This window comes from Cotesia typhae, unplaced genomic scaffold (assembly GCF_013202065.1).
Source record: "Cotesia typhae breed Kobodo isofemale line unplaced genomic scaffold, CoteBio_Ctyphae contig_33, whole genome shotgun sequence".
Taxonomy (NCBI): Eukaryota; Metazoa; Arthropoda; class Insecta; order Hymenoptera; family Braconidae; genus Cotesia; species Cotesia typhae.
The window spans coordinates 1-411,679 of record NW_027423741.1 but is presented as its reverse complement, the minus strand read 5'-3'; the positions used below and the strand labels follow the sequence as shown (position 1 = coordinate 411,679).

Genomic DNA, 411,679 nt, shown 5'->3' with positions numbered 1-411,679 from the left:
TTTTTTACTATTCAATTTTTTACTCAAAAAAACTACTTATATAATTATTAGTTTAATTCTAATTTGATAATGATTAATAATCCAGGTCAATAAAAAGTATCAGAAGAATGAAAAATTCTACTCTTTCTCTTTAAATTAATAGAAAGGTTTTTTAATCATAAAATATTTTCCAATAAAATTTTCGTACTTTAGTAGTTTGAAGTAGACGGAACAAGTGCGGTCTCGTGTACAGACTTCCCCTGGGGCAATAATGCAGCCGTATTTTTGAACGGGAAAATCCAATCGTACCAACTTTTACAAAATAGATAACAGCGCAATATAGATATTGATAAAATGAAAATAATACAAAGAAGAGTAAGAAAGAAGACAAGTCTCGACTAGGTGGTCTGAAGCAGCAGTAGACGAATAGGAGCATCAAAAGCATCAGCGAAACAGTGTTCGTATAAAACTTACCAACACTTTTCCATGTTTTTTAGAACAAACTTTAGCAGGAGCGCTTTGTTCGTGATATCATGACACTCTAAGTAAAAATCTACTCAAAGTTAAGTTAAGAAAAGAGCGGTGGTATTAAAGATAGTGTCTAGCATTCAGGATCATCTTCAAGGAGCAACTTCTCTTCTATTGCTTAGCAACTCGACATCGACAAACTGTAAGACTCGAAGAAAGCTTCTTATTTCATTTTACCGTTTGAGCATAATACTACTGCCAACATATTAGTCCTGGGTGATATATCGTAGGTGTGTGATGTGATATCTATCCGATAATTTTATCGGAAATGCTTTTTTGATTCCTCTTCTCTGCATGGTTCTCAGTAACTCTCGGGAAGTAATTGCGGTATCGATCAATCTCCTTTTAATTGGCTCATCAGGCTTCTATCAAGATGGACGCGTCCATTTAACTGGACGTATCTTTCCCCACGTCGTTCTAAACTACCTAAAATAGTCTAGTCCGGTCATAGGAGGACTATTCATTAATTGGTTTATTTATAACTCAATAACCCCTCGGGGCACTCGTTAACATTAACAATCAAATTATACGAGCAATTATTGCGCATGTATCAACTCGTGCATAATAAAACAATTAAATTGACCCCTCGGTTATGGATTTATAATTTTGTACACCGAATTCTAGTGGATAATAAAATATTAACCCGTTAAATTGCCAATAATTGATTGAGTTGGGAGTATTACAAAACGCTTGAAGGCTCTTCGGCTTCCATATAGATTACTGTTTTGCTCAAGCTATTTCACTCACTTGTATACTCCCAGTGAGTAGATTTTCGACATCATTCTCAGAGGTGATTTAACCTGACAGATTTTTCGACCTATCTGTCCGCCTGATCATGATTCCCTCCCAATATCCGCCATTAACTGTTGTTAAGTAATAGGTGAGATTTCACCTGACGGCTGACGCTTTAGTGCATCGATAAAGTTTTCATTTCGCGGGTCACTGGTCATTGCAATCCATTTTCCTGCAATAACTTCACGCTGTCCCTTTTTCGCTATTGGGTTATCACCTGCGTGCCTCTGGGCTACGATCGTGATTGTGATAATAGTTACTTTACTATCTCGTATCGAACGTAAATGAAACATTGCCGTTAATGTTACGGTATTAATGTCGTCATTTTTACAAGAAAAAAAAAAAATACTTTTTATATATTATGATATTTATTTTAAAGTTTCTATTGTGAAACCGAAAAATTCGGAAAAATTTATGTAAATAATAAAAAATTCTTAAATTAAATTTTATTACCGCAATTTATATATTATTTGGCGTTTCTTGTTAGCAAAGTTAAATGAATTTTGTCGAAAAGTAAATTGTATAACAATAATATATACAAAGAAAAACACAGCAAAAGGTAAAACAAAATCATGTAAACTTTGTTTGTGAAATATAATTAAAAAATAAAATAATAAATACAGAAATAAATGGATTATTAATGTTGAAATATAAATTCAAAGAGAAAATATACAAGGGAAATGTATACAGAAGATTTAATTAAATATTCAAGTAATATAATCAAATGCACGTTGATAAGCTGATCGAATGTATTTATAAACAAACGGGAATGTAAACCCGAAGCCCTCTGTGTATTTGTAGCTTTCACCCTGTTCTGTTATATGAATACTGTATACTATACTACTATGCCAATATAACGAGGACAGCGACGAAATCTCTCGATCTTTCTCGCACTCGTTAAACAAGTAGGACTGTGCTTCGTCAGGATCACGAAGAGGATAATATAAACATCCATAGCTATACTTATATCTACTACGCAGCAAGTGAGAAAGAGAGTAAGTGGATATGGATGATGAGAAAATAGCACTTTCGCGCAGGAACATCGGACACGCGAATTTGCAAATTAATTAACGGCGTTACATTTTAGATTACTGCGAGCACACATATGTCTGAATCCAATAATTCGTTTCACGATTGAATTATTATTTTTCAAGTATCAAAAAAATTCAAAATAATAAAAAATCCCTTGCATTGACGAGTGGTTTTATTTTTTACGCTCAGATCAATGTCTGTTAGGTTTCAAAGGGTTGACAAGAATAAAAAAATTTTAGAACAATATATACACATGCATATTTTATTGACAAAATGTATCTAGGAGATTATTGTGCACGAACTATATAACACACAAAAAAAAAAGATTCATTGATATGTCATCGTTTGACTCTCATCTCTGTCAGACAACAAAGAAAATAACCTGCACGCGATTTTCACGACACGAGAAATCGTGAATGCAATTATAATAAAAAAAAAAAAAATAATAATAAATAAAATGAAAAAAATCTCAACACGATTCCATGAAGCTCAAAAATATTCCAAGCGTAACTGTATGTCTATTTGTAGTTGTAAACTTAAAAAAAAAATAAAATAAAATATTGCCATCTGTTTTCCGTACTTGATTTATTTTCTGGTTTTATCTCATTAATCTATTGATTGGTGTGCTATTTTTATCAATTTAGACTGCTCGATGTCTTCGAAAATACCTTTATAAAAATTACCATAATAGTATTGTATACCTTTTGATGTGTATTGACTTTGACGTGTCATGAAAGTGCATGCACTTTATTTCATTTGAAAATTCACACGACTTTTATCATCGTCATTTTTTTCCTAACATATTTTCATCGTACACTTTTTTTTTCGATGGACATAAAAAATTTACGCTGTAAAAAATACTAATACACCGTAAGAGAGGATAAATATTTATTTTATTTTTATTGTCAAATATTTTTTTTTTTTTTTTTTTTTTTTAAATAAAAACATCGATTTTTATTGACAGTAAAATATTATGAATAATTATACAATTTATCGAAGCTACAATAGTGATTAAAATTAGTGCGTTTTTGTTATTTTATTTTATTGTTAATTAATCATTTTACCTACAAAATACCACAAGCACTGCACAGTTCTATTGACATTTAATTTCAATAAAATAATTAAATCCCAGCCTTATTACAAGCGATACTAATTATAAATGGAATTGAAATACTCAAAAGGAATAATAATTATATATATGGTTATATCAATCAGAGTTCATTAGAGGTAAAAAAAATTATGCAATTAAAAAATAATAAAGACTGAAGAATATAAAAAAAAAGAAAAAAAATTATCGGAATTAAGAAAGCACTCATTTAATTTTCCAGTTGATAAGATAAAATCCGGACAATTAGTTTAACATAAAGGAATCGAAGAGCATGGGGCAGAAATGATAAAATATCAATTATTATTATTATTATTATTATTATTACTTGTGAAAAATAATCAAATGCACAGACATAGAAATTTTTTAATGTTCAATAAGTTCTATTAACTATTAATAAATTATTTTTCAACATTTAATGATTTAATATATATTTATTAAAATATTGTAATAGTTAATAAACTATTCTCTCAGTGTACAAAATGAAAATAGATAGATTCAAGCACTTAAATATTATATAATTTATGAATGTAAGCTTGTACTCGTCCGAGCGAAATAATAACTTTAACCGTCGAAATGGGTTTGCGTTAAATCGACAGAATAAAAGAACTTTAGAATGCAAATATACGCAAGTCGTAATCGTCAAGTAGATGGAATTTATGGATGAAGAAAAAGGAGTAGAGTAGAGTAAAGTAGAGTAGAGTGTTGGTGTAAAAGGTTCTGATGAAGATAGTAGAAGTGATTCTGCAAAGTAGTACCCTGAATAGCGCTTGCAGTCTTATACGTGTTATGTATATACTTACATGTATAACATGAAGAAATTGCTACATCAGCAAAGCGCAATGGAAAGGCATTTGATTTATTTGTTTACCACTTTCGAAAAATATTTCTCAGCATTGGCTCTAAGCCGTGTGGTTTTATTACAAACCAACCATTAAATTTAATGTTAATTCACAAAGTAATTTCATATCTTCAAAAGATAATAATATAATAAGGAATATATTTCAGCCTTTAGTTCTACAAAGTAAACCAATATTCCCTCGAAACTTTTATCGGAAACATTTTCTGCTAGAGTAAATTTCGTACGAAATTAAATTAAATGTAAAAGCAATAATTCTTCTTCACTACTGTTGATCCTTAGATAAAGCGACAACATTGTACGTATTGTGATGGGACTAAAACTTTGTATCAGTGCATAACTAAATATTACTGTAGTTCCAAAGTGTATCAACGTTGGACTTTTTTATTTCAGTGAAGTTATACGAAATAATTTCCACGTAACAGATTGAAAAATAAATTTAATGAAAAGCATAGACAAGATGAGGTTGAAAAACAAATAAAATTCAGTCAAGCCCATTCATCCCTCGAAAAAGTTGCCATAAAACTCAGTCCCACTTATCTCGGCCCTTAACTCGTAGCTTTTTTTACGTCTATAAAATGTAATATTTTTTATTTTTATCCTTACCTTACTTGGCTCCGCATTTAAAAGAGATAAATTGACAGGAAGAATAAAATGATCCGAAAATCACGAATAACTACATTATACTGTCCGTAAGCGTAATATTTATTAGTTATAAAATTAAACTAAAACTGAATATATTATTTTTATAGCTGAAAAGAAATTGAATGAGCAACTTTCAATGAACCAGATTAATATTATTTTCCATCTCATTCTGGTTAATGAATTAATTGCATATCTAGGTCGGGCGGTATAATTGCGCTAGAGTTTATTGTTAATCAAACAAGATTCGTATACTATCTACTTGCGGTCGATTATTTTAATAACAAAATCCACGGGCAGATAATTTAATAGGTTTGGTATATAGTATTGGGCATTAATCAAAACAATCTATCGCAGTCTTTATAGAATATATACATAATCAAATTTACATGAAACTACGATACTTCTCCTGGAGAATTCACAGCAACGGCAACAGAAGTACTAATAATTGTATTGTGTAAGGTTGTGCTAATTTTCCCAAGTGGAAACTTGTTTGAGATACTTGGGACTGGCAACTGGGAGTTGTAATATACACGATTGGAGGGTAAAGAAGAATAAATGGAAAGCGAGATGAAGGCTTCGCTTATCCACCAAAATAACCATCAATTTAGAGAACGATACTCCGGATTTGACGTAACAAATTTCCGATCTGACACCCTCTAACAACTCCCTTTTTGTTAATAAACATAGTTAACCTGTAACAAGCATAAGCACTCGGTGGTGTTTCTATTGATCAGTATACAAGGCAAACCCACCAAGGGTCTTGGGTATTGTAAAAAGCCCTTTGAAACCCAAACCGTCATTGCTTTAACCTCTTCTATAGATACTCAATATTATTCAACAGAATATAACTTTAAGGTTTCTGCTCTACGCTATTTGTGGCTTTTGTTGAGATCGAAATTGAAATTCCTCCTTGCTTTTGAGCCTCAGTAACCTCTGACCGTTTCGGTGAAAAAAAAAAAAAAAATTGCTCCGAACATACAGATTTGTTTAATAACGAGATAGTATTAAAAACTTTTGAGTTTTTAATTATAAATACGTATTCGTAGTTCAGAGAATTGAAAAGCAATAGACTGTCAAAAGATATTTTTTAAAAATACTGATAAAGACATTTTTTGTCTTGAAACTCAAAGAAAACTGATATAAAAGTCATCATCCAGCAGAATTTGAAGATAACGTATCAGCGAAATGGCTTGAGTTGGTTGTTGAAAGTATCGAAATGGAAGAATGAAAATATTCATAGCCATTGGAGGAACAGACAGACACCAGAATTGGCATTGAATGTTAAAATTTCCGTTTTGACGGTACTGCCGACTGTTACTATTCCAGGTTACTATTCGAGGTGATGCTTCATAGGAATCATGAAGAGGATGTGCGTTGTTCGACGAACACGAAAGCTTCGCAGTCGCAGATCCGCTGGACAATGAACAAACCAACTCCCTATGTGTTTCTCTCTGTATTCTGGAACACCGTGGAAGCCGTAGTGCATATAAATCAGCATAAATTGCAATCCCGGATTCCCCAGTCCTCGGTATGCATCCACTCTCTTGCTTCTGTATGCAGCCCTACTTCTGGTGGTTCTGCTGGCTCTACTACTCCCACGGATTATTTTACCGGGTTGGTATGCTTTTCCATCTCCGTCGTACCCCGCACATGATTCCACTTCCGACGAGTCGTTCTCTTCTTCCCGCTCTCAACTCGCGTATAAGCGATGTCCTGATGCTCATATTATCCAGCGTGTACATATTATCCAGCGTTGGTTGCCGCTTTACTGCTACATACAATTGTTGCTCCCCAGCACAACCGGCTGTGAATCCTCTGCAGTTTCGTGTTTGTGACCATGTCATCTATGCATTAATTGGTTTCATTGCTGGCAAAAGCATATCTAAAGAGTTTTCACCAGTTACATTGTTTTATCTTTTGTGCGGTTTATTTTTTTACAATCGTTTTTAACAATCTTGAAAATAATTTTTTAATTTAATTTTTCAATCAACGTAACTAATTAATTCTTATCTTCAGTAGATTATTTAAACTTGAGCATAGTTTTGAGAAAGTTTTGAGAAACTGAACTCCGATGTAATTTGTAATGGAAAAAAGGTAAATTATTCAGCCGTTGATTATGATTGTTGCTAATGCAAAAAAGTAGCATCTCTTCGGGGCGGCAATGCACAAAAAAATGTCGTGGCCCCAAAGAATGAGTCGGCAGAATATTTATGGAGCCAGTCATCCTCGGAGACTCTAAAAGTTGGTACGGATCAACCTGAGGTGGTAGGGTAGTAGCTTGTGCTTGTGAAATAAAACTTTTTTACTGGTTCCATTCGTAGCACTGGGTTATAAGTTTGCGAACGGAAGTTGCTAGTAAAAAAGTAAAAACTCAGTTTATCATCTTCTTATTCTTCTTTTGCTTTTGATTTTCTTTATTATTATCATTTTTATCTTTTTTCATTATTTTTATAAGCTATTTTTATATTCTTTTTATATTTTCCATCTCCTTCTTCTCGCTTGTCATAAAGTACATCGTCTTTTCCCCGAGAATCACTTCTCGTAACTTTTGCAAATACCATTCTCTTTACTTTGGTCAACTTTGTTTTTTCACTTACCAAGAGGACTCCTGTTTGCGAGACAATAGACCAAAACATGACATCGTAATCACTTTGATGTCACTCATACTTGTACTATTGTGAAGCTCAATCAACTTTGTATAAAACTAAATTGAGATTAAATTTCCCAGCAATATTTATCCGCTCAAAACTTTTAGTAGCTATCATATTAGACAATTTAATTTTTTTTTAAAAGTCCTGTGTGTTTTTAATTTGTATTTATTAGTTGTGTCAAGTTCTCACGTAGCATAATACTTAACGATAACAGTAAGTAAAGGATGTATTAAGATACGGTGCACGCGTTATCCTGCCGGGGATCCACCACTGAACCCAAGTCCGTCGTCATGTCGCCGTAGTACGAGCTTTGAATTTAACACGATTATCGTAACAAGCGCTCACGCTGCTGAATCTTAAATTATAACATTAGGTTTACTTTCACTGCTCCTGTTACCCCGTGCTTACATTTAATATATGTATAACTTATAATAATATATTTCAACACATAATAATTTTAATTATCATTTTCATTTATTACAACATTAATAGTAATAATAATAATAATAATAATAATAATAATAATAATAATAATAATAATAATAATAATAATAATAATAATAATAATAATAATAATAATAATAATAATAATAATAATAATAATAATAATATTAATAATAATAATCATCTTTATTAATAAATATGTATTGTCACTGCGTAAAGCACAAAGTGGCATGGATAAATAGTCATTACACGACTCGTCATCAGAAAAAAATTTATTACAATAATCACATATTTTTATTTCATTTATTTCTACTTATAAAACTATATATTTATTATCAATTATAATTATTAATTAATTAATTAATATATTTTTGATTTAAAATCGTTTATTCATGTTAAATATTTTAATCATGATAGAAACGATTGAATACTTTTAAGTACTCCGCATTTTTAAATTTGTCCTGACATTTAATTAGGCACGGTCGATTACAAAAAATTTTATTAACATTATCTAAAAAATTTATAATATATAATATTAATAATTATTTTAAATGTATAATTACAATAATCTAAGCAATATTCAAAAAATTTATTTCAATAACTGAGGCACGATTTTTTCACATTCCTTATATATTTATTAATATTTAAATATATATATATATATTATTATTATTATTATTATTATTATTTTATTTTTCCGTATCTAAAATTCAACTTGACATATTTTATTTTTGATCACATAAGGCCTTGTATTTTTTGAAATATACTTTTAAACGTCAACGAGCATTAATAGAGCATATAAATAGATAATTATCATAAATCGTAAATATCGGGAAGAAGATATTGAATTTTCAATAGCGATTATTGTTAAATATTTATAATCTTAAAATCAAATATATATTATGGGATGCGGTATTATGAACATAATTTATAACAACAATATTTTACATTATATTATATATTATGTTTTTCCACGTCCAATGTTTCATCGCTGAATAATATGTAGATATTTATGATAATTTACGATAAAAACCCAAGAACGAGTGAACGCATAAAACACAAAAATGTACGTGCTCTGTTTATTAACTCATACATATTTCATGATAGTTCGTTAGAAGAAAAATCGTTGCTGTACTGTTATGTGTAATACGTATGTAGAAAAAACGGAAGGTTGTAATCCGTAATTCAAGGCCTGCGTGTATGAATTTTTTTTTTATTCTTCATTATATGTATTATATATATATATAAAGTTGAATGTATGCTTATGAGGTTATTTTATAGAGATATTAAACTTTTTTTCTTGAAGTGCATGACCTCATGCCACTTCTCTATTTCCGTCAAAAATATCGATTGATTCGACAATAACGAGACAGAAATAGTTATCTGATTGTTTCGTTTCAACAAAAGAATATAATTTTTTTTTTTCTATCAAAGTAATTTCTTGAGAAAAAATATATTTTAGATTAAAAAAAAAAAAAAAAAAAAACATTTAATAAAAATCAATATGTGTAGAAGAAATTAAATATAACATATTTAAGTTCAAATGATGCCGATTTATCTCAAAAGACTGTGAAAAAAATTCCGAAATTGTATGAAATCTATAATAGAGATGATTGCTCAAATTGATTTTTTTTTCGGGGTAAAAAAAGGTTAAAATCATTCAAGTAATCAACCGGTTAGTGAAAAATATTTTTAAAAATAAAGAATAATTAAATAAGAAGTAATACATAACACCTAAAGATTTAAAAAAATCATTCTTGACACATAATAGTTATTAATAATTAAACCTAATTTAAAAACCAAAATATCTATAAAAATAAATCTTACTTTACGATAAGAAGGGATTAAAGTACCATCAAAAAAGCAGAGAATTATTGTTTGTATCTAAAAAAAAAAAAAAATAATAATAATAAAACGGAAGTAGTCATGATTCTTGTGCTATGAGCTATGATAAATATAAACGAGCGAAAAAATAAAGTCGTATCTTATAACCAGCCCTTAAGTTCCCGACGCTCCATCAATTAACGACTAAGCCGTGCGTTGTTTATGTACTTCTACCTAACCTTTAAATGCGCTCGCTAGAGATATAACCTAACTAATGTTATGTTACGTTGTAATACAGCTTTAAGGGGATTTTTGAATTGTCTTGGTTATTTTTTTCCATTATTTCCCATTTGTTTTATCTCGTTTGTTCGGTTCTATAAAAAAAAAAAAAAAAATAAAAAAAAAAAAAAAATGAATTCGCGGCTATTTTTGAAATTCAAACTGGCATTGTACTGGAGCGCGAGAACTTGGGGGTTTACTCCATGGCAGCTTCTTGGAGGGCGTGGAGGTGAGCGTAGAGACCATCTGCAGCGATTAAGTCATCGTGAGTTCCCATTTCAGCGACCATTCCCTTCTCCAGGACGCAAATCACGTCCGCGTTTTTTATGGTCGCCAGACGATGCGCGATGGTGATACAAGTTCTACCCTCCATGGCTTTATCCAAAGCTGCTTGAACGACCTATTTACGAAGGGAATTAAAAAAATTATTTCATTTACAATTATACGGAAGGTGAAATATTGAGTAACATTAAATTGACCTGCAGTTAATCGATAAGCATCTGCCCTAATTTTTTTTACTTGAAGTTAATACACTGATAAAAAAAAATTAACAAAGTTAATAACAAGATTCCGAGATCTAGAAGTTAAGTTAAATAAAAGCTTTTAAAAATTAATAAAGTTCAAGACTTTTTTTTCTAAGATTAAGTTAATTTTTTTATCAGTGTACTTACACAGTTCTTAACTTATCTAAATTTGGAAATTTTTCTTGAAATTTTAAAGAAAATAACTATTTCAATTAATTATGTAAGAAGTGAAGTCACTTTACTTGATTACTATTTTCTTAAAAATAGATTTATTCAATTTTTTATTAAATTTTAATTAAAGTTATTTTGTTTAAATAATAAAACGATCCCTGAACTATAAATCAATTTCAATAAATGACTTTAAATATAAATTTGATTTTTCTCATCTTGTTAAATGAAATAAAATTTTAACACTTGAATTATTTCAACACGGCATAATAATTCCATTAATTAAAAATTTATTCAAGCGAAAAATTTATCACCGGATATATAAAAGAATTATAAACAGTAAAACCTGTTAAAGATTAATATCAAATGTATATGGGGAGTATAAAGTCATTAACGTGGCAGTATGTAGGGTTAGAATATCCTTAATTATATTTCACGAACGACCGAGTTTCTGGCAACCCGTTAATTGGTGACCTGACACAGCACAAAGATCCATATACTCCCATTTAATTTAAAACTCTTGTTTTATTTTACTGGAATAATTCTCGAGGAAAAAGTGCCATGCTTTATTTTCAGTCGTCAACACAATAGATTCCGTGCTTTTACATTTACGTGGAAGTGAAGGGTCAAAAGAACTTACCTTTTCGCTCTGCGTGTCGAGGGCAGAAGTGGCTTCATCGAGCAGCAAGATTCTTGGATTTCGGACCAAGGCACGTGCAATTGCAATACGTTGTTTCTGACCACCAGAGAGCTGGGTTCCTTTGCTACCGAGTCTTGTATCGTAACCCTGTTTGCACAAAGTAAAATATCATTGTTGTTATTATGATTTGATTACCTCTAATGTTAGTACATTCGTGTTCATAATTGGATCAATTTTCAAAAATACTAGGAAATTGAATTTATAATGAATTACATTGAAAATTTTTTGCTGAGAAATTATATAATTATTTTTTTGTCATTTAAAAAAAAGATATCAAAAATTTTTTAAGAAAAAAATTTATGAGGATTTACTCCTTTATATTTACAATAATTCAGATCTTTGATGATAAATTATTGAATAATGGTCAGACGATTTAAAACCAATCAATTTAGAAGAATTTGAGTCAAAAATTTAATTTTTGACGATTTTTGAAGATTTTTGAAATAATGACAATTTAATAATATCTTCTTCATACATAAAATAATTTTTTGAAATTTAAAAGTCCTTACCAAAGGTAGAGAGCTGATAAAACTGTGAATATTAGATTTTTTGGCAGCTTCAATAACTTCCTCCATGGTAACAACCCGACTGTTATCACCATACATAATATTCTCAGCGATAGTCCGATCAAAGAGGACTGGTTCTTGACCTACAACACCGAACTGCGCACGCAGAGCGGACAGAGATACGGATGTGATATCCCGGCGATCCATTGTAACGCTTCCAGTGAGCGGGTCATACAAACGTTGAAGTAATTGAATGCAAGTTGATTTACCGCATCCACTTTGACCCACCAGCGCAACCATCTGTCCCGGCTTTACGATCAAATTCAGACCGCGAAGGATCTGTTGCTCGGTTCGCGTCGGGTAGTGGAATTCAACTTTAGAAAATTGTATCAAGCCGTCAGCCTTCCAGTCCAAATCCTTGCCCTCCATCTCCGGTGGAGTTAAGATTTCAGGTACTCGGTCCAGAAGGCGGAATATTCTCCCGGCAGATATCTTGGCAGTGTTGAAATTTGGAGCAAAGGCAAGCGCCTGGCCAAGCATCCAGGACCCGAATATCAGCGCCTCTGAAACCTTTATCACGTCTTGATAGGGTAAATCCTTTCTGGCCGCGAGGTAACCGCCATAATAGAGACTAAGAGCGTATCCAAAGTAGGGGATGGTTTGTCCGCAAGAGAAGACCAGACCTCGCAAACGGTTCTTTATTCTGGTGGCTTTGGCAACGTGGTTTAGCTCAACGCAGTATCGCTCTAGGAAGGCCTTCTCCTTTCCCAAACTCGCAACAGTCCGAATATTCGAAATAGCTTCGACCGCTATTCGCGTTGCGCATTCCATTTTCTTCTTCTCTTGCATCCCTTGTCCACCCATTATACGCGCCTCAAAAAATACTGCTCCAAGTACTAGTGGTATCGAAACCACCGACACCAGAGTCATTTCTCGGGAATAGTACATCGACAGACCGATTCCCAGCACCAAAGTTGACATTGCTTGCAAAATAGCGCCAATACGACTTCCAGTTGCTCCTTGCACAGCAGCCGCGTCTGATGATAACCGCGCACACAATGCTCCCACGCTGTTGGTGTCCTCGTCGTACCACCCCATTTCTTGTTTCAACATCGCTGTGAATGTCATTTTACGGATTCGCGCGGTCATCCTCACTCCTGCCAGCCCAAACATGTACATTTGCAGAAAAGTTCCTATTCCAGTTACCACTCCGACTACTCCAAAGTAGATTGAGAAAGTTATCGTCTTCTCACGAACTTCGTCCGCGTTTTCCAGACCCAGTACGTAGTAGACGTCACCAAATAACATTGCGAATGCTGGAAATGACGCGCCAACTGTTGCTGCGGCTAGACAACCTGTTTTTATTGATTCAAGTTATTAATTTATTGTAAAATTATTTGTTGACTATTAATAAATAATTGTCAACTGTTAATAAAGATTTATCAACTTAAAAAAAAAAAATGGTATTAATTCATTAATATTTATTAAATCATCTAATGACAAACAGTTATTTATTATCAAATAATAAAGCTCATTAAATATTAACGAATTCTTCTATCAGAATTTATTGACTCAAGAATTTGTTTAAATTAACCATTTAATAAATCAATTCTTTAAAGGAAGAATACCAATTACTGTTTGTATTCTTAATAGAAGTATATTTTTTTTTTCTCAGAGGTTTTAGAGTACTTGCCAATCAAATTGAAGAGCCATTCCGGTTTGTTCAGCCCGAAAATTCTTCTCATTGGAGCGTCGTAGGGTTTCTCATGTTCGTCAAGTTCCTCTTCAGATGTTGTAGACGCTCCGGCAAGTGACAGACGGTGCGAATGCATTGACAACGTTGAAAATTGTTTCTTTAATGGTGGTTTGGCTTTTGGAACGGTTGCTACTGTACTTTTTGCTACGGTTGCTGTTGCTTTAGCTGTAAAATAAATATTATGTTTTTGTAAAGGTTAACAAGAAATTCATCTTTATCCAGTAAATTTTTCTCTAAAAAATTTCAATCCAAAAAATCATTTAATATTTTTTATTAAAAAAATGCGAGAAAATCTTTTAGTTTAAAATTCATAAAAATTTTTAAAATAAATCAGTATTAAATTCTCCCTGATTGGTTACTGACAAACTGAAGTATTTGAGCAGTGATTAAAAACTTGAATTGATGTATTCGCGGATTATACTGATAGTATAATATATTGTATCAGTAAAATTAATCTACAATATACAAAACGAATATATATATATATATATATATATTATATATAGATAGATACCTTTAGCAGTCGTACTGGCATCAGCATATACTAATCCGTAATAATGATTTCCCAATGTAAGTAATTCCTCGTGTGTTCCCATTTCAGCAACCTGTCCATCCTTGATGAAGACGATCCTATCGGCATTGGTGATAGTTGATAACCGATGAGTAACAACAACAGTAGTTCTGCCTTTGGCAGCCGCATCAAGCGCACGTTGTACGGTTGCTTCACTGTGAAGATCTAACGCAGATGTCGCTTCATCCAAAATCAAAATTTTGGGCTTACGTACTAATGCCCGGGCTATGGCTATTCTTTGCTTTTGTCCACCTGATAATTGCGAACCGCGTTCACCAACAGGACTGTCGTAACCCTAAAACCATTGATAATATACAATCATACATTTATATAATTGAGCGCTTGGATGCGACAAGAACTTTTATTAAATCGTCATCAGTCATCCTTCATAAATGATAACAGTGTGAACGAAGAAATAATAGTTAATAGTGGTAGAATGATGGAGATGATGATAATAATTAATAATAAATGTGCAATCGATTGAATCGAAATTATCATCACTTTAACACTTAAAATGCATTCACAGCTCACAGTGGACTCGTAAATCGGCCACGAGATGAAAATTAACATGAGTTATCGCACGTATTAGTCGACAGTACTATACGAGGATAAACAGTGGATAGTAGAGAGTGGAAAGTGAATAGTGGTGAGTGAAAATCGAGAGACTGGGGGGGCGGCGGCGGCGAAAGAGAGAAGAGACAAGTGTTCACCACCCGGATCTCTCGCTTTTCAACAATTTACTATCAGCGAAAATGAGGGCTTGTTTGATTAACCCCGAGAATTTGGAAGCCCGCAACCACTATAAACCTCACCGAGCACCAATTTTAATTTTTATCATCCTACTTGCTTTAAATAAACTCCCCCAATACTCATTCATTTATTTTCTCATCGACGTGGTATCTTTTATTGCGGTATTAAGTCTCGAAATTTAGATAATTGTCACAAGTTATGGCATTTGAATAATTAACTTCAAATAAAGTAGAACTTTAGTATTTTATATTTATGATTATGATAATGATAATTAATAAAATGATGAGGAGAACATATAAACATTAACATTAACAAGTCCAATCAATAACAACATCCCGCGTCAATAATCAAGCTGATTGATTAATCGTACTCATGACTTATGTAGCCCATGACGTATACCCAAATTTAACTAGTGTCTTTGGGGAATTGGTTGACTTGTTGACTTGTGTCAACAGGCATCAATTAGCTTCTGTGAGTATTCCACAGTCGTTCACACCGTTTTGACACCTATAATTACCATGAATAATCTGTCTCTTGAGATCGACTCGTAAAAAACACATACATTTAATTACACAACCTCGAACCTCCAAGAGAGTAAGAGTAGGTAATAGATCCAATTAAAATCTCTCAACTCGAAATTACCCGATTGGTTCACAGATCATTTGAATTAATTGTAATTAGTTTATGATGAGCAATATATCTAGTATATTATATCAGAAGTCTTATGTCTAGATTGTACATAACACCTAATTTTCTTACCTCCGGTAATTTGCTAATGAAGTCGTGAGCATTAGCTTCCTTAGCAGCTTTGATCATCTCCTCTTCAGTGACATTATCATTTCCGTAGCGGATGTTCTCTCTTATGGTTGTATCAAAAAGTACTGGCTCTTGCCCGACTACGCCGATGTACGACCGCATCCATCCGACATTAAGTTTGGCTATGTCAACTCCGTCAAGCAGCACCTGTCACAAACATATATAAGACACACTGTACTCTACTATACGAGAAAATTATTTATATTCATAATTATCTGAGAGATCAAAGGTATGTTTGAGTTGACACTAATACTTGTGCGAGCATAAATATATATATATATAAGTATAAATTTTAATGTAATCAGCAGTGAAGATCAAACGGTATTTATATAAATGTATCAAAGCTAAATTATATATATATATATATATATATATATATATATATATATATATATATATATATATATGTTTAGATTCTTAATGCGAGTAAGCTTCCTCGTAAAATGTGATGATGTAACGCTTTATTATCTCAATATTACTGCCTGGTTATAAAATATAGCCAAGAGGGAATATAAGGTGTAAAAGTTTTCTGGTATAAAAAAAATCTTCGCGTAATTTTTTTTTGACCTCATTACATTTGAACTTTACAAGCAGGCTTTTAGAAATTTATTAGAACATGGAAAAAAAATTGTGACATTTATTTCTACTTAATAATTTCTTTTTAAACATTTATAACTTAATTATGAATTAAATAAAAATATATATTAACATACCTGACCCTGAAGAGGATCATAAAGTCGCTGAATAAGTTGGAGACAAGTCGATTTACCACATCCAGATCCACCCACAAGTGCGACTGTTTCTCCGCTTTTAATTTTCAAATTCAACCCTTGCAGGACTTTAACATCCTTACGCGCTGGATATTTAAAGTAGACATCCTTGAATTCAATATCCCCGTTAACAGAAGAAAGCTTCTGTCCTTGTGTGCTAAGACTGTCGATAGTGGGCACCCGGTCGATGACTTGAAAAACCGTAGCCGCGGATCCGCGAGCCACTGCGAAAGCTTCAAGATGTGGTGAAGTCAATCCCATGTTTTGGGCGCCAGCGAGCACACCAAAAAAGACAATTACCAATACTGCTGGTGTGTACGCTTTTTCAAGTTTTGGACGATCTTCAAGAATGAGCTGCACTCCGTACCAGAAGGCAACCGCGTAACTCAGATAGATGATGAACCACATAATACCTCCACCCACTCCGGACCACATTCCACGTTTAATACCCGTCTTCTCGGCAGGTACTAGCTTATTAGTGTAACGATTGACCTCTACTTTTTCGCCGCCGAATGCCACTACTGTACGAATCGCACCAAGAACCTCTTCAGCTACGCTACCTGCCTGACCGTAAGCCGTCAATTCCAAGGCAGTTAGCGAGCTTTGAACCTTGGCTACGATCGCAGTGGCAATTACAATCACTGGAGCGCAACTCAGGACTACCAGGGTCAGCTTCCATCCGTAGTAGAAGGACACTATTATAGATGACACGAATGAAACCGTCAGATACGTGAATACTCCCAATTTTTCTCCCATTCCTTCTTTCATCTTATCTAAATCCCTAGAAAAATAATAATAATTTTATTATTATAAATTGTAAAGAAAAAAACTTTGGCTTAATGATTTTTCAATATTTTTAATCACAATATATAAAGTTTAAGTACTTTTAAAATAAATTTGAAAAATAATATTGCTATTACAGGATCAATTATCAGTAATTTAATAGTAAATGGGACGGAACAAATTTATATAACCAAAAAAATTATTCCAAACTGCTCCAAAAACTTGACATAAATCATTTACTTTTACAAAAAAATTTATACATATAAATACGCCGGAAAAAAAATTTTTTTTATTCTTTTAATTATATATAGATAATAATAATTGAGTCAGCTTGTGCAATAAAAAATCAGATAAAATAAAATCTCAAAAGATAAAATATGAGTCAGCAAAAGCGTTGAACTGGGAAGTTATCAGTGTGATCAATAGAGAATACGAGTGACAAGACGTATCATTGCTTTGACTGGGACATCTTTCTCATTATCGGTCTGACGAGTTTGCACAGTCGAGCTGTTCCGGTCAAAAGAACCCAGGAGAGCAAGGAGCTGAATTTCCAACAATGAGTGACACGAGATACTACTAATACTAGTATGACTAGAGAACGAGGTAGTTCACTGATAAGGCTGGTCTGCAGCTTCAAGCTAAACGAGATAAACTAACAGGGATTATATTGACGTGCTGAACATGAGCTCAGTCCGTAGTCGGTCAATCATGTTCTCTTGTCGACGGATTCTCCTCCTGACTCTTGTTTTATGCTACATTGGATAGCAGAATGCAAGGTAGATGGCAGATCTTGCACAAGACAAGTCAAGAACAACCTCAAGGCAATGGGTGATGAGAAAAGCCCTATTGTATGACAATAGGAATATAAGTTGAATCAAAGACAAGATTTTCGGGTTACCGGCAACTCTGAACCACCTGTTGCGTTCCTCCCCTGTGTTCTGAACTTTGCTCTTACTCAGCCCCAGCATTTAGGATAGGAGCATCAACTTTGCCTCTCAGCCCTTCTATCTTCTATATTCTCCCTTCTCCAGTTCCTTTTCATTCGCCACAGCAACTTTATCCCTCTGGTATTTCTCTCCTATTTAACTGACCCTAGATGTCACGTGCTTAACGTGACATCTAGCCATTTTTATCTTATCAGAATCAATGACCTCAGTATCAATATTAGTTTCGGTATCGATGCTGACATCGATGTCAGGGGAACAATTTGTCAAGTCTAAACAAACAAATAATATTTATTCAGCGAAATAACTTACTCGGTTATCCTGCTAGCGAAGTTTGTCGAGGTGTTAGTGTCGTACCAAGACATGTCCTGTCTCAAAACAGCTTGCAAAAACATCCGACGGATCCTGTGAATTTGACGGAAAGCTGCGACATTCAACAGATCTACTGTGAATATTGCAAAGATAAATTGAAGGGTCGATAAAGCTGCACAGGACACTCCGAAGGCCACTGAATCGTCGTACAACGCATTCATTCTTTCTATTTTTGATGCATTAGGTCCTCTGAAATAATTTCATTAAATGTCAATTTTTTACTTGGAACGTTACTATTTTAGATATTGAAAGCAAAGATCTTATTAAAAATTAAGCATCACTATCATTACTTATTACTTATTACTTTGTCTATAATTTAGTAGACTTATTGCTTCAATATGATCAACAAAAGCTACATGATGGGTAGTAATTTTAGTTATAATATTTATTTTAAGTATAATGTAAGCTCCATTAACTTCTTAGAAACTGGTGAATTATTGAAATATTTTCTGTACATGGGAATAATTTTTTTATAAATTAATTTTTAATAACGATCCTTGTTTTTAATTTTTAATTTAGTTTCAATGTTTAAAATAATTTGTCATTCTCCAAAGGAATTTACAAGACTGTTAATTAACAATTTAATGAAATAGTTGTAGTTCTGTTAACTTAAGAACGAAAATGAGTAAAAAACTAGAGAGTCGTTAAAGTATTTGAATAAGACGTCTCATGGGTTAAAGTTAATTTTGATCGTTAAAGAAGTTGAAATAAAACTTTTAACAGAGTCTATAGACATTAGAATATTCTTTTATTATTCAGATTTTCATTATAACTTTTTTAAATTTATTAGTTTTTTTTTTTTTTTTTTTTTTTTTTTTTAATTATTGATTTTTCTCATAAGAATGATGAATATTATTTGCAATGATTTAGGTAATCTGTAATGAATTTTACTTGTTATTTTATTGATAATACTTACAAAATCTTTCCACCACCAAACATCTCCATGATAAAAGTAGGCGTGCTGGTCTGATTTGTCATATTACGATCCACCAGAAGAGTAGTGAACTCACCATACTGAATATTTGCTACTGGAATACACAGGCCCGTCATGGTGCCCATGAAGAGGCCAGCAAAGACGTACATCAACTCGCCGAATGTCGCAAATCGAAACTAAAACAAATATGATTTTTTCATATAATGATATCTGGAACTATATTATAAATTACAACCATTAATGCATAAAATGACTAAGTGTAACATCGCTGTACTTTAATACATTACATTAACCTACATAATAAAATTAGCAAGTCCTTTCTGATATTTAATGAGACTCAAATTAAATCACGTACCAATGTAAGTTAATGTTAAAGTTGGGTATTAAGTTCATTTAAGTAAAAGATAAGTTATATTACATAATATTCTACCAGTGATTAGGGATGCAGAAAATCAGGTACTTACAAGTTTGTAATAAGGGATGGGTGGTAAGGATGGCGCCTCTGGGGGTGGCTTATCCTCCTCCTTTGTTTGCGGTGGAACAAATTCACTGTCAACAGATACATTTTATAATTACATAATATGCCTTTATATCCACCAGAATAATTTACGCAAATCGTATTCGTTGATTAGCTTAAGTCTAATAAAAAATTGATAATTGGTTTTAATGTTCGTTAAATTATTTTATCTGTTAATGTATCACGTTTGAGGCATCCTTTAAAATTTTATTGGACCCATTAATTACTCATTTTATTTATTTATTTGATATTCGATAATTGACATATGTATTTAACTCGTACATTGGTTCATTATCATCATCCAGTATACATTCTGTTTCCTGTTTATCCTTCTCCTTGTCTTGTTGTGTGTCTGTAAACGAAATACACTAGTACTACACACGTTCATTCAAACCTATAATTAGCCACTTAATGTTACGTGTAAATTTATTGCTTTTATTATTAAACAATATAGCTGTGTAATAGTATTTTATATTAATATTAATATCAGTATTAGTATGAATATAAATTACGAAAGTTAGAACTACCAATAATAGAACAGAGAAGTGCAAAAGAATTAAACAATTTATCTTTTAATTATAAGAGTTAAAAAAAAAAAAAAAAAAAAAAAAACATGGAAACTCCTTCGTATAAAATTTATTAAATTTTGAATTTATAATAATTAATTAATAATTTTTTAAGTCTGATAATTTGAGGTTCAAACTCGGCCATACAGGTCATACGGTGAGTATAATAAGATCAATACTCCAAAAATAATAACGTCCCTTTCAATAATAACGAGATGACGTTATAAGTTATGATGTAAACGTGTGAAATGAAATAAACCCGATTAATTATAAAAATCTATATTCTGTAAATAAAAATTCATGAATATTCATAAAAAAAAAAAAAAAATATATATATATATATATATATATATATATATATATATATATATATATACAAAGCATACGACCTGACTTTTTAAGTAATTTAATTTTCTTTGAAAAATAGAATGATAAATATAAACGTCTGAAAGGGAATTCAATAGATCTTGCAAGTTAACGATGAAAAAAAAAAAAGTAATGAAGAAATATCGGAGCAAGAAAGTCTAAAGTAGCTAAGAGTTAGAGTTTGCTTCGAGAGGAACGAGTCGAGTAATCGTACTCTTCAGAGAAGTGCAAGTATCACGAGTCCAAGGTACTGTCGAAGTTACTCTGCTTCTTACTCTTTTCCTGGTAGAATAGTTATTTCTTTTGTGAAAATCTGTCGCAATCCCCCGGGGGATCCATTAACCGACATAATTGCTGTTGGAAAACTTTATCGACAAAGCTACTATCGGAACACGATCTAGAATACTGCGAGGAGAGGCCAAGAGATAAGTTACTTTGATATTGTTCAAGTTTGGAAAAGGTCTTTGCTAATAAAATAAAATTCAAAAAGTATGTATTTATTAAGGTGCAAAGCTTATTTTCTATTCATTTTTGAACTACATATAATAAAAATTACCATAAAAAAAAAAAAAAAAAAAAAAAAAAGCAGGAAAAGAAGAAAAGATAAATATAATGTGTTACTTAATGATATGTGTACTTACACCTCAAGGGGATTTTTTCTTGATGATTCGACTTTGTCTTGGGAGGCTCCATTTGGATACTCTGGGGGGCCCCCTCGAGAGGGTTCGTGGACCACTGGTAAATTCGCTGCGTCATCGCGCATTCTCAGTTAACAACTCTGGAAGGAAAAAAAAAAAAAATAAATTTTATGAATTATCTAGTGTCTAGTGTCGATAATAAATAGCTATAGTTTTTTTAGTGCCCGGTAATGAAAATGGAAATCCCATTTGTAAGCTATTGAAACCCATTCCTGTATTCAAGTCTTTTATTACCTGAGTAATATAAAGAAAACTGGCAAAGATCGTCAATGATAAAGTTTCACGAGGCCTTTTTCAATCGCGATAAAAGCTCCTCAGACAAGACTTCGTTAGGTCAATGGGTTTCGGGCGTTTCGAAAGCTCAAGTTTCTTTCTTTCTCTCTCGATCTCACACTTAGCCCCCTGTACCCCCGATCCTCCTTATCTTTTTCACACTCTCATTTCGTCAGCAAATTCTGCTTTATGCTGATCAAAGTAAGAACGCATCAAATTTTTGTATCATATTTTTTTATTCATAAGCTGTTTTCTATATACTACTCCAAAACTCATTGGAGACGATTATTTTCTTATTTTATTATAATGTTTTTTATTTTTTTTATTACGAAATAAATTTTAAATTTAATGAAATTAAGAATATGCGATGCAGTATAAATAAATAAATAATGTATTTATTTATTTAAAAAAATCATACAATTTTTTTTTTTTTTTTTGAGGAGAAAAATTTGTAAAAGAGGTTGCAAAATTTTATTAAACATAAAAAATTTAAAACTCCGAATTTTACAAGCCTTATGGTTTTTTAAAATATGATAATCCTCGCTTTATAGTTAATTTCAGAGTCGAGAACTGTGCAAAGTACTTTAAAACCCTCGGAACTCTATCACCAACGAGGAAAACTAACTTTAGTAGACATTATCCGTGATGTAGTAATCCGTAGAGTGAACTCGATGAACCACTGAGCTGCGTACGCCATTCGCTATTTGATACATGACAGGGAACACATCTCAACGCTGGGGGTTGAGGGGCAACGTTTCAACAATATACTTGTTACTGCTACTTGAGAAACTTTCCGTTAAATAATCTAGTTCTTAATACATGTTACAAATTTAATCTTACAGTACACACATTTATATAATTCATCAGTTTATCGACTTATCAATATTTATTTTTATTCTTATTATTGACACTGATCTAATGTGAGTCGAGATAAAAATTCAAAAATAAAAATTTCGGGTTTTTCCCGGTTTTTAAACGCTAATATCTGTCACCAGTCGCTTTATCTTAATTTACCTATCGCTCTCTTTCTCTCTTTGGCAATTTATCTAGATAGGAGTCGATGAGTGCTTAAGAGAGAACAGAATGTTCAAGAGACAACAACTATTATTTTTAGATGAGTTTCTGGGTCAAACTCTATGACAGTAAGTGCACAATTATTCACCCGAAAGTGTAATAAGGTTAAGGTCTTGCGTTTAATTAAAATATTCATTTTTAAATTCTTGTTTTTGGAAATTGTTGATATTAATTGTCGAAATTTTTCATTAAAGAAATTTCAAAATTGTTAAGACTAAAAAAATTACATTTTTTAGTTTTTTTTTTTTTTTTTTTTTTTTTTTACGAAATATTCATTAAATGTATAACTAGTAAAATCATATTATAGCTAATCCGTTTATTTCGAATATACAAATTTGTCTTCGGGAAAGTCATGAATTTTTATACATATGTGAATTTTGTATTGGTTCGATTGACGATTGAAATTGAAGTAATATTATTGAAAATATAATCCGTTGTATCTTCAGTGTGGAAATTTAAAGTGAAAAATTTATTGTTCAATAACGGAGTGGATTTTATTGCATATAGAGTAAAATTGAAATAGTAGTATTGAAAATTTCAATTTAAAAATATGACCAACTTCAATGTTGACAAATTTTATTTTTTTATTTATTTCATAATAGAATATTTTTAAAATATTAACTTTAAACATATAATAAATTTTTTACTTTAATCAATTCTTTTTAAATTTTATTTAATTTTCAGAGGAAGCTAAAGTAAATAAATCTTGAACTTCAATATTTACATACAATTTTTCTCATCACATCACACTCTCTCTTGATATGAAAATTTCTATTATCATTTTTCAATTCAATTTATAAAATATTCAAATAAATAAAAAAAAAAAAATTTCTTACTTCAATATTGACATAAAATGTCATTAAAAAAAAAAAAAAAAACCTCAAAAAAATTATATTAAATTCATCTGTAAAATAAGATTGAGCTAATGATATTAGGATGTAATCCATTATAATTTTATTCTACAATTGAAATCCCAAAAAGAAATGAACGTTAACATAAAAATAACTTTTAATAAAATTGACTCAATAAATGAAACCGTAAAATCGGATTAATACCATACATAATGTAATAAAAAAAATTACTAAAATTATAAAATAAAATCCAAATGAACGTAAAGTAATAATAATAATAATTATAATAATGTTTATTTTAGAGACGAGAATAAATGGAAGGACTGTATACAGGTGCACAAACGATCATCGTTTTCTCTAACAACGATGCATTTAGCAATTGCAAAATGCCACGGTCGGTATCGCTGCCAGGTTTATTTCGAGTAAAGTCCTTGCGGGAAAGAGCTTTGACGTACTCTCTGACCACTGTCACGTGTATGGTATGTTAATTGGAATAATAATGGTTAAGAGCTGAATGTGAGGGCAAAAGACACCCGGAGAACGGGATCAAATTATAATAAATAAAAGTGGTTGCTATTTTAATTGTCGAGTAAAGTCCCACAGAATTATCTCTCGGGCAATCGTAGCTGTTAACTTGTAATATCTACTCACTAGAGATTAAAATATAAAAATAAACATACAATCTTTTATCATAAAAAATTCATATTTTACAAAATATGATTAGTAAAAAAAATCACAACTCATTGACTTCCCATTGATTTTTTTATTTATCTCGATTTGTAACGTATCTATTTTTATTGATATTTCTTTGAGTACCGGAAACGTGATCGAAATATAAATAAAGGCGGTATAGAAATCAATATCAATGTACATCTTATCTCGTCTAGTCTTTATACTTGTATTATTTCGGTTAGTCACGAAAAATACAAGCCAGTGCTTGCAAGCAAATGTTGCATTTTTATTTTACTATACATTTTTATTACACGATTCAACGAACATCGAATGTCTATTGAGACAATTGACAAAAATATCTGTAGACTGTAAATGACCTATTTTTATATTTATACAGGGATTATTATAATTATAATGAAAATGAGACTATCATAAAAATTTTTAAATCATAATTATGAAGTATAGAAAAAAAAATTTATTCTGAATGTGTAACCACTTAAAAAAGTTTATCATTTAAATTTATCTTTATCGCCGAAAAAATAATTTCCAAGTAATAATAAAAAAGATTAATTGGAAATTTAAATACAAACTGGAATATTATTAAAATTCAAGAGTAAAAAAAAATAGAAAAAATTGCCTTGATTTGTTATAAGTATGTACAAAAGATGAAAATAAAATTATTATGTTGAAATGAAAAAAAAAAAAAAAAAAAAAAAAAAATATTAACTGGAAATAAAAGATTACGAGATTAAAGTGATTAAAGTAGGAGATAGAAAGAGCGAGCTGAGCGAGAGTGGGAAAAAGAAGCTGTGCTAAGAAAGATCTAGTAGCGCTTACACTTGGTTTTATCTTATTCTGATGAAGAGACGCTCTACTCAGTACACATAAAGAGTAGAAAAGACGAGGGAGAGAAAGAGGAGAAGAAGAAATAAACTTTTGGATAAGAGTTATGTCAGTGAAACTGAGAACTTGATTTTCATCCCTTTAAAAGCATCTACTTGACCTGCCAGAGCCCCGAGGTATCCCGGTCGAGACAGCCCAACGGGGAGCTTTTAAAGGAAAAAGAGAAAATGAAAATCCTCTACTCCGCTAAGGACTAAAGAGTCCGGATTATCCGATTAGCGGGAACTCTAGTGCTCTACTGACACTCATAAGGATTCTTACTATCAAAATCTATATCTTATGGTCTATTCATCGGTAAAAACTGATAACTGATAACAAACAACGTTTGACAAATTCAATTTGCTAACTAAACGAGTTTACTTTATCGTTTTTTTTATTAACTATTTGTTAAATTAAATCAAAATTTACCTTATTATAACTACTGTTTCCAATCAATATCCCAAATATGCTTAATAAGCTCAGCAGTGGATCTCGTTGAAACGACGGACCCCTTCATAAGTGTCCTGCCGTTTTACTTAATAACTTTATTAACTGTAACTAATCCACAGAAAAATTCACGATCACCCTAGTTGATTATATCACAGTTATATTATTAACTATTTACAAAATAAACAATCACTAGTTTATTATAATAATAATCACAGAAACTGTCTTATGTAAATAGCTGTTATTTCCGTCCGTAATTGGTTCAAAATCACTTGCCCCTGATTGTCGAGCATTAAATCATCAATCAATAAACTCCAGGAAGAATTAAAGTGAGGCGACCGTAATACCTCTGTCTTCGAACAAAACAAAAAAATTTAATTAAAATTAACAAGACGACAAATGTGATCTCACATTCGGCTCGCGTTACGTTCACTGAAGATACTTGATTACCAACGTATCTTTTATACCTTTCCGGTAATAGCTTGCTGTGTAATGAAAACAATGCCACCTCCCATCTCTCTAGATAAATAAATTATTTATTATGAAATTATACTTAAACTGTACTTTTCCTGTTGTCAGCTTAAAGCTTAAATAATAGATAATAATTATATGAAATATAAATAAATGGTTAGAACCCATGTAAATTTAACTTGGATCTGGAAATTATTTTATACTCTCAGAGTCGCTGGAAAAAGCCACCGCTCATTTTTCTACTGAATCGAATTATCGTTATATGATGTCTGCTTTATGATTAAATTTTAATTAAAATATACCGATAAGGATGTTGATAAAAATAAATAAAAATACGATCTATGTTTCGTCATTTTATGACACTGTTTTTTATTTCAACATAAGAATTATAACTTTAGTCTAAGTGAATAGTGGAAAATTTTTTTCTTTTTAACAACTAAAATGTTTTAGAAAGTACGATTACAGAGAGATTAATTGAGAAAAAATTGTTTACAGTGAAAATGAAATTTTTATCTGTAAAAATCTGATAATCGTTTAAAAAAAAATTTTCATCGAATTTTCAATAATTTCAAGTCAATCAGTCAATCAAGTAAAAAAAAAAAAAAAAAAAAAAAAAAAAATTAATATACAATTTTTATTCAACTATAGTTTACTTCTAACGAGCAATCGAACTTGCGGTCTCTCGATAACATGTCGAGTGTTCTTAGTACAGAACTTATTCATATCCGGTACTAGTCTCAACTTTATTTATAGTATATAGTTATTCATGATTATCTATATAAATTATTAAAATATTTTTATATTTTTAATTTAATATAAATTTTTCTAACTGTATTACAATAGTACATTAAGATACGAGTTGCTTAAATGAGCGATTATGACACGGCGTGAAGTTGGCGCACGAGCGAAGCGAGTGCGCTAACACGCCGTGAATGATCGCTCATTTAAGCTACGAGTATCTTACACTATTTTGTAGCACCAGTGTCCTAAATTCGTCTTCAGTATTATTTAAATTTAAATATAAAAATTAATTAAGCAAAAACAAAAATAGTATATCGTGCATAAATAAAATCTAGAATGTTAAAGTAAATAATTGCTTAAAAATAGTATGATAGTATATTGTGGTAATCGACAACGTTACACGAGTGGCACGCACTATCATTATTACAAATGTAGCGATATATGTAGACCCAAAATCGGGGTCCAGGGGCAGAGCCCCGGTGGGGTCCAGGGGCGAAGCCCCGGCGAAGGCCCAGGGGGGCGGAGCCCCCAGTCCTAAAAACGAATAAAAAGTTAAAAAAAAAGAAATAAATATATATCAAATTTTAAATCCAAAGTGATTAATAGTAATTAAAAAAAAATTAATCCACACATTAAAACACTCAATATATAAAATTAAATAACAATAAATTTAGCTGTCACTTTATAATTTTTTAATTTTCTTTAACCAAAAAATTTGCTCCAAAAATTTATTCATAAGAAATTGCATTTTTTATTTTATAAAATTCCCACTTGTCAATTAAAAAAAAAAATTTGAAATGATTAACAAAAAAAATAAAAATATACTTAATAATTTTTTCATTTAATTATTAGTTTTTTTATTATTTTTTAACGATTTTAAAATGTTTATTTCCACTTATTTCTATTTATTATTAAAATCATAAAATGTAAAATCAACGAATATTTATTTTTCTTCGGATTGAACTTCAATGGTGAAATGGCAGTTTTGGAATACCTTATATTGAGACTCTTAAAATTTTTTCACGCATAAACCTAAATCTTGATCATAAAATACTGTAGAACTGATAAATAAATCAGGAGTTCCACAATCGTTGAATTGAGAAGTTGAATTTTTCTTTTTCGCAACAGTATTTTCTTGCGAAATAGATTTAAATTTTTTTGATGGTGTGATGTATCAACTTCAACTACATTTGATGCTGGTGAACACGGTTGGCCAAAGTTTGATAAAACACTATTTTCGGGTTTGGACATTGAGACTGCTGTTTCAATTAATTTTTCATTTAATACTGATAAAACATTTGTAATTTTTGTCAAATTTTTTTCGTCGAAACGTCTAAACTGGTTGATTTATTTAAAACGGTACTGTTTGTAACTACAGGAGATGGTTTAGTAGATCGAGGAGTGGATTCAACAGTATTTGTTTTTTTATCCAAAACAATTCCATCGGTGATCATAGAATGAGTACGTTTTTTTGTTGTTAACGGAATCGGCAATATAACCTTCAACTACTGTTGATGACTTCCAACCACCATGTCTCTTCATCACTGTCATATCACCTCCAGCATCAGCTAATAATGTGGCAGATGTTCGACGGAAACTATGTCCAGTGTATTTATTGGCATTCTCTAATTTTAAAAATTCAGCAATGGTTCTAGGCATTGAACCAAACTTGTTAATTCCTATGGGCTGACAAGTACATCGACCATTTTGGTAATTCAAAAAAATCGATCTGTTTTACAGGTTTTGGGCCTAGCATCCATGTATTCTTTTGCGTAGTCATAATATTTACCATCAATGGTAAATGATCTTGGCTGATTATTTTTGTAATCGGAACTTTAATAAATAAAGTGTTCTCATCAATTTTTTTGACATCTTCCAGTTTCATGTTCATGAATTCACTTCTTCTTAAAGCACCAGAAATTCCAAATATTAAACAAACCTGCAACAGTAAGAATAAAATAAACAAATATTTAGACTATATAGACATTTTCATACTCAAAAAATCAATAAATATTTAATTACCTTTGTAGCAAGATATTTATTATCAGGGGCTTCATTTAAAAATTTTTGGATATTTTCTTTTGTAAATACTTCAGATTTTTAGCAACATATTTACTCATTTGTTTCTTCAAAAAAACGTTACTTTTTTGTAATTACCAATATCAACGTCATCAAATGCTTTGATAGTAGTTTTCAACATCGAATGAAAAGCCCATAAACTGGGAGGGGCATATTTTTGAGAAAGATTATCAAAATAGACTAAAATCACATCTTCAGCAAAAGAATTTGATTTAACATTTTCTTTACGCCATGCTTTAAAAGCATTATAAGCTGCTACATACATTCGTTTAGATTTTGTTGGCATTGATTGCAAAGCTATATTCTTCGCCTTTTCTTTTATCTCGTCAGGAACAAAATCATTATAATCATCGTCTAAATCACTGTAATCACTGTCCATATTTATTACGGAATAGGATTCTTGTTAAATTAAATAACGTTTAGCAAATATTTCACACCAGAATAATGTTTACAACTGAGCGAAATCGATAATAAAAAACATTTGCGAATCATCAATTGAGGTTTCAGCATACTTCAGACTGAATCATAACCGACAAAAAGATGTAATTTTAATTATTAATTATTTATTATTTTCTATTTTTTCGGAGCTTTGAATGTTTTTAGATACATTTTTTCGTTTTTTTCTGCGGTGAAAGTCAAATTTTTAGAGCAGAAATGTATGGATTGATCGTAAATATGAGCCCGTAGCCTAAAAAATTCTTCTCAGCTCGTTTCATAATTGTTTATTTAAGTCAACAGTTGAGCGTGTCCTAAATACGAATTTAGGACACGCAGTGCTATAAATATATTTTTCAAGATTATCAAATCGATAGTGATATTTTTAATTGTAAATTATAAATTTAATGAGTAGATTCTGAGAACCAATAATAATATCAGATAATAATTTTTATAATATTGATCATGTTCATAAATATTTTTGGAAATAAAATTTATCAGTTTTTATCAATATAAAAAATTGTAAATTCAATCACTTTGAGGTAAAAAATAATTCAAATGTTAATAAAAAATTTCTAACACCTTTGTTAGATTAAAATAAAGATACAAATTAATTTTTCTTGGAAATATTATTTATGATGTAACAATGAATAATTATCGGTAGTTTCCTCAATAATAATAGCGAATTGATTGTGATGTAAGAGAAGTTAAGATCAAATGAGATGCATCGAGTGTTGCATGATGGGGATGGCCAAGGCGCAGGCGTCTAATGACAGTGACATGTGGCATTGACCCTGAGAAAACTATTCCAGGCCGACAACGAAAGTGATATTAGATACTGGAATAATAAAATTCACGTGCTCCAGATTAAAACCCTCACGAAATGCTGTTAGAATATATTATAAAAGTATAAGTGATTAAGTAGGTCAAGGACACTCAAAGCAACCTCTGCAGCGGCATTAGGATGACCTACCATTGACCCCGTAACCTTGAGACTCAAATACCCTAAGCTTGAAGCAAACACCAAATGTCGGACAAGTAAACCGAACGTCTGAACAGTTAAATTTTATCACTTATGCTCGATAATCTGACCAGAAAGTAGTAAATTGTTTATTTTAACTTAACAATAAATAATCTCTAAGCAATTATTATTCGGATAATCTCACTAACTCCGAAGGGTTTTGCGGCGCTCGATCAACTGACGCCACGACGACCCGACGTCCAGACTTACTTACGCAACGAAAACGCGACAGCGTCAAAACGACGTCGACGTCGTCGGCGCCCCGCCGTCCTCTTGGCGACATTACCAGAGCGGATAGGCTATCAGAGTATTTAAGCTGATGCTGCAATGACTATATGCACTACGACCAGCGTTAAACAAAACGATAAATAGATGGTTAAATATTTGTATACATGAGAGAAAAAGCTCCAAAATTATTTTGTTTTCATTATTGGTAAAAAATTAAATTTATTGAAAAAAAAATTTTTGAACCAAGAAAATCTTTTGAAAGAATTTTTTCCTTGAATCAAGTTAATTTACAATCAGGGTATGTTCATATTTTTACTGAAATCAACTATAAAATTTTAAAGAACAAAGTGGCTTTTCCATTGAGGCCAAATGCTGAGTTTAACTGTTTGGTTATTATACTTCACTATTAAAGAACTCACCGGTCATTTAAAATAACAATTTACTTTATGTTAAATCACTTAACTTAACGACAAATATAAAAGTAACACTCAAAAAATATAACTGTATGTTATATTTTTTAAACAAAGATTGAAATTGTATTAATATTTGATTATTGAAACAAACAAAAAGATAAGGTGATAGTCGAATAGACCGAGTCGTACTGGACGGTATACTAAAAATACGCGGAGGGGGTGAAAATCATGAGCTTTTTTTCCTTTATGTGTACTGGGTTTTTTTTTCTTATTATTACCGAGTAGAGTAAAGCATACTGTATCTATATTGCGGGCATGCATAGCGCAGGCTTGGCACACAAGCTACACTTATACACTTTTATCTCTTAGCCCCCAAGTTAAAATGCTACTAGACATTGATCACCCGGTATGGATCATTCATATCTGCAATTGGGTCAAAGCTTTATTATGAGGACGAAAAATTCCATTCATTTATATTGCATTACTTTGTATATCAAAGGGTTACTCAGGAAGCTTTTTTTATAAGAGAAAAAGATTTTTAGTCTTGAGGTGAAATTTTTGAAGGGCTAAAATTCTTTAATTTAAAATTTAATTAGGAAGTTAATTGTTTAAACTGTTTGCTGAGTATACTTATGACTCTGAATGCACAGAAGCTACGAGAGATAATAATATACACTTATCAGATAATAAAATAGAGATTGCATAATTGTAAAACATTAATAGAAGATTCGGGCAAATACAAGTAGAGGTTGGTATCTATTAATGTATCGACAAGTTGCCGGCAAACGAGGAGTCGAGGAGTCCAGGAGTCGAGGAGTCGAGGAGTCGAAAGAAAAGAAGAAGCTCCGAACACTGAAACAAAAATCGGAATTTTCATTTAATATCCGCTAATAACAATATGCCACAACTCTTTCTTATCCTGATCAATTCAGAAAGCGGAAAACGAAAGTGCATAATGGAAAAATCGCCGTGAAAATCCTCCTCGAGAAGAGATAACTGAGAGGCTGAGGATGAGGATCAGGCCAGAGAAAGAGATCCAGAGCAGCGATTAATTAGTCGAGATAACGCGATTAAAAAGTTAGTGGACGCTGAAAAGATTTTCACATAAAGGTGAAAAGTTTTCTTTTATTAGTTTTTATTTTACGCCTTTTTTAATCTCTCCTATTCATCGCTGTCTTTTTTATCGCTTTAATTCATTTTTTCTTTCACCTTTCCGGTGCGAGCAACACCAGCGACACCGTAACTGCAATAGCAACCCGGAAAAACTTTTCACGCCTTCAATTGACTTCGAGGATTAAGTCCCAGCACAAAAGATCACCGCGAATCATTTTGAATTGAATCGTTTTCTAAAAATAATGTTATGTAGATTGAATCAATATTTTTTGAGCAATTAATTAAGTATTTAATCATACCTATTATTAGATTGCACAGACGACGGTAAATATAGTTTATGTGATACTTTATTTACCCTTGTTCAACAGTTATATAATTTATTAATTTAGCGTCTCGGAGAACAAAATAGACTAACATCACAATTATTTTTAATTTACGCATTCATATTGTACCAGACGACAGTCAATGTTAATTTTTTTATGTTCTAATGTACTTAGATATCATTAAAACTGATGAATTAGTAGGAGGTTTTAAAATTTTTTTTATTTATTAAAAATCATGTGCAACTATCTATAAAAAATAACAGATTGAAAAAGGCTTTTAAGTGGATAATTTTAGCTGTATATTTTTTAGATCAGAAATCTCTATCAATCCACTCAAACAGCTGTCTAATTAATATAATGGAGGTAAAGTCCAAAAGCATCTCTGTATACAAGACAGAATAGAACATATTAATTTAGGAATAACTTGTATAGTTGTTAGAATTGCCTGTAACAATATTTGTACTATGGCACACTTCAAACACCATGAGTGAGCTTAACGCATGTTGGAAAATGGATTTATGTAGGGTACAGTAGTGCTGAATAGAACACACTATTGAAAATCAGCGGACCTTTTTTAATCCTACCTACAACAGATAATTTTATAATAACGAAGTTATCTCTATAAAAGTTTCTTTCATCACTATTTGTATTAGTCCCATTTTCATCTGTTTATTTTTTTTTTTCTGCTAAATTAACATTTTTTTTCCTTTCAATAAATTCTTATCTAAACTTTGAGAATTTTTAAATATACCGTCGGTTTAATTTAATACATGTCAAGAATTTTAATAAAATAAAAAATAAACATACGGTTTAATTGTTTGAAAAAAATAAATATATACTTGAATATTTGAATAGTAAAAAATAAATAAGTGCAGTACTCAAGATAAGTATACATAATAAAATTTATATTACTTGCGTAAGACGGTTAGCTCTACAAAAGTCGTACTAATATCAACTAATATCTGCGTCAATATTTTGATTAGATAAAATGAATTGAAATGTACGTTATATGTAAGAACTATCATTTAAAAATTATTCAAATTAAATTAAGACTTGTCTGCTAAATTAAGTTTAATCATTTATTTATTTTTTTCAATGTAAAAATTTCCATTCCAAATCCCATGTATTGAATAACAAAAGCTTTTAAAATGAAAAACATTCCACCTTCGTTAAACAGATTACGTGAAAGCTAATACATTTTTTGTTAAATAACGAGTTTAATAAATTAATAAAACAAAAATGAGTTTCATGTACCAAAAATAATGAGCTTGCAACATGAATTTCACTCGGAAATTTATCGGATAAAAAATTCACCCCCTGAAAACACGAAACGAATAAATTGTAAATTTTCCCTTTGCCGTGAGCATTAAATTCGTATAAATATAATGCTTCAATATCAGCTAATAATTATATTGTACGGAATTAAAGTATGGACATCAGCATCACAAAAAGTATCGAAAATAATGAATAAATGAAAACAAATAAAAATACAAATAAATTTTTTATTTATACCAGTAAACTTTTAATTCCAGTCGATTCATAATTCAAAAAAAAAAAAAAAAAATTGTTGAACTCTAATTATTTTTCGTATTTCGTATTTCACATTTTAAAAATGCTGCCAGCATTGACAACTTTGTACAACCCTGTATTCATCAACTCATCTCTGTTTAATTATTATCCTGTCTCACATTTAATGAACCCGTCTATTCATCTCGAGGAAACAATGACCAAAAGTAATTTTTTTTTTTTTTTTTTTTTTTTTTTGCAAAAGAAAGTTATCGGAAAAACTGACAATGTATTGAAACCTTTAGTGACGGAAAATAAATTTTTCTGGTATATAGTATATTTATAGAGAAAGAGTCCTTTGATGCAGGCTTTCCAGTACTAAATATATTCGTGTGGGAGTTTATAAATATTTATCGTGTCCAGAACACGAAGGAGCTTATGAAGCTCTCGTTCCAATTGAAAACGTCACCAACCACGATAGTAAACATACTGATGATTTGATTCATCAGTTACCATTCCACCAACAGTTTAGAGTATTTCGAGTCCTATTCCGGATGTCACATCCGTTCCTGTTGCTCTGTGCAGTCAATTTAATCAAACGAAGAGATTCTACGTGAAATGAACAGCTTACTAAAATATTTCTGGCATCATTACAGCATCAAAGGGTTAAACTGCGCTTTCCCCGCCAAATTGGATAGATATAAAAGTTATCATTATTTGAGGTTTTTCGCGCTGAAATACTTTTATATGCTCTTGAAAAATAGACTGAATTTAATGTGCGTATTTCAGTAGCTTAGTGGGTAAAATTATTTAGCGAACATTAATAAAAAATTATTGATCAAAGTTAAAGAAGCTCGAGAGGAATTTTATAACACTGGCAACGTAAAATGCAGAGGTTAAAATTTTAGGTGCTGAAATTTTAATATCGCGTAAAAAAGTTGAACGGCAATTTTATTGACTATTTTATGGCCTATAAAAGAGATTGGAGAAGAAAATAATGAATTAAAAATATATACAGCGGTAAATTTATAATCTCATATGCTTGAAAATTCAAAATTGCGAAGACGCAGTTAATTATTAACATTTTTTCACAGGTTTATTTTACAAAATTATAATTTTTTAAGGCAAAATTTTGATTGTAATCTTTGTATTTGAGATATATATGTATAGTGAAAAGATATTTTTCATTGCAGCCCTATTATAGAATAACTTTTAATAAATAAACAAGAACTATAGAGACCGCATGAATAAAATGCAATATTAAAATAAAAATGAATATATACCGAAAACTAAAAAGAAGAGGAGTGAGAAGAAATAATAACAAAGTATCATGAAAAAATAAAATATAAAATTTTTCCAACGAAACATCAACAATCTCATGAGTAACAATGCACAATACATTTTCAGTAAAAAGCTTTTGTTGAGTGTAGACGCGATTATATAAATAAAAATAACTATTTTTTGTAGCTCATTTTTAGGATCCACCTTTATTATTTCTCTTTTCACTTTTAATAAAACGCCAAATCAATATTTATAATAACTAACGATATTTTTTATTTACTTTTTTTAAATATCCAGTAAATTTTTTATTTATAATTAAAACAAATAGCGAACAAAAAATAAATTTTGATTGAATGAATTCAATCCAGTCAGGCAGTTTACTAAATTAATTAAAATAATGCTGGTGAAGGAACGATATAAATGTATAATTGAATGGAATAAAAATATCCTGTTGGGATATTATTCTGAGAGATATTAATAACATATATTAGCGAGGAGGATACGCAATATCGAGAGACGATTTAATAAAAAAATTTTTTTCAAATTTATTGCCGGGGTCATCAGTTATAACAACCCTGTTATTAATTTTTATGATTAAATCAAAGCTGATCAATCCTCCACGTGCATCGTATAGTAATCGACAATGAAGGAAAAAACTCGAGCATCCAGAATTTTTATAGAAATAAAACCGTATAGGAAGCTTAATAGAATTCATGTATAGTAATGTAAACAATTATTGCATGCTATATCGACGAAATATATAATATAAAATAATTGTACAATGTTTGCAAAAATCAAATTTATTATTTTTAATGTTTAACGAGCAAACGGTTCAATGTTTTTTTTTTTTTTCTATGTATATTCATCGGTTTTTCTATCGACAAATAAAAGAATGATTTAGTTGTCATTTCGATTGGCTTACGAAAAAACTCAAAATTCTACCTTTTTTTTTTTTACACAATATCAAAATAAAAATTTTTTAATAAAAATTGTTCACTACTTTCGCTGAAAAAAAAAAATAACTTGAGTTATAAATAAATTTTTTTTCCATTTAAATTTGAATTTACGAATTGATTCTCAAAAATCCATTGATAAATCGAATTAATTTAAATAAATGATTAAATAAACCTATTGATCATTTTAAATTACTACCGGAAATTCTGTAGCGAAAAATCACTGAGTTATTTATCTATTACTGCTAGTAAGACGAATGATAAATAAATTGATCAATGATCATAACTAGCAGAATTGAATCATGATACCCCTATCATAGGCAAAAATGATTGATATCGGTTAACTGTGACAAGACTTTATAAAATATCTAAATATACAACTGCGGTGTCATAATTCCCATTTATTCTAGTTGACTTTTTTCATAACACAAGACATATGTGTAATGATACTTCAATGTCAATACGATTGTTATTTTTATCCACCATTTTTATGCTCATTTAATTAATCATTGAAATTCATCCGCTTTCAAATTTGCATAACTTTTATTTAAGGATAATAAAGCTGACCACTGTGTATTCAATTGATAAATTTTAATTTAATTATTTATTTTGATTGTTTTACATCGATTGAAGTTAATTATTTTATATTGACGATTTAAATTTGAAGAACAATTAATTGGATAAAATTTTTCATTATAACTTTAATTATAAGGGCCATGTTGAAGTAATTCATTTTTAAAATAACAGCTACATATTATTTAATTTAATTTTGTAAATTACAATCAATTAATTTCTACCGTTTAATCGGTCATTTTTTTTTTTTTTAATGATTCTTTCATTTGACGAGTGAATGCAGCTGATTCGGTGATCTTCTGATGATAAAGTAGAAATTGACAGATTAACCGCGATCAAACCGCTAAAATGTCAATAAAAATAACCGGACAGTGCGTCAAAAATAAAATTTTATTTTTCACCATTTATCACCGACTTTTTCTTCTATTCTTCCTTCATTCCTCCGTCTTTTTTTATTAACAGATTTAACAGATTTTATTTGGCACCACGACACTTTCTATTACTTTTGTTATAAATCCGTCCGAGCGTTAACCGGATGAGATTAATCGACTAGCCGAATAAAAATAAAGTTCGTTTTCCGTGTACCATAAACTATATAGCGGATTCCTATACCCGCTCTCTGAGTTTACGCTCACTTCTTGCGTTATTAATGAGCCTATACCTTGTCTTCTACTACATATTAGATATTACGTTATATACAAAACTTACTTCTACATACTTATACACATATCATATAATATCATATATTATCCCATCTCGACACCAGTCTGTCTGAAATTTAAAAAACAAATTACCCAATTTCATCCCTATAATTTAATAAAAATTTATCCTAAATAATTGATCGAAAAACTCGTTAAATTTTTCATCTCAATTAAAATATGGGATAATAAAACAGAAAAGATAAATAATATAATTCGTCATGATAAAAACAACTAATAAATCATCTCGCGAATCCATTTATTCATCCACAACATGTGAAATATTATCGTTTATAACGTAAAATTAAAATTAAAATTAATTAATACTCTGATGAATTTAATAACAATTGATTGGAAACGTATGAATAAATTCGATAAATCATTTTCGACACTGCTGAGTGACAATGTTACATCGCGTAAGCATATAAAACATTAGACCGCTTATGTTTCTAATTATTAATTCGCGTGTGTCTTTGCTTGTTAAATTACCTATCAAGTGAATCGTTAAATAAATTTGCACTTTACTCCCTCAATTCAATATCATGCCAATTTACGTACTCTCTAAATTAATTTCCGTTATCCAAGGCTGGCACTACACGCATGTGTTTTTAATAATCATGATTGTTACTGTTATTGTCGTTATTATTAATATAAACCTATTTATATTCAATTTACTCAAATTTATCCCGACAATTGATTAGTGACTCATAGTAATAATTAATTAATAATAAAGAGAGTATTATTGTTAATTATTCAATATCAACCTTCATTAAATAAGTTATCTATAGTAGAATTTTATATCAGAAATTATTTCTCTATTTACTCCGAGATAATTAATTATTCTCAATCCTCTAAAATAATAGTCATACAAATCCATGTTAACTTTGTAATTTATAAACTACTACAACTGCTGGAGATACATATATTTATACGTTCCGAGAATATATATATATATATATATATATATATATAGGAGGTATACATTGAATGTAACGTAAGTTGCGTGGGGCAATGGAAATTTCCACTTGTACGTGACCCCGTCGGCAATCGCATCAACCGCGAGAGAAAGAAGGACAGAAAGATACTCGAATATTTTTTGTCTGATTTCAAAGGGATTTTTTTATAGAATAAAAATTTATAATTTTATTAACTGACGATGGTTAATATTTGTGCTAATTTTTTCCAAGGCATTAATGTAAAATCAAACGTCAGTGCTCACCTATACATAAAAAAATTTAGCCTCGTTATAAATTTTATTCTTAGTTCTTAAATTAATATTATGAAAGAAATATGGCTTAGTAAGGAATTCATTAAAAAAAAAAAAAATTAATATAAATTTTGCATTATTTTGGTAATAATCTCTACCAAATTCTTCATAGATTATCTTCATTTTTTTTCGTAGGTTTTTTGTAAGAAAATTGCAATATTTCCATGATAAATTTATTGTAAAATCATATTTGTTTTAAAATATTAATTTAAAGATCAACTTCATCAAGAAAAAAAATTTTTTTCGCACGGGTAGTCTCAATAGTTATAAATTTTCGAAATCACGATCGAAGAACATATATTGACATGCTTTCAATAATGTAATAGGTCAATATTGGGTACATAAATTCTTACCATTTTCACTTTATGTTTTTTAAGAATGAAATTTTTACGTATGATTACGTTATTCGGTAAGAATTTCATCTTAAAATAAATCATCCGATTGCAGAAAGATTGACAACAAATCTGTCTCACTTTTGGTATAACAAAAAATTAATTCAAAAAATAATAATTTTAAATCATTACTTTCAATATCAAAATAAAAACAACATTAGATAAGAGGATTAAAAAAAAAAGAAAAAAAAAACTTGTTATGTACTTACCATTATAACGAAACACTGCCTGAACGGCAAACAAGTGAAAGAAGAAATAAAAAAAAATCCGATGGATTTATCATCCAATATTTGTACGTTTCTCTATCTATCTACAACTAAATTAAATATTCTGGTAGACTTGTTTGTATTTATAAATAAATCCTCTAAAACTCCAATGAACAAAATCTTCTATTAAATACTGAGTTATATTTGTATATCACTTAATTCCTTTGGCTTAACAAACTTCTCCTGTTTTAATCTATCCAGTCTCGTGTACCTAAAAACTAAAAGGAAACAAAATTTAATTTAATTTCATTAAATTACATTATCATGATAATGCTCGGCAAAGTTTTATTAAATCTCCGCTCGGCATTCAAACAATTTCATTCAGTTAAATTACCTTTATAACGTTAAATAATATAGAAGCTTCCTTCTGATATTCCAGATCACAAAAATCAATCACAAGTATAATATGTACTTATATATTTTTACATATATCTATCCATAAATTCATATCATAAACATTCGTATTTATAAACTTCCGTTGAGCATTATGTACATTTAAATATTTATACTCTCATAATCTGTAACAAAAAATTTACTGCTCTTCCAAATCACCAGCAAGTAATTTGCGTTGATTCAAATTTTTGTCAGTTAAATTTATGACGTTAGCACCCTTTTATTTGAAAATCTTCAATACTTGCCTCCAGTGGCAATTTACTTTCACGTGCACCAATAAAAACTTTCTAGTAAATTTTAGTAACTATTTATTTGCTTATTTGTTTTTTTTTTTTTTTTTTTTTTTATTTTTTTATTATCGTAAATAAAACTCACGTGTGCGTGTAAAAATGAAGGTCCTTAATTGTGCGACTACTGTCAAAAATTCTTTATTTTTTCCAGGATATTAATAAAAATTATCCATATTATTATTAATCATTAGAGCTAATTGTCTAGATCATTCCTAATAGATTTTCTCGTATATTTATCATTTTGTTGTTAGTGTTACCAATAAACCGCCTCTGCTTCACCATATGACCTCCTGTCAATCTAACCTGTTTTATTTAAACAAATTAAATTTTATTAGTTATTTATAAATTTAATTTTTTAAATTATCAGAATCTCGAGAATAAATGCAAAAAATTTTCACTTTTTTTTTTTTTTTAGTCAATTCTTAATTAAATTTTTTAGTAGTTGCTTAGTTTCAAAATTTTTTTCAAGTTTTGGAGCTTGTAATGTTAATAAAAATAATAAATTTTGAAAAATGTCATAAAATTTTCTACTTGAGTCAAAATTATTTCCTCGTTTTAAAATTTTTTTTTTTTTAAAGAAAATTAATTTTTTTTATCAATTAAATATCTCAAGAATTTTAATGCAAGGGTGAACTGCTGTGCAGCATTTATTGGACTCAATTTAAGTAACGTTTATCTATATCACCGACTCACAAATGGATCACATGTCCGCACCTCACTTAAATTTATTAAGCAAACTTATATGAAGGGACAATCATATGGTACAAAATAAGAAGTAAAGTATAAATAAAGCATACACGCGCGCATAACATAGCAGACACGCGTTTCATTTAAGTATTTGTCGTGATGTGAGTAGAGTCATTCGTCAAGTATTAGTCATTGAAATACCGCTGACCGGATAATTTCAAACTACTACTACTACTGCTGCTACTATTAACTATGTACTCCTCCAGTTGTCATTATTATATTATTGGAGTCGGATTATCATCGTATCATAATTGTAGTAATAGAGTGTTATGAGAGCAATGATAATGACGATGATTAAATTTTAATGACATTCGTGATCGTAAAAACGATTAGACATTCACCCTCGAGGTAATGTGCTAGGTACTAGGGAATGATTAAACTTTTTTTTTTATACTAACACTCATCGGTTACGGGCTGTTTAATCGCACGTGCGATTTGATAAATTCTAGGGCCTTCTAGCCCCGCTTGCCAGCCATTCACCAGTAAAGTTATGTTCGATCTGAAATCATAAAAAATGTTCTTTAATAAAAATTGAATTAATGCACAAATCAGGAGGGTAAAAAAATTTTATAATTGTTTAATTTTAAAATTATAATCATTAATTCCCACGTACATTTCAATTTAAACCTTGAGAAATTAATAATTTACAAAATTGTATTTACAGAGATCAGTTTTATGTATACATAAAAATAAAAGTTTCTCAGTTTCTCCTAAAAGAAAATGTTAATCTTAAAAGCAAACAAGCCAACAACCATCAAATAAATTACAAACATCATTGCGTACCCCAATCAATAACGCTTGCCATGAATATTGAGTATCATTTTTAGTTAAAATATCAATAATAGTAAATTTAAATATAAAAATAAATCAATATAAGAAAATCTAACGCAGTAGTTTTTTTTTTTTTTTTTTTTTTTTTTTTTTTTTTTTTATAGCTTATTTAATATATTTAAATGGAGAGCGATACAAGCGGTAGATTACTTTCTACAATCGATTGGCTACTCAAAGGTGCCCGTACCGAGTACCGAGTTAAAGGTATGTATATATAATATAATAGTCATGTAGCCATGCAGACAAGCGAGATTAGAAGAGAAACGAGTGAGATAACCGCTAAAAGTGAGAGAAGAAAAGTTCAATATCGTTTCTGATTATAGAACGGCAATGCAAAGTGAAACAACGTTGCCAGATTTACATGTTTCCGGTGGCATCATACTTGTATTGCACACGCATGCTAAATTTTCATGTTTATATGTCGCCTAGAATCTTACAATCTTCTGTATAAAATAAAATATAGTTTTGTCTAAAAACACACAAAATCTGTTTAATAAATTATATCAACTTTATATTTATTTCTTGTCTTGCCAAATGTATTATATTTACACTACAACATTATGCACATTAACGATTAGCCGATTCGAAAAGTGATCTACTATTTTACGGCGCTTATATAATTTGATATGATTAAGAAAAATGATATGGTTTAAATAAAAATTATCAAATGAATTACCCATTGCATCTTTAACTAAATTTTAATTGTCTCAGAGCTTCATATATGATCATAAAAAATCTGATATGAGTTGTACATTGATAAAAAAAATTTATCTGAGCTTCATTTTGCATTTCATGAGTATAAAATCTATTTTTATTTAAATTTAATTGTTACAATGATTGATTGGTTAGCTAAGTTGTATTTAAAGGAATTTTATAGTGTTTTATAATAATTAGTTGAATTTTACCTTGACTCCTTTAAATATTACTTATGTAAAAAAATTTTTTTTTGTCATACTGATTTTTAACCGTGTAAAAATCATTTGTTTTTTTTTGTTTTATTATTATTATTATTATTATTATTATTATTATTATTATTATTATTATTATTATTATTCAAAAAAATTGTAATTCGATACAATGTTTTGCTTTATTAACGACACTGTTAGCAAGCACGTGACAGAGACGTTAATTGAATCTGTCAGTATTTAAAAGAATGGAGTAAACAATAAAGCATCTTTTATAACTTTATAATTTATGTTCATATTTAAATGACAACTTAAAAAATAGAATAATTATAAAAATAAAATTTGAGGAGTATAAAAAAAATTTGTCGCTTTATTTATTGAGAAAATTTTTAATTTTTTTAATTTCTTTTCTCCTTAAATTGTTTTTTGAAAAATAATTGATTTATGATCAATACAAGCATTAAACTCTATACAAATAATGACAGCTGATTGTAATATACCGAATAATTTATTTATCTACCCTCTGTTTTATTTTTGCTCATAATTCCCGCTCTCATATCTTTTATTTTTTTATTAAATAACTAATTATTAATTGAGCTCGGCGTATCTTAATAAAAACATTTTACCCTCATTGACTTGCGAGGAGTCATTACCACAAATAAAACTTTCATTTATAGCACAGCATGCGAGTTAGAAAAATTAATTAGGTCTAGTTCAAGTGACGTAACCATTTATTCACACGCTTATACATTTTAACTCGTATTTTATTATATATACGTTGATAAGTATTTATATTGTTATTGTAATTAATAATTGCGCGTGTAAATGATGACTGTAAGTTTGTATACAACCTAAGACGATAAAAGTTGTAATACAAACCTTTGGAATTTATTATCTCAAATGATATTGACGCACTGCGGTTATTCTAGTATTAGCTTTAATATATATATATATATATATATATATATTTAATTATTGAAATGTATTATGGTCACGAAACTGCTGATAAATACGATAATAAACTATTAAATTTTTGGACTCCAACTCCGATGGAATATAAACAATTTATCGGGTATAATTATCTTAAAAATAAAAATGTATTTTTCATAAAAAAAAGTGGAGTAAAAATTTTTTCTATAAAATTTAAGTAAAAATCATTTTGGAGTAACTAATAAAATTTTCAATAATGTGAAATGTAGTCAGCAATACGAAAAAATCAGAGAGAGCTTTTTTTTTTTGTGAAACAAAAAAGGTATTTTTTTAGACTGCATCCTCGACTAATTTAAAAAAAAAAAAAAAAATCAATAAGCAAAACAATTATTAACCTATCATAGTAATCAAGTACGAGCTACTAAATCATCGCGTAATAATGAGCATGTGTTATTAAGATAACTATTATTAAGATAACCCAAAAGCCGCTTATGAACATTTCGAATTTAAAGTATTAAGTGTAAAGTTTATTTGTAACAAGCAAACTCGGTCAAGAGCATTATTGGAGAGCAAGGCCAGATTAAACGCACGTTAGAGATCTTACGTTCTCAGAAGAACAAAATTGAGCTTAAATTTTAGATTTAACAACGACATTAAATACAATATTATTATTGATACAGCTCTATTTTTCAATTCCCAGTTGATACCAATAGCAAGCTATGATGTAATAGGTAAGATGTTAATGTGAGGAAAGATGTGTATAGCAATACAAATATATGTAAAAGTAAAAGCCGTCTAGTCAGGGCACGAGGGTTGAGCTGTAAGGGGAAGTGGAAAGTTCCAGAAATAACTCCAATATGCGTCAGTTAAGTACACGAGGTTAAGGCGTAACTTTTTTTTCTGGTCTTGTTATTTAAACATCTTCCATCTGGTTTAATTAATTAATTTAAGTCAACACTTTTCATAAAATAATTAAATTAAATCAATTTCAAAATTTGACGTGCCAATTTAAAACCGCAAAATCATTCAAATTGTAGATAATACTCTAAAAAAATATTTAATTTATAAATGAATAAATCACATGTAAAAATACACCTAACTGACGATAAGTATATATTATTATTTCCTGATGTCATTTACCTTTTGTCCACCGATCGTTAACGATCAAACACAAAGAACACCACGTTTTACAAATCCAACAGCTGATTATTTTTAAACCATCAAATTAGTAGATTGAAATATTTTTTTAATTAATCAATAATCAATTAATGTAAATAATAAATAATCCACCAGTTGTTATTTTAATCGTTACTTAGACTAATTATCGTCTGACAACTTACACCAGTCGATCGACGTTTCACGGACAGAAGGCCGATTTACACTGGCCCCTTTTTGGACTGGAGGCTTTATGTATACCGACACGAGGCCTACAGTTACGGAGAACTTGGCATAGTTGAGAAAGTGTGTGTTTGTTCGTACATAAAGTCTCTATTACATGTATGTAATGTCCGTATAAGTATGTGTACACTGTACATTACATCCTCGATCCAGCATAGCACGCGATACTCGTATAATCTACAATGTATTTGTGTTATTCATATCTGTATCTGTAGTTGAGGCATAATGACAGACAAATATAATTCACATGTGTATTGAAAATGTCGGATAATTAGGTTTTTTTTTTTTTAATCATGTGATACCTGATGTGAGTTAATTACGAAATTATGTTAAAAAAAATTTTTTTTTTTTATTTATGTCAATTAGATTCGATAAATATTAATGATTTAATGATAACAAATTTATGTTGCAAGTAATAAGTTTGATATTTAATTTTTTATTTTTCTAGTAAAATTTCACGTAAATTGTGAATTAAAGGAGTAGAAGCAGACGTACGACTCGCGGCTTGCGTAACGGTATTTATTTTTTTTGTGCAAAAGATCTTTTGAATTTTATGATTATAACTACACACAGAAGTAATATTTTAAAAGTTTAAATATACATATGTGAGTAATTGTTGATTGTTGGATGTCAATTGTTCAATCGTTCTTCCATTGATCTTGGACTTGATCAATTATATTAACATTGAGAAACAATTTCCGGAAACTCGGTTTATTGGTTTTTTTTGTTAGATAAGTTTCACTGAATGTCACGTTTTAGATGTGGGATATATAATGTCGTATTGGTGCTCAATGGAGCTTGTAATGTTTGACATCTTTGACAGTGTTTATTGAGCGGACATTTTTATTATTATTATTGCATATCTAATTCGGTGTGTTGTAATCTTCAAGGTATTTGGTAAAAAGTATGGAAAAAAACCGAGCCGGAGGAAATAATTTAATCGATGTAATAAAATTTTTATTTATGGGAAAATATATTGGGGTTTTATTGATAATAAATTAAGAGTTGGATATTGAAAAATAGGAATGGAAAAATAGAGAAGGATATATTATTTTAAAACTCTAGACCAATGAAATAAACCATTGAAAATTAATTTTTTGATAATTAAAGATAAAAAAATTTTCTAGGCTAAGTTTCTTGCGGTGAATTTTTTTTTTTTTTTATCTAATAATCAGTCACAAAAATCTCCATTGTCTGTAAAAATATATATTTTTATTTAACATTGAAGGAAATAAGTTTTATTTTATTAATATAAAGAAAAGTTAAATTTTTAGTTAGAATTCTCAACAGCTTACCAAAAACACCAATATTATTCTAGCTGTATCTATCTCAAGTTTTATATTTACTTTTATACTTTATTTAAAAAAAAAGTGTCGAATGTCTGTAGCGACACATGGCTTGCACATTTGGGTGTTTGAAATACGATTAGTTTTAACGATTTCTTTGAAATAATTTTTAAGCTAAGGATATAATATGAAAGTAGAGTAAATTTTTGAATCTCAGAAAAAAATATACTCAATACTTACTGAAGCTTACTGAAATTGATTTTTCATTTTAAACAAAAAAATCTTCTGTTGATAGTATTTTTAACAGAATTGATTTATTTCCAATTATAAAATTATAGAATTTAAAAAACATACGTTAATTATGATATTTATAAATTCGTTCTACTTTGTATGTTTCAATTTTTAATGTAAGAAAAATAAACAAAGTTATTTTGAACTCAAAAATTTTAGTTTCGTGAGTGTAAATAATTTTTTTTAATTAAATTGAAGCAAAAAAAAATTTTTTTAAGATCTAATCAAGGTTGAGCAGTTGTGACGGAACCTAAAAAAAAAAAAAGAAAAAAAAGGAAATCAAAACAGTAAAATTGAATTAAATAACATTTCAAGAGCAATAAATTAATAAGCGCGCATAATGCGACTTATCGTGATATTATACAATTCTTATCTTAGTCCATTCACCTTATCGTACTTTATCGTCAGTGCGTCGTAAACGTTAAAATTTAAAAAATACGATTTTTTACAGTGATTTTGAATTTATATTTCACCGCAAAATAACGTATACGGGGATAAAATATGTAGGTGCCCTGAGTCAGTTTCAATTTCCGATGGCTGGTGTAACACTTCCACTAAAGCTTTTCCCAGAGGTTTTGCCTGTCTTACTTACGTATACATCACCTCCGCTCGTACCCTCGGAAATATTCATAACCACATAGACAATCACCCAGCTATATACCTATTAAATATAAATATACTCCTAGATAAACATATATTTACGGCACGTTTATCTTTCTACCATTCGGTGAATTATTTCTCCAGTGATAATATTTCTTTCGACCTTTGCTTAGCTTCAATGCATTAGGATCATTGACAGTTTAATATTCAAATTCTATTTCCAAACTATTTATCATTCGAATTGTGTTCAATTGTATCGATTAATAAAATAGACAGATAATTTAAATTGCTTAATATGTTCATGAGCATTTTTATCAATAAATCATCAAATTAAAAAAATTTTTCCTTAATCCATTTTTGAGCGTTTTAAAATATAAAAGTTGATTTAATAAATATGTCCAATAATAATGATCATTGAATAGCTCAATTGGCACTGGAGCACATTGATATGCTATTTAATGAGAGTTTCGGTGCATACAATCGCAATTTATAATCCGTCTCTTATCGATTCCGGCGATGGGGATGTGCGTGAGTCAGCTGAATGGCGACGAGCTGGCGGCACTAAAGAACCGACCGAGAATCAATATCAATGATATTCTATTCTATTTTTATTGTTAAACTTATACAAATATATCTTTACAAAATATTGTGTAACTATTGCCACTGCTAATTTATGTTTTCTTCACGCTACCGTTCCATCTTAAATAATATACAATAAAAATGCATCATTCAAAAATCCCTTCCAGGGAAAAAATATAAATAAAAATTTTTCCATAAAAAAAAAAAAACTATTAAGTAGAATATATAAACTGTTTTTATTCCTATTATCAGTTGAATTAATGGTAACAATAACTAAAATTTAGATATTACATAACATGATTATCAGTAAAATTGAATAGTAGAAGTAAGCGTGTGCATCTTAGCGTCAAGAATTACACGGCATCTGCCACTGACGTTGAGATCCATGTTCGTTGACAAGTTTCCACACTGCACTACACAATACTAATACATCCAGACAATATAGGTATGTAGAAATACATATTGGGTGCCGCACATATTATAAGCTGGATAGTAGATTACGGGTTATATATAGAGCTACTGACTAGAGTAATGTAGTGTACAGAGAAATGGATAAGGGACGGAATATATATTTCATAGGAAGATCTAAGTAATAAGTCTCATTCTAAGTCTATCTTTTATTAATATAAATATTGTCCTACTATTGTCACTAAAAAATAATTTAATATCAACTTATAAATGCATAAATGCATAAATTCATAAATGCATAAATACAGGTTGACTTTGGCCATTTTCTTCTAGCTTATACTTATATACATTTGTAATATTGATAAATTATAAGATAAAAAGCCATGAGGTGTAATAATCTTGGGTACAAGAGTATAATGGTGCGTAAGTTTAGCCAAAGCTAAATGTTGTAGGTTCTATTATGTCTGATTCTGGTGTGGCGTATATTTTAGCAGGATGCACTCAAGGATTTTGGAGACTCAGTGTACCGAAAACTGGCGGTTGAAACTAAGGCACTGTTATTTGGTGGATGCTGGATGACGACAGAACGTGTGTAAAGGAGTTGTTATTGGTATGAGGAAGAAGTATATTAAGGAGAAAATGGGGATGTTCGAGCAAGATAGTTGCAATAGTACCGAGTACGAGGTGAACTGGATTAGGTGGTTTCCGTGGCAAGTTTTAGAGCTCCAGGCGGGAAAACTACCTCACGGGGTTTGCTTCAAATATCCTGCGTTACCACTTGGAATGCATACATACTCCACTGGACTTGTTTTGCCTCTATGTCTATAATACGTCGTCTACAGGGACATGCTTACATTCGGGCTGTTAATTGCTACCAAATTTCATGTATACCATCTAGTGTCCTTAATTATGGAATTAATGCACGACACAAGTTTTGCTTTTTAAAAATTTACTAAATATTCAATTATACATGTCTATTATAAATTTTTTCCCCTTCTATAATTTTTTTGAATCTAAAAACTGACAAATTTACTCAAAATACTTCTAAGATTCTCTTTTTTATTTTTTTTTAATTATTGTTTTTTACACCGACTGAAAACAAGTTGGAGTAACTGGAAATAATGAAAGTTGTACGAATGAATATGCTAATGAACTGGAATTAATTTTTTTTGTTTGAAAGTTATTTAATTAATTTTGAAATAATAATAATAATAATAATAATAATAATAATAATAATAATAATAATAATAATAATAATAATAATAATATTTATTTGTTTTTGGAAAAAATTTAATAGCTTAAATTTCAACGATAAATTAATTTAGTAGATTAAATAATTTTCCAAATAATCAGACGGGAAAATGGAGATCTATATTTAATCATTCAGAGATAATCAAATGATAATAATATATCTTGTATAATTCTAATTATCTAATCTACTGGTTCGTGAAATGTGATAAGATATAATCTCAACTGTTGGGATTTTTTTAAATCAATTTTCGATATGCAAAAATATCTTACGCAGTTAATGATGATGATGATGATGATGATGATGATAATGATAATAATAATATGAAATTTAATTAAATTTACTGAGTTGATATTTAACCACTACAAGTATCGTGTATATTTAATAGATAATATATGTGTAAGCAATATAAAAATTAAGCCAATAGTTTAAATTGTTAGGATCTAGTGTGATTACGTGAGTAAGCAAACTTTTGTCGCATCAGTCTTTCATCTACTGCTGCTAAACTCGGATCACGTATCAAGCTTTACGTGATGTCACTAACTAGAGCTCGTCTTTCTTACTATACTACCTACAACCTTAATCCCTTTTTAGTCTTCTTGTGTTCTATTTTACCGTGTTCCTTGCTGGAAAATCGGTAGTCTATATTCAGCGGCACACAATGTAACATGCAACTACTATACTGAAACTGTGAATTCGAGACAAATAGGAGATTTGTAAACAAATAGGATATTATTCTTCGTTTCTTCATCTCTGACACTTTATCTTATTTGTGACAATTACTAGACTAAAAAAAGAAAATTTAAAAAAAAATTTTTGTTCATTTTTCTAAAAAAAGTTGTGGTTATTATTACTTCTAAGTTTTATAATAAAGAAAAAAAATTCATACGCTCAAAATACCTTAATTAAATTTTAAAAAGACTTATTAGTCTTTCTTTACACGAAATTAAATATATTAATATTTAACATAAAGAAAAGAAATGACATAAAAATATTTATCTTCATTACTATTATCCCGTTAATTTTTTTTATTATTTTTCAGTATGGTAATAATTGGAATCTCCAGTGCAGTGTTGAAAAAAAAACTAATAGGAAAGTGGAAAAAGTGAAGAAATAAAAAGTATAACAAAACAAAACAGACGGAAGGAAAACGAAATCTCGATCGGATTAAGCTATATCGGTTTTCGTTTAACGCGTATTCTCTCATCCGTCCGTTCATTGGAATCCGTCTAGTCTAGTCTAGAAGTTCAAGAGATAGAAAAACAGAGAGTTGAGTGTAAAAGAGGATAGTTATATAGCTCAAGTACACCGACCGGAGCAGTAGTACCAGAGCCAGAGCCAGGAGCAACCAGTATTAACAGCTAACAGCTAACAGGACTTGCTCGTTTTTGCTAACGACGTCTCGTATAATCCTACTCCTTTATCTCCCAATTCCCGTCGACGCCCGATTTAATTACATCTCAATTTTTTTTTTTCATCCCACTACCGTGTTTTTACCTAAACATTTCCCTTTACTTTTTCTTCTTTTATGTTATTTTATCCCATACACACTCTTTTAATCTTCAATTCATATTATTCGTCTACTAATTTTATTTTATAAGTGGTTACTAAATATAAATATGTAAATTATAATTAAAACTAAAACTGATATTATTACTGATTTGTGGACCAGCGCAGCAAATTAAACTTTAAAAATTTTATTTAAAAATTTCTAATTCAGATCTGACACAAAAAATAGAGAAGAAATAATAAAAATTCCACTTAACTACAGCAGTTAGTACAAATATACTCCCCGGTGGTAAATTAATTGACAGTTTAAACTTTGGCTGCTGTTAAGGAAAAAAATTAAAAATATTTTTCCATTTCTATCGAAATGAAAAACCATAACATAGAACATAGGATGATCATGAAAATTCTCGTGCGCGTTTTTAAAACCGTAAATAAAAAAGCACAAGTTAAATGAAGAAATGAAGTAGAAAAAACTAAAAATAAAAATGAAAACAAATTTCACTGAAAAAAAAAACCCCTTCGTAAATTACTGAGTGAGATTGTTGTAAAAAGTGCATTTAATAAAGTCTAGTAAACCGTGTGAGTTTGTTGTTGTTGTTGTTGTTTTTTTTTTTTTTTTTTTTTTTTTTTTTTTTTAATTTTTTCCGTCCTCTATTTTTTTTTTTTTCCACCAACACTTCTACTTTCAGCGCTATTATTTCCTCGTACCCTGACTCTACGGCGTATAATTAATCTCTTTAACTTGCCCTTAACTCCATCTTCAGCTTGAGAGGTAGTAAATAGATTTTATTGGAAAAAGTATAAAATTAGTGGAATTTAATTTTCCGACACTCCATCAATGCGGTTGTAAAAGTTAATGCAATCTTTGCGGAAGCTACTTTTTTTTTGTTTTATATATTTTATTTTCACTAGAGGTACGATGACGGATTTTTTTTTTGTCGAACCTTTTTAATCATTTACCGTCGTCTTTACTCTAATATTATTATTCACTCGCAATTACCACAGGAATCTTCCTCTACTTTCTTTAATAAGTAGACTTTAGTCGATGATTCCTGCAAGAAAATAGACTTAAAATTAAACGATTTGGGTGTGCCTTTAAACTTAACTTTGTTATCAGTTTTTTAGTCAGGATTCAAGTATCAATAATTATATAAGTTGACCTTAAATGATTTCTTATTTTTACTTTTTTCGTAAAATAAAAACTAGAATTATTTTTTCATTATTTCAAGCATCAAAATAAAAATTTTTGGTGAAAATAATTTTAATTCTCATCGTCTGGTCTGCTTACATCATACTTAAACGCTCCCTCAATATCGGTATAAATTTCAGTAATTGCCTTCGTGTTATCAAATTATCCGGATCAATAAAACTATTACGATAAAATGCGACTGACAATAATTAACGATTATTATTTTATTAACTGCGTGTTAAAAAAACATTAAAGATTAAGTATAAATTATTTTTTTAATTTTACAGCAGTATTTTTAAAATAAATGATAAATTTAAATAAACATTTGTAATATTTGGATTCCATGAAATTTAAAAACATTCTTGACACAACATCTAAGTAATGCAAGAAAAATATTAAAAATTTAAAACGCTAAAATGTGAAAAATAAATAAAAAAAATGAAGTGAAGTAGAGAAGAAAAGGTAAAAAATGTTTTTATGAGTAAAAATATTCTTAAATGAGCATGAAAAATTTAAAAAAAAAATGTGTAAATGGAAAGTCAGGGTATTTGCGATGAAATTTTGAAGAAAAATAAATTGAAAAAAAAAAAAAAAAAAAACATGTAATAAGAGTAAAAGAGAAAAAGAAGTGATGACGAGAAATGAAAGGGAGGTGAAGCAACTACCACTGGAAAGAAAACGGGAACTGGAGGGTGGATTTTAAGAAAAGAGTAAAGAACTTTTTGAACAATTCCGGATTATTTACAGCTAAGAAAGGAATAAAAATGAAAGAGAAAAGATATTGAGCCCACGAGGTGTGATAAAGTCTCGAAGTGATAACCACGAGCGTCGTGTCCCAGAAACTAATTCTCCCATTGGGATGATGGAGGTTGAAGAAAAGGATCTCGTAGATTACTCTACGAAGTAGGATCAACTGCAATAAGAAGAATAAAAACAATTTGTTGAAATAATAATAAAAGAAATAGATATAGATATAGAGAATAAAGAATAGAGAAGAATTTCTTGGTACATTTGTAAGAGAAAATCTTTTATATTTTACTTAAAAACTTTTTTATTTTATTTTACTGAGCACACTCTGGGGTTAAATGCCTAGATGAAAAATTTCCTTGTAATTGGCTCTATTTTTTTGGTTATTTACTTACTTACTTCTGCACCTGCAAGTTGTGAGTTTACTTACAGAGCTTCACTCTGATGTTTATTTTTGTAAATTATCCCATCTTGATTAAATTTAGGAATTAGTTAGTTAATAAGATAAAGACAGACCTCAAAGTAAGAAAATATTAAATTCGAGCGATTTAAAAAAAAAAATTTTTTTAATAACAGTGAAATTTATTTCAAAAATAAATTATTCGCTTAAGAAAATTGCAATATTATTTTGTCAAAAAAATGAAAAAGACTTTGAATCTCTGAGGTTTATTTTACTCTTTTATAAAAGCTTTAGTTTCATTACTCTGTACAAATTTACCCTTTGAATAATTAATTTTTAGTTATTGTCACCAAATTTAATTAATTTTTTTTTTTTTTTAAATAACTTAAATTGTAGAATATAAAGGCCCTTACTTAGAAATGACCAGATAAACAGTGAGAAAAATAGTAAGTCAACAGCAAAATCATTAAGTGATTTAAGCTCCAAAATATAATTAATGTATCTGGCCTTGAGCAACTTTTAATATACATTAAAAGTACCATTAATCTAAAATATATTTCTTGGCAGAAAACCCATGGAAAATCTCGATTTATTATTATTGCCTACATTACTTTTAGATTATTGGGAGCAAGTATTTATTTCGGTCCTCGATATCTTTTTGATAACAAAAAAAAAAAAAAAAAAAAAAAAAAAAATCATAGCCAAATAGAGTAGTTATTTATAAAAATAAATAATTAAAAATTCATTGATTCATCATTTTAACCTCTTTCAAAAGCAAGTAATATTTTTAAAAATAATTGCACATTATTAGAGCATTCCTTCCGGTCGTACAGGCTTTGACTCACGATGAATAAATTCATATGTTTAAATAGTAAAAATATAAGCCCACTTGATCAAACTGTGTGCTTAAAATTTATTTTTAACTTACATACCTATATAATATATGACGTGAAGCGTAGACGTCCATGAAAATCTCAATGTATTAAGATATTATATTATATATATATATATATATATATATATATATATATATATATATATATATATATATATATATATATATATATATATATATATATATATTTCACAAACTTTCTTGTTCCACTTATATATGAAATCTATTTTTTGATTCACATATTACGTCATACAACGTCTCGATAGACAAGTATTTCCAAGTATTTATTGCTCAACTCTCATCTTCTTACCACCACAATCTAATACATACAATTAAATATATAAAATATTTTTTAATACATAATTTTATTTTATACTTATATTTTTACATACATTTTTTTTACATCCACGCGAATTTCCCCGCACAAAACCTTACAGGTAAACTTTAATCACTAATAATATAAAAATATTTATAATTTTTTTTTTTTTTTTTAATTATAAACTTCGTGTAAGCAACATTTTCTCATACCGACGTTTAAAAATTACAAGAATTTATACACATAAAATTTTTAATATAACCGTTCATAAAAAAAAAAGGTTCACTTTATAATAACTTCCATGTAAAAAAAAAAAAAAAAAAAAAAAAAAAAACTTAAAATTAATAATAAAATTTTGATCTTTAATTATTTTTTAAATAACTATATTAAATTATCTATTAGAATGTATCCATGTGGATGGTGTCCATACTCGGATACGTATTGACAAGAGATCTGTACCGCGGGTCTGATGAATCGTCTTCGGCTTCCTCAGAGAAATTCACCAGCACCTAGAACAAAATAAAAAAAAAAAATTTTTTTTGTACTTAGAACTTTTGTTATTCAGTTATAAAATAATAATAAGAATTATCGTAATAATAAAGAGATTAAAATTGACGAAGTGAGTAAAGTTTGAGTGCCATGAAAATTTAAAAGAATTTGACTTCTAAAAGCGTGGGTTTAACGATTCTTTGCAGTTATCTTCTTGTTCTTATTCTTATTCTTATTCTAGTGTTTTTTTGACTTACTTATACAAACTTCCGTTTCTGCAAAAGACGATCCTATAAAAATTTGCTCGTCACAGTTTATTCAATACCTTCTCCGTGCAGTCTGAGGAATTTGCTTTAGTAATTTATTTTATAAGAATAATTATAATGAATGCTGAATTTTAAATATGAAAAAAATAATATTTAAGGGGAAAAAAAAAAAAAAATCTGTAAAGACACTTGGATTATTTTATGTCACGTGCAAAGTCTCATTACTTGGTTCGCTGGGTAAACTTAGTAACGGTTTAAATTGTGCTTTGTACTTTTGTCGAGAGTCTAGAAGAGCAACAACAGCGATAGCTATATATATTACAGAGTATAACAGTGCAGTAATACGGTGAAAACTAGAATGACATTATGAATGAATACGAGACGATTAAAAAATAAATAAAAAAAAAGAAGAAACAAAAGGAAAAAATGCGATAAGGTGGAGAGAGTAATTGTGATAAAAGTTCGTGTCTCTTGTTCCAATCACATCTCCCAGGTAGAACTCAATATACTTAATCTTTTTTCGTTTATTTTATTTTTATTTCCCAACAATCGATCCCTTAACTTGTCGTCGTCTATTTATTACGCTAAAACGAACTTGAACGACAGTACAATTGTTTAACCTTCTGACTTGCGATTCAGTTCGTTTCAAGAAAACAGTAAAAAGCTCCGGATAAAATTCTGTCAAGTGTCCATTATCCATTCTATTATCTATTATTATTATTATTATTATTATTATTATTATTATTATTATTATTATTATTATTATTATTATTTTTTTTTTTTTTTAAATATATTTAATCGTCGCGTATTCTATCAATAAAAAAAAAAAAAAAAAAAAAAAAAAAAAACTTTTGTTATGTAAAAATTTATGTTAATTTACAGGTAATTAATTGTTTTATTTTAGTATTTAGTCCTAGCGTATCAGGCTAATAGACTGGGAACTCCGAGTTTCATATTTATTGAGAATAATAGGTTTGTTGAATAAATTGTACGTGGAATAATTTTAATACATATATTGTTTAAATCAAAAATTAATATCATTAGTTAAATTACAATAATTACAATTATTACACAGTGATTCAAAGTTAACCCTTCTCTTTCATATAACGATTTTACAATATTTTTAAATTCACAAATATTAGTTATTTAAAATGTACCTGATAAAAATTTATGAATCTTGTTGATTTGACTTATTCTTTTGATTTGATTCACTTCACAATTATACTTTACGATGTTAACACTAGGATGTCAGGACAACGAGAGGGATTTCCTTGAGAAAATTATAAGGTGTCGAATTTTAGGGCGTTACTAATTTCCACTCATTGGGGGAACCAAATGTCCAATTATTTGTCTATTTTCTTGGGCCCTCACCCTCTCTCTTAAGTTGTTCAAAAATATCGTATGAGTCCCCTCTACTTGGGTCAGAGCGCAATATAGTTTTCTCACTTACTCTTATGTTCTATTAATCATCTATGTGTTTGTGTATACGTAAGCGCATTTACGCATAGACAAATACATACATTCGTACTGTTTAACAAGAATTTATTTATTAAAAATCGTATGAATAAATGTGCATGTACTTGAATCTAGCATCTCTTTTGTTTTCTAAATTTAATTATTATTTGTAGAAATATTTCTATTTTATTAATTTATAAGTTGTATTATTTTAGAATTTCGTGGTTTAATAATTGTTCATTTTAAATTGTTTAACTTTTAAGTTCTATATTTTTTTTTATCTGTTTCATATTCGTATTTCTTATTTGTTTGAACATCATTTTAGTTATTTACTATTATTTTAACATTTTAACATCCGAATAGTTATTTAGCTAAATTATTTATTATTAATTATTATTTAACGTATTTGTTATCATTATTATTTAAACTATTTTTTCCTAAACTTATTTACTATCTAGACTTTTATTTTTTTGTATTATTTATTTTGGGAGTTCTTATTTTACTTATCTAAAGATAATCTAAAAACTTTCCCAAAAACATTTTGTGTACTTAGGACTATTTGTTCCCTGACGCATCCGAGATAGCTTAAGTACAGTAAAATTTTAGAGAGAGATCGGACGAGACACTTAATGATCACACTCGAATTATCCTTTAAAAAAAAATGAAATAGAATCATACTCGATTTTTTATAATTCATAAATATGTAAAGAAAAATTCTTTACATAACACTTTCAATAAGTAATATAATTTACAAGAAAAATTTTAACTCTTGCATCTTCACTTTAAAAAAATCAAAATAAAGATATGAAGTTAAGGAAAAACATAAAGGAACGAAAATGTGGTTTAAACCATTATTAACAAAGTCTATTAGCGATAAAAGTATAGAATGTGTCCGATGTCCAAAGTATAACAAAGGCCAGAATAGAAGGAAGAAGCGCACTTACTCACTTATTTACTTGCTTTTACTGAAAGATACTAGCATGTGCTTTCCATCAGCTTTCATTCCACTAGCACACCATACGTGTACCTATTAATATCCTTCAGGCACAAGGATAAACGAATCTCCAGTACCGGGCAAAGCAAGAGCGCGAGAGTATATATACATTGTATTATGAAAGACCCGTGTATCGTGTACTTGAAGGCACATATACATTTTACACTGAATTATTTCCGCTGGATTGTTTCATTATTAATTATTAAGTAATAATTAAGCTCTAAGTAGTAAAGGGAGTGAAAATGAATTATTAATAATGAAATATTTTTTTTATACTTTTCGTACCTGCTCTAATGAACTTTGGGTGAGCGTGTAGTCGGTAGCTTTCAATTCCTCGGCAAGCCTTTTAACTCGGGAAAAAGTTTCGCTGAGTGGGACATCGTGGACCCTGGGGATCATCAGTCGTGCTGCTGTTGCTTGTCTTGATGACACTTTGGCTCGGTACAAATGCCGAGATATCGCGTCTTTCAGCTCTCTCACCGTTACCGGCTGAGTGAAGCGCAAAAAAGCAATGTGTCCTTCGCCGAACCTTTATTAATAATAATTATTCTTAATTAAATAATTTATAAATTAGGAGACAATTAATAATACAGAAACTTTATTAATTTTAAAATTTAACTCGGGATTGTAAAATAACAGTTTTTGAATTCGCTAGAGACCGAGAACCGTTAATTTAAATATTTAAACGATTCACATGAAATTAATTTATGTGAAGGTAAAAATGGGTTTCAACTAGATAATTATTTCAGTAGACATTGGAGTGGAAAGCACAGTTTTAAATATATTATTATTATTATTATGTGTAATAAATTATTAAATAATTTTACAAACACAATAATTTTTAAAGACTGAGGTAATATTAAATATTAAAAATTTTTTTAATTTTTAAAATCGGAAAAACAAATAAATAACGATATAAAGAAAAAGGTCGTTGTATCTCAGTCATGTAATATATTTCAATTAGAGAAAATAACCGGAAAGGCGGTATAGACCAGTAGCAGTACCGGCATTACCAGAAGCTGTTTTCTCTTCTTCACTGTTATGCGGTTTCTCGGTTTTACCACTACTACTTTGTAGAGCTTTTTACTGGCAACCATCGGGTAAATGAGTTGCATTATTAACATTTATTATTCTTATCAACGTAAATATTTTCATAAAATATAAACAGAGACTGAAGCATATGACCAGAACTGTAATGCCGATGCAAAGTTTAATAATAATTAAAATGGAATTAACGATAAAGCGTAAAGTCTATAGTCGGAAAAAAAAATTATTTTCACGACAACAACAACAACAATTATATTATTATTATTATTATTATTATTATTATTATTATTATTATTATTATTATTATTGCATGCACTTATATTTAGTATTAATTACTGTGAAATGTATAAAGTTGTCTCTGAACGGGTTCACGGCTATTTAAAGTTCACGAGTAGAATAGAACAATAGTTTGGGCTGGCGAGCCAGAGAAATTTTACAAAAGGTCGCTCTCCATACCGCACAGATAAGTCCTCTATATCTATAGATAAATACATAGATATATAGGTATGTGTAAGTAAAAGGTGGTCGATACTTTGTACTTCGTCCCACCAACCACTTAACTGAGGCACAGAAGCTTTAAAAGCCCATTTCGAAGGGGATCGAGTTCGTGTGGAGTTTGGCAGTATACTATCCTTCCTTCTTTAATTCTCTTTTTCTTCTCCTGCTCTCTTTCCTCCATTTATTTTATAATATTTTTTTTTCTTATTTTTCCTTATAGTCATAGCATATGGGAAATCGTGTGCCATTGAATTCTTTCCTATACCACAATCGTTTTCGTTTCGTTTCGTGCTTTAGGAAAATAGCCCGTTCCGTTTATAAGCCATTTTAAATTCTAACGTTTTCCTATCTACTCTTTTTATTTTATTTTATTTCATTTCATTTCATTTCATTAATACTTTAAGCTGATATCAACATTTAAAATAAAAATTACCCACGGTTTATTTTGTTTAAAATTATTAAAATATTTTTCTATCAATAAAATTAATAAAAAATTATTAATAAAAAACATACTTGTGTTTAAGATGTTGAACAGTCCCAATACACCTCAACCCTGCACGAGCAAGAATTCCGACTCGATTACAAAGTTTTTCACATTCAGCAACACTGTGTGATGTCATAATAACAGCGCCTTGAGCTCTTGTGATCTGGCGAATAATTCTCGCCACAAGCTCCTTGGTAGCAGGATCCATACCACTGGTTGGCTCGTCCATCAGCACTACAGAGACCGGCGCCAATACACTGATTGCTGCGCATAACTTCCTCTTGTTTCCGCCGCTGAGGCTGGAAACCCTCTGATGTGCATACTTCAGTAGGTCAAATCTGTTTAGCATCGACTCAACGGCTTTTGGTACATTACTTAGTCCACAAACTTCCCCGTGAATAGTTAAACACTGATGGGGACTTAAGAATCCATCAAGCGAGTCTGTTTGAGGGCAGTACCCGATTTCTCCGTTGCAAAGAGGCCGTCTATCTATTTTATTATTTTTTAATACTATTTGCCCGGCTGTCGGAAGCAATTCAGTGGTAAGCATCTTAAATGTCGTGCTTTTTCCCGCTCCATTAACACCCAACAGACCAAAACAAGTACCCGCTTGGATTCCAATACTTAAATTCTGTACGGCAACATTGGTCCCATAAACACTTCTATATTCTTTACGTAACTTAATGGTCTTTAGTATGTCTTTGCTAGCTCCATTCTCAACCCTTACTCGCTCTTTTACTACGTCTTCATCTTCACCGGCGTCTTTATAAGATTCTCTGGAATAAATTATCACGCTTCAGCATCAGATGTAATTAATAGGATTACGTAATTATTTCATAATTTACTTAGCGCTTTACTTTACAAAACATATTTAAAATAATAATTATGATAATTTTATCCATAATAATAATTTTAATGTTTATAATAATAATAAAATTAAATAATACTTTACCTCTTTTTTTCCCAACTAGGGAATATCCTGCACTCAATGGCTAAATTAACTATGTAAAGAAAAACACCAACGAAAAATAAAAATACATAATGAGGACCAATGAGATCCCATCCCAATGGTGACTTGTAAGTATCCATATTAAATCTTTCCAATAACTCAGCAGTAATGTCATTGGTTGACATTTGAACCAATGCGTCTCCCAGTGCGTATTGTGGAAAGAGAAGCATTATATTATGTAACATTTGTCTCGTGTCTTTAGCAGCTTGGCTCTTTCCCAGGATGTCGATTACCAGTATCGTTGCAAGACAGATCACACCGATGAATGTGTTTAAACAGAAAAGAACCATGTTTGAAAGACTTGAGTCGTCGAATATCTTTTCAATTAAATGAGTAAACGGAATTGACGCCCACCTTTGAAGAAATCCAAATGTTTATGTTAAAATAATTCATTATAATGATGATGATTGATTCGTGATAATTAATAAAACTTACGCAAAAAGAACAAGAAGTAAACAAACACCGGGAAGATTATCACGAGCAACGTATGCAGGCAGTCCAAATATTTTGAAAACTCCTACGGCAAATCCAATAGATACCAGGAATATCTTAAATAATTAAAATTATTATATCATTATCGGCAGGCTGGTGCGGCTATAAAATAATCATTATCATTATCGTTATAAACTATTACTGTAATATATATTAAATAGTCTAGTTACGTGCGATATAAATGCATGTAACTAATAAAAGTTTGGCACAACTTCACAACTTATAGTCACGAGTTTAATCCTCGGCTTGATGAGACACTGAGTGTTAATCGATCTTAGCAATTAACGACAGTATGAATTGCTTTGTAGGACATAGACAGACACAGGAAATGGGGAAACTGTTAGGACTGCGGTTCGTCCCTGCTTGTATGTTAATAGTTATGATTTCAAAATCCATAAGCTGCTGATAATAGTTATACTGTAGATTATTGTCAATCGTAACTTTAATTTCCACGTCTCTGATGACGTGAATAAATTATAGTTTGTGAAAGATCGATCACCGCAAATTGTCACTCTGGAGTCCAGAGTATTTGGATTTGCTTATAGTTTATTAGTTTATAAGTCGTGAATAAATCTCGAGGAGGCTTACCAAGAAATCCCAGATCAAGGCAGTAGTCCAATAAGTTACAGGATGCACTCCGGCTAAATACAAAATACGCTTCTCCTCAGACAATCTCTCACGAACAAGTTCTCGCGCGCCTTGTGCTGCTACCAAGTTGAATGCGATGAGCAGAACAAGAGCCACCCCTACGTCTGCCACATGCTGCAGCCTAAAATTAATAACAGCTTAAGTTTGCCAATTTTCTCGTTAAATACGATTATGACTTTGAATATTTTTCAAGGATTATAAAATATTATATTTTACATTTTTTTTTTTTTTTTTTTTTTTTTTGTTTAAAGGAAAAAAAAAAAAGTAATAGGAATTATTGTCGTGTGGATAATTTGTATTTGAGAGCAAAGAGTTTAGTTGTTTTCTGGTTAAATAAGATACGTATATATAATAATAGTTTTTATTCTGTTGCAAGTTGAAAATTGAAAGTTGTTATTTTTCTTGAACTTGTTCTTCCTCAGCTATTTCTCGTCAGTATATACCCTGAAAACCGTATTTAAACCGACAGCGGACAGAAGTATGGAATGGAAGTAAAGGTTTGGAGAATGAGGATACAGCGGATAGGAGCAGAACGTGCTCAACTTAGGAAAGCAATTACCAAGTCCCGCGGACCTAGCCAAGTCTAAAGGCAAACAGAAGTTTAACGAGTCATGGACGACAGCCTCTCGAGAACCTCACCATCAGGTGAGTAAGAATAGTCGGGAGAATCCAATGATAGTTGCAACCAACGAGACTCTTGTGGCCCATTAACGTTTCCCAAGTGAAAAATAGTTTAGAGATTGTTAACGGGTTTTCCTAAAGTAATAACTGATACAATTTAATAGTCATTGTTTTGGTTGCATATATGCTTAAATAACAACTTTTGGTGATAACAACTATTCAGAGATGAAAGATTATTATTCTATTAGTTTGTTAAAAAAACAATACTCACAAAGTTGTACGATTCAATTGGTCGCTTGACAATTTTAGAGGGTGGTTGAAGATTTTTAAGTGTCCGGATACGCCAGAAGCTCGAAGAATCGCTTCATTGAGAGCATTTAGGTAGGCTGGAAGAGAGTGGTGCCCTTTATTGTTGTACCAGACCACAAACAGAGGATCCTCTTTCAAGTGAGATAACGACCATCCTCCGTATCTATAATTAAATTTCAAAAATAAAATAAAAACATATAAAAAAGGACATTTGATTTATTATTGTTTCAATTATTTAGATGTTTCAACAAAAACAATACCGTAAAAATAATTAATGAAACTTAATTCCATTTATTCGCTATAAATTTATACACAATTTTAAATTCTAATGGATTATTTAAGCTTACCTCTTCTCAATGTACTCGCGGAACGTCGAAATTATCCAGTCAAGTGTTGGACGACCTGGCAGCGTCTGAAAGAGACCTTCAACAGCTTTAGAAACTCCATGACAAATTTGTTGACCTTCTAGAGAGCACTCACAAGTACCCGTGTCCTTAATAAAATTAAAAAAAAAAAAAAATCTTTCATTAAAAAATTCTTGTAAAGTAGTTAATTTAATTAATTAAACTTAATATCAATTATTACTCTATTTTTCACAAAAAAAAAAAAAAAATAATAATAATAATAATAATAACTTACATTAGGATGAGCCTGCCAAGCACCAGCGTAATCATCACCGAACCGATCGTGAAGTTGAAAAGATAGTCGTTGAAGGAACGGATCACTGCCATTGTCAATGCTGTAGAAATAAGTGGAATGAGTGTCATAAAGCTGTGGATTGAGATCTAATGAAGGTTCGTCAGTAGAAGGCGGTCGAATCAATGAAAATCCCATCGCGATGGCGACGAAAATCGTGGGCAGAATTAAAGTTGCCAGTGGTGCTCGCCAGTCACGTATAAAATGCCACAGTTTTTTTTTCAGCAGAGCTTTCATTTGACGAAGAGCTGATGGGTTAGTCGGGTATCTCGTTAAAATAGATTCCGTGTCGTCAATCATGTTCAGCTCGACACTGCTGATGCTCGCGACACTGTTGCTGCTACCACGTACAGCAGAACTTCCAGTATTCCCTCCAGCAGGGTCGACTCCAACTCCGGCTGCTGCATTATCACCACGAGAACACAAATCCAAAAATACTTTTTCCAGAGTATCGCACTCCAGGGTGATACGTGAGAAGCCTAAGCTCTTTTGATTGTCCTCGAGATTTTTAATGACCCTGGCGATGTCATTAGTCGCTCCATGCTTGCCCAGGAAGGGAAGATTTACGGTGAGTTCATACCCGCTGGGATTACTGACTGTTGCATTGTGTACTACATCGAGCACTAGAGACCGTAAACTTTCTACGGCCTTATTGTCAATCTCCCTGATTATCTCTACTGGCGGATAAGCGACGTTTATCCAGTAGCCCTGCCCGTAAGTCGTTTTTAGTGTGAGAGGTGATCCCGTGCAGAGAATTTTACCACGGTGCATCACCACCACAGTGTCACTCAGCATGTCGGCTTCGTCAAGATGATGAGTCGACAATAGAACCGTTCTATTAACGCGGTGTTGGTCTATAAGACGCCAGATTCGACGACGTGCTGCTGGATCAACACCCGCTCCGGGCTCATCCAGAATAACGAGCTTCGGTGAGCCCAAAAACGCTAAAGCCACACACAGACGTCGTTTAGTGCCACCGGATAGTCTTGACACCGGTTCGTGCTCTTGTCTACCCAGCTCCAATGACGCTAACATCCCATTCACATTCTTGTCCAGCTCCTCATTGTTCATTGAACCTTTTAATTTAGCGTAAAATGTCATGTGCTCTCGAGGTGTCAGCGTGTCGATCAAGACGTTCTCTTGAGGACAAACTCCGATGTCTGGTTTGGTTCCTTCATCCCCATTAAAATAAATCTCTCCGCAAGTTGGTGCGAGCATTCCGGTTAACATTTTTCTGAAATTTTTTTTTTTTTTTTTTTATTTTTTGTAATAATTTTTTCAATAAAATAAATTCTAAAAATTTTTAAATGGCTAACTTAATTTTCATAAAATATGATACTGAAATTAAGAGACATCTGATAATCCTTGGAATTTTTTTAACAGATAAATTGTAGCAAGAAAAAATTTTATCTTTAGAAGCTCTAATAAATTATAAATGCAATTTTTTTTTTTTTTTTTTTTTAAATTTCTAAACTTAATTTATTTAAAAAAAAAAAAATAAAAAATTTTCAAGTATCTGCTAATTTCAGTCAAGTGTCATTGTAAAATACTCACATTAAAGTTATTTTAAGTACAGAATTAATAAATAAATTTATTTTAAAAAATATAAATCTATTTTTTTAATCAACATTTTGATTTTGATTTTTTTGATTGTTTTTTTTTTTTTTTTTTTTTTTTTTTTTATATATGTATGTTTTTATATATCAGTTCAAACATCAGGCTTTACTTTTGAAGCTAATACCTGTTTAACCAAATTCGAACACCAGATGTCAGTTGTTTCACTTTTTGGACTGTAATACATCACAAGTAACTGTATATTTGTGAAAATCAAAGTATAGTTACTTTATGAATCTGTACAGTGGTACTATGTGTATAATTCAGTTATTTACTTTCTCAATTTTTCAGTTAATGGAGTATCACTACGTGTCACAATATTTTTAACTCTTTTTTTAATTACAAATATTTATTTTGCAATATTATTTTAATAAAAATTAATTTTTTATAATATAGAAAATAATAAATGCTCAAAAATTATGAGACTTAATTAATTTGTGTAATATTTTAGAATTAACCTATTAAAAGGTGATATTTTAGTAAATATTAATAATAAATATATTTAATTAATGTACCGCGAGTGTAATTTAATTTAATTAAATGAAAATAAACTAGAGTATATTGATTAAACTTAATTTTAAAATATAACTGCAATGTCATTGCATCAAATTCCTGTGGCAAATGACGTGCCGCAGGATAACAATCGCGGAAATTCGATATCACTTGCAAGACTTATGGATTTTATGATCCAAAAAACTTATGATGAGTTAATTGTCCTTGCCGACACGTAAGTATTTTACTTTTATTCATTAATAGTTTTAATTTACCATTTTTGAATTTTTTTTAACAAACAAATTATTTCTGAATAATTACATTAATATATTTTTACAATTTCTATACGTGGAATTTTTCTTTTTAATTTATTTTAAATAAAAATTTTATTTTTGCAGATTAGGAAGTCACTCGGATATGGAAAGAAAAATTTCTATTTATAAGTATGCTGAAAAATCAAGAATCTTGTTCACTAAATTATTGGCGTTAGTTAAATGGACGAACAATATTTCAAAAGTTAACAACGCTGCGGTGTGTATATACTATCTTTAAAAAAATTTAATAAAACAATAATTTTAATTTTTATTTGATTTTTACAGTCAGCAATAACTCAACTTGATAACCGGTCTCTATTATTTGCGGATACTGCCAACCAATTGGCAAGATTATCAAGAGAAACTTTGGTTAACGCAAGACTTCAAAATTTCGATGTAGTAGCAGCTATAGAAATTCTGACAACAGGAACTTTCAAGCGTCTTCCAACATGTATAAAAGATAGAATTGTTCCATGTGACCCAATAACCCATGCAGAAAAAAAGTCAACATTGCAAAGGTTAAGCCAAGTCATACAACACCGATTAGTTACCGGAAAGTTGCTTCCCCAAATGCGTGACATAAAAATAGAAGCTGGAAAAGTAACTATTCATATTCCTAATGAATTTTCAATGTGTCTGACACTTATGGGCGATGAACCTGATGTCCCATGGCGTTTATTAGATATTAAGTTTCTTGTATCAGATCGAGAGACTGGAAGTGGAACCGCCTTAGTTCATACTTTGCAGACTAAATATATGCATCAGCTCGTGCAAGCGAGACTTATGGAGACTCCAAATTTACTGACTGATGCTTATTACGTCTTACACAATTTTTGCCAATCTCTCCAACTTGAAGTACTTTACTTGCAAACACTTCGTTTGATGCAAGATAGATTGAACAATGACATTCATGTTGATCAATATAAACCTGGTGAAAGTTTAACAGTATCATACTGGAGAGAGTTCACGATGAAAAATCCAAAATCAAGACTTGGTTACAAATTAACTGTTACTATGGACCAAGATAACCAAGCTGAACCTCTCGCAGTCATTAATATTCCTTTTATTGGTAGTAAGGAAAATGGAATAGCCGATCGGATGATCAGCGCCGACCAGCTGTCAATGGAATCTTTACTTATTCATATTATTAATGTCAGAGCAAATATCAGGCTTTCAGAACTGAAATTAGAACTTCAAAGTATGATAAAAAATGTTGAGTGTTCCCTGGCAGGCTTTCCAGCAATTTTATCCGTCACAGTTCTTCAACCTTGCTCATCAGTGGAACTTTTTAATATTACTACCAATACGTACACGGGCATGTTACAGTGTAATATTGAAGAATACGAAGTTCCACTCGTTTCAGAGTTATCAGCTGCTCTCAACGGTGATCGTTCCCGATTACCAGCATTGATTTCCGAGCTGAGGTTTTGGATTACTCAACAAAGATGTAAGAAGACTCTACAATATTTACCTGTTACAACACACGATCAAGTTCCAATTATTTTTGAACCTAATCATTTAATGAATAAAAATGGCAAACAGCGGGTGTTTGTAAAATTTGAAAAACATCCTTCAGTAATTTTAATAGTCGAATTCAAAGAGAAAGAATCATTTTCCTGTAAAATGGAGTATACTTTTCATTTAGCTACTGTAAAACATTGCCTGATGGACAGGGCTTTTCAAAATAATAAACACAACGACAGTTTTGATAATGATATCCCAAAAATCTACTATAGAGTGGAAAGTCTGACAGAATTTGATACATTTATTGTAACTCATGGACCAAATATGAGTGTTGACACTGATTCATTGTCAAGAGGAACCAAGCGACCGAATTCTGAGCCGCCTGATCAGGATGTTGTGCTAGTTACATCACAAAGTAAGAAGATGAAATATTCTTCTTATTTCATCCCAGAATTAGCTTACGTGGTTGCACTTTGTGATGAAAGAATACCATTCGTTTCCTTAGCTAACGAGCTTAATAAACGAGGTATACCTCATCAAGGAGTTCAAATTGACACTAATGCCACTGCTATAGTACTTAGGATAATTCAACTACCATCTCCATCATCAGATCCAAATATTATTGCTGCTTGGAAATTATTAACGACTCGATTACTCGGTATTTCAATTCGTATGCGAAGCAAGGACAGCACCATGAATTTTATGGTAGAATTCGTATTTTACAGCAGTCCATTAACCACTAGTCATCCAAAAGAACAAGTCTCAAGAAGGCCAGTTTATTATTCATACATCGTAAGAACGGCTGAAGCATCGTCAATCACCGTAGATTCGTTATTGGAGGAATGGGCAAAAATTGTCCATCTTTACTCAATTGTCCACGATTTTACCGAGTACCTCAACACGGAAAAATATGACTTTAAAAATATTGTTGATGTTAAATCTTATACTTACAATCAATTAGTTCTAGGTTACGGTCCTGATCACAAATACACAGTAACCATATATTGGAATGTAAGTGATAAATCTTTTAAATTTGATTTTGTTAAAAGTCTAGCAACTAAATCAATTAATGGACACTCATTGTTAAAAAATCAATTTGAAGCTCATTTTAATCGCCACTATAATTTAGCACAAATAATCGAGATTCTACATGAAACGTTGCAGCCTTGCATTTCCATCAATAAGTTATCCACGATGCCTCAAGTGGGTATACTCTACAACAGAAGCACAGTTCCAATTCAGATTTTTACAATCATACCCCAATGTCCTACAATTGTAAGGATATGTTATCAAGAAACGTATTGTTTAGAAGTTAGATTCCGAGATAATGGGTACGTTACTATACGAGATGGCACCTACAGTCGATTTGATCAAAGCAACGTAATAGATGAATTTACGCCTACTCAAGGTCTCAAGACATTCTTGTCAAAGTATGAAGAAACGTCACAGTTTAAACAACATTCTCAGACCGAGGATGATAACCCACCATCCCCAATTTCTATGGACATAGATGCCGGAAATGGATTTATGAGTCGCCATCAAACGAATTCTATATCACCAGCTAAGCGTGAAAGTTTGAGATTTCGTCATAATCCTTTGACACCTCCTTCTGCTAACAATTCTCATACTCCAGCCAGTCCTCACACAATTAACATACAAGCTACTCAGCATCAAAATTATCTGAACAGTCCCGCTGCATCCTATAATCTATCACCGCCTTCAATGCCTCCAAGCACTCCTAACATGATGCCTCATCCTTCGCCTGGTTCTGGATTCATACCGAGTAGTCCTATGAATACTATTCACGCACCAAGCCCGGCTAGTTATGTTGACGCACCTTTGACGAGTCCTTTTTCATCTCAAAGCATGACTTCTCCTGCTGCGTCAAATTGGCCTGCATCTCCTAGTGTCCCGAAACCTTCACCAGTACGACCTGGTCAAAGTCCAGGCTGTATTGCTGTACCAAATTCTGCTTCAGACTACAAAGCTGGTGTTCATGGGTCCAGAGTTTTGCCTCAAAAAGCTTGGGCTGGAGCAGTTCCGACACTTTTGACGCACCAAACTTTCGATTTACTTTGTACGCCTTCAATTCATCCTTCAGGAGTTTCCGGAATGCATATTCCTCCGCTGGAAAGATTCTTGGCATGTGTTTATATGAAGCGACAACTTCAAAGATTTCTTCAAAATGACAGTGCTTTTACTCTCTGCAATGGAACAGAGCCTGGTGCTGTGTACTTCAAAGTTGAAACCTTGCAATGTCGTATTGCTTTAAACAATCAACACATGCAGTCTCTTCACATTAAAATGCAACCGATTGCTGAGCATAAAGACAAGTGGACTGGTGAAGAGATACAAATATTTGAAAGATTTTTTGATATTAATGCTTTTTCTATGTTTTACAAGGCCAGCCCACTTGTGTGTTTATGTAAAATGCTGTCTCTTCCTGTGAATATTCTCAAAGATTTTATACAAATAATGAAACTGGAACTTAATTCTCATCTAAAACAATACCAATCGAATTGGTCTGTGCAGTGGTGTTTAAAAGTTCCTCCTGCACTAACTCCAGCCATGTTGCCTTATGGAGTACCAGCTATTATTCATCGAACTAATAAAATACTGTTTTTCGTAAGTTTAATTACTTCTAAATTGCTATATATATATATTTTTTTTTTTTTTTTTTTTTTTTTATTTATAAAAATATAAATAAATCTTAATCTTTCAGTTAAAAATCACAAAAATCGAAAATCAAAAAGAAACTCAACAAGAACCACCGTCGTTAATTTTACCACTACTTTATGATTGTTCGACCAACATAATGCATCTTTATGAAAAACAAGATCCTGTTTCAAAACCAATACTAAATGCTGTATCAATGCACCTCAAGAGATTTGCGGAATTTACAAAACTACAAGTGTGTTCTATTTTTCCAACGGTTAGAAATCTTATAATAGACTTTACACTGCCATCTGAACAACTAGTTACTTCACAGGTAATTTAATTAATTGACTTCAATAGTAGTTAAGATGAACTTTTTTTTTTTTTTCCTTCAACTTTAAATAATTTGTATTTTTGATATTTTTTCAAGGCTGCCGTAGCGACGACAATAAATAGCCAAGTGATACCTGCACCGCAAGTTCGTACTCCGGTGATTCAAGCACAGCTATTAAGGAATGGTGGCCCGGGTCAGCCTCCAGTTTGTACAACACAAAATATGCCAGCGTATGGTACAATGGGAAGGCCTCCGCAGTAAAAATAAATTTATATATGTATATATATGCAATTTTTCAAGTTTTATTAGCAAAATTATTAAAAGAGACTGAAGAATTATAATTTATTTTTAACTACGCGAGTAAGAAGTAGAATAAAAAATTTAATACTTTTATAAAATTACTGTAATAATTAAAAAAAAAATTAATCGTTTATAAATATAAAAATAAATACGCGAAGCTTGAAAGCTTTTTAAAAAAAAATGTAAACCATATTTAAAGAAACTTTAATGAGTATTTCAGAAACTCATAGTATAAAATAAAAAAAAATAAAAAGAAAACTTACATGATTGTTGTTTTACCGGCACCATTTCTACCTAAGAGACTGGTGACTTCTCCTTCACAAAGTTTTAAACTAAAGTCATCCACTGCAACAACTTCTCCTCGTTCAGTTTGGAAAACTTTTCTCACTGTTTCAAATCTCACATCTATTTGTTTTTCGTTTACCGTCATACTACTGATGTCACTATCCTCATCTACTCTTATCAACAATACAAACAATAATTATTCAGGGGCAAATTAATCTATCAATTAATTAATTAATACATATAATAGATTATTAAAATTTTGACGGGAATATTTTTTTGTTTTATGTACAATATTAAAATATTTAGTAATGATGGTAGTCACAAACAGAAAGTTTTTTAAAACGCCAACAAAGTGCGTACAGGGGTATGAATGATGTGCCAATTAAAAGTAAAATTAACATGTTACTAGGGTAAAAAAAAAAAAAAAAAAAAAAAAAAAAAAAGAGAGAGAGAGATAATAACATGTATATATATATATGTATATGTTCATGCGGCGAATGATACCTTGATAAATTGCTGAAGGGTGCAGAACATCGTTAGTGAAATAGAGACTGTTGACGAAGGCGAGGTAGCTAGGTCGACCGTAAAGAGAACGAGTGTCGGCCCACCATAAACTACGTGATCTCAACCCATGAAAATCCCTACCTGAAAATGATTATCGTTTGCCTTTTGCTTGCTATTCTCCTCTTCTCTTCAACATTAATTTTTTTTATATTTTCCATGTATGACATGTTTTAAAATATACATTATTATTACAGAAAGAAAACATAGACACCAAAACCAACCCCATTTAATTATGTACAGTACAATTATTATTAACTAATAATTAAAAAAAATTATAATCATACTTGAGTTGGTGTATTTGGTAACAACGTATCCTATTAATGCATAAAGTACTCCGTCGATTGCCATCATGACTAGAATAATACCTAGAGACATTGGATCTCCAGGGCTAGATTCTTCCCAAAGGCGATCCCAGGTGAGACCAATTCCTTGGACTTCGCGACGAGTTGCGTATAAACAGCCGTAACAAAAACTCGTTGACATACTCAGGCACTGATAAAATAATTTGTTATTATTTTTTTAATTATTTTAAATATTTAAAAAAAATATTTACCAGCAAAATATTGTAAGCAAGTCCTAAAGTCGCTTCCATAGCAATAACGATGACATACGGCATGTAAGTAAGCAGAAACATAACGACTGTGGTGACAGCCGCCAAGCTCGCAACGCTAAACATCGTAGAGATCATGTAACAGAAAGTGACGATTGAAAAGACATAGACCATGAAGAAAAACATCACCAACAAAGGATCTGAGTTGGGAAGAATTTTTCCGGTAGACAAAATTATGCAGATAGACGTCATAACAATAGTCAATTCGACTCCCGTGGTGATGAACCAAGCGCAAGTATTTCTCCAAGGTTTGAGACCCATTACACTCATCACCATCGCATTGTGGGACTCCCTATCCCATACTATGTATCGGACCGCCGAACCCACACACATCATCAGGGCAAAGTAGAAACAAATTATCAGCCCTTGAGATTCGTAGAGAGTTGACTGGAAAGGCGCATACTTCCAGCAGGGATACGGCATCTGCTGGGTTAAAGTTTTCCAATTCTGTTCTTTTCCCGACTTTACCTCTATGATCGCCCGATCAATAGAGTCCTGAAGCTGGATGAACCCGCGAAGATACCGCAGGTCTTCAATGAAAGATCCCTCAGGCCCAGGAATCCAAAATTGGTTCTTCAATCTTTTGGTCGATGGCACATAGTCTACGTCCATGCGAATCTTATAAGCCACATCGTCCGGCAGGCCTTCGTCCAACGAACGTTTTCGTTTTGTGTACTTGGCTGTATCCATGAAGACAACTCCGGCCAAAAATTCATTTGTATCAGTGAGTTTTCTTGCCTCTACTTCGAGTTCTTCTTCAGTATCAAATCCAATCATGCGATCCACGAGTACACACTCGATAAAGTCATTCAGCATTCCTATCATCTGCGTTAATCTGCCGGATTTCTTCAGTTTCCACGCAATTTCTCCTAAATCAAAGTTTGACAAATCACCTTGCATTTTACCACCACTCATAGACTTTATCGCTATTTTCATCACCTTCGAGGCCATTATCTCCTTCAAATCGTTGAGACTATCTCCCATATCTGATAAATTCGCTAAAGCAACCAAAGTCTTCTCAATATTTGTCATTAAATTTCCAAATATATCTATTTCACTGAAAGTCTGGTTCGCCAAACCCATCACTCTTCTTATTGTACTCGAATTTGGTGAGTACAAAATTTTTCCTCTTAGCAGTGGTTTTACGTATGACCAAACAATCTTCCCACCACTCATGGCCAAAACATTTTTATAAGTATCTCTACAGAATTCAGTGGGCAGCGAATTCAATTCCACTTGATCGTAGGTCTTTTCTTTGTCCTCAATGCTGCTAATAATACGATAAAACTGTCCACTGTCTTGAATAAGTTGCTTACCACACAGCATTTTGCTAGCATCTTGGAGAAATTTTCCACTAGATACCTCTGAGCTCTCAGGATTATTTCCTTCATCATTGAAACTCACTTCTGACGCAAGCTTGTCTTTGAAGAAAGGCACCAATTCCGCAACCACACCAATGTTGTCAAAAATAATCTTGCCTTGAGATTCACTGAGATTAGCATTTTTGAGAATATTCTTGACATTAGCGCTCATCAAAGTCTTAAAAACATAATCAAAATTAACATTTTGTATCAAAGTAATCGTCATATTTTGGGTCACTGCAGAACTGAGGGTACATAAAATAGAACTAATTTCTTCGGCATTAGTTTTTGAGCCCTCGAAACTGAGCATATTCTTCAGGTTATCCTCAGAGCAAAGAGTGTCTTTCAAGTTAATAGCTGAGCGCTCCTTCATAAATATCGACAGCATATCTATTTTACTTTGGCTTATTACCTCGACAAATTCCTTTGAAATTTGCATATCTTGCATCAAAAAGTTCCTCAGTACACCCCAATCTACGAACATTTCTGCCACGAGGTATTTCATGTCAAGTAGACCCAAATTCTTGAAAATTTCCATCGACTCAAACGCATCTACAATCAGATAAAGGTCATGCTTCACCGAATCGCTGTCCAAGAAAGGCTCTACATCGTCGAGAATTTCCTTTAGCCCTCCGAAAAGTTTGTCTACAGTCTTGTCTCTCAATAAATTAACCACTCCATCAGTGAGATCTGGGACTCCAAGAACATTGGAGACATCTTCGAAATCGATCTTACTGGCCACATCCAACAAACCACCCCCTTCCTCCAGAACCACTGATAAATGCTGGAGGATTTCGCGTAACCAAGTTAAATTAAATGAATCATCAGTACGCCACGATACAATCTCGTGGTTTATCAAGTCAAAATCCAAACTATCTGCGAGTAACTTAGAAATTTCTGAAGTCAACGGATAGTTTGATAAGCTTGGATCATATCTCAGTAATTTGTGTACCTTCTTTGAACTCAAGATATTATTTAGCGTTGAAGCATTCCTGCAAGAGGCATTTAAGCACACAGAGCTTTTACTATCGCTCACTAATAAATTAACATTTATGCTTGCATTCGGAAGTAATTTATCCACATCTCCAATGTATACTTGCTTTACAACGCTCTTTAAAGGCTTCCAAATGGGAATAAACTTTTCGGATAATCTTGTGCAATTATTCAAATCCTCCCTATTACTCGGAAGCTCCAGAACTTTTATGTTCTTATCCAACGTGTCAATAATTCCGACAATTATTTTAACGTAAATTCCTGGAGAAAAATTTTTTACACCGTTAACGGCTTTTGTCAGGCATTCATTTAAATTTTTATTCCCTTCGGGGTCTTTGTAATCCATTACAATGTCGGTAATATAATGCAGTGCACTTTCGAGAGCGGTAATAAAATTATCAACGTTTTTTTTAACACTTAAAAACTCAAAATTTTTAATCATACCAATAGTTTTCTTCCAGTACAGACGATTTTCTATGATTTCTTGTATCTGTGACACATTCATTAGATTAAACTTACAAAGTATCTCCGAGTAAACTTCATGATGTGCCAATTGGGAGTTAATAATTTCAACCACCCGTGTATTGCACCACGAACAATTATTTTTAATCTCGGGTATCGAAATAAATATATTCTTCAGTACTTTGGTCGACTTAATAACAACCGAGTGAGCCAGCAATCTCAAGTCTTTTGAACCCGTAGTAGGAGTGTAAAATTGCTTTTTGAAGTCATTTAAAGTAGCTTCTTGAAAAGAAGTTATCCAAGACGGCGTTCGCGGGGATTTATAGCCCTCACTTACCGCGTGAATTAATGTCTGTTGAAATATTTCCAACTGCTCTACAAAGTAACTTTCATTTAACTTCGCTTTAACAGTCATTTTATTATCTTTAACGAATTTGTCTGAGTAATAGAAAATACTAAATTTAGAATTTGAAATGACATTTAATGCAACTCTAAATGGATTGAAATCCTTAACATTTAAACTGTCATTGCTGTTTATTATTTTACTGCAAAAATTAGTGATGCTTGAAATAATCCCCTTCTTCCTTATATAACCCGAGGGGATTAAATACTTGTCAATATCACAGGCATTTATCGTACCATTCAAGAACTTATCCATAAAATCATTGAGCCTTTCAGAATTTAAAAATGTGTCTATAATAGTAATCATTAAATTTGGAGTGTCTTCCATCAAATTCAGTATGAATTTAACACGCGAGTGCTCAAAAATAGTTCGTAATTTCTGCCAAATATCTCCACCGTTGATAACGTCCAACCACACTTTAGAAACTTGCATAACTTGCATCGCAGTATTCATCGAATGGTTTCTGAAGAAAGATTGCATCTGGACAATATCAGAGCGGGACGGTGTATCAGAACTGAACTCATACTCCAGCGGTTCCAATTCAGCGACGGCTTTGTAAATCCATGATTTTTCTGCCTCGTGGATCAACGCATGAGTTTCGTTAGGCAGCTCTCTCCACGTGGTAACATTAAAAATATTAGAGACAAAATTAATTTTTTTATGTTTATTCTTCTCTTCCAATTTTACCCAGGCGTCCAAAAATCTAGCAACAGACTTCACCAGAGGCTTCATTTTTATTAAAGACGCATTTTTCCCATTAATTAAATCAACATAGTCTTCACTGGTGGCTTGTTTAAGTAGCTCAGACTGATCCCAAGTGCAAAGCCGACTCAAAAAATGCTTCCCCTTCGGCTGGCTCCAATAGCTACTATTGAAATGCAAATTACACATGGTATGTCTGACGTCTTTGAACGGAATCAACGAGGTAGTATTGTATGTACTGAGAGTCGCTACAAATGATATTGTTTCAACGGGATAACTTTCTAAATATTTGATCAACTGATGCACATCACCCGCCTTTACAAAATCCCATAACTGCAACGCATTGTCTTCAGATTTAACTGCGTCTTTCAATGCAAAAGCCGCATTGTCAAGAACTTCCGACAATCCCTGAATCACAAGACGGTAAGTCGACAATTTAGAATTATATTTAAAGGTAGAAGAAATTTTTTTCGGCACTTCTAGTATATTCTTGAGCGTAATAACAGCGTCTTGTAAATACTTTTCATTAATTGGTGGATTTATTTGCAGATCTTCTTTAAAAGTTTTTATTAACTCTGCGAGTTTATAAAGCTGTTCACCGAGGGAAAGAAAATAAAGTTTGTAATTCGAAACAGGAGTGCGCCAAATAGTTGTTTCTTTCAAGTAGATATCGATAAAAGCATTGAAATTCTCTGGGTCGGCGTCGCAAGTAAAATTCTTAAGAATTCGATAATCTTTTTCTGTGATACCTATTTTGTAATCTTTGAACCAGGTAAAAATTTCAGCACAAGTTACACTGATACTTTTATTATTATTATTATTATTATTGTTGTTGTTGTTGTTGTTGTTGTTGTTGTTGTTGTTGTTGTTATTATTAATAGCAGTATAAATTCGGTTATCTAAATCCATATCGGTGATTCCGTAAATTAGGGTGGCAAGGATATATGGAAATCTATCCCTAACAATAGACACCGGGCTCTCGCTTGAAAATCCCAACACGTTCAGTAGATTTATGTTTTTTGGATCACCTCCAAGTAGCCGTAGAATCACGTCCACAACATCGTGAATTACATGAGATCCAAACTTAACGATCACAAGGATTTTATCGAGAGTTCGTGGTGTTAAATCCATCCAAGCTTCTCGAGCAGTTATATTACTTTTATATACAGGTATATTTTTATCTATTTCCATGTCCACGTACTCCAATATACTTTTCGATTGCTCAGCTATTTTAGGCATCGACTGGTCTATTATTTTTTTCACCTCTGGTAATATTTTACCGCTATAAGAATATTCCGTTTCTGAGCTATCATTACTCAGTGCAAGATTTAAGGGGGAGTTTATTAAAATGACAAACTTAGCAATCAATCGACGGAACGACGTATAGCCAGAAGTCCAATTAAAGGATGGAACTGTTATCATCTCGTTGTGATTTTTTATTATTTCGTAGACCCTCTTAAATGCAGCTTGCTCTTCCCACTCTTTTATAAATAGACCAGGATTACAGGAAATTCTCTCAATTTCGCGTATCAACTCTTTGGTTCCTGGTCGTAATTCCAAAATATCTCCTACACTTTTGTTAAAAATGCACGGCCAGTTTTGCTCAACTTTTTGGTAATTGTTGATGGCGGTGACCAGCTGAATTGAATTTCGCTGGGTGAGAATGTCAATAATATCACGAATTATCGCGGGGAGATTGCGCAAAGCAGTGTCAAAAAGAATTTCGGTTTGAGGCATATCTTTCATCACTGTTGACAATCTCAAAGAGCTATTGTTGTTCAAAACATTGTCGATAGTGTACTCAATGCTGGTAGATACTTTAGCAGCTGACCAGGCTACGGCGTAAAGCTGCCGCCAGCTGGGCGTCGATTGGGCGTTAAAGAGCGGGCTCTCCGCCACGAGAAAAAATCTACACAGCAAACCTACGCTGCAAAAATTGTTATTATAAAATTATTCACCGGGGAAAGGGAACTATGCAAAGTCACTGTAAAAAATTAATCACTTTAGATGGAAAATTTTTTACAGTGAGAACTTGTAACAATTAATAGACGTACCTGATTTCCCAAGCGTGTTCAGCCGTTAAATCGGTCGTCCAAGTCCGTTGAAAATTTTTTTTGAGTTCATCGAAGCGCTTCAGTAAATAACTATCCCCATCAAACTGCACTAGAGTATCTACATACATGTAAATCTCAAGTAGTTTTTTATTGAACGATGTCCAGTTGAAGGGATTCCGGTCCTTGAAAGTCATCTCCTGGAGCTCTGACAAGGTCAAATTAATCTCAAGCTCGGTTTGAACTGCGCGTGCGAGTCTGCAGACAAGCCCCTTCAGTAAAGTAACGTTGAAGCCCGCCGGGTAGGTCACCAAATCTTTATTCCTTTCAAGGCAGTACGAACGAGTGAAATTCTCGTACTCTAAAATTTTTAGCGTTTTATTCCGATCGCTTACAGTCAAGTAAAAGGCTTCTAAGAGCTCAGCTTCATGTTCTCGGACTTGATTGATCCACTCGGTCGGGTTTTCCCTCAAGTCCTTTAGAATCAAGTCCACAACAATATCCATATTCTCCAAGTCGGGCTTTATTGTCATGTAAGTGAAACTTTTAGAGCCGGTATTTTTAGCAATACTCAAATGATAACCCAATATATTAACACGGCCTTGTGCTTTAGTATCATTGAACACCTGCTCCCACTTATCCGGAACTTTAAATTCACTCCAGTCTAACTTCTTCAATGGTAAATGCTCAAAGTAGTAAATTAAATTACGAATACTACGTACTGTTGAAGTTAAATTCGATTTCTCAATAGCCACCGGACGTGTTAGCGCCATGCTAATGAATGTTGACAGGGTATTGTCGATGATTGACCGGAAATTGTCGAACTCAAAGACTTTATAGATATCCTTTATCAATAATTTTGTCTCATTACGGCAAATAAATTCATTAAGTATTACCGATTTTCCGGAATAATTATAATTATAATTGCTCGACTCGTCAACACCAAAAATCCTCTTGAATATTTCTTCATCGCAAATAATCTCTTCTATCGGCTTGATCTTCATCATTTCAACTATTGTCTCAGTTAAATCCAGGCGCGAGAACGACTTGACAATCGTGCGATAAATATCTGGCTCGATTTCATTAAACATTTCCTTCACTGTGTTCTCATGCTGTTTTGATACATTGTAAATTCTCTCGTCAAGCTCTTCATGTATTATCGCAACGTGATGGACCATACGAACGATGCTCTCGGTTATTGACACTAAATAAGTGAGAGTTGTCATAACTTTGTTGGGAAAAATATCACGTAAATTGTCTAAAATTTCGGTGGTTAACTCGATTTCGTCTTGATGCCGATCTAGAAGCTTGTTTGTTAGTTTGGCGCCATCTTGAATCATCGTGAAGACATTGTCGAGGATCTTGGTGATGTTTTCAGTGTACATAGAAAACTCCGTAAACTTTAGCATGCTTCTGCTAACGTCGTGAGACAGTTCGAAAATATTCTTGTCTTCCTGGGTGGTATTTTTTTGGGTCATGTCTTTTATTATTACTAATATTGAATTTAATTTATAAAGCCCGTGACGAGCTGTGGCCCAATCTCGGTTGCCGAAGAAAATAGGATTCAGTTTATCAATTGACTTGTTTATGCTGGAAAAATCAAAAAAATAAATTTATTATTAAAATTGTTAAATTATAATATTGTATTATTTATAATAATAGAAAAATTTTTAAAGATAATAAAAATTAACACATTTTAAATTATCACTCAAGTAAAATAAATTTATCGCTTTTCATTGTTCTTTTTATAAAAGAAAAATAATCAATGTATGTGGTTTATTTCAACGAATAAAATTTCAAGGTATTTTTAAGAATAAGCATTAATAATACAAAAATATAATATAACAATGCAATAATTAAAGAGAATGTAAATATTAATATGTACGCTGATAATTGAATGAGAATAATGTAAATACTTACAAAGAAACATCGATGGCCTTGAAGTTAACGTCTCTGAACAGCTCAAGAACCTCGGGCACCCATTCACGTAACTTCAAATAACTAGGTACATACTTCTTGAATGTATCCAACTCAAAGACAGCAATAATAGCTCTTTTAATATCGCTGATGAAGTCATAGTCGCGAAACTTAGCCATAACTCGAGAGACTATTTCCAAGAGCCCTTGAAAATCTAAATGTTGAGCCAGCCTTTCAAGAATTATAGGCACCTTGTTGGGATCTAAATTACACAAAACCTGTGAGATGCCAACTAGATCCTTTTCCTTTGGTGGAACAATGAACTGCTTGAGGCTTTCCAGAGAACAAACGATCCCATCGATGTTTGATGAGCCGAAGGACTCTATGAGATAGTAAAGCTTTATGGAAGCCTCAAAGAGATCGTCAACCAGGTCCTCTCTGGCTCTCGGCATTTGGGCTAAGAGCACTTGTTTAACTGCATCGTGATTATTGAATAAGTCACCGAGCTTTATGCCTCGATCAAACAGCTTTTTTATTTCTGGCCTCGTTAAGATTTCCGCCATTGATTTTACAAACTTAACGCTCTGTGGTAGAGTTTCTACGGCTTGCAAAATTGTTTTGTTTCGCAACACCGGCTGCAGTTCCATCATCAGCGGGCCCAGTCTAGATTTAATTATTAAATAAATATGATTAATAATTTTCTGACATTTCAAGTGTATATTATAATTATTATTTTACTTACGTGGCTTTTTTATAGGATGGAACTTCTTCATAGTCATCCAGAGAATCGCAAGGATTTCCAATACTGCAGATATAACTTTGAACAAATGGTAAAAGCCCATCGCGTGGCATCCGTCGAGCTGGGAATTGACATGTTGGATTGTACTCGGGATCAACGTTGTCACGAACGGTGTAAAGAATCATAAACACAACAACGGGCCATAGAAATACCAGGCTCAGAATACCCTGTAGAGATTATTATTATTATTATTATTATTATTATTATTATTATTATTATTATTATTATTATTATTATTATTATTATTATTATTATTATTATTAAAATTTAAGTATATTTCATCAGAAATAAAAATTTTATAATGATCTTTATTTCTTAACAATTACCAGTATATTAAAAATAAAAATAAGAAAAAGAAATGACAGTTTGTTAGTTATAATAGCAAAGTAAATTATTATCGTGAGTATTATTACTCAATAGAATTGACCGCTAATTATTAGATTTAGATAGAAGCGATTAGAGATTACTCAATTGGTATTTTCATTTTATTTTCAATGATATTTTATTTGTATACTTAAAATAAATAAATAGCTATTGAATAACAACTCACTGGTCTCCGTTTGCGGACAACGTAATTTTTCCAGAGGAGGAGGCCCAGCTGGCCGCCTCCCATTTTTTGCGAGTTAAAACGCTCTTAAAAATAACCGGAGAAACTGAAAATGACAAATATGCAATTATTCATTAGTATCTCAGCATTTTTATTTTAGAGTATCCAAGATCCACACATTTTGCTAATAATTCTTCCCATTCTCAAAAGCATTCCAACCGTTCTTGTGACTAAGAATATTCTAATAAAAGTTATTACTTGCTCCAGATATTATTATTTATATGAAATTTATATTATCTCTTCAGGATGTAGATACTCGCTTTTTCAAATAAGGCTAATATAAATTTTATTATCATTTTCCATCATCTTGTTGATTAAATTTTTATCAAATAACTCTACAAATAATTTAATAAAACAATATTTATTTTATTAAAATACTTTACTATTAATCGAATTTTTGTCTTTTTTTTTTTTTTTTTTTAAATAAAATAATTTTTGTGAGATAATTATAGGACCAAAAGTTAATTTTTTTATTGAAACATTATTTGTTAAAATTGAAAAGTAATTTGCTTTTAATTTTAACTTTGCCACCGGAAACAAGGATCCGTAATTCTTATACAGAATTTATTTAAACGCATAATTAACATAATAGTCAATAATTTCGAATATATACGTAATTAGAGAAGCCTCAGGCAAAATAAGACACCATAAATTTAATATTCGAGGCTAAACGGTGTATAAAAAAAAATGAGACAACATTTTAAAGGAAGAAGACCCGGAATAATATAACAAAATTTTTTTCTCTAATAATTAAAAAAAAAAAAAAAAAAAAATAACAAGCAAGCACATTTACTTACACGATTTGTATTTACTTATTTTAATTGAATATAAATTTTTTCTATCTGATTATGAATAATAAATAGGTAATCATAAATAAGCATATTTACATTGTTGATTTACTAGTTTTAATAAAAAATTTAACTCTTTAAATTTTTCACAGCAATTACATTTCATTATCATTTATTATATATATATATATATATATATATATATATATATATATATATATATATATATATATATATATATATATATATATATATATATATATATATATCTTTACTTTTTGCAATAACTAAAGATTATTTTAAAAGTCAACTATAAAAAAATTTTTATAATTAAAATTTTCATACTAATATATTTTTCCATAAAAAAGTTTTTTATTCAAAAATCTATTTTTCCCGGCTAGTTATCATCAAGCGCCTTCATCAAAAAAATTGGCTATTTACCCAGACCTATTAATTACTCCGTTATAAAAAAAAAAATTAAAAAATAATAATAATAAAAATGAAAAAAAGTTTTCAACTGTTAATAAGGTTGTAAAATATTATTCCGGGTCGTATTAAATTAGAGAAGTTAATTTATTAACACCGTGTACCCTGTGGCAACACTTTCACTGTTGGGTTATAGTTACGACTTACTTAATACAATGTCGCGTGGATTCCCAAACGTTATAATACTGTCAGGTCTGTACAAACTTACATACACTGGTACATCCGTACATCCATGCATACACGTACCCGCCAGGATTACCATTATATTACACATATAAAATTGCACTACTACTGTACGTATATATTGTCAAAGTTTCGTAAACAAAATCCATGCATTAAATATACGTAAAGCCAACGCGTGATTTGACTAAAACAAACGGATGAAAAATATAATAATAGCAATAATGATAACAATAACAATACTAACAAGTTCGATCAAACGGTGTCATCAAACTCGAAATCGTCGGATCGTCTCCGCTATTACGAATCATATATTACCTATTATTCACGTCACGATCGATTGACATTTCCAGGCAATTGAATAGGGTAGTTGAAACAAGGATGTTCGCGTTTCACAAAACTACAATACACGTGCTCTCTTATCTATCATATTTAATATTATAATTATTAATTATAATTATATCCCGGTATTTTATTATTACATCGTTCATCGAATCGACTAAATATCACGATGGAAATGAATTCAGAGTTCAAGGTTTAATGCCCGATTGTGAACATTGAGCTGACTTTTATTTTATAATTTTTCTTTCTCTTCAAATTAACCAGTCATCTGACAATTAATCATTAATCATTTCTTATTACTTTATTAATTTCAATTATTATTCATCGTATTTTTTGTTTTGCTAAATTTTTCTTACCTATTTACAAAATAAATATCATTTGTGTCTACTAAAAATTCCAAAGATAAAATAAACTTTTAAAAATATTTCCCGGGTGTATTCCTTCGGAAAATTTTTGGAGATCTATCACAGGTTATTGAAGCAACTATTATAGTACACTGTTAAATAATAAACTTTCCCTCTCACTGCAATTATAAAAAATTCACACGTTCAGCAAGACAGTTCGTGGACGACTGTGTATTGCCGTCACCGCGAAACAGAATTACGACCACGTGGACCCTCCAATCCCAGTAGTTGCTACTCTCTTCATCACCCACTCTTTTATAATATATGAAATATGATATTACAATTGAGAGAAATATTCGATTAATGACGAGTATTCACAAAAAAATTCAACAAAAAAATATGATCTAAGTAATTAATAAAAAAGTCAATTGATAATCGCAAGGTCAGCAATGTGTTTACAAATATAATTGCATATATAAATATAATAGAATTTAAAAGTATGAAAAAAAAAAAAAAAAAAAAAAAAATTAAATTTGAAATAATTGATAAATTATACGAAGACGAAAAATCAAGAAAAAAAGTTGGGCCGAGACCTTGGGGAATCGAAAGTGATCGTCCTTGGCAATTTTCCCGTATATAAATATTAACGTCGTTTCCGTTGTCAGTTTATTACTTTCGTCAGAATAATTGAGGCCCAAATCTCGTCGACACTTGTATTATTAATATAATAGTATAAGTATTAAGTATTATCAACTAATGTTACATTAATTGATTTAACTTTGGCGCTATGTATATTACCGGTCTAAAAATACGGGCCCGAATGCCGGTGAACAGAAAAGTTAAAAGAGTTTAGTTCAGTTGGAATAAAAGTTAAAATAAAAATAAAAATAAAAATAAAAATAAAAACATAAGTTATAATAAGAAAAGGAAACAAAACGTAGAGTATACACGCCAGAGAACTAAACCCGTCTGACGAGATCGCGCATAAATGCTACACCACTATACTGTTGGGTATTTTACTCTTATATCGTATCGCGTATAGTAAGTAACTTATTCGGCGGCATTCGATTCGCGGAAAAACCAAATATGCAATTCAGCTTAACTTATATTAATATACATTACTCCAGCTATGTTGAGAGTATTGAAAATTTAAAATACTTCAATGTTCAATTGCAAGGATCCGTACGAAGCAGATGAACTCTTGTTATAGATATATTACATTACGTGTATTATATTTGCGGTCATCTGCATACTTATAAGTTATAAGCTAACTTATTTTTAAATTGATCGTTATCTTTTTGCATGTACTATAATCGACCTGATCCATGCATTTTATAAATGCTTAACTACTTTTTTTGACTCCTTTGTATTGCGCTTTGTATTACGCTTACTTGGCCTTTTTTTTTTTTTTTTTTTTTTTTTAATTTTTTATTCAGCTGACAGTATTTGTCGAGAAAAAAATAAATCAATGAATTTTTTTTTTTTAAATGTAATTAATTTTCGATTTAAAAAATTTCAAATTATTTAAATAAAAATAAAAAATAATAAATTTAACATTGGAATTTATAAAAGGTTGTTATGGTGGTATTTTAAACTAGTTTAAATTATATATGGGTAGTCTGTGCCTGAGCAAAGGGCCATCTAAGATGATGATGGTGCCCTTGAGTTATTCTGAAGAATCAAGCTTGATCTTCAGTGGTTACACTGTCGTTGTGTGTTGAAGCACGAGTTTTGCAGCAATGCGACCGGAAATGAGTAGGGTAATTTACGAAAAATTATAAATAAAATAGTAGTGCCTGAAATGATAAAGGAGGAATAAATAATGAAAATAGAATATATATGCGGCAACTATTATTTATTTGTAATGATGGACACAGTATATCGAGTCACGAATGCTTTTAAATGGGTACGTAAATAAGTGTATGATATAATTATTGTCAATTACAGTGTCAAGGCAGGAGTTTTGATTGATTCTAGTTGCAAAAAAGAAATCGATATCCAAGATTTTAGTTTTTTCTTCTTTAAACTCAAATTTATTTATTTTTTCCTTAAATTTAAAAAAAAATTTCATAATTTAAAATAATAATAAATAAAGAGTAAACATTTCTGCAAAATGAAAATAAATATAAATAATCTTATCATTCGGGAAATGTTATGTCCGGTTTAGTTTTGATTCTATGAAATCTTCTCAATAATATATCACTAGTTGACATCATCAGGCTAAAAACATCAGACCCTTTAAATTAGACAGCTGAAGATAAAAACAAAATAAATGAAAGAAGAGTGTTACTACATCAGGGAACTGAATAGAGAGCTGTTTGTATTATTTATTATTAATATTAATTGTAATTATGTATACAATACACGATATTTCATGATGATTTCTTTGGCGGTAGTATAAAAAGAACATAATAGTTTGGTATTAAAACGACAACGAATTATACGTGTGTCAGGAAGAACAAAACTTCTTGAGACTTTTAAGATTCCCATGATTCTCTTCTCGGGTATAATACAATAGTTGGTTAAAATTAATTAAAAAGAACGACTAGAGTCTAGAGTCTAGTCCGCTATATTTTCGTCAGATAGTTACATGATACACTTTGAAGGACTGGAGTCATCAATAAAATTACTGAGTCATAGTATCAGTTATCATATAATTGCTGATTATTGGAATTAATCTTGCGTAACTGATTGTTAATTAAAATCTACATGGAGATAAATAATGAGATGAAAAGATTGCCGCTTTCGCGAATTATTATTGTGTCGCCATCTCCTTGCGTAGATTTAAACTTTTGTGATATAAAATTGATAAAATGTAAAATTATTATTATTATTATTTTTTTTTTTTTTTTATTTCCTCAAAAATATGTAAAAATTTGAATTAAAAAATTTGCAATTTTATTTTTCCAAACGCTGGCTCACTAAATTATGAAATTCTTTTATCCCTACGGTAGCAATGTCTGGATATCCTGGCAGTTCTTGGCAATTTTTCATCCAGTTTATCAAATTAGGATAGTCATTTATCGATTTGAATACCTAAAAAAATTTTATGCAGATTAAGATTACATTGCATCAAATTTCTCGTGCAAATCGGATTACATTGAATTTTTAATGCCGGTATTGATTATTTTAAAATAAAAAACCGAGCATCGATTGACCTACTAAAAAGCCTTATCAATTGACTCAAATAATTATGTTACATTTACGTTATATTATTAGAGTTATCTCAATATAATTCGCTAAAATTCACTGAATAATTAATTAATAATTGAGCGATGCAATTTGAATGATTGACTATTTTAATTTAAACAAATAAAAAATAATTTCACATAACATAATTGATTTTTAACAGTGTAACTGAATGGACCAGCTATAATTAGAGATTTAAAATCTCTTCTTACTATTTTTACTTAAATTAAATCTTAAATAAAATCTCACCGTAACACTGCTGATTGCTGTAATAGTGCTAATATCTGCAAGTGTATAAGAATCCCCAGCGAGCCATTTTCGTCCATCTAAAATAGTGTTCATATATTTATAAGAGTCTTCCAAAAACTGCTGCGACGCTGGCGAGACTGTTTTCGTCGTACCGCGAAGTAAAGGTTGCTGTTAAAAATAGACAAATAAATAAAATAAAAAAAACAAAAAATTTTCAATTATAATAAAATAAATTACTTACTAAAGCTCCTAATAAACGACAGAAAATAACTCCTCCACTATAATGAAGCCGTTGATTGACAATCGCTCGTTTTTTCAAATCTTTTGGATAAAGATTATCATTCTCCGCATATTTATCAACCATGTATGTCATTATTGCATGGCTAAATATAAATTATTTATAACAGTTAATTATTAATTAATCATTTTAATTATAATTAATTTTGTTTTCATATATAATTACCAAAAATAAAAATGAATGTTTACCTATCGGAAATAACAAAACCATGATCGTTGAATACCGGTATGGTATGCTGAGGATTTATTTTCAGATAATCATCTTTGAGGTGATCCTTTTTAAATAAATCTATTTCACGTAGATTCAAATCTAAACCAATGGCCTTGGCAGTCATGCGAACGGCGGAACTTGGAGGACTCCAGATACCGAAATACAAAATTGGTCGTACCATGTTGTTACTGTGCCTCCTACAACAACAACAACAACAACAACATATTATGTATTAATTATATTAGTTAATGTGTGTGTGTGTGTGTGTGTGTGTGTGTGTGTGTGTGTGTGTGTGTGTGTGTGTGTGTGTATATAAGTTACAATATACCTGAGTGTGTTATATTGAATAACAGATAATTTATACAAATTTAACTTGTTGAATTGAACTAACGAAGAGAAGATAAGACGATTATATCGCAAATCTGTCTGTTCTAATATGTTGGCTCTCTATATAATATAATTCCAAGAGAAAGCTATTTCATTAAATATTGTCTGGTAATTAGAATGCGTTCGCGTTTCTATTTTATAATTTAATCGTATCAGACAAAAGCCAGCTTTTATTCGACTGAATAAATTCGACACTCCAAGTAAATCAATACTCGCCGAGTTACAAATAAAGAAGACGTTGTTGTAAGAATAATGATAAAAACATTTATCCCAAGTAGTCAGATAAAATTCTTCGGGCATCTTCGGTCATAATGAATTTCTCGAATAAAAATTCAGTGCAATTCTCTTCAATTGCTGGGCTTTATTCGCGAATAAATAATTGTGACCTTGGTAAAAGGTCAATGGGCTGATATCTAGCGGTGATAAATCGAATCAATCGTTGCGCTTAATATCTTGGTCGCAGGAGTTATAAATAAGTCTCTAAGAAAATATAAAAATTAAATAACAATTTTTTTTTTTTTTTATAAAATAAATTATTCTACTCCCATAAAACCTGCATTTTATGAACAAAGATCATTTTACTTAAAAAATTTATAAGATCATAAATAATCACTCACCTTTGGACTTGTTGTCGATGCAATCTAATCATCTAATCATTTTTTGCATATTTCATTCACCGAATATGGTATGAAGACTCGGCTAAAATGATAAATGTTTGATCAATTTTATGTAATATATCAATATTTATTTAAGAATTAAAAATAATCTTGATTTTATTACAAAATCCGACTTACCTTAAAAATATCTCAGAAAATTAATCAAGTATAATCATGCGGTTGGATAAAAAATTGTAATAATATTAAAAAAAATGAATATAAATATTCTATAAAAGTTATTTGAAAAATATATTAAAAATACCTTTCAATAAATCTATTATATTTATTGTAAATTATAAAATTAAAAAGATGATTTCTATCACATTAAATTATATAAAATTTAATCTAAATTTTTAAATAATTATCAATTATAATAGAAAATAAATAAGATAGGTGTTGATAAAGATTAAGAAATCAAGATATAACATTTTATTAGATTTACTACAAAAATATTTCTTCACAATATCCCAATTAAAGTTTTTAACAAATAATATTAACACTTGCAGTTTTATTCTAAATAATAAAATCAAACAACTAGGCTAGTGTCAATAACTAGGTCTTTTACTTTACTTTGATAATAAAAAAAAATTTTCTCATATTTAAGATTTAGCTTTGTGTTAAAGATTTGATTGCTTGGATGAATTTAGTTTGGCCAGGAGTGTTAGTTTCAGCGTAGCCAGGAATATCGATTTCGCACTTTTTCAACCAGGCAACAATATTTTTGTACTTATCGAGCGATAAAAATGCCTAAAAGAAAAAATCAAATCAAGGATATTAAATTAATTATTGATACTATGAATTATAAATTAATTATTAATCAGTCTTACTGGATAACAGCTGACAGTTGACACACAACTGATGTCTGCAAGGGTGAAGTTATCTCCCGCGAGCCACTTTTTACCTTCGAGAAATTTATCTAATATTTCACAAGCGTCATGCGCGAGATTGACTTGTGTTTCATTGAAATTTTTTGCTTGACTGTAAAATATCGGTCGCTAAAATTAATAGCAATAAAGCGTTATATTATTATTATCAAAATATTTTTATTTTTAAGTTTATAATAATTGTAAAAACTCACAACAATATTTCGTAAACGAATAAAAAGCATTTCACCTTCGAAATGCAAACGCTGGTCAATAATTGCTCGCTTTTGAAGGTCTTTGGGATAGAGAGAATCATCTTTAGCGTATTTACTTACTAAGTAACGTATAATTGCGTGACTGTAATAAAAAAATTACAAGTGACTCTTACGTAATCAAATACAATGGAAATTTTCAAATTGGAAAACTGAAAAAAAAAAAAAAAAAAAAAAAAAATGATAACATTTTTTGTTAATGTTTTTTACCTGTCCCAAAGAACGAATCCATGATCATTAATGGTAGGAATTGTATGCTGAGGATTTAACTGTGAAATAATTAACATTAATTATAATGATAATAATTATTACTATTAACGAAGCAAAGCTAATTTAAAATTTTAACTAAATTATTTTTATTGCAATGAAAATTATTAATTGTATCGCATTACCTTGAGAAATTGTTCCGTTTTATGCTCGTACTTCAACAAGTTAGTTTCATGAACATCCAAATTAAGATTGATGACTCTTGCTGCCATCAGAACTGCCCTGCATGGTGGGCTCAAATCGATCGAATATAAAATCACCATGATTATTATTAAAATTCATCTGAACTTAGATTTGTAAGAAGATATTTATTTATTTATTCTATTAATGGTAAGGTATTTTTAATTTAATTAAAAAGTAATGAAACAGTAAACTTACTCAGCAGCTTCGTTGATTTAAATGATCCAGCAACCGTCATAATAAGCAATAATATACGCTCGAATGATTGTTAGCGCAAGCGTAAACTTGGGATAGTTGGGAATTATTACGCACGATAGTAATATAAAATATTAATTAAAAAAAAAAACAATGACGTCCCGTCATCATATTATTTATAATAAATGTAATTTTATATTATTGCGACTCATGACCTGATAAATTTTTTTCTGCAAAGTCATTGATAAAAGTTCAAATTATAAAAAATTTGACAATTAGGCATTTGATTGTGGGTATTTAATTATTAGTAATTAAGCTGAGCGACTTTAAAAACTCTAGTATTACCTCTTTAATGTGTTTAGATCAACCGCGTTGGTGATATGAATTTAATTTAAAATTTTTTTATTGACACTAACTTTTAATTCTTTATGAAAATTCTGAGATGGAATTAAGCTCATTAATATCAATGCAGATTAATTATTTATGCAGTAGTGCATAATAATATTAACCGCTCCAATATGAATTAGTTAATCTGAATATACTATGTGGAATAAGTACGGGTTTATTTAAAGCGGAAAGAATCAAAATGCAGTATAAAATTTTTAACAGCATTCAGACTGTTAAAATCGTATTAATAGCAGAATAATAACGATAATAAATATTTATTTTTAATTTTATTTAGTAATTAATTGATTAGTTACTTTATTATTATCAATATTTTTAATGTCTGGAATGAAAAATTGAAGCGCAAAAATTTTTGTTATCTATTATAGATTTCTTTTCATTAAATAATGATAATAATAATAGTAATAGATTAATATTTTTAACAACTAATATAATTAATTGTTGGATTTTTTTAAATTTGAAGCTTAATGGTTTAAAAAATATAATTTAGATAAAAATCGATACAAAAATACTTGACCCAAATATGTTTTGAAAATTTAATCTAAGATAAATTACTCTTTCCCAAGTGGCATAAAAATTTTTTTATAACGTTTGGATTGGTTAATTGATATATATATATATATATATATATATATATATATATATATATATATATATATATATATATATATATATATATATATAAAAAGGGCTATTTTTATAAAACAAATTGAATGGATTTACAAAAGATTCAATCCGCTATATTTGAGGCGTACAATTTATTAAAATAATCGTCAGATAAATCCCGATAGATGTCTCGCAGAGCTTCTACTCGACAAAGTACCAACAAAACCGGGTAAATTTTAAATTTAAAATAAATAATTGCTTATCGGTTTACATACGCCGAAGAAAAAAAAAGATCAATCAGTTCTGCGCGCTTTTTGTGCAAGAGTCTCTTTACTCCCACTTTACAGCTAAAACCACTATTGGACAACGCGTTCGACTGCACTACTACACTGCCCACTGCCAGTTCGGTCTATCGTGTTACAAATAAAAGTGAGCCCTTATTTATAGTTGCTCAATTCTTTAGTTGAATCTCAGCTGTCTTACTAGGCGACTGTCGTAATATTTTATTAAAGTACTTTCCTAAAATGATTGATTGACAACCATTCACACAGTCATAATAATAAGTTACATTTACTACTTACAATAAGTATTTTCGTACAAATTTAATCATAATTTTTTTGAATTTTTACTCAAAAAGAATGGCCTGTCCTCTGGGAAACGATATGTAAGTACTTTTCAAATATATAAATACAACAATTTATTATTATCATAAAAAATAATATACAAATTCCCTACAGGCCATCCTATTTTTTTTACCAGAACATACTTTTAAAATTTTTTAATGCTGTATAGTAGTTTAAAATTTAAGCATTAAAAAAATTTTTTTGAAAATTTTATTTTTGAGATTTCTCAAAATCTACCACTTTGTACAACTTTAAAAAATCGGAATTAAATAACTGACTTCCTAATTTTAAAAATGATTAATATTTATAACGGGAAGTTAAAAATTTTTTTAATATTACGAAATGACTAACATAAACACAAATAAGATCATTCGGAAAAAATGAAACGATAAACTTTGACCCAACAATTTGATGCAATAGTTTTTAGATTAAAGCAGTCTACAATTTGTTTTAGGTAAACAAATCTTGAGGCCACGCGTTTTAAATTCAGATGATAAGAATAATTTTTTTTTTTTAAAGAACAAAATATTATTATGACAATGTTCAAACGATTGCATCATTAAAAAACTAATACTTTATAGGTATGAAGACATCAGCCAAATAGGCGACCAATTAACGGACGGCCCAGGTGTAGGACTTCTTTACAGCGAATATCTAAGACTCGATAAAATCCTCTCAGCACAACGACTTCTTAGTGTAGAATACAAAAAAGAAGTTCACGATGAGCACCTTTTTATCGTAACTCACCAAGGTACCTTCAAAAAATTACTATTTCAATAAAACTCTATTTTTTATTTATTAAATTAATTTTTTAACAGCCTACGAGCTTTGGTTTAAACAAATAATCTACGAGCTCGACTCTGTTCGAAGACTGTTTAATTCAGAAGCCGAAAATGACAATTCTTATGATAACGATAAGAAATTATTGGAATATTTGCGCTTAGATGAGTCGCAAACATTAGAAATCCTCAAAAGGCTGAACCGCATTGTCCTTATACTCAAAGTAGGTGCGATAAATTAATTAAAAGACATAACAAACAAGTAAAAAGATGACACTGACAGTGAAGACCAGCTCTGAAGAGTTGAATGAACTCTGATGACAAGCCAATTAGTTATGGGATTTGCGGTGGCGTTTTTATAAAGGGGTTGTAATTGAATTAGCACCCCCGACAAATCCTATTCGTTACTTTTTTATTGTTACTTGTGTTTTTACGTACAGAAGCAACTATTCAAGTGGGTCAAGGCTTAGTTTGTCTGGTCTTGTAATCTTTTTGTTTTCTTATATGTTATGTATAAGACGTCTACTTGAGTTAGATACAATCAATAACTAATGATTTTCCTTCGACACCTGCTAATTTGTAGAGTCTAAAACCTGTAAAATAAAAACAGTTATTAGAGTTATTGCTTTAAGTAAAAAATTGAAATAATAATAAATTCAATACTCTGTAAGTAATATAATATTTTGTAAAGGTATTACCACACGTATGCCAACTTTTAGTTAGCAAACAATCCATAGTGATATTTACGAAACCACAATCCACAAGATGTGGTTTAAATACCTTAAGGTCAATGGACTTGAGATAACGTGAGAATAAAATATTCTTCCCGGTATAAAAATTTTCAATTTTTAATTTTTGTCAGTCTGATGTTTCACTCAATTCAAATTTCTTTAAAATTTTAATTTAATTATTAAAAGAAATCTCTGAAAAAAAAAAAAAAAAAAAAAAAAAAAAAAAAAAAAGTGATTTTTATAAATTATGTTTTTATTTGAAAGCTTTTAGTGGATCAAGTGACTATCCTAGAGACTATGACACCGCTGGACTTTATGGACTTTCGTGATTACTTATCACCAGCATCCGGCTTTCAGTCACTACAATTTCGCCTGTTGGAAAACAAACTTGGAATTAAACAAGAGCATCGAGTTAGATATAATCAGAACTATACTAAAGTTTTCGGAAATGATCCTGAGGCTATTGAGGCAATTAAAAAATCTGAGTGCGAACCAAGTTTGAGCCAGTTGGTTCAAGAGTGGCTTTCACGTACACCTGGACTTGAGGAAAATGATTATAACTTTTGGGGAAAGTATCAGACCGCTGTCGAGCAGATGCTTGATGAACAAGAGATGATTGCTCAGGTAATAATTTTTTTAATCATTAAATTTCGTAACAAAAATATAAAAATGTCATTAATTTTTATTTTTTAGTATTTTGCTATTAAATTTTTACGTGTTATAAAAGTAACTTTAATTTCAACAATTACTGATTAAAAAATAATTATTTATGATAAATCCGATATTTTACCACAATTAGTGTAAAATCCAAATTTTTATAAAAATACTTGCAAATAATAATTGCTTCACATGATTAATATACTATATATAATTTAAAGAAACAAGCGAAAGAGAGTGTACGTACTCATATGAAAGCAAATGTTGCTTCAAGGAAAGCTGTCTTCGAATCAATATTCAACCAGTCTCTTCACAATGCTCTGGTATCACGAGGCGAAAGACGATTCAGTTATCGAGCCCTCCAAGGTGCTGTTATGATAACACTTTATCGTGATGTACCGCGATTTAGTCAGCCTCATCAAATACTTACAGCTCTAATGGATATCGATTCGTTAATTACTAAATGGAGATGTAAGTTACATCCATTATCGGCAATTATCTAATTATAATCAATAATCACCACACCTATAATAATAATAATAATAATAATAATAATAATAATAATAATAATAATAATAATAATAATAATAATAATAATAATAATAATAATAATAATAATAATAATAATAATAATAATAATAATAATAATAATAATAATAATAATAATAATAATAATAATAATAATAATAATAATAATAATAATAATAATAATAATAATAATAATAATAATAATAATAATAATAATAATAATAATAATAATAATAATAATAATAATAATAATAATAATAATAATAATAATAATAATAATAATAATAATAATAATAATAATAATAATAATAATAATAATAATAATAATAATAATAATAATAATAATAATAATAATAATAATAATAATAATAATAATAATAATAATAATAATAATAATAATAATAATAATAATAATAATAATAATAATAATAATAATAATAATAATAATAATATTAATTATTACTAATGACCGTGACATTTTAGATAACCACGTGCTTATGGTTCAAAGAATGATTGGATCTCAGCAATTAGGAACGGGTGGTTCTACTGGTTACCACTATCTTAAATCAACTCTCAGGTTAACAGTTGATATTATCCTTTAGAGAAGATAAAATTAAAAAAAATAATAATTAAATATGAATAACATTACTTTACAGTGACAGATACAAAGTATTTCTTGATCTATTCAATCTCTCAACGTTCTTGATACCGCGAAATCTAATTCCGCCGCTGACAAAACAGATGAAAACAAAGCTCTCGATAGCCTTGGGCTATTTGGGGCATGAAGACGAAGTATCTGATCAGAACGCTTCCGAAAGTTCTGTTGAAGAATCTCTGAGGAACAAAAAAAGCTCATATTTAGAAGCCTTGAGGTCTAACTACTACTTTTGTGAATCCACGTTCTCTTAAAGTTATTGCGTTTTATTTTCTTCGTAAACATTTATGTTTAATACTATGGTTTCTATCTCTCAACTTCTCTAACAATATATTTAAGTGTATAAAAAGTACAAATAGTTATTTTAAATCCAGTAATCTCAACAGAAATTCAATCTTTTTCATTCTAGATCATTTAAATAAATATTATTATTATTATTATATTCATAATTAAAGCTACCATATAACATTTAGAGATGATACTTGATTTGCTATTCCTGAAAATAAAATATAATATTTTTTAATCTTATCATTATCAATATTTCAATTTACAAATAAAGATAATAATATATGTAGATAGATATAAAGTGAACCAACCACATAAATTATTTCCTATTGCTATATAAATATATCCATCATTGCCAAACAGGGTTCCCCATGAATTTCTAACGATGTAATAAGGTATTTTTCCGGTGTTATCGTACCCTACTATTTGTACTGCATGATTTAACATTTTAAATGAACCGTCGCAGTGAAATTGTATTATTCCACCTAAATAATTTTGCCAAGTAAGAGCATTTACTGCCACTGCTACTGGTCCGTGATTAACTAACACATCCAGCAGTTGATCTTCAGTATTTATGAAGCTAAAAAAAAAATATATATGACTCTTTATTACTTTTGTTTTTTCACTAATGCTTTTAAAGTAGGACTCGACTTATTATGGGCTGTGAAAATACCTGTTCCCAACATTCTTAATAACTTTTTTCCAATCGTATATTGAACAGTAGTTTCACTGAACTTGATAGATCTATGTATAAAAAAATATATTGCAAAATCTTAATTTCCAAGTGAGTTATAAGTTTGAAATTTTTTTAAAACTTTAAATTTCGTAATATTACTTCTTACTAATCAATACGTAAACCAATAAAACGATTAAAAAAACATTAAAAGTATTTTTATAGACCAAAATAACCACCCACTGCATTTATTCATCGATATTATTAAAAAATCTTGATTTAAACTTTTGCGTAAGTCGTAATCTGAGATATGACGCGCGGCATATAAAGTAGATGGAAAAAACGGAGTAGTTTACTCACCTATCACATGTACAATCAGTAACTCGAACTGTTGATTTTGCTGATCTAAAAATAAAAAAATTAATCCATCAATGGATTAGTTGCAAGGTGAGTGAATTAATTAATTAATTGTATTGTTTTACCGCTCCAGTAAACAAGTGTCCGTTTTTCCAGTTACTGGATAAAGAGACTCTGTTAAAACAGATACTTTATTGTCTACGAGCCAGGACAGTAGACTGCAAATGTCTCCTCCTTGACAGCCAAAATTATTGTTACCAGCACAATCAATCATCTATTAATAAAAAAAATTTACTTATTTACTAGACTTAAAAATATAAATTGTTAAAAAAAATTAAATCAACCTAAAATATGTTGTATAAATTTTATTTCAACCCGTCAAATAGTTTTTAAAATATAATAATCACCGTTAAAAAAAAAAAAAAAAAAAAAACTTTTAAATAAAACGTATTTAAAGTTTATAACTCAAGTTTTACGTATAAAAACAAATTTAAACTTTTCTTAAATTATTATCCATTGAATCAACTTGCAATTTTAGAAAAAATATATTTTAAAAAGTTGACTCTTTGTAAGTTCTGGCCTCAGAAATTTTTAACGTTAGAATAGATAAATAAAAAAATTACCTCCTGAATGCTGTAGGATGTAAGTGTATGATTTTTTATAGCAATCATCGATTCAATACATTCGACAGTACTGTAAGCCCAACAAGCTCCACAATTTCCTTGACTTTTAACCGGTGTAACAACTCCCTTGGTTCTCCAGTCAAGTCTCGGTGGTATTTTTAACGCTCTCTCATAGCGTATTAAATTACCTTTGCCAGTGGAATATTTTTTACGCATAAAACGGTCAGTTCGATGTCTTTCAGCCCGGGTTGATAAATCTTTACGTAATGCCAACTTTATAAATTCATCCTCTGACAAATCTGAGTACTTTGTTGGCCCGTAGTAAGCACTCTCCGGCGATGTTCTTAATTTATTCATCTTCTCGATCCCTCGAAGTGAAATCTGTCAGCAATTAAAATTTAATTAATTTCATTTATTATTTGTAGTTATTAATCAATAGAGCGACTTACTTGAAAATGTTTAAATCTTTTGTCATACTCGATCGGATCATGACGGTAAGATTTATTGTAACGCAAGATGTAAGTCTCAAATAATCTGAGATCATTATCAATTGTGTCTGATGACGGCACTCGAATGGGTATAGCCAAAAAACAAAGGCTTATCATAAAGACAGACAGTGCTACCGTTCTCCACTCCATCGTGAATGGGATTCATGATCCTCTGTTAATATAAGTAAATCTAAGGCTTCCCAAACTATACTTAACTTGTGAGCAGATATATACTGTCTTGCAGTAACTCGAGTATTTTCACTGCACTACTAAATTATATACGTTGTAAAATATTATTAAAAATACATACCTAAACGAGATTATCAATTAAATTTATAGCAATAAAGGGAGTTTATCTAATAGATAACGATAATAAACTTGATTTTTCTTTAAAATTCATAAAATTTTATAAATATAAATATTTTAAATAATTAACAGTGAAATAAACAATTATTGACAATTTATTGAAACATCCACCGACTATAACATTATATTATTTTAAAACGCAAGTTAACCATTTAAACAATAATAATTATTAATAATATCATACACACTTAAAAATTGATGACAAAGTGCTTAAATCTCATAGTTTATATTAATAATAATAATTAAAATGTAATATTCCCTTAGAGCAAGTGTCGTCAACATAAGTGCCAAAAATGTTAAATAAAGTTGTAGTTAATCAAATAAAGATCATACCGATATGTGAGTGTGAATAAAATTTATCAAGTTGTTTCACAATATATTTGGTACTGCAAGTATTAATACACACCAACACACACGTACACAAAAGTTCAACAGTCACACATACTAAAAAATTTCATCAATAATTTATAAGTATTTTCGTTATTATTAATATTGTATTGCTAAATAAGATATATAAGACTGAATTTGAATGATAATAAAATTTGCTAATCTAAAAGTTTAAAAAATTATGTAATTACATTTTTTTCACCAAATTTTAATAATTAATTACTTAAATGGCAATATAACATAAATCATTATAATTACCATAAAAAATGTATTTTTTAATGCAATAATAGTTGAGAATAATTTGCTGTTTACTATATTAAAGAAATTAACTTAAAATAATAATAATAATAATAATAATAATAATAATAATAATAATAATAATAATAATAATAATAATAATAATAATAATTATTATTATTATTATTATTATTATTATTATTATTATTGAGCTTGAGTTTGTTCATAAATTGAAAATTAAGATTTATAATTTTTAAATGCTCATAAATTAATAACCACAATATTTATAAATAAAAGTTTTAATATGTGGTCATTAAAAATGATACGAAAATTGTTAAATCTTAAAATTTATTATTTATAGTTTAAATATTATTTTATAAATTCTCAATTAGTATCAATATATTAATATTTGTGTCGATTTAATTGATCGAACGATTGTATTATAAAAATTACATTTGTAAATAGGTTTTAGAACAAAATAAATAAAAAAAAAAATTTTATATATTATTATTGTTGTTGTTGTTGTTGTTGTTGTTGTTGTTGTTGTTGTTGTTGTTGTTGTTGTTGTTGTTGTTGTTGTTGTTGTTAGTATTATTATTATTATTTAAACTCACAGAAAATGAAAAAGGGTTACTGAGGAACAGGGTTCGGAGTTATTTGTTGGGTGATTTTGAGCAGAACGTTTATCAACCATCTGACAACACCAGGCATTGATGGTCGCATTGACAACAAACTCAAAGCGTTTCTCAATTCGTGGAAGGTGTTGCGTGTGAAGTGGTTTCTTCGTGATGATAAACGCATTTTGAAAAATTGATAGTACACAAACGGAGTTAGCAAACCAGCACGCCCACTAAACAAAGTCATTTAATTATTAGATTTAATAATTTACAATAATAGAAATTATTAATTTTTGTTATTTATAATGTATAACATATACTTACGAAAAGACTAGAATAATTGTGAGCGGCAGTATCATGATTTCACATAATCCACAAAGTCGTAAAATATTACTCGATTGAAACTCAACCAGGGATATCATAAGTCGAGCCGGCCAACAGCTATTTTGCCCAAGTGTCTATTAAAAAAAGGAATATCGCAAGTCATTTATTTAACTACTTGTCTGTCGTCTTACACAATATATCATTATTTTGATAAACAAAAAATTTTATTTATTATTTAATAAATAAAAATTTTTTTTCTGACTTACGTCCAATAGTGCCAGAGAATAACTTGCTGCGTGAAGAATTGCAAATAATAAAACCGGTATCAGCACCACTGTTGTTAAATTAATAAATAAAATTAAGGAAAATATTCTTTTTTTTTTTTTTTTACCGTTACGTAAATTAAAATTTTACGACTCATTGGAGTAATTAGTTAAATTATTACGAATGAATCGAAATAAGCTAAGCAGCAGTATTAATATTTTTTTTTTTTAAATAAATGTTATCATTGACAGACATTGTAAAAAATATTTATAATAACTTATGAGCTTAGTCATCGCTCATCATAATTGCCATGATTTAAAGTCAAAAGGATACTTGTCACAGGTGATACGTATAAAAATATTATGGAGTATAATAAGTAGTGACACGAATCCTCCATGAGTAAATCTTCAATAAATTGCATGTTAAGTCGAACCACCGGGACTCTTTGATGTAATCTAAGTGCGCTGGTAGCAGCAGCACTCATTAATACTTTGTAATAAGCATTATACGAATTTCTATAAATAAAACAGAACAAAATAAATTATTCAGTGATCTCAGAGATCAATAAATAAATTATTAATTAGTATAACTAAATAATTACCCGAAGACTGGAATTAAATATCCAATGGTAAATAAAATAGTAAATACTCTAGTGGCCCAAAGTCCAGCATTGATTTTATTAGCAAGTACATGTTGTTTCAATGCTCCCCAGCCCTTTTCGACTTGATGTGAGCTGTCGGTAGACCCTGAGCTAGGACTGTCAGCCATTCTGTAATAAATAAATTCAATTAATATCTGATTGTGATGAAACTAAAGTAAATTTAATTCGGTTAGATTAGATTAAATTCAATCTAAAACAATTAATTTATATTTAGATATAAATTTATAAACTTTGATCAACCAATTATATAGATTTACAGTTAGGTAGAAATCATCAATCTAGCCCTATACTTCTCGATGCTATAAACCAATTGAAAAATGCTTACGTGTGTGAAAAGTGAAATTATTAATGACCCAAAAAAATTATAATAAAGAATAAATATCAATGAAATTATTAATTATAATTAATTTGATATGAGTACTTACTTGATAGGACTAATATATAACTCTTGATAGTAAAGTTTGTTGTATATAGTAACAACACAGCTATTTACTTCACAGTATTGCACTGTCTAATGTTATTAAATTGACCACGACAGAGACAACGTAGAACGTGTAATGTACCTGGCTTGACTAATTCTTCAATACTCCAATACCACGACCCCGACTTTAGTAAATTGTCACAATCAGTCTCACGGTCGAGTGATCGAGTCATCATAACGACATGACGACTGACAACTTTAACCAAGACCTAATATTCACGATCCACACAGATGGTGCTTTTTATGTTACATCAATCGATAAGACAGATAATTTTTTTGCTTCACATGTTTGCTTCGTAATTTTATTCTTATTCATATATTTCTATTTACAATTTAATCTTGTTTTTCATTCTTTCCTCCTGCTCTTAGACTACTAGTCCCACTTGTCAATAAAACTCTAAACTAATAATTTAAAAATATATTCTGACAAAAACTTAATTGAGTTCTACAGTTAAGTAGTATAAACTAATTTTGGTCTGACGCAACTTTTACGTTTAAATTTAAATTCAAGCAGACTGCGACATCTCTAGACGACTTTAGAAACCACAGAACACATAGACACCTCACTACTAAGCATAGCGGCCGAATGAGAAACTTCCCCAGAGTGAAAAAAAATCTAATCTAATCTAATATCATCAATAGTAAACATAGTTAGAATGGTTAGATATTATTGCACACTGGATGTCTATTCGAGCTGCATCTAAATTTTGCATGGTAATGTTGTTTTTATAATTTTATTGTATGTATGTATTTATCAAATTTAAACATTTATTTTATTTTATTTATAATTCAGAAAATCATTTTAATTTCAACTATTTTTAGAATTATAAATTTAGTCATTTAAAATCAACTGACAGCTTACATTTTTTTGTTTTAAATAAATAAATAAATTGTTAAAAAATTTGTACATGTAATTTTTTGAAATTTTTTATAAAATGTAACAATAGCTAAAATTTATAATTATTCAATTTCAGAGAATCATTAACCATGGAGACAGCCAAAGTATTGGAATGGGGTGATTACCTGGTTATCACATTAACAATAGCTATTAGTGTTGGAATTGGAATTTATTATCGGTTCGCCGGAGATAGACAAAAAACATCCGAGGTTTTTTACATTAATTACATACGAAAAATTTTTATGAATATAACAGTCACTTTATGGTCTTACAGTAATAGCCATTAATAAATAAATTGATTTGTTACAACTCATAAAAATATATCAAACAAAGCCAGCTTTTATTTAGTAAACAGATTTATTGATACGGTTTTTTTTTTTTTTTTTTTTTTTTTTTTTTTTTTTTTAAATTAACAATCAATAACTGACTTATAAAATTTCAGGAATATTTTTCAGCAAACAGATCAATGGGACCGATAGCAATTGGTATTTGCTTAATGGTATCGTTTATGTCTGCAATAACACTTCTAGGAATGTCATCTGAAAGTTACGATTATGGAACTCACTTTATTATTATTAATATTAATTACATTATATCTACACCAATTATTTGCTATGCATTTTTGCCGGTGTTTTATAAATTACAAGCGACAAGTACTTATGAGGTATAACATATATAAATTTTTATTTAATTTATGGTTGATAAACAGAATAATTAGAATAAATTTTGAGATTTATAAATAAAACAACAAACTTATTCTGTTAAAAGTACTTAGAAAAACGTTTTGGAATACACGCAAGATTATTGGCAAGCTTCGTTGTATGGCTCCAAATGTTATTATACTCCGGTGTTGTACTCTACGCACCGGCATTGGCTTTTGAAACAACAACTGGCTTAACAAGAATGACAAGTATTCTATCAGTTGGATTAACTTGCGCTTTTTATTCAAGTATCGGAGGGATAAAGGCTGTATTAATAACAGATATTTTTCAAGCGGTTTTGATGTTTACTTCGTTGATCGGTGTAATTGCCGTGGCTACTTATTCAGCTGGTGGCCTCGGTGCAATATTTGAGATTGCAAATCAAGGAGGTCGAATAGATTTGTTAAAGTAATTTCACCTTTTATTTATTTACTATTCATTTATTTTATTTTATAATTTAATTCAAATGTTTTCACGGTTTGCAGCTTCTCTATTGATCCTACCGAACGTCACACGTGGTGGACTCAAATAATAGGAGGTATGTGTACATTTTTATCACTTTACGCGGTAAATCAAGTTCAAGTTCAACGATTTTTAACAGTCAGGTAATTTTATATAATTCTTTAATTCATTTAACTGCATGAATTAAAAAAAAAAAAAGTTATCAAAAAAATATTTGATCCTACGATGTCATTGTGTCGCTGATAATTATCACTTATCAAAACAATTATTCATTTACTTTTGTTATCTAATGATTATTTTTATTTTTTACTAATTCTAAAAGATAAAAATATTTCTTTTAATTAATTTTAACTATCCCATTATTTTTAAACAATTATATTATTATTATTATTATTAGGAGTTTAAAAAAAGCACAACTAGCAATGTGGTTTTGTTTACCTATTCTCATAATTCTTAATTTAGCAACGAGTTTATCTGGATTAGCTATATATTCAAAGTATTTTAAATGCGATCCTAAGACTGTCAAAAAAATAGATAAATCAGATATGTTACTGCCATACTATGTTATGAACTCAATGTCTGCAATTCCGGGCTTACCTGGTTTAATTGTCGCCGGTAAGTTTTTTTTTTTTTTTTTTTTATTATTATTATATAAATATATAAATATATTTTATCTTTCTATCTGGCATGAAGCAATAATAATAAAATTTTTATTATTATATAGGTGTATTTAGTGCAGGATTAAGTACCATATCAGCAGCATTAAATTCTCTTGCCGCTATTACTTTAGAAGATTATGTAAAACCGTTATACTCAAAATGTACAAAAAAACAATTATCACCGTCAACATCATTGTTATTGGGAAAATTTTTGGCATTCATAACTGGATTTTTATGTATAGCTCTTGCTGTAATTGCTCAACATTTTAAAAATATTCTTCAAGTGAGATTTATTACGTAATATTTGAAAATAATTTATTTATTTAAAATAATTAAATTAACATAAATTTTATTAAATTTCAGACAAGTTTAACAATATTCGCCGCTGTTGGTGGGCCACTCTTGGGTTTGTTTACCCTTGGTATGTTATTTGAGTCAGCAAATCAACGCGGTGCTGTCCTTGGTTCAGCACTATCCCTTATGTTTTCACTGTGGATATCATTCGGTAGTCCTCGTCCAGTTGCGCAGGGATTACCTGTTTCCATTGAAGGCTGCAGCAATGAAACGCGGTCTTTTCTTTACAAAAAACTCGAAATGGAACATATAACTCTACAAGAATATTTACATCCTCCTATTCCCGACAAATCTAAATTTTTGTATCTTTACCGAATTTCTTATATGTGGATAGGACCGATCGGTTTTTTTATAACTATTGTCATAGGCTTGGTCACGAGTAACTTGTCTCAATTCTTCGGATTTGAGAGTCCGAAAAATATTAACCCAGATCTCTTCTTTCCTTTTATAGCCAAGCGCATTCGTAAGAGGCTTCAGACTGATAATGGACTGACTGCACATAAATATGAATTTAAAAATAAAACGCGATGTAATACTGCTACCACGCACATGTAATTTAATTTTATCATAGACTTCCACAATAATATAAGTTTTTTACGTTTTCTGTTATAATTATACATTTTTATTAATTATTGTTTTTCATCAAAGTACAGAAGTACAGAGCCTATTTTTCTGTATTTCTTTTAAATTATCTCAATAATTTTAACACCAGTTTTATCTAAAATCTGGATAGTATTGTGAAAAATAATGTTGTTTTCCTTAATGATAATCGTTTTGTTTTTTTATTATAATTTCTTTAATTGAATTGCTTTAGCCTTGAGGCAAATGTCTAGTACGTTAATATAAACATACTGGTGCTTTGTATATTGTAATTAATGCCTAAAACTATTAGGACATCTTAATCTTGTATAATGACAATAATGGTCAGTTACTCTAACGAATTTTATTAATGTGCGTATGATACCTCATGTAGTACTTAAATCACAATTATAAATTTTAAACAAAATTGGTCAATTTAGTATTCTTAGGTTAATCTATGTGTAGTATTTTAATAATATTGTTATACTTATGATTGAAAAATTTAATGGTTTGTTGAAATTGTGAAAAATTTTATTACTCATTAAAATATATATTTTCATAAAAATGGTTATATTTTGTATATGTCAATCTTTATTTTTTTTTTTCAATTCCTACTAATGTAATGAAATTAATATGGACTGATAGAAAAATTAACTTGATTTATAAACAAAATAGTTTTTTTGGTTTAATAGTAGTTCATTCAGGTCTTCAGAAATTTTGTATATCTTCTTGTGATTCATTACTTTTATAAGTAATTTTAAATTCTAGGATCATTTTAAACAATACAACATCTAACGAAGACAAGATTTATTGGTTTTAGTGGTACATTTCCACGCGGTTTATGGTGATCACTATCTGCGGATTAGTTGTACGTCTCCAGATTGTGATGAATAGAAATGCTGGCCCTAAAAATAATTAGTTTCAATCAAGCCAAATTAGGCAATTAATTTCTAAGACTACAATCCGTCTCGGAATCTGAATGAATCCAGTCAAGTCCAGATCAAGCCAGTTTTTATTTCAATTCTTATACGCTAAGCTGTAATATACTAAAGCTTGACTCAATCCCTTTTTTTTTTTTTTTTTTTTTTTTTTTTTTCAACTTCTGTTTTAATAACCACAATTCATCATATCTTTATGATATTATCTGTTAATTCATTCATCAAATAAATATTTATTATTTTTATTGTCAACTCGTGTTGATCGTAATAATAATTAGTAATCAAAATAAAAAAAACTTTTTTTTAAAAAAACAAAAGAAGATAAGTTTTATCCTCTTCATGATTAAAAATTTCTACCTCTATTTAATTTAATTATTCATTATTTTAGTCTTATTAAAAACAAATTTATGATTTATAAGAAATAATGAGCATCAGTATTGGATTATTTAACATGAAAATAAATTCATACAAAGCTTATAGATCTGTGCCGAAATAAACCGGGATGGAACCAGTTTAAACTTGTAAATTTTACCCAGTTACATCTCACTTGTGTCAATAATAGCAAAAATCATATACTTCTTTTATTGAAGAGAAACATAATACATTAACGCATAAACATACCCCAATAACAGGCATATATAAATACAGCACCATCAACCATTTAAACTTCTCAGGCATAAAATCGCGTTGCGAACGCATGGAAAGATTAATCGGGGTCAAGACACGTTGCGTGTCGCTAGAAATTTTTACCATCATATCATCAAAATTCTCTTCTATTCAATTCGTAAATAAATAATTAAATAAACTAATAACTTTCATTAGCCATAAAAATTTTATTAAACAAACTTATTGACTAATATAACATCGCTTCATCCCCATTTGATCGCGCGTTATAGTGAGTTTTTCTTTAACACAGCCTATTCGATAAAAGAAAATGTAAACAAAACTATTTTTGTCTTGTTTACATTTATATTATTTAACTTCCTACTACACCTGGCTGATGAGAAATTACATGTTTTATAAATAAAGTGCCGTATTATATTAATTATCACGCAAAGTTGTATTTTTAATTGAACTGTTGAAAAAAAAAAAAAAAAAAAAAAAAAAAAAAAAATAATAATAATAATAAAATTATATTCAGAAGACTCATATTTCTCATCTTCAATCATTATGGTCATTACTTAAAATATAATTGTTAGAATTTTTAGATCGATATGATGAAGAAGTAGATATGGATGATACACTCATTAATCTCACTTTTAAAAGATTCCATTTACGATGACTTTAGTTAATGTTTAAAATAGCATCATACACGTCACCCTCATCTCTGACATCTCTGCTTAGATTCCCTTAAATTTCACAATATCGCTTCACACAATTACTTGTAAATGTAGTGAGGAAGAAGATATAGTTATGGATTTAATTTATTTAATGAAAAATGTTAAACTAAACAACATCCAGTTTAGTCATCGTTTATTATGATGGCGCAATCGTTAAATTTATTATTAAGCCGGCAAATCGATTTTTTGTGAAATTCTATGGAAATTATCGCTCTTGAGTATATGTTCTACTTATTTTTTTGTTATTGTTGTACATATGTATATGTACAGACATATATATATATATATATATATATATATATATATATATATATATATATATATATATATATATATATATATATATATATATATATATATATATATATAAATATACAAACGTATATTTCTACATTTCGAAGGATTAAAACCGACAAACGACAATATTGTACATATTCATCCACCACGCAACAAAAATATTAGTGGTAGGGACATATTAAGTGTGGTATAAAGGCGCATATGACAATTAAAATCATCAGTCTTTAAATTTTACTCCGGTTTAATCCAGTCGTTTGAAAACATTTTACTTAGTTTTAATAACTTTAAGAATTTTATTTTTTTTTTTTTATTTTTATTTCTTATACTTTGTTTAAATTCCTTAAGTGACAAAAGTTATTTTTTATTTTTTTCCCTTCAAACAAATATTATTTTTATCGACTTTTAATTTTATTAGTTAACTTGCAAATTAATGCGTTATATCAGGCAATCGAGTAAAATAATCCAATTACAGTTTCGAACATTTTTAGAAACTAATAATTTAGTGAAATTGTAAATTAATTATACGAATTAACTGAGTAGGTTTAATTGTTAATATTTATAAGTAATTCAGGATTATTTTTTTTTTTTTTTTTAAGAAGGTAAGTGTTGATAATATTATTAATTATAAATTCATAATTATGAAAAATGGAAGCATTAAAAAAAATTTATATAAGATAAAGACCAAGTAATTATAAACTTCCGCATAAAAAAATGTGTGAATCCTGATTTTTGTTAAGATTTATTAGACCAGCGGTCTTGAAATTATGTCACTGTTAACAACAATTGTTTAAGGTCACTTGTAATCCAATAATATGATATATTTTAAATATAAACGTATATATATATATATATATATATATATATATATATATATATATATATATATATATACGTATACTCAACTCTATTTAATTCGATATTTATTAAAATTCTATCGGCTCAAATTACTGTTTCGCATTATTGAATTGAATCCCTTAATCTGCTTAATAATAAATTATCATTTTATAAATGAAAATTTAAAATTACAATACCAGCTCTAACTAGTAACAATCGTCTTGACAATAATCATTTATTGATACAAATAATAAATTTCAACCAAGGTTTATTATGTCAATTGTCACTGTCATTTGCAATCAAAAAATAATAGTTAAATAATTTTGTCTCCAATTAAATATAACAGATAAATTTTTTCAATATTATTAAATTAATGAATGTAAATTATTATCCCCAGAAATAGACGAACCGAAAAAATGGTGCTGCGACTACTTATCCTGATTATTGCGTTGTCAACTTCATCAGCCGAGAAGCGAAGACAATTATCAGCCGATGAAGAAAAGTGCAATGAAGAATATCCTGGCTTACGAAACGGATTTTCTTGGATTGATTATTTAGTACTCGCAGTAATGTTGTTAGTATCATGTTTAATTGGTACATTTTATGGTTTTTTTTCAAAAAAACAAACAACAAGTAAGGACTTTTTACTCGGTGGTTCAAATATTGGTACAATACCAATGGCGATATCTTTGGCGGCTAGTTTTATAACTGCCATTGAATTAATGGGCAATCCTGCTGAAATGTATAGTCATGTAATTATTTTTACTTTAATTTTACTTTTATAATCCTGTTATAATTTTCAAATAAATTAATTCTAATTTTTGTTTAATAATTTTTCAGGGTACACAATTTTGGATGACTTTTGTTGCGTTCGTCCTCGTTGTACCAATAACATCAAAACTCTACTTACCTGTATTTATGAAATTGAGATTAACTTCGACGTATGAATATCTGAATTTGCGATTTAATCGCCACTGTAGATTATTTACAAGTGGATTGTACATGTTGCAAATGATTTTGTATTCATCGGTAGCAGTTTATGCGCCAGCATTAGCTCTAAGTCACGGTAAATAATTTAATTAGGGAAATGACAGCATCAATTACAATTACCTAATTAATTAAATCAACCTATAATTGATTTGTACTCAATAAAATAATTGTTATATAATTTTTCAGTTACTGGCTTGGATACTTATCTTGCCGTGGCTCTAGTCTACGTAGTTTGTATCTTCTATGCATCACAAGTAAGTTGTCAAATTATTTTAAATTAAATTGCTGAACAATTATTGAATAATTTATTAATAGGGTGGAATGAAAGCTGTTATAATGACAGATACTTTCCAAGGAATTGTCTTACTGATCTCCCTTTTTGTTGTCGTGAGCATGGGAATGACTTTACAGGGTGGAATATCTAAAGTATGGCAGGATAATTTAGAAACAGACAGGATTGAATTTTTTAATCTTGATCCACGTCCTACTGTTAGACATAGTTTCTGGAGTGTTGTTATTGGTGGTACGTTCTACTGGGTGACTATGTTTTGTAGTAATCAAGCTTCCGTCCAAAAATACCTGAGTGTTCAAACAACTGGTCAAGTTAATACGTAATTATTATTTTTTTCCTTTTAAATTCATTTCAATTACTTTTTAGATTTTTATAACAATTAAATTTAACAAAAATATTTCATTTCAAAAATTATAAGTGCTAATAAAATAAAAATTTTTTTATCAAGTATGATTTTATACAAAACTTTTATCTTATTTTTATTTACAGAGCACTTTGGGTATCGTCATTAGCACTAACTCTTATTTATAGTATTAATTTTCTCACCGGCATGATACTGTATAGTGCAAATAAAGGTTGCGATCCATTAAACGCTGGGTACATTACCGGCCAGGATCAACTTCTACCGCTTTATGTTATGAATTTTTTGGGTGATTATCCAGGAATACCTGGACTCTTTGTCGCCGGAATTTTTGCAGCTTCTCTTGGGTAATTATTTTATATTAAAATTATAATTAATTATTAAAATTATAATTAATTTATATTAAAAAATTGAACAGTACCGTAGCAAGTGCTTTAAATTCACTGGCTGCAATAACATGTGAAGATATATTTCAAGGAATAATGAATATGCAAGTACCTGCAAAAAAAGGAGCTGCTTATGCAAGATGGATTAGTATTTTCTTTGGAATATTTAGTTTTGCTTTTATTTTTGTTGTTGAAAGACTAGGTGGAATTTTGGAGGTAATTTTATTTGATTATAAAATTCATAAAATCATTTATAAACTATTGCAATCAATCGTGGCAAAAAATTTCAGTATTTTCGTTAAAATATAAGAATTTTTTTTCTTCTTTATATATAAAATTAATAAACCGTGATTGATTGTATATCATTGACAAAAAATTTTAAATGGCTTTTTTATATAAATTATGATCGTTATTATTCTGATTGTGATTGCCAAAGGTTGCCTTATCATTTAATGGTATAGTTGGTGGTGTCACACTCGGAATGTTTTCATTGGGAATGTTTGTACCATGGGCAAACGCAAAAGGGGCATTAACTGGCGCAATTACCGCTTTTTCACTTGTGCTATGGATTGGTTTAGGCGCACAAATAGCAACTTTCAATGACTTGATAAATGTTGAAAACAAACAAGTATCTGTTGATTATTGTCCTTGTATCAATGAAACCCTTTACGATCAAAATATTAGTGATGATTATTATGAAAATAATCAAGTCTGGTCCCTGTATAAAGTAAGTTTTAAATATAATTTATGAATTAATATTAATTTTTTTTTTTTCTACATACTAAAATGTGATTTGTTTATCTAGATAAGTTATTTATGGTACAGCATGATTGGATGCTGCGTAACAGTATTGATTGGAAGTCTTGTCAGTTTTATGACAAAGCCCCAAGACATTGCTGCATTGGATAAAAATTTACTGAGTCCAGTAACCAAATACTTTATCGGTAATTCACCTTCAACACCAATAAAAAATATATCATCAAATAATAATAATAATAATAATAATAATAATAATAATAATAATAATACTCAGGGTATTATTAATTTAGCCCTAGAATTGGAAGATGAAAAATTCAACCCAGCGGTTAACAAGAGTCGAAAATAGTCTGCTAGAAATTTTAAATCAAATTCCTGGCTCAGCATTATCATCTCAGGATTGTCAAAGAACTTGTTGACTAAAAATTATGTCTATACATGAAGATTTATAAAATAAGCATGACAATTTTTTAATCAGCATCCAAATCAGATATAATTATTTTATATATATATTATATATATTATCATAAATTTATAATTAAAAAAAAATTATATTAGGTATAAGAAACGAAAATAGTATTTTATTTTTTAGATCTGTAATTTTAAGTTATTGTAATTAGATATAATCAACTTTGTACTTATAATAATTGTACATAGTTTTTAATTTAAGTGTAATAATGATGAATAAACTTTTTTATTTAAACTAATATAGAAAAAAAAACAAATTTCATTTAATAAACCTAATGTTAGTAGTTTTTAATTTTTTTGAAACTTTGTATTCTTTATTTCTTCAAAATACATTTTTTTAAATATTTAAACTCACCGTTTCATTTATCATAAGATGATAATTAAAAACTTGGCAAGAAAGTAACCTACTTTAACGCTTTAAACCTATCAAATGTTGATGTTGAGTATATTTATAAACAAAGAATATCATCAAATATCAAATGAATCACGTGTTTGGAATTTTTCCCGCTTATTATAGTAGATTAATATTATTAATTTCATTATCATAACGTTGGATATAATAATTATATTTAATACAAAAATTATTTAAACATGAACGAGTACGAAGAGTTATTAAAATGGTATCCACAACTAATATTGATATCTGAAAATCCAGTAACATTGCATGGTTTATTGAATATAAATAACAATTGTCAGATAGAAATTAAACTAAAAGTACCTAAATATCCATCATTGAAACACGCAACTGTTAATTTTGGTAAAAAAATATCATTGATGTATGGTACTGACTTTAGTGTAAAAGTAAATGATTTATTACGCAGTATAAATTCTATTATGTCATTTTTAAATCAGTTACAAAAATTAATGGTAAGTAAAAAAATTATTTTTTATTTGATAAATAATTTATTTTTATATATCATTATTATTATTATATTATAAGATGTATTTTTGTTTACCAGGAAACAATTATCAAAGATAAGCATGTTGATACTATTGTCGATGCTGATTGGTTTGATAATTATAATTTAGAAGAATTAAAATCTGCATTAATGATTCCTGTAAGTTAAAAATACAAAATAATATTAAATTAATATAATAATTTTTTACTATTATGATAAATATTATATTTAATATTTTACTACTATAAATCATTTATTTTTTTACAGGATGTAAATATTTATGCTAGCAGTGGCTTAGAAATAATTAAATTAACGTACAAAGATATTTCAATAAAATTGAAAGAAACAAAATCGTACAACAATCCTTGGATTATTGTATCATCGGATTTACCTGAGCAAAGAACTCTTCCAGCTCTTGAAACATGCATATCAACATTGACTGAAGCGGCAGAGACTCTCAAAACAAGAGTCGATTCATTGGAAAATATTTGGATTGATTTAAGAGACATTGATAAGTTCGTTTAATTAATTACTTTTTTTTTTTTTTTTTTTTTTTTTTACTTTAAATTATTGATAAATAAATGACAAAATTTAATGTATTTTACAGCAAGTGTTGGGTGATTGACCCTGTGAAACCAAAGCCGTCTCATCTTTACCGAAGAATTTATATAAATCCATCGTTATCACTTCTCATAACTCCAGATCCTTCTTCTTCTGAACGTTTGCAAGAAATAAAAGTACTTGGAAGTGATAATGAAGTTTCTAAATGTCAAAATACCATTACAGAAAACTTGAAAGTAATTTTATTTGTTATATATTTACAAATTTTATTGAAATTATTTATTTATGTTTAATTTCAAATAATTTCCACAGAAATGGTCTGGTGAAAGATCAATCATTGAAAATCTGTTAGATTTACTAGATATTGAGGAATTACCTCGTCCACCAGATGAAAATCGTCTAGTACAACCAAATGACGGTATCGTTGATGATCAAGAATGCTGTATTTGTTTTTCGATGGAATCAGATAGCGGTGAAACACCATCAGAAGTTTGTAATAATGAAAAATGTCAACGTTATTTTCATTCTTCATGTCTTCTTCAGGTAAACAACTAATTAAATTAAAAAAAAAACCAATTATTTGTCCAACTTAATAAATTATAAAATAATTATTTATTTCCAGTGGTTACAAGTGATAGCAGGGAATCAAATTTTCTTCAATCGTATTCATGGTTTTTGCCCAAACTGTAATACGAATATATCATGTGCAATTGTAAGTAACTAAAATCATTCCCCGAGAACTATTTATTTATTTAAAAACATGATAATTCATAAAATTACACTCTACGATCCATCTTTCAAAAGAAAGATTGAATTTTTCCGTACCACAAATCAAAACTAAAGAGCTGCTCGCTGAATAATTATCTAAAATACATTTACAAATTCCTTCATCAATTCTTCCTTTCTCAATATTGATGCCATTGACTTTTTTACTCGCATCTGTAAAAGAAATTTATTCAGTAACAAAACTATATAATTTTTATCTCAAAAATTTTTACCTTCTGTTAAATAAAGATTACACTCAATATTCCAATAGTCAGTAAACAATTGTAAATTTCTAGTCAATGGCACCAGATCCAATGATCTGAATCCAGCATTTAAATAAACACGTGTTTCATCTTCCTCATCGTCAACAATTGATTTAATAATTGGTAAAAATGCTGCTAGACCACTACCAATGCTAAACATAACAATACTTTTAAATTTATTACGCGAGTACACAAAATCTCCGTACGGTCCTCGGACTTTAATCAGCTCACCGATCTCCACATTTTTTAATCTTTTGGTATTGATACCGCCAGCGTAAATTCTAATTAAAAATTTAATAGTATCATCAGTCCATGAAATTGGGGTGAATGGTTTCGACCACTTTAAATAATTTATCACAACATGTTGTCCAGGATTAAATATCACGCGTCCGTCATTTATTTCTTTATCGCTGTAGCGCAGTATTAACGTAACGTAGTCATTATTTAATTGTTTTAATTCATAAACTTTGAATAATTTGTACACCAAAGGCTCCAGTAAATTATTTGATTTGCTATTTAATTTTTTTCAACTCCCATTGTTTCAATAAATTTCTATGGACGTCAAATATACACGGATTGCATGAATTACCGCAGCAGTCTTCTTTCTTTGGCGATTGAGGTCGGTTTGATAACATTTTTACACGTTTTTTAATAACTATATAGAACAAAAAATATTATCTATTTGCAAATATTAAACAGCTGTTCGCACATGAAACATTATATATATATATATATATATATATATATATATATATATATATATATATATATATATATATATATATATATATATATATATATATACACATTATATTTTATATTATTATAAAAGATGATTATATTAATTAATATAAAATGTAGAAAATATTTATCAAATAAATTTTATAATTTTGTAATAGTTAATTTAGTGTAAATTAGTTTTATTTTAATGAAAGTAATCAATAGTGAAAGAAATTGAAAAAAAAAAAAAAAAAAAAAAAAAAAAACAATAAGGTTAAGCATCTTGTCACAAAAACAATGAATGACCTTGGCGATTCCGTTCATTTTTGTAATAATGTGTTGATTATATATATAATAAATAATTTTATTTGTATCACATAGGCAGTGTTTTACAAAAAGCTTTCTAAATAGAAAGACAAGCAGCGCTGTTTTTCTATTTAGCTTGTTTTTATGTGGATTACATAGTAATATATTAATTAAATTATTTTTTAATTTTAATTTTTGGCATACATTTCACCACTTTTTTGGGTACATTGCTTTTTTACAATATTTTTAACATATCCCATACTATTCTCCACACACGTTCTTCCTCACTTTTTAAATTTATTTCTTAATTATCACTTCTTATTCTTTATCACACTTTCAAGCTCACTCTTTCTTTGACTAGAAATCTATTGCTCGGTATCTTTTGTTACATTGCTCCCTTCTCTGTTCTCACTCTCATTTTCTCTCAATACATTTTCTATTTCTTTCAACAATTTACACACATCTTTACATATTTTACCATTTAAGCACTCTATTATTTTTATCTCTAGTATTTTTTCGTAATGTGTTGATTATAAATAATGACAGCGCAAAAAAATAATAATTGGAGACATAGAACAAAGAAAACTGCTACTTATCTTGTTAAATAGTAACAACACAAGTAATAATGAAATAAACAGTCAGTTGACAGATATACGTCAGCAATATAACATCACAGAATTTATATATTTACTTAAAATTTTACATTATATTTATAAACTATTTATATTTGGCTATTTCATGAGAGTTGCTATTGCACTTAATTACTCGTGTAACCTGTACAGTGTAATATTTTTACAAATATTTAAAATGGATAACGAGTGTGTTCAATCAGTGAGAAAAGGATGGAAACGTTTTACGTTGATGGAACCACCAATATTTTTATTATTACTCGCCTATGGAATGACTGGTATTTACTGACTTAATTACTACATAAAAATTAAAAAAAAAAAAAATTATAGATTAGATTAAAAGTTTCTTATCTAAAGTGTTTTTATTTTTTTCAGCCACTGTCTTCACTGATTTGATTGTTTACCAAACATGTAGACAAATGATGGGGACAAACAAAAATAATTGTGATATTTTGCATACAAATAGCAGCAGTGATGAGGCAAAAGAATTAGATAAAATTGTTCAACCTCATGCAAGTTATCTAATCATGTGTAAATCTTTAATTGAAGGTATTGTACCGGCATTTTTGGTATTATTTCTGGGGCCTTGGAGTGACACTTACGGCCGAAAGCCGCTTTTAATTATAGGATACTTTGGTAAATTAATTATTTATATTGAAATTAAATAAAACTGAAATTTACGAGTTGATTAAAATGCAAAATTTTTCTCACAGCTCCGGTGTGTAAATACACAATATTAACAATTATAAGTCATCAAGATTTGAATCCATGGATGTACTTATTGGCATCAATACCGTCATCGTTAATGGGCGGAATTTCAGTCCTTTTATTGTCAACATTTTGCTATGTGTCTGACATATCAGAGCCTGATAAACGTGCCTGGTATTTGGCATGCTTAGAATCATGCCTTGCAGCGGGTCTGGTTATTGGCACACTTATTGGTCCACTAATCTTCCAAGCGTCCGGATACGGTAGTTTATTCCTCATCGCAACTTTTTTTTGTATCATATCATTTTTTTATATTTTATGTTTCGTTCCTGAATCTGTGAGGAACGAATCAAATGTAAGTTTTATTTATTATTGAATTTTAAATCAACGATTTACAATTTAATTTAATTTTATTTTATGCTTACAGAAATGGGGGAATCCATTTAATTTTTCCCTAGTCAAACAATTAGTATTAACATGTACCAAAAAACGCCCAGGTTTGAATCGCGGATTACTTTGGGGTTGTCTTTTAGTTTTATCATTACTCGTTATAATTTTTGATGGTACGACAAATATTGAATATTTGTTTGCTAATGCCAAGCTTGGTTGGAATACCATTCAGTTTAGCATTTATAGCAGCTTATCTATGACATTAGTAATCTTCGGAACAATTGTTGGTTTGAAAGTAATGAAAAATTTCATGGGTAATTATCATTGATATTTCTTCTTTTCATAGATTTAAATACTAAAGATAATTAAAAAGACATATAATAATTGAGTAAAAATTATTTTAACTTAAATTTTAGGTCTTACGGACACCACTGAAGCGTTAATCGGAAGTTTATCTGGCTTCGCTGCAACCATTACCTTCTCTTTAACTTCAAAACCCTGGCACATGTGGCTTGGAACTAGCTTAGGAATATTTACTGGTATTATTTCACCCACTACACGATCTTTATTATCTAAATCTGCTCCTGTTGACGACATGGGTAAAATAAAATTAAAATTATTATGTTTATTATTAAATACTTTAAAGGTATTAATATTTTTTTTTTTTCTATTAGGCAAAGTATTTTCACTTGTTACATTTATGGAAGCGTTATTGCCTTTAGGAGGAGCGTCATTGTACAGCTTAATGTATTCTTTATACATGTCAGTATATCCATTACCGGCGTATCTCTTGTCAGCTGGAATATATTTTTTAATGATAATAATTATTATAATAATGGATCGAAAAATTCATATAGATGAATCGCCTTATCAGACAGCAATTCAAGAAGACTGATCTTTGAAAGAAGAAATAATTCAGTGTAATTTTACTCATTTATTAATTTTAGTTACTTGATTTTTGTTCTTGGCACAAGTTATTTAATAACAAATCTGTGATATGATATCTATAAATTTCGATTGTATTTTTATAATAAATAACACGATAATATAGAAAATAATTTAATTAATAATCACTCTTCGATATTTAAAAAAAATTATGATGCGCTAAAGACTAGCGTAACTTCATGATTCATCCTAATTAGTTTTATTTTTTAATTGTAAACGTACTTCATAGTAATTATCAATTATTAACTACAATAATGCGAAAAGTCATGATAATCATAGAGTTATGAAAATTGCTCGTTATCTTTTCGTGCAATAATGATGATAGTAATCCTACTATGACTATACTTCGATGGTTATAAAATAGTCGGTAACAAAGCTTCAAGTCATAAATCAGTATTATTGTTAATAATAAATAAAATACTTTTATTACTCAATGATTTAATTTTTTATAATAATTTATTTAAATAATATTCAACAATGGAAACTGAGGATACAACTTTACCAACACCACAATGGAGGCGATATATTTTTATAGAATTACCAGTATTTTTTTGTATGTTCGCAAGTGGAATGACAATTGTTTGCAAACATGCGTTACCATAGGAATAGTAATTGTTATTTTTACCGGTCCCTGGATATTCAAACAACTCGGTTATACATTTATCTTCGCTATTGCTGCAGTATTTTGTGCATTTGCGCTAGTTTATATAATTTTTTTGATATCTGAGACTGTTGAAAATGAATTAAACGTGAGTGTAATTATAAAAATATACATTTTAAATATTTAAAAGAATTTGTTAAAAATATTAATTTTTTTTTTTTTTTTAAGGAAAAATGGGGAAATCCATTCAATTTGCCATTAATTAAAGAATTATTTTCTATATGCTTCAAAAGACGCAATGGATTCAATTGTCGGAACATTTAGCAGCCTCAAATTTATGAAAGATTATATGGGTAAATATTTGCTGTTTGTAAAGCTAATTTAAAACCACTGAGTGTTTTAATATTCCAGGTTTTTCAAACATTGCGATATTATTAGTAGGAAGCTTATCAGGTATATTCTCATCGTTGTGTATCTCAATTACGAAAAAAGATTGGCCCATGTGGCTATTTGCATGTTTAGGAATTTTTATGGGTGCCATAGTACCGACTTCACGAACGTTTATTACTGAATCAGCTCCTCCCAACGATTCAGGTAAGATTTTTATTTTAAACAATAAAAAAATCTTTTTTTTTTTTTTTTTTTTTTTTTTTTTTTTTTTTTTTTTTAATATAATTATTAGTATTATATTAATGTACATTTTTTTTATAGGCAAAACGTTTTCATTGGTGACATTTCTCGACACTATATTGCCATTAGGAAGCTCTCCATTGTATAGTTTACTATATTCTTCATATATAACAACATATCCATCTCCCGTATATTTAATGACTGCAGGAATTTTCGCTTTAATGTTTTTCGTTGCCATATTTACATATTTAAAATACTCTGAAGATAAATCACTCGATAAACCAGAGATTTAACTTTCTGCTGTGAAAAAATTAAACATTTTAAAGTTATAATTTGATTCATTTACGTAAATTCTAGTTCTATTGTGATGACTTTTATTTTTTCATCATAATACTGATTAAAAGACTGATATTATGCATTAAATAATAGTTATAATGTTACTTAATCGATTAAAAGATTAAATGTTATATGATAAATCATCTCGGACAATATAATTTTTTTTGTTTCTTTACATTAACATATTATAAATCATAATAAGAAGAATATGTTATAAAAAAATTTACTGATATACTGAGTATAAAAAGTACAATGATGATGACCTTCATTGTTGGTAACTATTTTTATTTATGAATTACTTGTGTGCAATCTATATACCACAATGTTGATTAAAAAACATGATAATATTACAAATTACAATAGTCACAGAAATTAATGAAAATTATTTGTTATCTGTCCGTAAAATAATGATATAGCAACGAAATAATTTTTTTAAAAAATAGGAAGTTTTAAGATAACAGTATCACAAGTAATGAACTTATGTATTTTTCTTGTTTCTTTCTTTATTTTTTTTTTTTTTTCTTCATTTAGCATTCAACATTATCGCATTGACGTTCTGCAGTAGTTTTATTATTTTTAACTAGACTTGTTCATTAAATAATGGAGAAAAAAAATGTAAATATTATAAAATCAGAATGGAAACACTTTTTATTGATGGAACCTCCAATTTTTCTGCTGTTATTAGCAAATGGAATGACTTGTTAGTAAAATTAATTATTATAAACTTATAAATTATTCCAGAAAAGTATTTAATAAATTAATTATATTAATTTTTTTCAGCTAATGTCATCACCGATTTGATGCTTTTTCAAACGTGTCGGCAAGTAATGGGTGAAAATAAAAGTAACTGTGATATTTTGCATACAAACAGCAGCAGTGAAGAAGCAAAAAATCTAACTAAAATTGTCCAACCACATATGAGTTATCTTTTAATCAGTAGATCGCTAATAAAAGGTATTTTACCGGCATTATTGATATTATTTTTGGGACCTTGGAGCGACAAGTATGGAAGAAAACCCCTAATAATAGCTGGTTATTTTGGTAATTATTAATTTATTTCTGTTATGATTTATATTTATAAATAATACACAATATTTTTTGTTACAGTTCCATTTTGTAGATTCATTATTTTGTCAGTATTAAGTAGCTTTGATTTAAGCCCATGGCTGCTGTTATTAGCCTACCTACCAACAGCCCTCCTAGGCTCTGGACTGCTATTAGCAACAATTTGCTACATATTTGACACTACTGAACCTGATAAACGTGCTTGGTATTTAGCGTGTCTGCAAACGTGTGTCAAAATTGGACTAGTAATTGGTACCTTTACTGGTCCGTTAATATTTCAAAAGCTTAATTATACAAAATTATTTATGATTGCTACTTTACTTTGTTTATTATCGCTACTTTATGTAATATTCATACTACCTGAAACCGTAAAGAATAAATCAGAGGTAATTTTTTATTATATAATAATAATAATAATAATAATAATAATAATAATAACAATTTTTGATATATCTTCTAGGAAAAATGGGGAAATCCATTTGATCTGTTTTTAATTAAACAATTAATTTTGACGTGTACAAAAAAACGCGATGGCTTGAATCGCGGACTGTTTTTTAGCTGTTTATTAGTGTTATCTTTATTTAAAATTCAATCTCATGGAAATATGGATATTAGTTATTTATTTGTGAATGCTAAAATTGGCTGGAATGTTATACAATACTCAATGTTTAGTAGTATATCGATGATCACTTCTATCGTTGGAACATTTGCTGGTTTAAAAATAATGAGAGATTATCTAGGTAAATTTTTACACAAATCTTTGAAATCAGATAAGTAAATTTTCTTTTGATTATCCTTACAGGTATGTCAGACATCACAGAGGCGCTAATAGGATGTATTTCCGGATTATCAGCTGTGTTATGTCTTGCATTTGTGACAAAACCTTGGCACATGTATCTAGAAGTAGGCCTGGGAATTTTCTCTGGTGTTTTATTACCTACAGTTCGGTCTCTTTTATCAAAATCTGTTCCTGTTGATGATACAGGTAAATATATATATATATATATATATATATATATATTTTTTTTTTTTTTTTTTTTTTTTTTGGATAAATTTTAAAGAAAGTTTTAATAATTAATGAAATGCTTTATTTTTATTAAAGGAAAAAGTTTTTCACTAGTTTCCTTTGTGGAGACGCTCCTTCCACTGGGATGTGCTCCGTTATATTCCCTTTTATATACTTCAAATATATCTGCTTATCCATCACCAGTTTATCTTCTAACTGCAGCAATATTTTGTTCAATGATATTTATAATTACATTCATTAACTTTAAGTATTTTGGGAAGAAATCTGACCAACCTATTCAAGGAAATTGATATTTCGTTACTGAATTTTTTTCTACGGGTCTTTTCTCATGATATCAAAAAATGTTAAATTTTTAAGTAATATTGAAATAATTAATAAGATTAAAAAAAGTAATATTTTATTTTCTTCTTGCAATGTCCTATAAATGTGGAGACATTTCTGAAGATAAAAAAAAAAAAATAAATAAATAATAATAATAATATTTAAGATAATGATAAAACATACATACACAATATTAATATAAATTCATCATCCAAAATATTGTATTCATTTATTTTTTTGTTATATTTTATTCAATAACATTGATATTTAATAAACAAGTAAATTACAATTTAATTTATTCGCTAACATTAATATTATTTTATTTTGTTGATCATTGTTTTTGCAAGCTAAAAAATTTTTCTACTATTTATTATTATTAATATGAATATAAATTTTAGACGAGATCATCATCTTTTAAAGTCTCAGTTGAACTTATTTTTATTTTATTACCCAGTGAAGAAATAATTTGTTTAAATGAAAATAATTTAAATTAGTTGAATAGTTAAGAATAATTAAATTGACTTATAATTATATATATATATATTTTATTTACTTTTATCGTAAATCTTTAGTGATTAATTAAAACTTAAGTGTGTAATGAATAAAAAAGGAACAAATTCTGATAAATCAAAACTAAAATTTTACTAAAATATTGATAGGATGCTTGTCAGGTATTAGCCGCAGCTTTGACGTTCTCCTTAACTTGGAAACCTTGGCATATTTACTTGGGTTCCGTTTTACAAATTTCAACTGACGTTATTTTACCTATCAGCAGATCAGATATTGCTAAATCTGTCCTTTTAGATGATCTAGGTATTCATACAAATAAAAATAAACGAATTTTTTTATTACTATAATAAAATAATAATATGGTCTTTTAGGTAAAGTATTCTCTGTGGTGACAAGCATGTACTTTTTTGTGATTATTGTTGCTGGAGTACAATAAAAGATTCGTTCGGTATCATAATAGTTAGCAGTGAGATTTTTTTAATTAATAAATTCAACTTATTTATTTTAACTTTATTATAAATACAGTCATTTTTAAACAGAATAAAAATCAATGATTTATTATTATTTAATTGTTGTTAAACGTTCAAGCTAAAAAGACAGCAAAAGTCCAGGAGTCATATTTTATGTTCTTTTTGTATCTTTTACGTAAGTGTACTAATAAAATATGATCATTATATTTATTGACTACAATAAAGACAATTTAATTGATTTTTACTGCCTATAAAATTTTTAAGTGAATATATCGCAGGTAAACTTTGAGTTTCCAAGAACCTTGCACTGTTTTATTATTTAATTTAAAAAATTAATTTGAATAAACCACGTACGTCAACACTTTATTTATAAGGATTTTTATCCTAGTCTTTTATTAATCGCTAAATTTTCTTTAGAGTTGGAACAAAACAATTTTATTTAAAAATTATTTAAAAGTGTTAAATTTTAATATAATAAAGTTCAATTTCCATTTTTTCAAGTAATTATATTTATTTTGATATAATCTAGTAAGTAAAAGAAAATTGAATATTGTTAAATTGTCAGAATTATTATTATTATTATTATTATTATTATTATTATTATTATTATTATTATTATTATTATTTTTTTTTTTTTTTTTTTTTTTTTTTTTTTTAGGTAAAATTATTTCATGTCATCAACAAATTGGAAGTATTGAAATTAATAATGGATTTAATTACAATAATATTATTAATAATGTTTATTTTATTACTATTGTATTATTATATTACAAATTACAATTTTTGGAAATTAAAAAAAATAAATGGACCAAAACCATTGCCATTTATTGGCACAATAAAAGACGTGCTGCTCGGAAGATTATCAGTAGGAAATTACTGCAAAAAAATCTACGAGCAATACCCAGATGAGCGTGTTGTTGGGGTTTATGCAGGAATGAAAAAAGTTTTATTATTAAGAGACTTGAAATTGATAAAAGACGTAATGATAAAAGATTTCTCAAGTTTTGTCGACCGTGGAGTCGGTTATCACGATAAACATGAACCTCTATCGGCAAATGTTGGATTTGTTGATGAAGATCGATGGCGATTATTGAGACGTAAATTAACTCCTATGTTTTCGTCAATAAAGCTCAAAAAAATGATTAATATGATTGTCGAGTGTGCAGATCACATGAATGAAAATTTGATGTCAGTAATCGGTGAAGATGTTCAAGTCAGAGCTGTAATGGAGAGATTTGCCATCGACGTTATTGCCATCTGTGGATTTGGTCTAAAAACCGACGCGCTAATTAACGAGGATAACATTTTTTATAAAATGACACGCAGAATTTTCAGTTTGAATTTGAAAAATTTAATCAGACTGAGAATGAAATCTTATGCGCCATTGCTTTACAAATTTATTGGAAGTTATTTTACTGATTGGGAAATGCAAAAATTTTTTATTGACATTACACGGGAAAGTATTGAACACCGAAGAAAATATAATATCAATCGTAATGATTTTATTGATTTGCTGATGGCATTAAAGGAAAAATCTCAAGAAGACGATGATATAAGTGAGTAATTTCTACAGATTCTCAAAGATTTACTATTTTTAATTAATTTATTTGTCTTGTTTTTTTAGTTTTAACAGATGTAGATTTGGCGGCTCAATTGTTCATTTTTTTCATTGCTGGTTTTGAAACCTCTGGATCGACAATAAGTAATTGTGTCTTTGAGCTTGCATTAAATCATAATATACAAAATAAATTACGAGAAGAAATCAATGATGAATTATTGAGAACTGGTGGCGAAATTACATACGATGGAATCAACAATCTCAAATATCTCGATAAAGTAATGTGTGGTAAGTATATAAAAATAAATACATTATTATGATCGAGGATTAATCCAAATGTATTTAATTACAGAAACATTGAGAAAATATCCTCCAATTAATTTTACATTGAGAAGATCAACGCAGTTATACAAATTTGAAGGTATAAATTTAACAATTCCCAAAGGAACTACAATATGGATCCCTATTTTTGGGATTCACTATGATTCAAAGTATTATAAAAATCCTCAAGTGTTTGACCCTGAACGTTTCAACGATGAAGAAGTAAATAATCGACCTCAAATGTCTTATTTACCTTTTGGTCTGGGCCCACGAAATTGCATCGGTAAGACATTGTAAGTTGTACTTGAAATTAATTATAACAAGACTAAAATAGTAAATCATTTAAATAGGATTGCGTTTTGCAAAAATGGAGGTGAAAATAGCTTTAGTAAAATTATTACAAACATTCAAGTTTGATGTGTGCCACAAAACAGACATCAACTATACCATCAATGAAAAATTGTTCCTGTTAGCACCACTAAATGGTATCTACGTTAAAGTATATAAAATAGGACAAAATAAAAATTGAAAAATAATTAATAATAAATCAATTTTCTTTATAAAATAAAATAATTTGTACAATTTATTAAGCATATCAATAACTTATACAGGCGGCCATATTTTTTCTACATCAGAGTGTGCTGATTCTGGCAACCATTTTTTATATGCGTTCAACAAAACTGTAAAAAAAATTTAATATATTATTAATCCAACAAGTATATGAATAATATATTTATTTTATTCATTCACTTAGAAATAATAGAAAATACATACAAAGTTTATCTTCTTTCCACGCTTCCAATAACTTATCTTTTGACATTACTTCTTTACTTAATAAAGCATTGGTAATAGCAATTGTCCTGGTAAGTACTCTGAAAAATAAAAATTTTTATAAATACTGATATATTAATTCATTATATAAATAATAAGTATAATACATACGCAGCCCAAGATTTATTAACACTACTGGGAGTACCTAGTAATGTACCAACGAATTTTTCTAATTTTGGACAGACTTTGCCTTCAAGAAAAAATCTTGCAAAATATTTAATTCCATTAATATTCAATGGGTATTCCAGTTCCATGGTTGGCAATTGCCAAGCAGCGCGACCGAACGTACCACTCATATAACAGAAAATTTTTCCTGTTTGAGGGTGATACGTAGGAGCCGGGTCATCAAGAGGTTCACTCATGCGACATAGAGTTGGTGCAAATTTATAAAACCATTCTGGTTCAATAGCAGTAACACCTCTCATATAAATTTTATTTGTTTCATAAATTTCCTGGTAAACCACCCACTCAGGTTTTTCTTTCCTCAAAACACTACACGAGTTCATGAAAACAGGAGTTTCCATTTCCAAAGTTCTGTAAGCATGTCGCCATTTAGCTTTATCTTGATCCTCTTTTATTTCATTAGGATCCACTTTTTTTGCAACATGATCCGCCATACCAGCTAAAAGTATCTGACGGAGTAATTTACCATGCAAATCGGTTGGTGGTGCCATGTTGGGATCAATTGTCAAATCTAATTCAGGAATATTCAACGCAATGTCATTAGAAAGTTGTTGGCGTAATTTTCGAATTTCTATTATTGCTTTTATATTTAGCCCATTTTCTTCACAAAATTTCACCATTTTACCCTGAGATTGTGCATACTCAGCAGCCCCAACAGCTCGAATAAGCACCATTGGATCACCGAGAAGTAAACTATTACCAGTTTTAGCCCAGCATCGTCGCTTTAGCAGCCACTTTTTCTTAGTTTCACCCTCGGAACCGAGGGACTCTATCAGCAGTTCTGGAACTGACAACGCGGATACCATACTGATGGTAAACTTCAAAAGGTCCTGCTGCTGAGATAACGCCAACATTTTTCCGTACCGAGGTGCTACAGGAAACACAGAAATACTTTTACCAAGTGGAGTTACTTTAGAACAATAACTTTCCAAGTATTCTGGCCGCTTTACTTGTTCTAAAGCCCCCAAAATACAGAGACGTTTTTCGGCAGACTTCAACTGAATAATATCAGGTGCTGTTACAAATGGAAAGTTAACAACTTTATCAATTTTCATAACTTTCATCTGCAATAAAAGATCATCGACTGGTTTACGTCGGATTTCTGGTTCGTTGAACTTCTTAAAATCATTATTGAAAACAGCAGAAGAGTAGAGCCGATAACAATGACCTGGACCCGTTCTACCAGCTCTTCCAGCTCGCTGTTCTGCTCCAGCTTGACTTGTATAGCCAACTTTGAATGTCGTAACTCCAGTGATTTTATCATACAAACGGACTTTACAACGACCGCTGTCTATCACATATTTTATTCCCGGAATAGTTAACGATGTTTCGGCAACGTTGGTCGATACCACGCAAAGTCGACAGCCTTCGGGAATAGCTTTAAATATTTTTGCTTGTTTGTGAGCAGGAAGCAACGAGTAAAGCGGTAAAACCCACATTGGTTGTGAATCCAATTGATTATTCAATTTTAAAATATCTTCATCATCTTGATCTTCATCTTCTTCTAAATCCAAGGGGTCATCATCATTACCGTCCAAATCGAAGGAATATTCTTGAGTGTCATCCGTTGAAACTGCCGAGTAATTATCAAGGTCTATTCTAGGCAAATTTATTGTTTTTAATTTTCGTTTATTTTTTATCCGACGAAATGCATTCATGAAATTGATATCTTCTTCTGTTTCATCCTCGTTACTGTCACTATCATTATTTTTAAAGTCACTGTCTTTTATCTGAGAATTAGTGGCTTCCCATTTTTTCTTTTTATAAGGAAATGCTTTGCGTAATTTTTTAACAACCGTATTAACTTCGTGTTGACCGGTCAAAAAAATAAGAATACCACCTTCAGGCAAGCGGGTGTGAATTTTTACAGCTTTTTTTACTGCATCTTGCACGTAATTATAACTAGTTTTTCGTTCAAAGTGTATTTGAACAACAAATTGTCGTGTTTTAACATTAATAACCGGAGGTTTAACTTTAAAAAGCCTTGGATTATCGACAAAATCCGCGATACGTAATGTTGCCGACATAATTATTATTTTTAATGGATCACCTTTTTTTTCCCTTAAACGTACGATTCGTGATAATAAACCAATAAGAATATCGGTATAAATACTGCGCTCGTGAGCTTCATCTAAAATAATAACAGAGTATTTCGTTAATAAAAAATCATTTTGAACTTCCTTCATTAAAACACCGTCAGTCATGAACTTTATTTTAGTTTCAGGCGTAACATTACCCTCAAATCTTATTAAATATGAAACTATATTAGTCCCCAAATTCATTTCTTCACCTACACGGTTACTCATAGACATGGCAGCGACTCTTCTTGGTTCAGTTATACCAATTATTTTAGTTTTAGCATACCCAGCTTCGTACAAAAATTGCGGTACTTGGGTTGTTTTACCACTTCCTGTTTCACCAGTTATTATTACAACGTTATTTTCGTTTATTGCCTCAACTATACGCTGCTCTTCTTCTAGTACAGGAAGTTTTAATCGCGCCTCTTGTATTTCTGGTTTACGATCTACGGGAACAAAAACTGCTGGTTTACGGTCTATCGTTTCGTAGATTATTTTCACAGGCTTAATTGGCTTGTTTTTATTTTCTATAGATTTTTCATCATTTTTATTTGTAGTTGTATTGATATTTTTATCAATAATTTTCTTGACAATTGAAATTTCTGGATCTATTTTTTCACTAATTTCAACTTCTTCTTTTATTTTTTCTTCTGCTTCAATATTTTCATCATCGCTGGATTCATCATTGTCAGTGTCTTCCTGAAATATTTATTAAAAAAATTGATTATCTTTTAACTCAATTCTTTTTTAAATAATAATTATATAAAATAATTACCTCAAAACCAATAATATTCGGATCGGATGATGCTTGTTGTTTCAATTCACTACCTAATAATTCCATACGTCTTTTCTTACTACCTTTTATGGCATTTGGAATTGATTTTGCTTCTTCTAAAATAATATTTCTATCTTTAGCTTTTGATGAAGGAGCATTCAGTTCCTGAAAATGTCGTTTAAGTCCTTTTGTTTGGATTGCTGTAATTGACATATACTGTTCAAGCTCTCCAGATGATGCTTGAACTTCTGCTAGGTTTTTCAATAAATCAGCTCTCTTCCCAAAACAAAAATACAATTTTAAAAAATTATAATCCAATAATTAAAATAGTATAGATCTAAATAATTACCTGTAGCTTTTTTTGTTTACGTTCAACAATTTTTTCCAACTGTTTTCTACGTTTCTTTGATAGAAACGGTGTAACTGTTTTTTTTTTATCAATTTTTTTAGTTTTTCTTTTTTCTGTTGGAATAGAAAATTCATTACATGCATCATAAGTTTCTTTAGAGTTTCCATTTTCAATCTGAATCTGTAAAAAAAGAAAATAATAATCAAATAGTTCATTGTAAAATAATATTTTTATAATAAATTACCTTTTTAAATGTTGAATTGTCAATTTCTACAGTTAGATTTGTGCGTGCAATCGCGTTGTAACGTTTTTTTGTCATTATTGAAATTTTCGTAAATAATTATTTAAACAGATAAATAATTAACACTGTTAACTGTAAATATTCAAAGTACTTCAATTTCACTAAGTAACGAGGGGAAAAAAAAAAAAAAAAACTTTTAATAATTATACACAATTGATTTTGTCTGGGCGTAATAATTTTTTTCTAATTATTAATTATTAAATTAACACTTCAAAATTAATTGATACAAAATATCAACATGTATTGCTAATAAACATTTTTTTCACATGTTTAAATAACCTATATTACTAAAAACACTAATCAGCTATATAACCACGTGGGTTTAAATTAAGAAGAATGTCAGTGTTTTCATATTTTTTGACCAGAGGTTGAGAATCACTTGTCACATTAGGAAAAAACATGTGGCGCCGCTATTCCAAGATAACAAAATATTATACATTGATAAGATAGTATATTATAAGACAGCAATAATAATAGATCAAATTATTATTTTCTTCTTTTTATTTTTGATTTTAAAGTTTTATTAATAAATAATTCTGCATTTTAATTAGAAAAATGATTCTATTATAATGATTGCTTTAATTGAAAAAATTAATAATTAAAGTTACTCATTTTATTTTACAATAATTTTTTTGAATATCAGTATGTGAACAGAGTTTTGGAAAAAATAAATTAAAATGATAATAAGAAACAATACTTATCTGGTATATCACGTACTATTATAATATAAAAGAAATAATAATAACAATAAATTCTGAACCCTTGGAAAAGATTTTCTTTATCTTATTTCAACTTAAAGAAGCTGTTAAAAAAACAAAAGGTGATATCTCCAGGCGGTATCAAGTTTCACGTGTGGTTAATAATTCCAACCACGGATATATAAAATATAAAAAAAAATAAATAAAAAATAGAGAAAAGTTGAGATAATATAAATGCCTGGAAGGGTGACTTAACTTGGGTATTTTTCTTTATCCGTAAAATAGAACCCAAAATAAGCAAAGTTTTTCTAATCCAACAAACCACCAATTGCCCCAGGACAAGTGTTGAAGATACCTATTCTATTGGTATTTCCAATTGAATCTTCTTAACTCAATTTATTACAGACTATTAACTCCACTGTGCTAGAAATGATGTTAAAAAAAAAAAAAAAAAAAAAAAAAAACCCAGATAATTTTCAATAATAATAATAATAATAATAGTCTAAAAAAAATGTGTGATAAATACCAAATGTATTGATTTAGTTCCTCAATGACTGTAAGTATCCTTTTTAAGCTGTAATTTAATTGCACGACAAACTACAATTGTAATTATAATAATTATTAAAAACAATAATAACATATATTATAGAAAAAATAATAATAATAAACTATCATATAAATTTGTAACATTGAGTGCAATTGGGAGTAAGACAAGGAACACCAGGTATCACTGGAGGTAAATGAAGCAATCCAGTTGATCTGGTTGTATGCTCACGTAACTGTTGCTGAATGTCAGCATTGAAATAATTGTTGTACTGAACATTAAAAGCGACACTGCTGTCTTGCTCGAGCGGGTTGATAACTCTTGACAGCTCACTGCTGCGGTATAACGCCGAATCTGGCAATATATTAAGAAGACAATAATTGTCGTTGTAGAAATTTCGCGACAAGTTTGAATAAACTGGAGGCAGTGCAAAGACACTAGAATAATCGGCGGTGGCTCTCACATCTGACGATGAACTTTGCAGTGGTCGGAATGCCGAAGTAGAACACACGCTACTGTCATTAGCAAAGTACTCGATGGCTTTCAGCAAATCCTGGCCACATCTTTGAAGAACCAGTTGAAGAACAGATAACTTTGTGCTGGGAAACAGTCGCATAAGAGTTTCTACTGATGTCTGAGAAATCGCCGGTAACTCTTTGGGATTTTTATCCTCGGGGTCACTTTTATCCGTAACATTGAATATGCTGCTGGTTTTCGTCTTGTCCTAATTTAAGAGTATTTATAATTAATTATAAGTTCGTTTTAATAGACATATCTTAAAAAAATTCTTACGTGTGTTGAATTTAATTTATGGTCAGTTTGATTTTCTTTGGCAAATCCAGCACCTTCTGATTCGGAAGACTTCTTAGCGTCTACAGGATCATCAACATCAACATCAGGATCGTCATCTGGAGAAGACTTAACTTGTGAAGATATTTGAGAGTTAGGCTCAGTTACAGCCATGCCGAAGATTTTTCCAGATGGTAAACGATCCAAATTCTGTCCAGTTGCAACTTTAGCCATGCTCAAAGCTATCGCATCCTCAGCAGCCTGCTGTCGTTTCAACGCAACCTGCAATCCACAAAAAAGAATCTTTTCATTTATATGTATCTCTCTATCTATAACAGCGGTATCTTTATTATTTTTCCCTCAGCCTATTTACGCTATCGTTCGATTTCAATCAAGTGTTCTTCCGCTTTTCCGAGCTCGTATAGCCCAAATAGAAGAGTGAAGAGCTAGTAGTAAAGACTATCTAGCTATCTTGAAAATCTATTTCAATTCGCTTTCATGACATCGATCCTCTTGATCCTCTATACTCTGTAAATGGACTTGTCATGGCCTCGATACTCAAATGTATATCCGCAATCCGCGTATAGATTTTATATATAATATACATATACATTTACTAATAATGTTATGTATGTAAAAATTAAAAAAAAAAAAAAAATATATATATATATACGTATAATATTTTCACAGCATGACATCTTACAGTACGTCAACATTTTAATGGAGATACACATTTGGACACATTTGCTCGTCTGTATTATTATTTTTATTATTATGCTAGTAAAAGACCACCCGTTAAATATTGTTTCAAGCTCAATAAAATTACGAGAGTTTTATTTAACGAATATGAGGAAAAAAAAAAAAAAAAAAAAAAAAAATATCAAGTAGCATTATCCGGCAAAAGATAAATATTTATTTTAACGGAAGCAAAGAAAAGTTTGGGAAATTCAAAAGTATATTGTATAGATTTCATAGGTTCATTTGTTTAAAAATGATGGACAAAATTGAAAAATTTTTATTTTTATTTATATCTTTTTTTTATTAATTATTTCCAATGAAAATTTCTTCATTGATATAAATTTTCTGAATTAAAGTCTCTGTTGTGAGCAGTATGTATTTATTATAAAATTGTAATTAACAAGATTAATTATAACAAATATTTTGAAACGTGCAATAGTGTGATATATAATACACGGGTTTATTCACCCGAAATATGACGATTATAAAACGATAAAATTAGTGAGTGATTAATTAAAACCAATAAGATAAGTTATCAATGTCTATCACTATCAAGTAGATACTCCGGTTCTGATATTGACACACGCATAAATGAATTTAATTTAAAAGAACATCAATCATCGTGTGATGTTGATATTTTATAAAATTGCAGATTTATATAAGCTTTTATATTGACAGTTTTAGATTTAAATGCACACATAAATACTTTCTTGAAGTGTATGATGTGAATTTTAGTGTGGATCTCTGTATTAGAGGATGTCATACTCATAGTGCTCGAGTTGATGGGACGAACTGGAACGGATTGAAAGCTATGATGTAGACTCAGGATCGAGTGTCGTAATGCCAGTACAAACACACTGATGATGAAATGTAACACCGGGCGTTAATGGATTCTACTTAAAAGTGCTGACAGTACTATACAGAGAAGAACAGCACAGAAGTACAGACACCCAAGCACACAGCTAGAGCTGCTACCTCGAGAAAATAATGTCACTCTAAGAGAAACTCTTGTACATTTTTTATAAGTCAAGTGAATTGCTGAAAACGTATCAACATCTTTAAATTGATACCCGCTTGTAATTTTTTTTTTTTTTTTTTTAAATCATTTTATTAATACTATTAACTATTATCATAGATTCATATTTTAAAGATTAGTTAAAATATATTTGTGTCATTGACACTGGTTAAAAATTTTTTTCATAAAATATATTAAAAAAAAAAAAAAAAATTTCAAATTTAGATTTTTAAAATTAATTTACTCGTAGAAAAAAAAAAAATTAATTAAAAATCTACTAGGTTGATTATAAAAATAATTTTGATAAAACGTTCGGAATAAATAAAAATATTATAATTTTAATTAAAAAAGAAAATATTACCTGAGCAGCCATAACACGTTGTCTTTCAGCAATAAGAGAACACTTTGGACAAAGACATTCTTTATAACGACACTCTCTTTTATGTCCTCTCAACCAGGAGATGAGTCCATGATTTCTGCAACGAGCGCACTTGGGCCGTCTTTGTTTACCATCCTCTTCATCATGATCTTTCTTCGCGTACTTTCCTCTCAGCATATCACAGGTTCTTTTCTTCTTTACTGTTGCCACCAACTACCACTACAACTCGTGATTGCTTAACTAAAACACCAGCTGTGGATCAGAAAGAGGTAACAACTAACCTTTTTTATTATTATTATTACTGATTGTACTTAGTGAAGAAATGTTATATAGTAACTAAACAACTCGTCAACAAGATCAGAGACTTAATCATTGACTGAAGAGTATTATTTTATCGCAGCTTACCTCGTAAAGTATTAACCGGCAATTGAAGATTACTATTGGCTGTGTATATCCTCGTGGATTTACCGAGGGTGTCGACCAACGTGACTTTAGCATCCCTCCAGACTCGGTTAAAAGACAAACATTAGCTGGACCACCCTTTATACTCGATTGGTTCTACTCTGTTTACTCTAGACGCCACTCCTACTATAGTAGGATTCTCTACACCGCTGTTTTTCTTCTTTCTTGTACCACTTCTTCTTCTTCTTCTTCTTCTTCTTCTTCCTCATGGCTCGCTTCTTATTCTTCTGGTACGCGTGTCACTACTGTATTTAACAGATTTATGTGTTACGTAAATGGATATCTAATCCCCAAAGTAAATACTATATAGTTTAACTTTTGAGTTTCTATTATACACTTTATTCCTGTAGTGGTGGTGGTGGTGGTGGTGGTGTTGTTGTCGTTGTTGTTGTTGTTGTTGTTGTTGTTGTTGTTGTTGTTGTTGTTGTTGTTGTTGTTGTTGTTGTTGTTGTTGTTGTTGCTGCTGCTGCTGCTGCTGCTGCTGCTGCTGATTTATCTGTTGGTACTATAAATTTAATTATCAACCGAAATAAATAAATAGAGGAAATAAAAAAATATAATACTCTGGGTAAAATAAAACCCATTTTGTTCGTATAAGATATTATTGTATTATTATTTTTAAATTTCTTCCGTGTACAGATGTTATTCTCGTATATATTACTTTAAATATAACATTATTAAATAAATTGTCAGTTGAGAAAAAAACTATTTTTCCAGTCAGTACAGAGAAAAACTTACAAATATATTCTCTACAAATATTTTAAATAATATATAATAATTGAAAAACATAACTTTAAATTATTATTTTAATTTACAATTTAAAATTTCTACAATTTCAATTACGAGATAAATAATCTAAAATTTATCAAGTTATTACAACAATTTAAAATATTGTATTTTAAATGAACAATTTTTTTCTATTTTTCATAAATAATTGATCGCTCGATCAAGCACATCTTCATTTATTTTATTTATTATTTCTTCTAATTTAATTATTTCATTAGTGACAATATTCATGCATCAAATATATTGTTCAATAGACCTAATTTGCAATTTTACAAATTACTTAGTTGCTGTCTTGATATGTTATTACTTTTATCCCTCGTGTTTCGTGCCTTCAAATTTCACTACTCTCGTCACTGTCATCATTATCATCATCATCATCATTATTAAAAATTTAACATATAGCATTTTATTTTTAAATTTTCTCTTGAAACAATGAATAAAAGTAACGAGAGTCTGAATAACATTTTTACCCTTTTGTTTTAGTATCACAAATAGTGTCACATCTCTACAATCATGATTATTATGCATTGTTATGATAATTTTTATTATTATTAACTATTATAATTATTCAGGCATTGTTTAATTAGTTATTTAAATTCATTCAATAAAATATGACAATAATATTTATTTTTGTTGATTAAATTTAAATAAAAAATGTAATATTGAACGTAATAAAGCTGTGAAGCTTATTTGTGTTAATCAATACGGTCTGAAAATCAGCTTTGATTCAAAGTTACGGTAATTTGTAAGAGATTTATTATTATTATTATTATTATTATTATTATTATTCGTATTATTTTTAAAGGTGAATTTACTGAGTGAATAAATGGAATAAAATAAAATAATTAATGATGATTACTTTAGTCTATTGACCGGATAACACAAAGTAAAAGTAAAAGAAGGAATAATAAAAAATACTGTGAAAATTTAACGAGTTCTTGGAGAGTAGAGAACTAGTCTGTAATCTCGTGGCATACAAATGTCATAGACAAGTTTGTTAAGCTTCTCAACTCTCTACTCTACGGTACATACTATAACCACATGCAGGATATAATGAGGGTCGTTTGAGAATCGTCCTACCGTTAAATATTTACCAAGAAAACCTTTTACATACGCTTTAAAGTAAAATTAACTCTCATGGGCCTTGGACTCTGAGATATAATTACTTTGTAACTGTTTTTTTTTTTTTTTTTTTTTTTTTTTTCTAATTTATATTATCGTTATTTCTATTAACGAGGATATTTCAATTTTTTAAATCACGTTGCTGTATCACTACACCGACTGAAGTCATTAAATTTTATTTTTTATTTCAAATTCTGAAAAAAGTAAATATGCAGAAGTTGAAATTCATTTTGGGTTATTAAAGTTTTATTATGACTTGAGAGACTTTATTTTTTTTAAATAGCTTTTTTATTCTGGTTTTAAATGAGAATATATATTTATTGCAAAAATGCAATCGAATTTTTTTATACTGATAAATTTTTAGGGTTATTGGTTTTTTATCTCGGCCAAGTAAGGTTTTTATCAAATAAGGCAATAAAAAAATATTATTACACAATCTGAATTTTTTTAAGTTTTAATAAATTATGTTTTACACATGTTAATGGACAAAAAATAGTAATTTTGAACAAAAATGTCTTCCAGTTGAATAATATTGAACAAAACACTTTTGCATATTTACTTCCAAAATAATCAATAAATGAAAAAAAAAAAAAAATTCGGCGCGTTTAACAACAAATTTAACGCGTGAATCACGCGCTCACCTCACTCCAATTGGCCCCAAAAAATCAGAAATTTATACGTTATTACACAGTTTACATTCAATTTAATGTATTTTAATTGCTTCTGCTTAATTGTTTATTTATTCACACTACACATCCTTATTCTTTTATCAATTTACACCCAATAAAATTAATTTATCACGTATTGATGGTCATTATCATTAATCTTGTTGCAGAATACCCAATAGATATGTATTTAATTAATTATTTATACTAACTATAGATAATAACAAACAAAATAAACATATTTATTTCTTCTTACTTTCTCATTTTTCTTTCTCAATATTTACTTCTTCACTTATTCAACGCGCCGATATATTATATATATATATATATATATATATATATATATATATATATATATATATATATATATATATATATATATATATATATATATATATATATATATATATATATATATATATATATATATATATATATATATATATATATATATATATATATATATATTTATCATTTACTTCCCTCAATATCATATTCGTTTGATAATTTATTTAAATAATAATTTTCAATTTCAATTTCAAAAATAAAATTACATAAAAATATATTTACGATTTTATATTTAATTACTTTTCATTATTTATTTATTCACTATTATAATTAAATTAATTATTATTATTATTAATATTGATACATATAAGTAGACACTATAAGTACATGTATCAATAAGTAATACGCGATGAGTACGCGGTATTTAAATTTTTATAATACTTACAGTGTAATTATATATGTGTAAGTTTATTATTTTAAAAATTAGTTGTCTACAATCATCTACCACGGATATGCCAAGTGTTTGTTTACTCGATAATCGATAATTCATTGTCATCGATATGCTTAAAGTTTTAAATGCTTTGACTTTCTCACTAACGAATTTACCATTTGACTTTTAATTTAACTGTCTAACTTGTTAAAATAATATTAATAATAACCAAGTATTTAACAATTATAAAATAATAAATTATAACAAAACACTAAACGGAAAAAAAAAAAAAAAAAAAAAAAATATTAAATTCTACGCTGATGGTTCTTCACTTAGGTTTAATTTAAATTTTACTTTGATCTTCTTTCATGTAAATTATTATTCTACTGCATCACTGACTTTAAGTATATGCAATAAATTTTTTCAACTTAAAGAAATGATTTACAATTATTTTTAGACATTTAACAAGAAAGTCCAGAGAAATACATTCTTTAATGTACATTTATATTTTACGATTCAATCATCTGTGAATAATATTTACTACTTGAATCACTATAGGTATCGCATCAATTACTATGACTCTTTTATGTTATTTACTATCGCTTACTTTATCACCACAATATTCATTTTATTAAAGAACAATTTCATTGATTTTTATGAATTATATGAAGACTAGTTTTTACAAAATTTTTAAATCTTGCCCAATAAATTTTTTTAATTTCTAAATATTTAATTATAAAAGAAATATTAACTGTATTATATTTTGGTAAACATTTTTAAAATCACACAAGTTTTTTTAAAATAAAAAAAAAGTTATCTTTAAATTCTAGCGCACACACACACACACACACACACACACACACACACACACACACACACACACACACAACACAAAGATCTCATTCTTTAAAACAGCATTATTCACTAAATTCTAATAGCATTATTACAAAAATCTTACAATTATTCAACAAAAACCAATCTCATAACAATTGTTTGTTTTTTTTTTTTTTTTAATTTTATTAATTATAATATTCACCGCAACAACATTTATCACATCAATAATATTTATTTAAAAAATTAAAACTGCATAATAATCATTAATCAGTTGACATATTGGATTAAAAGCTCTTTTGAATTTTTATACTTATACCAGTTGCTGTGGTTAAAAGTAAATTATGAAGATAGTAATTTTAATAAATTATTACAATAAAAAAAAATGAAATCGACAACTCAGACTTAAATATATTTTTTAATAATCACAGTTACTCAACAATTATCGTCTTGTGTATTTATTTGTGCGTTTATAAAACGTTCGTTATCGTTGTGTATGATATAATTATTATTTATTCAATAATTAATTAATTATTATTACAATTAATCATCATTTACTGTTAGCGTTATTTATTTATAATATTTATAATAATTAATATTAGTATTAATATTATTCTTATTATGATTATGGATTATGTATGTGCCTGAATATATTAATTGAATTTCAGAAATCAATAAAATTTAATACAATATTGTAAATTGAATTACTATCGAGATAATTGCTATGAGATATATAAATTAAGTCTGAGTTGTCGTGCGTCGTGTTCACAACTGGCTTTATTATTTTTCAATCATTTCAATGGATTAATTCAAAATAATATAATAATAATAATAATAATAATAATAATAATAATAATAATAATAATAATAATAATAATTATTATTATTATTATTATTATTATTATTATTATTATTATTATTATTATTATTATTATTATTATTATTATTATTATTATTATTATTATTATTATTATTATTATTATTATTCCATACCGATTTTTCTAAAATAATTATCGAGCGATCTACACTGCATCTATTTAAGATTTTTCCTAGTAAATAATTTTTATTCAATTAATTATTATTATTATTATTATTTTATTTTTTTTTTTTTTTTTCCAATTATTTCATCGCACTAATTTATTTAGTTTAAATATTTTTAATCGAGCGACATAAAACTGATAAAATTTATTATATTAAATTATTTAAAGTAACTCGTGCGTTAAATTGTAAATTGGTCTCTGACTATAAATAAAAACAAAAATTTCTTACTATTATTTATGTACGTAATACTTTATGCTGCTACTACAACTTGTAACAATAAAATCTACAGACCATTGTGTTGTCGCCATTTACAATAGAAGCACAATTCAATAAAAACAATTTTCGGTGGAGTTTACTTTATCAATATCATCAGTTTAACAATTACATAACGGACGGTTAAGTCGTGTGTCGTCCGATTCGTTTTGTTTTTTTTTTGTTTTATTTTTTTTTATTTTTGTATGCGATGACACCAGATCGTAAACGATATCAAGCTTTTGTTCTATATTTGTGTTATAACAATAAAAGGCCGCGTAATATTTTATGATGCGCATCTGGATAAAAATAATAAAATATCGATGGAAATGAAAATACCGATAAACAAAACAGAACCTTCCCGGTATTTTTATAAAACAATAAATTAATTAAAACATTCGTTCGTTCATTGAGTGCTTATAAATTGTCCTAGACATGAAATATAAAAAAATTTATTTGATTTATGGAAAAAAATTTCAACTTAAAAGATTACTTTGAAGAATTTCTTTATTTGAAACCAACCTGATTAAAATTTTTTTACTTGCATCAAAAATTTTTCTGTTTGGTTCAACATAAAAAACAAAATCAGGGATTATTGACAGTTCATTGAGCATTTATTACATTTCCGAATAGTAACTCAGCATTTTGCAAACGAAATTGTAAAAGTTTGACGCTGAGCAAAAAGTTTTTTATTTTAAATACGGAATATTGGAGTTTTATGTTTTATTAAAATCTCCCTCTTGTACTGTAATTTTTTGTGCGAATTATAGAAATATTAAGTGATATGTAATAAAATTTACAGTTTCATTAGTTTTAGTTAAACAAAGTAATTCTTCAAAATATTATTCAAGGTTCAATATTTCTTCTCTTGAATCAATTTTTGCCAAAAAATAAAAACAAAAATTATAATTTTAATGGATAATAAGTACTGAGTATTTAAAAAATAAAAAATAAAAAATTTGTTTACGACCTGAGGTTTTTGATACAAACATGATATTTTTGAGTAATAACTAATAAATAATAAAATGGCATGGCCTAGGCTGTTATAAATTTTATAAATATTTAAAAGCCAATAAAGTAGAATAGAATAAATATTGAATTAATGAATTAGTTAATCGCTAATATTAATTTAATAATAAATTTTTTAAATAACGGCACATTTTTCCTTAAGGCTTATCGCGCTGTTGATTTCCATCGGCTGCAATGACACCGAGCGATTCCTTTCAAGGTTGAGAAGATCACGGAAGAGTGCATTAACGTTGTGGTTAGTCTTGGCAGAGGTCTCGAGAAATCCACAGCCCCAATTAGCGGCCTCAGCTTCACCTTCGCTCATTGATACCTCGCGAACTGAAGCACTTTCGTCACACTTGTTGCCGACCTGTCAAGAATCAACATCACGCCATACAATGTATACATCAATATCTTTACATATATACCAGCTTTTGTGTTGAATTTATCTAGACAAGTATATTTTATATATATATATATATTTATTACAGATATAGATATAGATATCAAAAAGCTATCGAATGAATAGACTTTATAAACTACACAGAAGAGGAGAAAATGAAAGGAGAGAGTGCCCTCAACTCGGTGATATTAACCTGTGGGTTTTATATTTTTTACAAAAAAAAAAAAAAAAAAAAAAAAAAAACCCTCAACATTTGCAGCAACTTGATCTGGTTTTTGTTTTTTAATTATTATAATTATAATTTAGCTGTGCTTTAGCGGGGTACGAAAAGAAACATAAATATGATATTATTATTCATTTTATGTTTAAATATTCGGATGAATTTTTTGTCAAGTATATACATGAGAGTATAATCTCTTTTTACTGCGTTAAGGATTAAAGTACACTGTGAAATGTGAAATGCAAATAAAACTTTTTTAATTTAAAATATCAACTCTACTAAACGTAATCCTTCAATTGCTTCATTTAAATTCATAACTAATTCACTTTTTTATATTTCTCTCAGATAACTCTAATTATATTTATCTATTTTTCACCCTTTATTACAATAATTCATTTTTTATATAAGAGTTTATTTATATCATAGTTATCTTCTTTATAAAAATTCATAACTAAGCACAAATTACAATCAATGTCATCGCAAATTAGAATTTTATAAAAACCCGGCAAATTTTTTTTTTTTTTTTTTTTTTTTTTTTTAAGAATCATTCTGGCATGTTGAATACGATTTTCCGTCTAATTAGTTAGCTTCAACTACGTTTAATTTTTACTTGTTTTGTAGAAGCTAAGTAGGGCAATTTTATTCACAATGAACAATTAGACAAACTTTCCAGGAATGCAAATAATTTTTTTCAACAATTTTTAATTGCAGTTAGTTAAACCCTGAAGTGTGTTTTAAATAACAGATTAAAAAACAAATAATCGTTATTTTAAGTTAAAAAAAAAAAAAAAATCAATGATTCTTTTGATGAAATATTATAATTGAATTTTATATTGACAAAATCTTTACCCATTTATATAACAAGAATAATTAGAGAGAAAAATGGAGCTTGTTATTGTGTAAAGAAAATTGTACAGATTATATCCCACTTTACAATTATTACACTTTTCAGTATTGATGCATAAACTATAAAAAGTAATAACTCCGTGTTATAATATTTACAGTGTATGCTGGAACTTTAGTTTGCTCAGTGATATTCACCGTGTAGACTGCAACTCTTGCATTTACTCAACGTAGCAGCGAGTTCAATTTTCAAACTGTAATTACTCCTGCTTTTTTTTTTTTTTTTTTCCTTCCAGCAATCTGACCTCATTAACCTTTAATTACTAAAAATCACGAATAATCATGAATTATTATTCAATTACCATTCGGGATTGTATCTATATCTCATTAAAATAAAGCGCATACATATAATATAGTATGGTTATTGTGCTATTAAAAGAAATAATGAAAATCGAAAAAAAAAAAAAAAAAAAAAAACGATTGTCTAGTAAATTTTTAACTTGAATATAAATTAATCATTGTTGTTAATGAACTCATTAATAAATATAATTTGAATTTTATATTTAAAAAAAAATCTCGCAGCGGACAGGCTTTGATAAATTAGAGCACTTTGTTCGTAATCTCATAAAATATAATAGAAAATTAAGAATAATTAGTTTATAAATATAAGATAGACGGTAAAAGGTAATTACAGGCTCTAGTAATTTTATTCGTTCGGAATTGTATTAATTACCTTAAAGGTATCACGAGTTAATGTGAAAAAAACCAAAATTAATTTGAAAACCAAATGATGGCTAAAATGAATCACGTTTAATATAAAAATACAAAATATCAATTGTCTAATAATAATAATAATATTGAGATGAAAAAGTTTGAGAGGATTAAATTTTTCTAATAGAAAAAATTTTAATTATACTATAAAATCAAAAGATTATTCGTTTAAGCTTAATTACAATTTATAAAATATAAATAAAAAAAATAAAATATGCACTTGAACAGGAAGGAAGTTAACAGAGTGTGGTTTACCCGGATAACGAGCATTACATAAAGCGAAAACAAGTAAAAAATAATTAATAATTCAGAAAAATAAAGTGTCTCGTAAACATGTTTTCAAGGTATAGTAATAAATGTAGATTCTATAAGTACAAGAGTATGGAGTATAGAAAAAAAGTTTACACTAGTTATAAACTGTGAAACAAAGCCAACTTATCTATAACGACAAAAGTTAAGTCTTGTCTTTCTTTGAAGAGCTCGAGCTTATATTTCTATTGTCTTTACCACGTTTATATACATTAACTACAGTATATAAATTTACATATACATAATACAGGGTACATAATGCATGTAAAAAAGAGTCAGGGGTTGAACATAAAAGTCAGTCAAGAGTAGACATCAATAGGTGTACGTGTATTGATATTATACACAGAGTAGAGCAGGAGTAGAGTAGAGGGTTACTCTCGTCAGTCTAGGTCTGCAGTCTAGTCGATCTGGGGATAGAGTCAGAGGCCATTACAAAGTTAAGTGGTATCGACATGTCTAGCCATCTCACTCGGGTTTTCTCCATCATTCCCATTAACGTCAATTATCAATTATCAATTAATCACCATTTACCTTCTCTTTCTCTTTACCTATATATATATATATATATATATATATATATATATATATATATATATATATATATATATATATATATACCTATATCCATATCAAATTCAATATATATATATATATATAATATCAATATACTCATCTTCCACCCAACCTGATATAACTTAATTTCAGTTTAGTTGGGTTGATGATATGCTTACCAGCATTATCGGAATTTGGGAGATATCCTGCCCTTTAAGCTCCCGTATCACCGCCCAGATTGATCGTAATTCTTCAAGGCTTTGCCGCGAGCACACTGAGTACACCAGGATGAATGCGTGACCTTTACTTATCGAAAGCCGCTGCATAGCAGGAAATTGGTGGGACCCAGTTGTATCCGTTATTTGAAGTGTGCATATATTTTTATTACAGCTTATCACCTACAATTTTATAATTGTGTTTTTTTGTTTTTGTTTTTGTTTTTTTTATTCATTCATTTTCAATTTAATTTAATTATTTTGTCATCTATTTGTCACGTGTATTATAAAACAAATTATAATATTTGTTTGTAGGTTTGTTATTCAACTCGCATCGAGTGCTTTTACTGCCTTGCACACTCAACTTTTCGCTGGTGCTCGGATGGAGGAAAATTGAGTTTCCTGATGGAGAAGAGATGATGAATAAGGCTTGGGGGGTGCGATGGTGTGAAGGGAACGGATAAAAACGAGGCTAAATTTCCGATTCTCTTCCTCTATCTTTCTCTTCGTGTTCTGTTCTGGGTCTATATTACTACAACAAACTGCACAATCCTACAGTAAATATATGTGACTCATGGGAATCCCGAGAGATAGAGAGAATATATATATATATATATATATATATATATATATATATATATATATATATATATATATATATAGATAAATTGGTTCGATCGATCGATAAAACAAGAATTTAACAGACTAACTTTTTTACATTTTTTATCAATCGGCAAGTGCTAACTTGAGATAAGAAATAAGAAATAAAAAATTTAAATATAAATCAGTAATGGAAGATGAAAAACAGACAACTGAGCTCTATCTCCTGTATATATTTATTCAGTTGACATCAGGGAAGAGGAAAAATAAAAATAAAAAAATTAAATAGCTTGTTCTTTGATATAATATTACATCTTTATCGATTTATATTTGTTTATTCATTCGAATGACTAAAATAAAATTATTTGTTGAAAGGTGTGAAAATGAAGGGATAAATAAAAAGATCGAGTGAATAAATATTTATATCCATCCGAGCGAGATATATAAGTTAAGTGTGTTGTTATTTGTACGAGTAAATAGATGACAACAATGTATAGAGCACACACGTCACATGGACGTACACAGCACAGGTCCCAAACCAATTCACCTGCTCACAGCTATTTAATTATTAACAAATTTGTTTATACAAAATTTAAAGAGACAATGCGATGGAATAATATAGAGCAAGAGCCAGAGCCAGAGCCAGAGCCAGAGCTTAGAGATAGATACTGATAATACTAGTTACTCTATTATATATCTCTATCTACATGGTTGTTCTCGGGTTTGGTTTTTCGACCCTTGATGGGGGTCATCAGCCTTCAATATTTTCCTGTCCCGTGTAATAGCATCAACTTATGAATAACCCAGAGAACAAAAAGTATATACAAAACTTTTTATACTCCCACTAAGAATCTACGGTCTCATAAATAAATTCATAAGTACATTAAATATAAATATAAATCACCAAGTTATCCGTAGCTATGAATATCTAACTAGAATTAAAATAAAAGTTTTGTTTATATAAATAGTTATAAGTTATAATAATAATAATACTCAAAGTAACAAATGTCCGATAGTTATTTTGTTTTTGATAAATAAATTTAAACTTTTAAAAAGTTTAAATTTATAAAATTCATTTATGATTTTATTCTTTCTAAATTTTAAATAATTTTATTTCTTACCTGATAGAAATCAAAATTTTTCTCACAGTAATTTTGTTGTTGAAAAAAAAATTTATTTTATTTGGGAAAAATAATTTTAGATAAACAAAACTCGCAAAATTTTAATTAAAATCAATAAAAAAACTTTTTTCAACAAGAAAGTTGCTGTGAATACTAATTTTAGATTCTTCAATTAAGAAATTAAATTGATTAAAATTTTAAACAAATTAATTTCTTACTACAACATTGTTTATAAACTATAAGTTATAAAAATAAATACCTGTCGATATGTGTCTTCGATAGTTGGTATATAAGATTCTCGAAAAATTCCTTTCACAAAACGTAATATCAAGGAACTTTTACCGACTCCACCGGCCCCGAATACCACGACTCTGTAGTCGTTGCTCTGTTCCGGCATCCTGACATCTGCCGTCACGACTGATTAAACCCCCGTCTACGGGGTCCCTTATATACGGTAGTTATTTATTCGATTACCCGTGCTCACGCACGAGGCTACAGGGGCATAAGTCGCAATCTTACCACCACTTATGACGTTATTTTTTTTTTACTTTATTATTTTATTTTCCACCCAATAATTTTTTCCCCTTGTCAGTTGATCAAGATATAGACCTATAATAATTTTTCCCCTCTTATATGTCTAGTTTTTTTCTTCAAAATCGCAGCCGTTGTTGTCGTTGTGATTGTCGTTGTCGTTGTTGCTACTGCTGGTGACGACAATTTAGATGACGCACATTAAAAATCATAACAATTCAATGATTATCTCCAAGAGAATTATTATTCTTAAGGTGGTTTTAAAAATTAAATTTTAGAATTTTACCAAAATAGCCACTGATATTTATTTATTCCCACCTTTATTTAATAGAAATACTTGGTTGCTCTTGATGTCAGAAAATACCAGAAGGAATCTCAGATAATAAATTACAGTTTATTATGTTCTTGTATCCTCGGTTAAATCTTTATATATGAGTTATACGCGACAGAGTAACAAGGCTGATAAGCCAAAAAATAAATTCACTGATGGCAATTGTACGTGAATGAAATTACGAAATTACGAAAACGACTGTGCCAACATTTATCACATAATAATCCTTAAAAACTGTTTAAATATCGTGGGCGTATTGATGTAAAGTTGACCGAAGACTAGTCTCCTCTCTTTACGCTCTGGGAGCTTTTTTTTCTGGATGACGAAAGCAAAACACCACCCACGTTTTAGCAGATACTGTTACGTTGAAATTGATGCTAAACCACAGCGTGGATCGTCATCAATCAACTGATCTGTAACGAGCGAGCAGACTATTAGATACTCCAGTGAGTTTTACGGGGGTTATATCCCCCAGTGACTTAGCAGCGCGTGGGGGTTGCTCCTGCAGGTTAAGAGCAACGTAGGAAGCACCAACAAAGATAAGGACAGAGAAAAGTCAAGAGTGCAGCCACTCCTGTCCACTGGGTCGACGCACTGCTATGCTGCCCTGTTTATTTTTATTTACAAAAATTTACCACACTTTTGTAATATAGTTATTTATTTTTTTCCTCTTATTATTTATTGTTGTTGTCGTTCGTTGGTTAATTAAATTGTCAGTGGCACTTTGGTTAACACGAGTGACTTTTTGTGGTTGATATTTTTTTTTTTTTTTCTATGTGCGATAATATTTAATTATTTGCTTGTCTTTTTAGAATTTTTTTTTTTTTTTTTAATACCTTCCACGGTCTTGGAAGTTTTATTATTTCACGTCGCGAGGACTTCTGAAGCACACCCACCACGTACAACACCGGGTACGAGCGCGTTTCTCGCTGTGTGCAGATATGTGCGCACTGGCTTGCTTCGGCAACCAGTCGTGGTGCTCTACGAAGACGTGAAAAATCAATAGCTTACGAGAGGGTGGTAGTTGATAAAACGGATGCTAGTTTTGGCTTGTGTGGGTGCCATAAATTGTAACTGCTTGTGAGATCATATATATATATATATATATATATATATATATATGATATATCTGTCTATACTTGTAATCATATTTTATGTATATATGTAGAAGCTTATCAACATTGACTTAAAAGCGTAACTTATAATTTATAATAATTAATTATGCACCAAATTAATTAATAAATCCCTTCAGTTTTTTTTTTTTTTTTTTTTTATTTAATTACTAAAAATTAAAAACTTAAAAATATTTTTATCTCGAGTTTAAATTAAATTTAATTTACCTTGAACTAATTAAAAATTCAAATACTTTTTAAATTGTATAAAATCGATCTATTTTCAATCAAGTTAATTAATAAATATTTTAAAAACAATTAGCATTATTTATGAAAAAGTTTAAAATGAAAAATCCACTGAATATTAAGAGTCTTTTGCAACTGGATTTTTTAAAATAATATCACTTCCTTCGTTTTCAATTGAATCGTAAGTCCATCGGCGATGAGCCCTGATTAAAAATCAATTATATTAATATTATGACATAATTTTTCGTTTAAAAAAATTTAATAGAATAATAAATTACCTGCACTCGTGAGCACACTTGTTCGAGCCGCATTTCGGGCATGGAAAATGACAACCGGAGCAATCTGGCTGCAAGCAATCACATATATTTGTCCCAGTTTGTATAAAAACGCCGCTTTCGTCGTACAAAATATGTTTTTTGCTTCCTGGATAAAGACGGCGATGGAGTTTACGTTTTTCTCTCTCGCTACTCTGGGGATCGAAGTTTTGGAGGAATTTTTTAGTTACCGTGTCAGTGCCGATAGTCTGCTTACTTGCGTAACGTGTGTTGCGCTTCTGGAGGAAAAAAGTCATGTAATTAATAGATTGAAAAGTCGCATGACTAAAGTAATTAAGTCATGGCTGCGAGTTAAAAGTAAATAATATATATATAGACAAATGTAATAATAATAATAATAATAATAATAATAATAATAATAATAATAATAATAATAATAATAATAATAATAATAATAATAATAATAATAATAATAATAATAATAAGCGGTGCTTGCTACGTGGCCTCCAAGCAGCGCATCGCGGGAAACGCAGACCATAACATCAAGTCTGTAGGCGAACGACGTAGCCAGTGCAGTGGGCCAACTACCCACTGCATGGAAATAACTAAGTTACAACACATCAACTCAGAAGTGCTCCCCACAACCGGTCCTTTTCGGATGAGGACCATTCATCAGGTGGGAGGAGCACGCCGGACCCGATGAATTATGACGACCCTGGCGCTATAAGGACCAACTTTAAGTGGACGGAGGAACTCAGAGTCGATCTCTTGGTGTGCTACCAACGTAGCGAACCGGGGGTGAGCGGTTATATGGCCCGGATGCACACTCTTTGGAGTGATATGCATCCGGAGCTAGCGCATTTTACGCACAAACACCTCCGTAACTATGCCGCTCATCTTCGGCGTAACAGAAGATCGCTTGTGCCGGATAGAAGGCAGTCTAATAGACTTTCTTTTCCGGCGCAATTACACCAAGAACGACGCCGTTCCTCCTTGGACAACAACAATCCCTTTGCTGGACGGCGAGTAAGTATATCTAAAAAGATAACTTACTCTCAACAACAGCTTGACGCGGTAAATGAAGATCTCCGTGCAAACATTCTAGAGGATTCCACCCTGCTCACTGTGAGTCAGGTTGTGTATGGTACAGCGGTCTCAGCTTTTCCGAGAGAGAGACATTGTCTCTCGATCGAGGCAAGGTTGAAACAGCGCATCTCACAACTTGGCTTGAAAATTGACATATCCCGGAAACAGGTCTCCCGCATTCAGTGTGTGATTGAGTTCGACACAACTCAAAGAACATACACGCCCCGAATTCGGCGCATTGCTGCTGAACTTCGGTGGCATCATCACACACTGAACAAGAGTACTCTTCTTGTCATCAAGGAAGAGTCTCTTAATAAATTGCGGTCTCTAGTGGCTGCTAAAAAGTCATTAGAGAAAGGCTGAAGCGGTTGGTCGACAACTCGTTGTTTCGATCCAGCCCTTCACGGTTTCTGACACCAAAGACCGATGTTACCGGGAATTATCCAACACCTGAGCGGGTGGAAGCTTTTTGGACTGAGTTGTATAGAGATCAACCAAACGTGAACGCCAACACTCCAGCTCTGCACGACTTCAAAGTATTCTGTCGGGAACACCGTCGACAGAATGCTGATGAAGAGAGCCCTGCAGTCAGTGTGGATGAAGTTCGTTCAGCTCTAAATGGCAGCAAAAATTGGGCTGCCCCGGGACCAGATGGCATTAATGTCTTCTGGTGGAAGAAGTTTACTTCTACCCACCTCCATCTGGCCCGCATATTTACATCATACATTAGAGCTGACAATCCGATTCCGGACTGGCTTGTAGAAGGGCGAACCGTAATGATACCTAAAAAGGTGACTTGTCTGACCCTAAGAATTTCAGGCCTATCACCTGCTTGAATGCGGTTTATAAAATTTTTACAAAAATTTTTAAATAACCGTATCTTGCAGCAGATAGAGCCTGTATGGCAACAGATATATGAACAACGTGGCAGTAAAGAGGCCTGTCAGGTTGCAAGGAGAACCTGATAGTGGATCGATGCGTCTTACAAGATGCGATCTACTATCAACGCAACCTGTCAATGGCTTGGATTGACTATCGCAAGGCATTTGACTCAACTCCACATGAGTTGATTTTATATCTACTCAAATGCCTGGGAGTCAATCCCGAAATAGTGGAATGCATTCGGCGTACAATGCAGCTCTGGCGAACGCGATTTCACATTGGAAGTGGAAACGCATTGCACGTAACCGGAGTTGTAGAGTACAAACGAGGGGTCTTCCAAGGCGATTCCTTGAGCCCTCTGCTGTTTTGCATTTCACTGCTGCCTATATCTGTTGCTCTCCGTAAAACTCGTGGGTACTCTGTGGGGCCTCCGGGTGATCGAAACTATTCGATTACCCATCTGCTTTACATGGATGATCTGAAGCTGTATAGCGCTGATAAAGATCATCTACAAGCGGCCCTCAACATCGTAGCAGAGTACACACGAGATGTTGGAATGTCTTTTGGGTTGGACAAGTGTGCGGTCGTACATCTGGCAAGGGGTAAGTGCTCTGATACTGGTGATGATGTCGAATTAGTGGATGGGAGCGTCTTAAGACAATTAGACGCCGGGGAGTTGTATAGATATCTAGGAATGGTAGAGCACCGCATGCATGCGGTCTCTGAAGTCCGAACAATTCTCCAGAGCGAGTATGTTAGGAGACTCCGGAAAATTTGGTCCTCCGAACTTTCCGGCAAAAACAAAGTCTCAGCTACTAACATGCTCGCTGTCCCAGTCTTACTATACTCTTTCGGTGTCCTGAAATGGGCCCGAAAGGATTTACGAGATCTCGACATCAAAACCCGTAAGATCATTAATATGAATCGGAGCATGCACCCCAATTCATCAGTCGCCAGATTATACCTCTCCCGGTCCATCGGTGGGAGAGGTTTGCAGAGTTTGGAGCGGCTTCACGACCGTTTGGTCCTGGGTTTAACACACGAAGTTGTCAATTTCACTGCAGATGAGGATGACTTTCTTGTGCAAATTGTACATAAACATGAAAATGCGCATAAGGGGTCATTCTTGTATAAGGCAGCAATATATGCGGCAAGAACCCTTGGTCTTGGAGAAATAAACGCTCTTATGGAACTCCGAAAGGAGGAATTTAAGAGCGTCATCAGAACGCCGAGGAAAAACTACTCCTTGGCGAACTGATGGACAAGTCCATGCACAGCGTGTTCTTTAAACACGTGCGTGATCATGGCTTGTCCATCCAGCTGACGTTTTCCTTCTTAAAGTCAGCGGGCCTGATGTCCGTGACTTAAGGGTTCATATTTGCCTGCCAAGATGGTGTCATTAACACTCTTGAGTACCGTAGCAAGGTGCTCCAGGTGCAGCTTCCGGACACGTCCTGTAGGAGGTGTAGACAACATCCGGAGACGCTTATGCACCTTTTGTCGGCATGTCCAGTGCTGGCGAGAGGTGCATATATCCAGCGTCACAATGCTGCCCTGAGAGTACTGTACTACTATCTTCGTCATTGCTACGGTATTGACGTGACACCAGTGCTGCCTTATTTGCCAGGAGATATTCCCCAGGTTGTTGAGAATGACAGTTGCAAAATTTATTGGAACATGCCATTTGCAACAACCCGGCGGATAGATCACAACAAACCTGATATTGTGCTCTTCGACAAGGCCACTCGTGACATTTATGTCATTGAGTTCTCGGCCCCGGCTGAATACAACATCTCAGCCAAAGAAGAGCACAAAAGACAAATATATCAGGATCTCCTGTTTGAAATTGGCAAACTTTACCCAGGTTACCGTGTCAAGCTTCTCGTTCTGATTGTTGGCGTCCTAGGAGGGATGAAACAGTCTTTTGTATCCTCACTTGCCAAAGTTCCAGCTTGCTCATCAAAAGCTGAGTTCTTGGCAGTTAGGATGCAGAAGGCTGTTTTACTTGGTTCTCTCCGTCTCTTAAGGGAAATTACTTTGGCCTGCTGTGATCACTAACCGCCTTGTTGTGCGGAGTGGTCCAGCAGTAACGGATGGAGCTCAGGCTGGGCCCTCGGAGAATCGGACTCCGGGGATAACCCCCCTGAGCATTTAATAACAAAATAATAATAATAATAATAATAATAATAAACTTACTTTAGAATTATTTGTATCATCGGAGTCCATAATTGCAGTTTAGCGTTTTATTAATATCATCCCTTATTGTAAAATCAATAAATAAATGACGTGTTATCAGGATATATTTGCTTGGATTACAACCTTATCCTCGATTTATTTATTGTTAGGAAAAATAACTTCAAGGTTAGAGTTTATAATATGACAATTAATTTACGTACCAACTATATTTTTTCAATCAATTTATAGCTTGAAATAAATCAAACGTCCTTCTGATTAATTAATTATTATTAATTTGTTTAATTATTGAAAAACTCGTTTATTATCTATAAAAAAAAAATTGTTTTCCTTTCACTGCAATTGAATTGGTAAACATTCCAGAACATATTTTTGATTTTGAATAGTTACTGCCCTCTGTAGTTAAAAAAAAAAAATAAATAAATAAAAAATAAAATAATCGAGTTATCATTTGTTGGTAATAGATTTCTTCTTTCACGATTGACAGTTTCATTACTAGTTACATAACCTACAAGTGTCAAAATTAAAAAGAAATCATGCAAATAATAATAAGATTAATTATGTTTTTAATTACATAAAATTTTTACTTTACAAATTATCATTTGAATTGTCAGTCTTAATTATCGGGAATAACCAAAAATTTATAAATAAATTAATCGGGCCAAAAATAAAATGTTAATTATTAAAAGTAAATACACGTGCGAGTAAACGCGAGCGGGTTTCATTCATAAAAAATACTTTTCAGTACCCAAGGTCGTTGAAATAATTATTGATGCGATATGAATAGACTAAAATAATAAGTTATGATTATGATAATGATAACGCGATGTTAATCAATAAACTCAATGATTTTATCACTATTCATAAGTACATAATTTTTTTATCTAGGGTAAACATTGATAAATTTTCCTGTTATTGTCTGACTGGAGCACTCATTCATTACATTAATATTTATCTTATACTGTACATTTAAACAAAAGGAATAAAGTATAAAAATAAATAACTAAATATTGAGTATTTTTATCTTCTTAGAGGCTATACGTAAACCCACGATAAAAGATAAAAATATATATTTATATAGTAATCGCATATAAAAATATTTTATCCATATAAAATACGTTAATTTAAGACAGTAATTCACGTTGTAGTATTAAACGATCGCCTATACACGAAAAATAAATTCTGAGGGAGTCAGAATGGATGTAAAAATAAAGAAGAAATAATTAAAAAAAAAAAGATAAGTTGTAAACTGAAGAGAGTAGTAAAAGTAAAAGAAAAAAAAGTATGTAGGATATAGGAGTAAAAGCTGTCGGGACGAGGTTTCGTGCGTATTATCAGCGTGGGTGCTGCCGCGCAGAATTTTTCACCCCCTCATATCACTCTCTAGCTCTTAGTAATCTCATTGATTACTTTGGTCACATTCTACTCCCTTGCTGACGACTTAAATGCCGCCTACACCATACACTATTTGAATAATATCTTCTCTTTCTTTGGCGTTCTACCATGTGAGCTTATTCAACCACTCGGAATAACGTATAAAGTGCCTACTCAGTTGTACATAGATATATATATATATATATATATATATATATATATATATATATATATATATATATATATATATATATATTGTAAATATTATATAAGGGGGATACAACATTCCCGCGCATCTCGCTTTTCTATTTTACATTTTATGTAATATAATTCATCCTTCACAGATACTCGCGTGAAAAAATTTTAAATCTCAGGCTTAAACGACTTAATACTATATATACTGAGTACTGAGCAATTCAATACACGTGCGTTTGAATTATCATCTTACTTTTAAACTCTTTCTCTCTTTGGTCATAACTTCAACTCTGTATTGTATGTCTAGTAAATTAAAAAGATAATATATATTGAAAGTAAATCAAAGATTTTTATAATAAAATAAATCTGACTCAGTTTTTTTTTTTTTTTTTTTTTTTTTTTATTTACGGTTGGCTAATTTACAAATGTATATAGTTACAATAATTAAATAAAACTTGAAGCTGAGAATGTGGGCGCACAACTTTTGAGAGAGTTTTACTCATTCAGTAAACCGGACGCCCATATTCAGATTCCCGTACCTCTCATCCTCCTGTTTCTCCGGTACATTTTTTTTCTTTTCTCTTCTCCAATACTCTGGTGCTGGTGCTGCTGTTGCTGCTGCTGATGGCATGTATGGATCTCCTCTGCTCACAGCTTCTTTCCATTCCCCTTTAACGTACATTTCTACCCACGCCGTTTTCGCACACAGGTACACATTACACACCATGCACAGTCATAATATATAATGTGTAAGTGTATACCTATTTAGTCTGGAAGTATCTACTGTATATCCAATATTAAATCGAGCTTTAACGTACTCCATAATCCACAATCTTGAAAACATTCTACGGGTATAATTAATCCTCTAAAATCAGGGAAGAAAATGATTAAAAAAACTTACAACCCGAGTATTATTAACTTCAAAGAGTTCCGCTATGTTATCTTTCATATTTTGGATGTAAAAAATAATTGTTTATTAATTATACGTTTTACTAATTTTAGATAAAAATAAAATTGATATTTTTTTTTTTTTTTTTTTTTTTTTTTTATTCTCAAAGATAGGATCTGCTTCAATATTTTTTTAAAGCATAAAATATATTCAAGTCCTTTGAAAATTTTAGAATAACAATTCTGAAAATATTATACCTCCAGCAGCGTTATTTCCGGGTATATATTTGGTATGGTGCTTTTACCTAAAATAAATATCGTGAACCTTCGAAAAATGACAAGTAATCGATTCGTCCAGGTAAACCGATTGGCTGTCACGGGCTTTTTTAGAAAAGCAATCCTGCAAAATACTTGATCAGTATTCAAAAGCCTGGTAGCCCAGAGTGCCTGAGATTATAATACTCTCTGGGGTTCGAGGTACTTAAACATCATACATTTTTTTTTTTTTTTTTTTTCTATTTTTGCATATACATATTGTAAAACAAACTCGCGACCTGAAACCTGAAAATAGAAAATTCAAATGATATTATTTCCATGAAAAGATATTTTAGTATTTAATAAATTTTCTATTTTTATTTTATACCTTATTTAAATTCATAGCTTCTGATGATATATATCACGACGTTTTAATACGTATGAATATATATAGCTATTAATAAATATAAAATAATTGGTTCTATTGCAAGTGTACCAGTCAGTTGTGAAGAGTTTTATGCATATTGTTATAGAATTCTAATTTTAGGATATAAAATAATCAATTATTACGAACAGAGGGTAGAGAGAATTAATCCTATGTTGATTGGTTGATTAGTTAGACGGTCTGCTACTGTCCGGATAAGTTTATTATTGCCCAATAGAATTCACATGTCATGTCTCAAAATGAGACATTTCATGTTTTAAACGTGAAAGCTGTTACTCTGATATTCTGGGATACTTTCTACGGAAAAGTCGTTCCGGGTAATGCTGCTGCGCGCCTGTTTTCCATCATCCTCATTATTATTATCGTCATTGTCATATTCTTCCTTATAAAAAAATAACACTTTCATTATGATAATGTATCAAATCTTCTTAACTTTATCCTGTACGCCTGTCTGAAACATTTTTTTAATTGAACAAATTAATAATATACCAACAGTAAAAACAATGACATCTGCATCCTTTATATTTTCTATCAGCTGCTGGTAAATAAACCACTTAGTTAATTAAATAATTAAATAATTCAATCTAGTCTTTATAAATATTATTATGGGGATGGAAAAAAAAAAATAATAATGGATTACTTTATTTGTAGACAAACTGTAATATACTCCTACAAGACAAAACAGCAATTGTTCTTATAATATAATTTTTAATAATAATAATAATAATAATAATAATAATAATAATGAAGAAACAATTGCAAATTTAGAGCGGATGTACGCGTGGTAAAAGCCTCTCTCAATATAGATGCATATCAAAGGAAGTAAAGCTCTGCATCATTTTTATATATCCTTTTCTTTTCTATACATAAGTACTTATGTTAAATACATTCATGTATAGATTGTTTTTTTAACATGTATATATACCTGTTTAAGTGGAATATAAAGAAGGCTTTATAAAAGTCAAACTAAACGGCATATCGCGGCGTATCATAGTGGCAAAGAAAGCTACAACTCCGGATGCAGGAGAGGCGAGGGACGTCATTATCTTATCTCAAACCATTTCCTGTCAACCTGGGGCCTCCTTTCGTGGTAATCACATAGACTTTACACACTCTCTTACACTCATCACACTTGAGTATCCACACATACATACCAATAAAATATAAACTGTAAATACTGAGTAAAGACGTATGGTACTAGTTACTAGTATATGGACAAACATCCTACAGGCAACAAGGTACATACCAAGAACCACATAAACATGAATACATGATGAGTTCTCTACTCATGATGACTTAGCTATGCTCGTAGGCACTGGCTTCCGGTATGCATAGGAGCGAGCATTAAAACAACATCTGGACGAAACTTTACCAACGATAATCGGTTTCCTATTTATATGTACTCATAGATAGGTGTGAGTTCAGTCTCTCTGCTCAAATATACATAAATATATATTATCTGTTTCTGCTTTAAATATCAAGACTGGAGGATCTTTTATTTTGTTTATGCTTGAAAGAATCGGTCACACTTATGTGATGTATTATATTATATTATATTATATACCCAGTCATCAACAACTTTAATATTAATATAATATAATACAATACAAACAAAAAGGAATTTGTATTTTAATATCACACAAAGTGTCATGTCACATCGTATCGTATCACCAAAAGTGTCTTCATTGCTTTTATTTATATTAACAGTAATATTATTATGAGAAAATATTTATCTATAAAATCACCTATCACATCCTGAAAAATAAAGTGACAATGAAATAATATTTGATATTAATTAATTAACGTTAAATTAATCTGAGATTTTATTAATTGATTACTTAATTTTACAGAGCATGTATATATATATATATATATATATATATATATATATATATATATATATATATATATATATATATATATATCTATATATATATATCTATATATATATATATATATATATATATATATATATATATATATATATATATATATATATATATATATATATATATATATATATATATATATATATATATATATTAGGGTGGGTCAAAAAAAATCGAATAATTTATTTTTGACTTTATACTCTGAAAAATAGGTTCGTAGACACCTAAAAAGAATTCTCTCCAAGTATAAGCTCTTAATTATAACGGAAGGTCCTCCGCTTTGCGGTTTCTATTTTTCGAATAATCAGATAAAAAATTTATATCTCGCTTCCAACTGCTTGGAAAAATATTCCGTGGCATAGATTTTGTGAGAAATTGAATGCTTTACAAAAAAGGTCTCTTATGACTTTTTCAAAAACTCAACCGATTAAAAGATATTCATAGTTGAAGTTTGGCTATTTTAAGGAAAATATTCGTTTTTATTATGAATTTTATAAGTCGATGAAAAAAATTATTTCGGATTGCGGAACTCATGATTTTGTAGGAAATTTACTGCTCTACAAAAATGGTCTCTTATGATTTTTTAATTAAGTGAAGCCGTTACGAGATATTCATCGTCAAACATTAACGAATATCAATATTTCCAGTTTTTGATCAATAATTCGATAAATTTTAATTTAAACTATGAGTTTCAGGAAAATTTACATAAATTTGAGTTTCGATCGATAAAGAAATGTTATAAACAATTTTTTTAATATTGTTTTCAGTCTTGAGCTTGTTTGATTGCATTAAAACAAGAAATTAGAGCATTTTTTCGACATATAGCCAATGATTAGTTTAATTTGAAGTGAATGACATATTTCTTTGTCAAATTTAATATGAAAAGTATTGAATCAAGTGAGAAACAACCAGTATTTAACTTTTTTATAGATAAATTTTTTATTGAATTATCAATTGCAATATAATTGTCTATATTTTTAACATAACAGTACGCTATTACTATAAATAATTTCTTTTATTACAATTTGGGAATGTTTTTGATGTTCTTTGACAACTTGCAATAAGTACTGGAATTGTTCTTCATTTTTGTCAAGCATTGATTATATTCACTGACTAATGCAACAGCTCACTCTGCTGAATCATTGACAACTTTTAGTTGTTGAAAGTATTCTTTATTTTCGAGATAACTCTCATTAGTAGGCCATAATTCAACATCGACATCAAGAAAGTCATACGGTAGATCGAAGATTTTGAAAAGATTTAATGACTTTTTAGACACAAAGTCACTCAGAGTTCTCTGCGCCAATGAATTCAAATCTTTTTAGCAATTACAAATCTTTTAGCTTTAGAATCTGTACCTTCACGAGTATTAACAGCTTCAACAATACTTTTTTTACTTCTAATGGAACGCCATCGTCAAACAGTGATAAAATGGCAAGTTCATCGCTCAAATACCATAAGTGCGAAATCATTTTTTCACACGTAGCTGAAGAAATCAAAGGATTAATATGTTTGTACTCCAATAAATTTTTCATAAACTGCAAGTCATGATAAGCAGCAGTTGTTGCAGAAGTTGATGAAAACCAAGCTTTTAAATACAATGTGACTATAAAAATACAGAAATGACGAAGACCATGCAATTCTTTCTGAGAGAGTTTGAATTCATCTCTGAATAGATACATTTTCAAACTATAAATGGCCTTAGCCATCCATCTAGCATGATGAACAGCACCAGGACGTTTGAAAGAAATCTTTTCTTGAGGCATTTCTCCAAGGAAAATCAATGATAATTCCAATAATTCTTTATCTAACTTATTATAACATTTCTTTATCGATCGAAACTCAAATTTATGTAAATTTTCCTGAAACTCATAGTTTAAATTAAAATTTATCGAATTATTGATCAAAAACTGGAAATATTGATATTCGTTAATGTTTGACGATGAATATCTCGTAACGGCTTCACTTAATCAAAAATCATAAGAGACCATTTTTGTAGAGCAGTAAATTTCCTACAAAATCATGAGTTCCGCAATCCGAAATAATTTTTTTCATCGACTTATAAAATTCATAATAAAAACGAATATTTTCCTTAAAATAGCCAAACTTCAACTATGAATATCTTTTAATCGGTTGAGTTTTTGAAAAAGTCATAAGAGACCTTTTTTGTAAAGCATTCAATTTCTCACAAAATCTATGCCACGGAATATTTTTCCAAGCAGTTGGAAGCGAGATATAAATTTTTTTATCTGATTATTCGAAAAAAATAGAAACCCGCAAAGCGGAGGACCTTCCCGTTATAATTAAGAGCTTATACTTGGAGAGAATTCTTTTTAGGTGTCTACGAACCTATTTTTCAGAGTATAAAATCAAAAATAAATTATTCGATTTTTTTGACCCACCCTAATATATATGTATATATATTACCGTGGGTGGAATTTCCGGTTCATCTGGAAATTAACTGGAAACTCCGTGGGCTGATCGATCACACACAGCAGTCAAACGCCCACATTGGCTGACCACTTGTCAGCCAATGTCCTAGCGCTATTTTATATTTCATAACAACATATATAATAACATTAAGTGTTATATTTTTTTATGTCCATATAGAGTCTATCTGATGTATTAAATACTAGTATTCAGGAAATATATTAACGATGAATTATAATAATAATAACAACAACATCAACAGCAGCAGCAGCAGCAGCAGCAGCAGCAGCAGCAGCAGCAGCGACAGTAGCTTCAGCAGAAGTAGTTTCAGCTGTATAATGTGTCATAAAAAACATCTGGTGACTGGTAGTTGAATAAAAATAAAAATAAAATTACGTAATTCAAGTGCGTGCTTGGGGTACTTGATATAACGTGCATGACCTACCTGATATTCTTAAGCTCAATTCATAAAATGTTGGACAGTTTAAAAATAAAGTAATATAAGGAACAAGACAAGTTAAGTCCTTGAAGGTGGCTATTATGTTTCCTGTCTACTAGTAGTGTAACTGTTTAGTTGTATGAATTAGTAGTATTGGGATTAGTTTATTACATTTTTGTTGACGGCTGATGGTTGATGCCCAGACCCAGATAACCAATAGCTCAATAGACCTTTATTTTACCACCATGAGCATGACCTAAGCACTTAAACAGTGAACAAAATAGGATTAATGAGTTAGACAGCTTACAATATTTACAATGCAGCTGAATTCTTTAAAGTTAATCGAGTATAATGTCTATGTACTCACCTATAATTGTGAATTTATACGTATACATAGACTCTACGTATATCAACACAAGTATCCAAGTTCAAGAATGAATGAAAAGACGATACGAAGGCGAATGGAGTCGAGTGGAAGTTGAGTTACTGAGAAATAAAATTATATTATATTATATTTCACTGGTATCCCCTAAAGGCGAATAAATGCGGTATACGTTTAGTAGCTGAAAGTGATGTTGTGTAGGTGAAAATAAAAGTATGAGTTTAGGGGTAGCGTGAGAGAGTTTCACGAGTAGAGTGAAAGGGGCAAACTTAACTGCTGCTGCTGCTGCTGCTGAGCTGAGAAGATACAGGTAGAGAGTATTATATGGACTGAGTGGTATGATATGGTATGGTATGGTTAGGTATAGGTATGCTCCAACAAAACTTGTGATAAATAAAGAAAGAAGATGTTGAGTAGGTATAGGAGTAGAAGAAGACCCGGGATTGAGTATGAGCGGGTAGGGACCAGAGAGGAGAGAACAGGATTCCATATACGCGAGTTCACGTGCCAGGGTTCCACTTTGTAGAAGGTCGAGTGTATATAGTCAGTCTCAAACTAACACTGTGTCTTTGTTCTTCCTGGGAGCTGGCCCATCCTGTCTCTTCTCCTCCGTTTGGAGGACACTCAGGGTAATGAGTAGGAACAGTGTGGGGGAGTAACCGACGATCGAACGTTCAACACGAGAATCTTCCTATTCTATTCTATTCTATCTGCTCTACCGACACCACCACCCTACTATACAGTGATATACTAGACCAGGTCACCAAATGAATGGAATGCTGGCATGGCCCACGTTTCTATTCGTGACGAGTGGGAGGATTCGCCCATGCCAGTTTGAAGGCCTTTCGTGTAGTATGACCATGTGATAGTTCTTTACTCCATCCGTCTCATTATTATTTTTTGTTTTTGTTGTTATCTATCATACATATAGCAACATCAAACGTCTGATTATTTTTAAGCTTTTGATAAAATATTCTTCTCTATTTTTATTACTTAATTTAAATTTTACTTTTGTTATTATTTTCATATATATATTTCTTCTTCTGATATTTAAATAAAACAAACTGGAGAATATTTGTTTTATATATAAATCCACCTACAAATATAAATAAAAATATTAAATAAATATATGAATATTAAAATATGTATACTGACTGATTTTTTGTTATTTTTTTATCAACTAAATCCGCGTTTAGTTTTTTTGATGCAGGTGGACGGAATTCTGTGTACGCATCATCATGTACATCACATGTACATTACATTACTTTTAAATACAACCGTTTACTAGATATGTATAGAGCCCGGGACGTTTACCCACGCAATGAGTGAAAGAGATAAACAAAAGAGCAGAGTGAACGATAAAGTGAAGAAACAATAGAACAGTCGCCCTTCTCCGGTGAGTCGACCGCAACACACACACACACACACACACACACACACACACACACACACACACACACACACACACACACACACACACACACACACACACACACACACACACACACACACACACACACACACACACACACACACACACACACAACAAACTAAACACAAACTGCCAGAGATCCTAGAATACGATTTCCCTGCAGCCGCTTGCGCGAACAACCTACGCCTCGTTAATGAGAACATCTTTTGTCAATGAACTGACGTCAGTGTGTGCAGCGATTGGTTCTCCGGATGGTACCTCGTGACTTTAAACCAATGGAGGTTCGTCTCTGGTTCCCTCTGTGCTCGTCGGTGCCGCCATTTGCCCATTCTCGACGGAAGGACGCTTGTGGTAAGGTGTGGCTGCCAGTGCCACCAGCAAGCAGCAAGCAGCGAGGAGTGAGGCTCTCGGCATCACGGGCACCACGGGGTTAAGAGTGCTCGGCGGGTTACCGGACGAGGAAGAACGATAACTAGTAAAGTTGACAAGTTAAAGCCCTGTGTATGTGTAAGTGTCATACATGTTACTTGTGTTTAGTTATTCTCTATACGCATGTATTTGTATGTGTATATGCCTCAGTATCAGTATCAGTATCAGTATGTTGCTGATCTATTCTGTCGTTGTAATATGTATGTATAACAACAAAAGATACACTGTGTTGTTCTCGTCAACACATTATCAAACATGATCATTGTCGTTGTATCGGTTGTGTTCGTTGGTTTGTTGGTTTGTTGGTTATCTCCACTGTACTCTACTCTGTTGATCACTGCATACTTGGTTTAGTTTGCTTTAGTTACTTATGTTTATCAGATAAAATACACATGCACATACATATAATATAAGTTTTTATTATTATTATTATTATTATTATTATTATTATTATTATTATTATTATTGTTTTGTGATGAAAATAATAATAATAATAATAATAAATAGCAACGATAACGTTGCGGTAGACAGTGAGGTATTGATGACATTTATTATATCAAGTGTAATTTTAATTAAATTTTTATAATTAAATTATTTTATTACTTATTTATATACTTTATTTCTATAAAAATTATAAATAGATAATAAAAGTGTTAATATTTTTACAGAGATTAAACTATATTGGAGAATTAACAGAAGAACAAAGTGACAAGAAGTTGAAAAGGTGTGTGTGTGTGTGTGTGTGTGTGTGTGTGTGTGTGTGTGTGTGTGTGTGTGTGTGTGTGTGTGTGTGTGTGTGAGAGAGAGAGAGAGAGGATTAAAACAAGATTTTGAGAAAATAGAGGGAGTAAGAGGCAGTGATTCCGGCGTACGCGCAGCATCCCTCCGTGAAGGATCGCCGTGAGAGCTGAGGTATACGAAAGAGACCGGTTGATGTTAATGTATACGTGAGTAGTTATATGTTTATATATTGTGGTACTGATAATTTATGTCAAGTGGTGTCATCAGACATGTGTGTATATGTGTGAGTAGAAATAAAAGTAAGCAACATTCCAGTGGGGAGTTTAAATGAATGCTGATCAGTGTTGCTGTCTCAATTAACGGTGGGATCGATAATCGTGAGGTGACGAGAATCTAAAGACTGCACAAGTAAGGCTGTTGTTTTGCTGCCTGATTTTAAATTAGCACACAACGTTGCTGGTTTATGTAAGAATATAACATTTACCCTGGGTCAAGAGATCAAATGGATGTAACGACGTTTGCTCTCGTGATTTTTATGTCCAAGTGCCATTGAGACTGTGACTTTATTATCATCATCATTTTTATTATTATTATTATTATTATTATTGTAGTTTGTTTTTTCTTTTTTTATTATTCAAAACTACTGTCTAGTGCCATATATTAATATTGGTCGTCGGTTATTGGTGTTGTTGGTGGTGAAGATAAAATTATAATTGTAAAAATCTTAATTGAAGAATTGAAGATGCCGGGTGAAGGAATGGTTGAAGAGGAGGGATACGTGGGGCATGAGTGGTTCTTCAGAGAACTCAGGTCACAAGGTGGACCTGACAGGCTTCTTATTTTGGACTGCCGTGCACACTCAGACTTCTTGGAAGCGCATATCAGGAACTCAGTACCACTGGCCATACCCAGCATCATGCTGAGAAGGTTAGCTGCGGGTAAAGTTGATCTACTGGCTACCATTAGGTGTCTCGAGTTGAGGAATCGAGTCGAGGTTTTTTTGTACGGTGACGACGACAGGAGAGGTACATTTGTACTGATTGGCGATTCGACAGACCCAGCTGGACACCAAGGAGAGACAATACAAGTCTTGAGCCGTAGACTTAAATGCTCTGGAGGCTATGTTGTTACGCTCATTGGTAAGAATGACTTTTTTTTTTTAACTCTTTTGTATTATTTTTTTTTCTTCTTAATATAACTATGCCCAGTTTTTATATTTATATCTTTAGTTTTATTATTTTTATACTCGAGTCGACAATTATTGGATAAGACCGAGAGGTCAATAGATTTAACTCGACATTAGACATCAGTATGGGCTTCAATTAACCCACCGTACACCATGTAGGATGATAAATTAGTTTGAGAAAAAAATTTTATATTTTTATTGTTAGTGTTTAACTATCTGAGTAATCCACATATCTATCTATGTACTTGCAGTATAAAAATATTATTTATTACTTATATCAATTCTTAAAATAAATAAATATGATTAAATGATCCTGGTGTTTAATATGTCTCGTTGAATATCTATCAAACATCTCGGTAACAGTAAGTAGTAACCTTACAGACAGCTGAAGCACAACCGGAGGGGAAGTTGTGAATGAAGTATTGATTTGTGTGGGAGGCTTTCTGGTACAACTCGAGGATAGACAGAGAAAAAAAAAGAGAGATAGAGAGATAGAGAGAGAAAAACAGAGGAATTTAATTTGTGGCTTTAGTTTCAACTGATTTTATTTTATCTATACACGTACATATATGCATATATATTATACTATATAACATTATACCTATGTTCACTCATTCATAGAGATTGTCATAAGTGTGTTGTCCATTCACACTTATACTATACCGAGATCTTTATTCATTGCCGCACCTGATTACCATAAATTAACATCTTTCATAAATAGCAATAAACACCAGAGATTGCTTTAAAAAGCTTTTATTATTATTATTTTATATCTGATTTATTTACATTAGTACTCAATATAATTTATTTATTATTTTTTTTTTTTTTTTTTACATCAATAATAAATGTTTACTTATAATTTTTTTTTTTTTAAATTTTAGGTGGGTTTGGAGCATTTAGAGATCGATATCCAGAGTGGTGCGAAGGCAGCCAAGCTAATGTTGAAGGACAACCGGGCCAAGAGAACAATGTAGGCGAGTTAATGGGCCTCAGAACTTTACGAATTTCTACACCGCCCACAAGAGCTTACTCAGACTCTGACAGCGATAGCACCTGTGATTCTGTTGGTAATTATGCAGCACACTTTTTAAATACTTGTAATAATTAATTACATTAATAATGTTTTTTTTTTTTTTTTTTTTTTTTTTTTTTTTGTAAATTAAAATGATTGATAGGTATATATTTAATTGAAATTTTTGTTGAAGTAGGCCCAGAAGAGGACAAAGACTTTCCTGTGGAAATTTTGCCGCATTTATATCTTGGTAATGCAGCAAATAGTGAAGATCACGATTCATTATCTCGTCACAGAATACAATATATACTTAATGTAACGGCTGATTTACCAAATGTATTTGAGGATGCTGGGTCTATAAAGTACATGCAGATACCTATAAATGACCACCACAGTCAAAATTTAGCAAGTTTTTTTCCACAAGCCATTCAGTTTATTGGTAAGTTTAATTTATAATTAGTCATTGAGTAAATACGATAAATGAAAGCACACATGTGATTAGATAAAATAATAATACTGATTAGATCTAATTGATGATTTACGTTAAATATATTAAATCCAATCCAATCTTTGCACAATGAATAGCACACTCATACCCAACTACTCATGATTATATTCCCCTACTCCCTTTGAATGACGATCAAATGGGTTCAATGTACTTGACTTAATCATCGTAACACTTAATTCGTGCGTTGCGCCAGATGATAGTATAAAGGGATAGAATTTATAGTGTAAATGGTAATTCACCACTATGCAATCTGAATGCATCACCATCATCAGTCTGACCAGTGTAACGACCAGCATTTAATTTCACTGAACTGATGCAAAAATAGTTTTAACAGCGGCACTTGTTTAGTTCATAATTTTTTTTTCTTTTTTACTGCAAAAAAAATATTGTTGGAATTCATTTATACTGCTCAGCTTGTTCTTTCAACTCTTTCGTTTTCTCTTATTCGTTTTATTCATTCTTTCATTCAATGACGTAAGTCTAATTTATAGTGTCGGTCTCTCAGAACTAAAATTCCTGGATCACGTTGTCGTCGGCGGCATCTTAAACAGGATTTCCTGTTTAAATACTTGGGCGCCTGGGTGGTGTTTGGGTGAGGGATTTTTTATAAATAGAAAAAATTTCCCACGTGCTGGGCGGTAAATGCTAAATAATTAAACAACGGATGTCCGCTCGGGGATGGGCTACGTCATTTACACTTGCAATAAATATCAACAATCACCCTCGACACTTTTGTTGAAATTTTAATTATTATTTCATTTTTTTTGTCAGTTATAATTTTTTAAATTCAAAAACGAGATTTACATTTTTTTTTCTTCAATCATTAATTAAAACATAAAGATATAAAAATTTTCATTATTAAAACTATATTATATATCTATAGTTGTTTTTATTATTATTATTATTATTATTATTGATAGTCCTTGACATCAGTCATGACTATTATACTTATCTTTATGGCATAGTAATGTAGTGGTGTCTTATCGCCTATACTGAGTCATGACCAATAGCTATAATAATATTACTGATGATGATGATAATAATAATAATAATTAATTGATAATATTGTAATTACAGAAGAGGCACGTAGTTCAGACAAAGGAGTTCTAGTTCATTGTTTAGCTGGTGTATCAAGATCAGTGACGATAACAATAGCTTATCTTATGCACAAATGTAATCTGAGTCTCAATGACGCATTCAACCTTGTGAGAAGTAGAAAAACAAACGTCGCACCAAACTTCAGTTTTCTAGAGCAGTTATACAGGTTTGAGAGCGAATTAAGAGATCGAGGTGACCGCAAACGTAATAATCGTTGCATTGGTGCTTGCCAACCTGGCGGGCCATGCAATTGTCCTGCACCGAGCTTCTTAAGTCCCGTTGACCTGGGGCCCAGTCCCGATTCGGGTATCGAGTTCGACAAATGGGCTGCGAGCACTCCTGCTGAATGAGACGGGCCCGGGGGGACCCAGTACAATTTTTAGGTCCCTCCCTATTTTTTTATTATTATTTTTGCACTAAATTTAGCAAGAAAAAGTTTAAACCTAGTAGTTTAAAAAAAAAGTTAACGTAGATATTTGAATTGTTTTATTTAAATTTGAAATCGTTTTGTCTACGTTGTAATTTATAATTTAAAAAATAATAAAATTTTGAATGACACGGCACTGATAAATCTAATGGTCACAACGAATTGATGTCAGTGGTTGTGATTTTCTGGGAGAGAGGAGAACTAACGACTGTTGATGATGATTTTGTTCGCCGGTCGAACTTGATGACAAGAATAAAACTTTTTAAACTTTGATAAAATAAATATCAATCATAAAATGAAAATTGATGAAAAAATAATTTAATTGATATATAAATAATGGACACACTATAAAAGCATCAAATAATTGTTGCTTTACTATTGTGGTCGATAATTTTCAACCCACTAGTAAATAAGTCATCAACTATTCCGTTGTAGAATTTTACAAGTTACCCTGCAGGCTAGGGGACATAAAATAATATTATTAATATTAATACTGTGTACATCTTACCACATTGTATGTATAAACATTTAAACTGTATTTGTCAAAGTATATACACATATATATTTTTTTTTTATTTTTTTGTAACAAGCGGTTACGGTCACTCGCGGTTTTGTATAGTTCTATATCAAACACCCGATGACTTAGGGAAGAGTAGATATGACTGTTGACATTCTACGTAAAAAAAAAAAAAAAAAAAAAAAAAAAAAAAAAATATTAAATCAATTAAATCTCAAGTTGTTATAGAAAATTTATCGACACTTTGCTATTATAATGATAATAATAACAATATATATATATATATATATATATATATATATATATATATATATATATATATAATAAAATATATTTTATTATTTTTTGAATTTGTCTAGCACAAATTAGCTCTGGAAATTTGAAAGTATTTTGTAAGAAAGAAAAAACTAATGTATCATTTTTTTTTTCCGTTATTTTTTTAATAAGAAAATTTGATTCAATGCGCTAGTGTCATATAGTTTTAAGCTAAATTTATTAGTCTACATTAAAATAATGAATAAAATTTCAAGTAAAAATTGATTTTTTCAATTTTAAAGAAAATTTAAATATGTACAATTGTTAAAATTAATGAAACAAGTATGTATCTGAACAATTGCTCTCGTAATGTCGGTACGTATTTTTTTAGAATATAATTTTTTACCTGGTTAGTATCGTCAAATTTAGAAGAAAGAAAAAAAAACGTATATATTTTAATATTTCTTCCCTCTCTTGAAAACCGTCGATTATCGAGGCTGTGTTTAATTTTTTTCTTGGATACGGTTTATCAATACTAAAAAATAAAAAATAAAACACATTTTAACTGTATAGAAACGCCTCTCGTAAAATATATATATATATATATATATATATATATATATATATATATATATATATATATATATATATATATATATATATATATATATATATATATATATAAAAACAGTAAAAATATATTTCTTAAATAAAGATAAAATTAAATTTAAAAAAATTCACATAGAGTTCGACTTGTCAAGTAAATGATTATACGTAGATTATAATGTGATTTTAAAAAAAATTTCCAACAGTAAAAATACACATATGCGCTGATATGGACACACTTAAGTGACTTATTCTATGGTTAAAAAAAAAAAAAAAAAAAAAAAAAAAATTAATAATATTGTGTCTTCTACACTTTCTGGCTTCCGGATTGTAACTAAAGTACAGATGTGCTCATCGAGCATAGTACAAGTCCCTTTTACATTAATAATAAATATATTTAATATTTAATAATAAAATATAAAAATATAAAAATATGTGTATATTAGACCGGTGCATTTTTAAACAGGGCATTCCTCACTAATTTGATCGAAAAATAAAAATCATTTAGAAGAAATATTGAATCACGTAATTCTTTCAATATATTATTATATTATATTATATATATATATATATATATATATATATATATATATATATATATATATATATATATATATATATATATATATTTGTAATAAGCACAAAATTGTTTGTTAATTCTGCAACTTTAGGTCTTTCATAACAGTCTCGTGAAATCTGAAAGATAATATTAATTTATGTAAAAATATTTAAATGATCATTAATATAAATTTATACACACATGTATATTTTTTTTTTACTTATCAAAAAATTTACGGAATTATTACTAAGCATGAGTTTTCTAAACGTAAAATAACTAAATGGCAGTATTTATAAATTTGCCGTAATTTTTATTATCTTACAGATCTCGGAGATATGGAAAGTTTATTTTTTATAAATAAAATATTGAAAATGTAAAAAAAAAATATATATAGAAGAAAATGAAAAATTAAAGTGAACTAATATAAAAAAAAAAGTAACATTCCAATTGCAAAAATTATAACAGGCTGAAAATTATAATAAGCTCAGTGTATATATTATTTAAAAAAAAAGAAAATGTAATAACCCTTCACCAATCATAACATTAATGATTAATATAAATTTCTAATAACGTAAATATTATTTTTCATGCAACTATCCGCGAATTAAAGCTAACCCAGCCTTGTAATTGCAACTTAAAAATAAATATTGGATATTATATGTGAGAAATAAAGTAAAAAAAAATTATTATAAATAAATACAATTTAAAAATATATATATATATATATATATATATATATATATATATATATATATATATATATATATATATATATATATATTCGACGTTAACATGTAATAACAATATTCTACTACTACACTGTTGTCTGTTGTACGTTTTGTGGACGTAATTGTCCGATGATGAAATTAACCAGATATTATATATATACATAAAAGTATATGTTATTAAATATACATATATAAATAAATAAATAAATATGAAAAATTATATATATATATATATATACATATAAGTATAAATTATTATTTTATATTCATCGTTGTAAATACTTAAAACTGACTTGAATTAGCAATACAAATAATGTATCTTACCTGACTTGCACGTTGTTGTTATAATTATTATTACATATTAATTAATTAATTATAACTTATGACTAAATTAATAAAGTAATCATTTCTAATTAAAATATTATTCATGTATGTATTTGGTTCTTGACAAAAGACTGTAAAAAAATTACAGACTAATACAAAATTTGTGTTTCACACATCTGAGTTTAATAATTTTTAATTTGTTTATAAACTGCAAAAACCTATTTAAATGTTTTTTTTTTTTTAAATAATAATAATATGAAAAGCAACATTAAATGTTAATAATTATAAATTGAAAAAATATTTTTTTTTTAAATGTATTAAACTTACTAATGTTAGACAATCAAATCCAATATTTGTTTAGAACACTTGGATACTTTGCCATGAGCATCAAGCATTGACTTACTTATAGAAGATGATTTTAATAGAGCAATTGTACTGTCTGATTGCTTCAATAATTGGACTAATGTATTTTTATGATCGGCATTGTTTACTACCGCAATAAGAGTGCCAAGAGCAACGAGCGCTCGAAAAATAGCTTCTGGATCTTTTAATTTATCCATTATTACTGTCATTAAATTAAGTATTTTAGTACGACTTGTCATGTCGTCCGAATTTTTATTTAATGCTACTGTTAAATTTAACATGTAAGTGGCAATTGCAACCTGAAAAAAAAAAAGAAAAAAAAAAAAAACAAATAAACGTATATGTTTTATCAATTCAATTCAATCTATTATTAAAATGTATTTTTATTTTTAAAAATATCAATAAAATACCTGATTATGTTTACTGCCTGCCGAAGGGAGTTTCAGCAATACATCCAACACAGACTCTGCGTACTGAAGACCAAACTTCTCCCCTGTTTCATGATTAAACATATTGGCTAGCAGTCTAAAAATCAACATTTGATTTGCCGCTACTGCTTCAGGCGCAAGATGACGTTGAATTACAGGTATCAAATTTTCACTGCAGAGAATATTGTTTGCTGATTTTTGTAGAATCGCCAATCTCGCAACATCCAGTACAGGAAAGACAAACTCATTGGGCCACTCAAGTAGTGTCCAGAGGGTACTAATGATTTGAGCGTCAAGTTGTTGGAGCTGACCTTTTGTTAAATTAACTACAGCTTCCAAATTAGTCTCAGGTATCCGTTTTAAACATTCTCCTAGTTGACTATTGAATTCTTTAATTTTTTCTGGAATTATCAATACCACATTAATATTAAAATAATAATAATAATAATAAAATTAATAAATAAAATTTTTACCTAATATGGCAGTATAATTGGCTTGTTCCAGCTTTATATAACTTCCATGTGGGAAGTAAGAGAACGTTGAAGCATTTGATGATTCAGGTATTGGTTTACGTAAGGTAATACTAGTAGAACTAGGTCCTGGTACGTAGCTGTTACTGCCAGTAAAAGGGTCTGGGTTTGAGGTTGATGCTTGTACTTTAGTATTCGGTTGATTTGATCCAGGTATATATCGGTTACCGCCAGTAAAAGGGTCTGCTTGTGCTGCTGACGCATTTGGTAATCCTGATCCAGGTATGTAGCGATTACCACCAGTAAATGGATCCGCGAATGATGAATTTGGGTTAAACGATGGTGTACTATCAGAATTTTTTACTATGAAATTGGCAATCTATAAAATCAATAAGTAGATAAAAATTATCTTATTAAATAATTTTTGTAACTGTATCAAGGCGATTGTAAAAAATTTTCAAGCAAAAATATGTTTTCGAATTTTTGGACAAATCTGCCCGTAAAAATATCCTTAAGGATATTAATATATCTAATCAGTAACATCTCCTTACCTGATCCAAGTACATCTGGCTCAATCCATGTTTGTGAATAAATGTTTGCGCAGTATGCCAAGGATCATCAGTTTTATTGTAAGGCAGTTTGAGCGGTGGGACTCCATCCTGAATGTCAATTGAGAAGACATAGTCATATTCTTTACCATCGAAAAGTTGCTTAGGTGAATCATTATTGACAGCTCCAACGACGTCGCCAATTTTTATCCACTGCATCTCACTCTGGGACCAGGAGTAAGCGATAGCTTTGCCTCCTTGATTGATCATTTTGGTCTGGCCATCTCGCGTTCCTGGTTGAGCCAATGCACTCATCGTCGGCAGCCTATGAAACATGCCATTTAAATCCAACAGACATAACTCGTCAGCATCTATTTATTATCATTACAACTATTCGCTCTATAATAATAATTATCAAATAAAACAAATACTTACTCATTTATTTTAACATTACCGAGTGCCTGCTGGGATTTAGTTTGGTCATCAATAATTGCTGTCTCATAAACTTTCATTATTTCCGGGCTTGCCCAACGCGATGAATCCGCTGAAAATATCCTGATAATTCCGTCTGATGATCCCGAAACAATGTCACCATTTGGCAAAATATCAATACACCAAACTGAAGTCGTTGGAATCATCAATGTCTGATCAACTTTACCATTTTTCCAAATCCTCACTGATTTATCCTCACTAGAGGTTGCTACCAAGCTACCATCGAACGTCGCGGAAATACTGTAGATGTAATTATTGTGTCCATAATAAACTCCCAAATTACTACCAGTGACAGCGTTCCAGTGTCTGACAGTAGCGTCATTGGCGCAAGTTAAAAATTCGTCAGCCTTTATCGCCGCTATATCTCTCACGCAATCAGTGTGACCCTCAAGTTTGTGGACCTGAGTACCGTCACGATTCCAAACAATAACATTTTTGTCAGCTGAGCCAGTGACAATGGCTTTGCTCGGAAGGTCGATAACGCACCAGATTGCCAATGAATGACCGTGCAAAGTCAATAATGACTCTTCGACATTATCCAAGCTCCACAATTTTGCACTGAGATCCCAGGAGCTCGATAAAAATGTTCCTTCCTCAATTCCTGCACGTAAATTACATACAGTGTCTGCATGGGCTTTTACCTTTTTCATTGGCTCAGACTCTCCCAATTTATAAATACAAATATGATGATCATTACTACCAGTTATTATTAAACTATTGGGATACTTTTCTGTTGGATTTAATACGCAAACCGAGCTTACGAAGTTGGTGTGTCCTCTTAAAATAGTTGACGGGCTGAATTCAAAATCGTCTCTGAAAAATATAAATATTTTATTTCAAAATCAAGCTTGCACTCAATTAAATTTATAGAAAAATTATTGTTGTACATAATTACCGGTTAGGTATCCATACACGTGTCGTTTTGTCTCGAGATACAGAAACAATAGTTCCATTTTCAAATGCCGTGATATCTCTGACATCTTCACTGTGACCTACCAGAGTGGAACTCAATCTGTATGGTAGTTTTTCCATGTCCTTTTCTTTGTTTGTGAGGTTTAAAAAAAATTACGCAAGTCACCCACAGATAAATATTTCAAATGATACGAGTAAGATTGACGCCATTGAAATGATACCACAACAGTAATCGTCTCCCGTTAGCAATTTAGGTGGCTCTTGTTTTTTTTTTTTTTTTTTCTAAAGTTTGCGGTGGTGGCATCTATTAATCAAATAAAATTTACAATTTTTAACCATCAGCCGATATTATCGAACTTAATTTAAAGCATATACCCTGATAGCCACACTTGCTCAGCAAATGTTTTCTGAGCAATAATTTCGATCAACCTTACGGTAAATTTACAGTAATTTTTGCTCTTCCAACATTTGACGGAAATTTGCTTACAATTTGTACTGCAAATTAACGTCCATCTACAGACGTATTTTGACGACAATTTTCCGGAAAGACTTGAAGTGCAAATTATTGATATCAAGTTGAAGACATATTTCAATGACAGATTGTCATAAATTTAACCTCAAAAGTTTCAGAGAAAGTTTATTCCATTAACTTTCAGGTAATTTGAGCTACAATTTTCTATCAAAATAGTTATTAAGTTTAATAAAATTTTAAGTCCAAAGTTAACTGAAAATGTAGAACTTTAAAATAATACTGATACAAAGAAATTTATATTATATTAAATTACTCTTAAAATATATTGTCTTATCTATTTAAATTAAAAAATTTATATTAAATTAAAAACAAAAATGTTTTTGTGAATTATTTAAAAGAATTAATTCAGATATTAGTAATTATTTTATTCATTTATTTATTATAAAAAAAAACTGGAAACCATAGATCATTTGAAAATTTATACTTAAAATGAAATTTCGGATTAAAAAAAAGCTTACCAAATAAATAATTGAGTTTGGTAGAAAAAAAAATTTGTTTTTGAGATAAATTATTTTTATTCACTTAAAGAACAGTAAAAATGAAAGTAATTTTAAAATACATAAGGAAAAAATATTCATATGAAATGCCCAAAATTATTTTTTATTTTAATTAATAGTTTTTTAGACTCTGTAATATTAACAATTTACTCCAATTAAATAATCGTTACACACATGTTTGGTATAATTATCATAGATATAATTATGAAATTTTGCTTCGCTGAATGTAGCCTCAGAATATGTAGGTGAAACTTTTGCCAGTGAGATGAAACCAGAACAGGAACTGATGATGCCCAGTGAAACTCCAATTCATCACATGATATCCGGAAAAATAAATGACAGAGTTGAAAAATCCAACGACGTTGCAATAAAAGCTATTGATAATTACTGAAAATATCATACAAGTTAATACAGTTACTTCATTATAGCTATTGAAATTTTAAAGTAAATATGTGAATAATAATAATAATAATAATAATAATAATAATAATAATAATAATCAATCAATCAATTTCTTTGCATTAGATAATAAAATATATTGGTATTAAGGGTTAAAATAATATTATTGTCAAAATCCTCCCACTAAAACATATTGCTAAGTAATTGAGCTTATTACATTACAACAGCTACAAATGCATTATTTAATTGTTCATCGTTAATGCTTTCATCAGTGAAAGGCTTTTCTACCCACAATGGCATTCTATAGCATTTACTTCTTACAATATTATATGGTATTATTTCTACTTCGTCATACAATGTACATAAAAAAACCTGGAAATTTATTGAAGGCTGATTTAAAATATTGTACAAAGAATTTAAATTTTTAAAGTAACGAACTGCAAAAAAATATTGATTTTCGTAAAATATTATGTTTTTAATAATCCCGATTTTATCTTTATTTGTAATAAAAGTATTATTTTGATTTTTATAGAAAAAGAAATGTTGGAGTTTGCAAGTTAGCATATTGAGTTGAATTATTTACCATTGGACTTAAAATTGGACCATCATCATGTTTTCCATATGCTTTAAATAATTTAGAAGTATCATTATTATTACTATTGATAAACGATTGTTCCTTAATTCTTTTATGAATCTGCTTTAATGGTTGATCAGGTTTTCTAACATATCCTCTAATTGTGGGCATGCAATTTTCATAGGGAAATGCTGAAATTGAATCTAAGGAACCGTACTGGTGATAATCAGATACAAGATGTAAGAGCCCATGTATATTATAAGTGAGAAAGTCTAATCCGTACATTTTATCGGCATGGTTTACAAAAGATTTGAGCGCTTCATCAGCAAAGTCTAAATTTCCAGGTAAGCATGAATCATTAAGTAGTACACGCATAGATGCATGCAGTAGTAAAAAATGATTGTATAGATCAGAACTGATTACGCCTCTGAAAACTACAACGAATGTAAACAAAAGTAACTGGCGAAACTCTGTTGCTTTGAATTTTGAATAATTATCTATCTCTTGCGGTTTTCTTGCGAATTCACGGGGACAGTAAGAATTTAAAGTTATTAATCTATTTGACACAATGTTGACTTTGAATTTCGGTAATTTTTAGTTATAGATGTTCCCAATAATATTGACCCAATAATTTTTTTCATAACACCCAAACATACAAGATGCATATAATCAAACGGAACTTGATTAACTAAATTAATTGGCAGATCGTGAATAGCCGATTTTCCCTTGTGATGATCAACATCTGATAACATTCTGTATTCTAAATCAGTTCTTAATTTATGATTAATTCCGACAAACCGATTGGATTTATGAAACGTAATACCTTCTACATGACATTTTGAACAGGGATATTTGGCAACATGTGAAGCATGGTTTAAAACATAAGCTCTAGCAGGGGCATCTGCAATAAAACACCGAAATTTAAGATAAATTAAATTACCGTTAAAAATAATACCGCCTTCTTCTTCAATAGATTTTACTTCTTGCACAAAATCCAAAAAAAAATCTGTAAAAGAATTAGGCTTCTTTACGCCTTCATAAATTCCAATAAGCTCGGGTTTATCGTGACTTAAATTTATTACGCGAATTTGAATGGGCCATAATTGAATATTTTTATTTAACTCTACGCCATCGGTATTAAAATCAATTATTAATTCACGGGGAATCGATTCTAAAGAAACAAGAGATAAAATTGATTTTAACGTTGATTCGAGTCCTAAGTGAAGATATTCTCCCGGAGGAATTATCTTTGTTTGTATTTTCTCTCGAGGGGTTTTTAATAATGATCGACAGTCTGTGGGTAAGAAGTTCAGTTGTGGGTGGGTATGTAGAATCTTCAACATCGTATTACTTTGAACTTGGTTCATTTTTGTATTGAAAAAACCTTTTGCTAAATTAGCTTTGAATGATTCTGCACTAAACACAGTTTCTGTAGGCTTGCAATAATTTGTAATGTCATTACTGGTATTATCCGAAGTACTATTTTTAAAAACTATTATCATTTTGAAAAGCTACTGACGATTTTGCATGGTGATCTGACATCAAAGACGCCGTGGAATTTTCAGAAAATGATTTTACATCTGTACAGTCTACATGATAATTATTATTACAAGTATTGTTTAAAATTGAGTTTAATTGTTCGGTAGATGTTAAAAATTCAGTATATTTTTAGTAGGAATAGATTCTATTGTATTATTGTCACTGCTACTAAAATCCCAGAATGATTGAAATTCCAAGGGTTCAAATCTATTATCATTGTCAATATCAATGTTGTTACTTTTTTGGTTATTGTTGGTACTTTCATCGAAGCTATTTTGAGTAAAATCACTTATTACAGAGTTAAATTGCGTAGTCGCTAAAAATTCTGGACTTTTTCTAGAGGAAATAGGTTGTGTTTGATCATTACCATTAATACTACAAGTGAAAAAGATAGCGGATCTACAGACTCTACATTATTATTATTATCATTATTATTATTAGTATTATTGTCTAATTCATCAAAAAATACTTTCCTCAATTTTCTCCTGTGATTCATGGACAATAAATCCCATCGTTTCCTTGAACCTGGACGGAGTTCTGGTTTGTATACGGATAGATTCATCTTATCCTAAGTAAATAATGAAAATAATTTATAATTATTAAAAACTACTGCATTTAGTGAGCAGCGAACATAACCTTATAAAATTAAAAAATAAATATCAATAAACATAATTACCTGAGTTGTTAAATCTCCTCAAAATATCCACCTTGATATTGTGATTACTTTAACGATATCTATAATTTTCATAGGATATAATTAAATGATTGATAAAATTGATTACAAAATATGATATTACCTGTGTGTGTATATCATATCCTTGTAAACGCGTTGACATAAATATGGTATAGTGCGCACAGCATAAGAATCTCTTCTTTAACTTTACGGTGAGCATTTCTCAGAACTGAGCGTCTGCGCATATGTTAGATAATAAATTTTCGCTTTCGCTGATCTAACTATACATGACATTATTGTAAAAGCGACATTCTTTTCATCCTATCGCTACTGCTCCGACGCTCCGACCAATAACAATAATAGTATAGTAGAATAAAAAATTTGTCTTAGTTTATTCCGTTGATGCTCGCTAGACCGGTACTGTTTTATATTAAAATAGTAGAAATAAAACTTTTCAGTAACTAATATTTTACTTTAAATTATTTTATAGAATTTCGTACTTGTAAAAACTTGTAAAAGATTGTACTATATTATCTAACAGTTTAGTTCAACAATGAATCAGGAAAAAAAGGTGAGCTATTTTTACTGTTTCATGTAAGTTTGTAGTTATTGTTTCATTTTTTCTCGCAATTTATTGCTCTTGTTAGTGTTAATTTCTACGTGGTATTGATTATTGAGTAAATCATGGGATATTTATTATTTAAAAAAAAAATGCACATTTAAAAATTATAAAATCTATCTGTGCATATATTTTTTAAATTCAATCTATTCATTAATAATTTATTTATGTTATTACAAATTTTATTTATGTCTTCTCAATTTACGTTGATTTATTATTTTAACACAATACAAATATTTTCAATTTTTAATGTTGCATTAATTATTAAAAATATTTTCAATTTTAAAGTTTGTATGTAAATGAATGGGATTAAATGATGTGTGAGTAATATGTATGTGTAGACACTAATGAGTGGTATGAAGAATGAAGTATTTAGTTTATTAATATTTTAATTAATATTAATATTAATATTTCAATTTATATTAATATTAATACTTCAATTTATATTAATATTAATATTTCAATTTATATTAATATTAATATTTCAAGTAAAAGACCTTTTTAATTTGCCCGTATTTTTGTTCCTTATAATTAAAGTTTCATTATTAGCATTGTGATTATTTCTTCTTATGCTTGTAACTTTTATCTTTTTGAATTAAAAATGTTGTACAGTAACATTTATTTATATACATAATCTTATCTGCTACAGGAAAACAACACTCATCATGTAAAACCAGCTTATTATTTTGGATGTGTAATGCAGTTCGACGAATAAAAATAATGCAATGCTGGTCAAAGCGAGTCATTGTTAATTTTTATTTGTTTAATTGTATTCAAAGGCAAGTATTTGAATCCAGGATTAAATGATTTTCATCATTCAAAATAAGGTAAAAGCTCTAGTATCGTCTCATGTACCGGTACCTGCTCATTCAATGTATTTGTATATCTATATTCACAAATATAGATATACAAATGCATGGAGTGATCAGGTACTGGTATATGAGCTGATACTGGGGCTTTTACCTTATATGTCATAAACGTCGATATATTCACAGTGGTAAAATAGTTTAATCCTGGTATTTAAAAACCGACTCTTGGAATCAACAATTTTGTCCGTATTGAATAAATATGATAAAGGTCAGATTATTCACTTACGTACAAGTAAAACAAGCAACTAAATTTGTGGCTGAAATATTCCGAGTGACGTAGCTGTTCATTAAATTCAACAGTACATACGGTCAGAATTAATTTTTATTATACTGCTAAACGTATGTGTAAGAATAAATATATAATGTTTCTTACGCAAAAATCATATCTATTTATGTTTATTGTTAATATTTTCTTATAGCCGCTGGTAAGTGTAGTATATTCAAACATGAGTCGGAGATCTTACGCTATTTTTTGTTTTACCTAATTTTATAGTTTCTTGCAATTAAATGCTAAATAACAAATATAAAACTGCAGAATTTATAATTCTCATTTCTTTATTTGTAATAGCATAAATATTTCTAGGAAATGAAAGTGACGATGCGTTGTCCAACCCAGCAACACCAAAAGAAAAATAATTGTCTCCGCTTCTCCAAGATCTACTACTGCCGCTAAAACTATAATTTTATCGCGTTCTCCAAAAGCTAGTACTGCGCCAACGTCTACGGTTACTCCCACAGAAAAATTGAAACCCGTTGTGATCAATTCACAACCAATTCTACTAAATACTCAAGTAGCAACACAAATATTGGATTCATTAAAATTAATACAATATAATTTGGGAGTTTTTAATAACAGTCTAAAGTAAGTTAACAATTTTCTATATTCTTCTGTAATGCTTAATATCCTTTTTATTTACAGAAAAATAAACGAAGAGCAAGCTAGTATATCTAAAAAATTAACGTAAATAATCAATAATTTATTTACTTTTAACTCCGAAAACAGAACTAAATTTTATGATATTCTAATGATTTAAATTTTTATAGTTTGATAGAACAGAAAGTTGAAAGAAATGAAAGGCTTACAGCCTTTGTAACCACTGTGAAACCGTCTTTCTTACCATTTCGGACGTTTGAAGAAGTTGACGCTTACGACACATTCGATGACGAAAAACGCAATGAATTGGTAAGCATAATAAACGCAAATCCAATAAGACCTTAAATAACTTCATTTATTTTTTTTTTTTTTTCAGAAATCCTGGATTAATAATTTTAAAAATGAAGTATCCATTAAAGAAACCGTCCGAAATATTTTAAAAGAAAATAGATTGTTTGCTGAGGATCTCATCGTCCATTATGTTTATAAAAAGGAGTCCAACGTCGGATCTAAAAAAGCAATTATCAAAAAACGAATTAATCATGATTTATATGGCAAGTTTAAAATTAATTTTCTAACTACTTCAATCAACTATAATTAAAAAATAAAAATTTTCTCTTATAAAAATTTTCAGAATTAAAAAATAAAATGTTAATTTCAGATTACATGGTATCAACATTCCCAGGGCAAGTGACACATCAAATTTGGTCCGCAATTTTGCAAGCGGCTCTGAAAGCGGCAGATGCTCGTGTGAGCCATCGAAAAAAAGTTGAAGCAACCCAAGACAAAACAAAAACTAAAAAAAGAAAAGCCGATGAAGAAAATTACTATACAAATGCATGGAGTCAATCTGATGATCAAAAAAATTTCAAATTATAAAAAATAATTATTTTGATAATTTATTTATATTTATTTTTTTATATTTATAAATGTTATGTTTATATAGATATAAATCATATTAATATAATGTTATTAGACATACAACTTAATAATTAAAAATTATAATACCATAATTAATTTTTTTTTATTTCAATTGCTCACCTAATATTATTTTTTTTGCTAAAAAAATTTTTTAATAATTTGTAGCTCTATCTGGCGGTGAAAATTAGTATTATAATTTTTTCAAAGATTTCTATAATATCGATCGTTCATTAGTAGGTAACGTGACATAATTCTCAATACTCGGTTATGTCCACTAAACTACCGCAAATTTACTGTAAGTTGAAGTCAAAACTTGTACATTAAGTCTTACAGTAAACTTACTGTCAAACTACGACCGTAGATGGACGTCAATTTGTAAGTCTAAATTTCCGTCAATTTTCCTTCAACATGGCTATCAGGGTATCTTTTAAAATACAATGAAATTTATTATTTAACTAGAGTTAAGTACGCGCGCGTGCATGTAGTCACAAATTAGATATATTTTCATGCTTAATATATATTTATTTAACCAATCACGTTACGAATAGTTTGTGCAACAACATATATTTTCATATTTTTCATCTAAATTATAAATAGTGATTCTGACACCAGAACAGTGAAATATCTCATTTTAAAGAATAAAAACAAAGATATGCGCCATCTTTTAGTTTATTAACCAGTTAAAAATTAGTAAAATCTTTGCATAAATATTAAAAAAAAGTACATTTTCTTAAAAATTAAATTGAATATTTAATTTTTCAATAAAATTGGTAATTTAGAGTATGACAGAAGATAATAAACGGATTTGTGATTTATTTAAAATACCTTTAAAAACAAGCACTAAAGCCAATGTAAGTTTACCTTTTTTTTTTTTTTTTTTTTTTATAATAAGTTAATTAATATATATATATATATATATATATATATATATATATATATATATATATATATATATATATATATATATATATATATATATATATATATATATATATATATATATCACTAGGTATTAGAATGTCGAGTTTGCGAAGAAGTATTTTCAGTAGACGGTGCAAAAGTACCTCGGCTTCTTCAGTGCGGTCACACAGTTTGTCACACTTGTCTTTTGAGACTCCAGTCATGTATGCTGGACCTGTCATTCCTGCTGTGTCCATTTGACAGGCAACCAACAGCAGTCACTCATGAAGGAATTTACAGTCTGAAAAAAAACTTTGCGTTGATTGAGCTGCTTGAACGATTGGAGCAGTCAAACGCTGAAAAGTCTATAATTTTAGAAAAAGAACGTCTGCAATCTACCCAGTCCTGTGATGAAGATGAGTCTCATTTGGCGGTTCTTTATTGCACCATTTGTTCCTCACATTTGTGCGAGGCATGTGATATTTTGACGCACTCGTCAAAAACATTAGGAAAGCATAGACGAGTCCCGCTGTCCGAGAAGCCGAAAGAGAAACCAAAGTGTCCGATACACATAACACACATCGCTGAATTTACTTGTGTTCAAGAGGGCTGTCATAATGCTCTTATGTGTTACTTGTGCAAAGACTATGGTCGTCACAGCGCACACAAGCCCGCGTTGCTTGAAATAGAAGCTGAGAACGTGAGGAAGTCTATTGTCTCAGCTTTGCAAAGGATGACGCAGTTCATGGAAAACATGCGGGATACTGCTCATAAAATAGAAATAGTCATTCAAGAGTTGGAGGGCTGGGCTATTGATGATGCCAGGCACAAAGTTCGTCAACATTTTGAAGAACTGAGAACTCAATTGGCTGACCAGGAAAAAGTAGCGCTGAACTGCGTTGACAAAGAGACAAGAGGGAGATTGTGTGCTTTGAGACAACAACAAAAAGATTTAACTACTACAAGATCCCAAGTCGCTGATGTTTCTATAGAATGCGAGAGTATTCTTGATTCAGAAGATTGGAAGCTGTTGAGTGGAGCTGAGAAAGTTAAAAATGTACTGGCTTCTTTGGAGCAGCAGCAACAAAATTACAATCAACTTGGCCCAGATTTTCTTACCCCTGAATCTTCGATACCAATTATATTTAGCAGGGTTTGTAAATATTATCAAAAAAATAATTATTTATATTGTTAATTTATTGTTTAATTTTTTTTTTTTTTTTTTTTTTTTTTAGGATAATAGAGTTCACATTGGAACGAAAATTGATATGAGAGTTGTTATATTGGGTCTAGATGGTTCAGGAAAGACCAGCATTCTTTCTGCAATGAGAGGATTGACTCTGTCAAGCCCACCAATTCCTACGATTGGTTTCAACGTCGAGAGTCTCGAGTATGAGAACTTGGTGGTGACATTTTGGGATGTTGGAGGTCAACATAAATTTCGGCCACTCTGGAAACATTATTATCATGAAGCCCAGGCAGTTATTTTTGTTGTTGACTCCAGTGACAGATCGAGATTCGAAGAAGCTCAAAAGGAACTGTCTAAAATTGTCAGCAAAAAAGAATTGAAAGACGCGCTGTTCCTTATTTTCGCTAACAAACAGGTAGGACCTTCTTAAATTTTAAATAATAAATAATTTCAAATTAATTATTATTATAAATTTTAAATATTTTTTTTAGGATGTTGAAGGATGTACCAGTGTTGAAGAATTAACGGACATTCTTTCTTTACAAAAGCTATGTTGTGGTCGAGTTTGGCATATTCAAGGCGCGTCGCCGTTGCTAGATGCAAATACTGCGATTCAAGGCTTGCAGTGGCTAACTCAACAACTTGGTGCTCATGAAGCTCTCTGTACTAGCTCTGTACCTTAGAATTACTTTCCTTTAGGCCAAAGTTGTTTTTCATAAAACTTTTATATTAATCTTAATAATTGTTTTTGTTTTTTAGTAATTTATTGATATTGTAATAGAGATTATTTCATAATAGAAATTTTTGTGATTGATTTTAATTAATTATAAAACTAGAGAGAGGAATAAATAAATAAATAATATAAAAAATTTATATTATTATCTAGAAAAGTTTTTTTTTTTATTGAAACGATGATTATTGAGTGTTATTATTTATTGGTGTTACCACTGCATTCAATAGAAATTATTAATTATATAAACTAATAATCATTCAATCATCAATCACATTTTTTCATGTACACTTTTTCAATCACTCTTCCAGAATTATAAAAGGATTTAATTAGCGAATCGTAAATTATAAATTGTACGAAGATTGACATTCTACATACTTATAATATATACTTATTATATATATATATATATATATATATATATATATATATATATATATATATATATATATATATATATATATTTATAATATATTTATAGCGATTAAATTAATATATTTTTTTTTTTTTATTATTTCAAATTATTTATCTTTTTAATATAAAACACTTGACAAACAAAAACGGAACAAATTATAGTTTTTGGAGCTGCGGCAGGTGGGAAGGACACCGATAAAATTATCTGAATAATTTTTTTCTAGTCCCGATAGATTATTAAGTAACGACTCGGTTAAAAACAAAAAAAAAAAAATAGTACGTAAATAAAAGTATAAAAACCGACACAACACGAAACTCAAGTTTTAACACTTAAAATTTCGTCGTAGCAAGATAATAAACGTTGACTAGGTTTTATGTTTCTCATCTCGCTTTACCATCGTTGTCCTCCGAAATTCTTCACTGCACATCAGTATAAAATATTTCGTTGGCATTCTTTTTTTTTTCTTTAGCTGACATTTGTACGTGAAAACGAAGACTATACTGAAGAAAATCGAAGGAGAATTTATTACTGTTTTTTTTTTTAATTAAAGTTATTTTATAAATGGATTGTGTAGTGTTGGAAATAGCTGGTGTGTCTTTTTCTTGCCCAACAGCTCCTGGAATACAGTCTGCTTCTCATGCTACGCGCGACTTATTTTTTATTTACAATTCGTCATGCTCCTAAAAACAAACAAAAAATCCATTGTTAATCATTTAAATAATTAACAATATAAATAAAATTATTTATAAAAAAAAATGTGATCAGAAACGAGGAATTCCACTAAATATTTCGCTCATGCGTTTCAGAAGTGGCGTATCATCATGAAAATAAAATAAATCAATAAATTAATACTGAAAAGCTTGATTAATTACCTCAACTTCTGGTACGGTGTTGTCTTCGTCATCCGCATCATCATCATCTTCATCATCATCCTCTTCTGGGGCTTCTGGTTTCTCCGCCTCCATTGATTTTCTTTCAGCCTCATCTTGAGCTTCTTTCATTTTTTTTTCACCTTCCTAATAACACAAAAAAAAATTACAATCAATAAATATTGACAATTAAAAATAATAAAAATAATAAATTATTAAAAATCAGCAACGAGGAATTCCAGCTTTTCTATCGCTCATTATAATCAGCTATCGCTTTTATCATCATTTGAAATAAATATATTTAGGGAAAAAAAAAAAAAAAAAAAAAAAAACTTACAAAGTTTGGTTTCCAAACATCTTCGGCGAATTTGCTAGCGGCTTTTGGTTCATCAGTAATAAGAACATTGTCAAAAATGGTTCCAGACTTGACTTGCCAAAGATCGAAACCAATGGCACAGATTTCGTCTTTCTTGTAGAGTTCTTTATCATTAACGTACTCAGGGTTGTCAATTTCAGGATGGAACCATGGTCCCTTGTAAGCTGGGTTATCAATTTGCTTTGGCTTCCATTCACCTTTGAAGTCTGGGTTGTCGATCATTGGTGGTTCCCATTCTCCGTCCATTTCATCGTCCCAATCTTCTGGTTTGGTGGCTTCGGGGTCGGGGATAGTCTCAGGCTTGTCCCAGTCTTCGGGTTTGGTATCTTCTGGATCGGGAATGGTGGCACGGTCATCCCAGTCTTCGGGTTTCTTCTCATTCGGGTCCTTGATTTTCTTGGGTGGCAAAAAGTCCCAGTCGGCTTCAAGTTCTCCAGACTCTACCTTTTCATTGTCGATAAGAACCTGCATAAAATTATTAAAAATTATTCACCTACTGATCCATTAATCATTTTTTATTTCTTATCAACAAGTAATAATTAAAAATAAAGTATATAACAAATGAATAATGGTAATATTGGCCTTCGCTTTATCCGTGCAATTACGATAAAATTTCACATTAGTTAATTCAAACGAGACAATCTTTGCTTTACGAGTACCTACAGCACCTGTACTTTATCGAAATTAAAAAAAAAAATGAGACTCTGGGCTCGATTTTTATAATTTAAAAAAAAAAAAAAAAAAAAAAAAAAGTCATATTTTCTTACCTCATAAGTGTTGTCTGGTTTAACGATCAAAGTGTACAAGTGAGTGTATACATCGTCCTTGCAACGAATGTCTTTCTTAATCAACAGATTCTTTCCCTTGTGGTTGAAGATTACGTGAACTTTCTTGGTTCCAGGTCCACAAATGTCAGGTCCAAACATAAGAAGGTATGGTGTCTCTCCGTGCATGTCCTTCTGGTCCAATGAACAGTCGAAGACTTTCACGTAGCCACCACCGCAATCAATCATTTGTTCATGCTTGACGGTGAATTGGACAACCAATGGCTTGTCCTTATTCGTGAATGGCTTGAATTTTCTGCTGAGAGCGTAGAACCTGGCATCTTCAGTTGTTTGGATACCTTTGGAGAAATCAGATAAAAAAATTAGTAACAAGTCTTTTTTAATAATTAAAAATTTTAATAAACGAAAATACAGCTGTGCCTGCACAAGGTACCTGATGAATGTATAATTACAAGCTCAGGGCATAAGCCAGACCTAATATGATCTCCGAGATCCTGTAGCACCTACCATCCATGTTGAATGGCATGTGACTCTAGGCTCGGATTATTTTTTATAACATCAAGCAAATTTTAATTTTGTAAAATTAATTTATTAACAAAAAAAAATAATTACCTGTGTCTTGTAATTCTTCGTGGTAGAATTTTCCAGCAGTCCGCTTGAACTTTCCGAATTCTTTGCCGGGATGCTCTGAGTATACCCAGTTCTTTTCCCATGAATCTATTTGTGCAAACAATTAAATACTCCATTATTATTAAAGTTTAACTTTAATAGATTTATTATTTTAAATTATTTAAAAATTTGAAAAGCCGATCGTTCAAGAATCGCGAAATTGATTTTACCACGTGGTTATGGAGTCATGTTTCACGAGCAGTGACTCAGAGGGAAAGAAATCGTTCAAGAATCAAGGGGTTTCAAGCATCTGGTTGAAAAAGCGATCTAGGGTTCTAAGTGGGGGTTCTGAAAAAGAAGGGATCGCCTCTGTCGTGGCAAGACGTTGATGTGAATAGCCCTTACTGTCGTGTTATTGAAAACAGTATTTAAAACCCGGTTTTGATTTCCAGACTATTGCTAATAAAATAAAATAAAATGAGAAAAGATAAAAAAAAAAAAAAAAAAAATGTCATTATATATCACGTATAACTTTTATCCTATCATTAAAAAAAAAAAAAAAAATATTTTTTTTTTTTTTTTTAATCGTAAAATTCACTACTATATTTATCGTAATTTACTGATAAATAATGTTTAAAGTGTCAATATTAATACTTAGGAAAACAATCTTGCCGGTTACTAGGGTCAATCTCCGAAGATTTTTTCACCAATAATTTTTATAAAAATGAATGATAACAATTAAAATTAAATTACTCGAATTGTTTACATGAAATATCATTAAAATTTAAAAATATTGAAGCGAATTTTTTAAAATATTGAAGGGTGTGGTTAATGTATGGGGAAATAAACTTGACAAGCTTGTTAAAAAATATCAATTTGAGTCGATAATAATAAAAAAAAAAAAAAAAAAATGTATCTACAATGATAATGATTCCAACTAAAATAGAAAGAATAACAATAATAATTAAAAACCCGGCTTTTCGAAAGTAATTAGATATTTAAAATAAATATTACTCACCGTCTGAAAATCTTTCTTCGAAGAAAACTTCAGCAGACACGGTGGCAATTACGGCAATTGCCAGGATAGCAACGAGAGCTCGCATTTTACGTGTAATTCTTATAAATTATCGCCTTATGAGGTACAAGAACGAGTGACGACTGAACGATGTGTTTTTATATCTTCACCTCGATAGCATACAATTAATAATACGTACACTATAACGTAAAGACTTGTTACTGGATAATGCCAAGAGGCGAATTGTGGTTGGTAAAGTACTGACTGACGGGGTAGACAGATGGAGAACGGCCATTGGTTCGTCTCCAGGAACCAATCAACGCCAACCACGCTTAAAACAGTCACTGCAAGTCGAGACAATATTTCACTAGCGGGCAACTTGGTAACTAACACTTGTGGAATGGAAACTATTTTATTACTTATTGATATGACAGCTGCCTACGTAATGATAATTACAAAAAATAAAAAAATATTAGTTATAATTTTTTAATATTATTTTTTATTCTTTTAATTTATTTATTTTATAAATTTTTTTTTTTTTTTTTTATTTAAAACTTTTTTTTAATTTTCCATGTTACAACTTGCATAAAAATCAAGCCATAAATTTATTTATTTATGTTACAGATGTTTTTTTTTTTTTTTTTATCGAACAACTGCTGATGGTTGCTATGGAGATATAAATATATACAAAAATTTAATTTTTATATCAACATATAAAAATTATGGAATCAAAAGCAATAGCTGCATTGAATCGCTTAAAAGAAATTGATAAAAAGTACAAACACAAAAAAATTTCTAGTGACAGTTCGAAAAGTAGCGATGAAGGTAAAGTATTACGCCCGACATTAAATATTAAGTTACCGAATCCTTATGAAGAGTATATTGAATCTAATACGGATGAGAGTGAACATATTGTTGTCAGAGTTATTGATGACACGCCGAAAGCAAGATCTAGACAATCCAGTGATGACAACTCTGAGGATGCTATTAAATCAGTCAAGGAGGGTGATGCTAAAGACATTAAAGATTCATCAAGTAGAGAAGAGATAAGTGAAATTATTGAAGATGTCAGTGAAACTTTTCAGGAAGTCACTGATAAGTCTTTCAATGGTCATTTTAATCTGGATGATGGAGTAATTGGTGCTGAAGATGTTGGCAAAAATGAGTCTGATGAAATTTTAACTGATAAATACTCTGAATCTTTTGAAAGTCCTGATTCAGATGTATCTAAATCCCGGTCGGTTAAAGTCAGGAAGAGTACCAGTGTGTCTGAAAGTGTAGAAACAAAATCTAGTAGCTTGAATAATTCTAGGAGTAATAAAAGCTTGGAGAGTATTGCATCTGGAACAATTTCTGAAAAGGTACTGAGTGAAGTTGAAATAGAAAAGAAATTATCTTCAGAAAGTGTTAAACTATCTGATATTGTCGAAGATAATGATGAAAATAAATTACCAAGTTTAGAATTAATCCAAAATAACTTTTGTAATGATCAGAGTAAAAAGACTGAAGAAAAATTAAGTAGTTCTAAATATGAAAGTAGCAATACTAAACATTCTAGTCACAATAATTTTACTGTTGAAAAGTCTAAGAAAATTTCTGAAACAATTCAAACCATTAGTGATAATAAATTTTCGGTACCAACGATTGAAAGTGATAAGTATATTTCTGAATCAACTAAAATTTATAGTCATAAATTAATTGTTAAAAAAAATAAAAAAAGTTCGGATTCAAGACAATCAGTGAGTAATCATGAATTTATTATTTCAAAGTCTGAAACTAATGACTCTAGTTCAGAGTATATCAAGAGTTCTAGTCATAAATCTATTGTTAAAAAGTCTAAAAAAAATAATGATGTTAGACAAACTGTTAGTGATCATGAAGGATACTCATCATCATCATCATCATCATCAAAAAAAAAATATCCAAAAAATATTCCAAACAGTAGTCGGAATTTAGAGAAAAAACTTATACAAAGTCATTGTCATTTTAAGCAAGAACAGCAACGCTTGAACTCGTCGATGATTAATTATATTCAGAAAATAGAAGAAGAGCATCAAAGACTTCTGACGTGGCCTAAAAATTTAATTTTCCCATCGAGAGTTAATGTCAAGACTGTAAAACCTTTAGAATTTCCTCATATTTCTGGATTTGTTCGACCTGGTAACATATAAATTTTTTTTCAAATATTTAATTATTAACTTAATCTTTTTTTTTTTTTCTTCAGATTTCAAGTTTAATGAAGACGAAGATATAAACATGGAAATACTTAGAAACCGATTATTGGACATTCGTCAGTGGATAAAAGATCAGTATGTAATATACAAAGAGCATTATGATTTAGCAGATTCTTTAAACAAGACTTATACGAGTTATTAGAAAATAAAAATAACAAATCATGGAATTTCTGAAAATAAATTCTTTTTAATGATAGTAACCAAATTTATAATGTCTCTTACAATTAATAATTGTAATAAAATTATTCAAGTATGAAAATATTTGGCATGTAACTATTAAAATTTAATCAAATAATATAATTGATAATCTGTTATCCTCAAACCAAGAAATAACATCTAGTTGAAATCCATCATAATCAGGAGCAATGTCTTTTAAAGTTACTAAAAAATGGTAAAAATTATTTATTAAATAAGGATATACTAGTCCAATTCTAGTTTAATATTATAATGATAATACTACCTTCTATTTTCTTAATTACGAATAAATCTTTGATTTTTAGTCCATCATTTCCGTCCCAAGTACACTGAGCTGCTAACTCACGAGAAAAAATAGTTCCAAGGATTCTAGAGACACTTTCATTCATATTTTCATTATCAGTTAAAATGCCGATGAATTCCTTCTGTGAAATAAATCGAGAGAAATTTTATATCAATAATTAATAATATCTTAAATGTTATCAAACGTTGAAAAGTTAGTTATCAGTGCTGGAGATATCCAATCTTCTATTAGAAACTATGTTTCAAATGTTTTTAAATCTTTAGTGCTTTTAATCGGCAAAAGCTTTTCTAGAGTTGGTTTTAATATTTCAACGGAAGCTTGTTTTTTAATTTGTCCAAGCATGGCTTTTATGCTATCGAAATTATTAAATATTTCATCAACCTTAATACGTAATCTCATAAAAATTATAAATTATCCTAACTTGATTCTCCACTATTTCGACTTTTCTTTTCAATTCATTGAACCGTTTTGTAATATACAGTATAAAGTCAACATAGAATCAGTCAACATAAAAAATAAATTTTAAACTTACTATCTTCAAAATCACGACGGTTTAGTATATCAGCTCTAGCTTCACCTGCTTCTAAGCTATCTAAAAATTATAAATTTATGATAAGAAATAATTTAGAAATTAATTGAAAAAAAATTTTAAGACTTTTTCTAACCATATTGAAAATCATCAACTCGGAAAATGTCATACAATTGCCATCCTTTAGTACTGCCATTAAAAATGATTTGATTTTTAGATTTGTACCATGAATCATTATTAGGAAACCAACATTGATCATAATCATCATAATCATCATGATCATCATCACCAATATCACTTTGAGTTAGCCACAGTTCAGGTATAACCACCCATGGATCTTCATCTTTACCAAATTTTACAACCCAATAATTCGACATTTTCCGCAAAAATCTAAGAAAATAACAAAAATATCATTATTGTTCAATATAAAATTAATAAACATGATTGTATTGTCAATTTATAACCTCAGTTACTTATAATTTATTATTTTTTATCAAAATGAATTTTTTTGAAAATTTAAACAAAGCCAAAGTAAGCGAACGCGCTTAGAAAGGATTTGCTTTATGTACCGACTGTATGTACTTCCACTATCAATATGTCTCAGTTGGTATTGTTGAAACAAGTGACTAATGTATGATGATGATGATGATGATGATAATAATAATAATAATAATAATAATAATAATAATAACAACAAAAAAAGCGCTGGATCAATTCTTACAAATTCTATCTCAAGTTTCATTAACAGGGAAACATATTCTTTTGCATTCTGAGATAAATAGCCATCATAAATATCAATTACTCTCGACTATCTTCTTTAAAAAATTAATAAATATTTTATAAATATTAAATTGTCTAATTAACAGCTTTCAAGTAAGTTTTCACATCTAACTAAGATAAATTCATAAAAAATAAATAAAAAAATACTATTGCGGTGCCCATCTGACGTAAATGCGCGCGCATATCAGCAATGAACATAGAACAGAATTAAACAAATTTAAAAAAGATAAGCAATAAAAATTTGATGTGTCAGAGCAAAGAATTTTTTTCAACTCGACAAGTTTTATCCAGTACATACTTGTTTCATGTTGTTCAGTTGCTTTTACAAGCAAGGTAGTCATCATTCTTCATATCTTAAATTTTCAACACAGAAAACTTCTGAGATTTTATACGCTGCATGATATATATATATATATATATATATATATATATATATATATATATATATATATATATATATATATATATATATATATGTGTGTGTGTGTGTGTGTGTGTGTGTGTGTGTGTGTGTGTGTGTGTGTGTGTGTGTGTGTGTGTGTGTGTGTGTGTGTGTGTGTGTGTGTGTGTGTGTGTGTGTGTGTGTGTGTGTGTGTGTGTGTAATTCTGCAATACAATCCAAAAGTCAATAGTTCAATCGCAATGTCAATGTGTAGAGTTTGTATACCCTTACATATAAAATTTATAAATAAATAAAATAAGTAGTTACACATGAATTACGTTTAGGTCTTGATCGATAATTCTAGATGTACATTAAAACATTAAAAAAAAAAAAAAAAAAAATTATTTAATGTTTCATTTGAAACTGCCATCTTGTTGAATGATGACGCAACCGTTCATGGATATGTTGGATATCTTTATCAATTCCTACATTAGCGCGACTGCTGGTATTTAAATCTCTCATATGTATATGTATTGTAAGTTGAGTTGTAGTGACCTTTGTTTATTTTTTATCCAACGGAACAGTTATGTAAAATAAGATCGTCGATCTGAAATAAAAAAAATAAATAATTAATTTTATAAAAAGTTTATAATTAAATATTTTATATGAATTTTAATATTTTTCAGTAATATTTTAAAACATAAAATTTAGCTGGCTGTCGTATATGGGCGGTAATATTGGATCCATGGCGAAAGTCATATTTTCTCTTCTCTTCCCCTCGCACAAGAGTATTTCGAACGGCGACTGCGATGTTGCCAAGTCGTAAGAAGAGTGACGGTTAATGCTCGTTGAAATTCTCAAGTTAAACCCAAGAAATCCCGCGCCGGAAAAACCACAAGTCTAAACACGCTTCATTTTTTAAAATTATCTCCTGCACATACCTGATGTTCATGATTCAGCGCTTCGTACAAAGATATCAAGCTTAGAAACCATAATTTTTTTTATTTATCCTCTTTTAATGTCCTCCATATGTTGACCTATTTTTGTTTAACTTGAAAGTACGTCCTGATTTTTATGGATTTTTTTTTGCGCAAGTATTTAGCGATTAAAATTGTTTTCAAATATTCATAAACAAATATGTCAACTTGAAAGCTTCCATACACCCATTGACAGTGGATAATCATCGACCAAACTGTACATCTTGAAGGTCTATAAATAAATAAATAAATAACAATGTAAATGATTAAATACTTTTTTTATGTAATTAAAATATTAATCAGGAAACAGTTTAGAATATTTTAACCTAATTTAGATTTTTTTTTTTACAGGAAGAAAAAAAAATTAAACCCTAACTCAGGTGCGAACCCACGACTTTTAGGTTGATGCAATATTCTTCAAGGTAAATTATAAATAATTAAGAAAAAAAATTGAATATTTTTAAAATTAAATTGTAAAAAATAAAAAAATTTTTTATCAGTTAATTAAAAATTTAACGATTGTTAGTGATAAAAAAAAAAAAAATGATCGATGACGGAAAAATAATTCGAATTGAACCGCGAGTGGAGTAAAGAAAATCAAACCAATACAAGAATAAAGAAAGGCAAGTAAGCTAATTGTAAGTATGACAACGTCGCTCTGCGTGCGAGCCATTGCGCAGACGAGTAGGTCGACCAACACAGTCAAGCCCAAAAGCCTGGGAGGTCGTACTAACTATATATATATATATATATATATACTTACACATAGCAACAGATATAACGGAAGGTTCTGGCCATCGGGGTTTTATATTATAGCTTGAACGCTATCCATCCCACTTACTTACCAATACAGGCCCGCTGAATCAGTGAAGCAACGTGATAGGCTGAGGATATAAAAGTTTCCGCCGCTGTATCAAAGGATTGAAGGCGACGTACGAGATAGACAGAGACGAGGGTAAAAGGAGCAAGAGGGGTCAGTCAGTACCTACTCATCGTGTTTTCCCATTTGGCTCTCTCGCGCGCAAGTCAAATTCTTCTTTACACATGTATGTATGTATGTATGTATTTATTGTATTTATCAGTGTTGGAGAGTCAGACAATCTTATGGAGGGGAATAGAATGTATAATGTAGTGAGTATAAAGGTGGATTCATTATAAATGTGTAAGTTGAATTATTTATGTACATATACTAACTATACACTGTCATGGCTCTTAGGAATCATTAGCAAGAGAAGGAACATCAGCAGCAGCAGCAGCAGCAGCGACCCCACCACCATTTTACTGGCAGTAAAGTTAATACGCGAGGTTTCCGCTCCAGTCTGTGTGTTCTATGTTACAAATACATGGTCATAAGCCAGGCCAGGCCATCATATCATCAGAAACTCTAAACGTTAAACTCGGCTTCGTATCTATATTGTAGATACGATAATAATAATAATAATAATAATAATAATAATAATAATAATAATAATAATAATAATAATAATAACAATCACAATAATAGATACAATAATATTTTAGTGATTGATACAACTCGGTATCGTGTACTGAGTGTTGTTAATATACTTTAAATTATAAAAAAAATATCAGTGTACTGTGTGAGAGGTGAATCATAATGCCGTTAAGCATCAAGGTTAACCTCCGGGTTACCGGACACTGTAACCAGGGCGGTCGCAAATATATGGAGGACATGTTCAGTGTGGCATACCAACAAACTTCTGATGATAAAGACCTGGAGTACGCTTTTTTTGGTATTTTTGATGGTCACGGAGGAGGCGAAGCTGCTAAATTTGCCAAAGACCACTTAATGGATATTATTGTCAAACAAAAAAACTTTTGGAGTGACAAGGATGAGGACGTCCTACGGGCTATCAGAGATGGATATGTTAATACACATTATGCTATGTGGCGAGAATTAGGTTTCTATATATTTTTTTATTACTCTTTTAATTTATTTAAATTTATTTTATGTTTCTTGTCTGAATCGTCGATGTGAATATTTGTCATTGTAAAAGTAATCTCGTGCCATTGTGTGTGCATCATTGTCCCGCGTATTTCCCCCCACTGTGATATTCACTTTAGAATCTAGGGGTTATGTAACGTGTTGTACTAACCTAAAATATCAATATTTATTGTTTATTATTTATATTTGTTGAATAAAAAATATAAATTGATTGATTGTAATTGAATCCTGATGAATTATGCAAATTTAATTAATTCAAAATAATTTTTTTTTTTTTTTTTTTTTTTTAATTTTATCAATTTAAAAGAAAAAAAAATAAATAACCATGTCGCAGCTTTTAATTAACGTTAATTACTTTTTTATGACAGATAAGTGGCCAAGAACTGCCTCAGGATTACCGTCAACAGCTGGTACAACTGCTAGTATAGCTTTTATACGCAAAGGAAAAATTTATATCGGACATGTAGGAGATTCAGGAATAATCCTTGGCTATCAGGACGAAGATGACCCTCAGTGGAAAGCGAAACCACTTACAAAAGATCATAAACCGGAGAGCGGACCAGAGATGACAAGAATCCAAGAGTCTGGTGGAAAAGTCATCAGCAAATCAGGTGTACCGAGGGTTGTATGGAATAGGCCTAGAATTGGTCACAAAGGACCCGTACGAAGATCTACTCACATTGATGAAATTCCATTTTTAGCTGTTGCACGATCTCTAGGTAATTATTATTATTATTTTGTTATTAAATGCTCAGGGGGGTTATCCCCGGAGTCCGATTCTCCGAGGGCCCAGCCTGAGCTCCGTCCGTTACTGCTGGACCACTCCGCACAACAAGGCGGTTAGTGATCACAGCAGGCCAAAGTCATTTCCCTTAAGAGACGGAGAGAACCAAGTAAAACAGCCTTCTGCATCCTAACTGCCAAGAACTCAGCTTTTGATGAGCAAGCTAGAACTTTGGCAAGTGAGGATACAAAAGACTGCTTCATCCTTATTATTATTATTATTATTATTATTATTATTATTATTATTATTATTATTATTATTAAAAATTATATTTAAATAATGATAATAATTTATCTCTAACTGGTGATAAAAATTTTCCAGGTGATTTATGGAGCTACAATTCAGAACTAGATACTTTTGTTGTCTCTCCTGAACCTGATGTCAAAGTTATCAAAGTAGACGTTAAATCATATAGGTGTCTTATCTTTGGCACTGATGGTCTTTGGAATATGCTAACACCTCAAGCTGCTGTGGCAATTGTTCAAGCTGCTGAAAGACACAATGAAAAACATTTTATTGCTTCACAACAGACCGGAAATCTTTTTCAGGTATATAATTAATTTTGCTTTTTAATTCCTTGTTATTATTTATTTTAATAATAATAAATATTTATTTAATGCAGGGAGAATCACAGATGTGGATAAATCCTTCCAAAAGTTTAGTTGATCGGGCTCTTGAAAGATGGTCATCAACACGTTTACGAGCTGATAATACGAGCGTCGTTACATTGATGATAGATCCACCTGGGCCATCGCGCTGTGAAGTCCTGATGAATCGTCGGCAAAAAGAGCCTGTACCTTCAGTTCCAGAGATTATACCAACTCCTGTATTGCCTCATCCGTGTAACCCTAATTTCAACAACTTTGACATTAACAAAATCCACCCTCCGATGGCGAATGTTGTTGAGCCTCCAAATCCTATAGCGACTTTATTAAATGTACAAAGTAATTCTACAAATGAAGAATTTAATCAAACTCTAAGTCCTTCATCTTCTTCATTTGGACTCAATGAAAGTTTACCTAGCGATTATAGTTTCCAAGAAAATAGTGATAATAATCGTGAATCGTTTGTTGACAATAGTAGATATGATAAAGTTAATGATAATGATACTATTTTAAGTGAATCAAGTGTTAAAGAAAGTACAATTATGGAGAATATTCAAGTTGCTGAAATATCTTCCTCTGACATAAGTAGTGATGATAGTCAAATTTCATCTGGAGAAAATCAATCTGTTGAAGAAAATCAAACTGACGTTGGATCAAAAAATACTCCGAGTATCAATGATCGTGTAAGTGAATCATCAATAGTAAATGATTCTTCAATTGAAACCACTGTTACAAAAGATAAAATATCTGACAAGGATGAATTAGAAAATATTGAAAGTCAAGATTATCAATTGACAAGAGAAAATGCATTTTTTAGCTCTTGGGATTCATTTAACGGCAGTGGATCTAAACTAAATCGCTCAGCCAACTCTAACTTGGCAGATTTAATTTCAAGCCCAACGCCAGTAGCGGAAATTAATTCTACTGAAGCTGACTGCAAAAAAGAACAGCTGGATAATCCAATTTTTAGTTCGAGTCTCGAGAAACAACCACCCGATTTATCTACCAGTCTAAATAATGACGAAAAAATTGAAAATGAAATAAATTCAGTCCAAAAATCGCCTCAATTGATGCCAGCAACATCAACATCTAGCTCGGATGATCAAAAAATGTTACCTCCAGTTTTATTGGACTCTTCTAGATTAAAGCGACGTCGTGAAATACCGCTTAGACCGGGTTCAACGCGAAGAACTAAAGAAATGACTTATAATAAACGTAGACACAGTTCTACGTTGGATGAAGCCGATGATGCTATTTGTTCTGTGCCAGAAGCACCTAATTCGAAACGTCGTACGCGCTCGGAAGACAGACGATGCGACGTAAATGGTCCAACTGATGAGAATAATCCAATAAATCAAGAGCAATCGCAACAGCAACTGCTGCTAAATGACAGAGTACGTCGTTGGCCTGGCAATTCACGTCGCTCAGATGTCACAAAAATAAGAAATGTTAATTCTCCAACGACATCTTATTCACCACCAACAAACACCAGTAGTTTGAACACTCGTGAAAAAATAACCGTATCACCGACATCATTCCAACGACGTAGCCTTGAAAAGAAAGCTACTCTGATTAAAACGATAAGAAGACCCTCGATAAATGGTTCAAGTCGAGTTCAATTGAGAGGAAGCTTTGCACTGAGAGATTGGGATCAAACGAAATCAAATCTTGGCCGTCGACGTGGTGTCCGCGCTGGTAGCTGCTCGTCTGACAGATCTAAATTAAACCGTGTTATCACTGACAGAAACTCTATAACAGCTGATCCAACGACGTCTTCCACGACACCTCAACGATGGCTCAGATCTGACACAATAGCTGCTATTCCTATAAAAACATTGAGGTCCCGAAATGTCGATATTGCCTCCGGACACACAGTGCCTCCTCAATTAGCTCACCAGTACAATTATATTAAGCAAAATCGGCTATCAATGCCACCGTCTGGTAACACCAAGCTTCGTATGTCAACTACGCCGGCAAAAGTTAAAACAACAACCATTACGACAATGTCACCTGGTCTGACCACAGTCGGAAAATTGAAGCAAACTGGTGGCAATATCGCAGGAGCTAATGGATCATCATCTTCTGTGTCAACAAGCGTACCGGGGATTGCTAAAAGAGTTAAATCGAGTCCTTACAATCCGAGTGCTAGATCGTTGGGTACGCGAACACGTCTTAAACGACTCAGTAAATAAATAATTATCGTGTAGATATTAATAAGATAAATACATATATATATATATATATATATATATATATATATATATATATATATATATATTTTTTTTTTTCTAATTACTAGATGCTCATTAAGTTAAATTTGTTTTTCTTTTCAAGTTATTAAATATAGAATTTAGACGTAAATATATTTTGCTTTTTTTTACATTTTTTTTTTTCCAACGATATACATTAGAACTTGTGATTAATATCGGTTCTAATTTAAGCAGGTTACTGGCGATAATCATTAAAATTAATTTTATATGTTTTATTATAAATTTATATCATCTTTTCATATATTCTACGCGACAATATTTATCTTCATTAATCATTTTCAAAATGTATGTATATATATATATATATATTATTATTTTTTTTTTTAAAGTAATTTCATTCTTCCCGAAAACAAAAAATTAAAATATTTGATGATAAAGTTTAATTAGCAACTTTATAATTCCAACTGCGATAATTGAAAAAGTTAATTGGAAAAAGAAAATAATATCTGTAATTTAAATCTTGATTTATAATTTAAAGTTATTAATATTTAAGAGTCGATTATTACTTCAAGTATATAATTTATTTATTATTTTTTATTGTTTTTTTTTTTTTTTTTTTTTTTAATATTTCAATTAATTCAATGAATCTGTAATTATTTGTCTTCCGTTTGAACAGATGATTGGATTTGATTAATTACTAGGCAATATAACTATATTAAAACAATTATTAATAGAGTGTTTTCAATTAATTTAATAATTGAATTGGCACGTTTAATAATTATAAACACAATAAATTGATTAAACAAATGAAAAACTAATTGAAAGTTTATTTTTAGTTGTGTATATAAAAATAATCTCACATAAGTTACCATCTGAATCCGTGAATAAAAAATTATGTATATGAAAAAGAGGAGATAAATATGAAAATATTTTCGGGATTTTTTTTTTTTTTTTTTTTTTTTTTTCGGTCAAGGTCACAAAATCAAAAGCAAAAATTATTCACGAAATTAAAGTAATATAAATCCAGTTGTGAATTATAAATATCTTACAATTAAATCAATATGTACGTATTAAGTACATATTAATATTTTAAATTATCTAGGTAAATAAAAAAATATATTATACCCAAATATGTAAGAAGAAACTGAGAATAAAAAGAAAAGTTTTTATCTTACAGCGATACATTTCGTGATAAATTGAAAAAGTAAAACATAAAATTTATTTTTTTCACAAGAAAATAATTTAATTATTTGCTGTTGATAAATATATATTTAAAAATAAATAAAACAGTTAACTTGGAGAAATGTGTAAAGAAATATAATAAAAAATATCATCTATGCGTTAAAAATCTAATAAAATTTGTGTGATTCTGATCCAATTCTGTATATTTTAATTAAATAAAAATAAATAGTATGAAAAACGTTCAAATACTTGCTCTATTAATTATTATTATCATTTATTTCGATTTATTTTGACAAATGGACAATAAATGAGCATTTTATATTCACAAGACATGATCGAGTTTGACACTTTTAAGTGTTAATTATTATTTATGTATTTTCAAATTTACACATTATTTACAGTTTTTTTTTTTTTAAATAATTATGAATAATTAGATGACCGTGTTCATCAACCGCTTTCAAATATACTCAATTATTTACAGATAAATATGAAAGTCATAAATGGTCTCTTTACGTCAGAAAACATATTATTATTGCACCATCCTTTTTACGATATAATAATATTAACATAAATAATGTCACGACATGTCTTATCTTAACAATGCTTTAAATACTTGAAACCATTAAGTTGTTCACACTAAACACTTGCTATTAATAATTTTTTATTTTTTTATTTTTTATTTTTTTTTTTTTACAATAAATTACTAGAAAATATAAATTGGCATATGGTCACCTTTATCTTGCGCTTTTAAACCATTATTCAAATTTATTATGTTTATTCATTCATTCTTTCTTTGTTTCATTAATTATCATTATCATATATTTATAATACTATTATACACTAGCGTTTATTTTATTATTATTTTTTTGTCAAACGTACGTACATTCTTATTACATGATAAAGGCAATAAGGCACATAACACGTTACGTGAATTTAAAAAATTAGCATAACATTATTATTATTATTATTATTATTATTATTATTATTATTATTATTATTATAGACAATAAAGGCAAATTCGCAGATTGCGTTTACAGTATTTACACTTTTACCCTTAATTGAATATTTATAACTTTATAGTAATTACAATGCATAAAAATTTTAAATATAGAAACATAAATTGAAATTGAAAATCAAAGGCTGGTTTTTAGTTTTAAATTAACAGTCAATATTTAAATGATTAATTATTTAAGTACTTGTAATAAATTAAGCACTTATACATTATTTAAGTACCCTATTATTTGGCCAAATATCAAAAGTCAAATTATTAATTATTGTTATTATTATTATTATTATTTTTAGTTGCCTAAAATTAAATTCAATACTTGAGTGGTATTATTGATAAATAAATAACAATTAATAATAAGTCAATAGAAACAATAATGATTAAAAAAGTTCATATGGCAATAAATTGTTTCAATAGTTATTATAAATACATGAGGTCTTATTGATTGTTGCTATAATTTTATAAATAACGACTAAAATGAATATTATTGTTATTGTAATAATAATAGCCGTAATTATATCAATTAACTATAATAAATATTAACATAGCTGTTTTTTAATTAGACGACACAGCCCTTTCTCGTTCCATATATGACTTTAAGCTCGGGTAATAAAATTTTTTTAATAAAAGTATTCGTCTTGTCGGTCAACATATCACGTCGAGGATCTTTTTTATAAAATTTAATACCCGGTCGGTGAACGAGAAATCCATTATTGAGAATAAGAAAATCATAATTTAAAACACAAAGTGCATAACCTTGTGGCATTTTATCACTTTTACCTTCCCAACTTAAACGTTCTTCGTACATTGGCTCATTATTTGTACCAATAAATATAGGCTCCCAGTGAGCGAAATTACCGGTACGTTTCCCAACGTGAAATACCGAAAGATCCGGTGTTTCTGGGGCTTCTTGCCATTCTTTTCCTTTCGGTATATTGTGACAAATCGAGCACAATCTCTTGTGAAATGGTATCGCAGTACCCGCTTTTAACATTTTTATCTGTAAATAATTATTTAACAAATAAATAAATAAATAAATAAATAAATAAATATATACTATCATAATATTATCAACAACATACCAATATTGTTTTGTTAGTCGGTGGTAGACTTTTTTTATCTACTTCAAATATTGGCAGCACAAATACTTTAGGATTTGACTTAGACAATGCAGGATGATTATTTTTTCGTATCATCTCGAGAAAATTGTCTGGTAAACCCGGATTTGGATAAAGCTCAATGTCACTCGCTAGTATGTAGTGAGTTATAGCAGATTCACGTGCTATATTACGACCAACGTTAACAGGATACAAAAGTTTTTTTTCATTTTTATACATTTTATTATTTATGACATTTTGATGTGACCAAGGTGGCCCAAAACTGCAATTATATGGTTCAAATGCTAATACTTTTTCGCTTGTGGGTACCTAAATAAATAAAACAACAATAAAATATTATTATTATTATTATTATTATTATTATTTATAAATAAAAAAATTAAAAAAAAAAATACATACTGCTTTAGGCACATGTTTGCTATTGAAATAAATATGAAAGGTGGTGAATTGTGAGACAAGTGGACTCCCACAGTTTCTCAAGTATCTGATTGAATCTAAAGTCAGCTGAAAGTCTGTGCCTGGTGCATGTAAAGCAATCGATACTGGTGCTTGCCAGCGTTGCAGCAAAGGCTCCAGATTGTCGAGAAAAGTAAAATCCGCATGAGTCGTATACGTGACGCTTTCCCAACATTTTACGTAAATACTCATTGGCACATAGTTATAAAGTACCCAGTAATCACCGCGTTGAGCAATTCTAGCTTCCAATGACTTGTCGTTACATTTTATTATGTCTTTTAAGCTTAATGGCGACGACACTGCCGCCGCCGATGGCTGGACCAAAGGAGAGCTCTGAAAAACAACAATTGAAATAAATACTACCTGACCTAATTAAAAATTTTCTATATTTCAATGTTAACTTTTAATAGCGATTTGATAGTAAAGACTGAAGGAAAAGTTGAGAAAATTTATAGTCAGAAAGATCAACATAAACAACAATCAGTTACCAAGTCATTGACATTAAGCACTCACCTCTTGACCGGAAAGGAATAAAGAAGAATTTTGTCCGGTCTCTGATTTATGGCTCGTCTGTTCTTTATTTTCAATCGTCTTAGAAGCTTCAATGCTTTCTGTAGGTTTATTTTTACCCTTTGATATTAATTTTCCGAGTAGTCTTCCTTCAATGCTGTTCAACAATCGTGATGTTATTTGGCTACTTTGATTGTTGTTATTATTATCATTATTATTATTATTATTATTATTACTGTTTGTCTGAAGATCATTAGAAGCTTCTGAATAATTTTCCCAGTTTGAGGTATCTTCGATCCAAGTTCCTGATCGAAAATGAACGCAGATATACAGCAGTACGCAGATGTTGAAAACTACGGACAACCGCAAGGCCCAATTTCTTCTCACTATCATACTGATACCGGTGCTTTTTTTTTTTTTTTTTTTTTTTTAATACAGTTGCCGATTTATTCGTTGAAATATTCGTGCTAAGATTTTCCAGGCATCTTTCGATTTATTTATTGACATAGGTGCTCCAAGTGAAGCCGGCTCTTTACAATTACGTTATTCACCTCCTGGCCCTGTAATACAATTATGATATTTATATTATTAAAAGAGACCATACAACAGCAATGACTTTCAAGCTAATGTCTATCTATATTTTATTCAAAGCAAAACTTGTCAATTATATTGATTATTGTGTCTATACTATTTATTATAATTCAAACGTAATAATATTATCTTCCTGCTGATAATTATTATCATTACCAAAATAATTAATACAACGATCGCTCTCTGTTTTTGTTTCTGCTATTTCGTAAAAATAAAAGCCTATTATTAGATTATTACAATGCTAAGCGACAATTTATTCAAGTTAATAATTATTACATAGTTTAAGCGAGAAAAATATTGAGCAACAGACTGACTGCACAAATTACATTGGGTGATAATTAAATGAATAAGAGAAATCTTATTCTAAGAAATCGAGGACTAGTCAAGGTTCTTGGAAATATATTTCAAATAAACTGGAAATTACCGGTGGTGCAAAAAATTTTTAAATTGTTCGAGAGGATACAAAAAGAACGGAAGTAGACTTCACTGCCTATATTTGATAAGTAATCTCTCCTGGTATCTTCAACGTCCGTTCTTATTTTGTTCTTTTATTTTTTGTCGTCACTTTGAATATACTAATTTATTTCTGTAAACAATAACGCTCAATTATCTTAGTAAAAAAAAAATATATATAATTATAAAACAATTGATGCTTGTATAATGTAATATAAATAAAAAGAGTATGTGGTACAAGTAATGGTATTAAAAGCCTTCAAGGATTATTGCACATGAAGATGTGTATCCGGTAAGCATCGGTAAATCATCTATACCTTTCTCTCTCTCTCTCTCTCTCTCTCTCTCTCTCTCTCTCTCTCTCTCTCTCTCTTTTTTTTTTTTTTTTTTTTTTATTCATATCACAATCGTTATTGTTCAATTATCCTGTTACACTTTTATTTTTATTACTGCACTTTGCGTTTTAAAATAAAATGATAATTAATGGTAATTTAATTCAGTTACTTCACACGTGGTTAAATAGAAATACCGGAAAAAAAAATAAGTAGAATTTTTTTTATGAGTATGCAAAGAAGACGATAAAATCCGAGCGAAAGCGATTTTGATGGAAGCTTTCTCCAAAGCGTTTCTCTAGTTCCGCTAGACCAATATTTAATTACAATACTCAAATATTCAATGACAAAAAAATAAGTCTACAGTTACCTATATTTTTTTCTCGAGCTCTTTTGAAAATAAAATTTTATATTTAATAAAATATTGACTACTGAACTTGTATGTCCAACACTTGAAACTCCACTAATAGTTATTCAAACAAATAGAAAAGGTTTTATAGTAATGAAAAACTTGTTTTTTTTTTTTTTTTTTATCAGGTAATCTCTAAATAAAATAACTACTGAGCTTACTCATAGAAATATTTCGAGCTGTCCTAAACCTTACGATAAAAAATATTTATCATAAGGCTTGTACATTGGTATCTAATTAAAATTCCCAGACGTGGGTCATCAGCACATTCTTTAAAGAAAAAAATTCCGTTAGATCATCATGCTAAAATGAATCAAGAGAGCTTGAGGTTGTAAGTAGCATCTGTGTACATAACACAATAATGATATGAGTGAATTGTTAAAAATTTGAGAATTTGAAATTTTTGAGGTTTCTGAAGGATGAGGTCACACGCGAAACCGTTAATCTTTCGTTAAGCTTCCTGGCGTGTTGACTAACTAGTAGCGTCAAATAGTAGATAGATAGTTCGTTCATACATCATCAACAGGCGCATGTGCAATTACATTGGTCTGGTATGGTATATGGACATAAATATGCAGATATGTATGTATAACATAGTCACGAGTCCAGGTTAACACGACACATTTTATTAGGTTTAAAGCTTCAAACTTTTAATCCATAATAACTAAACCCTGAGCAGTGTACTTGTTTGTAATTAAATAATAAAAATCAATTACCCTCACCTAAAATATCACATAACTTTTAAAAACATTTAATAACATATTTCATTTTAGATTTTACTTTAATTTATAAAGCAATAATTTAATTTATTTACACTTCAATAGTAATGATAAAAGAAATATATTACGTACTTTTATATAAATAATTATATGAAATTAAAAAATTACCTTGCAAAGAAGAACCAGCGCATACTTGATGAATGATGAATAAACAGACACTCATACAATTATCACAATTATCGTTCTTTAATAAAAAGTTTATTTTTATAAAACTTTATTTAAATCTGGGTAATAAATATGACAATTGTCTGTCCGAACGCTCGTGACAATCCAATAACAGGTAATCTGATAAACGGCTTAGATTCGATAAGATTAAATAAAAATAAAATTACAACCGATGTCAGAAGTATAAGAGTATTGGTTCAGTCACTTGCAGAGTCTGAATGATACAATCCTCGACATCAATTTCATCACCGGTATCACTTGTCGTCGTTCCAGCATTTAATATACTGATGATCTTTGGATTTTAGCTCTCGAGTCTCAGTCTTAGTCTTAGGTTTTAGTCTTGATGATCTTGCATTGGAACTAGAGTTTGATATAAAACCACCACTACACTACCTTACGGCTTATGCACCACTACTTTTAAAAACTAAAGTTTCACTGTCTTGGTCTTCTGTATCACACAACATGTAGTAAGAAATGCCCCTGCTATGGAAAGGAGCTCTGATCATCACTCATTACTTGTTTTTTTTTTTTTTTTTTAATTTTTAAAATTTTTTATGTGTATGATATCCCGGACGTTGACTCCCGTGGTAGTTCTTGTTCACAAAAAATAAAAAAAAATAAAATAAAAAACCACCAATACCAGCACGGAGGATGCGTATGAAAACCAGTAGATAGAGATTATAACACGTCCTCGTTGTCAAGGACTTTCAGTTTAATTACACTTTCTTCACCAGTAACAAAACCATTTTATTTATTTTATTTATTTGTTCGTTTCTTCACCAATAAAATTATAAACTCCAACTAAATAAATTGTAATTTTAGTTTCATTGTACTTACATTTGTAATTAAAAATTTTTTTTATCTATAGTTTTTAAACATTATTCAACTAGACCAGTTGTTCACTCGTAACATTATTATCTTTTAACAGCAGTGATGATACCAAATAAACATGTAAAAAATATTTAAAAGAATTATATTATTTTAATATTATATCATGTGGTTTCACAAAAAGTACTAAGGGTGTATTTATATTTATATTTTGGCATTGCTCTATACTCACTACTGGTCAAGTAACGACTCTGATTCTGACTCTAGAGCTCTGGCTCTGGCTGCGGCTCTGGTTCTGGTCTGGTGTGCTCGTCTACTTGTCTGGATCCACCCCACTCTTGATCATCAATGTAGCCTGACAACCAAACTAATAGGTGTGTGCAGCTGTACAGCACACGCAACACCACACCACCAGGATTCGAATGATTCGATCACCAGCCCGGCAAGTGTTATTCCCCTGATAGCCAGCGCTTTCTCAGTAAGTATTGACTCCCAGCAGTTACGGTTAAGTTATACATCAAGTTGGCGGTAATTCTTCACTCAATCAACAACAGTTGTAAGCAAATTGACAGAAATCTACGGCCGCAACTTGAATACAAGTTAACAATCAAACTTGTAGTTAAATTTCCTTTCAACTTTACTACAATTAGAAGGAAATACTTGTACAGCAAGTTTTGACGTCTATTTGCAGAGTAAGTTATAGGTAACTAATAGGTAATCGCTCGGTTTACCAACTCTTTCCGTCAAGTCTGCTTCAAATTGCGGACGTAAATTGACAGTAAGTTATAGGTAAGGTGGCTATCAGGGTCCTTGAAGACAGAGAGCACCAATGTCTATGATTTATCAACCAACAAACATCTACCTTACCGACTTGATAATTTAGAAATCGTCACCAACACTATATCAACACACTATCAGCAAGTGGCGCGTGATTCACGTGATTGGTTGTTAATTTAAATTTTACTTTCTGCGGTAATTTGACATAAAGCTGGATCGTATTTCAATGTTATTAAATATTAAATGTCATAATTGCTTGTTCATGTTTTTATGGTTTGTTATTTAATTTGATATCCCCATCAAAGCTGATATGGTTGATACTTTTATAATTTATTATCAACACTCGAGCCACCTTCACTCTGCAACGACAGCTAGTTGGACAGCTAGTGGAGTAGCGCTGTATTACCCTTCTACCCTTGTTATTTTTTGTTACAACATCCCTTTTACCTTGATATCTATAGACATGTCTAACTTGTTATTTCTAATTTATGTATAGTATTAAATATCATTTTTTATTACACACTGCTGTAGTGTAAACCTTTCAATAAAATGTAATTAATAATGACAGATAAATATTATGACAAGGGTTGTTTCATCATTTTTATTATGATGTTATACCAAAAGGTAATAAATATTTACTTTTTTTTTTTTTTTTTTTTTTTTTTTTTTATTAACTAATACATAATATATTTATATTTTGTAACAGGACTATTTAAAGTGTATGAACAGTTGGAGATGTTGGTGATGATTGTTAATGTGATACAGCATGCTACGGAAGTGGATAATCAGTAAGCGACAATATCAATTTAATTATTAAATTGTTTAAACAGAGTATTATTATTATTGTTGTCTTTAAATTTCATCAACAGACAATGCAATGTCAAAAAGACTGAGCTTCTTTATTCTAGTCGGATTAACATCACTTTGTATTCTTGTACTAATATTTAATCAACGTTATTACAATATCATTGAGAATCATTTCCAGCCAGTTATATCGGTTAGTAAAATTAATTTATATTTATTAAAGATAAACACTTGCACGAAATAATAACATAATCACCGCAAAGCACGTGTTTTATTCATTTAAATGTAATATAATTGTAAAAAAAATTTTTTTTGTTGATAATTACTTGATTTGATTAACCACGTGAATAAACTTAGGATTTTATTATTCACACCAAGTGTTTATTAATCGCACAATCATTTAGCTTTACACACTTTTTATTACCCACTGTTTTATGTTATATGAATGTAGGATGTGGAGATAAGGTCTCGGAATAACGTCAAGCAACATCAAGACCCATTTACTGTGAGTTGTTATTGCCGATCATATTAAATTAAATTGAAATTAGTATTGTCATTTTAAATTGAATAGTTCAATCAATCGCTCATTAATCTTTTATTTTATTTGACATTAAATTTATAGTTATTTTTTTTTTTTTTTCACTAGATTTTTTCGGAAAGAATAAATCTTTCATTCTTGGAGATTCAAGATGTCGTTGATCAACAGCGAAGTAACATCGAACGCGATATGGAGAATTATGAGTATCCTAATGGAAAATACGGCCTCAATATAAAGTAATAATTTTTTTATATTTTATTTAAATAAATTGTAAATACTTATTTATATATATATATATATATATATATATATATATATATATATATATATATATATATATATTTTTTTTTTTTTTTTTTTTTTTTTTTACAGCCAACTAGATGATTTAGTAATGGAAAAAGGTGGAAGACCTATGAGAAGTGTTATTCTTGCTAATTGGCGAAGTGGAAGTACATTTGTAGGTGATATTGTTAATTCACATCCCGCTAATTTTTATCATTACGAGCCATTGCTCGATTTTGGAATTGTACAAGTTCGAGGTCCACCCTTAGCTCAATCCGCGATTGCTAATATTTATGCGTTATTTAATTGTGAATACAATAAACTACGTAAGTAATTTGGCTTATTTATTTTTTTTCAAACATAATTTTTATAATGATTTTTTTACTTTTGGTATTTTTTTTTTATACAGAAAATTATTTAGACTTTGGAAAAACTCACCCTTGGGTTTTCAATCACAATACACATTTATGGACACAATGTGTTATTCATAGAAAAATATGCTGGGATCCATTGTTTGTTACAAAATTCTGTCGAATATTTCCATTTCAATCGATGAAACTTGTACGATTGAGATTGAGAATTGCTCAAATGTTACTGGATGACAAAAGGTATATTAACTAAAATTAATAATCGGTTTATTATTTCTTATCAAAGTAAAACAATAAATTTATAAATTTATGAACTTAGCCTTGGAGTTCGTATGGTTTTACTAATAAGAGACCCGCGAGGACTGATGCAATCACGTAAGCATCGGAATTGGTGTCCAGATAGTCCTGATTGTTCAGATCCGGCACGTGTTTGTGCTGACATGGTGTCTGACTATGAAGTTGCTGTACGACTTAGAGAAAAATATCCTCGTAATTTTAAGTATGATATTTGCATTAATAATATTTTTACTTGAAAAAAATTATAATTGGTTAAATTTTTTTTTTTAGAGTTTTACGGTATGAAGATTTATCCGTTGATCCATTTTCAAACGTCAAGAAGCTGTTTGAATTTTACGGTCTAAGTTTTCATTCTAACGTAAAAAATTTTTTGGAGACCCACACGAAAAATGATTTCGGTGGCGTTTCAAGTACATTTCGTAACTCAAAAGCCGCACCGTTTCACTGGCGCAATGACCTTGATTTCGAGGAAGTTGAAGAAATTCAAAGTGTATGCTCAACTGCTATGAGGTTATGGGGTTATATGCTAGCTGTTAACGAGACTCACCAAAGAGAATTTAATCCCATCGCCAAGGATTATCAGCCTTTGTAATAATACTTGCAATTAATTAATTTTTTTAACAATGTAAATTCCTATTTATCTTTTAAATTCACGCTCGTACATTAATTCCTAGTCAAAAGCTAGTTAATAACAAGCAAAATTTATATTGCTTGGTTTTTATTTATTCCCTACGATTTTTAAGAAAAATATTATTTATTTGATGTATTTGATGTTAGTTTAATTTAAATATAGAGTAGATTAGTATTAGAATATACATCATGCAGATTTTAAATCCGTCTTGAATTTTTAAGAAAATAAAAATAAAAAAACGCCTAAAAGTGCCTGCTATATGGTCTTTACAGACCTTATTTGTATTTGTACTAAGTTACCAGAAACATGCTAATAATAGTATTAATTGCATATTAATTAATAGTATTTTAAATATTAACTTGCATTTTTTTTTATTTTTTTACACATTTATTTTCGATGCGAATAATCACTCGTTTATTATATGTTGATTGTCATGATAATTTTATAATTGTAAAAAGTTATATTTTAATAAGTTTAACTAAAAAATTAATTAATTGATTATATTATTTATTAGATAATAGTCAGAAAGAGTACATTTTTTGTAATATATTGTTACGTCGAAAACGCAACTAAAATTTAATTATTTTTATCCTAGCCGTTAGGCTAATAGATAAGGATCTGAAGCTTTATGGGAAGGGGTTGAAGTTATAATATAAGAAAATGAATTCAATTTAATAAATATATTATAAAATTATCATACAAAGATTTGAATTATTAAAACAAACATAAAAATCTTAATTAAGAACTTACTTAAATGTCATTGTTACCGTTTCTTTACATGGGTCACTTTACTTGGGTCAGAGTACAATATCGCTTCTCCTTTACTCTTATGCTCTATTATACATCTATGTGTTTGTGTATACGTAAGCGCATTTATGCATAGACAAAGGCATACATGTGTACTATTTTACATTAAATTATTTACTGTGACCAAATTTTTATATTAAATTAGTTAGATAAAAATTAATTTGTGCATAGATTACAAATTGTCATTAGTTTTTTAGATCTAAATTTTTCTTTTTATTTAAGTCGTTATTTTATTCGAAAATAAAAGAAAACATTTATTTATTTTTTTTTTGTTTAAATTTAAATTATAGTTATTAAATTTTGTTCCTTAAATTATCAACATATATATATATATATATATATATATATATATATATTTTTTTTTCTGTTGATACTAGAATTATCATAACATTCCTTTTTATTATTTTCTTTTATCATTATTTACTTTTATTTTATTTAAACTATTGTTTATATATACATTTATTTTGTTATCGAAAACTTCTATTTCGGATCTCGACAAAATTTAAAATTCCATTAGGGTATTTGTTCAGGCTCAAATCCCTTAGTATGGTCAGGCCCAACTAAAACTAAATTTTTCAAATAAGTTTCTTTTGAAAATGCTATTGATAAATTTGAAGATAACAAGATTTTAAAAATAAAATAAATGTATGTAATTAGTTGTAAGAACATAAAATTATTTATGAATAATTAAATTCTATTTGTTATAAAATAACAATGTCGGACGTTGAGTCCGACATAACAATATCTTTTTTTTTTTTTTTTAAACAAAGTTATAAGGCTGTCAACAACTTAATAATTATAATTAATAAAATTTATTATTATTTTATTAATTGATTATTTGGTGTTTGTAATAAAATAAAAATGCTTTTAAAATTTTCAACATATCATTGATAGTGACACAATGGATTCAAAATTAATATTGATGATGATAATAATAATAATAATTGTCAAAAATACGTAAATTTAAATTATAAGAGAATTGACACAATGATATGAAAGAAGAAATAATTAATCAAATAAGTTTTTTGTATAAATAATGTATGTCAAAATAATTGTTTGTGTGTTTTACTTCAACCACTAATTGTACAAAAACATGGTATTAATTTGTGTATTTATTTTAATTATAAATATTAATAAAAAAAAAAAAAAATAAATAATTCTCACTATTAATAATTAAAGTTTTGTTGAATATTTTTATTTGCTTAAATAAAAGGTATTTTTATTTGCTTAGATGTATACAATAGGGAACGAACTTGTTTTATACACTTACTGAAAGATAAAATAATTAGTGACCTCGGTTTTTAGATTTATCAATCCATTTTCAATAATATATATTACTATCAACGGCTTACTTTTTCTATAAAAATGTCACAATATATTTAATTAAATAATATATTTAATCTGTAATCTAAAGAAATTATTGTTATCAAATTAAAGTACTGAAGAAAAACTATTTAAAAATTTCTACACACACATAAATATATTTAATATAAAAGTAAACAAACATTACTTAACGAACATATTTATTGTATTTGCGTTATGAAACTATTTAATTATTAATATATAAACTGGTTTATTTCACCACGTGGTATGTATACTGCAACTCTCAATTGCATTTATAATAATTTATATCCAATATGCAGTTGTTTCTCATGTTAATACTATTTGTGGGTCAGATCTACGATAAACCAGTTGAGTCTCTTTATTATAAAACAAAAAACAATAATTATATCTAGTTCAATTCATTATTTCATTTTTACAACTTTTATCTTTCAATTACTTCATTATTTCATTGATGCAGTATATAGTGTCTAATCTTTTAAACAAATTATTATTTCAAGAGTAAGAACGATAAGAGATGTTTGCAACTATTTGATACGAAATGTTCATACGAAATACACTAATTAGTATGTGAAAGTTTTATTTTTTATTTTTTAATTGTTTTGTTATATTTTTATTTTATTTATTCTTTTTACTTTACCAGGTCAACATTCGGATAAATTACTTCGTTCAACTTTTTTCAACACTCTTCTTCTTTTGATATTTCTTCACTTATCGGTTAGTAAAATTTATCTTCTTTATATTAATTATATTATATCAATTAATGAAAAAAAAAAATTTTTTTTTTCTTTAAATAGAATGCAGATATACGTTTAAAAAGAAATTTCAATAAATATCCAGTTTTACTAGAGGTTAGTAATCACAATCGTCATTTTCACAATCCTCCAGAAGAATATATTCAAATTTTCTTTCTATTAGGTTCCATCAGAGGGAAGAAATAAATCTTCAGTAATTGAAGATGTTCTCAATCGACAGCAGCGTGATATTCAACTTAGTATGGAGAACTACAGGTACCCCAAAAATAATCATGGATCAAATATCAGGTATTTTATTACTTCTAACCTGAAATAAAAAATTAAATGTGAATTATTTTAATTTTTTTTAGCGATATTGATGACCTGCTGATGAACAAGGGTGGAAGACCATTGAGAAGTGTCATCCTCGGTTATTGGCGAGGTGGAAGTACTTTTCTTGGTGAAATACTTAACTCACATCCAGCAAATTTTTATCATTTTGAACCGCTGCTGGATTTTGGAATTTTACGGATCCGAACTCCTCCTTTAACAGAACAAGCAATCGCTAATCTCATTGCATTATTCAACTGCGACTATGATAAATTACGTGAGTTTAAATATACTGTTGGTTAATATTTTAAATTAATTATGAGTAATTAATTTTTTTATCTGTAGAACATTATATTGAATACGGAAAAACTACCCCTTGGGGCTTCAAATACAATCCTCGGTTGTGGAAAAATTGTGAGACTTACAAAGATATTTGTTGGGATTCTAATTATTTAACAGAATTTTGTCGATTGTTTCCTTTTCAATCGATGAAAATTTTAAGATTGACATTGCAAATTGCTCAAATTTTGCTGGATGATGAAAAGTATGTAAATTTTTTTTTTTTTTTTTTTTTTTTTTTTCTATTTTTATTTCTTCTTTTCTATTAATATATATGTTTAATACTTAAGACTTGGAGTTCACATGGCTTTATTAGTAAGAGATCCACGAGGACTGGTACAATCACGCAAACACCCAAAATGGTGTCAAGATAGCCATGACTGTTCAGATCCAGCACTTTTATGTGCTGACATGGTGTCGGACTATGAAGTTGCCGTCCAGCTTAAAGATAAATATCCACAAAATTTCAAGTATCGCCTTTATTATCATCATCTTATTATATTAACTCCAAATTTAGGTACTTTATCTGGTTTATTAATTTAATTTAATGGTTCTTATAGGGTGATTCGTTATGAAGATCTATCTACTGATCCAATCTCTGAATCAAAGGAGCTGTTTAAATTTTATGGTCTAAATTTTCACAGTGATGTTCAGAATTATTTAGAGACTCACACATTGAGTGACTCTGGTGGTAAATTTAGCACCTTTCGTAATTCAAAAGCTACTCCATTTCATTGGCGTGATGATCTTGACTTTGAAGAAGTTCAAGAGATTCAACGTGTTTGCTCAATTGCTATGAGGCTGTGGGGTTACGCGATGGCTGCTAATCAAACTCATCAAAAAGAATTTGATCCAGTTATTAGAAATTATCCTCTTTGAATTTTTATTTTTAAAAAATAATCAAATAATCAACAGCTTCAATAAAATTAATTTTTACTTGATATCAATAATTTAAGGATATAAATAAACAATTTTAAATTCATTTGTTTTTATATTTATTTTATAGTATTTTACAACTTGTTTGTTTATTAATTTTTTATAATTAATTTTTTATCCAACCAAGTGGGAAGCATCACGTCGATTGCTGGTATTTATGAATCCAGATCCACAAAAGTATTTTGTAAAAAATTGGAACACTGCAATAAAATAAAAATCTAATGAAATAATGGTCAAAAAAAAAAATTAAGTTTTTTGATTTTTAATATGTATCAGTGAGGGCAAGAATTAATCATATACGAATATCATTATAGCGTATATATTCTAATCATCATGTTTAAAAGTAATTATTATTTATTTTGATTTAAAAAAAAATCAAGTACCTGCTCATAAGATTGGTGTTGCTATTTAATAAATTGTGAATATGAATCTGAAAAATAATAAAAAGATTATTAGAGATCATGATTGATTTTTTTTTTTAACCAATATTTATATAATTTATTGTATTATCAGATCCTAAAATAACATCAACAGTAATCAGTCATATGCTTGTCAATTTAAAACATCATTTTAATAAATATAAAATTCAGATTAATATTGTTTAAAATTTTCTTACCAGTTATATGTTGTTAATGTTATGTCACTTCTTTGCTGAATGAATTTTTAACTCCAATTTAATAATAAACTGTAACAAATAATTTTATTGAAATTAATTATTGCTGACAAAAAGAAAAGAAAATTATTTGATCAAGTTTATTTCAGGATTTGTATTTCTCACCACATACTCATGTAAGACAGGGATAACTTAAAAATTCATCATACTAATTGTTTTAAAGATTCGAGTAATAATTTAATCATCAAGATAATAAATACATACCGATTTCTTCATTTTCTATCGATGTTATCTGCAGTTAAAGTGTTATTCCTCCATTTGAACTGTAAAAAAAAAAAAAAAAAAAAAAAATATATATATATATATATATATAATTAAAAACTAATTATTAATAAAAAAAAAAAAACAATTTTTTTGTTTAAAATTTCTTCAGGATTCCACGTTTTATCACCACGTACTTATTATGTAAGACAGGGATAACTTAAAAGTTCATCATATTAATTATTTCATCGATTGGAATAATTAAATTATTAATTTGATAAATACATACCGATTAATTTACTTTCCAGCGAACTTGTCTTTGGTCTGAACTGGAAATTATCTGTAACAATTAAAAATTTCTGAGTATAAAGAATATATTTGAAGATATCCATTACAAATAGTTAAGTTGATATTAAAAAAAAAAAAAAAAAAAAAAAAAAAAAAAAAAAAATCAGTACAATAAACCAATCAGTCATGAAAATTCAGACTGGGGCGGTAATAATTAACATCATATCAAATAAATAGAAATAATAAACTACTAAATACTTCAAAGAATAATTCATTATATAATAACGAGCAAATAAGACTTGTAAATACTTACAAGTTGAAAAGCAATCAGCATTTTAGATTCCACATTCCATTTCTCAAATTTCTGGCTCTGTAATGAATATTAAATTTTTAATGATGAAATAAATCTAATAGAATGATAAGAAAAGATTGAAATTATATTTTTTAATCAGCGAGGGCAAGTGATAATCACACACGAATATCATAGCGTATATTTTAATAACATCATATAAAAAATTAAGGTTAAAAAATATGATAAATTTGTAAATTAGAGAAGAATAGTACCTAAAAGTATCGTTGTTCCTTTCTGCAGGCTGCAAAATAGAGTCCAGCAATTGCCAAAAATTAGTTCTGAAAAATAATAAAAATTTGATCAACAATGATTACTCAATTTTTCGAAAGTTAAAATTATGGATTTTAATATCAGATAAACAAAAAAAAATGACATCAAAAATAATCAGTCATATGCTTGTCTATTTAAAACATCATTTGAGAAAATACAAAGTCGTTAAGAAATTAAATCATAGAATAATAAACAATTTTCCTTGAATAAATTTTACATACCAATTCAGTTTTTTATCCAGCCACCATTACACCGAATCTCAGCTACAAAATTTTTGTCAATGAAACATCATCTGTAACATTCGTAAATTTTAATTAGTATATATTTTTAAAAGCATCAAATGTTGATATAATTAAAAATGAGAATTAAAAAATCAGTAATGACCAATCAGTCATGAAAATTCAGACTGGGGCGGTAATGTTGAAAACATCATGTTGAAAAAATTAATCAAAGTTAATTAAATAGTAAGATAAATTACCATTTTTCAGTATAATTAAATCATATATGCAGGTTTAATCTCAGCCACGTGGTTCCTGCATTGAAAATCCTGGCAATCCTACAAAATACAACGAATTTAATATTTTATTCAATTTTATGATAAATAAACTATATTTAAAAATAACTAATTTGTTCAGTAATATTCCTTAGAATTCGTAATCATAATGATTAATCATACGAACGAGACAAATAAATCATCACAATAAATTAAAAATTATTATTATTCGATAAATATTAATAAAAAATAAAACTTGATGATATTTAAAATCAATTAAATTTATAATTATTAAAGTTAGCTAATTAAATTAAAGGATGTTTAAAGATTTTATAAAAAGACAATGAATGCTTACCATCACAGGACTTTACTGATAACGACTTGTAAGCCATGACGCGTCCCCCTGAAGACTTGTCGAGAAATAGATAGAAGAATGAAAAAAAAAAACGAACACGTGAATATTACACCGGGGAATTGAAACCGTAACGAAATGAGAAACTGTAACTTACGCCATCTTTGATTACTCTTTTAATCTAGATTAAAATGGTTGTCATTTAAAATTTTATATACTTTTATTACAGTAAGGCCCTTTTTATCATACTTAGGTAGAAAAAGAAATTTTCTGACAATTGTTTATAAATTTACTCGTAAAAATTTTTATAATAATGATAAATTTATCAATATACTTATGCAAATCAACAAATTCGGTAGAATTTGGCGCCAAGTTCCGTTCAAAACGGAGCGCCAGACTACCGAATGTGTTATTTACTGTAAGCAGAACGGCTTTTCGGGGTTACAAAATTTTATTTTAATTCTGAGGTACTTTTTTAACTTAATTTGTTATCATCAAGATTAATTAATCACTTATTTTACCGTTTTAATCAATTATTTATACTTGTAACAATTTATTCACTTAAAATTATTAAATTTTATCAGCACATACTATAGCTCGCTCAGATTTTTCAATTCTGACTTTTTTTTTGCTGGAGAAATATATCCGCCCTAGACTAGATAAAATAAAAATGTGTAGTAATATTTTTAAAGATACGAAACTACAGTTAAAAAAAGTAATTCATAGCTTACATTTACGACCGTCAGGGTGCGCTGGAATTATATCCACATAAACTGTAGACAGTTTGCGGTAAACAATACAGCCAATGCGAGATTGGGTAGCACCCCAGAAGATAGCACCCCAGAAGTTTTTTTTTTTAATTTTGAACTTTTTTTTTATCACATCGTTAGTTCATCGTTTGTTCTTCATCGCTTACTATCAACATTTGTTTGATTTGTTAGTTCTCTATTTATTTATTTAAAAAAAAATTTCTTATTAATATATCTTTAAGTTAGCCTCCCTATTGCATTTTTTAATATTTTTTTAGCAATACGGCTCATTAAATCTCTCTTTTCGATTGTTTATGTATATATAACAATCGTTTCTACTTCACATTGTTTATTTGTTGTTTAATCAACATTTTTAATTAGCTGAATATTTTTATTCTAAATATTTGCAGTGCGCATGCGTCAACTTTACGTTTATAGACTTTTAGCGCGGTCTTTTGAAAATTATAATGACAAGCACAGTGATTAGAGTGAGTGTATTATTCTTGTATTTTTAATTATAAAAGTCACATAGAAGTCACAGCACAAAAAAGGCAAGGTGTAGTCTTTAATAATTTTATAAAAAGTTTTTATTTTAATAAAGTATTCAAATTTTTTGTTATTTCTTTTTTATTTTAATAATAGTTTTTAATTCGAATTATTTTAATGCTACGTTTATGTCAGCACTTGTCACTAGCTTTAATTATCTTAATTTTTAATACACTTCACAAATCACCCACAATTACTTTGTTTTTGTAATTATTTTACTTCTTTCTAATTATTAAAATTTTTGCTCCCCCGTTTGAGATAATACGAAAGATTTTATAGGTTTTGGTCGAATTTTTTAATTCGAAGTTGGTATCGTTTACTCCTCTGATAATCTATAGTACGATGCAGTTTAGTCCGCTGATATCCACCCTGATAGCCAGCGCTTTCTCAGTAAGTGTTGACTCCCAGCAGTTACGGTTAAGTTATACATCAAGTTGGCGGTAATTCTTCACTCAACAACAGTTGTAAGCAAATTGACAGAAATCTACGGCCGCAACTTGAATACAAGTTAACAATCAAACTTGTAGTTAAATTTCCTTTCAACTTTACTACAATTTGAAGGAAATACTTGTACAACAAGTTTTGACGTCTATTTGCAGAGTAAGTTATAGGTAACTAATAGGTAATCGCTCGCTTTGCCAACTCTTTCCGTCAAGTTTGCTTCAAATTGCGGACGTAGATTGACAGTAACTTATAGGTAAGGTGGCTATCAGGGCAGATATTTTGTTTACTAATTTAGATCGAATTTATTATCTTAAATTTGGTACCGTTTAGTTCTCCGATAGTATACACAGTCTATCACCTTGCCATTCTGCTGTAGTATAGTACAGATATAGTGTTAAAGTCGCTGCCTGTAGGTGGCGTTGATGCGGTTGAGCGGAAGTTTTAAATAACGATATTCTCTATATTACACTTGTACTAATCATAATTTTGAGAAATAGTTATTATCTATCAACAATAATTTAATTTTTATCATAACAATGTAATCTAATGCATATATCTTATTCATCATGCTGTTACAAAATAATATAATATAGACATGTCAATTTATATGTTGCAAAAAATTTTATTTAAATATTATTTCGCAGCATGATTGCAAGTACGAAAGGAATAAATATTATCACATTTTGAAAAGGTGCGATAATTTGAATTTCAAAGTTATAATTATAATCCAATCATACTCTTTCAATTATTCTTATTGTTGTTATTAAGTGATTTACATAACCCAAATTTGATTAAAATCTCATTTTTTAGCGCAATTGCAAAGGAGATTAAATATCGATGCATTCCAAAAACGTGCGAAGATTAGAATCGATTGATTAAAGCCTACAATTTTTGAATTGTATTCTTATTTCCCCGCTCAAATTTAAATTTCATTACTATACATTCTGACGAACTCTTAGGTAGAAAAAAAAATTTTCCATTTTATTTATCTTATTATCGTTATTACCATTTTTATTGTTTTCACAAATATTATTATTATTTGTTATTAATTGCTCAGGGGGGTTTTCCCCGGAGTCCGACTCTCCGAGGGCCCAGCCTGAGCGCCATCCATTACTGCTGCACCACTCCACACAACAAGGCGGTTAGTGAGTGCAGCAGGCCAAATTCATTTGCCTAAGTAGACGCAGGGATCCCAAAATGACAGCCTTTTGCATCCGCACTGCTAGAGACACGGCTGCTGAACTGCAAGCCGGTATCTTCGCAAGTGAAGACACAAAAGACTGTTTCATCCCTCCAAGGACGCCGACAACCAAAACGACGAGCTTGACACGGTAACTGTGTCAATAATAATAAATAATAATAATAATAATAATAATAATAATAATAATTATTATTATTATTATTATTATTATTATTATTATTATTAGTATTATTATTATGAATATTATTATTATGATGACTATTGATTGATCATTAAAATACTTAACATTTTTGTTAGTATGGAAGTTATTTTTCCAGTCCAAATCGTTTCAACAAATTTTATAAAAAATTCATGATTTCAAAAACTTTTTCTTCTCAATGTACATGCATTGATTAACAATTCTCTCGATATTTTTAAAAAATTTAGAATGAAATGAATATTTATTTACTTAATGACATTGATATTGGCTGACGTCTAACAATTTTTTTTAAATTACTTGAATTAATTAAATGGTAATTCCTAAAAAATTACACCCGTAAATTTTTTAATTTTTTATACATGAGATGTGCTTGTCACTATAATTTTCAAAAGTCCGCGCTGAAAGTCTAAACGTAAAGTTGATGCATGCGCAGTGCAAATATTTAGAATACAAATATTCAGCTTATTAAAAATGTTAATTAAACTAGAAATAAACAATTTGAAGTTGGAACAAAGGTTTTTTGTACATGAACAATCATAATCAGAGGTTAATCCCATTGGATAGTGTACCATTCTATGATTTTGTGGTCGTTGCCGATAGGTTGCATTGTTATCCAATCAAGTGGATTTAGGTGAAAAGTCTTACAATTATGAGCATGGTGTATTGTGTCATTTACTTACAACAATGTCATAATAACAATAACACTAATAATAAAAATTATGAGAATGAAATTAATTATATCGGTAATACCAAATTGAGGTTAAAAATATCATTATCATTATTATTACTGAATGAATTATTGTTATTATTAAATTAATGTGTATTAGAGTATTAAATCCAAATCAACAACTTTTTTAATTCAAAAAATGTTAAAATTTTTACTGTATATAAATAAAAATGTAAAATCCCTATTAATAAGATAGTTAATCGCTTTTAACCGCGGAGTTTACGCGGATTAGTCACGTTAAGTCTTTTAATGCTACTAGCTACTATGAGAGAAACAGAATTTTAATTTTTTGTTAGGATTTGATTTTCAAAATTAACGAACAAATAACCTTTTATATGATAATAGCTTTACCTGCATTAATTAATTTATTTACATATTTCTAATTTTACGCGGGAAAAGTTCAATTTTAAAATTAAGAGGCGAGCAAAAAAATTACACTTAACAAAAAGATATGAAATCCGAACAAAAACAGTTTCACTGTAAAAAATTGCGCCAAGTCCACGTTCATAAAACTCATCTCAATAACATCTGCACTTTGCAAAAAAATAAGACTCGTTACAATAATTTTCATTCTATACAAAAAAAGTTAAATACAAAAAATACCAAGAAACCGTCATAATGTTGAAAAAATTGAAAAAATTTGTTGAAAATTTAAAAATTAAGAAAAAATTTTTTTATCGTACTTGGCGCGCGTCATTGAGTACCCCAAATTTTTTCGAACGAATTTCAACCCGAGAAAAACGATTTCGCTTGAATTTATGTAATGTAAATATGTATAATTATATAATATAATATATATATATATATATATATATATATATATATATATATATATATATATATCTTATCAGCTCTAATTATATAATATATGATTTCATACATTGTTATGTTTATAGATTCACATCAGTGAAGTATACTCAACGAATTAAAAACACTGCTTACTGGATTAATATCAGCTTCAGTGAAAAAATCCGTTTCGAAAATTTTTTCAGATTTTTAGTGAAAATATCTGTCAATATGGTAGTCTGGTGAAGATATCTGAAATAACACAAAATTTTTTAATTCAATTTTTTCAGTTCCGTCATTAAGCTTTCATGAAGAAACTTGATCATGCTTCGTTTAATTGTAATTAACACATTTTGATTGGCAATCACACCGCATTTTCTCAATTTAGTCGGCCATATGTTTTATTTTTTAATCAACTCAATTTTCGCAGTGATTCCACGACAGAGTCAATGTATGCAGGCGTATTCACTTGTAAGCAAATTGCATAACCGAACAGGAGAGGGCGTTTTATTGAAATCATAAACGATGGGCGGACAATTTAAAAATTTCAAATAAAATACGTATGCCATGTTGATTTTACCTAACTTTTGTTAAACGTATCATAAAATAATATTTCATTAATTACATTTATGCATTTTATAGGTTGACTTACTTATAAATGTTGAAACATTAAAAGGATGTTCATGTATCCTGAAAAAATTTAGGGTACTCGATGACGCGCGCCAAGTACGATAAAAAAATTTTTTCTTAATTTTTAAATTTTCAACAAATTTTTTTCAATTTTTTCAACATTATGACGGTTTCTTGGTATTTTTTTGTATTTAACTTTTTTTTGTATAGAATGAAAATTATTGTAACGAGTCTTATTTTTTTTGCAAAGTGCAGATGTTATTGAGATGAGTTTTATGAACGTGGACTTGGCGCAATTTTTTACAGTGAAACTGTTTTTGTTCGGATTTAATTATTCACAGGAGTATGGCTGAAAGTAAAGAAATAATTAAGTAAGTTCATACTTTAATTAACTTTTGTTGCATTTATTTATTTATATTTTTTTATTCTTATTGTAAAAGTTATTATTTTCATCACTCAGATTTTTGAAAACATACTTCTCGCAGTTAACCATTATGTAAAATTTTTTAAATTGTATAATAAATTCGTAGAGCATTGAAAATTATGTACATTTATATTCGTGATGTCTATCGCAGATTATTTGAACGCTGGCATTTGAATATATGGCACAATCATCAATGACTTTACAACTCTAAAAGGTTACTTACTCAAGGACGTTTATTAAATGACTAAATAAATCAAAATATATTGACAATTTAAATATTTATTAGAGAATATATTAAAGATTGTGTCAATTAAATTTCCGTTATTAGCTGAAATCAAGTACATGTTGTAATTGATAGAGAAGCTAATCAATAAAAAAAAAAAAAAAAAAAAAAATTATGTATTAAAAAGAAGATATGAGTTTCAACAATAAAGTAATAGAAATTAAAAGTGTATCATTTCGTTGAGTTAATAATTATTCCATCTTCATATGAATGAGAAATGTTAATTCTCATCTGATCTGAAAATAATTAGAGCACAAAATAAAAAAAATTGAACAAATGACATTGACGTACACGCCTTGAATTAAAAAAATTATTTTCATTTACAAGTCAATATCAAGGTTTCTAGTGCATGAAGTCATTGTACACGCTTTAGTGATTCCTGAGATTCGTATAGATCCGTCTATTAAAAATTTTACTAAAAAATAAAAATATAAAAGTTTAATTTTAAAATTAATTAAAAAAAAAAAAAAATTCCAAATATTAAATATTAAATTACATTTATTATTATTAAATATCTCATAATGTGTAACCTGATTATTTAGACTCAACGCAGCGCAATTATATATTTTAATTTGCAATTTAGTGATGCACAAAATGAAAAGACGAAACAAATAATAATAATAATAATAACATCAGTAGCATAAAAAAGTAATTTTATAAATTAACAAAGTTAAATCAGCATTGTACAATTTATGTAGGTATATGTGTGTTTATGAAGTAACAAAACAACAACTTAGTGTGTTATTCTGGAACGCGAAAATATTTCAATTTAACATGTTACGTTTATGAGACCACGAATGCAATGAGATAGCAGCTTAGACGTTATTACCAAATGCAGTGATGTTACATTCTTTATTATTCTACATTATAAAAGATGAAAACGGAATTTTAAATCAGGTACGTCTAAGAGGAGAAAAATAATAAAACGTGGGTAGTAAAAGTTTTATAACAGCGTAATTGCTTGTTTAGTGTGTGAGACTCTATTCAAATATGTCCCACGACTTATACTCTCATTCTCTCTTATTCTCTAGGACCCAAGGAAATGAAAAGAAGATAAAAAAAGATTCTTCGCACGTTGAAAAAATAATCATTACATTACATTACATTATATTACATACTCTTTCACTTCCCATATTACATTTTTTTTTTTTTTTTTTTTTTTTTTTTTATAAATATAATTAGTTGTTTCCTGAATCAAATACTTTTAATTAAAATTTGACTGTAAAAAAATTATTCAGTTTCGAAAATTTACCAAAATATTTTTTATATTGCATATAACTACGTATTTATAATTCTTTGCTTCCTGATTAAAGTACTTTTAATTAAAATTGGATAAAAAAATAATGTTAAATATAACTACGTAACGTATTGAAGACTATATACATAGTAAACATTTTATAAAATTCAGGTAATAACATTAATTAATTAATTTATTTAATCTTAAATTACAGTATTTAACTGTAATTCAATACCAACTGATCTCTTAATTAAAATGAATGGTTAAATAATATACAGTTATAGCATTAACTCTATTGAGGGGCATTTAAATGAAATAATAATAGTAGCTTTGTGTATTTATGAAATAAATTTTTATTTTATATAAATGCAAGTGCTTGAAGTAAAAAAAAAAAAAAAAAAAAAAAAAAAAAAAAAAAGTTTCTTTTTTATTTTTTTCTAGAAGTTTTATTACAAACTTCCGGGATTTATTTAAGAATCATTTGCACTTGTAGTTATTTTATTATATTTCCAATGCCTTTGGATTGAGCAAGCTAATTGAGCTTCGTCGCATCCTTTGGCTTTCTCTTAACTCAATACTAATATACCAATAAAATATAACATTACATTACATATTTACCAATATATTACTTTACTACTGTACTACTGTGTGTTGATCGATCGGTAGTCAATAAATATTTTTACATCTAAGATTCTTATAACTTTGTTGCTCCGCTCTATTAAAATTTTAAATTATGCAACAACTGCTGTATGAAGATAAAAAATAAAATTCGCATGAGTTGTGCTGAAAAATTATTTAAAATTATTAATGATTAATAATATCATTTGAAACAAATATTACGGATATATATATATATATATTTTTTTTTTTTTCTTATTTTCTTAAACACAGATACCAGTTATGTATGTTATGCGTGTGTATAAGAGAGAAGATACACGTGGGATCATCCAAGGAGATAACAGGTCGGAGAAAGTGCATGAAATTACATAGTATGTTACTACTTATGCGTAAACATATTAGTTTTAAATGTAAATATAAAATTAAAAAGTTATTTATATACTACTACTGTTGCGAATCCTAGATTTTGATAAATATAATTTAATTTTAAATTCAAAGCCTGCAAAATTCACCTTAAGGTTAATATTAATATCGTACTTGGGTTTACAATGCAGGGTATGTATACTTAGTACATAAAATTATACTATTTTTTTTTCAAATTTAATTACAGAACTATTATTGTCAACAAGTCTCGTTCATATATTTAATATATTTTTAATTTTTTTAGACACTTAATTATAATTTTTGGACTTTCAGTAATTTTTCATGTCTCTGGTGTAATTAAAAATAATTAAGGTTTTGCTCTAGTGATAAGTAAAATAATTCATTTTACGAATAACTATTTTATATTTATTATCAATTATATTCTTCTTATACATTAAAAAACAAATTATCTATTTTCTTCTAATTAATATAAAATAAAATCACTGAAGAACGTTATAAAGTGAATAAGAAAGTTTTACCAGCTGAAAAAAAGCAATATATATTTTATTAAATAAATTGAAAGTTAAATACATAATGTTTTTATAAAAACATACTTGATTGTAAGAATTAAGAGATACGTCAATAAAGTACCCAGCGTTGAATTTCAATTCCTTCTGACTTCGCATCATTATCATCAATAAACTTTTTTGAGTACCAAGACTCAAAATGTACCAATCAGATTGATAAATGGCCATCGCCACATCACAACTCTATTAAATTTATTTAGAGTTATTATTTCCGATAAATTACACCAAAAGTATATTTACCTTGAAAGTATACTCGGTACTGGCAAAGCAAGTAATAAAAACCTGCGTAAGCATACAAGTAAAATAAATAACTGTTGGGATGAATTTTGGATGATTGACACCTATGTGAGATAATCTATAAACTGTCACGCATATAAAAATCGCGCTTATTGAAAATTGTAAAAAAATAATCGAATTGAAAATTTTATTTGTAATTTCTGCAAACCTGAAATAGTATAAAAAATAAAAACAATACATATATTGATAAAAATATTTTTATTAAAATAAACTTAACTGGAATATTTTTAGGTGGTGTTTAACACATTTTGAAACTTGAATTACTTCTCTCCGTCTAATATCATCAAAAGAATCAGATCAGATGAATAAATATTTTTTGATATTGAATTCAATCTATACTCAAGAATCCGCAATTGTTCACAAATTTTCAGCATAAATCCCGGTATCAGGGTGTCATACGCTACGTTAACTAATGCTCCAAAAAGATGGGCGAAAATTTTATGGCAGTAAGCTATCCAGTATCCGACGTATGTTGTTGAATCATATGGCAACCATGTGTGATAAGGCAACGATCGTTTTGGAACGTCACAAAGTATTGATACGATTGCTCCCATGGCTACCGATGATTCTGTTAAACCAAAGTACGCGATTGTTCTCACGCTAGAAGAAATAAAAAATGAATTATTAAAATAGGAATAACAACGATTTATTAACTCACTTTATAGTTTTATCGAGTTTATCTTGGATAAGTTTTTCTTTTTCATTGCGATAACAGCACGGATATGTGTCGAGGATGTTCAACAACCGTATAATATCTTTCCGTTTTACAATAACATTAGCAATTTTTCCACAAACTCCAACCATTGTCAGCGAACGCACTAAATTATAAATAAATTGCTCGAGAGTATTATAGCTTGCAAAAAGCGCTATTAATTCAAATGAAACACAAGAGTAAATAAAAATAATCATTAAAGTAGTATAAACAAAGTATAGAAATTTCTTCCATCCAAAAATGAATTCTACACTATGCCATAAACCTAAGCATTGTAAAATATTAAAGCTAAACGGTAGCAGCATGTTATCCTGGTGATAATAAAAAATTATTTATATTCTTATATCCCGATTCGATTGGTCTTGGCTGATGCTGAATAAATAATAATCAGCGTGTCGCCAAACTGTCTACAATAATCTAACATTTTATTCTTAAAGATAATTACTTAATTTATTAATCGACAAAGGGCTTAATAATTTTATATTTCTTGCTTTTAGATGATCAAAATATATTTCAGGGGCTATAAATATTAAAATACATCAGCTATTACTGGTTATTTTTATACTTGTAATTGCGGATAAGAAGAAATGTGATTATGTTTAAATTGTCATTATTCATCGACGGGGTATAAATTTAGATTTTGTGACTTCTAAAACTCACTGTTCTACATAATGAATAATTAATAATCTTTAATACACTACTGGCTACCGGGCTGTCTACTTCTTTGGAAGTATATTTGTTTCATGAAGTAAGTATGAATTTATTATGCTTTATTATCTATTATTTATACATGCTTTATTATCTATCGACAAAGGGTTGAATAATTTTACCAAGATTCGTACCCCTGATGTAATGAATAATAAAATTGACAATTACAGGGTATTTCTACAGAACTTGATTATTATCATTATTATTGTCCACCTGGAGTGGAGTAATAAGAGTCAGTTTGTATTCTACAGCTGAAGAAACAACTCCGGTAATAATCAATGAACAGTTTAATTACCTTTTTTAATGTGTCGCCATCAGGGTTTTTTTTTTTTTTTTTTTTTTTTTTTTTTTTTTTTTTTTTTTAACTGACACATTGGACCAGGTAGTGTTTTAATAATTTTTTAATGATTCACAAATAATTTTTTAAATTTAAGTAATTTTAATTATATACTTAGATCACTGAAGAACATTGTAAGCTGAGTAAGAAAGTTTAACCAGCTGGAATAAAAGTTATTTTGTTTAATAAAAATAAAAATACGCTTAAATTTAAAACATACTTGATTGTACGAATTAAGAGATACGTCGACAAAATGGCCAGCGATGAATTTCAGCGTTTTTGACTACGCATCATTATTAACAACAGACTTTTTTGATTGTTTACATTTAAATCATACCAATTAGATTGATAAATGGCGGCAGTTAACTCGCTACTCTGAAAAATTATTAATTTTTAATATAAAACTCATATTACGTTGAAGATATTTAAAAAAAAAAAAAAATATTTACCTTGAGATTGCATTCGGTACTGGCGAAACAAATAACAAAAATCTGTGTAAGCATACAAATAAAATAGAATGCAGTGGGTGCAAATTCTGGATTATCAATTGTTATTTGAGATAATCCATAAACTGTCACACATATCACGATGGAACTTATGGAAAATTGTAAAAAAGTAACAGTACTGAAGGCTTTGTTTGTTATTTCAGCTAATTTGTGGTAAAAATTTAAATATCTACTAAATATCAAAATATCTAAATAAATATATATTTTATCAAAGTCTACCTAACTGGAATATTTTTATATGGTGTTGGACACATTTTGAAATTTCATTAATTTCTTCCTGCTTTTTGGCATCAAATGACTTAAATAAGTTATTATTTTTGGTAAGTAAATCTACTCTGTGCTCTAAAATTGTTAATTGGGCGCAAATTTTCAACATAAAACCTGGTATCATAGTATCGTAAGCGACATTCACTAGCGCTCCAAAAATGTGAGCAAAAATTTGATGGCTGTAAGCGATCCAGTATCCAATTATTGACATTTTATAATCATATGGTAACCATATGTCAAAAGGTAATGCTCGATGTGGAGTATCACAAAGTACTGATACGCTTACCACCATCACAACTGCTGATTCTGTCATTGTCAAATACGCTATCGTTCTCGATCTAATAATAAAATAAATTCAATATTTATTTTAAATAATTCCCTTTAAATAATAATATACTTACTTTATAGTTTCATCAAAATTTTTTTCAATAACTTTTTCTTTTTCATTTTGATAGCAACACGGATAACTTCCAAGAATCTCAATAAGTTGGTCAATTTCTTTTTGTTTTACAATAACGTTGGCAATTTTACCGCAAACACCAACCATGGTTAGTAAAACTATTAAATTATTAATAAATAGCTCGGGATTATCAAAGGATCCAATCAGTGCAATTAATTCAAATAATACACAAGAATAAATAAATATAACCATAAAATTAGTGTATATGAAATAAAAAAATATTCTCCATTTAGATTTCGAGTTTGCCGCTTGCCATAAGCCTAAACATTGCAGGATACCAAAGCTCCAATGTAATAACATTATGTATTATTTATTATATATATTTGAAAATCAATGGTTTAGAATATAAGCTCTGGAATAAGATCCGTATTGGATTTAACTGAACTTGATTACTCCCGTTATACGCCTATCATAGATAGTGAATTAATAATGACACTACCTTCTATTTCTGGGATTTCACATTTTAACAATAATTACGATATTATAGATTGATATTAAATTCAATACGGGATTAGTTTGGTATTAAATTTTAAGAATTATATAAATTATTTAAACGGTCATTATCATTATCTTATTACAGAAAATTGTAATTGTAATAACTAGTATGTAATGTCTCGTTACTGAAAACCCAAGGGTTTACTTAGAATAGTTAAACTCACCAGACAAGTTATACTGTATTCAAAAATACAGCCGCCGGCATTTCTGCAATATTTTTAAAATTCAATACTTTATCAACGAAAAATCAAGGTAGAGTATTATTAATTAAAAATAATATAATTTATTTAAACTTTATGTATATTTCTAATCTTTTTCTAGTTTATCATCAAAGCCATCGTCGTAAAATTTTCAGGTGTATTATGCTATAATGAATATATTGATGCTAATTGATGGCTATTATTTCAGAATATTGTAAGCTGAATAAGAAAATTTCATCAGCTGATTGTAAAAGTTATAAGAGATACTTCAATAAAGTACGCAGCATTGAATTTCAATGGTTGAAAACATCGAGTCATTATGAGTAATAAGCTTTTTTGTGAATCAATATCCAAATTGTACCAGTTTGATTGATAAACAGCTGTTGCAATGCCTATACTCTGGTAAGTTTAGTTTATTAGTATAATTATTGTTGTTGTTATTGTAAATAATTTATTTTTAATATCTTAATATTGCAACATTCCGCGGTTTGGAGTATCATATGAACTATTGATACCTTTACTGTGGTCACTATAACTGACTCGGTGACCATTAGAAAAGTAATACTCCGATATCTGCAGATTTAAATTTATTTGTCAGTATATAACTATGAATTAAAAAAAAAAAAAAAAAAAAATGAAAAGGCTTACTTGATTTTACTATCAAATTTATCTTGGATTTTTTTTTTCTTCAGCATCTTGATAACAGCATGGATATGTTTCAAAAATATCAAGTAGATGTAAAATTTCCTTACGTTTAAAAAGTACATTGAAAACTTTTTCACAAACTCCAACCATTGTTAGAAAAATAATTGCGCTGCTGAGAAATTGTTGAAAATTAGTGTAACTGCTAATCAGTTTGTCTGCTTAAAAAAATACATCAAAATATATATAAACCGCAGTAAAATAAGAGTGAAAAATATTATAAATATAATCTAAATCCATGATCGTTTTCAGTTCGCCATAAACCTAAATATTGCAGGATAGTTATTGAAAGCATTATTATATCACTTTCAATAATAAATGTTATTATTATAGTTTTCTAAAAAATCTGTTTTCAAATGGGATTTTAACAAAGACTCCCTCTCTACTATCTTGTAAATAGTGAATAAATAATAGTAATAACTGTCGCCAAACTGTTTACTTGTACGATATTAAATTTAAAAATAATTGTACTATATTATCTTCAAACAAAATTTAATAATTTTCTGCTTCTATACTGGAATATTTCCATTTTAAAGATGAATATTTCAATAGATATAAATTATTTTAAAACTATTATTATTATTATTATTATTTTTTAAGTTGTCTACGAGAACAGTAACAAAGGGTTCCGTTGTATGGACAGAATTGTCAATCGAAAGGGATTGGCTAAGAATAGTCAGTATATTTCCACCTTGTGAAAGAGTAACATAGCAAAAATTATTCTCCGAAGTAATTCAGTTTATTTACATCACTTCTGATTGATAGTACTAAAGAAGAATAGTAGTATCTTGAATTTTAATTCTTAACATTTTATATTTCCTAAGAAAATAAATTTATATTGTTAAAAATATAAATCGTACTAAATAATAAATATCTTTTTTTAGGACGATTCCTTCAAAATGCAATCAAAGCTTATAAAAGTTTTATTCTGTTGTGTAATGTATTTGATTTATCTCTGAAAGACAAACACTATACATTATACAGGTATGTGTACAGTTTCAAACAATCACTTGATTATTTAATAATGTTTTTTTTTTTTTTTTTTTTTTTTAACTGTTACAGCAACAATTTTAGTCATTTTAATTATGTCATTATCAAACTATATATACATTTGTAACAAATATATTATTGAAGAACATTGTAAGCTGAGTATGATAGCTTGACCAACTAAAATAACAATTAATTTTTACTTGAAATAAATAAAAAAAAAAGTGATAATAATATGATGAAATTAAAATAATACCTGATTATAGGTGTTTAGAGATACTTCAACAAAAGATCCAGCCGTAAATTTCAACGGCCGAAGACTGCGTATCATTATGAGTAATAAACTTTTTTGGGAACTGACACTCAAAATATACCAATTTGTTTGATAAACCGCAGTAACTATATCATAACTCTAATGAATAGTAATTATTTTTTAAAACCAATCTATTATTGTTTATATGTAAATAAATTTACCTTAAAACTACATTCGCTACTGGCTAAACAAATTATAAAAATCTGTAAAAGCATACAGATAAAATAACAAGTCGTTGGAACGAATTCTGGATGACTGAATTGAATTTGCGATAATCTGTAGACTGTAACGCATATAACAATAGTGCTTATGGAAAATTGTAAAAAAATAACCGAACTAAAGATTTTGTTTAGTATTTCAACTAATCTACATTAAAAAAAATTTCATTATTAATTATAATTATACCGAGTATTTGTATATATATATATATATATATATATATATATATATATACTTAACTGAAATATTTTTAAGTGATGGTCGACACATTTTGAAATTTCACTTATTTCTATTTTCTTAATATCAGCAAGTGAATCAGCGTTACAAACATTTTTTGGTATTAAATTAATACGATGCTCGAGAATATTCAATTGACAGTTAATTTTTAGTATCAGACTTGGAACAAGAGTATCGAACGCAGCATTAACTGACGCACCTACAAAGTGTGCGAAAAATTGATGTCCATACGTTACAAAATAACCTATACTTGTGGTGGGATCGTATGGCACCCAAACGTTGTACGCCAGTGCTCGATTTGGAATATCATTCAACATTGACACACTCAGGATCATTGTAACAGCTGACTCGGTAAGTCCCAAGTAAACTATTGTTCTCAAACTAAATTAAATTAATATTATGATTAGTATTATCAATTGTATAATGAAAAAAAAAAACACTTACTTTATAGTTTTGTCATATTTATCTTGGATATTCTTCTCTTTATCGTCTTGATAACAACACGGGTAAGTTTGTAAAATGGCTAGTAAGTGTATTAATTCTTTACGCCTAGCAAGTACATTGAACATTTTTCCACATATGGCAATCATGGTCAAAAGTATTATTGAGCTATCAACAAACTGCTGTACGTCATTAATATGCTCGGTAATTGCTAATAATTCAAAAAATACGCAAGAAAAGACTATTGTTATCCAAAAATATGAATAAATAATTTGTAAATATTTTTTCCATCCGGTAATATTTTCCAGCTTCCACAAGCCGAGACCTCTGAGAATTCCAAAACTGTACGGCAATATCATATTATTTAATAATATGGCTTTGATGGTTCTTCTGTGGAGTTTAAACTTGGACTGGATACTTGTACTCCCACTTTGTCCTTTGATAAATTGTAAATAAATAATAATATTATAGAGTCGCCAAACTGTCTACTTATGTTTTTTTTTTTTTTTTTAAAGAAAATTACTTGATTTCTGCCGTACCTCAAGTCTCTCCCTGAGTAATTTTATAAATTTTAAATATTAAAGCGGCTATTTCTGTCTTTTTGCGAGAAAATTATTTCGAATAAAGGGCTGTATATAAATATACTGTTGCTAATAAATAATTATTCATCGATGGAGTATAAAATTAGATATGGTGACTATTTATAACATAAATAATTAATATACTATTTCCTGGGGAGTTTCGTTGATTCATAATATAATTGCTTTATTATCCATCAGAGAGGGTCGGACAATTTTATTAATATCTGTATTTCTAATGTATTAAATAATTGAGACGACTATTACAGGTAATTTCTATGAAACATGATATTATCATTGCCATTGTCAACTAGAGGAGGAATAATAATAGTCAGTATCATTTCTACCGTTGAACAAACACCATCCAATGATAAATTATTTTATACACTTACATCATATTTCATATGATAAATTTTAACAATTAATATACTTCAGTACTAACATCCGAGGTGGAATAGAAAAAAAAAAAAAAAAATCCGGATGGGAAGTTATAAAAACTAGCCCGTGATTTAAGTCTAATAATTAAAAATTTTTTTTTTTTTTTTTTTTTTTTTTTTTTTTTTTCCCAGTGTCTTCAATTGTTTTCTCTTTATTTTGAAAGCGATATTTCAAGGATACTTAAATAGTATCTAATATTCTATTTAGATTTACGAAATATATGATAGTATCATTTCACGCAAAAGTATAATAATATGGTCATTTATTCGAAATTGCACAAGACAATGTCTGCATAAAATAATTTGGTAATATTATTTTAAAAAAAAATTAATAATATTAATAATATTATTTTTACAGGTATCTTCGACGAGATCTAGAATGCAAATTGTTATGTTATGATGTTTTGACGTATGATTAATTCTCAGATGAGAGATTATAAAATGTATATTTACATTAGTTTTGTTGATCGTTGATGGACAAGTGAAGACAAGTCATGATTTTTCGAGGCTCTGAGATTAATGCAACGATCATCATTCAAATAATCGAACAACAACATCAAATTAAACGACATATATTTGTAACGTCGAAGAAATTCAAACTCGAGGGTATGTTGGTTCTTTCGTAACTACGACATTGCGATCGAGATCTTGCTTCATTCGATACTTTTAACATCCTCCAGCAATATAATACTACTTTATGGCCTATACTAATATAATATCTACTGTCTATATACGAAACTTGATGATCATCCTGCAAGTAGACGCTGCACATATAAATATTCAAACTTTTATTTCAATTACACTGAGAGGTAAGGTCGTGGAATTTTTTAAACTTTAACAGTTACTCAACTAATGACACAAATTTAAGACAATCATTTATGATATTTTGCATTCACGTTTTACTCAACCATTTTCTAGTCGAATGAAAAGTATTGGCAATTTTTTTTTTTTTTTTTTTTTTTTTTTTAACCAATAAATTAATTAAACAGAAAAAAAAAAAAAAATTATACGATTTCGTAGCAAGTTGTCTTATTTTTTTAATTGCAGCCAAAGCGCATTCACGCAATATATAATGCAATCAGATAGATCTCGTTTCCTCGTTTGGTGAGCCGAGGATTGCTCAGGTTGTCAACCATCAGATTCTTGGATACGAGAAATCGTCAGTACAGCCTCGAGCTAAATCGGACAGAATTATACTATTAAATAAAATAAATATATATTATAAATATAAGTTTGAGAGTGATCGAACGAGGTCTGACTAGTTCGTACCGTTTCTACTCATCGTGATGTACTTTGATGACTTGCGCAAGAATTACCATTTCGTAAGCAATCCGACTCATCCATATACTCTACATTAGATCTTCTACATCATAAATAATAGAAAAAATAAAATAAAATACCTGTAGAATTTAATCAGAAAGCTACTTTATTTATTGTATTACTTATTTTCTTCCGTATTTTAATTTTTATCTTAAATATTTATTTAAACAAATATTTCTTTACTCAAGTTTTAATTTTCACATTATTGTTATCATTTTTATAAACTTTAATTAGTCACGCACATGTTTTCTGTACTATTCTACTAAAAATTTCAAATCTGTTTTAAATTCCTAACAAAACATATCCCACGATGAGTAATATATTATTGCGTATATATTTATATTAACACTTTTTTCAGTTTCCTCTTTCTCTGTATTATAATTCACCTATTATTTTATTTTTATATTTACATTTATTTTATTTTTTGTTTCAGAAACCAGAAAAAAATCAATTTTATTGATGATTTTATATTCTTATTGTTTTTAAAAATTTATAATTTATTGAGGTAAAGTAATAACTCTTATTTTATTGTTGAATTCTTCTAAAAATATGAATCGGTTACTCTGATTAAAGATATTAGTCTTATATATTTATTTATATAAAAATAGTTAACTTTGTAGGATCTGGGTGAAGATGGTTCTCTTTATCTGTAAGAAACGACGACGCGAGTGAAAGTAATGCTTAAGGCATAATATATCCTCGTAAAGTCTCATAAAAAGAGGATACATCAGATCAGAGTGAGATAGAGGATAGAGTACCAAGTTTAATAAAAAATGAAACTTAAAAAAAAAAGGGAGAAGAAGCTGCTGCTTCTAGAGATCGTACAATCTGCGATTATAAATCGGTACATACTTACATTGGATGCCCGAGTTCTCGATATTTATTACGGCACGTGTGCTTGCTGATTTGCCACGTGCATACTCTACTCTGGTGTACTCGTGTACTGTATCAGGCCTCAGAGCTTCAAGCCTCGAGTCTTGTTACATTTTATAACCAGCGTAGTGTTGCATAGATCGTATATAATAATGATTAAAGGGTAACGACTATATAAATTGAATTCTTTAATACAATTTACGAATCTTAAATTATCCATTAATTTTTAAAATAGTCTTTAGAGCTATGAAAGGCGCAATTTTCAATACCGATTTATGTTTACTCTCTAAGAAGAAAGTACATTATGAAAGAAAGGTAATAACGGGGAAAATAAAAAAAAAAAAAAAAAAAATAACTGGTGATTTTAGCCGGTCGAAAAATTCCATTTAATAATAATAAAGTTATAGGTTAAATGCCAGGTATGATGTTTGAATACATAAAAATTTATTTTACTCACTAAAATAAATTTTTCTACAAACAAGTTATGTTGAAATAGTGTAAAAGTGAGTAGAATTTTTTACATAAAATTTATGTTAATTTTTATGAAACTTGTTTGAGTATTAAATAAAAAAATGATATGATTAATTAATAAAACTATTATAGGTAAATGAATAAAAATACAAAAAGGATTAATTGGAGTGAAGATCATCATTTAAGGAGCGAGTGGATGAAGAAGCTAAAGAGGATGTTTATAAAAACATCTATTGCTGTATAATAGCGTATGATCGTGTTAGCTTAAAGAGAATATCTATATATACCCGGTACGGGTTAGGATCTTAGGATTTGCTTTCACTTTCTCACGTGGCATCGATGCCGAGGCCTTTTCGTCTCTGAGGAGCGTCTTCTTGTCTTTCCTACTGATGTATACTGCTAGCACAGACTCTTATCAAAGACTAAAGAGTTAACTGAGAAAGAGTAACAGTGGGTTGTCTGTGTAACAAGAGTAAGAGGAATTTACCTCGAAGAATATTGATGCCCTAATGTTCCCGGTTAGATTTTAGTATACGACACCGAGTTGATTGCACGACTGGAGATGTCTCTAAATCTAGTATTATAGTAAATAAGACCAAGATTTCTCATTCTCACCACTCAAGAATTCCACCAACTGCTCAACTGCTCAACAGGGAGATGAATAAATCCTCCAGTAATGACACACCGGTTTTCTTCAATTACAAAGTAAGTAAAAGATAAAAAACGAACCAAGTGTCGGGAAGAATAGACATTTATCATGTCTACATCATAATGATAATCGCACTTACATCGTATCAGAAGGAAATTATGTCATCTTTATCATTTTCATATCTCTTGTTGGATATTCTTAAAATGGTAATTTATTTATTATTTTATTTTTATTAAAATAATTAATACTAATAATAATGGATAGTTTTGATTTTACAGAGGTATTATATTATCTTTTAATAAAATGGACACCCACTTGTCGGGAAAACAATAAGTGAGAATACGGTGTATACAGGAAAGGAAGAAACAAAGACATTGAGGTGGGAAGTGGCTATGGATACTTGGCACTTTCACCGGCCAAACAATTTAGCTCCATGCTAAACAATCTACGGTTTAATTTAAATTCACTCCATTATTAAATAACAGGTTTGGTTCCTCTGTCGGAAATTATTTTCAAGGCCTTTAACCGTATTTTTATTTTTTATCTGATCATTTGTCTGGAAAGATAAATTTACACCCTTTTACACTTTAATTAGTTTTTATTATTTGGAAAAGATACATTGTATAAACTCGAGATGCATAATATGTATAACTGAACCAACTTTTGACATCCGGTGACGCAATCATCAGCTCGAGTTTACTTATAAAACGCGGATGTGCATTTTATACAAAGATCCAACTTGTTATAATAAATAATATACAAAGTTGGTATCCTGGAGAGCTGCTGATAATTTATAATTTGGATTCACTCTGTCGACTGTCAAAATTAATGTGAATTTTATTTTAATTTTTAAATTTATTATTTATTTTTCAACCTGTTTAATGTTTTGGGTTAAGCGAGATCAAGGCTACACACAAGATTTAGGTTTATCCAGTGTGAATTTATTCCATTGTTCGTTTAGTATAGAAAGTATCGATTTAGATTTTTTATATATTCATATGTTAATATTGTTAAATTATCACAGTAATGATCTGTAATTGTATTTTAATAATGAAAAATAAATATAAAATAAGAAGAGATCATGTGTGAATATTGTCAATACAAAGAAAGTTTCAAGTTAATCGAGCTCATGATAGTGAGAGTATTTTCTCTGTCAAAGCCCTCGGGTGATAGAGGACATACACAAAAAAATGATTCGTGCCGATCTATGACCTTTTCTTTACTTTCTCCGATCTTCCCGTGGTTATTATATGTATAGATAGATTTATACATCTATATATGTATAAAATAAAATAAAGATCGGCATACCACCAACACAATCCGGTTGTCAATGGATTTAGGTGAGGAGGCTGGCTCGAGTGCCATCAGGCCTTTTCGATCGTACATATCCGAGTTGAGGATCCGATCCTATGAGCCGATGTCTGACCTTTAAGACGTGGAATTCCTCGACACCGAGTCGTGGAGAAAAAAACCCGCCACCTAATCAAAGGATCTGCCGATCTGTAATGCCAACTCACTTTTCTTTTTTCTTTTTTTTTTTTTTTTTTTTTATTAAATAATTTTTTATTATTATTATTATTATTATTTAAATTCATTCACAAATTGTATGCTTGGTGTTATTTTTTTTTTTTTTTTAGATTTATTTAACATACACTACCACACGGTAATTAAAAAATTTTAAATGTCACGAGTTCATGAATCATGTACTTATTATTATCTAAAAAATTGGTAATTGCAAGTTTGTTTATATACATATACACATATATATTTTTTTAAGATAACATAATAATTATTTAGGATTTAATATTATACGTGAATATGAGAAAATATAATTTATTGGTATAGACTTAAAAAATATATACGTGACGTAATATTGAAGACGATGTAAAATAAGTTAATCATACTTCTGAAATCAACTTTCACTGATGCATAAGTTTATTATATTAATAATACACGTGTAATTGTTTGAAGAGTAATAGAAACTGTGTATTGACATATGTACTCTACTAATGATAATAATAAGTATCATAAAAGTGTCATAGTAAATAAATAGACAGGATCATCAGATTTAGATATAATGATTTTAAGATAGGGAAGCTATGCGTGCAGTACTTACAAGTTTTGTTCGATACAAAACAACTTTCGCCCTCCAAGGCTGAGAAGATCGGTAGTTGACTCACACATATATATTATGATCGTTTAAATCTCTTGTTACATACTTCAATGTTGTTAATTAAACGCACCTGCATTAGTTTTACATTGCCATTTATTTAATCTTCGCGTTCAGGCACATATACAAGACTAAGACTAATTGATCTGATCAAAATCGATTGTCTATTAGCCTGGGAACCTAAAAAAAAAAAATATCTATATAAGTACTATATTTTTTTGTTGATGTGTTAACGATTATTTAAATACTATCGGTGATTGTTTTTTTTTTCAAACTGTGGATCATAAATCAAATTTTATTATTTATTCAACATGCGCATGATAATAATTGAAATAAAAATGTGGGAAAAAATTTACTGTGATTTAGTTAAGTAAACTTTCTTACAATGATTGACACATTAATTGTCGTCTTACAATACAATACATAAAAGGAATTTTATTACTACTGACCTCAACAGTTCTTTTTCTTCGTCTTCTTCAATATTTATTAAATCACCTGAAGATATAATTAAACTTTTGAATTGAGCTTTGAAGAAAATGTAATTTTTTTTTTTTTTTTTTTTTTCCTCCATAATTATTGCCACAACATATTTACTTACCTGAAAGAAAATAAAGTATTTTCTTTCTTTGTAAAGCTCTTATTAAATTAATTGTCGGTGAGAACAGCTGATTTATCATTGACGTAATTTATAATTAATTGGCGATTTCTTCGTGTTGGTTTGAGTTAATTGATGGATTTAGCAAAATACCATTATCACAGATTTAAGTTGTTATATAAGAGAAGTAAATGATAATTAAATAATTATGGTATGACATAAACTAGGGATAAAAGTATCTATGAAAGTTTTTTCCGACTCGTAAATAGTAAAAAAGCAAGTTATATTGAGAGGAAAGTTTTGCAGAAATTAGGTGGAAAACAACTTTAAATTCTTAGGAGTATCCTAATGATAAAAGATTTTTTTTTTTTATACGAAAAAAAGTAGTAGTAACAATGTAATGTCTTAAAATACTGAATTGAATAAAAAGTCCTGGTATAGTTATAATGTCGGTGGATTTTTATCTTGTTAAAATGAATTTCCCTTGTTGGCGTACTGTAAAAAAATAAAAAAAATGTTGGAGAGTTATTTTAACAATGTCCTACCGTTAGATAGTACAAATAGTATATGAACATTATGATTGTGATCATCATCATCATCATCATCATCATCATCATCATCATCATCATCGTAGAAGTTGTCGTATAAATTTAATATACGGCACTTTCAGGGATCTGTCAAGTGACGTAATGAAAAAAGTTACGTAGGGAATATATCTCTCTCACAAAATAAAATGTATACATTCTCCTGGGTCTTGGATCCTCTCAACCCCTACTCTATGAATTATACCCATCCTCAGGTGGCTCGTGATGAACTCTCCTCTTGGGCTAGACATTCACTGGTACTCTCGCAGTCGCATCTTCGAAGTGATTTCAAACGGTTCTGCTCTGCTCGTTCAAACGAGTCATTCGTACCGGTACACATTAAATAGTATAATAATAAATTGTTTTTAACAAGTGATAATACTTTTTTTTCTCTCTCTCTCTCTCTCTCTCTCTCTCTCTCTCTCTCTCTCTCTCTCTATCATCAAGTTCTTTTATTATTGAGATGTCTTTCAAGAACTTTTTCCTCGTAGTCATTGGTTTGTTTAATTATCTTTTATTTTATTATTTTATTAAAATTAAGGTTTTCATTTCCAAAAAAATTATTTCAAAAATAGATTTTTGAAATAATTTTTTTTTTTTTTTTAACGTCAGTGGTTTTGTTTGTGAGTGTAAATGTGTTAAAATACAAATATTTAAACAATGAATGAGTTTTATATTTAATTAATGGATGCGTGAATATTATTAATTGCAGAGAAAATCATTTGTAGAAAGGTACATAAACTCGTGTCCGCCGGAATAATTTGTGTAATTTATTTTTTAAAATTAAAATTTTTAAAGTAAATGTAGTTGAAGCTTTCTCATAAAAAATTAAATTGAATTAAATTGGCCGGGACCAATAATTCATTAAAATCAGAAATATAAAGTTTATTATTAGGGAGTTATTATAAAAAGTAACAGCCCGTATTATTAAATATTATCGTTATCGATATATTAATAAATGAAATGAAATGAAAAACCTGTGAGAAGTAAGTTAATGATGTTCTTAATTGTGTAATTGCATTGTTTACATTATACAGCTGGGATCTTGTGGAGTTGCGTGGTGGGTTTACATCGGCCCGCACCGAGGTACTCGCAACAATTTATGCCGGAAACTTCATTTTCTTGTCGCAACAAGATCGTGGGTAGTTACTACGCCGATCCTGAGACTGACTGTCAATTATTTCACGTCTGTGTTTCAGTAGCTGGACTCATCCAGGATTACAAGTAAGTTTTTTTTTTTTTTTTTTTTTTTTTTTTTTTTTTTATAATTAAATAAATTCAAATTAAAAGTAAGAAAAAATAATTAAATAATTATTTTCAGATTTTTATGTCCCAATGACACGGCATTTGATCAGGAAAGTCAAACTTGCGCTGATTGGTACGACGTAGATTGTGAAGCAGCAACATTATATTACGCGAGTGATAATTTTGACCTTTACCGCCTGGGGTCTGGTCTCGAGTCCCTTCAATACGACTCGAGTCGCACTGATGCCGAGCCCCAAGATCATCTCCAGCGCAGTGAAACAAACGATCCCGTACGTTCTGCTGCTAACAATCTGAACCGCGTTGCTCAGAATACTTTCAAAAGCCAGTCCTCAGCATCCAATTCACCAGCCAATAATAATAATAATAATAATAATAATAATAATAATAATAATAATAATAATAATAACAACAACAACAACAATAACAATAACAAAAATCTTGACATTCTTCGTGGGAGCAGCAGCAGCAATTTCTACAACAATAGAAACGGCAAAGAAGACGATTATGAAAATGATAAGACTTACCGTGACGAACCGCTGATTGAACCAAAAAAGAAATCAGGAGTCCGTAAAATAGCTCGCAAACACCAAAACTTTGCAAGCTACAACCCCACAACTACCGCTGTTCCAATTACTTCAACCCATAGCTACGATAATTACCACAAAAACAACGACAATACTGAATACTACGTTAACCGTAGATCAAAGTTTGAATCATTTAGCACCCAAGAAACTCAAACAACTGCTCGTCCAGCACAACAGGATTACAACAGAAGAAACAATCACAAGTACAATGCTCCCTCAACGACATTACGTCCTCCCTCGACTCCTCAGCAAACCTATCAACCACCCATCAGTAGTACCATCAGACCTGTTCCATTTAATAACAACAATAATCAGAAAAATTACGGGCAAAATCCAACTACTGTAAAACCAGTGACTTACAGTCAAAATATCCAATACTCTCCCAGCACAGTGAGACCAACTACTTTCAATCAGAATAATTACAACAATCAGTACACGCAATACAACGGAAATTCAAGATCAACTAGCACTACTGGTGCGCCCAGTACTTACCAACAACAAACTCAGGATTACACAAACCACCTCGCCAGAAATTATAATAATGTTCAGAGATCAACTGGTACATCTCCAGCACCTTCTACTACTAATTCTCCTAATTTCTTCGACGCTTATAAATCAAACAACAACAATCAATTTAATGGTAAAAATGGTCAAGTTCGCTCAAACACTCAAACTACTAAATTCTACCCCAATTACAACAACAACAATAATAACAACAATTACGCGCCTACTACTTACTCTCCAGGAACAGCAAAGAAATCTAACAATGATGGAAATCGAAGCGATAATTACAATAATCAGCAGTCTAATGACAACAACCAGTACTATGATGCGAGCACTCAACAAAGCAAAGCTACTCAATACTACGACTCGACAAAAGCACCCAAGAAAGCAACCCAGTACAATAATTATGACAACTCTAATTCGGGAAAGTATTTTGAAAGCAGTACTGCCAATTACGATTTTGCCAGATCACAGTCAGCGATTGGATTTAGTCCGGCTAGTATAAATCTTCTTGCTGAGACTCCAAAGACTACAACTGTTACTCCAAGGTATTTATAAATTTATTATTTTATATTTTATTGTTTTTGCAACAACTTTTATTTATTTATATTTTTTTAGACGAACAGCCGCTCCTACAACTTACAATCCAAATAATTTCCATAGAACACAACAGCAATACTCAACGACGCAAAAAGCCGCAACCTATGCCAGCGGTACTGCTAAACCGTTCTCTAGCACCCCAGCATTCATCGATGCGACGACTCCAAGGCCAAAGTCTACCAAGAAAAACGACTATGATTACGCTTATTACGACAACACTGGAGGTCTAGAGTACGACGGTCTCGATTTGGAAAATGTCGCGAGAAATAAGGAATCTTCAAAGATAGCGAGAAACTAAATTTTATTTAATTACATCTGTCGGTTTACTATTAATTATTATTAATTAGATATTATGCTAATTAATTGCAATGAAATTTCTTAAATGTTTTAACGAGAAAATAATTAAACGTTAAAGAAATATTTGCGATTTAATAAAGTTTGTTTTTATCAGGCCAGTACTCTCTGTTCCACTAGATTCTGTTTTTGGCCATTAAAAAACAAAAATATTTTTTTTTTATGACGATAAAAATAATTGTTTTTTTTTTTTTTTTTTTTTTTTTTTTAAATAATAATTAGATTATTAAATTGTCTTTTTTATTAGTGCTATTTTTTTTATTTGTTTCTACTTTTGTATTGTCAGTATTTTAGATTAGAAAAATTTAATACTTGTTTTTTAAACGATTACGTCATTAAATACTCTTATTCTATTGATTGAGATAAGTATATACTTGAATTTATAGAGATAATTAACTTTTGGAATGGATAATTATTATTTATTGTATAAATTTAAACATTCAAACTAAATTATCAAATAAGTAGCATTTAATTCAAGTTTTATTTGTGAAAAATTCAATACTATTAATTGTATTATTATTTTTGAATATTTTTTTAAAATTAACACACGGAATATAGTTATTAAAGGATTGTATTGGTTTTAACTTTTTATACAATTCTATTTATTACTTATCTTCCCGTACTGATGAATGTATATATTATATATATATATTTTAATTAAAAATAAAATAAAACTCTTTTTATTTTTTAGTTTTCAGTAGGAGCTATTTTGTTAATTATTTCATTAGAAAAAAAAAAAATTTTTTTTTTTGTCAGTAGTTAATATATTGAATCATTAATGATAATTAAAATGACTTAATGCATGTCATGACAAGTATTGATGCATGTAATTATTTTTTACTTTATATTTTTTTTAATAACACATGATTTAGATTACTTATGATGATAGTTTAAAATTTGCCAACAACAGAAAAAAAAAAAAAAAAAAAAAGCCGTTGTTATTCAACCAGTATAAGCAAATTGTATAAATGCAAATTTAAATTTGCGTAGAATACCAGTGATTTGATGACGTTAAAAGGTGCTTAGAAGACAGACGATAGTAATCAAAAGGAAGAAGAAACAATACGTACAATTAGTTGTCTAAGTGATCTGTGATTAAAAAAAAAAAAAAAAAAGTGTAGCTTTATTGTTTTAAAAATAAAAATGGCAGTAATTACAAGATACTCGGTCTTTGACTTTTTAATATTAATATCAGGATTAATAGTCCTGTCATATTTGTACATGACCCGTAAATTCAATTACTGGAAGAAACGTGGAGTTACAGAGATAACACCTACTCCTTTTGTTGGAAATTTCGGTGATTGTCTGATGACAAAAAAATCATCAGGACAATGGCTCAGAGATATACATGAATGGAGTTCTGGCTTACCTTACATGGGTTTTTATATTTTCGACAAGCCTTGTTTGTTGATTCGCGACCCCGAGTTAGTTAAAAATATTCTTGTCAGAGACTTTAACACCTTTCCCGATCGCTTTGTGTCCGCGAGTCCTCACGACCGAATTGGAGATGCTAATTTATTCTTAATAAAAAATCCAGCGTGGAAAGTCGTTAGAACTAAGCTCACACCACTTTATACCTCGGGTAAATTGAAGAGGATGTTTGAGCTGATGGTCGACGTTGGTGAAGATCTCATGATACATATGAAGTCACTTAAATTGGAAGGTTAGAATCCAAAAATAGTTTAATAATAATAATAATAATTGTTAAGTTTAGTCATGAGGTTTTTTTTTTTTTTTTTAAGGTCAAGGACAGAATATCGAAGTTAAAGATTTGAGCGCTAAATTCACAACAGACATGATTGCAACGACTGCTTTTGGAGTGAGAGCAAACTGTTTGAACGATCCTAATGCAGCATTTCGTGAGGCCGGCCGTCGAATATTTGCTACATCGCTTTACCGTAATTTTGAATTAACTTCGCTTTTTTTTGCGCCGCAACTCGCCAAACCTTTGGGATTAAAATTCATTCCGAATAATGCCTCAAAATTTTTGAGTGATACATTGTGGGGTGTGATACTAGAACGAGAACATTCTAATTACAAGCGTGGTGATTTGATTGACTTGCTTGTAGAATTGAGAAAGGCTAACGCTGAAAGTTCTACTCGAGATATTTTTGGTAAATAATGAATAATTATAGCAATGAAATTATTATGAAAAAAAATAATAATTTTTTTTTTTTTTTTTTTTTTTTTTTTTCTAGATTTTGATGGTGATAATTTGGTAGCGCAAGCGGTGGTATTTTACACTGGGGGTTTTGAAACTTCATCATCAGCTTTGAGCTTTACATTGTACGAAATAGCAATTCAACCGGAAATTCAAACAAAATTGAGACAGGAAATATTAAACGGGCTCGAGCAGTCTGACGGAAAAGTCACTTACGATCTGGTAAAATTATTTTATTATTTAAAAGTTTATGTAAGATAGTAATTATCTGTTTTTTGTAGACCATGAATTTACCTTACCTGGACATGGTTGTAGCAGAGACGCTGCGTAAATACCCACCTCTGCCTTTCTTAGACCGGCTGACTAAAGAAAATTACAAGCTACCAAACTCTGATTTGATTGTAGAGAAAGGTACACCTGTTTTTATCTCCATGACTGGCTTGCATTATGATCCTGAGTACTTTCCGGATCCCAACAAGTACGATCCGGAACGGTTCTCGGAAGCCAATAAAAAATCCAGAAAACAGGGAGTTTATATACCTTTTGGTGATGGTCCGCATATTTGTATAGGTAAGTAATTATTATTATTAATTATTATTATAATTTAATTAATAATGAAAATATTAATCAATTTTATCTATTTTTTTTTTTTTTTTTTAGGTCTGCGTATTGGATTACTTCAAACAAAATTAGGACTTATTAAATTATTGCCAAAATATGAGTTCTCACCTTCAAAAGAAACTATGATTCCTCTCCGATTAAGTCCTAAAGCTACGATAACAACTGCTGACGGCGGTGTTTTTCTTAATGTCAAAGAATACGCTTAATTTTTAAATTACGTAATAAATTATATTTTACCAAATAGTAGTATTCTAATTAAAAAACACTATAATTATTAGTAACGTTGAATTAAATTTGTAAGTTTAAATTTTTTGAGAAAAAGTTGTTCATGAAGAATTAATAAATTTAAATAATCTACAATCAAGTGTAACATTAATTTAATAAAAAATATGGAAAAATTGTTGATCGGAAAAAAAAAAAAAAAAAAAATAAATAAATAAAAAATAAAAAACCGATAAGTGAATTGCATAAACGAATGGCTAATTCACTAAATTGGCATGACATTTTAAATATTAAATATCACGATGAGTTGCTTCTATTTTTTATTATCTCAGTTCAAAAATATTATATAAAAAAATATGGAAAAAATATTACGGTTGAAAGACTAAATGCATAATAATTAATATATATATATATATATATATATATATATATATATATATATATATATATATATATATATATATATACATCTCATAGACTCAGCAAAAAAATATAAATATATAGAGGATTAACAACCGGTAGTCCACGGTCAGTCACGGAAGAGCACTGGTTGATACTTAAAATAACTTGAGCTCTTCCTGAATTATTCAATAAGAAGGAGATCCTTTAAATTAAAGTGAAACAGTGAAAATAAACAAATAAATAAAATGGGTTTAATAACAAGATATTGGATTTTGGACAGTGTATTTCTGTTAGCTTCTCTAATATTCCTTGGGTATTTATATATGACTCGGAAGTTCAAGTACTGGAAAAAGAGAGGAGTCGCTGAGATACCACCGACTCCATTTATTGGAAACTTTGGACCGTGCATGACGATGAAGCGATCTGGAGGACAGTGGATCCAAGATATGTATGAATGGAGTGCTGGGTTACCTTATATGGGATATTACGTTTTTGACAGACCTTTTTTCCTGGCTCGTGATCCAGAACTCATTAAAAATATTCTTGTAAAGGATTTTAATTATTTTAACGATCGATTTGCCAGAGCGAGTCCTCATGATCGAATTGGAGATGCTAATTTATTTTTAATTAAAAATCCAATGTGGAAAACTGTTAGGGCTAAACTTACGCCAATTTATACCTCAGGAAGAGTAAAAAAAATGTTTGAGCTAATGGTTGACGTTGGAGATGATCTTTTATCACTGATGAAGACTTACAACACCAAAGGTAGTAAAATTAATTAATTGATGAAACAGTTTTTATAGAGAATTTTTTTTTTTTTTTTTTTTTTTGTACTTAGGAGATGGAAAAATTTTAGAAGTCAAAGATTTGGCTGCAAGATTCACAACCGATTTAATTGCTACTACGGCATTTGGAATACGAGCTAATTGTTTAAATCATCCGAAAGCAGAATTTAGAGAATACGGAAAAAAAATATTTGCACAAACAATGTACAGGAATTTTGAATTCATGTCGATATTTTTTGCCCCGCAAATAGTTGGACCACTTGGTCTCAAAGTTTTACCGCGGGATGTATCCAAATTCTTACGCTCCACACTTTGGAACGTTATCAAAGAACGAGAAAAGATGGAAGTTAAAAGAGGTGACCTAATTGACTTATTAATAGAATTGCGGAATAACAAGACGGAAATATTTGACGGAGATTTTGGTAATTCTTTGATAATAAAATTTATATTGTAGGAATATTTAAAATTTTTATTAATGAGTTTTGATATTTTTAAAAGATTTTGATGGTGATAATCTTCTGGCCCAAGCTGTAGTATTTTTCAATGCTGGTTTTGAAACATCCTCATCGGCTATGAGCTTCACACTATATGAAATTGCGCTTCAGCCAGAAATTCAAAATAAATTACGAGCTGAAATTAATAAAGGCCTGGAGCAAACTGGTGGAAAAATAACCTACGATCTGGTACGTTATCTGTTGATATTTTTAAATTATTTTTTTCAAAGATTATAAATGTTATTTTTTTCTTGCTATGAACCAGGCTATGAATCTACCGTATATGGATATGGTGATTGCTGAAACTTTAAGAAAATATCCTCCGCTACCAGTACTGGATCGCGTTGCCAATGAAAATTACAAAATTCCAAATTCAAATCTCGTTATAGAAAAAGGCACTCCTATCACTATTCCCGTCAGTGGTTTGCACTATGATCCTAAATATTTTTCAAATCCAGAAAAATATGACCCTGAAAGATTTTCAGAAGTTAACAAAAAAGCTCGAAAACAGTGTGTTTATTTACCATTTGGAGAAGGGCCACATGTTTGCATCGGTAATTGTAATAATTTTAATTGATTATTTTTAATATAAAATCATTACTTAATGATTATTTAATTTTTAGGAATGCGCATTGGATTACTTCAGACAAAACTTGGGCTTTTAAAATTGTTACCCAAGTATGAATTCACTCCATGCAAAGAAACTATGGTTCCTATAAAATTCAGTACTAAATCTTTGGTAGTGGCTCCAGATGGAGGTTTGTTTTTAAATGTCAAAGAAATTTAAAGTGACTTAAAATATCAAATTTATATTTTCCCTTATTTGTTTATTTTATAATAGAATATAATAAAATGTTAACCTTAAATAAAATAAAATAAATATGATATATTTATTATCAAGAGTTTTAATTAGTTAAATATTAAAATTGTCGTTGGCAATTGAAAAAACGGTAGAAAATGACAGTAAACCCACCACTTTTTCGCGGAGAAAGGCACACAACACCGGTATCGATCCCCCTGACTGATTATCATTTACATCCAGACAACTTTCTGGAGCCTAACGAGCACAATCCGGAATATTTGCCAGATGTTAAAAACAAAACAAGGAAGCTAAGTGTTTGTTCACCTTTTTAAGATCATTTACTTCACATTGACACAGGTATCTATTATTAGTAACTGTCATGTCATTACTAACTAATATCATTTTATTAACTTTACCTTTAACGTCCCGCTTCGGTTAATTAATTATTTATTTATCGCTAAAATCTATTAATTGATAATCTTTTTTTTAATTATTATTATTAAAAATTATCAAATTGACATTTTTATTTATTTAAATGCATTGAATGAAAGTTGAAGAATGTGAAAAGTGAAATTATGTAGAAACTTTATGGACCTTTATATAATATCACTTCCAGTTGCAATATAATAAGATACCACTCGTGTGGTATCTATAACGGCCTTTTATTTTCACGTTTATAAGGCAAATGAATAAATAAAAATTCTGTCTCTTTTAAAAATATTTTTTACAGGTGACTTTCTGACTATCATTTTTAATTATTAATTATTTAAAAAAAAAAAAAAAAAAAAAATAAATGGCTTTCGCGATAAAAAATTGGATTCTGAATTGTGTCATTTTATTATCAACATTGGTAATTATTGCTTACCTCTACATGACTCGGAAGTTCAAATACTGGAAGAAAAGAGGAGTCGCTGAGATTCCACCGATTCCATTTGTTGGAAACTTTGGTAATTGCTTGATGACCAAACGATCGGGAGGTCAGTGGGCTCAAGATATGTATGAATGGAGCTCTGGTCTACCTTACATGGGTTTCTACGTTTTCGACAGACCGTTTCTTTTAGTCCGTGATCCAGAAATTATCAAGAACATACTTGTTAAGGATTTCAATTATTTTAATGACAGGTTCGCTAAAGCCAGTCCTCACGATCGAATTGGAGATGCTAATTTATTTTTTATTAAAAATCCCCAATGGAAAATAGTGAGAAATAATCTCACACCGATATACAGCTCCGGGAGGGTTAAAAAAATGTTTAAGCTTATGGTTAATGTTGGAGATGATCTTATTACACTTATGGAGTCTCACAATTTTAAAGGTAATAAAATATATATTTAATAAAAATATTAAAATTAATTTTGTTTAATAAATAAGATAAAGGAGCGATAATAGAAGTTAAAGAACTGAGCGCGAGATTCACCACAGACGTGATTTCTACAACCGCATTTGGAATCCGAGCTAACTGTTTGAACAAACCAAACGCTGAATTTCGGGAGACCGGACGCAGAATATTTCACCCGACTTTGTATCGTAATTTTGAAGCAATGTCATTATTTTTCGCACCCCAATTGGCAACTCCTTTGGGACTTAAATTTGTTCCAAAAGAAAGTGCTAAATTTTTGAGAAATTCTTTGTGGGAAATTATCAACGAGCGAGAACAATCTGGAAGTAAAAGAGGGGATTTAATTGATGCGCTTATATACTTGAGAAGTAATAAAGCTAATTTATTCAACAATCAATTTGGTAATTTTATTTATATTTTTATTTATACTAGTTAAGTATTTTTTTTTAATTTTTTTTAATTTTTTTTTTTTTTTTTTTTTTTTTTTTTTTTTTCAAGATTTCGATGGTGATAATTTACTGGCTCAAGCGGTAGTATTTTTGAGCGCAGGTTTTGAAACTTCTTCCTCGACAATGAGCTTTACACTCTACGAAATGGCGCTTCAACCCGAAATTCAAAATAAATTAAGAACTGAAATTATTAAAGGACTGGAACAAACCGACGGAGAAATTACTTATGATTTGGTATAGCTTATCATTTAAATTACTTTATTGTTAATCATTTTACATATATATATATATATATATATATATATAATATTAATTTACAGGCGATGAATTTACCGTATTTGGATATGGTTATTGCTGAAACTTTGAGAAAATATCCTCCACTTCCTATTTTAGATCGTGTAACTAATGAAAACTATAAAATTCCAAACTCAAATCTTGTTTTAGAAAAAGGTACACCTATTATGATTTCTATTTCTGGATTGCATATGGATCCTGAGTATTTTCCCGATCCAGAAAAATATGATCCCGAAAGATTTTCCGAAGCTAATAAAAAAAAACGAAAACCATGTGTTTATTTGCCCTTTGGAGAAGGGCCACATGTCTGCATTGGTAATTATTATTATTAAAATGTTTTTTTTTTTTTTTTTTTTTTTTTATTTTTATTATTATAATTGTGATTTTTTTTTTTTTTTTTTTCCCTAGGAATGCGGATTGGTTTGCTACAAACAAAAATTGGACTATTAAAATTATTACTCAAATATAAATTTTCGACTTGTAAGGAAACTTTAATTCCTATACAATTCAATACTAAATCTATGGTGACTTGTGCTCAAGGAGGTGTTTTTCTTAATGTTAAAAAATTAAATTTATAACTTTATTTTAATTAGCGATGATTATTCATTTGTTATTGATAAACTATTTTTTTAAATAAAATAAAAAATGTCTAATGAAATAAATCAAAGAGTATCGTTGGTAAACAAGAATAATAATTTAATAAATAAAATAGAATTATTAAAAGTATTATGTTTTTCAACTTCTGAAAGTTCAATGAATAAAAAATCGGTAATTAAATACACTTTAAATATAATGAAAGGTATTATGAAGCCATATAATTTAATGGCGTTAAAAAATATTGAACCTCATGACTTGTTGACTTGTTCAATAAAAATTATATTTCTTTGTCACGAAGATATGTACATTAAATTAAAAAACCCATACAAATTAAAATACAACAAAAATTACGAATTATCAAAAATATATTATTATGAATTATTGAATATATTTTTTGCCGAAAGAGTACATGAAATTATTAGCTTCATTATAAAATTAATTAATAAAGAAGAAATTTGGCAATGGGAACTTTTGAGTTATGATTTAATATACGGCCTTTGTAAATTAAACGTCGACACTTATTACATAATAAATTATTTTTTGGATATAATTGAATCTGACAACACAAATGATAACACTTTACGTGATATTATCAATATAATTAACAAATTATTCGTTAATCAATATATTTGGATAAATACAATTAATATTTCAACAATTACTGAAAGATTATTAAATAAGTATTATAATTTAATAATAAAAAATAGATCAAGTCCAATCACAACATATAAAAAAAATATTTTAAAACACAGTCTTGATATTTTATTTTACAATATTATTAATAATTTATCCAATGATTATTTATTATTAGTTATAAAAAAAATGTCTACGTGGATTTTTGAACAAAACAACAAAGAAAATATTAAAAATACAATATGTCAATTAGAAGATACCATCGAGTGTGCAGCGAAAAATTATAAATTGAATTTACTGAAAGACACTATGAAAGAAAATTTATTTTTTTGTCTTATGAAAATGATATCATCGTCAGATAAAGATATTAATTTATTTGGAAATCGAATTTTTCAAGATATAATAGATCGTAGTGATAATAAAAAAAAATTTTTAGCACCAGAAATTTTTTACCACGACAAAAATTATTCAATAAACATAAATAAAGAGCCTGACAAAAGGGATGTTGAGTTTTTAAAAAAAAATCGCGAGTTGATTCATGATACTTTGGTAACAAGTATAATTAAACATGCTGGTACAAAAGTTAATTTAGAGTCAGTGTACTGCAGCATTTGTTTATTGGCTATTGAAATACCATCGGGATTTACAGCAACAGCTTTAGTTTGTCTTGTTATGAATATTCAGGACTTGACTTTACAAAGTACTAGTTTACAGATAAATCGTCAAGTATGTTATCATATTCACGCAACAGTTATAGCAATAATGAGTTTAATCTGTCGGATTCATAATGCTAAAATTCTTCATAATTATGTAAATAAAATTATGATGGAACGAGCACAGTGGGCTCCATATTTAAATCCACCATTGAGAAATAATTATGTATTTGCTATTCACTATGTACTTTGGAATAAGCCTGAATTATTTTTTGTCGATTGGGAGGCACGTTTTGGATTGTGGAAATGCTTTCGCAAAAATATTTATCAAGATAGTATTTCCTACGACGATGATATTGATAATCTTTCTGAAATATATAACTTATAATCTAAACACTACTCACATTACAATTATCAATTATCTATGTTCAAATAATAAAAAATTCTACACTAACTACTATTATATATATATATATATATATATATATATATATATATATATATATATATATATATATTGAATATTGAATATTGTCAAATTAATTTAGAATAAATTTAGAATAAATTTAAAACCAGAGATCACCTGCAACATCATCTTCTGATGGATTTGGCTGTTGGTTTTCTTGTTCTTGTTTCAGTGGCTCGTCAACAGTTTCTATTTCATCGTCACTCTCAGATACTGCAAGGTCGTCTTGTATCTTGTCAACTTCAACTTTTTTAGCTCGTGGTGGTAAACCCGCCAGTAAGAAATCCGATGGATCATAATTAGGATCTACATCCATACTTTCATCTGTAAAAATAAATTTAAAAAATTATATGAAGAAAAAAAAAAAAAAAAAAAAAAAGTAAGTAAAAATAAAATTAAAAATACCTTGTTGAATATATTGCTGCTCATCAACATAGTATCTGACATTTCCCAATTGAACCATTGCTTCAGCAACCTGCTGACTATCGTCATCAGCAGCAGCAGCAGGGCCTTCTGGACCTACTCTCATTTCACCAAGCTCCAACGAATCGAGATCTCCAGGCTGTTCACGATGCTCTTCAGAGGTAAATGGAACTTCATCAAAATCATCTTCACTAGAAAATTGTAAATCTTCTTCCAACACGTCTTTTTTTTTTATATTTGGACCCCTAGAAGTCCCTTCACCAGGATCAACGTCACCCTCAACATCAACAAAATCAAAGTCATCAACACCGGATTTTTTAAATGGATCATAGGGCTTTGGTGAGTTAGTATGACTGCCTCTAAAATTGTGATCAACAGTGGTATAATTATCATCATCAGGTCCCATCCAGGATGAATCAATATCAACCTCATCGATAGCACGTTGTTGAACAAGCATTATTTTATTTTCTAATGCCGTTAAATAACTCGAATAACCATCAAGCATTTCTTTGCAAGCTTGGACAAGAGCTTCTGCTTGTCGAGTAAATGGTGATTCAAATGAATTAAATTGTGCACAGTTTTCTAATATTAATTCAACATCACGTAAAAATTCATTTCGATTGTGATATTTATTAGCTTCTATTTTTTTACCTATTGTCTCAAGATCCATTGGAGTTTTTATAACTGTGTAATAATCTTTAACAAGTTTTTTATTGACAGGCTTGAGAAACGGCCAAGCTTCATTCATCTTTTTAAGTTTACTATTTACGTTTTCAAGGACAAACGATAAAGCAACTTGATCGTCATCGTCAAGAAGAGGATTAATTATTTTTTCAAGCCTCATAAGTATATCTTCTTTTTCAGCTATTCGCTTAACAGACATTTCCAACATTCGCTTTGCAGCTAATGTCAATGGGCTATTTTCTCCATTATAAAGAATTGAATTCTCAACGATACGATTAGCGTCAACCAAAAATTCAGCCCTATTTTGATATTTTTTTTGCCGTAAATTATCCCTTATTGTTTGTAAGTCCATTGGCTCTTTTACAATGTCATAATAATCAAGAACAGCCTAAAAAATTGAAAAATTATTTTTGACATAATAAATTATTAATTATTACTATTATTATTATTATTATTATTAATTACCTTTGCATTCACAGGGAACAAAAATGGTTGAACATCTGGCAGTTCTCTCATTTCATTCAATATACCTTCTAATATTCCTGACAAAACAACAACTGGATCAGTGCGCCTTCTATTTGTTGTCTTCTGATGCCTCTTTAAATAATCACAGTGATCATCACCAGTACCTCGACGGCGTTTTTTACCACCAACTGCTTCTTTTGGTAATTTAAGTAATAACGTCCGTTTTTTCATCTCTTCCGCTCGCTATCGGGGAAAAAAAAAAAAAAAAAAATAATAATAATAATAATAATAATAATAATAATTATAAATTAATTAGTTTGGATATTAATTACCTTAATAACTTTAGATGAAAGTTTAACGATGGTGCCATCGACATTAACAAGATTTTGATCATCATCATTGAGCTGTTTTTCTATTTCTTCTTCCTGCTCTTCAGTCATAGCAACATTTACCGGAGCTGTAGTTCCCATGCTATTTTGATAAAGCGGACAAGCTTTATTGGTTCTCATGTGTCCGACATTACCACAAGCACCGCATTTTAATTTTAAATCCGGTTTAAGTTTAGATTTTTTACGTTTTGATGGTGATGGATCATTTTTCGAGTGTTTAGAAGCAAAAGTAGTTGAAGGAAAATTACTGAATGCTGAGTAGACACTGCTGGCAGATGTAGTGGTAGTCAGAGTATTTGTATTGCTACGATCGATACCCAATGACGTAGAAGAGAAATGACTTGCTGCTGGGCCACCAATAGATTTTTCACGCTCCTGATTTTTCTTAAGTCTCCTTAACTGTTCCTGAAGTCTACGCTTTTCTCTCTTCATTTCTTCCTTCTGGGCTTCATCTAAAGTAGCAAACTGTTTAATAAACGTTTCATCTTTAGAATTTCTTATCTTTATATAAGTATCAATAACCGCGGGTTTACGTACTATCTCTTCTCTTAAAAATTCTTTACCGTCTGTATCGCGAAAAGTTCGCTGAATCTTTAGAATACGCCCTGGTTGAGAGCTAAACCCTTGACTCTGATCATGACTATCCTCTTCATCATCTTTTTTCTTATCTTTATTTTTTTTACCATCTTGCTCTTGTGAATCACTCATAAGCATTTTTCTCAATTCATGTCGCTGCTGCTCTTCACGCTCTAAGGATAATTGAGAGCTTGTTTTTTTATTTGACAACATATTCTCAATATTTTTACCCATCTCCTCAATATCAGAGCTATCTTCATCGGAACTTTCACCCTCATCGGTACTCAATACTTCAGCAGACGCAAGTACACGATTCTGAAGATCAAAAATTCTCTGACATTCTTCTTTATATCTTTCTTGATGTTCGGCAATTGAAAATCTATTACCACGTGAAAATTTAGTCATACCTTCTTCACCGGCTTTTGCTTTTTCAGTTGACAGTGTTCTCACAACATCAATAACTTCCCACCGAGATAATTTTTTTATTTCTTCTTCAGGTACACAAAATTTACGAAGCAATGCTTTAGCGTTATTCAATGACAAACGTCTTAAATCAGCATCTGTACCAGTAACCGTTCTCTTGGGTTGAGCTTCTTGTTCTTCTTTACTGATAGTTGGTTTATTGGGGACTCTTACATAAGAAAAACCTTCACCACATCCAGTTGGATCAGCTGGACCTGCCAATTGAAGTAAACATTTGCCTTTCATAGCTTGAATATAAGCACGAGTTGTATTCCAAGGAGCCACTTTAACTTCATCATCCATTTTTAACTGCATTTCTTCATCATCGTCATCCTGAGGTGTAAATAAAAATTTTTCACCATAACCGGCATCCTTTAACCGTTGCTCAGCAGCAATCATACTAAAATAAGCACAACATTGCTCTGGAGAAACCATAGCACGTATTTCTTCCTCGGTTGGTAATCTAAAATCTGGTTTTATTACCCACCAATTGGAATCCATGCCAGTTCTTTTAAAATCAGCACATAATTTTAAACGTTTTCTTATACTACTCTCACTGTGTGACGGGAATGCCTTTTTAATATCATCCATTTTAATTCTTCTCGGGGTATCGGGTGACTTCCAAAATAAACGATAAATAAATACCTGAAGAAAATCACGTACAAAATTATTCGCTCGTTTTGAATTAGGCCCTGGTACTTCATAAAGTGGACACTCTTGTCCAGCAGCAAATACCGCATCAATTTCACGTATTGAATATTGTTGACGCGTACGTATTACCAAAAAATCAGTAGTTGGGGATTTATGCTCGTAAATAGGTGCACGATACATATTATTTTCAATAGCTTGGATACTCTGTCCTGGAACTAATATACCAAGAAAAGGACTTGTATGAGCGTACGCAGTTTCACCGTATTTATATTCAGGTGGTCCAGAATCTTTACCAGCTTTTCTTTTGTAATAATTTTTCATTTTTGAGCACATACCAACTTGATTCATCAACGGTGGATGTTCTTCTGAGAATTCAAAAAGTATTATCTCACCGTCTTTACCTGTAAGATCTTCAGGAGTTCGCATAAAAAATACATCACCACCACCAGAAGCTATTCTTTCTTGTTCACGTTGCTTGGCCTTTTTCTTAATATGCTTAAGTAATGGTGAAACAGAATGTGGACCCGGATGAGCCAATGGACCATGACTGTATCGTCTTAATGCAGGTCTGTGGAAACTTCTTAATCGCATTGGACCCATATGAGTTTGAATAAATGGTGCTCTTAGCTCAACAACCGGTGTACTGTGCTGTATCAAATTTCCACCGCCAACTTTTAACCTTAAAGTTGTCTCTGAGGATCTTGGCATGTAAAATATATCATTTGATATATTAAATGGATCACGGTCTGGTGATTTTGGCGGTGGAGGTGGTGCATCTTCCTCTAAAACATTAATAACACCGGCTTTACCCAATAATAATTTACTTTTTTTTACATGAGGATGAGGAATTTTAACTTTAGGCTGAGGACCATGATCTTTGTGGAGTAAAGCCGGATCAATATCATCAGGAATTCCCAATACAATATTTTCATCATTAGGATCTAGGGTCAATATCTTTGGTTTTGGAATTTTTTTCATATTTTCAGCATCCCAAATTACTTCATCCTCCCACATTCCATAAACCAATTCTTCATTTTCAACCGGAAATAATGAATACCAAGTATCATCGTAATTATCTTCACGTTGCTGTTGATTTATTTTACCTATCATTTTATTTTTTTGAGGCTGTATATGCATTGCAGTTGACATCTGTGATGAGGATAACCGAGAATTTTGTGAAGCTGGAATTGGACCACCCTTACCTGGCTGACTGAAAGCTTGAGCAGTTCTATTACAACTGGACGGTACCCATCCAGCAGCATTATTTTTACTATTTAATTTATGCATTACCTTATTTTTTATTTCATCCCCATTCCAAACAACGTCATCTTCCCAATGTAATTGAGATACCATTAAAAATGCATCATCTGCAAATCCTTCATCACTATTTCTACATTCATTTTTGTTGTTATTATTATTATTTTCATTGTCTTTCTTTTCTGTCAACTTGAAACCATAATTAAATCCATCACCGGTTTCAGGAACTTCAAGCATGTCATACCAAATTTGCGCTGGACCAAATCGCCAATCAGCAACTTTAGGACCCATATCACCGTTTTCACCTGTATCACCAACTTTACCTGTTTGCTCTTTATCTTCTACCGGAGCTAGCAGCTTGAGTTCATCATCAGAAGCGCATATTTCTGGTATAGGATCAGGTCCGTAATTCATAACCCATCCTCTAAATTTAAGTCTTCGTTCTTCCTGATCCGAACCCGAATCTGAGTCACGTGGTACTTCCTGGTGTTTTTTTTTTTTACGACGTTTTTTGACTCCCCGCCAAATTTGTGGTAAACTACTGGGCTTACCTGGACCAAAAAGACGAGAGAAACGTAAAACTTTATTTGGCCTAAAGTCAGGAAATAATTCAGTAACGTCAACATTTGCGTACTTTGATGGCAACATTGAAGCCAAAGGTGTTTCGAGTTTCCTTTGTCGCACGGCTTCAACTTCATCAGGCGTTAAATTTTCCTTTTCCTCTGACGGCGCAGGGGGTGGCGGCATCAATTTTTTATCCAATTTATTGACTCCCTCGTCATCAGCGTCGTAATCGACATTTTCCTTTTCTATTTTTGGTTTTACTTCTGAATCAATTATTTCATTTATGTCGTCTGCTAGTTCATTTATGTCAGAAAAATCTAAAGCCGCTGGAGATTTTACGTCATAATCAGTGTCATCATCACTTAATAATGAACAACCCGCTGAGTTAAATCCATTTTCTACCGGGTTTTGCCCATTTTCATTATTTACCTCAAATTTTTCCTCAATTTCATCTGCTGATATCATCTCCTGAAGCAATGAACTCAATCCTAGCCGGCTTAGAGAGGCTAAATGTTGTTTAGCGTCGTCATCGAGTATATCGTTCTCCAGTTGACCGTTCTCATCAATATTACCAAATAAAAATCCAGTCATGTTTATACCCTGCTCCTGATCAGGATTATTATCGTCATCCGAAGAACCCATTGTTATTTTTTTTTATTTATCAACTCTGAAATAAATTTTCGAATAAATAAATTGACATTTAATAGTTTTTAAAGGTTATGTTGTAAATTATAACAATAAAATTAATACTTTTATAAATAATTTTAGAGTTAAAAAAAATGCTTACCTGTTAACAATAACTAATTATCATTTGATTAAACAATTAAATTTTGATTTATTTATTTATTTTATTTTTATTGTTGTAAATAAAAATTTTATATATCAAGATTTTAAATTAATCAATGACGTTTACACTTACCAATTTTATTATGATGCGCAAGGGCATAAGATGTCACAGAAAACTAGTTTATCTTTTATATATGTTTACACGTACTACACGTACACTTTATACACAAGTTATTTACAGTCGGTAAAATTAATTTTATAATTATTTTTAAAATATTACAAAAATTTTAATATACAATAAAATTTTTATAAAATTTAATAAACATACTCTAATCGTAAAAAAAAAAATTACAATATTACTTACTAAATATTTTAGTAGTACGAAATTAAAAAAAAAAAAAAAAAAAAAAAAAAAAAAAACTTCAATATATTGATTCGTCTGAACATCCGTTAACAAAAGTGAATAATTAAATAAAAGAAGCAAATGAGATGATGAAGTTTAATTTCAATAGATTTTAAAATAGTAATTATACAAAATCAATATTTACTACTATAAATATGATATATTAGATGTAAGTAATAATAACACACTGAATATTTTAAATGAAGCTGATAGTTTTAAAAGAAAAAATATTTGTCGCAATTTGTAAGAGGGCAAAAAACTCGTAAAAAAAAAAATAGTATAAAATTTTTTTTTTATTTGTTATTGATATCGGAATATTTGCTAAGAGTTTATAAAAAAAAAAAATTCTTTATCAGTTTATATCTTAAGACACAAAGGTATCTTCTGAGTTACTGTGAATCGTTAAAGATAATAAGAAAGATCTAGAGTATAATGCCAAAAGTAGTCAATTGAAAATTCACAATCGATATCAATTTACCTTCAAATGGAGTTAGTGAAGTACATATTTTGACATATAAGTGTTAATAATCATGTAATTCTTTATTTAAATAAATTGATTGTCAATTTAAATTTGTGTATAATTAATTCTACTTGATAGAGGGAAAAAAAAAAAAAAAAAAAAAAGCACACTGTGAATAAATGATAATAACATGAGATGTATTTTAATTATATTAAATTAATCTTATTTGGTAGCATTATTAATTTTGTTTATAATGCTAACCCAAGCAATGTATCAATTCAATCAATAATAAATAATAATGTGTCTGATGCGCCGCAAGACTTGAGAGTTAAAATATTTGATGAGTTTGGAAATATTAATAACGATAATAATCATGATAGCGTGTTAAAATTTAACATCTCGTGGTTACCTCCATACTCATGGTGCCCTACATCATACAGGTAATTTTATAGATTTATTTTTTATCACTTAATTATTATTTTATAAAAATATTATTTATTTGCAGTATTTTTATAAATTCCATGACAGTTGACCAAAAAAATACAATTAATTGTCTAGAAGAAAGTATTTTTTATACAACAACAACAACAACAACAACAGATGATAATTTATTCAATATTGTTCTTCCTGAGAATTCACTGTTATCAGATGTACCAGAATTACAAATCAGACCTAGTTGTACTTATGAAATTCAAGTTTTTGCAAATCCACGTGTAAATGCAAACTCCAACGTTGCTAAAGTAATAAGTCTCTATTATTATTACTATTGATGTAAATCTTTAATGAAAATTATTCATCCAAGTAATTACTGGCTTCTTGCCTTTAACTTGATCAATAATAATAATAATAATAATAATAATAATAGTGTCGAGAATAAGATTTATTTTAATAAAGAGCGTATTTAATTTTTTATAATATTTCAAGACAATTAATAACCATTTAGAAGAAAATTGTCTCATAATTATTGAATAATTTTCAGATTAACATAACAGTACCAAATTGTATAGGAAAATTATGCAATTGTGATGAAGCTTCGAAATTACTACTTCCTTCAGTTGAGGTTAATGCATCTATTGCAGACTCGAAAAATATTCTTATATCATGGAGTACAATACAGCTATTGAATGCTACAGCTATTTCTTCATTCATTGTCGGGTAACGTATAGTATATAATTTTAAATTATTCTCTCATTAACTCATTACGATGTCGTAAAATTTGTTGTTCAATTTTGTATTAATAATTATTTTTAAATATTTCAGATACTCAATACCGATTTTAATATCTAAAAATGGAATTCCAGTCTACAATTTGACGAAATTAACGAGCGCGCCGAGCAATGCCCGGTCATATACTTGGCATAGAGAATCAGTTAATTTAATTTTTAATAAAGAAATTAAAATTTTTGTCGCTGCTGAAGATATTAACGGGTGTCGCGGTCAAATGGGTAATTTTATTATTAAAACAAACGTCCAACCACTTCCAATGTCAATCACGTACAGAAATCAAGTAAAATATATAGTTAATATTATCACGTAATATTATTTTAATTTTTAAACAAAAGAAATGATAATCAATACTATACGTTTGGAATAAAATATTTCTAGTGGCTTATATGGAGCACAGTACTTATAATTTGCTCAATAATTATTGGATTGTTCACTTACATTCGAAATCAAGGTCATGAAAATTACAAATTCATTTTATCCAATCACGTTGCGTCTGGGTGAGAATTTTTTAATAATAAAAATATGTATATGTTTTTTTTTTTTTTTTTTTTTTTTTTTTTTTTTTTTAGATTTACTATCGATAAATAAAATGATTAAAGTATCGTTCGTTAATGTGACCTGAATTATACGTTATTTTTTTCTTAGCATTAGTAACATCAGAATATCAAAAAGAAACGGCTGGATAAATACTGTTCTAAAGAAGAAAAACATGCTTTATACAAATGAAATTATTGAGGTTCAATTAATAATTAATTTTTAATTTTTATGAGATAAAATTATTAAAATTTATTATTATTTTTTAGACGACGGAAACGATAACCGATAGCTATGAAATATCGTATGACCGTATTAAAATTTCAAGTGAACTCGGCAAAGGCCAGTTTGGGAAAGTTTACTTAGGCTATTTAGACTCTGTAACTAAAAATAATAATAATAATGAAAGAGAGGAAAATGGTTTTCCAGTGGCAGTAAAAATGATGAACCCGGGGAATGTTGATAACAAGACAGAGGCACGTCGACAATTGATTTACGAGATTGGGACAATGAAACGTGCCGGATCTCATCCACATCTTGTTAAACTTATTGGCTGTTGTACGAAAGTTGAAAATCCAATTTGTATTATTTTGGAGTACATCGAAGGCGGTGATTTGCTTGGTTATCTTCACCAATTGCGTGATAGTTTAGATAAAAAATTAACATCAACTGATTCAACATCAGAATTGTGCTCAAACGAGAGTAATAATCAATAATTATTAATTCCACGCAACTGAATGTGTAAATAAAAACGCAAGCGTTGATATAAAAAATTTATTGACTTTTTATTTATTTTTATTTTTAGATTGTTCTTACGGAAATTGTAAACACAGTAAACAAAGTGGCTCTTTAATAATTGATAGTTTTTCTATTTTATCGCCAGCTACTAATTCAATTACACCTGAAGGCAATAACAATCACTCTTATACGAATGTCAGCTACGAAAATAGGGTTAAAAAAAATATTCATTACTCAACAGGTGGCACGGTTGATAATTATCGATTTATTAACTTTGCAATGGACATTGCTCGCGGAATGGAACATTTAGAACAAAAATATATTGTTCATAGAGATTTGGCTGCAAGAAATATTCTCGTTACCTCAAATTTAAAATTAAAAGTTGTTATTATTTTTTAATAATACTAATATATTGTATAATAGCATAAATTAACATAAAATCTAATTAAAAATAAAATAGATTTCAGACTTTGGACTGTCTCGAGACGGGATCTATATAATTGGACAAAGTGGTAATGGAAGTAATGGAGTCAGACGACTACCAGTACGTTGGATGGCACCGGAAGCTCTTCGAGATCGTGCTTTTACTTTTAAAAGTGACGTGTGGTCTTACGGAGTGGTGCTGTGGGAAATATTAACACTTGGTGCCTTTCCTTACGACGAAATACAAGATGAAAAATTGCTCGAGTACATTATCATGAATAATTGCCGTTTGAAATGTCCTGACAATATTTCACCAGAATTAGACTACTTTTTACAATCATGCTGGTCTACGGAGCCGTCCAAACGGCCCAATTTCCATCAAATTTCCCATCAGCTTACCTTATTTTCCGTTGATTCCAATACAGTAGCCATTTATAATCCCTCTTACGATATTGTAACACTTTAACAATCTATAAATTAATTACATCCATTACTGATATTTAATTATCCTATTTAAAAATTGTTTTATAAAAAAATGTCTACCAGGTAATATTAATAATATAAAATAATAATTTTTATTTATCTTGTTTAATGTTGTTAATGTTTAATATCTGTTGGTGAAACTTTTCTTTTGATAGTTTTAAGACAATAGATTTATTATTTATCTTTAATAATATACTTGTAAGTATAGATTAATAAGATAATTAATTTGATATCAATGCAAAGGGGTAGGATGTGAAGCTATGATGTAAGCAATGACATTTTTATATTTCTAGGACGCATAGACGTCTAAGCTATTTGCGTGAGAGTGATTTCGCCTACGCGACGACGTCCGCGCACATATAACATTGTACCCACCACCATCACCATCAGAATCAGATTCAGAATCAGCACCAACAGTTTCTTCTCTCTCTCTCTCTCTCTCTCTCTCTCTCTCTCTCTCTCTCTCTCTCTCTCTCTCTCTCTAAGAGCACCAGCGTTTACGCCCTCGTGATATAGAGGGTTGTAAGGTGATGGCGGGCAGATAGGTAGGGATGTAGATCCATGCAAGGGTAGTTGTGCCGATCGAAAGCTCACTCCAGCAGTTGTAGCGCCGACTCGGCGAAGTTAAAGTTGCGTAGTTAAAAGCACACTGTATAAAATAGTCGCACATTTATATTTAATAACATAGATAAATTTATTTATTTATTTATCATTATTATTATTAATAATAATTTAATTATACTCGACCCTAACACGTACTATTAATTGTAACTTAAAACAAAACAAAACAAAAAAAAAATAAATAAATAAATAAAAAAAAAAAAAAAAAAAAAAAAAAAAAAAAAAAAAAAAAAAGTAAAATTAAAAATTTTTTTAAATATATATATATATATATATATATATATATATATATATATATATATATATATATATATATATATATATATATCAATGAAAATGTCACGTCAACAAGCCGAATGGAAAAAAATCGTATTCGTATATATTTTACAATTATTTTCATGTAAGTTACTTGTCAATTACTAATGCAAAAAATTTTTTTTTTACTTTGTTTTTAAAATACTTTTATTATTGTGTATATATTTATATATGTATATATTGTTATTTTTTTTTCTCCCCCGAGTATAAGTAATAGTATACACATTTATATGTATAAAGTATAAATATAGATATATGATCTAGTCTATTATCCTTGATCCCCGGGGGATGAAGCAAATCTGCAGTATCTATATGTTGTCTATTGGCTGTGCCTTTCCCGGCAGTTCTCAGCTTGAACAGAAATCCCTCTCAAAGAATGGCCCGACCCTTGGAAGTCCATCTACTCGTGAATACAATGCTAATTCAAACAGGAAAAAACGTCGTGGCTGACAAACTTTTTCCTTTTTTTTCCTTTTTTTTTTCCTTTTTTAGTTATTTCTAACAATTTCTTGTTCATAGTTTAATGTCGATTATTATTTTTCTCATCGTTCATTCAGAACGATTAAGTCTGAGCAGTAGACTTTAGTACACCGCGAAACAATAGATGTTCAGGTGTCTGAAGGTGGAATAATCTGTAAAGTGATTCTCAAACACAATTGAATAATGAGATCATGGATACATTTATCAAACGGATATCTCGACAATTGTGTTTTTATTTTTAAATTAAAATGCATCCAATCAATATTCACTTTCCTGCTATTATTTCATTCACTTTTTTTTTTAACAACGAGAAATAATAATATTAAAAACCTGTAAAAAAAAAAAAAAAAAAAAATAAAAAGAGGATTAAATGATTTGTGTTATTATTTTTAAACGTTTTAATAATTATAAATGGGTATATAAAATAACTCACACATTTTCAAATCGATATTCACCTGGCTCTTAGTATAATATAACAAGGCCTTTTATAATTATCCTCAATATTATTAAGTTATTTAAAATATCTTAATCTCATCATACCGTTGAACAAACACTGTTTTTCATTCAAAGTTTGTCCTTTACTTTATAATATGTTTATTATTATTATTATTATTATTATTATTATTATTATTATTATTATTATTTTTTTTTTTTTTTTTTTTTTTTATTCTTTCACTCACCTAAAGCTACTGTAACTATATATAACTACCGCTTGTGAGCTAGTTTATATTTTTATTTAGTCAACATTTATTCTGCATTTTTTATTTATAAACTTTTTTTTTCTTTGTAGTTTGTATACACCAGCCGCTTATATATACAATAAAAAAATAATAAAACAAAGTTTTATGTCAAATATTAAACATTATACGTGACACAGTTTTCACTATACACTTAAATAAATTGGATAACTAAATAAACTATAAACATTAAATGCACTGAAATATTTTAATTATTATAATTATGAATGAGTTAATTGATTTGTTAATTGATGATTAATAGATGCAACACCAGAAGTACGGCTTATTGCCCCGAATTACGTCAAGTACAACAGTACAGCGGAACTGACGTGTGATCATACTGTCGCACTAGATGACCTTCATAAGGTTGAATTTTTAAAAGATAATAAAAAAATATTGGAATATATAAGAGATCGGACAGATCCATTTAGAAAATCACCGCCAGCCGGTTTAGAATTTGAGGTATTTTTTTATTTAATAAACAAATATTTATCAATTACTCATGTTGTCATCATAATCAAGGGCTTTTATAAATTGTATGTTTAAAGCATTCGCTCGATGGTAAGACAATCAAATTAAATGATGTACACTTTGATGCCTCTGGCTCATATTCCTGCTTGGTAAGCTCTACTTATCCAATTTACACTGAAAGCTCGGACGAAGTAAAGCTCCAAGTTATAGGTAATTATTAAACATTAATTAATATACACTATATATATATATATATATATATATATATATATATATATATATATATATATATATATATATATATATATATATATATATATATTTTTATATTTTTATTTTTTTTCGAGTATCAAATTAATCAGTTTGATTATTGGAAAAAGATCTTAAGTCTATTATCCAATGAATTTAAAGTGAATTTATTAAGTTAAAAATAGTTTTATTCAAGTTACTTAAAAAGTACTTAAAAGGGTTATCGAGAATGTTGAAAGACAATTATATAAATTATATCATTTGTCTTTGTGTCTTTTAGTACCTCAGTCAGATAATCCGCACATAACTTTCAAGAAGGCTGTTTACACAGTAAGAGAAGTCCTCGAGGCAAATTGTACCTCAGCTCCTGCGAATCCAGTTCCTCATTTGACATGGCTCATCAATGGATTAGAGGTATATATCATATTGTTATTTTATTTTACAAAACATTATCAACAATTTTAATAATCAATCTATCTACCGTAACGTTATTAAAATTTCTTTCAACAAAGTCAATATGTTGATTTTCAATTATCGTGTATTGTAAAGTCATTATTACCAAACAATTGCATTTAAATTTATTCATTGTCTTTCACTATTATTATTATTATTTTTTATTTTTTTAAAAAAACATAGTCGACCAGTGAAATAACTCATTCGTTTAATTTGTATACTATATTATAAACAAATCGGAAATTTGAAAATCAAATTTTTAACCATTTGAAATGTGATTTAATTGAGTTATAATCGATCAATGAAAATAAAAATACAATAGGTCAAAACTAAAAGTAATTAATAATTAATTGAAAGATTGAAGAGAATTATTTTTAAATATCAAACCTAGTAAAATGATTTTAAAATGTCACCAAATCTAGGTTATTGAAACACGCGTTACAACTTTCCCGTACCGTCAACACCAAAAACATTTAATGTCAGCAGAATCACAGCTATCTATTGAAGTTTCTGATTTACATGCCGGGAAAAATGGACACTTGGAAATAAGTTGCCGAGCAACAATACCAAATTATTTACTTCATCAAAAAGATTACGCTGACATTAGAACAAAGACTGTAACAGGTAATAAAAAATATATAAATAATTTATATAATAATAAATAATTTATAAATTGACAATATATTAATATTTACCTTTAGTATTATAATAAACCATCAGTAAATTATTGATTTTATTGACATTTACTATTTATAATTATTTATTTATGTCTAGTGGAAATAATTCCTGGTCCCTCTCCGACAACTTCGTTGGCTGTTCTTCCACGTGGACTCACACCGATCGTTATTTCAAGCGTATTGTGTGTGTTACACATCTATAATTAATAATAAATATATTTAAATAATAAATAAAACGTCAATTGCTAAATAAAAAATAAAAAAAAACAAAACAAAACAGAGTATACTACTATATAACAAAATGTAATATATTAAAAGAAAAAACAATAATAAATACAACAGATGAAGAAATATACATAGCCATTTAAAAAGACTTAAATTCATATGTTTTATATGTGAATAATTATATATTTTGTTAATTTTAAAATGTTTATCCAACTGTCAAATATTTATAGTATATTTATAATTATAAATTTATTTAGCCGTATTGAATATTTAATTGCAAAAAAGGACAATTATAGCAGTAATAACAAATATGAATTAACTATTTCTAACCGGATTGTTGGTGGCTATGCAGTTAAGATTAGTAAATTACCTTTTATGGTAAGTCCCTCGTTGCTGAATAGTTATTTTCGTTAATTAAACTATTATTATTGCCAACAATTAAATATTAAATTAGGTTTCAATGCAATGGCGGCATGATTCCGAACATTTCTGTGGCGGTAGTTATATTAGACCTACATTTGTATTGACCGCCGCTCATTGTCTTTGTCTCAGGTACTCTGGGGGAAAAAAAAAAAATAAAAAAAAAAAAAAATGAAAATAATATTACCTATAAACTAAATTTATTTTTTTAATTTCGTAGAACTCCTCGTGGTACCTGGACGGTCATGAACCCTTGGCTTTTTGTAGTCGTAGCAGGTAGTGCTAATCTTAAATTTGCCCCCACATGGCAAGTCCAGAATATTTATAGGTTAATACCGCATCAAGGATTTCATTTTCGGTCAATGATTAATGATATTGGTCTGATACAGGTTACACATTTGTTTATTTACTCTTTTTAACTCTTATTTTAATTGTTTTAATATTATATTTTTTATTAAATTATCGATTTTAGCTAGTAAAACCATTTCATTTAACTAATTACGTTCGTTTCATAAGACTTCCCCAGGCAAAAGTTGATCTCCGTGAAAATCATTTTTGTTCGACAATGGGATGGGGAGACACTAAAATGATCAATGCGGTAAATAATTATAATTGATTTTAAAGTTTATTGATTGATATGTTAGCTGATGGATGGTCAAGTTAATTAATTATAATTTTGAGAAAAATATATATATATATATATACATCAGTCTTTTGTTATGTTTAATTAATTAAATGTAAAAAAAAATAGCCCAAGATACTGAGAGAAGTATGGCTACCATTAATGCCGAATGAAGAGTGTGAAAAATATTTAGGAAGTGAATTGCCAGTGAAACAAATGTGTGCAGGGAAAAAAGAGGGTGGCGTTGACGCCTGTCAAGTATGGGAAATTATTAATATATAGAATAATAGATATATAAATATATAAATATAGGGGCGAGTATCAATCCTGGAAGATATAATCAATAAAACAGATTGTCCTTTTTTGGTTTGTCTAGGGTGACAGCGGTGGCCCACTTATTTGCAATGGTATTCAAGTGGGTATCGTATCTTGGGGATATGGATGTGCTGAACGTCACTCACCAGGAGTTTATACTAGAGTTGATCGTTATTTACCTTGGATCTACCGTTCTATGCTTAGAAATTATTCATCGACTATCCTCTACAACCATTACCTTTTTCTTATCATTGTAATCATAATAATCACCTCTCCATCAACCTTCAACTACGTCAACTGACAAATAAAACAAACAATTACTTTGTTATTTAAATATTTTTTTACATATAACACCTAGAAAATTTATTTAGATATTTATATATATATATATATATATATAACGTGTTCCGTTCTTGATCTCCTGCTATTCCCGATAATCCGCTAAAAACTAAAAAATGTACTTTAGCGCCACCATGTGGTCACAAAATAATTCAAAGTGTTGACACTGAAAAAACAACACACAACACGTGCTCACAATTTTGTTAGTAAAACAAAAAATACATTTTTTTATTTTATAATATTATATTATAAATCAATAAAGATTAATTAATTTAATTATATTTAATTAATAACAAAATGAATTTCAAGGATGACTTTGACATGTTTGTTGGTGGTAAATCTGGAGTATTTAAAGGTTAGATCATTTATTATTATTATTATTATTATTATTATTTTTTTTTTTTTTTTTTTTTTTTTTTAATTAATTAAAATACTTAATATTGTTATTCAAATTTTTAGGAGTTAAAATTGATAAAAACAAATGTATAGCAAAAAATATACAAAATTTAGTATCAATTACAAAAGATCATGAAGTAACAACAATGTCTTGGGGCGATGATGATGAAAAAGATGTTCTTATTGGTTGTGGGTCTACTGAAAATCGAAGGTATATTTGTTTTTGTTATTTTTACTTATTAATTATTAATTAAAAATTAAATATTTTAGTGTAAAAGTTTATGACTCACAATACTCGGCTTTTTCGACTTCGTTTTCCTGTAATGTCAGTCCTGGAAAAATTCGTGGAATTTCTCGTTACAATGAGTAAGTTTTTATTTAAACTCCATGACAATTTTTAATTATTATAAAAAATATAATTGAAGGATTTTTTTTTTAATTTTCCAGTTTTATAATAACAGCAGTAGAATCTGGAGACATTAATCTGTGGAGACACAGCAAAAGTATAAGAGTTATAAAAACGAATGAGAATTTACACGCTATGAGACAAAATAAATTTAATAATAATATAATAGCAACCGGAGGGAAAGAGCATCCTTTGCAATTACATGACTTGGAGCAAGACAAAATAACGTTCAAAGAAAAAAACGTTCGACATGACTGGTTGGAGATGCGTGTACCCATCTGGGTATCTGATATTGGTTTTTTAACTGATTCATCTAAGATAGCAACTTGCAGTCGCTATGGATACGTAAGTATTTTGTTAGTTAATTAATTAATTTAAAAATAGTATCAAAAATAAATTGAAAAATTTTTCAGGTACGCTTGTATGATCCTCTTGTACAAAAAAGACCAGTTATTAATATTGACATCAAAGATCAAGCTCTAACTACTCTAGCAATTGCACCAAAAGAAAAGTAAATATTTGTGTTAATTTATATTTAAGTAAATTATTAAGTTTATTAAAATTTTTTTTTTTTTGTTTTAGTCATATAGTAGTAGGCTCCGGCAATGGAATAATGAATTTAGTTGATTTACGTAAACCTGGAAAAGTATTGAATACATACAAAGGCTTTGTTGGTGGCATTACTGCCATTTCTTGTCCTAAAAATAATCCGTACATTGTAAGTGTTGGATTAGATCGATATTTACGGATTCATAACATTAATACCAAAGAATTGTTACAAAAAGTAAGTTTTATATTAAAAAATGTAATTTTCAACATTGAGGATTTTTTATTAATTTAAAAACTAAATTATTTCAGGTTTATTTGACATCAAGACTGAGTAGTATGGTATTGAGATCTGAGTTTGTCTTGAAAGATTAAGATTAATTTATTATTATGCCAAAGGCAATTAGGCCAGATGGCAATATTCAAAAATTAAGTACATAAATTTGTTTAACAGTTAATTAATTATACAATGATTATTTGCTATACCTAAATAATAACAAAATTGATATAAGTAATTATGAATATTAATTATTTTACATATTAAGTAACAATATTAAAAATAAGAGTTAAATTCTGATAATAGTATACAAATAAAACGATTTAACCAAATATAGTGAATAAGATCAATGGAGATTAAATAAGTAATCAAACAGTTTATTCTTGAAGATTTCTAAGCTAGACAAAGTCTAATAATATCAATTGGAAGTTCATCCCAAAGACGTATGACCGTTACAACAAAAGAATATTCATAATAAGTTGTATTTCATCTTAAGTATGAAAGAGTGCAATACAGGTCTAGTTTTAATATTATTTTCATGTCTACTACTATCTACTATTTCTATTTACTTGTTGTTTTTTTTTTTTTTTTTTTTCTATTTTACGAATTGCTAAAATGTCAGACTTTAAATCAGAAATACTTAGCACTTTGAAGACAGTAGTAGAGGCAATCTCCAATGATGGTAAACTTTCAATGACTGGATCCGGAATTGTGCCAACAATTATATATAAGCTGATAGCAATTATATATTGACTTGTATATAGTTGATCTTAATTTAAGTAGATCCATTTTATTAACCACGGATTCCGTAATTTTCACAGTGGAGGTGACTTGATCCTTAACCATATCTAACTCAGCAGTCAATAATGTCGCAATTTTGTTATGATTAATTGCTACATTTGTATTTAAGGTAGCTAACTTATCTCATTTATAGCAGACTGTTCCTCATGAAGAGTATTCAAACGACGATTACCAAAAAGTCATCAACTTTATTAGAGGATAAAGACTGTAATAAGGTCGATAGAGATGGGAATTTGCATTAGTGATTGCATGACCGAAATTAATTTATCATCAAAATTATAAAACAATTTCTTTCAATAAAGGGGAAAGAAGTAGAATATAAAGTAAAGAAGAAATATCGAAAACGACGATAATATTCAGATAATTGACAAAAGTACAATAAAAAATGACGCAGAGTACGATGATGAGAACTTTAATAAAATGAAAGTAATTTCTAATGACGAAAATCAACAAAATTACAATGAAAATATTATTAAAAAAAGAAAAATTGTAAAAGTTAAAGAATAAAATGCATATTCAAAAACAGTTTATTAATTTTAATGTATTTATGTATAATTAATATTAATGAGAATAAATGAAAGATTAATCAATAATTATCTGGCGTGTTTTTTTTTTTTTTTTTTTTTTTTTTTTTTGTGCTTTATTCGTTGATCATTTAAATTTAAGGATGTTCCCTGTTAATAAATTTTTGTTGTTTTATAATAATTTAGTTGACTTATAAATTTTACGATACTTTATAAACACTTTGTTGTTTATGTTGATGCAAATAATAAAAAGACATGTTTCTTATTATCTTTTTTAAATAATGTTTATCAAGTAAACGTTGTTGCATTCATAAAATTATTATCGAATGCTAATTACACAATTTTACACTGATTATTAGTAATTAATAAATTAATTGTTATTGTTTGTTAAATTTAAAAAGGCACGCGACGGAAAGAAAATTATGTGCAATATATATTGTTTCGTTTCAATCGACGTTTTTTGACTTATTGTTTTATTTATTTTTTTTTTTTTTTGTTTTCCTTTTTATTATTAAAATATTCTACAATTGGTGTTCAAACACCTGGATTTCGCTGGGAACAACCTTATACTTTTTATATTTTTATTGCGTAATACAACACCAGAGATGGCAAGATTATTTTTTTTGTTTATAAGACATTTACAATTAATCATGACAACACTCTTAATTTTTCCTGTTACATGATTTGTTTTTAATTTTTTTTTTTATTTTTTTCTTGTATTCCCCCCCCCCCATTTTTTACAACATATTACAGTCTACCGGTTTAAATATATTTAAATAGATAGTTTAAATTAATTAATAAAAGAATAATAAAAGCTAGCCAAAAGCGAAAATAAATGAATAAAAAATTTACTAAGTACTACAATTTCTACAGTCATTTTTTAAATAATTATTTTTTAAAATAATAGGCCTTTAATTATAATTCGCACACATTAATCAATAATTATAATTATTATAAAGAGGCTGTATATAATTATGTTCGTAATAATAATTTAATCAAAAGAAGTAATTGCCAATCTCTTGTTGTAAGCATTATTATCATGATCTAAAAATCTAAGTCATGATTTTTTGATAATTATTTATTTCATCTCAACAGGGCTGAGCTCAACTTATCTTTAATTATTCATTATTAATTAATAACTTAAAAATTATAAATTTGCCATTAAAAACCATCATATCAATAACTACTAAATGGTCTACAGCTAATACACTCAATCAATTAATTATTTATTTATTTATTTATTAATTATCTATTTACATAAGAAATTATTAAAGACTTTAAGTCATTAATTAAATATTAAATGGCATTTTTTATCGACTGAAAAATGGTGAATTTATTTTTTCTAATCTATCACATATCAGTAGAGTTTATCTCACATTTATATTTTGTCTTCTCATTCTTTTCGTAATTTTTATTTATTAATTAATATATTTATACATTATGCAAAAAAAAAAAAATAACCATTCATCAACCAACTGTACCACTTATTTATCCCTAGTTACAAAAGAAAAAAAAAAAAAAAAAAAAAAAAAAATTTATGATTTAAGATCACTATGATTCGATAAATATTTGCAATTTAGTAAATTAACACAGTTAATACAATATGATTAAAAAATTGATACAATTTAAAAACTTGGCGAATTTTTTTTTTTTTTTTTTTCTTACAAACAATGGTTTCATTAATTATTTTTTCATATGCAGTATCACGAAAGTCACGATAATTATCGCTCGTACCTCAGCATTTAAAAAACAAACTTATAGCACGTTATAATAATTTTCGTTCCACTTTAATTATGATTAAGTATGAATTTTGAGGCAGCAATTATAATCAGTTTATTCGTCTGAAATTAGGATGCGCATTAATTTTTGGTGTATTCATTTTCTTTTATAATTAAAAATACTTTTTTTTTTTTTTTCTTTTCTTTTCTTTTGCACAAGCACTAAAGAGCGACAATTAAGTAACAGTGATACTTGTTGATGTTTACGAAAACACGTAGCAAGTAAGAAAAATAAAATTTTTTTCAACAACTGAATTTATTCACCACTGGATACTGCTACTTCCCGTCGTCCTGCCGACTCTTGAGATTGTTCAACAAGGTTCGATTGAGTCCCTAAAATATAAAATATAAAATTTAATTGTTTTTGGCATAAAGTAGTTTTGATATTGTCACAAAATTTTTTACCATTGATAGCTTCTGTTTCAGTATGAGCCTCGACACCTGTTTCAATTTCTATCACATCGTCTTCTTCTTCATCATCATCATCATCATCATCATCATCATCATCATCATCATCATCATCATCATCATCATCATCATCCTCGTCATCATCATCATCATCATCATTGTTATGAGCGGCAACGGCTGGGTCTGACTGTACTGAACTGGAAGCTGTTGAATCTTGTGCTCGCAATGAGTTTGAAATATCTTTGGTACTGCCTCCATCTTCACCTATATTTATTTTATTATTTAACTTTTAAATAAAATGTTTTACATTTATTTATTGAGCATAATTATATTAACTTACCACATGGCCTTAAAACAAGATATAATAATATATCAGATAATGAAATAATACCAATAACTTTTTCATTTTCATCTGTTACAACTAGCCTGTGAACTTCAGCTTTTACTATTTTTTCCATAACGGTAAATAACGTGTCATCTAATTTACACTTATGAACTCCTTCAAACCAATCACTTCGATGTTGAGTTGCTTCTTTCAAAGAAACATCTAAATTATCATAAGTTTTCATAGCAGCTAAATTCTGTAATTAAATAAAAATTTTATTATTTAATAAAAATAATAAATTAAAATAAATTAAAAAAAAAAAATAAATCATATTTACTTACAATTACATCAAATTTGGAGTAAATATTAACCAATTTTCCTTCAGAATCAAGAATAGGTAAAGCCGAAACTCGCCTTTCAACAAATTTTTTAAGAGCTAAAATAATGCTAGTTTCTTCGGTAGCTGTTGCTATATTATCATAAGTTCCTATTCTTAATTCTTTTATTGTTTTATCTATAAAGGAAGGTCTTGGTAGCTCGAGAATCTGTAATAAAAAAAAATAATAATAACAATTTTTTTTTTGTTTGTTTGTTTGTTTATAAATCTTATTTAATTACTCTAAAGTTAATTTAATTATAAAAATGACGTTTTTCAATAAAATACTTAATTAATTAATTATCTTGGATAAGACAGACCTAATCATTTAACTGGATTAAAGGATTAAACAATATTATAGTTTAGGTGTGAATGAGTTTTACTTACATAGAGGAATAAAAATTTGAGTATCCTTTTGTGTGTTAATATATAAAGAACATTGTCAGTATCCGGGTCTATCACAGGCAATCGGTGGATTCTATTTAGAATCAATGATTTAATGGCATCGTACATAGAAGCATCAGGTCCAATAGTTACCAATGGATGAATTTTTTTGTGTAAAACATCTAAAATATAATAATAATAATAATAATAATAATAATAATAATAATAATAATAATAATAATAATAATAATAACAATTAATAAATTATTAAAATTTATTTGACAGCTGCTGTATTTAATTATTTATATATTACCTCTCCAAGTATTAAGTTCATGTTCTTCCAATTGATACATTGTCACCGTAGGACTAGTATAATACTTTTGAAGAATTTTTATAAAATCGGTAATGGTTAGCATTCCAACAAATTGTTGTTTAGCACTATCCCATAATGGCGCTGCTCTGACACCTATTGAAAAAAAATTTTATGATTCAATACATAAAAATAATAAAATAATAAAATTATAAAAAATAATTACCATTATAAACAAGAGCGAAAAATGCCTTTTTAACAGCGAGCTTAGTATCAAATATAACTAATTTTGCACTCGTAGGTATAAGATCATAACATTTGTGAAATTTGAAAAATTTCACGTATATCTGCGTTTCATCCTTTTCTGCAACTCCAAATAATTCACAATACAATAATACTTTTTTATTTCTCTTCATTTTTAATTTACAGTAATTTTAATATTAATATTTTTTAATATAAAACAAAACACAACAAGTTAATTATTTAATATTATTTAAAATGTATTCCTCACTAATCGAATTACGCTGAGTATAATAATATGATTTTATAAATTTAATTTTAATTTATGTAATAGCCCCTACTACTGTCCGGTAGATTTAATTCGGTGGTTTACAGAGATAGAGATAAATATGAAGAAATAGTGAATAAGAATTGATTACGATTAATGATATCTTAAATGAAACCTTGTGCTTGCCACTTCAACACGACACGAGATATTAAGATACTAAGATACTAATTACTAATATTAATACTGATATCCCTGTATATTATATTACATAGATACGGTATATAAACTATAATAAGTAAAGATTGGATGGTAATGGGTAATCCTCTCAAAGGAATTGTAAGTGAATGGAAAGTCAGAGGAGAAAATTACTTTTCATATCAGTAAATCATAACCTTTCTTAAGCTGATGCAACTCAAACACGATATTGAGTTATTAAAAAAAAAAAAATTTAATATATTTTAAAACTAACAAGACTTTTCAATATTCATTCAATATTTATAATTGTTTTATTTTAAAACCGACCGCCTAATAAATTTTTATACTTTAAAATTAATATTGTCCCAAGAATAACTTTTATATTTAATTATTTATTTATAAAAATTTAGATCTGAAATTATTATTGATGAAATTTTTGCTCATACCTTGACAGAGAGTCTCGGCGAGTTCAGGTTCAAAGGGTGGATTCTCTACTGGAAATTCTTTGATAAATTTATGCTTCGCATAAATGGGATTATCATCAAACTGATTACGCGCTGAGTTAAATTGAACATCGATCAACGAGCGAATACATTCAGCGTTTGAGAAATAATAAAGTGTTAACATTTTCGATCATTTTTTATTAACTATTTATTCTCCTCCTAAAGTCTTTACAATTATTTTTTCTCAGAAATAACAACTAAAATAAATTGTCCTTTAGTCTTTTGATATTATATAATGTTTAATAACATTTGATGAGTATCAAATAAAAAGTCCCTGAGGATAAATATTTGTTGATTACGACCAACATATTATACCTCAATACCTCAATTTATTTATTTTCATTATCATCAAAAACATCAACAATAACAAACAATAACAACACTGTTTTATTTTTTAAATAAAAATGTTTAATTATTTTAAAATGACAACATCACGCGTCACTTGAATCGAAACAAACGTTTCAACAGTTTAAATGCTAATTATAAATCAATTGACGGTGATTATTAAATAAGTATATTCATTAATAATATTATTACGCGATAAATAAAAAATTAAAGAATAAATTATAAATGAACAAGTTACTAGTGCGGTCTAGTAAACGTTGCAAGTACATTTACTGGTAGATTTTATCCTTCATCTCGGTCGTACTCGTCAACGAACTTATTCGTCATTACTGGCCAAGAATAACGTCTGTAAAACCGTGAAAACGATGCCAAAAAAAAAAAGTATCCAAGGCACACATATTACTGTAATAACGGTAATCAAAGAAACTTTGTTTGTTATTGTGATATAATAGCTAATTGATTTTATCAACTAAATGACTTTCCATCTATCCAATTACTGATGTTTACTCAAATAAAATAAATATTTAAAACAACAATAAACACTGATAATTATATTCAATCTAATTAAATAATAAATATAAAGGATATCAACAAGTTATATTAAGGAACTTGAGTTACAACAACAACAACAACAACAACAACAACAACAACAACAATAATAATAATAATAATAATAATAATAATAATAATAATAATAATAATAATAATAATCTTAAGCCAATTAGACGCAGGGGAGTTGTATAGATATCTAGGAATGGAAGAGCACCGCATGCATGCGGTCTCTGAAGTCCGAACAACTCTCCAGAGCGAGTATGTTAGGAGACTCTGGAAAATTTGGTCCTCCGAACTTTCCGGCAAAAACAAAGTCTCAGCTACTAACATGCTCGCTGTCCCAGTCTTACTATACTCTTTCGGTGTCCTGAAATGGACCCGAAAGGATTTACGAGATCTCGACATCAAAACCCGTAAGATCATTAATATGAATCGGAGCATGCACCCCAATTCATCAGTCGCCAGATTATACCTCTCCCGGTCCATCGGTGGGAGAGGTTTGCAGAGTTTGGAGCGGCTTCACGACCGTTTGGTCCTGGGTTTAACACACGAAGTTGTCAATTTCACTGCAGATGAGGATGACTTTCTTGTGCAAATTGTACATAAACATGAAAATGCGCATAAGGGGTCATTCTTGTATAAGGCAGCAATATATGCGGCAAGAACCCTTGGTCTTGGAGAAATAAACGCTCTTATGGAACTCCGAAAGGAGGAATTTAAGAGCGTCATCAGGAACGCCGAGGAAAAACTACTCCTTGGCGAACTGATGGACAAGTCCATGCACAGCGTGTTCTTTAAACACGTGCGTGATCATGGCTTGTCCATCCAGCTGACGTTTTCCTTCTTAAAGTCAGCGGGCCTGATGTCCGTGACTTAAGGGTTCATATTTGCCTGCCAAGATGGTGTCATTAACACTCTTGAGTACCGTAGCAAGGTGCTCCAGGTGCAGCTTCCGGACACGTCCTGTAGGAGGTGTAGACAACATCCGGAGACGCTTATGCACCTTTTGTCGGCATGTCCAGTGCTGGCGAGAGGTGCATATATCCAGCGTCACAATGCTGCCCTGAGAGTACTGTACTACTATCTTCGTCATTGCTACGGTATTGACGTGACACCAGTGCTGCCTTATTTGCCAGGAGATATTCCCCAGGTTGTTGAGAATGACAGTTGCAAAATTTATTGGAACATGCCATTTGCAACAACCCGGCGGATAGATCACAACAAACCTGATATTGTGCTCTTCGACAAGGCCACTCATGACATTTATGTCATTGAGTTCTCGGCCCCGGCTGAATACAACATCTCAGCCAAAGAAGAGCACAAAAACAAATATATCAGGATCTCCTGTTTGAAATTGGTAAACTTTACCCAGGTTACCGTGTCAAGCTTGTCGTCCTGATTGTTGGCGTCCTAGGAGAGATGAAGCAGTCTTTTGTATCCTCACTTGCCAAAGTTCCAGCTTGCTCATCAAAAGCTGAGTTCTTGGCAGTTAGGATGCAGAAGGCTGTTTTACTTGGTTCTCTCCGTCTCTTAAGGGAAATGACTTTGGCCTGCTGTGATCACTAACCGCCTTGTTGTGCGGAGTGGTCCAGCAGTAACGGATGGAGCTCAGGCTGGGCCCTCGGAGAATCGGACTCCGGGGATAACCCCCCTGAGCATTTAATAACAAAATAATAATAATAATAATAATAATAATAATAATACGAATAAGGTAGAGTTTATCGTATAGTGTAGAGTGAATGAAAATACTGTGAATAAGCCCCTGTTACTACAGGTTGATATGCTTCAGTGTATAGTTAGATAACTTATTGATAAACCACGCGATTAAAGAATAAAATCCCAACAATAGTTGCTTTTTATTATTTATATAAATAAGCTTTCAATAGAAAGGTAATCCTCAATTAGCTTTCATTGGTCAAATATCAAATTCATAGTCTTTGAAATTGAGCATCGTATTTTGTTGCGTAGGCGTTATTAAACGATCGATTATCTCCCCTCCCCGGGAAAGAGGAGCTCACTACTAATTTAGTTCAGCTTTGATGCTAATAATAATGTCTATAATTATAAAATAATGATAAATAACAGCCAGTTTACTACAAAAAGAGTATTAAAATAAAAGTTTGGTCTTACTGGTGACTTGTTATTACTTGTTATTAATTCATCAACATAACTCTTTTCTAGCATGTAGGGAGCAATATAACTATGTAGGATGTGTTGGATATATGACCTTCATAGTAAAGGTCTACGATCGATTAACATAACAGAGCAACAGAGAGAATTATTTATTGTGTGCTTCCATACATTCTGCTCACCGTCAACGTATTCTCCTCATTAGGATTGTTCTCTTTACTTCTTCCCCTTCAATCAGCAATTACCAATCAAAATAACAACACCGAATTCACCTTTTATCATGCACTTCTATCTCAGTGGGAGCTTTTTTTTTTATCTAGGTCAGGGTCATGGTTTACACCCAATCGATCGTAACAACTCTGACGCAACAAATGCGGTCTGCCTGTTTATTCATCTTTTTTTTTTTTTTTTTTTTTTTTTTAAATTCAATCACCTTATTAATTTAAACTTTATTGATCTTATATTTTATATTAATTAACCTTGTTGTGTTGTTTTATTAATTAATTAATTAATTAATTAAAAAAAAAAAAACTTACCCAAATCTGATTTAGGTTGACTTTTCGTGAATGAATCAGCCACTGGGAGCTGAAAAATAAATTTAAATAATGAAAAAATTTATTATAAGGTTATTGATTCTCTGAAAATACTTGGGAATTTATTAAGTAGCTTTTATTTTTAGATATTTACAATAAATTAGAGTTTTTTTGATAAACAAGAGTGTTTACCAGAGCTTTCTTTAGCAACGTTTTTGGGCTAAAAGTCTGTCGTTTTTTAACATTGGCTGTTATTTTCGAGTACCAGTTAGTAAATAAATTTGAGGAAGTCGGGCTGGAGGTCGGTGAGGGGGCTTCAATACCATTTGGGGAAAGTTTTGTGATATTTACTGCAGCACTACTACCACCAGCGGGTTCACTAGTTTGTCTTTTAAAAAGCATATTACACAATTCACCAAGTTTTTGATTTTTTTTTTTTTTTTTTTTTTTTGTTGAGTTAAGTTGAATGTACTACGCTATTTATAAAAATATAATTTCGACTTTTCGAGCTGTATCTTACACTATCAAGGATTTACAATCATCAGTATTTTGGACTCTATTATTTTTAGTTCAATCTCATTTTTATATTTATAAATACTCTTAAAGTTACAATTATTTTATCGAAAAATAATTGCACATGGAAATGAACAGGTAACTTATAAAACACATTTTTTTTTAATTATTGAATTCTTTTACAGTTCATTGAATCAAACAACTGAAATATAAAAAAATTTTCACTTTTCTTTAAAAAAAAAAAAAAAAAAAAAAAAATTAACTCGACAAAAATAATTTTTTGTATGCTAATAAAATTATAAAATAATTGACTATAATTATCAAGTTTTTCATAATTAATAAAATAAAAATATGTTGAAGAAATTTTCATATAAATATTTTCAGTTTATATATTTATTATTGTCACTCGTTTATAATTATTATATTTATAAATATGAACATACTGATATCTTATTTTTTAATTAATTGAATTACAATAGATAAAATAATAATTAATTATATATTGTAAGTACTTTAACGGCAATAGTTATTGTAATTATTATATTAAATAAATAAACAAGTCTCAACGTAGTTGTCACATAAAAATATAAAATTATGCCTTTATAATTCTTAAAGAATAAAAATAATTAAATTATTAAAATAATAACAACAATAGAGCTGATAAGATATTTATAATTGTTTTATTTTATATGTATTTAAAATAAAAACAATTGGTTGGATTTATTAAGTTTACATGTCAATAATTTATGTGTATTGTATATTTATTAAAACAATATTACTGAATAATAAAAAAAATCCCAGCGTTATTTTATTTTTTAGTATCAGTAACACATTCTTCTTTATTTTTATTTTTTTAAAGAATATAAATTCTTTGACATATAAAAACACATAATGCGTATTGCAAATTGTTGAATACGATACCGGTGTAAAAGAGAATAAAGTTTAAAAAATAAATAATATAAAAAAGACTTTCAATATATTTGTAAAAAGAATAGTGTGTAGTAATGTAACGAGAATTGATAACGATAGTATAAATCGATTATATTACAATGAAAATTCAGGTTGACAAAATATATAACATATATGTGTCTATTCATAGACAATTAATTATGTATATTTTTTTTTCATTGACAGGACATAATATTTATTGATAAATATCAACTTTTATATTTAAAATTATTTTTATCAATTTACTAAAATTTTGTCGAGTTAATTTTTTAAAAATAAATTATTAAATAAAATACATGGATATGTTATTAAAATTTAATCACTTAAATTAGTTTAAATTAAAATAAAATTTCTAATTATTTACAAATAACTTTTTAGAGGTGTGATCCTTTCGCGATACCGCTCGCGGAATACTGAATAGCATGAAGATACTCAACACTAGAAGCCGCGATTCAGAATGGAAGCAAGCGCGAGGTTCGAAGCGCAGTGACATTTAGTGTTATAAAAAACATTTTAAATAAATAAATAAATAAATAAAATGTATATATTTAAAAAAAAAAAAAAAAAAAAAAAAAAAAGGCCAAGTTTTTCTCAAAAGCAATAAAAGTTATAAAAAAATCTTCATTTAAATCCAATCGTTGAATATTCTTTTTTTTTTTTATAACGAGTTGGATAACTCAAGAAATATGTATTGTATACATTTGAGTTGATTGTAAGAAATCAAACAATATTTGATGGAGTGTAAAAAAATCAATAAGCTATTTCATAAACTAAACTTTAAACTTTAAAAATAAAAATAAAAAAAGTTTTGAAAAATGATAAGAATTATATAGATCTATGAAAACCTTATTTTTGGAGTGGCATTCAAATTCACATATGTTTGTCAGATAAAAAAAAAGCTATAAATTTAACGTAACAAGTAATATCGTTCCAGTGAATAAAATAAATTTGTCGCTGCAGAGAAGATTTCTACCGAAATGATTAAAATCGATCCACGTGTTTTAAATTTTATATTCCAGAGCAAAATAATTTTTTTGTTTTAATAATCGAATCATTAATTAATTGGTAATATCTGGATAAAATTTTTAAAGTCATAAATGTCTTATGTTTTGTTATACTATATATATTTTATTATGTAAACAAAGGAAATATTCTAGTTGTAGAACTATCAAGAATTTAAGTTTTATTATTCGGAAAATTTTATAAGAATTCCAATTGAATTTAAAAGCGTACGGAATAATGCAAAAGTTTGTCTGAGAAATAATTAAAAAAAAAAAAAAAAAAAAAAAAAAAAACTTTTATTTTAGGTATTTATAACTGTGATGAATATTTAATGAATAATTTAAGTGACTATCGATTTAAAATAATACTTTAAATTGTGATGAGTAAAAAGTTTGCATTTAAAGATAAAATAAATGTAATTTGTATAATTTATTTTGAAAATATGACATTTAGTTAAGTACTAGAATTCAAATTTGCGCGCGCTTTACTATAGCGTTTGCATATATTTTCATGCTTTGATATATTTGACCAATTACGTTACGAATAGTTTGCTTTCATGATATATTTTCATATTTTTCATCATCTAAATTATAAGAAAAAGGAAAAAAAAAAAAAAAGTAGAAGATTAAACTATTATTGTCATTGATGATATAATTAATTTTCTGCGCATGACACAATCGATTTCATTATAAGAGTAATGCAATGACCGTATATATTACTTTGCGATGAACTTTGCCAACGTGACATATAATAATAATAATAATAATAATAATAAAAATACATGATATTTAACCCAAAAGTTAAATAAAAAATTTAAAGCACAGTTGACTTTGCAAATTATTTAATTTGCTTTAATAAATCAACTGTGCGAGATGCAGCTTCCAATTTGATGTTATTTTCCAAATAAACTCACCAACTACTAGAATTTAATCTGACAAGACATTTGTTGTTTAAGATATTCTAATAATATTTTTAATAAAAATTAAAATTTATAAATTTGTAGGAATTTACTGTATCTTTTATTATTAATAATAACTTGACTACGGCATCAGTGTTACAGTGTTGAATTGGTTTCTGTATTATCTACATTTTCCGAGAATTTTCTCATTAAAGAAAACTTTTTTATCAACAGTTCAATGTTGCTTTTTCCAAGAAAAGTTATTATAACGACAAAAATCAATCAACAATTTCAACTTGTTGTTGTTAATGATTATGTCAAAGGAGATTTTCTGAAAGTTTAAAGGAAAAAAAAAAAAAAAAAAAAGTAATGACCTCTAGACAACGACTCCTAAAAAGATGAGTTAACGCGGTGGCTTTTCTATAAATAAATCCACTAATTTTTGCCCAGCTGTAAAAGCACTGAAAAATTGAAAATAAAAAAATCTAGGATGATAAGTATGTAATTCAGTAGATTAAATTTGTTTTATTTAAAATTATATTAGAATGATAAAAATCTTTTTTTTTTTTTTTTTTCCATCTAATTGAATTATAGTTAAAAAATTAATTTTATTATAATAAAAATTCTATAATTATTTATGTTTTAAAAATATGTGGCATAGGTAAAAAGAGAATACAAGGTTATAGAGATTGTTAAAAGATGCGGATTTCTTGGTATGGGTAAATCAATGAGTCAACAAAAGTCTACGGGCATATATTGTCACGTACGCTTTAAAAAATTTGCACAACGTACAAGTTATTATAGTGACAACAAATAGAGCTAAGAAAGCCAATTATTAAAATTAAACAATGGCTACTTGTAAAAGTTTAATTCATTTTAGTATGATATAATTAATAATTAAAAAAAAATAAACTGACCCCTCGAGCATTGCGGAACAATATAGCAGTGTGTGCTGGATCGAAATGATGAGTTCTACGACGTGCTCCTGGTATAGTAATAGGATTCCTGTCACCGGATTCAAGTGAACTCCGTCTAATAACACCTGCAATTAAAATTTTATTTAATTTTTTTCCTTAATAATAAAAAGTTTCTATAGAATTAAATAAAATAATAAAATTCAAGAGTCGTGCCAAATAAAGAAAATTATTTTTAGGTAACAACTAAATTATTGTCTATACATTTTTCATGTGTTTAAGTTGTAAAATTTAGGAATTAAAAGTAATTGCTTTAATCTCAAACATATTGACGTAACCTACATTTTTTTTTTTTTTTTTTTTTCATTAAGTTAAATTATTAAAAAGTATTAAATAATTACGGGTAAATATCAGTTAACAGAGTTATAACTAAGTAATTCTGTAGTTGGCAGTGACTAATGGTAAAATGATCGGTAAACTTGGATAACAATATTTGACGCAGCAAATAATGTTACTACAATTTTTATTTATGTTAACAGAGTTAGTGTTTCAAGATTTAATTGTAGACAAAACAGCGTCTTTTAAAAATAAAAATATAATACTTTTTTTATTTTTATAAATTATTTGTGTTTATAACAAAAGTTATCCGTAGACTAATTTTTATGACAATTATATTATTCTGTATAATACAAGTACAAAAATATGTATTTATAATTAAGATAAGATAGCCATTAATTATTTAAGATAACTTGTATAATATTATTTTGTTTTTATTTACAATAAAATTCAAAATCAACAATTAAAATTACTCACTGAAAATGAATAATTTTATTTTATTACTTTTCGCAGATTTAATTATACCCGAGTCAGTTTCTTTTATTCAATCAACGTCGATGAATATATATATATATATATATATATATATATATATATATATATATATATATATATATATATATATATATATATATATATATATATTTTTTTTTTTTTTTTCTATTTTTATTAATATTAATTTAAGTTGGAATTATCGAAAAAATAAAAATTTTTTTAATTAAAATGTTAATTTAATAATAAATAACGATAAACGGAAGCTTTATTAAACTATATAAAGTTATAATTTATAACTGTGATGCATGTTAAGATTGTTAATCTAAATCTAAATTGTTAAAAGTAAGAATGAAATTACAAGTGTGATAAATCAAGAGAGTTGAATGAAACAAGTTATATAATGAAATAATAAAATAGATAAAACCTTGAAGTAATCAGGCAAATAATTATATTATTTAAATTTTACAATATCAATTTTCTCTCTGTTGAAAAAAATATTATTTAGATTTATTAATTTTTTAATCAGACATGTGGCTTTTCCGTATCACATATCTAAATTTAATTAAACTCTGAATTATTATAAAAGCAATTTAATAATGTATTTCCAGAGAGTTAAATTAAATTATGTTATTTTTAAACTTTATACTTTATACGCAAAAATTAATAAATTAATAATAATAATAATAATAAAAGAGAAACTTTAAGCCAGCAGCAAATGTAAATTGGCTGGGGGTCTGTCAAACAATAAATTGTGTTTACCTTGTTTGAGAATGCTTTCATAAATTCTATAAGTGGTTTCGCAGTCATCAGCGATACGAGGGGAAGCAATTTTTAACGCGCCATCTAAACTCTGGCTTCTGTTTCTAAAATCATCTTCATTTTTTTTAGGAGTTTCCTGACACTCGCTTTGACGCCTAATATGTCCAAGTCTGCGGCCAAAGTGTCTGATCATCTCCTGAATACTGTGATGGTGATGATGATGATGATGATGATGATGATGATGATGATGATGATTATGATTATGATGTTGATGGTGAGAACGTTTTTCAGTAGATTCATTGCTCGGACTCAATGAGATTGGCGTACCAGCGCTGCTACTTATTGAGTGACGATGATTTTGATTCCTTTGAGTTCCTTGATAAAGAGTTTGAAGAGGACTGTGATGTGTATAACCAGATCCGTGGATTGTATGATAAACAGAATGAAGCGGATTTCCGGATCCGTAGTTTGAGGAAGATGACCCGTGACTGGATCCATACGAAGACCCGTATGAATAATTTGAGCTGACAGAGCCACGTGATTGCTGTCGGTCATTAATGTAAATCTTTTGGGATTCTGTATGCTTTTGATTGTTTAAAAATTCTTGGAGGGCTCGTGAGTTGTCTTGCTGATAGTACCGTTTTGCTTCACTTATTGAACATTTTTCCTGACTGCCCTTTGATTCGTTGCTTGAGCTTGAACTCGAATTGTGGTGAGACAACAAATTACTTAATGAATGCATCGTTGATTTTTAATTTATAAATATTTTTAAACCTGAAAATTTTTATCGTTAGTATTATTTTTATCGGCACGTTAAATATTTCATTGCTAAAGTTTTTATTTTTCTAGAGATTAAAAACTCGTCTAGGTAAATAGAAGATTTTTATATTTTTATTATCGTTTTTATAGCATAACTACTAAAACAAAGATCAGAGTCTTATTTACGCCATAATTATTTTAAAATTTTGGGATAAAAATGAATCTTTAAAAACTATTATTAATTAAAGTCAAAGTAAACACAATGTTGCTATTTTTAATTTATTGATTAAATTTGTCTTTTATTTTAATCATGTTATTATCAAGTTTTGGTAGAAAAATAAAAAAAGGTGAAAAAATATATTCATATCAGTTAATTGGAGCTTTAAATAAACATATACTATCTAGGAAGATAGTAAAGGAAGTATAATAGTTAAAGGTCAGGTGCTTTTATTACAATTTTATGAAAATTTAATGCGCCTCAATGGCCAATTTAGTGCTACCCACGTGAACTATACTCAATTTTGCGCCAGATTTGTCACGTGGATTAGACAAAGATATTTTTAATTTATCTTTAACGTTGTCATTTGTAACACCAAAATTTTGTCACATTGTATAAAAACAAATAAAAAGTTTAATAAAATAAATATTGTTATGGTGAATCTTATAAAAATAACAATCTAATCAGATTATAACTTATATCTGGATCGACTATCAGACTCTCATCTCCAAGTTACAACTTTAAAGAATAAATGTTTGAATAAAAAAATTTTTATATGCTAATGAGGCAAAGTGAAGAATACGTAAAACTTAAAACTGACAATTATAATATTAATATAAAAATAAAAAACGTAAAGAGTACAATATTGCACAAAAGAAATTTTTTATTATATAAATCAAGGACAGTGCACTACCACTGTTTTTTCTATTTAGGTCAGTACAGATGAGATTTTTGAGTATGCATATATAGTTTACCACTGCTTTGTATTGATCTACTTTGCAACTAAGCACAGAAATGCTAATAAATTTTTATTTTAAAACTCCATTTATTTCTGTAAATAGTAGTTGCGTAATAACTTTACTTTGTTGATTGAAGCTTATTAGACTCAGTATTTTTTTTTTAAATTAATATTTTCACTAAACCGAAAACTCAGATATTATTACTAACTTTCATGTTGATGAAATGTTATTTGTATTAAATCCCTTTAAAAGTTTAAAAGGGACCATTTTTATGATAAACGACCATCAATTTTCATATTTTTCTCCTATTTTTTATCAAATGATTAATCTTTCGTTTAATATTATCCTCTTTTTTAAAGGAACGATAATAAATTTAGTCTCTTGTTAGTAAAAAAAATTTACATTTTAATCTAAGTTGAAAAAAAATATGATAAAATTTTGGTATTTTTATTTCTGGTAATCATCGAGCTGAGTGATCAAAAAACTTTTGAAAGCTTAAGAAACTTTACTTTTACCGTAACTTTTAATCTACGGGTAATTATTAATAATAATAAATTTAATATTTTATTGGACTATGGTATTTATTATTTTGATAAAGAAATATATTTTAGTTAAAAAAAAAAAAAAAAAAAAAAAAAAAAAAAAAAAACAGGGCCAAGGATAGCGACATCCTAATTTGATCCTTTTTTTTTTTTTTTTATCATTTTAGCCAGTCGAATAAAGTATCAAAACCCACAGGCTTTCACTCGTCGAGTTTTTTTTCTCAAGAAATAATAAAAATAGGACATTCAATAAATTATTTTGCTAACTAATACAAAGAAAATGTATGACTGTTGTACAATATTTCATTCAGCTCATATCAAAAAATTCTGAAAAAACTTTTTATACGGAGTAAAATTAATATATTACTAATTAAATTAAATTTTGTAAATAAAATAAAAAATTATATAATAAAATAATTCTTCTATTGATGTCATTAAAAAGCTATTTCACGTTTCTGTTACAATAATTATTAATACAATTGATAAGATATAAATGTCTATATTGTAACTTGACTACAATAGTAACCATTTATATAACATATATGTTATAAAAAAAAAAAGTCTGTACTATCATTATAAAAGTAAACAACAATAGACAGCCTTCATGTTTAAAATATTATTCATATTATTTTTGCTGTCGTTATCGGCAATAACTCGATTTATATAATTATTATACATTAATTTTTCTTGCAAAATGATGAAATGAGTTGAATGAAATTTACTTAATCGAAATATCGTTTTATACGAGACTTATTTTGTCTTGGTATAAAATGAAAATAATAATTATAATTATTGAGTATTATTTTATTTTTAATAAATCAAATTATTCATAAAAATTAAATTAATAAATTAGTAATTGAAACATTATTCATTAAGCAATAATTATGAAACAACACCATAAGCTATTCAATAGGTCACGCCGAGTTTAAATTAATTATTTATTTATGCTTGATTCATATATGTTTAAATATAGAGCCATTAACCGCGCATCTTTGCAGACTAAATAAAAATAATCATTGAAAAAAAAAACATTAAAATGTTTACTCAATTGTTATGCAATTATTTTTCAAGTCGGACTTTTAAATAAATTGTTTATTAGTGTATTATAATAAATATTAAATGTATTGGGGAAAAAAAAAAAAAAAAAAAAAAAAAAAAAAAAATTTTGAATCTTGTTATTATACAAATTGAGGCTAAAGCAATAAACTAGACTCGTTAAATAAAACAACACAATCATATATGGGTTATACAAAGGCATCAATGAGCCAATAAATATGTTCCGTCTCAGTTTAATAAAATTACTAATGTCAAGAATTATTGGATTTAAATAACAGCTGAAGGGAATGTTGATTTAAAAATTTTAAATCAATTTATACTCTATATAATAATTTATTTAATTTATTATTGAATCGACATGTAACAATAAACGTTAGTGATGATTTTAATGACATAAATATTCATCGCGTGGCGTAATAAATTAATTTAAATAAAATTAATACGTAAACTTATTTTAGTACGATAGAAATGTTGTGAATAGTAAAAAATAAAATTTATAAAGTTAAATATTTATCGACACAATAACTTTGTGTATCATCTATCAATTAATAATCAAATAAATAAATAATAATAATAACTAAAAATTAAGAATAAAATAAAAGTGTCTGGTATTAAAAATGAAAATATGGATTAAAACTATCTGGCAGTGACGATGATAATGAACAAAATAGCAAATAAACTAGAAGGTGGAATGTATTTGACCCACCAGTGACTATGTAACAAATGAATCGGATTATATAGATGTGATTATAAACCGGTTTTTTTGTTGACTACTACAAAGGTGGCTTAATGCACAAACAACTTCAATCAATATTTTTCATTAAATTCATTATTTAATTATTCGCCGATTAATTTTTATTATTTATATAAACAACAACAATAATATTCATTTATAAAAATAAACATTACAAATATTTATTATAAACTTGCAATGAAATATTTTCCAATAAAAATAAACACATTTTTTTACTCACCAAAATTTTAATTACAACTAGTCGTCACTTTTAAAATTATGTACTAGCATAATAATGATTAAATTTTTCAAGACTATTTTTGTTTTTAAAAATACGATTATGTAATATTATTAATGATTGATCTGGAAGTATACTTGGCAGTAATATTTACAGAAAAAAAAAAAAAAAAACAATCATATATACTAGTAACCAATTATTTTGAACGTTTCACTGATACTTAAGCTAATAAAAGCTATCTGGAACAATAATCTTGTGTATAGACGCTTATTAACATCAAAGTTATTAAATGTTGAGGCCATCGATGGAGTTGATTTCATTATTTACAAGCAATACCAAAAAATTACAGCAGTCACTTTTGCTAATTATTTTTCACTGCATAATAATAAATATAAAAACATCGGCCGTAGAGCGTACCTCAATCTTTTTGGCAACAATCAATAATTTTAGCAATTTTACAATTATATCTTGTATTTATTTTATTCAGATGAACAATTAAAGTTAATGATCATCCTTCAATATAATTCGTACAAAACACATTGTGCACTGAGTGTATAAAATAATAAAAATCATCAATCAATTAATTATAACTTACACATGATCAGTTATTAAGAAATGTTTATATTTTACAATCAATTAAACTTTTAGGCTTGATGAAATTTTTCATTTATTATTATTTTAAAGTTTTATATCCCAAAATTGAATTATTTTGATGTTGTTGTTGTTGTTGTTGTTGTTGTTGTTGTTGTTGTTGTAATTGTAAATAGTCAAGTGTTTTGGGTCCAAACGAGACATTTAGATTTAAACACTTGCACTATTTTAGTTTAATTTAAATTTAAATAAATACTCGAGGTATTATTACTCAATTGACATTTTATTTTTGTTGATGGGATTTTTTTAGTCGGCGAAAATTAAAAAAATTAGGAGGTGGTTTTATCAGTTGTATTTGTACGGGGTGTACGTGCATGACTGCACGGGTGTCGCAGTAACTTCAATATCTAAAACTCAACTCTCAGACCACGAGGTCTCCTATAGTACTCGGCGTCAGTATTTTCTATGCAGATGCTACTCATAAACGCGAATATACTAAAATATACAGCAAATATATATATATATATATATATATATATATATATATATATATATATATATATATATATATATATATATATATCATAACATTACAATAATAATAACAATCAAAGATAAATTATTCTGAGTATGTAGTATTGTAGAACACATAACACCGTGATGTGAGAAAACGAGAAAACGCGCACGCGCCCCGCTCCAATCGCAGATTACTTACCAGCAAAACACGCCAGAGAATAAAATCCAATTAATGGTCGAAACTTGAACTAAAAATTCTTTACTCTGTCAGTAAAGCAGCAACAGCAGCAGCACTTACCAAAATAAATGTATCCACATTTCATTTTTTTAAAAGGCTAAATTTTTTTTAATTAAAAAAATTTTAACAACATTTTTTACTTATCAAAATAGTTTGAGATTATAAATATTCTATAATTATTTTGATAAATTTTTGATAAAAATTTTACTCCTAAATGCTATTTTATTTGGCACGACGCTTGTCAATAAATAAGATAAATAAAAAAATAAATACCTTGAGCATGATGACCTAATTGTGATCCTGATGTCGAAGGTAAAGTTGATGCTGATGATGACAGCGATGACTGATGCGAATGAAGATTCTGAGATCTCTGTAAAAATAAAAAGCAAAGCAAAATAAATTATTACATAAAGAATTAAAAAAAAAAAATAAATAAAAATCAATAAGTGATAAAATAAAGTGTAAACAGTATAAATTAAAAATAAACGATTACATGTTGTAAAACCAGACGTATACCAGACACTTCAAGACTTTTGGAATCCAACGAACGGCTCCGAGGCTTTGAGCCACAGTAGTCATCTTTTTTTCCACTTTTTATCCAACGAAAATATGATGACATTGTTAAATCATTTATTACTGTCCGTACTACACATTAATCACTTAAAAATTTTTGTTTCTTCTCTTTTTTTTTAGTTTTAGTTTTAATTTATTTAAAATTATATTTATCACATGATTTTAAAACTTAAAACAGCAGTCAGTGCTTTGTTATTATGCAAATGTACTGATGTTAAAAAAAAAAAAAAAAAAAAAAAAACGAGTCTATATCATTTGACTAATATTTACAGTATTACTTACAATGTTTATAGTAAACGCTTTATGTTTATAGTGTACTTATTTTTTAAATTATTATGTCAAGGATATCTGAAAACGACTCTAGAATATTGCTACTGTGTGATATTTGACCAAAAGATTTTAAAATTTATTAAATTTAAAACAAATTATATTATAAATATAAATGTTTAAAAAAATTAATAACTAATTATCTCAAGTAGTACACATGTGACAGATGTAAAACACTTCCACGTTATCAGTTATAAGACATGTAAGTTCAATACTTAAATAATTAAATAACGTATACATTATTGATACAAGAACATAAATATTAAATCGATGATAAATTTTTTTTTTTAAAAACTATTAACTAAAATTGGATTACTAAGGATTTTCATTGTAATACAAATATAATCGCTCGTTGACCTTTATTTCATAAATTATTCCAACACGTGTTTTTTTTTTTTTTTTTTTTTTTTTTTTTCCTAAAATAACTGCCGCTACGCAATATTTAATTCGCTAATGAAAACATCAATTTAAATTCTACCATATGATATATAATAATTTGATGTTGAGACTCAATCACCCGGACTTGTTTCATTGAATGAATTTTTTTTTTTTTAATTATTATGATCGCTTATCAAGCCATCTATATATAGAAAAATTTTTTACAACAGCAGTTAGACCGCAATACTATTCGATTTCGTATAAATTTACATTTTAAATACCAAATTGCCGGTAACCTTCTGTGACATCTGATCCACGTATACACTGAGGTGACATACAACGAAAAAATACGTCACAGACAGTGTGATAATATCTTTCATGTTATGTATGTATGTATTCATATTAAATTATTTTAAACATTTAAAAAAAAAAAAAAAAAAAAAAAATTAAAACTTGAGAAAAATACTTTAATTAATAATTATTGATTTGTAAGAGAAAATAAATATTTATAAAAACAATGGTTACTCTTTTGTAGATCCTTTTGATAATTCAAATTTACCGATTTATTATATTTTGTCACGGGTACGTTTTACGAGCATTGCGTTATTACTTATTACATAGCACACGTGATTGTCACACATGTATAATCATAAAAAGAAAAATATAAAGAAGCAAGGTCGTGTAGAATAATACTGATAATTTTGTTTCAATTTGATTTAACACAAAATAATATAATTAATTAAACTTTTGGTGATAAATTTTTGTTTTTAATAATTGATAATTATAATAAAAGTTTCAATTATACTTAAATAATATACTTCAAATATTAGATGTTTGAATAAATATTGAGACGAAGCGTATTGTGTTTAAGCTTTGTAATCGAATCCCGTCAAGTCACTGAGTGAAAAAAAAAAATATATATATATATATAAACATATGTACCGGTCTGCGATGATTCGCGTAATCTCTCCCACTAGTTTAACTATTCCAATCTAGTACGTCATGACATTCTACCGTTTATTAATTAGAGTACAATAATAACAAAATAAAAACAAGAGTTTAATTTTAATTATTTAAACATAATTGCCGATTAATTGAAATTTTAAATTAAACACACACACACACACACACACACACACACACACACACACACACACACACACACACACACACTGTTTATATATGTTAATTAATTTATAAGTTACGGATTTAGAATTTTTTATATAAAATAATTGAGAGTATGTGTAACGCGATTGACGATCATCTGTACACTGTTTGTTTAAACTGTATGAAGAAAGAGTTATGATGAAACTTATTCATAACGATCAAGTAACCGGTAAATGATCTACTAACTTGTTGTAACTGAGAGTTATATGAGAAGTAACAATAATATCATTTAAATCTAAAGCACATTATTAAATGTATTTCCTTAATCTACAGCAATCTAAATTTTATTCAACACATGCTTCTAACAATTACTTATCTAATGATACACTGGATAATCTCAAAACTAAACCACCGAGTGGGTTTATAAGGATAAAAGATTCAAGTTTTTAATTATCATCATCATCAACAATCACACCTTGAAAATTTTATCACCCTGTCCTTGATTTTTAAATTATAAATTAAATAATTTTTAATTTAATTAAATAAAAAAAAAATTTAAATTTAAACTATAGCGCTACCACAACAGCAGATGATAATGTAGAAAATTTAACACGATAAATAAAAATAATACCGTAAAAATAAAAAATTGATAAACTTACGGCTCTTCGCCTATCCTCAACTGTATTTGGACTTTTACTGCGTCTAAGTAAATCAATAACTCTTGAAACAGGATTTCTCATGCAATCAGCAGAAGCACGACGTTCATCTTTACGACTTCGACGTGATTCCCTTTCGGGATTAACATCACTGGTGGAGCTTCCAGTTGAACTTTCACCTCCACGACCGACACCACCAGATCCAGCACTACCTGATTCTTTTCCTCCTGCTTTATACAACTGTAGCTAAAAAAATTATTATAATAATAATAATTATTATTATTATTATTATCTAATATGATGTAATAAATGATGATGATGATAATAATATAATAATAATAATAATAGTGATAAATATCGTCCTCCTGGTGCACGTAGGTGTAATTCGCTAAAGGAAAAGGGTGCCATAACTTAGTCCTAATTCATACTTTTAATAATGTGATGTTTTCATCAAAATCGTGTTTATGAAACGTCTGAATTCATGAATGTGAGACTTTACTAATGTGAGGTTTTAAAAAAAATTGGTTTAATAAATGTGATGTTTTCAAAACGTATACTTTGAAAAATGTGATGTTTTCAATATGTAGACTTTAATAAACGTGAGACTTTTAAAATGTGAGGTTTATGAAAAAAACGGTTTAATAAATGTGACGTTTCAATATCGTGAGATTTTGCTAATGTGAGGTTTCATAAACGTGAGGTTTTAAACAAAAATCGAAGTAGCGGCAATATCGATTGAAGATGGAAACAATTTCAGTTGATATAGTAGATTTCATGTGATAAGAACTAAAAATTTTTCAAATTGACTTCCGGGCGGCAAATCACGCAGTCCAGTATGTTAATATAATTAAATAAATTTTTCAGTGAAAAAAAAAATAAAAAAATAGAGGCAGATTATTATTAAAATAATTAACAAATTAATTGTTAACTAATGAAAGAATGGCCGTTTTTTTTTTTCTTTTAAATTAATACCTGGTTTCTGTATTTTTTTCTGGTTTAAATAAATTAATTCATTGTTCTAAAATTAATATAAATAAATTAATTAAATCAAACGCATATCATTTTAATCAATAAATTTATTACAACGTTTATTTAAAGAATGTACCCTTGATTGGAGGTTTCCAGAAACATATTAATAACTTACGTTTGGGAAGTTAATTATGGTTGTCATCGTAAAGGGCACGATGCACCGCACTGAGACTTTGTTGTACATTGCTAGTACTTCCCTGATCTTCTTGATCCAGAAACAGATCGTACAGCAGGAGCAGTTAGATTGTTCTTCCACTAAGAATTGACCAAAAGACACTTCATAGGGTGACCATCAAGCTGCCGGTTGTAGTATTAATAAGTCCCCATGACCTTAGTAGCGTCTTTCTGGGTCACGTAGATGCGGTATACCGGGTCGACTTTTGCGGTACCGGGTCGAACTAACATCGAGATCAGGAGTTCTCCGACATCTCCAAACAACTCTTTAATGTCCTCTTACGTGACGTTGGCCTGAAGGTTGCTGACGATAATTCTGTACCCGGTGTTCGGGAAGCTCTTGCGAGAGTTTAGCTCGGGTCTGGACTTCATGCTGTCCAACCTGGACTTTACTCCCGGCTACCGGGTGCTTCGGTATTATTTGTCTTCGTTCTCCAGGTCGTCCTCGTTGATATGGTCCATGACTTGCTTTCAAATCTCCAGCAGTCCTCGTCGTGATACATGGGCTCTAGTTTCTGCAGGAATTGGGAACGCGTGCCACCACTTTTAGCTGCCTGGGGCGGTCCAGGTCCGCGGTCTTCCGCACAGATCTGCTTACAGAGCTTGGAGGCGCTAACGTTATTTTTGTTCGACCAGTTCTTGACGGAAGATAGCGCGTTCTCCATTCCGAAAATTCACGACAGCGGCGGAGGTGGCTGCGTACTCGTTTCTGACTGTTTGTCTTAGAGGAACTTGGAGATCCATCGAATAGTCATCTTGGAAAACGGGTTCCTCCGGATAGTCGACAAGAGGCCGGTATAATTGAAAGTCCTTTCACATTCAGCCGGCATCTGCTGTCCCCCAGATGATGGCTGTCCCCAGATGGTGGCTGTCCCCCAGATGGTTCATGAGCATCACATGCCAAGTCTCATGTCTCGGGCCCAGTCCAGCTCCAGGTAACGGGTACCCCTAATATATATTTTTAGTTACATATAAAAAAAAAAATAAATAAATACATAAATAAATATATAACTAAATAAATAAATAAACAAATAGATAAATGAATAGCTACTTTGATATTGTGTATCCTAAATAATTATTGATATTATTTTGTTATAAATTGATTTTGCAAATTGGGTTTTTATTTTTATTTTTAAATAAGTTTTTATTTTTTTACTTGTTAATAATTAATTTCATTAGACCTTTACAGTTTATTCGATAAGTATAATTACTTTAATGTTAATATGCATCCATAGATTTTTTTTTTAATTGAAAAATTAATTTAACAATTAACATACTGGACTGCGTGATTTGCCGCCCGGAAGTCAATTTGAAAAATTTTTAGTTCTTATCACATGAAATCTATTATATCAACTGAAATTGTTTCCATCTTCAATCGATATTGCCGCTCGATTTTTGTTTAAAACCTCACGTTTATGAAACCTCACATTAGCAAAATCTCACGATATTGAAACGTCACATTTATTAAACCGTTTTTTTCATAAACCTCACATTTTAAAAGTCTCACGTTTATTAAAGTTTACATATTGAAAACATCACATTTTTCAAAGTATACGTTTTGAAAATATCACATTTATTAAACCAATTTTTTTTAAAACCTCACATTAGTAAAGTCTCACATTCATGAATTCAGACGTTTCATAAACACGATTTTGATGAAAACATCACATTATTAAAAGTATGAATTAGGACTAAGTTATGGCACCCAAGGAAAAAACATAAAAATAATAATTAAAAAGAAAAGATTCGACATATGTGTCAAAACGATAGAAGATAGGATAGAAGAAACGATCGACAATTAGAGCGAGAACGAGCACGAAGATTGAAGAAGAGTGGAGAAGGGTGAGGAGACAGAGACGTGTATTTGTTCAGAAAATATAACCTGTATTTTTTTGAAATGCTTAATGCACTTCTGTCATCTGGATGTTTTATTTATTACAATTGGTTCCATTAAAACAACATTTTTTTTAGTTCTATTTGTGTGACAGTGGAGTTATTTTTGTTCTTATTTTATTTATTATTTTTAATAAAACACCATGAAAATTTTAGTTAAAATTCTTCAAGGACGAGAGTGTGTCGTGGAGGTACGTAAATCTATTTTATTTCTTATTTATTCAATACACTATTATTACACTGTCATTTTTATTTGTAAAATTACCAATTACTTTATAAATATACGTAATAAATTTTTATTTTTAATAGATATCACCATCAGAAACTGTTTTGGAATTGAAAAATAAAGTTAGCGAGCTTTTGGGTGTGGACGTTCCTCAACAAAAACTTCTGCTTACTGGCAAAACACTTGCAGGTTAATTTTTAATTTTTATATTTATTCTGTACTATTTATTTTTTATTATAATTATTATTGATACTATTTTTTTTTTTTTTTTTTTTTTTTTTTTTTTTTTTTATTTGCAGATGAAAATCCATTGAGTTTTTATCCAGGAATAAAAGACGGCAGCAAGTTAAATCTAGTTGTCCGAAAAACAACACAAGAGTCAAGCGATGAGAAGTCACCTGCAGTACAAAAATATGGAACAGCGTTGCTGCGTGAATCAGTATCTAAAATATTAAAAAAATATTACAGTCAAACAGAAACGGAGTCAATTACCAATGAACTGGTCAAGGAATTAAGGACCAAAGTTAATAACCTTAGTTTCGATGATTTGGAAAGATTAGCTACGGCTCTACTTCAAGATCAAGAAAATATAGTATGATGTAATATTTATTAATATTAATAACGATAATAATATTATTTACTATTCCAATTTATCCCTTTACAATATATAATTATTAATATTGATACTTTAATAATAGTTTAACTATATTAATATTAATTTTCTATTAACATAAATCATCATGGTATATTAAAAAAAAAAAAAAAAATTACGTAATCAATTTAAGTTAGAAAATGAATCATTTTTTTTAATTGTAATAACATCTCAACAACAAAATACACCAATTTATAAATTATATTGACTATTTATTATTTTTTTATGCTAGAAATAATTATGAATAATTTTGATAATTATTTATATAAATAAAAATCAGATATATTAAAATATAAAAAAATTTATTTGATACTTAATTTACAGTATTTTATTAAGGATCAGCTAGATCTAATTGTCTGAAATATCTTGCTACGAGACAGATGAAAAGATTCATAGTTGATACCTCTGCATCATTGCTACAAGTCTGGAAAAAAAAAAAATAAATAACAATTTATAACAAATTTTACGTATCAAATGATGACTTCTTACTAAATTAGCTCTGGCGCGTGAACAAGCTCTTGCTAATTTTCTTAAACATGAACAGACATCAGGATCTAAAGGAAGATCAACTACACTTAGTAAAGCATAAATCCAACGTCCTAACTGAGTAGTTAAGCCTTGACTCTCAACCTCTTCAACAAGATACTCGAGTAGTTGGTCAACCAATTGAATGTGATCTTTTATGCAAAAAATGGTGTCTAAAGTTGGAAAATGAACTTCCTGATCATTAGATCCAAGAAAAAAATCAATCCAGCCTTTCTGATTTTCTTTATTCGGCTAAAAATTAAATACAATTATCAATTGTAAAAAGAAAAAAAAAAAAAAAATTAACAGGTGACGACATAACTTACAAGTACTTCTGACTTGTTTTTATCCCTGGAGTTTTTCTTTTCAATTTCAAGTTTGGCTACGTGAAGTCTCAGCTCAGAAAAATTAGCTACTTGACAATTTTGCCACTCCAATGTTGGACATAACGTTGCTGGAGCTTCTACACACCCTGTCAACTTTTTCAATATCCTCCATTTATTAATTTCTTTTAGAATAATCAATTGTGACTCTATTGTGAATTTAATTGTTTTATAAAAATTTTTTAAAATAAAGAAATAAATAATTATACTTACAGTTTCGGTAGGAACGTCAGGACTCTTTAACTTTTTACTGTCAATATTAGCTACAACAATGTCATCGCACTGTTGAGCTTCAACTCTAAAATTAAATAATTTTTAATTAATAATTAATATAATTATAATTATCAATAAAAATATAATTATAATTACACGACACGTTTAATGTAATCTTCACCAGAAGTTGGAGGTTTTGAAAAATCAATTTCTCCATTTATTTCTCCAACGACAAATACTGGTTCTCGGAATGAATCACTCATTATTTTATTTTCAATAACTATTTAAAATACTTGATTAACAAACTAAACAAAACATCACTTATCAGATTCATTGTTGTATTTTTTTTATCACTCCATATACTCCCATGCGATTGATATATATATATATATATATAGAAAATTTTATTGAACAATGTAATAATAATTTTTAATAATATAATTAAAATTTCGAAATACTTATTTAATAAAATATTTTTTTTTTAATTTATATTTATAATTTATAATATAAAAAAAAAAATGTATTCATTATAGTTGAGGTTATACCGGCAAAATAAATGTTTATATTATCGACAATAAATTAGTATAAATGAGTGTTTTTATCATTAAAAATATTAATAATAATAATAATAATAATAATTTTATAGTCAAGCAATGACGTAAATATTGGTATATACATACATATAAAAATTGATAAAAGCTTTAAAGTAGATATAACCAACATTTAATGTTTATTGTAGTTATATTTATTTAAAATTGTTTCTCTATTCAAGTCCATGGATACAGTTTAAATAATATAGACTGGTCACAAATAATAATCATAAACTCTATAATCAATATAACATATCAAGCTGTCAAAGTCTCATAGTTTTAAAATAATTATACATTAACTTTTGAATATTTTGACGTATGATTAAATGAAATACGTCAAAAGTTTGCTTTTATTTATAGATATTTATAATACATATAGAGTAAATATTTATTGTGCAAACATTGCCAAATAATTAAATGCTAAAGTGACTCCTAATTGATCAAGTCCATTGAATCATTTTAATCTGATACTCTTAGTTAAATTTTATTATTTTATTATTTATTTAGTTGGAGCGATACAAATAATCCAAAATAATTTTCTAAAAAATCGTTTGTGGAATTTTTTGTTATTAATTAAAATAATAAAAAGTGATAATGACTCCTGGTGTTAATGATGGGCCGAGAAATACAGGAACATTACCTAAAAGTAACAGAAAATATGATAGAAATAGAGAAATTATAAATTCAAATCAACCATCTGCTCGTACTGTTTATCAAAGTCGTACTCAGCATTCAAATAATTTGGTAAATTTATAAATTATATTATTTTTATTTATATAAGTTGTAATTATATTAACAGTATTTCACAATACAAATAAAATTATAAAATTTCAATAATTATAATAAAGAGTAAATATTTTATTTAAATTATATTATTTAAACAATTAAAAATTATAGTGGTTTTTTTATACAGTGATAAAGTTGTTGAATAGCTTGAGCATCAGTATAAATTTAACATGTTAAATAATCTAAAAATAATAAAATTTAAATAGTGGGGAGTAATTCTATCTTGAGACTTTAAAGTCGATTATTTGTAGTACTAAAGTTGTAAGCTGGTAAAGCTGGTAAAGCTGGTGGTGCTCCTACCACTTTAATGTATCTTTAGCCTTTATTTTAAAATTCTAAATTGTAATTCCATATATAACCATACGTAAGACATATGAAACTCTGTATTCAAATTTCATTTCTAATAATAATAATAATAATAATAATAATAATAATAATAATAATAATAATAATAATAATAATAATAATAATAATAATAATAATAATAATAATAATAATAATAATAATAATAATATATAGTAGTAGTAGTAGTAGTGGTATTTTTAAATATTTTCTGTCTTTTTAAAACAGTTGGACTTGCAACCAGTTGGCAACGACAGGGATACTTGTACTCTTCGAAGTACAAAAAATAGTAATACACGGTCTATATCATCAACAGCTTCACTGTCCTATCAAGATATTGCGGATATTGGTACGTAAATTTATATTTATACATAATAACATTCAAAAATAAATTAAACATTATTTTATGAATTTTTAGTTTCATTGAGCGGAAACAGGCAATATAACAATTATACCGGTGAAGATTGTATTCAGTGGCAAGAAATGTCTCAATCAGTGGATTCACGTGGTCAATCTTCCCCTCATACACAGCCAGCTAAACCAATGAATGTTGATAAAATGGTAATATATTTAAAAATTAATCAATATACCTATTTATTTTATTTTATTTTATTTTTCAACAAACAGCCAGATCGGAATCAAGTGGAAACTCGATTAAATCAAATTCGTGATTACATCAGAATGACCTCTACGATGATGGAATCACTTAATTTGTCTTCTGATCCAGTAAGTTATATTATCTAATGCCAAATATTATTCCCAATATCTCTCTATATAAACTTACTTGAAAACTTACTAATTGATAGCGAGCGCAGACTCAGCACGATAAATTAGTTACTATGGTTGATGATCTACGTGACAGCGAGAGAAAACTTAGTAAACTTTTAGAAGAATATCGTCCTATCGAAGAGGTTAATTTTCTATTTTAATTAATTTTCTTTCTATAAATATTTAACCAATTTAATAATTATTTATAAATACTAATAGCATGATATTTATTTAGTTAAATCATCAGCCTCAGTATTACAGTCACATGAAACGTTTTAGTGATCTTCTGGATATACTGACCTCTCAAGAACGTATTCTTGTTACTAACAGTAATAATCCAAGGGTGTGTGTCAATTCAATAATTTTTTAATATTTTAATAATTAATTAATATTTTTATTATTTTTAGTTCAAGATACTTATTTTGTTTGTGATGATTAAATTATTTATTGATTTATAAATATTATGATTAATTATTAAGCAGAATGGCGAGGGAGCTGATGAAGAGGAATCACTGGAATCACAGCTGAGAAGGAAAATGGAGGTGTCCCAACGAAAATTGGCTGAACTGCAAGAACATCAAGCTAATCTTGTTGGCATGCAGCAACAAGTCAGAGAACGTCTGCAGGAAGCACGTCAAACACAGCAGGCATTAATTTTTCAAGAAAATCAAGCCTTAACTAGTTCATCAACTCCCGCGTGGGACGGCGGAAATTCCCAGCGTCAGCTGGCAAATGACGCAGAAGTATTGGAGTCTGAGACTGCTGCACTGAGAGATAAATTAGCTGCTCTCCAGAATAAAAAGAAACAAATGGATTTACTTGTTGCTGAATTGCAAAACGTTGAAATGTCTGACCGTGCCAGTTGTGTAAGCATTAATTTTTAATTTTTTAATTTATATTATAATATTATAATATATATATATATATATATATATTTTTTTTTTTTTTTTTGTCCATTTATTTAGAGCTCAGGAGGTTCCCGATATGCCGAACGAGACAAATCTGTAGAACTAGAGACTCTTAAACAGCAGTTAGCTCATCTGAAAAATTTAATGTCAGAAGCGACACGTGCCAGAGATGCTTACAACACGATTAACCAACCAGAAGTTGATTCAAATGACAATGATGCTTGTTGCAATGAAAATGAACAAGTTGATGATGAAGCGGCTGCAGCATTATCCTCTAATAACTCTGTTGATCGTAATAGTGAAGCCGATGATATTTCTGCTAAATTTAATAACTCTAAAGAGCGTTTAACTGTTGAGCAAATTCAGGTAGTTTAAAAATTTATTTTCAATTATAATATAAATTTATTTTATTAATTTTTTTTTTAATTTTTTAGGCTGTGACGCGTGAATTAAAAGAACAACAATTGCTTTTACAAGCAGCACGCGCTGAAATAAAGCGTCTCAAAAATTCAACATTAATGCCTAATTCAAGCGGGCCACCAATTCTCTCGCATGGCTCAACTCCTCCGCCATCCATAGCTGGAGTATATTTAATTGATAAAAAATCCAGTAACAATAACAACAACAACAATAATAATAATAATAATAATAATAATAATAATAATAATAATAATAATAATAATAACAATAATAATAATAATATTCATGAAGAAATTTCGCAATTTAAAAAACGTCAATTGGAAGAATTTGTAAGAAAAGAACAATCTTTACCGGCGAGTGTTAATCGTGATGGAACTGCTACTGATTGGAGTAGTAGACGTGGATCTAATTCACAGCACAGTCACTCCAGTACTCCAGCTAATATTTGGCATAATTCAACTACTATTGGTTGATACTTTTTCTTTTATCAATAAAATATTTTATTGAAAACAAAAATATTAATTGAACTTTTAAAAATATTCCAGATGAAGCTAATGATCAAAATGGTGATAATATAACAGCTCCAGATAATTTACTAGATATTGGACCACAAATAACAGCAGTTGATGGTTTAGGAAATAACTGGTGGAATGTACCGGGACCTTCAGTAAATCCTCAGCAACATGGTAATGACAATGGACAGTAGAATCAATTGAAAAATTGAAAATAGATATTGTAGTTTGAATTTAAAACCTAAAATTCTTTTATAATAACTTAATTATGAATATTTCTTCATGTGACTGCCTAAATTCTTCAGTAGGTACCAGTTCATTGGAATACTATCGACAATTACTGATGAGTTCGCAAGCTCAGCAGTTACAAATGATGAGTACAACAATGCAACAATGCTGTCAATTGCTGTGGGCCCAACAGCGTGAACTTCAGGCAATAAGAAGCTCAATAGCTCAAATACAGCAACACTTGCAGATTAATCAAAATCAAAATCAGTCACAGTCTCAAATACAATCACAATCACGCGTTTCTAATGAAACTCGTGATAATTATTCAAACTTGAGCCGTTCAACTCATCACTTGGGTAATGTTATTGACGCTGCTTTACCACCCAGTTCATCACTTCCCAATCTAGTCTCTCTGCCAACACCTTCGCCGGCTCCATCACAAAATTCAATAGTCACATCCGCTAATTCTCATCATCAGCATCATCACCACCACCATAATCATCAACAGCTGAATAATCAAGTACCACCTGGTAATCGTACCAACAACTACTATGATAATTTCAGAAGGTAAACTCATAATTGAAAAAAAAAAAAAAAAAAATAATAATTATTATTATTATTATTATTATTACTATTTGTTTAGAAAATAAAAAGTTTGTATAGTATACTTTTTATTGATGATAAATCTATTATACTCTCATTCAAATTTTTAAATTTGCAATTAAAATTGTTCGTCATTTCACTTATTTATTAGATTATTTCGGGGATCAGTGTAATTGTAAAATGATTAAAAAAAAAATAAAAATTAGCGGCCTGTTTTTTTTTTGCATTTATTCGCGGTTCTTTATTTAACTTCCCTTGAAAAAATAAAAATTAACGCGCTTATTGCATTAATGTAAGTTCGCCTGTTTATTTATATGATTGACGAGGAATTTATTGGGGCTTTTTGGTAGGTAATTCCTAGGTATGTAAACGGTTTGACGTTTTTTTTTTTTTTTTTTTTTTTTTTTTTTTTTTTCATCAAAAGATTTAAATAGTATTTTTTTCTCAATTTTACATCTCGAAAATGTTAAAATTATAACCAATATTGCTTACGAAATAAATTTTTGCATGAACTTTAAAATATTTAAAATTGAATTTTCAATTAATATGTGTGACGTGTGTTGGAATTGTTTTTGGTTTTTACAGTTACTCCAGGCAAAATCTATTATCGGGAAATTCAAAATCAGTAACTGATTCATTGCCTGGTACTTCGGGTAGTTCAAGTACAGTAGCAGCTGTTCATGCGGCACACGTGTAAGTTATTTGTCCTCTAACAATTAAAAATAAAATAACTTTTTTTGATGGTTTGTGTTAATAAATTACTAATTGTTTTTTTGTTGTTTTTAAATAAAAAATAAAAATTTTAAAGAAGAAACAAAAGAAATCGTGAGCATGGAGTTGATAACATATCATTAAACTCTCTCTCGAGTACTGAAACTCCGTACTCATTAAATCTTCAACTCTCCTCGAACTTACAAATTCAAGATCGTGAAACACTAGCTACAAGAAATAATAATTCGTATAATGACGTTGCTACACAGCCAGTTGATAACTTTTGGGATGATGGACATTTATCTTTTCGCTCAGTACCCGACAGTAATGAAGAAAATTATTCATTGCGTCACTTAAGGTACTAATATTATCATTAGATAAATACTATAGATGTAATTAATTATTCAAGATAAAACTACTTTTTTTTTTTTTTTTTTTTTTTTTTTTTTTTTTTTTTTTAAGCGGTGAAATGCGTGACGTTTTTTATCACTAGTCACATCAAATCGAACAAGACCAGACTATCTTGTTATTATTTTACGTGAAATAAAAGCCATCAGTGAAGATCACAGGTTAAGGCCAAGACTTTTGCGTTCTTTGAGAGCTCTTCAGGATACTCAGTCAGCAAATAATCCTCTGGTAATTAAATTATCTCTGTTTAAAATTTTAATTATATTAATTAATCCGTTTCTAAATCTATGTTTGAGACAGAATGAAACAACAGATCAAACTGCAAGTGAAAGTTGTCAGTCAAGTGATGAAGATTCAGATGCTGGTGGTCAAGCACGGCCATTACTTAATACTTCTAATAATAATAATGACCATCAGTCATCTTTATTAAATGAATTTTTAATGCCATCTCATGCTGTAGGACAAGTACCCCATACGCAAAATATGCCAGCTTTACTGGTTGATCATTTTGAATTTGAAGTAACATTATTATTATCATCTGTCATTTAATATTCGTTAAATTTAACTAGATTAATAATATAATAATTAATTTTTTATAGGCAGCTGCTCAAATAAACGAGACTAATACGTTCCCTCCACCAATTCTTACACCTGGATACAACGAAGACTTGGCTGAAGCTGATCAATCGCGTCCTGAAGCTTCAAATAGCCAACAAGTAATTTTATTAATCTATAATTATTTTAATTATTACCAATTAAGAATTCATAATAATAATAATAATAATAATAATAATAACAATTATTATTTTTTATCTATTCTAGAATTCCCCAGAAAATGAAAATGTTGAAATACAAGAGAATGGTGACGTACACTTGGCGAATCTCGACATTGCAACACTGGAAGCCGATCGTGAAATCGCAAACTTGATATAAACAATCATAATTTAATAGTTTACTAGAATTCTCATTGCTAAATTTTATAAATTACATTTTATATTAATTAATAATTTATACATTTTTTCGAATTCAACATTTTCTACAAATCTCAGACTGTTTTAGGAAAAAAAAAAAAAAAAAAAAAAAAAAAAAAAAAAAAAAACACTCATGATACACAAGTTTTTTTTTTTTTTTTAAATTGCATTTTTTATCATTAATTTAAAGTCTACTTGAAACTTGTTGTATTATATCGAATCTTACTCCTTACAGCTTATATTTATTACACAACAAAGCAAATAATAAAATTTGATGAAACGAGTTTGAACGGTAATAATATAATAAATAATAAATATTAATTTGAGGAAAAAATAACATTAAGATCAAAAGAAGATTATTTTATTATCAAAAAAGATAATTTTATATTTTTATTATAAAAGTATACATTTCACACAAACTTTCGATTAAATCCATCGTAACCAATGAGCTTAAAATTCTTTAGTTTTTTTAAGTATATAAATATATTTATAGAAATATGTAAATAGTTATAATATGAACAGGTAAGAGGAGACATTCTAAAATTCTGCCTCAAAAGTATTGATATCTAAAAACTGATGGCGGTAAAGGTGATAAGCCAAACAGCCATGCGTCTCCATCAACATTGTCTCATAATCTACTACATTATTATTATTATTATTATTATTATTATTATTATTATTATTATTAGCACTGGTAATCGGTAGTACAGAGTTATTTTTATCAGTTCGTATATTGTCACGAGCACTAACACGTGTATCGTACGATTGAACGAGATCAATTTCTCTGGAATTACCTGGTGATTGTAGTACTGATGGGTTACCATTACCATTATTGCAATTGAAGCTGACAACCTCGCACTGTATCGGGATACTACAAACGCTGTTGGAAATTAAATGGGTTGTCGGTTCATTATGCACCGCGGATGATCCAATATCTCTGGTACAACTCCTTGTATTGCGGTAAACGCGTTTGTTACCACCGTCTCTGAAAGGAAACCCGCTTTCTTATCAATCTATTTTAGCTGACATTTATCTCAATCCATGCTCTCGCGTATGCCTACTACTTTTCCTTTCTTTTTTACTAAAAAATATACTATGCAAAGCTAAATATATAATAATAATAATAATAATAATAATAATAATAATAATAATAATAATAATAAATAACTAAACAAACTATTTTCTATTCATTTTACCAGGTACATTTTTGATTATATAAATTAAAAAATTTTTTTAATTACCCGCGAAAGTACTCCCTCTACAATATTCAATATGAATTAATATTTTTAAATGAGCACGTGGGAGTTTTTTTTTTTTTTTTTTTAACTTTGATCGTTAAATATAATTCAAATCATTTAAAAAGGAAAAAAAAATAGTAATAACAAATGAAATAAAAATGGAAATGCTCATCAGGGGATTTAAAAATTAAAACCGCGATTGACGAAGCCACAAGGACTCAGTACGGGTGTCCACAATGTGTCGATAAGTCGTACTGAATTCTCTCCTACCTGGACAAAACTTCTTCAACTGTCCGTGTGAAAATCCCTGGTCAACTCCAGCACGATCGTAATTATTGCGCTTACGGTTTCGCCGGTGAATCTCCATTGAATTAACCATTCCATTATGATTATAATTGTAAATGTTATTGTTATTATTATTATTATTATTATTATTATTATTATTATTATGAGGATGAACGGCGTCGGCGTCGCTGTGGTTCACCCGGTAGATAAAACCAACGCTATCTCCCGTCCCGCGTCCTCCCGGATCACCAACGCTGTTACTTCTGTTACTTCTGGTGTTGATTTTGTTGTTGTTATCGAGACGCATCACCATCTCTGGAATCACGTAATGGTTATTCTGGCAGTGTAATTTATAATCTCCATTATAATAATTATTATCAATATCATCTGTTTCCATGGCTAATCCGTTATTTCCATTATTTTGTTGTTGATGACTTTGATATGTTCTTATATCACTGTTTGTATTATTAAAATAAACTTTACTTTGTTGAGAATTATACAAATACTGATTATTATTATTATTATTAAATTTAATAGTTGTTGTTTCATTAATCGGTGGTACGTAACCGTAATAACTATTTGATGACACGTAAGACTGTACTATTCTCGTAGATGTTACTTCGCTTACTGCTGCCATTTTACGGTTATTATATTTATAAATATATCGATCTATATATAAATATATTTATTTAGTTTTTATTTACACGTAATATGTTATATTAATAGTTGTTAGCTAGTTGATTATATGTTAATATAAATATTTTATGTATCTGGACTAGAGTTTGCCGCGATATAAATAATAACTATAAGTAGTAAGCAAAATTACTTCCACGGCTTATAATAGGGAAATGAAAACGATCAAAACTAAATAACGAGTCTAACCGAATCGTTGAAACTTTCACGAACCTTCTACGAAATTATACGAATATCAGGCGGGAAATACCGAATTCGTTACGAGAATACCCGAGTAGCTTATAAAAGATATTCGCGGTTAACAAATACTACAAATACCGGCGTCTATTAAAAAAAGTCAAGTCAAGTTGATATTTATATCATTTATTTATTTCACTCAATTTTTTTATTATCAAATTTTATTAATAAATATAATTATAATTGACAAATATTATTAATAATTTAAAATACTATAAATTTTAATAAATTTACTATTTGATTTACTTTTTTTTTTATTAGGTGCTGCCCTCTGATATATTTGTTATAAGAATTATTTTATTAGGTTAATCAAAAAAGATAATGTTATAACTATTTATCTTCTCTTATAAATGATTCTGTAATCATTGAATTTAGTGTCGTGTCATTTATAACGAATAAATCACGTGAGTTTCAATTTAGTTTATAATTTTTTTTAACAAAAATAAAAAAAGTAAATCAAGATGATTCTCCGGGTTAGTAAACAATTATGTCTATTTATTTGTTACTATTATTGTTTATTGTTATTTTATTAATTTATTGATTATTTTGTCATAGGAGCTACATGATTTACAAATATTCAAAACAGTATTTTATTACTGTGCTAATATTATTTTCTTACCGATAATAACATTTTTCGTAAGCAAAATTATTATTTTAGAAGGTAAATATACTATATTTTAAATAAGCTGTCAAATAATTAATTAATTTATATATTTATTTATTTTCTTTTTAGGTATGTTGAAATTAGATAGTATGCAAAGTAGCGTTACGGCTGCAATTATTGCGGTAATTACATTACACATTGCACTGGGTGCTTTTATTTACAAAGCGTACTCAGATACTCCAGATAAGGTAACTGAGAAAAAAGATTAATTTCATTCAGAAATTATTTTTCCATTAATTCTCCGTACATTTGTATTTAATTATGAAATCATTTAAATAAACACATATTAATTTAATTAATTTATGTAAATAATAGAATTATAAATTGTTCATACTATTGAAATTCATAAGTTAATTTATTGTAAAGCTTACGATATGGTTAATTTTATGTAAAAACAATAAAACTAATCCTAATCATTATCTGTACTTATTATTTTTTAAATTAAATAACATAGCAAATAAAAAAAAATTTTAAGCATTAAATAATTTTTATACAGTCAACAATAAAAATAGAGACAACACTTGGATTATTTATTTAATTTAATTTAATAGTGAAAAAAAAATTAAGCAGTAATTATTGAATGATAATTCTTAAAATTAAAATATTAATTACTAAACAAATAAGTGTCAAATTAATTATTATATACACCATTTATTATCGGTATTATTTATCTAAGTATTTAAATAGTAATAATGAGTAATGAAAATTTTGAATCAACTCTTAAAGTAATCTAAAACAAAACATACTGGCGACTTAATGAGGGAAAAAAAAAAAACCATACATATATTTGAATGTGTTATAGCAGAATAACAAATATGGTATCTATTATATTGAAATTATAGTTGATAAATGCAACACACATGTACCAGTTCGTTAAATTAAATTTTTAAATTTTTCATTATTCAGTTGTGATGGAATGAATAATATGTAACAGATAGCATTACAATTCAATACGTAAAATCGCCTGCGATATTAATTTAAACTTTTTTTTTTTTTTTTTTTTTTTTTTTTTTTCAACTTAGTTAGCGAGGTATCAATAACAACTATACTGTTTTTGTACGTTTATAATAAGCTGCGATGTATTTAAATCTTAACGTTATTCATTTATTCCTTATTATCTCGTTTGTTTATTTAGGTAATTAATTTAATTTAAATTTAAATTGTTTACTATCGTTGGACACAGCGTCTGATTATTTAGACGGTCCTCACAATTAAATAAGGCCAATATTTTAATTATATTTAATGACAATGATTGACTAATAATTTTATTATGGTTATTTATAACAACATGAAAATTTTTTATTTTTATTTCTCGAGGTAACTAAAATGATTATTGATGATAAAAAATTTTCAACATTTTTATTTTTCCTAAATGTTTTGATCAATAACAACACTCAAGTGAGGTAGTAGAAAAAGTTTTAAAATATCGAATGTTTGAGTGAGCTCTATATTTTAAGTAAGAAAATTATGAGAAAAAAAAATTATATATTTATATCACTATTGTAAATCTTTTTATCTAAATTAAATAATGTAGTAAAAAGTGCAGTCGTTAAATATATGTTATGTGTCGTGAGGCCCAAACGCTTGTGTATGTTGACGAGAATAATTTATTTAGTTATTTTTTTTAAGTACTCGTCAGTATTAGTATCCATTCAATTACTTAATGTTAGATGAATTGAGTGTGATTTATGTTTGATCTATGTAAAATAAAAAAAAAAAAAAAAAAAAAAAGGCGGGGAAAATGAAAGGAATTAAAAATGTTACTCGACATCCATTTTTTCATCTTTCGCGGGTGGTTGTTGTTGATTATTCTGATTAGGACCATCACCTTGGGCATTTTGATGATTTTTTTGTTCCTCGGTGGTTTTTTCTTTCGATTTATCGTTTTTCGGTGGGTCCACTTTAGGCTTTGGTTTGTTGAGAACTGATTGTACAATTGTATCTAACGCCTAAGAGAAAAAAAAAAAAAAAAAAAAAAAAATTTTAATCAATAATTTAACTGATTTAAAATTAAATTAAATTTATAAAATCAAAAATGATTACCTGTTTTTCACCATGAATTTGTGCTACAGTGATACTGCATGTTTGTGTAAGTGGTGTACCTGCAATAACAACACGAGCTTCTTCTAACCACGTCCATTTATCCTGTATCGTTTTAGCGGCTTGTTTAAGCTCCTCGTCAGTCAAATGAGAATATTTATCATCTTTTCCTAACGATACTTTAATATTATCATAGGTTTTTTTCGCAATTTGTAGAGCACCAGCTAAATCATTAACAGCTAATTTTCTTCCTTCATATTCGCGTTTTTTCTCTTTAATTGGTTCTCCTTGAGCCTATAAATTTGACAAATTTTTAAAATTTAGAAAAATTAAAATAATAACAATAATTAATAAAAATAAACGTACCTTCAACGAAGCTAATCGATCAACATATACTTGTCTATTACACTCTTCGCCGTCACCATATAACCAATCTTCAACTTCATCAAGAAATTTACTGAGAGCTTGTCTGTCATTATCCGTAATAAACGGTCTTAATTGATCTTGATCAGAAATTTTTGATCTTAAATCATAGACGTACTCTTCCAAAGCATTTTTAGCGTCAATTCTTTCTTTTTCTTGCTTATCTTCAGCGACCATTTTACCCTATAACAAAATTTATTATAAATATTTATAATTTTAATTATTAAAAAATAGATATAAAATATAAAATCATACCTCTTTTTCCATAGCCATATCTAATTCATGCTGAGGAAGTCCTCCAGCATTTATTTCAATAGGAAGATCTATTGAACGAACTGGTACTTTCTTTTTATCTTTGTCATCACCTTTATCATCACCCTGAAAAAATATAATATAAACAAAAAATATCAAGTTATTAAATACTTAATTAACACACACAAAACAAATACCAATGGCGTGATAAACACATTCAATGAATATTTAGTTTAAATGATATTGATAAACAGTAAAAATTTATTTTAATAAAAACCTAAAACGTTAACTTTGTGAAAAATTAATAACTAACTATTTAAAACTAATTTAAATAATCTACATTTCTTCTGCAACTCAATTAAAAATCAAGCGATAGGTATAACAATAAAAAATAAAAAATAAAAATAGCATAGACATCCATAGCACGGTTTGTGACACAGCTTCTTGGACCCATATGCATCAATATCAATCCTCAATTTAATTTAAATTTAAAACGTTGACATATCGCTGATATGCAAATTCGCCAACACACTAATTGTTTTATATTTTAATTAGAAATTTAAATAAATACTAAGCAAACAGAAATATAATTATTAGTATCAATAAGCAGTCAAAAAAAAAAAAAAAAAAAAAAAAAATATTGAGTTTGCAGAAGAATTTTAAACACCATTTGTATCTTGAAAAAACTTGGTAAATTCATATACAATTAATAAATCTAATTGATCTAGTTTCAAGTAAATGATTTGATGATTTTATACCAAAAATAAAGTTTGATAGAAGATGGAAATGAAAGTATGATTACTCTTAAATGAAATAAATAATAAAATAAAAATAATAGTCCTGAGTGCGCGTAAATCAAGTGCGCAAAAATAAATGGCGATCTCGTTGGAGTATAATTTTTAAGACATGGTGGCTCAAGATTAAATAGACATAGCGTAAAAAAAAAAGTAAGGACAGGTGTGTATGTAATGCGCATGGGTCCAAGCAAATGTTAGTGTGTCGCGTACCGAGCTGAACCAAGAGCGTATCCTCGAGGAATAGGACGATGCAGACTTTGTATTTCTTCCATCATCATCATCAGCATCTGAATCCCGCCGTCCCTTTTCCGCGCTAACCTAAACCACAACAGACTTACAGTCATGCTCGCGTAATTAAATATTTTTTTTTTTTTTTTTTTTTTTTTTTCCCCTTAATTTTTCTACACTACTTCCCATAATCTATTTTTTTTATTATATCTTTTTTTTTAATTTAATTCAATTAATATACGTGCAAGTCTGAGATGATTTTTAGCAATGCGCAACAATATGAAATTAATATATTCAAATTATTAAGTTAATGAAATAAAATATACCTCTGGTGCCGGTGGTTCATTAGCTTGAGCTTCCTGATCAGGTTTATCTTGCTGTGGTGGTGTGGAATCTGTCTCCATGGTGGGTTGCTGTTGCTGTTGCTGTTGCTGCTGCTGCTGCTGTAGTTGTTGTTGTTGCTGTTGTTGTTTTTCTTCTTCCTCTTTTTCTTCTTGCGTTAATTCACGTTTCTCAGTCATAGAGGCTGATGCAATTGTCAGTATACCGTTCAAATTTAATCGTACCTTTATTTTAACTTTGGACGGTTCTCCTTCAGCCGTAGGTTTTACATTCTTAATATGAAAAGTACCTGAAACCCATAAATGAATTTTATTATTATTTATAAAAATAATAAAGATAAAATTGAATTTGTAATCATTCTTACCAATATGAGTTGTAGGGTATGTAGGAATCGGTGTATCATAACTGGCAGTCAAAGTAAATGGATGATCACGTTTAAGCGTCAAATACTTAGAAAATGGGAATTGATGATTGTATGAAAATATTTCAACCTCTCTGATTAAATAAACAAATAATAAATTAATGATAGTTTTTAAAACTATTGGCAGAAAAAAAAAAAAAAAAAAAAAAAAAAAATTTAATCAAATATTTACCCTTGCTCGCCTTCTACTGGGTCCCATGACAATTTAATTGGATACGGGTGAATGTCAGTGACAGAAAAATCACGTACACGTACAGCTGGACTTAGTATAGCACACTGAAGTGCACAACCACGAGCAACAGCTTCATCTTGATTCAATGTTGTTGAACCTGGCTTACCAAATACCTCTTCTACCAATCGTTTAAGAGCAGGAATTCTACTAGATCCTCCAGCTATTTCCACAGAATGAATCTCTTCAGTTTTTAATCCTGAAATTTAATAACAGTTAATTATTAGTTGCTGTAATTATTATTAATAATTATTGTAATTTAAAAATATAAATAACTACCAGAGTCTTGAAGAGTCTTTTTCAATACTGTTTCAACCCGCTTGAAGAGGTGATGACAAATAGTTTCCATGTCCTCACGTTTCATGTCACCATGTACATCTTTTTCATCCATAAAACATTCAATGTTAATCGGAAGTTTTGTTGAGTTAGCCGACATTTGTTTTTTCAATTTTTCAACTTCAGCAAGTAATCGAATGTAAGCCTTGGGATTATTTAATGGATCAATATTGTAACGAGCTTGGAAGTCTTTGCAGAAATGATTAGCAAGAACACGGTCAATATCTCTGCCTCCACAATTACTGTCTGAGCAGCAAGCCAGCATCTATTTTAATTGGAGAAAAAAAAAAAAAAAAAAAAAAAAAATTAGTTTATAATTTTTACGATAAAAATAAATTAATTAATTTAACAAAAATTAAATATACCTTGAGTTTGCCTTTGTTAAATGCACAAACGCTGACTTGTAAACTAGCGTAACCACAATCAACAAACACGACGTTTCGTGGTGGAGTTTCTGGTGCTGGCAAATCTTGCTTGTAAATACCATAACACAAAGCAGTAGCAGTTGTTTCATTGAACAAACGCAAAACATTGAGTCCGGCAATACGCGCAGCGTCCAAAAGAGCATGACGTTCAGCTTGAGTGAAATACGAAGGGACCGAGATTACACAATCATTGACTGATGTCTGGAGAGCATTTTCTGATATTTCCTTCAATTTAGTGAACAACATTGCCGTTATCTGTTCTGGTGTAAATACATGTTCCTCTTTCAGATATTTTACCTAAAATATTCAATTTATACACTTATTATATTATTAATAAAAATAATTATTTAATAAATATGGAGCAAATGGGTAAAACATTTTTTGGATAAAAATAAACTCGGTTAAAGATTTAAATTTGGCATCTTGCCGTTAAATTAATAGTTTTATACTAAATAATATTTAAAGTTTGCTGAAAAATAAAGTAATATATAAAATAAATTATACATACTCGAATACCGATTCCTCCATCAGGCTGTTCAGTAGTTTGATAATTAAGGTGTCTGAGTTCTTGTTGAACTTGAGGGTCATTGTGCTTTCTTCCCAACAGCCTTTTGAATCCATAAATCGTATTCTTCATATTAGTTATCATCTGATTCTTAGCAGCAACACCGAGAATACGATTTTTCTCGCTGAATGCCACGCATGATCTGTAACATTAATAAAAAAAATCAATATATTTTTAAATTCTTTATCAATCAATAACAAGATAATTTACATAACTGATTCATTTATTTTTTTAAGTTAAAGAATAAAAAAATGTCAAAAAATTTCTTAAAATAACATTTAATTATATCAATAGTAAAAAAGTATTTTATTTTTAATATATTATCGAATGCTTTAGTATTAAAGACCTTGGGTGGTATCCTATGAATCATATCAACCTCCAAATAAGGTCAAAAAATTAGACAGTCTGTATTAATAAATAATCAAATAAATTAAAAATTATATCAATTATAGTAATAAGTAAATAAATAAAAATATCTTTAAATAATTAATTGAATCAATATTAAATAGTAATATACAAATTAAATTAAATAAAAAATAAAATTAATTCCCAATATGCATGTAAATCGTCCAGTCATCAAATGCTACTGAATATTTAAATTTGATTTATTTCCTTGTGGGATTTGAAAAACTTATTTATCAATCAAATAGTGCATTAAATTCAAGATAATTTTATTTAAAAAAAAATTGATAAAATGTGTACAATTATTTATTTAAAAAAAAAAAAAAAAAAGTTGAAAGAAAAAAAAAAAAAAAGTTGATAGAAATGAATGCCGGTGTGCGCCGGCGCTGGTTGTTGACCATACACAGTTGAAATATATCTATCAATCCAATAAATAAATAAATAATTAAATAAAATAACTTACGGCGTGCCCCTCAAGCTGTAATCATTAGCAATTGTTTCAATACCACCGGCTCTGGCAACGGCAACATAACAGCTATCGTTACCAAAGTCTATTCCAATGACGGACATAGCAGCCATCGTACAAGCTCGTCTTTACTTTATTTTTTGGATTATTCTCGAATCACAATGATCGAATCACCACCAACCAAGTTATGATCTTTTACTTTCGGTTAAGCTGTTACACACCAATCCAACTCTTTATTTTATTTGTAATAGTTTATAGTATTAACTTTAAATAAATATAAACTTATCAATTTTGATAGTTTGAAGGTTCGTTTGATCAACGTTGATTAATTATCTCTTGAGTTACAATAAAAATATTTTATTTTATTAATTTAATAACTTTTTAAGTGCACGAGAGTATAAAGTTGAGTTACCACAAGATATCTTGCGATCTTTACTGTAGGACTATGTTCTCTTTACTGCCGTTGAAAACTGACCAATCATGGCGTTAGTCCGTGGGATACCAACACGATACGAATATAGGTTCGATTAAATAAAAAGACGCTCTAGAATATTCTAGAAAATCTCGCGCCACGCTCACACTTTATATACACTGTTTAAACTGTTTAACGTATTTGTTAAGCTACCTTCACATTTTCAAGCTTATCCATACTGCAAGACCAACCAATTGCATTCCTTTATACTCCTCTATCGATTATTTTATTCGTCAGTTTATTCTCATTTCTGTTGGATAGTAAATTTTTATTGGAAGAAAAGAAACTTGATGTTTCTTCTGGATGTTACTAATTAAATTTCTTTTTTTGAATAAACCTTTAAGTTTTGATATTTAAATTATTATATTTTTATTTTAATAAATATAATTCTACTAAAAAGGTAAATTATTATAAATATAAAATATAAAATAAAAATTAAAAAAAAAATACAAAATTACAAATAAAATATTTGATTTTTTTTATTTGTCTAATGCAGGTTCTAATAGTTTGCTGAGAAAAAAATTTTCTTTGTCCTCACAATATCTTGCTTTGAGTATAAATTCCCAAGCAAACGAATGACCAGGATAATCATACTTTTGAGCGTGTCTTTGGCAGTTTTCAAACCACATCAGCAATTGATTTATATTTTTTCTGTGAGAATTACGTAAATTACGTTTTTTATTGTCTTGAGCAATAATTTTAGCAGTGATAATTGAGGTTTGCCAACGATTAAAATATTTACGCGCTAACAATAATTGTTTAGCTGCCCAATAAAATTCATCTCTCTTTTCCTTGATAGGATTAAAATTTTTAGACTTGATAAAATTGCATAATATTATACTAACAATATTTTTTCTTTGGGATTTAAGTTTATCGTGATTGTCAGCAGTTTGTTTAATTTCTGTGGGATTTAGATTTTTACCCAGCAGTTGTAGTTGTTGAGTAATGAAAGTCGAACCACCATCCCAATTAATAGTTTGAGTTTTTTTGTTACTTGGTTGTTTTAAAATATCATTATTATTGTTACACTTGATTAAGCTATCAAGAGAATCATAATTATTTATTTTAAGAATTTTTATCAATATATCACCAACATAGGGGATCAATGGAGGACAATTTTCAGCTTTACTCCAAGCCTTTTCATAAATTTTACTTTGGGTATTTTTGAATACTTTGCACAGTCTTGAAATTGTATGATAAGCAGTTGAATGGTGAGTTTTTATTCGTGACCATGTATCTTTTAATCGATAAATTGGTGGTGATTGCAAACCTGCCAAAATTGAACGGCATGAATGAAAATTACCAGTCGAGTAACATTTATAGGCAGCATTTATAAATCTCGTCAATATTCTGGCTCTCATATTTAAATTTTTTATAGCAATTATTTCGCTGGTTACCAAACAGGAAACTCGATGACTAAATGCTATCCAAGCACGAACATTTGGAGTATTTTTTGATAGTTTTTTAATAATTAGCATCTCAATTTCAGTTAACGAAATCCGTAAAAATAAATCCCGATCGATAAGTGTCAATTGTTGAGCTATTGTTGAACTACTTAAATCCCATGCTGTTATTTTTAAATTCATTTTCAATAATTTACGCATTTGATTTAGAGAATCGTTTTTTTTATAATTGTTATTATTATTATTATTATTATTATTATTATTATTATTATTATTATTATTATTATTATTATTATTATGAGTAGTTATTTTAAAATCCTTGATTGAAAATATTTTGTTCAGTATACAATTTGTTTTATCGCATTTAATAGAATCAAAAGTTCCATTGCTGGTGTTTTTGCGTAAAAAAAAAATTTTATTTGAATTTTTTTTCATCGAATGATAATCGCGTAAATTAATCAAGTGATTTTGTAATTCACGGTAAGAAGTTATTGCTGATTTTGGACGATACCAATAGTTTGGTGTCCAAAATAGAATAAAATGCTTTTTATTATTATTATTATTATTATTATTATTATTATTACTATTATTATTAATTTCAACAGATGGTACCAATTGAGTTAGTAAAGTCAAAGAAACAGACGAAGTTAATTGTTTTTTTGAGACTTGCAACTGAAAATCATTTTTTAAATTACTGTGTCGACGTATTGCAACAGCGCTTGAGGATCGTTTCCGTTGGATTGATATTTTATCACCAGGTGTGACTGCCCAAGGACCCAGGGCATAAAGAAAATGAGCTGTTGGTACTAAACCCCATCTTCTCAAATGTTTTTTATCGTTGTTATTTTTTTCCCAAACAATTACACCACTCTCAATGAATTTATAAGGATCCATTAGTTTGTACGCAGACTTTACACGTACCAAATGATGTGGATCACCGTAATGAGGCTCTAGATACAAACCCGTAATACAATTTTCGTCAATTCCAAATTTAAATCGTGATAGTTTTGGTACTAATGTGTCACTTGAAATATTTGACAGTTCCTGCGATGATTTTTTTGTTATCAATTTGTATTCTTTTTTTTTCATCCGTGTTTTTCGTCTACCACCATTTGTGTCATTATAGTGAAAAGATTGAATTTTTTTCAGATTCTTATGTCTTGTCTTCGTTGGCCAGGTATTATTAGATGTTTTAACTATTAAATCCATCGAAGAATCCGATTCATTTCTAGTAATATAAATATAAATATAATTAAATTAAATAAAAAAAAAAAATAATAATAATAATAATTAATAATAAACCTTAGAAAAGTAGTTTCGTTAATAATTGGAGTGTAGAATCCATAACCGAGTTCGGCGTAAGAAGGCCCTAAATATAAATCTTTTTTGGGCCATTGAGATAAATTTCCATCACCAGCACCACCGTATTGAGCCCATAAACGACATAAGCTACTTTTTCTGTCAATTCCGGTGCTATGCTTTCTGTGTATTCTATCAATTTTATCAATTTTATCAATTTTATCAGTTTGCGCGTAAAAAGATGATGAAGATGATGATGATGATGATAACACATAAAGAGTACTGGTGCTTGTTGAACTTGCAGCTGATGATTCTGATAGCGAACTCCCTTTATCTTTTTGTAATAACAATATTCTAATATTTTTACACCACAAATTCCAGTAATATTCTTTTTTTTCAGTTCCACCAAGCTCATAATAATTTATTTGTCCATCAATAAATCTAAAAAACAACAATACTTTATTAAATCTATTTTTTTTTTTTTTTTTTTCTAAATATTTTAAAAACTTTTATTGTACCTTGCTTTTAGAGTTTTTCTACGTCTACGGCGATAAATACTCAGAGTGATATAATTTAATGGATAAATGGAAACTAATTCGAATGATTCAATCGATGGATCTAATTCAGACGGGCAAATAAATTCAGAGTTTATTTTTATGATATCAGAAGCTATTATAAATTTCGATGATGTTAATCCTAGAGAGACTTGTCGTAATCCTTGGCCATCTCTCGTTGTTTCGGCAAAAGGAGATTCAACTAAAACCCTTCCAGTAAACTCTTGATATTCGGTGAGTAATAATTTTTGGATTCTCTTGTACTCCATTATATTTATTTAAATTATTTCTGTGTTTATAATTGTTAAACAATCATCTTGAAATTGAAATTTTTTGGTTAACAAAAAAACCAACGTGAAGTTAAATACGCTTTATTTATTTTTATTAAAAGGATATAAATATAAATAATAAGACAGATTTTTTTTTTTTTAATTTAAACTAGTTTTATTTATAAGTACTCTGTCCTGCAGTAATTATAATCGAAGATTAAAAAATTAATAAAAATATTTTATACACATTGAAATAATTTACAAGGAAATTTTTTGTTTAATGATAAATAATAAAATAATAATTATATAATATAATTTTTTAAATGACATAAATAAATTACGCTCAAATTATTATAATTTAAAATATTACTTTTTTTAAATGACAATACTTTTGATTTAATTTTTTTCCAAGATTGATACATTTTTATTATATATATATATAAAAAAAAAAAAAAAAAAAAAAAAAAAAAAAAAAGCTTAAAATTTTTCAAAGCTTTAATACAGAACAATAATTCGGTGATGTGCATTAATATTATAAGTTTATGTTATTGAATTGATTCACAGTGCTTGATTTTAACATTATTCTATAATAAATCATTTATAGTTTTTATAATAAGTACACAATTTACTTAAGATTATTAATATAGATTACATATTGTATTTTTTTTTTTTTTTTTTTATTTTTATAAGAATTGACAATATCTAACGAATCTTATAAAGATTATTAATATTAATAAATACTGTAAAAAATACACAAGTATAAAAAAAGGTAAACGAGACCGAAAATCTTTAGTCGTGCAATAACGCGTACTCGTATATACATACGAGTACGAAAACGTATAAAAAAATTTACAGTTGTTATTTAAGATTAGATGGTCGGATTAGGCGCAAGTACTTATACGTTAAACGTTAATTAATATTACAATAAAAAGAAATTTAGCAATCCCAATATCATCAGTATTGTTATTATTATTATTATTGATTCGTATTTAATTACACCGGCACACAAAAAAAAAAAAGTTGTCTGTACTTGGGACGCGCCACATATATTCCCATGTAATTTGACCCGCTGAACCCGAATTTGAGGTCCGTTTGGCCCCTACACCCTAGGATTTTGAGAAAACTGTAAAAAACCGAAAAAAAACGGGAAAATTGGGGGTTTTGGTGATTGAAAAATTTTTTTAGATTCTAACTATGCATGATTTTCATGTATTTCGATCTGCTTTATACTTATCTGAAGTGTACTCAGACCAGCAGCCATTAAAAGTCTAAGTAAATCCCGAAAAACCCATGAAAATTGCGAAAAAAACAAAAAATTCCCAATATTGTGATAAAAAAATGTATTGAGCTAAATATATGATGATTTTCATATAGGTTTATCGACGACATATAAATCTCCAACTTTTATAACTCAGACGTCTCGAAAACATCAAACAAATGTGCAAAAACCCCGAAAATTGGAAAAAAATCAAATGTAATATAATAAAAATCGAGTTATTATTCAAAATAAATAAAAAAATCATATCATTCGATCTGTGGTGCATAAAAAAAAGTATTTCGTCCTAAGACTTAAAAAAATTAATTTTTTCGGAAAATATCATCAAAACCCTTTGGATTTGAATTTTAATTCGTTCTCCGCTTATATCTCACCCTTTTATCTTCAAACGTCCTGCATAAAGGGTTTCTCTTTCGTTTCCTCTCTTCTTCGGGTAAATCTCTCTTCAGAGTCCAACAATGATCTACCATCATATTGACATCCACTCATGTTTTGATGGAATGTTTCTTCTCTTTCTTCACTGAAATTACCAAGATTTTCAGGAAAGTGTGAAAGATGAGATTGTAAATAGTGCAATTTTGTATTCACATTCCCTAAAAAATTTCGAGATACTTCCTTAAAACTTCCCCAAGCTGCTCTCTCAATCTTGTGCATCTCATACTCAAGATTAGCATCCTGGAATTGAGTCCGAATTTGGGGTACATAAAAATTCCTTCTTTCAATTTATTGTCACTTATAGCTGGAAATTTTTCGTCCAAGTACTTAACACAGTTGCCATTTTTATCGAGAGCTTTGACAAAATGCTTCATAAGGTCAAGGTTGATATAAAGTGGTGGCAGCAAGTACTTGTAAGGATTAATGAGAGATTCTCGCATAACGTTGTGAGAACCATGATTCAAATTCTTTCTTGTTGGCCGTTCTTTTCTACTGTAGGGAATTTTCCGATCGTGACTATTCTACAAACATACAAGAAGGGATATATTGTGAACCAGATTGTTGGCTTAACTAGTGTAGCAATTTTCAGATCACCACAAACTTTTCAATGATTTTTGGTCAAATGAGCTACTGGAGTCGGTGCTTTGAGACTTCGCTTAGACAAAGCAATGAAAAACTTTCACTCCTCGTCCTGAAAGTGTTCGGCTTTAACTCATCAATCAAACTTCTTACATCTGAACAGTCCACTAATGAATTTTCGCCGTTTTAAAAATGTTATCAGATTTTTTTTTCCCTATCACGATAAAAATAAGCTGTTGTATTTTTAGTTAATAAATTTTTTTCTTTAAGCTGATGTTTCAGGGTTTTCACTTCTAGGAACTTTTTGGGCTCAGAATCGATTTCTTGCTTAAATGCTTGTGCCTGTAACCAGGGCACCTCCACGTGGTGACGGCGGGCAACAGGACCGTCTGGCATAGTCCCTGGGTTAACGGCTTGAATGCCGTCATGGCAGGCACAAGTAATAAGTGTTTTACGATGCAGGGACCCGGAATCCCAGTATCGGCGTCTGGTCAGAGTGAGAAAGCAGGCTCGCAGGCGTCGTCATCAAGTGACTGCAGCTCTTCATTAGTGGGTGACTTGGCTTCTGAAGGGTTTAATATGACAAGAAGTGTCTCTCACATATGTAACAAAAACTCCAATTGCTTCTGTTACATATGTGGAGAATTTGAAGTAACGAAAAGTCGTAGATCTTTTTCAAACAAATTGAAAAATGTCTACGAAACCTGCTTCGGTATCCAGATTACGAACTGGGAAGCAACTTGGGTACCACATTCACTTTGCAATCGGTGTCACACGATGCTTACTCGTTGGGAGCAGACGAAAAGTAAACAGTGCTTGAAATTTTCAAAACCTGTGATTTGGTCTGCACCAACGAGTCAAAAAAACTGCTATTTTTGCACGACGGAAGTTTCAGGTTTTTCTTCGACAACCAAACATAAAATTCAATATGCCAACGTAACATCAGTTGTGCCAGCAGAAAAAGTTTTGAATGTCGAAGAACCTGCAGCTCCTGAACCAGTGAATGAACATGAAGAGATGGAAGTTGAAGATAACTTTGAAGAAATCGATCCTGAACCCGAAGAGATCCATTCTGAGGATGAAGAATACATCCCGAGTGGTGTTCCTAGAAGTAAAGACCCTGAAGTCTTCGATCAACTTGAATTGAATGACCTTGTACGAGACTTAGGACTATCTAAGGTAAAAGCTGAACATTTAGCCTCAGCTTTAAGGAAAAAAATTTATTAGCTAAAAATACAACAGCTTATTTTTATCGTGATAGGGAAAAAGAGTTCCGGAAGTATTTTACAAAAGACAGCGAAAATTCATTTGTGTACTGTTCAGATGTAAAAGGACTGATCGATGAGTTGAAGCCAAACACTTACAAAGACGAAGAATGGAGGCTTTTTATTGACTCCTCTAGGCGAAGTCTTAAAGCTGTGCTTCTTCATAATGGAAACTTATTGGCACCGATTCCAGTAGCTCATTCGACTAAACTAAAGGAGACTTATGACAATTTACAGGTTGTATTAGATAAAATAAACTATTCAGAACATCAATGGAAGGTTTGTGGTGATCTGAAAATTGCAACAATATTGCTAGGCCAACAATCAGGGTTCACAAAGTACCCCTGCTTCTTATGTTTGTGGGATAGCCGAGACCGAAAGAATCATTACATTCAAAAAGAATGGCCAACAAGAACAAATTTGAATCCTGGTTCTCACAATGTTACGCGACAATCTCTAATTGATCCTTCCAAGTACTTGCTGCCCCCACTTCATATCAAGCTTGGCCTTATGAAGCAATTTGTCAAAGCTCTGGATAAAGATGGAAACTGTTTTAAGTACTTGGGCGAAAAATTTCCAGCTATAAGTGACGCTAAATTAAAAGAAGGAATTTTTGATGGACCCCAAATTCGGACTCTATTCCAGGATGCTAATCTTGAATATGAGATGAACGAGATTGAGAGAGCAGCTTGGGGAAGTTTTAAGGAAGTATCACAGCAATTTTTAGGGAATACGAAAAGTGATAACTACGCAACTTTAGTTGACGAGTTGTTATACAACTATAATACTTTAGGTTGCTTAATGAATACAAAATTGCACTATTTACATTCTCATCTTTCACACTTTCCTGAAAATCTTGGTGATTTTAGTGAAGAGCAAGGTGAGAGATTCCATCAAGACATTAGTGTGATGGAAAAACGATATCAAGGAACGTGGGATGTAAATATGATGGCAGATCATTGTTGGACTCTGAAGAGAGATTTACCCGAAGAAGAGAGGAAACGAAAGAGAAACCCTTTATGCAGGACGTTTGAAGATAAAAGGGTGAGATATAAGCGGAGAACGAATTAAAATTCAAATCCAAAGGGTTTTGATGATATTTTCCGAAAAAATTAATTAATTTTTTTAAGTCTTAGGACGAAATACTTTTTTTTATGCACCACAGATCGAATGATATGATTTTTTTATTTATTTTGAATAATAACTCGATTTTTATTATATTACATTTGATTTTTTTCCAATTTTCGGGGTTTTTGCACATTTGTTTGATGTTTTCGAGACGTCTGAGTTATAAAAGTTGGAGATTTATATGTCGTCGATAAACCTATATGAAAATCATCATATATTTAGCTCAATACATTTTTTTATCACAATATTGGGAATTTTTGTTTTTTTCGCAATTTTCATGGGTTTTTCGGGATTTACTTAGACTTTTAATGGCTGCTGGTCTGAGTACACTTCAGATAAGTATAAAGCAGATCGAAATACATGAAAATCATGCATAGTTAGAATCTAAAAAAATTTTTCAATCACCAAAACCCCCAATTTTCCCGTTTTTTTTCGGTTTTTTACAGTTTTCTCAAAATCCTAGGGTGTAGGGGCCAAACGGACCTCAAATTCGGGTTCAGCGGGTCAAATTACATGGGAATATATGTGGCGCGTCCCAAGTACAGACAACTTTTTTTTTTTTGTGTGCCGGTGTTACTAATTATTTTTTTTATAATATGTATTTCTACAAAGTCTATCAATAAATTGCATCTTACTTATTAAATGAATAAAAACAGTATATTTATCGAAAAAATTGTAAAATTTTCAAAAGTCTTGTTTAAAAAATGTTATTTTGCACATAAAAATGAATAATATATTGACTTAAAATTTATGAATTATCAATAATAAATTTATCCACTAGATAGTACACGTCATCTATTATATTATAGTTATTATATAGTGATTAGTAATAAAAACAAGGTATTACTATTAGTTGGCGAGCAAATAATTATCGTGATTCATTTTCAGGACTTAGTTTAATAGTTACCCTGTTAGATAAAGCAGCTGCTAATTTTTCGACATTGCTTTGTAAAAGTGTAACGGGTCTATTGACTGACTCTGGACTAGGCGATTTAGTCATTTGTGTTGTTGATACATTCTCCTGTGTAATTATAAAATAAATAATATCAATAATTTATTAAAAGTATAATATATAATAATAAAAATAAATAAAAATTTACTTGATTGGTTTTTTTTCTCAAATTAGAACGCTGAAGAGTAGCTGCCAGCTCATTTTGGAGTCTCGAAACTACGGGAGCATTTGTTACGTTAACGACTTCACCACCAACGGCTGGCTTAGTAACTGAATCAGTAACAGTGCGCTGTTGTTGAGGAAGAAAATCAAATCTTGAGGGTTGTTTAGCTTCACCTTCATAAGCACCAATTTTCACAGCAACTTTACCATTTCCCGTAGATCCCGTAGATCCCGTAGATCCCGTAGATCCTATAGATCCCGTAAATCCCGTAGATGTTATAGTAGGCGAACTCGAATTTGTTTTAATATTTTTCTCCATTGTTTGCTGGTTAATATTAGTAGCCGTAGTATTATTTATTTGAGTTTTAGTCAGCAGTGCCGAGTGTCTCGGACTTCCATTTGATGGAGTCGAGTTCGGTGAGGATGAGTCTGACGTTGAGAAATACGTCGGCGGTGGTTTTGGTATTACTGAACTTGGATTTTCTTTCAGTTTGAAAGATTCAATGCTCTGCATTTCCACCAAGTCTTCTTTACTATTGTTATTGTTATTGTTATTATTGTTGTTGTTGTTGTTGATAATATTATTTCCATTTACATTATTGTTAATACTTTTTAATGGAGACGTTGGTAGAGGCATTGGCGGTGGTGGAGGCATACCACCACCTCCCTTTATAGCAGGACTATCATTTACTACTCTTTTCTCCTGCTCCTAGAATAAGTAAAATATTTTTTTTTTTTTTTTTTTTTTTTTTTTTTTAAATATAAATTTCATTTTTACAATGAAAATAATGATGATAATAATAATAATAATAATAATAATAATAATAATAATAAAAACTGACAGTGTAAGGCGTGATTGTCACAATAATTGATTTTCTTTTGGTTAAATCCATTGTAATAAATAGTTATTACTATTTAAGTTTAAATAAATTTCTAATTATACCGAAAGTTTACTCTCACTGAAGAAGAATATTCCGAGCTAATTCGAGCATGAAATACAGGTAATTTTACTTTTACTAATTTGATTTTTACTAATTTTATTTGTCTTACATGAATTTATAAATAAAATTTATTTATCTATTTTTTTTAAATATAATTTAAATAAAAAATAAATAAATTACGGCTACACAACCAACTACAGTACGATAGTAATAATACTTTTTTAATACACTACTGGTAAAACATCATTGGCTAGGCAAGACGTTAACAATATGATGATATTCTTGTGACCGAGTTTGAGTTACATAAGATCTTATTATTTTTTTAAGTCTGTCACCGACCCTCATCGCAACATACACACAATACAAGTGAATTCACTGAATCGTTTAAAAAAAAAAAAAAAAAATTACACATTTAGCCACACTATCTGTTATCTTTTAATTTCTTTTTTATCTATAAATATATAATGATAAAATTTTACAATCCATCTGATAACTTGTAAAAAATTATTTTAGTGTAAATTAAATTAATTTTCATTAATTCGAGTTTTTTCAATAGACTAAACGAATAACGCTAGTAAATGTTACTTTGAGACTTTGATTTTGTTATCTTAATGATATATGTTGATATTTGATTAACGAGACAATAGATTAAAAGGTAAAAATTGTATTTACAAACTAAACTATAGTTACAAAGAAAAAAAAAAAAAAATTTGTGTAAAAGTAAATATTATAGTTATTTAAATTTTATTAACCGATGTTTTTATTTTTTATTAAACTACTCACTGATGAACCAACCCACCTTGAAGTTCATACTAACACTAACTATACATGTAAATAAACATTTTTTTTTAGCTATTACAGCTACCACGATGTATTTATTAAAGTCTTTTTGACGTCATCGGCGCAGTTATGATAACTCTTATATGCCACGTTATCAGTATGTAATTTTCTCAGTTAAGGTAAGTAATTACCTGATTCTCGATAACGATTTTTAATTTTATCTGTTGGAATTTAAATAGCTAAATAATTTTAAAATATATAAAATGAAAACTTTCATAACAACTATTAAAATATTACCTGATAATATTTCTATTTATTGAGTTAACAGCGATGCCGGTTAAAAAGCGTATCGAGATATGTATATATAATGAATCCTTTCGCTTTCCGTTTAAAAAATTTCACGCGATACTCAGTTCATCCGACGTTTGCGGATTAACTGACGAAGGAAAATGGAGAAAGTTATAATTTAACGCTTTAACTCAACTTTATGTCTGTTATAAATATTTAAGAGGTCAGCGCACTTGTCATCAATTTTTAACTTGTTTTGATTTTTTTACTATTACCCTTGATTAATAATAATTTTTATCATATAATCATTGACTGTCTAATTAGACGATCTAATATTTAATCAGTGGCCTTGATATATATTATATAAATAATAATTTAGTGACAAAAAAAATATTTATTTTATAAATAATAATACGGTCTAATAATCTTATTATCTAGCATCAATAAATTTTTTATGATATTTAAATAATTATATGTACGACTTACTTTTTCAGAAAATTGATCTGAAAATTGTACTTTTTGTTGATTCCCATTAAACATTTTTTTATGGGCACGTTTAAATTCTTCCATTAACTATAAAAGAAAAAAAAAATAATAATAATAATTAAATTTATTAATATATATATATATATATATATATATATATATATTAATAAACAAATTACCTTGTCATGAGTAACTTTATTCTCCGGAGGAATTTGTGGTTTTTTAGATTCAAATATTGGTTTTTCCATTTTGTTCATTTCACTTTTGGCAGCGTTTAAACTTCTCTGAAATATAAATATAAATTATAAACACTGTAAATATTAAACTATTGTAACAAAATTTAATTTCATCACACGGCCATCACATAAATAAAAATTAATCATAGTATTATGAAGCGTATTCTTTGTATTAAATAGTAATGGGACTGCTATGATGTTCGTATTTACTCAATAAAGAATACCATTTTAAAATAATAATTAAATAAAAAAAATAACCTGTTGAGCACGTCGCTGGAATTCTTGAGCTATAGCAGTACTGAGGTTAGTACTTGATACGGGAGGACTTGGACGTCCTGCAGCAGAATTATTAGAATTGGAATTAGAATTAGATATGACAGCAAAGCGATTAAATACTGGAGCTTCTGGGGATTTTATTGTCCCGGTTGACAAAGTATTCGTAGACCCCGAAGTTATAGTAGACGCAGGATCACACGATGACGTGGACAGAGACGACGAAGTTGAGGCTGAATCTTTTCCGCAAGATTCTAAACTGGATTCAGTCTCTGTAGAGCCAGTGCTCCCCATAGACATTGTACTTCCCATTTGTTTTCCCATACTTATCATTGGTTTAGCTTCTGAAAAAATAAAATTATATATAATGCGTATCAACTTATTTTAAATTAATTTTTTAATAAATAATAATTAACCTGATTGCCATTTATAAGACATTGGAGGTGGACACGGTGGAGCAGGTGGTCCACAATTTTGATGTACTTCAACCGTAGTAACAGTCTGTCTCTCTATTTCATCGTGTCGTTGAATAATATTCGAATGGCCATTACCGACATAACTATTATTAGAATTATTATAATGATGATGATGATGATGATCTTCAGAAGCAGGTGGATCATAAAGATCAATGCTCTCTTTCTCGTACAGCAATCTCCGATTTCTTTCTTCAACCGGATTGGCATCAAAATCATGGCTCTCGTAATCCCGCGGTGGTACAGGATCGTAAAGTGGCTCATTTCCGGTCTCACTTTGCAAACCATAATTTACATGATTTGTGTTGTTTGTTGGATGAACCATAGATGATGATGTTCCTCCATCATCACCACTGGCATTAGAATGATACTGGTTTTCATTATTTAGATGATTATTCTGGTTAACTCGTATAACTGTCGTATTATTTGATCTACGTGTCCACTCTGGACTCTGAAACATTCAGACAATTTAACTTTATGAGTTTTTGCCTTTTTTTTTTTTTTTTTTTTTTGAAATAACAGCATCAAGGGGAAAAAAAAAAAAAAAAAAAACTAATAAATGGAATCCATAGTTGTCGTCGTTGTCGTCGTCATCGTCAAAAACAACCGGATAAGAGTTATTTAGTTGTTTTTACGACCTTTAGATTTTTTACCTGATCACTTGGATGACTCCACTCAGAAGATGAACCACTGCTTGTTGACAATGCCAAAGGACAGCAAGCTCTAAACAAAATAATAAAAAATAAAATAAACCAATTTATTTATTATTTATTTTTCTAATAAATAAATAAATAATTAATTACCTGCCGTTACGATTATTACAAGGATCATCACGTTCTCGTGTATAACGTGACTGAGGATGAACGTTGTGATGATGATTATGATGATGCTGAGGTGAGGGCGGATTTTGGTGAGCTGGAGGTGATGGACTTGTCGTTAACAAGCTCGATGACTCAGAGTCATAACCGCTGGAGCCGCGCATCCAAAGAGTTTCAGGACAATCGTAGAGACCGTTGCTGGGTGGTATTGGACGGTTCAATATAAGATCCAAGATAGCAGCACCTCGCATTATTTCGATGGCTCGCTCGAATGGCAAATCTGTTAGTCTTTGACTATTGCACCAAGTTATTACATCACCGGCTTTCAAACCAGCAGCCCTCGCTGGTCCACCTTCTCTTGTTCCCTGTTTAAATAATTTTATTTAATAACCATGAGTATTTTATTTTTAATTACTAAATATAAATATTTTATTACTTGAACAGTTAAGCCTGGAACTAATCCACGACAAACGCCACAACCTAGTCTACCTTTTTCACCGACCATAACTCTAACACGTACTTCGTTGTAGGGAATTGGATTTGATTCGTTGTATTGAATTTGTTGTTGGTACTGTTGATGTTGATATTGATGTTGTTGTTGTTGTTGTTGTTGTTGTTGTTGTTGTTGTTGTTGTTGTTGTTGTTGTTGTTGTTGTTGTTGTTGTTGTTGTTGTTGTTGTTGCTGAACCATGTGCCATGTTACAGGATCATTTGGATTACTGTTTAATTTTATAATATATTTTATTATACATACATACATACATATATATATATATATATATATATATATATATATTTAATTATATTAAAATAAAATATACTTACTCTTTAACAGGTATCATACCAACGCTTCGTATTTTTAAAACTAAAACTTGTTGGTTTTTAGCCAAAAGCGCAACTTCATGATGAACAGCATCTTCCACTGGATAACCATTTACTCGAATTATTTGATCACCAACCTGAAAATTTTTAAATTAATATTCAAGTCTGGTTAATTATAAAGGTATAAAATAGATACCCTGAGGCCATTTCGATGAGCTTCACCGCCAGGTTGAACATCACTGACGTAAAAACCAGCAGCGTACTCTCGTCCTCCACGAAGTGAAAATCCAAAACCGGAAGCTCCTCGTCTTCTCAGTCTTACATTTCGAGTTACCCCAATTACAGCCATTCTAGAACCTCCTGTGCTTCCGTTTCCTGGGCCACCGGCTGATGACCCTGTTCCAGTGCTTGAGGTACTGGAGGAGCCACCTGACCTGTTTTAAAATTTCAAAATTTAAATTATAATTTATTTATTACAAAAATTATTAAAATAATTAATAATAATTATACTTTATATTAAATTAAAAAAGTAACTTTATAATCTAAATGACAGTGATTAGATGACAAGATAAAATGTTAAAGCGCCTTTTTAAATTATAAAAGTAACTCGCGAAATTTTTAATAGCCATGTTAGAGGTCTGTGAAAAAATAAAAGAAATTGAGCTGAGAAAATAGTTTTTTAAAACTTTTAAAAATGAAAATGGCATCAGGCATTCATACTATTATTAATTATAATACTGTGGTTAATAGCAAAGCATAGACATCAAGTTGATATGAGCTTGGTTAAGTTTCACGGAAATTCAAAAGTTTAGTTAACAACAACAACAACAACAACAACAACAAGTAAAACCTCTGTACATTTATAACCGGGCATTTGTGTCAAGATAGTCTAGCAGATACACTGACAACAACCGTCAGAGTAGGTCACTCGGACGAGATTCGATATCTCGAGAAACTTCCCCGAGCCTGAGAAAAATATAACATTTTTATTACACGAGTTGTTAATTATCTTTTAATGTTTTGCCAGTAATTAAATAATTTATTAATTTAGCAATTTAACCCCAACTGACATATCACTGACAAATTATATCTTTTTTCATCATTATTATAAATTCCAATTCAATATCAACAATTAATTTTTGTAATACTTGTATATTAATAATAATAAATTTTAGAGAATTAATATATTATTAAAAATTGTCAAAGTGTCTGGCAATTTTAATGTTACAGGAGTATATATATATATATATATATATATATATATATATATATATATATATATATATATATATATATGTGACATCAAATTCAACAAGTTAATACCGTTAGTCCATCGATATCGTTTATTCTCAAGTAGCAAATAAAAAGTAGTACACAATGATAAAATTATATAAATATTAATTATGTTAGAAATAGCTTTCATCCAGACAGTAATCCATCTAACATCTATATCACTGACCATTCATAATAACTTATCGTTATTTTTTAACATTTATAATACCAATAACTTGTGCAATAACATTTACAAAAATAATTCTGTAATTGTTATATTGAGAAATAATTATATAATAACATATTGTAAAGATTAAAGATGAACACGCATTTAGAAGAAAAAGAAAAAAAAATACTTTGTTGAATTGAATAATAATTTAAATGAACGAAAACTGTGTCAAATGCGCATGTATGTAATAATAATTAGTGTGGTGTTTTTGAATAACAAAAGTTAAAATTTGAATTCATGTCACATTTGTGTATGGTAATTTTTAAATTAAACGGTGCGAAAAATAAATGGAGGGTCTTCTTGTAGTGCATGGAAAATAAGACATGTATAATTATGTTCTTTCTTCAGCAGTATACAATGATACAATGATTATTCCTTGTTGTAATATACAGATGTATATGTCTATACTATATATGAGAATAAAGGCATGAGCAGTTAACCATATATATCAGGATGGTTTAACTTAACTGATGTAGTTCGTGCACGTGGTGAACCAACGGTAACACACCAATGACACACCCTGATATTTTATTATTATTTTTTTTTTTTTTTTTTTACTTAGTATTTGATTCTTTGTACTTGAGAATTTGTTGCACGCCTTGATCGCATTGGTTTATTAAAAATCCCATTAAAAATTATTAAAATTTCATATCTTTAATAAATACACTTTATTCTTTATTTTTAGTGATCTGTAAAAACTCTAAAAGTGTTTTATAAAAATTATGATATTATTATTATTATTATTATTATTATTATTATTATTATTGTGATTGAAATCAAAAGACTTTTATCGTTGGTATCTATTGCAGAAGTAATGGGTCTTTCGAGAGCATTTAACAGTACAACTTAAAAACAGTAACAACAACCATACTGGAGTTTAATTGTTTTATTTTATTTAATCAAAAGTTTCACCAATAGTCATATTCACATAATTCATAATATAATATAATATGTATGTATATACACTGTTGATATGCATCAACAATTCGCGTTTTACAAACCGCAAGTATTCAGTATAAATGAATAATAAAAAAGAGCTGCACAGATTAATCGATAATTAGTAGTTACGGGTGAAATTGTCTACTCCCTGCAAAGTTCTGAACAAGTATTTATAATCCCAATGGGTGCTTAATACTCACAAGATTATAGTCTACTCTCAAAATATATTATTACATACGTATATAATTCAAGATAAATATATAATGTATCTTTAATCTGGTGTAACTACAAAGTTACTTACTATGAGAAACATCATCTTCGTGGAAAATTAAACTAGAATAGTTTCCGGTAAGACTAAAATTCCTATTCTTTGGGAAAAATAACACATAAATTACCATTCGTAGCAATACCCAACGGTAGTTTTATATATTTTTTTTATTATCTGACTATTTTCCCCCGAGAACTTGAAAATTATTTCTTAAGCGACTATTTGTTCTGTTATTACTTTTTAAAAGCGTTATGAATTTTTTTAAAATTAACACTTAAAATCACTGAAAATTGTTTTTTTTTTTTTTTTTTTTTAATAAATTATTTTTAAGATGTTAAATTTTTTCATAATTTATCATATTATAAGTGAATCGAAACCGATAAACCTAATCTATAATAATATGGGGTATTATATAAAGAAAGCCGCAAGTAGCAACCATCATAATGTATAAATATATTATCAAGAGAAACGTCAACTCATCCTTATACTTAAATACTTGGTTATTCTTTACTGATTACATTAACTTTCTCAACAATTATTACTAATATAACACTTGACTTGAACGAATTCCAGTGTAAATAAAATATCGGAAATTTTACTCTCATTTTCTTTTAATGGATAATTATTAGTAATGTAAAACAAATAAATAAAAAATTATAAAATCTCTTTTCAATAATATAATTATCGTTATTATAATTGTTGATATTCTTAAGATGGATTAAAAAAATATCCAGTAAAATAATTATTTAAAGATAGTGTTGGGTAAACTGATTTAAAAATAACATTTTTTAGCGGATAGGATTTATAAGTTCGTAAAGTTGTTAAACAGGTGCGCTAAATAAAAAATACTTAGCTAGCTCCTGAGTATGAATATAAGTGTGAGAGTTGAGAATCCTCTTACAGTTTTACAGTTTTACACAGAGTAATAAGGACTGTAAACGTGATGTTGATACGAATAAATAAAAATTTACGTGTCTAACGTTTGTCCGGTACTTAACTAAACTATACATATAAAAAATAACTACGCGTAGTCACGCAGCACATGAGGACTTGAGGAGTTGAGAAGCACAGCTGAGCACAATTTACAGGTGAGGTACATATCTAAATATATATTAAGCTTATTAACTTATTATTGAATTTGTTACTACACCAACATCTTTGGTTGCTGTTACAGGTATACACACATCTTATACATTGTATATGTATTTATATTGAAAATCACCGTGAGTAGAGGCCTCGATCTCGGTCAGGAGGTCGGTGACTTTTGCCTGGGGCATATCGCTTCCAGTCAGAAACAAAACAAAACAAAACAAAAAGAATAGACACCAGACTGAGAAAACAATATTTTCATCATTATTATTTGTTATTCGAATCAGATCAACTCTTTCGTAATTAAACTATGTACAATTTTATTTCAAGTAATTGTTATATTAATTTAATTAATGGTCTCATTTTGGAAATTATTTTTTAATTAAAAATATAAATTTTTTATATTCTTCTCAGTATTTATTTGTAATAAATTGGATTTTTGAAGTACTTAATTATAAAATATCAATGTAATACTTAAATTAATATTTTTCATGATTTTTCTCCTTTAAAATCATTTGTCAAGAGTATAAATACAGTGATATAATTATTATTTCCAAAAGGTATTATTAACCTCTTGTGTATATAATAACATGATAAGCTAAAAAATTTTTAATTTTATAGAGAATAAAAAAAATTAGCATACTGATGATGTGTGATGAAAAAGTAAAAAGTTATTTTATTTTAAAAGGCGAGAAATCTGTGAAAATGAATTAACACAAACGCCCTGTTTTGTAAATTGTCACCATTTTCGACGATGATGTCTCTTGTATCTCCAGTTTTGTATTGGATATAACTTTAATCATCAAACATTAAACATTAGCGAAAGCCAACTGCGATTTCTCAGTACAAGTAAACACTATATATAGATATATATTATAATGCTAAGCATACAGTGCACTGCGTATGTATTTTCTGTGTCTTTACCTGCGCATATTCAATACATCCAACACATCTACTGATGAGAACGACCACAACATTCATCTTTTACTCACGTGTAATATTTACCATTCTCTGTACTGATGTTTTATACACTTTAGACTCTGAATGAGAGACTCATCGACAATCGTTGTTATTTAGTCCAGAGAAATTTTATAGTTGAATGGAAAAATACTCTAGAATTTTCTGATGCGTGGAACAAAAAATTACACCAGTAGTAAGTTTTGTAAATAATTTTTAAATATTTTTATTTTTATCAAAATAAAATTTATCTCTCTCGAGTGTTTTCACGCCTTATAACTCGTAGCTATTATATAGCCTTTAGCTTAATATCAAATTTACAGTTAATCCAAAATGATTATTATTAATCTGTGCTCCTTGTGTTCAGGTCAACACAATATAATAGATATTTTTTTTTTTTTTTTTTTTTCTACTTGTATATACTAAAGTATAAAATCCAGCAGCTCAAAACTCAAGTATATTATAAAAAATTAATTCTAGAGAAATTATCAAAATTTTATGACCATCAATAGTCAATAGATGGAAATTTGAATCGATGTAATTCATCTATGTAAGTTATAAATAAATAATAATTTATCTCAAGATTTGCATTAATAAAGATCCATCCATATATATATATATATATATATATATATATATATATATATATATATTACCACACATAATATGTATTAAGTAAACACTTTCTACATAACTAACAAATGATGCAAAAACAAGTTACCTGGTTACCTGCACACATCGATACTTTCAAAAGCCCTGAGGGTTTAGTTTACCATAAAATATAAAATATAAAATTATTTTAAAAAATAATAATCAACAACTGATAACAACTGAGGTTCTTATATGATGAATAATATATTTTAAGTATGTAAATACAGTAAATACAAGTTTAGAGTCCATTTGTTATTACTACTTGTAAATCCTGTGCCGTAAATCGTGTAACCGGGACTTTTCTTATATGCTTATTAACTAATGTCTGCTCAGTTTACTATTATTGCATAATAAAGTTAACTAAACAACCAGTAGTTTAATAGTTTTGTACACCCTCTCGTTACTATTACTAATTTATAACTTTAAATAATTACTAAATTTCATATAATATTAACCAGTTTAGAGTTAACTCTAAAAAAATTTTTTTATTTTTAAATACACTAGTCACAAAAATTAAGGGATATAAAAAAAATTCCAAATTTTTTGGTGATTTTCAGCGAGCTGTAACTCCGAGGAAAATGATCGCACAGAAAAAAAAAAAAAAAAAAGCAAATTGTAGCTTCAAGTGTCTAGTTTTTAGATATGACCATGAAAATTTTTTGTCATCGTCAGGTCTGGAGAAATCCTAAGAAAACTACTGAAAAAAATTTTTCGAAATTTTTTTCGTCTTAAAAAGGTCTACGGGCTTCAAAAAAATTTTTCGATTGTTTCGTTTAAAAGCTCTTTTAGTAAATTTAATACCCTTTAATTTGACGTAGCCAAAAAGCCTGTACGATAATTTGCCGCGGAGTTATCGTCAATCAAAGCAAAAAGTTTTTTTGACTTTGGAAATCAATAACTCTGGAAATAATGATCGTATAGGAAATCGAAGGAGGGTTTTGAAAACTACACAATATTCTCTATAAGAAAACGTAAACCGCTTTTGAAGAAAAAATTTTTTTGAATTGAAAACTCGGACTGAAAAAAGACAAAAATTCGCATAATTAAGGATATTTGGATAACTTGGTATAACTTTGGATAAAATGGATGAACGAAGGATATCGTTGGTAATTTTTAACTTCAAAGTGTCCCCTAAAATCCCTAAGAAATTCAAAGCGCTGCGATTTTTTGTTCATAGTGCCCAGAAGCTTCAAATTCTGTGTTTTCGCAAAAATCACCATTATGAGCAATTTTGTGATTTTTATTCATTTTTCCATTGAAAAAAATTTTTTTTTCAAAATTCTTTATTTTTCGATCAAAGAGATTGATTTTTAAGAAATTTGAAAAAACAAAATTTCAATTTTTTTCGAAAATTTTTTTCGAAATTTTCTCAATTTTTTTCGACTGTTGTTTTACCGCCGGCATTAGCGTTACCCAAAGCGTACCACGTGGAGGTTGCTCGGTCGAATTTACGCTTCTCACACACACACACACACACACACATGTGTGTGTGTGTGTGTGTGTGTGTGTGTGTGTGTGTGTGTGTGTGTGTGTGTGTGTGTGTGTGTGTGTGTGTGTGTGTGTGTGTTTGTCTGCGTGTTTGTCTGTTTGCAGCTGCCGAATGACCTCTGTACGCACGGCAGTAACTGCTCAGTACCGTGTATTGCCACCTCTGTTCCGAATCACAGCTCGTAAACGCTCTTGCATGTTGATGCATCGTCGAATATCACGTTGCGAAATTCCTTGCCAACAACGTAACAACGCTTGAGTCAACTGATGAAGATTGTGCAGTTGCGGATAGTCTCGCCGCAATCGACGCCCAAGCATGTCCCAAACATGCTCAATTGGGTTCAAATCAGGACTCATCGCTGGATGATTAAGCGTTGTTACGTTGTTGGCGCGGAGAAAAGTTCGCGTACGAACTGCAGTGTGAGGACGAGCATTATCCTGCATCAAAATGAACCGTCTTGCCCCCATGCGTATGCGCATAGGCAGGACGTGTGGCTCCAGAATTTCGTCGACGTACCTATCGGCAGTCAACGTCCCACGAACGATGACCAACGGGGTTCTGGTATTGAAGGACACGCCTGCCCACACCATGACTGATCCACCATTGAAAGCTGTAACTGGTCTCGTAAAACCATCCCGATCTCGTTCTCCACGACGGCGCCAAAGAGATCGTCTATCGCTGCCATGAAGACAAAATCGAGATTCGTCAGTCCATAATACACTGGTCCACTGTCTACGACCCCAATGGTGATGATCATGAGCATAGGCCAATCGGGCTCGGCGATGTCGTGGAATGAGCATAGGCACGCGATTTGCGCGTCTAGCGCGTAGTCCTTGCTCTCGAAAGCGATTTCGAACCGTCGATGCCGATATGTGTTGTTGGGGAGGACGTTGTCGACGATTGCGAAATTGATGAGCGATCGTGTGGGCATGCGCAGTAGGGTTTCGACGAGCTTCTCGAATGATAGCTCGATCATCACGCTCGGTAGTGATTCGTAGTCTACCTTGACCCGGACGACGATCGTAACTTTGAGTCGCGTTAAATCGGGCATAGGCCCGACTGATAACGGACTGGCTCACTCCCATAGAAGCTGCTACTTCCACCTGACTGTAGCCCTCTTGAAGGAGGGTAACAATGCGAGCCACATCTGTGGCAGCTAAATGTCGACGAGGCATATCAAAAGGTGCTTATCAAAGAAAAGCTTACATAAAATTCACGTAAGGAATTTAGGCTAAAAAGAAAACGTAAAATTCAAGTTTTGTGTGAGGAAAAGCCGAACTCCGCGGGGGTATATCAATTTGTTTTTATTGAATTTTTAAAATGAGATTTAAAACTAAGGCAGTTGTAGCGGACAGAAAAATTGAGTTAATTTTTTTGACAATAGTGAAGCATTCTGAAGACGATAAAAAAAAATATTAAAAAAAAATTTTTGATAAAAAAATTTCGAAAAAATTTTCGAAAAAATTGAAATTTTGTTTTTTCAAATTTCTTAAAAAATCAATCTCTTTGATCGAAAAAATAAAGAATTTTGAAAAAAATTTTTTCAATGGAAAAATGAATAAAAATCACAAAATTGCTCATAATGGTGATTTTTGCGAAAACACAGAATTTGAAGCTTCTGGGCACTATGAACAAAAAATCGCAGCGCTTTGAATTTCTTAGGGATTTTAGGGGACACTTTGAAGTTAAAAATTACCAACGATATCCTTCGTTCATCCATTTTATCCAAAGTTATACCAAGTTATCCAAATATCCTTAATTATGCGAATTTTTGTCTTTTTTCAGTCCGAGTTTTCAATTCAAAAAAATTTTTTTCTTCAAAAGCGGTTTACGTTTTCTTATAGAGAATATTGTGTAGTTTTCAAAACCCTCCTTCGATTTCCTATACGGTCATTATTTCCAGAGTTATTGATTTCCAAAGTCAAAAAAACTTTTTGCTTTGATTGACGATAACTCCGCGGCAAATTATCGTACAGGCTTTTTGGCTACGTCAAATTAAAGGGTATTAAATTTACTAAAAGAGCTTTTAAACGAAACAATCGAAAAAATTTTTTGAAGCCCGTAGACCTTTTTAAGACGAAAAAAATTTCGAAAAATTTTTTTTCAGTAGTTTTCTTAGGATTTCTCCAGACCTGACGATGACAAAAAATTTTCATGGTCATATCTAAAAACTAGACACTTGAAGCTACAATTTGCTTTTTTTTTTTTTTCTGTGCGATCATTTTCCTCGGAGTTACAGCTCGCTGAAAATCACCAAAAAATTTGGAATTTTTTTTATATCCCTTAATTTTTGTGACTAGTGTATTAAGAATTATCTAATAAAGACGTAATAATATAATAATAACTCATGTCTATATCATCATCATAATCATTGAACACCTTTGACTTTTACCGCATTAAGTGCTAATATATAATATTGGATAGTTATATTCGGATACTAATAAGTAAGAAAACTACTTATTTATACTGCCAATAGAATTTTTTTCATGACCTTTCTCATGGTGTATAATAACTAAAATAACTATAAGTCTATCCATCTATATTATATACAATTTGCATATAAAGCTTTTATAAATTATTAGCTTAATCTTTCAACAAATAAATTTTTTTTTAATTATTTTATTGTAGGTTTTAATTAGTCTAAATTGGGTAAGCAATATAAATTCACATGGAAGCCTATAAATTATATATTGTTAATTAATAAAATAATAACAAAGATATATGTATAAGGAATTGAATATTATATATGAGGCAAAGTTAATGACAAAGAGGTGCGAAATTACAAAATCAGTCTGCCAGTTATTATAATTATATGGATAAATTTAACAATGAGTTGGACATGTGGGAATGAGAGTGAGAATGTAGGAAAAGAGTCAAAAATCTAAATAAAAATAAAGTTAAGAAATAAAATGTTGGAAAGGAAGGTTCAAGTCTATATATATATATATATATATATATATATATATATATATATATATATATATATATATATATATATATATATATATATATATATATATATATATATATATATATATATATTACTATACTAATACACATGTGTATTAAATTATATTGAGGTACTCGCATGGTTTGTCTAATAGTTTATGAGAATAATTATAGTTAGTAACACACCATCCACCATCCACCATCGCAATTCTTAATTATGCAACCTTTCTTATATACTCCTCTCCTTATATTGCATTAACTACAAATAAACGGAAACTTTTCTCACGCACCAATCGACTTGCCAAACATTCTGCTATAGAGTAAGAGAAAATTTTTCACCTTTCGTATAATAATTTGTTTTAATTAATTATACCTTAATACTTTTTTATTTTTCACTTTTTCATCACAAAATATTTTTAAATCAAAAATTTTTATTAACTTGTTATTTTCGTTTGTTTCAAAACTTAAGAAAAAAAGAAAAAACTTGAGCGTGATTATCGCATGTATTTTGATGGTGAGAAAAAAAAAATAAATTAAGAGACTCTTGTGCAATCTTGCGTAGTGGGGTAACTTTGTCGTCAAGTACTTTCAACTATGACACTTACCCCACAATAACAAGTGAAGAGAAGTGTGAACAATTGGCATATTCTCTCCTCTTACAACTTATAATTAACTTTCTCGAAAAATATTAATAGCTTCAATAGCCTGTTTATTAATTATTGGTTTAAAAAGAAAAAAGAAAAAGGAAAAAAAAAACAAGTATTGAAATAACTTTGAATGCAGTAATATTTAAATTGTTTTTATTGTCAAGTATATAAAACAACCTTGACTTGACGTCCGCTTAAGCCGTAAATCGTTATCGTAAATGCAAATTAACGAGACAAAAATATTGATAAAAATAAGACAAAAGTACATATAATACCAGGTTTAAAAAATTAAAAGATTAAAAAATTAAAAAATAAAAAAATAAACCGATGAGACGAACGATGATTCATTTGTTAAGCGTTGTAAACCTGCACGAGATATTGATTTTAGTCTCTGCTAATGCTTTATTATTATGTCAATTGTTTATACGATGTAATTATTATTTATTATTATTATATATGCCTGTATATGAATATTTATAGTAATATTATTTTTCATCTTTTATTATTTATTATCTTCAATAAATAAATAAAAAAAAAAAAAAAAAAAAAAGAATAATAATTATTTACAATATCAGGTTCTTTATTAAATTTACCGGAAACAATACAACTTAGTTGTCTCGCATCTAGTTTAAAAAATCAGTTTTGTGTTTTCCAGTTGTCAGCAAAACATATTGCGTAATTTATTAATTTTTTAAATTTATAACTAGATAAATAATACCGTTCAAGTATAAAATTTCAATTGTTTCTTGTTAGATACTTGAAAAAATTCTCAATAATACTCGGGCGTTCAGTAATTTTTTTTTTTTTTTTTTTTTTTTTTTTTTTGTTTGCTATAGTTGAAAACAACTTGAGCCTGAACGATCATCAAAGTGAATGAGAAAAGTTTTATTAATCGTCAATAAAGTAAAGTTTAAAGGCCATTCAGTAAAAAACGATTTTACATAATGCACTTTTATTAAATAACGCTTTGTTTTTTCTTATAAAATTAATTATATAATTGTGATATAAAGGTATAGAGAGACATCCTTGACAATATTTTTTGTCATGTAAGCAGCAGAAGTAACTACCTTTATAAAATTATTATTGTTATAATAGGATAGGGAATGAAAGCGAGTAATTTTATAAGAGGAAGACTGTCGAGAAAGATCATGATTCACCAATTAACTGTACCAATGAAAGTGAACTAACAAAACCGGAAATGATTAGTATTATTAACTGACAGCATTTAAGCATTTAAGAGCAAACGGTTAACTTTCATTGAAAAAATTTATAATATTTATAAAATTTAAATTTACAATGACGTAACGGACTTTTAATTTTTAAATAATGATAACTGTTTTAGTCAAATCGTTTTCGTGGTCGTAATTATCGGGATCCGCAATATAACAGTAGAGTAGAATAAATATGATAAATAGAATCACAAGGATATTAAAATTACAATACGATCTACTCTGTTCTGTACCCAATTTAAATACCGCTCTAGCTTCTCACGACGCTTTGCAGCTCTATACCTCTACTCGTAGTCTTACACGACATACTATTTCTTCGCTACTATCAGAAGCTTTCAATAATCCCACTATTATCATCATCTTAATACTATACAGCTAGTATATGTTTTAAATTATAACGATTAAAATATAGTGTTAGGGTTAATGAAAAATCGCGCTTCTCCCACCACTCTTTCCTTTTAATTATTTTATTATATTATAAGTATAATAAAATAATATAACAGCTCTGTAACTAATTTACACATTCGCATTCATATGCCCTGATTTCTTCCGCACTGATTATTCTTTACTCTACCAAGTTTTTAACGTTTTATATATATATATATATATATATATATATATATATATATATATATATATATATATATATATATTTTTTTTTTTTAATTACTGTTACAATTATTATCTTTTTATTACAACATATTAGTTTACTTAGATACTTTGACTACAATCAAATTTTTTCATTCCAAAAATTGATTTTTTTTTTTTCCAACTAAGAACCCAAAACAAAAAGTGGGACGCAGCCTTTCATTATACTATAACTGTCCTAATTTCGATTTATTATTCTAAAATAATTCGAATTTTGGTTTATGTATTAACATATTATCATTCCAAAGAACAAAAAATAATTCGATTAATTTTAAGACAAAAAATTTCCAGTTATCATTTCCCTTTCAGTGAATCTCGAAGATTTTTTTCATTCGAATTTATTTTTTTTTTTTTGTTAATAAAAAAAATCACTCTTTCTCTTTTTTTTACACCATCAATTTCATCATGCTTTCTAGCATGTATAATACTTTCTCCTTGTCGTTTTTCCTCTTTATCTTCTTTGTCTCTGTCGATAAAATTCAATTCGTACCACGGTTAATTCTCTATAATTTAAATCTTTGGATTATTAACGGTCATTGAACGATTGTTTTACCGCGCGACAGTAAATTCATGTTGAATATAGTATTATTATTTTATTTATTTATTTATTTTTTTTTTTTGGATAGAAATAAAAAATCGATCATCAATGTAAAAAATTAAATAGAAATTATTATTATTACTGTTATTAATAAAATGAAAATTCCAACTTGAGCCTGGAATGCATATTATATATTAAACAAAGTCACAGTTATTGTGTTAAACATATGTGTTAATGTTACTTCCGTTCTATCAATCTTATTACTTATTGTTTGCAACAGTTAGACCATACACAAATATTTCAATAGTAAAAATATATATATATATATATATATATATATATATATATATATATATATATATATATATATATATATATATATATATATATATATATAGAAATTATATAAAAATTTTTAATAACCGTTCACTGATGAAAATAAGAATAAATAATACCGGGAAAATGTAAAAATTACTGCAATAAACTTTTGACGGAAACAAGCTTGATATAGACACATATATAAGTGAATAAATGAATAAAAATTTTACCATCAACATTATACTCATCCTCAACTTCCGGTTGATCGATTTTCCGTGTTTTTGTATCAACATACATATATGAATTTATGAATGACTCCGTACTTATAACGTATAAATATAATTTTATAGCCCTCGTCAGTAGTTTGTAAATGGACAATTGCATTTCAGTCTTTCTAGTGAAGACTAAAGATGTTCAGAGTTGATTTAATTTTTAGTATAGACTAACATTATTATATATTCACACTGACAAGTTCGTTATTTTCTAGGTAAAAAGTTTTTTCATACAATTATTTACATTTTGCAATACATTATCTCACATGATAATCATATAAGGGATCAAGAAAAACTAACATGTATATAAATAGTTAAAAAAATTAGTCATATAAGTATATATATATATATATATATATATATATATATATATATATATATATATATATATATATATATATATATATATTGCCGAGGTCTAATATTGATCTGTTTTCAGCTAAAGTTTGTATACCCCTATACTATTACATGTATGACTAAGACACGCACAAGCAAACTTAAACTCCCTTTACTTTTACAAATTTTAATTACAAAACGGTTATTGTTTTAGAGTAAAATGACAAACAAAACAATAAATTTACTAAAATTTCCAAATATATCTAATTGCTTAGTATTTAATTTAAATAGGGTTTTAAATAATGAGGAAAAGCCCTACATATATTCCTAGTTATACTAGTTACACCAATTTAATAAGAGAATAACCAAATGAAAGATATACATATTATACTTATTATACAGAGAGCAGACGAAAGACCAAAGACCAAAGACCAAAGAGTCTCAGGTACGCGGTCAATGGCTGCTACGTACCAGGTTCAAGGAAAGCGGACCGGTTTGATTCGACACCAAGCTAACCGAGGACGTCTAAGCGCAAAAACTCAAAGACCATTTATAAAAACAATAAGAATAACAGCACAAGAGAAAGGAATATTTAAGAAAGAAAAAGAATCAAGTGATTGATTAAAAAAAAATTTAATTAAATACTCTCAGTAATCAGTAATCAATAGGTCACTTTTCAGAAAAAATATTTTCTTTTATATAACAGCTCTATTAATAAATAATCTTTAATTATTTAAATTATTAACTCTAAAATAAAATAATTAATTTTAGAGTTTATTAAATAAATAATTATTTTTAAAATTAAAAAATTAAACAGTGGCATTCGCAAGTCAGATTACTCTCCCTTGTATTGCGCCCTGTTGTGCGACGCAAACCAGATGGCGTGAAGACAAATAACCTGACGTAAGTTGACTGTCAGTTGTACATAACTACTCGTATCTATCTATATAATAATATATACATGTATGTATGTATGTATGTATGTATGTATGTATGTATGTATGTATGTATGTATGTATGTATGTAATCAACCTAGATGGTTAAATGGTTAATACATTCAACTTGGCCGGATATTAAATTTTTTCACCCTTGCATAGTATTGGTAACGACTCACCAATTGGAATGTAATAAGGAATTTTAAAAAAATCTTGTCCTATCATTTTTTTTTTTCAACTTACATTGCGATCTTACTTTGTAATAAATTAACTGCTGGGGTTTAAATTTTTAAAAGTGATGAAAAGATAAAATACATTTGAAAGTACCGAGAAAATTGATCATTATAAATATAATAAGTAGAGGTAAAAAAATAAAAATGAAAATATTTTACAATTACAAGTTCTCCGATTCGCTTGCACGCATTTCTGGGACACTATACTTATGATTAGCTAGATTAGCTTATATATTTAGATTTAATCCCTACAGTTGTTCAGTATAATGTTTAATTTAATGAATTGAGTTTCATTTTTAGTTGTAATTATTCATACATTTTTATACTCTTCTTTTCCTTTTTTTATTTTATTGGTAACTAGCCACAAACGAGTCGTAAATACGATGACATATAAATATAGGGTGCGGCAATTTTGCTTAATTAATAAAAACAACAATAATAATAATAATAATAATAACAATAATAATATTATATTTCTATTCTGCTCCTTTAAAGAGTCTAGATAATAACTGACCGTTGAAAACAATTTATTTAATTAACAGTATGTATACTCTACTGTTCTATTGACAATACTTTTTTATGAATTTATTTATTAGGAGCACTGATATATATATATATATTTATAAACTTCAATTAGGTCAATTAGTTTTTGCTCAGTACTTATCACAAGTTTTTTTTAGCAAAAAACCAGTAAATAGTAAATCTTTTAATAGGCTTAAAGGATTTTTTTTGAAATTTTAATAATAAATTCAATTTAAAATTAATTTTTTCCTTAAATTTATCCAAGAGCTGGGAATTTGCATAAACTTGTGATGGAAAAAATCAATATTTTCCCCAGTGGAAATTCAAAGAAAATAAACTTGAAGAAAAAAAATCTTTTTAAATTATTAGATTAATCACGGAGAATTGTAATTAAAATTCGATTATTAAATGACAAAATTAAATCATAGAACACGGAATCGGGTAAACTCAATAACGTGTTATTAAATTTCCGTAATCAGATATCCGTTATCAGATTCCATTTATTAGTAAATGTAATTCATCCGTCGATGTAAATATTTTCTTCTCGTTTAAGTAATTGTTTTTTTCAATAATTTGAAGAAAAAAAAAATGAGATATACTGCTTGCGGAGATAACGAGTAAAGTTCAGTCCGACCATGATCGTACTGTTACTACTCGAAGCTCAAACCCTATGGCGAAACGCCCCATTGCTTCCACTGTTTTTTTCTATCCCTCGAGTTTTGTATCGATTTTAACGGATATCGTCCATTTTTTTCCGGTTAATACAGTTTTACAATTTAAAAATCATTATTAAATAACTTATTATTTTATTTTTAACAAAAAACACTTACCGAAAAGTTAAAAATATTATTTATAAATAAAAAATAAACTTACCGGTGCATAAAGGCCGCCGCTGACATGTTACTATCCATAAGGTAATGCCATAAATCCACCTTTTATTGTCAATCCAAACAATCCAAGTATAGTTTTTATTATTTAAACTTTACTTTGTTCACAGCATTTTTAAATTTAATAACATGTCACTTGTTGTTATATCACCCAAACCCAATATTTGATTTAAAAATAAACACTTGGGGAGTTGATGAACTCTATAAAAGTTAAAACAATAAGACAAACAAAAAATAAATAAATAATTGATTTTAAAAAAAAAAAAAAAAAAAAAAACGTATAAAAAGATGGCAGTTGCCGGTTGAGTTAAGTTTAGCGTTGTTGTACCTGTTCGGTTACGTACGACTCTGTGTACTGAAATGACTGAAAGCGTCAGGAAGACTAAAACGAAACCAGTATGCGCATTCGTTCTTCGTTGGCTTCCCCAATGGAGCTGGTGAGCTGGTGCCGTTCCAACTTCCAACATTGTATATATGTTGTTATGTAGTTGTGTGGTCGAACCTTGTTAAAATAGTGGGGGTTATGTTAGTACTTAGTGTACCTAGTACACATCCAGTATTAAGCTCAACTTTTTGCTCTAATATCAAACAATTCAAATACATATATTTGTGCTATAAACTTACCAATTCAAAGTCAACTATTGAATATTTATTGCTATTATCTTTTTTTTTTTTTTTTTTTTTTTTTTTTATTTATTTATAATCTCATTTATACTGATAATACTGATATATAATTAATCTGTCAAATCAATGTTCATCTTATCATTATTAATAATTAAAAAAAAATTTTTTTAATTTCAGGAGTTGAAAAAAATATTAATGATATTAAAAATGTCATATGTTGGAAAAAGCATCTGTCGTAGGCGGGATCAAAATTACAAGTTTTGGTTGAGTGACATCAATGAACAATAATGTACACATTTAGTATGAACAAGAGTAGTAAGTATTCACTTTAGTCATTATATGATAGTACTGTGTTGGGTAGTCGAGCATTGGATATGACTGGATATATAGTTGGAAGAGTTGGAAGAGGCCTCGAGGCCGCGGCAACTATATAGATATAATAGACAACGAGCGCAACTAAACCTGTAATAACGAAACGCCCTTTCGCCTGCTGTTAGGTGTAGTATAAGTATTTTCAGTGTTCAGTGTTCACCTGTAGTCTACAAGCCCCTTCCCCTTACCTTACCTTTTTATTTTAATTTTTTATTGTTTGGTCAGTTATATCTCAGATATATAGATAGATAGATACTTGAATATTTTTTTTTTTTTTCTATCTTTTATCTGTTACACTGCGACTTTTCATTATTTTGGCTCTCTCTTTCATATTTATACCTTCAACCAACATAATCTATAATATAAAAATCTTACATTTCTTAAAAATTGTTTTCAATTCCTTTTATCTGTTATCCATGGAGCGTAGGCCGATAAATCTTTTATTTTATACTTATTCTTATTCTGATATATATAATAAACAGTAGTAGTAACTGATCTACTTTTAGATCAGACACCTAGCGACTACCGACTTACCAACATTTCTTCTAACTTGCTCAGATTGATTTTTTGCCATTTTCCTCGCGGATGTGAAACGCGCTGCATCCACACAAATACCTATTTTTTTTTTTTTTTTTTTTTTTTTATTTTATTTTGTTTTTTCATCTCAATCATCAACTTTATCACCAAATATACATTTTTTTTTTTTTAATTTCTTATTATTAATTAGTTTTTTGTATTAACTGAAAAACTTAAAAAAAAAGAAAATTAAAAAATGGACATTTATATAAATAGTTTGAATTATAAATATCACAGACATTTATAATATTGAAATCAATAGACACCTAACTTTTTTTCGGTACGTTTAAAATGTAATAAGACAATTTTTTTAATTTAAAATTAGTTAAATGTCTGATAACTTCAATGTCATTGCATTAAAAATTTTGATTTTTTTACAAATATCTTTAATTTTTTAGTTTAAATTACATTAATAATATTTTGATATTGTTGTTATTATTATAATTACAAACAATTAAATAAGCTTCAATTATAATTATTTAAATATATATAAAGAAATCAAAATACATTGGAAAATTGAGTTTTATAAAAAAATTTAAGCTTAATAATTACTTTAAAACGGTAATTATAATTTTTACATGAAATTATGTGAGTGAGTAGTACGTAGATATTACACTTATTTATAAATACATTACCAAGAAAAAATTTAATATAATATAAGATATGTTCCAATTGATTAATGAAATATATTATGATAGTTATTTAAAATAAAAATTACTTATAAATAAATATTTTTGAATAATGTATTTGTAAGGTGGTCCTGATATTTAAATAATTTATTCATACATAAATTATTAATAATGGCTTAATAATATTGAAGATTTCATCCTATCATCCTGAATAATGCACACGAGAATATCATTCCAAAGAACTAAAATAAAAAAATTAAAAATTAATTAATTTATATAATAATTAAATAAAAATCTGTTAAACTATTAATTTTAAAAAAAAAATTTTTTTTTTTTACCATTAAAACAGCGATCGCTATTCCAGCAGCACCCATAACTGAAGCATGCTTTTGTATATACATTCTCGTTTTATTTAAACATCCGTCTTGGTAGGTGTTTGATGGATTTATAGAGTCTGTCGAATAATTGCAGTTGAAATACTGTAAAATTAAATAAATAATTATTAAAATTAAATACATTAACTTTGTATAAATATCTAGGTATTTAGTTTATCAACAGTAAGCTTGATAATCACTGGCTTACCGATCTGTAAATATTATAAATTTAATATTATTATAGATAAAAATATAATTTTATTAAAAATAATTTTATGTGTTATTATATAGATGGACTTAATAGTATAATTATTATTATTTTTATCATTACCTTGCCAGGTTCAATTTCTTTGCAGCATGAAGCCGGGATATTTGGATAAAATGTATTCCAATTACGATAGTTAGTAACACCACAGCAATGGAACTATTAAAAAAAAAAAATAAATAAATAAATAAATAAATAAAATAAAATAAAATAAAAAAAATTGTTTAATAAATAAATTATTGGTTATTATTTGAAAAAAGTTATAATTAATAAGTTTCATAAGTATGACGTATAAATAAATGGATATTGTTGAGATAAAGGAAGATGTCTATGGAAGATATATTTCTCATGAACTCATATTATATGATGTTAGTACGCCTCGAGCGGAGAAATCAGTGAAATATCGAATGCGAATATACACCATACACCACAGTTAACTTAATAATGAAAGTTATGTATGCTCTTTTCACCTAAAAAAAATTATTATTTATTGTAAGTATATACTCTTTTTTTGACTTACTGTTCTTTGAGTTGTATCCCAAGCATCATGGATATCATGTTTGTCATAAAGACGCATTGTATTTCTCATTTCCTGTTCAATTGTACCAATAACTTTGCTACGAAATACATATCCTAGAACTCCTCCAATCAGCATTATTACAAACAACAGAAATACTATGATGAAATACTGGAAAAAAAAATAAACAAAAAAAAAAAAAAAAAAAAAATAAATAAATAAATAAATAAATAAATAAATAAAAAATAAATAAATATTAGGATTAAAAAATGATTCTTAAACCATTCAATTAATAATTTCATTTTCAACGCTTTAGTTATAATGTGATATTATTATTGAAGCTTTAAAATTTATAAATTAGTATCCACGTAAAAATTGTATTAAAAAAAAAAACTAAACTACGAAACCAACAAAATAAATAAATAAAAAAAAGTATTTTTAAATTAATACTTGTAAATATTGATATTATATTGATCATAATAAAAACTTGTTTTTACATTGCAATATTAATATACTTGACAAGTAGAGATTATATGAAAAAATTATTTTCGTTTACAAAACTGTGGCTTGCAATATATCCGAGAATATTTAGTTAAATGGTTTTCACGTTCTCTCCCTTTCTGGAATAAAACACGACTAAATCTATATATATATGTTTTACTATTTTATTTGATAAAATGATTTAATTATTTTCTGATTGAACTTATACTACCAAAAAGAAAAAGATTTTTTATAGGAATAACTCACCGTAAGAAGCATGCATTTTACTTCACGAGCGGCTCCAACACACCCGAAAAACGACGACAAAATTATTAATATTCCACCAGCAAGAAGGACGTAGACAACTCCGGCTAACAAATCATTACCAACGAGAGCACTTAGATATGGTACTTTGTCGACAAATGCCCAAATTACTATTCCCACAACTGTGCATCCTCCAATCTAAATAAATAAATAAATCTATTGATTAATTGATAATTTTTTATACACTTATTGCTAAAAATAAAACATTATTTTAAATAATTTTTCTATCAAGAGATATTATTTCTTAAATAATTTTTGTTACGTCATATATCACACCTTGGCAATGATACTGAAAGAACCAGGTGTTTGAGATGTTAACCTTGGAAAGGCAGTTGACGTTATTTAAAATAAGTAAATAATTAATTCATTAAATAGCAAATTAATTACTACAAGAAATATAAATTAAATTATTTATTATCTTAACTGATAGAAAAAAAAAAAATAAATAAATAAATAAATAAATAAATAAATACTTACAAATATGATTAAATTGGCAATAAATAAAGAGTACTTCATAAAACGGCCGCAGCCATCCATCTCCGTACCATAACCCATTGCGTAATATCCGTTTGCCTGGACAAAAATAACCAAAAATTAATAAACAACCGTTGATATGTTATTTTATTAACAATTGTCAGTATTTTTAATTATTAAATTACCAAAATTTTATTCCGTAAAATACACACCTAGTAAATTATATTATTTTATGATGGTCTGTTGTATTGCGGTGGATTTGTTAAAGAAGAAAAAACAAAACAAAAATTATAATTTACAGCTGACACGAAATGTTAACTAATTTATTACCCAATTTTCTTGCCTTTTTCATTTCTTGCAATTAATTATTATGTTATAATTTATTTTTAATTATATATTTATAATTAATTTAATAAACTACCAAAAGAAAAGTAATTAAATTTTTTGGAAGATTGTCATAATGTGTGTAAACGTTATGCGGCGCCGTATATATCTGTCTAAATTCTATTCAGTGCGTGAAAATAAATTATGTAATATAAACACTAAACTGTTGAAGGAATAAAACTAAACGGTAATATTTTATCAAGGACAGATCAAACCTTTACTTTGGCTCATCCACATCTGAACGTATTTTTATTATATAATATCTAAATGAATCGTTTAACTCATGATTATCATCATTATTATGTATAAAATATATAAGATATAAAATGTAGTTGTATAGTAGCATAAAATGAGTCAATCATGAGCGTCACTCTATATTTAAATTAAATATACCGGAAAATTCTGACTATTGTTAATTTCTTCATCATATTACATTGTCGTGTCATAAAGTTACCAACGATTATTTAATAACATAATATATTATTCAACCATTATTTTATAATTCAAAGCAATTAGTCATTGTAAAAAATTATTAATCACTGATCGATTCAATGATATCATTATAACTTTCAATAAACGAAACATGATCAAGAGAATATAGTTACTCAACAATAAAATACACCTACCGACATTTTAAGAATGACAATGAATTATAATAATTTAAAAACAAAAATAATAATTATTAAGTGTAATAATGAATTCTAAAAAGTTGTCTAGTTAAAATTGATTGACACAAATATAAATTTATAAATTGATGGTTAACACCAAATAGTACCTAACAACAAGTAATATAATAAGTAACCAAGTCTTTACATTAAATTAAAATTTAATGTAATGTAAAAAGTAAGTTAGATCTATCTTTCACGAGTCCTCATTATACATGGCAATGACATCATCAGTGATTCCTACTAACCCAGATTTTAAATTTCCTTGGAATAATATTTATCATTTATCATTGATAAATCATAAATTATAAATCTTAAAACTTATTACTAAAGTACTAAAACAACTACTCTATTGAGGATAAATAATATTTTTTGTGAATAAATTTTCAAATTGTTCTAAATCAAGCAAAAATAAAATAAAATAAATGAGAAAATTATCTCAATAATAATTTATAAGAAAATCTAGTTAACTGATCCTTGACAATTTAACACAATTATCCTCTTAAATAATAATGCTTACTGCTAGCCTACGTGTTCTACATGTAGGGCTCATTTAAAAATTATAACAGAGTTCATGAACCTCACAATTGCCAAGACTTCCTCAATACAAAATTATTTATAAACGTCTTAGCTCTACGATTTAATACTTGAAATATTTATTGAATCATATCCAAAGGAAATAATAAGCTGCAAATATATATATATATATATATATATATATATATATATATATATATATATATATATATATATATATATATATATTAAAAAAAAATAATAATAATAATAATAATAAAAAAACATTTGATGATTAAAACTTTCGAATAAACCACGGTTAGAAATAATTAACTAAAAACTTATGGAAATTTTATTCAAGAGAAATCGTATTTACTAAATTATTATTTTCATCATCATCATCATCATCATCATCGATTTAACTGATGATCTGTTTAAAAAATTTTTTAATTACATACAATCAATAATTTTCGAGGCTAAATCTGCTCAATTAGAATTTTTTCATTGTTAATTATATAATTCATGAGATCATTATTGTCCTTGACCATTCTCATTTTCGCCCACAACTTGATCAATCTAATTATCTGTTATATATGTAATGCACCGGCACGGAAAGGTTGACCATTATCTACTCTATGCTATTATAATTAGATTTTCAAATAAATAGATTCTGTGTTAAATAGTTATTAAAACATTTAAAAATTTTTTAATTATTAATTTTAAGATATCAATAAATAAATAAATGTGATTTTCACTTGTATACAACCTTAGTGTGTTTTTACAAGGAGAGGGTGGGGATTATTTTTACTTCCACTTTTGTCTCTCATCTATTCTTACTGTTTTTATACATTAGTAACTACCACATTTATTTCCTTCTTTTCCCTCACCCTCTCGGTGAGGTAGATTTCTACCCCACCTTAATGCGTTCGAGGTAGCGGCTGTGGCCGACTTACAGGTACTGTACGCATTTGCCTGTGCCTGCCCATTTATAAGCTTTAGCACAGTGACCAAGGAAAACCACAGAAAACCTGATATCAGTACAGTTCGGCTACTAGAGCGACCCTCAGCGGTTGTTATTGAAATCAATTTTCTAACAACCGCTGGGGCTCGAACCCGCGCCTATCGGCACGATATCTGTACAGACTAACGCATTAGTCCGCACGGCTATCGCGGCCGACTTTAAGATATCAATATTTTACATTGGACTGAATTTGCTACAATTTATTCCTGAAAAGCGATTCATCAATAAAAATAACGTAGATAATTAATAGATGACTTGTAAATATTTTTCACGGTTATAAACTCAATAATAGTGTTCTGAACAAAAGCTCAATATTTTTTAAAAATATCAACTTGAAAACAAAATGTATAAATAGATGAGTAAAATTAACGCACGTACAAACGATTTACGAATTAGTTGCAGCAACGATTAGATACATTCACCATAATAATATTATCCATTAGCAGTACAGCGTGTTGCAGAAATGCTCTGTGCTATACACTTAACTAAAGACTCTAGTCCTTGAATAGTGTATATACAGTATAAAATAAAGAGTATAGCGAAATAAACTTAAAAATATACAAAATAATAATAACAATAAGTACATGATCGTGTAATGTAGCAATCAAAAGCATCGCCAGCATATTTGTAATTATATTCTTCTCACATAGAGTATTAACTATAAAAAGAAAAAAAAAATAAACAGAGGTCTATTCTGCAATATATTAGTATAAATGTGTGAGCACCTATCCATTAAATATATTAAATTAAATAATTGTTCTGGGCCAACAGCTGTGTTTTTTTTTTTTTTTTTTTTTTTTTTTTCCTACTTGGTTATCTGGATAAAAAATAAAATCGATAAAAATTTTGAAATTTAAATAAATAAACAAATATTACGTCATAAAAAGAAATAATGTATGAGTAAGTTAATTTTATATTGATGATATAATGCGACCTGTACTAGCAACAATCCAATCAGCCTCACTGCAAATTCTTATTCAAACTTTCCCAAGCCCAAGAAATCTTTAAACTCTGTCTTTCTTATTTATATTAACACACTCTAGTCATTTAATAAGACTTGCTTGCTCACCGTCAATCCTTTATCCTTTATATATAAATAAAATAAAATATATACATAGTCGTGGGTCGAGCCCCCAGACCCAGAATTACGACATCGTAGCCGAGGATCGAAACGCAGTGAGAACGAGTTCGCTCTTTTATTTTATTATTATTATTATTATTATTTTTTTTTTTTTTTTTTTCATGTTTTTATTTAAGATTTAATCTCTGAGTTTAGTTTTACTCACAGCGTTTTCTGTGATTCACTATTATATTATCAAGAGTGTTTAAGATACAGATAGAAAATACAAAATCATCCTCTATAGAAAGAGAAAGCTTTTATATTTTTTTTATTTTCAAATATCTTAGGAGTCGCGCAAAAATTAAATTTTGAAAAGTCAGTAAATTTTATTTTTTTCAATTTTACAGTATATATGTTAGTCAAGGTCGCCAGGTTTTTACTTTCTGTTCGTAATCCCTTAAGGTTCTCAACTGTTTTCAACAACTTCAAGTTATTACAAATTGTACATATATATATATATATATATATATATATATATAATTTTTTTTTTTTTTTTTTTTTTTTTTTACTAGAAAAACAAATTAGTTATGTTTTCTCTTTTTTTGTTTGCTTTGTACTCGATTTTTTTAAAAATTCTTATGGAGAAGATTATTGTATATATTATTTTCTTTTGGGGTATAATTAATGCTACGGTGTAAGCGAGCTAACTGATATACTATAATTACACGGTCATAAATGCGTTTATAATTTACAAACAAGTAATGTATGTTTTTGTTTTGATTTTTTTTTTCTCAACATAACGTCCTTGATGATTAGCACAAATAATATCTTAAGAAAAATTTTATTAGATATCGAATTGAATATTATTATTCGAATTAATAATATTTAAATATAATATAATATATATATATATATATATATATATATATATATATATTTTTTTTTATTTATGTTAATAATGAATAGTAATTAATTTAATAAAAATAAACAATGACTTACTTCTTTTTTTTTTTTAATTTGTTACTAATTACTGGCAAGAATAATGTCTTGCCTTTCTCGATGAAGCTGCACAATATCAACAGGTTTAGACAAAAGTCAATAGTTTAAATACACTTTCTATAATAATTAATTTAATTAATCATCAGTTGGTGTGAAATATAAAAAAAAAATTTTTTAACAGTGATATTTAATGCAGGTAAAATGTTAACTAAGTGACCACTAGTTATCAGTCTTAGTGAGTTTAATGACAGACTGAAGACATTCGACAAGTTGATACTACGGTACGAAGTGCCGGAATGAAACTGAAACAGAAAACAGTCTTACCTTTGGTCTCTACGACGTGGGACGCCGCTCAGTCCTAAGTCATCACTTTACTACATGGGTATATGTATTCCACACGCTTTTACTCTCTCCACTATGTTCACCACACGGGAGTCGTAGTTTTGCTCAACCGTGTAGTGTTCATATTTATACCTGTAGATATACACATTATACACATAAATATTAATGTTAATGTATGTGCATGTACATGTATATATATATAAATAATTGATTCTGATGATAATAGGACGGTGAGGGTGGACTTCCCCTTTTCGACCTGACATGCTTCTAATCTAGATCGTCATATACTTTAATATCGATCGGTTACAAACGATTAACACTTATTTTTATATTTACCATTTAAGATCTAAGATAATTATTAATTATCAAAAAAATTGCCAACAACAACAACAAAAGTTATTCTTAATTCTGGATAATTTAAAAATTTAAATATTAATTTAATTGTTCTGGTAGGGAAAAAAGGAACTACTAAATTTTATTATTTTCTTTGTATGTTTAAATTTGTGCTAGGATAAAAATAAGTTAGCTAACAGAGTAGTCAGCTTATCTTTGATGTTTTAATAATTTATACACGTTCATCCAGGTTTAAAAACACGTATGTCGTAATCAAGAATATGTATGTATATAAATTAATTAATAATATATCAATGCAATTTTTCTACATACCTGTTGATCATGATTCATCGTGCAGTGATTAGAATATTCCAAAGACATCACTCATGTTTGTTTACATGATTTAGATAGTTTAAATTTTAAAATAAATAAAGAGGATCATTTTTTTCTTATCTGAAATTTAAAAATAAAAAAAATTGTTATTAATACTTTTCGTATGCTCAAATTAATATATTTATTAAATGCTTTTTGAATAATTTAAATTCTAAATCTTGTTAGTATCCTGGTTATACATGCGTATAATAAATACAAGAAACTATTATTCCTAAAGTAAATTATTCTGGTGACTTGAGAAGTAAAAATTAACGTTTAACTCATATAAATGTTTTTATGGTAAACTGACTGGGTGACTCATTGTTGTAATTTTGGTAAAACGCTGAAAACATAATTATTATAATTGATGATAAGGATTAATTTTAATGGTTAAATTATCAACATAATTTTTTATCATGACTCAACTATTATAATTCCTCGATTTTATTTTTACAATGATAATAAAAAATTATTTTCTTCGGAAAATACAAGTAATAGGTATATATAATTATTAGCATTTTCCACATTTTCCCGGTACAAATTGATTGTCATCTCTATGTTTTTGTTCTATAATCATATACAGCCATCAACCAAATCAATACAAAAACAGAATAACAAATGTACTATACCTAATTAAAATTTTAAAAATAACAAATATCAATTTTTTTGAAATATATAATAAAAAGAAATAATAAATAAATGTACGTAACCTTATGCATATCCGGAATTTTGCTACTTTTGTTATTGTAACAATTACTATAACTTGTTGATTTATTTTTTTTTTTTTCCTCTTAAAAATTGTTTTTTTTGCCCTCCGGGCGGAAAGTGGCAACTTTCGTCCCGCTACGCTAAACAAAGTTGCCGCTTTCCGCCTTCGTCGGACAAAAAAATAGTATACAGCCCTTGGAAAGTAAAAAAGAAAACCTCAGATCACATGTTTGTCGACCTCGGCTTCGCCTCGGCCAACAATTACATGTGATCTGAGGCTTTTCTTATTTTCCTTCCCAAGGGGTGTAATATACTATTTCACTGTCTTAAGCCATATTTACTGTTAAGCTAAACTTTTAAGCTGTTTATATACTGAAACCAACAAATTTGTTATTGTTTTAACAGAGTTAACCTCCAATAATAATTTTCACTCTCATCGGTAATCACCAATTCATCAATTTACCAATTTACCAATTAACATTTAGGTGCTATTATGCGTGGAAATGTTTTAAATTTTAAATTAAGTATTAATTAATAACTTTTTTTTTTTTTTTTTTTTTTTAATATTTTCTAATTCAAATGAAAATTTATTTTAAAATTCTGATGTTTTTGGCGCCTGTTGATGAAAAAATATGATAAAAAGAGATCGAACTGCGCGAATACTGCAAAAACTGATGCGTGTCCCTGATAGCCACACTTGCTCAGCAAATGTTTTCTGAGCAATAATTTCGATCAACCTTACGGTAAATTTACAGTAATTTTTGCTCTTCCAACATTTGACGGAAATTTGCTTACAATTTGTACTGCAAATTAACGTCCATCTACAGACGTATTTTGACGACAATTTTCCGGAAAGACTTGAAGTGCAAATTATTGATATCAAGTTGAAGACATATTTCAATGACAGATTGTCATAAATTTAACCTCAAAAGTTTCAGAGAAAGTTTATTCCATTAACTTTCAGGTAATTTGAGCTACAATTTTCTATCAAAATAGTTATTAAGTTTAATAAAATTTTAAGTCCAAAGTTAACTGAAAATGTAGAACTTTAAAATAATACTGATACAAAGAAATTTATATTATATTAAATTACTCTTAAAATATATTGTCTTATCTATTTAAATTAAAAATTTATATTAAATTAAAAACAAAAATGTTTTTGTGAATTATTTAAAAGAATTAATTCAGATATTAGTAATTATTTTATTCATTTATTTATTATAAAAAAACTGGAAACCATAGATCATTTGAAAATTTATACTTAAAATGAAATTTCGGATTAAAAAAAAGCTTACCAAATAAATAATTGAGTTTGGTAGAAAAAAAAATTTGTTTTTGAGATAAATTATTTTTATTCACTTAAAGAACAGTAAAAATGAAAGTAATTTTAAAATACATAAGGAAAAAATATTCATATGAAATGCCCAAAATTATTTTTTATTTTAATTAATAGTTTTTTAGACTCTGTAATATTAACAATTTACTCCAATTAAATAATCGTTACACACATGTTTGGTATAATTATCATAGATATAATTATGAAATTTTGCTTCGCTGAATGTAGCCTCAGAATATGTAGGTGAAACTTTTGCCAGTGAGATGAAACCAGAACAGGAACTGATGATGCCCAGTGAAACTCCAATTCATCACATGATATCCGGAAAAATAAATGACAGAGTTGAAAAATCCAACGACGTTGCAATAAAAGCTATTGATAATTACTGAAAATATCATACAAGTTAATACAGTTACTTCATTATAGCTATTGAAATTTTAAAGTAAATATGTGAATAATAATAATAATAATAATAATAATAATAATAATAATAATAATCAATCAATCAATTTCTTTGCATTAGATAATAAAATATATTGGTATTAAGGGTTAAAATAATATTATTGTCAAAATCCTCCCACTAAAACATATTGCTAAGTAATTGAGCTTATTACATTACAACAGCTACAAATGCATTATTTAATTGTTCATCGTTAATGCTTTCATCAGTGAAAGGCTTTTCTACCCACAATGGCATTCTATAGCATTTACTTCTTACAATATTATATGGTATTATTTCTACTTCGTCATACAATGTACATAAAAAACCTGGAAATTTATTGAAGGCTGATTTAAAATATTGTACAAAGAATTTAAATTTTTAAAGTAACGAACTGCAAAAAATATTGATTTTCGTAAAATATTATGTTTTTAATAATCCCGATTTTATCTTTATTTGTAATAAAAGTATTATTTTGATTTTTATAGAAAAAGAAATGTTGGAGTTTGCAAGTTAGCATATTGAGTTGAATTATTTACCATTGGACTTAAAATTGGACCATCATCATGTTTTCCATATGCTTTAAATAATTTAGAAGTATCATTATTATTACTATTGATAAACGATTGTTCCTTAATTCTTTTATGAATCTGCTTTAATGGTTGATCAGGTTTTCTAACATATCCTCTAATTGTGGGCATGCAATTTTCATAGGGAAATGCTGAAATTGAATCTAAGGAACCGTACTGGTGATAATCAGATACAAGATGTAAGAGCCCATGTATATTATAAGTGAGAAAGTCTAATCCGTACATTTTATCGGCATGGTTTACAAAAGATTTGAGCGCTTCATCAGCAAAGTCTAAATTTCCAGGTAAGCATGAATCATTAAGTAGTACACGCATAGATGCATGCAGTAGTAAAAATGATTGTATAGATCAGAACTGATTACGCCTCTGAAAACTACAACGAATGTAAACAAAAGTAACTGGCGAAACTCTGTTGCTTTGAATTTTGAATAATTATCTATCTCTTGCGGTTTTCTTGCGAATTCACGGGGACAGTAAGAATTTAAAGTTATTAATCTATTTGACACAATGTTGACTTTGAATTTCGGTAATTTTTTAGTTATAGATGTTCCCAATAATATTGACCCAATAATTTTTTTCATAACACCCAAACATACAAGATGCATATAATCAAACGGAACTTGATTAACTAAATTAATTGGCAGATCGTGAATAGCCGATTTTCCCTTGTGATGATCAACATCTGATAACATTCTGTATTCTAAATCAGTTCTTAATTTATGATTAATTCCGACAAACCGATTGGATTTATGAAACGTAATACCTTCTACATGACATTTTGAACAGGGATATTTGGCAACATGTGAAGCATGGTTTAAAACATAAGCTCTAGCAGGGGCATCTGCAATAAAACACCGAAATTTAAGATAAATTAAATTACCGTTAAAAATAATACCGCCTTCTTCTTCAATAGATTTTACTTCTTGCACAAAATCCAAAAAAAAATCTGTAAAAGAATTAGGCTTCTTTACGCCTTCATAAATTCCAATAAGCTCGGGTTTATCGTGACTTAAATTTATTACGCGAATTTGAATGGGCCATAATTGAATATTTTTATTTAACTCTACGCCATCGGTATTAAAATCAATTATTAATTCACGGGAATCGATTCTAAAGAAACAAGAGATAAAATTGATTTTAACGTTGATTCGAGTCCTAAGTGAAGATATTCTCCCGGAGGAATTATCTTTGTTTGTATTTTCTCTCGAGGGTTTTTAATAATGATCGACAGTCTGTGGGTAAGAAGTTCAGTTGTGGGTGGGTATGTAGAATCTTCAACATCGTATTACTTTGAACTTGGTTCATTTTTGTATTGAAAAAACCTTTTGCTAAATTAGCTTTGAATGATTCTGCACTAAACACAGTTTCTGTAGGCTTGCAATAATTTGTAATGTCATTACTGGTATTATCCGAAGTACTATTTTTAAAACTATTATCATTTTGAAAAGCTACTGACGATTTTGCATGGTGATCTGACATCAAAGACGCCGTGGAATTTTCAGAAAATGATTTTACATCTGTACAGTCTACATGATAATTATTATTACAAGTATTGTTTAAAATTGAGTTTAATTGTTCGGTAGATGTTAAAAATTCAGTATATTTTTAGTAGGAATAGATTCTATTGTATTATTGTCACTGCTACTAAAATCCCAGAATGATTGAAATTCCAAGGGTTCAAATCTATTATCATTGTCAATATCAATGTTGTTACTTTTTTGGTTATTGTTGGTACTTTCATCGAAGCTATTTTGAGTAAAATCACTTATTACAGAGTTAAATTGCGTAGTCGCTAAAAATTCTGGACTTTTCTAGAGGAAATAGGTTGTGTTTGATCATTACCATTAATACTACAAGTGAAAAAAGATAGCGGATCTACAGACTCTACATTATTATTATTATCATTATTATTATTAGTATTATTGTCTAATTCATCAAAAATACTTTCCTCAATTTTCTCCTGTGATTCATGGACAATAAATCCCATCGTTTCCTTGAACCTGGACGGAGTTCTGGTTTGTATACGGATAGATTCATCTTATCCTAAGTAAATAATGAAAATAATTTATAATTATTAAAAACTACTGCATTTAGTGAGCAGCGAACATAACCTTATAAAATTAAAAAATAAATATCAATAAACATAATTACCTGAGTTGTTAAATCTCCTCAAAATATCCACCTTGATATTGTGATTACTTTAACGATATCTATAATTTTCATAGGATATAATTAAATGATTGATAAAATTGATTACAAAATATGATATTACCTGTGTGTGTATATCATATCCTTGTAAACGCGCGTTGACATAAATATGGTATAGTGCGCACAGCATAAGAATCTCTTCTTTAACTTTACGGTGAGCATTTCTCAGAACTGAGCGTCTGCGCATATGTTAGATAATAAATTTTCGCTTTCGCTGATCTAACTATACATGACATTATTGTAAAAGCGACATTCTTTTCATCCTATCGCTACTGCTCCGACGCTCCGACCAATAACAATAATAGTATAGTAGAATAAAAAATTTGTCTTAGTTTATTCCGTTGATGCTCGCTAGACCGGTACTGTTTTATATTAAAATAGTAGAAATAAAACTTTTCAGTAACTAATATTTTACTTTAAATTATTTTATAGAATTTCGTACTTGTAAAAACTTGTAAAAGATTGTACTATATTATCTAACAGTTTAGTTCAACAATGAATCAGGAAAAAAGGTGAGCTATTTTTACTGTTTCATGTAAGTTTGTAGTTATTGTTTCATTTTTTCTCGCAATTTATTGCTCTTGTTAGTGTTAATTTCTACGTGGTATTGATTATTGAGTAAATCATGGGATATTTATTATTTAAAAAAAAATGCACATTTAAAAATTATAAAATCTATCTGTGCATATATTTTTTTAAATTCAATCTATTCATTAATAATTTATTTATGTTATTACAAATTTTATTTATGTCTTCTCAATTTACGTTGATTTATTATTTTAACACAATACAAATATTTTCAATTTTTAATGTTGCATTAATTATTAAAAATATTTTCAATTTTAAAGTTTGTATGTAAATGAATGGGATTAAATGATGTGTGAGTAATATGTATGTGTAGACACTAATGAGTGGTATGAAGAATGAAGTATTTAGTTTATTAATATTTTAATTAATATTAATATTAATATTTCAATTTATATTAATATTAATACTTCAATTTATATTAATATTAATATTTCAATTTATATTAATATTAATATTTCAAGTAAAAGACCTTTTAATTTGCCCGTATTTTTGTTCCTTATAATTAAAGTTTCATTATTAGCATTGTGATTATTTCTTCTTATGCTTGTAACTTTTATCTTTTTGAATTAAAAATGTTGTACAGTAACATTTATTTATATACATAATCTTATCTGCTACAGGAAAACAACACTCATCATGTAAAACCAGCTTATTATTTTGGATGTGTAATGCAGTTCGACGAATAAAAATAATGCAATGCTGGTCAAAGCGAGTCATTGTTAATTTTTATTTGTTTAATTGTATTCAAAGGCAAGTATTTGAATCCAGGATTAAATGATTTTCATCATTCAAAATAAGGTAAAAGCTCTAGTATCGTCTCATGTACCGGTACCTGCTCATTCAATGTATTTGTATATCTATATTCACAAATATAGATATACAAATGCATGGAGTGATCAGGTACTGGTATATGAGCTGATACTGGGGCTTTTACCTTATATGTCATAAACGTCGATATATTCACAGTGGTAAAATAGTTTAATCCTGGTATTTAAAAAACCGACTCTTGGAATCAACAATTTTGTCCGTATTGAATAAATATGATAAAGGTCAGATTATTCACTTACGTACAAGTAAAACAAGCAACTAAATTTGTGGCTGAAATATTCCGAGTGACGTAGCTGTTCATTAAATTCAACAGTACATACGGTCAGAATTAATTTTTATTATACTGCTAAACGTATGTGTAAGAATAAATATATAATGTTTCTTACGCAAAAAATCATATCTATTTATGTTTATTGTTAATATTTTCTTATAGCCGCTGGTAAGTGTAGTATATTCAAACATGAGTCGGAGATCTTACGCTATTTTTTGTTTTACCTAATTTTATAGTTTCTTGCAATTAAATGCTAAATAACAAATATAAAACTGCAGAATTTATAATTCTCATTTCTTTATTTGTAATAGCATAAATATTTCTAGGGAAATGAAAGTGACGATGCGTTGTCCAACCCAGCAACACCAAAAAGAAAAATAATTGTCTCCGCTTCTCCAAGATCTACTACTGCCGCTAAAACTATAATTTTATCGCGTTCTCCAAAAGCTAGTACTGCGCCAACGTCTACGGTTACTCCCACAGAAAAATTGAAACCCGTTGTGATCAATTCACAACCAATTCTACTAAATACTCAAGTAGCAACACAAATATTGGATTCATTAAAATTAATACAATATAATTTGGGAGTTTTTAATAACAGTCTAAAGTAAGTTAACAATTTTCTATATTCTTCTGTAATGCTTAATATCCTTTTTTATTTACAGAAAAATAAACGAAGAGCAAGCTAGTATATCTAAAAAATTAACGTAAATAATCAATAATTTATTTACTTTTAACTCCGAAAACAGAACTAAATTTTATGATATTCTAATGATTTAAATTTTTATAGTTTGATAGAACAGAAAGTTGAAAGAAATGAAAGGCTTACAGCCTTTGTAACCACTGTGAAACCGTCTTTCTTACCATTTCGGACGTTTGAAGAAGTTGACGCTTACGACACATTCGATGACGAAAAACGCAATGAATTGGTAAGCATAATAAACGCAAATCCAATAAGACCTTAAATAACTTCATTTATTTTTTTTTTTCAGAAATCCTGGATTAATAATTTTAAAAATGAAGTATCCATTAAAGAAACCGTCCGAAATATTTTAAAAGAAAATAGATTGTTTGCTGAGGATCTCATCGTCCATTATGTTTATAAAAAGGAGTCCAACGTCGGATCTAAAAAAGCAATTATCAAAAAACGAATTAATCATGATTTATATGGCAAGTTTAAAATTAATTTTCTAACTACTTCAATCAACTATAATTAAAAAATAAAAATTTTCTCTTATAAAAATTTTCAGAATTAAAAAATAAAATGTTAATTTCAGATTACATGGTATCAACATTCCCAGGGCAAGTGACACATCAAATTTGGTCCGCAATTTTGCAAGCGGCTCTGAAAGCGGCAGATGCTCGTGTGAGCCATCGAAAAAAAGTTGAAGCAACCCAAGACAAAACAAAAACTAAAAAAAGAAAAGCCGATGAAGAAAATTACTATACAAATGCATGGAGTCAATCTGATGATCAAAAAAATTTCAAATTATAAAAATAATTATTTTGATAATTTATTTATATTTATTTTTTTATATTTATAAATGTTATGTTTATATAGATATAAATCATATTAATATAATGTTATTAGACATACAACTTAATAATTAAAAATTATAATACCATAATTAATTTTTTTATTTCAATTGCTCACCTAATATTATTTTTTTGCTAAAAAAATTTTTAATAATTTGTAGCTCTATCTGGCGGTGAAAATTAGTATTATAATTTTTTCAAAGATTTCTATAATATCGATCGTTCATTAGTAGGTAACGTGACATAATTCTCAATACTCGGTTATGTCCACTAAACTACCGCAAATTTACTGTAAGTTGAAGTCAAAACTTGTACATTAAGTCTTACAGTAAACTTACTGTCAAACTACGACCGTAGATGGACGTCAATTTGTAAGTCTAAATTTCCGTCAATTTTCCTTCAACATGGCTATCAGGGGTGTTTTGTTAATATTTCTAATTACTTACAGTCGGTAATATAAATTTGCAATCAATCACAATAAAAAAAAATAAAAAAATTTATAATCTCTCTTGATCATAAGTAATTGTTAACAAAAAATAATGGAATACAAATTAACAATAAATAAATAAAATGATAAAGTTTTAAATATTTAACATTGTAGTGTGACATAAACTGAATACATGTCTGCGCAGACAGCAGCAAGCAACAAAATATACATTTATATTATATATAATAATAACAAAAGTAATTGGTCTTACCAAAATGGTCGTTGTTCTAACCAAGAACCAAGACCAAAAGGTGCGGTTATAAAATATAATTGAATTACATATAAATAATCAATATCCGCATTGCCTAATAATATTTGAACATTACCAAGTGTTTTAATTATTTTTTTTTAGCGACAATTAATAACTTTTATCCGAATTCAATAAATATGTATGACAGCTGACAAATGTATATATTTATCATTGACAATTGTTCGTTGATATCTTAAATTTTTGGTAAATTCAAGTATTGACATTGATTATTGAATTTTGTGATGAAATAATTATCGTAAAATTGTTTAAAAAATTTTAAACATTGACATACCAAGGGCAATGGATAAATTAAAAGAACAGGGGTGGTGAGTATTATTATTTATTGTTATTATTCGTTAATTTATAATTTAATTAAATTTTTTTTTTTATTTCTCCGAATTAAACCAGGTATTTATCCGATCAAGGATTTAAGTTAGTAAGCAATGCTGGAGCAGTAAATGATTTATCATTTTTGATAAAACGTGCTGTTGATGTAAGTTATAATAATAATAATAATAATAATAATAATAATAATAATAATAATAATAATAATAATAATAATAATAATAATAATAATAATAATAATAATAATAATAATAATAATAATAATAATAATAATAATAATAATAATAATAATAATAATAATAATAATAATAATAATAATAATAATAATAATAATAATAATAATAATAATAATAATAATAATAATAATAATAATAATAATAATAATAATAATAATAATAATAATAATAATAATAATAATAATAATAATAATAATAATAATAATAATAATAATAATAATAATAATAATAATAATAATAATAATAATAATAATAATAATAATAATAATAATAATAATAATAATAATAATAATAATAATAATAATAATAATAATAATAATAATAATAATAATAATAATAATAATAATAATAATAATAATAATAATAATAATAATAATAATAATAATAATAATAATAATAATAATAATAATAATAATAATAATAATAATAATAATAATAATAATAATAATAATAATAATAATAATAATAATAATAATAATAATAATAATAATAATAATAATAATAATAATAATAATAATAATAATAATAATAATAATAATAATAATAATAATAATAATAATAATAATAATAATAATAATAATAATAATAATAATAATAATAATAATAATAATAATAATAATAATAATAATAATAATAATAATAATAATAATAATAATAATAATAATAATAATAATAATAATAATAATAATAATAATAATAATAATAATAATAATAATAATAATAATAATAATAATAATAATAATAATAATAATAATAATAATAATAATCTTTCAGGGAGATTCTCTGAGCCCTCTGTTGTTTTGCATCTCACTGCTGCCAATATCTGTTGCCCTCCGACAAACTCGTGGGTACTCTGCGGGGCTACCGAGTGATCGAGTATACTCGATCACTCACCAACTGTTTATGGATGATCTAAAGATATACAGTGCCAACAAAGATCATCTACAAACGGCCATCAACATCGTAGCAGAGTACACACGAGATGTCGGAATGTCTTTTGGGTTGGACAAGTGTGCGGTCGTACACCTGGCGAAGGGTAAGTGCTCTGATACGGGTGGAGATGTCGAATTAGTGGATGGGAGCGTCTTAAGAGAATTAGACGCCGGAGAGTTGTACAGATATCTAGGGATTGAAGAGCGGCAAATGCATGCCGTCTCTAAAGTCCGAACAACTCTTCGCAGTGAGTATGTTAGGAGACTCCGGAAGATCTGGTCATCAGAACTTTCCGGCAAGAACAAAGTCTCAGCTACTAACATGCTCGCTGTCCCGGTCCTACTTTACTCTTTTGGGATCCTGAAATGGCCTCGAAATGAGTTGAAAGATCTCGACATCAAATCCCGTAAAGTCATCAATATGAATCAGAGCATGCACCCTAACTCATCAGTCGCCAGGATATACCTCTCCCGGAACATCGGAGGGAGAGGATTGCAGAGCTTGGAGCGGCTTCACGATCGTTTGGTTCTGGGTTTAACATACGAGGTTGCCAATTTCACAGCAGACGAGGACGACTTCCTGATGCAATTTGTTCATAGTCATGAAAATGCGCGGAAGGGGTCGTTCTTGTATAAGGCAGCAATCTACGCGGCAAATACCTTAGGTCTCGGAGAAATAAACGCTCTCATTGAACTCCCGAAAAAGGAGTTCAAGAGCGTCGTCAGGATAGCCGAGGAAAAAAACTCCTCGGTGAACACATGGACAAGTCCATGCACAGCGTGTATTTCAAACACGTCCGTGACCATGGCTTGTCCACCCAGCTGACATTCTCCTTCTTGAAGTCAGCTGGCCTGATGTCCGAGACCGAAGGGTTTATATTTGCCTGCCAAGATGGTGTTATCAACACTCTCGAATACCGTAGCAAGGTGCTCCAGGCGCAGCTTCCGGACACGTCCTGTCGGACGTGTAAACAACATCCGGAGACGCTGATGCACCTTTTGTCGGCATGTCCTGTGCTGGCAAGAGGTGCCTACATACAGCGTCACAATGCTGCCCTGCGAGTACTCTATTATCATCTCAGATATAGCTGCGGTATCGATGAGACACCAGTGTTGCCTTATCTGCCAGGAGATATTCCGCAGGTTGTTGAGAATGACAGTTCCAAAATTTATTGGAACATACCATTCGCAACAACCCGGCGGATTGACCACAACAAACCTGATATTGTGCTCTTTGACAAGGCTACTCGTGACATTTATGTCATTGAGTTTTCGGCCCCAGCCGAATACAATATCTCGGCCAAAGAAGAGCACAAACACCAGATATATCAGGATCTCCTGTTTGAAATTGGCAAACTGTACCCAGGTTACCGTGTCAAGCTCGTCGTTTTGGTTGTCGGCGTCCTTGGAGGGATGAAACAGTCTTTTGTGTCTTCACTTGCGAAGATACCGGCTTGCAGTTCAGCAGCCGTGTCTCTAGCAGTGCGGATGCAAAAGGCTGTCATTTTGGGATCCCTGCGTCTACTTAGGCAAATGAATTTGGCCTGCTGCACTCACTAACCGCCTTGTTGTGTGGAGTGGTGCAGCAGTAATGGATGGCGCTCAGGCTGGGCCCTCGGAGAGTCGGACTCCGGGGAAACCCCTGAGCAATTAATAACAAATAATAATAATAATAATAATAATAATAATAATAATAATAATAATAATAATAATAATAATAATAATAATAATAATAATAATAATAATAATAATAATAATAATAATAATAATAATAATAATAATAATAATAATAATAATAACGGATGTAGTAACGGATGGAGCTCAGGCTGGGCCCTCGGAGAATCGGACTCCGGGGATAACCCCCCCTGAGCATTTAATAACAAAATAATAATAATAATAATAATAATAATAATAATAATAATAATAATAATAACAACAACAATAACTGATAATTTATTTGTTTATATAATTAGGAATTTATTTAAAATAATTTTCAGTTGGATCTCCGTGAGATAGGAAGTGGTGAAGGTGATTTAACAAAAGGTAATTTGGTTGTACAAATATTAAAATTACGAAATATTGCTGTACCAAAAAATAAAGAAGCAAATTCAATGCCACGTATGCTAAAGTTGTACTTAACAGATGGTAAAAATAATTATCAGGCTATAGAGTATGATCATATTAGAGATATAAATATAAATACACCACCGGGAACTAAAATACTAATAAGCTGTAAATCAGGTGGAATATTAATGGTACACGGGATTATTATATTAAAATCAAGTGATGTTAAGAGTGTATTGGGTGGTAGAGTTCAGAATCTTATGGAAAAATGGGAATTGAATAGAAAATTGACATCATATACACGTGTAAGGTCTGTTGAAGAGGGTGGACCACCTCCTTGGATACCATTTGGTCAACAGATAATAAAAGTCACTGACAAAGATAAAAAATTCAAGTCTTTGGCAGGAGACACCAAAGATGGTGGTGGTATCAATAAAGATAACAGTGAATTTGAAGCCCAGAGACAAGATGCCATTGCTGAAGCCTCCAAACAAGGAAGTAAAAAAATATTTGGAGGTGGTAATAAACAATTACTTGATTATTCTGTTCAGAAAATTGTTGATCAAGGGTTTACAATAGATCAAGCTGAGTATGCTTTAAAAATAAATCGTAATAATGTTGATCGTGCATTAAAATCGCTTATTAAAAATGATCCAAACAACAAGCAGACTCGAGAGCCACGTGAATCCAGAGAAACCAGAGAACCAAGAGAACCAAGAGAACCAAGAGGTAAACGTTCTGATAAAAAGAATAATGAAGAAGCTAAACCTAGCAGCGGAAAAATATCATTGTTTGATTTTCTTGAAGACAAATTACCAGCTCAGATCTCTACTGAACAAACAGATAGTTATAATAATGTTAATAGTAGTAATAATAATAATTATTATTATAATAATTCTAGATTTGAAAGTGAACGACATAGTCGTAATAATAATAATAATAATAATAATAATAATAATAATAATAATAATAATAATAATAATAATAAAAGTCAAGACATGCCACATAATTCACAATTTAGTAATAGAGGTGGTAAAAGTCAAAAAGGTGGACGTACTAGTTATCAAACATCATTACGAAATACTGATAACAATAAGACATACAAAAAAAATAATGATAATATTTATAACAATACATTGACCTATGGAATGTCAAATATGTCAGTTAATTCATCATCATCTTTATTATTATTATCATCAACATCAACATCATCTCCTAATCAAAATAAACCACCAAGATTTCAAAATAAGGCTCAAGCAAAATATCAAGATTTTAATTATCAACAAACTACTGATAGTAATATTAAAAAATTATTTGATCGTAATAATCCGTCGTCAATACCAAATAAATATGACTACTCTAATTATACTGGAATTAATAATGAATCACCATTTAAAAGAAATCATCAAAAAAATCAAATTGATAATCGTTATGCTCAGTATGATACTGATCCCAATAAACAGAGTTATAATAATACTCTATTTAATAAACAACATAATACTAAAACTTTTGGAGAATCAAATCCCAAAACATTTACCTTAAATACATACGAAAACAATTACAATAAAAATGAATTAAACAAATATCCACAAAATGGTGTTGTTAATTTAAATGATTCGAATTTTCATTCAAATCAATCTGATTATAAAAATAATTACGGCAATGATTACAGTAAATTTAATAATAATAGTAGTAATATTAATTATTCAAATAGTACATGGGCTTGGAAGAAAGGCGATCAATGTATGGCCAAATATTGGGAAGACAATAAATATTACAACGCTGAAGTAACAGCAGTTTCATCTCGTACCTGCGTTGTACAGTTTAAGGAATTTAAAAATTACGAGGAAGTATTACAAGTTGATTGTATACCTATTACTGAAGACATTTCACAGAGCTTTGTACCACCAGAAATTGATAGCCGACGAAGTGGTCGTTCTCCCCGTTATGATCACCATAATCAACATAAAAATTCTGGAATAGAATTCAAACGTGGTGGAGGTGGTGCTTCTATCGGTGCTGGAGGATCTAATCGTGGACATAATAAAAAACGTACACAGCAACGAACTGCTCAGCCAATTTACCAACCTCCAGCTCAGCGTAGATAATTATTGGTTTCAGAATATTAATATTAAAAAAAAAAAAAAAAAAAAATTTTAACTTTATTATAATTTTTTTTTTTTTTTTATGTAGGAGATTCAATGTCCTGCCATATTTATAATACTCGTGTGTAGATCTTTTTTTTTATTTCTATAATTCACGGTGCAACAGAATTGATTATTATTTTTTTTAACAATGGTTGTATCTAGATCTGAATTAAAGTTGATCGATTGAATCCATTAAGAGACATCTTCTCATAGACTACTTAAAAAGTCTTTATATTATATATACTTAAATTGTGAATAAATTTAAATATATGTACATAAATAATTTCCAGTGAGATTTTGTCGATCTATTTAGTTATAAAATTTATTCTTAACTTTATTAGTAGTAAATATACGATACATATACTTTTTATTTAAGTGTAATTAAATTGAAAAATTTTATGTCATTGAGCATTGTACTGAAACTAATTAATATTAATTAAAAATGTAATAAATTATTGAAAATTTTAATTATTTTCAATTATAGAAATAATAATAATAATAATAATAATAATAATAATATAATAAATTTTGTCCAATAATAAAGAGATAAAAATAAATAATAAATTCAGATAAACTGATATATATATATATATATATATATATATATATATTTGAAATTCTTTATTTTTTTTTCAATAGACTGGTAATATAGAAATCTTTATAAAAAATTTATCATACGACGACACTTGCTGTTTTTAATATACAGCACATGCAGCTGTCTTTTACTGAACTACTTTCACATCAATAAATAAATAATTGTACAGTGTTATTATAATAAAATAAAAATATTTATAACAAATTAAGTTCAAATATTAAAAAACAATGAATTTATAATTTTAATAATGAAAATATTCAAGACAAGGTATATTTTAAAAACATATATATGTATATATTTTTTGAAAGATTATTTTACTTTATTTTTATCATTATTAATTAGTTATTCACATATTATTAAATTATAATGAACATATGAAAGGTTAACCAACCTAATATAAAATGACGTTTCTAAGTTTCTGACATGTCACAATACGTTTAAAAAAAATCATGTAGATTATATATATTAATCATTAGTAATAAAAAGCTTTTGATGCTTTTATTTTAGATAAATAATTATTAACAGTTGAAAATATTGTAATTATTGATATTAGTTATTTAAAAATAATTTTTGAATTTAATATTTCAAGTAATTGGTAAGTTTATTAAGTATTTTCTTAACTAAAATAGTTTTAACCTTAAAATGAAAATTGATAAAAAAATAAACAAACAATGACAACTTACCAAAGTTTAATTATTTTCAGATAATCCAAAAAGGTAATTAAAATGTTGTACCGTACGTGTAACTTACGGAATATTATTGGTTGTAAATTAAATCATTACAACTTGGATCAATTGTATTATTTAAAAGTGTTATTAGGAAAACACCACTCCAGTATTTTTGTTAAGCAATCTAGATCTAGGAGTGACAATTATTATAAATTACTATTTAATAATATTTATAATAATTTAAATGTCTGTGATAAGAAAAATCTCGATAAAATTTTAAAAGTTAAGCAGACAAGTACCGTCATTACAAGATTCTCATCCAATACCAATAAATCATCATCATCAGATGATGATGAAATAGATAAATTAAAACAAGAATTGAAAACAACAATACAAAATAAAATTGTTGAATTTAAGAGTAAAGAAGTAGGAATTTTTAAAGAGCGTGTTTTAGAATCCGTTCCCTCACCAAATGACAATGATAATATTAATAAAATCATAGAAAGTGATGCCGCAAAAAAAGCAATCCATCCAGATGTTATTAAAGGTTTCAAATTAATTTTTTTTTTTTAATATTTTTTAAATTAATTTTTCTAAATTGTTATTTTATTTTAGCGAAAACACTACGGGTTGATCTTTCAGCAGAATCACTAGAAAGAAATTTTATAACGCCGGTACGAGCAATGGTCGATTTTTTATTAAAACCATCAGATCTGGAATCATTACCAAAGACAAAACGAAGATCACCCTATGAAGATAAGCCACCTATAACTGTTTATTGGAGAAAAGACGTTGAAGCTAAGTAAGAGGGTTTGTTTCATATCATCTACCATTTAAATAGTTTACATACATATTTTATTAATAATTTTATTATTTTATTTTTTATTACCATCAACAGAGCTTTTGAAGTGTGGGGCTCGCGTGAAGCTTTGATTAAAGAACGGATTAAAAAAGAAGTTGTACACAAAACTTATCAACAAAGTAATTTTTTTTTTTTTTTTTAATTTATCATTTAATTTTTTTACGAAATATTATCAACAACTAAAAATTGTTTTTCAGATATTTTTACAATTAAAAGACGTATGAAGGACATACGAAAAGAAGTGAGTAATGAAAAAAAAATTAAACAAAGAGAAGGGCTGTTAGGTAGTTCAGGTAAAGTTGTATTGACAGCTGTTATTATGTAAGTATTTTATTAATTAATAATTCAATTAATTTTATTGTTCAATTATTGTTAATTGTTTTTTTTTTTTTTTTTTTTTTTTTATATTTTATAAATTTTTTCTAATAAAGAAATGGAAGTAATTTTTTATTCAAATTGGTGGCATGGATTTATACTGGCTCGCACAGTATGTTTTCAGAGTGTATACATTCCGCAGCTGATACATTTAATCAGTTAATTTTAGCATATGGAATACACAAATCTGTCCAAGTAATTTAATTTATTATTAATATTATTATTATTATTATTATTATTATTATTATTATTATTATTATTATTATTATTATTAATTTTATTTATTTTATCATCTAAAAAAAAAAGAATCCAGATGCAGATCATCCGTATGGTTATACAAATATGAAACACGTATCATCATTAATATCAGGCGTTGGAATATTTTGTGTTGGTACTGGGCTATCAATTTATCATGGAATTCATGGTATATTATTTCCAAATCCTGTGGAATCATTTTACTTGGCGTATTTAGTACTAGCAGGTTCCCTTTTGTCCGAAGGAGCAACTCTGTTAGTTGCTATTAATTCAATAAAAAAAGGAGCTGAAGATAAAAATAAACCCTTTAAAGACTATGTACTGATGGGTCATGATCCATCGGTAAACGTTGTACTTATGGAAGACTTTGCAGCCGTTATAGGTATTGGATTAGCTGGATGCAGTATGGGACTTACATCCTATCTTGGTAATCCTATTTACGATGCCATTGGATCGTTACTTGTTGGTGGTTTACTTGGTGGTGTTGCTACATTTATTATTTATACAAATGTTGCTGCTTTGGTCGGTCGTAGTATTCCTCAAGAAAATCTTGATAAAATAAATTCGGAGATTGAATCTGATGTTATGGTAAGTTTATTATTTTTCTACCATTTTATAATCATCAATTATTTAATTTTTTTTTTTTTTCCCCTACAGGTACGTGCTATTTATGACGTCAAGGGTATCGATATGGGAAACAATCTTGTCCGATATAAAGCTGAAATTGATTTTGATGGTCGTGAACTTACCAGAGCTTATCTTGATAAACATGATTTGACCGCAATGTTAGAAGTAAGTTTATTATTATTGTTATCGGTATTCAATTAAATATATGTTTTTAAATTTTTATAATTTAATTAGGAAATAAAAAAAATGTCAAGTATCGATGAACTCGAACCATTTTTATTAAAACACGGTGAGAGTATTGTTGATATGTTAGGCGGTGAAATTGATAGAATTGAATTGAAACTCAAGGTAATTTTTTTTTTTATAAAAAATAATTGATTATTAAAAAATTTTTATTAAAATATTTATTTGTTACAGAAAAATCACCCAGAAATACGGCACTGTGATTTGGAAATTCTATAAAAGTAGTTCTATAATATATTTTCAACAGTGATTAATGTAAATAAATATTTAATTTAAAAAGGATAAAATAATAGTATTGCTTCTTGTGTGATGATTGAATTCGAAAGAGATTCATTAAAATTTTATAATTTTGTCTGCTTCATACAACTTAATGGTATAGAAAAAATTCTCATAGCTATAATAATAACATTCTATATTTAATTAATTTTATTTATAAATATACATAAGGTTGATTATGATTACAAATAAATATTATATAAAAATTACAAACTAATCAAAATTTAATTTATTCATACGCACTCCAAATTTATCAACCCAAGCTAAGTAGTATTGAATTTTTTTAAATAAAGTTGTAAATGTTTTTTGTTAATTTACAACATTTAGAATAATTAATTTGAAATTTTTTAGGCAGAGTTGATCTATTTGATTTTAATACATCATTTAATTTTTCAATTAAAACATATAGATCTGATAAAACAGCTTTCAAATAATATATTTTATCGTCAATCGGTCCTTGAATAATTTTATTTACAGAAGTAATAACTAATAAAGTTTGACCATTTTCAGGAAGTATGTCAAGTTTGACAGATTTTTTAATTACCGCCTGTGCAGCCAGTTTGTCATCATTGAATACTTTATCACCACCTATAATATCGTTTAATTGTAAAAAAATTTCTGTCGATTCTCTGAAAGATTCTTGATGTTCACCGTTGTAATGAAGAACCATAACAACATAAGCGACAACAATATTAACGAGATTGTGAGACAATAATGGAGATGCTTTATCTATTCCATTAATTGGATAAATTTCTATCAAATCTGGACACTCTTTTTTAATATAATCGAGTGGTGAATCATTAACCACCTCTGTAACAAGTTTCCTATCAACTCCTCGTAACCACCAAGGCACCCACTTAGGTAATAATTTATCGGTTTCTTTGTTATAAATCATAGCTTTAAATTCTTGACGTTCAGTGTCAGTCAATGCAGCCCAAATATCATCTGGGTTATTAATATCAATGTTTTTAATTCGTTCAGCTAGAACTGGTATCTCATCATTATCATCAGAATCAAGCACATCAAACGATTCATCTAAATTTACAGAATTATTATCCTCATCCTCTTGATCATCGTTGTCAGCAGTGTCTTTATCAGTGAATTTGTTATTCACATCATTATTCAATGATTCTTTATGACGTTTTAAAATGTTTATCATTTTTACTCTATCATCCAGGTTATTTATTTTTAATTTAAGTTCAGCTTTAACACATTCTTCATAAAATTCTTCCGAACACTCGGCATGGATTTTTAATTTGTAACATTCTGATGAGCAATAACGTTTTCTACACCTTGGACAAGTGTATTTACCTTGTGCAGAGTTACATAGTTGACATAAATTTTCATCGGGTTCTGATCCAAAGTCCATTTTAATTTAATACTCCAATTTAGTATCTCAAAAATTAAAATATTTTTTTTTTTTAAATTAATTTTTAGAGTGAAAATTAATTAAAATTGTTGCAATTACATTTATTTATATAGATATTTTTTGTCACAAAAACACTAACACACGTGGTAACACAATTATACAATAGATACGGGTACATATTTGAGAAATAAATTCAATACTGAATGTTTGAGGTTAACTTAACTTAATATATACAAAACCCGATATATAAGCGATTTAATGTAATATATATATATATATATATATATATATATATATATATATATATATATATATATATATATATATATATATATATATATATATAGAATAAAAAAAAAATTTTTTTATTTATTCGCCACTTTGAGCTGTTAAAGGCGCTAAAATTCTAAATTATTGTAATGTACATAATTTTAATTATAACATTTTTATTATGTACATAAATAATATCAAAAATAATAATTAAATGTGTAAATCCTCTGAAACTGGAAAGATTGATAAATTAGAGCCATTAAAAACAATGAGAATATTTTGTTAGTATAGGAAAATCAAGATCGAAGAATATCTGTGGACGGAAAAGCCCCAATTTTAATAATTTTAGAAATTTTAGGAATTTATTGTGGTCTTTATTTAATAAGGAGTGTCAAAGTCGGTGATGATGTTTTTTTACATGAACCCATCATCTCTGTACGTATACTACAGTATTATAATATTAATTAAATGAAAATATTTATTTGTTTTATTTAATTAAATCATTAATGTACGTTAATAAGTTTCTTTTTCAAATTGTTTATTTTATCATTAATACCATTAATGATTTTGTTTTGAAAACCTTTACATTTTACAATAGTAGAATACAATAGATCAATGGCAAGTACATTACAATAATGTATATTTAAAAATAAATTAAAAATTACAGGCTATTAAATTCGTTCTATTTTTTTTTTTTTTTTAGTAATATCATTATATGTATATATATATATATATATATACTTCAAGTGAAAAGGTTTTAACAATAAGAAAGAAACCAATATGTTATATATTTTTTCCACTTGTAATTATTAATTATTAATATGACAATTGATAATAATCCCTATATTCATTCAAAATCATTTCAGCATATGTAACATTTAAAATTTTTTAATTATATATCAATAAGAAGTTTTTATTCAAATATCGTCGTTATAGATATTACAAAGATCAATGCGTTTAATGTACAGAGTATTGTGAATGTGCCCATATCATATCACAGAGAGGCGTAACAAAAATATCAAACAATTTAAATGTTATACAATATATCTTTTTTTTTTTTTTTTTTTTTTTTTTTTTTTTATTTATTAAATTTATTATGAATCATGCATTCATACGGCAGCTATGCTTTTCAACTCATTTTTTAAATATCTTTTTTTTTTCATTTAAAATAACATAAATTTATTAATAGTTGTGCCGAATTAAAATAGTGATTTGCTGGATAAATAATAACAAAACTTATTCTAATTATTGTAAGTGTGGCATTTTTATTCAATTCCACTTGTTTTTCTGTGAGTAATTAAATAGTAATTATTGGGAAAAAAAAAAAAAAAAAAAAATAGAATAAAAAAAAAAAAGAGTTAGTTAGCTCTATTATTGTCATCATTCTTATCTCGTTTTAAAAATCTTTGTCGTATTATATTCATTACATTCTCCATCTGTTTAAACATACTCCACTGTGCTATATATTTATCAATCATTAAATAATTGAAGCCTTAAAAGCTTTCAATCAAGATCAACAGATCTCTCTATATGTATATCATATATATTCAGCTCATTCAATCAATAAATGTTTAGTTTTATTTCAGTATTATTAATATTATTGATGATTATTATTATGTATACATTTATATATTTTATAGTTCAATAACCATCATTTGGTAAAGATAACGATTATTATAATTAATTAATTAATTAATGAAGCAACTGATTAGATTTTTCAAGTACACTTGACAGTAATTTTTCTTTACAATGATCAATTTATCAATAAATCAATCCTTTAAATCCAATTAGCTGAATAATAATAATTATTATAATAATATTTTAGAAAAAATTTTATGAAAATAACGCTGCGATCAATTAAATTCATCTCAATGAAGATAATTAGATAAATTATTTGGGCTTACATTTGCAACAGTGCCTTACAACGTCATTTTCATTATATAAATATTTTTACATTATTTTTTAATCAAGTTACTATGTCATTTTTCTGCTCAGTATTTCAATATTTCAATGAATTATATTATAAATATATGATAGATAAATGTTTTATCATTTATTAATTACTATATTTTTATATATGAAATTTTGATAATATTTATATTATTTATTAATTTTTTTCTCATTGGGGTAACAAAGTTTATAAATGATTATAATAATATAGTTTTTAGTAATAGACAATATGCAGGTATAGTTAATTATAATTAAATTAATGAAAATAATTCAAGTAACAATAGTATGTAAAAAATTTTATATTATAATTTATAAGTTATTGATTCAATATATATATATATATATATATATATATATATATATATATATATATATTAAGCCGTTGGATAATGAAAGTAATTCATTTTTTTAATGATTTATTTAATGAGTAATTAATAGTTGGTAGTTGATTTATGGGCAGAATTGAAATTTTTAAGTCAAGTACTGTTGAAGAAATCAACAATTACAAATTAAACAGCATTATAACTTATATATTTCTTATTAAATTATTTAACAATGTGAAAAATAATTATTAGCTAAAAAAAATTTTTTAGCATTTTACATATTATTAACAATGATAACAATGTAAATGGTACTGAAGTTGCGTATTATGAGATTAAAAAAATAATAATTTTTTTTCATTATTATTTTAAAATTATTAACGGCTACGCACAGTTATACTACAGCAACAACAACAACAACAACACCAACAACAACAACAGCAACAACAATTGTTATTTAAATTATGGAATAAATAATGGAAGTAGTAATAGTTGATGATGGCGTTAATTAGAAAAATTTATTGTATTGTTTTTAGTTTTTTTTTTTTTTTAATCTTTTTTCATATTTAATAATGCGTTGCTAATAAACTCTGTACAAACGTTAAAATTCCTTTTGAAAACAACAACATTCGTGACACAATGGTCTTTTTTAAATAATAAACATTTTAATGGTAAATTTAACTTTTTTTTGTTTTTTTTTTCTTCTTCACAATTATTATATTTGTTTGCAATCAATTATTTGGCATCTCATAAATACCTTTTATTAGATTTTTTTACGTTTATTAATATTTATCGTCTTGTCAATTTTTTAAAAATTTATATTTCAATAAATTAACTACCAATGGAATTTAATAATTTACAATTAACATTATTAATTTTTTAATAATATCAATTAATAGGCTTAAAATAAGCATAAAAATTTGGACTTTTGGTTTTCATCAATGGATATTATTGATAATTATGAAAAAAATTTTTAATTAAGTATTTTCAGTCTGTAAAGTACAAGAAATTTAGTTTAAGTACTGTAATATGATATTAATAAATTAAAAATATAATATGAATTATATTCTGCAACGATGAATTATTGATATTTGTCACAGAAGTGTTATGGATTGGTTATAAAATTAAGATAAACATATTAAAATACTTGAGAGTTGTGATCAATTAATAAATTGATTTTGTTTATCGAACAATTTTTTTTTTTTTTAATAATAATTTAAATTATGAGACTTATCATAAATTATAAATAAATAAATAAAAGTATATCTACTTGCCCGGTATTGAATTTTATTACTTTCATTATTGATTGAATAAAAACAAAATAATCATTTTCTAAGCGGATGCCACATAACAACCGGGCGCCGAAGAGCTGTTAACATTTGTCGCCAGTGTGTTAATGATTTTCCAGTTGCATTAGAACCTATTATAACGTGACCTATGGAGTATGCTTTCGAATTAGTTGTAGTATCGGAATTTAATTCAGCTACAGTCAGTCTCAATTGAATTGTCTGTAATAGTAATTTATTTTTTATTTTTTAATTTAAATATAAATCCGGATTTATTATATATTAATTTAACGTCTCAGCAATCTTTACCTGCAGAGTATGAGCAGGCACGTTAAAAATCATGGCCTCATTGAAAGTTGGACTTTTTTCACCTCGCTTAGCAGAGGTTTTTTTCTTGTGTATTTTTTTCCCTTGTTGCAGCAGGTACACCTTAAAAAATTATATATAATTAAGTATAATTAAAATAGAAAAAATTAAGTAAATATATTTAAAAAATAAACTATTATGTTAACTTTACTTTAACAAATAAATCCCCTGGTACTGGACTATTTGTGTCAAGATTTCTGGCCTTTACTACAACTAAAGTGAGCCTTTCGGCAGTTGGTAAATAGCTTAATGAAAACAAAAGTTCACCCAAACGAGGAACAGGTAGACCTGGAGAAACAAGAGGCAGCCAGGTTGTAGCTGGTGGTCGAGCTGCTGGTCCTAATTTTAATGAAGCTTCACCAATAAGAAACACTCCACCCCCCATATTTGTTTCTACTGAAAATATCTTAAAAAAAAAAAATTAATTACTTAATTTTATCTACTCTAATAATAATAATAATAATAATAATAATATAATAATAATAATAATAATAATAATAATAATAATAATAATAATAATAATTTGATTATTTTAACTTATTCCGAACTAAATGCTTACTTCTACTAATAAAGTCCTTCCTATTGGACCTCCATCAAGGGGAAATAAAAATTTTTCCTGATAACTTGGTGAAGGTGATCCTCTATAAAGTCTGGTTTGTACATGTGTTTGTCTATCCGGAAGAAGGCATACTCTAAAATAAAAATATCAATTTAAATATAAGTATAAGTATTTATTAAAAAATAATAATAATAATAATAATAATAATAATAATAATAATAATAATAATAATAATAATAAAATAACCTGGCAAGAGTGTCTTGAGCAGGTTGTCCATCAGGTGCAATCAGATCTCTCGCTTCAAGAACACTAACAACAAGATCACCCTCGATGTCAGCTCCACGTCCTCCCCACCGTTCATACTCTAGGCCAACGCAAATTAGTCCAACAACAATTACTTGTTCAATATCTCCAAGTATAACACTTGTATCTGAGCAAACGCTTTCACAACTTATAGCTCTCTTTAAGTTTGTTTCATCAGGTGGTGGCTCTGGCTCCGGCCCTTGCGAACTACGTCTACCATTTAAACTTATTTCTTCAACATCTATTGACGAATTTGAATTTGAATTTGAATATCCGTACGAGTCTTCTATCAGTTGCTGTTTATTTTTAAATAAAATTTTATTTTTAATATTTTAATATTTTAATATTTATACATTAAACTTACTTGTGACAGTCTTCTCTGTAGCTGAACCTCTTCTAGAGCATTATAAAGGTCTTGGCTACTGCTTCGCCTCCTACTTAAAAAATTTACACTAATTTAATTGACGCAAAGAGACTTTTAATTAACTTTGATAGTAGAGTTTAAATTTTAATGTCTACCTGACATTATCAATTTCATCCATCTCTACATAATCATGAAATCCGTTTAGTCTTTCCATACTTTTTCTTCTCTGTTCTATACTATTAAATATATCCTAAAAAATTAATAAATTTCGAATTAATTTTTCGATTTAATTAATTAATTAATTAATTAATTAATTAATTAATTAATTAATTAATATAAAATAAAATATACCTCAGATGTTCTGGTAAAACTAGGATCAGACATATAAGGATACGGTTCTTGATTAAGATCCTTCAAAAGAAGTGGCGATGAAGGGGGATCTTGGAGACTGTTGTAGACCTAAAATCAAACACCAGTAAGTATAAAAATATATATAGTATTTTTCATTTATTTTCACTATTTTACCTCTTGCGCGGTCCGATGAGCTTCCAAATTAAGCTCCGGACTGTAAAGGTCGGATGTCCGTCTTGAGCAATCAATACCAATAGCCGCGGGCTCACCATCAATGTACAAATTTGAAACTTCATCTTGTATACCGTTTACCGTTTGATTTTTTTCTAAATTAAGGCTAGATCGTATCATTCCGGGGAAAGTTAGCATTGGAACTTGCTGAGCTGAGGAAAGCACTGAGCTGTCAATTTTAAATTTAAATTAGTAAAAATTTATATTAAAATTAAAATTAAAATTAAGTACTTACTTGTAAAATTCGGAAGCGTCAATGTAGCTCTGAGATGTAACAGACCTCAGAGCGCTAAAAATTCTCTCACCGGTAGTGGGACTGCTGCTGCTGCTGTTGCTGCTGGTAGACTTGTTATGGAGTGAAGGATCATGATTTGATGGATCTGGCGGAGCTGGGGGTGGAACAGGACTAGGTGTATCGTTGTCACCCGGTGTTAGGACTCCTTCATCTTCAGTGTTTGGATCATCGTGTATTTGATCACTCAGTGAATTGTAATTTGGTACGTCTGGCAAACTTTGAATGTACTGTGAGACTCTCTGCAGTCCTTGAATTTTCGAATTTCCATGAATGTCAATCCCGTAATTGTCATCCGGAAAAATATTTGAATTTCTCAAGGGTGTCATTTCAATATTTTGTCCAATTTCGTCATTTTTTATCAATTGGCTTGAATAAATTTGAGAATTTTGCAGTAACTTTGTGATAGCCTCAGACCCGTATATTGATTCAATAAATGAATTTGAATTGGTAAAATTGAAGCTATTAAAAGATCCCCTTGAGTCATTTCTCGAATGTATATTATGTCGAATTTGTTGTTGTTGTTGTTGTTGTTGTTGTTGTTGTTGTTGTTGTTGTTGTTGTTGTTGTTGTTGTTGTTGTTGTTGTTGTTGTTGTTGTTGTTGTTGTTGTTGTTGTTGTTGTTGTTGTTGTTGTTGTTGTTGTTGTTGTTGCTGCTGCTGCTGTTGTTGTAAATTTTGTTTTTGAATAGAATATTCATTGAGCTGACAAATTGAAACTCCATATTTAAGCTTAGCCGTGTCTGGAGTTTCTCGATTTATTCTACAGAGATGATAACTATCTTTTATTCTCTCTTTAATATTATTTACACTATCACATTGAAACTCAAAGGTTAATTTTTTTTCATGTTCATCACTTGCTGCAGGCTCATAATTTTGGTTATTAATAGAGTAACCACAACCACTCGTTTGAATACTCTCAGGTACAGATTTAGTGTGTAAATTATAACTAAATGAAGGCGGGGGGCCATTGATACCGGTAGCAGTTTGTCTGCTTCCGTTGTATTGGCTGTAAATTTTAGGAATTTCATTTTGAAAAATAAATACAGATCCATTCCGATCATTGGGATCTTTCCGGTGATGAGCACCCGCTGGACGCGGTATTGGTGGTGGAGTTAAAGGAGCTGCTCCAGAATTTTGCATCCGTAAATATTCAGGTGTATTGTGCGTTTGAAGAGGAGAAGGTCGAGGCCGGGGTGTCGGTTTTGGTTGGGGTGCTGGTCTCAGAGGCTGCGGTGGAATCATTGTTGTATTACATCCAACTCCTCCCCCCAGTGGAGGATGAAGGTCTCGATCTACTGCTTCAAATCTATTTTATAGTCAAAATTTAATATTACCATTAAAATAAATTAAAATTATATTTATTTTATTTATTTATTTAATTTATTTATTATATATTTACCGGGTAAAAGCTCCTTGAGCGTCCAATCTCAGATCACTGTCGCTGTGTAAAAGATGGTGAGACTGTGTACTACCACCAGACTGTCGATATAGGCCTGGGATAGTCTGAGCTGTTGGATGTTGAGCTTTCACAAGTCCTACCTTTAATTTCAATTAAATCAAATTGATTTATAGTTAGATTTTTACAACAGATGAAAATTTAATAAATTTTTTCTATCAGTATATTTTAGTTATTAAAATATTAAATACTTTTTCTTCTCGTGGGGCCCACAACCATGACAATCTTTGACGCCACTCCTCACACACGCTCCAGATGTTACGTGTGCTCCATTTACAATTTAAACCATACCTGCATTTTTATAAATTAAATTATTCATTTATCAATAATATAAATAATATTAAAATAAAAAAAAAAAAAAAAAAAAAAAAACCTTCGGTAAAAGACCAAAGCTGCTCCTCCTATAACAACAAGCGCCAAGGCAACTCCTAATGTTGTTATTACCCAGCCCATAATATTTAAAATTTATTATTTTATTTTATTTATAATTTTCCGACTTGAGAGCTGAAACAAAAACAAAAAATCTTTTATGATTATTATTATCATCATCATCATCATCAAACTCTATCTTATTAGTGATGAGCTGATAAACTGAAGAGAAAAAATAAAAAAAAAAAAAAAAAAATTGAATGGATGGCATTGTATCTGACACATATGAGAGGTCATGAAACAAGAGTTGATTTTAACTTGGTTTAGTTGGTTAAGTCTACTTGTGCTCTGAAAGCTCTTACCATTATGTATGCTATTCATATAGTCTTATATTATCTTATATTTTTACTCTTTTTAGATCACTTTTGACTAGAAGCCTCTTTAATTTATAGCGTATTGTAACTATAGTCGTAATTATAAAACAAAGATAAATTTTTTTCTAAATAAATAAATATATAAATTTCTTTATTCTTTATTTAATAATTATTTTGTTTTTAAAAGTCAAAGCATTATTTTGAGGAAAAATAAATGAATCTGGTGATGAATAGAGCGCTAAAGAATACTGAGCATTCTGCCGAAGGCTTTAAGTTCATTGACAATATTTGTATAGTCTGCTCCATAAAAAGTTCAATAAACTTTTTCACACTAATATTGACTTGTTGAAAAATATGTTATAAATTATGTTTTATATGAATGACTAAATATATTTACGCGTAGTAGCCGCATTAGACATGCAAATATATTTTTTTTAAATTAGTATCGAGCAGTATACTAGATGGGACGTTAAATTTACCAGAAAAAAAAAAAAAAAAAAAAAAATGCAAATGAAACAAAAAAAGCCATCTTCACTTTTTTTCCATCTCAAGGCTATAAACAATGGTAGCAATTATTGCGCTGGATTTTAGCCTCCACTACCCTGCAACGTCATTCACTTTTTTTTCTTTTTTTTTTTTTTCATATACCTATATATAATAATACAGATATTTTATTCAATTATATTTATTATTTAAAATACAACCATAACTAATTAAATATTTATAATTTTATAATAAACATATATATATATATATATATATATATATATATATATATATATATATATATATATATATATATATATATATAAATATTTCTTTTTAAACGATTTTACATCTTCAAGTATATTTTATCAGATTTGATCATTATTTACTGCAGCATGTATTGGCATTGGAATTCAATCGACGATTATAGTATTTGATATAGCTTCCATTTTTATCAATAATAATAATAATAATAATAATAATTACTATTGTAAGAATAATTTGTCTGTCTTGTGATATGATCAGCAATTTCATTCATTCAAAAAAATTTATTTTTTATGTTAAAAATTTTTATAAACATTTATAATAAAGTGCGATGAAAAATCTGGAAATAATCACACGTTCTATAGAATATATTGGTGGGAAATTTAATTAATTAAAAGGAAAAATGTTTGATGAATTTAACCGGAAAATTTGACATCACAATGTTACATAAATTCTTTAGGAATAACTCATACATATATCTATGTGTTTAATGCACTGAATACCTTAAATACTGTATCACATTGCTGATTAATCTATTATTTACATATTTTTTAATAAAAAATATATAAGTTTCATGTAATTTTATTTGTATGTTATAATTTTTTTTTTTTTTTTTTTTTTAAATCTATTTAAGCGTCTAAAACTTTTAAAAATAAAAATAAAAGGGAAAATAAAGCATTATACATATTACCTTGACCAGATTTAATTTCAATTGTTTTGGCTGGATAGGTATGATCATAATTCACAATTCATAATTCGTCCATGGCCTGACCTATTTTATTCCTTTATATTTTCTGGATTGAAAATGATGCATCAATGCGTATATATTTTACATATTACTACATGATAGTTAAAACTAGCTGGTTTTTTTTTTTTTTTTTTTTTTTTTTTTTTTTTTTTTAAATAATAATAATAATTATTTTTATTAATATTATTGTAAAATTATATTTAAAATATTAAAATACTAAAATACTAATTAAAAATTATGAAAATACCAACAAGGATATAAAATAAAAAAAATTAAAAATAGGAAGCAAGAGTTGCTGAACAAGAGCTTGAAAAATACTATATATATACCTAGTTGTAGTAGGGATTGTTCGTGGCGTAATGAATGCATAAAATAAATAATAATAAAAAATAAAAAAAAAGAAGAAAGGCATTATGGATTGTTGCCAGATGGCGCATAGGCGCATTGCGTTTGAGAAAACTCGGGTATTCCCGAGAATCCTCGACTATTTGAATAAAATAATATCTTTTTATACTTTCAGTATTTATATTACACTAAAAATTATTTAAACTTTAACTTTTATTCAACTGCTCGCGGTCAATGTTCTCTCAACACGAACCTGTCATGTCTTTTTGTTTAGTTATTTCATTTGGTTTTTTACTTTTACACTTAAATTTTTCTTAATTTTAGAAACAATTAAATTTAATTTAATTACTTAAAAATTTATATTTAAATAAATATTTAAGAATGCAAGTTTTTAAATTTTTAAATTAAATTTTAAAAATTGTTTGAAACATTCCTCAATTCTACAAAACTTGTTAGAATGTTAAGAAATAAAAAAATTATCAACTCTCTTATTTTTTATAAATATAAAATAATTATAATAATAAAAATATTAAGTTTAATTGTCAATTTGTAAATGGTAAAGTTTATCGTTTAGTTTTAAATTAGTTGTAAACAAAACTAAAAGTTATTCAAGTTGAATATCTCGAAAACTGTCTTATATTTAATTAACAATTTTCAACAATAATTAATTGAGAGTGAAAAATGATGATAATAATAATAATAATAATTTTAATCCTAGAAAAACTTTTTAATGATTATAAGTTCATTATAGTATCAATAACAATTGTTAATTAACTATTGTACAAGAATAGATGTCAATAACTGAAAGTTTCAGTCATGCGTGCATCAGACATCGAGTATTCAATAGTATAACTGACGTGTAGTCGTTGCACAGAGTAGTCTGTAGAGTACTCGGTATCTATCTACTACCTATACAAATCGATCGTAAATCCAATACCGCAAGCTTTCAGCTTTCAGCTATTCACTAATTAATAAAAATATCTATTTCATTTCTTTTTTTTTCTTTTTTTCTTTTGATTATTATTATTATTATTATTATTATTATTATTATTATTATTATTATTATTATTATTATTATTATTATTATTATTATTATTATTATTACAATCGTTAAATTGGCTTTAAAGATATCCTTGTGTATATATATATATATATATATATATATATATATATATATATATATATATATATATATATATATATATATATATATATATATATATATATAGGATATTATATAGGATGTCAGGAGCTCTGTATTTTAACATCATCGATTGGCAATTAACAGTATACATATATGTATAATATTTAGTGTGTGATCAACGATGAACGATGAACGATGATAGTATCATCAATTATACTCTACATATAAATTCAAACTATTCACAGGTTAATTTCCGGTTCCGAGCCTAGTAATATTATTGCTAATGCTTACTCAAGTTTATCTATACAAAAATACATAATACAACAAAAAAATAAATAAACTCCTACGTACTTATAAACAAAACGCCTACACTCTATTCGATTAATTTTGTTTTTTTTTTTTCCGTAGGCAAATTTTTTTTCCATCAATCAGAGTTATTTTATTACTCGGTACAAAAAATACCTTTTCATGTTGTTTTATAGATTTATCATTTATTATAAATTATAATTAAAATAAACTTCTTAATAAGTATATAACATTTATAGTGATCAAAGTACATACATATATTAAAAAAACTTTTATAACGGGTAATCTCATAAATACTTAATATATAACGTGTAGTGATATGAATACTCTGGTATATAAGTCTCAAAGTAAACTTTTAATAAATTTTTATTTTCTTGTTTCAACTAAAAAAGTTAAAAAGTTTATCGATATAGCATTTGTCGATATAATATTTATTAGAAAAGTTATAACTTTAATCAAGTCTTTGTCTTTTGATATTTTATTATTTTTTTATAATTTATAATTTTTTTTAACGATATCGAAAAATTTTAATAATAAAAAAGAAAAAAAAAAAAATAGAGTTATATCAAAGAGAAAAATTCTTGTTCTAGGAAATTATTTTTGATTCAAATAAATTTCACTCGGTTTAAGAATTTATCTCTTAAATTAAGTTAATTATTTTTTATCTCGGTTGCTTATATTGCGCCAATCATTGAGTGAGATTCGGAAAAAAAAAGTATTGTATAAAAATCATAAAAACTGAAAAAGCTGAGAAAGCTCAGATCACCGTTAACGTCAGCGTCAACAATATCTATCCTATTTTTTCGTTATTTCTTTATTTTTATTTTTTATCGATGTACGGTTCGGTTGAGCGCTTTCAGAAGTTTATTTTTCCAAGCTAGTCGTTCATGCCATTTAGACTTCTTTTACCTTTCGTGACCGAGTAGAGAGATATCGCGTGAAAAAAAAAAAAAAAAAAAAAAATAATAATAATAATAATAATAATAATAAAAACAATATCTTTACTTTTTTTTTTTTAGTAAATCTCGATTAATATCGATGATATCAATTGATAAGATAAAATATTAAGTAATTTTTTCCTTGTTTATCAGACAATTTCTTTATAATTTTAAAAGTTTTGATCATTGCAATATGAATAATCCGATTATATTTTGATTAAAATAATTTTTTTTACTCCATTAAGTAGTAAAAAAACGTTTTAGTCATACAAAACTCTAGTGAGTCACTATAGAATATCGGTAATGGATGACTGATGTACATTGCAATATAATAAAATTATTTTAAAAATGCTGTAATAGATTTTAGAGCTGACCGAACATGACTCTTTTACCGTGTAAATAAGTTAACTTGACGATACGCGAGAAAAAAAAAAGTAAATTTAACAACGAAACCTGTGTCGAACAAGACCTGAAACTTGTCGTTAGTAATTAATTATTTATGATTTTCGTTTTATTGTAATATTAAATTAAATAAAGGTATGTAAAATGACTATAAGATAGAATAAAGGTTGAATTTAAAAAAAATTTTTTAAATACAGTCAATACAGGTTAACATGAATAACTAGGATTATAATAAAAATAATAATATTTATAAATGTTAAAAGAGGCGGATGTATTATAGTATGTGTATGTTAGTCCTCGACCCATTCACGAGAATGTCGACTCCCACTGATTCTCTTGATGCTTTACTCTCATCTCTTCTTTATCATCATCTTCTTTTTCTTCTTCCTCTTCTTCTTCTTCTTCTTCTTCTTCTTCTTCTTCTTCTTATTATTATTATTATTATTATTATTATTATTATTATTATTATTATTATTATTATTATTATTCTCTTTTCTTTCTTTCCTTTATTCTGTCATCCACTAGGTGAAAAGGTCAAGGTGCATTCTAAGCACTCTTTAACTTTATTTTACATTTTTTTTTAAACAATTATCGATTCTTATACCACTTCCTTTAATTGTTTTGATTAAAATCAAATATTATTGTTCTTACTATTATTATAATAATTTTTTTTTTATAAAATAATCCTAAAATTTTATAAAATAAATCTTAATTAATGTTTATACAAATTTAATAAAATATTATGTGGAAAAAAAAAAAATAACTTACGTCGACTATATCGAGTAAATGTCCAGTGTGTTGATTGTTTATTAGTCGACCTTCTCTAGACTAGGGTTTTAACAGTAGACTTTGTCGATTACCAGTCGCTGCCAAGCGTGGTGACACAAATAATCACGAGAATTTTTATTCCACCCAATTTTTCTACTCACATTATTTTTCCCATACATTATTATCATTTTTCAATAATTTAAATATGTTTATTATTTATTGGTATTATTTACTTAGAGTTTTAGATGTAAATAAAAAAAAAATGTAAAAAAAAAATAATGAATGACCGTGGTTTAATGGGGTCTATCTCGTCTATTTCGCGTGCGCGGATCTTTTACGGGCTCACATGACCCACCCTCGCTCGCTCGTATCACAACAACGACTGGTTACTGGCTCTATTTTTATTTAAACCAGACTGTGCCGCTACTATCACTTGCTACCACTGGACTGAGCAAAACCTGGAGAAAACAAGGAGGCATAATATATAATGTATATATACTTGGCATATCATAAAGCGCCGTCGCAGAGTCGACCCGCAGAACTCGAAATTACACCCTCGTGCTGCTGCTGCTGCTGCTGCTGCTACTACTAGTTCGTGTATACGTATATGTATATTATTATTACTTTACATTAAAAATACTAAGTAATTGAATTTACATATATTATTTTTTATACTAGATTTTATTATTAATATATTAATAATTCAAATGTTGATATACTAATATAATGTATGATTAAATAAAGGCTGTACTATTTAAATTAACATTTGGGGATTTTAATCATTTTCGTTTGATTTTTTATTACATAAGCTGACAAATTTATTTAATTTAATTATTTTTACAACAAAACAATTAAAAATATCGGAATTTGAAGTCATTATTTATTTTTAATTAACATTCGATAAAGTTAGCAATATTGTAATGTAGGATATATTTCAGCTACCTACAAACGCGTAAGGTTTTCGTGACCGAGCTTTTCTTTTTTATCGACCGGATACCGCAAAAATGTAGTAAATATATATATATATATATATATATATATATATATGATATCAATTAAAATATATAAACGATACCGCAAGTACAAATAATTTAACAAATTTTATTTTTATAATAAAAAAATTGTTGTTAATATTTAGTAATTATTATTACTCAATTCTCATATAATTTAATGTAATTTTAAAACTTGTAATTGCATAATTATTTATGGAGGCTTAAGAATGATTGATAAAAATAAATAATTTAATCAATAAATAAATAATATAATTATTTTTAGTAAAAAAATAATTCTTATAATATTCTATTAATGTAACTTTTATTTTAGTTTTTATTCTTTTCGATTATTTATTGGTACTTGCTGTATAATAATAATAACATTAGTTATTGTGGTTGTTGAACCATTTAATAGAGAGCTTAATTTTTTTTCTAGATTTTTACTCGTATATATGATTAATAAATATAATAGATCATTGATACATAGTGAGTAGTATTACATGCGCGCTCTTGTCTTTTCTCTATGCGTCCCACGTCGAGGTCTGTGGTCGTCGCGACGCCAACGTCGGTTGTCGGTTTATCAGTCGTGAGGCCACGTTACGCCTCGGAAAGTCACTATCACTTCAATTATTATTGTTATTATTACTTTTATTATCATCATCATCATCTTCATATATACACCGCTGATTTTCATCCATATGTCATTATTTTTTTATTCTTAAATCTTAAAAATTTTTTTTAATTTCACCATTTTTTAATATAAAATCTGTGATTCAAATTTTAATTACCTTCTAATAAATATCTAATAGCAGTAAAAAGTAATGAGAAGTAAATAAATCGAAATAATAATTTTTAAAATAAAACAAATAATTGCAGGTAAATAAAATATATTATTAATATTTATTAATAGCTTACTAGTTAAAGTTAAATATTTGTTAAAAAGATTATTATTTTTTTTACAATTTTATAATTTTATCATCACTTATGTTATCTTTAGTGGAAATATAATTATTATTAATGTTAATTAAGAGAAGAAAAAAAAAATATTCATAGATGGATCATTGATAAAACGAGGGAGTTTGTCTATAATAAAATAATTGTACCAGGCGATTATAAGTAATAACCAGCTCCGGTATTGATGAATGAGATAAATTAATCGATTTATTATCATATCATAGAGCTTATCACATATTACTTTAGATAAATCAATAGATATGTAACACTTTCAACTATTTAATGAGACTTAACTGTTAATAATAATAATAATAATAATAATAATAATAATAATAATAATAATAATAATAATAATAATAATAATAATAATAATAATAATAATAATAATAATAATAATAATAATAATAATAATAATAATAATAATAATAATAACAATGAAAAGAAAATAAATTTTACAGTTTAATCCGTATTTTATTAGCTTCTAAGGGGATAAATAAAGTGTCTAATAATGATTGATTATTATTTTATTTGGGTTTTTTATTTACTTACTTATTTACTAAGGGGAGATTGTATCTAATGATAATAGTTTTCGAAAAAATATAAATACACAGTATGCATTTAATATTACGCAACTGTGGAAGCAGACCAAGAATTCACCAAAGCATGAAATTTAAATGACATTTTAGATTTATATTATAATACATAAAACATAATAAAGGCATTACTTGTCTTTCAATAATTCATAGCTTATTTATTTCAACTATAAAAATAATAAACTACTATTTCTATGAATGGTTATGTAAATTACTCTATTTAAAATAAGTAAAATAATAGTACAATTAACAAAGAAGCAATATAATTCTTAATTACGTACTATAGTAGGCGTTATTTGATGCTTAAGCAAAAAGTAATTATCAACGACTTTATTCCCGGTTCACAGATGAATGAGCAAATAAGCAAATGAGCAAAATCTTCCATAATATTTATAATGATCATAATGAATTTTAATTATTATATTTTTATTTCAAAAGTTGTTTTTTAAAACATTTAAAATATTTTAAATTAAATGATTTCAGATTTTTTGGGTGTTGATTTATTTGATTAGAAATGGTTTCCGCTGCAGTTTTAGGAGCAGCAACTGGAACAGGATTGGCTTTGGTGGTTGCCGTTACAATTGTTGTTTATCGATATTATTCGGTGAAACGATTAAATAAATATTGGAGCACGCTTGATCGTTGGCCTGAACCACCTGAACCATCCAATAATAGTAATTCATCAGTAATCGATAATAATAACTGTAAAGACAAAAATTCACCCTTATATGTTCTTGATTGTTGGAGGAAAACTCATCGCAATTATTATGCAGTTCAATCTCAGGTATTTATTAGATTTTTATTGATACTTTTATTCATTATTTTGTCAATTTTAACAATGCCTGACTAATGACTGTTTTAACTACTGATGTAGACGCGGTAAATTTTACAAATTAGTCTAGGTTGATAATATAAAAATCCGAAAATTTTATTAGAGAGCTTTAAAACTCTCTGAATTACCGATTGTTAATATTTTATGTATATGACAACTGATAAAATTGATATAATTAATACATTTTTTAATTCTTTACGTCTTAGAAAAATTATTATTTTATTTCATCAAACAAAAATTTTTTATTGATTAGTTTTTTAATAATTTTTATTAAAAATTTCTTCCAAACTTATTTTATCTAATAAATTATAACTTATTTTTTTAATTTTATACTTTAAATTTATATTTCAATTGTCGAACATAATTAACATAATACAAAAAATAAATATTTTTTTTAGTTGTAACAAAGCATAGCTTTAAGATATTGATTAATATATTAAGTAATAAATATTAATGGTATAGCAGAGAATACGACCTTAATTATAAGAAAAAAATTATAAGTTATTAGTTATATATTTATTGGGGAAAACAAGGTTGAAATAACTGAAAGTTAACTAAGAGAGTATAGCATTCGGGTTGTTGAGTAGTTGAGTAGTGGTCCTTGGTCCTTGGTGTTACCGTGCGAATCTAAAATTTACGATCAATACAACTCTCTACAATAAAAGCTATATATATATATATATATATATATAGAAGTAGGTATCAGAGCTTTCAAGACCACTACTTGCTTTCCGCTTTCTACTTCCCACTTTCCGCTTTCTAATAGAGGGTACTAACTTAACTATTTAATAATAATAATGAAGATGACAATCATAACCAGTAGACATTATTTATATTTATTTATCACTATTATTAAACTTTAATTATTTCAAATAATTATGAAGCTGATAAATTTTTTGTCTGATGAAATTATTTTTGTACTACTACTACTACTACTACTACTACTACTACTACTACTACTACTACTACTTTGATGTAGTCTCTAATTCCTCCCCAATTTTAAATTATAAAATTAAATAATTTACAAATTTACAATTATATTATCATGTCTTAGAATAGAAAAGATATATAGTTATTTGTTAGTTCTTTCATAAGTTTGAAATGTAAGGTTTGATACACTGTCAGAAAATATAAAATAAAAATTCGGTTTTAAATTGCAGACTTTGTAATTTAGTTATTTAAAAATTTAAAAACATTTTACATATATCATGAACAGTTTTCTTTGCAAACAAATAATATTTATTAATAAGTTTTAGAACAAGAGATAATATACAAAACATAAAAGTCGGCCTCATTTTTATATATACATTTAAATTCTAAAAAAAATCACCATAAAAAATATTCAATAACTTTTTCAGATCCAAATAATAAATCACATCAGAGAAAAACTATTTTAATTTATCAAAAAAAAAAAAAAAATAAATAAATAATAATAATAATAATAATAATAATAATAATAATAATAATAATAATAATAATAATAAATGAAAATGATAGATAAGGTGAGGAATAGAGTGTAGTAGTAGACCTTGACGATATAGAATATATCGAATCCAGGAGCATACGGTGTTCTCTGTACGCAGTTTACCTAGGTGGATATGAACGGCTAGAAGCAATACAGTGTAACCTGTTGCGACGCACGCATAGATATCTCTCTCTACTTTTTTTGTTATTATGATGATTATTATTATTATTATTATTATTATTATTATTATTATTATTATTTCTGTTTCACTCTCACCGGTGTTATACACTAGACGGGTGCTCGGTTGACAAGCAAGGATGGGAGCTGAAAGTTTATCAGGTAGATATGTGCCTTGTGTTCCTTGCATAGTGTAGTATACTAGTATCACCACACACCACCCTTGCTGGCCTCACTTCGACTTACTTCGACTCGCGTCGACTCACATCGCGCAATCAGGAGCAGTTACTACCCTCTCCTTGTTCCTTTAGAATTTGTCCTCGTTGCCCTCGTCGTCACCCTTATAGTAGTCGTTGTGATAGCCACCGTCGCTCATTTCGGGATACTCCAGCTGTTCTGTTGTAGTATCCATTATATTTTCGCGATGCGTATTTTTATCTAAAACAATTTTAATTATATTCAATTTTATTATTATTATTATTATTATTATTAATATTATAGTAGTGAAATTAATATTCAATAAACTAGTGACCTGACAAATAATAAATTAAAAAAAAAATTAAATTAAATTACACATAACACGTCAAAAATATTTTATTAATAATTTAATTGAATGAATTTTTAAGTGAAAAATTTTATTAAATATCAGTGCCTGATTTTTTTATTATTTTTTATCATCAAATAAAAATAAATCTCTCTAATAAATTTTAAATTCCTTTGTTCTTTCAATTATTTTCTTATTAGTATTATAAAAAACTACATCAACGTCAGAATCAGAACAATCAATCCACGATAAAAATATTTCAATAAAAAAGAGATTATAGTATTTGAATAACAATAAAAACAAAAGCATTATTGAATTTCTAATCATAATTAAATAAATCAAAGAGCCGAGTTTATATAAAAAAATCTTTTAAAATAATAGAGCTTGAGTGAATACATATATAATTATAAATATTTTTGAAAGCTATTTGATAATCATAACAATAAATTGACAATCATTTGAAAAAAGGATTTGAATCGATACGCTTGTATTAATAATAATAATAATAATAATAATAATAATAATAATAATAATAATAATAATAATAATAATAATAATAATAATAATAATAATAATAATAGAAATAAATAAAATATAATTATTTGATAAAAATAAACAAGAAGAAAAAGAAATAATTATATAAGCACTTAGACATAGCAGTGGTATTGGACGCACTCGGCAAAGTGCCGGACAAGTTGTCGGAAGTATTTGGGGATGTATTGGAGTTAGCATGCGGCGGCGGCGGCGGAAGCGGTGGAAGTGGAAATAAAGTTGATAAAAATTCTAGCAATAGTTCTGGAAGTAGAATAGGAATGGTAACTGGGGTTGCAATAATACGAGATCGTTGGGTCCAGAGGGGCTCTCCCTCACGATCACCCCTTTCTTCAGTAGCAACCACTGACAGCGCTGACAGCACAACTAGTTCCGAGGTACTGTTATTATTTTATTCACATCCAATAATAGAATACACTTGTTGCACTTGTTTTAAAAAATAAAATTTAAAATAAATAGTTAGTCATTTTAATAAAATAATAAATTTATAATCATTAATTATTAAAAAGTCTAAAATGTAACAGTTTACAGATATTATAATCTAAATGTCGATTTTTTATTTAATAAATTTGTCAGCTAGCTCTGACTATTGCCGTACTACTGTCCTATTATACATGTATAGATATGATAATATGATTGCTGACCGACATTCTCTCTACATATTCTATCAGCTATCAGCTATATTAAATAATAATATTACCATTATTTATCTTCCTTTTCCTATATGCTACTCCTGTCATTGCATGTCCATCCTTCTCTGTAATTAATTGTCAATTATTATATTATTACATTAAACTCTTGGTATTTTATTCTGCTATTTATATTTTATTATAATATTCATAAAGCATATCAATATTTTATTGTACTAACGTATTATTAAATTCTAAAAGAGGTATATATATTAGTATTAAATAATAATATAGGAAATAACAAAAATTTCAATTGTATTTTTCAAACTGTTTGATGTACGCAAATATTTTTTATTTGTAATAAATTATCAAAATTTTTACAAATAGTTGATTTAAATTTAATTATATTATTAAAGGAATAATATATTTGTTAAACTAATACACTCAATAAAATTTATCAGATAAATCAGAAACCATTAAAGTTACTGTGAAATTCGATATGTTGAAATATATTAAGAAGAATAACTACAAGAATAGCAAGTTAGATTTCTAACTGCTTAATTATTATGGTATTTTACTGTTAATTAATCAATTATAAGTATACTGTGTACAAATATTTTTTATTAAAGTTAATATATATTAAATATTTTCTTCTATTAAATAACAATTTATATTTAAATTTAAATGGAACTATTCAATTACTCAATTATTGATTTAATGAATTTTTAAAAATTTATTTTATTGATTACATGAAACTTGTGACTTGAAAAAAAATAAATAATTGAATATATATTTTGTTGAAATTTATTATTTCTCTTTGTTGAATACCATAAGTTTATATTAATACAAAAAATATTTTTGGAATGATAATAACGACAAAAAACTAAAATTTACGTATTTATTTATTAATAATATATGAGTACACTGTACCTATAAATTTAAATTTTGTTTCCGGTTTTTTTTTTTTTTCCCCGATTAAGTTATATAAAAGTCATTAAAAACTTTATCTATTCCAATAAATAATATTGTGTCTCTATTATAGTGTACACCGTTTGTTATTTTTTAACTATAAAAAATTTTAACGACGAGTTTAATAAATTTATTTTACAAAAAATAAAATAGTAGCGATATATCCTTGGGGGTTGTGTCAGATTTGAAATTTAGGTCAAGGCGGGGTCAAAAGAGAATACAGGGAAAATGATATATGAATTGCTTAAATTCCCAGAGGTAACTAAATTAAAAATAAAAATAAACTACTTTATTTAAATATTTTACAATAGTATATTTTTTTTTATATAATACAAGTATTGACATAAGTCTACTTGTATATATTTTATCTCGCTGACTCACTGTAATAGTAGTACATTTAACCACCTAAAATTTTTTATAAAACTTGATAAATATTTTCAGATCATTCACAGGATTGATAGTTTACTAAATTATACTCATTTTTTTTTTTTTTTTTTTATATTTCAGGAATTTAATGTTTCAAAGGAATATCACGCAATTCAACCCTCACCATCATCCACTGGGGCTGACGGTAAATTATTAATCATTTTATTATTGTACAATATTTTATATTATTCTACAACGATAATTTTTATAAACAAACAACCTAGTATGTAAGAAAACCAGAAAAAAAAAAAAAAAACAATATTAGAAATTTATTTATATTGCATTGCTGTAAAGGTGGTTCAGGCTTACCACACCAAAGTCGAAGTTATCCAAGCAGCGGAGCATCAATTCAAGGTCCAGGGGGTAGAATTCTCGTTAGAAATCCCTCGGTAAGCTCACAAAGTTCATTAGAAGGGGCCACCACTATTGGTACCGCATCTGGGTCATCAACCTACCGTGGATCATCACCACAAATTCGAGCTTTTGGCCCTGATGGTCGACATCATCATGATTTGGTTCATGCATCTTCGTCGTACCCACCCAGCAGGAGCTCAAGGTTTTTTTTTCTTTTTAGTTTTTTTTTTTTTTTTTTATAACAAATATGATGGCAATAACTGTTTAAACGACTTACAAAAGGTCACCATCACCAGCACGGGCATCCTCATTAGATGCTAGATGCGGAACTCCAACAAGCTGTACAGGAAGTACTCAAACTGGAATAGCTTCACCATCCCAAAGCTCTTTATCATCTTTAGGAGCATTAGTAACCGCAACAAGTACATCTACAGGGATAGTACCACCAACAAAACCAGCAAGTCGATGTCTTTCACCTCTTTTAATTCCGCCACCTAGAACATCAATAAGGTCTTTTATTAAATATTAAAAAATTAAAAAATTAAAAATTTTTTTTTTTTTAATACAGAATTTTTAATATATTTATATTACAATTACAATAATAGTGATGGTAGCCCAGCACCTCCAGCTTCTCCCTTGGGATCTCTCCAGCCAGATCTTTATCTGCGCCGTGATGGTCCACTTTTTTTAAGTGCTCGGAGGTTAGTATAATAATAAAATTGATAATCTATCAATTGTATATTGTTAATAATAATAATTATTATTTTTAAATTAATAGAACTGGAAAATGTATGGGTCGTCTTCACTTACGTTTAAGTTATGATTTTGATAAATCAGATCTACATGTTCATCTGATAGAGGCGCACGATCTTGCTGGAACGGATCAAGGAGGGTTTAACGATCCTTTTGTTAAGCTTACCCTTAGTCCGGAGGTTGATAATAGAAAACGACAAACTCATATCCATAGAAATGATCCAAATCCATTTTTTGATCAACATTTCAGATTTCCTGTTAGTTATGATGAATTAAAAGAAAAAACTTTATTACTTCAGGTAATAATTATATTTATAATATTAATTTTCGTTTACAATAAATTTATTTTATTATTATTATTATTATTATTAATTTTTTTTTAAGGTATTTGACTATGATCGTTATTCACGAAATGATGTTGTTGGTTCGGTAAGAGTTGCCATGGAAGAACTTGAACTTGTTTCATCCACCTCACCTGTCGAAGTTTGGGGCGAGATAGCTCGTGAAAAGAAAGCGCCTGAGGATATACAACAAGTTCTTGTCTCTCTATCTTATTTACCAAGCGCTGAAAGACTTACAGTGATGATACTTAAAGCAAGAAATTTATTTCCACCCCAGGTTTTACTTTTTATTTTTATTTCTTTACTATCATTAATGGATATTAATATTATACTTTTTTTTTTTTTTTTGTGCAGAAAAAAGACACCTTGGATCCATTTGTCAAAGTGAGTTTACTGTCCGGTGATAAAAGAGTTAAAAAAAAAAAAACTGAAGTAAAGAAAGCTACTAAAAGTCCTGTTTGGAATGAAGCCATGTCTTTTAATATTCCTGCTAGTACTTTGGCGTCTTCCGCCATTGAAGTAATATTTACATACATATAAATTAAATTTTTACTAGCTGGTGCTATTAATATTAATATAATAGAATCATTAAAATTTGACAGATATGTGTACTGGATGCCAGCAGTGAAATGAGTGGGAATTCCATTGTTGGCTCGTGTATTGTTGGACCGGCAACTAGTGGAAACCTTGCTACCAGCGCACCTGACATTATAAATCAAAGTCGAGAACATTGGACAAGTATAACTCAATCACCCAGAAAGGCTATTGCTATGTGGCATGTACTTCATTAATTTTTTTTATTTTATTAATATTATAATTACTGTCTCGAAAAAATTTTCAATATAATTTTATTTTTATCAAAACTATTTTATCAAAAATATGTAAAGGTACAAAGAAACATTTTTAAAATACAACTGATAAGTTGTACATTAAGTGCAATGACATGGAAAAAGTAACTATTTTCTTGTATTTTTTTTTCTCTTTGATGCATAAAAAATAATTTAAGAAAATAAAAGCAGGCCATTTGAAAGTTAATAATAATTATAACTATAATAAACTTTTACCTGTACTGATAAAACTAAAAATATAAAATAAAATGATTGATTGAGTTAAAGTTGAGATAATTAAAATATATAACTTGGCCTAAATAAAATAAGCCAACGCTTATATTGTCATAAAAAATAAAAATAATAATTTATTTTCACAATGAAGATAATTATTATATCATCAGTTAAATAATACAAGCAAAGCAACGCAAAAATGCACAATATATAATTCAAATAAAATATATATAACATACATATATGATTATTGATTTTATATATATATATATATATATATATATATATATATATATATATATATATATATATATATATATATATAATTTTCGTTAATTTGTATCGTAAACTACGATTAAATATAATCATGTTGTCAAAGTTGATTAAATTTACTAAAAATATTATACACTCTAAATATGAAAATTATAATGATGATGATAATATAAAAAAAAAAATTTATATATATATTTCGAATTGAATCGAAATAAAAATGATTATACTTATAGATTTAAATGGAACCCAAAACGCTTGAAAAAAAAAATTTAATTGTTTTCACCTTTGATGAAGCAATACGCGAACAGCTTGAGCTCCGAATGACTCAGCCATTAAATTATAAATTAAAAAGTTAAAATTAAAGTCTGATTTTACACAATCTTTAGGGAAAAAAAAAAAAAAAAAAAAAAAAAAAAACAATTACAAACAAATAAATAAATAAAATAAAAAACAATAACAGCATTTAAATGAATAATTATTTATTTACTAAACTAATGAAATACAAAAAATTGAGTGGAATACTTTATTGACCAAATTGGATTTTACATATCAAATGACTTTATTGGTTTTAATTATAAAATTATTGAATATTCTTGTGAATTTTTAAAATACTTTATCCTAAATTTAAACTTTGTCTATAAAACTTAACTCATGTTGAATAAATTCAATATAATTATATAACACGTATATATTCGACACTATTTCATTTTTTCTTCTAAATTCTAACTAAAATGTTTAAACTAAAAAAAAATACATTATAACATATATTTGTTAATTTATATATAAATACACTATTAATATGATAAAGTTATTAAAAGAAAAAAAAATTTAACAAACTTTTGATGAATAAAAAAAAATATTAATTATTAATTATTAAATAAAAAACATATAATTGTTGGTTGACTTGATATATTATATAAAATAAAAACATAACAAATAATCATTTAAAAATTTCTAAATGAAAAAATAAATATTATTGTAATTGACAAACAAAACAACAACTTTATAGAAGAAAAAAAAACAAAAAAAAAAAAAACAGAACGCTCGAACTACTTGAGCATGTCCGAATCTTACGCTTATCCCAATAAAGTATATGTACTAACAGTATTTATAAAATTAAAAAATTTTTTTCAAAAAATTATATACATGAATATACTATGCTATATTATACATATGCTAAAAAAAATAATTTAACTATTTATATTTCTAGTATCTGTACGTTCTTAATAATATACAATTAACTGAAAAAAAATAAAATATAATTATTCCAAGAGTGGAGTTACTATCAACTTGTCCAGTAAATTACTAATAAAATAAATACAAATGCACACGAAAGTACCTAAAAAAAATAAATTTTATTAAAACACGTAATTCAATTTTCTATAAGTATCATTATCTATTTAAAACGAAAAAAAAGGAAATAAAAATAAAAAGTCATTATTATGTATCAAATAATTAATTAAAATCCAACATTCTGTTTGTATTTTTGCGATGTATTGAAACATTTCCATTATAAATATTAATAAATATATACACATATATATTTATATTATATTCGTAGAAACGTAAAATATTGTGAATATAATCAATATTTTTCCTTTATAATTAATTTATGATAACTTTAAGTTTATTTATTGTGATATTTTCATTTCTTATTAATATAATTTATGATTTTCTGTATATAATATATTTGAAAAAATCAGGTAACTTGAGAATTAAGAAAAAAAATAGTAATTAAAATTAATTATTAGATTTTAAAATAATTATCAATCTTTTTTTTTTTACTTGTTAATTTATTTAACAAATCAAATATCATAAATCCTAAATAGATTTCTGCACATCTTTGTAAAAGTTGAAGATACAGAAAAACTTTGATATAATCAATATTATATTATTATTATTATTATTATTATTATCATCATCATCATCATCATCATCATCATCAAAAATCATCTTCATTATTAATTATTATTATTCTTGTTCTTATTGATATTACTATTATTGTTTTTAATCAGATTATCTGTTTCGACAATATCGACAAAATCTTCTACACCAGCAGGTCGTACAGATAGCGTAATACTAGCACCATTTTCATACCACTTGGTCTTTAATTTAACGCAACACTTTTTTCCTAAAATAATATTGTATTAATCACTAAATTATTTATCAAAAATTGATTTTCATTAAAAATGATCTTACCAATTAGACCACGCTCATGTGCAGCAGCTAGTTGATTAATAACGCGTCTTTCAACTTCATATTTAATAGAACGAGCACCATAATGTGCGTCATACCCATCAGCCAATACTGAAAGAACCTCACGATCCCATTTCAATTCAATCATATGCTTTTCTTTAGCTCTTTCAGCCCAGGTCTCTAATTCACGAGCCACCAATTTGATCAACTCGGCGTGAGAAAATGGTAAAAAATACACAATCTCATTTATTCTACCCAAAAATTCATCTCGGCGAAAATGAGCTTTTAGTATTGGCCGTACCTAAATTATTTTTTAAAAAAATTATTTACCATAGATAGATATTTAAACTAATTTATTTATATATACTAACAACTTGGTCTTTAAAATTTCTTGAAATGACAATATGCTCTGGCTGTTGATCTTGATCGGAATTTTGATCAAGCCTGTAGTTTAAAATGCGTTCTGCCTCAGATCTAAGCTGTATCGCATGTTCAGCAATTTCTTCGCTAGCAAGATTTGATGTCATTATAAAAATAGCGTCCTTACATTGTATTGTTTTTCCTTTGCCGTCAGTTAATCTACCCTGAAATCAGAAATAACAATAATATTTTAATCAATTTTTATAAATATGAAATTAAATTTATTTAAAAAAAATTACTTCATCAAATAACTGCAACAAAACGGTAAGAACATCAGGATGAGCTTTATCAACTTCATCAAACAGTACTACTGCATTTGGATTTTTTTTCAACAATTTAGTCAACTGACCTCCGTCATCATGGCCAACATATCTAATTAATAATAATAATAATAATTATTATTATTTTTAAATAATTAATTGAAACTTTATATAATAAAATACCCAGGTGGAGCTCCAATTAATTTAGCCACTTCATGTTTTTCTTGATACTCAGACATATCTAATCTTATAAATGCATCTGGTTTGTTTTTATGAATATACGCAGCCATTTGTTTTGCTAATTCGGTTTTTCCGATACCAGATGAACCAAGAAATAAAAATACCAAAGGATGTTGTTCATCAATCCAACCATTTTCTTTTCGTCTAATTGCTAGAATAATAATAATAATATGAATTATTATTACTATCGCTACTAGAAAAAATTAAAAAAAAAAACATTTTAATGATAAATTGTGATTAAAAATTTTACTAGATGCAACAATAGAAATAGGGCCTTCTTGACCAACAATATGTTGCTTTAATCTTTGCTCTAATGGAAATCTTCGTCGTTCTTCCGCTTCCTAAAAATCATTATTAAATTTATTAATTATACAAATAAATAAGTAAACAAACAAATAATGATTACTTTGGATTTCATTATCTCATCATATTTTTTGGCATGCTCTATAAGTAATTCTTTTATTTCAACACATTTTGCATAAACATCAGCTCTATGCCCTGAATTATTTTCAATAGTTGGATCTGCCCCAGCATCCAATAATACTCTGACTGTTGATATAGAATCAGCAAGTACAGCATAATGTAAAGCTGTGAATCCTTTAAATGAAGCTCTATTATTAAGTCCATCAGAAAATTCTTCTTCTCGATTCATTAAGACTGTTAAATAATAATCGTTAAAATTGTGGTAAAATAATTATTAAAAAATAATTACGATAATTACCATCTAAATAATGAACTCCTTTTTCTTTAGCTGTATTATAAACATTGACAAATTCATCTCCTGCATTAACATCGCTACCTTTACTTAATAAAAATCTGACAGCATCAACTTGACCATTTATTGCTGCACACTGTAACGCTGTCCATCCAAAAACGTGTCTACTATTTACATCGAATCCTTCAGCTACTGTCTGTTGATTAATTATATTTTTATAAATTTATAGAAGTAAAACAATTAATCAATTTTGAAAACTTAATAACCTTTTTAAAATCAGTTATATTTCCATATTGAGCTGCTCTAAAAATCGTTTCTCTGAAAACAAAAAAAAAATATATATATATATATATATATATATATAATCATAACAACAATAAATTTTATAAATAATATTTGTTGAAAATATTAAATATCTGCTAAATTAATATTAATAATAATACCTTGTAAGAAATCATCACTGCAATTAGCAATTAATAATGATATTCCACCCAAAACGAAAGTTAAACTTTTCAAACGATTAGGATCATTACATTTTTTTCTTGATGAATGTTTACTCCGAGATGCTGATGATATTATCAGTGACGGAGACTGAGAAGTGATTCTTGCTGATCCATTTATTATTATATTATTAAATAATTTATGCAATAAACATAGACAATTAGTATAATTCAATTTATTTAAATGTAGAACGTGATTTGATTTTTTTTTTTTGTAAACATGATCATCACGCAAAATAATATTGTATGATTCATTTAATTTTTCATTTGAATGTACAAAAAAATTATTATTGACGACTGAAATGGTTCTCTTAGGAAGAAAATAAAATTTATAATAATAATAACGTGACATTTTTTTATTTACGGTTATTTACATCCATTTATTACTATAAATCATGACTGTTTTCATTTCCATGGAAAATTTTATTAATAGTATTTCAATTTTTCAGCACAACAAAAACAACGACACATGTTATAAAAGTACTCGACAATACTGAAAAAAAAAAAAAAATTATGGTATATTTCATGTCCATGAACTACCAACAGTTAAAAGAGAAAACTATTTTGACGGATTTCTTATGATATTTGGTAATGCGATTTAGGTAAGGGCACCCATCGTAAAGTATTCGATTATGATTACTTCACTATGAATTAATTGCTAATCAATCAATTAATTAGTTTATAAAAAATATTAATAATAATTAATTAGTCATAAATCAATGATGTAATAATTAATAAGCAAACAATAAATGAATTAATAATAATTTATTAACTAATTACAGGTGGAATAACGACTTAGATATGGTCAAAAATATGGCCAAGATTTTCCGCTAGGAGTTATCAACTTTTAACACCACCGACGAAATGGCCAATCAACAACTAGAAACAACGGCATAGATGTGGTCGAAAATATCGTCAATAATGTGGCCGGAAATATGGTCAAGAGATGGTCAAAAATGTAGTTAAAATATTGTCAAGAAATGGACAAAAATATGGCTGAGACTTCGTCAGTAATTACCGGCCATATGCAAAGCGCATTGTTGTCAAAACCATCAACGAAATGGCGAAGTAATAATCAGAAATAGAGGTCAAATTATAGCCGAAAATCTGGCCTAAAAATGATCAAAAATTGGGCTGCGATTTCGCCAATGAATACCAGTCGTCCGCGAAGCGCATGGCTTTTGGAATCATCGACGCAATGGTTAACAAACAACCAAAAATAACGGTCAAATTATAGTCGAAAGTCTGGCCTAAAAATAGAAAAAAATATGGCCGGGATTTCGCCAATAATTACCAGTCGTGCGCGAAGCGCATGGCTTTTAATATCATAGACGAAGTGGCAAACGAACAATAAAAAATAACGGCGTAGTTTTGGTCAAAAACATGGCTAAGATTTCGTAAAGAATAACTAGCCATACGCGGAGCGCATGCTTTTTAAAATCGTCGTAGAAATGGCCAAGAAAAAATCAAAAATAACAGCGTAGATTTAGTCGAAAATCTGTCCGCCATTTCGCCAGCAATTGTCAGCCATGCGCGGAGCGCATGGCCGTCAAAACCATCGACGAAATGGCAAGCAAACAACCAGGAATAACGGCCTAGATTTGGTCAAAAATAGGCCAAAATATGGTCCATATTTGGGGGAAATATGGTCGATATTTGGCCGACATATATTGGCCTTGGGCGCAGCCCAAAGCTCTGAAAACGGGCACCAAATGGCCGAAATATGGCCGGCCATATTTGGTTGAAAATGGGCACCATTTGGCCGACATATATTGGCCTTGGGCGCAGCCCAAGGCCCTGAAAACGCCCACCAAATGGCCGAAATATGGCCGGCCATATTTGGTCGAAAATGGCCACCATTGGGCCGACATATATTGGCCTTGGGCGCAGCCCAATGCTCTGAAAACGCCCACCAAATGGCCGAAATATGGCCGGACATATTTGGTCGAAAATGGCCACCATTTGGCCGACATATATTGGCCTTGGGCGCAGCCCAATGCTCTGAAAACGGGCCGCAAATGGCCGAAATATGGCCACCATTTGGCCGACATATATCGGCCTTGGGCGAAGCCAATGCTCTGAAAAACGCCCACGAAATGGCCAAAATAT

At 28.7% G+C, this 411,679-nt stretch overlaps 55 protein-coding genes, 7 long non-coding RNA genes and 2 other non-coding genes across 123 annotated transcripts; 32 read left to right on the top strand and 32 right to left on the bottom strand.

The window, feature by feature from the left end:
* Positions 1-8,043: 8,043 nt before the first annotated feature.
* On the bottom strand, positions 8,044-45,319 carry Mdr49 (Multi drug resistance 49). 8 transcript variants are annotated; one of them, XM_074241323.1, is made up of 18 exons: positions 45,075-45,319; positions 41,667-41,767; positions 40,607-40,824; positions 40,173-40,518; positions 39,782-40,056; positions 30,778-32,318; positions 21,823-21,959; positions 20,532-20,601; positions 20,197-20,281; positions 19,715-19,908; positions 18,739-18,987; positions 16,643-17,480; positions 15,873-16,076; positions 14,307-14,658; positions 13,730-13,957; positions 12,040-13,391; positions 11,471-11,617; positions 8,044-10,538 (listed from the first exon to the last, which is right to left on the bottom strand). In XM_074241323.1, exons 7-18 carry the CDS (start codon positions 21,935-21,937, stop codon positions 10,335-10,337), a joined length of 4,038 nt encoding a protein of 1,345 aa, XP_074097424.1. In that variant the 5' UTR covers positions 21,938-21,959; positions 30,778-32,318; positions 39,782-40,056; positions 40,173-40,518; positions 40,607-40,824; positions 41,667-41,767; positions 45,075-45,319; the 3' UTR covers positions 8,044-10,334. The 8 variants fall into 8 exon arrangements, with proteins under 8 accessions (XP_074097424.1, XP_074097430.1, XP_074097422.1 ...); XM_074241329.1 differs by lacking the exon at positions 20,532-20,601; XM_074241321.1 differs by lacking the exon at positions 30,778-32,318.
* Positions 45,320-55,140: 9,821 nt separating this feature from the next.
* On the bottom strand, positions 55,141-84,329 carry Ldd (lipid droplet defective). 2 transcript variants are annotated; one of them, XM_074241317.1, is made up of 18 exons: positions 83,889-84,329; positions 81,680-81,782; positions 81,073-81,296; positions 80,334-80,993; positions 78,417-80,003; positions 72,385-78,289; positions 72,116-72,323; positions 71,772-71,912; positions 71,246-71,435; positions 63,753-65,043; positions 63,461-63,606; positions 63,076-63,276; positions 62,124-62,304; positions 61,479-61,591; positions 60,987-61,397; positions 60,064-60,810; positions 58,291-58,534; positions 55,141-55,310 (listed from the first exon to the last, which is right to left on the bottom strand). In XM_074241317.1, exons 2-18 carry the CDS (start codon positions 81,740-81,742, stop codon positions 55,200-55,202), a joined length of 12,423 nt encoding a protein of 4,140 aa, XP_074097418.1. In that variant the 5' UTR covers positions 81,743-81,782; positions 83,889-84,329; the 3' UTR covers positions 55,141-55,199. The 2 variants fall into 2 exon arrangements, with proteins under 2 accessions (XP_074097418.1, XP_074097420.1); XM_074241319.1 differs by lacking the exon at positions 71,772-71,912.
* On the top strand, positions 65,723-71,244 carry LOC141526347 (mediator of RNA polymerase II transcription subunit 14-like). Its single transcript, XM_074241320.1, has 5 exons — positions 65,723-66,150; positions 66,314-66,446; positions 66,515-70,318; positions 70,416-70,682; positions 70,779-71,244. The coding sequence occupies exons 1-5, from the start codon at positions 66,017-66,019 to the stop codon at positions 70,941-70,943; spliced, it is 4,503 nt and encodes a 1,500-aa protein (XP_074097421.1). The 5' UTR covers positions 65,723-66,016; the 3' UTR covers positions 70,944-71,244.
* A 2,303-nt stretch (positions 84,330-86,632) lies between the features above and the next one.
* Positions 86,633-90,682, bottom strand: LOC141526363 (uncharacterized). The gene is made up of 10 exons (XM_074241349.1): positions 90,393-90,682; positions 90,211-90,269; positions 89,944-90,085; positions 89,693-89,860; positions 89,477-89,612; positions 88,887-88,908; positions 87,801-88,019; positions 87,556-87,697; positions 87,315-87,482; positions 86,633-86,912 (listed from the first exon to the last, which is right to left on the bottom strand). Exons 1-10 carry the CDS (start codon positions 90,528-90,530, stop codon positions 86,775-86,777), a joined length of 1,332 nt encoding a protein of 443 aa, XP_074097450.1. The 5' UTR covers positions 90,531-90,682; the 3' UTR covers positions 86,633-86,774.
* A 1,357-nt stretch (positions 90,683-92,039) lies between these two features.
* Positions 92,040-95,982, top strand: Vermilion (Tryptophan 2,3-dioxygenase vermilion). The gene is made up of 7 exons (XM_074240907.1): positions 92,040-92,317; positions 92,858-93,027; positions 93,095-93,279; positions 94,051-94,410; positions 94,665-94,914; positions 95,455-95,548; positions 95,628-95,982. Exons 1-7 carry the CDS (start codon positions 92,292-92,294, stop codon positions 95,878-95,880), a joined length of 1,338 nt encoding a protein of 445 aa, XP_074097008.1. The 5' UTR covers positions 92,040-92,291; the 3' UTR covers positions 95,881-95,982.
* Positions 95,983-95,986: 4 nt separating this feature from the next.
* Positions 95,987-98,383, bottom strand: LOC141526114 (cathepsin O). 3 transcript variants are annotated; one of them, XM_074240909.1, is made up of 6 exons: positions 98,014-98,368; positions 97,565-97,945; positions 97,067-97,215; positions 96,945-96,989; positions 96,223-96,491; positions 95,987-96,122 (listed from the first exon to the last, which is right to left on the bottom strand). In XM_074240909.1, the coding sequence occupies exons 1-6, from the start codon at positions 98,200-98,202 to the stop codon at positions 96,082-96,084; spliced, it is 1,074 nt and encodes a 357-aa protein (XP_074097010.1). In that variant the 5' UTR covers positions 98,203-98,368; the 3' UTR covers positions 95,987-96,081. The 3 variants fall into 3 exon arrangements, with proteins under 3 accessions (XP_074097010.1, XP_074097009.1, XP_074097011.1); XM_074240908.1 differs by lacking the exon at positions 95,987-96,122 and having other exon boundaries at positions 96,133-96,491; XM_074240910.1 differs by lacking the exon at positions 95,987-96,122 and having other exon boundaries at positions 96,368-96,655; positions 98,014-98,383.
* Positions 96,655-97,291, top strand: LOC141526117 (uncharacterized). Its single transcript, XR_012478962.1, has 2 exons — positions 96,655-97,031; positions 97,098-97,291. It is a non-coding gene; the product is annotated as an uncharacterized LOC141526117 (long non-coding RNA).
* A 112-nt stretch (positions 98,384-98,495) lies between the features above and the next one.
* On the bottom strand, positions 98,496-101,551 carry Kr-h2 (transmembrane protein 33-containing Krueppel homolog 2). Its single transcript, XM_074240911.1, has 6 exons — positions 101,334-101,551; positions 100,849-101,016; positions 100,581-100,762; positions 100,250-100,317; positions 99,984-100,117; positions 98,496-99,892 (listed from the first exon to the last, which is right to left on the bottom strand). Exons 2-6 carry the CDS (start codon positions 101,013-101,015, stop codon positions 99,673-99,675), a joined length of 771 nt encoding a protein of 256 aa, XP_074097012.1. The 5' UTR covers position 101,016; positions 101,334-101,551; the 3' UTR covers positions 98,496-99,672.
* Positions 101,552-101,961: 410 nt separating this feature from the next.
* LOC141526068 (putative sodium-dependent multivitamin transporter) lies at positions 101,962-105,613 on the top strand. 3 transcript variants are annotated; one of them, XM_074240819.1, is made up of 8 exons: positions 101,962-102,103; positions 102,364-102,496; positions 102,730-102,951; positions 103,056-103,396; positions 103,474-103,526; positions 103,913-104,065; positions 104,175-104,392; positions 104,473-105,613. In XM_074240819.1, the coding sequence occupies exons 2-8, from the start codon at positions 102,377-102,379 to the stop codon at positions 105,016-105,018; spliced, it is 1,653 nt and encodes a 550-aa protein (XP_074096920.1). In that variant the 5' UTR covers positions 101,962-102,103; positions 102,364-102,376; the 3' UTR covers positions 105,019-105,613. The 3 variants fall into 3 exon arrangements, with proteins under 3 accessions (XP_074096920.1, XP_074096919.1, XP_074096921.1); XM_074240818.1 differs by having other exon boundaries at positions 103,474-103,593; positions 103,848-104,065; XM_074240820.1 differs by lacking the exon at positions 101,962-102,103 and having other exon boundaries at positions 102,369-102,634; positions 103,474-103,593; positions 103,848-104,065.
* Positions 105,614-107,923: 2,310 nt separating this feature from the next.
* Positions 107,924-111,935, top strand: LOC141526123 (sodium-coupled monocarboxylate transporter 1). Of its 3 annotated transcripts, none has more exons than XM_074240928.1 (10): positions 107,925-108,216; positions 108,849-109,203; positions 109,292-109,517; positions 109,628-109,695; positions 109,757-110,052; positions 110,223-110,441; positions 110,513-110,696; positions 110,917-111,207; positions 111,286-111,424; positions 111,530-111,935. In XM_074240928.1, the coding sequence occupies exons 2-10, from the start codon at positions 108,868-108,870 to the stop codon at positions 111,583-111,585; spliced, it is 1,815 nt and encodes a 604-aa protein (XP_074097029.1). In that variant the 5' UTR covers positions 107,925-108,216; positions 108,849-108,867; the 3' UTR covers positions 111,586-111,935. The 3 variants fall into 3 exon arrangements, with proteins under 3 accessions (XP_074097028.1, XP_074097029.1, XP_074097030.1); XM_074240929.1 differs by having other exon boundaries at positions 111,514-111,935; XM_074240927.1 differs by having other exon boundaries at positions 107,924-108,216; positions 111,286-111,935.
* A 233-nt stretch (positions 111,936-112,168) lies between these two features.
* On the top strand, positions 112,169-113,925 carry Fancl (E3 ubiquitin-protein ligase Fancl). Its single transcript, XM_074240930.1, has 6 exons — positions 112,169-112,571; positions 112,664-112,762; positions 112,871-113,118; positions 113,211-113,400; positions 113,477-113,707; positions 113,787-113,925. Exons 1-6 carry the CDS (start codon positions 112,296-112,298, stop codon positions 113,886-113,888), a joined length of 1,146 nt encoding a protein of 381 aa, XP_074097031.1. The 5' UTR covers positions 112,169-112,295; the 3' UTR covers positions 113,889-113,925.
* Positions 113,913-114,907, bottom strand: LOC141526126 (NADH-cytochrome b5 reductase-like). Its single transcript, XM_074240931.1, is given in 3 exon segments — positions 113,913-114,103; positions 114,163-114,716; positions 114,718-114,907. Coding segments are annotated over 3 exon segments (855 nt in total). The 5' UTR covers positions 114,828-114,907.
* Positions 114,908-115,066: 159 nt separating this feature from the next.
* LOC141526362 (uncharacterized) lies at positions 115,067-121,993 on the top strand. Its single transcript, XM_074241348.1, has 11 exons — positions 115,067-116,125; positions 116,223-116,483; positions 116,561-116,910; positions 116,983-117,259; positions 117,362-117,544; positions 117,620-117,838; positions 120,238-120,498; positions 120,565-120,908; positions 120,983-121,262; positions 121,325-121,507; positions 121,625-121,993. Exons 1-11 carry the CDS (start codon positions 115,957-115,959, stop codon positions 121,837-121,839), a joined length of 2,742 nt encoding a protein of 913 aa, XP_074097449.1. The 5' UTR covers positions 115,067-115,956; the 3' UTR covers positions 121,840-121,993.
* On the top strand, positions 118,407-119,935 carry LOC141526127 (putative peptidoglycan muropeptide transporter SLC46). Its single transcript, XM_074240933.1, has 4 exons — positions 118,407-118,639; positions 118,720-118,844; positions 118,903-119,085; positions 119,203-119,935. The coding sequence occupies exons 2-4, from the start codon at positions 118,790-118,792 to the stop codon at positions 119,412-119,414; spliced, it is 450 nt and encodes a 149-aa protein (XP_074097034.1). The 5' UTR covers positions 118,407-118,639; positions 118,720-118,789; the 3' UTR covers positions 119,415-119,935.
* Positions 121,994-123,284: 1,291 nt separating the features above from the next.
* On the top strand, positions 123,285-125,457 carry LOC141526148 (putative cytochrome P450 6a13). Of its 3 annotated transcripts, XR_012478970.1 has the most exons (6): positions 123,285-123,378; positions 123,509-124,406; positions 124,475-124,696; positions 124,761-125,022; positions 125,080-125,214; positions 125,341-125,457. XR_012478970.1 is itself a non-coding variant. In XM_074240966.1 (5 exons), the coding sequence occupies exons 2-5, from the start codon at positions 123,557-123,559 to the stop codon at positions 125,144-125,146; spliced, it is 1,401 nt and encodes a 466-aa protein (XP_074097067.1). In that variant the 5' UTR covers positions 123,287-123,378; positions 123,509-123,556; the 3' UTR covers positions 125,147-125,457. The 3 variants fall into 3 exon arrangements, 2 of the variants coding, with proteins under 2 accessions (XP_074097067.1, XP_074097066.1); XM_074240966.1 differs by having other exon boundaries at positions 123,287-123,378; positions 125,080-125,457; XM_074240965.1 differs by lacking the exon at positions 123,285-123,378 and having other exon boundaries at positions 124,761-125,012; positions 125,080-125,457.
* On the bottom strand, positions 125,270-129,515 carry Kz (putative ATP-dependent RNA helicase kurz). The gene is made up of 6 exons (XM_074240953.1): positions 129,190-129,515; positions 128,946-129,125; positions 128,597-128,872; positions 125,672-128,520; positions 125,504-125,601; positions 125,270-125,409 (listed from the first exon to the last, which is right to left on the bottom strand). Exons 1-6 carry the CDS (start codon positions 129,262-129,264, stop codon positions 125,333-125,335), a joined length of 3,555 nt encoding a protein of 1,184 aa, XP_074097054.1. The 5' UTR covers positions 129,265-129,515; the 3' UTR covers positions 125,270-125,332.
* Positions 129,516-129,780: 265 nt separating this feature from the next.
* Positions 129,781-141,163, top strand: LOC141526170 (uncharacterized). Of its 2 annotated transcripts, none has more exons than XR_012478988.1 (4): positions 129,781-130,500; positions 133,489-133,678; positions 140,458-140,694; positions 140,786-141,163. It is a non-coding gene; the product is annotated as an uncharacterized LOC141526170 (long non-coding RNA). The 2 variants fall into 2 exon arrangements; XR_012478987.1 differs by lacking the exon at positions 129,781-130,500 and adding an exon at positions 131,522-133,091.
* On the bottom strand, positions 130,511-133,586 carry LOC141526155 (doublesex- and mab-3-related transcription factor A2). Its single transcript, XM_074240982.1, has 3 exons — positions 133,392-133,586; positions 131,281-131,559; positions 130,511-131,212 (listed from the first exon to the last, which is right to left on the bottom strand). The coding sequence occupies exons 1-3, from the start codon at positions 133,584-133,586 to the stop codon at positions 130,616-130,618; spliced, it is 1,071 nt and encodes a 356-aa protein (XP_074097083.1). The 3' UTR covers positions 130,511-130,615.
* On the bottom strand, positions 138,994-147,376 carry LOC141526159 (GTP-binding protein Di-Ras2). 2 transcript variants are annotated; one of them, XM_074240990.1, is made up of 4 exons: positions 146,146-147,376; positions 145,588-146,032; positions 143,572-143,790; positions 138,994-140,664 (listed from the first exon to the last, which is right to left on the bottom strand). In XM_074240990.1, the coding sequence occupies exons 2-4, from the start codon at positions 145,723-145,725 to the stop codon at positions 140,431-140,433; spliced, it is 591 nt and encodes a 196-aa protein (XP_074097091.1). In that variant the 5' UTR covers positions 145,726-146,032; positions 146,146-147,376; the 3' UTR covers positions 138,994-140,430. The 2 variants fall into 2 exon arrangements, with proteins under 2 accessions (XP_074097091.1, XP_074097090.1); XM_074240989.1 differs by having other exon boundaries at positions 145,588-147,376.
* A 180-nt stretch (positions 147,377-147,556) lies between these two features.
* On the bottom strand, positions 147,557-152,334 carry LOC141526161 (ARL14 effector protein). Of its 2 annotated transcripts, XM_074240993.1 has the most exons (4): positions 152,188-152,329; positions 151,988-152,049; positions 147,827-148,101; positions 147,557-147,751 (listed from the first exon to the last, which is right to left on the bottom strand). In XM_074240993.1, the coding sequence occupies exons 2-4, from the start codon at positions 152,015-152,017 to the stop codon at positions 147,667-147,669; spliced, it is 390 nt and encodes a 129-aa protein (XP_074097094.1). In that variant the 5' UTR covers positions 152,018-152,049; positions 152,188-152,329; the 3' UTR covers positions 147,557-147,666. The 2 variants fall into 2 exon arrangements, with proteins under 2 accessions (XP_074097094.1, XP_074097093.1); XM_074240992.1 differs by having other exon boundaries at positions 151,988-152,334.
* A 1,622-nt stretch (positions 152,335-153,956) lies between these two features.
* On the bottom strand, positions 153,957-160,591 carry LOC141526168 (uncharacterized). 3 transcript variants are annotated; one of them, XR_012478986.1, is made up of 5 exons: positions 160,267-160,591; positions 159,906-160,162; positions 155,085-155,592; positions 154,700-155,002; positions 153,957-154,418 (listed from the first exon to the last, which is right to left on the bottom strand). It is a non-coding gene; the product is annotated as an uncharacterized LOC141526168 (long non-coding RNA). The 3 variants fall into 3 exon arrangements; XR_012478985.1 differs by having other exon boundaries at positions 153,957-155,002; positions 159,906-160,014; positions 160,071-160,162; XR_012478984.1 differs by having other exon boundaries at positions 153,957-155,002.
* Positions 160,592-162,062: 1,471 nt separating this feature from the next.
* On the top strand, positions 162,063-167,839 carry Mkp3 (Mitogen-activated protein kinase phosphatase 3). Of its 10 annotated transcripts, none has more exons than XM_074240978.1 (6): positions 162,068-162,220; positions 162,811-163,054; positions 163,618-164,022; positions 164,951-165,136; positions 165,275-165,520; positions 166,667-167,839. In XM_074240978.1, exons 3-6 carry the CDS (start codon positions 163,626-163,628, stop codon positions 167,035-167,037), a joined length of 1,200 nt encoding a protein of 399 aa, XP_074097079.1. In that variant the 5' UTR covers positions 162,068-162,220; positions 162,811-163,054; positions 163,618-163,625; the 3' UTR covers positions 167,038-167,839. The 10 variants fall into 10 exon arrangements, with proteins under 10 accessions (XP_074097081.1, XP_074097080.1, XP_074097079.1 ...); XM_074240977.1 differs by having other exon boundaries at positions 162,811-163,089; XM_074240975.1 differs by having other exon boundaries at positions 162,811-163,089; positions 163,199-164,022.
* Positions 167,840-168,756: 917 nt separating this feature from the next.
* On the bottom strand, positions 168,757-173,539 carry Plap (phospholipase A2 activator protein). The gene is made up of 6 exons (XM_074240955.1): positions 173,300-173,539; positions 172,348-173,217; positions 171,916-172,237; positions 171,368-171,743; positions 170,877-171,295; positions 168,757-170,765 (listed from the first exon to the last, which is right to left on the bottom strand). The coding sequence occupies exons 1-6, from the start codon at positions 173,434-173,436 to the stop codon at positions 170,436-170,438; spliced, it is 2,454 nt and encodes an 817-aa protein (XP_074097056.1). The 5' UTR covers positions 173,437-173,539; the 3' UTR covers positions 168,757-170,435.
* An 893-nt stretch (positions 173,540-174,432) lies between these two features.
* Positions 174,433-177,686, bottom strand: LOC141526157 (uncharacterized). The gene is made up of 3 exons (XM_074240986.1): positions 177,655-177,686; positions 177,534-177,592; positions 174,433-177,425 (listed from the first exon to the last, which is right to left on the bottom strand). Exon 3 carries the CDS (start codon positions 176,818-176,820, stop codon positions 175,870-175,872), a length of 951 nt encoding a protein of 316 aa, XP_074097087.1. The 5' UTR covers positions 176,821-177,425; positions 177,534-177,592; positions 177,655-177,686; the 3' UTR covers positions 174,433-175,869.
* Positions 177,687-177,704: 18 nt separating this feature from the next.
* Positions 177,705-179,390, top strand: LOC141526165 (uncharacterized). Of its 2 annotated transcripts, none has more exons than XR_012478978.1 (3): positions 177,705-177,947; positions 178,021-178,101; positions 178,799-179,138. It is a non-coding gene; the product is annotated as an uncharacterized LOC141526165 (long non-coding RNA). The 2 variants fall into 2 exon arrangements; XR_012478979.1 differs by adding an exon at positions 179,145-179,390 and having other exon boundaries at positions 177,707-178,101; positions 178,799-178,976.
* Positions 179,391-181,297: 1,907 nt separating this feature from the next.
* On the top strand, positions 181,298-183,775 carry LOC141526145 (E3 ubiquitin-protein ligase TRIM23). Its single transcript, XM_074240960.1, has 4 exons — positions 181,298-181,664; positions 181,823-182,866; positions 182,949-183,317; positions 183,394-183,775. The coding sequence occupies exons 1-4, from the start codon at positions 181,596-181,598 to the stop codon at positions 183,583-183,585; spliced, it is 1,674 nt and encodes a 557-aa protein (XP_074097061.1). The 5' UTR covers positions 181,298-181,595; the 3' UTR covers positions 183,586-183,775.
* A 346-nt stretch (positions 183,776-184,121) lies between these two features.
* On the bottom strand, positions 184,122-187,927 carry Calr (calreticulin). The gene is made up of 6 exons (XM_074240969.1): positions 187,705-187,927; positions 186,690-186,794; positions 186,060-186,415; positions 185,254-185,757; positions 184,920-185,063; positions 184,122-184,727 (listed from the first exon to the last, which is right to left on the bottom strand). The coding sequence occupies exons 1-6, from the start codon at positions 187,787-187,789 to the stop codon at positions 184,710-184,712; spliced, it is 1,212 nt and encodes a 403-aa protein (XP_074097070.1). The 5' UTR covers positions 187,790-187,927; the 3' UTR covers positions 184,122-184,709.
* A 405-nt stretch (positions 187,928-188,332) lies between these two features.
* LOC141526146 (uncharacterized) lies at positions 188,333-190,081 on the top strand. The gene is made up of 2 exons (XM_074240961.1): positions 188,333-189,861; positions 189,926-190,081. Exons 1-2 carry the CDS (start codon positions 188,424-188,426, stop codon positions 190,075-190,077), a joined length of 1,590 nt encoding a protein of 529 aa, XP_074097062.1. The 5' UTR covers positions 188,333-188,423; the 3' UTR covers positions 190,078-190,081.
* A 21-nt stretch (positions 190,082-190,102) lies between these two features.
* Positions 190,103-194,002, bottom strand: LOC141526162 (uncharacterized). Of its 8 annotated transcripts, none has more exons than XM_074240998.1 (7): positions 193,429-193,580; positions 193,067-193,334; positions 192,453-192,929; positions 191,100-191,353; positions 190,967-191,026; positions 190,396-190,555; positions 190,103-190,316 (listed from the first exon to the last, which is right to left on the bottom strand). In XM_074240998.1, exons 4-6 carry the CDS (start codon positions 191,338-191,340, stop codon positions 190,530-190,532), a joined length of 327 nt encoding a protein of 108 aa, XP_074097099.1. In that variant the 5' UTR covers positions 191,341-191,353; positions 192,453-192,929; positions 193,067-193,334; positions 193,429-193,580; the 3' UTR covers positions 190,103-190,316; positions 190,396-190,529. The 8 variants fall into 8 exon arrangements, with proteins under 8 accessions (XP_074097099.1, XP_074097100.1, XP_074097096.1 ...); XM_074240999.1 differs by having other exon boundaries at positions 192,453-192,732; XM_074240995.1 differs by lacking the exon at positions 193,429-193,580 and adding an exon at positions 193,866-194,002 and having other exon boundaries at positions 192,453-193,334.
* A 94-nt stretch (positions 194,003-194,096) lies between these two features.
* On the top strand, positions 194,097-200,084 carry Pp2c1 (protein phosphatase 2C). Its single transcript, XM_074240954.1, has 5 exons — positions 194,097-194,233; positions 194,319-195,021; positions 195,434-195,784; positions 196,171-196,397; positions 196,472-200,084. The coding sequence occupies exons 2-5, from the start codon at positions 194,718-194,720 to the stop codon at positions 198,644-198,646; spliced, it is 3,057 nt and encodes a 1,018-aa protein (XP_074097055.1). The 5' UTR covers positions 194,097-194,233; positions 194,319-194,717; the 3' UTR covers positions 198,647-200,084.
* Positions 200,085-200,181: 97 nt separating this feature from the next.
* On the bottom strand, positions 200,182-206,398 carry LOC141526147 (beta-1,4-glucuronyltransferase 1). 3 transcript variants are annotated; one of them, XM_074240962.1, is made up of 5 exons: positions 205,609-206,398; positions 202,940-203,496; positions 202,370-202,759; positions 201,935-202,279; positions 200,182-201,852 (listed from the first exon to the last, which is right to left on the bottom strand). In XM_074240962.1, exons 2-5 carry the CDS (start codon positions 203,327-203,329, stop codon positions 201,412-201,414), a joined length of 1,566 nt encoding a protein of 521 aa, XP_074097063.1. In that variant the 5' UTR covers positions 203,330-203,496; positions 205,609-206,398; the 3' UTR covers positions 200,182-201,411. The 3 variants fall into 3 exon arrangements, with proteins under 3 accessions (XP_074097063.1, XP_074097064.1, XP_074097065.1); XM_074240963.1 differs by lacking the exon at positions 205,609-206,398 and adding an exon at positions 204,683-204,793; XM_074240964.1 differs by lacking the exon at positions 205,609-206,398 and adding an exon at positions 203,952-204,078.
* Positions 206,399-207,140: 742 nt separating this feature from the next.
* Positions 207,141-210,884, top strand: LOC141526150 (carbohydrate sulfotransferase 5-like). Its single transcript, XM_074240968.1, has 9 exons — positions 207,141-207,894; positions 207,977-208,058; positions 208,140-208,267; positions 208,526-208,579; positions 208,721-208,848; positions 208,985-209,220; positions 209,304-209,502; positions 209,582-209,761; positions 209,830-210,884. Exons 2-9 carry the CDS (start codon positions 208,037-208,039, stop codon positions 210,149-210,151), a joined length of 1,269 nt encoding a protein of 422 aa, XP_074097069.1. The 5' UTR covers positions 207,141-207,894; positions 207,977-208,036; the 3' UTR covers positions 210,152-210,884.
* Positions 210,885-212,673: 1,789 nt separating this feature from the next.
* On the top strand, positions 212,674-214,723 carry LOC141526152 (carbohydrate sulfotransferase 4-like). Of its 2 annotated transcripts, XM_074240970.1 has the most exons (9): positions 212,674-212,688; positions 212,839-212,904; positions 212,982-213,055; positions 213,136-213,189; positions 213,257-213,381; positions 213,444-213,679; positions 213,748-213,946; positions 214,032-214,211; positions 214,302-214,723. In XM_074240970.1, the coding sequence occupies exons 2-9, from the start codon at positions 212,880-212,882 to the stop codon at positions 214,618-214,620; spliced, it is 1,212 nt and encodes a 403-aa protein (XP_074097071.1). In that variant the 5' UTR covers positions 212,674-212,688; positions 212,839-212,879; the 3' UTR covers positions 214,621-214,723. The 2 variants fall into 2 exon arrangements, with proteins under 2 accessions (XP_074097071.1, XP_074097072.1); XM_074240971.1 differs by lacking the exon at positions 212,674-212,688 and having other exon boundaries at positions 212,690-212,904; positions 213,257-213,348.
* Positions 214,720-222,129, bottom strand: LOC141526164 (uncharacterized). 4 transcript variants are annotated; one of them, XR_012478974.1, is made up of 12 exons: positions 222,115-222,129; positions 218,038-218,251; positions 217,310-217,961; positions 216,940-217,017; positions 216,683-216,753; positions 216,404-216,469; positions 216,153-216,209; positions 215,841-215,891; positions 215,555-215,613; positions 215,294-215,362; positions 215,061-215,107; positions 214,720-214,877 (listed from the first exon to the last, which is right to left on the bottom strand). It is a non-coding gene; the product is annotated as an uncharacterized LOC141526164 (long non-coding RNA). The 4 variants fall into 4 exon arrangements; XR_012478975.1 differs by lacking the exon at positions 222,115-222,129 and having other exon boundaries at positions 217,310-217,364; positions 217,464-217,961; positions 218,038-218,052; XR_012478977.1 differs by lacking the exon at positions 218,038-218,251 and having other exon boundaries at positions 217,310-217,452.
* On the bottom strand, positions 215,997-216,068 carry LOC141526477 (small nucleolar RNA SNORD31). The gene has a single exon (XR_012479036.1). It is a non-coding gene; the product is annotated as a small nucleolar RNA SNORD31 (small nucleolar RNA).
* Positions 216,829-216,899, bottom strand: LOC141526476 (small nucleolar RNA SNORD31). The gene has a single exon (XR_012479035.1). It is a non-coding gene; the product is annotated as a small nucleolar RNA SNORD31 (small nucleolar RNA).
* A 265-nt stretch (positions 222,130-222,394) lies between the features above and the next one.
* On the bottom strand, positions 222,395-233,262 carry LOC141526361 (uncharacterized). Its single transcript, XM_074241346.1, is given in 13 exon segments — positions 222,395-226,283; positions 226,341-226,545; positions 226,615-226,693; positions 226,696-226,997; positions 227,056-227,430; positions 228,492-228,529; positions 228,601-228,803; positions 228,880-229,265; positions 229,329-229,690; positions 232,028-232,183; positions 232,246-232,450; positions 232,544-232,921; positions 232,985-233,262. Coding segments are annotated over 13 exon segments (3,105 nt in total). The 5' UTR covers positions 233,131-233,262; the 3' UTR covers positions 222,395-226,013.
* Positions 233,263-233,553: 291 nt separating this feature from the next.
* LOC141526166 (uncharacterized) lies at positions 233,554-238,387 on the top strand. Its single transcript, XR_012478980.1, has 7 exons — positions 233,554-234,283; positions 234,355-234,805; positions 235,044-235,318; positions 235,750-235,821; positions 235,937-236,692; positions 236,793-237,515; positions 237,588-238,387. It is a non-coding gene; the product is annotated as an uncharacterized LOC141526166 (long non-coding RNA).
* Positions 238,388-240,044: 1,657 nt separating this feature from the next.
* LOC141526144 (uncharacterized) lies at positions 240,045-244,065 on the top strand. The gene is made up of 4 exons (XM_074240959.1): positions 240,045-241,155; positions 241,696-241,882; positions 241,980-243,560; positions 243,631-244,065. The coding sequence occupies exons 1-4, from the start codon at positions 241,122-241,124 to the stop codon at positions 243,908-243,910; spliced, it is 2,082 nt and encodes a 693-aa protein (XP_074097060.1). The 5' UTR covers positions 240,045-241,121; the 3' UTR covers positions 243,911-244,065.
* Positions 244,066-244,762: 697 nt separating this feature from the next.
* LOC141526360 (uncharacterized) lies at positions 244,763-252,186 on the top strand. Its single transcript, XM_074241345.1, is given in 15 exon segments — positions 244,763-245,629; positions 245,709-246,080; positions 246,165-246,349; positions 246,409-246,697; positions 246,788-246,948; positions 247,591-248,137; positions 248,211-248,579; positions 248,656-248,840; positions 248,917-249,205; positions 249,275-249,438; positions 249,606-249,765; positions 250,823-251,191; positions 251,289-251,473; positions 251,560-251,848; positions 251,942-252,186. Coding segments are annotated over 15 exon segments (4,254 nt in total). The 5' UTR covers positions 244,763-245,109; the 3' UTR covers positions 252,112-252,186.
* Positions 250,129-250,956, top strand: LOC141526160 (cytochrome P450 6k1-like). The gene has a single exon (XM_074240991.1). The coding sequence runs from the start codon at positions 250,247-250,249 to the stop codon at positions 250,784-250,786; it is 540 nt and encodes a 179-aa protein (XP_074097092.1). The 5' UTR covers positions 250,129-250,246; the 3' UTR covers positions 250,787-250,956.
* A 144-nt stretch (positions 252,187-252,330) lies between the features above and the next one.
* LOC141526149 (uncharacterized) lies at positions 252,331-253,928 on the top strand. Its single transcript, XM_074240967.1, has one exon. It carries the CDS (start codon positions 252,338-252,340, stop codon positions 253,802-253,804), a length of 1,467 nt encoding a protein of 488 aa, XP_074097068.1. The 5' UTR covers positions 252,331-252,337; the 3' UTR covers positions 253,805-253,928.
* Positions 253,675-260,274, bottom strand: Taf1 (TATA-box binding protein associated factor 1). The gene is made up of 6 exons (XM_074240952.1): positions 260,141-260,274; positions 255,787-260,020; positions 255,455-255,697; positions 254,288-255,377; positions 254,000-254,206; positions 253,675-253,784 (listed from the first exon to the last, which is right to left on the bottom strand). Exons 2-6 carry the CDS (start codon positions 259,993-259,995, stop codon positions 253,759-253,761), a joined length of 5,775 nt encoding a protein of 1,924 aa, XP_074097053.1. The 5' UTR covers positions 259,996-260,020; positions 260,141-260,274; the 3' UTR covers positions 253,675-253,758.
* A 696-nt stretch (positions 260,275-260,970) lies between these two features.
* LOC141526143 (uncharacterized) lies at positions 260,971-268,972 on the top strand. 3 transcript variants are annotated; one of them, XM_074240958.1, is made up of 12 exons: positions 260,971-261,442; positions 261,508-261,742; positions 261,982-262,157; positions 262,263-262,521; positions 262,608-262,726; positions 262,875-262,965; positions 263,033-263,465; positions 266,823-267,022; positions 267,109-267,241; positions 267,561-267,694; positions 268,156-268,357; positions 268,508-268,972. In XM_074240958.1, exons 1-12 carry the CDS (start codon positions 261,198-261,200, stop codon positions 268,615-268,617), a joined length of 2,337 nt encoding a protein of 778 aa, XP_074097059.1. In that variant the 5' UTR covers positions 260,971-261,197; the 3' UTR covers positions 268,618-268,972. The 3 variants fall into 3 exon arrangements, with proteins under 3 accessions (XP_074097059.1, XP_074097058.1, XP_074097057.1); XM_074240957.1 differs by lacking the exons at positions 266,823-267,022; positions 267,109-267,241; positions 267,561-267,694; positions 268,156-268,357; positions 268,508-268,972 and adding exons at positions 263,569-263,882; positions 263,962-264,506 and having other exon boundaries at positions 262,263-262,509; XM_074240956.1 differs by lacking the exons at positions 266,823-267,022; positions 267,109-267,241; positions 267,561-267,694; positions 268,156-268,357; positions 268,508-268,972 and adding exons at positions 263,569-263,882; positions 263,962-264,506.
* Positions 268,210-270,370, bottom strand: LOC141526167 (uncharacterized). Of its 3 annotated transcripts, none has more exons than XR_012478983.1 (4): positions 270,231-270,370; positions 269,006-269,192; positions 268,429-268,607; positions 268,210-268,348 (listed from the first exon to the last, which is right to left on the bottom strand). It is a non-coding gene; the product is annotated as an uncharacterized LOC141526167 (long non-coding RNA). The 3 variants fall into 3 exon arrangements; XR_012478981.1 differs by lacking the exon at positions 270,231-270,370 and adding an exon at positions 269,291-269,427; XR_012478982.1 differs by lacking the exon at positions 270,231-270,370 and adding an exon at positions 269,243-269,379.
* On the top strand, positions 269,096-270,421 carry LOC141526158 (trypsin-3). Of its 2 annotated transcripts, XM_074240987.1 has the most exons (5): positions 269,096-269,187; positions 269,276-269,444; positions 269,528-269,653; positions 269,807-269,935; positions 270,054-270,421. In XM_074240987.1, the coding sequence occupies exons 1-5, from the start codon at positions 269,096-269,098 to the stop codon at positions 270,291-270,293; spliced, it is 756 nt and encodes a 251-aa protein (XP_074097088.1). In that variant the 3' UTR covers positions 270,294-270,421. The 2 variants fall into 2 exon arrangements, with proteins under 2 accessions (XP_074097088.1, XP_074097089.1); XM_074240988.1 differs by lacking the exon at positions 269,807-269,935.
* A 58-nt stretch (positions 270,422-270,479) lies between these two features.
* Positions 270,480-273,277, top strand: L(2)k09848 (WD repeat domain 74 lethal (2) k09848). 2 transcript variants are annotated; one of them, XM_074240985.1, is made up of 8 exons: positions 270,480-270,533; positions 270,641-270,686; positions 270,791-270,938; positions 270,998-271,093; positions 271,175-271,478; positions 271,547-271,644; positions 271,716-271,917; positions 271,992-273,277. In XM_074240985.1, the coding sequence occupies exons 2-8, from the start codon at positions 270,653-270,655 to the stop codon at positions 272,052-272,054; spliced, it is 945 nt and encodes a 314-aa protein (XP_074097086.1). In that variant the 5' UTR covers positions 270,480-270,533; positions 270,641-270,652; the 3' UTR covers positions 272,055-273,277. The 2 variants fall into 2 exon arrangements, with proteins under 2 accessions (XP_074097086.1, XP_074097085.1); XM_074240984.1 differs by having other exon boundaries at positions 270,492-270,686.
* A 262-nt stretch (positions 273,278-273,539) lies between these two features.
* Positions 273,540-297,598, bottom strand: LOC141526359 (uncharacterized). The gene is made up of 13 exons (XM_074241344.1): positions 297,524-297,598; positions 296,168-296,410; positions 293,397-293,493; positions 287,494-288,243; positions 285,907-286,031; positions 281,632-281,680; positions 277,089-277,226; positions 276,866-277,018; positions 276,556-276,734; positions 276,134-276,337; positions 275,808-276,048; positions 275,465-275,731; positions 273,540-275,392 (listed from the first exon to the last, which is right to left on the bottom strand). Exons 1-13 carry the CDS (start codon positions 297,596-297,598, stop codon positions 275,316-275,318), a joined length of 2,598 nt encoding a protein of 865 aa, XP_074097445.1. The 3' UTR covers positions 273,540-275,315.
* A 1,448-nt stretch (positions 297,599-299,046) lies between these two features.
* LOC141526078 (ubiquitin-like protein 4A) lies at positions 299,047-300,340 on the top strand. Of its 2 annotated transcripts, XM_074240837.1 has the most exons (4): positions 299,055-299,209; positions 299,339-299,451; positions 299,570-299,675; positions 299,786-300,340. In XM_074240837.1, exons 2-4 carry the CDS (start codon positions 299,404-299,406, stop codon positions 300,082-300,084), a joined length of 453 nt encoding a protein of 150 aa, XP_074096938.1. In that variant the 5' UTR covers positions 299,055-299,209; positions 299,339-299,403; the 3' UTR covers positions 300,085-300,340. The 2 variants fall into 2 exon arrangements, with proteins under 2 accessions (XP_074096937.1, XP_074096938.1); XM_074240836.1 differs by having other exon boundaries at positions 299,047-299,451.
* Positions 300,331-301,745, bottom strand: Gem2 (Gemin 2). Its single transcript, XM_074240835.1, has 5 exons — positions 301,416-301,745; positions 301,260-301,344; positions 300,990-301,142; positions 300,628-300,915; positions 300,331-300,562 (listed from the first exon to the last, which is right to left on the bottom strand). The coding sequence occupies exons 1-5, from the start codon at positions 301,520-301,522 to the stop codon at positions 300,470-300,472; spliced, it is 726 nt and encodes a 241-aa protein (XP_074096936.1). The 5' UTR covers positions 301,523-301,745; the 3' UTR covers positions 300,331-300,469.
* A 274-nt stretch (positions 301,746-302,019) lies between these two features.
* Cmb (combover) lies at positions 302,020-308,790 on the top strand. The gene is given in 18 exon segments (XM_074241455.1): positions 302,020-302,593; positions 303,206-303,326; positions 303,396-303,538; positions 303,605-303,703; positions 303,784-303,888; positions 303,981-304,088; positions 304,228-304,611; positions 304,711-305,019; positions 305,088-305,541; positions 305,619-305,759; positions 305,894-306,380; positions 307,002-307,109; positions 307,225-307,485; positions 307,590-307,606; positions 307,609-307,763; positions 307,836-308,054; positions 308,135-308,251; positions 308,358-308,790. Coding segments are annotated over 18 exon segments (3,489 nt in total). The 5' UTR covers positions 302,020-302,443; the 3' UTR covers positions 308,469-308,790.
* A 72-nt stretch (positions 308,791-308,862) lies between these two features.
* Positions 308,863-310,879, bottom strand: LOC141526428 (uncharacterized). The gene is made up of 2 exons (XM_074241458.1): positions 310,015-310,879; positions 308,863-309,489 (listed from the first exon to the last, which is right to left on the bottom strand). The coding sequence occupies exons 1-2, from the start codon at positions 310,664-310,666 to the stop codon at positions 309,044-309,046; spliced, it is 1,098 nt and encodes a 365-aa protein (XP_074097559.1). The 5' UTR covers positions 310,667-310,879; the 3' UTR covers positions 308,863-309,043.
* A 343-nt stretch (positions 310,880-311,222) lies between these two features.
* LOC141526429 (vacuolar ATPase assembly integral membrane protein VMA21 homolog) lies at positions 311,223-313,386 on the top strand. Its single transcript, XM_074241459.1, has 3 exons — positions 311,223-311,432; positions 311,515-311,620; positions 311,693-313,386. Exons 1-3 carry the CDS (start codon positions 311,421-311,423, stop codon positions 311,830-311,832), a joined length of 258 nt encoding a protein of 85 aa, XP_074097560.1. The 5' UTR covers positions 311,223-311,420; the 3' UTR covers positions 311,833-313,386.
* Positions 313,328-319,036, bottom strand: Hsc70cb (heat shock protein 70Cb). Of its 2 annotated transcripts, XM_074241456.1 has the most exons (12): positions 318,547-319,036; positions 317,625-317,823; positions 317,057-317,413; positions 316,635-316,956; positions 316,299-316,554; positions 316,070-316,200; positions 315,690-315,994; positions 315,346-315,453; positions 314,342-314,464; positions 314,030-314,269; positions 313,667-313,957; positions 313,328-313,572 (listed from the first exon to the last, which is right to left on the bottom strand). In XM_074241456.1, exons 1-12 carry the CDS (start codon positions 318,660-318,662, stop codon positions 313,384-313,386), a joined length of 2,637 nt encoding a protein of 878 aa, XP_074097557.1. In that variant the 5' UTR covers positions 318,663-319,036; the 3' UTR covers positions 313,328-313,383. The 2 variants fall into 2 exon arrangements, with proteins under 2 accessions (XP_074097557.1, XP_074097558.1); XM_074241457.1 differs by lacking the exon at positions 315,346-315,453 and having other exon boundaries at positions 318,547-319,034.
* Positions 319,037-319,500: 464 nt separating this feature from the next.
* On the bottom strand, positions 319,501-322,232 carry LOC141526357 (uncharacterized; the record flags this gene model as incomplete). The annotated part of the gene is made up of 3 exons (XM_074241343.1): positions 319,501-320,706; positions 320,854-321,652; positions 321,727-322,232. Coding segments are annotated over 3 exons (2,511 nt in total), but the record flags the coding sequence as incomplete, so codon positions are not given.
* Positions 322,233-327,481: 5,249 nt separating this feature from the next.
* On the bottom strand, positions 327,482-350,461 carry LOC141526332 (uncharacterized). Of its 2 annotated transcripts, XM_074241301.1 has the most exons (14): positions 350,197-350,461; positions 349,855-350,069; positions 333,657-333,894; positions 333,464-333,597; positions 333,321-333,357; positions 333,075-333,263; positions 332,624-333,003; positions 332,474-332,543; positions 331,764-332,271; positions 331,333-331,691; positions 331,018-331,122; positions 330,839-330,925; positions 328,330-329,052; positions 327,482-328,250 (listed from the first exon to the last, which is right to left on the bottom strand). In XM_074241301.1, exons 2-14 carry the CDS (start codon positions 349,890-349,892, stop codon positions 328,098-328,100), a joined length of 3,021 nt encoding a protein of 1,006 aa, XP_074097402.1. In that variant the 5' UTR covers positions 349,893-350,069; positions 350,197-350,461; the 3' UTR covers positions 327,482-328,097. The 2 variants fall into 2 exon arrangements, with proteins under 2 accessions (XP_074097402.1, XP_074097401.1); XM_074241300.1 differs by having other exon boundaries at positions 333,075-333,357.
* Positions 350,462-352,106: 1,645 nt separating this feature from the next.
* Tsp74f (Tetraspanin 74F) lies at positions 352,107-359,491 on the bottom strand. Of its 3 annotated transcripts, none has more exons than XM_074241308.1 (7): positions 359,473-359,491; positions 354,507-354,602; positions 353,973-354,167; positions 353,229-353,396; positions 352,775-352,867; positions 352,408-352,548; positions 352,107-352,311 (listed from the first exon to the last, which is right to left on the bottom strand). In XM_074241308.1, the coding sequence occupies exons 2-7, from the start codon at positions 354,582-354,584 to the stop codon at positions 352,264-352,266; spliced, it is 723 nt and encodes a 240-aa protein (XP_074097409.1). In that variant the 5' UTR covers positions 354,585-354,602; positions 359,473-359,491; the 3' UTR covers positions 352,107-352,263. The 3 variants fall into 3 exon arrangements, with proteins under 3 accessions (XP_074097409.1, XP_074097406.1, XP_074097408.1); XM_074241305.1 differs by lacking the exon at positions 359,473-359,491 and adding an exon at positions 359,149-359,442; XM_074241307.1 differs by lacking the exon at positions 359,473-359,491 and adding an exon at positions 354,716-354,749.
* Positions 359,492-367,104: 7,613 nt separating this feature from the next.
* Positions 367,105-368,791, top strand: LOC141526356 (uncharacterized). Its single transcript, XM_074241342.1, has 7 exons — positions 367,105-367,113; positions 367,326-367,331; positions 367,490-367,770; positions 367,829-367,870; positions 367,954-368,092; positions 368,156-368,333; positions 368,441-368,791. Exons 1-7 carry the CDS (start codon positions 367,105-367,107, stop codon positions 368,656-368,658), a joined length of 873 nt encoding a protein of 290 aa, XP_074097443.1. The 3' UTR covers positions 368,659-368,791.
* Positions 368,792-369,220: 429 nt separating this feature from the next.
* Positions 369,221-375,349, top strand: Tdrd3 (Tudor domain containing 3). The gene is made up of 3 exons (XM_074241302.1): positions 369,221-369,762; positions 369,845-369,929; positions 372,947-375,349. The coding sequence occupies exons 1-3, from the start codon at positions 369,737-369,739 to the stop codon at positions 375,119-375,121; spliced, it is 2,286 nt and encodes a 761-aa protein (XP_074097403.1). The 5' UTR covers positions 369,221-369,736; the 3' UTR covers positions 375,122-375,349.
* Positions 375,350-375,859: 510 nt separating this feature from the next.
* Positions 375,860-379,175, top strand: LOC141526335 (proton-coupled zinc antiporter SLC30A9, mitochondrial-like). Its single transcript, XM_074241303.1, has 10 exons — positions 375,860-376,022; positions 376,459-376,970; positions 377,039-377,225; positions 377,322-377,404; positions 377,483-377,606; positions 377,717-377,855; positions 377,967-378,503; positions 378,573-378,707; positions 378,777-378,890; positions 378,960-379,175. Exons 2-10 carry the CDS (start codon positions 376,481-376,483, stop codon positions 379,002-379,004), a joined length of 1,854 nt encoding a protein of 617 aa, XP_074097404.1. The 5' UTR covers positions 375,860-376,022; positions 376,459-376,480; the 3' UTR covers positions 379,005-379,175.
* A 5-nt stretch (positions 379,176-379,180) lies between these two features.
* Positions 379,181-380,650, bottom strand: LOC141526336 (zinc finger HIT domain-containing protein 2-like). The gene is given in 3 exon segments (XM_074241304.1): positions 379,181-379,348; positions 379,351-379,383; positions 379,386-380,650. Coding segments are annotated over 3 exon segments (1,152 nt in total). The 5' UTR covers positions 380,431-380,650; the 3' UTR covers positions 379,181-379,274.
* A 2,393-nt stretch (positions 380,651-383,043) lies between these two features.
* LOC141526277 (uncharacterized) lies at positions 383,044-395,046 on the bottom strand. 3 transcript variants are annotated; one of them, XM_074241198.1, is made up of 14 exons: positions 394,325-395,046; positions 388,554-388,684; positions 388,372-388,471; positions 388,124-388,263; positions 386,666-388,030; positions 386,374-386,599; positions 386,200-386,307; positions 386,004-386,098; positions 385,849-385,921; positions 385,428-385,780; positions 385,182-385,314; positions 384,774-385,028; positions 384,566-384,685; positions 383,044-384,478 (listed from the first exon to the last, which is right to left on the bottom strand). In XM_074241198.1, the coding sequence occupies exons 2-14, from the start codon at positions 388,631-388,633 to the stop codon at positions 384,296-384,298; spliced, it is 3,231 nt and encodes a 1,076-aa protein (XP_074097299.1). In that variant the 5' UTR covers positions 388,634-388,684; positions 394,325-395,046; the 3' UTR covers positions 383,044-384,295. The 3 variants fall into 3 exon arrangements, with proteins under 3 accessions (XP_074097299.1, XP_074097301.1, XP_074097300.1); XM_074241200.1 differs by having other exon boundaries at positions 385,849-385,918; XM_074241199.1 differs by lacking the exon at positions 394,325-395,046 and adding an exon at positions 390,365-391,186.
* A 599-nt stretch (positions 395,047-395,645) lies between these two features.
* On the top strand, positions 395,646-405,179 carry Sytbeta (Synaptotagmin beta). 3 transcript variants are annotated; one of them, XM_074241231.1, is made up of 11 exons: positions 395,646-396,192; positions 397,347-397,647; positions 400,526-400,810; positions 402,539-402,602; positions 402,752-403,013; positions 403,094-403,321; positions 403,417-403,512; positions 403,590-403,863; positions 403,949-404,182; positions 404,260-404,424; positions 404,508-405,179. In XM_074241231.1, exons 2-11 carry the CDS (start codon positions 397,378-397,380, stop codon positions 404,694-404,696), a joined length of 2,067 nt encoding a protein of 688 aa, XP_074097332.1. In that variant the 5' UTR covers positions 395,646-396,192; positions 397,347-397,377; the 3' UTR covers positions 404,697-405,179. The 3 variants fall into 3 exon arrangements, with proteins under 3 accessions (XP_074097332.1, XP_074097333.1, XP_074097334.1); XM_074241232.1 differs by lacking the exon at positions 400,526-400,810; XM_074241233.1 differs by lacking the exons at positions 395,646-396,192; positions 397,347-397,647 and adding an exon at positions 399,412-399,499.
* Positions 405,180-406,974: 1,795 nt separating this feature from the next.
* Positions 406,975-409,275, bottom strand: LOC141526219 (mitochondrial disaggregase; the record flags this gene model as incomplete). Its single annotated transcript, XM_074241086.1, has 8 exons — positions 406,975-407,370; positions 407,439-407,736; positions 407,807-408,019; positions 408,095-408,227; positions 408,299-408,506; positions 408,606-408,696; positions 408,762-409,012; positions 409,077-409,275. Coding segments are annotated over 8 exons (1,563 nt in total), but the record flags the coding sequence as incomplete, so codon positions are not given.
* Between the last annotated feature and the right edge of the window lie 2,404 nt (positions 409,276-411,679).

Coding starts and splice junctions, on each gene's coding strand:
- Mdr49 (XM_074241323.1), bottom strand. CDS start 21,937: ATGACGCAGCGAATTTACCAGTGGTCCACGAACCCTCTCGAGGGGGCC. Junction 13,392..13,729: donor ATGGCTCTTCAATTTGATTG/GCAAGTACTCTA, acceptor CAATAAAAACAG/GTTGTCTAGCCGCAGCAACA. Junction 11,618..12,039: donor TTATCAGCTCTCTACCTTTG/GTAAGGACTTTT, acceptor TTGTGCAAACAG/GGTTACGATACAAGACTCGG.
- LOC141526347 (XM_074241320.1), top strand. CDS start 66,017: ATGTCATTGCATCAAATTCCTGTGGCAAATGACGTGCCGCAGGATAAC. Junction 66,151..66,313: donor TTAATTGTCCTTGCCGACAC/GTAAGTATTTTA, acceptor TTATTTTTGCAG/ATTAGGAAGTCACTCGGATA. Junction 66,447..66,514: donor CAAAAGTTAACAACGCTGCG/GTGTGTATATAC, acceptor TGATTTTTACAG/TCAGCAATAACTCAACTTGA.
- Ldd (XM_074241317.1), bottom strand. CDS start 81,742: ATGGGAGGCGGCCAGCTGGGCCTCCTCCTCTGGAAAAATTACGTTGTC. Junction 63,607..63,752: donor CTTGGCAGGCTCATCCTAAT/GTAAGTTATTAT, acceptor AATTTTATTAAG/GACACGGGTACTTGTGAGTG. Junction 61,592..62,123: donor CCTTGATCTGGGATTTCTTG/GTAAGCCTCCTC, acceptor TAATTATTTAAG/ATATTCCTGGTATCTATTGG.
- LOC141526363 (XM_074241349.1), bottom strand. CDS start 90,530: ATGGTGATTTTATATTCGATCGATTTGAGCCCACCATGCAGGGCAGTT. Junction 89,613..89,692: donor CAACTGTCAGCTGTTATCCA/GTAAGACTGATT, acceptor TTTTTCTTTTAG/GCATTTTTATCGCTCGATAA. Junction 88,909..89,476: donor AATCAAATCTTTAACACAAA/GCTAAATCTTAA, acceptor TTATCATTTTAG/CCGAGTCTTCATACCATATT.
- Vermilion (XM_074240907.1), top strand. CDS start 92,292: ATGGCCTGTCCTCTGGGAAACGATAT. Junction 94,411..94,664: donor AACAAGAGATGATTGCTCAG/GTAATAATTTTT, acceptor TATAATTTAAAG/AAACAAGCGAAAGAGAGTGT. Junction 94,915..95,454: donor GTTAATTACTAAATGGAGAT/GTAAGTTACATC, acceptor GTGACATTTTAG/ATAACCACGTGCTTATGGTT.
- LOC141526114 (XM_074240908.1), bottom strand. CDS start 98,202: ATGGAGTGGAGAACGGTAGCACTGTCTGTCTTTATGATAAGCCTTTGT. Junction 97,216..97,564: donor CATCCTACAGCATTCAGGAG/GTAATTTTTTTA, acceptor TTTTATTAATAG/ATGATTGATTGTGCTGGTAA. Junction 96,492..96,944: donor ACTGATTGTACATGTGATAG/GTGAGTAAACTA, acceptor TTTTTTTTTTAG/CTTCATAAATACTGAAGATC.
- Kr-h2 (XM_074240911.1), bottom strand. CDS start 101,015: ATGGCTGACAGTCCTAGCTCAGGGTCTACCGACAGCTCACATCAAGTC. Junction 100,318..100,580: donor ATACGTATCACCTGTGACAA/GTATCCTTTTGA, acceptor ATTTAACAACAG/TGGTGCTGATACCGGTTTTA. Junction 100,118..100,249: donor ATTCTCTGGCACTATTGGAC/GTAAGTCAGAAA, acceptor TTTTTTTAATAG/ACACTTGGGCAAAATAGCTG.
- LOC141526068 (XM_074240818.1), top strand. CDS start 102,377: ATGGAGACAGCCAAAGTATTGGAATGGGGTGATTACCTGGTTATCACA. Junction 103,397..103,473: donor GGTCGAATAGATTTGTTAAA/GTAATTTCACCT, acceptor CACGGTTTGCAG/CTTCTCTATTGATCCTACCG. Junction 104,066..104,174: donor ACCTGGTTTAATTGTCGCCG/GTAAGTTTTTTT, acceptor ATTATTATATAG/GTGTATTTAGTGCAGGATTA.
- LOC141526123 (XM_074240927.1), top strand. CDS start 108,868: ATGGTGCTGCGACTACTTATCCTGATTATTGCGTTGTCAACTTCATCA. Junction 109,696..109,756: donor GTATCTTCTATGCATCACAA/GTAAGTTGTCAA, acceptor ATTTATTAATAG/GGTGGAATGAAAGCTGTTAT. Junction 111,208..111,285: donor AAGTCTGGTCCCTGTATAAA/GTAAGTTTTAAA, acceptor TTGTTTATCTAG/ATAAGTTATTTATGGTACAG.
- Fancl (XM_074240930.1), top strand. CDS start 112,296: ATGAACGAGTACGAAGAGTTATTAAAATGGTATCCACAACTAATATTG. Junction 113,401..113,476: donor CCATTACAGAAAACTTGAAA/GTAATTTTATTT, acceptor TAATTTCCACAG/AAATGGTCTGGTGAAAGATC. Junction 113,708..113,786: donor ATTCTTCATGTCTTCTTCAG/GTAAACAACTAA, acceptor ATTTATTTCCAG/TGGTTACAAGTGATAGCAGG.
- LOC141526362 (XM_074241348.1), top strand. CDS start 115,957: ATGAGAGTTGCTATTGCACTTAATTACTCGTGTAACCTGTACAGTGTA. Junction 116,126..116,222: donor ACTCGCCTATGGAATGACTG/GTATTTACTGAC, acceptor TATTTTTTTCAG/CCACTGTCTTCACTGATTTG. Junction 120,909..120,982: donor CCGTAAAGAATAAATCAGAG/GTAATTTTTTAT, acceptor TATATCTTCTAG/GAAAAATGGGGAAATCCATT.
- LOC141526127 (XM_074240933.1), top strand. CDS start 118,790: ATGGATTCAATTGTCGGAACATTTAGCAGCCTCAAATTTATGAAAGAT. Junction 118,845..118,902: donor ATTTATGAAAGATTATATGG/GTAAATATTTGC, acceptor TTAATATTCCAG/GTTTTTCAAACATTGCGATA. Junction 119,086..119,202: donor AGCTCCTCCCAACGATTCAG/GTAAGATTTTTA, acceptor TTTTTTTTATAG/GCAAAACGTTTTCATTGGTG.
- LOC141526148 (XM_074240965.1), top strand. CDS start 123,557: ATGGATTTAATTACAATAATATTATTAATAATGTTTATTTTATTACTA. Junction 124,407..124,474: donor TCAAGAAGACGATGATATAA/GTGAGTAATTTC, acceptor TTGTTTTTTTAG/TTTTAACAGATGTAGATTTG. Junction 124,697..124,760: donor TCTCGATAAAGTAATGTGTG/GTAAGTATATAA, acceptor ATTTAATTACAG/AAACATTGAGAAAATATCCT.
- Kz (XM_074240953.1), bottom strand. CDS start 129,264: ATGACAAAAAAACGTTACAACGCGATTGCACGCACAAATCTAACTGTA. Junction 129,126..129,189: donor ACAATTCAACATTTAAAAAG/GTAATTTATTAT, acceptor CTTTTTTTACAG/ATTCAGATTGAAAATGGAAA. Junction 125,410..125,503: donor GTGGAAAGAAGATAAACTTT/GTATGTATTTTC, acceptor TTTTTTTTACAG/TTTTGTTGAACGCATATAAA.
- LOC141526155 (XM_074240982.1), bottom strand. CDS start 133,586: ATGCTGAGAGGAAAGTACGCGAAGAAAGATCATGATGAAGAGGATGGT. Junction 131,560..133,391: donor AACGTGTTATGGCTGCTCAG/GTAATATTTTCT, acceptor TGTGGATTGCAG/GTTGCGTTGAAACGACAGCA. Junction 131,213..131,280: donor ATAAATTAAATTCAACACAC/GTAAGAATTTTT, acceptor CTCTTAAATTAG/GACAAGACGAAAACCAGCAG.
- LOC141526159 (XM_074240989.1), bottom strand. CDS start 145,725: ATGCCGGAACAGAGCAACGACTACAGAGTCGTGGTATTCGGGGCCGGT. Junction 143,791..145,587: donor TCGAAGACACATATCGACAG/GTATTTATTTTT, acceptor ATAAAATTGTAG/GTGATAAGCTGTAATAAAAA. Junction 140,665..143,571: donor CCCAAATTCCGATAATGCTG/GTAAGCATATCA, acceptor GATTCTTGACAG/GTCGGCAACAAGTGTGACGA.
- LOC141526161 (XM_074240992.1), bottom strand. CDS start 152,017: ATGGACTCCGATGATACAAATAATTCTAAA. Junction 148,102..151,987: donor ATGATACAAATAATTCTAAA/GTAAGTTTATTA, acceptor TTTTTCCTCCAG/AAGCGCAACACACGTTACGC. Junction 147,752..147,826: donor AAGTGTGCTCACGAGTGCAG/GTAATTTATTAT, acceptor ATTTTTAATCAG/GGCTCATCGCCGATGGACTT.
- Mkp3 (XM_074240980.1), top strand. CDS start 163,626: ATGCCGGGTGAAGGAATGGTTGAAGAGGAGGGATACGTGGGGCATGAG. Junction 165,137..165,274: donor TAGCACCTGTGATTCTGTTG/GTAATTATGCAG, acceptor TTTTTGTTGAAG/TAGGCCCAGAAGAGGACAAA. Junction 165,521..166,666: donor ACAAGCCATTCAGTTTATTG/GTAAGTTTAATT, acceptor TTGTAATTACAG/AAGAGGCACGTAGTTCAGAC.
- Plap (XM_074240955.1), bottom strand. CDS start 173,436: ATGGAAAAACTACCATACAGATTGAGTTCCACTCTGGTAGGTCACAGT. Junction 172,238..172,347: donor GGTAATGTTAAAATAAATGA/GTAAGTATTTGT, acceptor CATGTTTCATAG/GCTGCCGACGATGAGTGCAT. Junction 170,766..170,876: donor CAGGCAGTAAACATAATCAG/GTATTTTATTGA, acceptor TTTTTTTTTCAG/GTTGCAATTGCCACTTACAT.
- LOC141526157 (XM_074240986.1), bottom strand. CDS start 176,820: ATGATAATAGTTTTTAAAAATAGTACTTCGGATAATACCAGTAATGAC.
- LOC141526145 (XM_074240960.1), top strand. CDS start 181,596: ATGACAGAAGATAATAAACGGATTTGTGATTTATTTAAAATACCTTTA. Junction 181,665..181,822: donor AAACAAGCACTAAAGCCAAT/GTAAGTTTACCT, acceptor ATATATCACTAG/GTATTAGAATGTCGAGTTTG. Junction 183,318..183,393: donor TTATTTTCGCTAACAAACAG/GTAGGACCTTCT, acceptor TATTTTTTTTAG/GATGTTGAAGGATGTACCAG.
- Calr (XM_074240969.1), bottom strand. CDS start 187,789: ATGCGAGCTCTCGTTGCTATCCTGGCAATTGCCGTAATTGCCACCGTG. Junction 186,795..187,704: donor CGAAGAAAGATTTTCAGACG/GTGAGTAATATT, acceptor TTGCACAAATAG/ATTCATGGGAAAAGAACTGG. Junction 185,758..186,059: donor AACCAGACAACACTTATGAG/GTAAGAAAATAT, acceptor AATTTTATGCAG/GTTCTTATCGACAATGAAAA.
- LOC141526146 (XM_074240961.1), top strand. CDS start 188,424: ATGGAATCAAAAGCAATAGCTGCATTGAATCGCTTAAAAGAAATTGAT. Junction 189,862..189,925: donor TTCTGGATTTGTTCGACCTG/GTAACATATAAA, acceptor TTTTTTCTTCAG/ATTTCAAGTTTAATGAAGAC.
- LOC141526162 (XM_074240995.1), bottom strand. CDS start 191,340: ATGTCGAATTATTGGGTTGTAAAATTTGGTAAAGATGAAGATCCATGG. Junction 191,027..191,099: donor AGTTGATGATTTTCAATATG/GTTAGAAAAAGT, acceptor TATAATTTTTAG/ATAGCTTAGAAGCAGGTGAA. Junction 190,556..190,966: donor CCGTCGTGATTTTGAAGATA/GTAAGTTTAAAA, acceptor TTTATTTCACAG/AAGGAATTCATCGGCATTTT.
- Pp2c1 (XM_074240954.1), top strand. CDS start 194,718: ATGCCGTTAAGCATCAAGGTTAACCTCCGGGTTACCGGACACTGTAAC. Junction 195,022..195,433: donor TGCTATGTGGCGAGAATTAG/GTTTCTATATAT, acceptor TTTTTATGACAG/ATAAGTGGCCAAGAACTGCC. Junction 195,785..196,170: donor AGCTGTTGCACGATCTCTAG/GTAATTATTATT, acceptor AAAATTTTCCAG/GTGATTTATGGAGCTACAAT.
- LOC141526147 (XM_074240962.1), bottom strand. CDS start 203,329: ATGATAGTGAGAAGAAATTGGGCCTTGCGGTTGTCCGTAGTTTTCAAC. Junction 202,760..202,939: donor TATTCCTTTCCGGTCAAGAG/GTGAGTGCTTAA, acceptor GTTGTTTTTCAG/AGCTCTCCTTTGGTCCAGCC. Junction 201,853..201,934: donor CGACTAACAAAACAATATTG/GTATGTTGTTGA, acceptor AATTATTTACAG/ATAAAAATGTTAAAAGCGGG.
- LOC141526150 (XM_074240968.1), top strand. CDS start 208,037: ATGCTACGGAAGTGGATAATCA. Junction 208,059..208,139: donor GCTACGGAAGTGGATAATCA/GTAAGCGACAAT, acceptor TTTCATCAACAG/ACAATGCAATGTCAAAAAGA. Junction 208,268..208,525: donor ATTTCCAGCCAGTTATATCG/GTTAGTAAAATT, acceptor ATATGAATGTAG/GATGTGGAGATAAGGTCTCG.
- LOC141526152 (XM_074240970.1), top strand. CDS start 212,880: ATGTTCATACGAAATACACTAATTA. Junction 213,190..213,256: donor AATATCCAGTTTTACTAGAG/GTTAGTAATCAC, acceptor TCTTTCTATTAG/GTTCCATCAGAGGGAAGAAA. Junction 213,947..214,031: donor ATTTTGCTGGATGATGAAAA/GTATGTAAATTT, acceptor TTAATACTTAAG/ACTTGGAGTTCACATGGCTT.
- LOC141526144 (XM_074240959.1), top strand. CDS start 241,122: ATGTCTTTCAAGAACTTTTTCCTCGTAGTCATTG. Junction 241,156..241,695: donor CTTTTTCCTCGTAGTCATTG/GTTTGTTTAATT, acceptor TACATTATACAG/CTGGGATCTTGTGGAGTTGC. Junction 243,561..243,630: donor ACTACAACTGTTACTCCAAG/GTATTTATAAAT, acceptor ATATTTTTTTAG/ACGAACAGCCGCTCCTACAA.
- LOC141526160 (XM_074240991.1), top strand. CDS start 250,247: ATGGCTTTCGCGATAAAAAATTGGATTCTGAATTGTGTCATTTTATTA.
- LOC141526149 (XM_074240967.1), top strand. CDS start 252,338: ATGAAGCCATATAATTTAATGGCGTTAAAAAATATTGAACCTCATGAC.
- Taf1 (XM_074240952.1), bottom strand. CDS start 259,995: ATGGGTTCTTCGGATGACGATAATAATCCTGATCAGGAGCAGGGTATA. Junction 254,207..254,287: donor GCAGCAATATATTCAACAAG/GTATTTTTAATT, acceptor TTATTTTTACAG/ATGAAAGTATGGATGTAGAT. Junction 253,785..253,999: donor ATCAGAAGATGATGTTGCAG/GTGATCTCTGGT, acceptor TATATATTTCAG/AAAGATTATCAATATCATCG.
- LOC141526143 (XM_074240958.1), top strand. CDS start 261,198: ATGTATTTTAATTATATTAAATTAATCTTATTTGGTAGCATTATTAAT. Junction 262,727..262,874: donor TCCAATCACGTTGCGTCTGG/GTGAGAATTTTT, acceptor TTTTTTTCTTAG/CATTAGTAACATCAGAATAT. Junction 262,966..263,032: donor ATACAAATGAAATTATTGAG/GTTCAATTAATA, acceptor ATTATTTTTTAG/ACGACGGAAACGATAACCGA.
- LOC141526158 (XM_074240987.1), top strand. CDS start 269,096: ATGCAATGGCGGCATGATTCCGAACATTTCTGTGGCGGTAGTTATATT. Junction 269,188..269,275: donor GCTCATTGTCTTTGTCTCAG/GTACTCTGGGGG, acceptor TTAATTTCGTAG/AACTCCTCGTGGTACCTGGA. Junction 269,654..269,806: donor ACACTAAAATGATCAATGCG/GTAAATAATTAT, acceptor AAAAAAAAATAG/CCCAAGATACTGAGAGAAGT.
- LOC141526359 (XM_074241344.1), bottom strand. CDS start 297,598: ATGTTAGTTCGACCCGGTACCGCAAAAGTCGACCCGGTATACCGCATC. Junction 296,411..297,523: donor CCCAGAAAGACGCTACTAAG/GTCATGGGGACT, acceptor TAATTTTTTTAG/CTACAGTTGTATAAAGCAGG. Junction 276,049..276,133: donor ACTCCAAATTTGATGTAATT/GTAAGTAAATAT, acceptor ATTTAATTACAG/AATTTAGCTGCTATGAAAAC.
- LOC141526078 (XM_074240836.1), top strand. CDS start 299,404: ATGAAAATTTTAGTTAAAATTCTTCAAGGACGAGAGTGTGTCGTGGAG. Junction 299,452..299,569: donor GACGAGAGTGTGTCGTGGAG/GTACGTAAATCT, acceptor TATTTTTAATAG/ATATCACCATCAGAAACTGT. Junction 299,676..299,785: donor TACTGGCAAAACACTTGCAG/GTTAATTTTTAA, acceptor TTTTATTTGCAG/ATGAAAATCCATTGAGTTTT.
- Gem2 (XM_074240835.1), bottom strand. CDS start 301,522: ATGAGTGATTCATTCCGAGAACCAGTATTTGTCGTTGGAGAAATAAAT. Junction 301,143..301,259: donor CTGACGTTCCTACCGAAACT/GTAAGTATAATT, acceptor ATATTGAAAAAG/TTGACAGGGTGTGTAGAAGC. Junction 300,563..300,627: donor CACGCGCCAGAGCTAATTTA/GTAAGAAGTCAT, acceptor TTTTTTTTCCAG/ACTTGTAGCAATGATGCAGA.
- LOC141526428 (XM_074241458.1), bottom strand. CDS start 310,666: ATGGCAGCAGTAAGCGAAGTAACATCTACGAGAATAGTACAGTCTTAC. Junction 309,490..310,014: donor GTTGAAGAAGTTTTGTCCAG/GTAGGAGAGAAT, acceptor TTCCTTTCAGAG/ACGGTGGTAACAAACGCGTT.
- LOC141526429 (XM_074241459.1), top strand. Junction 311,621..311,692: donor CAAAATTATTATTTTAGAAG/GTAAATATACTA, acceptor TTTTCTTTTTAG/GTATGTTGAAATTAGATAGT.
- Hsc70cb (XM_074241456.1), bottom strand. CDS start 318,662: ATGGCTGCTATGTCCGTCATTGGAATAGACTTTGGTAACGATAGCTGT. Junction 317,824..318,546: donor TACAGCTTGAGGGGCACGCC/GTAAGTTATTTT, acceptor TTAATGTTACAG/ATCATGCGTGGCATTCAGCG. Junction 313,573..313,666: donor AAATTCATGGTGAAAAACAG/GTAATCATTTTT, acceptor TTTTTCTCTTAG/GCGTTAGATACAATTGTACA.
- LOC141526332 (XM_074241300.1), bottom strand. CDS start 349,892: ATGGATAGTAACATGTCAGCGGCGGCCTTTATGCACCG. Junction 333,895..349,854: donor GCGGCGGCCTTTATGCACCG/GTAAGTTTATTT, acceptor ATTTTAAAACAG/GTCAGGTGGCTCCTCCAGTA. Junction 331,692..331,763: donor GTCTTATAAATGGCAATCAG/GTTAATTATTAT, acceptor TTATTTTTTCAG/AAGCTAAACCAATGATAAGT.
- Tsp74f (XM_074241308.1), bottom strand. CDS start 354,584: ATGGGTTATGGTACGGAGATGGATGGCTGCGGCCGTTTTATGAAGTAC. Junction 353,397..353,972: donor TAAAATGCATGCTTCTTACG/GTGAGTTATTCC, acceptor TTTTTTTTCCAG/TATTTCATCATAGTATTTCT. Junction 352,868..353,228: donor GGGATACAACTCAAAGAACA/GTAAGTCAAAAA, acceptor TTTTTTTAATAG/TTCCATTGCTGTGGTGTTAC.
- LOC141526356 (XM_074241342.1), top strand. Junction 368,093..368,155: donor ACGAAAAACGCAATGAATTG/GTAAGCATAATA, acceptor TTTTTTTTTCAG/AAATCCTGGATTAATAATTT. Junction 368,334..368,440: donor AATTAATCATGATTTATATG/GCAAGTTTAAAA, acceptor TGTTAATTTCAG/ATTACATGGTATCAACATTC.
- Tdrd3 (XM_074241302.1), top strand. CDS start 369,737: ATGGATAAATTAAAAGAACAGGGGTG. Junction 369,763..369,844: donor AAATTAAAAGAACAGGGGTG/GTGAGTATTATT, acceptor GAATTAAACCAG/GTATTTATCCGATCAAGGAT. Junction 369,930..372,946: donor TGATAAAACGTGCTGTTGAT/GTAAGTTATAAT, acceptor AATAATTTTCAG/TTGGATCTCCGTGAGATAGG.
- LOC141526335 (XM_074241303.1), top strand. CDS start 376,481: ATGTTGTACCGTACGTGTAACTTACGGAATATTATTGGTTGTAAATTA. Junction 378,504..378,572: donor AGATTGAATCTGATGTTATG/GTAAGTTTATTA, acceptor TTTCCCCTACAG/GTACGTGCTATTTATGACGT. Junction 378,708..378,776: donor ATTTGACCGCAATGTTAGAA/GTAAGTTTATTA, acceptor TAATTTAATTAG/GAAATAAAAAAAATGTCAAG.
- LOC141526277 (XM_074241198.1), bottom strand. CDS start 388,633: ATGGGCTGGGTAATAACAACATTAGGAGTTGCCTTGGCGCTTGTTGTT. Junction 385,315..385,427: donor GCTCAAGACACTCTTGCCAG/GTTATTTTATTA, acceptor TTTTTATTTTAG/AGTATGCCTTCTTCCGGATA. Junction 384,479..384,565: donor TGCCTGCTCATACTCTGCAG/GTAAAGATTGCT, acceptor TTACTATTACAG/ACAATTCAATTGAGACTGAC.
- Sytbeta (XM_074241231.1), top strand. CDS start 397,378: ATGGTTTCCGCTGCAGTTTTAGGAGCAGCAACTGGAACAGGATTGGCT. Junction 403,864..403,948: donor AAAAAACTTTATTACTTCAG/GTAATAATTATA, acceptor TTTTTTTTTAAG/GTATTTGACTATGATCGTTA. Junction 404,425..404,507: donor TGGCGTCTTCCGCCATTGAA/GTAATATTTACA, acceptor AAAATTTGACAG/ATATGTGTACTGGATGCCAG.